Source organism: Chelonia mydas, chromosome 6 (genome assembly GCF_015237465.2).
Source record: "Chelonia mydas isolate rCheMyd1 chromosome 6, rCheMyd1.pri.v2, whole genome shotgun sequence".
Classification (NCBI taxonomy): domain Eukaryota; kingdom Metazoa; phylum Chordata; order Testudines; family Cheloniidae; genus Chelonia; species Chelonia mydas.
Genome location: NC_051246.2, coordinates 34,606,319 through 35,135,319, shown reverse-complemented (window position 1 = coordinate 35,135,319; position 529,001 = coordinate 34,606,319). Strand labels below are relative to the sequence as shown.

Genomic DNA, 529,001 nt, shown 5'->3' with positions numbered 1-529,001 from the left:
GTTGCATCTCCACAATTACTATCGTGTAGAAAAGGAGTAAATGCGCGCTGTGTGGGTGATGGCTGGGGAATCTTCACTGCATCGCTAGTCAATCCCCATGAGTTCTGTGGTAAACAACTTCTTTAATTGTTCACCATGAATGGTATCTATGGACACAGGCCTCTTTTAAGTGAAAGCACATCAGTTCAGACAGAGCAATGTTATGACCAAGAACCCTATTGACCAGCTAATACAATATCTCTTCAGTATGAACCTAATGAATAGAATCTATCTAGCCTTGTCAACAGGTGGCCAGTTACTGATCAGAATATTCATTTCAGGGCTTTGGCATGGCTTAATTCTCTTATACAGAGCATCAGTTTTCCAAGTGTCAGGCACCAAAACAGCTGATGCCAGAGACTTCAAACGAAGCCTGGTATTGAACCCACATCACCTGTTTTACAGATCTCTTTGCTTGTCATTTGCCAGTTGTTTTGACCTCCCACACAACAAGCTATCAGATTCCAGTTAATCTAGGTCATTTAAAAAGACTCCGATAAAGCTCCAGAATGTTTGTTACTCTACTTTGTGCAATTTTCAGTGTTACACAATTCATGCGCAGGGTACGAGACTGCACCAAACAATTTTACGTACAACCAACATCACTTTTATACATTGCAGCCAGCACTGGTAAACAATTACTTCAATTCTCTGTATTATGTCTCCCTGCTTTTTTTATTGGTTTGTTTCAATTTTTTCCCAGCATGAATTAATAGCCGGCTACTGATCTTGAATCTCGTATCACTTGTTTCCTCTGCATTACAAATACTATATACAGTTTTATCTTGGTCTCTCATATCTCTTTTCTTTAACTGTTTGTTTCACAGTACATCCAGAACTCAAGCTGAGCAAACTAAAAAAATAACAGCAGAGCACCAGAGATGTAAGAGAAGCATTGAGGTATCGCTAATAAGCTAACATACCTCATAGTGTATCTTGAGCATTCCTTCTCTTGAACACCGAGGTAGATATTTCAGGATCAGGATGGTCATGGAAATGAGTTGTTTGGTCTCCATTCTGTCTCTCTGGTTGTCAGGCATCTTTTCAATAGGTGACTCCTCCAGTTAATACCAATTGGTTCCTTTTAGCAATTTCATCGGGGGGGGGGGGGGAACGAACGGACATGGATTAAATAGCCTCTAGTGCTAAGAAGGCTATCAAATAAGCTCATGGTTGAGGCTGCTTGTGACAGTATAGGAGAATCTTTATTTTTCATTACTCAAACTGTATTTGTTCTCTTGATTTAAGTCGGTTACCATACCCAGTACTCAGAGTAGCAGCCGTGTTAGTCTGTATTTGCAAAAAGAAAAGGAGTACTTGTGGCACCTTAGAGACTAACCAATTTATTTGAGCATAAGCTTTCGTGAGCTACAGCTCACTTCATCTAAGGTGCCACAAGTCTTCCTTTTGTTTTTGTGGATACCCAGTACTATCGTTCCACCACCTTTCACAGGCTCTAAATTCAAGGGAAAAATTGGCATCTCCATAGCCATGATTTCCTTCCATGGTTTAAAATGGTTACATTTGGGATGATAGGGGTGTCATCCCACACCGATGATAGGAAAGCCAGATTTGTTAGCTCCCCTATCAGGCTTATTTAAGGTTTGAAAGAAGTGTTTTGGTGCCAGTTTAAAGAATTTCTTTAGAGAACTGATACTTACTTTTTGATGTCTAAGAAATGCTCTTTCAAGGTCATATCACTTAATTTCTTCCAGTGAAAAGAACGATAAAAATTATCTTTAAAAGATTTGCCAAGGCACGTTGGCCATCAACCAGTTCTATTACCCATTCATATGCCGTACTGACAGTGAGGTTGAAGTATTAGCGCAAAGTATAGAGGGGAGAAATCTATCCAGTAGCTTGTCGAGAAGTGGTTCTTAAGAAGCTTGGATTTATAAAATGGCTGTGTGGTCTGTATAGGCAGGTTTCTTTTGTGTGATTGAGCCACCTGTCTGCTTCCTTAGGCTGAGAATATCGGAGAGTTATCTTTTGTGTTGAGGCACATCTGGGATGGCTCTTGTTTCATGTAGCCTCAACAATAGGCATACAAACAGAAAGAAGAAAGTTCTCTCTGGACACATGAACATTTTTCTACTGAATCACATGCCCTGACAGAGTGCTCGCACGCCCTTAAGGTATAGAAGGAACATTACAGTTTGCTGTTGCTACTATTCAGAACTGTCTAGGCACAGATTAAATTTTCCTAAGGTGTACTGACACTGAAGTTCTTTCCTTTAATGTAAAGAAAAAGTGGTATTTATCTTCTTTTTTTTTTTAAAGTGACTTGGTAAGTGATGTCAGAGGGTAGCAGGAGATGGAGAAAGAGAGAGAAGTTGGCATATGTAATATCTCTGATGGATTTTTGGCATAATCTCATTCAGTGGCACAGGGTGCAGGGCACAACCAATGGAAATCAGCAGGAATTATGAGAATGGCAGACAGGCTAATGTCAGATAAAGAGGAAATCCAAAAGGATCTGGAAAAAACAGGCCACAGACTGATGAGTGGCTTAGGTTTGATGTAGATTGTATACCAAAATGGCCTAATGGTCTAAATGGTTACAAATTGCAAGATGCTGGCCAGAAGAGCCATCTGGGATAGAAGTAAAGTGGACAGAAACATAAAAATATTTGGGGGCAGGGATAGCTCAGTGGTTTGAGCATTGGCCTGCTAAACCCAGGGTTGTGAGTTCAATCCTTGAGGGGGCCATTTAGGGATCAGCGCAAAAATTGGGGATTGGCCCTGCAGGGGGTTGGAGTAGATGACCTCCTGAGGTCCCTTCCAACCCTGATATTCTATGGTTTTAATGGTAGGTAAAAAAGCTAATAGTCATAAGTAGGACATGTAGGACTAGAAAGAAAAGATTAGACCATCTGTAGTTGGGGACTGGTCAACACATTCTAATACCAGAATTGAGTTTTGAAGCTTTGAAGTTAAGCATGCTAACCTTTTTGAGTACCTCTTCACTTCCTGGTTTCAAGGGGACGTACCAAAAAGATATTTTGTTTCTCGTCCTTGGTTGGGCACAAAAAAATACACTGAATGGGTAAAAACGCATTAGCAGTTTCTCATCTTGCCCTGTTCAGGCTGGCCAAAAGCAAGAACCAAAGGAAATACATAGCAGTAGACCTTAGTGGCTCTGACCTTAGTTGTTCTGAAGCAGATTTCTTGAGTCTAGACCATTTGAGTGCAAATTCAGCTGGAGCAGTGTTCAGAATTCCGAGTATCATATTATGAAAGAATAGTACATAAAGGGGGTTGGAAAGCTCGATTGAAGATAACTGTGTAGCTTTCCTAATGAGGCACTCTTTAATGTGGACATGACTGGGCTGTCTAAAGCCAGCTCTACTTGCTAACAAAACTTAATGACTTTATTTATTTATTTATTTATTTATTTTTGCTTTGCAGAAATCATTCAAGGTTAATGAAAGAAAAAGATTGTCATCATGCATCCACAGCACTCTTCTCTCTTTCTTTTGGCCTACTTTCCTGGTCCCTTCCCTAGTTCAGTCTCCTTGGCTCTATCCTCTCCAGTCCCAGTGGGGGAGGAAAATAACCATGGAAACAGAGAAAACCATCTCTGGCAGTCTTGAATAGCATGTTCCATGATGTCCTTGTACCAGCCACCCTCCAAAAGAGTGAAGTAGGTTTAGGGAGCAAGAAGTTCCAAGTGCCCATTTTCAGCCCGCCTCTTTTTCGAATTGTTAGAGAGGATCCCTCAGTAGAAAGGATCATCTCCAATTACATGAACTGTTACATGCTATTGCAAAAACTTCTGCAAACATTAGAAAACTTCCACGCAGAGTGGAAATGGCGCAAAACCAAAATTCTGGTGGCTTGCTTTCTGCATAGCTTACAATTATTTTATTTACTTGTATAATGGTAGCACCTAGGGTTCCTATGGAGACCCTTTGCATGTGCTATACAAACACAGGACAGTCCCTGCACAGAGGTGTTTATGATCAAAGTCTAAGAGGAGACAGCAGGTGGATACAACAAACACCTGGGAAGAGCACAAGGAAACAATCAGACAATACTGGTTACCCTGTTAAATAGAGTCACAGCCTGCCAGCTGCCGAACCATTGTCAGGATTTTTGTAGGCATCATTGCAGATAGATGCCTGCCAAAAAGTCCCCAAGTAGTTAGTGTTCAACTGGTGGAGAAGGGGGAAACACCTGTTGCCAGCTCCTGGTAGAAGTATGTCAGTTCAGTTTTGGCATGTTGTCTTCAGCCAAGCTTCACTTCTCACAGGGGTATTTTTCCAGGTATCGTATACACCAAAAACACAGGGCTGAACTCTGCTCTGTTACACTCTTGACTCCTCTATATTGCTTTTCCTTGATGGGGGTGGTCTTACATCTTCTAATTTTTTCACAAATCCTTGACCGTGATAGGTCCTAAACTTCAACATTAGTGATGAGGCAAAATACATTTTGTGTGTGCGTGCCAGATTCTGAAATCCTATCACCTAGTGAAGGAAAAATGTTCTTGTGGTGAAAGCCAGGACTGATTCATGAGAGCTGGGTCCTATTCCCAGTGCTGTCACTGACTTCCTGTAAGAACTTAGGCAAGTCACTTGGCCCCTGTGCCTCACTTTCCTTAGGCTCATCTTAAAACGCAGATAATGGCTATGTCATTATGGCACAATGTGGATTAATGCAACAATGCTAGTGAGGCACTTTGAGGTCCTTGGATGGTAGGTGTCATAGATTGCAAAGTGGTATTAATGTCATTATGAGAAGGCTGGAGGCAATTGCATTTAGAAGAGAGACAATGGGGCTGCAGGAATGGTGGTGTAGGTTAATACATTTCTGATCATCAAGGTTTCCAATGACTTACCGTACCGTACCATGGGCATAACATTGTATATGTTATCAGGTGTCAGTTGCATTAAAAATTGTGGTTAACCACTCCAGTAAATGTAGGAATAGTTGATTTAATGCTTGATAGTCAGGATTATTATTTTGCCCCTGCGAAGTGACTGACTGTAAATTTGATTCTGGATGCCTAATAAGACGCTTCCTGGACTGAATGATTTCTATTTTTTTCCTGTCTTGCCCAGATTTGTGTATTGCATGCAGAAATTCAGCCTGTGAGTTGCTGGGCAAATGAGAGAGAAGCGGTGCATGCATTGTGGTTGCTCCTTTTGAATACAGTGCAGCAAATGTCCAGCAGTTTCATATAAAATACAGGAGAGAAATTGCTCAATGCCTGTATAACCACTTTCATATATATGTATTGGACAAGGCCCACCCGCTGTGACCCACATTCTTATGATGGAATAGAATGTGATTTCTTAAAAAATTCCAGAAGGAAAATGCAATCATGAATTTTTGTCTGAACACTGCAAATTTGCTTAATAGAAACAAGTGCTGAAGCACAGACCTGCTGTTGAATAATCACTGACACTCTGATGAACAGAACATGAAATTCTTTTGATGGTGTGTTACAGTCATCACTTGGTATAAATATTCATTTGAGGAATCACACCAGAGTAAATGGCATTTTAGACTCTAATCATTTAGTATTAGCAGCTAGCCTTTTTTTACTGCTCAAGATAACCGTGGCTTAATCTGTTTAGTGACCACTGGCATGAAGTTTGACATTTCAGCTTTTGTCTCAATCCGTGCATTCAGAATGCTACTGTCTATGACCCTTCTGCTTGAGTCTTAATGATTCTTACTCAAAGTCTAGCAGAATTACTGCAGCACGGTGCTGCTGAAAAACACATGCACCTTGCTTTTACTTCTGAACTATTTGCCATTTGCCTACTTATTCTTAGATCAATGTGGCATTTAGGCTCTAGATTCCAAATGTAAAAAATCTGGGGTGTTTTGTGTTTTCCTGGTCTAATGGCTGGTAGTGACTCAGTTTGATTTTGAAATAAAAACAAAAATTTGAGTCCTTTAAATGTATCTTTAACACTGGTATAATTGTGCTAGTTCTGGCTCTCTCTCTAATCTATTTTTTTTTTTAACCTCTGTATTTCTGATGGATGCTCTACTTTCCTGAGCTACATTAGCTTTATTGAACACTTGGCTATCGACAATCCAGCTCTCCTGATTTCATATCTTGCCAAACAAGTTAATCTAATATTAACAGCAGTTTGTTACCTTGTTGTTGGCTTAATTTACCTTACAAGAAATGCTGTATTTGCATCTCAACCCTGTTTCATTCAGTTATAAAATATGTCCCCCCCATCTCTTGTGCCATAACCATCATTAACTTTGCTGAGAACAGTGCAGAGAATGCATCTTCTCTGGGGCTGTAGCAAGTTCCATATAAACAGAGTGATCCTAATGAGGCATATTCACTAATTGGCTGGGAGGTGAAACACAGATTGGAGGAGTCTTTCAAAGATAAGAGCTATAAAATGCGGATCTGTACACATCCTGGAAATGTAAGCTTCAGACACATACAAATACAGTACTGCACTTCCAGTAATATAGCTGAATTGTAGACAGTAGTTTTCCCTTGTGGTAAACGTATACAGTAAATGTCTTTAATATGGAAATAGGTAGACATATGGGCACAACAGCAGACGTTTCTAATATCAACAGATTCCTGAAGCATTTATATAGTGCTTTCATGCTATTCTTTATCTTGTGCATCAGGATTTTCTGAGGTTTATCTATGGGCAAAGGAAGTGTCTGTCTTTTCACTGCAAATTCTTGTAAGAGAAAAGGGCAAGCAAAAGCTCAGTCAAACCACATGTTAAAACGTGATTTTCATGGTGACCCAGATTCTGACCATTATAAGAGGCTCAGATGTGAAAATTATTCTCAAACTTTAATGCTGTACCACCTTGGGCAGTGATCTCATGAGATCTCCTACTAAGCAGGTCAGGTCTGAGGAGTACTTGGATGGGAGACCTCCAAGGGAAAAAAGTGCTGAAGGAAATGATGATGTGATTCACTATGTGGCAAGCATCCCCATGAGTTAGTAATAAACTTGTGCCCCAGCATATTGTTGGGGGGAATTGTGTTGCCATCTTTCAGAAGATGTCCTGACTCTGTTGGCTCAGATGAGTATTGGCCTGGGACCAAAGTCTGGATTACATAATTACATTCTGCAGAACTAAATGTTGGCTCTTCATTTTCCATCTAGACACCATTTTTCTTTTTGTCCTGAACAACAGGGTAGTGTGGCTGTGTGCTGTTAAAGAACTATGGATTTCTGTACCATCAGGGGAGAAAATCTGTAGCTATAGGAGAAGAGATCGTTACTGATTTTGTAACACATCCTTTTGGAAGGAAGTTAATTAATTAATATATAACATAGAATCACAAAAATATTTTTAAAAATGACATGTGAATAAACTGATTCCAATGTAGCAATGAAAAACACTGGGTCAAATTATGCTCTTAGGTATATTTGTGCAGTTTCCCATTTACTTCCATGCATGTTGTGCATGTGTGCAGTATGTGGGACCAAAATTTAGCCCATTGTCTTTTTACTTAAGTCACATTGGCCCAGTGTAGCATATATCCTAACTAATATGTAATGTAATATCCTAAATTCTGTTTAGACAGAATAGTATAACATTGCCACCAGAAACATACTCAAGATTACAGAGTGTGGGTTGAAAATAATGGAACTCTAGTAGATTGGAGAGGCATGATTTTTCTTTACAAGAAGCTGTGTTGGTTTGTCCTTATCACATCTGAGTGTTTGAGAACTCTATCCTTAATTATAATTTTAACACCTCAATTTGGGACAGTTCCTCAGATCTGTCACCCAAAAAGAATGGCTCAGGTTGTGGAATCTCCCTCACATCCTCAACAGTGAAGACTGATGCAAAGAATTCATTTAGTTTCTCCGCAATGGCCTTATCTTTCAGTGCTCCTTTAGCATCTTGATCGTCCAATGGCCCCACTGGTTGTTTAGCAGGCTTTCTGCTTCTGATGTTTTTAAAAAAATTTTTGCTATTACTTTTGGAGTCTTTGGCTAGCTGTTCTTCAAATTCTTTTTTGGTCTTTCTAATGATATTTTTACACTTCATTTGCCAGAGTTTATGCTCTTTTTCTATTTTCCTCATTAGGATTTATCTTCCACTTTTTAAAGGATGCCTTTTTGCCTCACTGCTTCTTTTACTTTGTTATTTAACCATGGTGGTTCTCTTACTAAGTTTTTTAAATTGGGGTATACATGTAAGTTGAGCCTCTATTATAGTGTCTTTAAAAAGTTTCCACGCAGCTTGCAAGGATTTTACTTTTGGTGCTGTACCTTTTAATTTCTGTTTCACTAACCGTTTCTGAAATTAAATGCTAGAGTTGGGCCGCTGTGGAGTTTTCCCCGCAGCTTGCAAGGATTTTACTTTTGGTGCTGTACCTTTTAATTTCTGTTTCACTAACTGTTTCTGAAATTAAATGCTAGAGTTGGGCCGCTGTGGAGTTTTCCCCACCACAGGGATGTAAAATTTAATTATATTATGGTCACTATTACCAAGCGGTCCAGCTATATTCACCTCTTGGACCTGATCCTGTACTTCACTTAGGACTAAATCAAGAATTGCCTCTCCTTTTGTAGGTTCCAGGACTAGCTGCTCCAAGAAGCAGTCATTTAAGGTGCCAAGAAACTTTATCTCAGCATCCCTTCCTGAGGTGATACGTACCCAGTCAATATGGGGATAGTTGAAATCCCCCATTATTATTATTATTATTGAGTTTTTTATTTTAATAGCGTCTCTAATCTCCCTGAGCATTTCAGAGTCACTAACACCATCCTGGTCAGGTGGTCTGTAATATAGCCCTGCTGCTATATTCTTTTTCAAGCATGGAATTACTATCCATAGAGATTCTATAGTACAACTTAGTTCATTTAAGATTTTTACTTCATTTGATTCTACGCTTTCTTTCCTGTATAGTACCACTCCCGCACCAACACAACCTGTTCTGTCCTTCCGATATATTTTGTACCCTGGTATTACTGTATCGCATTGATTATCCTCATTCCACCAGGTTTCTGTGATGCCTATTATATCAATATCCTCATTTAATACGAGGCACTCTAGTTCACCCATCTTATTATTTAGACTTCTAGCACTGGTATATAAGCATTTAAAAAACTTGTCATTTTTTGGCTGTCCCCTATTGCATGATGTAATTAAATGGGATTTTTTTTTCATTTGACTGTTTCTCATCAGCTCCTCCCTGTATTTTATCATTTTCCATCCTCTTCTCCTTATTAGGACATAGGGAATCTCCATTTATAGATCCTTCCCTAAGGGATGTCTCTGTCTGAACCACGTACTCTTCCGCACCTGTCGCTTTCCCCCAGCCCTTAGTTTAAAAACTGTTCTCCAACCTTTTTAATTTTAAGTGCCAGCAATCTGGTTCTGTTTTGGTTTAGGTGGAGCCCATCCTTCCTGTATAGGCTCCCCCTCTCCCAAAAGCTTCCCCAAAAGCTTCCCAATAAATCTAAACCCCTCCTCACTTCACCATCGTCTCATCCATGCATTGATACCCTGCAGTTTTGCCTGTGTAACTGGCCCTGCGCGTGGAACTGGAAGCATTTCAGATAATGGTACCATGGAGGTCCTGGATTTCAATCTCTTACATAGCAGCCTAAATTTGGCCTCCAGGACCTCTCTCCTATCCTTCCCCATGTCACTGGTACCTATCCTTTGTGGCAAAGAAATTACTTAGCTTCTATTCTAATCTCCGCTGCTCCAGCAGATCTACTGGTTCTCTTGCAGGCTTCCAGTTTCTGCTTTTTTCTAAATAATTTCATTTTCATTCTCACATCTTGGCTCTTGGAAATAAGGTAGGATTTTGATCTTGGATTTTTACCTTCAGTTTCTATGTTCCCTTTTATTGGCATAAATTGGGGAGGATTTCCATTTCTGAAGGACAGTTCTTTAGCTCACATTACCTTTTGTGCCTGGCCATAAACCATGTTGTGTTTTTCTTGCATTCCTGCTTCCTTTTTTGTTTGTTTTTGGTTTGGGATATGTAGTTGTCACATAGATTAGAGCAATTGCACCTCTAGTTCGCCACTAGGGACACCCCCTCTAGACTCTCACTCTTCAGCTGTGACCTTTTTGGACACACATCTGCATCTCTCTCCCTCCTGACCAGAGTTTTTTCAGGCTGCACAGTTTACTGCCTACACTGTGATATCTCCAGCAAGCAAGTCTGCCTAAACAGGCCAGCGTCTGTGCTTTGCTTTCTCTCCGAAAGCTATGAACAGCTGTAATTGCCAGCAGTTACTACTTAACACACAGCTCTTTATAGGAAGCACATTTATTCTTAAAATGAAAGCATTACAGAGAAAATGTATTAAAAGAACATACACATATGCTGATAAATTTAGCAGAGATCACCCCGCAACTCCAACAAAGGCTCTGGGTGGGCTCAGTCCTTCAGCCCCACAAAGGGGTTTTTTGTGTGGTTACACGTTCAGAACAGCCTTAGCTCTGAACTAGCCCACCCATGAATAGATCAGTCAGCTTGGGCTTTTCTTCAATAGATCAGTCAGCTTGGGCCTTTCTTCTTGAGATTCTGGGAACAGGTGATCAGCAGACAGTGGTCCCCTCCTCAGGGCATAGCTTCTAAAGCTGCGTTTTTGCATAACCACAAGTGGGAATTTGCATTCACTTCCCCCAATTCCTCAGACAAACCACTTGACATTTTGTTTGTCCCAAAAGTCCATTCTCGTCTGGCACGTTGTTCAATACAGTCCTTTGAAGTTCATCACACTTCCCAAGATTCACCTCACATCTCCTCCTTAGAAAAGTTACATACAATCCCGGCCCACAATAATATAAATAACAAACCATTGCATTTAATACAATGGACTCCGAAGATACTAACATTTAAGGTTTTTAAAGGATTATTACAGGAAATTGCAATATCTGTGACAGTATGTCTTCTGTTTATGTAGTCTCAATGGTGATTCTAAGGATTTTAATTTCCTCACATTTGACTTTACATTTTTTACCTGCTTCCTAATTTTTTAAAGTATCCTTTTTAATTTAGAGTTTTTTTGTTTTGTTTTTTGCATGATTGCTTCTCTCAGGTGTTAAACTTAATTACAAAGTGGTCACAATAAATTAGTGGCTAAACTATAGTCACTTTTTAGATCAACTTCTTTGGGTTACTTAGGACTGAATGGAGCGTAGCCTCTCTGAGTAGTCAAGAACTAGTTGTTTCAAGAAGCAATCATTTGAGGTGTCAAGAAATTGCTTCTATAAAACTTGTCCTGATGTGACATATGACAAGTGTATATGTGGGTAGGTGAATTCACCCATTATTACTTCTTTATTAGATTCAGTTGCCTCTTTGATTTCATTCAATATATTTTTCTTGACATGGAGGCCAGTGATATAACTCTTAGTATCACAGTGACTTGAGATTTGTATCCGTGTGGATACAAATAGAGATATGCGTGATCCTCTCCACTCAGCAATCTTATCCCATTAGTTTCTATGGAACATTTCAGGGCTACTGCTTCTCTCACACCTTTATGACCGCCTCTGTCCTCCCTGTAGAGTGTATACCCAGATAATGCAGTGTCCTGTTGCCTGTCTTTGTCATTCTGCCATGCCTTTTATGTTGAAATGCCTTTTATGTTGAGATCCTCTTCTAGTACCAGGGATGTTAGTTTACCTACTTTTGCTCTTAAATTTCCCACAGTTGTCTACGAGATTTATAGCTTCTATTTTTGATTGTGTGCCTATTTACATTTAATTAATTTGTCCAACACCATATTATTTCTGGAAAGTATCTCTGTGATCTCAGCTTATCGCTCCTCCCAATTCAGCTATAATTTCTATCCTGTTCTTTACTACTAGAAACAGCAATACTTATGTATCAGTGACATCCCCAGCAGAGGTCTTAGATGCCATGAAGCACTCTGGTCAGACTATCAGGCTTTCTTAAAAAGAACACACCCACACCCCACAACCCTCACACATATTCTAAACTGCTGTATTTTTATCTTATTGGTGCTCTGTACTGTGTTGATTAACTTGTAGTGCCAGATGTGAAAGGACAATAACACCAATTAATTGCAATTATGAAGAAATCAGGCATTGAACAGCTGACTTCAGTCATCCATAGAAGGTGTGACAAAGTTCCTCCTCTACCTTGGTGGGTCTTGTGCTTATTGGTGGATTTGCTCACCTTGGAGCTTCATGGCAGCCCTCAGCTTGGCCATTTTTCTGAACCCACAGTCCAGATTGACTCCTCTTGTGTCTGACCAGGAGTTGGGAGGATTTGGGGGGAACCCGGGACCGCCCTCTACTCCGGGTTCCAGCCCACGGCCCTGTGGAATGCAGCTGTCTAGAGTGCCTCCTGGAATAGCTGTGCAACAGCTACAACTCCCTGGACTACTTCCCCGTGGCCTCCTCCCAATACTTTCTTTATCCTCACCATAGGACATTCCTCCTGGTGTCTGATAATGCTTGTACACCTCAGTCTTCCAACAGTACACATTCTCACTCTCAGCTCCTCGCACCTCTTGCTCCCAGCTCCTCACATGCACACCACAAACTGAAGTGAGCTCCTTTTTAAAACCCGGGTGCCCTGATTAGCCTGACTTAATTGATTCTAGCAGCTTCTTGATTGGCTGCAGGTGTTCTAATCAGCCTGTCTTAATTGTCTCCAGAAGGTTCCTGATTGTTCTGGAACCTTCTGTGTTACCTTACCCAGGGAAAAGGGACCTGCTTAACCTGGGGCTAATATATCTGCCTTCTGTTACTCTCCTGTAGCCATCTGGCCCGACCCTGTCACAAAGGCTTGACACCTGCTGACAGGTTTAAAAAAAATCAAGTTATAGTCAATACAGTAGAACCTCAGAATTATGCACGCATCGGGAATAGAGGTTGTTTGCAACTCTGAACAAAATATTATGTTTCAAAAGTTTACAACTGAACATTGATTTAATACAGCTTTGAAATTCTACTATGCAGAAGAAAAATACTGCTTTCCCTTTATTTTTTTAAGTAGTTTACATTTAAGACAATATTGTGTTGTATTTGATTTTTTTCTTTTTTTGGTCTCTGCTGCTGCCTGATTGTGTACTTCCACTTCTAAATAAAGTATGTGGTTGACTGGTCAGTTTGTAACTCTGGTGCTGGTAATTCTGAGGTTCTACTGTACTTTATATGTTTAACTTTTCTTACGTATGAGTTTCTATGGTATGCAGACCTGTTGGCTTGGATTTGTAAAGACACCAACAATTTATTTCACACAAATTGCCAAATAGCATACACAGACTGTCATCAACCACAGCTCTGGGCTGGGCTTCAACTGGCAATTAACAGGTGAAAGGCTCAACATCCCATTATCAGTCTCTTGAAAATGTCTCATTTGAATGCTTTCTTGTAATTTCTTTGCTAAATTTGGTAAGTGTTATTTTTCCTGATAGAGGAAATGTGTTCTGCCTAAAAAGTTGAATTATGAAGGATTGCAGTAAATCTGGTATAATAGCAAAAGATTGGGGTGGGAGGTGCATGGAATTTACAATGATAAGCTTTAGAGTGGGATTTTCAAAGCTGCCTAAAGGAGAGAGGCACCCAGCTTCCACTGGAATTTGATTAAAGTTGAGCCCCAATCCATTTAGGCATCTTTTTGAAAATCCCAGCTTTAAATCTCAAAGAAGAATGGCCCTCATAAAACAGAGCTAGATGTTTACAAGGCAAATACCATGAAAACATTTTTTAGCAATTGAGTCATGTTAGTGGTGGTTATCTCAGGGGTAAAAATAATGGTTAAATAGGTAATGACCCACTTCAACAGGCAGCAGAATACTACCGAGCAAATTGCACTGAGTGGCTAAAACAAACGGAGCTGGTTTACATGCAGCTGTTCAGCAATGTTAAACGTTTATGCACAATGCTGGAATACGGACATTACAGGACCTTCCACTGATTGGTTGGTTGGTTGGGGTTTTTTTTGCTTGATAAAATGATTGCTGCATGAGGATGCTATTAATCTAACAATTTTTCTCTGCAAATAGATTTTATTTTTTATCTTAAAATATGTGCAGTAATAACTGTTGGTAGGATTTCTCATTCCAGCAGCAACAAATGACAAATACCCAACAGGGTGTTTAGCGATAGCATATTGTGCTATTATGCAGGAGACTCAGGTCTGGGAGTGAGCTAAGGCCTTTGCAAATAATTCAGACCACGCACAACAGCCTAACCAGGGAAATAAGATGCATGGTAAAGCAAAGCTACTGTACAAAGAGGACAAGTTCCAAAGTTGTCCAGCATACTTCCGGATTGTCTTTGTAAATTGTAAGTAAACATGAGCCATTACCAATCTGTAAATATTTGCATGACTCTGAAGATAACACCCGCCTCCCCATACTCCTCATTCTTTTTGCTGATAAAGACTAACACAGCTTCTAATCTGAAACCTAGCTATTTGACTTTCTTTACCGCTAACCTTGAATCACAGAGTTGGGTAGCTTGGTTCACTTGGCTGAATATATCACTGTAGGTGCTTAACACAAAACGAACCCACAGACATTGCCCATTGGCTCTAAACTTACTTACCCAATTCTTCTGACTTCTTCACGCTACCCGTAAGCAATCCAGATAGATGCAGGCAACGTATTAAAAAGATGCTAAAAGCATATACATTTTAATTAAATGTAAAAACTGCTGAATTTGTTTTTCCTTGAGGGAGGAAGTTCTGTACAGAAGAAAGGGCTCTCTCTCACTCTAGGAGGATGCCTGAGGGAGGAAACATACAAAAATATGTAGAATACAAAAAATTAACAGGAAGACGGCCAAATTTTTGAAATAACTTTGTAGGTGTTGGTGTGTGTGCGGGAGGGGTGCTTATCATATGCCTAATAAGCTTCTTTTGCTTACTATGAAGCTATCTGTGTTCAGTATACAGCAGCAGTTGCATAGCCTGGGCAGGATACTTTTCATTGTTTTTTAGTATCCATCTGTCATTTACAACTAACTAGCTGTAGTCAATCTGCAAAATCTGCACATAACTAGCACAAATGATGGAGGGCGCTTTTTTCTTCACCATAACTTTACTGTGAAATGAGTAGGTCCTGCTGTGAAGGCAGCTAGTGCTAAAGAATTTCCATGTGTTATACTGTACTAGTCACTGTGCATTATAACATCCATTCCCTTGTACTTCCAGCCAAAATGAGATTTGAAAAGGATGTGAAGAAGGTTAAAGAAGCTGCTAGTGACTCAGGCAAGCCAAATAAGAAGCTCAGTGAAGGAGGGAGAATTACTGAGATAGAGTAGAGTCTGCCAAGGGTTACTGGACCCAAGGTTTAGCCTACACTAGGAAAAAAGGACCATTGTGTAGCCTCACCACAGCTGCCCTGTAAGTGTAGACACAGAGACATGCAAAGGTTTGAACCAGCGCTTCTCTCTCAATTGCCAGTTGAGTTAATCAGGAATTATCTTTGTTAACTAATGGATGCAAACTCTGTCTTGTCCTTATTTACATCCAGCGTCAGCACCAGCTTCCTGGTTGCTGGCTGCTGAATACGTAGACTTCTGTAAGGTGTTTGAATTAGTACAACGTTTTACGTTACAAAAAAACCCTAGAACAATGTAAAATTAACATGGCACACATTAAATGAATTACAAACTGGCTAACTGATGTAATGTAATTGCATATGGGGAATTGTCATTGAACAGGTGTGTTTTCAGAGGGATCCCATGGGCCTTTGCTGTTTAACATTTTTATCAGTGACCTGGAAGAAAACATAAAATAATCACTGATAAAGTTTGCAGATGACAGAAAAATTGGGGAACTGGTAAATAATGAAGAGGACAGGTCACAGATTCAGAGAGATCTAGATCATTTGGAAAACTGGACACAAGCAAACAATATGTGTTTTAATATGGTTAGGTGTAAACAAATCCAACTAAGAACAAAGAATGTAGGCCATACTTAGAGGACTGGGGATTCTATCCTGGGAAGCAGTGACTCAGAAAAAGATTTGGGGATCATATTGGATAATCAACTGCACATGAGCTCCCAGTGTGATGCTGTGGCCAAAAGGAGCTAATGTAGTCCTGGGATTCATAAATGGGAATCTCGAGTAGGAGTAGAGAGGTTATTTTACATCTGTATTTGACACTGGTGTGACCACTGCCGAAATACTGTGTCCAGTTCTGGTGCCCACAATTCAAGAAGGATGTTGATGAATTGGAGTGTGTTCGGAGAAGAGCCATGAGAATGATTAAAGGACATGCCTTAGAGTGACAGACTCAAAGAGCTCAATCTCTTTAGTTTAACAAAGAGAAGGTTAAAGGCTGTGACTTGATTACTGTCTATAAGTTCCAACATGGGGAACATCTAGCAGAGAAAGATATATAACACAATCCAATGGCTGGAAGTTGAAACTTTCAGGCTGGACATAAGGTGTAAGTTTTTAAAGGTGAGAATAATTAACTAATGGAATAATTTACCAAAGGTCATGGTGATTTCTCCAGCACTGACTAGATTAAAATCAGGATTGGATGTTTTTTAAAATAGTTATTATTTTGGGAAGTTATATGGCCTGTGTTATACAGGAGGTCAGATTGGATGTTCACAATGGTCTCTTCTGGCCTTAGAATTTATGAATTTGGACTAGTCTCAAGTGTGGACAACTCCCAACAAACAAACATCCAAACTGTACCTTTTTGGATATGTTCATCAATAATTTCAGGTGGTGTTAATATCCAGAATCAATGAAGCTTCATCTCCAAGTCCTGTTCAACATATCACAGGCTACAAAAAGAAAAGGGGCCCAAATACCAGGGCAATATTGTTCAGTCTTTTAATGTATCTAGAAGAAAGCTATGATGTGCAATCAGCACCACAAGTGTGAGTAATGGGAAAGGGAATGTAGAAACTAGGGGCAACATTTTTAAAGGTAGTTAGGAGCCTAGGTGCTTCTGACAATCCCAGTAGGCACCTACCTGCATCTTTAGGCATCTAAATCCCTTTACAAATCTGGCCCTAGGCATTTGCTGTGCTGAAACATCACTTAGAGAGAAATCACCAGCCACCATGGCTAAAGCTCATGAAAGGGACTGCAAAGGAGACTGAGGATGATTATCAGAAAGAAAACCTGACATAGCTGATCCTATTCTGGCACTGCAGTGACAATCATTCCTTTCTTTCCATACATCAACTAAGGCACCGGAGAGGGAGCAAGGTGAAGTGGGAGCAGTGACTCTTTAAGTTTGGAGTTTTGCCAAGGTACAGATTTAAAGTAAGAAGCAAGGGATGTGATAGGATCCCGTCTCAGGAACCAGCTAACAAGTTTTTAAACACACCTGCCCTTGTCCACACTAAGGGAAAAACCATGTTTCACATTGGACTAAGTTAAAATGTGCTAATTAAGCTGCTTTCTCGCATGCTGCATTTTCCAGTATAGACAAGGCTTGCAACACCACAGGTTCTAATTTGCAGGTTTGTGGAATATTAAAGGCTGAGAATACTGAAATTAGCTTACAAATTTCCATGAGCATGTGTGTGCCCATTTGAGGTCATCACCTATACACAGTGCAATGCACCTTTGCACAGTTATTCTTTCCTTGCCAAACCCTTATGTCTGACTCTTGGGTGAGGGTTGTGTGACTGCAGTATCAAAGCCAGCTATCTGTAAGCTTGTGCCATGACTCGATGAAGAGACCCCCTATAGGGATATAGGTGCATCAAGACTGTACAGTGAAGCTGCTTGTTTCTCTATAGATAGCCAATAGGGTGCAATCCTTGGGTCCCCTTTCACCTCTGCATTATGGTAATTGACAGTCAGTACAGTGGTGTACTGGGGAAATTCCCCCTAGAAGGTGCATTTTGTTTCATTACATGAGCAACATAAGAAATTTTGAAGCCCTAATGTGACTGGGCAAGCTTAGTCCAAGGCAAACAAAACAGCATGAAATTTTGGCCATGGAAATGAAGCCCACAGTGAATGAACCATCTGTACATTTGCAGCAAGAACATTAAAAAGGAAATCTGTGGACTGATGTTGCCATTTGATATGTTGTCCAGCAAACCATTCAAAAAGCTGATGGCTGCAGCTGACTCTGTTAGCATGTTCCTTCTTGGATGTTCTTCTTTTAAAAAATGATGTTCCACAGACTTACGTTGCTGTGCACAGAGTCCAATGCATCAGTAAAAATGAGCTGAGACGAGGATGAGGTCCATCTCATCATGAGGATGTGGCCCAGTGGTCTCCTGTTTGAGTTACGTAAGCACAATGGGGAATGTTTCGGTGTAACGTGTTTGCCCAGACCCCCTCCCCATTCAAAGGCAGTCACGTTACAAAGAAGTATTTTGGAGAAGACCATAGACAGCACCATGCACCAGGAGATGCAGCACAAACCTGAAGTGGGGATCATGCACATACTGGATTCGTTATACCGAACAGGATTGCAGGTTCTAGGACTTGGCATAATGGTTGGCTCTTCTACTGAGTCACACTAAGCTCATGTGCTAGAAACCTGTATCAAGGCATATAATAATTTCTTCAGACTCATACTGGTGGATGGATCTTGCTAGATCTAGCCAAGCTAAAATAGAGGCTGGAGCACCTAGCTGTGGCAGAGGGTAATGAGAAGTGTGACAGAAGAGGTCCTACAGAGAAAACCCAAGCTGGGCCAATATCAGGGATAAAGCTTAGGCTGAATTTTTTGGTGGTGTCTTTTAAGTTTCCATTAAATTCAAAGCCCTATAAAGGAAATAAGTTTAAACAATATACAATATTGATTTGTTTAGAGTAGGGTGGAAACTTCACCTGGTTACAGAAACCCACACAGAGTGTACATCAAAGAATAGTCTACTGCATATAATTTGTGTGAAAATTATGGTACAGAAAACATAGGTCTAGTGTGTACAATTAGACAGACATGCAGTTTCTACAGCTTTAGGCATACTCCACAGAAGCTAGAAAAATCTTGAGCCCTCGCTAGCAAGAGAGCCCCTTCCTGCATCAGCAACAGTGGGACAAATCGTAGGAACATTGTGTTTAAGAGGGTTCTGGAAGAACAAAAAAAAGGTCTATGCTTGTACTGGCAGGCATAGGACAGATGTTATTCTCACCACCACTGGTGGGAATTTGGATGCCTTTAGCTTAGACGGCTAGTTGGCGTATTCGCGTCTTCTCCCAGCAGTGGTTATGAGCCTTAGCTATGTCATTATTCTTGTGTAGTGTTTTCACCAAAACTGAATGTGAAACAATATTACATTTACACTAGCAGAAAAACTCGCAGCCTAATTTTGAATTATTTACTCAGGTGGAGACATTTGGGGCCTACTCCTCAGTTTGGGTAAGTCAGTGTAGTTCCACTGAAATCAATAGAGCTATGCTGATTTACATCAGCTGAGAATCTGGTCCCTTACGCTTGCTTATCAAAGATGCTGAAGAGCACTGAGTTGTGGGTGCTCTGGACCCAGCAAATCAGGCACAAAGTGTCTTTAAGTTGGTCATCCAAAAATGGAGAGGCACAAAACAAGGGAATATACTGGGCACTTTGGCCCTAGCTTCTGATCTGCCGTTGGGCTCCAGAATCAGTGATCTGCTGGAAAGAGGAGAATATATTCTGGTCACATGGACTGATCTATATCCCAAAGACCAAAACTGAAGTCGTACTTCCAGCTCATTTATACAGTATAATAACATACTTATAGGCTGCAGCTTAGATAATTTCACCAATAAATCATGAGACTTTATGCACGAGATTGAAATGCATAAATGACCAGCCATCATCATCCAGTTCTCTAGCTCGCAGGCCACCTGACACAGAATACCTTCCTGGAACATCAGGGAATGAAAATTACACTAATTGAAATAAATTAATTTTGACAAGAACAAAAAGTTGTTGCTTTTCGTCTTCTAATTTTCAGTGCTGGAAAATATACATAATTTGGGCCTTTTGTCATCATCACTGTAGATGAAAGCTGACTACCCATGCAAATTCATTCATCTCGTCTATCAGAGACAGAACAGCTCTATGATGAAAGGCCTACAGATGCCAGAGAGGCCCCTTTGGCGTATTAAGCACTGACATGGGCTTTGAATAGGTAAGTCCAACTACACTTGAGTTGCCAACCATCCAGTATATGTTCAGAGCATATTTTTCACTATGGCTGGTGGCATTGTTACAAACAGAAGGACCCTGTTTAGTGCCACCAGAGTTGAGTGCCTCATTTTGAGAAATGAATCTGGAAAAGATCCTAAATTATACATCTGTGCCTCCCATACACAAAAGAGGATGGGGCTGGTCAAGAGGACTGTTACATCTAGACGTAGTTGTGGAGAGAAGCTACTAGCAAACATTTCCCCTGAAACAAGTGGGAATGCCTCACCCCTCCTCACTACCCCTCTGAAAAAAATCTGTCTGGCTGGCTGCTTACCTGTGTAATACAATAACGATGTGTCAGATTCTGTATGTGCAGATGTATGTAGGTTGATGCTTTTTTAAAAATCTTTTAACTCACCTGCAAATAAACCTTGATAATGCAACTCCAGCCCTCGTAAGTGAGTAATTTTTACCAAGCAGGTACGCTCTCTGAACATTTTAATTCCTTTAGATAGCATTTCCTGTTGTGTTTTTAGTTAGGTGTCCATTTATCTCAGTAGAAATCATATAAAAGTACAAGAGTTTTGTTAAATTAACACCTAGGCATTTAGAGACTGAATTTCATTCTGCAGTTTATCCTATGCAATGTGTAACATGCCAGTCCATTGCTTGAGTCCTTGATCAAAAAATTCAGCAAACTCTGAAGCAGTTAAAGAATTTATTCCATGCAGCATGCTCCTGTTAGATCACCTCCTTATTTTTTTCTATGAATATTTTGTCAGGGGGGTCTAATTCTCTCTCTTTTCTTCAGACAGCAGTTGAAAGAACCCTCCCCCCAAATAGAGAACCAGAGAAAGCAGTAACCCTATCCTGAGCAGAGCCTAAAACTCTGAGCAGGTGTAACCAACACTAAGCATTGTGGGTCTTTGTTGCCCTCTAGCAGCTGGTTCACATCAGATGGTTATGAATCTGCTACTCTTTTCAGCTAATGGGCTTAGGCCTTTAGCTCAAGCAATAGCTGTTCACACTTTTAGCACTGAAGGCCCCAGCTTCAAACTCTGCTTGTCCCAAGCAGGACTGGTTATACTGAAATGTCATTTTCCCTTTTCTTCCTTCCAGCAGCAACAGCACAAAAGGAAAGATGAAGCTATCACAAATAAAGTACTTCTTTAAAAATGAAAGTGTGTGTTTATGTATATAATCCTTCCTGCACTAGGAGGAAGCACTCAGCAGATAAAGGAACGTAGTTTTCTCATCCCAGCAGGAAGTAGAGTCCAAATATCAATGGCATCTAAAAACACCTTCCCTTTGCACCTTGCCAGGAAATTACACCCCATTTTGTCAGGTACCAACCCAGCCATGGTGATACATGCATTTGTGACCTCCAGGTTTGATTATTTCAACTCATTCTCTGTAGGAATAAAGCTACATACTCTGACAAAGCTCCAGCTGGTACAAAACACAGCAGGCCATAAGCTCAGCACACTACTGCGAACATGTCACCCTCGTACTCCTTGTCGGCTCCCCAACAGACACTTCAAAATCTTTGGCCTAAAATTCCAAGCCCTGAATGGGACTGCCTCTGGCTACCCAAGAGTTTGCCTCTCCCTCCATGACCACTAACAGCAACTATATTCCTCTGAGACAAAACAAAGCTGCCGGCTAGCAGCAGATCGGGCCAGCCCTCGTGAAAGTTCTATCCTACGGAACTCTGTTGCGGGAGGTGAGAGGATCATATTCACTTTCAGAAGTAAATGCAAACCTAATCTCTTTTTTAGCTTTGCCTCTATACACATACAGACCCAGATGTACAACTCACATGCCACTCACATGCCAAACAAACATAGAAAAAAATACATTAATCCAGCTATTTTCCCTACATGCCAGAAAGGAAACAAGAAAAAAGAGTGTTATTTTTATCGACTTGGCAGGTGCTCAGTTCCTATGGTGATGGGCACATATAAGCAGCTGGCTAGTCGGGGTAGACCTGTCCTGTAGGCTAGTCACCATAAATGTTGGGGAAGTGTTGTGGGATCAGCATAACAATTCTAAGCTACACATATATTTTGCCATGTCTAAGGAACCAACCCAATGAATTCATTTTTGAGAGACATCTCACAACCTGTTGGGGAATTAACTGCTGCCCTAGTTTCCAGAACTACTGCCTTAAAGTAGCAAGTCCTGATTTGGCAACAGGAGCAATACAGATAGATCCTTGCAGCCGCCAGGAGTCTCACTGATCATAACGGCTGTGGGTGTAAGTGTCATGAATGTGAATCCCTTTCCAATACTGAGGCCCTTGGAAGGTATCTGGCCTTCACCTGTTTTCCTTTACCAGTTTGTCTTCTGTGCTCTGGTCCAACAACCAGGTTTCATGGGTCCATAAAGCAATGTCACGGTTGCCCATGCTTGTTCTATAGCATCTTGAGCCTGTAAACGGCTTGCTACGCTGACCCAATCCAGCAAAACGCTTAAGTATGGTCTTAACTTTAAGTATGTGAATAGATCCCTTTAGTACACTGAGACTGTTCATGTGCTTAACTGCTTTGCTGAATGGGAGCCAGAATGCTCGGCACCTTGGAGGTTCAAGCCCTTTAAGATTTTAGAATCTGTTCCACTGCCTATTGACGTCACTAGAAAAACTCTTATTGACTTCAGTGGAGTTTGGATCAGGACCTACTAGCCTCCTGCCCATTCCCAAGGACAGTGCTACTAAAGATACCGTGTCTATTCTTTCACCATCCACTCTGAACTGCACAGCACATGCCTACACAATGCCTTTCCCCTATCAAGGTATTAGCCACTCGCTCACATGAGCACCACAATTCTTTCCATTTTGTTTTATTTAAAGAACAGAAAAATGATAGCCAAAAAAAAAAAAGCCACATATGTTAGTACATAACTGGGTGTCTCTCTGGTTGTTTCCTGCTTGTTCCTTTGTGTTTCCCCTAGTGCCTGTCCCTAGGGACAGTAATCCTTTCTGGAAAAAGTCTGCCCATTGACAGAGCTTGTCCATAGATTACTATTGTCCATGGGTACAAGTAAGTCTTGTATGAGGAGAATATTATACCGGTTTTTAACATTTCTTTTCAACATCTATTAATTAACATAAAGAATCCCTTCAAATTAACATCCACATCTGACTTTAAGCCATCAGCATTGAACTGGTGTTGGAGGAGGATTTGTATTTAATTTCTTTGTTGATGTTGTTCAACAGCAGTATAGCTTCATTTGTTATAAAGTGGTTTGGTTTTTGACAACACTCTGGACGTGTTGAAACGATTTGCCTCTGTAACACATACCATAATGTAACGGGAACACACATTAGTGCCACTGGTAATTTTACACCATAATATATTTTATTATCCAATTCCATCATAAAATCACAGTGGGAATTCATAATTTTAAAATACTGTAACTGGATTAGAGTTCTGTTCTTACGTTAACAAATGTTCTTGGTTACTGTTACATTTTGTGTGTGGTTTCCCTGCCTTTGACATAAATAAATTTTATTGAAAGGTTTTGGACCAGATTGCAATCGAGCTGAGATCCTAGGTTAGATCTTCCAAAAAGCTCAGGCTCCAGCAGCTCCTCAGTGATGACTTTCAACAGGCTGTGCACTCGTAAATAGAGATGGGAAATGTTTTTTTGGTCGAAACTGTTTTTTGGAGAAAAAGCTAGATTTGATGACAGAGAAAAGTTTCACAAGTTCGTGTTTGTTTTGCTGAAGCGTTTCAGCTGAAAAAAAAATCAGAGCATTTCATTTTGTTCTGACATTTTTGAAACAAAATGTTTTCATTCAAAACTACTTCTTGTTTCAAAATTTCCAGTTTATTAAAAAGTAATGTTGTTTAAAAATAGTCAAAAATCTAAACAAAATGTTTTAGTTTGGTCAAACAAAAGGTTTCGTCCAACCTCAAATGATTTTTTCTGAGTCACAGAATTTTTTTTTTAAATCAGTTTGGATTTGAACCAAAACTATTGTTTTTCCTCATTTTGTGGTATAAAAGCTGTTATTCACAGAGCTCTACTCCAGAATCATGTAGGGGCTTTGGAAAAAATCCCACCCATTTAGGAGACAGCAGTTACCACTGAACTGCTTCAGCTCTGAAGAGCTTATGGGCTGTTTCTGGTCATACACAACTATGTAATTTTATCCTGACATGGAACACTAAGCTTCATAAATAATTCTTCAGTGCAATGGCAATGTTGTAAAACATGAATATTTACTGCATTCATAATAGTTGTTTATTCATACTTAAATGTCAGCTGGTTAAAAACATATTTAGAAGGCTTCTGTCTGTCAGAAGAACAAGCCATCTGAAAAGATAGGCTGCAAATGTGATTTTGAAAAATAAAACTGTTTCTTGGAATTAGTGAAAAAAAAAATATTGTAACATAATGCTACGTTTTACTGTCCTAACTGTAGGTTACCATTGGTGGACTAATTTGGCCCAGGTACTAGCAAGCGCATCTCCCACTGAAGCCCCTCGATGTTTCTCCCATTTATATCAGGGCTAACTTTGGCCCTAATATCTTTAGTTTGTCTTTTGCATTTACATTGATTAACCTTCAAACAAAAATTTGTGAGGGACCTGCTTCGAGCAATGTGTGATGGAGGCTTCGGTTCAAATCTGCTTTGGGAACTCGGGTCTAGGTGCTCAGGCACACAGGAGAAAGTACAGGAGTAATTTGCGGTGGAGGAGACAGGCACTGCTGAAGATGGAGAGAGCTGGTTGTGCAGTACAATTCCTTTGCCACTGGAGACTGCCTAAACGCCTTGCTCCACACGATGAGGCTCTGAAGGAGTTCAGGGATGGAGCTGTAATGTGATGAGTGAAACTGGAGAAAGCGGGAGAGGTCCCTTCTGGGACCTAGTTCAGTGCGCTGCCAGTTGCTCAAGAGTTAAGCTGGGCTAGGCAGGTAACTCTGGCCTCTGTGCATGCTCAGTTTCCTACAGCTGAAGCATGGCACAAACATTCTCCATGGCATGCTCCCCTCAAGGCTCTCCACTGGAAATACTTGACAAGTGAATGTGACTCAATCAGTATCAGCTTCCATTCTATCTGCACAACCCTTCAGAGTGTTCTGTCCATAAATGGGTGAGAAGCCCCACAGGAGCATGGCTCCTTTAAGCAGTAGTTCTTATAGCACACAGAGGCAGGCCAGATAGCACACACAAGAGGACCTACCGATCCTCATGTTCTTTAAAGGCCTTGTCCCCCTCCTATCAACAAGGCTACAAAGCACTCAAGCTATAGGAACTCATTCAGCAGAAACTCCTAGAGGCTGACTTTGCAGAGTTTTCCATTGGCATTTCCCCATTGTGTGGTGTTCCCCCCCCCCCGCCCCCGCTTTGTTTGTTGGAGAGGAGTATTGTGACATCAGTGAAGTGAATTTAATGAGATATACCCTTACCCCCACCGCAAAACTATGCCATAATCTGGCATGGTAAGCACTTTCTCTACAGGATCGGCTTAGTACTATGATTAATATGGATGCTACAGATTACGGTTTAGTTGCATTGGCAGAGCTATGTGGAAAAGCTTGTTTACCACCTGCCTGCTCTATGCCTGACTCTAGATACTCGGCCAGTCTCATCAGCATTCACCAAATTAAAAAAAACAGAAATAAATTAATGGCACCAAATTAAAGGAACATTAAACTTATGAAGGACAATTTTTTGCTGTCAAAACAGACAAAGCAGCAAAATTTGGAAGCTTTTGAGGAAAAAAATTGCATCTGAACTTCTGAGAAAATGAGAAACTATTGAAAAGCCCTATATTTCTGAGGTAACTTTTGTGCTCCGAGAGAATATTTCAGAAGACATTTTATTCTTTAGAAGATGCCAAAAATGCAAGACTTGGCACTTTAACAAAACAGAAAAACACATAATCTTCTTAACTAGTAAGTCTTTGAGCCCAGCATCACATTGTTGCCATATAATAAAAGGGAATGTTATGCAGTAATTTGGGCAGTTAAGAATTCTGTGCATACTCAAAATCATGACATTTCAAGGACAATAAAGTTGGCTGGCGCTTGGCCATTGGCCATACAAAAAGAAAACAGAAAACTGGGTTGTCAGCTGGTTATTCATACTGCATTACAAAACAAGTCTCCCACTAGGCTAACCTTCATCGATTGCTCGTGCTTTGCTGCAGAACTATATTTTTAATTTTAAAAATTGTTCTTACGCATGTTAACCCCCTACAAGACAATTCTGACACCTTTTATGAGTGGCTTTTCTTCTTTATATATGGTCAACAGACCACTGGAAACCAGGAATAAAAATATCTAGTCCACTGGGCAAAATCATATCTGTTTATTTCTTTTAACAATACAAAACATTTTAAAACCATGTCCTAAATTTTCAAATTACTAATGATTTAGAGCACTATATGTTTCAGGTACCCAACTTGAGCCCCCATAAAGGGGCCTGATTTTCTGAAAGTGCTGAGCACCCACCCTTGGAAAATCAGGCCCCTTTTTTGTGTCTCCAGTCAGGAAGCCAAATTCACCAGTCACTTTTGAAAATGTAGGCCTGCCCGTGTTCTGCTCCTTTCTGGATCCATTTACTAATGCCTCCTAACTAGCTCGACCTCAGTCCCACACAAATGTGCTGTTATCTAACTGATAATGGGCTCAGCCCTGAAGTCTTTAGGCCCTGCTCAGGCAAAGCTCCCATTCAGTTCAGGGACAATGAGGATTGTGTTCCAATGACAGTAAATTGTTGACACTGGAAATGTGAAACCTTGAAACTGATGTTATAGGAAGATTTACATACATTAATGAAAAGCATCCCACATTGTTTTCTCTCTCCTCATTACAAAACATGTTCCAGTGGCTAGGAAATCAGGAGACCTGATATTCCCAACCCTGCCGCTAACCTGTTGCAGACTCTTCAGCACAGAGACTGACTTTACTGTGGCGAAACAGTGCCTCGCACATGGGAACCCGGTTTTGGATGGGGCTTCTAAATGCTACCATAATACAAATAAATTATAATAATTCATTTATTATTGCTTGCTACATTACATAATGTTAATATTATTTCATTCACCTCAATAATATAGTCTCTTTTGCTTTGTATTCTTTTGCCAGTTTGGGTCTTTGTAAGCTGTAATATTTGGTTACGTAAGAGTGACTTTTCCCCAGATGTTTTATGCAGCTCAAGGGCAGTGTAACTTGCTAGTTATGCTGCTTTTGCTTTTCGGAAGCTCTGCTTTGGTGACTTTAACTCTGAGAAGGTAAGGAGTGGTTTTTGGCCCACACACTTTTTAAGCCCATACTTCAGCCTCTCAGGAGTCTTGACTTCCAGAATTTTAATTCCCCCTAAACGCACTTTATTCTAGCTTTTGAATAGAGAATGAGCTTGCTAATAGTTTGTTTTCCTACGGTAGCATTGTCCGTCTTGCAAACAGAATTACACTCAAAATAATCAATAAGTAGCTGAAACTCCATAGTCCTAATTGCTAATGCTAAAAAAAGCAAGTATTCGGTGGAAAATGTTTGGAATGAATGAACAACTTTGGAAAAAGGAAAAATCTTGTCCGCAGTTTGCCATTGAGTATTATTCTATCTCGAATGCTGTACAAAATGTAGAAGACACTGTGCCTGCTCTGAGAAACTTACAAGTTAGCTGTACAAAATATAGCACAACTATAATCCCATAGTATCATTGGGTTTTGTACTGCAGCGCTTAACTGCAGTGCCAGTGCTAAGCTTAGGCGGAGGGTCAAAACTTCCTACCATGCAAATAACTAGATTAAGTTCTGTTTGATTGTGCCTTTCGGTCCAGGTGTGTGTCAGATGCATCAGCTGGCTGAGCCAGCCCAGCAGGGGTCCTGGGAAGGAAGAGTAACACCGTGATTCCTCTCCTGCCCACTCCTTGCTTCTGATGGGGAAATATATTTGCTCTGGCTCCTTATCAGCTGTTGCACTCCCCGCTCCCATAAGCTGGTCCCAAATGGCCGCTGCATTGGAAAGAAGGGCAAGGCTCTGCCCACTTTTGTCCCTCTCCGTCTCCTTCCCACTCACTTGCTATGGGGAAGCCACACGGAGTGTGCTCTCATGTTGCACCTAGAGCAGAGCCGTACAGAAGTTGAATACTGAAGGAGAACTTTACTCCCTCTTATTACCCTTCATGACTGCACAGAACCAGGACACGGTTTTGCCCTTAATCAAATCTCTAACTGTATGACTGAAATCAATGAGTCTGGTTTAAATGGAAGCTACTAAGAATACCATGCCCCATATAGTAGGCTGTTAAATATGGATCCAGGCTAGGTACCACGCTATTGTTAATTGCAATCTCTTCCTCTCTTATATATATACAACATTGACATTTTCATGTGTTGCCAGGTAATAAGCAGGGCGGGGAAGCCAATAAATGCAGGTGAGTGAATTTGGCCAGAAAGCACTTGGCCTTTCTCTAGCGCGAAGGTTAATAGTTTAGAAAAGTCTGCTGCAAGAAATGAAGCCTGCCTATTGGGAGACTTGTTTTGTCTTTCACTGCAAATAGCCAACTGACAGTCATTTCCTCTCTTTTCATTTCAAATAGCCGGCTGACCTCATTGACTTGATTTTCCACATACTGTTGATCCCTTATGGTTCTTGTTGACTAGGTTTCATAAAAATGAAAGTTATCAGCAGTAAACTTGACCCTGATGATCCTTGAAGTTTATTTATTTATTTATTTGTGGAGGGGCAGACAGTCAAGGGAAATTAAATTGAAGCAGCTGATGTTTTGTCTAATAATATGGCACCAATAAAAAAAAAAAAAGCATCTGAAGGGCACACTAACAGCTAAGTTCCAGCCCTTGGTAAGGCCACGTACTTTATTAGGAAAGACCTTCACGGTGCCAGGGAAAAAGAAGTTCAGTCATTTAAGGGAAAAAAAAGTAACTTTACACAAGTAGGTTTTATTTCCTTGTCTTATTCAGGTACAGTGTGGGAGAGTTTGGTTCCTGTTATGCATTTCTTTTTTATATTATCTTACTAATTATGGCCATGTTTTTAACTGGGTGTCTCGAATGAGGATTTAATTTTGCAATAATAAGATAACTAACTATCTCAAGTATTTTGAAGGTGCCTGTCGTGGGATCGAGCCAGACAATTTTGTCAACATATTTATAATTTTTCCTTTACATATTTTGCAGCAACTTAGGTTCCTCTCCAGTATTTTCACTTTACATCCCGCGCATGCTGAGTGGTTGCAGTGTGTTCCCACTAATACCACTTTGATGCTGTACAGTTTAAAGAATTGTAAATAGTGGTGTTGTACAGGTAAGCAAATTAGCATGTTAGGCGTTCAAAATCACACTCTGATTCAATGAAACATATGAACTAAAAACTGCCCTTTCTACTCTAATTAGTTACAAGCAGGCGAAGCTCCATAGAAAGTGGATTTTTGGCCCTTGGTCAGGTAGAGGCTTAAAGCCTGAGTCTCCATGGCCCTGCCCCTTATGTAGATTTTACACCTGGGCAAAGTTGAGTGCCAAGCAGGTGAAAGTGTGGCCATTTTGATTTAGTAGCGTATGCCAGCTACTTTGCACAGCTGTATTAAATGACTACACAGACGAAGAGCAGTGGAAAATCAAGACCCCCTAAATGGTAACAGTATGTGCAACTTTCAGTGACTTGGCATTCACTGTGAATTGTGAAGTAGTGGTGACTCACATGCCGAGGAGACAGAAGTGGGTGCAGCAGCTAACAGAAAAGATTGGACAAAGCAGGTCAGCTCTCTAATTAGCCCCACTGTGTTTTCATTTGGTTTGAAGAAGGTGGCATTCTGTACAAAAAGCACTTGTGTTCCCAAATACACCCACCATGGCTCTGGGTGGACCCCACGCGGGTGACTGAGCCAATCAGAAGGTGGGATTATCACACACACACACACGCACGCTGAGAAAGACTGAAAAATCTCTTACGAAACTAGAATTCTGAGGGATGTACAGTACATAAAAAAAGAAAGAGCTGAACAGCAGTGAGTCCTCTTGGGTCTGGGGCAAGTCTTTTCATTATTATGTTTCTGCTGTCCTGAGTCAGAAGATGGCTCATCACTTTCATCACTCCTCCTGACCACGATCCCTGGCAGAGTTCACTGGAGTATTGGGCACTGTTGCAATCCTAGTTGGGTCTGACCTGTCAAGCTGCTTCTTTATTTTTGTGACTAACAAGGGACATTCTTCTACCACTACATTTTTTCCACTGTGGCATGGTGAGGGTAGGGGTGGGGGGAACAACTGCACAGGAAAGGAGAGTGAGGCAGTGACATGATGCCAATATTTTAACAAGGGGTTCCCACAAAAGTTCCCCCATTCATCTGTGTCCCATGGGTGTGTGTGCTGCAGAGAGACTGAGGAATGTATTCATCTGCTTTCCTATTTCAACAAAAATACTTTCTCATAACCACAGCCCAGGGGAGAGACAGCACCACTTGGCAAACAAACTTGTATTAAGTCCTTTTGCTGGAATTGTTTACAGTTCATTCTGGAAAAAATATATTGGGACACATCCTAAGCTGGTGTAAATCATCATAGCTCTATTGAAGTCATTGCATTATTTTCGGCCTCCACATGCTTGACTGGCTCCCCGTTAACTCCAGGCTTCAGTAGAAAATTCTCCTTGCCTTCTGATGTCCTTTCTTCCTCTTCTCCAGTGCATTCCTGACACATCCCAGATGCCACATTTCTCTCTGTCACCCCATTCTCTTCATAGCAGGCAGTAGAAACTTGTTCCACATTTTCCTCACCCTCTTGATTAGCCCCACTTGATCTAATTGCTAGTTCCCTTCAAATCCCATATCAAGAACCATCTCTTCCTTGGATCTACAATTCCTGACCTTCTCTAATAAATCAAGTTGTAGGACTGGTTTCTCAGCTGATGTAAATCAACATAGCTACATTGATTTCAACACTGATTTACACCAGCTGAGGATATGGCCTGTGCCCCCTATGCCTTCCAACTTCCACATGCTCCCTTATTCTCTCTAAGCTGTTCTTTACGTTTCTCCCTCCCTTCCAAAACAAAGCTCTCACTCTTCACTCACAACAGAATTTGATGCCCATTCCTTTTATTTGTTGTAACCCAGGCCTCGGCCTTTATCTGTTATCATTTCCCAGTGTGGCGGGAAGACTAAAGGAGAAATGGAGCAATAATAGGCCATAAAGGCCCTACCCCTCAGCAGCAGCAGACCAAACGGAGGGCCTGCCTAAAAGGAGATGCTGACAGGCAAGCAGGGGGGAGAGTGAAGGAGAGATTGGCTGCAACTGCTGGGACAGCAGGCTCTGCAGGGGAAGAGTCTGGACTGTAGGTAAGACCTAACCCAGAGGCCAAGGGCCTGAGCTCCTTTTGCTTTGCCCCTCCTTCTCACTGACAAGGGGGAGAAAGTGGATACTGGAAAGTGAGTTGGGAACTCTGAACTATTGAGATTGTGGGATCAGTTCTCCACTGAGAGGGAAGCTGAGCACCATGACCTTGCCCCAAACTGAAGAGAGAACAGGGGGAGATGGGAAGTGGCCCGGGGGAGGCTGGTCTGTTGTACCAGCTAGAGGGGACTGAGATGTTCCTCACTCTGCCCACCCCCTCCGCGGGCCAGGATCTGGTGGAGAGGGAGGGTCTAGGTCTCCCTCCCCTTTTTCCTCCCTTCTGTGCCCAACTGGGGGAACCTGGGGAGCACCCAGGGACAGTAGAGTGTAAATCAGCTGCTAGGCCTTCAGATTGCATGGCAAAGCCAACTCTAGACTCTGCGAGGCTGTTGAACCATGGCCTGCCCACTAGACCTGCTGGGCCCAAGTGAGCCCCGCTAGATCCATGTTTGCCTCATTTTGTTTGTAAACTCTTTGGGGCAGGGGCCATGTTTTTATTACTTTAAATCTCTATTAAGGAACTTTATAAATATTAAATAATAATAAATTCACCCCACTGCATCTTAACAAAGGGGGACAGCACAGCTCTGTGTTATCTACTGAATACACACTATTGCATTTATATGTAGAGACTGTAATTGGTTGTGAATCATTTTGTCATCATTTGTTTGAAAGATGCTGTCTAAAAGTAACTTCTATTGTATTAGACAAATGGATAACAGTAAATTCAGTTGGCCCTTTTAACTTAAAATGCATCAGTGTCTGGAACTGGAGCACAGGAAGGAACTGGAGAACACTGAGCAAAGGACCAGTTAATGGTTAAACTCTTACCAATTGCCAAAATGGCTTTGGTGGGTCCAGTGTTGGCTCTACTATGAAGGCAGAATGAGCATTAAAGCTCTACAGCAACTATTAATAACACTGTTACTTAACCTCTCTGGAAATGCTGATGGCTGCTCTAAGTTACACTGTGTGCCAGCAACCCCAGGGGGCCAATACGGCAGCCAAGAATCTCTAGGGCAATCAGCCATGCCAGCCACGTGGCTTTTCCCCTGGCTATGTCTGATTTCCTTGGCTGTGGCCCTACACAACTACAGGAAGTAGAATGGTGCACTATCCACATTTCTGGCTTTATGCCACCAGAGGATCCCCCTAAACTGGGGTGATCCTTCCACGGCTGGCTACACTGGCTCTTTGCCTAGATTTGGCCAGCAATGGCAGCTACACCATAAATCAAGATCTGGTCCAAAGTTCAAGCACATTTTAATTATATAGTTCTCATAAGGTAACGTGAGTTTCTATGTGATTTTCTATGTGAGTTTCTATTATTTCCAATGGAGTTACCATATCGTATTCCATGAAATAACATGTCATTTTGCAGGAATCATGTAATTAACTTGTCTCACCACCATAGGAGTCACAACAATTAATTCATTCACAATGAGAGCGACTCAGAGTCAGATTTCCAGACTTTGAAACCCCCGAATAAAGAGCACAGGCTTTAAAGTTAGCTTTATCTTTATTTACATGTTTAGAAATTCAGCCACCCGCTCTTGGCAGAACTTTCCAAAGCAATAACAATATTCTCACTTAGTCTATAGCTACAGCCCACATATGTTCTTTTTTTGGTTTTAAACTATCAAAGGTACTGTCATGTCTGAGCTACAGATCACAGCACCAGATGGTTCACATTTTACTCTTTGAGGACATTTGATTTACAGCTCACACGAGCCTGATTGCATGCTGCTTCTTTAATAATGTGTGAGATCTTCAAAGTAACCATCTGAAGGACACTGGGTCCCTGGTCACGATCAAATCTTTTCTGGTCCCTTCTTAGCCTTTATTTGGTCTTGCACAGTCAAGGTGATTTCCAACTTGAACTCTCTCTGAAAGGCTTTGTAAAATTCAGTAGGTCCTGGGAAATGAACAAAGAGGGCCAGAGTCTCCACGAGTATCTGGCATTTAGTGAACAATTGCATGTTGCAAGGCACTTTTTAAAAAATAGTTCATCTCAACCTTGCAAATCTAAGCTGCTTCTGAGAGTATTTATTTGCAAGAGCCTTTTACATAAACAACGTGCAAAATAGACAAAACGATTGGATATTACCGTGTAATATTCTCTTGTCATCATACTTTTCCAATCCTAAAACAAGGGAGCTGATTTCTTCTCTCACTTACAGTGGTGTAAAATTGCAGTGACTCCATTAACTTCAGTGGAGTGAGTCCTGATTTATACCCTTGAAAGTGAGAGGAGAGACAGGCCCAGGATGCATAATCACGTTATCTGTCTTGGTATCTCAGGGAAGCAGCTTATTAGCAGAGCAAATAATTCACAGTGAATAATTTCCTTGACAAATATAACCTTTTTTCCTCCTAGCACAATGTCCACAAAAAGATCACGATTTCCCTGAATTTGTTCAGTATTCAAATTTACTGGACAATTTTTTTCTTCTGTGGATGCATCTTGGACAGCTCACAGTGAGTATTTGCAATTTGAGCTGTGTTGATTACTTGTGTTTGGCCACGTAAGTTATATGATACTGTTTCTACCACTGATTATAAGAATTACATTCATTCAATTAGGGAGAGGACTTACGGGAGCCACTGAGGCAGAGGTACCAGATGAGCAGGATTAGGGTGGTTTAGAAAATGCCATATTTTTCATTCCAGGGTCACACAGGCTTTCCCAAGGCATTATTCCCAGGGAAATTAGCCCACGGTGAAATTCAAATTTATCATGTCACCTTTACACAAAATAATTGCATGTGTGTGTGAAAGGCCCAAGTTGTAAAAGTTACAGTCAGATCCCTGTCTAGATCACATTAATTGTCCCTGTGCAAGGACGCTGGCAACACTGTCCCATTGCTGTGTCAAATGGCATCCTGTGCCACGTAAAATATACCTACTCTAGTGCATTTACAGGTCTCTAATGTTCCGTCATCACTGCAATCTTTGACACAAAGTGATTGTGTAGGCATGCTTAATCCTATTTGCAAAGCATGCTGTCACATTGGAGTCTGACTCATTTAATTGTCTCTGTGCCAAGACTCTGACAAAGGTGTCACAAAATGTCATATTCCACTGAAAATACAGCAAGTGAAAATACTCGTGTGTGCAAGCTTAAAATTCATGTTCCACAAGCATTTGTGCAAGTAAAATTTGATTGCTCAAATGTTCATGGAAGGTGAACACAAAGTAGGTGTAAGCGGGGCCACAGCAACTTTCTTAAATGAATACTTGGAGGTATTTACCCAGTAATCAGGGTGAATGATTCAGCTAATAATATGTTAGATCTATCAGATTTTACAGAGATGGTCATGTTTTCATTTGCATTTCTATCAATGGTTAATGGGGAGAGTCAAGAAAGTAATTTACTAAAAGAAAAGCTGCAAAAAGACATCTTGTTCTCAATAAAGTACATTCACAATTTAAGCGAACACTTGCTGCAGTGTCCTTCATAATTGACATGATCTGCTGGCTTCATGTCCAGGTTCTTCCACAAACCCACTCAGGGGGGCACAAAGATATTCTAAAAAGTGCACAACCTATATAAGATATGAACTCACAACTTCTCAACAATAATGGCCTTATCTACCAGCCTACACAGAGTCCAGATCCTCCACTAGTGTAAATTGGGGTAACTCCAGTGAAATCAATGAAACCACACTGAGTTACACCAGTTGAGGATATGGCCCAGGGACTTTAGTTGAGAATAAATTTAATCTTTTAATATATATTCAATTCTACACTAGCGGGAATCCTGTTAATGTAATATACTGACAATGCCAAAGAAAAGCAAACTATAGATATGTGTGTATATATGTGTGTGTGTATATCTATATCTATATATAAAAAAACAAATCTATCTCCTAGTTCGTACATTGATCTTGATGAATAAAAAACAGCCCTGAGGGAGAATCCACCACGACCTTTGGCAACTTGTTCCAATAGTTAATTACCCTCACTGTTAAAAATTTGACTTATTTCCAGTGTGACTTTGTCTAGCTTCAGCTTCCAGCCACTGGATCATGTTATGCCTTTCTCTGCTAGCTTGAAGAGCCACAGCAACACATCGGGGAACTCCACTGAGCACATTTAGGGAAGGCTCCTATAGATCCTTAACAGAGATATATTTGCCCTCAACTGACTAACAGGAGCATGAAATCCTGACCCCACTGAGGTCAACAGGAATGTTGCCATTCAGTGGGCCAGGATTTCACTCTTGGTATTTGCACCAGTGACACAGCCTGAAGCTATCAGGTTATGAGATTTGATTTTCAAAAAGTTCAGATCACCAAGTGAGAAAGAGGCAAGCACCTGCTACTTTCCATAACTGTGCGTCTACTGGGAGGTGCGGGCAGTGATTAAAGAGGGCCCCTGCAGCACTCTCTCTGGAGATCAAGGTTGGGAAGATCTGATGACTTAGTTTATTATTGTTTCGCTTTTGCTAAAGTAATAACCCAAGCCCTGAATCTTTCATTCACTCATCTTGCAGGCAAATTACTTCAGCCTGGACCTTGTGACTGGATGTCCCAGCAATCCAAAGGCATGGTGGCCATCTGAGAAGCAAACTTCTTTCCATGCTTTAGAACGTCTCCTGTAAGTTAAAAACACAGCTACGTAGATTTTTGTTTTCTAAGTAAGTTTCAGCCCAGAGCACATTTTAAACTTCCCTAGAAACCCCTAAAACGAACCACCTAACAGAGGTGGCTAACGTGACCTAACTTCTACAGCATGAGTGGCTCAGCTATTAAACATATGCCAAAAAAATACATTAAGCGAGATAATTGGGAAGAAGAGGAACACTTCCTTGTTCTTGTCATGTGTTGTTTGTGCACAGATAGCTCAGCTCTGTGTGTGTCAGTCAGGGGGAGAAAGATTTGGGAATTTTGTGCAGTCTTGTACTGTTGATAAATCTGCACCTTGCACTGTATGAAGAGGCGGAAGTATCTCTATCCTGGTAAATCATTCTGCTCGGGAGTTAAATAGATTGACTCTCCCATCATCCCAGGAATTTTAAAGGGCTTTTCTCTTTTTATTATCCAATTAACTATATATGTTAATAAGAAATTTTCTTTCTTATAAAATGGCAATTTTCCTTCCATGTCTGCAGCGATATAAATAGACCGTTTCACGTGTAATTTCGGTGTCCTGGGACTGATTTGTGAATATATATTGCTGCTTGAAAAGATTATAATTTACAGGTGATTGTTTGGAGGACTTCAAATTACCACCACTCATATATATGGATATATAAATAAAGAATGAAGCTTCTCAGGAGATTCTGCATAAACAATTTCTTTGTGAAGAAAAAGGATTCTCAATAAAAAACAACAGTATTTTATCTTTTGTCTATACTGCTGCATAAAGTATTGATAGATTATTTCAGTCCTTCATTTCTATTTCAGCATTTCTGGATCATTTCCTCTAACATTTTATCTTTTTTTTTTTCTTTCTTCATATAAATCGTCATGCATTTCAGTCTCCATAGAATCCAGGAAATTTGCAGTGTAAAGGCGGAAGGTATCCTGGTTTTGTACAGTTTACTTCATGACTACCAGCTGTAAACGGAATATGAATGGGAAGGATCAGTGGAGGACTCTGGATACCTCAATGAAATATCATCTGAATTCACAAGTACTGGTAATTTATTAAGGGAGGAGAGAAAAGATTTTTCAAAAGTGACTTGTGGGTGCCCAGCTTGAAGCAACTTCAAAGGGGCCTGCTTTTCAGAAAGTGCTGAGCTCCCACCACCTGAAATCAGGCCTCTTCAAAGTTTCTCAAGATGGGCACCCAAAATCACTATTGACTTACGAAAATCACAGACACAAGGCACAATTTCATTCCTTTTTAACTCTTGTATACTGAGCACATGCACTGCCCCACATAAACAGAATGTCTCAATTGTTCCATGAGTCTGTTAGTTTCAAAGATATGAAAATTTAAAGTTAGTTTACTTAATTGTATGTTACTTAAAAGCAGATCATTTGCTACTAATTAACTCTCTCGCCCACAAGCAAAAACATTATTTCCAATCCTTTCATTGATGCTGAAAGTTAATCTATCTTGAGCTACAAGGTGGAGTTTTCCACACGATTAAGTGATTTAAAAATTAGCACCATTTGTGCAGAGGAGAAAGGATTCCTCTTTAAATGGAATGTTTTAATTGATATTAGTTGATCCATACTCCATTAATAAAATGTTGTCCAATAAAAGCATTCCCTTGGAGTCTAGAGTGGATTTACTGCCTTTATTGCCTGCACAATCTCTTGTGAGACAGAGAGAAATTCTGAGATTGCGGCTTTACCTGGCAGAGGTGAGAGAGGGAGAAAGCTGCATGTGCTATTGTATATCACTGATCTCCTGGTCTCCAAATAATAATTCAGATTCATAGAGATCTGTAAAAGTCAGTGGTTTATTACTGTCTTGTATCTCTGTATTAACCATCTCATTATAATCCCAAATAGAATACAAATATAACAGTATCCAGTTGCTTTCGCTAGCATTTTTCCCATCTTGCCTTATAAATATTAGCTCTACATAAAGTGAATGAGTGTACAGTTTCCAAATTCTTGAGCAGGAGACATTTATAAAAGATGTATATCTCTTGCTTGGTGGAGGGGGTATATAGAGATCCATTTTTCTCTAAATGATACATCTTTGCTCCTACAATTTATCTATTGACACAATTGATGAGAAGATGCTGCTGACTCACCTACAAGGTCAAGGAAGAGAGGAAGGAATTGCATTAATCTCTTTTTGTTTTTGCTCATTGCTCTTGGCTAGATCCCAAAGGTTCAGGGTGGGCAGCTGAATCTCCTCCACAAAATAGTCATCTGTGCTCTGGGATCCATCCTTTCTCCACCTCCTTTCCATCAGAGCACTAGGGGAGCTGGGGATACATACTACTGGCTTCAGTGCCACCCAGCTCTATATCTCACTCTTATGAAATATGGACAGCTCTGTTACCAAAATGTCCCAGTGCCTGAGATGGAGAAAGATGAGAATGGAAATTAGTTGCTTCAAGTTCAACCTAAGGGGAAAGAAAAGGGATGGTGGTCAGATGGGGAAGTATTCTGAGAAACTCTTTGCAGCTTTGACCTCACTTTCTGCCGAGGGTGTCTGCCATTTGCCTGTCAACGCGGTTCACAGTTTCATCTTCTGGGTGTTCGAGTTTAAGTCTAGGAGGGACCACTGGATCGTCTAGTCTGATCTCCTGTATATTACAGGCCATCAGCACCACCCAGCACACTAAATCCAACAATGGAAATGAGAATAAAGTAAATGGGACTCACAGTTGACTAGACTATCATGTGCCTTCTACTGAACTTATTCCTGCTCCTGGTTATTCAAGTAGCAGGGGTAGGTGGAAATGCAGCTTTCTATTTCCAAATAGCCAAGGGAATAGATCACTTCTCTTCAGGTGCCACAGTGGCACTTGCCTGTATGGACTCCAGACTGAGCTACTCTACCTGGGTTTGCCAAGGAAAGTTATGAGGAAGTTTCCAGTGGGCCAATGTACAGCAATCTATGTGCTAGGCAACAGATGGATGAGCACAACAGATCATAGCACAATCTCCCCATCTAGATATACATCCTTTTCAAGGTCCTGGTGCCCTGGTTAAAGCCTTCAGTGGGTGAGGGCCTATCTCTCCCATGACAGCAGCAGTGGGGATGCTATGGCTGATGGAGTCTAGTATGAAACTCTCATGTGCTGGGTGTTCTGTATTAACTGTGGAAGGTCCTACTGCCAGAGATCTTCATGAGTCCAAGTCTTAATGGTCTTCAGAGTACAATTCATGACACTGCTTTTTGCTCAAGCCTTACTTTAGTCATGAAAAATGCAGAACAGCCAGCAGCATCCCTCCTGGAGACACAACAGAAATACCAAGGGGAACAGTGAAAGCAATGAAAAGATTAATGTTAAGGCCCTTTCAAATAGAAATGTTGCTTTTAATTTATGCATGTGGTGCAGGTGATGCTGTACTAATCGGTGATATAAAAGAAAGAGCTTGATGAGGTTATGTTAGATAAAACAAAATGCACAATGTATAGTTGTTATTATTTATTTGTATAATAGTAGAAGCTAGAGGTCCCAGCTGCATTCAGGGCCTCATTATACTAGGTTGCATACATACACAAAGTAAGAAATAATCCCTGCCTTAAATAGCTTATACTCTAAATAGACACGTGCTAGAAGGAGAAGTGAGAGGTGACATGCCCAAGGTCACCCATCAGATCAGCGGCAGGGAGGAACAGAACCCAAGTATCCTGACTTGCAATCAGTGGGCTTGCTGCTAAATTATGCAGCCTTTCCATGGCTTCTAGTTTCAGGTTTAAATGGATTAAAGCAGATAAAACCCCATCAGATATTTAATAGGCTTCACAAGACATCCATAGTTCATCATTTGATGGGACTGAAAATAATTTGCAGAGGAGGCCAGTGGACCTTAAATTTCTGCCAGGCTCATGAGATCCCATTCCCAGAAGCATGAGGCATCAGTTGGACCAAGTCCTGTCAGTATAATTATACAATTCATGACAAATACATTTTGAACCCTAATGAAGAGTTTTTACTCGTGAAAATGAACCGCAATTTGCCTAAAATAAATACCTCAAATCAGAACAAAATATAAACCACTTAATGTAAATCAACACAGCACTATTGGAGCTACACTAATTTACATCAGTTGAGGAACTGGCCCCTAAAGTTAGATCTCTACAGTATATAGCCCAGCTATATGACTTGTAAGGACAATCCTGTTTATGCCATTCAGGCAACCGACATTCAAGTTACTGTGGATACTCATTGTTATCCTACATTTTGTTTGCAACTGATGTCAGCAGTATTTCCCTGTATTTTATTAAATGAATCCCTTTTCCTGTCCCTTTTGCTTTCTTTAGAAAAGACAGAGCTAATTATTTAACCTCTCCAAAGTACTTCAAAGAGCTATTTCAAATCTGATGCAACCCTTAAAAATGGTTTAAACTATTCATTTTCCCTCAATGAAATGTGCTGCAGTTCCCTTCTCATTAATGCTAATTACCAGACAATTCACGTTTGAGCAGGAGCTTTGTTCCTCATCCCCTTTCTACCTATCCACTCAATGTTTGTATCATTGCAATCTGATGCCGTGGAAATTACTGTAATATTACAGGCACAGAATAATGACTCTACTCCATGAAATGGTGAAGAGAGGAGGTAGATGGTAAAAGGAAAGGTCTTGTTTGAATAATGATACCTATATTTGAAAATAAGAAAGAAAAATGTTGATATTGAAATTACAGGAAACATGAATATAATTCTTTATATAAATATTAGGTTGAGGTGTGCTCATTTGGCAAAGATCCTTTATCTAGGAATATCAAATGAAAGATGGGGAGAAAAATTGACACACTAATTGTTTAGTTTCCCATGTAATACTGAACACTCTCCTTTTTTTCCAGCCATTACTTTTCATTTAAAGGGATACATCAGATCAGTGATTCTCAGGCTGTTTTGGCAACTGTACCAATCTCCTACACTAAGAGCAAGGGATGTGCGACCAATAATTTAACAAGGAGTTCCTACAAAAATTCTTCCCCTTACTGTGTTATAAACAGGTCAGCATGTCAAAATGGGGAGCAAGCTCTTATTTTTCCATATTGCTTTTCATTTACTGCTCCTACCCATTACCCAGGAAAAGACAAACAGAGACTTTGTGGCTTTGTTCAGACGTTACTGTAGGGGTAATGATTAGATGCATGGCTATTGTTATTTGTATTACTTTAACACCTAAATCATGCTTGATCAACTTGTGGCCTGTTGCCTTTCATTGCTCATTTTTAATGTTTGGTTGAAATTTCCCGGGAGGATCCACACTAGAATTTTCACCAGGATTTGAAAACAGCCAAAGAAGTGACCGACCAGAAGAGGCAAGAGGCACTGGGCCTGGTGTACTAGCTAGAGCAGAGTTTTGGGCTTTTTAGTCAGGGCTGGCTGTTGCCCATTGAGTGCAGCCATGCTCAACAGAACTGAAAGTAATTTTAATATTTTAAGGCGCTCTAAGAAAGCGAGGACACTGCCATAGTGTTCTTTTGTATACCCTGCTCCTGAAACAGGCAGGAAAGCCATATGAGCCAAGAAGGTGTGTGGTGGGAGGGAAGTTATCATGGCTTTACCAAGCTAGGGAGAGGAGGACAAGTTTTCCTTATGCTATTAGGCCCTGCACAGTGGCACCAGAAAGGTTTTGAGTGACTAAAACCCTATAGCCTCACCCCAACCCCACCCCAAACTTCCTTAGCAAAGAAAGGCATAGTCCAGAAGTGTATAAGGCAGGACTGATAGAATGAGGCAGATTAGAAATTAAAAAGTAAAACCTGTAACTCCACTGAATACAAGCTGACTTGTCTTTCTGTATATGAGGAACAGTGGATCTCATATATGAGAAGACAAAGATACAGCACTTCCTATTGCAACAGAGTTACCTCCCTGGCTGGAAAAGTGAGTGCTCCTTAGCATCTGTGGTACTGGGGACTGTGCCTTTTAAGGCCAAGCTCCCCAAAAAGAGGGTCTGAGCAGGGCACTGTGAAGCTCTTGGTGTTATGCTCAGCCAGTTAGAACTGAGACACTGAACGAAGCAGCCCTCTGGCAGTATCCTTGGCAGAGACCGCCCCTAAAGGGCCTGGCTCCTCCCAGAGAGCAGGACCCCTGCTCAGCAAACAGGGCTGAGAGGAAGTTCATGGGCATGTCTGTTGTTCTTTCTGGGGGGGAGAGAAAAATCTTAGCAGTATTGTCAAACCCAAATCATGAGTTAGGTCTCCAAAAATCATGAGATTGGTTTAAAAACCATGAGGTTTAAAAACAAAAACAAAAAACAAACCTGGGCGGGTTTTCTGTTTATCTTCGGGTGTTAGAGGCGTTCAGCTTCACATTTTCAAGCTTTTGTTCCACCACCATAAGAGCTAGAAATTTAGTGGGTTGTTTTTTTTTTTTAACAAACCTGAGATTCTCACATAAACACATGACTCCAGGTGCCAGAGCCTTCAGAAAAAGCCCGAGTAGCCTGAGACTCGTGTTCAACTCAGTTGGCAACACAGCATCAGCTACCACCAATATCAGCAACAGGAGAGGCGATACTTCTGTACCCTCTTCCACTCTAATCACTGTGTCATTACACCAGGGATTCCTGCATAGGACAGCTCAGCAGTAAGTAGACTGTTAGGTCATACAACAATATGCAGACAATATGTGCAGAAGGATGCTACTTGGACTGGTTTTTAAAAAAATGAAAAAGACTGCCACCTCTTCCTCCCACAACTGGAGAGGAAGGAGGAGCACAGAGCAGCTTGAGGCTGCACAGGGCAGCAGCGGCCCTCAAAAAACTCAGCCTTCCTTCTCATCTCCTGCCACTGGTCGGTTAGCTGAGAGGATGGGCAGGAGGCTGCACTGCTGCTGCCTCTAGGGGCCAGTCTGTCATCCTGCAGTGCAGCCCGGATGCTCCCTTTGAGTCTATTCCCTGGAACTAGTTTCATTTTCTCTAGAGCTGGTCAAGCATTTTCCAGGGGAACGTTTCTGCTTCTGGGAAATGCTGTTTTTCTGAAACTGAAACGTTCTGTGGAAACAGCTAGTATTGTACCCTTTCAGGCTTTTCACAATAGAACAGTTTGGTTTTTCCTCTCCAAAAATGACTCTTTCTTTCCATTTTTTAACATTTCATATATTATACATTTAAATGTCAAAATCAGACAAACATACTGACTGACCCCAAACTTGCCCTTGAATGTGATTTTGCAGGGTATTTCAAAGGTGTGGGGTTTTTTTCTTTTCACTCTGGTTTAGAACAGAAAAAAATTAATCTGCAGAATTTCCCACAAAATGGAAAATCCAGTTCCCACCCAGCTCCAGTTTCTTTCCCTGCCTGGACCCCTGGCCTAACTAGTGTTTGCTTGGAGCTGCTGGGGTTGGGAGGGGCTATGGCTGGCTTCCTCCTACTGCTCCTCAGCACCAGCTTCAACCTCTTCCTTCCCAAGTCATTTTATAGTTGTGCATTTGATTTTTCCTTCCTACGTGAACTACTTTGTATTTGTCTGTATTGAATTTCATCTTGTTGGTTTCAGACCAATTCTCCAGTTTGTCAAGATCATTTTGAATTCTAATCCTGTCCTCCAAAGTGCTTGCAATCCCTCCTAGCTTGGTGTCATCCACAAATTTTATAAGCATACTCTCCACTCCATTAGCCAAGTCATTAATGAAAATACTGAATAGTACTAGACCCAGGACTGACCCCTACAGCATCCCATTACATACGCCCTACCAGTAAACCATTGAAAACTACTCTTTGAGTGCTGTCTTTCAACCAGTTGTGCACCCGCCTGGTAGTAATTTACTTTGAAAGACTTTCCCCTAGTATACTTCTGAGACTGTCATGCAAGACTATGTCAAATGGCTCACTAAAAGCAAGACATATCATATCTACTGCTTCCCTCTTGTCCACTAGGTCAATAACCCCATCAAAGAAGGAAATTAGGTTACTTTGGCGTGATTCATTCTTGCCAAATCTATGCTGGCTATTCTTTATAAATCCATTATCCTTTAGGTACTTACAAGTTGATTGTTCTTTAATTTGTTCCAATATCTTTCCAGGTATTGAATTTAGGCTGACTGAGCTATAATTCTCTGGGTCTTCTTTGTTCCTCTTTTTAAAGATATTGTTTGCCGTTCTCCTGGGACCCCTGGGACCTCCATACTCCATGAGTTCTCAGAGATAATTGCCAACAGTTCCAAGATTGCTTCAGCTAGTTCTTTAAGTACTAGGCTGTATATCATCAGGCCCTGCCAACTTGAAAATCTCTAACTTATCGAAATATTCTTTAACGTGTACTTTCTCTATTCTGCTTGTGTTCTTTCGCCCTTGTTATTATTAATTGTGTTGAGTATCTAGCCACCATTAACCTTTTTAGTGAAGAGTGATGCAAAAGAAGAATTAAACAGCTGAGCCTTCTTGTCTTCAGCTATTAGCTCTTCTTCCCTACACTTTTCTTCGTCTTTCTCTTGCTTTCAATGTATTTAAAAAAACCCTCTTCTTATTGACTTTTCTGTCCCTGGCTAGGTGTAACTCATTTTGTGCCTTATCCTTTCTGATTTTTTTTTTTTGCCTACATGCTTGTGCTATTCTTTTGAACTCCTCCTTAGCGATTTGTCCATATTTCTACTTTGTGTAGGATTTCTTTTTGATTCTCAGGTCATTTAAGTGTTCCTGATGGAGCCATACTGGCTTCTTACTATTTTTCCTATCTTTCCTTCTCACTGATATATTCGACAGTTGTGTGTTTCATTATTGTCTCTTTGAGAAACTGGCAGCTCTCATGAACTCCTTTATCCCTTACATTTTTCATCCCATGGGACCTTACCTACCAGTTCTCTGAGTTTGTTAAAGTCTGCTTTTTTGAAGTCCATTGTCCTTATTCTGCTGCTTTCACTCCTTCCTTTTCTTAGAATCATTAAATCTATGATTTAGTGTCACTTTCACCCAAATTGCCTTCCACCTTTAGATTCACAGCCAATTCCTCACTTTTGGTCAGAATCAAGTCTAAATTGGCTGTGCCCTTAGTTACTTCTTTCACTTCCTGAAACAAAACGTTGTCCCCAATACATTCCAAAAACTTATTGGACTTTTTGTGTTTTGCTGTATTGTTTTTCCAAGAGACGTCTGAGTAGTTAAAGTCTCCCATTATTACTAGGTCTGGTGTTTTGGATATTTCTTTTATTTGTTCTAGAACATACCTCAGCCACCTCCTCTTCCTGATTTGATGGACCTTTACCATGACATCACCCTATTTCCCCCCGTTTTATCTTTACCCAGAGACTCTGAACTGGTCTGCCTCTCACCTCCTTCTGGAGCTCAGAACAAATATTTTTGATGTATAATGTGACACCACCTTCCTTTTTTCCCTGCCTGTCCTTCCTGAACAAGCTATACCCCTCTAAACCAATATTCCAGTCCTGAGATTTATCCCAAGTCTTTCTGATGCCAATTGTCAGAATTTAAATTATGTACTACATTTTCTACTTCTTTCTGCTTATTCCCCATACTCTTTGCATTTGTATATAACCATCTAAGATGCTGAACAGATTCCCTGACTAATTTCTCTCTTGTTGCGTCTATGATCCTATTGTAATTTTCCATGTGCCCCTCAACGTCTAGCCCTTTTTTTATGCTTCCCTGTGGGCATTTGTCATCCAGTCCTTTTGGACCTAGTTTAAAGCTCTCCTCAGTAGGTTGTCAAATTGGTGTCCAAAGATGCTCTTTCTCTTCTTGGTCAGGTAGCTCCCTTGTCTCCCCAGCAGCCCTTCATCTCAGAACAGCATCCAATGGTCATGGAAGCTGAAGCCCTCCCATCGACACCATCTGTGCAGGCATGCGTTCATCTCCAAGTGCACAGGGCCCTGCTTGGCCCCTTCCCCTCAACCAAGAGGATGGACAAGAACACAACCTAGCCCCTTCACCCTTGTTCCCAGAGCCCTTTATTATTTTATTTTTATTATGTATTAACATTTTCTTCCAGCAACAGAAACAGCTTTTGGTAACTGGGCCGCAATTTTTCAATGATTTATCTAATTTTTTATGTTCATTGTCATCTGGATAGTTGTATAGGAAAACAGGCTGATCTTTGTTTTAAGTTGCCTTAAACAAAGTAACTAAGGAAATATATGCAGAACATAATTTTTAATTAGAACGTTATCTGGAGAGAATTGTGTATTCTGTACCACTCCATCACCTTGTACTCTGGATACTCTGAATATCCTAGCAGAACAACAGTCATCTTAAATCAAAGCCAAGGGCAGATTATCTGAGGAAGGCATTTAATGTTTCCTTTAAAGATTATGAGTTATCAGCAAATTGGGGCATGTATATATAGAGTTCCCCTTGAATTTCACAATATAAGTAAACTGGCATATATAGATCTTATGCAAGCTGGTATTAAGGGGCATATCATTTTACACAGTGGGCAACACTTGAAATATAGTGCCAATATCTTTTAGCTCCACACCCGAGGATTTTTTATACATCACACTGAAATAAATGCAGCGTGACTTGGTTTAGAAAAGGAAAAACAATTGTGTTTATTTCATTCATGTGGATCTCTTGGAATATGCAGACTTACATCTAGCTAACAACATTGGGTAAGAATTTGCTTCCCAACATCCAGCCCTAGTAACTGTGCTAGACATTGAAGGGGCTTAGAACAAGCCTAAATGCTGGCCTGGCTTACGTGGCCCTAGTGCCTTCACCTTCCTCCTCCCCCAGGGGAAGAAAAAGCAGAGGATCTGCATAGCAGTAGAACTGTCACTTCCACCTCCTGCGTGTCTACCTCCAGCCTCCCCTAGATATACCAACACAGGGAGCCCCTGAGGAACTGAATCCCATGGCTCACAGGAAGCGCATCCCTCTGCAAAACCTTTTTGCATTTTGCATAGCAGAAATGCTCAGATTCTGCTGCTAGAAAGCCCTCCTTGCCTTCTGGAGGAAGGGACAGGTTTTGTCCCTTGGAGTGCACACTCCCTATTTGGTTCCCTTCCCCAACCACCTGCCATCTATCAGATTCTGCAGCTGGATCAGCAGTTTGTTTTTATTATAATTTATATGACAGTAGCCCCCAAGCTGTGCTCAGCACAGTGGAGGCATATATGGAGACATAATCTTTGTCCTGAACTTATATTCATTTTTAAGTTGCATTTTGTGAAATTTGATGCTGGTGGCAGGCAGCAGATTAGAAGTTCTTCAGTCTCCAGGGCTACCATTTTTCTGCAGAACATGGGCAGCAACAGCATGATTCCCCAATCCCTAATCCTGTCTACAGGGGCCATCTCTAGAGGGTAGTTCAGTCTCGATGCCCAGTAAGCCCTTGCTATAGTTGGACAACAAGAGTCGGAGTGCCTACTGAGGCTCTCAATGCCAAAGGCTCTTGTGATGGGGACACTTGTCCTCTAGCAACTGGCTAAGACCAGGAGCCAAAAGATGGTGACACTGTTTGTTCTGTAGGAAAGAAGGGCTTGATGCAAAAATTACTGGGTGAAATTCTATGGCCTGTGTTATGCAGATGGCTATGAAGATCACAATGGCCTCTGGCCTGAAAATCTATGACTCTGTGATGCTGTTTTGCATAATTTTGAATTGCCCCTGGACTCAAATTAGTACATAAGCTGCATCAAACCTCTCTGGATCATGGAGGTGTTGCTGCCAAGGGGATTCCACAAAATCTGTCCCTGTGGGAAAGCTCACAGTCAAAAAGGGGAGAAGAGGTGAGCAAGTGAAATAAGGTATGTATTTGTTTCCCAGGTAAAATACATGATTTGTCATAAAAATAATCAAGGAGGGAGGCAACATCACTTGGCAAGAAAATGTCTGTGAAATGCATATGCTGTAAATGTGAATAGTTTGTTCCTAAAAGCTTTACTGCTATATTGCGAGAATACCTCAGTATGCAGCTGAAGATGCTGACCAGGCATGGGGGGGGCGATATAAAAGGGGCTTTGCTTCAAGAAAGCTTGTAGAAAAACTGCTGGTTGGTACAGTCCGGTCCATTCCAACGGCAAAATATTGGCAGTGCCCATCTGGATTTTCTGAGCCCCAGGGATAAGTCAGCTCTGGCTGGGGTGACTTAGAATCCAGAGAGGGATGAGTTCCGTCAGAGGCAAGGAAATCCCCCCAAATCCTTTTAACCAAGAGCTCCTTCCAGCAGGCACATCAGTGCTTTGGATACCGCTGAACTATTCCTGCCAAAGCTGACTTGTCCTTGTCTTTAGAATGGACCAGACTGCAAAAAGTGAAAGGTCTTTAGCAAAAGTTCCCAGAATAAGAAAACCACTCTTTTTCAAACTGATACATTAAATACTTCACTACAGCATAAACATTTCTAAGGGACAAAGTATAAACATTTCCAGTGGCGTCCACTTAGTATTATTAAGTTTGTTAGCCAAGTGGTTCTGCCTCCCTCCCCCATTATGGCTGTGTGAGAGTTTTTACTGAAATGGAAAAATTAATGAATTGATTCCCTGCCGTCTCTCATCCCAACTCTTGTAGTATATACACCTGAGGGGTTTCATGGGCAAAAGGCCGGTGAGAAATTCTGGGGGAGACCATGGCTAAAATATTAGCAGGACAGCACTGCAACTGCCACTCTCATGTTCTGCCCCTGAGTCACTCTGACATTTTGCACCATAGAGGATTGTGAGATGGGGTTGGTTTTACTTTAATTAGATGGACACAAATGTAATGATTACCACGTGCAAGAACTTTGTCTTATTGGCTCAGCAGCAAAACTTGATCTTTGCAGTGCAGCAAAGTTCTGCCTAATATCGCTTCGCCTTTCTAGTGGGCCTGTCACGGTAGTGCCTGGGCACCAGAGATCAGATGCTGAATTTTTTGAGCTTTTCCCAGCACCAAGCGCTGCTGTTCTTCAGCTGAAACAGCACATGGAGCAAACTTCTCCTTTACATACTCTCGGGGCGTTTTAGTTATTTAGCTTTATTCCCACACCCTCCATTTTAGGAGAAAAGTAGCATACTCCTTTTCCAGTGTGGCTGCTTCTTCCTCACTCTCCTATTCTGGCTGTGATCTCTCTGTAGGATAACTACTGCTATAACGAAAGGGAGGACTAGTGGCACCTTAGAGACTAACCAATTTATTTGAGCATAAGCTTTTGTGAGCTACAGCTCACTTCATCGGATGCATTCCGATGAAGTGAGCTGTAGCTCACGAAAGCTTATGCTCAAATAAATTGGTTAGTCTCTAAGGTGCCACTAGTCCTCCTTTTCTTTTTGCAACTACAGACTAACACGGCTGCTACTCTGAATACTGCTATAACGCCTTCTTTTAGTTTTACAGGTCACAATTATTATTCTGCTAAATCATTTGAGTCCTGCATTCTACTTAACTTCCTCCTTTTCAAGAGAAGGACTAATGTAATGTTGTAGGCACTCCGATACCATGGTGATGAGTGCAGTGCAAATTCCTAGGCACATTAGATTAAGATATGTGAAATTTTAAGGTGTCATAAAAAACAAAACAGGAAAAAACCCACTTGTCTAGTTTCAGGCTTGTTACAAACCTGCACCCAGTTACAAGCAAACTGGGGGCGGTTAATGTTGTTTTTCATTGAACTCCAATTTTCACGTCACTTTCATGCAAAACCAGATGAAACTTGATGGTTCTGGGCTTCATTCAAGCCTGAAATGGTTTGTGTTTAAGAGAGTGAGAGGGAGTTGTGAATCCTTCAGGAACTGGAACCAAAGAACCGTTTTGCACTCTGAACCAAAGCTACCAAGTTTCCCCTAACTCTGGTTACTATAGTAGTTGGAGTCAAAAACAGTGTGTCAGTCAGAAGGCATAAGGGGAGTTTGAGTCATAGAGACACTGAGACTGTATGTTGGGAGTGGGAAAGGAGGCTGGCAAGGCTCACTTGGACACGGTAAACCCCACCCCAGTTATACTCTTTGTTATAGGCCAAATTTTGCTTACTCAGGCAAAACACAGTGAAGTTAAGACAGAAAGAGCTCTGGGAGCAGAAGTTCACTCTTGGGCCTTTTGACATCATACGTGTGATCTTTCAGCAGAGGAAGAAGGAATTGTCCGGTGATAGGTGAGTATTTCAGATTTGCATCTGCACTGATAATGTTCTTCCTCTCTCTGATAATGTGAACCACACTAGTAAAAATTGCTTTAACGATTTTCTTAAGGCACTTAAAATTTAGAAAAAGGTGTAGCGGTCTGAGCACCAGGCATTTCAGTGGTCTAATCCTGGTTCTGACACTTAATCCCTTAGTGGCTTTGGGCAAGTCACTTAACTTTTCTTACTGTTTCCCTGTCAGTAAAGTAGGGATAAAAATATTTGCTCATAGGGGTATTGGAAGTAGAGATGGATTTGAGCCACATTTTTCCAGAGTCTGGTGTTTACTTGGGTCTGGCATTAGAGTTCAGGCTGTGTTGCAAAGATAAACAAGTTGGTAGTTGAAAAGTGAGAAGATTTTTGGCCGAAGATTATTCAAAAGACTCCCACTGACTTTAATGGGCTTGGGACCTAAAAGCACTAGGTATCTGCTAAGTGATCCTGTTCATTCAGATTTACAGACTCCCTCCTCCCTAGTCCTCCACTGCTCCCTCTCCCCCCTCACCTCAGGAAGCAGAGCATGGATTATAGAGGAGTTAATTTTGCTCATTCTTGACCGTTCTGCCTGAGTGTACACACTTACTTTCTTTTATTTTTTGAGCATTGTGAGATTCCTAACTGTGAACATTTTTAAGCACTGTAAAAGCTGTTCTGGATGTCTTCTGTTTTTTCATCTCTTGGGGCTTGATCAGTCAATAGAGCATTTCCATTGTCTTCGATGGGAATCAGACTAGGCACTTCGATCCTTTCTGAATCAAAAAACTCCCAAAAGTGCATAAAGGTTACACAGCAGGTCTGGAGACTTTTCTGGTGCCTATCTCTCTGTTTTAGGGCCTGATCCATATCCCATTAAAGTCAAGACTCCCAGAGACCTCAGTGTGAATTGGACTGGGCCTTTTGTCTAGAGCTTCGCAGGACCTGTTGACCCAAGCCTGCCCAAACAATTGATTGCAGTTCTACTTTTTCTTTTGAAGAAAAACTGTCCATGGGAGGATTCAATTTGTCAATTCTGTACAAGCAAAACTTGCTCTCATAACCCACACAGCAATAATTTCATAGTATCAGAGGAGTGGCATACAGTGAGAGTCTTGCTGCTCCCCAGAAAAAATAGCAGCTACCTTGTGTACAACTATCGCTTTCCTATTTTTTTCCTTCAAGATTAAAAACCTTCAGGACAAAGCTTACAAGGTTTATGGCAGCGCAGAAAATATACATACAAGAAGCAAATTAAAATTCCATAAATATATTTGCTGGCCAAAATTTACACATCCTGTATTCCTAGGGTATCTAATTAGAACTACGACGAAAATAGCCCTGGAAAGGAGAGGCATTTTGTTCAAATAATTTTTTAAAATTGAGCTAAATAATGGCCACTTTATACTGCACACAGTATAATTGTTCTCCTTGTATTGGGGAGTAGTTATAAATTATCTAGTATCCCATTCGGTTTTGTTGCCATGCAGAGTTCCAAACAATTGTGACTGTAGTTACTGGGCACGTAAATTCACTGCTTTCTGACAGCTATACCGTTATTGCAGCTACTAACTAACCTTCTGCATAAAAAAAATGAAATCCCTATGAAAGAATGAGCATTTATCTAAGTGCTGACATTGAAACATTCTGAATAACTCTTTGAATCATTTGTACTATTGTGGGTAGAAAATGTAATTATTGTAATCAGCCTTGAGTCTGAGGCCATGTTGTTAAAAAAAAAAAAGAGAGAGAGAGAGAAAAAAAACCCCAGATCTGAACAACGAAAATGAACCTTGATAATGGAACAGCCTTGAATTCCACTTCATTTATCACACTAATGGATGTCAAGATGACCTCAATCAAACATTTTGTTTTCCAGTTTCCAGCAATGGAAAAGGCTTGCTTTTTTTTTTCCTGAAAAAAAAAAAAGTTATTTAAATTGTTTCTTTATAAAATGATCCTAGTAATTACATTAGAGTAGAAGGTCAAAGTCAATATGAAATACTATCCACCAACCCTTTGATAAGTCTAGCACGGGATCTTTACTGACACAGTCTTGCATATCTCAATAATGCCAGTCACGTACTTGTTTTTCCCCCTCTTCCTATTCTTTATATTTTTAAAAACAGAAATCATATTTCTTAGTATTTTTTATTTTCTTATTAGTTCAATTTCCCTGTAATTTTTCATCTAGTATTTTAAATAAGCTAATTGGCTATCAGACATATCTGGGTTTCCCAGACCATAGCCATGAAAGAAAACATCAAAATCAGAAACCAGCTAGAGCCTTCATAATATGAATGCCCTACTGAGCTGGCTTGCATCGCTTGGGCCTGCCAGGAGAACCATGTAGATATCACTTTGTGCCTGACTTCAGTGGGGTTTGATGAGGGCATGGGGTCTGTCTGTGCAGTTCTCTTTGCAGGATCAAGGCCTAGGTTATTATTAGAGATGGGCCTAAACCAAAAGTCCAAAGCCAGACAACCCAAAGCATTGTGAGGATTACTAGTATCTAAATCTAGATCTGAATTTTGCAGCTGGTTTTTCCTCTGTAGTGGACAAAACTAAAGACCCAGATCCAAACACTTCCAAAGTTCAAGGATGGGGAAGACTGACATTTGGATCCAAATTTAAATGAGGATGGTCTGGGCCTGTCTCTAGTGGCTATTACCCTGTGCTGTATTTCTCAAGGCTGTGTACTTTAGAAATGGATAAATATACTTCTGGAAATGTGGCATAACAGTTTCAGATACTTTGGGGCTGAACCTTTCTGATAAATTCTACAAGACACACATTTTTAGGCGCCGATATTATAGATTTATACATATATGCAACTTTACGCATTGTGAGTAGCCTAATTGACTTCAGTGAGACTACTCACAGAGCATGAAGTTAAGCATGTGTATAAGTCCACAGAACAGCGGCCTTAGACTGTAAGGAGTATATCTACCTGTATGTCTTTGTAAATTGCCTAGCCCAGTGGGACCCTGAACCTGATTGGTGCCTATGGGAGCTATCACAATACAAAAAATTATAATAAGAATTAATAATAATATCATAAGAAAGCATTGAGATCTTTGATATTTTCCAAATGAGGTCCACAGGTTAAAGCTGGTTTATTCCCAGGCCTACTCAGGTATGTAAATGATAAGGGGAATTGCATGAGCAATCTCCTGCTCCAGCAGAGGGGCCAGGCACAATCTAATTCATACCCTACCCTGAGTGCAATAGTACTGCTGAGATTACTAGCCTCCCCATTTGAAGGGTGCAGCCTTCCTCTCTCAGCAAACAGTGGGCATAAGCCATGTGCAGGGGGAGCATATTCTGCACTCTGGCCTGGGCTCTCCCATTCCTGGAGGAATTCCAGCTGAGTTAGCTAGAGAGCTTCTGGGGACACCTGTTTGTGCAGACTAGAGCTCTTTGACATCTGGCTCTGGCTTAACAGATGTGATCGTCAATCTTTCCACTACCTTTGTGGGGTAGGTTTGTCTGATAGCAGTTTTAGAAATAACCTCTCTCAGTCTCCATTTATTTAAGACTGTAGTTTTCAAAAGTGGCTCCTGATTTAGGTGCATCCATTTTTCAAGGGTCTGAGTTGAGCACCCAAAAGTGAAGGCACCCAAAATCAGTCAGTGCTTAGAATACTGTGACCTGAGTGATTTGTGCAAAGCCACGGAGCAAAGGCAAGGCAGAGCACACAAATGAGTAGAATCAAGTCCCCTGCTCTTCTCCATCATCTGTCTAGTTGTCTGTCAGCTATAAATTAATACTTACCAGCATAATATTTGAGCACCTCTAACCTCTCCTCCATGCTCCTTTCCAGAAATAAGAAAAATAGTCAAACAACATGTGGGTATCTTGTGCTATGTTATCAGCTCCAATTTATTCTTTTACCTGATTCAGTGAGGTTATGACATTTTCACCAGAACATCCTGGTTGCCCCATATGAGAGCCTGAAAGTAGCCTTAATCTAGTGTTAATTCACAGGGACATAGAACAAGAAAGAGGATAAACAAACTGTAATTTAAGCCAGGTAGTGTTATCTGTCTGAGTCAAGTGGGTACAGAATATATGCCCTGAGATATAAATAAGTCATTCCTCAAGTTTTCAGGTGCCATCACACACCACCAGAGCCACCACCACCAGGGCCCTGGGCTGGGACCCAGTGGAGAGCGAGGGCCTGGGTCCCCCTATAACAGTTGCCACCCTCCCCGCCCAGGGAGCAGCCCACTTCCCCGACTCTGACCATTAGGCCATACAGCCCTAGTAAGAGGGCAATTGTATTGACTCTGGCTCCCTGGCCACACAACCATGTTGAGGTGGTCAGCCATACTGACTGTGGCCACTAGGCCATACAGCCCTAGTGAGAGAGCGATTCTATTGACTTCAGCCATCAGACTGTACTGACCTGACAGCAAGGGTGACCATATTGACTCTGGCCATTGAGCCATACCGATCTGACATCATGAGTGCCTAGACTCTGGTTATTAGGCCATACAGCCCTGACGACAAGGGTGACCATATTGACTCTGCCCTTTGGGCCGTACTGCCCTGAGGGCTAAGGGCAGACTGGCGGACTTAACCGTGGGGCCATGACGCCCTTGCCCTGCCCCAAGGGGGGACGGGGTGTACTTGCTCCACAACACTGCAATTTAATCTCATCAAATCAAATAAAAAACCCAAGAACCACCCACTAAACAAATAATCAAAGAACCCTTGTAAGCACTGGTTAGGCTGGCAACCACCAGTAACGACTGAGGACCATGGACACTTAGCTATGCAACACACCTAGCTTGAGTGTTCCTGGTCCCCCACTCCATTAGCCTGTTTACCCACCTGTGGGAATTGTGCCCCTAACTACCTTAGGCTGTTTTGAAATCCCCAGCCATAATGCCTATCACCAAGAGGCCTAAATCCCTGGCTGATTCTGTAGGGACTACAATAACACAACAATAATAATGTTATCCGAAGAAATTCAGTGAGAATCTTAGTATTGCCATCCCTAAGCATTCAAAAAATAGTCAGGCCTCAAATAAATCATGAGATTGGCTTAAAATTAGAGCTGTCGATTAATCACAGTTAACTCACACCATTAACTCAAAAACATTAATTGCAATTAAAAAAATTAATCGCAGTTTGAATCACACTGTTAAATAATAAAATACCAATTGAAATTTATTAAATATTTTGGATGTTTTTCTACATTTTTCAAATATTTTGCTTTCCATTACAACACAAAATACAAAGTGTACAGTGCTCACTTTATATTATTTTTATTACAAATATTTGGACTGCAAAAATGACAAAATAAATAGTATTTTTCAATTAATCTCATACAAGTACTGCAGTACAATCTCTTTATCGTGAAAGTGCTACTTACAAATGTAGATTTTTTTTTTGTTACATAACTCCACTGAAAAACAAAACAATGTAAAACTTTAGCGCCTACAAATCCATTCAGCCCTATTTCTTGTTCAGCCAATCACTAAGCCCTGGTCTACACTAGGAGTTGAGGTTGAATTTAGCAGTGTTAAATCAATTTAACCCTGCACCCATCCACACGACGAAGCCCTTTTTTTTTTTACTTAAAGGGCTCTTAAAATCGATTTCCTTACTCCACCGCCGACAAGGGAATTAGTGCTGAAATCGGCCTTGTTGAGTCAAATTTGGGGTACAGTGGAGACAATTAGACCATATTGGCCTCCGTGAGCTATCCCAGAGTGTGACCGCTCTGAACAGCTCTCTCAACTCAGATGCACTGGCCAGGTAGACAGGAAAAGGCCTGCGAACTTTTGAATTTCAATTTCCTGTTTGGCCAGTGTGGCAAGCTGCAGGTGACCATGCAGAGATCATCAGCAGAGGTGACCATGATGGAGTCCCAGAATCGCAAAAGAGCTCCAGCATGGACTGAACGGGAGGTATGGGATCTGATCGCTGTATGGGGAGAGGAATCCATGCTATCAGAACTCCGTTCCAGTTTTCGAAATGCCAAAACATTTGTCAAAATCTCCCAGGGCATGAAGGACAGAGGCCATAACAAAGACCCGAAGCAGAGCTGTGTGAAACTTAAGGAGCTGAGGCAAGCCTACCGGAAAACCAGAGAGGCGAACGGGTCAGAGCCCAAAACATGCCGCTTCTATGATGAGCTGCATGCCATTTTAGGCGGTTCAGCCACCACTACCCCAGCTGTGTTGTTTGACTCCTTCAATGGAGATAGAGTCAACACGGAAGCAGGTTTTGGGGACGAGGAAGATGATGATGATGAGGTTGTAGATAGCTCACAGCAAGCAAGCAGAGAAACCGTTTTCCCCGACAGCCAGGAACTGTTTCTCACCCTGGACCTGGAGACAGTACCCCCTAAACCCACCCAAGGCTGCCTCCCGGACCCGTCAGGTGGAGAAGGGACCTCTGGTGAGTGTACCTTTTAAAATAGTATACATGGTTTAAAAGCAAGTATGTTTAATGATTAATTTGCCCTGGCATTCACGGCTCTCCTGGATGTACTCCCAAAGCCTTTGCAAAAGGTTTCTGGGGAGGGCAGCCTTATTCCAACCACCATGGTAGGATACTTTACCACACCAGGCCAGTAGCACGTACTTGGGAATCATTGTAGAACAAAGCATTGCAGTGTATGTTTGCTGGCATTCAAACAACATCCGTTCTTTATCTCTCTGTGTTATCCTCAGGAGAGTGATATCATTCATGGTCACCTGGTTGAAATCGGGTACTTTTCTTAAGGGAACATTCAGAGGTGCCTGTTCCTGCTGGGCTGTTTGCCTGTGGCTGACAGAGCACAGACGAATGCGTGGAGGCAGACAATGTCAGAGTGCAGGAAAGCACAAAATGACCGGGAGGAGAGGTGGCGGGCTGAAGAGAGTAAGTGGTGGGCTGAAGCTGAAAGGTGGCGGCAGCATGATGAGAGGAGGCAGGACTCAATGCTGAGGCTGCTGGAGGATCAAACTAATGATCCAGCATATGGTTGAGCTGCAGGAAAGGCAGCTGGAGCACAGACCGCCGCTACAGCCCCTGTGTAACCAACCGCCCTCCTCCCCAAGTTCCATAGCCTCCTCACCCAGATGCCCAAGAACGTGGTGGGGGAGCCTCCGGCCACCCGGCCACTCCACCCCAGAGGATTGCCCAAAAAACAGAAGACTGGCATTCAATAAGTTTTAAAGTTTTAAACTTTTAAAGTGCTGTGTGGCCTTGTCCTTCCCTCCTCCACCACCCCTCCCCGTGCTTCTCTCCTCCACCACACCTCCTGTGCTACCTTGGTAGTTATCCCCCTATTTGTGTGATGAATGAATAAAGAATGCATGAATGTGAAGCAACAATGACTTTATTGCCTCTGCAAGCGGTGATCGAAGGGAGAAGGGGAAGGTGGTTAGCTTACAGGGAAGTAGAGTGAACCAAAGGGCGGGGAGTTTCATCAAGGAGAAACAAACAGAACTTTCACACCGTAGCCTGTCCAGTCATGAAACTGGTTTTCAAAGCTTCTCTGATGCGCACCGCGCCCTCCTGTGCTCTTCTAACTGCCCTGGGGTCTGGCTGCTCAAAATCGGCCATCAGACGATTTGCCTCAACCTCCCACCCCGCCATAAACGTCTCCCCCTTATTCTCACAGATATTGTGGAGCACACAGCAAGCAGTAATAACAGTGGGAATACTGGTTTTGCTGAGGTCTAACCGAGTCAGTAAACTGCGCCAGCACGCTTTTAAATGTCCAAATGCACTTTCTACCACCATTCTGCACTTGCTCAGCCTGTAGTTGAACAGCTCCTGACTACTGTCCAGGCTGCCTGTGTATGGCTTCATGAGCCATGGCATTAAGGGGTAGGCTGGGTCCCCAAGGATAACTATAGGCATTTCAACATCCCCAACGGTTATTTTCTGGTCTGGGAAGAAAGTCCCTTCTTGCAGCTGTTGAAACAGACCAGAGTTCCTGAAGATGCGAGCGTCATGTACCTTTCCGGCCATCCCACGTTGATGTTGGTGAAATGTCCCTTGTGATCCACCAGTGCTTGCAGCACTATTGAAAAGTACCCATTGCGGTTTATGTACTCGCCGGCTTGGTGCTCCGGTGCCAAGATAGGGATATGGGTTCCGTCTATGGTCCCACCACAGTTAGGAAATCCCATTGCAGCAAAGTCATCCACTATGACCTGCACATTTCCCAGAGTCACTACCTTTGATATAAGCAGCACAATGATTGTGTTGGCTACTTGCATCACAGCAACTCCCACAGTAGATTTGCCCACTCCAAATTGATTCCCGACTGACCGGTAGCTGTCTGGCGTTGCAAGCTTCCACAGGGCTATTGCCACTCGCTTCTCAGCTGTGAGGGCTGCTCTCATCTTGGTATTCTTTTGCTTCAGGGCAGGGGAAAGCAAGTCACAAAGTTCCATGAAAGTGCCCTTACGCATGCAAAAGTTTCGCAGCCACTGGGAATCGTCCCAGACTGCAACACAATGTGGCCCCACCATTATGTGCTTGTTTCCCAAGCCCAGAATTGGCATTCCACTGCATGAACCTGCCCCATTAGCACCATGATGCCCACATTGCCAGGGCCCGTGCTTTGAGAGAAGTCTGTATCCATGTCTTCATCACTCTTGTCACCGCGCTGATGTCGCCTACTCATCTGGTTTCGCTTTGCCAGGTTCTGGTGCTGCATTTACTGCTGAATAATGCATCTGGTGTTTAATGTGCTCCTAATTTCCAAAGTGATCTGAGTGGGCTCCATGCTTGCAGTGGTATGGCGTCTGCATAGAAAAAAGGCGTGGAACGATTGTCTGCCTTTGCCCTGTAGGAGGGAGGGGTGACTGATGACATGGCTTACAGGGAATTAAAATCAACAAAGGGGGTGGCTTTGCGAGAAACTGAATGGCCCCCTCAAGGATAGATCTCAAAACCTCAAGGATAGAACTAAAACTGGGTTTAGCAGGCCACTGATTTCACGGAGGGAGGGAGGAGAAAATGAATACAAAACAAATCTGGTCTATTTCTTGTTTTGAGCCACTTCATCTATCTTTATACATCTTGCTGGCAGCAGACTGTGCAGTACGACCGCTAGCCATCGTCATCTCCTGGTGCTCGACAGAAGACGGTGCAGTATGACTACTGGCCATCGTCTTCTGCTGGCTGCCGGTAGGACTCAATCGCCATGAGATGAAACTTAAAAGGGAAATGACCTGGCTGAGTCACTCCCATGTCTGCCCAGGCTCCCCTGACCTCATCGAGGTTGGTTAAAAGAGCACCCAGGACTACGTCAACCCAGCAATAAACTGCTGCTGTGTAGCAATGCCATACCGCGTCTGCCAGCACCCAGGAGACATATGGTGATGGTTAGCTGAGCGAGCTCCATGCTTGCCGTGGTATGGCATCTGCACAGGTAACTCAAGAAAAAAGGCGCAAAACGATTGTCTGCCCTTGCTTTCACAGAAGGAGGGAGGGAAGGGGGGCCTGACGATATGTACCCAGAACCACCTGCGACAATGTTTTAGCCCCATCAGGCACTGGGATTTCTACCCAGAATTCAAACGGGCGGCGGAGACTGCAGGAACTGTGAGATAGCTGCCCGCAGTGCAACGCTCTGGAAGTCGACGGTTGCCTTGGTACTGTGGACACACTCTGCCGACTACATGCACTTAGAGCATTTGTGTGGGAACACACACAATCGACTGTATAAAAACGCTTTCTACAAAACCGACTTCTATAAATTCCACCTAATTTCATAGTGTAGACATACCCTAAGAGAAACAAGTTTGTTTACATTTATGGAAAGTAATGCTGCCCACTTTTTATTTGCAATGTCACTAAAAGTAGAACATATATTCACATGGCACTTTTGTAGCTGGCGTTGCAAGGTATTTAGGTGCCAGATATGCTAAACATTTATATGCCCCTTAATGCTTTGACCACCATTCCAGAGGACATGCTTCATGATAAAAAATGTGTTAATTAAATTTGTGGCTGAACTCCTTGAGGGAGACTTGTATGTATCCTGCTCTGTATTTTACCCACATTCTGCCATATATTTCATGTTATAGCAGTCTCGGATGATGACCCAGCATGTTGTTCATTTTAAGAACATTTTCACTGCAGATTTGACAAAATGCAAAGAAGGTACCAATGTGAGATTTCTAAAGATAGCTACAGCACTCGACCCAAGGTTTAAGAATCTGAAGTGCCTTCCAAAATCTGAGAGGGATGAGGTGTGGAGCATGCTTTCAGAAGTCTTAAATGAGCAACACTCCAATGCAGAAACTACAGAACCCAAACCACCAAAAAAGAAAATCAATCTTCTGCTGATGGCATCTGACTCAGATGATGAAAATGAACATGCACCGGTCTGCACTGTTTTGGATCATTATCGAACAGAACCCATCATCAGTATGGATGCATGTCCTCTGGAATGGTGGTTGAAGCATGAAGGGACATATGAAACTTTAGTGCATCTGGCACGTAAATATCTTGCAACATTGGCTACAACAGTGCCATGCGAACTCCTGTTGCCACTTTCAGGTGATACTGTAAACAAGAAGTGGGCAGCATTATCTCTTGCAATTGTAACCAACCTTGTTTGTCTGAGCAATCAGCTGAACAAGAAGTAGGACTGAGTGGATTTGTAGGCGCTAAAGTTTTATGTTGTTATATTTTTGAATGCAGTTACTTTTTGTACATAATTCTACATTTGTAAGTTCAACTTTCATGATAAAGAGGTTGCACTACAGTACTTGTATTAAGTGAATTGAAAAATACTTTTTTATTTTTACAGTGCAAATATTCATAATAAAAATAAATATAAAGTGAGCACGGTACACTTTGTATTCTGTGTTGTAACTGAAATCAACATATTTTAAAATGTGGGAAACATTCAAAAATATTCATATAAATAGTATTCTATTATTGTTTAACAGCGTGATTAATTGCGATTAATTTTTTTAATTGCTTGACAGCCCTACTTAAAATAATAATACATTTTGGGCTTTGTATTTGCCATCTGGCTTTTGAGCCTTTAGGTTACACTTGATTGTGTTTAAGCTTTTTTCCACACCCATGGATATAACTCTAGGAGCTGGGGCTTTAGGAAAATACTCAAATCTCATGAGATTCCATATAATCATGAGAGATGTGCAACACTGGAATCCATCCTTTCTGCTTGAGCCAGTGGAAGAAAGGTTTTGTTTTTAATATTTAAAAAGTAACAAATGAGGCTTTAAAACAATTTAGAGGTGTATCTATGTGTATGTCTGTGTTGCACATTTCTAAACTTACCTTGGTGGTTTAACGTCAAAAAATGCACCATCACCGCCGCCGGACCGCCCAAAAAATCCCTTCCTGGGATATGCAGGTCGCAATTGTCAACCAGCAGCACCTATACAGAGCATGCAAATTCCACATTTCAGTGGCCAGATCAGCACTTAAGTATATTAGTACTTGTTTTAAGGGAACTTGGATGCTCTGTCTAATCACACAGGTTTAGCAATTGGGCCTTATATTTTTCTATTCCTCACTACAAAGTCATGTCTAACTTTCTTTCATATGCTTCAATGAGGTAATATCACTCTTCCTTATAATGATCCACTGAACTTTATACCCTCTTTAGTAAATCTTGATTGGTGATTTTGGTAAAGATGGTTTATTTAAGTCACACAAACTGGCTATTTAGAAATAAATTTTAATTCAGTAAAAGGTAATGGAAAGGTTTGCAATAATGCTTATTTCATGCATGCCTTTTTGCACACTACTCACACCCCATGGATGATCCTCTACAACTGATTGTTGAGTTAAAAGTGATGCTCTCAAGTCTCTGCAAGAGAAAATTAATTAAAATAATCAGAAATGGCCCAGAAGGTGGCATGGGAGCTTAACTCTCCTTACCAGTATCTAAGGGTTTAGAGAAATATTGGGACTTTCAGACTCTGAACCAATGGAGACTGAGGGCATGGAGACACAATGGGTGCTACAGTGGTGCAGCTCTGGTGCTGCAGCCATGTTGCTATAGCACTATCGTGCAGATACTTTCGACATGAATGGAAGGGGTTTTTCCACTGATGTAGGTAATTCACCTCTCCTAGTAGTGGTAGCAAGATCAATGGAAGAATTCTTCTGCCTACATAGCCACATCTACATTGAGCGTTAGGTCAGCTTAACTACAGCAATGAGAGGAGTGAATTTTTCACACTCTTGAGAGATGTAGCTAGGTCGCTTCAAATTTTAAGAGTGGAACGGGGCTGAATGTGATTGAGGAAAAAGAAAGTCACCCCATGCAAGAACATCCCTTTGCTGAATAGACAAAGGCCAACTTGCCCACGTAGTGGACGGCTTTCAGTAAGGATGCAGGAAGTGTTGGAAAAAGTAAAGTGAACAAATGGTAGGTCAGAAGAAGGGGAGAATTGTATATAAAATATTAAAAGGGATGTATAAAGAAAGAAGGGAAACAGATTTCTGTTACTTTCCTGGGAATAATGAATGCACTCAGTAGTAACCCCAGGCTAAAAAATAGACCAGTGACTCATCATAGGAAAAGAAAAAGATTGTAGACATTTTTAAGTTAAGCTTTTTAAAAATAAATAAATCTGTAGAGTGCATCATAAATCAGCCATCTCCTTCCCCCTCCTTCCCCTCTACCCCCAAACATTAACTGAAGGGACTGGAAACATTTGTTTAAAAATATATATATAAGTGCTTTTCTTTCCTTTTTTGGCCAAATCATGCAGAAGATGCTGGCAACTGCAAAGATTCAATTATACACAATGCAAAAAATAATTTAAAAAAATAATGGCACTTGAAAAAAAAATTGCCTCTCCAGAAATTGCGTGGAACAATAAATCTGTTAATTAGCTAATTAATATTCAATTGGGGTCAGTGGGCTTAATAGAACCTTTTTCGGAGACCCAAGAAATTTTCAAATCACAGTGTTAAGTCTGCCCACTTTCATTATCATCTAAGTGCAGGCAGTCCTTATCTAGCTGCCAGATGTCTTAGAACAATGCAGTGCCATTATCATCCCATTGCAGTGGGTAAGAATCCTACATTTGTATGTTGCAGGCTGTGAAGTAAAAATGCTTGAGCATTTAGCGTAATTGATATATGGTTTCTGCTGTATTGTTTAGGGCTGTTTGTTTGCTCTACTGGTATTTAAGGCACTGGAGCATCAGAAGATTAATTTTCATTGGCTGCCATTTTTTCTACTAAGTCAATGACAACTTGTCAATGCAACACCCCGACCAATAGAATCTATTAAATAGTCATGACAGCATAGGGTTTATTTGCTATTCAGCTCTGAATTTGGAGGCCCCATATGTGTATGTATGGAGATGCTGGGGCCAATGAATCTTTAATATATTTGTCGGATATTGTCTGGCAGATGATCTGGGGTAACAGTTGCTTCTACTATTCTCATGTTAAACCACAGTCGCTTTCATAGGGCAAAATGCAACATCAGTCTTCTTATGGCTTTTTTAATTATCCAAGTGATTACAGCCTTCCACAGTGAGGCCAATTATCTCCTTCCTCCCTGACGATCAAAGTGGGGATGTTTGGACCATTATTACAACTTTTGGAGCTCACTGGAGTGAACACAGTTGTTTATAGCATTCCACAAAACTTTATAAAATAGTTGTGATCAGAATTAGATTTTTTGTTTAGTTCGCAGTAAATCTTCCAGGTTAGTTTATAAAGGCCATATAGGCCCAAGTAGTTTGACACAGACTCTTTAAATCACTGTCACAGACCCTTGACATGTAATATACTCTTTTGATGATTAGATTGTAAATGAAAAATACGGTCAGCATTAACACTACCGAAAATGAACATGATAGACAGTACTACCTACTTGCCTATCTAGCTCTCTACAAGGCCTAATTTTAATTCAATATTATAAGTGACACCAAACAATCTGAAAGTCACCTAGAACACTTAGCAATTTCCTACTCTAATCTTTTATGTTTTCCCCCCCAAAAATATGTTTCTCCATGCAGGAACAATTCCTCTTTTTTATTTATTTTTTCCCCAGAAGTTTGTTTGATAAATGATCTCAGAGAGCTGAAAAGTACGAAGAAAATGTTTCACTAAAAGTTCAGTCAGACATTTTTTTTTCTTCTGTGCAAGTTCTTTGCTGCCAGTGCTCAGGGGAGAAGATGAATATTTTAAAAGAAAATTGTAAGAATTTTACAGGCATTTCATAAATAACATGCTTTGTACTTGTTGGCTTTTTGTATAGTTAACTTTAAATTAGAAACTCCTAAATATTGATGTTTTGTAACCAAGTCTGCTAAGACAGAATAACTTTGGAGAGCTTCCTTTCAGGGTTAATCTATAGATTAAATGATTTCAGTGTGCTGGTGTTTTGTAGTGTCTGCCTTCCTGCGTGACTTATGCAAAAGGAGGTTTTCTTCTGAATTAATTACCATCACATAGGTACTTCTTGGACAAGGAGAAATATGAGAGAGACTAAAATGGGGATTGTGTGAGGCAATATGAGCATTCCAGAAACTGAGATCCAGCTGTTTACATTTATTCTCTTTGTTCTTTCTTGCATGAAGCAGAAGTTTATTATTTATTTATTTATTTTTAGCCTGATTCAGTATGATTCAGAATTTTTTTCATCCATCTTTTTCGACTTTCTTGCAAGTCACCAAAATGTTGTATTTAATTCCTGTGTCGCCGGTGTGCAATTGTTCAGATTAGATCACAGTTGCTACCTCTCTGCTATAAAAGCACAAGTATCTGAAACCTTATAAGAAATGGAAAGCTACTATTTCATATGTTCAGAAATGAAAAGATGTTTCAAGTATTGAGAGACACTGAAAGAAATTCTGCAGTTTGAAGATACTTCAACTTAACTACTAATTGCAGAGGACCAGTGGGCGTAATTTTGGCACTATATTAGCTTTGCCACTCCATGAATAATTTGCATACAAAATGCTTTATTTTGGCAATCTATTAAAGAGCTATACAGTATTTGTGGCTTATCGCATTCACGCAGGAAGCAGGATCCTTGGCCATCTCGTTAAATTCTGTTGATGCATAACAATTTAAAGCATGGCACAAGCTGGTATGACATTTAAAGATGCCTTCACTTAATTATATTACACAAATATTGGGTTGTTTATCCTTGGGAATAAAGTCTTTTTGAAGTCAGAGTTGGCATGTGTATAAAGGAGTAAATTTTAACTCATCCCTCAAGTGGGCCTCCAAGCTGCAATTTGGGGTTCTTGCATTTTAAAAATTATTTGTGATAAGAAGCATTACATTTTTGAATAGTCACTGGAGTTTGGTTTATTCTCTTCCCCTCCCCCCACTCCCATTTTTTTCTGTGGTAGAAAATGCTCTGTTTAACAATAAATCATGTCATGAAAACCCTGAGAGGTGGCGGGGGGGGAGCCTGAGGAAAAAGATGGTACAAACAAATACCACTTGCAACTGTGTTTCTGGCTCCAGAAAATATCAACTTTTGTTTTTAAAAGGAGGTGAAATAGTAATTTAAAGTTACTTCTAGCTTATCTATGCAGACAGAAAAAGAACAAAGAATAGGGTAAAAGAGAGGCATTTTTTCAGTAGGATAATTAGCATGAAGCAAAAACTGGAGTTTGGGTGTCTCCGCAGATAATAAATTGAAAGGCTGATAAGCTGAAATATACATTGTTCGCTTCCAGTGGACCAGCTTAAATATTCTCCAGTAATAAAGACACTGTTTCATCTTATAACCAGAAAGATGAAGGCAGTTGGACGACAGATAAGAGAGGAGAGGACGCCATCCCAACAAAAGTCATGCTCAACTTGTAACGATTGCAGGTGAAAAAAATGAAATCATCAGTATTTCAGTATCTGGAAGAGGGCAGGGTCATTCTGGTCCGTAGATGATGTTAGCAGAGAAGGGATTTAAATTGTGGCTTAGGGTACAGTAACAGAAGGGATCAGAGTTTTATTTACCTGCTAAAACACTGTGGGATGAAAATAAACAGTAGATTGGAATGCAATCTTCCCTGTCATTTTCTATGGGCCTCCTACTTGGACAAAGGACTAATTTTCCACAACTGTACTCCTCTGAGTAGTCCCATCGGCTTCCATGGAAAGACTTTCATAAGTAAGGATCTGAGTGAGTAAGGGTGTGCAGGACTTGGCTCCTGCTACTTCCTATGTAGCCTTGCTGTGTGTGACTGGTTAGCTAAATCATCCATGTTGTCTGTGGATCCTACAGTCTGATCCTTACTTAGTGCAGGAATGGGAGGCTAAAGAAAAGTGGCTTTAACATTCCCTACTGTGAAGAAGAACAGGGTATAGGCATATACTACACCCATCTGCAATGGCCCTAAGAAAGACAGGAATGTCTCGGCCATGCCCCTTTCCCCTGGACGTGCCCCATACAGCAGGGACTGGCAGAGATCATTAGAGTGGTACAAAGAAGCTGTAGCAGGACTTAGGATCTGCGCCTTTACCCATTTTTCCAAGGTGCAGGGCAGTGGGAATCAGATCCCCTCTATGTAACTTCAACCATAAGCAGAGTCTTTCTTTCTATTCAAGCTGAAGTGTAGACTCTGATTTTACTCTTAGCTTCAATATTTTCCCTGTAATTAATTAACTAATGAGCTGATGGCAAGTAATTTTTTATATCATGGACTATGGATAAAATAAGTCTTAAGTATTTTAGTAATTAGGAAAGTAAGAGGGTGTTAGGAATCCTTATGTCCAATTAAGTATTATAATTTAAATTACTAACTCTGCGCTTCAATCTATAAACTGTCCTTTATTTATGATGGCTGTGGATAGATGCACTCCCTGAGAGGCTAGAGTGTAATTTGGACTATGCATCTGTGCAAAGGGACAGATTAATGCATAGGCAGCACAGTCCTGTGCTTAGGGCTCCAGTTCCTGGAGTCCTGTGATTACATCAGAATCTCAGCTTTCTTTTTTTTAAGTCAATTTCTAGCCTTTTTTATAGTGGGGGAAAAAAAGCTTAAAAACATGAATCAAACATAACTGAGCAATGCAGACATATCTTCCTGAATCTGCTGACAGCCAGAAACAATAGCTCTGAGAGGTGTGAACTATTTCCAGTATGTAATAGCTTTTTCATAGGGCTAGAGTTAGTAAGGCAGTCATAGTGATAGTGTAAAGGTACAAGGAAAAAGCATTGTGAATGCATTTTAAATTTCCATTCAAATCCGTGTGCTCTGTACTGCAATATAGGAGATCAGCTCTCCATGCTGGCAAAGCTGGGAAACAGTGCCTCACTCAATGGCAACCTCTTCCCTTAGCCAGTTAAGGCCTTGTTTTCAAAGGCGCCTCAACATGATCTCTAACTTTATGTGTAACCCACTATTTGTTATGTACTGTGTGTCCTCCACTGGTGCCCAATTCCCAAAGGATGTGAGTGTATTATAGTCCCCTTTTGGCAAGACTGGTTCTTTAGCTGAAGCTGTTGAAACTCATACTTTTAGCTCTGAAGGGGCCCGTTCAATTCCTGGTTTCGACCAAGATGGCAGCCATCACATATGCATACAGTTTTGCTCATACAAATTACTATGTTTTCAAAATTGCATGCACATATCAAATTAGCCATTCCTGCATTCAGAGAAGCAAGAGCAGAACCTTATGCCTGCATAGAGCCCCATCAGAGCCTTAGGTACCACATTCTGAAAAATGTAGAAAGGATGCGGTCCTCAAAGGTAGGCAGACCCTTAGTGTGCCATCAGGAATATGGAAGATGGCCTGGTGGAGAAGGGAAAAATGCAACATGTTATTCAAGTCTCTGACATGCTCCTTGAAATTCCACACCCTAAAAAGGTCATTTTATGACAAATTGTGCAGATTTATAATTTACACAGAGCATTTACCAATGTTATGCCAAACACAGGACCATAAAATTACACATCTATTAAAAATAATTACGGTACATAGACCATGTACTTTATAATTTCCAGTGACAAAAATTGATGTTGCTACAATAATTGTTGCTCTCAATTCTGCATTAAGTGGTTTTTCAAAAAAAGTTATTAATTAGTATATGCTGATATTGCAACTTTTCATCATTTTCATTAGCTATCCATATAATTTATTTAGAACATGTTAATGGTGGCATAGCAGACCATTACATTATTCAATATAAAGTTGTCAGTTATTAATACGATATTTAAACATTTTAGAATCTCTGGCTAGATCGTTGGGCTCAATGGGCAGTGATCAACAGCTCGATGTCTGGTTGACAGCCGGTATCAAGCGGAGTGCCCCAGGGGTCAATCCTGGGATCAGTTTTGTTCAACATCTTCATTAATGATCTGGATAATGAGATGGATTGCACCCTCAGCAAGTTCGCAGGTGACACTAAGCTGCGGGGAGAGTTGGAAGGTAGGGATAGGGTCCGGAGTGACCTAGACAAATTGGAGGATTGGGCCAAAGGAAATCTGAGGAGGTTCAACAAGGACAAGTGCAGAATCCTGCACTTAGGATGGAAGAATCCCATGCACTGTTACAGACTGGGGACCAACTGACTAAGCAGCAGTTCTGCAGAAAAGGACCTGGGGATTACAGTGGATGAGAAGCTAGATATGAGTCAACAGTGTGCCCTTGTTGCCAAGAAGGCTAACGGCATTAGTAGGAGCATGGCCAGCAGATTGAGGGAAGTGATGATTCCCTTCTATTTGGCACTGGTGAGGCCACATCTGGAGTACTGCGTCCAGTTTTGGGCCCCCCACTACAGGAAGGATGTGGGCAAATTGGAGAGAGTCCAGCGGAGGGCAATGAAAATGATTAAGAGGCTATGGGGACTGGTCTTATTTAGTCTGCAGAAGAGAAGAGTGAGGGGGGATTTCAGCCTTCAGCTACCTGAATTGGGGGTTCCAAAGAGGATGGATCTAGGCTGTTCTCAGTGGTGCAAGATGACAGAACAAGGAGCAATGGTCTCAAGTTGCAGTGGGGGAAGTCTAGGTTGGATATTAGGAAAAACTATTTCACTAGGAGGGTGGTGAACCACTGGAATGGGTTACCTAGGGAGGTGGTGGAATCTCCATCCTTCGAGGTTTTTAAGGCCCAGCTTGACAAAGCCCTGGCTGGGATGATTTAGTTGGGGTTGGTCCTGCTTTGAGCAGGGGGTTGAACTAGATGACCCCCTGAGATCTCTTCCAACCTTAATCTTCTATGATTCTATACCCCTACTGGTTATTAAAAGACATTTTGGGTAGGATTTTCCACAGTGCCTAAATAGGATGTCTGACTATGGTAGCAAAGAATTTGCCAATTGGGGTGAGAATATGCCCCAATTATTCTAGCTCACTGATAAATATTTATTTAAAATCATAAGAGCCAGACTATGCAACAACCCTTTGACTTTGTCAAGCAGTTACACATGTGAGTAATTCCACTGAAGTCTTTGGGACTACTTGTGTGACTAAGCACTCACTCGTGTAAGTGTTGCACTACTTAGCCCTAAGGATGGTGTAATTCACAAATGTGAAAAAGTAGCATGATTGGCAATGACACAAAAATACTAATTCTTAACTCCAACATAACATCTGTCTTCGTTTATGGAGCAGAGTCATGGAAATCTACAAAAGAAACTGATAAGAAAGTCAACTCATTCCAAAGTAAATGCCTCAGTCTATTGGAAAGAGTTTCTTGCAACTTCAGAAATACTAATTTGAACAAGCCAATCTAAATTATCAAATATGGTAAGAAGACGATGATGGACATATTTAGGACTTGCTTTAAGAATGCCACCAACACAACGTCTATGGCAAGTGATAATACTGAAACCACCTGGAAAGAGAAGAAGAGTGCAACATGGAGAAACATTACACAGAACAACAGAGAAAGAAGCCAAATCCATCAACATGACATTCAGAAGCCTGACCAGACCAGACCAGCATAAGACTGAAATAAGTGGTGGAAACTGCCCTGAGGGTGTGGGAGGATAAAGGAAAAAAGATCATGTACTGCCAAATTGAATTTCATCAATAAGCCACACCTCATCATTATTAAAATATTTTATAGCTACATTTAGCAGAAACAGGAGCTACAGATGTTACTCTTAGAGAGTTGCCACTGCCAATCTGTTGAGGCTGATTTTCTAAGGAATTAGGCCCTCAGCTACCACTGAAACCAAGTGGGAGTTGAGCATGTAACTCCCTGGTGCTCCTCTGAAAGTCCTAGCCACAATCTCTTAGTTGAGTGACGAAGGCCATGTGCGGAGTAGCATGTGAACTCCCCCCTAATACTCCAGGGGACATATTATTGAATAAAGATGAGACTGTGAGTAATAAAACAGAAATATTTAAAGGATAATAGTGCATGTAAATGGAAACAAACATTTATCCAAATAAACAATCTGCTGTTTACTAGGACAGATATGAATCTTGTCTAATTTGTGTCAGAAATAATTGCACTGGGGAGACCTCATTACATCGACATGAGGTATGATTTAAGCAGGCTCTTTTTCTATATGCTGTTTTAGGACAGTATTTCTGTACAGATGTTATTTATTGCTGAGACACACCAAAATTACAGCCTTATTCTTTTAATAAATGATTATTAACATGATATTCTACAATGCAGATTAACAATTGAAAATACCTGTTAGCCACTTTTAAAAATACTAGCTTAAACAAGTTTCAGAGTAAGCTTAAACAAGCTTCACCTGGAAACACTGCATGCATCCAATGAAGTGAGCTATAGCTCACAAAAGCTTATGCTCAGATAAATTTGTTAGTCTCTAAGGTGCCACAAGTACTCCTTTTCTTTTGGCAAATGGAGTTATTCCAGCATAAAACTGGGGGAAGGCTATGAGGGTTCAGATCCACTGTTTCCAATTCTTTTTCAGTATCAAATCAGATATTGTTGAACTGATGCTGGGTTTCAGTTTACAATAGCAACTTACAAACAATTAATACACAACATGGCAATTGATGAGTCTGATTCCTATTACCAACCATTATGGCTCACTTGGTCTGCATGTGCGTGGACATTTGTGTATGTTAGTGCCAATGCAATTTTTCTGTCACTAAGTGGGTCAGCAATATTTTAACGCTCTGGAGGTGAAGGGAACAAGTCTGTAGAGAGTGTGACCTGCTGCCCCACTTCCACCGTTCCCAGCCCATGGATTGCCAACCCCATAGTGTATCTGAGAGGGACTTTTGTGGAACTCTTGTAAGGGGAGACATTACAGCAGTGCAGATACTTCCAGCTCTTAACAGCCCCCACCCCAGAGCCACGAATTTGTTTCTGCACCATGGACAGAAATAGAAGAAATAGCAATAATTAGGCCTGTGATAATTTTCTGAATGCTGTGGTTGACTGTAAAGAAGGGGGAACTGGTGCTGGTGGAAGTGAGGCTATTTGCTGCTGGATTTGAGAGTAGTTCTTACTGGTGGCTGTCCTTAGCAGCTGCCAGTCACCAGAGCTGTTGTTCTACATGTGTGTGGAATTCCCAGCCATCTGGGGTTACAAATTATCAGTGAGAGCCACTGCTTTCCAGTGAAAAACCACAACTGCCCTTGAGACCAACAACTGCTGGCTATTTAGCTGGGTGGTTAATTAGATCTTGGTAGCAAAGCGTGTTTCATCCTGTCCTACTTTAGTCTAAATAGCTAGTTTTCCTCTGGTAGTGGGTCAGATTCATCCAAATGGTGCCTCCCACATCCACATTGGTCATGTCCCTTTGCAGGATAACACTGCCCTCTTTGGGACCTGGACTTCCAGTTGTTCAGCCACAAGGGGAGAGAGACTTTAATAGCTTTTCTTTGCACTGCCTCGCACCTCTGCTGTCCTCCCATCTCACCTACGAACACACACATACACTCTTCTGGTGGACTTCCCACCTTTTTTGGGCTACCACTTTGATCTTAAACTGTTCTGCCATCTTAGTTAGAATCACTGATGTTCTCCTAAATCCTCAAAGGCACAGGTCTGAAACTCCTAGAAATTATTTTGTAGATAAAGGGGGACTAAGAATATGTGTGTTACTGCCCCCTAATGGTTTCACTCATGTAGTAAGTTTCCAGGTACATTGAGTTTTCTTTATATAATCTTGGTGAAGTTATGTGCACTGAGCAACCACCAGCTCTCTGATATCTGTGTTAGAACTATTTGGATCCTGATACTCTGCTATCACCAGTGTTGTTAACTTCTCCTTTTTCCAGGAGAGTCCAGATCTTATTTGGAAACATCAATATTGCCCTCCATCCATGAGAAGGCTGGGTTTTCAGGGAGACAATTTCACTAATTTTGTTAAAAGAAAAGGAGTACTTGTGGCACCTTAGAGACTAACCAATTTTGTTCTTTCTCTAACTTCCCATTCCCTTTGTATGATTCACATCTGGCACAGCACTGGTCTTATCTAAATCTTACACTGGTTTATCACTGTGGGACCTTACACTTGTAGCATTGTTCAAATTGTTTGAAGGGTCCCAAAGAGATCTAGTTCAGATCCTATTTCATTTGCTTTTTTGAACAATATGGGTCATGACATGACTGCAGGTTTCAGTGTTACTTGTATAGTATGACAGCATCACATAGATACGCAGGCTCAAATCCTCAGCTGATGAAAATCGGAGTAACTCCATTGACTTCAACTATGCAGTTTCCCACCAGCTGAGAAGTTGGCCCATTGTTTTGATCTCTGCCAACCCAGTGTTGGTTTTCTCTGAGCCACATGGCTATGAGTGCAAAATTGTGGGTTGAATGTCCTTTAACTATCTCAGCCTGAATGCAGACAAGACTGAATGCAGACTTGTCACACAATGGGTAGCATTAGTGTGGATATCTGATTTCCTTCTTGATTAGTTCCCTGTGATGGCTGCATTATTTATCCTGCTCTTAGGACACACAACTTTGAAGTTACTTTGATATGGAACGTTGTGCTGAAATCTATATCCGATTGTAGACTCAGCATTTGAAAAGCCTTTCTGTGCTGCAATATATGTTGTCATATATGAATGCCACAGAAGATACTGAAACACCTGTTGGACATGGAAATTCTCTACGGTGACTTTTGGATTCCCTGCTACTTCTCTCAGACTTGTAATGCAGACAAGAGAACCAACATTTCCATCAACTTTGCCATTGTGGGATCTCCACCAACATTGTGAAGAAAAAAAACAAATGAGGTTTAAGATTTTATTGTACAAATACATGTATCACCTCTACTGATTCTGTTAATACCATACTACATATAATGCCATTTGGGCCAGATCAGCTTTCCTTCATTAGAGAGAGGACCTGATGATATAATCCTTGTTTATGGAATTTCCTTCTATTTTATTTTTTTAAGACTCAGTTACTTGACCTTGAATTTTAATTGTTTTCAGTTGATTGTAAAGTTTCTGGGATGTTTAAGTGCAAGAGATTGATTGATTAACTGGCTATTCCTATTTTCTATGAAAGAGCATTATTATCATGAGAACCAAAATTGGCAAGTGCCGTGGGAAATAATATTTGAATTCCATTGTAGTAATTCCTGATATAGCAGCTAAAAATTCCTTGACACTACTACCAATGAGTTCAAACTCACAGCTTTTGCAATACTTCCTTGACTAGCATGAAGCCAGAATTAATGCCTTTTAATATGAAATATTATGGCTTGTGAGGCTGCTTATTGCATGGAGTCCAATTTGGGACTATCTGCCAGAGTTGTCACAGTTGCTGCTGCATGTTAGATGGAGTGGGATCTGAGTTACTACAGAGAATTCTTTCCTGGGTAGCTGGCTGGTGAATCTTGCCCATATGCTCAGGGTTCAGCTGATTGCCATATTTGGGGTCGGGAAGGAATTTTCCTCCAGGGCAGATTGGAAGAGGCCCTGGAGGTTTTTCACCTTCCTCTGTAGCATGGGGCACGGGTCACTTGCTGGAGGAATCTCTGCTCCTTGAAGTCTTTAAACCATGATTTGAGGACTTCAGTAGCTCAGACATAGGTGAGAGGTTTATCGCAGGAGTGGGTGGGTGAGATTCTGTGGCCTGCATTGTGCAGGAGGTCAGACTAGATGATCATAATGGTCCCTTCTGACCTTAATATCTATGAATCTGTGAAATTCTCCCTGTATAGTTATTAATGTCAAATGAATGGTCTGACTCCACAGTAGTGATTTCAGACCAATTTCCTTGGACTGAGTTCTGCTCTTTGTTAAACCTTTGTAATCATGTTGAAATCAATGGGGTTGCAGGGGTATGACTGAAAGCAGAATTTAGCCCAGTGGTTTTCCTCAGAATGCTGACAAACATAGCTGTTTTCCTAAAGTACAACGACAAAATTCCCATAGCCAAGAATACCAGAGTTTCCTTGATGCTTGCCTGCACTGAGCAGGCATTTCAAGATTCTACATCGTAATGGTTACAACTTCTGTTGATCTACCAATATCCTAGCATTACCTCTGGCTAACAAACCCGATGTGAACTCTGCTGAAGTCATCTTTCCCTTGACTTCAATGAGTGTTTTTGGATCAGGTCTCAGGTTATTTATCCTCAGTGCGCTTACATATTGACTATTGTCCCACAAAATCAGGGGTCTTTTGAAGACCCAATGAACCATATGTATCTTTGCCCCATGCAGAAGGAACATGCACAGCCTTCCAGTGACCAAACAAGGTTGTTTTCCCCCTCAACTGACTGCCAGCTTCTTGAGACAAATGGACTCATGTGAGCTCTTACAAGAGGCTAAGTTGTTGGGTACTGAGGGCAGGATCAGTTGTATAAACTTTCAACACCTTTTTTGAAAAAAATTCAGTTTTCTGGCCTACTTGAATCCAGCTGAATGATTTTCAGGTCAAGAGAGAGGAATTCTAATACCGACTTTGCTAATTTTTGATTCTCAACAAAAGGTCTTAATAAAATGGGATGAATTTTTTGTGAATATGTTTTTAAGTATGGAATATCTCTTCACTGGCCTTCTGCCCATGGAAATGGTGTCTAGCTTTTTTATTGTGAAAAGAGCCTTTTGGTAATAAAAGACATATACAAATATAATAAATGAATGGAAAAAGAAATCAGTTCTTTTTATTGATCACTTATTTTTAGTAAATCATATGTCATCACAGCACAAACACTACGTGACAAAAAATAACCAGAAATGAACCTCAACCTGTAAATTACCTACATCAACTTGCAGAATACATGAAAGCAGACTCAAGATATTTTAGACAATGTAGTTATTGTACTGTAATCTACTTAGCAGTGTAGTTAGCATATTACTGCATCTGGTGCCGTGCTGTGTTCCTTACTCATTTTCAGCCCTTTTTGGGGGGGGGGGGGGGAAGGGGGGCTGAGGTCTTATGAGCACTGCAAGAAGTGTTACTCCATCCCCTGAAATTGGATTCAATGTTCAATTTTACTTAATAGCCACTGTAAGTATTTGTAGTTTTTGTAACACCTGTACTTACAATACTAATTGGGTGTGGGTGAAGGAGAAGATTCAACATACAATGTGAGTATGTGTAGCTAAAATTAATTATAGTATACAATCGAGGTAATAGAAGTGAGCTGCTGCTAAATTATGTCTCCTGTTTCCATTCAGATGGATTAACGTTTGTCGTGAACCCTTGAGAAACCAGACACACTCCAAAGTTGTAATGACTACTATCATTATTGCTTTGGACATTCATTGAAGTATAATTATCTGATCATCCGCCTCTTTTTAAAAAATATTTAAAACCTGTTATAAATCAGTTCTGAGCTGACAAGTTACAAACCAATCTCCTTCCAATGCTCTGCTTCTTGGTTGTTTACTGTACTGGCACTGCCATCTTTTGGGGAACTTGCAGCATTGCAAATGTTCTAGCTTTCTGGGAACCAAGCTTTCTGTGAACAAGACACTTTGTGGCGGGCGGGAGGAATGGTTAATTTTTAATAGCCAGGACAGTAAAATAGCTCCTGAAATATATGTTGATACAAAATATAATGGTTGCCTATTGTGTGCATCATTAAAGAAAGCAAAACTGAATGTGTTCTTGTAAGTAATATTAATGATAAAATAGAGCCTCCTCTCCCACTCAGACACACTACAGAAATGACGAGACTATGGTATGTGTTCTCACAAAAAACAGACCCATGTTGGTCTAGGTTTTGGCCAGTCCTTATGTGGGTTCACAGTGACAGAGTAACAATCCTCCCCTATTCTTGCATTGATGTGTGGCGTGTTGAGAATGGCTTTGTTGGAATTGCTAGCTGACACTCTAAGAGTTGGGGACGGGGTTGGTTCAAGGCCTACTTGCAGGCTAAGGAGTCCTGTAGCAAAGCTTGTGAGCATAGTCAGTTTGGAAACAGACAGCTTACAGCAAGGCGGGATGAGTTGTGCCTCTCTGCCTTAGGGAGCAGCCTCATTTGTCTCTCTCTCTCTCTTTTTTGAGTCCTTCTGCATTGTCGTTCGGCATTCTAAGAAATATTGTTATGTTGCAACCTCCAGTGCTTAATTTGTGCCGGGGCTGGGCCCTGGCACCACTGGGCTTGCTGCGTAAGTTATGAATGTAAAAAAATTGTTTGAGCCCCAGCACCTAATGGTTTGAGCCCTGGCACGTCTTTCATTACAAATTAAGCACTGGCAACCTCCCAGGAAGAGTATTTTTCAAACTTCTCTGTGTATATGTCATGAACATAACAGTCTGCATAAGCAGCAGGAAGCAGTGCAGTTGCCCAGAATTGCTCTTTAATTATTCCAACGCCACCCTGAAGGGGTCAGGGAGGGATCAGAGAGTACACAGATGCATGGATCTGATGTACCATTCAGCCAGCTAGTTCTGTTGGCCATTTGCCTAGAGAGGAAGTATGCTGTACCCTTCAGAGGAGTGTTTAAGTGTGGAGTGTGCACCAGGGAGCCCCCTAACAGAATGCCTTCAGCTCTCCCTCTGGGGAGATGATGCCCCACGCTGTCCCCAGTACCTGGCTGTGCCTAAATGGCACAATCTAGCCCAATATGAGTAAGAGGCCTGATGCTGACATGGCAGTTGCTAAAAAGTTCTGTGGGGAGCTGGGGAAATGTGCAAAGAGCAAGTTCAGAATTTACAAACATGAGCATTCAAAAAGGAAACCTCTTTGGAAGCGAGACACTCATCTACAGGGAAGGGAAACCTGCCACATGACACATGTCCAATCAAAACTAACCAGCACAGTGCAAATTGTGAATACTTACAACAAACTGCTTGCAAGGCACCTGGAAACCAAATATTATTTCCAGAAATTATCTGGGAAATAATTTCAAATAACAAGTAAATTTGAGTGTAACTCCCCTGTAGCTAAATATGGGTTGTGTGAGAAAACGGTGAGCTGCTCACAGTCAACTCATGCACAGAAAAAGAGGAGTGATACATTGGATACATTGTTCATTGTGGACTATTTACCAGCTCTAGCTCCCAGTTTATCACAGCTTCCTTCTACTGTGAGAGAGCATGATGATGTACAGCATAGGCTGAAAGTGGGAAGTCAAGAACAACAAGAGATTCCAGAAATGGACAAAGAGAAAAATAAGAATTATATGCAAGTATGTGGCAAGATTCCACTTTTGGAAACACTGGGCCATATCCTCAACTGGTATAAATTGGTGTAGCTCTGTTGACATCAACCATGCCAGTTTACAAGAGCTGATAATCAGACCCATCCTATTCAGGAAATTATAAAACAAAAATGAGATGGCTGTTTACCACTTCTTTCTGGCCTTTTGGCTATGAGCTTCATTTCTTTTACACCCAAAACTCACACTGAAGTCAATAAAAAATGTGAGTGCTCAAAAAAAAAATTGGACCCCAGATGCTATAGTAGTTTAATATCTAATACATTGTCTAATGGGAGACTGTCACCGGGTGACTGGCCCTTTAAGTGGGATCAGGGTCTAATGCACCTGTGATTTGTTGGCTGTCTCCCAATTTGGATTCAGAGAAGGTGTGTGGGCCATATAAAGAACAATCAAGGAGAGGTGAGCTGCTTGAGAGTACAGTGGAGGGTCTAGCTTCCTGATCTTCTTGAGCTGAATGCTGGGAGGCTGAGTCATTGGACTGTGTCTTGGACAGAAGAGTCATGAGACTAATCACTCTCAGATGGATGGCTGGAAGAGTGGGGCCGTGAAACAAGGGCAGAAAGGAACAGGGAACTGCATGCTGGTGGACTAATTGGTGGATGACCTGGAAGTGATGTCCTTGGAGAGGGGAAATGAAAATGGTGGTACTTTTGTATTGTTTACTGTGGGACTTGGGAGAGTGGTTCTACCATGACGATTCTATGGACTATTGTACGTGTACATAAATAAATTATGCCTTTTTATCAGATAGTGAGAAAGACTGTGTTCTTTTTATGGCTGGACTGTGGGGAAACTGGTGCACTTATGTCATGGCCATCAGGGGCCACCCACGACATCATGTCCTTCCAAGGGAGAATAACTTAATGATTTAATGGGTCTTTCCCACCTCTGAATACTCTGATCTTATTTTAGGAAACAATTCTTAGAGTCCTGCTGTCACTAAGTCTGCACTTGCAGTGGTCTTTGCTCTGACTATTGCAAGTGTCTTGCTGCTCTCCCCTTTTGGCATGGATCCCACCCAAACCATCTTCTGGCTGAGGGCTCAAACCGTTCCCTCCAACCTTATGGCCGGAAGTCAGTTCTTGTCACTCAGGAACATCCAGCAGTGATTACCCCTGAGCTTTTCACCAGAATCCAGGTCACTCTGTCTTCAGTAAAAGCAGTTTTATTTAAGTGCAATGCAGAGAATCTCATATCATAAAATAAGATGAAGTGAATGTAACCACATCTCAGTCTCCTCCTGCTAAAATACAGTTACATGGATGAGATAATTAGGGGTCAGACTCCACTGGGTGCAGCAAACAGGAGGAGGGGCTCCCTGATTCTCAGGCTAGTTTTAAGCATCAAGAAGTTTTAAGTTTTTAAGCATCCCAACTCCTCCAGCTGGTGATGTTTCCCATGGCACTGCTCACCAGCTGGGGGCAGCCGGAGTTCAGTGTGCTCTGGCCCTCCTCCTGCCCCTCCCCACCCTGACATACGACACTTGGGGCTATGGCAGCTTTGCACCTACAAGGGAGTTGCTGCCGGATTTTAGTAGCACAAAGGGGCTGCAAAGCACCAGAGGATCTGTCTCTGTCGCAAAATATTACCCGATGCCTCAAATTGCTACATACAGTAAATCTTTGATTCCCACCACATGTAGGTATGAGTCCCCATCTCAGAGCATTCTCTCCTCTTAGTTTACAGGCATGTCCAGCTACCCTCTAAGAGTGTGTGCTCAGCAGCCTCCAACTCCCTCCTAGAAGAATTTCTTTACCCCACAAGGACAAAGCAGTTTGAGGACTCATTTTTTATTTCCACCTCCCAACAGGATTAATGAGTTTCGCCCATCACTTATTGACGTGATCTCTTTTCACTCCTGTTCATATATAGCAATTAGCATGAAATAAACTCCTTGGCCACACAGTCAACATCCTTAGAGAGCTATGTCTGGACAGGTTCTCCCATGCAACACAGGAACAAAATAACATTCACATTTTGAAAGGATAACAGTGCTAAATCAGCTGTCCCTATACAGCCATCTGACTCACGTACACCTACCATGCTAATATAGGTAAGTCACATCCTACAGAGAAGATTCCTGTAGAAAGCACAGTACAAACAATGGTCCCAGTTCTACAATTAAATCCATACAGGAGAACCTCTGCGCCCACACAGAGACCTGTTGGCTTCAGTGGGACTTCACTTCATGCAGGAGTTTACCCAGGCAGAGTCCCTGGAAGTCAGTGGGGCACCATACAGTGCAGGGTATGTCTGCATCAACCCAATCACAGGAGAGAGGCCTCTGTATGTAGCTGCTTTATCTTACTGTCCATAAGATAAGCCATATACTTTAAGAAAGGCTTTATGTTATAGTTAGCGCTACATGGATGCTTTTAATTAACTGTACCTCAGCCACAATGAAAATCAATATTATCATAAAAGTTAAAGATACTTTTTTTATAATTTAAAATGAAAGTTTTGCCTATAATGGATAAAACTTTAGTTTGACATGGGGGGCAGATGGTATAGAGACCATGTTCTCTGGGTTCTACTGTACTAAATGCATCCTCCAGCTGAAAGAAAACAGTGATTATCAAAAAGTCAATTGTCATTCTGCCTCTTTAGAAAAATTCCATTAAAGATAAAGCCAATTTTAATTAGATTAAGTATCCAATTACTGTAATTACATTTTTAAAAAATTCACATCATGAGGATGACCCTTTTTAAAAGGGTTACAAGAATAATTAGTGTATTCATATTAAACAAAATGTATTGGATAATATTTATACCCAGAAGGCAAAGTACATTACACATATTTCACCTTTGGGGAAAGCCTGCAAATGTTTTGGCAGTGGTATGAATATTTATAGGCAAAAGTGTGCTTTAGCAAGATTATATGAGAAAGCACTTTTATGCTCACAAATTTTTACCCAAGGGTAACGTATACATAAAATGTAGTGCAGAGATTATGGATATGCAAAGTATGATTTAAGTAGGGAATTTATATCTGTTTGTTTAATTAATTGGAGTAGAAAACTATTTTCCTTATTTCTGACAGAAGAGCCCAAGGAATCCAAGTGCCCACTAACTACAGCAAAGGTAATCGGCAAAGATGATGCAAGGAAAAGTCTTTACCTCACCACTTGCCAGAACATAGACTAAGCCAGCCATTTTCACACAAGGCCTTCACTCTGGGTCATATTTTACCCTGTAGAATACCATGACTCTCCTTTTTGTGATCCCGGGCTCACCAGATAGCTGGAAAGCAGGCAGTCTCTATGGAATTTGCAGCCGCATCACTACTTATTTGGGGTCAAATCCTTAAATTCCTAATATGGGGAAGAACCAACTAAGTGGAAGGGGTTTAGGGACCAAATCCTCAGTCCAGGCTCCCTGTACAGCACTAATATGGCACATGGGAAGACATAGATACAATAACTCCTCACTTAACATTGTCCCGGTTAACGTTGTTTCTTTATTACGTCACTGATCTATTAGAGAACATACTTGTTTAAAGTCGTGCAATGTTCGGTTATAATGTTGTTTGGCCGCCGCCTGCTAGTAGGTAACTACTTTGTGATGTAAGCCAAGCGACGCTCCCACTTCAGTGTGGCAGCCATTGTTGTTTACGTTGTGTCAGTACAAGTATTCCCTGAACATTTCTAAAACGTGATTGTATCACCCAGCATCATGAGTCAAAAATGCCCAGCAAGTGATAGTGCAGTGCCTAGCAGTGATGACGATTCTAACAGGGAACGTCACTCCAAATTGATTAGGGAAGTTGGTGATGTAATGAATTGCTATAAAGAAATTTACCAAGAAAAAAAAAAAGGAAAGCAAAACAACAATCTCTAGATGTGTTTTTTCAAGTTGGGAAAGTTCAGCAATAACAGCAAGAGGAGCAGCCGGACGATCCACCCTCTGACTCCACTACCTCAACTAAGCTTCACAATCATCATTGGTGAGTACAGTATTATACTGTTTGTTTAAAATTATTTAAAGCTTATACTGTATATGGATATAATGTCTTTTGTCTGGTGAAAAAAATTTCCCTGAAACCTAACCCTTCCCCCCGCCCCCATTTACATTAATTCTTATGGGGAAATTGGATTTGCTTAACATCGTTTCACTTAAAGTCGCATTTTTCAAGAATGCAACTACAACGTTAAGTGAGGAGTTACTGTAATATAGCCCACAGCTATCCCTACTTAGGAATCTCAGTGGAACCAAATAGTTCACTAATCCATTGGCTATACATCTTCCCTACTCACAATATTCTCTTGGCAGAGGAGCTGCAGAGATCTGCCCTGGAGAATCTCAGCAACCAATGCTGGTGGAGCATATTGACTGATGCTATCCGTTTCACAGCTTTTAAGAGCTCTGGAGCCTATCGCAGGTATTTAGGTGCTCGATGTTTTGGCCTTACATTCTTACTCAGGAAAGGCTCCCACTGATTTCCAAAGGAATTTGGCCTTAGAAAAAACTGCAGAATTTGGCTTTTTACTTTTAGAATTTTCTCTTCTACACTGCTACTCATCTTGTCTTTTTCAAATCTGCATAAGTTTTAGTGCTGGACTGCAGAGCCAAATCAGCGCTCCAGGAAACTCAAACCATTGACAGACACTGGGCCTGGTTCTTTTTTCATTCATGGCACTTTTACATCAGTGTACTACTGTTGAATTCAAGGGAATGGTTCCTAATTTACACTAGTATAAATCACAGCAAAATTAGACCCAGATTTTTAAGTCCCCTCTCAGATATGATTAAATGAAACAAGCAGACCCAGGATGATTCATTCAACTAATTTCACACCATATTTCTGTTCACAAAATTATCAACAATTGAACTTTGATTTTTATGGAATTCTGTTATTCAGGAATGTTCAATTAATGTGTTATGTGAACAGATATCAGCCTATATATTGTTCAGGTGCTATTGCTGTTATTCTTTACTTCAAGCTGTGCTGCGTGATTGGTCACCAAAATCAAATGGAAATGTTTCTGCTCTCTGGATGAGTGAAACTTTTGTAAAGAGGAAAAAGGCTTGAATAAGTAATTTGTGGTGCAAACATTTGCGCAAACACATATTTGCATGAGTATTCAAATATGCAGTGTAAATATTTGTGTTGCATACAGATTAGCACATTTTCTGTTTCTATGAACCTTTTTTGCAAACAAAAATATCAAACGAATATTCTCGGCAAATGAATAAAAGCATGGAGCAACAAAGCAAATTCATGCATCTTAATGGAACAAATGTTCTTGAATGCATTTTCAGTATTCACCCAGTGCTAGGAATAAGCTGGGATGGTTGGAAGCAAGGATCAGCAAGGGGAAGGAATGGATGGGATCAATGTCAGGAAGAATGAATAAGGAATAAATAGAATTAAAGTCTAATTTCAGAAGTTCAAGATAAACCATTTTGGCTTAATGGTTGGAAGTATTGATATTAATATCCATTATATGTATACATACACACATTACAGTAGCTGGAAGTTGTTTTGCCACATAAATCCTGCTATTTTTAATACCATAAGGACTGTATTGGGAACACAGTACAATACAGCAGATTCATGAATAAATATCAACCGTTGTGCAGACATCACTTCTTAAAATACCTCCTTCTATGTGATGGGAAGCAACATCCAATGTACAATAACCGTAAAAAAAACCCCACACTTCATGAGGCTGACCCTTTATCAAAGTGTTGTGGGAATAACCAGTGTATTCATATTCGTGAAACTCTGTATTGGATTATATTTATACCCACAAGGCAAAGTACATAACACATATTTACAAGGCTTTCATCTTTTTGCTTATTCTGTTTGTTTATTATCCTATTTCCATACCTATATTTGTATATGATAAGGACCAGATGCTGTTTTTGGTTTAGTTAATGGAAGTTTTTCCACTGACTTCAGTGGATGTAGGATTGGGTCCCTAATACTCATGGAGTTTGATTCTACATACCTCATGCATCTAAATTTTTTACTGAAGGAGATGAAGATTTGGGTGAAGGAGGAAAATTATTCTTTTAACAATAATTTTTGGGACAGAAGAATTTATACTGGGTCCTGATATCCCTACCAGTATATCTTATTTTCTTTGTTATGGTTGACTGTTCTTCCACTTTACTAGTTGCTGGATCTTTGTTTATTTGCTGACTGTATTATAAGTTGTTAAATAAAAAATATAAATAATAATAAAAATTGCTGCAACTGTCTTGCTCCAACTAAACAAACAAACTAGAACATTTATTTCAGAAAAAATTTTTTTTATGTTCTTATGCACTCAACTTATTCATCTTCCTTACACTGTGAGCTCAACAACTATCATATGCTTCCTGAGTGGTCACTGTACAGTGCTTCCATAGTCTGACTGGGGATTTGATTATCCAGTGTGTGGAAAATGAGTTTGAGCATAGTGGGTATTTCCATTCCTCTCTGTTGTGAAAAGTAAGGAAGGGGAAGTTAGAAAACAAGCAACCCTTGACAGGAATTTTCTATTCCTTCCACTTGTATTATGTCAAGAAGAGTCTGCTAGCAGATAGTGATACTACCCTCTGTTCCATGCTATTAAATGATTTCCTCATGGAAATCCATATATTAACCATCACTGACTCAATGTCACTCTTAGGACTGCTAATAGTGCAATTGTCTCCTGAGAGTTATTCATTGCAGCCTGAGCATAGGGATGCTCAGGGAGGTGCTAGAGATCTGTTAGTTGCCTCTGACCTATTACAAGCAGTCTTACTATCTTGAGTGCATGTCCTAAGATAAAGTTAAAATGGAAATAGTGGTGACATACAGAGTGCCCTGCTTTGCTACTGATTTCCTGTTTGAGTTGACTGATACTGCTTCTGGAATGGCAAAGGCTTTGTCCTGTGAAACTTCAGCCTCATGTAAGCTGATTCTTCTAAACCAGGGGTTCTCAAACTGGGAGTCAGGACCCCTCAGGGGGTCGCAAGGTTCATACATGCGGGGTCGCGAGCTGTTAGCCTCCACCCCAAACCCTGCTTTACCTCCAGCATGTATAATGGTGGTAAATATATAAAAAAAGCATTTTTAATTGATGGTGGGGGGGAGCACTCAGAGGCTTGCTATGTGAAAGGAGTCACCAGTAAAAAAGTTTGAGAATCACTGTTCTAAGCTGGTGCAAGATCTCATAGCCAGCCTGATATTGTTAGGCAGATATTTGCTCTGGCTCAGCACATGAAGCTGTCATCCAGTTTGATGTCTGAATGACTACAGAAAGATAATTTCAAATCTAAATGTAAACTGAAGTCCAACAGTTTTGAAAATCAAAAGTTTCAAGCTATTTCAAAGATTTCTTGCCATGTGTATTAAAACAGCAAATGTAGTTAACTACACCATATGTTGCACTCAGCACAAAGTTTACCTAATTTCCAATGGATAATACTTACCCAGGAAAATACCGTATTTTTTACTTGTAATCACAAAAACTCATTCTACGGATCATCTCTATATATTGCACTTTTAATTAAGCTTAAGCGGTATTGTGTTGAGTGCACATTACCTTTTAATCTTCAGAGATAAAGAAAGTAAATACCAGTAATTGATCCATAGACTGTGCTATGTAGCTATAAAGTAATTTAAATTCTACATCACTAGAAGACATTTATCAATTCAAATGAAGGGAGGGCCACACTCTGCCACCTAACATTGAGGGTGGCAGAATCTGGTCCTAAGTGAGTAGTGGAACACCAACTACTGGCCTGTCTCCAATTCATCCTCAATAAAATCTTTGTGAAGGTAGCAGCAAACATGTGTCAGTCATGATGGACTTTCCTTATCCCCCCTAAAAATTCTCATTTGTGGGTTCTGCAGGGATTGATTCTGTCACATACATGAAATGTCTTGGAGAGATGTCTCAGGGTAGCTGGCCCTCTGTCAAGGGGTGCCAGAAGACGGACAGCTCCTCAGGAAAGGGACTTCTCGGGGAGCTGGCTAGGGAGCTCAGCAGGAAAGAGAATTCAGGAAACATACTCCTTGAGTGAAGAGGTTCTGAAAGGGGAGAGTTACAAGTGCCAAGCCCATAGGAGGCCTGGTCTCAGTAGAACGACCTTACCAGACAGCAGTTGATGGTCCAGATCCCAGAGGAATTACACACTGCTTCAAAGAAGAGCTGCAGTGATTTGACCTCTAAAGGGGCCCTGAGTCCAGAGAAGGAAACCTTTGCTGTGGCAGGTGGTGGCTGGGTCGAGAGGGCCTTAGTGATAAAGAGCCTATATGGAGGAGATGGATGGACTCAAATGGGGCAAACCGACTAAGATTAACCCCCACTCCCTCCCCACAGCTAGGACACTCAAGTGAAGACTTCCATGTGTTTTTTTTTTGGTCTTTGATTAAATAAATCAGACCCCACAAAGGGCACCATTCAGTCTGTAAACACTTAATTGAACTCATTGAAAGCTCACTGGGGAAAGTGAGGCAGAGATTTACCATGCGGTTCTGCACTGGGCCACAAGGGGGTGCTCCATGGGTGAGTGCCCACCACAACAAGAGATCATAAGACAAAAACCAGCTCCACATTTTTTTCTCAGCAAATAGGACAAATATTCATATATGGACTTCATAGTGCCTGGAAGAGAAAAGCATATTGGTGAAGCAGCTGGTTCAAGCTAAATGCAGAGAAGACAGAGATGATGCTGTTTGGAAGCATAAGACTCTTTGAGGAGTGAGCTAGGATACTAACCTCAGTCACCTGCCTCTGAAGGAATCTGCCCTGCTGTTATCAAGGGAGTCTGCAGTCCAATGTTAAATTCCTCATTGTTCCAAAACAGACAAAAAACAGTGGTGAGCAATACCTTCTGTCATATTTTTTCTTGGGATCTTTAAAAATTTGGAATAGCTTGTTGTGACCTCACTAAGGTGAGCAGCGTGACTAGACAGTGAGTACTCCATATCATTTTTGGTTTTCAGACCTTTATCAGTACCTGCTGAGGGCATAGGAAGTGGTGAAGAAGAGTCCCACGGGGAGGAAGACATCTACAGAGAGTGGTGAATGAGTCCCACTAAGACTGTGACAAGACCATTGAGAATTGGTAAAAAACCTACTGGGCTGTTGAAGGAGACAGTCCACAGGGGCTCTAATTAATGGGAAATCAGCTAAAGGCTGCCCTCTCCCCAGAGGTGAAGCATTGTAGAAGAACAATTACTGGAACCATTAGAATGGTTTCCAAGTGTTCAGAAGTCCTTACACTGTGATTTTACTTTCATAGTAACTTGAGACCTTTTAGTGTTGTGCCTTCGTAGTGATCTGCTGTGCCTTAGCGGAAAGCAGGTCAGTCCTCGGTTCAAGTTCAATTACTTGTGGAAAGTGAGTTAAAAACAGCAGTTGCAACCCAGACCCTCTGGAAAATAGTCTAATTCAACTACAGTAATCTAGTGTAATATAAATATAATGGAAATACGAAACCATGACATTTAATTTGATGTGATGCAATTTCTGCCTATGATTGTGAGAATGAACCAGTATAAACACAGAACCTCTCTCACCCTAGCAATAGTGAGAGCAGAGTAGAGTTTATTAGAAATGTAGTGTGAGAGACGGCTTACACAACAGCAGCCCACGCTTACAAATTATTTGCAATCTTCAGATTTCAGACTTCCTCCTGAAAAAAATCACTCCAAATATATTCCAGGATGTTTTTGGCAGTTTTAGTAGTTGGGACAGATTTTTAGTTCTTTCCTTTATATTTAAATAAATGCACTCACGGAAGGATTCAGTAAATACGCAGTACAGAGGGACACAGTAATCAAGGCATTGTCTAAATGCGCCTTTTTTTCCCCTGCTATTTTTTTCCACTGTAGCAGCTCCAGCTGTGCTAGTAACAATTTGTAAGCAGACAAATCCCAGGCAGCTGCTGGAATTTTAATTGCTAAGTCATCAAGATTTGTTCTGAATGGGGTTAGACAGCAATGGGAAATTTTAAGGGGAAATAGCTAATGTAGACCCCTTTCAATGAGTGTTTCTTGGTGCAGTTAGGAAAAAACATTTTAAAAAAGTGTACCAAAGTGCACTGAATACATAAATACACGAACAATACTCTGTATTGTAAATAGTGGATCCAAAATTACTCCTTGCTGTAATCTTCTCGCACTCTTTCTTCTTACATCTTTCCTTCAGAAAAGTATGATCCATAGTTTTTTGCAAGTTTGAACTGACATTCTGCTGAGAACTTTGTTGGATGTTTAGTCACCAATAAATGGAATATGTGTAAGTGGAAATAACCTTATTAAGTCTTGACCACTTAGTCAATTTTAAATAAAGACTTGCTGCAAAACCCTTTAAAAATCTCAAGATATCCTACTGGATTCTGAAATAATTAAGAGCATTTTTATCCAACCTGATATACCCAATGTTAGGTTTTTCCTCATATAGTCCACAAACATTATGTGTTTGTTCAAAACGAATGCTTCTGTTATTTTCTCGAAAAGAGAACTCAAGGCCCAATCCTGAAAGGTGCTCAAAACCACCTGAGTACTGTTGAGTGCCCCCTAAAATCCTACTGAAGTGAAAGAAGAGCAGAGGACACCCAGCAGCTCACAAGAAATGCTTTACATCCTATAGAACCCAAACAATCTCCCCTGCATATTAAGGATGAGGGAATGAAAAACCCACAGATCCCTGTGTGATGAGCCAGAGAGGCCCCACAGAGGCAATGAAGGGGTTGAGGAGGCTGACAGGCTCTTTATTGGTAATGAAAGAGTTAGGGAATGCCTGTGAACCCAGCTGGCCATACCCCACTACACCTGCACCCAGTGCGAGGTGTGGACTAGGAGGATAAGAGAAGAAGGCCTACCCTAATTTAGGGCTGATCAGGAAGGAGAACAGAGCTCTAGTTCTCTTGGTGGGAGAGAAGTTTGGTTGTATTCCTGAGATGGTGCGTGCTTGCTTGCCAGCTGGATTGGCTCTCCGGGAAGGGATGACCAGATTTTAGGATGGGAATTGGCAGAAGCAAAGACTGGGAGACAAACCTTGAATAGAGGGGTGGGGCCTCACTGAAGGTTTGTGGGATGATCCTGGGTTTGAGTTGTGCTTATTTTTGTTCCTGAAATGCTCCAGCCAAAGCACCACTCTACTGGACCTTGCTGGGACAGACATATACTAGTGGTGATCTGCAGCTGCGTGAGTTGGGTCCAGAATCACCAGGGGGGAACCTGGTTACATCCTAGCTTGGGGATGTTAAAGGAAAGAGTGCCACCTCTGTTGCATTGTTCTTCCCCCAGACTTAGAGATGGGGATCAGCAGATGGGGAGCAGGTGGGCAAGGGACATGCATAATTCTCCCTCTAACTTGCTGAGATCCAGATTTAAGTACTGATCCCCTGCAACACATCAGAGGACTAGAAACAGGAGTTTTATACTGCCTGTTGAAAAAGTGAGATTTTTTTCTTTCCAATGGGATAGAGTACTTGCTAGCCTTGCTCACAAAATATTGGACCTGAACACTATATTATTGTATCATACTGACAGAGGGTCTGGGGTTTGTCAACACTGTTTCACAGTAAGTGGAGTCTGAGGGATTTATAGCAAGAAAAATCTATTCTTGCCACTTGGAGAGACCACTATACAGACTGGTTTCAGAGTAGCAGCCATGTTAGTCTGTATCTGCAAAAAGGAGTACTTGTGGCAACTTAGAGACTAACAAATTTATCTGGATACAGCTAGACAGAAGGCATGATGTAATACCTCTTGGCAAGGACAATGGATACTTACCTTAGAATCCCACCTGCTTTGACTAGTGAACATGGCTAAAGTAAAGAACTGTGACGTGATCTTTGAAATACTTAATTAGGAGCCAGGAAGATAGGTGATGTTATCAGAATGAAGGGACTGGTCATTGTATTTCCTTGCATTTTTTCTGAATGGCACCCCTGATTTCAGCCACTAATTATGGAAATGTTTATTCTCTCAACCTGATGAGAAACTCAATCACCAGGGAGCTGTCCTGGATTAAGGAACTTGATAAACAGGTCTCTGGGACAGCCAAGATAAGGCTGCATTAGGTTGAGGAGCAAATGGTCAGAAGTATATATATTTAAGAAATGATTCTTTTGCTGTACCTTGGGCATTTCCAGCTTATGAAATGTGTGAATCTAAACGTGATATGCAAACCACTTCTGTTTTACTATCCCTTCCTCTGTTTTCAATAAATCTCTTAACCCACTTAATTGACAGGAAATCTGTTTGTAAGGTAACTTCTCACATCTCTTTGGGCTGTAGGTGTATTGGCAGAGGTACAATGACACTGGCGTTTGGAACATGGATATCCCTCTCCTTGAAGTCTGTACATTTGGATTCATGATATTAAGGAAACTTGGTATTACAAGTGGAAGGATACAAAAAAGTACTTTAATGGTTTTTAAACTCTCTCACTGTCCTTTACGGTGTGCACTACTCTCCCCTTCACTGGGAAGGTGAGGTTACTAACAAGTTGTAAACCACAACTGCCAATAAAATCTTCATGCCAGACACCACCATCATGTGCTCCCTTACATATATTATAGCGGGTGCAGCGGTGACCCCATAGTTAGACTGCCTATCATCTTCCATTATTTTTTTTTTAAGTCTAATACTTCCAGTATCTGCAGCAGCTCTTTGAAATTTAGGAAGGGGATAGTCCTAGGGCAGGGAGATGACATTTGCTATCCTGATAAAGAATAATTTAGGTTAGGCCAAGTTATTAGCTGTCAAAAAACACCATTTCTCATTTGCATTTTGTTTTTGTTCTTAATGTGTTGCTAAGACCTGTATGCACTCCATTAGCCTTGCATATACACCATCTTGTTGCCTTTCTTAGCATAGGACACAGAACCAAACCTCTGGGTGGGAGTGAGGAAAAGTGTACAGTGAAAAAAAATGACATAGCGAGATAGGCTATTCAGCATACAAAGGATGCTTATTGGCCTATGATAATGCATTAACCTTACATGTCAGTTACACGGAGTGAGCTGGATCGCTCATTCCTGGGGTAAAGCCTGTAGGAAAAGGAAAACTCCACAAGGTTCCCCTTGCAGTTGGCCCAGAAGGGGAATTCGCAGCAAGGTGACGAATTTTATTCCAGGGACTCACCCACCCTCCATGTCCCCCCTTATCTACGGCCCCAGCCCACCAGCGTGTAAGCGGCGGTGAGGCGGTGCGTACACACGGGAAGCCCAGCAGCGGGGAGCACACGGGGGCCCGGTCTCCAGGGTGAGGCTGTCGCGCTGAAGATGCTCACTGAGGGGAGAAGACCCTACCGAAGAAACTGGAAACTCCGCCTCGGACGAGTTGAGCGCCCTGACTCCCCGCTCGGCGGGCTCCGGCTCGCGCCGTCGGCGCAGGGGCGCGGTGGAGATGCGTGGCTCCGCCCCTCCCCCCCTCGACGCGGCTCGGGGGCGGGGAGCAGCAGAGGCTGACCCGAGCCACTCAGGGCAGCGGGCGGCACCAGCCCAGCAGTCGCTAGTGCGCATGCTCCCGCCGCTCGGACACGCTTGATAATCAGCCAATTGTGAGGAAGGCGGAGTCTGAGCCTGCACCTTCCCCCGGGGCCCAGGCAGCACGCGCCGGAAATACGTCACGGGCCGCAGCCCGGCTGTTACTCTTGGGGCCGGTTGCCGGTTCCCGTGGCGCTCCGTGGGTTCCGATCGGTTGCGGGGGTGGTTGGCTCGTCTGTCTCTGGCGCGTGCGGCCGTTGGGGGCGGCCATGTCGTATCCGACCGTCCGGAAGGTGGCGATGGTCTCGTGCCTGGTGCTGTGCGTCTCGCTGCTCCTGCCTCGGACCTTCCTGTCCCGGGGCGGGACGCAGGAGCCCGGCAGCGCGCCGCCTACCCCGCCCGAGGGTAAGAGGCCTCCCCGGTGCCTGGCCCCGCGCCCTCAGGGGCTTCGGCTGCTGAGCTGCCACCCCCACGCCTGGGGCTGGTCTCCCGCCCCCCCCCCCCCGTCTTATGCACCCCCTTCCTCGCGGAGGCCCCTCGCTGTGTGCCGCTCTCGGGTGCAGGGGGTGGGTGGGTGCGTGGCCCGCTCTAGCTCTGGGCCCCTGTGTGCAGAGGGGACGGGGGAGGTGTCTGCTGCTTGCTGTGTCTGATCCCACCGGGCAGCTTCTGCCCCTCCGCCCCCCACTTTCATCCGACCGTAGGGAAACCCACCTAGCCTGGGACTAGCCTGGTCTCGGACTAGCCACAACTGGCAGCGTTTTATTATTTGTGTTACCTACCGCTCAGGAGCCCTAGTCTTGGACCAAGGCCCTGTTGTGCTAGGTGCTGCACAAAACATGGCAAAAAGTCGGTCACAAGGCGCTTTGTGTGTTTATGGATGATGTTTATAATTCCAAGAGTCTCATAATGAGTTACATTTAGCATTAACTCGTAGCAATAGAAGCTTAGGTACCAAGTTTAAAATACTACTGTAGGTAGGCATAAAGTCATATTAATACTTTGCATTTCTCACTTGTGGGTGTAAAGTACTATGGGATCTGCAGATTTGCAAGTTGAAACGATCATTTCATTGCACTGTTTTGTAAGAATATGTTTGTCTGGCCAAAAATTCCCCCCTAGTATTGTATAGTGTCTGTTTGGCTGCAGCTCTGCTCCTGCAAGGTTACAGCTTTCATTTCTATCATGGTGTTTGTGCAATGCTTGTATAAAATGCGTTGGTGGCTTTTGGAATGAAAAGTATTATATAATTCACCCAACTGTTTTTCCATCTCACCTGTTCTTGTTTTCATTTCAGAGATCTTTTGTATACCGTGGAATTTCAAAGGCGGAGTAGTAGCTCAGTGTTCCCATCTCTGACATGATTTACATTTCTTCTTTCCCAAAAACCTTTTAATCAAAACTCTCAAGTTTCATTTGAGTTTTATTTCTTAATGTGTGTAGTAAATTTTGTCTGAGTTATGTAAAGGGAGAGCAAATTACAATATCCTTCATTCGTTGTGTTGTCATTTATTTGAAAGTCATTTTCTTACGTTTTTACATTTTGCTTTTGAAGTGTCATGAAATAAAAATTTGTTTAAATCACCTACATTGTTTAGTTTCCTACTCCAATATTATTTCTGATTTTGTTACCAATCTATCAGGTTTTTATAACAACCATTTTACATGACATATAGTTAGGATTATATTTATGTACAATAAAATTATTTTTTTAAATATTGCACTAATTGAGCTACATTTACCTGTTTGCCCCTTACTCTGCAATCATAATCCACTAGAAAGACCCCTTGTGCAGAGTCCTGTCTTCATCAGTGGGGCTCTGCATGGGGGCAGGGATCCACGCTAGTAGATCTAATTGCAGGAATGGGGATTTAATAAGGTGACTTCGTTGTACACCACCTTTGATCAATTCCGTTTTCTTCTAGTTCTGTGACATTGATATGATCATATAGTTAAATAATCTTACTAATTCTACTCTTCCTGGGATAACCTTTGTAAGCAACTGAAAGATGTTCTTATAAAGGCAAACTTGCTAGACGACACCATCTTGCACCCTGAGGTATCTAGTAGAGGTACACAAATCCAAACTTGTTGCAAATGTTCACATTTGCAAATGACTTCAGTACAGCTTTACAAGCTTTTTTTGTATGTAGTTTTGTCATCTCACTTTCAACATGGAAGGCAGAAAGAAAATGCTTATGTCTGGTATTAGTTTTTTTTGCTAAGGACTTGAGCTAGCAAAGTGCTGAGCTCTCTGTCCCCAATCCATCAGAACACTAAGCCCTTGACTTCAGTAGGGCCACTCTCATGCTTAAAGTTAAGCTTGAGTTTGTGTGTTGGTGGATCAGGGACAGTGCTCAGCAGCCTCTGGGACTGATCACAGATGCCTTACTCTGATGAGGATGTAACCTCTGTCAGCTGTACAACTTCAGTTTAAGTTTATAGTCTACTTTTCAGTTTGTCGGTGGTTTCATTACAGTTGTTACACAGACTAAACTTTATTTTTCCATAAAAAAATAAGTAAATCTCGATTAAATAGCTGGTTTCAGAGTAACAGCCGTGTTAGTCTGTATTCACAAAAAGAAAAAGAGGACTTGTGGCACCTTAGAGACTAACCAATTTATTTGAGCATGAGCTTTCGTGAGCTACAGCTCACTTCATCGGATAGTGAGCTGTAGCTCACGAAAGCTCATGCTCAAATAAATTGGTTAGTCTTTAAGGTGCCACAAGTACTCCTTTTCTTTTTGCGATTAAATAGCTGTGATTCATTTTCTTATCGCTAGTTGTCCTCTTGAACTAACTGATATTGTAGTTACTGTTTAAATGCCCTAGAAATTCAATTAGACAATGTCATTTTTAAACCTAACGCAAATGCCTCAACTTTAGTTTGAATAAAACATGCTTATAGTTTTCTGCTATTTGTTAGAATCAGACATTGTCTAAAAGAGATTTATCATACAAGTCTATAACTTAGTGACTATGTCAACTACTGTCTCAGTAAAGCAGCGTTCAGGCGTATTTTTTTCATTTAAGAAAGCAGTAAACCACACTACAAAGATACATCACCTATGCTGCTTAACTCCTACATTAATGTCCACTATGCCGTCATGCAAAAGGCTACTTCAATTTTATTTTGCAAAACTCTTGTATCTACTTAAATCGGCAATGCCTGTTTACATTATGTAAAATCTTCAAATATTTTTAAGAGTTTGAAATACGTTATTGGTTAGAGGAATAAAGCCTATACAGACACCTAAAAGAAGTACTTTAAAATATAGTCCTCAGCAGTGCATGCTGTGTATTTTATTCACTATTTTTTTTTTTTTGGTTTTGTTTTTTTTTAAACAAACCACAAAACCACTTTGTATCTGCATTGCAAAAACTAGTCCTGGACAATGGATTTGCAGTTAATTTGCAATTAGTTCTTTATTAAAAATTCTGAATCATAAAATCAAAATCATTCACCAGTATTTTGATCTTACAACAGATTCTACTTTACATAAGTTTTGAGCAACTGGATCTTGACACAATTAGCATTTGAATTTCCTTCGGTCAGGGAGGCTCCAGGTAGTGAGAACTTTTCTGTTTAGGGTAACTATCTTGTCCTTTACACCTTCTCTCCTCCCTGCTCCCTCTCCTTGCAGTGTTTAATTTTTGTTTAATCTTATAAAATGTGTGCATAATCATTTGGTGACATAATTTCATAAGATGTATATTCCTAAAATATCTTAATGTTTTTTTCCAACTTTAAACTTTTAAGAACACAACAAGAACCCTTCTCTGAAAAGCAGTTCTAAACTGGGTTTATATAAGAAATATATACTGTGTCCAATACATCCTGAGGAGAAATTACACCATTGCCTATACCAAAAGCATATATAGTTGTCTTCACCATTGCCTTAATAATTAGCAGTAGCTCAAGTGACATAAGTTGTGTCAAGAAAATAAAACAAGTCATATTGGGGGAAAATGTAAACTAACACGTGAAGAAAAATAACCAAAACACAGATCTAGTGGGAGTTGAAAACCTAGAAAATAGACAGAGGTCTGTTAATGATCAGTGATTTAAACATCTGCTTGTAATGTAATGTGGCTTGAAAAAGGTTAACATAATTTGGGCCTCCTATAGGTAGAGGTATGATCTTTGTTTGGTTTGACTGTGCCTGGAATAATGTATTCAGTTCCCAGTAGGAAGATATGGGCAAACTAGAGATTGTTTAGAGAAAAGCAATAAAAATGATTTGGTGGCTGGAGGAAAACTTTAGATTAAATATCAGGAAAAATTGCATTAGTTTTTAGTGGGGTGCATTAGTTTGTAGAATGGTCTCTCAAAAGCAAGTGACAGAAGCACCCTGGCTTATAACATATAAAACTGGACTGGACAAAACATGAGAAAATATATTGTAGGAAATGGGAGGGAGATGTACTGAGTAATCAGATTTTTTTTTTAATTCCTAATATCAATGATTGTCAGAAAAACCGTTCGTTCTTTACTCCCTATAATGAAAAGCATAAGCTGATGCAACCCTTAATTATAAAGAGTCATAAGTATAATTTGAAGGTAGATTTCTCACGATAATAGAATTTGCATTCCTAAAGTCAAGGATGTTTTTGTATCTCACTGCTATTCTTAATGACAGGTTTCAGAGTTGTAGCCATATTAGTCTGTATCCACAAAAAGAAAAGGAGGACTTGTGGCACCTTAGAGACTAACACATTTATTTGACAAAATAAATTTATTAATTTCTAAGGTTCCACAACTACTCCTTTTCTTTTTATCACTATTCTTGCAATTTAGGGTAGTAGCAGAATGTCTGAGGGAGTAGGTGCTTCCTTCATGGTTTGTTCTAGCTCTTCTGTGCTTTACATGGGACTTGAAGTTCATCGTGAAGCCACTTTTCAGATAGCTGGAAAGTTATATAAAAACAAACTTTACCTTGTGTATTTTGATTAATATAGAAGAGTTTTTATTTTATTTTGTTTCAGAATGTAATAGTTAAAAGTTAGACATAAAAATCTCATTTAGTTAACAACTAGTACTTATATAATGCTTTCCATCCTTAGAACTCAAAGCACTTTACAAAAGTAGCAAAGTTTATATTAGAAAACTGAAACACAGACGTGAAATGACCTGACTAGTGCCACACAGTAAGCCAGTCGCAGAGCTGTGACCAGACCCTATGTCTTCTGACTCCTAGGCTTCTTACCCCAGGTGCTGCATCATGTGTCCATTTAACTAGTGTTTGATTGTTCAGTTTGTGGAGTGGTTAGGACATTAGCCTAGGTTCATTTCTGTGCTCTGCCACAGACTTCCTCTGTCATCGTGGGCAAGTCACTTAGCCTCTATGTGTCAGTTCCTGATTTGTAAAAGGAGGATAATAGTACTTTCCTCCCTCACAGGCGTTTGAGGATAAATAAGTTAAAGATTGTGGACACTCAGATATTACAGCAATGAAGCCATATAAGTACTATAGAGGTCTGTATAGGTGGATTACAAATTAAACATGACGGTGGGTTATATATGCTTCCTGTATGTCCCATTGATATCAAAAGTCAGCACTTTGCAGCTAGCCAGCTACGGCCGAATCCTGTATTACACCTTAAATCCAGTTTTATGATTTAAACAGTTTAATCTTAATGAAAATAAAATGTGTAGATATTGATAAATAGTCAAGCTGGGTGCAGTAACACTCAATAAAAGATTCTCGCTAGCTGCACCACATGCAGTATCCTTACTGAAGTAGCCGTTACTGGTCTCTGAATATTATCACTTGGAGTTTGAAGTGGATTATTGTATCCTTTTCCTTAATCATATTTAAATCAGAATAGATTGTTTAAAACTTCTTTTAATCAGTTGCAGGATGAATAAACTCTGTGATTATGACATGCTGTCCAATTTCTAAATAGGATTTCACCTTCACTCTAGAGAAAACTCAACCTCTTAACACACATGAATACAGTGCAAATGTCAGTTTAACACTTCTCGTATTTGAATCTGTAGACCCACTAAAGTTAACAGGGCTAATGGGAGCTTGCCCTTACTATCTAATTTTAGCTAATATGAATGGTGATGTGATGTATTACAAAATTCTGATTTAGGTTAACTAAACTGCAAAGACATTCAAGGAATGGTATATGAGGCTTCTACATCTGGTATCCATCTCTGCAGGATTGTAATAGTCTTAGTCAGGAATGAGTTAGAAAACCATTTAAAAGGGCCATGACATGATATTTTTAAGCTTAAGAAAAGGCTGCATAAAGCCTGCCATGAGATAGTACTTTCCCCTTCCCAAAGCATTAAAGGGACCTATAGAAGAAGTACTTGCTACCAGTACTGGGGACTAGATCATGCAGTGTTACTCAGATAGCAAAAGGGACAGAACAGGAATGTGGATCTGGGCTCTATCAGGATTTGTATTTTGGTTAGGGGCAGGAGGGAAGAGGGAGGTGTCACATCATCTTACTGAGGCAGAATATTTAATGAACTCAAGTTGAAAGAGAAGGAAGACAGTTTAATAACTTCTGGATAAAAATAAATTGTAATAGACTGTTTGTGATGGGTTGGAGCCCACTCCCCCTTTCTGGGATGCCACCTGATGCACTGGGATTTCACTGAGCCTGCCTGCTTCACTAGCCTGGGCTCCATCTCCCTGTTTTGCTGAATTAGACTCTCTGGCCTCTGGCAGCACACGCACACACAGGTAGGAACGCACCAGCTGCAGAACCACACAGAATCTGCAAACACCTCTCTCTGAGAAGGCTCAGCTAGGAAATCACCCAACACTCAAGTACAGCACCCCTCTGAAAAGTACACCCTAATAATATTGTCTTGCGCTGTAGAGAAAGCTATACAATGTAAGCTCATAAATTCGCCCCCTCCCTCAAGGTGGAGGAAGATATGCACAACTTCTTATCCCCCCCAGTTAGAAATTGCACAAACTGGCTTTAATACTAATCAAAACAAGTTTATTAACTATAAAAGGCAGATTTTAAGTGATTATAAGGGATAGCAAACAGAACAAAGCAGACTACCAAGCCAATAAAACAAAACATGCATACTAAGCTTAAGATCTTAAAGAGACTGGTTTCAAGAAGTAATTTCTCACCCTAAATGTTGTTTTAGGCAAGTTGCAGAGTTTCTGTAGCTCAGAGTTCCAGTTATTTCTCTTTACAGACTAGAAGCCTGTCTTAGTCTGGACTTTCCCACCGCTCAGTTCCTTTGTCTCTTCAGGTACTTCTAGCAGTCTTTCTTCTTGGGCAGGAAGGCAATGGAGAAGAGTCTTATTTGCCTTATTTCCCAGCCTTAAATAAGATTTGCATAAGGTAGGAATCTTTTGTTTCCCAGTCTTGACCGCCCTTTCCTTTTAGTGGAAAATTACTAGAAGTCCAAGATGGTTTTTAGAACCAGGTGACAGGACCACCAGCTCTAGTAGTGTCACAACTATGTTCCAGGAGGCCTCTCAGGAAGGAGAGAGATTAGTATCTTCAAAGTCTTATTGTTTCTTCCTAATGGCCCATCAAGACTGATGGCCTGTTGTCTGGTGAGTGTATCCCAAATACACACTCAGTTGTAATTGTTACATAGTCCATATTCCTAACTTTAGATACAGAAATGATACAGGCATACAAATTGGATAATCACATTCAGTAAATTACAGCCTTTCCAATGATACCTTACATGACCTATCTTGCATAAAATATGTTATACCATATCCATATCATAAGCATATTTCCATAAAGAATATGGAGTGTAAGTCACACTATTCTAGGAATGTTTTGGTCCTGGAGGGCAGAAGTCCTTTATTCCCTGGTACCTGCAAAGTAAGAATAGCTATTAAGGACAATTCTGGCATCCTCTTGGCTGGGTGCTAATCTGGAAAGATATGAACCTTTTTTGGAATAGGGGATTTAATCCTACCACATAGTGATGTGGGGATACAGACTCTCAGCACAAAACAGGTGGAAGTACATCTAGTGGAACTAAGTGAGTCTGTCTCGGGGTATGTCTACACTACGAAATTAGGTCGAATTTATAGAAGTCGGTTTTTTAGAAATCGTTTTTATATAGTTGATTGTGTGTGTCCCCACACAAAATGCTCTAAGTGCATTAAGTGCATTAACTTGGTGGAGTGCTTCCACAGTACCGAGGCTAGCGTCGACTTCCGGAGTGTTGCACTGTGGGTTGCTATCCCACAGTTCCCGCAGTCTCCGCTGCCCATTGGAATTCTGGGTTGAGATCCCAATGCCTGATGGGGCAAAAAACATTGTTGTGGGTGGTTCTGGGTACACGTCGTCAGGCCCTCCCTCCCTCCCTCCCTCTGTGAAAGCAACGGCAGACAATCGTTTCGCGCCTTTTTTCCTGAGTTACCTCTGCAGACGCCATACCACGGCAAGCATGGAGCCTGCTCAGCTCACTGTCACTGTATGTCTCCTGGGTGCTGGCAGATGTGGTACTGCATTGCTACACAGCAGCAGCAACCCATTGCCTTGTGGCAGCAGACGGTACAATAGGCCTGAAAACCGTCCTCATCGTGTCCGAGGTGCTCCTGGCCACCTCGGTAAGGTCGGTCAGGAGCGCCTGGGCAGATATGGGTGCAGGGACTAAATTAGGAGTGACTCGACCAGGTCATTCTCTTTGGTCCTGCAGGCAGTCATATTATCCCATCTTATGGTGAGCAGGCAGGAGATGAGGATGGCTTGCAGTTCTTCTGCACCATCTGCAGCCAGCCAAAGATGTAAAAGATAGATGGAGTGGCTCAAAACAAGAAATAGACCAGATTTGTTTTGTATTCATTTGCTTCCCCCCTCCCTCCATGAAGTCCTGTCTGAAATACCAGAGGGAGGAATTGCTTAGTGGGTTGAGCATTGGCCTGCTAAACCCAGGGTTTTGAGTTCAATCTTTGAGGGGGCCATTCTGTGTGACAGTTGTTTTTGTTTCTCCTTGATGTAAAGCCACCCCCTTTGTTGATTTTAATTCCCTGTAAGCCAACCCTGTAAGCCATGTCGTCAGTCGCCCCTCCCTCTGTCCAATCGTTCCGCGCCTTTTTTCTGTGCAGACGCCATACCACGGCAAGCAAGGAGCCCGCTCAGATCACTTTGGCAATTAGGAGCACATTAAACACCACGCGCATTATCCAGCAGTAAATGCAGCACCAGAACCTGGCAAAGCGAAACCGGGCGAGTAGGCGATGGCAGCAGGGTGACGAGAGTGATGAAGACATGGACACAGACTTCTCTCAAAGCACGGGCCCTGGCAATGCGGGCATCATGGTGCTAATGGGGCAGGTTCATGCCGTGGAACGCTGATTCTGGGCTCAGGAAACAAGCACAGACTGGTGGGACCGCATAGTGTTGCAGGTCTGGGACGATTCCCAGTGGCTGCAAAACTTTCGCATGTGTAAGGGCACTTTCATGGAACTTTGTGACTTGCTTTCCCCTGCCCTGAAGTGCAAGAATACCAAGATGAGAGCAGCCGTCACAGTTGAGAAGCGAGTGGCAATAGCCCTGTGGAAGCTTGCAACGCCAGACAGCTACTGGTCAGTTGGGAATCAATTTGGAGTGGGCAAATCTACTGTGGGGGCTGCTGTGATGCAAGAAGCCAACGCAATCAAAGATCTGCTGATATCAAGGGTAGTGACCCTGGGAAATGTGCAGGTCATAGTGGATGGCTTTGCTGCAATGGGATTCCCTAATTGTGGTGGGGCGATAGATAGAACCCATATCCCTATCTTGGCACCGGAGCACCAAGCCGGCGAGTACATAAACCGCAAGGGGTACTTTTCAGTAGTGCTGCAATGGATCACAAGGGACGTTTTACCAACATCATCGTGGGTTGGCCGGGAAAGGTACATGACGCTCGCATCTTCAGGAACTCTGGTGTGTTTCAAAAGGTGCAAGAAGGGACTTTCTTCCCAGACCAGAAAATAACCGTTGGGGATGTTGAAATGCCTATAGTTATCCTGGGGGACCCAGCCTACCCCTTAATGCCATGGCTCATGAAGCCATACACAGGTAGCCTGGACAGTAGTCAGGAGCTGTTCAACTACAGGCTGAGCAAGTGCAGAATGGTGGTAGAATGTGCATTTGGATGTTTAAAAGCGCGCTGGCGCAGTTTACTGATTCGGTTAGACCTCAGCGAAACCAATATTCCCACTGTTATTACTGCTTGCTGTGCGCGCCACAATATCTGTGAGAGTAAGGGGGAGACATTTATGGCGGGGTGGGAGGTTGAGGCAAATCGTCTGGCCGCTGGTTACGCGCAGCCAGACACCAGGGTGGTTAGAAGAGCACAGGAGAGCGTGGTGCGCATCAGAGAAGCTTTGAAAACCAGTTTCATGACTGGCCAGGCTACGGTGTGAAAGTTCTGTTTGTTTCTCCTTGATGAAACTCCCCACCCCTTGGTTCACTCTACTTCCCTGTAAGCTAACCACCCTCCTCTCCTCCCTTCGATCACCGCTTGCAGAGGCAATAAAGTCATTGTTGCTTTACATTCATGCATTCTTTATTAATTCATCACACAAATAGGGGGATAACTACCTACCAAGGTAGCCCAGGAGGGGTGGTGGAGGAGAGAAGCACGGGGAGGGGTGGTGGAGGAGGGAAGGACGAGGCCACACAGCACTTTAAAAGTTTAAAACTTTAAAACTTATTGAATGCCAGCCTTCTGTTTTTTGGGCAATCTTCTGGGGTGGAGTGGCTGGGTGGCCAGAGGCTCCCCCCACCGCGTTCTTGGGCATCTGGGTGAGGAGACTATGGAACTTGGGGAGGAGGACGGTTGGTTACACGGGGCTGTAGCGGCGGTCTGTGCTCCAGCTGCCTTTCCTGCAGCTCCACCATACGCTGGAGCGTATTAGTTTGATCCTCCAGCAGCCTCAGCATTGAATCCTGCCTCCTCTCATCACGCTGCCGCCACCTTTCAGCTTCAGCCCTCTCTTCAGCCCGCCACTTACTCTCCATCTCTCCTCTTGGTCATTTTGTGATTTCCTGCACTCTGACATTGTCTGTCTCCATGCATTCGTCTGTGCTCTGTCAGTGTGGGAGGACAGCATGAGCTCAGAAAACATTTCATCGCGAGTTGGTTTTTTTCGCCTTCTAATCTTCGCTAGTCTCTGGGAAGGAGAAGATCCTGTGATCCTTGAAACACATGCAGCTGGTGGAGAAAAAAAAAGGGACAGTGGTATTTAAAAAGACACATTTTGTAGAACAATGGGTACACTCTTTCACAGTAAACCTTGCTGTTAACATTACATACACAGCACATGTGCTTTCGTTCCAAGGTCGCAATTTGCTTCTCCCCAGCGTGTGGCTAGCACCTCCCCCCTCCCCGTGGCTAACAGCGGGGAACATTTCTGTTCAGCCACAGGCAAACAGCCCAGCAGGAACGGGCACCTCTGAATGTTCCCTTAAGAAAAGTACCCGATTTCAACCAGGTGACCATGAATGATATCACTCTCCTGAGGATAACACAGAGAGATAAAGAACGGATGTTGTTTGAATGCCAGCAAACACACACTGCAATGCTTTGTTCTACAATGATTCCCAAGTACGTGCTACTGGCCTGGTGTGGTAAAGTGTCCTACCATGGTGGATGGAATAAGGCTGCCCTCCCCAAAACCTTTTGCAAAGGTTTTGGGAGTACATCCAGGAGAGCTGTGAATGCCAGGGCAAATTAATCATTAAACATACTTGCTTTTAAACCATGTATAGTATTTTAAAAGGTACACTCACCAGAGGTCCCTTCTCCAGCTGGTGGGTCCGGGAGGCAGCCTTGGGTGGGTTTGGGGGGGTACTGTCTCCAGGTCCAGGGTGAGAAACAGTTCCTGGCTGTCGGGGAGACCGGTTTCTCCACTTGCTTGCTGTGAGCTATCTACAACCTCATCATCATCATCTTCCTCGTCCCCAAAACCTGCTTCCGTGTTGACTCCATCTCCATTGAAGGAGTCAAACAACACAGCTGGGGTAGTGGTGGCTGAACCCCCTAAAATGGCATGCAGCTCCTCACAGAAGCGGCATGTTTTGGGCTCTGACCCGGAGCGGCCGTTCGCCTCTCTGGTTTTCTGGTAGGCTTGCCTCAGCTCCTTAAGTTTCACACAGCACTGCTTCGGGTCCCTGTTATGGCCTCTGTCCTTCATGCCCTGGGAGATTTTGACAAATGTTTTGGCATTTCAAAAACTGGAACGGAGTTCTGATAGCATGGATTCCTCTCCCCATACAGCGATCAGATCCCGTACCTCCCGTTTGGTCCATGCTGGAGCTCTTTTGCGATTCTGGGACTCCATCATGATCACCTCTGCTGATGAGCTCTGCACTCACCTGCAGCTTGCCATGCTGGCCAAACAGGAAATTGAACATTCAAAAGTTCGTGGGCTTTTTCCTGTCTGCCTGGCCAGTGCAGCTGAGTTGAGAGTGCTGTCCGGAGCGGTCACAATCGAGCACTCTGGGATAGTTCCCGGAGGCCAGTACCGTCTAATTGCATCCACAGTACCCCAAATTCAATCCGGCAGGGGTGGAGTAAGGAATTCGATTTTAAGAGCCCTTTAAGGCAAAAAAAAGGGCTTCGTCATGTGGACGGGTGCAGGGTTAAATCGATTTAACACTGCTAAATTTCACCTCAACTCCTAGTGTAGACCAGGGCTAGGTGTTACACTAGGTAGTCTAACTAACACCACTTAGTGCATCACTTCTGAACTTGGTTGGCCCTGAGGGCTCAACTACTCATGCGTGGTGCTGGGTTCTAAAATAAGTGTAACCACTCAAGAAAGAGAGCATCAATGTGGATAGCTCAGGAAAAAAAAAGAAACCCTGCTAGTCTGTAGCCATAGTGTAGAAAACAATGTTTGAGTGCATAAGGAATAGCATGGGAAATACTGACAATGTTACAATACCATTATATAAACCAGTGATACACCATTACACAGGCTAATGATCACCTTTCTCAGAACAGGTGTTGCAAAAATAGTGAGGGGTTCAATGACAGACAACAAAAAATATTAGAGATATAAAGAACTTCCATCTGAAGAAAGCTTGAAGACGATAGTTTAGAAAGGAACCCTGACAAAGTGTACAAAATAAGGGGTAGTATTGAACGAGTAAAAGAAGATAAAAATTAATCCAAACAAAGTTGTGGCACTAAAAAGATGTATGCTTATCAATCCACGGAGCTGCTTTATATTCATCTTTACCGCCCCTTCATTCACACACCATCTATTTGGATTTGCAAGCTCTCAGGGCAGCAATCTTTTGTATGATGTTATTTTTTGTAAATCATCTAGCAAACTGTTGGGGCAACACAAATAATAATAAACATTCACCCTCTTGGGTGGCATAAAGGAGAAATTAAAGTCACATGTAAATAGTGAATAGTAATATGTGAATAGTGTAATCAGAAGGACCCATTTCAGATAATGAAATCTGGAACCCTTCGCCAATTGTCAATTTGCAGCCAGCCCAGGACAGTAGTGAATTTAAGTTTTTACTGTCTGATGGATGCTCAGCAGCCTCTGCGAAATCTGGTGGTCTCAGTCCAGTTGTCCATGGATTACTATCCATATCATAAAACCTAGTACAATGGTATCAATTAGTAACCTTGTTGATAGCTTCCACAGAGAGGTCAAGGAGTGACTGAGTATGGAAACTGAACTACATCCAATGGCAGAGCTGGGTGAGGAAGTTCACACTGGAAGAGCGTACGTTGTAGCTGTTCTGTGGATAGAGGATTTCATTTTCTAGGAATGTCAACCAGGCATCTTTTACAAGCACTAAATTCACATGACACACATACACACAGCACTGAAAACTGATACTAGCACCCATTTAGGGGGGTTGTTGTAATTTTCACAATCAGCTGGTTTTTTAGGGAACTGTTTCAAGTGGCATTGGGCTGAAATATTGGCTCTATGCACATTTATTTTTTTTTTAAATCAAGATATTTTAAATCTGTTTTCCCCATTGAGATGGGCAACTGCATACTTATGTGTTTGTATTTGTCCCTCTGTCATGCCACCAAGTGCTTAATATGGAAACACAGTCTTTTATAAGCAACTAATACCAAATATGAAATAATGTTTTATATTACATATTTGTGAAAATTGCTTTTTAAAACTAGTTTTCATTACTTTTGGTCAAAGCTCTATGACTTCCTTTTGCAACACATGGAATACTTGTGCACTGATTTCAATAAGACTTTACATAGTGAAAATGATTGTATATTATTGCATAGAAAGATTATGCATCGTTATAGTCATGTTGCTGTTAGTGCTTTTTGCTGTTTGATTAAATCATTGAGGTAGGTGGGAGCTGAATGAAATTTCAGCTTTTAAAGAGATGTGGTGACCTTGAAAATCACTGCACTTCTGTCAGTTTTTCCTACGTTTGGCACCAGAGTTTACTAGAGCTGAAAGAGGTTGGTGGAAAAAAATCTTTCGCTATTTCCCTTTATTTACTGTGGATTTGACAGCACTTTGAACTCCATCATTTCACTTTCCCCTGTGTAGTCAGTTTCCTCTGTTGTTTGTGTGGGTTTTTTTCCCTCACAAAGTAAGACATAAGAAAATATTGGCAATTACAAAAATTGGCAGTGAAACTCAGGGGCAGTTGTAATATCAGAAACTGCTTCAACTCCTTTTTTGTAAATAACTAGATTTCAAGTTGATCGTGTCCCTTTAGCTCTAAGTTTATTTCTTTATGTAAATTTAAGTTTTTAAAGGGTGGTTGATGCTTCATGTAGAAAACGTAGAAAAATAATCAGTTTAAAACAGTTCTGTCACATATTTCTGTCCCCTCTACCCTGCAACTGATCTCCTTTATAAAGGGCATTTTAGTGAATATGAGATCTGTTTCCTAAGAGTTTTCCCACTCCTGCTGCTTACTCCCCACCTGAAGTGATAGTGCTTTGTGTATGGCATCGTAATTGTTTCCATAGCAACCTGTTTTTACAAGACCTTCCTGCTGTATCTACAAGAATCTTGTAAATAAGATATTATGTCTTACAAGGTACACTTTTAATAATTCAATAAAATGGACTATAGTAACTCTGAAAGAGCTGTTCGAGCTGTGTTAGATTGAGAATTCTTTGGTTAGTGACACGCACCTCCCCACCCCCCGCGTCAGCACTCTAAGAAAAAGAAAAGCTGCTACTCAGTCAGCAACTTTTAAAATAAGGGCTTAATTTGTTTAAAAAAATTATTTCTATAACTTCCTCTAAAGCAATCGTTTTACTCACTGTAATGCATAACCTATACTCAGGGCCCCAGGTGCTGTGTAGCCCAGTGGAATGCTGGGGCAAGCATCCCTTAATTCAGTGGCAATGTTAATTTATTCCGTGAAATACCCTTCATTCCACACCCACCCCCTGCAAAAATACTTCCCTCTTACATTGTCTTGCTCTTTGTATCTATCAATCTCTCCATTAATATTTTTGTAAGTAAATACTTTGTGTAACCAACACCTTTCTTGAATTAAAAGTTAGTAATTAAAATAAGATCATAAATACTAATTTATTACATGAGCTGTAAAGAATCAAGTACAGTTTACTGTGCTGAATAACATCACAATCCTGCAACAGGATCTGCTAGCGTGGATTCCTGCAGAGTTCCTTTAAGTACATGGGCACTGTGTCTGTGCTAACAGATTCTACTACAGAATTAGGCCTGTCCCAGGAAAGAGATGTATATTTAGTGACCTATAGTGCACAGAACCAAGAGTAAGAGTTTCTTAGTTCTAATCCTTGACTTGCTCGAAGGTCTTGGGCAAGTTATCAATCTATTTATCTCAGTCTTTATTGTACATCCACACCTCTATTTCCCCATCTGTAACATGAGGACAGAAATTATGATTACATGTTTGGCGATACTGCACACAGTGAATTATTGGAAAGATTGTCCACCATTTTATCTTCAGCACACTACCCTTTCATCAATGCAAATGTGGTGCTTTAAAACAAGAACACAGAAGTGAAGCCAAATCTGCAAACTACTATTTCACTTCCAAACAGAAAAATAAAATTAATGGAAGAAAAATCTTCAACTTGTTTTTCAGGGAAGACAAGTCGTTTTCCACCAATGATGCGTCACCAGATGTCCCCCGATGGCCGGTCTTCTGGTGCCCATTTTCCAAGGTCTCACCTGGCAGAGGCAGTTGCCAAGGCCAAGGGTGGTGGAGGAGGAGGTGGCAGTGGGAGAGGTCTGGTGGGGCAGATCATACCCATTTATGGATTTGGAATCCTGTTATACATACTGTACATTCTGTTTAAGGTAAGAATAAATATTTATTTTTAAGCCGCTGATGCACCTGTGAAATCTCCTAAAAAGTCTAACTTTGGGCTTGTTTTAAAAAATCATTTAGACAAACATATTTTTCATTCCACCCAGCTCAGAAAAGGACACAAATTAGTGAGTCGGCAATTTGTGGGACAGTGACAAATGGGCATATATGATAGCTTTCACAATAGCAAACATGGTATTTAAGGATGTACCTGCATTACAGCTGTGGGTGTAATAGCCAGCTTGTGTAGATGTACCCACGCTAGCTTGCTAAATATAGCAGGGGGACTCGACAATGCGGCCCTAGCTATTACAGTGTAGATGTACCCTTAGGTTGCAGCAAAGGTCTTCCTATCATTTAGGTCCCACTATTTTTAGGTTAGATTACAATTCTTTTTTCTCCACAAAGTCTGAGAGAAATAGTTAACTCTATTTTAATTATTTAAGGAAAACATCATTAGCTGGTGTAAATCATTGGAGCTTCATTAACTTCACTAGAGTTCTCCTAGCTGAGGATCTGGCCCAAAGATAAGTTTTTAAAAAAATCACAGATTAAACACTTCTCAGATAGCTTGAACTTTTTATGGATACTTGTTACTCAGAAATGCCTAATATTTGCTCTCATGGAAAATGGAGGCTTATGCTACATCTTCCGGCTGGGGGTGTAAAGTGTGCCCTGTAGGGGCTACCTGCATCACAGATTACAGCAAGGGGGACGAAGAGCAGCCTCTGCAGGACTGTTATACCCTTTCCTGCCCAGATTGCCAGGGAGCAGGTGAGCTGAAATGGACATTGCCTTGATTCTAGTCACCCAATGTGTCAGCCTGCACAGGGGAGAAACTGATCTCTGCTGCGTAAGGGGCTTGGGCAGATTGCTTCTCCCTGTAGAACAAGGGGTGAACCAGGCACTGACCAGTGACTCGGAACAATTGGTAGTCTCTGCTCAGGAGAGTCCCAGGATAAGAAGGGCAGAAGTGCTCCTGCAGGCCAGGAAAGAGGCATACTGACTGGGCATACTGGATAGCAGCATCCAAGCTTTATACTGATGAAAGGGAGTGACTAAAGGGCGTATCACTTTTTGGTAGATTCTGATGACATCTGTGTTGCTGTCACAGTGTTAGTGCAAAGCCAGAAACATACATAAATGCCAGAGAACTTTTGCCAAAGAAAGAGAGGCAAATAGGTTGGAATTAATTTCCCCCCAGTATTTTTAAGGGCCAGTCTTTGCCCAAACAAAACCCCTTTTAGTAGTGGGTCTCTGTGTACAGACGGATTATAGGATTGGGCCCTTTAGAATAATGTACACATTTTTTAAATGTAAATGTGATATTTTTCAGTTAATCCTTATTTTTGGTTAAAAAAATCATTCGTTATAAATACATCATAGCAGTTTCTGGTTAGCTAGGTTTCCATAGTTTCTTTCATGATCACTGTCTATTTTTTTCCTCTGGTGGTATTTTCTGTGGTTAGTTTCTAGCATAATTTTAGCTTTCTCTCCTTTTCTCGGTGTGATGCCTTTGGGGCTTTTGCACTGCTGTTGCTGTAAATTCCTACAATAGTAATTTTTTTCCACTTACAGCTCTCTTCCAAAGGAAAAACCACTACAGTGGAGCGGAAATCTCCTTCTCCTATACCTGGAAACATGAATAGGAAAATCAGTAAGTATTATTTCCCAGGTGGTTAGAAATTACCTACGTAACCATACAATTGGACAGTGTCTTTGTCGTCAGGATACATTGTAAATCTTCTGTTCTATGTAAAGTTGATGTTAGATAGTAGTTTTTAACCATTTGTTTCGCAGAATTTGTTCTGGAACCTCCAATGCCAAATAGGAAAACACAGAAGCAAGCATTATCTTCTATGTCGCTGTGGGATAGAGGAGATGTTGAAAGCAAATTACTGCTCCATCACTTTCTAAGTGAATGTTTAAAATCAAACCCTTTAAAGGATTGACATGTTTACAATAAAAGATGAAATGTGCAAAGAGTGGGAGCAACACAACATAGTACAAGAGTGTCTGTTCTCTTTTCTTTGTTTTTCTTGAATAAACAATTTAGTGCGGGTTTTCACTTAATATCATGGTGCTTTAAAAACATTTTTTTTTTACCAGTGCTCATTAGTAGTATAAGTACACTCCGTCTACAAAGGGAAAAAAGGTGAAATACACATTGCAAAGTACAAAATCCTCAGTCCACCTGAAGTGGGTCTGAAGTGGCACTATGCAACATAACGCCCTAATCCTGCAAGTCATTACATGTGGGCAAAGTAAAGTCAATTGGGGCCCACCACACAGACTCAGCAAATTGCATGATTGGGGGGCTAACAATGGAAAGGGGAGTTTCTGTCTCTCCTTAAGCATGGAAGGAATTTGCCAAGTCCCTAAAATGATCACTTATGAAACCTGTCAATCAAACATATAAAGAAGTAAGCTTCATGATTTAGAGTTCCAGTAAATAAAATATTTTTCCTTGCCTGTTTAGTAATAATAATAGTTAGCGCTGGTATTTTCTAGCACTTTACACCTTCAAAGCATTAAACAAACATTAACTACTGAGTATGGGCCTGATCCAAAGATCACTGAAAGCAAAGAGAGTTTCCACTGACTTCATTGAGTTTTAGACCAGATCAAAGTGCTGAAAGGCCAAATATTAAAAAAAGAAAAAATGGACCTAGCTCCAAAAAGAGCTTTCTATCTAGGATAATACAACAGCTGAGAAGCAAAGTTCTCACAGCTAAATGCCTTTTTTTAATGTGTATGTTCTGGGGAGTTACCAGGCTGTCTGTTACATTCTCTTCCCATTGTCACACTGTTTAAATTGCTGAAAGGTTTTATACCTGTAGGTAAAGGAAGCGGCCAGCTTTCCCTCCTTCTCCCCCAGCTGCCCCAGCCGTTTGTTTCTTTTCCTCCAAGTTGGATGGTCACAATACCAATGAAATAACAAATCTGCCTATTTCTAAATATACACATTTGTTGGATAATTTAATACATTAACTTTAAAACTCAGATTAGCAGGTATTTGTAATAACATTTAAATGTATTTTACTGAGTTGGCTAGAGTCTCATAGAAAACACAAATGCTTTATAGGGTATTAAAAAGATAATGTTACCACAGGGTTCAGGTAATATTGTTGACATAAATGTACATCATGATGTTTTATAGAATCACAGAAATTAGTGATAGAATAAATAATATCTGTTGACTGTGTTTTCTACCATCTTTATTCCGGCCCCACCTCTTCCCCTGAGGCCCTGCCCCCCCCCCCCCCCCCCCGGGTTGGGAGGGACTTGCCTGCGGAGCCGGGGCTGGGAGCTGCAGCCACGCAACACAGGTAGGAGGCGACCCCAGCTGAGTAGGGGCTGGTGCAGGTGATGACCCGGCATCTCCCCCGCCCTCAGTAACCAGACTTTTGGTTGTCTGGTCCCCTTTTCATCCACATTTTCTGGTCGAAAACCAGGCACCTGGCCACCCTATTAAAGAATCTATCACAGTCAGAGGGGAGGCAGCATAGTGGATAGATCATTGGACTGGGATTCAAGAGACCTGAATCCTTGCTCTACCATTAACCTGCTCCATGACCTTGGGATCTCACTTTACCTCTCTCTGCCTTGGTTCACCTTCCCATCCTGTGTCTACTTGTCTATTTAGGCCTCAATCATGCAAAAGCTTGAGAACTCTCAGTGCATAAAATTAAACAGATGCTTTGCAGAATCAGGGTCTTGGCAGAATTCGGGTCCTGACTTTAAACTCTTTGAAGAAGGGACAGTTTCTCATTACATGTTTGTGCAATATATGGTACAGGGGACCCAATCTTGGTTGGGGCCTCTAGGTGTTACCATAATACATATAATAAATGGATAGACTGCTCCCTTCTTGCTGCCTGAGAGCTTATGGTGCATTTATCTTCCTCATGCACACGTGCCAATCAACAGAGCTAGTTGTTAGTGCACTGGGGTTGTGGGCGGGGGCGGGGGGGGAGAAGAGAAAGTTCAGAGTCAGCAAGTTGCTTCCCATGCAGGGCTGTGCCGTACAGGCATGATTAATTTCTGTATCTGGCATCTGCATGTTTCCTCCCCTCCCTCACTCCATTCTCTTATGGGCACTAGGGAAGTGTATGCTGTACTAGCAGCTCCACCATCCTTAGAAGTGGTCCAGCCTACACCTTTGACAGGTTAGTGCTAGCTAGGAGGCTGGAGCCATGGCTGTATCCCCCACCCAGATTGTGGCTGCCTCATGTGCACAGGTGCAAACTCCTTGAGCTGTCTCCCTATATCCTTGAACACCATGAAGAGCCAGACAGTATTTGACAGCAGAAAATGTATTAACTTGAGTGGCTTTGAATCTTTATTCACAGGAATTTAAGAGATAAATTCCATAAGAACTGTTGACTTTACAATAGGGCAACATATCACTAAATTTCCTTTAGAACATAAGATTGGGTGGCTTTTTTCTGTCAGATCATTTCAATCTGCATATCAAGTGGTTGCTTGTTTGCCATTCTGAGAAGTGCTTTCTGTGCATCTGTGCCTTTGGGAATCTCTCTGCACTCCTTTTGTTACGCCTGGAGAAGTGAAAGAGAGAGAATGTTTCCAATAATTCTATGGAGACTGAGCTTTCATCTGCTCTTCTTAGATCCCTCAGAACCAGTTTTGGCTTAATACAGTGTTTGCTGAGACAACCAGTCTGTAATACTACCAGAGGAGTAAGTTTTCAGAGCTGCTAGTGATTGTGTTTGTTTTTCAGCTGACTATGAGCTCACGCAACTACAAGATAAGCTGAGAGAGACTGAGGAGGTGATGGAAAAATTAATCAATAGAGTAGGACCTAATTGTGACAGGTATGTTTTATATTACAGGAATTTAAAGAAGAACTCCTTTCTGTTTAGAATAGATAAATTAAACTTTCTCTTGGAAGAAAATCTTTTTGTCAAAATGTAAATCTCTTGTATATGTTAAAATAGTAATTATGTTTCTACTTCATAATGTTGACACAATATTTTGCTCTATTTTTCACATTTTTCTTTTCAAGTTCTATATTACATTATTTTTTGCAACGTCAGTTTCCTTCAGGGGAACACCCACACCCCATTGTACATACTATGTAATTTGGAAGGTAAAGACAGGTGTGTCTATATTGAACATGAAAATGTCTGAGGCCCAAAAGCAAAGCAAAAATAGTGAATTTTCTGAATATTACCCAAGATGACTACTTCATTTTCTGTTAGCTTCTAGTGTTCTGGATCTTTTTATAAAACAATATGCAGTTATACTTTATATAGAGGCCTTTTTGAATCTCTGTAAAATGTTTCCTTAGGGGCAAGGCTGCATATTAATCTGCTTCAGTAAGCAATTTCCACCAGTTTAACTTGCAAACCCACTTGGTTAGTAAATATGAAAAAAGAAAATTTGCTAAATTAGTGTTTTTACATTTGTTTCTTCTCTGATAATTTGCTCACTAATATTTGGTGTAAAACTTTTTAACATACACACTGTTTAAAATTATTTTGAAATAATGATTGCATATTCTTCCATAAAAAGCTGAATTATTAAAAAACACTCCAAGAAATGTGATATGTATTTGGTTGTAATATGAAAGTTGAATACAGTGAGATTTTGTTACAAATTTTACAAAATTACAAATAAATGGTATGGGCCATTTTTAATCTGTTCCCATTTCCTTTTGAATTTAAATGTATACTCTTTACATTCAGAATGAAAAACCTTAGCACTGCTCTAATGTTGTTTCTAATTGTTTATATGTTATTTTTAAGGGCTTGATCCAATACCCAGTGAAGTCAGTGGGAGACCAGATTGAGATTTTGAAAACCTCCTAAACTGGAATTTTTGTTTGGGCCTTTGCAAAAATAGGGTTGATTTATAAAATTTGTTTCTGGATTCAAATTTTGATTTCCCCTTGGTCCCATCTGCACAAATCTCTGGGTTGATCAGTAAAGTGCAGTACTTCTTGTAGGTCTGGCTTGATGTGAGTAATTAAACATGGGCGAGGCCTGATTTCTTGGAAGACAGGATTCGGGAAGTAACTAGGTTATCAGGCTGAAAATGGAAGGTTTGTGCTAAGTAAAGGGTCAGTAAACTAGAAGACAGAATGTTTGAGTTAGCTAAGAAAAGAGGGGGAACACCCAGAAAACAATTTACTACAAACAAAATAACAATGGACAATAGAAGTCGGGAGCATAAAAATAAGGTAAAGATTAAAGTAAATCATGGACGGTGCAGGCTGTACAGGGATTGTTCACTCACAGAAACAGAAGACTTTTAAAGGAGTAAAAGGATATTTTTAGAAGTATTAACAGAGAGGGAGGTAAAGAAAGATCTGGGAAGAAAAAGGTACAGGTACATGGCAATATAACAAAGTCTAAACCAAGAAACCGATGACATTTGGTACATAATATAGACTTGTCAATAGACACATCTGATTAAGGGCATCATGAATCATAAAGCTTTGAAACAATCTCAAAATTCTCAGTCTTTTCTCTTGAACAAATCCTTTCCCAGTTTGTGAATTCAGTCATGCTGTTATTATTTATTATAGCATCCAGTTAGGATCCGGGTTTTCTTAACATTCAGCTTATTTGCTGGTTTCCATTTCTTAGCATAGACCTCCTGGCCACTGCAAAAACTCCCTGCAGGAACTACTCGTCTAGATTTCTCAGACCTTTGCTGAGATTCTGCTGGTGGAGAATAAAGATTTCTGGGTGTGTAGGGCTATCTCTGTTGTTCTTCCAGGCTCTTACTAGAATGTTTTAACATGGGGACAAGGCTGCAATATGTGCAAAATCTTTCCATACGCATTTCCTCCAAATATCTAAGCCATATACCATATTCCTGTTTTCATCATTCTGTTCAATGTACAGTATACCTTGAAATAATTTTTTTTTGCTAAATTTCTATTCAAGAGATGTTTTATTCATATAACTGTTACTTGGTGTCTAAATGACCAGCACATGTTAATCCACAAAAATACTACACAAGTATCCTTGAATCTGTCTTTAATTCTCAGAAAGGACGGTGTAAAACACTCATTTACTCACCCTCTTGTGCCTCACCACATGCAGTATATTGTGCAAGAACTTAAAGTGAAGTTTCACTCTGAAAAGTGATTTTCAAATTTGCTCAGGTTACAATTAAAGAAGATTTTCATCCTACAAACTCAGCCTGGGATCTGAAGGTCAAGTTAAGGTCTTTCAGGCTACCACATCATAACCAGTAGGAAAGCTTTTATAGGTCAAATGCTGCCCCCAGTCACACCTGTGCAACCCCACTGGCCTCATGTTATATCCCTCAAACCTACTGGTTTCAGTGGGGTTGTACAAGTGTAACTGGGGATAATTTGCATACATTGAACTGGTGGCCCTACAGTTGGAACTTAGTTAAAAATTCTGTTGATGCACAAACCAGCAAAGAATCCATCTGTCTTTCCTAAAGCAGTGTAGCTGTGCGGGAATGAGTATAGCAAACAATAAAATCTTCCTTTTGCACTGAAGGAAACAGGTCTGACTGACACAGGGAGCAGCTGTGCAGGATAAGAAACTGTATTTGCAAGTTACTTTTCATTTGACATAGTTTTTCAGTTTAAATTTGTTTTAGTCTTAGGTAGTTTTGTTTCTTCTTTTGTTTAATTATAGTTAGCAAAGAGAATGTAAAAAATGGTATGTTGTCCTTCAGCATATCTGCGCCAATGGGCTCGCTTTTCAGACTTGGATGTCTGACTCTAACAACTAGTGGCTCCACTCAGGTGGGCCCTAAGATGCCCAAATATCTATTTGCTACACCCGTATGCTAAGTGATGTCTTGAGTTTCCCTAACGCTTACATTTGGGCTCTCATTTCGGAACCCAGGTTTCACACTTAGGACTCAGAGAGCTGGAGAGCTTGTCTGTTTATTGACAACAACCATCTAATTTTCTCTCAACAGTGCCGAGTCAATGCAACTAAAGAGCTGAATTTTATTCTGGCTTGTGCCTCAATGAAATTGTCAGCTAACGTTCAGCTGCAAAATCTTTATTTCTGATTATTAGGTAGGAGGTAGAAATGACCCAACTTCATTCTGAGGTACAAAGTCACGTTGACAGAGATGGCAATTAGAAAAACCATCTTTTTACCATAAACTGAACAAATGTGCTGTGGAAATTGAGAGGGAATAAATATAGAACTCCATGGAGCCATTTTTACAGTCTCTCTTCAGCCTATAGCTGTGCTTTAATGGTGCTATTTTAAGAGGATGTAGACCAAAAGCTCCGATTACGGATTTTCATAGCAATCCTGATAGCTCCTTAGGAACTGTTATGATCTCAGTGTAAGTATATAAAAACATTGCCGTACCTGCCAATGAGTATTTTGGGATTCCACAATGCAGCATGTGCTTCATTGACATGATAAATCGTAATCGCTCTTTTGGAGCTAAAAGCATCCACAGCAAAAATGAACAACTGCCACGCTCTGAAACGATCTGAAATGCCAGTGCAAACAGTCTGCCACCTCCTCCTCCTCTTATGCAGTGTCCAGGCATTCAGGGTATCCTGGGTGAAAGTCTCGTTGGACCGAAGACCATCACATAGCATATGCAGCATTTAAGTTTCATTTAAGTTCTAGTTTGAGGGCTTTGGTGGGATGTAAATAGTGCATAGGACTTGTGCTGCCCCTCTGCATAGTGGTGAATTTCACTGTCTGAGCAAGACATTTAAAGCCACACTATAGAGCCTTATTCAAGAGTTTCAAATACAATTAGCATAGAGTGCTGAACACCTCTTAATAGACTTTTCCTTGTGCTAGGACCCTGCCGCAGCACAGATTCACGTAGGCTGTCGGTGGCTGGCTGCTGTCTCAAGGTGATATTTATTCAGTTTACACATTTTTTGTCTCTGGAAAAGGGGGATTGGGCTGGCAGTTCTATTTCATCCGCAGCCCAGGGTAGACAACTGACAAAACCCATTTCATATGGTATGATACGTAACAGTAATCTCAAATACATGTCTTCAAATTTCACAACTGCACACTTCAGATATTTATCACTTGTGATCTCAGACCCAGACCAATTTTATGGAGCGAATTCTGCCATCAGAGTTCAATGAAACCCAGAGGTGGAATTTTGCCCTATCTGATTTATAGCATGATGAGGTAATTTTATCAAACAAGACTTGTCAAGTCCATAAAGACTTGCCCTTTGGAAGTTTTCTACTGTCTGTCAGAACGGCTGCCCATCGTTGGTTAACATAACTGGAGCTAATAAAGTTCCAGTTCCATTGCTAAAATCCAAGGAAAAAGGAGAAAGTAGCATGATCATAAAATCCATCAGCTCTGTAAATAGCCCGTTTTCTAGTGTCAGACTGCGTGGAGAATTTCAACTATCGTAGGAATTTGAGTGGCGTACAGGTGTCTTCTGCCAGTAAGAGTGTGTAAGAGGTGGGGGATGTGCAGTGACAGTGAAGAAAAAATACAGCATGTTGTCAAGCATCCATTTGGCCCATATTTGGAAGCTCTCAACTGATGCTCACAGCTGTCATATTTCCCAGAGCAGATATACCAGAGTGAAAGTTGTGTGCAGAGCAAGGAAGCCACGGAGAGAACCCTGCATCCCCAACTGTGTGCTGGTTTCAGGCACAGTGCCCCTGTTAGGTTTGACATTCATCTTACAGGAATACTTAAAAAACAATATCTTCTGTTCACATGGCCAATTTTTGATCTCCGTCACTGCGATGCTACCCAGAGGTACCCACAGTTGTGGGGCACCTTGCTACTACCTGCCCCATCGCGAGAGGGAGCCCTGTCTATGCCTGCTAGCTAGGGTCAACTCCCTAACTCTCCCAGTCACAGGCAAGAAAAGCACTCCCCTCTCAGCCTATGCAGGCTTGCTGTCCCATATGCAGGCTGGCATATAGAGTGCACGCTCCAATCGCTGAGTCCAGGCTCCTGCTGCAGTGTCCAGCCCCTGTTCCACTGGACACTCTGAGTTACCAGGCCTGCTGTTCCCAGAGGAACAGTACACCATAGCTTAACACACAGCATTTAGAGTTGTTTATAGAAATAACAAATGTAAGTTTATTTAACAATGAATAGAGAGTCATATGATAGCAAACAGAAATACTGGGGGGGAAAGGGTAATACAGTAGAACCTCAGAGTCATGAACACCTCAGGAATGGAGGTTGTTCGTAACTCTGAAATGTTCGAAACTCTGAACAAAATGTTGTGGTTGTTCTTTCATAAGTTTACTATTAAATATTGACTTAACACAGCTTTGAAACTTTACTATGCAGAAGAAAAAGGCTGCTTTTAACCATCTTAATTTAAATGAAACAAGCACAGAAACAGTTTTCTTACCTTGTCAAATCTTTTTTTAAACTTTCCCTTTATTTTTTAGTAGTTTACATTTAACACATCGCTGTACTGTATTGGCCTTTTTTTTTTTTTTTTTTGAGTATCTCTGATGCTCCCTGATTGCATACTTCCGGTTCCAAAGGAGGTGTGTGGTTGACTGGTCAGTTCCTAAATCTGGTGTTTGTAACTGAGGTTCTACTGTATAGCAAATAAAATCATAACACACATTCTACAGCCTACACTCAACTCACACAATGCTCTCTTAGCGAATAAGGTACTGCTTACCCCCAAACTCTTTCTCACAATGTTTTTCAGCTCGGATAGCCGAGGGCCTTCTTTCATGAAGCCAAGTCCTGTGGCAACTTGTTTCACATTGATGAAGGACAAGCAGGTGTTCATTTGCACCTCAGATGTACTTCCAAAAGTTCATTGTCTTTGCTCCAACACAGGATAAACCTGTTTTTTCTCCACAAATCTATTAACATTTTACTCAGACTGTAAATGGGCATCCATTGTGAACCATACAGTACTCAATTTGCATAAGCATCTCTTCCTCACTGCCTAACAGGAGTGTGAGGTTCCCCTTTGGGTGACTTTCCTTAACTCTCAGACCTAGATAACATATCTTTGGTGAACTAGAATGTAGAACCCAGACCCAGAGATCCCTGTACCCTTATGCACCCTGGCTGGGACAAAGAGGTTCCTGAGTCACAGTAATACAGTTTGAATCCAGAGTACTTCAAACGAAATCAGTGGCTTTACACCTGTGTAACTGAGAACAGCATCTGACCCACGATCCCTAACCACTCTGACAGTTTTACCAGAGGCCCAATTCTAATTTCACACTGCTTTTGTGCTAGCATAACTCCATTGACTTCAGTGGAGTGATTCCTGCCTTACACCAGCATAAATTATATTATAATCACGCCAAATTTTTTTAAATCACAGCTGTGCTGTATGTTTAGCTGTTTTTAGAAAGACAGTAACAAAAATAGTTTGCTCAGACTAACTGCTTCTCTGTTCATGGCATTTAATCAGCATGGGAGAACCTGACGACAGAAACAATGAATCACTCAGTTTCAAGCAAAGGGTGGGCATATGAAAAGCCTGCTGCCTGAATATTTTTTCCCCTGACCAGACTGAGATTACTGTACAATGAGCAGTTATAGCAAAGAGCTTGTATTCACTGGATAATAAAATATATCAATAAATGATGTGAAATGATATGCCAGTAGAGACTATACTTTTGACTTAATCCTAAAATAACCTCATTTCTCTCACCTCAAATCCAGATGCCACCATTAAGGTTAAACGCAAAAACACCCTAATTTTTCATCTCTCCCTCCTGCCCAATGGAGCTATCCTGCCTGTGCCGTTTGAGGATGACATTATGTTGCTGGCCAACTGGCTTAATGATGGCTGTCAGTCTGCAAATAAAATACTTTAACTGGCCAATGAGAACCCAGTACTGTCAAAGCAACAATTAAGGAGCTGCTTGAGCCGCTGCCCACACTGTCAGTGAGGAGTCGTCATGGAGTGCTACACACACTGTGTCATGTGTCATTTGAAATTTAGGGTAGGTCCTGAATGAAGCAACATGACAGGACATGCATTTTCCCGTAATGTCTCAACCAAGGATCTACCAAGTCTTAGTCATCTTTAAAAAAAATAGCCTTTAGAGTTACCATGCTGCATTCTCCACCAACTTCATAACTTTAGTTTGCATATGGCATTCTCCTGCCCCTCTTGCTTGTTGTGACCATCCTATTGTACACAAATATTAAATACTGATAATATTGCCATCCAGACTCCTTCAGGAGTGGTGTTTGATGTTTTCTAGCAGGGCCCAAAATGTTACAACAGGCCAGGAAAAGAGATTACTGCAGCAGCTCCGAGAGATCACTAGGGTCATGAAGGAAGGTAAACTCATAGATGGCATCTCCCCAGAGAAGGAAGCTGAAGAAGCTCCTTATATGGAGGATTGGGAAGGTAAATGCGGTTTTTTATTTCTTCTTTACTGTCATCTGAACAAAGTCGTTTTGCCAGAACTGGAGAATTCCCCCTCCCCCCCCAATGCAAACAGACTCCTGCAGAGTTGCCTCATTTCTTTTAAGAAAGGTGGCCTCCAAGACTTTACAAGAAGGATTCGTTTTCCAATTATATTAATGAGCAAATGGATTTTGAACTATCCAGCATTTCACATTGCCTGGATAACACAGTATCTGCTGCCAGAATTGGCAGATGAGCTTGAGTACACGCCAGTTGATACTTTGTCTTGGCTGACATAGATTTATTTCTGTGCTTTTCTTCATTTGGCCAGGTTTTATTTTCTTCAGCGTTATACCACAGAAATAAGAACCAATATATTTTACCTTATTTACTTAATTTTGGTTTTGTTTCTTTGCTTGCTCTAATATTGTAAAGATAATTGGAGAACTTAACTCCGGGAGTTCTGTCTTTCTAAAATTCTGCTTTTTAAACTCCTTTTGATTTCTCATTGTTGTGTTGTGTGATGGTGTTTTAAAAACATCCTGACGGTGTTGTTGAATTCTAAAGGCTTTTTTTTTAATTGTAGTCTTAATTTTTTGCCCTTTAGGAAGCTTTCAGAATCGTCCAGAACATAAATGGTAGCCTCAAGCTCTGCTTTCTTAGTCCAGTTCTTGATGCTTTTTAAAAAAATGAAATAAACAAAAGCATTCGGTTTTATCTAGTTATCCAACATTGTAAAGGACGTTGTTTAATTCTAGATCCGAGGTCTTCAAAACATATCTTAGAGAGGCACTGAAGTATTCAGAAATGTGTTTACTTAAAGATCTGTGGCAAGATTTTCAAAATATTGTCACCTAGCAGCTCCCATAGCTCAATCTAGCCCCAGTGGTGGGTGTGAAGTGCTTTTGAAAATCTGTTGGAAATCCTGACCCCCATGGTAGTCAATGGGAGTTTTGCCATTGGCTTCAAAGGGGCCAGGATTTCACCCCATCCCCTACAAGACTTTAACATTCTTATGATAAGCTCTAAATTCCTTGAACAGATTTGTCAGCGTGGTTGTTGTATCAGGATGGTCTATTTTAAAACTGGATTTAATATTTTAAGGTTCATGTCACTTTTGTTCCTAAGGTTATCCAGAAGAGACCTATCCTGTCTATGATAATTCTGAATGCTTCAAGCGTAGACAGGACACAATCCTTGTGGATTACCCTGATCTGAACGAGCCCTCTGCTGAAGAGATAGCTGAAAGAATGGAGGTTATGGAAGATGAGGATTATTTGTGTAGTGAAACTTTACTGTCTGCTCTCACTACAGAGTGTGAAAACCATGATATAGGACAGAAAAAGGACGAGCAGATCAGCTTCAGTGACCAAGGTGGTGTTCTCCATCACAGCCATAACTTTGAGAAGTGCTACTGTTGCCACTATGAAGAGGATGATCCTGCTGTCATCGCAGAGAATGCTGGGTTCCAGGCTGACAGCTGCAGCGAGGCTGAAGACACAGCCAAAGATGATCTCTCCATGGATTCTGACAACGAAAAAGCAGGACTGAAAAGCCAAAAAGTCAATGATATGGATGCAGTAGGCATGCTGAGAAAGCGAAACACAAAGGGACTTGAGTAATAGGGACCACCATGTGTGGCTATAGCAAGAGTCCTCAAACTCTCACACCTGTGTTCTTTGTTCTTGACCCACATTTATCTTCTCCATTTCCAGCTCTTGGCCATGATCACACCACTACCTGAACTGGAAGCTAATGGCCCTCTTTAAATTACTCCATTATTGCGTCCAGCACATGCTTGCTAGAGACTGCTATGAACGGGAACAGAAGATTATTTTGTTCCAATATCCACACTCTGTCTTTACTTAATCCTGTGTGATTACTGCCTCTGAATAACCACCTCTTCCTCTGAAATGTTAGCTGCACTGTAGTGTCCTGCCTCGAGCCTACCTGCTGCCTTTGACAGCTATCAGTTATGAAAACAAGACCATTTGCATCAGATTATTTAGGAAGATGGAGAGGAATGTGTTAAGTTTCGTAGCTTCTCTTTTGCGCTGAAGCAGATGGTAAGTATCTTCTCACCTAACCGGCAAGGCAATCTGCAGGGACAACACGAATGACCAACTCCTTTTTCAACCACATTGCTGTCACAGTAATTAATTAATATATACGACAGAACAGGATATGCATTCCTTGACCATTGGGGCACTCTGGGCCAAGTACCTGCATGCACTTTCAGAAGTGAAACAGTGTCTCAGGGCTGCATGTGCTCACATGCCTTTATCATTTAATCATTTAATTTATCATTTAATTTAAACCTCTCACAAAGCGTCCACTAAGGTTTACATTGTATGTTATTTATGATAGCAGCCTACTGTGAAAATAGTCCATAGAAGGGAAAAATCATAGTGAAAACACTGTAAACTCTTTTCTTCTTCTATTTAGAATATATTTATTTTTACTTTATTTTTAAATGCATCCATTGTAAAGAGTTGTGGTCTCTTTAGGACTCCGTCTTGCTCCAGCTATGTCTTGAATAGTTTGATTACTTTCTGAGTACGTGTCTCAACAACATTTAGCACAGGCCTCACGCAACGGAGAGGCTGAAGGGAAGGTGGCTCTTAGCCTGCTCCAAGTTCTGGTGGGGGCAAGGGTTGCTTAACTTACTGCGGCACTAGAGCTCCCGCTAGGCCGTTCACCTGGATGGGGATGCACACAAGGCACGCCAGGCATGCCCTGCACAGCCCCAAGCACCTCCCCTACGTCAGGAGTGGTTCGCATAGAGCCAGTCACTTGGAACATGTGGACGCCCCTTCACCACAGGGATCCCGTGGAGCAGCTTTGTGCTGCTACTGAAGGTTTTTTGGTTTTTTTTCCTCACCTCTATTTAATGAAGTGTTAAGCTGGAGCAGTAATGGCAGGTGCTGTCAGATACCAGACCAGAAGTTGTTTCATGCGCCCTGCCCGCTAATATTATCATGTGCTTGAAAACAAATGCTCTAATGAGCTGCTTGGTCTCTTGTTTGCCTATATGCCCAGCTGCTGAAAAGGGCACTGTTTTCAGTGGCAAGACATTATGCCACTTCATTTAGGGAATGTGCTCCCGCCCTTTACAAGCGGCATTTCTTTCTCCATGTAGCTCCAGCATCAGTGCTTGTAAAATACTTTATTAGCTGTACTAACAGTTGTGTGAAAAGCAAATACTCCAGGGGAGGGAAAGGCAGTCGGGGGACTGTGGACACTTCTGGCTGTTAACATACATCTTCATGTATTACTCCTGGGGGACTTCTGCGCCACTGCATGCTTTTTTTTCTACCCACCAAAAATAACTTTTGCCCACCAGGGGGCACCGTGGCACTAGAATTGAGCAGCCACTCCCAGCCAGCCCCAGTTACCATAGGGAAGAGAATGAACCTGCCTTCTTCCCAGTGCCAGTCAGGAGACAGGGAATCAGACAGCATGGGGCTGCTGGAGTGGGAGGGGGTCACAGATGGGTTCATAAGGGCTAGTGGGGGAGGACAGATTGTGTTTGGGGCTGAATGAGTGTGGAGGCTGAGGGCCACAGCGGGGTGGAGTAGGGTTGCAAACTTTCTAGTCACACAAAACCGCCTCTGCACCGAGGCCCTGCCCCCCCCCGCTCACTCAAGCCCCTTCCCACTGACACTCGCTCTCCCCCACTCTCACTCGCTCATTTTCACGGGGCTGAGGCACAGAATGGGGTGAGGGCACTGGCTGGGGTGGGCAGGCTCTGGGTTGGGGCTGAGGGGTTTGGAGTGTGGGAAGGGGCTCTGAGGTGCGGCAGTAGGAAGGGATACAGACAAATGAGGGGTTCAGGGTACAGGAGGGGGCTCCAGGTTGGGGGCCAAGTGGTTCAGCGTGCGGGAGGGGTTCCAAGCTGAGGCCAGAGGTTGGGGTGTGGGAAGGGGTACTGGCTCCAAGGTAGGGCCAGAAATGAGGGGTTCAGAGGGCTCAAGGCTCCAGGAGTGAGTTTGGGTGTGGGAGGGGGCTCCAGGCTGGGGCAGGAAGTTGGGGTGCAGTGGGGTGAGGGTTCTGGGTTGGGCCAGCCTGCAAGAGGGGGACTAGGGCTGGGGCTGAGGAGTTTGGAGTGCAGGAGAGTGGAGGGACACATGGGACTGGGCGGAAGGTGTGCAGGACCACATGGGAAAAGGGGGTGGCTGAGTGGGGGCACAGACACACATGTGGGGAGGGGGTGCAGAGACACATGGAGAAGGGGTGCAGGGACACATGGGGATTGGGTGTCTGAGTGGGGTTGGAGGGACATAGGGGGACAGAGACAGATGGCCTGACTGAATGGGAAAGGCTAAGGGTCAGCCAGGAGCTGCATGGGTGAAGCTCCCTAACAAATCACTCCCTACTCCCTAAAAAAAACCTGTTTCATATTTTTCCTACCCACACTAACAACCCTCCAAGTTCACAGCCAGGCTCCTTCCCAGCAATTACTTCCCCCTCCTTCAGGTCCTCTCTGACCCCCCTCAGCCTTTGCACTGTTTCTGAGGGGTACAGGCAACAGTTCTGTAGAGTAGTTTAAATTACTTATTACTCAGAGTTCTGTATCAATATGTCTTGTAAGGAATCTATTTGTCTAAAAAACATTTCCTGAATCTTTTTTGTTGTCTGTATTGGCACAGACACAGTTGCTGATGGGTATTTAAATGACCAAAATAATGAAAACTGGTGTGATTATATTGTTATTTTTGACAAATAAAATACACACAATTTTAAAATATTGGGTGCAGAATTTTTAATTTTTTGGCACAGAATTCCCCCAGGAGTAATGGATTTGACTAAACAGGATTATCATCCACAGTCATTGTTTTGTAGACTTGATGTAGCACACGGTGCATTTTAATCTGCTGCAGGAGCCCAAATGGTATCATGACAAACAAAGAGAGCATCTGGGTTCCTGAATGCGAATAAGATTTTATAGCAGGTCATGGAAATTAGGGTTTAGGAAATTCTAATGTCTGAGAAGGTGTGCTTCTAGCATTCAGTGTCCTACTGTTTATAAATACATGTCTGTGAAATTAAAAAGGTTTTTGTTTTTATTTGATTTTTGGTTGCTGTTTGCTATACATCTCAAAACAAATGTAAATTGAGTAAAAGTGCCACATGCATCTTTAGAGTTAACTCTCTTTAATAACATTTGATACTAAAATGCGGGACGTTCTTTGCAATAGCAAAGTCAATTCAGATCCATGCAATAACCAAAGGCAGAATCTGAAAGAAAGTACTAAAGAACGAACAATTTTGATGCCCACTTTACTGAGGATTGGTAAAGACACCCTTAATAATTCATTAGCATCTCAAACATGTGCCAATAAAATCTTTATACCATGCTACTATGTGATGTATGTGTACTTGGGTATTTGTACAGCAAAATTATCAGAGGGTTTTTGTTTTTCTTTTCATTTAAGACACATTGGTACTATTTTCATATCCAGTTCTCTATAAAGCCTGGCCTAATAGCAGACCTCAAAGGAAATGAAATAACTGATGAAATATAGAAATCTCTTTAAAACAATATTTCAGAACTTAATTGAGTTGGCCCAATGCCCAACCAAGGCAATAGTGAATCCCTGGCCAGTGACACATTTGAGGTCTGATAACTTGGGCTCTACCATGGCTAAAAACAAAAGCTACTTGTGGAAAGGGGAGAGGTTTCTCACTTTCTAAATATTCCTAGCCCTAACAGCTCATGAGATACTAGACTTTAAACTTGCCTTGGTCCAGGACTGATCATCACAGATGAATGTAGATGTGAGAGGAAATACCAAATGTCGAGGGATAGAAGAAAAACAACTGTAAGATTGTTTAATTTATTTTCTTCATAGAGTTGACAGATGGTTGAAAATGCTTAAAGCATTAGTAGTAGCCCTAGCAGAGATGGATGACTAGCCATGATAAATGCAATTTATCATAAGGTTTGATCTACTTTGAGCTGCAGTTTCACGGGTATAGAAATACAGGGAATGAAGGGAGTAATGCTGATGTTGCTTAATAGAGAATTCTTGAGAATCTGTGGATTCTGCTTTAGATCCACACACAGATCTTTTTCTTTTCGACATTGCCCTGCCAAGCTGTTGTTGCTGAAACAAGATTAGGTAACTGCTCAGAACTGCTATAAAAATACAAAGTCAGTGATTAAGGCTAACAGATGCTAAGAGGCTAATTGAGAAGTTATTAGCCGGTGAGTAACCAACATAGGGCTACATGGGGGACAGTTAATTTTCAGATAAAGGTAATTCGGATAACTGGAATTATACTGTACTTGTACATATATAGACTATTTAAATTAAATGTATTTAAGGGGATGCAATTTTCTGTATAGGTGCCAGGTTGACTGTCTTGGAAAGTGAAGTCCATTTTAGGTACCAAACAGGTAGAGTTAAAGATTATGCGAGAGAGAAGCTGGAAAAGCCAGCACATAAAGAACTGATGGGAGTGATCTATTCCCCCTAATGGGAAATAACACAAGTATTATGGCTTGGATAGTATTTGAGCGTGGACAGATAACGAACTGCCTAAAGGGCACCATATTTTCAGACTGAGTGTGAGATAGTAAGGTACCACATCAACAATACATGAAGTTTAATAACTACATAAAGGCTGCATTCACTCCTTGCTCTTTGTGCAAACCTCTCTTTGACATCAATGGAAAGTCTGTTGTGGACAGTAGGCAGCATACAGTCCTGAACTGATAGTCCAGCCCCAGACTGTAGTTAAATATGGAATCTCTCTCCTCTGCATTAGTTTGATAGCCTTCCTTCTACAGGCAGGTCTTGAACTGAATAATACGCTTCTACCCCAGCTAACTTATTTTTGTTTACATTAATTTACCTTGTTTCCTCTTCAAGATAAGTATATATTTATATAAGCATCTAAAAATAGGGTCTTATAATGGAAAGCATTGGGCAGCCTTAATTATTGGCATCGCTACCAGTACTGCCTCTAATTCCTAGTAGAGACAGCTCTACATTTTGGAGACATGCTTATCTGGATCCAGATCAGAACTTCATAGATGGAGGGCTGACCTCTATAATTGGCCAAGTCAAAATCCCAGATCCAGATCCCCTCAAACTTGGGATCGTGGTAAAACTGGGCTAGCTCTGGCACAATCACAGTCATTCCCCAATGCTACGGGGTTCACTGACAGCGTGCATCACTGTACTGTGCTGATATACAAGTGGCCGCGTTACCCACGCCAGCCATTTAAAGCAATACACATCTTGTTAAAAATAAACTAAGTAGCGAGCGTCTTGCTTAAATGAAATCTTTTGTCCCAATAAAATTATATATACCCCCCCCACACTTAATCATTTCTGGTACTTTGTTTACCACTGCTGACAATTACAGGCGTAACAAGCAGACTACAAAATGACGTCTGGACTACCAGATCAGTGCTGGATACACAGAATGCTAAAAATGGAACTAATGAGGTGACGTTTGGGTAGCAGTGAAACACTCAAGTAATCTTCCATCTGCATCACTCATTGACACCAATTAAGTCCCATTTGTTAGGGTTTTTCTTTATCAATTTAATGGCATGTTGTAAAAAGTGCAACATAAGCTTAGGCTCTAGGACCCAGCACAATATGATTCTCTGATAAGAACTACTTTACCCAAACAAGACAATCAATCCTTTTCAACTGCCCTCATCGCTCTCAGTGCGACAGCAAGCAAGACACCAAATAAGATTTTTTAAATGGTTCATTTCTGTGTCTGTTGTTTCAGCACTGACACATTTTAAGTTGCATATACACAGCAGCAAATCCCAGAAATACCATAGCTGTGATATCAGCAAAGACCAAATCTTTTATTTAATGCTAAGAAATTAGAAGTGGGGAAGACGAGTATTGGCAATCAGCTAAACCTCGCTTTAGCAATTACAATGAGGAGTCTTTGTGGCACCTTAGAGACTAACAAATTTATTTGGGTATAAGCTTTCGTAGGCTAAAACCCACTTCATCAGATGCATGGAATGGAAAATACAGTAGGGAGGTATAAATACACAGCATATGAAAAGATGGGAGTTCAACAAAAAAACTTCTTCAAAACCAGACTCCAAAGAGAAACTGCAGAAACTGGAATTAATTTGCAAACTGGACACCATCAAATTAGGCCAGAATAAAGACTGGGAGTGGATGGGTCACTACAAAATCTAATTTCCCCCTGCTGATACTCACCCCTTCTTGTCAACTGTTTGAAATGGGCCCCCTTATTTACATTGGCCTCATTAGCATTACAAAAGTGATTTCCACCCCTTCATGTCTACTGTTGAGAATAGCCCACTTCCACCTTAAGTGGCTCATTAGCACTGACCCCCCACTTGGTAAGGCAACTCCCATCTTTTCATATTCTGTGTATTTATACCTCCCTACTGTATTTTCCACTCCATGCATCTGATGAAGTGGGTTTTAGCCCATGAAAGCTTATGCCCAAATAAATTTGTTAGTCTTTAAGGTGCCAAAAGGAGAACTCGTTGTTTTTGCTGATACAGACTAACACGGCTAACTCTCTGAAAGCTTTAGCAATTGTTCCATTGCAGCATGCTTAGTGGGGGGTGTGTGCATGTGTCACTCCATAGTAATACTTATAACGGGGTGTATCAGTATTTAGTTTATCTTGTATACCCAGAGTCTTTAGTCCCATTTCCCCATAAGTTCACTGACCTCTCTAGTGAGTTCAAAGTTTCTAGGGAGGCAGGCCCACCTATGCCCAACCCTCCCCAGACTCAGTAACGTTTTCCCAAGGCAACTGCCTTTCCTCCTACCCCTTTCTGTTTTTCCTCCTTGGCATTCCTTCAGCCTGCCTCCCAGGCTGTGTGTGTTACCGCCTCCTCCCTGGCTGATTTTGACTCCCGACACCTCCTGCTCTCAGCATCCTCTGAGATGAGTGGTTACTTGGAGTCAGCTGCTTGGGCTTTTTTCTCTCCTCCCCCTCCCCATGTGGCAGTTCTCACTGCCACACATGTAGTTAATGTAATATATTGTTCGTAGTGCTTTATTTGAGATTTTGTTGAATTTTATAGTCGAATTTTTCTGTTTTATTTATTTTAGTTTTATTTAATGGATGGTTTCTTTGATTTTTCATTTCATTTTATACAAAAGGTTCAACAAATGTAGGGTCAGCAGGCACCAAGCACTCCCACTCACCCCAAGCCTGACCCTGAAGTTCCCATCACAGGCTGCATGGGCAGCCCTGACCCCGTCTCTCTCCTGTCTGCACCAGTCTGCTCTCTGCAGAGGGCTGAAAGTGTGCATCCCCTGGTCAGGAGAAACAGATCAGCATGCTCCTTGGGCTGATGGGCAGCAGACAGGAGAAAGCAGTCAGTCTAACCCCTCTGGATAGCAGACAAGGTGGTCCCAATCAGACATGTAATAGAAAGGGCAACAGCGAATCAGGCCTCTTTCAGGCCAGAAAACTTCCCCATGGCCAGTTAGGACCTCTAGAGGTCATTTCCCCTTCACCTGGGGAGAGGAGGGAGGAGCTTTTTGCACCTTCTGCAAGAGTTTCAAGTCCTTGTGTTCACAGGGTGTAAGATATAGCTCAGTACAAACATGTAGTGCTGCAAATGGCTACAGCTCCACTGAAGTCAGTGAGCTTAGATCCGAGCTGAACTGGGCCCATTACAATTCACGAGGGTTGTATTTGTTTTAAACATGAAAATTCACTGAAAAACATGGTGGGGAGCCCATTCTGTGTATGCCTAACTAGTTCTCTAGCTACTACTGCACAGGTAGTTTCAGAGGAGAGTCCCAAGCCTTTTTAAAAACGGTCATTATTTGTTTGAAACAATTCAAGTTTAATTTTTCCGCAGACGTTTTGTATCGACAAACACTGAAAAGTCTACAACATACACAATGCAATTGTGAAAATACCAAATTAGTTTTTACATATACTGATAAATACATTTGCTCCAGAATACGAAAGAGTTTCTTTAGAAATTTACTTCAGAAAAGCACATTTTTGCAGATTTATCTAAAACTCCAGATAGTTTGAAACAAAAGTAAGATGCCTGACCACTCAAAACTGGATAAGACAGTCTTATGCAAAGAGCCATATCACATTCTAGGCATTCTGAAAAAAGTATGACTGGTTAAATACTTGTTCTTAAGATTAACTCACAAACTTTTCCAATTCAGAACATTTCCCCTTTTTTGATCCTCATATTTAAAGGAAATCCAGACAGTAACATAGTCAAATTTTACTGTATAATCATTGGTTTGTTTTAGGAAAGGCACAGTGATGAACTAAAAAAATGTTTACTGTGGGAAAAGAATCTTTCAGTAAACTTTGTATGTTCCCTTTATAGGAACAACAAAAACAAAACTAACATGTAGCATCTACAATTTCTACTTTCTGGAAGTTTAAGTAAACAGAAATCAGAAACAAAGATTAAACTTCCTTAACAGAGCCAAATAACCCCCAACAAATCCTAAAAAGGTTAGTTACCACCTAATATCCTACACCAGAGGCTTCACTTTGTCATTAGCTGGATCACAATAGTGCTTTGAAGAATTATCTTAAGGGGTCAACATAAACTTGGACTTTTGGAAAATGAGTAATTGCAAAAACATCCACTTTCTGAGATCCAGCTTTCATAAGCATGTCCTGGATTCAAAAAAATCCTTTAATAAAATTATAATTTTCATTCCCCTATTCATGTTTATAAGAATCTATTCAACAAGGGAGAAATGAGAGGCGCATAGATGAACCACTGCACCTGCACAGAGCCCCCACACAAAGTCAGTGCAGGATCAATGCAAGACTGGGGCCTTACTGATTGACTGGACACATCATTTCTATCGTATGCACAAGCTAAATAAATTGAAAAAAAAATTTTTTTATAACTTTAAGTGATAGTTATCTCTCATGTTTCTTGCAGCGATGATTAAGTTAAGTGTGATTAATTAACTAATTAACACCTGCTGAAATTTCTTGTGAATTCATATCAAACATATTGGGCAATGTTGGAAAAACGAATGAAAAGTTACGTAGGGCACGTATGTGTTCTCTTTTTATAATGTGACTATAAAACATCTCATCAGTCTCTTTTGAAAGAAGTCCTTTGTTTAAATGCCATGTACACATTTATACTTATACTTTAAAGTGCCAACAAAATAAACTTAAAGGCCAAACATTTATTTTTTTCCTCTTACAAGTTTTAGAATATGGAGCTAAAAGGCTTGTTAGTTTGTTATTGATATCCCTTATCGCTCAGGGAGCCTTCCTAGGTGATTTTGCAATTGCTCTGCAAGTTAGATTATTAGATATTATTCTGCAAAGTATGGCTGTGTGACAGGTCTAGTTTCTCCAGCATGCACAACTACTTACAATATACATTTTATTATACATCACATTGGTTGCAATATAGGGTCTCATGATTTTAAGGCACATTCCATAGAACAGGCCCAATTCTGCACTGACATATGCTTCGTGTAACTCCTTTGAGTTTAATCGGGTTTCATGGGATGTACTTCAAAGCTAAATTTGGCCTCTGATGGCCAATTTATTTTAAAGAATATTTATGCAAGTACCTGTAGTGCTTGATTTCTCTAAGTCAAGGTCAGCCCAATTTAGAAACAAAGAAAAAAGCCACAGGGATATCTTCATGGAGGCACACAAGTATGTGGGTGCAGGGGATAGAGCCAAAGTCCATCCAAGTCAGTGGAAAATCTCATTTACTCCAATGGGCTTTGGGGGGATACAAACAAGTACGTACAAAATCTGAACAAGAGACCACGCTTTTCCACTAACTGGATAAAGAAACAATTTGTACAAGGAGAACTGCTCCCAAGCGCTCTCATTAACATATCATCCCACCAATGATCATTATATAACATCAAGCAATATCGATTCCATTATTCCTTGTTAGTACCATCCAATAGATGAGGATGTCTTTTATTAGCGAGAAAAGGTTTCCAATAAATGGTATGCCAAAGCTTTCACACAGAAATCACACTGATTGTCAATTATTCACTCACTGAGTGGCTTTCATTCTATTGCCTGTACACCACTCTGGGTACAAAATGAAACCGTACAGCCTTTGTACATGGACTTCCTTCTTACTTCCTAGCTTCTTTGTAACTACCCTCCTCAGTTTGGGTCTTCGTTCTTCCAGGAAAAGATGGCCAGAAGGCTGAAACCATTGGAATTAGAAAGAACAAAGAAATCCATTTGGAGAAGCTGTGATTAAAGTTTCTGTGTTCTTATATGCAGTGGTGTTCAGCACATCAATACAGAACTCTGACTGAAAATGCTAGCATGCTTAAAGAGCCACCAGTCAAAACTGGTTCCCGCTCATGAGAAGCTGTTCCTGACCATTAGAGAACGTATATCTCTAATGCAATATCATTCATTTTTGTTAAGGTTCCATGCACATCTTTGCAGCAGCCTCACCGGCACACAAAATGAGCTACTGTACGTAGAGTGGGAAGCAAGCATGCAAAAGGAATCATGCACAGGATGTAGCAGAATGATGGCTGAGAATTCAATAGTTGCATTTCTTAATGATAACTAACCATCAGCTGTGAAATGCTGAGTGGTTTTCTTACACTGTGACCATTGCTATGAATGTCATCAGGGTCATCAAAATCCTTGGTGGGGGGAAGGAGGGGCAGAGAAAAAGAAATATTGGTCTTTCCAATGAACAGTTAAAAATAAACAGATGTTTCTGTCATAATGGAGCCACTGTAAAGCCCAAGTATACTGGTGTGCTCTACGCCTTCCTCTGAGCATGGTCACATTCTGGCTCTCTCATGCCACCAGAAGAAGCAGATGCCAGAGGTGAGGGTCCCCAGCGACCTGTTGCTGTGTCTGGACAATACACCTTAGGGAGCCAATATTTAGAGCAGCCTAGCAGATCTTAATTGCCACAACTGAGCATAAGGGAAAAGTGAATCTATTTTACAAATGCGCTTGAGTATCTTGGTCAGAGATGATCCAGGCTTTAAAGTTCAACTACCTTAGATTGCACCAGTGCAAGGCACAATCTGGCAAATTAACTAACACCAATGATAAGGGCATCAAATGCCTTAAAAGGCTCAACACCCTCCTGGAAGTAGTCACACAATATTCACCCTTGAGAGAATCAGGGAGGCGGAGTTAGACAATTCCACCATCCCCTCCATTATGATGAGCCAAAATATGGAAAGAGGTGAAGAGCTGAGAGCTTACCCTATCGCAGTTTATTCATTTAGCCTCTTTAATTCTATTGATCAATTCTCCAGGGGCAGTTTACAGTTTTCACAAATGTATTCACTAATCAAAACTATGCACTAATCAATTTCTACAGACAATTCTTGGCCATAGATTGTTCCCAAGCCATTCATTCACTGAAATAGGAAATTCAAGTCCTGTTGGATCATTTTGAATGGACACAAATCACACTATTGTTCTGTCTAGATAAGCTTAACTCATAGCACCTTGAAGCAGGAGAGAACTGGATGAAGAATGAAAAGCAGGGATTCCAAGCCAGAAATTTATTGATCCAACTAGCATGTGTAACTAAGGCTATAAAAGATTATTTGAAGTTAGACCGAGTAGAAACACAGCCTCACTATCTGCCCTAACTATTCCAAAATAGGGTCACCAGGGTCAATTGTGCTGAAAACAAATATAGCACAGTGTTGGGGGCAGATCCTCAGCTGTTGTAAATTGTCCTAGCACTGTTCAATGGATCAGTAACAATTTACAACAGCTGAGGATCTGCCCCAGACTCATCTTAGTAGCAAAACATTGTTATAAATCTTTAAAAGGGGTATCCTGGTGCCATGTCCCTACCTGAACCCAGACATGAAGTTGAGAATTATAGTAAATGATGTGTTTATACTTGCAACGTAAGTACATTATACCTTGGAAAGAACTGGAAGGGTTAGGAACTGAATATAATTTCCAATGTTATCTTATTAAGCAGAAGTTGGCTGGCCTGATTTAATTTATTTGCTGAGCAGCCTTTCATTTTCAGACACTTACACAAAGACAGCCTTAAAGGCTTCTGCATGGGAATAATATGGCCCCCAATTTAAAACAAAACAAAACACGATTTAAAATAATTGTGCCAACATGGAAGATTTTGGTGAAGGAATTGGAAGAATTTACCTAATTGGTAAATTGCATTATTATTTTCTAGTTCCTCACACATACCATGGAGAAATATAAGCCATTCAGCTACCATTAATTACGTGGGGTGGGGAGGCAAGGGGAGACAAACTAGGACCTACATTATATTGGAGAGACCACAACACAATACGGAAACCTTTCTGCAAAACCCCTGCCATGAAATATGGCCTCTGGACTGTTGAAGATTCCTAATTCCTCTGGTACTGACCATTCCACATACAGCATGTCCCTCTTACTCTATTTATTTTAATGGCCAGACCAATAAAAACTCCTGCCACGGCAGAAGCAGGGTTTATGGGATTAAATTATTTGAAGCTGGATTTTTGGTACGATTTTCAATTTCCTGGTGAGAAATCTTAGAACTGATGGAGTTGTGATTTCCTAATATTCAGTGTAAAAGTGAAAGAGGTTAGTGTTATCAATGTGAGCTGAAAACTGAGTACCTCCACCCAGAAATGAATCACCTGTACTTTAATCATTAGAGCACAGATCTGGGACCAAGATCTCTGGAGTTCTAGTTCCAGTTTCTGTTAATGACTTGCTGTTTGCCCTAGTGTGAGTCATTTAACCTGTCAGCATCTCAGATAGCCTAACAACAATAAGAGGACAATAATATTATCTCACCACTCTGGGGATGTTTTACTAGCTAACTTGTACAGTCCTTGTGAACTGCTACATAGTGTTATTTTTTAGATGTTTGTTTAGGAGCTTTGATATTTATTGGCCTAACAACATAAACTGACCCTAAAATATATGGAACACTATTGCAAGAAACATAACAAAAGGAAATTTTCAGTGAAGGAAGAGTATGAGCAGATGAGTTTCCAAACCTGTCATGTAGTTAAAGATTTGCCAAAGTGATTCCTGGATATCAGGGTTCACATTTCTTGGAGTGCATCCCACTGCTAGCAATGGGACTGCCGGCAAGTAGGAGTTATCAGTCAGACAGGTGGTAAGCCCTTGTGATAAAGTCTATAAATCCCTGTTTTGGTTTAAATGAGACATTTTTTTCCTAATGCCAACCACTAAGACTCCAAACTAGAGCTGGTCAAAAATGTGCGGGTGGATGGAGGTCCAGAAGAAATGTAGTGGAAATTGCATTCTTTTCTTCATGAAAATGTTGCATTTTTCTGATCTACTACTAACCCCTCTGCAGCTGGTATTGGACAATACTGAAGTCCAGAACCAAGGAAGTGACAGCGCATCAAAATATTGAGCCTATATGGTGGAGAAAAATCAGAGGTTTGTCATAGTAACTCCACTAGGATAACCCTAAGACAGCTACTGACTACCATCCAAAATGCATCTCCACAGATTGGCAAAGAAAGCTGCTGGCAAAGGCAGCTCTCTCTCAGCAGGACCAAGGTAGTGTATCTATAGCTACACAGAAATCACAGCTTTATCTGGGCCCTATCTTTTTCTTTGGGAATGCTTTAAGTAAGGCCATCATCTGTGCTAGAAAAATAACCATGTTTAGAGACATCTGAGGCTAAACTATATTATAATAGGATTTCTTCTTTCTAGGGTGGACAGGAAATCCTTTGTATATTAGGGAACAGGCTTTTGGCCAATGTCAAGCCTTAGGATGTCTTCTATCCACTCCATACTGGGAGGAAACAATCCTCCTGTAAGGTGGGTAGGCCATAGCCATGTCTGACAAACATGTTTCAACTGTTACTTTTCTAAGGTAGATGGTCCCTAAAGCAGAACTATTAACAAAAATCCATTCACATTTCTTACGTTTTGGGGTATTCTGCATTACAAAAATGATTGGTCAAATGAAGGGATTTTCCCATGGCTCAAGGCCAAACGTAGTATAAAGTGATAGTATCAGTATCTGAGACAGTGCAGAATAGCCTGCAGAATCAAATGGGACTAAGAAGATCATGCAGTTGTGCATCTGTTAGCAGTTAATACAGTGATTTTAGTAAGTGGTTTGGAGGGAAAAGTTCAAAAGTGCCTAAGGAAGTTAAGAGCCCAAATCCTATCGGTACTTTGGCTCCTGACTCCCTTAGGCCATTATGAAACTCCCAGTCTTTAAGTTTTTGTTCCTGATCCTGCAACTGCCTTCACACTGGCACACTGCTGTGGCCAAAGTTAATGTGGTTATGTCTGGGTACAGGGGCCTACTGATACAGTGCCTTAATGTTTAGTGTAGGATCAGGGCCTTAATGTTTTTCTGAATAACTTAAATGAGATCCAAACCTCAAGAGAAGCTTCTAAACAGAAATTCTTAACAAGTAATTTCCTTAGGATTTCATCATATGCACAAATCTTCATGATCAACCAGGTCTTAACACTAAAAAGTAAATATGATTTACCATTCTCATTCTGTTTTTCTGGGAAAGTTTGTTTTACAATTTAGTGTTACTTGTGACATTCCTAAATGAGCTGCACTGGTTTTAAAGCAGACATGCACCATGCCAGTTATTAACGGCTGATTCATAGAAAAATTATGCAAAAGACACTGTGCCGCCCAAATTGTAAGTGCCTGATTTTCAACATGAAGGAAGGACAACCAGGCAACAGGATTAAAAGAGTCAATGGAATACGTTCAGGAATGCTGGTTTTATGACGACTTATAAATGTACACTAAAATACAGCTATACATCACTTTGGAAAAAAGGAAAACAGTATCACATTGTTTGCCCAATATCTCTGACACAGTGTTTTTCTGCTCATTTGATAATCAGGGGTACATTGAGGGTGAAAGCCTGGGCCTTGCTGAAATCAGTGACAAAACTCCCATTGATTCTAATGGGGCAAGGATTTTACCCAACAATTTCATTAGCTAGTAAGTTTCTCTAAATTGCCCAGGTAACAAATAATAATTCACACTTTTATGTTTCCAGCAATATCAACTGAAATGTAAGACCTAACACATAAATAGTATCTGCTATCCAAGGGTCTCAAAGCATTCAACTGATTAAGCCTCAAAATAGAACTGGGAAGATGGTCTGATAATAATGATCACCATTTGACACATGGGGAAGCTGAGGCACAAAGTGGTTATGTGACTTGCCCGAAGACACACAGTGAGTCAACATGAGACTAAAACCCAGGTCCTCCTCCTCTCCAGTCATGTGCTCTAACTACTAGATAATGCTTCAACTTTAGGCCAATTTTAATACAGACTGTGTCTTTTAGGGGTACTTTTTCCAAATGGTGTGCATCAACAAACGTATGCAACATAGCCTGTTGTTATTCTGAGGATCTGTGGGGTCAGACTTTCAAGCAGGGCTTTAAAAAAATTCCTATTTATGTATAGGCAAGGTTTTGTAAGTGTTTTTTTTTTTTAAAGTGCTACTGTAGTTTTACATAAAACATACTCATTGTGTGGCAATTGTTAGAACAGTTACTGGCCAACCAAATTATAAAGCACGTAGAAAGTTTTCCTCAACAATTTAACTTAACTTTTCTTAAGTGCATCATCTACATAAAGCAATCTGACAAAACCAGTACACTGTACCTAATAAACAGGCTTTCAAGAAAGGTCATGTAGTTCAAGTCTTCTTAGTAAGGGTTCTGACAAACATGCACCTATCTAAAAAGAATTATTTATACCCTCTTGGCAGTTAAATAAAATACATTTAAAAAAGTATTAATGCAATTTCTTCCAACCCAAATGTATTTCTGAGTGTCAGCTACTGAGCTTGAGTTCAGTGTACTCAGAGCAAAATATTTTGAAATTTCTGAAAAACAAAAACAAAATGGAAAGTATTTTCACAAATCTTTTTCTCCTCATCAGCCAGCTGTAATATCAAAGCAAACACTAAAAAAGCAACAAAACAATTTTAGGTGGCTACTGATTAGAAAATGTAAAAGGGAGTTTAGTAGGGGCAGAAGCAAACAGAAGGACTGTATTTTCACAGAGCAGTGTGCATGGGAGGAGTCTGAGGTCACGTGTGATTAGCTAGGGGAAAATCAGTGGTGTGTAGTGACATGTATAGTCTTCATCTGCAGAAAGATCTAAGGCCAAACTGAGGTTTATATGAGAATGGAGAGCAATGTTTTTCCAATAACCACAAACATGTCCTTTATGGAGATTTGACAAGAAATTGAGAATCAACCCATACTTCTAATAAGGGCAGCCACCATGTGCCATTCTACTAAATGTGGCAACCAGATTTATCTGAAGAGGTATTTTACAGGCAAGAGCCTACTTCAGTACAAATTGTACATGTGTTTTCTCACCGAGTCACAAAATCATGTGTTTTCAGCCAGTTTAGAAATTGACAGCATCAGGTTCCTGTTCTGCAAAAGGTTAGTAGAGGCAACTCTTATGCTGTGCAGAGATCCACTGACTTCAAACCAAAACTCTGTATTTCTGAGTACCCGCTAAATATCAGTGGCACTGCTTAGGTGTAAGAGTCCATCAGCTCTTTGCAGGATAAGGAAGAAAGACTATCCTATCCTGAAAAAAGAAAAGGAGTACTTGTGGCACCTTAGAGACTAACAAATTTATTTGAGCATAAGCTTTCGTGAGCTACAGCTCACTGGTCAGTCTCTAAGGTGCTATAAGTACTCCTTTTCTTTTTGCGGATACAGACTAACATGGCTGCTACTCTGAAACCTATCCTCTCCTGTTCTATCATCAAAGACTAAATCTACTGGTACCAATCTGCAGGGCAAGGATTGTCTCCTACACTGTCTCTATTCAGCGGGTTACTACTGCAAAACAAACAAATTAATGCTATGAAAAGTTGCTAAGATGTAAGTGGTCACACTGGACCTATTGAAGTAAAGTTCACTGTACCCCTGGGCTGAACTGATCACATTCTCTTCAGCTGGCAGTGAACATACAGAGTGGGATTTTTCATTGGGGTACAATGCTGAGAGCTTTTGAAAATCTCACTCATAATGTAGGGTGACCAGATGTCCTGTTTTTATAGGGACAGTCCTGTTTTTTGGGGACTTTTTCTTATATAGGTGCCTATTACCCCCCACTCCCTGTCTTGTTTTTTCACAGTTGCTACCTGGTCACCCTAATAATGTCTATGGCTGGTTACAGTTCTCTGAAAATTCCTTCATCAAAAGCTAGAGATGGGCCAGAAGCTTTGCATCCAGGGCTTTGGTTCAGCACTATACAAACAATGGTCAGCATTAATTTGGCTCCAGAGCCCTGATAAGATTCCAGGTCCTCTTAAAGTTTGGGGTGTTGAGATACAGGATTTTATTCTGGGCGCCCTTCTAGAGCGTATGTAGAAATGTATTTCTAGAGTGAGAACAGTGCTCCTTTATGGTGCTATGCAATCACAACGGTCTGGAGATATCAATACTATTGTAAGATAACGTGAAAAATAAATGCAGAAATAAACTGGACAGACTCAAGTGGATTTCCGTGTTTCAGGATTCATAATAAAGGCCTAGTTATTACTACCGTGCGATGAAGCTTTACCCAACCTCTTTTTTTCTAAGTGACATTCCTTCCCTTGGAGTGGGAAGACGGTTAGCTTCTCAGATGCGGACTCTGTTTAGCAGCACTGACATGTTGCATTTTTTAGAATCACTTTCATCCTTACCAAAAGGACAAATGAGAAAACCCTACAAAGAGAATTTTCATAACAGAAACTCCAGGCTTCCGGACAGTGTTGCCCACTGATTTGCCACTGGCTTGGAAACTGCTATTACTAGGTTTCCTAAAATTATTGAAATGCTGATTATGTTTCTGACAAGCTCTTTGTATCCGCTTGCCTCTTAATGTGTTAATTTACTTCACTGTAAAGCCAAAGGGCCAAATTCAGCCCCAATAAAGCTCCCCATTGTGGGGGCACTACTGGATGCGCACCTGATGGCGCTATTCAGCTGATTCACTGAATGATATTGCCAAAACAAGCACATTTGGCTTATACATCTTAGAATAAAAGATAATGGGTTTGGAGAGAGGAGGCGGACCAGCAGTAGAAGAGCTTCAGAGATAAAGAAAATTAGATAGAGTCCAGGAAGAAATGATTTGCTGTCAACAATCTAGTTGTTAAGTGACAAGTTAAATTAAGAAGTCACATAAAAGAATAGGATATTAGCCTATAAGCAATTCAGACACAGTTTCTTTATGACTCCCTGTCAAAATTAATAACATAAGCAAGATTAAATCATCAGTACTTACAGCTAAAACATTATGAAGTCAATTCTAACCAAATTCTCACTGGGACATTGTAGGGGAACTATACGACTTGATATTGTTCTTATTATTCTTATTTGTGATACTGAAAGGCCAAGGTTTATGTGCTGTTAAATGTTGATATGAAGGAATTCCAGAAGATATTGGTGCTAGCACTCTTTTACCAGCAAGTCTAATTGGGAGACCTGTCGAACAGGTTATTTTGGAAGGCAGATACCTTTGAAAATATTTACAAAATGCATTTTTATTGTGCAAGGCACGATCTATTTTCTTGGGGCCTATGCAATTCCATATATTGTGCTTTGTTTAGGAAGAATCTGTATGCTTAACAGGATGGCAAGAATGAAAGATTTGGGGAGAGAGGAATTAGAACCTAAAAATATTCATATGTAGTAGTGTCTTTCATCTGGAAATGTCCCACACATTTCACAAAATAGATATGTCACCACTGAAATGTGGCCACATCTGGGGCAAAAGATAGTAGCCAGGTGCTTGAACACAACACAGCATCTTGCTTTACAATCATCAGGCAAGGGTAAGGACACCACAGTGAACTCTTGCAAAAATGCCATGGGATTTTAAGTGAGATTTGGGCATCTCATTCCTGTAGATGCCTTTGAAAATCCTAATCACAAAGGTTGGGGTGATGATACTCATAGTTGGTGTTTCTTGCTGAGTCAGTCGTCTCAGAATTTTTGTTACGCCTTCTATTCTCTTTGTTGGTGTGGGGTGCTCTGGGTGACAAAGATCCTTCTTTATACAAGGTATTCATTTTCTAGTGACTACTATGAAGATAATTTCCCTTTACAGTTACTTAGCTAATACTGTTTTATGGTACTGTGAAGTAACATTAGGAAGACTGTAGTCAATATTCTTTCCAGTGTAACTTACAGGCCATTTTCCCACCCAATTAAAAGAAAATGGACGAAGACATTCTGTTCGTTTGAGTGGATTTTGCAAGTAGATAGAAGTATGTGGCAATGCCACATGCCATTTTCTAGGCATATAATTATCATTGGAGATGGCCAGAATCAAACCCCCAGATTCCAACACCTTCTACACCTTGGAATTGAGACCAGATCCAAGTTCAACAAATTGTATCTATCTTTGCAATGGGCTGAACCAAAACTCTAGCTAGTCCTAGAAGCACTGAGTAAGCTTAGAAGTTGTCAAACAATAACATGAATGCCATTTATTTGTTTGTTAAAATTTAAAATCAGATAGTGGACAGGGGCTGAGAGAGTGCCTCAGATGTGGTACAAGAACACAACAGTTGACGGAGAGGAGAACACACCCATTTGCTGGGGTCTCATACTAGCAAAGTGCTGAATAATGAAAACTGCAAATCCTGGTTGATTACCATTTTTATCATTCATTGAAGGAACTCACTGCTCCTTTATCTCAGATCAGGAGATATCTTTCTTATTTTATACTACAGGAAGAAAATATTTCTTTTGTGAAAAGACTGAAGATGAAGGGCAGTCTCTGCTATTGTTTAGAACATATTCAATAGGTTGGGCCACGGGTGAACAACCCCCTATCAAAGCCAGGAGGCTTCTCTTCATTGACTTCAGGGGGATTTAAAATGGGTTTATTCTATTTAAAACAGACTTTCATATAAAGCTGTAAATTAAGCAACAACAATCCAACTGCAAGCACATCTGTCCACTGAAATTTCTTTGTCCCTATATCTGTAATGAGATCTGGAGGCAGAGGCACAGAATAAAATATATTTCTCTTATTAGTTGAAATCATACAGTCCAAATGGCACCACCTGTCCTAATGGCCTGTCCCCTATGGTCACACAGGGACTGGAAGCTATGAGACAAGCAGATCTGATCTCATTTTCTCATTATATAATCTAGATATGCTCTTAAGGATAAAAAAGGGGTTTTTTATAAGCACAGTATAAAATGTTACTCCAATATTTAAAGCTCTTCTGATAAACTGTTGTGTTAGTTTGGGAATATTATTGTAAGGGAAAATAGAAGTAAGACTCAGGATCTCCATTATTTTTAAATGGGGTTTTATGCATTTCTCATAGTTAAAGTCTTTCCTTGATGACTTTTGAGATGTTTACAATGCAAGAAAGCTGAGTGGACAGCTTGTATTTTGAAATGATATTTATTTATATATCCTATCAGAAAAGATGAAACAAAAGAAAATCCTATTTTAAGCTATTTATATGTCCTGAATGAATCTAAATTGTCTGTAATGTACACTATATTTGCCGAGAAGAATTTAGCTCAGTAGCTGGCACTTTTACATTATAATGTAAAATAGATTTTAATAGATTTCAAGCACTTTTATAATGAGAAATAAATATGAAAATTGTTACTGCAGATTTGACAAAACTCAATATCCAACATTTAAATCACAAAAGGCCAGACTAATTTAATATATTATTTCTACTACTTTCCTTCATCATTCACACAACTGGCTTAAAATAATGATGCAGCTCTGTGAAGAGATCTTTATCCAAATATTTATATCACTTGACACAAAATATGTATCTGAATTGATATAGGGATATATAAGGATACAATTCCCAAGACCCAGCATGCCAAAATGCTGGCATTCAGATTTTTTCCCTTTCTAGAATTCCAATAGGTTTTCATTTGAAACAGAACTTAAAAGCAAATAGATGTTAAAACATAAAAAAAAGACACCTTAGAATTCAAGTGACTTGTGCAACATTATTTTGTGCTGTCTACTTCTCCTTTTTCTCCTACTATAATTAAAACTCACTCTGCTCCTCCACATAAATAATAGCAACAAATCAAGTTCAGTCCAATATAGATAGGCCTTTCACCCTCAGACTTGGTTTTATATTACACGAGATCCTCGTCTGTTCAAAAAGTGCATCTTTTTTGGTGATCGTTTCTTCTGTGTTGGGTGATGTGACGTTCAAACTATTCAACACAATCTTGAGGTCTGAGTACAGCCTCTGAATACTTCTTAACATAAAAACAGACTTTTTTTTTTAAGATAGGTTTCATGGATTTAGAAAAGAGACACCACTGGGAATGGTGTTATTTGAGCCATGGTACAGTACATCATGGCACCTCTCCATAACATAGCTAAGACTATCAGACTGGACTTTTATTTACAGAAACTTGGTGCCACTTCCAGAAAAATATATAACAGATAAAACAATATTTCCTGAATGTCCTGAATGTTTAAAAGATTCCAATTATTTTCTCCCCAGCAATATGGTGGTCCTTCCAAAAATGAATTTTACCTGGCCTGGTTTGTATGAACCATAAATGATACCAGTGAGTATTTGGAATCATGTTGTTTTCCCTTGTGGCATACTGCTCAGCTGTGTGGAGACTCTACCATTCCTGTTTACTCACAAGCCAATTTGCTGTCAAAACTGGAGAGGGCAATAGCAAAGGCCTGTAGTGCACACATTGGGTAGTTGTAGTCCATGGTGAATACATCCTCAGCCACACGGCCAAACTGCATCACTATATAGTCAGCTGTAATAAAAGTCATAAAAGTGACAAAGTGTTAGTTTTGACTGCAGCCCCTATTAAATAAATGCGTGTTCAATACCAACCCACTGCCCAAAACTCACCATGATAGATGGATTGAATGCTATAACATATACTCAGACAAGTAGTCATGACTTCAATGGGACTATTCATAAGAGGACAATTTGAACGAGGACAAATTGCAGGAATAAAGGCTTTATGTGTGTTTTCTTTTAAAATTTTACCCAGGTAAAAATGGGTTTAAAAAAAACAAACAAACAAGACCGCTATTCCCTAGCATTCATAAGCATGAAATTCACCTCTGTGAAGAAGGCCAGCACAAGAACTATGCACAGAACTTGTGTTGATCCTCTGTACAGTGGAGAATTTCACTCATACCAGACAGGATCTAATTCTGCTCCCATTGAATTTAACAGAAGCAAGGTCAGGCAGGCAAAGAGGATTGGGAGAAAGAGTGTGAGAGGGGGTGAGTATGGGTGTAACTGTGCTGCCTTTCTGCTACTGTGAATGTACACACTTGACACAGAAACACTTCAAAGGTAATTGTGCAGTGTGAATTTCAGCATCACTTAGAAGCCTTGGCAAATGTTTAAAACACCATATAGCTCTCAGAAGCTGGCACTGCCAGTTCCCATGCATGGTCTTCACAGTGTTGATCTTATCAAGCCTTCAACACCCTCACTGTCCTAGACAAGACTCTGGTCCGATACATCTGCATCTTCCTTGTGTCATCTACACCTGTGAGTTATGTGAGTGCATAGTGGGGCAGATTCTGCCCCCACTTGCCAAGTGCACACTGAGGGCATAGAGGGACCAGAAAAGAACCACAAATGGCTGGGATAGGATTTCCCCAGCAAAGGACTAATACAGGCCCTTATGTAAAGGAGTGTGCTGGGGCAGCCCAGGGAATAGCACAGTGCTGACTGATCTGACAGGGAGTCCTGGGCTGTTGCCCAGTCCATAAGTAGCCAGGAGGAGGAGGCTGCTGTAAATTAGCATAGCCTGCAGAGCTGCTCAATTTACACTGGGGGGCCTAACCCGCCTCTGCAGCAGCCTGGAATCCAGAGGGTAGAAAGGTGGCATAAAGCAACTTTTACCCTTACACTGCATCTTCCGTGCTGCACCCTTCAGGTAGCACAGCACAAAATCTGTCCCAGTAGGTATAAAAAACAATCTGATCTGAATTGTCAGGATAGAATCAGTGTCAGAGTGTGTACAAAATAAGTGTTGTTTCTAATCAGTTTAGCTCAGTGATCTGCACTTACGATCATTATCGTGAATAATTTGGAAGTTTTTCACGGAGGCCTGTGTGACTCGACCATGGAAATTTAGAACATAGGACTGGGTGTCATCATTCCAGACCGGAGTTTTGTTATGCAGCTCAATGATGCTCTCTGTATTTTTGTTCTGCCATCTTGCAAGAAGTGTTTCATGTTCCTGAAACATCACACACACAAACTTCAGGTTAGCACTCTCTGAGGGGAAAGGGAGTTAACAACTTCCACCGTACTCCTTAATTGTCACCCTTAACTTCCAGTATCACAGTACAAATAAAACAAAACAAAGGAATGTTAAGTATTTTAATAGGAATTGGACATCCAAATCCCAAAAGCATCTTTGAAAATCCTAGTCCATAGCTGATCTCTGAAATGTATTATTTATTTGTAACATGGTAGCGCCTAGGAGCCCCAGCCACAGACCAGGAGCCAACTGTGCTAGGTGCTGTACAAACAGAACAAATCTCTAACATCCAACCCTTCAGAAGTAGAAACATAACCAATCTGGGTGAAAGAGGACATCCTTTAGTAATTTTAATTGTTGAGACACATTGTGACTTACATTGCGTGGTCGGATAGAAACTCTTTCATGGTCCATATTCATTCCTGGTATGACTACACTCATTTTGCGAGGTCCTTTAAATCCCAAGACATTTGTTTCCTAAAAAATTTTTAGAAAAAGTATTTGTAATGCTTCTTATTTTTAATCTTGGAAGTTAAGTTCTTTAGCACAGAGGATAAAGCAGTGTCATCACCCCATTATTAGTCCACTCAAAAACCATCTGAATTGCCTGCATTCATCAGCACTGTCAACCCCTCTGTCTTAACAGTTCTGACAAAAGGAAAAATGGAAATATAACAGTCTGCCATAAAGCCCTCTGTGACAAAGCTTCTAGGACAGGCTGCCAGGTACATTAATGCAGGTAAAAAATCATTCATTATTGAAAACAGGTATGAAATAACCAGAATGCCTGGGTACCACTAGTTATCGCAATAAATTGCAGTTATAATTTCATAACCACTAAATGCACACACACATTTTAATGGGGAGAGAGAGAGAGAGAGAGAGAGAGAGGAAAAAAAGAAACCTAGCTTCCTTTCATTCCACAGCCAGCACAAAAGCAAAAGATGAAGAGCTGCCAGTGTTAGCATCTGTTAGTATTGGTTTGATTTGTAAAGTCTTCAAATATGGTGGACTTGGAGATGAGAATGACAAAAACAAACAAACATGGTATCACGAAGGCAGGTTTTCTTAGTTACGGAGGCAGAGGCGGTAGAGAAAGAAAAACACTGGTGCCAAGGTATGTCCATGCAAAACATTGTGTTTCGTAGTAAATGTAACTTTGCTCTCTATCTACTCAGGTTTTAACCGTGCCCACTGCCATGGTAACTGAGAGTCTCTCAAAAGGTAAGTGCCAAAATCAAAATAGACCCGTAGTCTGATTTCTCTTTTCAGTCCTTATTTGTCCTCAGGTAGTCAGAGCTATTATCCTCCCCCTCCCTCTTCTATCTTCAAGGGGCAATAAACTGCAAAGGTGGGATTCTCAAATCACTCCCTGGTGGCCTATCTCTGTACCTACTGAAGTCAGTGACGAGCTTTACCATCAGTTCAGCTACCCCAGGGAGACACCAGAACCTGTCAAGAGCCTCATCTAAACTAGGGCAAGTGCAGCTCAATCCGTGGGAATTTTCAAAAGTGACTTGTGAATTTGGATGTCTCATTTTTGGGTACTCAACTGGAAACGCCTACAAAGGGCCTGATTTTGTGTGACCCCCCCCCCTTTTTGCAAACCAGAGCCCTTTATGATGTCTCAAGTGGGGCACCGAAAAATTAAGGCACCCCACATCTATAGGCACTTTTGAAAATGTAGGCCTAAAATTTCTGCATGCAGATGAAGCCTTTGTCATACTCCAAATTTCTGAAATCACCCCAGTTATTTCAACAAACATTCCTTACCATTCTACCAGTCCTACAAAAGATTTTCAACCATGCTGGATAAATCCCATTGGGCACAGAAGAGACAAATGGATTTTTATGTCACCAGGACAGTAATTGAAAGCTTTCTGCCTATTTTACAAAATGCTTCTGTCAAGGTCTTTGACAGAGTAAACAAAGGTCATCATTTCAGCTGGGAATTCCTATTTGATGCCTGTATAATAGTGAGACCCAAACTAATACATTTGCCAACAGCATTCTCAAGCTAGAGAGAGCTTAGATAACATAGCAAGAGCCAATTTCTGTGAAGAGACTCATGCCTAGGCTTATCTTCCACTAATTATTGACAATACTGGTTTTCTATTCAGTGTCCTGAGCATTTCTTTTCAAGCTGCAGTTGTGTTATATGCAATCCACTGAGACACCAATGTGGCTGGAGACCGTGAAAGCTGGAGTTAAACACTAATGCCGCATAACATTACTTGCAACAAGAATACATTATCCCCCTGAAACTTCAGTAAGATATTCATCAGACTTTCGAATAAAAACTAAAATTAATGCTTTCGCTATATGAAAAGGGAACTGAAGGGAGGAAAGTACTGATTTCACGCTGTAAATTATACCATTGATGAGTAAATCACTAAAAGGCTTTATGAAAGTGTATATCAATGGATGTAATCATTTTGCCAACATCAAGCTGCAACATTAAAATTCAGTTCTGCATAAACATGGAATACATAAATAAAGCAAGTAGGGAAGGAAAAGGAGCTTAAATTAAGCTCAGAACTTCCCAACATATCATCATCCAAATAAAGTCAATTTCCCAGATCTCCTCCATCATTCTCTTCCACCCAACAATGTTGTTATAAATACATTTTTATTCCAGGGCTGTGACTAGTGCTTTTTGGGGAAAATGGACGAAAATCTGATCTGACCCCACTGTAACTCCATTTACTGTAATACAGTTTTGATTTACACTTGTGCAAAGGAGCTCAAAAATAGGATCTGTGGACCAGATCCTCTGCTCCTGTAAATGGCAATAGCTCAATTGACTTTATTGGAACTATAGTGAGTTAAATCAATTGAAGAGCTGCTCCTGTGTGTTTAGGTGATGGATCATTGCCATTTACCTGACCAGTGTGGTGTTCCTGGGAATAGTATAATGGTGATTCATATGTTTAATCACTGGACTGCAGAACTTTTCCATACTCTGGCTTTTAAAACACAGTGTAAATTTAGGCTATTATGTGTTTTATTATAATAATAGTTATAAAATCCACGTACTATATACCGGTTTCAGAGTAACAGCCGTGTTAGTCTGTATTCACAAAAAGAAAAGGAGGACTTGTGGCACCTTAGAGACTAACCAATTTATCTGAGCATAAGCTTTCGAGAGCTACAGCTCACGATGCATCTGATGAAGTGAGCTGTAGCTCACGAAAGCTTATGCTCAAATAAATTGGTTAGTCCTTAAGGTGCTCAAGTACTATACACCCTAACTGCTTGCCTGCAAATAGTTCTGCAGGGAATACAAAAACTGGATCAATGATATCCACTGTCTTTCCTTGGTTTCATTCCCTTCCTATCTGAACTACATGCACACACCAGTGCCTTTTTGTAGAACTTATTTACTGTTGAATCACACACAAGGCCAAAACTCTCACTACATCAAAACACACTAAGATATACTATCTACCTCACTGTGCAAGTGATTTGGAGCCTGAGCAACATCCACTGAAGTCAGTGGGAGCTTTTCATTGACTACAATGGAAACTGGATCAGATATTTTTTTATTATCTGATCGCCCAACTTACTGAGTCTGGAGAAAACTGAATTGTGCGCTATTCAGAATTTAAAGGGGTAAGTGTTGAGCATGGCAAAGCATACAGCCAGACCTCTGCATCTCACTAAAATCTTACTTCAGATATATTTACAAAAGCACAGCTATTCTGAAATTGGCCTTTAGGTGCTGCTGAAGATTTATTAATCAACTATTCCACCATCACGATAAGATTCTCTGTGGTGAGAGTACAAACAATTTCTTAGCACTTGCACTTACTTGCACTTACTTCAGCCATAGTGCTTGGAGCATAACACAGAGGGGAGCGTCACAATTAGGGATTTCAGTGCATTTATCTCACGATTAACAATGAAGTTATTGCCAGTCTTTCATTTTGCTTGGATAAATGAGGCATGCTGGTCAGATTCAGTATGCTGGTTGATGCTGGCACAGCTTTCTCCAGAGGGGGACTTGATCAATATGAAATAGAAGGGAGATGGGTTTCACATCTGACATCAGATGTTTGTTACAGTGGGTAGTTTTTGCTCAAGGTCACCTTAGGATAAAGTTGTTTTGAATACCTTCTGTATGGTACTTTACTACACTGCATTTGTGCTGCAATCAGTACAAACAACCTTTACTTTAACAGGCAGTATCATTAATCAAATCAAATCCAGCTCTCCTTTTGTGCTGTGGTCAGAATCATAGCACATTTGAAAATCTAATAATTTTCTTCTGAAATATTAAAAGATCAGTGGAACAAGTAATAGGCTTAACTATGTAATTTTTTAATATATACTTGTAAGTTTTAAGCACACCGATCTAGTAATAGGCATCTATGCAAACTCATTAATCTGTTTTAGCCAGACTCACCAAACAGTGGGTATGATTCTGGTCTCACCTACATTAGTTTTATGCATGTAGATGCTAACTCCATTGACTACGGTGGGGTTTTCACCTGCAATGTCCAAATATCTGGTGATTCCATGCAAATGATGCAGTGCCTCAATTTGCATATTTTATAACTATAGCTCTTGCTATATCTATATATCACCATTTGCATATTTCTCTTTTTTTAATACATATAAAAAGTCGTTTTTATTTTTTTACTCCTGCTCTCTGCTCGCAGCAGCAGATCAGTTGCTCTGCTACAGGGAATGCCACACTACAAAAGTCAGTAAAAATAATTCACTGGACATGTAAGTGCCTTTATATCATAGTGAAAGCGAAGTCTAAATATAAAGCGAAGTCAAATGCTTGAGTTTATGATTTTAAAGGTATTGTTTGCTGAAAATCTGAAGGGGCAGGTGTGAAGCGCCCAGACACCAGAGTGAAGGGGTGGGTTAATGGGTGGGGGAAATGTGTTGTGTCATCTGTACAAAGACAGAACCAACCCCATACCCCAACCAAAAAACCATGTTAATGTTGGTAATACCACTGACCCTACTGTCTGGAGTCATGCCCATGGAAGTGGAGGGCCCCTCATTTTGGTTTTCATGTGCTGACAATCCTCCAGGTCATTCAGCGCATCACCCATCACTCCAGACAGATTGTTTCTTACAGCCTGAGACTCACCCTCTCAAGCTGGGGAGAGGGGATGGTGTGACTAGCTAGTCCACATCATACTGGAGCCAGGAAGCGGCCAGATGCTCCTGGTTCCTTCAAGGGGAGACATGCACTTTCTCTTTCTCTCTGACGGACCATTTCAGACCTACCTGCCCAGCTCCCTGTGAACTCTACTGGAACACAGATGCCATCTCCAGGGTGCCATTGCTGCTCATCATGTTTTACTGGTAGTAATTTTGTCCCCACAGTTACAGTTCCCACTGAGAAAGGCCTTGCCCATAAGATACGTACAGGAGTGTAAAGCATTCTATCCCCATAGTACCACGGCTCTGAGGTCTTCTGACTGGAGATGAGGGGCCTGTCACATGGCAATCTGTCTGGTGACAAGGAGTACATGTGGGTAAGTATTTCTTACCTTTACTTCCTGTTAAAGTTTCCTGGTCTTCCTGAGAGACAATCTGAAACTGGGAACCTCAGTTGTTCAGGGAGCGAATGCTGACTTATACCAGTGTAAGTGAGAAGAGAACCAGGTCCAATGTTTTGAAAATTAACTTCCACTCCTTACAGGTTTTGCCTGCGAGCAGTACTTACATAGCAAATAGCAGCTAGCTCCTGACGCAGGTTACTTGCTTCTAGGCTTGATGTTGTTTTCATTGGATTTACTCCATTGTCATATACTGTAAACTTAGTCCCCATAAGATTTGATCTATCAAAAAACAGGAGGACAAATTACTTTTGTTGACAATACAGCCTGAATTACCTAGTCCCTTATCATATCAGAGCCTCAAGTGGTAAAAACCCCATAATATTCTATTAACTGTAAATAAAATGGTCATCTGAAATCCTAAATATACATGCACCTCTGGGAGGCAGGATATTACAAGATGCATGTTACAGTCACTGTCCCTATTATTGCACTGTGCTGGGAGAATTCTGTAATCTACCAAGAGACAATAAATCAGATATAAAAGAAGCGGTGCAGTTCTAGTTAATCTACAGTGCCATTTTCAATGCAGATCATCTGTAAAAAAAAGGTATCATGTATGGTGCTTAAGACACTCATGAGGCTGAGTTTCGTTGGGAGTTTCTGTTCAGTTAGTTGCTGTTTTAGTTGGACGGTTTTCTTAAGTTCTACCAAAAGGCGCCTAGATCAATAGATAGGTACTCTTCTGTATATTTTTTTTAAGAAATCTAAAGAAATAAATAACTAAAATATGTGTGTGCAATAACATAAAACATTCATGAGAAAGCTGTGCAGTGAAACATATTTACTCCACCCTGAGCCATTTAACTATCCATACCTGGTTTGACACAGGTCTGGAAATAAATGTTTTGCCATCCAGGGCTGAAAATGTTTCAGCATCCTCTGAGTGGCCAAGCAAAAAACCACCAACTAACCGACCAGCCAAAACAAAACAAACAAAAGACTGTCAGAGTAATGTGGTTCTCCCTCTACCCCAACTCTGGAAGTTGGCACTGTGGGTGACCACCCTAGTTGCCTGCTGCTAATGCTGCTCCTGCTTTGAAGAGCAAACTTTCCAGTGACTCAACTTCTCTTACACTATTTTTTTAATTTTTACCAATTCTAATATTGCATCCAAATTTTTAGCCACTAGTCCAAACAGACAACAGATAATGACTTTTCCCTGTGTGTATATATACAAGTTTTTAACATCAGACTTTCGTCCTTTCTTTAAATGAAAGTCATAAAAATAATGAAGCACAACAAGTGTATATTAACAACAGACTTGCAGGGAGAAGGACAAGGAGGGGGAAGAAGCTCATGGTTCTATAAGAATTCCTCCACTTGTAAATAAATGCATGTCAAGGCTGATTCCCCAATCTGACACTTCGAGTGCAGAAGGTGGGGGCCCGCAAGGATTTTAAAAATTAATACAGGCCCCTCCAGGCTTGTATTAAACTCCCAAGGTTACAGTTTCTCTCTGACCTTAGCTTGGTAAATGCTGCCACCACCCAAACGCAAACCCTTTGGAACCCAGGAAGGTGCACTTGGGAATTCCTTCCTGTGGGGTATCCTCAAGCCCTTTCACCCCCCGCCACTCCAGGGAAGAGCCGAGAAAGAAAACAAAGGGAATTAGCTGTTGCTCGCAGCTAATTAAACAACATATGCACAAATCTCTTAGGACAGCAAAAATCCAATCCTGTTCTTAAAAAAGGTAAATTTTATTAAAAACAAAAAAGAAAGAAAACATCTGGAACTTAGGCTTTTGCTAGATTTAAAAAACCCAGTTACAAAAATTAAGCATCAAGATAGCTCTCTTGAGGTTCAGCTTCAAGGTTACAAGCAAAACAAAAGCATCTGGGGTTAGCACAGAGGTGTCCAGAAGCCAATAAGAAATAAACCTAATCACATCTTTTTAGACATTCCCTGATTTACTTACCTATCTGGGGTTTCAGATAAGTAGGTTAGAGGTATGAATTAATGCTTTTGCATACCTGGTAGTAAAGCTGCTCACAGCATTGCTACTCTGTGTTTCTGCTCTCCAGAGAACCACAACACACAGAAAAGGGGGAAGTTTTTTTTCCCAATTTTAAAAAGTTGAAGCCCTTCCATTGGCTTTTTTGGTCAGGTGCCCACTCCTTTCCTTTTACCTGTGGGCTTGTTAACCCTTTACAGGTAAAGCAAGTAGAGAACAGTTACTAAGAGGAATTTTATAGCTAACTGGCTGGCTGGGTGTCCATAAAAGGGAGCTACCCCCCTCTCATTTATCGCAATGCAGTTTAAGGCTTTTATTAAAGGGCCTGAGACAGGGGTAAAATTTTCAAAAAGGCCTAAGGGCAGATTTTCAATGGTATTTAAATCAATGGGAGTTAGGCACCTAATCTTCTTGGATGCTTTTGCAAATCCCCCTAGGCGCATATCCACACTGATAGACACCTAAATAGATTCAGAAATCTGTCCCATTAACTTTCAATAAGATTTAGGATCCTACATACCTAAATCACTTTTAAAATGGAAAATGGGACTTAGGTACTTTTGAAAATTTTACCCAAGGCCTAGAGTCACATGATATAACCAAGACTGTAACTAAGAGTAAGCCCTCTTTTTTTACAGGTATCATAATTGCAAAGAAACTGAATATTCTGTCAAGAAAACGTATATTCCCTCCTCTCTATCTTGGGTGCTTCAATGTTTACCTTAGTTTTCCAATGAAACTCTCTCCGCCTCGAGACAGGTCAGTTGGGTCTATAGAGATGAGGTAATTAGAGGTTTTGCTCTTCTTTCGCTTCCTTCCAGCTAATAGAAATACCTAAGGAATGCAGAAAATGTCACATTGTAGAATGTCAAAGAATGTTTAATACCCCATCCTCCCAATAAATGGGCAATGTTCCCGAGGTTTATCATCATCAGCAGACACAGTCACCTGAGACTTAGCAAAAATGGGTAAAAGCCAGCAAGGCGCAGTGACTGCTTCTTCCTTCAATCCATTATTTATGGTTTAAATAATTAAACCTGATATGCTTTGTTAAATGTTTAATTCTAACTTGTACTGGCTCCTCCAAGGGAAGTGAAAATAGAAGACTTTCAGTCTCAAAGGGGAAGGAGCCTCAATTGCTAACGATTTTCAGCTGCCAGGCATGGACTCTTCTAAGACCAAATAATATGATAAAGAATGGGAAAGTAAATATAATGTGGTGATACACTGCATAGTACCAAACCCTTAGTCAAAGGAAATATATAATTCTACTGGCTACATAAAAATTCTGAAGACACTTTTAATGCGTTTAAGTTCAGGTGCAACTGGTATGTCATTCAGGTATATTTTATGACCTTTTTACCATCCTCCCTTTCCAAGTGGAGGTAATAGGTAGGGTACATTCCTCGGTCCATTCCCTTCTTGTCTCTTGTGATTCGGCATTTGACAGTGACGCCCTGTGGAGCAGGTCTCACAGCAAACTCCTCCAGGTCATCAACATCTATGACAGGCTCATTTGTGGAAGGGCTGGGAGCTGAGGCTGCCTCCTAGAAGAGTAAGAAAGGTTACCTCATGTTTACTTTATGATTACAAAGGAAAGACTGAAAACACAAGATTTTAAAGAAACATGTCAGCAGCTGCACTGCAGAAACAGCTTTTCTTTTTTTTAAAAAAAAATAACGGCAACAACATACACATTGCATTCCCCCTGTTCTGGCCCCTTTATGCCTCTCAGGGGTGGGATTTGGATGCAGCTGCTCAGATGAGAATCCCCCCTCAGCTGGTGTAAAGCCAGTGGAACAGTTTCCTATGCCAACTGCATCCCCGCACAGGGGACATACTGGAAAAAAGGAGTGGAGTTAGTTGCACCTTGAAAGTCAGACTCATAACCAATGCAAGGCAGAATCTGGCTCAATATTTATGGATGAGTCCTTCCCAAAACCCTAGATCTGAATACGCCCAATTCTGAGAAAGTTCACAGCTGGAAAACCTAGGCAATTGAGAGATCATGAAAGGGAAAAGTGGGTTGTTTGGGGATGGATTACAGTTGAAGTAGCAGGGTTAAGAATGCCTGTACTTGAGAGTTGAGAGCACTTTGGGTACCAGTGGCAGGAGCAGAGAGAGACTACAGATGGAGATAACAGTAAAGCCAAAACCTCTCTCCCCATCACCAACTCTGATCAAAGATTTTATTTTAACAATTTGATATTTAGTTTACCTATTTTTTTTTTCTCTTCATTCAAGTTCAGGTAATATTAGCTATGCGTTCACTTCTGGGAATGTTTGCTTTGACTTTTCAATGAAATTTCAGGTCATTTCACCCATCTCTAGTTTTTGGTTTTCAGAAGATGCTCTCCTGTTCAACCTTTCCATTACTTACTTCTCTGAATGCTGTGATGTACCACAGCAAACCTCCCTCAAGATGCTATATTAAAAAAGTCCCTGTTAAAAAATGCTGGCTTTCTGACCTGGAAATGACAAAGTTCATATTAATCTACAGACAACACTTCTGCCATCTAACCTTGTTTGATTTCTTGCTGGTTGCAGAGCCAGGTCGGGTGTTACTGTTTAACTGGGAGGAACTTGAGCTGTCTTCATCATCCTCATCCTCTTCATCAAAATTCATGCTGCTTGAAATGCCTGAGGAGCAAGCAAACCAGTTTATTTGAAATGTGAAAACACTAAAGCTGCACATGCATGCATACAGGATACAAACGATTAGTATTTCTCCTACTCTTGCACCTAGAAGCTCCAGCTGAGATTGGGGTCCCAGTGTGCTAGGTGCTGTACAAACACATAGCAAGAGAAAGCTCCTGCCTGGAAGAGCTTTACAATCTAAACAGACAAGACATACAAAGGGTGGGAGGAAAGGAAGTGTCATCATCCCCATTTTACAGAGATTGAGTGATTTACCCAAGAATACACAAGAAGTGTGTGGCAGAGCCAGGAACTAAATCCAGATCTCCTAGCTGAGTGCTTTAAATACAAGATCATAAAAGCCCCAATCCTGCAAGGCAGCCCTTTGCAGATGCATGGGGGCCTAAAAAATTGCAAGATGTACCTCACTATGGTAAGATATCATATTTAGCTATTCCTAAAGCCCTACTTAATTTGTGAGATTGCAGAAATTGCGGATTAGGCTTCCACCACAATTTTGATTTTAATTAGCTTACTTTGAACAGTCCACAATTTTGCATACATTTTGAAGTTTGCAACACATACTTTTTTCACCATTAGTACAGTAGAGCCCCATTTATCCAAGCTGATAGCGGCTGGGGCTTGGGCTGTCAGCACCTGCGCAAGGTGGTGCTCCCATTGTCAGCTTCACGCATTGATGAGTGTAATATAGTTGCAGCAAAATGTCAGTTATTAAAAAAAAAAATTAGCAGGCATAACATAACACTTGAGTGTTTGTATTGTTCCGGCAAATTTTTCTTAAACAAATAGGTCTTCTTTGGCTTTTCCAAATTACTGCAATTAATAAATGTCCATTATTACTTTTCTGTGATTTTTCCATATCTTGTCCACACTCTGCCACAATTATTTGACAATCATCCTGCAACTGAAGTAGGGCCTTTGGCTATTCCTATCTGATCTCATGGGGGGCAGATCTTAGTGTGAGGAAAAAAAATTATAAAATCAAACTCTGTTTTTACGTATGTTTTTGTATGTAAAAATTAGACCAGAACAGAGGGAATCCTTAGATCACTGATCCATTTCACTTTAATACTTATGTGTCAGTCCCGCAAGTGCCCCAACCACACAAACTTTGAGGAGTCTAAGGAAATGGAACTTTGAAGACCAGGTTGGACTTGGCAGCAGAAGGTCTAGGTGGGTGGGGTCTAGGAAGTCTAGCAGGCCTGGTTTTCCTAGGGAGTTTTACGTAAATGAAGCCACTTTTCACTTTTGGTCCAAATCTGAAATTACAGCTTGATTACATAATATGTTCCAAAAATAATATTGTTTTCCATAATTTTGGTCAAGAATTTCCATGATCATTAATTCAAATATAGAAGGGTAAATAGGACAAGTACTAAACAAAGATCTTTGGAGCTAAATAAACAGTAGGGGCGGGGTTAACTTCTTCCTTCTGTACTTACCTGGAACATGATCCAGGGCCACAAGACTGGATTGGGAGGTGGAAGTGGACCAGGATGTATTTGCGTGGGGATCTGGGAAAGGAAAAAATCCATGGGCTTGGTTTTGCAAACCCTTAATCACATGAACAATCCTTAATGAGAGGACCACACACATGACCAAGGGCTTGCTGGGTACAGCCACATTTCTGCTGCCATAACTCTCAGATATTCTCCTTTATAAAAGCCAACCCTTGTTGAAGACTGAAATTTACCTTAGGCCCATTGAAACCTGGTGTCACCTCCCTTTCAGTATTTTGAATTAAATGAGAATGAGCTGAATTTAGAACTGATGTTACAGAATGTATTATTCATGCTAAATGGTTGCACTGTTAATCTTCCAGCACATTGTGGGTGAGTTCTTCACTGAGAGTCTTTGGTCTACTTTTTGATCTTTGACATACCAATATAATTCAGGGGTACACACAGATTCTACAGGAAAATTTATTCAATAACAAAAAAAAATATTTATTTTGCAGCAAGCAAAGACTGAACCAAATAGTGCACAGACTCATATACTAGCTGAAATGCTTGTGGCAATATTCTTAGGTTAGAATATTGACACTGATCGAAATTGTGTTCTGTAGCTTTTATTTAATTTTTTCTTTATTTTATTGCTATTTCCAATCACTTCAAATGCTCATCCTCCCACAAATACATAGGGGTCAAGTACATGCATATACATTGTTAAGTATCCCTTAGAGACTCAACAGGCATGGTCCCATCATCCACTGCTTTAGGTCTCCCTATTATGGAAATAAACAATACAAAAATGGTGTCAAAAGAGTCTCCAACAACATCCTGTGTATAAGGGAAGTCAGAGCTCTTAGACTAACTAGTCATTTTGGCCATACTGTTAGAGTTCGAAGACTTGTGCTCACCCACCATCATCACACATGAATAGGAACTACCTGAAGAGAATGTGATTATGTGCCCCTCTCTTCATTCTTTGACTCCCGTTGAGAGCCTTAAAAGCTATTTAACAAGAGCCAATTTTTCAGACTGGGGCCATGGAATTACAGATGCTTTTCTACAACTGGATATTAAGAACATTAGACGATTTGGAGGGCATACCATTGAATGATCTGAAGTTAAGCTCCTAAGCTTATGTGGATGACAACAGGCAGACACATTTGAATGAATAATGACTTCCTGTGCTACCTTGGAAAATTGGTGTAGTCAACTTGGAGTTACAATAAATGCCAAAAGATGAAGTGGCTGAATCTTGGAAAGGGACAAAAGAGAATGTGCTGAAATGTAGACTCAGCAAAGTCATAGAACAAGTAGAATCTTATGTGTACCTAGGAAGCTTGATCAGTGCCAATTGCACCATCAAGGGTGAAGTTAAAAGGAGATGTGCCTTAGCCACATGTGCTGCACAGAAATTGATGGAATTATGGACTGTTAAAAACATTACAACTGGTATCGAAGGGAAAATTTATCAAATCAGTGTACTAACAGTATTATTCTATGGCCTGGAAGAAGCTGCATTAAATGAAACAGAGATCAGAAGGCTGGTGGCAGCAAAGATGAAAGACAGCAGGTATAAAGACGATTGAAGAAGTTAGGAAGAGAGTAAGATGTCAAATCAGGGTACAGGATTGGCTACAACTGAAAAGATTACAATGATGGGGATGCTGCAGGTGACAAACAAATGATAGGATGCTAATGAAAATAATGCAAACACAGCCAATTAGACAGAAGGACATACTCAGGGACATGATCAGGCTGGGTTTAATGAAGGAATAAGTGAAGAACAGGATGAAAGGCAATGCTGTACTGTGTTCTCAGTGTCTGCAAAGATGCTCTGGGATAGGGGGGAAAAAGAATTTTTCAGATACTGGCATGCAAATTATATCCAACATTTGTGAGGGCAACCTCAGCATTCCATGTCCCAAATGGGCACTGGTGCATAAAAAAGCAAGGAGTTGAGCACACTAATATGCAGTAGCTTTAACAGTTATTTTATTTAGGTATGCATTTACACCCATCGTGCATGAGTCAGATTTTGCTGGTGTAATCACCAGCAAATGTTTGCCAATGTTTAACAAACTGGTTCTAAGCATCTTTTGGAAACACCCTAAGAATGCTTTAAAGAAGCTCCTGTTTCAGCTTTGTTCCCAGAAAGCAATTTTGTTTGCTGCTTGAAGTATTACACAGATCTATTCCTTCTCTAAATCTCAAAGCAGCAGTAATTTTACCTCCAGCTGGCAATGAAAAATTACAACTATCTAGACTGCTATGGTCACAATGACATTAATGAAACTGATAAATGTGTAACTAAATGTTAGATTTTCATCTGATTTTTGCTAAAACCTGAGGAAGTGTGTGTCTGTCCTTGTGATTCATTCACTGACAGGGAAGGCTCAATGTTAAAAATACTGAAATCAAAAGGCCGGAATATTTCCCACAGGAAGAGAATTATTCTAGTTGTGGCAATTTCCAGCAGATGGGGAAATCAAATAAAACATTTGGCATTTCCTTGCAAGGAGAATATTGCTTGTGCACTAATGTATTCTATAACCTATCTTCTCCTAACTGAAACAGACATGTTGGATGCTCCCTGTGGAGACAGGCATCTGTTAATATTGGACACTCACCACAAAGTTCCTGTCAAACAGCAGAATGGATTCAAATCAGGACTAAACAATTCTAATGACAATCAGCATGACCTTTCCTACCATCAGCATTGCCCTTACGTGGCTTTCCCCTTCCTCACCCATAAATAAATTGAAGGTGGCTTATGGGCAGCTACTCTCAAGGTTCCCACAGGAGCATGGTTCTTTAGATTCATGGTGACATGGCAGTGAGATGGTCCAGGGACCAGGGCAGAAGCATTGGGCCTGCACCTGAAAGCCTCAGCTCCTAAACAAATGTCCCCATGGTTCTTGGGACATCCAGGGGTGAGAAAAGCTAGCTGACAAGCCCCCTTCTCACTCCATGGGATGGCAAACCCCATCATCCAACAGGAATATCCCATGGAACCTCTACTAGTTAAAACCAGCTTATTGGTGCTTTGTACCCACAAAGGGCATGGCGTGCTCCACTAACCTTAACAAGAGTCATGAAGCTAAATACCAGTGCTTTCATTTAAAACATCCCCTGCATAAACAGTTAGGCTACGTGTACTGTACACACCACTGGTGGCAGTGTGTAGGGTTTGTGTACCTACAAACAGCCTGCCAGAGGGGAGAGAGATGGGAAAGTCTCCAGCTGCAGGGAGAGGACAGCCTTTTCCTGCTGCCAGTCTTTCCCAGCAGTGGGGAAAGATTCCACAGTGGGGAAATGCTGAACTCTTTCCCTGCTGCTTCCCTTCTGCCAGAGCCTTCCCCCACTGGGGGGGTACTTCCTGAGGAGGAGAAAGGCTCCAGCAACACAGGACACTACACTGCTAAAAATAGATGGAGAGACATGACTTGGGTGAGGAGAAAACATGTAGGGTATGTACTTGCCTAATTGCCCACACCCTACTAGAATGCCTTTAAGCTACTCACCTAAGCCAGGCCTCATCAGCCACACTGCTATTTATACCCATGCTAGGGGGCGCTATGTGGGTATGTACGCTGCATGGCACCATAAGAAGCATGCAGGGTAGACATACCTTTACTGTCCATCAAGTATGCTTGTTTTAACAGTTTTTAATATAAAAAAAGAGACCACCCCAAAATAATAAACCCCAGTGGTTTGACCTAACTTAAAAATCGGTTTATAATTAGAGCTGGTCAGAAATTTCCTAAAACAACATTTTCCCTCAGGAAATGTTGATTTATCAAAAGCAAAAAGTTTTGCAGAAAAATTGCTATTTTGACGAAATCTCCTTTCAAGGAAAATATGAAAAAATTGAAACATTCTATTCTGACATTTTCAGAATGAACCATTTCTATTTTTCATTTCAAAATGATTTTTATTTGAAATTTATTTTATTTTATATTATAAATGTAAACAAAATAAATGTCAAAATCTGAAAAAAGTTTTGATTTTTTTCAAAATGAAATATTTTGTTTGGAATTTGGTTTCATAGCAAATTTCAAAATTTTCTGTTTTCCTTCCATTTTGGAACAGATTTTTTTTTCTAACTCTCAGAACTTTCCAGGAACCAGAAAATGTTGTCCTCACCCAGCTGTATTTATAATTTCTAAATCAACCAACTTTTGTGAGCAAGGTGACTGGCTTATAAACATTTTGAGCCATGCATTTAAGGGGCAACCAATACACAGGGAACTTGTTATTCAAATCAGTCTCTCTCATATTCAAATACCCAGGAAACTTCACACGTGGAGGAAATGTATTCATTTCAGGCTGAGTCGCTCACATCCACAGTGTGAAGCATCTGAGATAATGAATCTCAGTGAGAGCTGCTCTACAAAATGAAGCTGACATTTAGAAGAGAACAGTCTATTCTATACAAGTCAAGTTCTCACTTAAATTTTGCTCTTTGTGGACTATGTGTACATTTTTGAAGCACCAGTTTCTTTCTGTAGAGCAGCTTTGGTCAAAGCCATCTTAACTTCAAAGGTTGCACGCTGAAGAAGCAGAGCCATTAAGGCTTCAGAAAAGCATTGTGAAGATTTTAGGATTTATTTCCTCCTAAGCTGCTGTCTGATGGGAGATAACTCTGTTGCAGAAAGGGAGAGACAGATACACACAATCAATCAATCCATCCATCCCCAGTCAGGGCTGCCCTTGAAAAAAACCCAGAACATTTGAGAAATATGCTGCCAAGAAGTGCCGCAGAATACAGTTCTGTCATTTTCACCTTTAGGAGGATGAACGTAAGATGTGAATTTGTGAATTGATACTACAACCACACTTAATGTTCTGCCTTCTAATTAAAATGTGGCCATTACAAACCCTTTTTTTTTAAATGCTTAAGTACGTGATTTCTATCATCCTGCAATTCAGATTGTAAAATTTATGGATGAGAGCTTTAACACCTGCCACCTTGATAGCAACATTGCACTGAAGTATGGGAAAGCCATGTCCCAGAGTACACATAGGTCTCTTGCTGCTTGGGCCAATGCGGAACTCCATTACAATTATGGAGGTAAAACTACAGAGCAATAAGGGAAGGATGATGATGATTCACTGAAGGAAGGACCTCAAGTGAAATGGTGAAAAAATCATGTCTATGCCTTAGTTTAGGACCAGGCTACCATTGGGACTAGAAGGAGTTGCCAGCCTAAAAACAGAGCAAACAACAAGGAGCATAAGTAGGTAGCTTTGGCTACTTACCCTTTTTCTGCATTGTTACTCTAAGGTCCTGCCTGCTTTGTTGGCTACTAGCCATTGTCTCGCCATCATCTTCATTGTGGCTAGACTGCCCAACAGTAAGAATCTGAATTTGGCTTCCTACCTCCTGAATGTCATCTTGAAATGCAGCAGGGCCATCAATTCCTGTCAGACAACAGCAAAAGTCTAGTCAAAGAATGACTGAAAAGCTAACCAACATCAACTCAGAAATACTTAGATGACATCCTAAGAAAAAAAGCTCAGCAGTCTGTCTGCAATTACATTTTCATGACTAAAATAGTCTTCAAGCCAAACTCATTTGAACTCCCAAGCCTTTTGATTTGTTCCCAGAGATCAGACTAGCTCTGTGACCTAGAAGAGAGTGTTCTGAGTATTGGTATGCATGGGAGTTCATCGAGCAAAAACACTCGGCTTCAGACTGTCCATAGCTGACATTGCCTCAACAAATACTCTTTTTGAAGCTGGTGTAGAGTTTATTGGGGCCCTCCGTGTAAAAGCTAAAAGGTTTTCTGAACTGTTGAAACAAATGGAAAGTGTATGTCTCTCTGTGTGAGAGCACTGCAAGAGAGAATGGTTTGGTGATTTCTCCACTTCTAGCTTTCAGACCTTTGATTATAGCATATACATTTCCATGAGATCTAAGCACCTAATTTTCAAGTGTATTCTGGGGATAGAACATAGACATTGCTGAGACTTTTAGCACATAATGCTAAATATGAGTGACAAGTTGAATTTCACATACTAAAACAATTTCAAGCATGTGTGTTAAAAAACTTCCAACAGACATGTTTCAAAAAATGTTCACACTTGTGGATTTTTTACTTAAACTATTGTGAGCCTTGCTTCTTCAAGGCTGGACCTCACCAAACTGTTCGTGTCAGCAAGGACCCAAATGGGTACTATACTGAATCACTCCTCTGAAGAGAGACCCTGTCTATTTAAGGTATTGGGTGCCATATTTAGGCTCCTAAATCAGTCAGTAGGTGCCTAAAATGGTTATTTAGGCACATAAAGATTTTGTTGCTTGACTTTGTGTGTTGATGTTTATAAACAGAGCAGTACTATAATATTTAAAACCCTATTGTATTATTATTATATTATTAAAAAACCTAACTGGTTTCAAGACTAACCTTGGTTAGTTTATGGAGGGGATGGCATGATAAGATTGCCTACAATGGCATGTAGGAAACAGCCAGAGATGGGCCACTAGATGGGGAGGGCTCTGAGTTACTACAGTAAATTCTTTCCCAGGCATCTGGCTAACGGATCTTGCCCACATGCTCAGGGTCTAACTGATCCCCATATTTGGGGTCAGGAAGGAATTTTCCCCCAGGGTCAGATTGGCAGAGACCCTGGGGGTTTAATCACCTTCCTCTGCAGCGTAGAGTACGGGGCATTTGCTGGTTTGAACTAGAGTAAATGATGGATTCTCTGTAACTTGAAGACTTTAAATCATAATCTGAGGACCTCAGTAACTCAGCCAGAGGTTATGGGTCTAGTACAGGAGAGGGTGAATGAGGTTCTGTGGTCTGTCATGTGCAGGAGGTCCGACAGGAAGACCATGATGGTCCCTTCTGGCCTTAAGTTTATGCATTTACTGTTTGTATTACAGCAGCACCTAGAGACCCCAATTGAGATCATTATGCTAGGCACTGTACATACATATAATAAGAAAGTCCATTCCCAAAAGAGATTACAGTCAAAATGGACAAATGGTAGGAGGGGAAACAGAAACAGAGAGGTGAAATAACTCGCCCAAGCTCAAGTTTGGAAATAGAACTTAAGTCAGCAGACGCTTAGTCCAGTACTTCCTGTTCATTAGACCATGCTGTATCCTCTAACTCTTGGAGGTATTGTCATGGTCAAGCAATGTCTAGATTTGGCCAAAACCTGAAAAAATCCCACTTGAATAAAATACGGAGAGGAAAAGAACAATACATTCCCTGGCTCAGAAGAGTGTGTTCAGAGTGGGACTATTTACCTGGCTTTCTCCCCTCAACTATAAATAAATCACTGATTAGACCTAGTTCTCATCTATAGAAAGCCAATTTCATTTTTGCCAGGATAGCAAGTTATCAACATTAGATTGTAAACTAGATTGTAACTCCTAGCTAAGATTTAGTGCCGTTGTGTACCACAATGTCAGTCACATAAAAATGTACTTTTCATTAATAAAAGCGGTAATAATATCATTTATAGATATAGTAAATAATAAAAGCCTCTATAAGCTTGCCGCTCCACAAGGTTCTTTAATAAGCAACAGAGAGGAGAACTGGTAACCATTAATAATGGCTGGTGTTTGTGGGATGAACGTTGGCTCTTAATAACTTTGGCTGAAAAAAACTGGTCAAGCATGGTCAAATGGAGCTGAGTGAGTGCTAATAATTTTTCCTCTTCAACTGTTCTTTTGTCTTGGCTGGCAAACACATTTTAAGAACTATAATTTCAGTTTACGTCCATAACTTTGCATCAGTTGCTTGCATCTACATTATGTAATAATATTAATAAGTTTCAGAGTAACAGCCGTGTTAGTCTGTATTTGCAAAAAGAAAAGGAGTACTTGTGGCACCTTAGAGACAAACCAATTTATTGGAGCATAAGCTTTCGTGAGCTACAGCTCACTTCATCCGATGAAGTGAGCTGTAGCTCACGAAAGCTTATGCTCCAATAAATTGGTTAGTCTCTAAGGTGCCACAAGTACTCCTTTTCTTTTTATTAATAACTAGTGAGTCATGAGCTTTTCATTGACACCTTGTATGATACTTCTCAGATATATTTCATTACATTAAAGAATTGGAGTACATGTGAATTGGTTAAGCCAGCTGCAATTCATTACCAGATATCTGGGTACCTGTGGCCCTTGCGCGGTTCTTAATGTCACAACAGGATATCGGAATAGATTGACCACTGGTCTAATCCACTATGGCAATTCCTATGACCCTACACATATACACATGCACGCTGACCAACATTTTAAAAAATTGGTACCTAAAGTTAGGCTTCTAAACCAGACACCTGACTTTCAAAAAAGTGCTGAGTACCCACCAGTTCCATTTAAATTAATGGGGCAGTGGGATGCTCATCACTTTTGCATATCTAGCCATTTATTTACCCACCTATGTTTGTACCTAATTTTAGACATCCAATTTTTAAAAATATTGGTCACTTTCCTCCCAAACAGACTTTGATCTGTGGCAAATTAAATGCCTCCAATGACGTTATATAGTCCAGTCTAATCATGCTGGTTGCTGTTCCCATCCCATGCTGTCAGGGCCATCACATATTAGGCATTGGGACAAACGTTACACTGGCTAGTCATGCATTAAGAGAAGGAAAATCAATTTCAGCATTCAGAGGAATGTGTTACTAGTAGAGAGTGTTACTACACATAAAACCTGTCCCAGGAGCTGACTCCATACCATACTGGGGATGGAAGATGTAACCAGAAAAAAAGAAAAGACAAATATGAAACAACATCCTCAAGAATGTTAATAACGGGGAATACTGTACAAAAATAGTTGAAGATGCCTGATGCTGAAAGGCTAACGCAGCAAAGGAAGCGTTCAGGAAGAGCTCACCTTCACATTAGGATTATCCCTATTTAAGTGAGAAAGAGAGTGTGTATGTGTAATACACACACACGCACACACTCACACACAATGTAAATAGGCAGCTTTACCGTCACCCATCTGATTTCTTGAAGCATTTCAAAAGCCATGCAGCCCTGATTCATCTTTCATTACAGTTTTAGAATGGATCCCTCCCTCTACATTCCTCACTTTCTCGGCTTTGTGGGCTCCTGCTCCTTCTACCCACATACCAAAAAAGTGGCTTATTGTGCGGGGGATGGGAGGGGGGCAAATCATATTTATAGTTAACAGTCTCCTGTAACTTCAGTGGTTGGAGAACATGGATTTAAGATGGCAAAGGCAGACAGTGGGCTGTGAAAAAGAAGAAAGTAAAGTCTTCAGAGCCAGAGGTCAGAATTTTCCACTGTGTCTCCTAAGCACAGAATGCCGCATCCTTGATGCAGAAGTCTCTGCGTTCCTGTTAAAATGATGCTGAAACCAGGATTCTTCATATTATTCATCACGAGAGGGTAAACGAGGGCAGAAAATAATATGATCTGACCTAAATACTTTGAGAGAGCGAGCGAGAGAGCACACGCTTTGGTCAAAATTGACATATTCAGGTCTTTGCACTTCTTGGTTTCATCTGAAACCAGAAGCTGAAGCCCAGAGATCAGGAGAAAGGATGTTCTTCTGGCATTTCCAGCCTATGAGAAATTGTCATTACATATATTTTAGTAGCACATGCAACGTTCTAGGCACTGTTCAAACACACAAGAAACAGTTCCTTCTCTGAAGAGCTCATAAGCTATAAAGTCTATTATTATTTTAGAATGCCATTCACCACAGCATTTTTATAGACTGGTTACTACACTTTTATTTTATTTTATTTTTTGACAGAAGCTCAGACTTCTGAACAGAACATGACTACAACCAGAGACTGAAACAATTACAGCTTTGCCCCTGCAGTGGAAGGAAACAAACTATTACAATAGGAAACAGGAGACCTGTTACTGTAACCACTGGAAAGGGAGCTATAAGAAGAAATTTTCCTAAATGTTCATGATGCACAGGAGGCAAATCAGTTTTCCCAGTCTAAGCTTTCATGGACTTTGTGATGTTGCACTAGACTTGTCTAACTTTACTTACAAAAGGTCTGATCAACATATTTTTCCTAATTTTTAAATCTCTTCAGCCTCCCTTGATTTAGTAATGATAATTCATTTTTGGAAACTTGAAATTGAGATCTGTTTCTACAGTTGCAATCCTGAAGCTCGTGGAAGCTGTCATTGGGAAAGAACAGCAGGGTCGGCTGTATTTATTCCACATACATATTCCATGAGCTGACTGGTTTGTTATGGGAGAGTTTCCAACAATTTGGCTATAATTAAAATGAATATTAAATAATGTGTTAAATAATTATTATAATAAAAGCATTTGTTTGGGGAATACACAGAAAAAATTCAGTGAGCTTTGAGATCAGATGTGAGAAAACAAATGTACAGAAGGTCAAATTTGGGATCTACCAATTTTGACAGAACTTAGATATTATCCAGATGGTCTCTCTAGAAATACTTCTGATAGATTTCATCACTGAAAATTGAAATCATGTAATGGAAGAATGGAATTTAAAGACTTACAGGTTAAAACGATCACTTTAAAGCTTTAATTGTTCAAGAGATAATCAGGAAAAAGTATTTTAGAAAGAAAGAAAAAGGAATACATATTAAATGCACAACCACATGATGTTTATGTACAGTGGTTTCAGAAGAGCCAGTAAATAAAACCTAAGCACTAGACATAATATGGAGACAGATATTATCCTGTGTAGTTATCTAACAGTAGTAAACAGGAAAACTGTCTCTTATATTATTCTCCATTAAACCTGAATAAATTAGTCACAGGTTCTAAATGTGACAGTAGCAACCAGACATTTTAAAAGGTATTAAAGTACTACAGTCTGAAAATGACTGGAGGCAGAAACACATTATGGGCATAAGCACAGTGAGTCAGTTCTCCAAAACATTAGCTATGTATGATATGAATCCCTAATAACTGGATCTACCCAGAAGAAAATCAAATCATATTTATTCTCAATGTGCAAACCAGACTCAAATATTTTGCTGTGAAAAGATTTCAAGCAAACGTCCCATTTTCTTGTTTCTTTTACATGATCATGCATGTAGATCTAAAAATGCTACAGTACTATGGGAAAGAATGATGACCAAATTATTTTACTATAAGAGAAGTTTTATTGTATTCAATTAGCACGAAACCCCCCAAGCTCCCAAAACACTTTATTTTAGCTAATTTATTTTTAAAATCAATTTAAAAGAATTGTTTTTATTTACTAAAGTAATTCTTTCTTCACAGGACATTCATGAATTTACTTAGGAAACAAGTCTAAAAGGCACTTCTGATGGACCTAACAAAGCTAATTGATCGGGTAGCACAATGGCTGGTGAAATTCAGTGCAGACAAGGTCAAGCTGATGCACTTGGGGGAGAAATAAAATATGATTATCCCTACTTTACAGATGGGGTGCTGAGGCACAGACAAGCACTTAAGCATGTGCTTGAAGTTCAGCATGTTGAGTTGTTCCATTAAATGCAACAGGATTACTCACATACTGAACTTTAAGCACATGCTTAAGCACTTTGCTGAATCAGCTCCAGGGACTTGTCCAAGGTCAGACAGGACATCTGTGGCAGAGCAAAGAACTGAACTTTAAATTCACCAAGTTTCAGTCTAGTGCATATAACCACAAGACCATCCTTCCTCTATAAAGTTGCTGACAGCAATGGAATTGAACTGGTGTTTAGTAATGGTAGGAATTTCTTTAGACGAGGCTTCAGAGATGAGATACTAGGTTAAATGAGCCAATAGTCTGATCTGGTATTCTCACTGATATCTATTACATTCAAGACATTGCTGTGTACTGTGGGGACACATTTGCAAATTACTATTCTGAAGCATTGCAAAGCCGCTCCCTGTTTGACTTGAGGGTGGCAGTAGAATACTTCAGAGGAATGCTGGCCTGCTTTGAAATCAAAGACTGAGAGATTCTGAGTTTATCAACAAAGTGAATCCTCAGAAAGGCTGTTTTTATTAAGCTCCCATCAGAACAAAAAGAATTTTCAACCTTTAAAGGATTTCATTCAGTACAAACCTTGAGTTTACATTTTTCTCAACTGATTCACAGTTTTAAACTAAACAGGCCAAACAACAGTTGAATATAAGGCTTACTTTTGGAACTATGATGAGATAAAGTACTACTGACGATTCCACCGCCAATGCTAGTCGTGCACCTATCAGTACGTAATTCAGTGTTATTTTTAGAAGTACTGTCTCAGCCATTGTTCAATAAGTTACAGTAATACAGGTATGGCTCAAGGTCTTTCTTTTGAAAATATCCTTTAAGAATTTGCAACTGAGCCGTATTAAAAAAAAATCACTGTGGGTTGAAACTTTGCTTTTGAAGAATTCTGCCAAGAAGTGAAACATTTTTAAAATAATAAAAGTGTAAAACAATACCTCTATTGGTCCATTTTGAGGACCAGCACAATTCTTAACATACATTCTAGTTGCCAGAATTTTGAGAGCCATTTGTTCAACAAGTGTGCATTTTCCTAGGTGTTTTTTGGAACTAAGACATTTGATTTAGAAAAAAAAAACCACACTACACTTAAGTTTGGGAATGTTCCATTCTATTGTTTACAATATTTGTTAACCATTCTTCTAAGTAGGTCTTGCCATGATGAAGACGACTCCAGGAATGATACTCTTCCATTGTCTATATGCTAAGGCAGAGGTGGGCAAACTACAGCCCATGGGCCACATCCGGCCCATGGGACCCTCCTGCCAGCCCCTGAGCTCAGGCCTGGGAGGTTAGTCCCTGGCCCCTCCCCTGTTATTCCCCCTCCCGCACAGTCTCAGTGCGCCGCGCCGCCTGCACAAGGCTCTGGGCGGCTGAGCAGCGCAGTTGCAGAGCTGCAGCCTGACCCCATGCTCTGGGCGGCGCGGCTCTAGCACTGCCAGCCACCGGTGCTCTAAGCAGCGTGGTAAGGAGGCAGAGGGGTTGGATAGCGGCAGGGGAGTTCAGGGGCATGGGGGGAAGGGATAACTCAGTGGTTTGAGCATTGGCTTGCTAAACCCAGGGTTGTGAGTTCAATCCTTGAGGGGGCTATTTAGGAATCTGGGGCAAAAATTGGGGATTGGTCCTGCTTTGAGCAGGGGGTTGGACTAGATGACGACCTGAGGTCCCTTCCAACCCTGATATTCTATGATAGGGGTTGGGATGGTCAGAGGGCGGGGAACGGGGGGGTTGGATGGGGCAGGAGTCCTGGGGGGGCAGTCAGGAATGAGAGGGTGGGGGGTTGGATGAGGGGACAGGGAGTGGCGGATGGGGCAGGAATCCCGAGGGAGCCATCGGGGGGGAGAAGCAGGGGGGTCGGATAGGGGGTGGGGACCAGATCACGCCTGGCTGTTTGGGGAGGCACAGCCTCCCCTAACCAGCCCTTCATACAATTTTGGAAACCCGATGTGGCCCTCAGACCAAAATGTTTGCCTGCCCCTGTGCTAAAGAGTGCCTGGCTTGGCACCAGAGACCATAATGATTTCCTTACAGTCAAGTTCAGGCCAAAGGACAGCCTGGAGAGTGTTCTCATGCCCAGAGATAACAGGATTTTCCCAGTTGAAGCCCATTTGTTCTTCCTGCTGTGTGCTGTCCCGTTGCTTTTATGCCCAGTGGAGCCATGCTTAAACAGGTCTAAATGAGCTAAGCTCCTCCCATTAAATGAGGAAATATGGAGTAATGGAGCCTCTTCCACTACAAGTGACAATGCCTTCCTATCTGGCCAGCTTTAACGCAGCTCCCTATATTACACAGAGATGGGACAGAAGGGGCTATTCATAGCAAACAAATGGAAGAAAAATAAAGGGAAGAAACAAGGATGAAATAAACCATGGGGGGGAAAAAACCCAGAATAGCCATCCTGACAAAGAGAACGTTGTGTGGCAGACACACAGACAGACAGGACGACATCCAGAAAAACTGATCTGAATAAATTAAATAAACTGAACATAAAAGACAAAAAGAAAAAGTGTATGAGAGAGATGGAAGGATGTTCTTTATTTGGGCAATGAAATACCTCCAGATTGCAGATTTAGGTTTCAAAATCCCTATAAAGTGAACAGTGTTTCCCACGGCACTTAGTGCACCAATGCAGCTACCCCTAAATTATTTATATGCCATGTATGTGAGATTTACTTACTCCTGAATATCCTTACTATATTTTTGCTTTAGAGTTAAATCATAGGTTTGAGTATTTTTAAAAAAGTTATTTATCTGTCTCCTGTTTGTTTCCGTTTAGTCCACTGGACATATGAAAAACATTTTTACCAAACAGTTATTAATCCCTACTCTTGGTAATCTTTAGTGGAAAACAGACACACTGATGTGTGTATAATACTTCCAGAAATTTCAGATAAAAAAAAAAGTGTGTGTGTTTGATGTATAAGTGTTCCATATGCTATGGGTCTGCTTTAGTCCTGTGGTTAATAACTGTGTTTACAAGTGTGATAATACTGTACAATATGCATTTTTCATAACTTTCTACTTGTTGATTTCAATTATTTTTCTAATTTATTTGTGCCTCTCCAGGCAACACTGCAAATCAGATACATATAGCGAGACAAATTCTTCCCAATTTGCACCCCATTGCCATAATTGCATGGGGCGATAAGTCAAGACAGAATTTGTCCTACTGTGTTTAATTGGAAACATACTTTATGGTTAGTTTTAAAGTGACCGTAATTTGGCCTCTTTTCTCGCCTCCTCATCTCTCTGCCGCCGCCCAAATCAGTTTGCACCCAACAATTAATTGTCCAAATGTTTGTATTCAGATGACTAACTACCAGATTCGTCATTTTAATCAAGTAGCTAAGATACTATTAAGTGCTAGTGTTTGTGCTTACAATTAATTGCACTTGCAGTTCTGCTCCCTAAGTAGAGGCTTGTTTAAAAAAAAAAACAAACAAAAAAACAGGCTCAATACCTATTAACTATCATAGTGAGATATGAAAGACCCTAACAGTTACAGTTCTTGGCTAAGCTGCTAAGCATTGTACTACATAGAGCAAAACCACAGAATTTATTAACCCAGATCTCTGGAGCAACCATCTGCTCTACATAAGCAATTGGTCTCAGCCTATGGCTGCTTCTCCTGCTGTCTCTCAGTGCAGCCTCATTAAGCCTAATATTTCCCTCATACTCATCTTTACCACTTTGTTCTGATAACAGTTTCATCATTCTTGGAGCCACTCAGAAAAGCATTACACATCTAAGACCCAGAGTACAATCATTACAACAGAGATTCAAATGCTGCTCATATATAATTCAAATGTATTGGGTTTAAATTAGCTGATTATTCATAAAATCTGGTCTCTTTAGCACAAAGGGACGAGCCATGCTCAGAAATGTAATCTGCATGACTGTTAAACATCAGAGAAATCTTTAAAACATGTCATTTTATAATACAATGTGAATTCACACCTTTTCCAGCGTACATCCTGCTGCTTAAAGGGACATAGTGAGGATACAAATCCTGGGGTAAATTAATTCACATTAAATGAACAAGATAGGTGATGGTACCTGATTGTAAAAGAAATTTTAAAGATTTAATTAACCATTTATGGTCGTTTGGTGAAATCACTTCTCCTTGCATAAAGCAAGAGTAAGAAGGCTTCACACAGGAAAATCACTGCAGGGATAAAATCCATTATTCACCTCCCTCTACTGCAGGCAGGGCTTCTCTGAAACCAGAGCGTCTACATCCCTTACTTAGCTGTTCCTGGCCACTAGGATCCATGCAGTTGAAGATCCAGTGGTCCCTTATAGAAGCCCGACTCTCGCTTGCCTTCAAGATTGGCCTAGTCAGCGCCAGCAGGGAGACTCCTTCTCCAAGGCATCCAGGAGGTACAGAGGTCCCCCAGTACAATTGCTCTGCCTGTGCCCCATCTGTTCTTTCATGTGCACACTGCATGCATACAACCCCATTCAGGGGGGCTTTAGTAGCGTGGAGGGGATTTCATGCAACTATGTGAATTTCACCTTGTTTATTATGGGCCTGATCCTGCAAGAAGATGAACAACTCTGGGAACAGCTGTGTTCTTCCAGCTCCCACAGACTTCAATAGAATTTGAACAATTCCAGAAGCTGTTCATCTGCTTACATGATGAAGCCCTATTCACCTTTCACTTAGCTTGGATAGTCACATTAGACTAGCCAGTTTCACGCTCATTACATTAGTACAGTGTTACAACGTTTGGGTTAAAAGTTATATTAGGGATTATCTTTTAATTCAGATAAATATTTTCTGCTGCTATTAGTTCATATAATTTAAAAAACAAACAAATTTTAGTTCTCAACTATCTGACAGTGTCCTTTTAAAATGAATCCCTCAGGTAAGTGAAAACTACCAAAAGCTCCAAGGAAAATGGTGAATACGCTTTGCAAAAATTACCAAATTCATTCATGTTGTATGTGCTAAACTATATGCAATTACTACAATTGCAATGACCTATGTCTGCTAAAATATGTCAACATTTTTCTGCTTGGGAATTTTCTTTTTAAAAAGTCTTTCCTGAAAACAAAGCAGCAATGTTTTGGGGGTCAAAAATTTTAGTGTTAATTTATTGGCAGTGCTGAGATAATAAACTTGGTCAGCACATACCGATCATGATATAACTAAACTTCACACAGCAAATCTTTTCTCACTGAGTCAACTATCCAGCAAAAACAATCCCAATGGTTATACAACATTCTCCATCAGACATTGTCCCATAGGACATATCAGGCATTTTTAAACAACACGCTCCTGTAATTATTATTGTTTTTATTGCAATAGTGCTCAAAGGTCCCAACCAGGATTAGACTCCCATAGCACCCAAACAAGCACCTAGGAAAACATGGGGTGAAATCCTGGCCCCACTAAGTCAATTGCAAAGTTCCTGTTAACTTCAATGGCAAAGTTCCTGTCAGTTTCACCATGTGAGCTTAGACCAAGAGATTAGAAAATGGTCTGAAAATCAGCACAGAAAAAGGTATAATGCAGTCAGTTATATGCAATTTAGTATTATGCAAATCTTAATTATATAAATTTGTCAAAATCTCATCTATTTTAACTGACTGAAGTAATATTTTATCTTCTGTACATTATACAGTACGTGTATAGAAATCCCATATAAGGAAAATGGACTATTACCAGAGTCAAAATATGGCAGTCAAAATCTGGGTATTACTAGAGCCCAGAGTTTGTGTGATTATACAGTAAAAATAATTTATGTACTACTATGCACAATGCTCAGCTACAGGCTGAGTCAGCACTTCCATTAGAAAGTTTCCAGGTTTTAAAGTTTTAAGAGGATTTAACTCACGAGCAAAACTTGGCGTTCAAATTTCTGCCTTGGAGTAAATTATTTTTATCTGAAGTCCAGAAATATTGGCTTTCCCATTTTTTAAATTCCAACAGCAATTTTTAATTCACTTCAGAAGCCAATTTTTAAAAAAACAAATACATATAAAACTGTGATTTTAAGAGTAATACACAGTGTTGTTGGAGCCATGCTGGTCCCAGGGTATCAAAGAGACAAGGAGGTTTGTACAATATAATTGTACCTGAGGACCATGATGGTACTTAAGTGCCTAAATCTCAGTTTTAGACACATCACTGAGATCCACAGAACTCCTGTCCAGCTGCTACCTAACACTACAGTAGCCTCAGCTCACTTGGCACCTAAGTTTTCAGGGTAAAAGTTTCCTAAGTGCCTAGCATTCTGCACACTGCTACCTCACTATGTGTCGGGATGGCTATCTCCTGCCTAAGCCCAAGTGTGATCCATGAACCAGAGGAAAATAGCCAGAAGAGTGCCATCTCACCTTTCTGGCCTGATCTAGAAAGTGGCTTCTGAGCATACCTACTGGATTGAGTCCCATTCAAAATCTGGCCAGAGGAGGAGGTGGTGGTGGTGCTGCCCACCTCATAACTATTAGCCCAGTGATTAGAGCAGCCACCTGGGATGTAGGAGACAAAGGTTTAATTCCCCCCCTCGGTCCTCCATGTATCAGGAGGGTGCTCTAACCACTGAGCTATGGAATAATCTGATGCAGAAGGAGGAGGGGCACCTTCTCTCTCTCCTGCTGAAGTTGTTCCACTTTGGATAAATACTTAGGAGTCACTGAGAGACAGAAAGAGACAGAGAGAGAGAATATAATTCTATCACCTGGTCGTTAAAGCATCCGCCTGGGAGGTGGGAGACCTAGGATCCAATCCTCCTGGTTCTAATGACTAAGTATTTATCCACAGTGGAACAGCTTCAACAGAAGAGACTGAGGAATCGACCACACCCCTAGCTCTGTGGTTAGAGCATTCTCCTCAGAGGTGGGACACCCCTATTCAAATTCTTTCTCCCCTCTGGTGGGGGAGAGGGGAAACGAACCTCGGTCTTCCACATATCAGATGACTTCCCTAACCACTGGGTTATAAGGTGAGTGCTGCCTCCTCCTCTGGCCATTTTGTATGGCGCAAGGCAGGCCCCTACCTCCTTCTCACCAGAAACATCTTAGGCACCAAAGCTGCTCAACTCCGGGAAAGGGGTTCCCAGTTATGGTTCACAAGCAGAAATAGGGGCCTTCCTGCAGCCCTGATTTAGGTGCTTATCGCTGTGATTGAGGTGGGCTTTAGGACATACACCCCTCGCTATCTCAGGCAGCTACTCACTTAGCATACTGACTTTTGAGGATCGCATTCTTAGGGGCCCATCTCTCCCCAGACATCTTATATAGAGCCTCAGTGCCAAACTCACGCTTTGTGGCTCACCTTGTTGTTCCAGTAATTTTCTAGGCATCTAATAGTCAGGCATTGTGATGCTCAGTGTTGCAATGCCTCGTCCCATTGTAGATCTGGGCATTAGCAACTAGCTTTCTTTAATTATTAACAGGATTGTTAACCATACAAATTATTTTCTTACCTATGAAGTTAAGGCGAGAATGTCAGATATATATGAAAAGGGAAAACAGCTGAGTGCAGACAATATAGGTTATAATGGCCTGATGTGAAACCTACTGAAGTCAGTGGAAAGGTTACTGATTTTTAATGGGCTTTGGATCTAGTCTCCAGTTAAAAGTGTGTGTGTATGTTTATATATATATATATATATATATATATAATCATTGATACAGCTTTTAATCAGTTCATCCCACTTGCTCCATTTATTTTCAAATGATTCGGCTGCTAAAACTTATACTGCCAGTAATTCCATTTCTGTTCACTCTTTTGGCATTGTCTATGGTGGGTATTTGTTTTTGCTAAACAGCCTTAGATATTACATTTTTAGGATAGGTACTGTGTGTGTCTATGAGCTAGCGTCCAGAACTATTTCATAAAGATGTTTATTTATACCCTTAAATGTATGTTGACCTGACACAGGGTAATAGCTCTGAAATAACTTCAAATCCATAATAAGGGTGAATCCCTGACCCCATTGAAATCAATGACAAAACTCCCAATGACTCCAAAGGGGCAACGACCCTAAATTTGTACAGCTTTTAAAACTCAGTTTTGGACAGAATTTTCTGCAATTTATGTCTGATTCCTGCAAGTGCAGATTGATCTGAAAAATGAATTAGTGTAATATGGCTCTAAGCAGACAATTTCCTAAAACCTCTATAGAATTTAAGTGCCCATTATATTAATATTTTGTTCCTTTGTTCTTTTAGTACAGGCTACATTAATACATGGCTTTGCAAAACGATTAGGACAACAAATCTTGACCATCCCTCACTTCAATATGTATGTGCTAAATTAGGACCAAGCAATGCAAATTTTCCCATCTGGTGTATGCATTTGTATAATATTTGTTTTAAACAGTTGTCAGCTATCACAACCATCACACGCATTCAAAGAATCTTAAAAAATACAGAAGCATCTTGCCACTCAACCCAATGTTTGATATTCAGCAGCATGCAGCTAACCTTTGTGTTTCCCCTTTTTCTCCTTTCTCGTGCTGCCAGTTTGACAGCTTGCAGCTGCTGCCTTGGTTTTTTTAGTCGATTTTGGAGCTTGAGCATCTGCTACCACCTTTATATCTTCCTGCTCGGCCTCCTGAACTGCTTGAGAGATTCAGGGCACCCACCAAAAAGAAAAAGAGAGAGGAAAACAAGAGAGAGAGAATGAAATGAGAACTCTCTGAAGCCACAGAAAAGAATGCAAGTGCAGCAGAGTTTAAGGTTTGGCTGACATCTCAGTTTGTGCGGAGAGGAAATTAAACCAAACAAGCAATTGCAGAGCTACAATGGAATTTAAATTGGCAGATTTGTTAAGGCTAGGGTTTTTTTTACCGTATTTCATCTTCTCCCATTCTTCCCCCTCCTACAATATATTGGTTGCTATGCATTAGGCCCAAAATACCACCATAAATGTTACTATGCTGCTGAGCTGCTGTAAGTTTCCCTGTAGTAAAGCTCTGTCAGTGTTGATCACTGATCAAGCCCCATGAGCCAGCTCAATAATATAGGATAATGCTAGCTGGGTTTTTTTTCCCCCCATAGTTCTCAGTGCCTTAAGTATACAGCTAACTCCTGCAAAAGCATCATCTGGAGTTTAACTTCAAAAAACTCACTTCTTATGGTAAAATTCACAGCACAATCAGCTTTGGCAAGAAAGGACCTTTAATTTATAGAGACTTAATATATCCATTTAAAGTAAAAAAAAAAAGTTGCTCTGACTTTATAAGGGCTGCATATTAGTTCATTCTGTAGAAATCTCAATGGAACGCAGCATTCATTGTGAAAGCCAGAATAATCATATGATCGCAGTGACTTCCAAAGTAATAAAGATTTACAATTTATTATACAGTGCTGCCAGAGGACTGTATTTACATTTGTTAAAACATATACATACACATACACACACACACACCAGTTTATTCTTCTAGTTAAGAGCCCTTAAGTGAAATAAAGTGACTTTTTTTGTCAAAGTGGCTTTGTGATACTTTTCAGGTTTTGCACACTCATTTAAAGCAATTATCTTCATGAACTACATACAAAGAAATGGTCAAGCCCTTCAGCCCCCAAATATACCAACACTGAGCGGTACAATAAGAACTTTAGGGGCTAGATCTTCAACTTTTGTAAACTGTCATCAACGGAGTTACGACATAAGAACATAAAATGGCCATAGGTTAGGCCAATGGTCCATCTAGCCCAGTATCATGTCTTGCAACAGTGGCCAATGCCAGGTGCTTCAGAGGGAACGAACAGAACAGGTAGGGTTGGCGGGCATCCTGTTTTCGACTGGAACACCCAGTCGCCAAGGGACCCTGGCGGCTCCAGTCAACACCGCTGACCGAGCTGCTAAAAGTCCGGTCGCGGTGCTGCGGGACTAAGGCAGGCTCCCTGCCTGCCCTGGCTCCATGCGTCTCCCAGAAGTGGCCGATATGTGCTTGCGGCCTCTAGGCACAGGGGCGGCCTGTAGGCACAGGGGCGGCCAGGGAGGTTCCATGCACTGCCCCCATCCTGAGTGCCGTCTCCGCAGGTCCCCTTCGCCCAGAAACATGGCCAAAAGGAGCTGTGAGGCTGGGTGCCTGGAGCCCACACTCCTTACCCCCTCCTGCACCTCCTAACCCCCTGACCCAGCACTCAGATACCTCCTGCACCCCAAACCCCTCATTCCCTGGCCCCACCCCAGATCCCACACCCCCAGCCGTGTACACACCCCCTCGTGCACCTCAACCTTCTGCCCCAGCCCTGAGCCCCCTCCCACACTCCGAACCCCTCAGCCCAGCCTAGAGACCCTTCCTGAACCCCAAGCCACTCATTTCTGGTCTCACCCCGGAACCTGCACCCCCAGCTGGAGCCCGCACCCCAACCCCCTGCCCCAACCCAGTGAGAGTGAGTGAGGGTAGGGGAGAGGGAGCAATGGAGGGGGGATGGAGGGAGTGGGGGGCGGTGTCTTGGAGAAGGGGCGGGACCTCAGAGAGTGGGCGGGGCAAGGGTGTTCGATTTTGTGTGATCAGAAAGTTGGCAACGCCAAGAACAGCTATTCATCAAGTGACCCATTCCCTATTGCCCATTCTCAACTTCTGTCAAACAGAGGCTAGGAACACTTCAGAGGCACTTTACATCTGCAGAGGATCTAGCCCTAGAGCTGCACAGAATCCACCCTGCAGGACGTGGATCCCATACCATGCCACTATTTTTTTTAAGGCTTAGATTTACCATTATTATGCACTCACCTGCACCAGAAAACAAAAATAAAAAAATTCTTTCAGGAAAAAAAAAAAGCTATATATGGCAAGGAATCTAGAGGAAAGAATTGGCTTGCTCACAAGATCATTTAAATATCACTGGCAAACCCCAGAAGCTCAGTAAACAGATAAGGCCCAATGACACTTGTGGCCCAGTAGTCTCTATCATAGAAGATATAAGCCAGTGGTTCTCAACCTGCGGGCTGCTTGCAGTCAATCAGCACATAGCTGCGGCCCATGTGGCATCCTCAGAGCCATACAGCTAGTATATATATTGTGTGGCTGCAGCCCACATAACACACAAAGAGCTGCATATGTAGTCCACAATGGTAAATAGGCTGAGAACCACTGAAACACTCCCCAAATTCACGAGTTATGGGACAAGTCCACTATGGACCAAATCCTGGATTCCTAATACATATGAGTAATTCTACTTACTTAAGTGAGAATCCTCACATGAGTAAGGCAAGAAGAGCACCCAACCTGTATAAAAATAATTTTCAAACTCACAGCTCCTCTCCTGCAACACACGAGTCTAAAAATCATCTTAAATTTACAACACACTGTGAGTTAATCGTTTTCGTTCTTTTACGAGAGAGACCTTTGTTAGCGCACTTGTACATAATAGACCCATGAAATCTGCAGAAGTCTGATGATGATCAGATGGGCCAATGGGGCTGTTTCACCCTAACTCCTCATTCCACTTACAGTCTTTAGCAAATGACTAATACTAGTCACTAGCTCATTGGCTGCAAACCCTTTGCAAAGCATTACCAAACACTGTGGATAATGCATGAGACAAAACAGAGGCAGTGACCACTCCATCCCTCAGGGAGGATGGCAAGATTAATATGAAAGGCAGCACGTTAGGCTCCGTTTCACCAGTCATGAAGGCCTCTGACTAACCAGGGCAGCAAAGAGCCTCTGCTGTGAATAAACTTTAAAACAGTTGAATTTACATGCCCAGTAATTCTGTTCTATATTTGCAGCTGTCTCTCCTTTTTTAAATTAGGGAGGTTTTTCTCTGGTTTTGTGTCTTTCATGATGATGATGATCTAGTTTGTAGAATTCAGTATTTTCCTGACAAGTTATTAAATGACCTACATTCAATGACTAGCCCGGTATTTAAAGCCATTCTAATATTTTGTTTAATATGCCCATCCATCCAGGTCAAACACTATTGAAGGAGTCTAAAATGTGGCTTAATCAAAATGGGATGGAATGTTCTGATATTACTAACTGAAAAACTAAAAACACAGGAAATTTTTAGGACCAACTACTTTCCATCATGTCAGCTATCCTTTGACCTAACTAACCTGAAGTTAAATAATTATTAGTGTGGGTTCCAGCTGCATTAATTAGTTTTGAAAAGCTGTCACAAATTTCATCAGTAGATGCCTAAATATTAACACGGAGGTGTGACCTCCTCAAGGAAGGATTTGAAAGATTTCCACCATTTTATGCTCAAGGCCATGGAGACACTCAGTTTAGTTGCCATCTTGAATACACATCATCAGACTGGACCTGATAAAGATGGGACAATCAAGTGCAAGTGGTGGAGATAATAAAATGAGATTTAAAGGCACACCAATACCCAGGAACAACAACTGGATAATTGAAACAATACCACGTACGTTTACTATCTCAATTGCAACTAACCAACGCATGCACAATATAGTGAATATTAAATACCCACTGAGAACTCTTCTGGATCAAAGATTATTTGAATAATGAATATATTTGAAGAATTTGCAATCTGCTTAAAAAAACACAGCACAAGTGGAAAAAGAGGCTAAACAGCTGGATAAATTATTCATTGCAAATTATTCACTCAGCTTTACTAGGCAACGATTCAGTCCATTTATCAAAGTTCTCACACTTCTCATTTCATGACAAGTGAAAATAGAAGGAGTATCGAGGAAAGAAAATTAAGCAACAGTTTAATAAATGCACTGGCTTTTGCCTACTCTTTGGATGTGCTCTCACGTATCTCCATAAAAATGGCTTGGCACCTTTCTTTGTAATTTCTTGGCTCTTGAGAATGTTACTGTTTATTCGGACAGTGATCCACTATAATTTTATCTGATCTATTTTAAAACTGTTCCAACATAGCTTAAACTATAACTTTTTAAGTAGTTTACAAGGCATGAGATGTTCCTAGAGTTACATGAACTCTCTAGTGAAGTAAAGATGGGTAAAAATGTTAAATTTCATTGAAAAAAATCAGCAATTTTCATCAGTTTTGTAGAAGGCCTGTAAAACTGAATGTGTGAAGTGATGCCCAAAGGTCCCAGTTAGGATCAGGTTCCCAGTGTCTAGGTGCTGTTCAAACACTTGGCAAGACAGTCTCTTCCCCCAAAAGATTACAGTCTAAGTCGCCTGCAACTGGCAGCGAGCAGGCAGATTGCTATGCCTGCACAGAACGCCACCGAATTCAATAGGGCTTCATGTGGGGAAAAAACTAGTATTTAAGTTGCTGTAGGAGTCTCTCTATAGTGATTCAAAATAGCATGGCTCCTCATAAACTGTATAACTTCTTGTACAAATGCCCCTATATAATACAAGGATCAATGTACTAACTAGTAAATCACAAGATGAGGCACCGGGCGGGGGGCGGGGGGAGGCGTTTCTGTTACCTATCAAGTCAGACAAGAGAACAGAATGAGCAACTCTTCAAACATCTATCTTTTTAAAACTACATTAACATGGGGGATTTCAATCTTGGGGACATATGCTAGAGGTCTCATGCTGCCATTTATAAGACACCCATGGAGTTTCTAAAAATTATTATAATCTTCTAACACAAAATTCTCCCACACCTCATTAAGAAGTAAGGCAGCACTCCAAGTATCAAGAGTATGATCTAATGCAGATAACATATTCCCTGCTTTCTCCCAAAAAAGAACAAACACCTTCTCGGACTGAAGTCAACAGAAAACACAATCCAAACCACTAGATTTTGCTGAACATGCACAAATGTTTTTAAAATGAATGATTAAATGATGTCACCTTAAAATCTGACAGTTTGCCATTCAATGGCAATCTCTCTCTCTCATATCATTTATGGTGTCAGAACAGAATGACACGTCAGATTTAACAATCCAGCGTTATGACTTGTGATCAGAAATCTGTTTGGCACAAAATACAGACATCTCATTTAGCCTGGTGCCAAATGTCAAAGAGAAAGTACGCAGTGTTGCTGTAGCCGTGATGGTCCCAGGATATTAGTGAGATAAGGTTGGTGAGATAATATCTTTTAGTGGAAAGCCCCATCCCACCCATCTTTTCCCCCACCCCTTCCTTTCCCCCCATTACTGGAGGGATATGTGCTAACTACTTATGCTAAACAATCTGTTCGACCTTGCATTTAACTGTGACACTCTCAGTACCTTTCCTAGACCTGAAGAGCAGCGTGTAAGCTCGAAAGCTTGTTTCTCTCACCAACAGAAATTGGTCCAATACAAAAATATTACTTCACCCACATTGTCTTTCTAATATCCTGGGACTGACACAGATGCAACTAAAGAGAAAGTAATGTTGCTATCTTGTACATGGTTAATCTAAACTTCTAAATCAAAAGTTGTTGCGAAGTTACTTGAAGGAGGGGTTTTTTTTCTGTTTTTAATTTAAAACATTTTAATTCCAAACATAAAAAAGCCATGTCTGTAGAAAAAGTAACATTAATAAAAGCAGACTTTGCCTTGTTCAGATTCTAGCCTCTCTCAAAATTGCAAAAAAGGGAATTTGTCCCAAGTGGAAACTCACCATTTTCACAGGAAAAAAAATGATACCTTCTTGCCTATGAAAATTGCCTTTCATTTTTGCACAAAATTTAAGGGAACAGTGGAAAAGGTCAGTTCTTTATAAATCTGTGAAAGCATTATTCTACATCAGCATAGGTCTGGTTACTAGGTTAACACAAATCTGGGATCAAATAAAGATGTTTTAAAACACAACTGTTGCTCTACAGGTAATTTTGTAATTTCTTCCAAACAGCAGTACAAAACAAAACTCCTCTTTTATACAAGGGCCCCATTTGTAGATCATCTGTCTACAAGTACTGCTGTTAAATATAAGCTTTATATTTCAGTAATAGTTTTAAGTATTTTCAGTAGGGCCAGATGGATCTGAAATGGTCCATCCACAATGGCTATCTAATATGGAAATAATACAGTTGCTAGACTGTTAGAAGTAGACGCTCAACTAATACTCACGGGGAAAAGATTCTATCAGTGTTGTCATTGTTCCTTACTAATTGTTTAGCTCAATTCAGTCACTTTATGGACTGGCACATTGATGCTAGAAGCCCTCACTTTACCTGAAGCTTGCCTTTTCCTGACAAATATTGTTGTTTTCTGAAGTTATCCTATAGCATTAATTGCTACCAATGCTAATATGGTAATTGAAAGAAAGATGAAAAACATGTAATTCTATATGGGACTACAGATGGGCTCAGGGACACAACACCTTTCAGTCCTAGGCCAAAGGTCATTGGAGACTGAAAAATAATTACCAACTACTGAGTGATTGGTGACATATGCAAAATGAGTTATGGTTTCAGTCCATTTCCTGAATGGAGAGGTGTCATCACTCATGTCACTAAGGGTGCTAATGGGGACTCTAACTGGCAATTTTAACACACACCAAGAAATGAATGGGCATAACAAACTGGCCTCTCACCTCCATGTTAAGAGTTTAACCATATCATTTTGTTAATATCTAGGGAAGTCTACTTGGCTGCTAACTATAATTGGTTGTGCACCCATCTTATAGTAGGTTTGTCTAGGCTATATTTCCCAACTTTGCTTATGAGAAGATCATGTGGGACTGAATCAAAAACCTTACTAATGTCGAGACAGATCACATCTACTGCTTCTGCTTGTTACCCTGTCATAGAAAGACATTAGGCTGGTTTGACATGATTTGTTCTTGACAAATCCATGTTGACAGTTCCTGATCACCTTATTATCATCTAGGTGTTTACAAATTGACTCTTTGATTATTTGGTTCATTATCTTTCTGTTAAGATGACTGGTCTATAATTCCCTGGGTTGTCCCTATTCCCCTTTTTATAGATGTGTACTATATTTGCCCTTTTCTAGTCCTCTGGGATCTCCCGTCCTCCACAAGCTCTCAAAGACAATCACTAATGGCTCAGAGATCTCTTCAACCAGATCCGTAAGTATACCAGGAAGTATTTTGACAGGCCCTGCCAAATTGAAGACATCTAACTTGTCTAAGTAATTCTTAATGTATTCTTTCCCTATTTTAGTTTAAGATTATAGATTAAGCTTGGATTAACAGTAGTTCTGCAACTCCCTGCAGAATTCCAACACCAGCTAAGGATTGTCTATAAAAGGAAACTGATGATAGCACAGCTAGAGCAGGAGAAGATAGTCTACTATTGCTATTCCTGAATAGCTCCTTGTATGAACGCTATTCTGGAATAAAAGTAACTTTATTGTGGAATAAAGATTTGTTTATTCCTGAATAAAGTGTTGACATGGGGAGCTATTCTGGAATATCCATAGCTGACTAGATTATTCCACTATAGCTATGCTGTCAATTTCCCAGTGTAGACAAGCTCCAATATGATGGGAACAAGGAATCATGTTACCCTGTTCCTGACCTCTCATTATACATACACCCCATAATTTAATCATCCAACCTCCCACCAGAGGGAGGCTTAATTTTACTCATCAAATTAAACAAGCATTCCTGTGTTACACCTTCCTATTGAAGTTTACAGACAGGAATTTTACAAGGAAAAAAAATATGGGGGGTGGTACATGTGCAGTGCCTGCTACATAGGAATGAATCTCACGGACTCGCTCATACATGCAGTACAGTTTATGCACTAGGACACCAGTTCCCACGAAGAGTCATTTTAAAGCACACCCATAACAGAAACAAGTGAATGGGAAAGAGCAGAACAGTTCTTTAGATACAGCCCAGCTGTCTCATGCATCCAACACTCCCACATACCAACGTTTTCATTGGAGATGAATACTGTCGTTGAAAATGGCCACTGAAACCCAAATATGCCCCACACAGCAGATGAATCTTGACACTACCAACCATACTCCTGAAGAAAAATACAACAAAAAAAGGACACTTCTGTAGTTCTCACAATGTTTTCAAGAATAATGCTCCTGAGAGAGGATCTTACAATGCAACAAACCACTTTATTGGGTAATGAAATGCTGTTAAGTTGAGGCTTCTGATAAATGTGCCAACAGTTGATTACCTGGAGAGCTATCCCCAGAAGTTTACAAACCAAAGGCTGAATGTGAGAAAATATAGCTATATATTATTAATGCATTTTCAGTACTAGGCTATTCTGCCCATCTTATTTACTTGTACTACGTCAGATGTAAAAAGAACCTAATTTAATGGTTTACATGACATTGTAAAATAGAGTGTCTTGTTTCTTTATCAGGGTTTGAAAGTCTGTGCTGTCCACTGACATCCTTTGGTGGCAGGGTTGGAGAGAGAATTTAAAATAAAGTAATCTGAGGCCTAGACGTAACTGTTCCAGGGAACGACCTGAGTGGAAAAAGATTGATGTGATGTGATATGAAGGGCCAAATTCTGCCTTAACACACACCCCAGGCAACCTCTACTGATGTCAGAATGGTTGCCCAGGGTGCAAGCACTTGCAGGATTCAGCGTAGTATAAATAAGGATTTCACTACTGTTTGTGAGATGTCTGGTTTCTCCGGTCTGTAGCTGACTTGAAATCCTTGTTATTTAAGTTTACATTAAAGGTGGCTTAGAAGGCAATTGCTGCTGTGTATCATAAAATAACATTTCGTAGGACAGGGTTTTGCACCTCTGTTTAGCTGTTACGATGAGAAAGAAGTAAAAGGAAATTTTCTATCTCCTGTAGCTAGCTACCAAAGAAAACATTTTCATAAAATGCTGTACAAAGTCAACTTCCTAGACAGCATGGGAAAAAAAATTAGTCTTTTTATATGTTTTTCTCTGATTATGAGAGAAAATAATGTGTTTTTTTCCCCTTCATCTGAAATCAGTTCTGTTGCTTAAACAGCTTTCAGAAGCATGGTTAAAAGAGGTTTATTATTCAAAAACCCTTATTCATAGTTGATGCATTCTGGAACTTCTATGAATAAATTCCACAGAAAAGAAAAAAAAATTCACTCACAATTTGAGAGTAGTGTGGAGACTCAAACCCGCATTTCACGTAGCCCCTCCCAGTTTTATGGTACATTACCATATTTTATCTTTGTACAAAACATTCAACAACATCCTTTCACATATTGAAATCAGATTTAAAGGGAGAGTGTAAAGTATGGAGAGCAGGAACCCAAGCCAGGATGACATCATACTGAAAGTTTCCACTGTCGAAAAAGTTCATTTTAAAGTTATGTTGGTGGTTACTCTGGAATTCTGCATAGTTATTATCATTCTCATCCCCAAACACAGCTGAGCTAAGCTTTCAGGGCATTCATTTAAAAGATTACATTCTTGTTCCCATGCGGACTTCATTTTTCAACAAAATAACAGGACTTCTAGCAGTAAACATGCATGCTATAGATCACGGCAATATACCATGAAAAATGGTGCTGCTGTTGCTGTTAAGATACGATTCAACCAATGGCGCTTGTTCCTCTGAATGTTTCATTCTGCGCGTTCTTGTGCGGCTGTCTACATTGGACTGAACCATCAGTGGCTCCTGGCGTTTTTTTTTCTGCTTCTGTTCTAGCAATGCTCGCTGGGGGAAATACAAAGAAAAGTACTTTACTGTTAGAATAAATGTCACTTTTCTAGGGGGGTCTGTGTGCACATAGCTTCTGTTCCACAAACGCTGCTTAACTGAATGTTATTTGACTTCATACTGTAGAATTCCCAGTAAATCACAACAGATATCCTTACAACTCCTGCAATGGCAGGCCACCTTGTATGCTATTTTCAAGTGGCAAGAGTGGAGTCTAATAGGACATTGGGATGCCAAGCCATAGAAAATCCTTCTAAAACTCTATTAAAAGTACCAAACAGGTCAAATAGATGTTTCTGAGCAGTCTACTGGCTGTCAGAGCTGGATAAAAAACATCTTTTGGGAAGCCAACAACGTGGGAGCACTGTGAATTAATATGATAACCAAGAGCATGAGGCATGAAAACACTGATTTATGTTTATGTAAATCAAGAAAAGATAATCTGTAAACTTGAATCAAGTGACAAGACTGGGCACAAGCCCAGTGTAACAATGATACATGCTGAATTTTAATTACACACCCTATTTTCAATTTCAATTCTCATTTACACCAGGTGAAAAGCAAGTATTAACTGCTAGAAGGCAGAGGATTGTCTTTACGATTGCATAAGTTTCTCCCTCCAGATGTTTCTAAGTTTAGAATGTGATGGAAGCTATGATAAATCGGGGGGGGGGGGGGGGAAAGAGGAAGTTCCCTTTTGCGGACACCCAGTCAGTAGCTATAGCAGCTGTACCCTAATTGCCTTAACTGTAAAGGGTTAAGAGAAGCTTAACCTGAGTTGGCACCTGACCAGGGAACCAATAGGGAGGCTGTACCTTTTCAAATGGGAAAAATTGCTGGGTGTGGGGTTTTTTTCTTTGTCTCTTGGGCTGGAGAGAGGAGAAGGCAGCAACAAGCTGTAAGCTTTGAGCCAGGTATGGGAAATCATCAGCATCATACCTAGAAACTCCTCATTTGGAACCCAAGATATGTAAGTAGCACAGGAAAAGTTAAGACTGATGCGATTAGGAACCTTTTTGGTTTGTGGAGTCCTCTGTGCTAACCCCAGGTGCTTTTGTTTTGCTTGTAACCTTTAAGCAGAACCCCAAGAAAGTTATTTTTGGTGTTTAATCCCTAAAGCCTGAGTTTTCAGATGTGTGTGTTTCTTTTTTAATAAAAATTTACCCTTTCTTAAAGAATCCTTTGATTCCAAAGTCCTTAGACAAGGGGTTGGTCTGTGCTCACATTGCTAAGGCAACTGGTTGGTATTTTATTCTCAAGCCTCCCCAGGAAAGGGGGTGAAGAGGCTTGAAGAGATATTTTGGGGGGGACAGGGATTCCAAGTGATCCTTCCCTGAATATTTGTGAAAATCACTTGTTGGTGGCAGCAATATCTGCCCAAGACAGAAGACTGTGCCTTGGAAGAGTTTTAACCTAAGCTGGCAGAAGATAAGCTTAGGGGGTCTTTCATGTGGGTCCCCACATCTGTACCCAGAGTTCAGATTTTGCGGGATATACCCTGACAGAAGCCAATGTATATTTATGAGATGTCATTCTATCACAGCCACTTTGAACATCCACAAGAAACTAGAGGGGTTAAGGTGGTTTAATTTTAATAACCCAGTGTCTTATTTGTCCCCTTTCTCTGTACTATGCTGTTTTTACATGGGTTGTCTTTTGACTTCTCTCCATGTAGAGAGAAAAAGAAAATACAATGCTGTTATAAATAGCAAAAGGGCTGGATTAAAGTAGAGGAATATCCAGAGAGGGTCAGTTTCTGCCAGCCTTCCCTCATGTTGAGTACTACTTTACTCCACTAATGATGTGCTGCTACTCAACATGAATTAGAAGTCAGAATCTGACTCAGACGCAACATGAGAGACAAGGTGGGTGAGGTAATATCTTTTATTGGACCAACTTCTGTTGGAGAAAGAGACAAGCTTTCAAGCTACACAGAGCTCTTCTTCCAGTCTGGGAAACGTACTCAGAGTGTCACAGCTAAATACAAAGGTAGAACGGATTGTTTAGCATAAGCAGTTAACACATATTCTAAGTTTCAGAGTAACAGCCGTGTTAGTCTGTATTCGCAAAAAGAAAAGGAGTACTTGTGGCACCTTAGAGACTAACCAATTTATTTGAGCATGAGCTTTCGTGAGCTACAGCATCCGATGAAGTGAGCTGTAGCTCACGAAAGCTCATGCTCAAATAAATTGGTTAGTCTCTAAGGTGCCACAAGTACTCCTTTTCTTTTCACATATTCTAAGGAACTATTTGAGGTGAAGTGGCCTATTAATACCTCTGGAGTTATAGGAAAAAGAGTGGGGTTAGTGGGTTACTGATTGTTGTAATAAACCATAAATCCAGTGTCTTTATTAAGACCAGGATTTTTAGTGCCTAGCAAAGATATGAATTTAAGTTCCCAGAGGTGTTAACAGGCCACTTCACCTTCAATCGTCCCTTAGAATATGTGTTAACTACTTATGCTAAACAATCTGATCCACCTTATATTTAGCTGTGACACTGAGTACCTTTCCCAAGCCTGAAGAAAAGCTCTGTGTAGCTCGAAAGCTTGTCTCTTTCTCCAACAGAAGTTGGTCCAATAAAAGATATTACCTCACCCGTCTTGTCTCTCTAATATCCCGGGAACAGCATGGCTATAACACTGCAATCAGCGGCAAGATGGCATAGATATGAAGTATTTGATATTGAAAATGGGGCACAGACTGAAAGACCCTGACCCTAACCCTAACCTGATGGGTGTGGAGTGGACATTACAATGGAAGCAAAGGTAACAGAAGATCAAGTTTGATACATAAAAGCATGTTGAAAGAGAGCCAGAGGTTCTTTGAAAGGAGGCCAAGCAGAAATTAAAGACAAGGGGTGAAAACCTAACTCCACTAAAGTCAATGGTAAAATTCCCTTTGACCTTAATGGTTATGGCTACACTGCAATTAAAACCTCACAGCTGGCCTGAGCCTCGGGCTCCCAGGGCTCAGGCGCTGTTTAATTGTAGTGTAGATATTTGGGTTTGGGCTGGAACCCGGGCTCTAGGACCCTGCAAGGTGGGAGGGTCCAAGAGCTCGGGTTGCAGCCTGAGCCTGAATGTCTACACTGCAAATAAATATCCCTGCAGCCTGAGCCCCATGAGTCTGAGTCAACTGGTACAGGCCAGTTGCAGGTATCTAATTGCAGTGTAAACATACCCAGTGGGGACAAGATTTCACTCAAGGTCTTCAGAATGAATGTTTATGTAGGCCATTTAAGAATGTGGTAGAAAGACAGACAACACAGCACATGACTTAGTGACTGAGAGTATTAAATTCTATCTGGTTGGGAATAAGGAAGAAAAATTCTAAGAACTGTGTGTTAATTCTCAGCTGGTTGACACTCTTACTAGTATCCTTGTGCTTTTCTTTTTTGTTTTTTCATGGTCTGTGAAAGGAATAATGCATTCTAGGTCATCATAATGCAACTCTAAGTCAACAAAAATGAAAACCACTCAAATCACAACAATAAGAAAAAGTCAACACTAATAGTAATCTTCACAGTCCTTTCCATCACTTAAGCATGTATAGCACACTCCAAAGGCCGGGGAACTAATATTTCAAGATGTAATTTTCTGGTAGGATACCTCGATCAGCTATGTGTATCAATGCAAGGAGGTCTCCATATTCCACAGTAATCCAGTTAAGCAAGCCCTAACCTGTCAAAAGGAAATAGGCCGAAAGCAGACTCCAAGATCTCACCTGTCTGTCAAGCTTCTGTTGACGCAGATTGCTGCCTTCATCATCTAAAACACTGCAAAGACAAAGAGAATTCATTAGAAAGTATTTGTCAGTCAAACAGAACTCCAAGTTGCAATTACTGGAGCCATATTTTGCAGGACTTCTTCAGGCAAAACTCCCAGATCAGTCCATGGAAGTTTTGCCTAACTAAACCTGCACAAGCTGTCTCAAGAGAATTAAAAGCAACCCGGAAAATATAAATAAAGTTCTGTGTATAATGTCTACATGCTACAAAGTTTAGATTCAGCCGGATCATAAAGGAACACAAATCCAGAGTGTTTCACAGAAGCCTTATGCCTGCAGTACAAACAAAAATTGGAAAGAGTCCAGCAGAGGGCAACAGAAATGATTAGGGGGCTGGAGCACATGACTTATGAGGAGAGGCTGAGGGAACTAGGATTATTTAGTCTGCGGAATAGAAGAATGAGGGGGGATTTGATAGCTGCTTTCAAGTACCTGAAAGGGGGTTCCAAACCGGATGAATCTAAACTGTTCTCAGTGGTACCAGATGACAGAACGAGGAGTAATGGTCTCAAGTTGCAGTGGGGGAGGTTTAGACTGGATATTAGGAAAAACCTTTTCACTAGGAGGGTGGTGAAGCACTGGAATGGGTTACCTAGGGAGGTGGTGGAGAGGTTTTTAAGGTCAGGCTTGACAAAGCCCTAGCTGGGATGATTTAGTTGGGGATTGGTCCTGCTTTGAGCAGGGGGTTGGACTAGATGACCTGAGGTCCCTTCCAACCCTGATATTCTATGAAACTCTTTGTTCTCCATTACCTTATAATAAAGATACTAGCATGTACAGCAGTGGGATAATAGTGTAAATTTCTATATAAAGCACATAAAATGGTAACGAGTTTTAGGAGCAGTTTAGCAAATCATCAGTATTTTAAATCGGCTTGAGAAAATGAATGGTTCTTCAGGTTGAGAACCAGAACGGTTTCTTTCCTGAAAATCTGAAGAATTATACTTACAAGGGATTCTGATCTACTGTCTGCACTCAAAAAGTCAGAGATCTGCAATCCAAACAGTATTGTGTACTACCAATTACCATAATTTTCTCTTTGCTTCTAGGTGATTGTTCATTGTTGCTGGTTGGGGGATTGGTCATGCCAGATTCAGTCATTTTCATTAATTAGATGTTGGATGGAAATAAAGGACAAACCTTCTTTGCATTACATTTGATAAAACTATTAAATCTACCTTATTTTGGGGGGAACAAGTTCTACATGCTATAACAATATTATGACTAAAAATTTAAAGTAGATAAATAAATTTATAGATTTAATTAAACAGAGGAATCTATACACCAAAAGATACAAATATAACATGCTTTAAAATTGACTATATTAATTTGATTTCCACTTATAACACCACAAAAGTGTGCATCCCATACTGTAGGCACCCTTGACAATTAATTACAAGTGAGTCAAAACTGCCCTTTGCGTATTTTAAAATAATTGGAAAGTGACATAATATTAGTTCAGCGCACTCTGCATTTCTTAACTAGGTTGCAGGCAGCATGGTATAGAGTTAAGTGGCAGACTTGAATATAGGAACAACCTCTGGGCTCTCATCCTCCAGAGAACAAAGAAATAAAAGACGTGCGATGAAGCATGTAGCGTAACATCAGCCTTTTATAAGATCTGCAGCAGGCATTGTTACATATATCTTATAAAAAGCTGATGTTACAAGATGCACAGTGAGGCGAGTTTCATATTGAGTACTGGAATTGTGCCTTAGAAGAATTACAGATATAAAAGTTTGTGGTCTTTTAGGGAGATAATGCTAGCTGTGTTATATTTAGGATACCACCTGCCAACAATCCATGCAGCATTCCAGGCAATGAAGAGACAAATAGTTAGAATTTCAAAGCTCGTACCCACATTAGAGGCATAAAAAATGGCCTCTGAAAAGTCTCTACTCATCTATGCGTCCAGCTGCGCTACCGGTAAGATTTCCTCAGAGTATCTACATCTAAAAAGTCAAAGGCAAGACAGGGGCACTGGTCTGGCCCTGAGATATCTAAGTGAACTTTACACTTGCAAATTTTGAGTGGGCGTCAGCTGGGGCCAGCTGATCTGAGATATATCTGGGCAGATTCAGTCACGACTGCTGTTAAAACAATCCTGTTTGAAACTTTTACTCATAGGCACTGACTCCGAGGGTACTCCAGGGCTAGAGCACCCATGGAAAAAAATTAGTGGGTGCTTAGCACCCACTGGCAGCCAAGCTTCCCTCTCTCCTCTGCAGTGCCTCCCATACGTCAGTGGCCCCGCTCATCAACTCCTCCCTCTCCCTCCCAGTGCCTCCCACCCGCTGTGACCAGTTGTTCTGTGGCATGCAGGAGGTGCTGGAGGGAGGAGGCAGAACTGGGTGGGAAGGGGGGGCAGGGATGGGATGAGGCGGGGGGGTTAGAAGAAGGGGCGGAGTTTGGCAGGGGGTTGGGCGAAGGGGTTGGGTGGGGGCAGGGCCGGGGCAGAGTGGGGGGCTTGAGCAACCTGGGGCCCAGGGGCAGCTGGCACCTGTGCTTTTACTGCCTCATTCCACAAAAGACAACATCCTGAGGGACAGTGAGAGTTGTGGGTGCAAGTAAAAAGAAATTTGTTTTTGTCACTTTAGTGAAAATTGTACTAGACCCATAAGGAAATGTGTCTAACTCCGAGAAAACATGGCAGTATACAGATAATTCATTTTGTGAATCTGTGAGACTGAACAAGTGTTTCAGACATACCAGTTTGATAAATTACACCGCTGGCATGAGAGAGGCTAAAAGAGGTGGGCATGTCAAACACGTCATAGTTATGTGCCATCTGTTTGTCAAATTCTAAAATAGCCTTAGGATCCCTGGCAAGAGGACCCTTCCTAATCACCATACACCCTACAGTTATTAGTTACTGAGCTATGCCAACTATTTATATCAGTTTCTAATTCTTCTTTATTAAACACTGACAGCACAACCAGCGTGGGACAAGATACAGAAGACAACTTTGAGTGAGATACTGTGCAGAGCCCTGGGGGTGAAAGGGGAAAGGTGGCATTAAGCCACATATGACCTCCCAATTCATGGTAACTGCCCAGAATCCCAACACCACAAAGTACTATAGCACAACACCCTCCTAGTCTTCTGGTATGACCCTACCATGCACCCTCAGCCCCTTTCAGGACTTGCACTTGAGAGCCTACAGCTGTCCCATACAACTCATTTGTTGGGTAGAATTCGCCCCGGCTGGCCACAGGGCTTTTACAGCCCCTGTACATTGCACAGGAGTGTACAGTGGCCATAGCAGGGGTGAAAATCTCACCCATATCCCTGTCCCAGGGAGCTTATGGTCTTGATGCTGTTCTCAAAAGAACGAAGCAATGTATTTATTTTCCAAAAGACACAGTGCACCAACAGCAAAGTTTGCTAGAGTTTTTCAACAAAGTACCTACAACAAATAATAATTTGTACTAAGCATCTTTCTTTTGAGAAACTCAAAGCACATTATGAAAGGGATATAAATAGTATCCTCATGTTATATAAATTGTCTGCATTCTCCTGAATATTTATTTTTCCTATAATACATGCAACGTGTCCCCAAAATATATTTTTGGCCAAATGATTTTAGTGAAACGTGAGTATCAATCAATCCTAGTGCATTAACTAAAAATCCCCTCTTGAGATTTAAACTGAGTGCTTAAAAACTTAGATAACAATCCAGAGTTTTAGAACTGCACAGGCAAAAATGCACCTGGAGAGGCCCAGAGAGGGTAAGTGGCTTTCAAAGTCAAGTCATTTGCAGATTTGGAAACAGAACTCTGTTTTCATGTCATCGCCTGCATTATACGTTAGACCATTCTGCCTCTCTCAGATGATACAGCAAATGAGCTACAGACTTCATCATATACATTCCCATATAAACAGATGAATTATTGCAAGCCATTATATTCCAGTAATATCCTGGTTTGTCTGTGATGCTAAGTATTGCACCATAGATACGGTCGCTGAACACCCAGGATCTAACTTCAGATTTTCTATAGTGCACTTCATCATAATATCCAAGCAGGGCCTAGTGGTCAAAACAGAGGAGTAGATGGCTGACCTCCTCAATTCCATTTTCAACCTTAGCTATGATTCATTGGACTAAACAGGCTAACTCCACGCTTTGTGTAAACAAGAGCAACTCCTACAGAAGTCTGGGCCAAAACCTACAGTGTTATAAATGGTGGTTTAAATTACACAGTATGTAGGGACTGGTCAGAAAATGGATGTAATTTTCACTGATTTAGTGTGCAGTGTATTCAAAGTGACTGCCTTACATGCTAAATGGGGCCCAAAGTAATGAATCTCCAGCCAGGTATTGAGACTATTGTGCTTTTTAAGACACCTCTCCATACCTTCTTCCTGTTGAATGACATTATTTTTAGAATCTCTAAGTATATGCAGCCACAACTGGGACTGAGAGCTGCTTGCCAACAACTTACGAAGCTCTTTTGCTTCTTCCATAGACCCTTCTCTGTGGCCTGATGGCTATTTTATAAATCTCTGGGCTGTTTTCCACATTTCTTGTATAAATAAGTGTAAACTACAAGCCTTGTCCCTCAGGTTGTTTAAGCTTCAAACTGTCTGATTTAAACTAGTTGTCTCCTGTGAAATCGAGTCCTGTTGGAATGTGAACATGCCAGCCTCCTCTTGGCCCCTTAGTTCACTCTCTGTGGACTGGAATACGTCCTTCCCATCCTCCTTCAAAGGGGCAATGTGAGGCTTAATGTTTACAAAGCATTTTGGAGCTCCAAATATGCAGGCATTAGAAAATTATTATCATTAGCGTCCCAAGAATTCCTACAGCTCATTTTCAAACAATCCTCTATACTACAGGACATCACTTAGGCCAGGGGTGGGCAAACTTTTTTGCCTGAGGGCCACATCTGGGTATGGAAATTGTATGGCGGGCCATGAATGATCATGAAAATGGGGGTTGGGGTGCGAGAGGGGGTGAGGGCTCTGGGGTGGGGCTGGGGATGAGGGTTTGAGATGCAGAAAAGTGCTCTGGGCTGGGACCAAGGGGTTCAGAGGGCATGGGAGGGGGTCAGGGGTGCAGTATCTCGGTGGTGCTTACCTCAAGCAGCTCCCAGAAGCAGCGGCATGTCCCCCTTCCGGCTCCTACGCAGAGGCGTAGCCAGGAAGCTCTGCATGCTGCCCCCTCCAGAGGCGCCGCCCCCTGCAGCTCCCATTGGCCATGGTTCCCAGCCAATGGGAGCTGCTGGAGCAGCACTTGGGGGCGGGGGCAGCACGTGGCGCCCCTTGGCTGTCCCTACGCGTCGGAGATGGAGGGAGGAACATGCCGCTGCTGCCGGGAGCTGTGTGGAGCCATGGTACACACAGAGCGGGGCAAGGCCCTGACCCCACTCCCTGGCTGGAGCACAGGAGCAGGGCAAGCCCCGGACCCTGCTTCCCGAAGGGAGCTCAAGGGCCAAATTAAAATGTCTGAAGGGCCAGATGCGGCCCCCGGGCCGTAATTTGCTCACCCCTGACTTAGGCCTTGCCTGGGCTAGGATTTAAAAGTGTGATGTTAGAATGCATTAGCCAACAAGTTCTAATTAACAAGGGGACACTAGACTTTTCAAACAAGGCAGTGAAAATGTTAAAATGTGCTAAGATGGTCAAATTAATGCCTATATTTTATCTCAACCAGTTTAGCATGTATGAAAGGCAGCGTACCTTATCTGCACACTGTTCAGATGTGTTAGAACATGTTAGCCAACACATTCTATATCACACCTTCAAATCCTTCCTAGTCTAGACACAGGGGTTTTATTCTTGAGTAAGTACAGAATACCAACAACAGTGCCTGTGGGTGCATTCTGCCCTCACTTAATGTCTGTGTATCTCCCAATGAAGTCAATGATGAAAATGAGGGTAGAATTTAGCCTTCAGTGTTTTACTGTTATATTAGTAGGTCACCCTCAGCTGGAAATATAGTGTCCCATTATTATTTTCTAAGGGACAGCATTTACCCCTGGAGCAAATGGCTAATGACCGCTATTTCACATTCCCAAACTCCCCACAGGAAAAATTATAATGAGGCTCAATGACCCACCAGATATGTCATTGAAAGGACATTTGGCATCTTAAAAATAGTTTTCTGGTGCCTGGATAACTCAGGTGGCACTTCCTTGTGCTGCCCTAAAATGCCTGCATGAAAATCCTGGGATGTGGCCTGTTACCAGCACTGAAGTGACGCTTTGGCAGACGTAGATGAAAACCCAGTATAAAGAGTTAGCAGACAACACTTAGCATCCCTGGCAAACAGATGTCCCAGTCCTTAGTATCAAACTACAGAGGATTCTTTTCAACACCATTTTATGGGGGACAAGAAAGTTCAGAAGCAGCAGTGGCATTTTCTTCCTTCCCAACCTATGGGAGAACCATAGTCCAGTAGCAGCATCCTCTGTGTTTCCCAGTTCCCTCTGCAGACGGAAGAAATACAACTGGTTCATAGTCTCCCTCCCTGCTTTGCATGCAGAGGACCCAGTGACTTAGGGCAAGTCTATGCTACAAAATAAAGTTAGGTCAACGTAAACTGCCTTACATTGACCTAACTTTGTAGTGTAGACCAGGCCTAAGACTGTTGCTAAACGTAGTTGTGAATGAACAAGTGGACACAGTTTCACTGATCAGTGGTCACAGTGATGGAGAGGGTCTGTGACTAAAGCACAGTACAATGGCAAAACTGATGGGCGTATTGTGGTGGGGCTGCTTTCAACTACGTACAGAGTGAGGTTGCTAGATTAAATCTGGCTGTACCTTTGACATGCAAATCAGAAAATCCTCATCAACACAAAGGTAGTCAGATTTAGTAAGTCTTAATTAGGTACAAATTATTACAATAATTACATATATTAAACAGCTGAGAATTTTAAGACAAATTAGAATGAAGATATGACAATCAACTCTTTTAGTGTTGATTAAACACCATATATTGGTAGCTGTTTTTGCCAAACCCTAAAGGCAATGATATGTTGTGTGAAGTATTGAAAGATGTATTGCAGTTTTGCTGCAATACACTTCTAATTTAAATAAAGTTAAAGATTTAGAATTTATGTAGGTCAACTATTAGATAATTTTCCATAAAGGAGCCATCCTGTACTCCTAGCTCAGGTAAACTCCCCTTTCAGATCAGCAGGTATATGCCTTGTATAGGAGTCAAGATCAGGCCAATAAGTCTATACTTTAGAGATTTACACTAAAGACCTGATCCAAAGCCCACTGAAGCCAATGAGAGTCTATTAATTGATTTAATTGGGCACTGTATCAAGTCCTAAATTTAAAATGGATGACCTCCTCTTCTAAATGAGTAATTTCATTTTAATATTGTCCTCCTCATTCACCGTGGTTGATTTAATACGTTTCACTACAATCTTTTGGCCAGACTACTATGTCTGGTATCACTTCTTCTGCAATGCATGAAACATGCATGATAGAAATGCCTCAATGCAACATAGATAAAATTTATCACATTTTTTAAGTTCCGTATGATAACGAAGGTAAACAAAAAAAAAAATCAGTGATAATAATTTTAATATTTTAGAGTCTTATTTATAGGCAATATTTCAACATCTGAAAAATGCCCCAAATGAGATATGTGAGAAGCCAGTGAGAGCCAGATTTTAGCTAATACACAATGGAAACTTTAAGATAGACTACAAAAAAGCCCCCCAACTTGGGAGCATACAGGCAGGAGGTTCATTAAAGAAACCTCATTACATTTATTTAATTTTACACAGATGGATTTAAATTTAATATAAAATTGGAATGTCTTGATTCAAGTAACGCATTTCACAGTAGTTAATTCTCAACTTCTGCTCACAAAATGTATCTTTAAAAGTGCAAATTGTTCACATTCCAGTAAGTCCCTGCAAGAAAAAAACAAAAAATGAAATATTTATTCTATTAGAAAGTGCAAAATTAACATATTCACTAATTATTTTTCAAATGAAGATATCTTTGAAAAAAGGAAGCAAGTATTGGAAATGTGTTGGCGCTTTTTTCTCCTTGCTGGCTTTGCTTCTGTACCACTCACTAAAGGGAATATTTTCAATGAAACAGGTTAACAAGCACTAGACATATAACTTGTCTGTGCAGCCCAGCTGTCAAGAAACATACAAATTGCAATGACAAATACTCCAGACAAGCAAATACACTAAACATTTGATCCTTCACACACTAATTCAAAGTGTCCACCTTGGATTTTCCTTTTTCCATTATTACGATTAATTATTTGCATTGCAGTACCACCTAGATGTGCCGACAAAATCAAAGCCCCGTTGTTCTAGGCTCAGTACATGCACATCATAAGAGGCAGTCTCTGCCCTAATCAGCTCTTAACAGACAAGGGTGTGAAAAAGTCCATATTACCACCATCTTCCAGATGGGAGCAGAAGCAAAAAATAAATTAAGTGATGCACATTTTCACCTTTTTTCAGAGTAAAATAAAGAAGGATTTAGTATTACAAATACCACTTGAAATAACATTCAGGATCAAACTGGAGAGAAAAAGAGCCAGCATGAAGAGTTCTCACATCTTTTCATTTGGACTTTATTTTTATTTTGGAAAAAAGCATACACAAATACACACAACAGAAGTAGAAGTTCTTTTAATCTTTTACATCAAGGCTGACTTTAAGGACATGAGTTGTTGGGAATTTAAACAACTATTTAAAACTTTCAGAATCTTATCTGACATATCAATGACTTATGTTTCTTCTCATAAATTAAATAAATACAACCTATAAAATGGTAGCATTTGGCTTGCTGGACACTTGTTTCCATGACATTTGCCATTTACATTTTAACAGTTTGCTGACAATCACTTCACTAAATAGATAGTGATAAAATCTAGACAAACATTACCACGAAGCAGCGGATTTCAAACCAGATGACAGAACAAGGAGCAATGGTCTCAAGTTGCAGTGGGGGAGGTTTAGGCTGGACGTTAGGAAAAACTTTTTCACTAGGAGGGTGGTGAAGCACTGGAATGGGTTACCTAGGGCGGTGGTGGAATCTCCTTCTTTAGAGGTTTTTAAGGTCAGGCTTGACAAAGCCCTGGCTGGGATGATTTCGTTGGGGATTCGTCCTGCTTTGAGCAGGGGTTTGGACTAGATGACCTCCTGAGGTCCCTTCCAAGCCTGATATTCTATGATTCTATTAAACTATTTTTCTGAAGAAAATTGTTGATGCCCGCGACGCAACGGAGCTGGGAATGAAGGGTTTGGGGTATAGGAGGGACTCAGGGCTGGGGCAGAGGGTTGGGATGTGGGGGTGAGGGCTGCAGGGTGGGGCTGGAGATGAGGGGTTTGGGATGCAGGAGGGGGCTCTGGGCTGGGGCGGCTCTGGGCTGTGGGTGCAGGCTCTTGGGTGGGTGGGGCTTGGGATGAGGGGTTTGGGGTGAAGGAAGGGGCTCCAGGTTTGGGGGGCGGCTGAGGGCTGGGGCAGGGGATTGGGGCACAGGCTTACCTCAGGCAGCTCTCAGTCAGCAGCGCAGTGGCAGGTGCTAAGGCAGGCTTCCTGCCTGTCCTGGCACCATGGACTGCACTGCGCCCCAGAAGCAGCCAGCAGCAGGTCTGGTTCCTAGGCGGAGGCGCACAAGCAGTTCCGCGCAGCTCTTGCCCACAGGCACCTCCCCCCCCAGCCCTGTGCAGAGTGCGGAGCCGGTGCTCAGGTTGGGGCAGCGTGCAGAGCCCCATGGTCCCCCCGCCACCAAGGAGCTGGACCTGCTGCTAGCTGCTTCCGGGGCGCAGCACAATGTCAAAACAGGAAGAGACTAGCCCGCCTTAGCCAGGAAGCACCACCAACGGGACTTTTAACGGACCAGTCGGTGGTGCTGATCAGAGCCGCCGCGACCCAGTGCCGTACATTCCATGACCCAGTACTGGGTCATGACCCACAGTTTTAAACCCACTGTTGTAAAGTGCTTAGCAGAAAGCTTTCTAGCAGTACCACTGACCTGCTTTTACTTCCTCTGCAAAAGTCCGGCAATAGGCTCAAGGAACTCCCACCTGTACGTGAGCTCCACAGGGAATGCCACATAATTAGCTCCTTGAAAGCAAGTTTAATTAAATAAGTTCCCAAGCCAGCTAATAAACTGCCTCTAAAAGTGCCCACATATGTACCTACTGTGCTCCCATGCAGCCCATATGCTGTAGCTCCCTAGAAGTCACTTGGCAGAACATTAGCAGTTCTCATTAATATATTGCACAAATTCTGTAATTAGAGAATCCTTTTAGTTGGATAAATTTCTTTAAATATATGTAAGGGTCAACTCATGCTGGGCTATTCACCAGGACCCTCAAACCCAAAAGTACTTGATCTAAGGAAGAATCGCCGATAACCATCTTGTCACGGAGTCCCCGGGCGATGCTCTGGAACTGCTCCGTACGAAATCCGTCAGGACTCTGGGGAAGTCTCCTTTCTGTGAGCAGACTGTCTTCAGGACACAGCTCACACAAATTCCACCTTCCTGGGTCTGACCTCGGAGCATTCAGCATCCTCTGCCCCTCCGTGTGCTTCCTATAGCGAGTCCGCCCAGGCGGGGCTCCTGGGCAAGCCAGAGGGTCCTGCACCCCAACTTCGCAGTCAGACGTGACTCTCAGCCAGCCAGTAAAACAGAAGGTTTATTAGAGGACAGGAACATGGTCTAAAACAGAGCTTGTAGGTGCAAAGAACAGGACCCCTCAGCTAGGTCCATTTTGGGGGGCAGTGAGCCAGACAGCCCTGTCTGCACTTCACTCCTTGTCCCCAGCCAGACCCAAACTGAAAACTCTCTCCAGCCCCTCCTCCTCTGGTCTTTGTCCCTTTCCCAGGCCAGGTGGTCACCTGATTCCTTTGTTCTCCAACCCTTTAGCTCTCACCTTGCAGGGGGGGAAGGGCCAGGCCATCAGCTGCCAGGAAACAGGGCGTTGGCCATTCTCTGTGTCCAGACCCCTGCACATACCTGCCCTCTAGGGCTCTGCAATGATCATACACCCTTATCCCACCACTGAGATACTTAAGAACTGCATAGTGGAAACTGAGGCACCCCCACAATATTCAGAGGAACCATTAAGAACAGTCCCGCTTCGTCACACATCTTTGACAGTAGGATGGGCAGTTTCTCTCCTGAGACCTACAAGTACCAAAGAGAAAGCAGAAATCCAGTCTCTGAAACTCACCTTAACCATTCAGTAGACTACTGGTACCAGGAACTGTAATGAAATGAAGGGCTGCACTCCTGTATGGGAATGGTTTTTAACCCACAGGAACAAATGCAGGGTAGACTAACTAGGCTTTCATTGTCCTTTCCACTCTGTAGGTTCATACCACAGGTAAAAGCACTCCTGTGAAGGAGTGCAGCATTATTTATTTCTAGTGCCACTGTTTGATGAACCTCTAAAAAGACCCCAGGAGATGAAGCAGGAGGAGGACAAAAGAGAAGGGCAGAAATATACTGATATCTATTTTGCATACATAATATTTGTGTTAGAATTATCAGCAGTGATTCAGCGGGTAAATACAAGTAAATGAAGAAAAGTGAACAATGCATTAATGTTCTAAGTAACCATAAAAGTAATTCCTGCAGGGCAGATGGCTAGTACCAGAGACTGGATTTGCAGTTGTACTGATAATTACAGAACCAAGTTCTCTTCTTAAAAAAAAAATCCTGGTGGGCACAATAATTTAAAAAACACTGCCATTCCTAGGTCTCATTAATTTACTGTTTGAAATGCTGGCCCCAACATGGTTTATCTGAATATTCATGGTCCATTCTATAAATATCAGAGTCATAATTTAACTCCAACATTCCAGTTCTTGTGGATTAGGATTACTTTTGGAATTTTATACTTTAAATCAGTCAATACACAGTAGGGGTGGTTGTTTTTTGGGGGGGGGGGGGGGTTGGGGGGAAGGGAGAGGAAGGGTTTGGTGATGGTATTTTCCTTCCTCCACCACCACACTCTTGGTAGTTACATCTGTACAAGCGATAATACTGGCCTTTAGCAACACCTCCTTCTAGAAATCACACAGCACACAGTTGAAATGTCAACATCTTGACTCAGCTACCCTTCCCTGCATATCACACAGCCAATGGATTTAACTAAAGAAAAGGTAAGTCTCCCACAGTATTCTTGCCAGCAAGTTAAAGTAGTATGGGCTGGATGAATGGACTATAAGGTGGACAGTAAGCTGGCTAGATTGTCGGGCTCAACGGGTAACGATCAATGGCTCCATGTCCAGTTGGCAGCCGGTATCAAGTGGAGTGCCCCAAGGGTTGGTCCTCAGGCCGGTTTTGTTCAATATCTTCATTAACGCTCTGGAGGATGGTGTGGATTGCACCCTCAGCAAGTTTGCAGATGACACTAAACTGGGTGGAGAGGTAGACATGCTGGAGGGTAGGAATAGAATACGGAGAGCCCTAGACAAATTAGAGGATTGGGTCAAAAGAAATCTGATGAGGTTCAACAAGGACAAGTGCAGAGTCCTGCACTTAGGATGGAAGAATCCAATGCACTGCTACAGACTAGGGACCGAATGGCTAGGCAGCAGTTCTGCAGAAAAGGACCTAGGTCTTACAGTGGATGAGAAGCTGTATATGAGTCAACAGTGTGCCCTTGTTGCCAAGAAGGCCAATGACATTTTGGGATGTATAAGCAGGGGCATTGCCGGCAGATCGAGGGATGTGATCGTTCCCCTCTATTTGACATTGGTGAGGCCTCATCTGGAGTAGTGTGTCCATTTTGGGCCCCACACTACAAGAAGAGTGTGGAAAAATTGGAAAATGTCTAGCGGAGGGCAACAAAAATGATTAGGGGACTGGAACCCATGACTTATGAGGAGAGGCTGAGGGAACTGGGATTGTTTAGTCTGCGGAAGAGAAGAATGAGGCGGGATTTGATAGCTGCTTTCAACTACCTGAAAGGGGGTTCCAAAGAGGATGGATCTAGACTGTTCTCAGTGGTAGCAGATGACAGAACGAGTAATGGTCTCAAGTTGCAGTGGGAGAGGTTTAGGTTGGCTATTAGGAAAAACTTTTTCACTAGGAGGGTGGTGAAGCACTGGAATGTGTTACCTAGGGAGGTGGTGGAATCTCCTTCCTTAGAAGTTTTTAAGGTCAGGCTTGACAAAGCCCTGGATGGGATGATTTAGTTGGGGATTGGTCCTGCTTTAAGCAGGAGGTTGGACTAGATGACCTCCTGAGGTCCCTTCCAACCCTGATATTCTATGATATCGCAACAAGAATACGTTTGCAATTATTTTCTCGATTCCAAGTACCTAATTATTAAACTAAACTCCAATGAAGTCTCCAGGGATGCATGAAATACCCACAGTAACCTGTACAACTCATAATTTTGTTTAAATTTAATTCACATTATTCATCAAGATACATCTCCACGGGTATGCCTGGAAGGGCACACAAAAGTGGTTGGAAATGTAGAAATGAGATTTTTTGTAAAAATTATACAAAGAACAGATTTTTAGAAAGAGAGAAAGAGAAAAGTCAATTAAGACTAAGCTCCAGGAGTATTATGGGATATACAGTCAAGTAGCATTAACAGTTGATCAGAAAGGCAAAACAATCCTATGCAATCTCTATATTAGAATATAAAGTAAGAACTGTAGATAGATAATTTATGTGCTATGTATCATTCAGATATGGTTTAATATTCCGGCAATAAGAGCCCAAGCTGCAAAAGATGCCAAGTGTGCTCAAATACCAAAAATGAAGTTAATGAGAAAAGAAGGCACTCAGCAGGACTGGGTTCCCAGTTAGAATCGCAAAGAAAATAGGCTTGTTTTTTGTGGTTGTTGTTTTTGGTTTTAGTTTAGTCTTTATGCAATATTTGGATTGCTGACTTTCAATTAGTAAGGAAAAAAAAATCAGATGATGATCTAATAGCTGACACAAAATTGTCTCCTACACTATGCCCAAGTGCTTTACGAGACCCATTTATCTAGAAAGATCTATTAAACTAATATTTGTACAGATTCATTCTATGCAATTACAGACAGGTGACTGAGAAAGCACATAACAGTAAATTACAGGTAATGGAAATGAAGCCTGAGAAGAAATGACTAGGCTATTTTTTCCTCTCACAGAATGCAATATTAGGAAGATGAAGATTGTGCTCCAAAAGAGGGAGAGGTGTATATAACGAACGTGAGTGATGGAGCTCCAATACAGAACAGACTTTAGGTATGCGAGATTAGGTAGAATGAAGTTTAAATAGATCAGTGAAAAGCTATACAAAGGAGAATTGGAACAAATTAAAAAAAAATCTGAACTAGGAATACCATACATCTCCAACATAGGATGAGTATTTTATCTGTGATCTAAATGTATGTAGTGTCACAATGAATGACATTACTTCCAGGAAGTGCAATTACTGAAAACACTTATGAGTAACATTACAGCATCAGCAACACTAATTTGCTTACTCATAGAGAGGTCCAATCGTTCAACAATTCAGCTGGACAGGCTAATATTTCAGTACCCTACCCAACCATTGGTAAAACAAAATGTGTTAAAAAGGAGCCTCCAGGACAGTGGTGCAAGTAGGGCGGTACGGTATGCAATACCAGTAAGCTATTTATAGCCAATATGGCGTACTGGAAAAACACAGGAAGAGCAGAGTGTGGGGCCGCCCGACAGCCCCACGCTGGCAGCTCCTCTGGTGCAGCTGTACCACCCCCAGCCTTTCCACGCAGCTGTGTGCCTGCGTCTCCTATCCAGGGTCTGTACAGCAGCGCCGTCAGAGGACAGGGCTGGGGGCAGTACAGCCACACTGGAGGAGCTGCCTGCGTGAGGCTCGATTGCCAGCGTGTCTGAAAAAAATATTCTCTGCTGTCAGAGGGAGCTGGTTTAAAGCTCTTCTGCTGGCAGTTCTCAAAGCAGGTGTGACTATGAACTGGCTATTTGTTCCAGAGAGCATGCCCTCCTCTTCTCTTAGTAGTTGTGCTGTGTCCACCCACCGGGAGTGCTCCCCCCCGCCAGGTAATGTGGGGTGGATCATGGGGAGAGCCTGTGGCCCCGGGCTGGGGTCAAGTGGGGAGGTCACGTGCTTCCCCCCACACACCCCCATTTAGCTGGTGCCATGTACTGGTAAGAAATGAATCCTACTTGCACCATTGCTCCAGGATAGCATATAAATCCAGAAATCTAAAAAACACACTATAACAGTAAATTAAGTGATCCGAGGGAGAAAGAAAAAATATGGGAAAATGAAAAACATTATTGATCAGACACAGTGAATAATGTAGAACAGGGGACTCAATCTGGAGGTTAGGTTTTCCAATATTGCTAAATGGGAAGGGGATCCCAGCTAACTAGAATTGGCTTGGATAATCCTGGCATGGAAAAGGCTGGGAACCACTGCTGTAAAGAGGATACATGGTAAACAGAACTGCTATTCTCTCTTTACTTACTCATGTGGAGCTGTATGAGAGAATGGGGTATGGCCCTGGGGCTAGGTCACCTGACTGGCAGTGAGGAAAGCTGGGTTCTATATCCAGTTTTTCAGCTGATCTGCAATACAGCCTCCCACTGTGTCTGCAAAATGATGGCTAATGTGGCTTACCCTCATTTGTAAACATCTTTGAGCTGGAAGAATGAAAAGCTCTAAGTACTATTATTTTTAATTAACTGTAATTGTAGGTAAAGGTATTCAAGAGGCGCACACACAAAAATGAAACAGGAAGCAGCGAAAGTTGACCTTTAAATTAATAGCATATATTTATATAGCTTTATTTTTATCTCAAAGTTTCCCATGGTGCTTTACAAATAAAAATACACATTATAAACTATGGTGATGATCCCTTAAGGGTGGAACTTCCACACTCCTGCTGCTTTCTGTCAGAATACTGCATGCAGTGAGTTTGCAGGCACAGGCTCAAATATCTAAGGCTATGGCTACACTAGAGAGCTTACAGCAGTGAAGCTGCACCACTGTAAACTCTCTAGTACAGCTGCTCTAAGCCGACCAGAGAGAGCTCTCCCATCAATTTAATTAATCTACCCCCAATAAGTGGCGGCAGCTATGTCGGTGAAGCTCTTCGGCTGACATAGTGCTGTCTGCACCAGCACTTAAGTCAGTGTAACTTACATATATGGGGGTGGCTTATCACACCTCATGAGTGCCATAAATTATCCAACATAAGAGGTATTGTAGACATAGCCTTGATCACATCTCCCGCTTCTGAAAAGCAACCATATCTGGGGAGGAGTACAACCACTTAACACGCAATGGAGCACTGCTGTATAATTTAGGACAGAATGTGAAAAATGTTGTTTCTGTTTTATTTGAATTATGTGAAAAGTGCAATTGTTTATTCATTAAAAATGACGAAGGAGAGAGAATATGCCAGCTAGAACTCCTGAGGTGCTTAAGTAATCAAAGCTGAACAGAAATATAGTAAGAATTAGAGCTCCAGTATGCTATATTTGTAAAGGGATAAATCACTAGCTCCTATTTAATTTTTTAAAAGGAGGTTTGCAGTTTTATTTTAGAATACAGTCACCATGGCAAGATATGGTGTTTCTGGTTTGTATCAAACTATAATGTCAATTTCATTATCTAACACCTGTTTCATACTAATGCCATCATCATCATCATATTGGCTGAGAATGAAACAAGCAAATTTTTCATGCTGCTTTGACTTCATTCTCTATATTTATCTTACTCGCAAATGGAAATTTTTGACACTTTTTTGTGGACAACATCGAGTTTACTTGCTTCTCTGCCCTGAGAACAAAACTGTTTATTTCAAACTGGCATTTACTTTAGAAAGCCTCCAAGATTCTATACAACAAATTTTATTGGGCCTACATTTTGTACATATAAAAGTTATCTGTTATTTCACCTGGAACTCTAAAAGTATTAAATATATCTAATACCATACATATTCCATACCTGGGCCCCAACCTCGCACATGTTTTACTTTATTGTCTGAGAGTATTCCAATGACTTCAAACAGGACTTCTCACAGGGAACAAAATTAAGCATGTGCATAAGTCCTTCACAGGACTGGAGCCTTGGACTGTAAACTCTTTGAGACAGGGAAGGAATTTTCATGATGCATGTATACAGTCTTCTAGGAGCTACAAATAAAATTTAAAAAGCATAATAAAAATCATAATGAAAATCATGGAATAAGGGAGTAGAGTCAATAAGAAGCAGTGACAAAGTAACTCATTTTTCATTTTTACAGGTGTGAGCTATTCATTCATCTCCCAAATATTGTAGTCTGCAGGGGTGCTGGAACTAAAGGTACTGGGAGCACTCCCTGGCTAGGTGTGGTTTCCATTATATACAGGATTTACAGTTTTGTTCAATGGCTTTCAGCACCCCCACTATAAAAATTGTTCCAACACCACTGATTAGGAGAAATTACAATATGTAAGCCTTGTAAATGTTTCATTTAATAAAGACAGTTTTTCCCCAGTGATTTTACCAAGTGTTCTGCAAGCTATTGAATATGGATTACTTTCTTTCTAAGTAAAACAATAAAAAACGTAGAAACGGCATATGTTATGGTATATCTAACCAGTTACTGAGTTGTCTCCATTTGGTTCTCTCAAACTGCCTCCCGCAAATCACATGAGAAATTACAATTTATTCTAACAATTACTCTGGATTATTCTTACAGTACTTTTTCAAATGTTGTATGGAGGAATCAGAGAGCCATATGAAATAGTGGTAGCCCAGTGACCTGATGTAAGCATTATAGATTGTTCTGCTTGGCTAATAGATACTTTCTGCAGATAATTAGGAAAGACGTCACTTAGAGTTACTACATAGAAGCAGCTCCAATTTTCTCACTGCTTTTAAAAAGGGATACTGTAGACAGAATGACAAGTCTAGAAATCTTCCATTTTCTTTATTTAAATGAAATTTAGAAATCAATTACTACCTACCTGCATGACTCAACTGTTTTAAATGTTTTTCAGTGTTTTTGGCTATTACCTGATATACGAAGCTTTCAAATTAAGATTAAAACTTTGCTCTAAACACGTGTACATACACATATCCTGCCCACACAAGCTGCCAGTAAGGAAGGGGATTCTGGGAAGCGGTGTGGAAGGGAAGCCACAAAATGAATAGGCTCTCAATTCTATGGCGCTGGGAACAAGTTTCCTGAGAATCAAAGTTCCAACCACTTTCCCCTGTGCAGGGACATCTGTCAGTAACTCCATAAGATGGATCTTTTGAATATTTTTTTCCTTCCTTCTTATTCTTCCATTTTGAAGTCACTCATTTTAATATGTGCAATTCCCAATCACTGTAAGATGTTTAAAACAGTTCCTGCACCAAAATGTGTTCTTCCCTCCAGTGAATGGTTAATAATTAAGTGATATAAAATTAAGAATTTTCAAGGTCTGCAAGAATCATTTTTATGAGTTTTGGTCAGTTGTTTTAAGAGTTTGAAAGCATAGTTTATTGTTATTGTTGAACAAAATATTTCAGTAATCTTGCTATCAATATCGGAAGCTGGATGAGATGACTCAACTGGTGTCCCTAATTACTATGCTCCTCTCCAAAAAATCATTTAAAGGTCTGAAAAATATTTTCCAGAAACAGTCAGAACAGAATTGTACCAAACTTCCCAAAAGTCACACTTCAGCTGACAACAAATATGGAAGTTTGCAGGCCATTGGATTTAAAAAAAATAAATTATAGGTACTTGAAATTAGGGGCTGGTATTAAGTGCCCTGTCAATTAAAATTATGGTCCCAATCCTGCAAAGGCTTCTGAATGTGTCTTATTTTTATACATGAGTAATCCCATTGGCCTCAATGGGAATATTTAAGTAAGTGTTTGCAGGACTGAAGTCTATGAATCTTCAATAACACTGTGTTTATGAAATTGGGGCTGTCGAGAGAGGGCTGATTAACCTGTCAATCAGCATTTACGTGTTGCCTATGTCTTTTTAAAACTAATGTCAGACAGTCAACATTTCCATGTAGTAATATACAACAGAAGCAAAAGAACAAGATGCTTATTCTGATGGACCACCATAACAATATTTTAACATACAAATAATATAGCCTAAATATTTTAAGAGGGAAAATGTTAAGCTGTGTGTAGGGGAATGAAGGGGGGAAGGGGAAATTATCGAACTCCAGGTATGGAAATGTTTTTAAATATCAAAATAACTCTCAATCCCTAAACTGCAATATAAAATCCAAATTTATTAGAATAATGAAAGAATTTGGGATTTAACATCATTTAAGTCATTCTTGATTGATTTAGCCTTTAATCTTCTTTGGTTGTTATTTGGAAATGGCTTGGCATGCTTTATAAACTAAGTGATAGCCATCTGAGAAATTGCTTACGTACTCTTCACTAGCCATAAAACAAGGTTTACTTCTAGCAAATAGTTTTGAGTCTCAAAATAAGCAAAGAATAATCTATTACCAGCACAATAACAGTGGAATTAGTAATACAATTCTCATTAAAGTTGTGCTGCTAAGCCTTGACACAGTACATTGAAAATATATGCCAGAATGTTATATTCTAGATATCGGTAAGAACAGTAATTCTTTAGAATGCTGGAAAGATTTTAATTATATAGGATAGCAAATTGTATGTTTGTCAATGCTTTGAAACAAAATGGAAAGTAAAATCTGCAATTGTAATGGGTGTTTTCACTCTTCATGCTGAAAACACTGCAATTCATTTACTAATTAGGCAAAGTCTGTTTTCCTTACTATTCCCTTTTTTCTTTGTAAGTGCACAGTGTGACAGATATTGCAATCACAGGCAATATGTTTGGGGACTCTATTATATTAAGTTGGTGTATCACTGTGGGCTGGGATTGTATGCAACTCCAGTGGGGAGGGTTATCACAGCTCCTATAGGAACCAAAAACCGTAGTGGTGGTGGTGGGGTGAGTCGAATCAGGTGAAAAACTTAGGCTGTAAACACCTCCAAGAGTTACCACTGTTAGGGAGGCTTGCATATGCTGGTTCAAAATGTGTTTTTCAGAGACCAACAGACAAAGAAAAGGCTTTTAATATAAAAAGTCTGGGTTGAAATTGACTCAGGGCCTTCTTTATGATCCAGCTAATGGATAGGAACTTCTGGCAAAGGGGCGACCTTACCCTTGAAAAAGGGTTGGAAAGATTTTGGCCTACTAGGGCCCAATAAGGCGGACGGGTGACTCCTGGTATGTTTAGTGTGTGTTTACATCTGTTTACTGTTTCTCTGTAATACTTTTACCTTAAGAATAAATGTGCTTACTCAGAAAGAGCTGTATGATCATTTATAATTTCTGCAGCCTTAAAACTACTGGTCAGGAGGGAGAAAGACATGGATCTCCACCCAAGAGCAAAGCCGGAAATCTTAAATGGGTGCCCTCAAGGGACCATGGAGGGGGAATACACAAGCAGTTGCCCTGAAACTGTGACACAGCACACCGTGGAAGGAAGGGGAGGAGACATTTTGGCCAGGACTACCAGAGCAGGTCCGTGTTCCTCCCAGAAATAACACTGGAAGTACTCCATCCACCCAAGACATCAGGGTAGGCAAGACATCAATTTTTAAGATTTAATCTAAAAGAACACTTCAAGCATACAGTTAGCTGCATGGAACTAATTTTTCCTAATAGGAAAGATGAAGACATGACCCTGTCTCAATTTGAGCCTATGATCCCAGGCAGCAGGGCTGTGATGAATCTTAAATTCATATTCAGTTTGCACATGAAAAGTGGTTTCCCAAGTGTTTGCATTCAACCATGAGAGCTTCAAGACAGGAAGCGTGTCATGAACAAGAAATTTTTGAAATGCAACATCTTTTACATATTCAAAAGCTATATACAAATCTGCAAGTTTGGCCACTCTGAAGTATGTATTTTTTTGTCTGTATAAAATTACCTCCAAAATTACGCATACAAGTCTAACTTCAGAAGCCCAAATTCTCCATCTCATAGCATCATAATTTAAAAAGAATGTCACTGACATGAGCCAGGAATGTGAGTAGGAGATTGGAGCTAAACATGGCACAGAAGTGGGTCTTAAGGTAACATAGGACCTGCAATTTTTGTTTCTCTTCACCAAGAGAATGAGGAGCAGAGAGAGTGGGTTAATTTACTAGTCTTTACTTCTGGAAAAGTCTGGATTCACTTCTAATTAAGGTCACAACTGAAGATGAGTAAGATTGACCTGAACCTAGTCCCTAGTGAACAAGGAAAGACTGATGTTCGCAATCAGTTCATCAACATTTTTCCCCTGTGGATGCCAGAAGACACACAAAATTAACACAGACGACACATGGAAACTTAACTGTTCATATGCTCTGCTATGCTTTCATTTACATTGCTGATAAGACACTGTAGAAAAGCAAGATGTACACAGTTCCTGTCTTACAAAATCAGGTAGCAACAGTGAATAGATGCTGTAATGATAACATCGTACCACAACAAAAAAGGGCTTTTGTACCATCACTTTCATATTTTATTAATGTATGACTGCAGCTGCCATTTTCATCATTCCAGTTCATTTGCCATAACGTCTGTCAGCAACAGAGGCAACAATTACAGTAAGAGCAATTCTCCACTGAAGACTAAAGGCTTACATGTGGTTCCATCAGTGAACACACTTCTGAACCTGCTAATTCACTCATATGGAAAATTTCAATTAAAATATGGAAAAAATGATACAAATGCATAATACTGGGATATGACTACTACTGATTTTATAGAAGGGAAAAACTATCATGAAAAAATAATGGAAAACTAACATTATTTAGTACACTTCTCATAAAAATAATAGTTTAGCTCTAGCAATTGGAATATATATTTTGGTGCTAAATGCACAATGTATCAAACAGCAGAGAGCAGTGGAGATGTATGTCTTTAAGTGTCTGATTAGACTTACATGAATAGAAAGTATTCTTTGTTTATCCTTGTCGTTCCTGCACTGGTTATTCAACATCTATTTACTATTGTTAAAAAAAACCCAACAGAAGTCTCTTTTTAAGCCTCGAGTACCATAAAGTAACTTTTTGGAGTTTATTGGATTTTGGACACATGTGCATACTTACCTTTTTTTTTTTTTTTGGAGTTGTATATGCTTCGAGTGAAAAACTCCCAAAAGGCAGCATGGTTAATAGTAGTTAAAGGGATGGGAATGTGTTGGGAGGGAGGTGGGAGATTTGTGGTCTATTCCTGATCCTCTCATTGACTCACTATGTGACTGAAAGTCACAATCTCATTCCATCTCAAGTGTCCCCTTATGCAGCATCAGGATAATAATATTTCTCCTCCTTTGCAACCTAATCCATAATCCTCAGATGAAAATAGTCATATCAGGGTGTCACAGATCTAGTCAAATACTCCCTTCTGGACACTTACTTCACTGCTGTAAGGGATCCAAACACTGGATCCTGTCTGCTTTAAACCTCCAGATTCTGAACAGAGTCCACGCACTGCCCTTAACTTGGGGTCCCTAGGCACAATCTCACGGTGCTGATCCTCTATTTAGAACCCTCTCCAGAGAGCGTAGACCCTGCAGTCAAACTACCCCAGTCCCTGGGACTAGTACTGATTCCCTCAGATTCAGAGCTTAAACACACCCACTGCCAAGAACTCCAGCCATGTGGGTGCTCTGGTGTCACTGGTTAACTCTTCCAGGACATGTAATAGGTATAACACACAACACAAAGAAACTTTGCACAGTATTCTAAAGCACCATTGCTTTTTACTCAATAGTATGAGAGAGTACAGATCATTTCAAAAAACAACAAATGTCCTGTATGCAATACATCACACTCTAGCTCATTCTTCCCTAGGGAATCCTGGGGGACTGTCCGAGTTCAGGTAGGAAGGGTTCTCCCTGCCTCACCAGGTTCCTGCAGCAGCTTCCATCTGCGTAAGATGGAGAAAATGACCAAAATCCCCAAAGAAAACAGTTCTTGCCCTTTCATAGCCTTTCAGTCCCTCTGTCAAGCGACTACCAGATCAGCCTCCTCGGGTGATTCCAGACCCCTACTAGGTGATTTTGTTGCCAGGCTATCCCTCCTCTGACAAACCACTTTTTCTGTGGGGGGGAGCCAGAGCATTATCTAAGATGTTTGTATTTGAATAGAAAACCATCCTGATTTAACAACCCTGTATGGTCAGCCATGTATCACTTCCCCTTGAAACTGAGTCCAACAGGAAGGTAGAAGGACAACAGAATTCACAGGGCTGCACATTCAAAATGGGGTTTGCTGCTTGGTAAAGATACATACAGCAAGTTCATAACCTCACACAGAATTCACAAGATTCCCCAAATCATCACACAGGGCAAAGTATTATAGTGTCTATTGAGCTAACAGCAGTGTTACCAGGGAAATACAGTTAAAACCAGAAGTGGCATCTGCACATAAAGACCACTAACGCAATTATTCCATGGCTCACTCGTGCCAAAAGTCAGTATGGATGTTCCAGAAAAAGTGGGGTACAATTGTTAAAATAACTATCTTTGCTGCTAGATGCAGAAGACTGGATTAGATTATCCTGGAGGTCCTGTACAAGTGTACCAGATATAATTAAGCTGTTTCTGGCACTGTGGGAAGTTATTTCTAAATACTGATGAATAAGGTACTATGTGTACTTTCCAAAATTGAATTGTTTATATAGTCAAAATACAGTTTCCTTCTACTCATAATTGAAATCCATATGGCAGCATATGTTTGGCCAGGCTTCCCAGATAATTATACATGACTGCATATTTCCAGGTTTCTTGATGAACTTGCTGAAGGCCCATCTAATGACAGGATGTAATCAATATATCATGTGGTTATTTGCACATTAAGGCTATGGCTACGCTGGCACTTTACAACGCTGCAACTTTCTCGCTCAGGGGTGTGAAAAAACACCCCCCAAGTGCAGCAAGTTACAGTGCTGTAAAGAACCAATGTAAACAGTGCCCCAGGGCTGGGAGCCACACTCCCAGTGCTCGGAGGTAATCCCCTCGTGGAGGTGGAGTACCAGGAGTGCTGGGAGAGCTCTCTCCCAGCGCTGGTGCATGACCACACTCGCACTTCAAAGCGCTGCCGTGGGAGCACTCCCGCGGCAGCGCTTTGATGTTTCGAGTCTAGCCATGCCCTAAGTCTCAACTCTCAATTTCAGTGCCCAGCCTGTTAAAGTATTTGCATATTTCTCCTTGCTGTTCCTTTTAATCTCCTCTGCACTCATTTTGGAATACTCATGCTAGACTCAAAGAAATGGCAGGAACTCAACAAAAAAAAAACTATACTTGGCATCCAGATCAGTCAGACAGGAAAACGATTTTTCCAAGCAACACTCAGCACAGCCATAGCACTTCAGCGTAGACACTACCTACACCGATGGGAGAGATTTGCCGGTTGGCATAGTTAATCCACCTCCCTGAAGTGGAGGCTAGGTCAGCAGAAGAATATTTCTGTCAACCTAGTGCTGTCTAAATGGGGAGTTAAGTCAGATTTTTTCACACCCCGACTAACATAATTAAACCAACCTAATTTTCTATTGTAGACCAGGCCTCAGACAAATTAGGACTTTATGATAATCCTTACATTTAATATAGTGCCTTTCATCTAAACTGATCCCAAAGCACTGTACTAACTGAATGTACAGTCTGCATACAATCACTTTGACTACCAGGGCTGTGTTTCAGTTTGTGGGATAAAACACCACTCTTTGTTCACAGTGTAAGTGGGGGAATGGTCCCACTATTGTGGGGAACTTTCCTGGCTTCTGCACTACTCCGGTGAGGTGGGCTAGCGAAAGGATCTGAGTCCTCGCTCCCGCTTCCTTTACCCAGTGGCCTTCCTCCCCTTGAGGACTCCTCTTCCACTCACCTGTCTGGCAGAGTCCTCCTAACCCCGACAAGCCTGGGCCCAGGATTCCTGGGGGGGCTAGACCCCCAACCCTGCTATGGTCACCTAGGACAGGAGCTAGGGTGTCCCCACTCCAGGGTACTCTCTCTGCATTGGGCACTTCCCTGACCCACTGATCATTTCATACAATTTAAAGCAAATACAAGTTGTCTAATTAACAATTAATTTTAAAAAGAACAAATAAAAATGGGAACGGTTAAAGGAAAACACATCACTCCACTCTGTGGCAGGGAACATCACAAACAGTGTCTCTGGAACGTCAGGGCAGTTCACAGTCTGTTCCTTGTAGGTCCCAGGCCTTCTTCTCAGGCCCTGGCTGTGCTGCAGGGATGCTGCAGGTTGGACACTTGCAATGGTGGTGGCCACACACTTCCGGGCTTTGGGTGGTGGGACCCTTCTTCCCAGCATCAGCCCCCCGTCGGGTTAAGATCCCCCTCCCAGTCTGGCCTGCAAGGACCCTTGGCTGGGGGGGGGGTGTCCTTCTGTGCTGGGCCCTTTGCCCAGGGTTCCCCCTTGGCTGAGCCCAGTTGCTCACCACACCTGGCTCCGTGGCCGCAGCTCTGCTCCCAGCACAGGATCTGCTCTCCCTGGCATGCATCCGATGAAGTGAGCTGTAGCTCACGAAAGCTTATGCTCAAATAAATTTGTTAGTCTCTAAGGCGCCACAAGTACTCCTTTTCTTTTTGCGGATACAGACTAACAAGGCTGCTACTCTGAAATCTCCCTGGGCTGTGTCTCTGGTTCTGTGACTGCAGCTCTGCTCCCAGCACAGCATCTGCTCTCCCTGGGCTGCTTCTGTGACTCTGCTCCCAACTCTGACCTGCTTCCTGGGCTGCTTTTCTGGCCCTTCTGGATCTGGCACGGCTCTGCTCCCCAGCTCAGCTTGGGACCCTGCTTTCTCCTTAGCTCGGCCCCACTCTGTCTGACCGAGGCAACTCCAGCTCACATGGAGGATGGGACCCCCATGGCCTCCTGACTCCCTGATTAGCCTGTCCTCCCTGTCAATCAGTCTGACCTTGAGCATTGGCCTCTCCCCTTTTGGTACTGGGAGCTAGCCAACCAAAACACCCACACTGAATGTTAGTAACGGGACAACCCCTTACAATAGCAGTGTAAGACATGAAGTGGAGAACATTATATCCACGTAAATTATTACAGGGTTTTTTTTAATATCAGCAGCCTGATGACATTGAGGATGACATGCTGCTGTATATCTGCAGGCCCCAGCAGAAGGGAATGAGAATTTTCCAAAGGTTTCATTCCTTCCTTTTTTTGAAATCTTAGAGGATGGTACTGGTTAGCTATTTCGCCACCTCAAAACTCCTTTCATATTTCCTATTTAACATGGGATATGAGGTTTCATGGAGAGGCAATTTGGGCTGCAGAATCATCACTATGTGAACACCACTCAGCTCTACATCTGCTTATCAGGGCTGTCCATTAATCGCAGTTAACTCACACAGTTAAAAAAAAATGAATCACAGTTAATTACACTGTTAAACAACAGAATACCTACTGAAACTTATTAAATATTTTGGTTTTTTTCTACCTTTCTAAACATATTGATTTCTGTTACAACACAGAATACGTGTACACTGCTAACTTTATAGTATTTTTATTACAAATATTTGCACTGTAAAATTATAAAAAATAGTATTTTTCAATTCACCTCATACAAGTACTGTAGTGCAATCTCTTTATTGTGAAAGTGTAACTTACAAATGTAGTTTTTTGTTACATAATTGCACTCAAAAAAAACAAACAATGTAAAACTTTAGAGCCTACAAGTCCATTCAGTCCTACTTCTTGTTCAGCCAATCACTAAGCCAAACAAGTCTGTTTAAATTTATGGGAGATAATGCTGCCTGCTTTTTATTTACAACGTCACCTGAAAGTGAGAAAAAGGTGTTCACATGGCACTTTTGTACCTGGCGTTGCAAAGTATTTAAGTGCCGGATATGCTAAACATTCATATGCCCCTTCAGGCTTCGGCCACCATTCCAGATGACATGCTTGCATGCTGATGATGCTTGTTAAAAAAAAATGTGTTAATTGAATTTGTGACTGAACTGGAGAATTGTATGTCTCTTGTTCTGTTTTACCTGCATTCTGCCATATATTTCATGTTATAGCAGTCTCGGATGATGACCCAGCACATGTTCATTTTAAGAACACTTTCACTGCAGATTTGGCAAAACACAAAGAAGGTATCAATGTGAGATTTCTAAAAATAGCTACAGCACTCGACCCAAGGTTTAAGATTCTGAAGTTCCAACCAAAATTTGAGAGGGACGAGGTGTGGAACATGCTTTCAGAACCCACCAACACCTTGGTCACCTCCACACTGGATTATTGCAATGTGACAACCAGCTTGCTTAATGGAGTGTTGTGAGCAATTTAGTGTGGAATGTGTCTGTTTCCCATCTGCTTCCAAATACAAGTCAATGTATTGTCTCTAATTTATAAAGCCTTATATAGATTTGGAATCTAGCTATTTTAGGACTACTTTCATTGAAAGTTCCCAAATGCACCCACTTGGGAGCAGAGGCAGGAAATCATCAACAGAGTATCCTCGGCTGTATGACATCTTCTTGCTCAAGCATTTGGTTGTTTTAGGACTATTAGTTAGTTACTTATGAATATTTGGAGTACTACAAGGAGGAGAGATGTTTATACTGAATGCCTTGTTACACTGACTTAATGACAAGTTTTACATTTAATCCATGCCATGTCTAGAAATCCTACAGCAGTAGACATACATGGTTAAGCAAAAAACTGAAAGGGGGAATTGCAGAATGCAATTACCCTAGTTGGAATTTGGCCAGTATCCCTACCCTTCCAAAAAGAGCCACATGAAATTTCATAACCAGAAGGATAGCAATTTTTCAGACCATATTAAAAAAGAAAGTAGTCACTAAGGTAAAATTCGGTAGAGTTCATGAAGAAGTGATACGATTATTACAATACACAGGAAAATGTTTTGTCAGCCAGAAGGAAAATGAAAAAATTGTTTCCAATTCACAAGATAAACGATTTCAGGACTATTAAGACTGTAGCGAAAGAAACAAACAAAGAAAAGAAAGAAAAGAAAAGTTTTGCTAAGGAATGATCAACAAAATGGTACTAGGCAAATGCAGCTCAAGTAAAGAGCAAAGCCACACACTAGTTACTGCTTATTGCATATGCAGGTCATGAATAGCATCCTTAATCCAAACATTTGTTCACAGAAAAATGGAAATTACAAAGCTAGTTATAAACTGACTAAGACCCTTCTGACTGAATTTACATCACGATGCACAAGGAATTAATTTGAGAACTCCCAGTATTGTTGATTGGATGTATGTATAACTCATCACACCATAAAAACATAGTATTTTTGTGCCTAGGGTGGTTTTTTTTTCTTGATAATAATCATTTTGTGTTGAGAATGAATTGTTCTTACTAAGGAATACACAAAAACAGTATGTTTCAGAGATAACGTGCTGCGTGCCATTTTGAATAGGTAGAACAAATTTTCCTTCCTCTCCCATCCCCCAAATGATCAGCATTGTCAGTAGTAGTTATCCCATCAGATTTTCAAAAGGACTCAGTATTGGGCTAACAATGGAAGCAAAATTAGAACAACTCAGAGTGCTTTTAAAAATCCCACCCATAATCTCTAATATGTTTAATCCCCCATAACATTCTATTTCTTGTAGGTATACATTAGCCTAAAATTCAAATGCTACTATTTTACCTGTAATCCTAATTTATACTTTTAAGATTGTAAAGTCTTTGGAGTCAGGACTGTTTTTAATCTTATACAGTCCCAAGCACATAGCCACTATTAGACAAATAAACTGATGGCTGCCTCAGGGTCATAACTTTCATATGGAAAATAAAGTTGCTACCATTTTAATTTTAAGTTTCTTTGATGTTGGAGTTGCTGTATCTTTAAGACTATGGGTGAAATCCTGGTCCCATGTTAGTCAACGGGAATTTTGCCATTGACTTCAAAAAGGCTAGGATTTCAAACTATGTGATAATGTTGTACTGGACACAGGACACAGACGTTAAATACTTTTCCAGATGCCCCATACTTTAAATGAAGTGGTCTGACTGTATATTCCCACACACAAGAACTACTCTGTTAACCCAGAGTTACAATTGTAAATATATTTCTCAATTATTTAGAGAGGATGAAAACCCTCAAGGGAATTTTGCTGTTAAAAAAAATACAAAGCCTGGAAATTCCAAATTAAAATTACACTCTACAAAAATAATTGAAATTTGTTGCCTAGTTTTCTGGATTGCTATTCTGGATGTCCCAGAATAAACATGAATGTTTGTGATCATTTATTTCTTACATACCTGGAAATTACAATCCTGGTTCAAGAAGAAAATTGTAATAGGAAAGAGGTTAAGGGTAGATGGCTCATGCTGGGGTAAATTATCTTTGAACAGCCTGGGGTTAATGCTCACAGGAACCTATGTAATCAATTTCAGACAGAGATCAAATAGCATAAAAGATACTTAACCATTTCCACCTCAAACAAAGGAATAAGACTCACCATTTTTATTTTATAGGATATATTTAGTTACATGCCAAGAAAAAGTTCTTGGGCCTAATTTACAGAAATGTAAAAAAACAATGCTAGCAATTTGTACATTACTTCCTTTTAAAATCTGCAACAGCAGCTGATGAAGTGATATAAAATTCACTAACTTGGAAGATCAATTATCAGAGTCTCTCTCACTGGTGTGCAGAAGCAACTTAAACCTTATTTACCAGTTTCTCTGTATATGCTGTGTCCCAAAAGATGAAGATCTCCCCATATGCCTACCCTGCAGTTTAGCTAGGCATATACAAGTACATGCTACGCAAACATCTTCAAAACTTTGTTTAATCGAAAGGAAATTCCTCCTACCCTGGGTTTTGGTTTTAGATCTGCCAAGAAAAAAAAAGTGTGTGTGGTGGGGGGGGAGGGAGGAGGAGGGAGGCGGGGGGCCGGGGGGAGAATGGTTTCTAGTATATAGCAAGTCTCTTTAGGTCACTATAAATGGCAACTAGGAAACCAAGTGGTTAGTTTAAGCCAGCATTAATTTTCACATTGTATTGTTTTATTAGAAGTGTCGTGTACAGGGACGTAGTGTCTTCCTGCCTTTACAAACCAACAAAAGTGTGGCTGCATCAGCTCTGACCAGCTGCAATCTCACACTGAAAGAAGTGCAGCTGTTCTTCCTTTTACTTTTACTCTGGCACAGTCACTATTTGAGGAAAGTACTTAGCTTTGTACCATTCTGCCTTTCAAAGTGATACCATTATCATAGAGAACTGTTTTGATCCCACCCCGAACCTGGGACCAAGTAGTTATGCATCTAATCCACCCATGGATAAACTTCACTCATATTCACAAACTTATTATTTGAAATCAATCAAGGAATTTCCTCAACATATAATTCCTCATTTGCAAGTAGCTAAAATTGTGATTACAATCAAATATACCATTCAAAACTCATGCTGTGACTTCATTACCTTTGTTAGATGATTTACATCACTAATTATGAATTATAATAGTCACAGATTTGTGTTAACATGCATCTCAGCAGGAACTGCAAGTTTTACAATCAAACTTACAATTCAGAACTCAGCATGTGGGGGAACGTTTGAGAGCTAAAGCTAAAATTCAGCTTCATGGAAGAAAGCTGGAGCACTCAACTGTTTGGACAGTGAACACAAGAATGTCACAAATACAATCAAAATAAATTCTCTTTCAAATTCAGATTATTGTGGACTATTTCCATCATTCCCTCAGCTATTATGAGATCTTGCAGAGAGCCTTGAGCTCAATTCAATCCCAAAGATGCCCCCTTCAGTCCATACAGATGGCAGCCATTAAGATTACCATCCTTGCTTGTCAATCTGACCACCTCTTCACTCCGTCCACTAGCATCTCTTCAACAAGGGGATGCCCCTGAGGGAGGCAGCAGTAGGAGAGTCCCCTGACTGAATAGTGAAGCCCAACCAGGCTGTTGAAAGTGGAAAGCAGTCGGGGGGGGGGGGGGGGGAGAGGGAGGTGTCACCTACAAACTTCCCCTGGCTAGAGAGGGCTGAAGGCTGAGAGCAGCAGAGGGAGATGGCTGCTGGGTCTCTGAGCCAGAGATTTGAAGCTGGAGTGCCAGACACACATGAAGGCTGGGGAACGATGGAGGGATCAGCCCACGGAACCCTACCTGGGAAGGAAACGGGCAGAGAAACATCCCAATGCTAGGGGCTAGGGTGAGGTGTGGTGAGACATGCCGGAGCCATACTTGGTGTTGGACTGTTGGGACCAGTGAGACACTGTTGTTTGGACTGTTGCGGGGGAGGAGGAGAGGGGTTCTGATTTTGGTAGAGGCGAGGGACTTCCAGTAATAAATTAACCCCACAAGAAGGGCTATTTGTGTACTCTAAAGACTAAATGGAGTTTATCTGAGGAATCAAGAGGGAAACTGAGGCAAGGGACCTCTTGTAGGGTTGTCCTGAAGCCACACATTTACAAACTCCTTTCCTGATCACAACTTTAAGACCACCACTCTCTCCTCCCCTGCCGTCCATATGACCCAGTTCTAGAGCAACACATACAAGAAATCAGCCAGTCAATATTGGCCAACTAGAGGGGCAGCTGATGATCATATATCCATAACAAAAAATCAAAGTAAGTAACAAGATGTACGGCAATAGTCACCCTGATAACTTTTCTGGCATGTTGTATCCCTTTCCCTCCCCTGTTTGTAAGCTCTTCAGGGAGGCCAGTTTCTGTATATCTGTGGAGTATTACTGTACCATAAACAACAACAGAGCTCAGGGTGAAACTCCTGGGGTCTACAGCAGGGCACACTCATCTGAGCGCCCTCAGCTGCAGAATTCCCTGGCCTTATCGTTCCATGTACAGAGCACAACACTAGACTTGCCTCTTTGCACAGGACTTCCCACAGTAAAGAAGGCTGCAAAATCCCAAGGAGAATTTCTTTTGTTCCCCACTCTCATTCATTTCCACAAATCTTCCCTGACGCAATCCACAATTCTCATTCATTTCCACAATCTTCCTAGCAAGACAGCAAGAATGCATCTACCAATCCTTATAATTGGCACCTACATTCTACAATATCAGAGCATTAGAAAGCAGTGAAAAGGTTAAAAAACAAACTACTGTTACAAAAATATACTTGTGTAAGTTTATCTTTGAGTAACCTGAAGTAACAATCGAATTGAACAATTTTCTACCAATACTTGATAATATGTGGAATGAATAATTTCACTTAATTTTAAAGGGTATTAACTATTGAACTATTAAAATAATAAATTGGGATACTATTATTTAAGAGTTATACATAATAAAATCCCAATTAAAGGTAATAAACCTGTTAGAAGAAAATATTTACTATATAGACATGCTGAGTTTAAACAAATCACCATACTATTTTCATAAACAGGCTTATAATATATATAAAAATGCAAATGAAACACAGTAGTGTACGCCAACTTGAGGTGCGGTTCATGATTTGATTTACTCGTATGTAGAGCCCTACCAAATTCACAAATGTGAAAAACACATCAGGGATTGTAAAAGCTGATCTCCCCCATGAAATCTGGTCCAAGCAGGGATCCAGCTGTTAGTCCCGGCTGGGGATGGGAGGAACGAGATTTCCTCTTCCCTTGCAGGGGCTGCTCTTGGTACAGGTCAGATCCATCTCCGGGAACCTCCCCTGGCTGCAGGAAGCTCCATGGCTCCAGCTGTCAACCACACCCTGCCCATTACCATTGGGGTGGGAGACTGCTGGGAAATCTGGACAAATAGTAACCCACCACGCCATACCCTGTGACCCTCACTTCTGCTCTGCTGATGGTGGTGGCACTGGCTTTAGAGCTTGGCACCCGGCCAGCAGCCTTCCTCTCTGGCTACCCAGCTCTGAAGGCAGCGGGGCAGAAGTAAGGCTGGCAATCCCATGATCCCCTACAATCGCCTTGCGACCTCCCACCCCCACCTCCAGCCTGACTGCCTTTGAGTCGGGACCCCCCCCCCCCCCAGTTACACCACCATGAAATTTCAGATGTAAACATCTGAAAACTTGAAACTGACTAATTTTAAAAACCCTGGCTGTGAAATTGACCAAAATGGATCTTGAATTTGGTAGGGTCTACTCTCATGTTTTCCATAGAAAGACCACTTTTTATGACTTTTATAAAACAGAATACTAAGTTGCTTTTTTTCCTTACAGTAATTTTCAAACTGCAACATCACTGTTGAGTCTTCAGTTTGCAAAGTCTCCCACCTTCTTTTTTTAAGGAGGTTTTCTCTGCTTCTTTTGCCTACAAAAATTAAGCACCATGCTTCCGGGCCCACATGCATTCCTCCTTCACACACACAGCTCTCCTCAGTGCCTCCTGGTTCTATAGTAACACAACAGAACATACCTATTTTTGTGGGGTTGCATTCAGTCCAGGGACTGCTAGAAGAAGGGAGACTTCTGAAGGGCCTGAAAGCATAGCAATTTATCCCTTTGCACTGAAAATTATAGGAAATATCTGAAGCAATGTCAAGGGGCAAAATAAATTGTGCAGGAGAACAACATGGAAAACAGAGAAGGAAAGGAAATAGGAGAGAAAAAACAACAAGGGCTTGGGACGCAAAGATTAGAGATAAATATGGACAAGTTAAAAGGAAACAGTGTATCGGAGGAACGTAAACAGAAAATAAAAACAGGAATAGTCATCAAAACGAGGGAAAGGAAACAGACAAAGAAATGTGGAGAAAATCCATCCCTCCAGAAGCAGCATTTTTAGCCAGCCACAGAGGAAATGCTGCCTTTCACCAAGCCAGTTCATGCATCAGCAAGTGGCAGAAGCATCAAGGGGGAGACCAAATTCCCACACCTAAGAGAGGAACCTCACTGGTTCAGATATTTGTAATAGGAAACACAATCTTTCATGTCCATTCAAAGTCTCTGATTCAACTCTGGCCCAGCTCAGTAGTTACTGAATGTCATTACTATCCTATAGATAACTGGCTTTATCTTAAATGGGATGTTGGTCTCAGTCTAATTATTAGTGTAGTAAGGATGGTCTTGAGGTTCAAGCACTGGACAGGAGAAATCTGGATTCCATTCCTAGTTCTGCCACCGACTCCCTGAGTGTCCTTAGCAAGTCACAATCCTTCCTTGTCCCACTCCCATTGACTTCAAAGGATCAGACTCTCTGTGGCTTGGTTCCCGAAAAGTAAAATTGGAACAGTAACACTCCTTTTCTTTCACTTTTTGTCTAGCTTGTCTATTTGATTATAATTTTCTGGACAGGGATGGTCTCTTATGTGTTCGTACAAGACCCAGCCCAACAGGGCTTTGATATCAGCTGGATTCTCTATAACATCTTCTATAAGGAGGACAGTCTCCGCATTAAAACATTTCACTTATAACTCTGCCTAAAGGATGAGACCATGTTAAATTTTACCCACCACAGAAATCCTCAGAGTAGTCCCATCAGCCTGATCTGGTGGTCAGCAGACATGTGGTCTAAGGATGCTCCTCCTTAAGAGCAGCCCTTTTACAAACATCCAACCCTAACCCCTCCAAGCAGACAGGCTGAGTGACAAGTGCATATTGTGCCAAACATTCCCAATCACAAACAAACCCATCTGAGAAGCTGGGCTTTTTAGCTACATTGCAGTCCTTGGTGTGCAGGGGCTAACAGACTGAAAATATACATCAAATACATGTCTTTCTAATCTTAATAGAGCAGGAACAAGTATTGGCCACATCCTTCTTACAGAGCTTATTTGAGTGTCATTTCTAAAAAAAATTTCCAACCACTCCAATTACCAGTATTTGTGAATCTATGATATGGCACCTCTCCCACACAATTTTTATCAAATCATAATCTTTTATCTTACAAAATCAATCATGTCACTATAGATTGACCATTGAAAAGGTTCAGATTTTTAAGTACAACTTCGATATTCCATGGCAAATGTATTTAAGCAACAGAAAATGCATACACAATCCAAATGTTTTTTCCAAGGATATATATTGCTGCTGTATGTATATTTCTTGTATTGCATAAGTAAGTTATTTTATATAGTGCCATCTGCTAAAGTTGCTCGATCCCATGCTTTACAGTTCACAGAATCCTGCTGGGTTTTGTGGGACTATCTGAAGAACTCTGTAGGTTTCCAATGGAACTACACAGACGCTTTGCTGAGCGCTTCCGAGAACTAGGGACACAAATTTCCCCATGCTCACAACACTTTTCATCTGACAGTACTATATTTTTCTGGTGTAAAAATTGCACTTTATAAACATTGCCTTAAATGTTCTTCTGTTGAAACTTATCAAAAATCAGCTAAATATTTTTATACCTACACAAATAGTCACAAAAACTACATGCTACTGAGGCATCACAACTCCACAGAGGGAGTTATCCCTTTACTACACTTGTCTATTTTGTAATAATGGGAGTTTCACACAGTCTTAGTGAAGAAACTGTACCTCTTCATCCAAAGTATCTTTAATGTCCTAGCATTAAACAAAACTAATATGTAAACTCCATAGATCCTACAATTTAGCAATGGGCTCAATGCAAAATTTGGATCCAGGTTTTTGAATGCCTCTACTTACATTTATGAATTAAGGCATCCTATATGTTTGTCAAGATTCTCCAACAGACATTTTGGATATCAAAATATTTAGACATATGTTATCATTACTTACACAATGTTAATGTGATTCTTGGTCAATACTTTTCAGTGAAAACTGCCAACGGACACTATAGCAAGATATTTAACATAGAGAAACAAAAACATTTGCTAACGAAGATGTAGCTTCCTGAAAATAGGAATGAATCAATTTTTGCAGGTGATCTACAATTTCTTTTTTAAATGGGATTCTACACCTCTTTTTGCTTCCTTATAATGAGGGCCAGAACCACGTTTTTTTAACAACTATCTATGGCCTCAATCCTATAAAGACTCACTCACATGCTTAACTTTATGTTAACTTTTACAGCTCTAATCTACATTAGATTGCATTAGACTAGAGAGAGCAGGTGACACACAGGTCTCCAGTGCCACAGCCTATCAGGGTTAATGCTACAAAAGAGAGAATAGAATAGAATAGAATAGAAAAAGTATTTGGGGCAAAATGTTAAATACTATAAATTATACCTCTAACCCTTCTGCCCATCAGAGTTGGCAGCAACAAGGGCCGGGTTCAGTATGTAGGGGTTCCATTACAATAACACAATGCAAAACTGGCTCGAGCCCCCACCCAGCGACCTGGGACAAATATACACCACCCCCACTGGGCGTCTCAAAGAGGCAATACTTCCCCTCTCGCAAGCACAGAGTCTGAGTGTAGCAAAAACCTTTTTATAACAGAGAGAAACAATGTGGTGTTATGTTGGGGAACCACCACCAACAGGATTCATAACACAACCCATGAGCCAAAACCCACCCCAAGCAAATTGGGCCGTGTCCTTTCCCTTTGGTTCTTGAGTCCAGCAAACCAAAAGTCACCCAAAGTTCCAAAAGTCCAATAACCCAAAAGTCTCTGTCCCTGGTCAGTGCAGCCCCAGAGTTTGAAAGTTTATCTGCAGAGTTTTACCTCCCTACCTGGGTGGAAATGCGGAGGTTAAGGGGCACCTTGTGTGTTCTGAAGCCAACTGCCCAACCTCTCCAGGGGGCTCCGCTCCGCTCCACCATCCACCCCACGAATTGCTCTGCTCTGCCAGCTGCTCCACTCCACCAGCCGTCCCACAAACTTCTCCACAGTATATCTTCAGGGCCCCCCCCCCCCCCGACTACTTAACACAACATTCAGTGATTTCAGCTCTTAGTAATTTTAGCTCTTTAGTGATTTCACCTTGTAATAGGGGAGCCTCACGTGCTGGTACGCCATTGGCCCAAAGTGAATTCAGCTCAGTAGCCTGTAACTAGACTTGTAGTGGAATCAAAACTAGCTCTAATATTCCATCATGGAGAGAAAAGAAGGTGCCATCGGTATTTAAGGCCCTCATTAGGGGGCCCATACCACTAGGTATTAATACCTGTCCCCAACCTCTCTCAATTCACTGGGTTTTGGAACCCATGACCCTTGCCTAGCGAGTGCTGCTTAGTTGATGGTGAGTCCCTCCATCATAACAAAAGGCCAAGTACAGTTCCACTGTCCTTGATTCACATAATCAGGATAATAACAGTTTATTCTTCCTGCCCCAATAACAGAGAAACTGGAGCTCCTACAGCAGCCAAAGTGACCATCTAGGCGGGGTGGGTGTGCCTATGCAGATGAGATCAGCCCCTGAAGTTCTTTTCCATAACCCACCATGACTCGCCACCAGATGTCAGGGTAGAGCTCATCCTGACTCTGCTTACATACCCAACAAATAATACACATTTACATCCATTACGGGGGAGCAAAAACTAGCATTGATCCTGGAGGGATTCTCTCATATTTTTAGTTAATCTGCTCAAAAAAATTTCAATATCTCAATTGTACTAAAATCTATTATGAGCTTCGGACACTCATGGATTGCTTAGTAGTCTTCCTGGCTCCTTCCATTTTAAAGGAAAAGTGTATCCATTATACTCAGATGAGCAATCTGACATTTTATAAAGAAGTGACTCTTAAGCTTGAATAAATTCAGATATGCATCTACATACTGGCATAGTCAAATTGCAAGGATGAGCAATATAAGCGAATGATTTATATAACTGTTTAGAGCCTACAATAAAGTTACAATTTATTTTCTCATTCTGCAGTGGTCTTACAGCTTTTGTACCATGCTGCATGTAGGTCAATGAAGTTCAGGAGATGTTACACAAGTCTTTATGGACTGTAGCATGCCAAAGTCCTGTGCTTTTCCCCCAAGCTCTTTCCTCATTGTATTGAAGGGGTGTGATATGACAACCAACTGTAGGTATGCAACAGATCTTTCAGCTTTAAAAGCTAACCACCACTGAAATCAGAACATCATACAAGAGAAAATAGGAGGTAAGAAGTCAGATCAGCCAATGTAAGTCTTTCCCTCAGACAGAACTGAACATAGTCTAAGACGTGCACAATTTTTAGGGTTTTCTCTTATTGTGCATATGCAAATCTCTGAAAAGAGCAAGTTTTGCCCTAATTTACTAACACCTTTTCATATGTAATTCAGTTACTGAAATAAAACACACTTTAGAGATTCAAGTTTTCTGGATAAACATATTTTGGGCTGGATCTTCTGGGATGCTGAACACAACAGAGTTTAATAGGATTTATCGGTGCTTACCACCACTCAGAATCCAGCCCTTTCTCAAATGAAAAATAAAGAGCTCAAGTTCCATAGGGCAGAATTAATAGCATTACCATAAATCTAAACAAAAACATTTACTTCACAGCAGAAGGAATTTGATTATTTTTTTTTTAGCAGTTGCTAGTTGTAATAGTAAAGAAAACATGCATTGAAAATAAAACAAGACAGATTGTGATAAATATCCACAAGAGGCAAATATGAAGAACCACTGCCAAGGGTACTATGTTTCTATGAATTGTACAGTACAGAGGAGACCAAAACAGGCAGCGTGGAAGGAAAATGTAGCAACACGTCATTCTTTGTTTCCCTCTCTATAGACACCATCAGCTCCTCTGCAAAGTTTTAGCATGGCCCGTCTACTGTGTGAGAAAAGGGGAACAGCCAGGCTGCAGCAGGGAAGAGTCATGGAACAACTGATTTGGTTGAACACTGTTCTTTACTACATGGCTCCAAATGACATAATAGGCTTAGCTAGTGCCTTCTGGAGCAGTATTCCATTTTCTTTTGTGCTCTGTCTCTGCTCTGATACACACCCTGAAGGCACAGTCCAGGAGTCAATGACAGCATTCTTACATTCTTTGTAATCATTTTCAAACTCTTGAATCTCTGAAATACTTATGTTCATTAGGACTATAATCTACATGAATCTCCCAAAAGAAAAACATTACAGTTTTCATTTGCATCATTAACCACCTTATTTTTACTCCATGCTAGGGACTGATTTACTCATTTTCTGTATTTATAGTGCGTCTGTCACTATGGTATCTAGCCACTAGGATAGCTGTAATTCATATAAAAAGGTTAATATATATTGGGGCAAAGCACAGTTTCCCTACAATACTTTTCAAACAGTTGTACTAGTTTTTAAAATGTGTTCCATAACGAACTTTTTAAAAAATTATGATTTCCTCCTAAAATTGTTGAGTACTTTATTTGCATATAAAAAAATTGTTTGATTTACACAGAATCTGGTGGAACATGGATAAGACAGTTTTGTTGTGCTACCAATGTTCTGAATATACCTATTCAAACTAAAATGTCTCCATCTATAACCCTAATAACTACTCATTGTACAGTAACTAAACCCCTGAAATGTGATTTTATAAAATGAAGCCATTAAATAAAACTCAGACACTTTCTTTTTGCAATCCTTCAATTTAAAACACAGAACATTTTAAAATGAAATCTGATATGCAAATTAAATTCTTAAAAATAAGTAATAATAGAAGGTGTTCAGAGCACTGCACAAGCAACTGGAAACCTCATGAAACAGATAATATAAAACCAAATAAAATATTCAAAAGCCAAACATGGTAAATACATAAGGGAAATGATATAAACCTGTAGATGCAACATCAGCTATCTGTAATACAGCCACTGCCAGGACAGAAGCAATTTTTTTTTAAGTGAGTAAAGTTAAAAATAATAAAGCAGCTAAATAGTACTTGCATTAGTAGTTTTGTACCATAACTAAATGTGCCCACTTTTAATAAAGCGAGATAAATTAACTTCTCTCCCACAGTTTCCTTTATTTATTAATGCAATTACCATGGGGGAATGGGGACTGAAGCCCCCCTAAGCTCACGCTTGTCTACACCAATCCTCTGAAACCTTTATACTATATTCCTTGTGCACCTAAACTCTTAATAACTTCAGCCACAGTGCCAGTCTAGACACAAACAAGGATCAGAGCCCCTAATGTGCAGCTGTCCCGCAAACCCTGATTGCAATCTGCAGGCTGTTTTATAGCCCTTCCTCCTCCCCACCCAAACAGGGACAAGGGGATCCATTCTAGAGTGACAGGTGCTGCCCACCACACTTTTGACGCACACACCTCTCCAGAAGGAGAGCCAGCAGACAGAGACTTTGGTAGCTTATGGCAACCAAGGAACCAATGACAGAGAGCAATAGCTGGCGCTGCCATGGCAATCACAGCTCTTCTCCATGGCAGCTGCAGCAGGGAGGGCAGCTAATACTGACTGCCAGGCTTCTATATTACCCATAATGTGTCTATACCCATAACGTGTCAGAGTGGGAGACTGGGCAAGAAGAAAGGAAGTATTTGAGGCATCATATACAAAAGGTTACTTTGTTCTTCCACAAAGAAGTTACCCACCAATGCCTACAATACAAACCAAACCAGCTGGGGATTCAGTCTACAGATGCTCAGCCAGGTGCCTAATCTGTCTGAGCAACACCCTCCAAACTCCTTTCCTTTCCCCAGTGACTGTCCCTTTTATTCAATAGAGTCACCTCACCCAGCAAGAAACTACAAATAGACATAAGTCCCAAGTGCAGCACCGGACTCCTGGTGCAATTCATTCCACAAAGTAGAACAGGAATGATCCTTGGAACTGATTTTGGATTAACATCAAAATACCCCCAAAAGCTTATCCGCTGCTTTTGCTGCTGCTAAACGGCCTTAGTGCCTCTGAACACTGCACGTGTGTAACGGTTACAAAGCTTTTCAGCTACAAAGTAAAAGTAGGTTTCACAACTGCAAAGAATATACTATAGCAGCCAGAGTGGTTCATTGATTACATGCAATAGGCCTAAACATGCTCCTATAGAAGTCAGAGGTAAAGCTACCATTAACTTTAGTGGGAGCAGGATTGGGCCCCAAATTTGGACTCTTGCTCAGGTGGCCCATCGCAGCTCACTTTCACACCAGTGATATCCTAGAGCCCATTTGTATCTGAGAGGACTTTGGGGGGCAGGGAGAAAAAAAGGCAATAACTTGGTGATGGTGCCCCCACTTTTACCTGGGAGACAAAAGCAGGAAAGTATCCAGGCTTCCTACAGAAAACCGGAGGTGCCCCACATTTCTCTGGCGTGTTTAAAAAAAAAAAAAGTAGAGATCCCGCCGACTTCAGGGTCCAGTCATGAAAACCAGAATAGCAAAGGCGAGGTGCCTGTTGGACTCCCCCAACAGACCAAAAACGGGCTCCCTGGCCTCCCGAGAAACAACACTGCTCAGGACCACCACCCGCTCCGCCCTGGAAGCCCTTCCCCGCGCAGAGGGGCGCGCTCAGCCCCGAAACTGGAGCAAAACCAAAACAACTGGGGGATGAGCCGCTCTCCCCGCCCAGCAAGGGGAGCCCCCCCCCCTCCCGAAAAACTTTGCAGGCGCTGAGGGCGAGCCGCCCACCCCACACTCCGTCGTGCCCGGGCTGCCCTTGCTCCCTGCCGGGCCCCAGGACCAGGCTGGGGGGAGGGAGGCGCCTTCCCTACCTGTACGGGATCCAGTCCGCCTGGTGCTTTGAAGTCATCGCGCCCCGGGGGAGGCGGCTGCCCCAGGGGCAGCACGAGCGCTCGGAGCCGGAGGAGAGGACGCCGCGGCTGGTCCTCTGGTCAGAGTCCCCCGCGACCCGGGCAGCATCCTCCGTCCGGACCGGGCAGCGGCAGCAGGCGGCGGGGGTTATCCCAGCCGCAATCCCAGCACCAGCATCCCCCCGGGGCGGGCTCCTGGCGCCGGGGCGGGCAGCATAGAGCCAGCAACCGGCGGCTCTGCCCCGCTCTTCTCTCGCCTGTCCCCGGCTGGAACAGGCGCTGGAGCCCTCGCCGCCTCAGCCCGGAGTGGGGGAGGGGGGCAGCGCCGCGGAGCGAGCCCGCCTGCCCTCGCTGTAACCCCGCCCGCTCCCCTCTGCCCGCCGCCGCAGCCCCGGACTCAGCGCCGCCGCCGCTGCACGGAGGAGGAGGAGCCGCCGCGCGCTGGGTCAGTGCACGAGCAGCCCAGCTCGGCCGCCGCCGCCGCCGACCAATCCCCGCGGCCCGAGCCCGCGGCCAGCGATGATACACGCCCAGCCCCGCGCCCGTCACCGCGGGCCGCTGCTGTAGGCATGGGCGAGCTGCCGCCCGCAGGGGCAGAGGCTGCTGCACAGGGGCAAGCGGGGCCGGGAGCCGCGGCCCTGTGCCCAGCTGGGCGGCTGAGGCCGGGGGACGATGGAGGAAAGTTGGGGAGCAGAGGGAACGGAGGTACCGCGGCGGGGGGCTCGAAAGAGCTTAGCCGGGGAGACTGACAGAGCGGAGGGGGCTGGGTGTTTTCGGAGAGGGGTGCCATGTAGCCCCCACGGGATTTGCGGCCAGAGGTTTGCGTGCAGGGACTGAAGCTGGCCGACAGGTGCCGTCTAATCTTGCTCTGGTAGCTGCCGCATTAGCAGTAGCCACGGCTTTGATGTTGCCAGGCTTTACCTCTTGCTCTCTCCGGCGGCCTTTGGGGGCCTGCAAAAACCCATAGCCATGGCTTCCCTGAAGTTGGAGAAAAAGAGAAAGCCCAAGGAGAATCGCACCTTTTTAAATGCATGTAGCCCTTTTCTTTGCAGAGATCTCACCGAAAAGGTAGCCAGTGCAAACCAGTCGCTAGGACTCAAAGCTTGTCACTGATTTTTCCTACGGATCACAACTCCTTTCACAGCCACTTCTTTGTGAGCCTGGGAATCTAGGTGCCCCTTGACTCTTGAGAAGCCCCATGCCAAGTTACACAGGTAAGGGAGTGCTGTGACACAGAGACCCATTGATGCAGCTGGCAAAAGGTTCACTGTTCTAGGTCAGCCTGACAAGCTCACTACAGCTAACACATTGCTTTTCTAGGATGTTTCTATAAAGAATATCATGCAAGGTATCTAATAAAAGCCTATGTCATACAGATTCTCCTAATCCTTGCAAAATGTATTTATTGCTACCATGTAAAGAGTGATGTACGTGTACTGGAAATATGTTCCTAAAAAGTCTGTGTTAAGGCAGATGTAAATTACTCATTGTAAGCCAAATCTGCATAAGCAGTAAACAGGGGGTAGGAAAATACCAAACACTGATCCTGGATGGGGGCAAAGACAGTGAACTCTGGAGACAGAAGTAGAAGGCAAAAAAGAACATCCCTTCACTGAGGAAACCCCTTGAATGGTGTGAGATATTCATGACTCTTTGATCCTGATGTTGACCAAAAACCAGCATCTCTATCAAAGACTGAATCCTTAGGAGAAAATCTACTTTATTAAACATTGATAAGTGTAGACCTAGGATAGCATTTTATATATGTAACCTGTTCTGTTTCCATTTATTACACAATAATAGCAGTGTAGACAGGGTGTCATAGGCTAGTAACCAGAGTATGGATCCAGGCTCATTGGGGGCTTGATTGTGGTTGTTAGCCCTTGCTGAAGCCTATGCCTCCACATCTGCACTGCCATTGTTACCTGTGCTAGCTACAGTCACACCTTCACTTGCACTGGAGATATATCCTGTGGGTGCTAATGGAACACAAGCAACAGTATTACTGATAATTCATTTCAGGTGAATGGTGGGAGCAGGTGATCCTTAGGTTCCATGTGCGCTAACATCTTGCTGTAAAAGAAGTGGAACCCTAGGCTGACACAGACTCCTTTTGCAGTCTATATCAAGTCCCCCAGAGCAAGATTTCCAAACTTTACACACGTTAAGTCCAGAGATGCAAAGGACCCATGACTCTAGTTTACTTCAAGAGGAGTTGCAGGTGCTCAGCCCCACTTAAAAATAAAATCAAGCCTCTTATAGTTGGATGCCTAAATATGGATTTAGGTGCCTAACTTTATACACACAAGTGTGAAAATTTGGCTTTCACCTCTCTGTGCCTCAGTTTCCACATCTGATGCCACCACCTTCTTTCCAGAGGAGTAACAACAATAGTTAGTTTGTAAGGTATTATACAAACCTTAAATCTCAACAGAATGCCAACAATTCTCCAGTGGCTGGGGATGTAGCAGCCATCCCAGAACCCCAGTTTATTTGGGCAATTGTCCTTTGGAAAGCTCTTCTAAATACAGGCAAGTATGTACTGACCCCAGCACAAAAAGCTGGGCTCTACTTCTTTGGCAGTAAGAGACTGGGAGCATACACATCTTAAATTAATTATTAGAAGAATTATGCATTGATTGTGGTGTGGAAGCCCTGACAATCAGCTAGGCTCTGTCTAAACACATAATAAGACTAATAAGAATTCACAATCAGAGGAGAGAGGAATCTAATGAAAGACGGAGGAGAGGGACAAAAATAGTCAGTCGATTTATTTTCTTTAAATATCATTTACCTAGAACTATTAATTTCATATTTTCTTGTAGGCATCAAGGTAGCAGTGTATCTGGAGGTGGACTTGGAAGATGGAAAAGAATCCTTATGGATCATTCAGGGAGGAGGTTCCCTGCAGACAGACATTGTGGAAGAAAGCACAAAGATAAGAGCAATAAGGAGTCAAGGCTGGCAGCATTGGTCAGGAGGAAAGGATAAAATGATAAAGAGACAAGAGGAGCAGAGTTATGAAGAGCCAGCTTGTTAACGACCGTTCCCCCAACCCCAAAAAAAGTCTTCAAGCAGTCTCTGTGCATCATCTGCATGCTGATCATAAATCCTTTGCAGTTGGGAGGCATGGTCACCATCTCAGAAAAGATGCTGTAAAATTAGAGGTGGTTCATTCAGAGAAAGGCAATAAGAATCATTAAGGGCCTGGAAAAGCTCTCATATGAAGAGAGAATGAAAAGATTAGGATTGTTTATCTTAAAAAAGAAGATGAATAAGAGGGGACATGATCAAAAGTGTGTGTGTATATATATATATTTTAAAAAAGAAAACAGAAGCTTCTACCGTCTCTATACCAGTTTATATAATATTACAAGGTAGAAGCTTCTGTTCTGTTCTATTCCGTTCTCTTTTTTTAGAAATACAAGAACAAGGAGACAGTCAATGAAATTAAAAGATGGCAAATGGAAAACTGATAAAGTAATACTTTTTCACACAAGACATAACTGGACTGTGGAACTTAGTGCCATGGAATGTTGTTGAGGCCGAGAATTTAGCAAATTCAGAATGGCAGTGGATGTTTATACAGATAACAATAGCGAGGATTATCATAATTGATTGTGACAGATTTTTGAAGGAATATTAAATCTGATGATTCAGGGCTTTAATTAATCTCTATTAGAGATCAGGACCTAATGGGGGGACAAATTATCCCACATCTGTCTACTGCAGGGTTTTTACACCTTCCTCCGAAGCTCCTGGTGGGGAACACTGTTGGAGACCGAACACTCTCAGGTCCAATCCTGTATGGCAGTTCCTATGAGTAACAAACCACACTTTCATCACCACTAGAAAAATCTTAATTTAATTGAAAAGAATAGGCTGAAGAAATATCTGTGGGCTTGTGTGGTAGTAAATGGTTTGGGTTGGCTTTTTTAACTGTGCCCATTGCAGAACATAGCAAAAAACACCACGGATCAAGAAGTTCTTGAGTTCTTCAGAGAATGTTCTCAGGATTTGTGATATCAATAGAACATGTACTGTCAAAAAGCCCCAAGTACAAATGTCTGCTAGATGAATTCATACACAAACATCAAAAAGGTCCCGCTGAATATTTGAGCTGTTTGAATTGGTGAAAGCGTTTACCATAGTGTAATAGCCTGAGAGAGCGTTTGTGTTTAAAAATAAAAAGTGTAAAAGGTAATCAGATTTTCAAGGTGAAAAACAGGGACATTTGCCTTGGGAGAGGGGGAGTTGTAGGGTATGGTTGCAGTGTGGGGTCAGAAAGAAGTAAAGAGAAGGGAAGGAAAATAATTCTCATTCCTTTCTCTTGCATTTTCTGTGCTTTAGGGTTTTTTTTCCTTTTACCTTTTTTTTCCTCTGCTCCCCTCTCCTCCTCTTTCTTCCCTAGCTGTCACCCACTTAGCTTCTCCTCCCACTCTTTGTGCCACACTTTGCTGTCTTTGGTTTCCAACCTTTCTGTTCTTTCCCACCACAATCCTACCACAATCTGGTACTCACCTCTGAGACAGGTGAGGTGAGCAGAAGTGTGGATCCCAGTCTTCAGTCTGGCTCAATAGTTGTCTGCATAGGAGGCAGCGCAGCTGAGCTACCTGTGCACTCAGAGTTGTGTCTGCACTCAGACTTCACAAGGCTCTGACTGAGGGTGAAAAGGGCAGTCCTCACTCAGAAGCTCATGGAGGGTCAAGGTGGTACCTTTATTGTACAAGAGACCTCAGGATGGCCCTGGAAGTGCATAAGCGCTCATTTAACCTGCTGCCAATTTTTAGCAGCTCAGCCTGGACTTGGATCTTTGAAGTGGTCAGTTTCCTGACAGTTACTATACAAAACAGGACAAAGCACTTGTACATAACTTGTATGTAATAAGGCAGGAATATCTGTAAGCCAACATGATAGCTGGCTGCTAAAGCTAACTGTAAAGAGAACTGCATCCATCAAAAGCTATTTAGTTTTCATGCTTAATTAGTTTTAGTCACCAAGCTGATAGGCAAGACTTACTTCCATTAGATGAAGAAGAGAATTTTTAAAAGATTAAGTGATGTATATACACAACACTGTATTATCATAATGCTGTTGGAAGCCAATGTTGTAGTTAAGATTGCAAACTCATGTGCATTGCAAAACTCGTTCACTGAGAACTGTCTCTTTACATATAGATTTGTTACTTGAGCAATTATTCCGAGTTTGTCCTCCATGTGAGGTAGCTGTCCTGCAAATACATTTAGTGATTGAGATGATGAATAATACAACACAGCTTTACCTAACAGTTGAAAACATCTGAATTCGATGCAAAAACCCTTCTGGCAATCAAAGTAAGGAGCATCCAACACTGAAGCATGAAACCTCAGTCTGCTGTCTTAATCCTTGAAACAGATATGAAATATCCGTACCAATTTGGAAATCAGTGTGCAGGATATAAGTGGGGTTTTTTTTGGAGATTTATTATTCCATTCAAACTCTTGTTTATTCTTCCCTCTTACTAGAGCCACCTGCTTCTTTCTTGTTTCTAGGCTGACAGAATGGCATTGTTTAGAGACAGTCTGCTAAGAACATAGAGATCCTCAAATCAGCATATCTTTGAGCATTTTCAGTACCTATTAACTGTCCTAAGAAATAGGGGGCAGTTCCTGCATTGAATTAAAATTTCAGTCTGATTTGTCCCAAAGATAGCCTCCAGTTTCTTAATTTGATTGATGATCATGAAAAACAAAAGCAAAGAGATTTCCTTACTTTAGGACCCAATCCTACTTCCATTAAGTTCTGTGGCACATTACCTAATTGATTCAAAGGCAGCAAGACCCTAATCTAGTCTTTCCTTTTATGCTCTTTTTAAAAAGGACAGGAACTGATAGTTTGTCTTTGTTGGCTTCATCGGAACATACCATGAAAAACATTTTTACGCATTATTAAAATCATAGTGTAGCAGAAATAAAACAGACTCAGCATGAGCATTTAAACATTTTTGTGTATATGCAACTCTTTTCTTTAATAAAGCTGAGTGAAGATAGAATTAGAGCCCAGTGGTATTAGAACAGCTTTGTGTGCTTTCCCGTTTAAAATCCTAAATGCAGAGAAATAGGGTCGATTTGCACTGGTATAAATGCAATTAAAGTTGTGTAAGATTTTCCATTGTGAAATCCCTGATAACCAAGTTTTCAGATGAAGTAGAGCTATGCCAAATATTCACAGACACACCCTAAACTAAGTAAAACTCACCTGATTTCAGGGTTACAAACTCAGAGCAATTTCCTCACAAGGCTCACAAACTTTTTGAAGTAAGCTGGAACTGGTTTTGAATGCACTTGAGACCGTTTCTTTTTTATAATGAACTCATGCAAAGTATATGTAATTTCATATGACAAGGTGAAATTTAGTGGATCAACGACAAAGAAGATTTTCAGATAGATCCTGCAAAAAATCAAAGCACTGACTGGTAATTTCACCAAAAAACTTCAGTCTGGACCAAAGACTGGATGGAAAGACTTCCACTGACTGCGGTGGGCTTTGGATGAGTCCTCAAAACATTTAGGCCAAATTCCCTCTTTCTGCTCAAAGACAGGTGGAAGGAGAAATTCCAAGTTTATATCTTTCTGCCTCTTTTGCTAGTAATATGAAAATCCAGCATTTGTGACATCTCATTTTTCTATTATGATACAAGAAGTGTGTAGTGAATGTGAATAACTTGGAGATGAAACTCTGGGAAGGGACATAAATCTGTAAAAGATTTATTGCACTTTTTACTTGGCTGAGCTTTTCTGGACAGATGCAGAGGGTCACTTTTCTTTGCCTTTATTTCATCTATCATCATTCCAATGAGTACATTTCTGTTTCTTTATTGTGATGCTGGAAAGCTCAGATATCCATCAGTAATATGCTGGAATAGTATCTTTATTCTGTAGCGTTAGAACATGATTTTCTAGCCAGTTGGAAAGAGTCATTTTCATTGTAACTCCTTCAGTTCTAATTGCTTAGCTTCACTGAGATCCTGTCTATCTAATACCAGTGTTTTGGAATATAAAATCAAGTCGATGTGATTTGAATGAACCTGAACGCTTATATAAACTATATAAATAAGTATTGTCAAAATTAATTTTTTGAGGGATTCAGCTAATGCCACCAGCACTATACACCCAATCTTGTACTCCACTGAGTCATAGTAGCTCATAGATTTACCACTATTGGTCAGTGTTTTTTAATTGTCACTTGATGCTTGTTATTTAATTTTAGTTCAGTATAATGGTGAACTATGTACCAAACTTAACTCTTGCCACAAGATATTTTGATGGACATAATCACACGTTAATCTGATTTGCCATAGGAAATAATGTCCGACAATAGTAAGCCCATCACAACCTCTTACAAAGAATAAGACTGATCTGCACAGCCCATAACAAAGCTATTGAGGTCCCAAATAGTGAACTAGCAGGATCATCGGATAGATTTGCCTTCAACCTTCGTTTAATTAATCGTTTGATTAATGGTTCACATAGATGAATTCTCCATGAATACAGTACTTTAAAACAAAATTGAACCAATCATATACTGTTCTTCCTAAAGTTTTGCATAGCTTCCATTTTAAAAAGGTTTCTTCTGGCCATTGAACCTTCTAAATTAACCAAGTTTTACATTATTGTATGCAAGGCTGTGGTAGCCATGTTGGTCCCAGGATATTAGAGGGACAAGGTGGGTTTTTACATTGACAGTTTTGACTTCTTGCACCCCTCAACTTGTCCTGGTGCTTACTTACTGAATTTTCTTCAAGTGACTGTTGTGTGCCCAACATCTGTGTGTTTGCTTGCAATTGGCCATCCTGCTTGAGACACAGTTATACATTTGTTTTAAAAATCAAATACAGGTATTCAAAACAAAATTGTACCTTCCAAAAATAAATTTAAAAAAATAGACAAGCTCTTGAAACCAGAAGATAATTCTGTACAGTTTTATTTCTTCCAAAGAGGTTTCAAATCCACAGATTTTTCTGCTTTTAAAAGCTGTTAGGTTCACATAAAAATGAACCTCAAAATAGAAGTGCTCCCTGCAGAACTAATAGGTGGAACTGAAAATGTGTTGCTATAAATGTTAGCTTGGAACATCAATATAATGACCTAATTTTATGCCCTTTATATTTCTTCTCCCAGTGAACATGATTAGCGAAAGAGGTCTGCTTCCTTAGAAACAAATAAACTGAAGATGTTGCAAGTAGTACTTATCCTGGAACCCTTCAACATATAGTTGCAATTCTGTTAAAAATGAGATTGAGTTCCATGTATAAGAAAATAAATTACATCAGTTCAGCTGTGCTCACACTGGAGACACAAGTAACTAGAAAATCAGGGGAGTGGATTTAGAATGAGTTGAGCTTTTAATAACCAGGGATATATAGTACATTAACGCTCAATCTTCAGTGTCTTTAGATGACAGTTAAGATTGAGAAATAGCTCGTCATTTTTGCTATTCCTTTTGTTTGCTATTTTGATTGGAAATGTCTGAATTAAGAAACTGCATAGTGAAAGAGCGCTTAAATTATTGCTTTGATACTCTCCTCACAATACAGAGCCTTCTACACGGCCCTCATCACCGTGCTATCTGAGTGCCTTACAACCACGAATGTATTTTATCCTCACATCACCTCTGTGATGTAGGAAAGTACCATCTCCATTTTACAGATGAGGAAGTGAGACACAGCGTAGATGAAGTGATTTGTCCATAGTCACACAGGAAGTCTGTGGTTAAACTGGGAATTAAACCCTGGTCTCCTGAGTCCCAGTCCAGTGCCCTATCCACTAAACTCATAGACCATCCTTTCTGCCATCTTGACTAACCTTTTGCTTAAACCCCAAGGAAAATGTACATCATTCTACTGCTAATCTCACTAGTGGGTTGGTTAATCACTTATGCACACTATTAAATGGAATACCAAATCTGCTCATTTACAATATGTAATATGTACACCTGTAAATTATGCTTTAAAAATTATTGAACTAATACATATCTGCCTATTGTGGGTGCAAAAGCATGGGGAGTTCAGCATGGCAAACACTGCCTTAGCCTTTTACCTTTGCCAGTAAAAGAGGTCAAACAGAGCATATTGCTTAGTCTGTATTTCTCCAAGTTGTAGCCTAATGTAATTGAGTATTTCAAATATAGAGACAGAATAAATTAAACTTTAACAGCTAGCTGATTATGTGTTGTTGCAAAAGTTATTAGTTCTATTGGTTTCGTTTTACTGGTAAAAATTACATAGTTCTGTAGAGTCACTGTCTCAATATGACTAAGGTTTTGGCTTTGTAGACAAGGCAAGAGAGTTAACACAAATGCTGTCAGTGCCAGGCACTAGAGTTTTCGGTCCAGTCTGTTAAAAGTCCTTTTTTAAAAAAAAAAAAATTGTTATAAGATGGCTTGACCCATGGTTTACCAGGTTATAACTAGAGCCGGTCGGGAATTTTTCGACAAAATGTTATTAATTAGAAAATGCTGATCTGTCCAAACAGAAACATTTTGCAGGAATGTATGAAGTTTTGACTAAGCTTTCATCAGGAAAGATTTCTCAGGTCCAGGACAGGGTTTCTGCTCATGGACAGAGAGAGAGAGAGACCCGCCGCAGAATAGTCAGTAGCCTGGTGCTTAGGACACGCACCTGGGATGTGGTAGAGACAGGTTCAAGTCCCTGTTCTAAATCAGGAACAACAGGGATTTAATCCTGGGACTCCCACATCCCAGGTGAGTGCTCAAACCACCAGGCTATTGGCTCTTCTGCAGTGGGTGTCTCTCTCTGGTTTTGTCCTGATGCAGAATAAGAAAATATTTGAAATCTTAAAGATTCACAGTGGTTGGGAATGTTCTTTTCATCCACTTCTAATTACAACTGATTTGGCCACAACAGAGTTAACAGTGACTGATTCAGACCAACCCAGCTTCCAAAGGAGGGCTCCGGGGAAGCTGGAAAATTCCACAAGGTTGGCTTTGTGGAGTTTCCTTTGGATAGTCCTCTTCCAGGGGAAGGGGTTCTGGGAGGCATGGATTTAAGAAGTGTCCCATACCTGTAGATCACTGGGGTACCCTAAGTCCACAGCATAAGGCGCTTTTCACGTGGCTGGCTACCCACTCCCAAGAACATGTGTCCAGTACTCCACCCAGCTATTGGCTGGATTTTTCTGCAGCTGCTCAGAGACCTTGGAGGAGAACCAGAGGGAGTTATCACAATTCTAATGGAAAACATTAAGCTTGTTGTTCTCTATCACAGAAGACTAGTAAGGGGCTTTTTTTTTCTTTGCAGTTCACTTCAGTCTTCATTCATTCAAAAACTAAATCACAGGTACGAGTTGGTTTTTTTGACTATCAGACTGTAAAAGGTTGACTCCCTCTAGCACTGCACTGGGATAGTGAGGTCAGTACTGATTCAAAGGGGAGTGTGTTCCCAGGCCATTGCCTTCTGCACAGCAATCCTTAGCACTGCACACAGGCACTTAGATCAAAACTAATAGAGAGGTGAGAGCATCCCTACCGAATTGCCAAAAATTCAGCTATTAATATGGTAATAAGCAAGTTTTCCAATCAAGTTTTTCAACGTTTCAACTAGACTTTCTGTAAGAAAAAAAAAATCAAAGCAGTCTTGTTTACTCTTCTATAAAAAGTTAGCTAGAATATTGTTGGCAAAATATCTTTCTTGGCACACACATAGGAAGCTAAGCTTTTAAAATTTCCCCTTTAGACATAAAATTGCAAGTACTTAAACAACAATTAATTACTAAGCCAAGCATGTATTCAGACCCACACAGCACTGGAAAAGCCACAACGGATGCATTAAAATGAGATTTCCACTTTCAAAAGTTGAGTTTTTCAAACAGAAGATTTTCACTTTTTGCATGACAGGAGATAAGGTAAAGCAACATCTCTCATGCAGCTTTAGGATAGAAAAAGATAATGAAGAAAAAGAAATAAAATGTTCTGAGTTTCTATATATTATATACTGTACATTTAATAAAATAATTATGCAGATAAAAGGACTGCTCCGAATCTATGCCTGTATCAATTTTCACGCAGAAAGCTGTCTTAAGTGAATCTTATCTCCTCTTTTGGCAACTCCTCCTCTTCAGGCCTCATCAAGCTTCTCCTAGAGTACTGCAGGGTTTTCTCTGGGAGTCCTTCTCTTTCCTGGTCTGATTCAGCACCTCTTCTTTGACTCTCAGACATTTCCAAAACTCCTTCTCAGCTACAAGCCCCCCTCTTTCTAGGCCAAATCCTTCTCACCCTACTCACACAAGTAACCACAGTTTGGTGCCTGTGAGTAAGGCAAGCAGAATTTGCCCCACTCCACTGTCTTCTCTAGAGTTGTACAGCCAGTTATGTACTAAGTACATGTTAATGTTATAAGTACATGTCTGACACTTACTGTTCAAACTACAAAGCTGTACATGTAGGCTTCTTGCATTGTCTCCAACTCGTGTGCAGGGTCAGCTACTATTTGACCATTTAGCAACAAGCTGTGATTAGCTGAGCTTCAGACACGGGGAAACCTCCACATTCACTCAAAATGAATTGTTGCTGCAAAATCAAAACCAGATATATTTAACACATCCTTGTCCCAATGGACCTGCATATAAGATTTATGCTTCTGGAGTGACAGTGTAAAGTCAGATTCTGATAATATTTGCACAACTGAGGCATAACCAATGTCTCCGTACACATTAGAAAAGTTCCTTATAAAACTGCTATTTTCATACAATGATCTCAAAGTGCTTCATGTTGAATTACACATATTATGCTAATGCCACTGAAAAATATTCATGCTTCAACTCTGGGGTAGGTATCTCTGTAGCACTCCAACCTTCCCCAGGGATGGCATAGATGAGCTCTGGAAGCAGCCATCTGCAGTCCTCTTTGGCTGATAAGATAAACCAGGAAGAATCTTGAGATTGGGGAGAAAAGTTGCGGTGGGGAGGAAAATGGGACAGGAGAAAAGGAATCTTGCTTTGGGTTGTGAGCAGGGGTTAGAGGAAAAAATATCAGATTTAGTGACATTTACTAAAAGGCTGCTGAAGTTAATGGAAAGACTACTGGTGATTTCAATGGGCTTGGGATCAGGCCTGTTCCCAAGAAGTATTGATGGGTTTAGACCATATATACAGTGAGCATAATAATAAAACAAAAAGTGAATTTAAGCGTTCACAGTGGAAATCTGCCACGCGCCAGTACTTTGTTGCTGTACCTGGAAATGGCCTAGTCTGCTGCATCTCACCAATTCCTCATTCTGTTTTACAAAACCACTGAGAATCGTTTGTTTTTTTCAAATCCTGCCTCCTCTACAGGAACTGCTGACCAGTACCCCATTCCAGTGCTTTACTTATCAGCCCTTGTCTGTACTCTCCTTATAACAATAAAAAGGTGGAGACAAACTTTTCCATTATTTTAACTGCTGTGCTCTGTAAGACACAGTCGTGGTTTGAGCAACCTGTTACCAAATGTCAGCGGCACTGCTATGGGTACCCGCATGGCCCCACAGTATGCCAACATTTTTATGGCTGACTTAGAACAACGCTTCCTCAGCTCTCGTCCCCTAAAGCCCTACTCTACTTGCGATGCATTGATGACATCATCATCATCTGGACCCATGGGAAGGAGGCCCTTGAGGAATTCCACCATGATTTCAACAATTTCCACCCCACCATCAACCTCAGCCTAGACCAGTCCACATAAGAGATCCACTTCCTGGACACTACAGTGCAAATAAGCGATGGTCACATAAACACCACCCTATACCAGAAACCTACTGATAGCTATACTTCCCTACATGCCTCCAGCTTTCATCCAGACCACATCAAACGATCCATCGTCTATAGCCAAGCTCTAAGATACAACCGCATTTGCTCCAATCCCTCAGACAGAGACAAACACCTACAGGATCTCTATCAAGCGTTCTTAAAACTACAATACGCACCTGCTGAATTGAAGAAACAGATTGACATAGCCAGAAGGGTACCCAGTAGTCACCTACTACAGGACAGGCCCACCAAAGAAAGTAACAGAATGCCACTAGCCGTCACTTTCAGCCTCCAACTAAAACCTATCCAGTGCATCATCAAGGATCTACAACCTATCCTGAAGGACGACCCATCACTCTCTCAGATCTTGGGAGACAGGCCAGTCCTTGCTTACAGACAGCCCCACAACCTGAAGCAAATACTCACTAGCAACTACACACCACACAACAAAAACACTAACCCAGGAACCTATCCCTGCAACAAACCCCGTTGCCAACTCTGTTCACATATCTATTCAAGGGACACCATCGTAGGACCTAACCACATCAACCACACCATCAGGAGCTCGTTCACCTGCACATCTACCAATGTGATATATGCCATCATGTGCCAGCAATGCCCCTCTGCCATGTACATTGGCCAAACTGGACGGTGTCTACACAAAAGAATAAATGGACCCAAATCAGACATCAAGAATTATAATATTCAAAAATCAGTCGGAGAACACTTCAGTCTCCCTGGACACTCAATAACAGACTTTAAAGTGGCAATTCTTCGACAAAAAACTCCAACAAGAAACTGCAGAACTGGAATTACAGTTTGCAAACTGTACACCATCAAATTAGGCCTGAATAAAGACTGGGAGCGGATGGGTCACTACAAAAACTAATTTCCCCATACTAATTCCCCCCTACTATTACTCACACCTTCTTGTCAACTGTTTGAAATGGGCCACTCTGATTACATTGGCCTCATACCACTACAAAAGTGATTTTTCCTCCCTTGGTATTCTACTGTTGAGAATAGCCCACTTCCAGTTTAATTGAATTGTCTCATTTGCACTGACCCCCCCCGCCCCGACTTGGTAAGGCAACTCCCATCTTTTCATGTACTGTGTATATATACCTGCCTACTGTATTTTCCAGTCCATGCATCTGATGAAGTGGGTTTTAGCCCACAAAAGCTTATGCCCAAATAAATTTGTTAGTCTCTAAGGTGCCACAAGGACTCCTCGTTGTTTTAATCTAAAGACAATTAAAGGAACTACCCATAAAACCATTTATATCAGCAAGCTGAAAAAAAAGCCACAATAAAGATAAAGACTCAGAAAGCATTGAAAATAAAGTATATTTCAAGGGGACAATGGGCTATACAAGCCACTGATTTGTTTTATTATAATTAGTAGGAAGTCATCGATGAAGTACCCAAAGATAAATCATATGTGAAATAATATCAGAAAATGAAGATACGTGTTTCTGTGTTTGCCAGCTTCTCACTCCCTAATGGCACTGAATTTTGTTGGATCTCATATTACACGACACACCTACTATAAGGCAAATTAATGAAAACTGTAAGAAAACAAATACTGCATATTTTTCTGAAATGGAAAATTTGCTTTCAAGTCAGTCTGTGTTTACAGAAAAAGAAATGTAGTGCTAAGTTATCATTTCACTGAGAGCTAGCTCCTGAAAGCACTCCCCAACCACTGGGAGTTCTGTTCTTGGAGAGCCTGTAGTATTGAGCCACAGATTTTAACTATTAAATGTTAGGTGAATAATTTGATTTTTTTTTCATTTTTAAATGAACCAGTTTGTATACAGCATCCTAGTCATATCTAAATGTATTACATTTTGGGATCAGTGAACTCAGGGCAATCTGTGGCTCAGGTATAAACTACACTATGGAAGTAAACCCTAGGGAGAAACAAACATTTCTAAAACAAGTCCTGAGAACAAGTCAAAAGATTAATGCACATTTAGCCTGCAGCTAACCTAACATGAAAGTATCCGAGAAAGGAAAATGTGATCATGCTAGAAAGTCTCATGTCCCATTTATTCAAACTAGGAGAACATGGCACACGTACCAAATTTTCTTGTTAAGATTTAATTAAAAAAAAATCAGATTCAGGAAATATGCTAATTCTGTCTGCTTTAAGGAATTTGCTGATGAATTCTCAAACTTTCTGAAGGGCCAGCATATGATATCTCTTTTTACTCGGTGTTTGATAATGATCCTTGTGATTGAACCATTAATTAGGAAAAAAGGTTCCCTTCCATGAAAAAAATATATTTTCAAAAACATTCTGTTCTAGATGCCAGATTGACATCCTTAGTGAGTGAAGTTCACTATCCACAGAAGAAATAAGTCAGCAGCCATGCAGAAATCTCTATAATCACCTTTCCACTGTGCAGTCCATCACAGCCCTATTTGACCACCCTTTGGAGGGAAAGTTTAGTATTCTTTTTATGCTCAATAGTTTGTTGCCTCTACACTGCAAGTGTCAAAATTGAAAAGTATGCCAATAGTAATGACAGCTTCTGTGATACGGATACATGTTCACTTAATGATCACTAGTTTCCAGGTCATGAGAACAGGAGCCCAAGTTCACTCCTAATTAGCAATCTGGTTTCAGCTGCAGCTTTGCAGTTGGGATGGGACATGGCAGTTTCCCCATCCTATGCTGTTCTTCTCTCTCCCTACCTCCTTCCTGCTATTCCTACATTGAATTCCAAGCAGACACAAAGGGAGATGACTCTGTATCCTATTGCCAAGCCCATGAATAGAGCTTGTTGAAAATCTTCAAGTTTTAACATTCTGCAATGAAAGCCAGAGATTTTTTCCCCCTGCTGAAAAGGTTCCCAAAATGTTTTGTCACATTTTCTGACCCTATCGTCATCCAGCCCCCTCATTTTTAAAAATAAAATATTTCTTAAAAAAATAAGATTACAAACACGGGGGGGGGGGGAACCCATAGGAACCAAAATCATTGGAAATATCTAAGCACAATGCCGAATAAGGAGGCAGACAGGGAGACAGCATGGGCTAGTGTGTAGACCACTGTTCTGGAACTCAGGAGAGCTGAATTTTACTATTGTCACTGGCCTGCTGGGTGCTGGTCGGCAAGTCGCCACACTGGCTTTGTGCCTCTGTTTCCCCTCCCAATATTTGTCTGTTTTGTGTATTTAGATTGTAAGTTCAAATGGGCTTTGCATCAGGCCTTGAGAAGGGAGAGTGGGAAAACAACTTACTCTGTTATTTAGCTAGAGTACGTCTAAACGACAAGCTAGGGGCATGAGTCTCAGCTCGCTTAGACGCAATCGCGCCAGCTCTCATCTGAGCTAATGCAATAAAAACAGTAACGTAGCTGTGGCTGCACAAGCAGCGGTGGCATGGGTTGGCTGCCCTGGGTACACGTCCGCTTGGACCCTGGTGGCCACTGCTACCACGGCCCATGCCACCACTGCTACACTACTATTTTTAGGATAACAACTTAAAGGAGAGTCGGAGCAAGCATGCGTAGGCAAGCTGGGAATCACACCCCTCGCTCGCAGCATAGATGTAGCCTAAGGAGGCAGAAATAAGCTGATGGTTGCAAGGATATCCTCAAAAGGATGGTTGTGCCTCAGCCAATTTACCAGTAAATCTGCAGTTATTCAGTTACCCTGGATGTGACAAGTTCTTTGTGAAAAATGTCAGAGCCACCCTCTGCTTTAAGAAGCCTAGCTGGATTCAATTAATACCTGCTGAGCATTTTGAGCTGAAGACAAGTTAGTGCATAAATTGTATTTGAGTAACGGGCATTCATCCTGCCTTTGTTTATGGTGACATACATGCTGTACATTCCTCTGGGGAAGACTGGCTACATGCATTAGCCAGAGCAGTGCTTATAAATTATAGAATATACTTCAAATAATAAAGACAATGTGAGGATGGAGAATTTAATTTTTACATTAGTTGAAAATCTATTTTACTGCTAACCAATACAGCTTGTAGAAAGAGTAACACACACTCACACCCCCATTATGCCATATAAAAGGCTTTTAGAAGCAATATTGTTCCCCAATCTCTGAGGTCTGGCTTCTTTCAAAGAAAGGTCAGTGGCCTACCTTTGTAATGGATGAAAGATATTCTGAGTGGTACGAAACATGGTCAGGGGGCAAATAATTTCCTTTAAAGAAGCCCATGAGAAGGGAGCAAAACTCAGCCAGGCCTAACCCCATGGGTCCTAGGGCACCCAAAGAAAGGGACCTACCAGAACTGCAGTGGCATGAGCTATTTTGCGTGGATGTCTCTCTCTCTGTTTCTGACAACTGCCCCCCTATGGCAACATGCCTGTCATTCTCTGAGTCCTCCTGCACATCTACAAAGTAACAGCTGGAGATGGGGGGTTGGGGAAAGAGAAGGAAAGGAAGGCAATTAAAACATCCAACAGTAATTCCCCTGGGAAATTAGCTTTCAGGGATGGCGCCATAGTGTTTGGTCCTGCTCCTTCACCCCTTCCCATTCCACATCTAAAACCCACTGTGCCCCTTCTGCAAAAGGGGCTTGCACAGTGTGCCTGGGTGAGAGAGCGCAATAGAGGCTTAACTCCTCCTTGCTTGCTGCACATGAGGAGGAGATGTTCCATGCCAAGGCTGTTTTATTTATTGATTCATTTAAGAGGGGGAGGCTGACAGATTATGAAGCGTAGAGATGAATGGAGAGGCCAAAGCCTTTTCAATCTCAAGTCAAAAAAGGAGTAGAACTACTCTATGGCCGCAAAGCCTCTAATAAGAGAACAAAAGCTCAAAGCTAAAGCACTGAAAGCTAGGTCTGGTAGAACCACCCCTCTCGCTCACTAAAGCTGCTTAAAGATTTTCATGGAAAAATGGAGCCGGAGCTTATTTCCTGGATAAAGCCCATGCTTATTTTATAGAGACATTTATAAGTTAAAGATGGTTCAGCAGTATCTTAAGAAACAGCAATTGTATCAGTCTTGAAGCAATCATTTCATGGACTGAATTTTTCTAAAAATCAGCCAGGGCAACTGCTAGCTAAAGTCAAGCTTATTGTACCTGTTTAAAAAACACTCAAAATTAAGGGGGGGAGGAGGGGAAGAGAATTATAATTTAATTCCCCTCTTGTAGAATTCCAATTTATATTTAAAAGGCAAATTTTTCAAAAGTCACCTTTAACACTGCAGGTACAAAATTCTGTGTCTGAGATTTTGGGCATACAAAGATGTGGATTTGTGAGCTGCATGCTGCATTTGGATGAGCAGTTAGACAGCCCTCCTCTACTGTATGTAGCAGTCTGATCTGCTTACGTCAATGCTTTTTTGTGTGTGCATCTAATTTGTGTACCCCAAAAATTTACCCATAATTTTAAGACTTTCAGTTATTTGTATTTGCCTGATCTGGAATAGCTAGGGGACTGGTCCATCCAGGCTACTTTAAATTATGCCCTGTTGGCTCTGGCAGCAAGGGCCATTCACCAACCAGGGATTGGCAGAGCATAACAGCAAACCAGCTACCACCCTTCTTCCCTCAGGAATTCTCTGAGAATGGCCCCTGTGCTTCTGCCTCTCCACCAAGTTGGGCCTACACCAGGGAAAATCCCTAGCAGAGGGGCTCTGGCTGCTTTGCATTGTGGAAGTGGAGCAGATCTCAGGAGTAAGCCCTACATTCCTAATTCAGACAAAAAGCTGCAGGAAGAAATTAGATGAAAATGTAACAATAAAAGTAAAACAAAGGCAGTTCACAGGTTCCTTGCATATCATTTTGCAGACAAATAAATTAATTTATTATCCTGCAGGTCATATTGCACAGAGTTTAACTGAGAACTGATAGTACCCCCAAATAAATACATAGTTATGGATATTCTCAAATATAAGATAAGCAATTTGGAAATAAGACCGAATTTGCTATTGTACTATAAACTTCACTTTATGTTTTTGCTGATGGAGTTGTAATATTAGGAGCTAATACCATGACAACAAGACTTCCTCAGTATTACTGATTGCATTAGCAATGTGATGTTGTGCAATTGTTTTTCTAGGGGACCAAGCTCACTTTAGTATTTGAAAAAAAAAATTATCAACATCTTCTATATCACTTATAATGTATATTGAAAATCTGTGGGAGCAGGAATAATATTATCATATGTAATAACAAAAGCAGTGAATCAAACACATTACAAGTTCAGGGGCCTGAATCCTTCGTAAGTGTGTATGGGCATAACTTCATTGGTTTCAAGGGAACGATGCAAATTGACATCAGCTGAAGGTCTGGCCTATTCTTCCTGAGGTACAATGTAAATGATCATAGAACATGATGGGTGTGATAGCAATGGTGGGCTGCTAAAATTTAAAAAAAAGGGCTCCCTCAGACTCATCTGCCTCAGTCAGCATCTCATGTGACGTTTCCCGAGTGAAACTCTCCCCCTCAAAATCCATCAGTTTTATATTTTTCCTTCTGTTTCTCACAAAATCCATCAGTCCAAATCTGTTGACATCTCTGAAAAACCCATAACTTCCCCCATCTTCCTCCTCATCCAAATCCATATATGCTACCCAGGGCACCCTACCTCTCAATCCACTCTCCTCCCTCCCCAGCCCTTAATGGTGTCTCCTCCAACAGCTATTCCTGATACAACAGAACTTTCTTAAGGCCTCTGCTGGCATTAGTGATAGCGTCTCACTTTATCTGGTGGGGCAGCAGGTGGCTGGTCAGCTGGAAAACAGGACCCCTCTGGTCATGGGCTGGGAACCCTCTTCAGCTAGACATCCCTGATAGCTAGTGGTGGGTGGGTGGCTGGGGTGTATGTAAGTTTCCTCTAGCTGATATGAGAGGTCTTGCGGGGGGGAGGTGTGACATTTTACCTCTAGCTGGTGAGGGGAAAGTGGAGTCCAGGCAATCCCCTTGTACCAGTTCTTTATATACTCCAAACTGTTTGTAGCCAGCCAGAAAGTAGACAAGTGGGTGCAGGACTCCCGTTCAGTGTAGCAGCAGCTTACCCCCTGCCTATCGCATCGCGGCAGACTTCGCAGTGCACCTTGGAGAGGCCCTGGAGGCAGGCACAGGAAGGGAGTTCTCCTGGTAGCAGCTGCACTTACAGGGTGGCAGCTACTTGAGTAGGCAGCAGCCAGCTCAGTTCCAGCCTCACAGAGCCTAAAAATGTTAATAAGCAGAACTACACTGAGCATATTTGAGTGAATCTGTAGCATACTTTTTTCTTTTGCCATGCCTCCTCTCAAACAGAACTGATTTCTCTCCATTATCCTGCTGCTACCCACTGAGCCAGCCTAAGGATTCTGAGGAATGCTCATGAGATAATTATTTGGGACACACCCTGAATTTTATATAAATTTACAGGAAAAGAATATGTGTGGGGGAGGCAAGAGAGAATCTTTAGCTGCCCCGGCAGCCTCATGCTGCAGAAGTGGCACCCAGCTGCTTGTTCCTATGAGCCTTAGCAATCAGTTGACACTGGGTTACATTTTTGCGGCTCACTGCAAGGAAAAGGATTAGATGAAACTTCTCCTTCATGGGAGCCCAAGGCAATTCTGCTAATATGGAGCAAGTATTCACACACCCGCCCTGTCACCCAAGTTCAAAAATCGTGAGTCAGTCCCCCCCCCACAAAAAAAACATTTAAAAATCATGAGAGTTTTTAAAATAATAAATTTAAGGATCTTTTTTCAGAGTAGCAGCCCTGTTAGTCTGTATCTGCAAAAAGAAAAGGAGGACTTGTGGCACCTTAGAGGCTAAATAAATGTATTAGTCTCTAAGGTGCCACAAGTCCTCCTTTTCTTTTTAAGGATCTTTTTGTTGGTCTTTAGGATTAATAGTTTCAAATTTTTCAGATGTGCTTGACATTGTTCTGGAAAATGAAAGATTCAATTCTCATAATCCCATGACTGCTGAGGCTTTAAGACAAACACCAAATATCATGAGACTCGCAATAAAATCAAGAGCGTGATCAACCATGGAGCTCACATGAGCACATAAATAGTCCAGCTGCCTTCATAGAGACTGTTCACAGGCCTGAAGTTAAGCATATGCAGCACGCTTAATATGGTATCAAGGCTTTAGTTACTATGACATAATATATGTTATTTCACAGTAACTATGTAGTGGTAACATGGCACCTGCATTGGAAACAACAGCCGTTACATGATATTGGGTCATTTCCTGGTTACTAATTTACTTGCACCACCAATATAATTTGTCTTGAATAATTTTTTTTCATAGCCAGTGAAAATGGATCAGGCCACAAAATACACTTATAGCAACATTCCCCAGTACTTCAAATATTTTTCCTGGGATGAACCACAAGAATTAAGTGGTCCCTGCTTAACTAAGGTATACATCATACTGATGAATAAGAGTGTTTTAAATTAGCAGCATCTCCCACACTAATGGTTCTGTATAAAAGAAAAAAATGAAATTAAAACATTTTTTCCCAACCACTTGGTGTGAATAGCGTTTGGTATTTCTGAGCTGAAATGCCTTGATTCAACAGCACTGAAATAGAAGACAATTAACAGACCCCAAACAAATGAGGAAACCAGAGCAAGAAGTCAGATCCTGGCCCAGAATAAGGTTGCTTTGGTATAAGAAAATGTTGAGTGATGGAGCACTGACCTAGCCAGCACTATATCATCTCCATCCTGGACTTAATATAGTGGGTGTGTTGCAGGAAACTGGGATTAGGGGGAATGGCCAGAGTGCTGCTGTGCTAGCTGAGTTTTGGGAGCCATTGCACCCAGATGCAATTTACAGTAGTCCTGAGGCTGCTGTAAGTTATGCAGGGGTGGGGGAGTGAATCAGTTCAGGAAGTTTCCTGCTTCTATAGGTGTGGGTATTATTTGGCTGGCTTTGGGTCTTTGTGACAGTAGGTGATCAGATCCTAAACCAGTTGCCTGCATGCTCATGTAAATTTGAAGATCTACACATCCTTCAGATGAGAAAAGTTACTCTTATGAGATCATGATATCAAATTACTTACCGGTTAAAATACTAAGAATTAACTATTTTTATAGCACCAATCCTGTAAAGTCCTCTGCACTCAGAACTCCCACACATGTCAATGACACCTCATGCTCTGACTTGTATGAGCCCAAACATTTGCAGCTGGAGCAGATTTAGTGTTTTCATTTGGTTTGTCTTGAAAGTTTGCATGAGAAATATTAATAGAACTAATAATAGTAATTACTGTAATGAATGTAACAGCTGGTACCAGCAGCTGAACATATGCTTAGCTTTTATGTTCTTTATATCAGGAGTTAGGTGTTTCAGAAATATGGTAATGGTCGTCGCTCACTGTTCCATTCTTAGAATTTTAACACCAGAGAATCGATTGTTTGCTGTAACAACTTTGGAATCTGCTATTAAATAAATGGAGCCTGTCAAACAGAGATCTGTGCAAGATGTTCAAAGTCAACTTAATAACTGGCAGCATCTTAGTCTATTCTATTCTTTTTAGGGTCTTATACTGCCCACATCACCGTAGTGCCAGAGCACCTTCACTACTGCCTTGAGCGATATGACGAACATCTGTCACATGTGGTTCCTTCTCATAGCCTCACCTCAGGGGTAGAATTGTGTGCACAGGGAAGTGTTCCTCCCTCTTGAATCTCCAAAATCACGGGTTAATCACCTGTGGGAGTGAAGGCCAGGCTCAAGATCACTCCAAAGCAGCATAATGGTTCCAGCTGCATATGGCTGCTGATGGCCTATTACCCCCTCCCCATCTTATTTGTGTGCTGTTCCCTGTCCCCTAGTCTCTATTTGTTTTGTGGTTGTGGTTTGGAGTTTTTTTTAATTGAAGCTCTTCAGTGCAGAACCATGCCCTCTTGGGTTTGTACAGCACCTAGCACATTGCGGGTGCTGCCAGAACCAAATAATGAAATAAGCAATAACAGCGCCACTTACCTTGAGACAATTAACAAATAAAATGAGCACATGAGCTCCAAAGGTGTTCCCTTTTCCATGCCCAGTCTCTGAACAGACCCCATGAGACTGAGTGTGAAGTAGGAATAGCGGGAAGGAGGTAGGGAGAGAGAAGAACAATATAGGATGGGGAAACTGCCATGTCCCATCCCAACTGCAAAGCTGCAGCTGAAACCAGATTGCTAATTAGGAGTGAACTTGGGCTCCTGTTCTCATGAACTGGAAACTAATGATCATTGGAATGGTATGGTAAGGCAGCCCAGTGCACTAAATGTGGTTCCAGAGAGGAAAAACTGCTAGGATTACCCCCTACAAACCAAATTTATTATTAAAACATCCTCTTCTAAACTTGGGATTTAAGCCTATTCTAACTCCTTATTGGTCAGATAAGTCTTTTAGTGCAAGCATGCTGAATAGTTTAGATATTAGGAAGACAGAGTATCTACCAACTTGTAATAATTGAGTATAGGAGTTGTACTAAATGCATTGTTCAAGATTAGCATGTAATTTCACACACAAAATCCACTCTCTTTGTGGATATCAAAGGTAGGTATCAAGAGTGACACGGGCTTCTAGCTGCATTGGACTCCTGGTATTCAGGGATCCACCAAACATGGTGTGCAAACTTACAACACCCAGGAAGATCATTTGCATCACCAATCAATTTGCTCAACATTAGAAGATAATTTTTCTTAAATCAGGGAATTTTTCCTGTTCTGTCCAAGATTTCAGATGTCTCTTTAAACCAGGCTTTAGGCCATCATCAATTAACCATTAAGAAGAAAACAGAAACACTTTAGATTTTGTTTCTTTTTGGGATCTGTGTTCTCTAAAATCACCTTTAAACAATTTCAGAATACAGCATTCCCAGAATTTATAGCGTCCCTAGACTAAAGCCCATATATATCACTGCATTCAGGACTCAGCATCTCTGAAGCTACAATGAGTTAACTATCCCATCCGCACATTCTCAAATATAACATGGACTGCCTTTTGCTCTTGTCCCCCTAGGGTTATTCAGGGTATGTCTACACTTGGAGCTGGCGTTGTAATTCCCAACTACATACCTGTGCTAGCTAAGGTGACCAGACCTCCAGATATTATCAGTACCAACCCGATATTAGAGGCTTTGTCTTATATAGGCAACTGTACCACCCTCTTCCCCCACACACACAAAAAACCCCAACAATGTCCAGATTTTTCACACTTTCTATCTGGTCACCCTGGTACTAGCTCTCATTTAAATATAGAGTGTAGCTGGCAGCGTGGGCAGTGGAATGGGCTAGCTGCCCTGATTATGTATCTAGTGTCTCGGACAGGTACATATTGAAGTGACTAGCCCATCCTGCTGCTCATGTCACAGTAGCTACGCTATTTTTAGTGTGCTAGATCACTCAGAGCTAGTGAGGGTATGTCTCCTTGAGCTGGGAATTATGTGCCCAGCTCGAAGTGTAGAGGTCCCCGAGCCTTAGAAGGCCCTGTGGTAGGGAGTCATCACAGGACAAAATATAACTGTTTAAATCCCCACCCCCACCAAGGCACTTTATAACTACAGATAGGGAAATGTTGTCTAGATAAAATTACTATAAGATGGGTGCACAAATGGCTGAAAGATGGTACTCAAAGAGTAATTATCAATGGTTTTCTGTCAAACTGGGAGGGATACCTAGTGGGGTCCTGCAGCTGCCAGTCTTGGGTCCAGCATTAGTCAATATTTTCATTAATGACTTGGATAAGGGAGTGAAGAGTATGCTTATAAAATTTGCAGATGACAAGTTAGGAGGGGATGCCAGCACTCTGGAGGACAGGAATAGAATTCTAAATGACCTTGACAAATTAGAGAACAAGGTGAAATTCAATAAACACAAATGCAAAGTAAAGAAAATGAAGAAAAATCAAATGCACAGCTACACAGTGGGGAATACCCGCTAGGCAGTAGTACTGTTGAAAAGGATCTGGGGGTTCTAGCAATAAACAAATTGAATATAAGTCAACAATGTGATGCAGCTGCAACAAAGGCTAATATAATTCTCGGGTGTATTAACAGAAGTGTCTGTGTAAGACAAGGGAAGCAATTGTCCCACTCTGCTTGGCACTGGAGAAGCCTCAGCGGGAGTACTGTGTCCAATTCTGGGTGCCACACATTAGGAAAGATGTCTAGAGGAGAACACAAATGATAAAAGATTTAGAAAAGCTGACGTACGAGGAAAGGTTAAAAAAACTGGCCATGGTTAGTCTTGAGAAAAGGAGACTGAAGAGGACATCTTCAAACACATTAAGGGCTGTTATAAAGAAGACAATGATCAATTATTCTCCAAGTCCACTGACAATAGGATAAGGAGCAACAGGCTTAATCTGCAGCAAGGGAGATTTAAGTTGGATATTAGGGAAAAAATTCTAACTATAAGAATACTTAGGCTTCCAAGGGAGGTTGTGAAATCCCTGTCATTGGAGATTTTTAAGAACAGGTTAGACAAACACCTCTCAGCGATGGTCTAGGTTTACAAGGTCCTATCTCAGTGCAGGGGGCTGAACTTGATGATCTCTTGATGTCCCTTCTAACCCTACAGTTCTATGATTCTAATGTGACAGGCAATGTAGGTCGGTGGAAGGGAGCTGATAGTGTAGATGCATATATTAACTTGACTTCAAGCTCAAAAAAGAACTAGATAAATTCATGGAGGATAGGTCCATCAGTGGTTATTAGCCAGGGGGTGGGGTCCTTAGCCTCTGTTTGCCAGAAGCTGGGAATGGGCGACAGGGGATGGATCACTTGAAGATTACCTGTTCTGTTCATTCCCTTTGGGGCACCTGGCATTGGCCACCGTTGGAAGACAGGATACTGGGCTAGATGGACCTTTGCTCTAACCCAGTATGGCCATTCTTATGTTCTTATGACTTAAGGTGGCTTACGTCGACCTAAATTTATAGTGTAGACCAGGCCTCATCAGACAGCCACCCTTAACTCCAAAATAGAGAATTCACACAAAAAGAGGGGAAAAGAAAAATATGAAGACAGGACCAAGAAGTTATGGTGAAAACACCTTTTGGGGGAAAAGGTTAGACACGTGTCCAAAGGAGGTGGAGGGTAGAAAGAAATGTCCTGAGACAGGGAAGGGAATTCCACATCCTAAAAGGCCACCAGAGCAAAGATTTGATCATCCTAAAATGTAGTGAAGGGGTATCTCTAAGTTGGGTGCTCTCTGTGTACAAATATCTTTCAGCATAAGGCTCAAGAAAAAAAATCTTAAATATAACCAGCACTGTTAAGGACTTTAAAAACCAACCGGGACAACTTAAAGACAAGCTGTCAGTTTAAAAAGGCAAGATGAGCACAACTGCTGAAATGAATGAGCAAACAACTATCTTCTGAACATACTAGAAGCAGTGGAGAAGCACTGGCAACAGCTGTGCTAAGAGAGAATTCAGTGTTGATAAATGCAAAGTAATGCACATTGGAAAACATAATTCCAACTATACATATAAAATGATGAAGTCTAAATTAGCTGTTACCACTCAAAAAAGAGATCTGGGAATCATTGTGGATAGTTCTCTGCAGACATCTGCTCGATGTGCAGTGGCAGCCAAAAAAGCTAACAGAATGTTGGGATACATTTGGAAAGGGATAGATCATAAGACAGCAAATATCATAATGCCACTAAATAAATCCATGGTATGCCTACACCTTGAATAATGTGTGCAGTTCTAGTCACCCCATCTTCAAAAAGATGAATTAGAATTAGAAAAGGTACAGAGATGGACAACAAAAATGATTAAGGGTATGGAACAACTTTCAAATGATGAGAGATCAAAATGACTGGCACTGCTCACCTTGGAAAAGAAATGAGTAAGGGGGCATACAATAGATGTCTATAAAACCATCATGAATGGTGTGGAGAAACAGTGTTATTTACCCCTTCACATAACACAAGAACCAGGGGTCCCTCAATGAAATTAATAGGGAGCAGGTTTAAAACAAACAAAAGGAAGTATTTCTTTACACAATGCACAGTTAACCTGTGGAACTTGTTGCCAGGGATGTTGTGAAGGCCAAAAGTATAACTGGATTCAAAAATGAACTAGATAAGCTCATGGAGAATAGGTCCATCAGTGACTATTGGCCAAGATGGTCAGGGATGCAACCCCATGCTCTGGGTTTCCCTAAGCTTCTGACTGCCAGATGCTGGAACTGGACAACAGGGTATGGATCACTCGGTAATTGCTCCATTGCCTTCTGAAGCATCTGGGGCTGGCTATTGTCAGAAGACAGAATACTGGGCTAGATGGACCATTAGTCTGATGCAGTATGGCCATTCTTATGTTCTTATGAATTACAATAAATAGGTCCTGTGGTCAACCACTGCAGTTGCAGGTGTCATAGACATGGCTTGTCTTGTCTAGTTTGCAAATCTGTAAAAACCTCATACCAAATGTCCTGACATGTCTGTCAGTGGAAAAGACCGGGTGAGTGAGACAACTGGGCAGATCTTCAACCGGTGTAAATTCTTACCGCAACATTGATAACAGAGCTGTGGCAATTTACGCAAGCTGAGGATCTGTCCCCAAGTTCCTTGGCCTGGCTCGCTTATTTCAAACAGGTCCCCATCCATGAAAAGGGAAACAAAGGAAGCAAAAGCATCCATTTGGTGACTTCTACCCAATGCCATAACAGCTGCATCTTCCTAGGGTTGAGGATGAAGCACCTCTGAGAGAATCCAACTGGTAATATCCAAGCATTCATCCCGAGGGCAGTTGAATTTGCATAGACCAAAAAATATCATACACAGTTGCATATCAGCAGTGTACTCATACTGCTCCATCCCATGTTTAGAGCTAATCTCTACTAACACAGCAGCAGCTCTGAAATTCATATCAGACATGAGGTGCATTTCTCCCCACCCAGAGTACCAAGCCTGAAGCATCAGGAGAGAGGGTGGTCTGTCTGATTATGTTTCAGTAGTGTGACAAAGTCCGATCTGATAGCTGTAAGAGAGCAGTGGAAGACAGATATATCAGCCCCAGAATGGTGAAGGCCCTTTACTCTATGAACTGAAAAGAGGTTACCTCAGGCTAACGAGAGACACCCAAGTCCAATTAAGGGCTGCCAGTGACCTTTAAAAAGCCCCTCTTCTGGTAAGGGAGAGAGGGTGGAGGGATGAGAAACAAACTGCAGTAATGTTAGTGGCAGCAGGGAGAAAACACTTCTCTTGGGTGGAAGGTTGCTCTCTTCCCTATAAGGGAAACAATCCAGTTAACCCAAAGCCAGCATAATAATGCAACACCCCAGAGAGGGGCAGGTCCCGGCAAAGCATTTACTTTTTGTGTTATGAGTTTATTTCTTTTGTTTGGCTTAAGAGTACAACTTGGGCCTACCCTGGGACCCCCTTTGTAAAATATTGAAAAATAAACCAGAGTGAGGCATTGAAAACCTTTAGAGTGGGACTGATTTACTCCAGGCCCCTGGCACCAGAGGGAGAAACGCTGAGGCCCACGAGGCAAAGGAGGTGTCTTCTCACAAGGGCACAAGATAAAAAGGAAGAGGTGGGAGGGAAGAAGAGCAGAAAGAGTAATGGAGAAATAGGAGAGGTGAAGAAATCAGAAAATAAGGCAGTTGATTGGATACTAAATCAATGGCCACATGGCAGTTCAGACAATGCTTTCTAGTACATCAGTTATTAGGGCTCTGGAGTTACTTATTAATCTAAAACAAAGACAAGTCATTCTTTAATAATTCCTGGAATGTTTTGACTACACAGTGGTACCTCGATATACTAGTATGGTATAGGACTAGATGGTAAATCTGTGCAGCCATAAGGTATATTCTGAGGGGCCTCATCTTCCTACGGAGAAAAAAACCCAGCAAAATGTTTGCTGTGTACTAAATTATACTGGATAAACTAATTTCATTGCAACTCATTGGGAATCAAAGAATGATAGGAAGTAATAATACAATGCCCTTTATGTGGGATTATATAAAGGAACCAGCTAGAAGACTTATGTATATTACTTGAAGAGTATAATAGAAGTATTCAGGAGCAGGCTTGTATTTGTTGTATACATAATTGCTTTATTGAATTTGTTATGCAAGAGCCTTTCCTCTAGACTTGATGCTGAAAAAGACAAGATCTAGTTGGAACATGTTACTCTTTATTCATCCCGTTACATGCACTACTATTCCCCTTGTATGTCTGTGTTCCTACTGTAGGTACTGCATTCTCTTTAACATTGACATAAAGCATTTGGAAAATCTTTGGCTGAACTTATAAGAGAGACCTCATAAGCCAGCGCAAAGAGCACCTGATTGAGGATCAGAAGACCTGGAGTCTAGTCCTAGCTCAGCAACTGGTCTAATGAGTGACCATGGTCAAATCACTTCACCTCTCTTGTATGATCCTTCTTCCATCTTGTCTATTTAGATTTCAATTTATTTGAGGCAGGACTGCCTCTTCCTCCATCTGTGTAGTGCCTAGCACAATGGGGTCCCAGTTTCAGTTGGGGCTTTACGCTGAGTGCCCATGCAAGATTAGGGAAGATAGAATCCATTCCTCTCCCATAGGCTGCTACTGCAATCCAAGGGGTCCAGTGACAGCCAGACCTGCTGTGCCCCTCTTCTACAAAGCAGGGTATTTAGCCAGGCTACCACCAGCCAAATCCCTGCCTTGCCTGAAACCAGCCCCAAAATGGAGATAGTGCTCCGTGGTGTACACACAAGGTGCAAAGGGCCCCTGTGCAGCCTCTCAGCACTTTGTCATTTCTTGTGCAGCAGAACCATGCTATTTCTGCTTCTGTCGGGGTCTTTACCTAGGTATGCTTGGGTCCTAATAATGCTTTCGGAAGTATTTTCTTTGATGGAGCATGGTTTTCTACAGGCCGGGGAAGGAAGAATTACTACAAGTAATAAAAATACATATCATGAGGATTTCCAGCTACAGGGTAGGACTTTCTTAAAGAGGGCACTGTAGTGGGGCAGTTACACCCCTCCCCCCCTCGCTTCTAGAAAAAAGGCTCTGCTGATTGGGGAAGCAGCCGCAGCTGGGGCCACGCCCCCATCAGGCCACAGCTGGCCCTGTTATAAGGGCTAAGGGAGAAACTGGGTTAGTCTCTCTCCAGCTTTGGAGGGAGAAGGACCTAGCTGCCTGGGAGAAAAGGATACCTGAAGTGGAGCAGGGCTGGGGAGCTCCAACCTGGCAACTCCCCAGGCTGCAAGCCTTGTTACAAGCCCAAAACAGGTACTGGGGTTGCAGAGGTAGCTGGTTCAACCTCCTTGCCAATGATGAGTGGCCATGACAGACTGTAGTTTGCCCCAGAGAGTGGGGCTAGATGATGACTGGCAGTAGCCGCTAAGGCAAGGTGGGTTTAGAGGGTTGGGGTCTTCCCTGGGAGGGGAGACCCAGAGCGAGGGGGTACTGCTGGGGCAGAACCCTAAGGTAAAGGGCACTGGGGTCTGGGAGGGACACAGGGCCAGCGGCAGGCGAGACACCGGCCTGCAGAGGGTGCTCCCTATGCTGGAAAAGAGCTAATTCCCAAGATGACCAGCAGGAGGTGCTGCACCAATGAGCCTTCGCTTCACTACAGGCACAACCAAATGGTTTCATGTGTCTAAGTATCTCACTTTTTGTCTTTAACCCATTGCACTCTGAAGAGTGAGCATGTGATAAGAGGAAACTTAAGAGGGATGCAAAGGGAGAGCATCATTATTATTATTAACTTCACTGCTATGTGCTGAATGTCTCAATTGACAACTTAAGAGGCATTCACCACATTTACTGAAACTCTGTGCTCAGTTCCATGCCCTCATGATACCCCATACCAAGGACGTTAGTTACAACACCTTGCTGGAGCTGGCCCTTGAGGGGTTGTGCATGTCCCTATGTAAGGAATATGTATTACACAGTATTTACAAAGTCTGGGTTTTATGACATGCTAGCTCTGGAGATAAAGAAATTTGCAAATGTAAATGCAATGTGGTTTTCAAAAGTGATTTTTTCTGATTAGATCTGTGCTTTGTGAGGATGTCTACTGAGAGACAAACACACACGTAAGCAGGTAGGTCCCAGTAAGCTAAAATTCTGAGGAGGCTCCAAAGCATGTATTAGTCTTTCAAAAGGGAGTTGTAAAATTGGGTTAAAATCCAGTTTAAAGAGATGAGTTTCATAATACTTAGAGTGCTGCAAAATGTTCTCAAGTGAATCTGAATCTCTACAAGATTCATTCTAAACTACAAAGACAGCTTTAGATCATTGAAAAAGCTCACCTGGGTTTGCAAACCTGGATCATTCTCCGGTATTTCATCAAGATCAGGGGAAACCTGGCAGTTTTTCCTCCACTTTCAGTTTTTGCATTAGTTTCAATCCAAAAGTCAAAGAAACTAAGATTGCAAACCCACGCTGAGCAAAACTCAAAAACAAGGTCACACAAACCTTGCAACCTGAATCCTAATTTCTGCACAAACCTAAAAAAGGTGTCATTTTTGTTAAATAAAAGGGGGGTGGAAGGAGTACCACTTTGTGAAGACCATTGACCACAAATAAGAATATTGAGTAGATCTGAAGATAAATAATGTCATCCAAAGTGTATGTAAGTAAATTGAAACATGCTTGTTGCCACCACTCATTCATGTTAAATACTACATATCTATCTCCAATGCCCAGAATTTCCCCAGCTGCAGCTGGCGGCAGAATTTCTGGTTTGCTCAGCTCCTATTTAGGCAGTTAAATAAAGTGGACAGATTTTCAAAAGATTGCAGAATTCATTTGAAAGTTTGGCCACCACTGTCAATAGGAGCTGAGCACTTCTGAAAGTCTGGCCCCAAAGGTGAGAGCTGAGCACCAGCAGCTCCTTTGAAAATTTAGGCCACAGTACTGAATTTGTCCAGACTTAAGTACAGTTACTTACAGTACCTGAAAAAGGATTCCCTGTTTTTATTTGGGATGGTTGCATAACAAGCCTGGTTTTCTAAAACACAGAGGGCTAAGTTGCGGCTGGTACTGCACAGCTGTGCCCTGCAGATTGGGGAGGATGTGGGCAAAGAGCTTTCCCACCCTACACCTAGTGTAAGGACCAGCCCATTTTTTGGCTCAACTGTACTCCTACTAAAATCCCTGGCAAAAATGAGCACTAATTTCATAAAAAGAAAAGGAGGACTTGTGGCACCTTAGACTAACCAATTTATTTGAGCATAAGCTTTCGTGAGCTACAACTCACTTCATCGGATGCATTCAGTGGAAAATACAGTGGAGAGATTCACATACATAGAGAGCATGAAACAATAGGTGTTACTGTACACACTGTAACAAGAGTGATCACTTAAGGTGAGCTATTACCAGCAGGGGGGCGGAGGGGGAACCTTTTGTAGTGATAATCAAGGTGGGCCATTTCCAGCAGTTGACAAGAACGTCTGAGGAACGGGGGGGGGGGGGGGGGGGAGGGGGAATAAACATGGGGAAATAGTTTTACATTGTGTAATGACCCATCCACTCCCAGTCTCTATTCAAGCCTAAGTTAATTGTATCCAGTTTGCAAATTAATTCCAATTCAGCAGTCTCTCGTTGGAAACTACAATCCATTGGTGATCTTCTGAAAACACCATCCTGGCCACTATGGATGTAGAAGCCCTCTACACCAACATTCCACACAAAGATGGACTAAAAGCCATCAGGAACAGTATCCCCGATAATGTCACGGCAAACCTGGTGGCTGAACTTTGTGACTTTGTCCTCACCCATAACTATTTCACATCTGGGGACAATGTATCCTTCAAATCAGCGGCACTGCTATGGGTACCCATGTGGCCCCACAGTATGCCAACATTTTTATGTCTGACTTAGAACAATGCTTCCTCAGCTCTCGTCCCCTAATGCCCCTACTTGCGCTACATTGATGACATCTTCATCATCTGGACCCATGGAAAAGAAGCCCTTGAGGAATTCCACCATGATTTCAACAATTTCCATCCCACCATCAACCTCAGCCTGGACCAGTACACAAGAGATCTACTTCCTGGACACTATGGCGCTAATAAGCGATGATCACATAAACACCACCCTATACTGGAAACCTACTGACCGCTATTCCTACCTACATGCCTCCAGCTTTCATCCAGACCACACCACACGATCCATTGTCTACAGCCAAGCTCTACGATACAACAGCATTTGCTCCAACCCCTCAGACAGAGACAAACACCTACAAGATCTCTATCAAGCATTCGTACAACTACAATACCCACCTGCGGAAGTGAAGAAACAGATTGACAGAGGCAGAAGACTACCCAGAAATCACCTACTACAGGACAGGCCCAACAAAGAAAATAACAGAACGCCACTAGCCATCACCTTCAGCCCCCAACTAAAACCTCTCCAACGCATCATCAAGGATCTACAACCTATCCTGAAGGACGACCCATCACTCTCACAGATCTTGGGAGACAGGCCAGTCCTTGCTTACAGACAGCCCCCCAACCTGAAGCAAATACTCACCAGCAACCACACACCACACAACAGAACCACTAACCCAGGAACCTATCCTTGCAACAAAGCCCGTTGCCAACTGTGCCCACATATTCAGGGGACACCATCATAGGGCCGAATCACATCAGCCACACTATCAGAGGCTAGTTTACCTGCACATCTACCAATGTGATATATGCCATCATGTACCAGCAATGCCCCTCTGCCATGTACATTGGTCAAACTGGACAGTCTCTACGTAGAAGAATAAATGGACACAAATCAGACGTCTAGAATTATAACATTCAAAAACCAGTTGGAGAACACTTCAATCTCTTTGGTCACTCGATTACAGACCTAAAAGTTGCAATTCTTCAACAAAAAAACTTCAAAGACTCCAACAAGAGACTGCTGAAATGGAATTAATTTGCAAACTGGATACAATTAACTTAGGCTTGAATAGAGATTGGGAGTGGATGGGTCATTACACAATGTAAAACTATTTCCCCATGTTTATTCCCACCCCCCCACTGTTCCTCAAATGTTCTTGTCAACTGCTGGAAATGGCCCACCTTGATTATCACTACAAAAGGTTCCCCCCGCCCCCCCACTGGTAATAGCTCACCTTAAGTGATCACTCTTGTTACAATGTGTAGGTAACACCTATTGTTTCATGCTCTCTATGTATGTAAATCTCCCCACTGTATTTTCCACTGAATGCATCCGATGAAGTGAGCTGTAGCTCACAAAAGCTTATGCTCAAATAAATTGGTTAGTCTCTAAGGTGCCATAAGTACTCCTTTTCTTTTTGTGAATACGGACTAACATGGCTGCTACTCTGAAACTAATTTCATAAGCGCAAATTCAGGCCTCGTGAATGCAACTGCTGCATCGGTGATTGCATCACTAGCTGACAGCAGGGTTAGTGGCGGGTATGCATCCCTCCTCCCTGCACCACACAGCAGAGCAAAGCCAGGATGCCTTGGGTGTGTGGAGGAGGAAGAGCATGCTGCACCCTGAATGACACCCTAGCCCATATGCTCCAGAGACATTCTGTGCAAGACAGGGTTTTTTTCATGATTTACTTTTTCTTTCAGTCCTGTAGCTTTCAGATCTTTTCCTCCACCTCAGTTCTGTCATTCCCACAAAAATGAAAAAAACTGAGTAAAACAAAGTTTCTTATAAAAAAAAAAGTGAACTCACACTTGAACTTATTTTGTGTACCCTAGAAATATAGATGTATAATATTATTCGTCTCCCTAATTAAGACATACCAGAGTGTGAAAAATATGCGCGCACACACAGTCCTTCCTCCTTTGATGTCAATGGCAAAGCTCCTGTTAACTCCAGTATGTAAAGGATTGGGCCCCTGTCACTGTGTCTCAGTGTGTCATAACTGAGAATACTAAATTCAGACCAAGCTGCTGAAAAATAGGGCAGACACCTCAAAACTGGTGGTTATTCTTCCATAAGATATACCAAGCCAGCAACAAAAGTAAACTTCTGTCTCACCACACTGGCTAACAAGAAGTCAGAAATACAGCCTCCTTAAGTATTCCAGTCCTGGATTCAACACCCAGACACTAGATAAATGATGAGTGGTTACTTAAAACCAATTTCATCAACCAAAGGTTCTTCTGCTCCCAAACAACCAGCCACATACCCAGATCAATATATAACTCAGATCTTACCTAATAGTCATGCTTTTGCCAATCTTTTAGTCTCTAATATCTAAAGGTTTATTTAAAAAAAAAAAAAGGTGAAAGCTAAAATTGGTTAAAAGAATCAAATACATACAATAATTTCAAGGTTCTTGGATCAAGCTTGTAGCAGTGGTGGAATAAATTGCTGTCTTAAGTCAAGTCTCTGGTTGCTTCCAAATCATTGCAAGGTCCTCAGTCCTGTGGTTAGAATGCTCCCATCGTCCAGAGGTTAGAGCAGGAAAGAGACAACATGGAGATGTTTCCAGGGCCTTTTATAGCTTCTGCCATAGGAAGGGAAACCCATTGTTTCAAACAAAGCCTTCAGTCCAGTTTGTAGAAAATACAGGTAACAAGATGGACTTTGGAGCCATATGGGCAAGTCACATGTCCATGCCTGCTTTGCTTAGTCATAGCAGAGGCCATTACCCCTACACTAGTTAGAAGTTTCACAGGAAAGTCTGTTAAGTATAGATAAAAAAACAAGGAGTACTTGTGGCACCTTAGAGACTAAAATTTATTTGAGCATAAGCTTTCGTGGGCTAAAACCCACTTTATTGGATGCATGCAGTGGAAAATACAGTAGGAAGATATATATATATATATATATATATATACACACACACAGAGAACATGAGAAAATGGGTGTTGCCATACCAACTAACGAGACCAATTAATTAAGGTGGGCTATTATCAGGAGGAAAAAACCCTTTTGTAGTGATAATAGGATGGCCCATTTCAAACAGTTGACAAGAAGGTATGAGTAGTAAAGTGGGGGAGGAAAAAATTACCATAGAAAAATAGTTTTTACTTTGTGTAATGACCCATCCACTCCCAGTCTTTATTCAAGCCTAATTTAATGGTGTCCAGTTTGCAAATTAATTCCAATTCTGCAGTGTCTCGTTAGTCTGTTTTTGAAGTTTTTTTTTTTTTGTTGGAGAATTGAGACTTTTAGGTCTGAAACTGAGTGACCAGGGAGGTTGAAGTGTTCTCCAACTGGTTTCTGAATGTTATAATTCTTGATGTCTAATTTGTGTCTATTTATTCTTTTGCATAGAGACTGTCCAGTTTGGCCAATGTACAAAGGAGAGGTTTAAGTTTGGGGCTGAAGGTGAGGGCTAGTGGCATTTTGTTACTTTCTTTGGTGGGCCTGTCCAAGGTGACTTCTGAAGGGAAGAAACAATTGACAGACCCAGAAGAATACCCAGTCATCACCTACTCCAGGACAGGCCCAACAAAGAAAGTAACAGAATGCCACTAGCAGTCACCTTCAGCCCCCAACTTAAACCTCTCCAGCACATCATCAAGGATTTACAACCTATCCTGAAGGATGATCCCTCACGCTCACAAATCTTGGGAGAGAGGCCAATCCTCACTTACAGGCAGTCCCCTAAGCTGAAACAAATACTCACCAGCAACTACACAAAACCACTAACCCAGGAACCTATCTTTGCAACAAAGCCCGTTGCCAACTCTGTCCACATATCTATTCAAGGGACACCATCATAGGACCTAATCACATCAGCCACACCAAAAGAGGCTTGTTCACTTGCACATCTACTAATGTGATATATGCCGTCATGTGCCAACAATGCCCCTCTCCCTAGCCCTAGCTTTCAGAGCAAGGAGTTTCTTCTGGCAACAAAGCTGTTTCAAGCCCTATTGATTTTAGTGCCTTGTCATGCTACTCCTCTGTCCTGGAACTACGTACCTTCCTCGCTCTGTGAGGTAAAGATCATGGACAATACAAGCTGGAAAGGTTTCATAGGTCTAGTCAAGTTCCTCCTACAGAACACTAAGGCTGCTGTGAGGGGATACAAATGCTGAATCCCCTGTGACCTTAACTTGCTGGGGCTGGACAGATTTTAGCCACTGTTCCTAGCTTGGGCCTCTAGGGATGCACTCCAGGTGCAGACCTTGTGTCTGACATCCCCCAGTACAATTACCTAGACTCTGAACCAGTGCTGTCTTCCAAGCTTCCCTAGCAGCTGTTGCATGTTCCCCAGACTCTCACCAAAGGTGCACACCTTCTGGTTTACAGTTTACCTCTTCAGGGGTATGCAATAGTGAAAGACAGACTTTGCATAGTAGTTAAACACAATTTACCGTTTGTTTAGCACAACAGATACACAGATCTAGGCAAAATAATAAAACACACTTATATGCCTTAGTTTCCTCACCATTCTGGAGGATTCTTTGAGTCTAGGCAAGAGTCATCTAAGGAGTCCTGGATATTTCCTCTCCATCCAGCCCTCCTGCAGACATGGCTTCTCATCCACAGCATGGAATCTGAATCTCTCTCTTTTTCAAATAGCTGCTGAGAGACTCTTATAATCACCAGAACTCTTTGTCAGGTGACTTCCCAAGCAGCAGCAGCCGGCGATCAAAAGCCCTTACCAGGAGATCTGTTGGGTTAGTTACCAGCCAACCTGGGATGACTGGATCTTCTGGGTAGGAGCCAGCCTATTGTTTAGGGTAGTTCCATTTCAATGAGAGATCACTGAAGTTACTGACTGTTGCCTTGTGCTGGTACTCCTTAGAATTCCAGCTCATCATGGAGGTAAGAGGACAGTGGAGAACGCAAACAAACTCCACATTCAAAATGGAGTCTGCAGTCTGTCACTGATGCACATGAACAGCCCTAATATCAAACAGAATTCATAAGCTGTATATAGACAGATTCCCTATATCATCCTAGAAGATGCCTCAAGAGCTCACTAGTTATGCAAAATTTGTCTCAGAAGCTATGAGCTGAATGATCTCAAAAGTTAAGACTTGAAACTAATATGCCCCAAAACAAAGGGCCACTACAACTTGCCTTGAATGTCCATTGTATGAGGAATTGAACCGGATCCTCAGCAAGGCCCATCTCCTAGTGCTGGTTGCTCAAGGCAGGAGCTCCCTCCTCAAAGCCTTTCCACAAAATACAACCAATGAATAGAAAAAATACACTGCTTCCAACTCAGACCAGCTAATAGCAGTTTTCAAGTACATAAAAGGCTGTTAGGAGGAGGAGGGAGAAAAACTGCTCTCCTTAACCTCTGATAGGACAAAAAGCAGTGGGCTTAAATTGCAGCAAGGGCAGTTTAGGTTGGACATTAGGAAAAACTTCTTAACTGTCAGGGTAGTTAGCAGTGGAACAAATTGCCTATGGAGGTTGTGGAATCTCCGTCACTGGAGATTTTAAAGAGCGAGTTAGACAAACACCTGTCAGGGATGGTCCAGATAATACTTAGTCCTGCCATGAGTGCAGGGGACTGGACTAGATGACCTCTCAAGGTGCCCTCCAGTCCTATGATTCTATCATGTATCATAAAAACACATCAGACATGAATAATACAAATATCTTAGTGTGAGTTCATTGTCAGCCACTAGCTGGCCACAGAGAGAATCATGGCAGTGAAATCACTCCTTGAACTCAAATGGTAAAGGGGCTTTTAGTATCAGATTACAATTATGCATTAATTGATGCCAGATTTTGATTATGACAACATTGCATTAGCGCACACTTAATGGTGCTCTAGGCACAAACATTGGAAATTTGTACGAGAAGGTGGGCATGACATTCTGCAGTTATATAGTTGTAAATCTCAGACCCACTGAAGGCAATAGAGCTACTACGTGCTTTCAGCCACAGCCAGACAGAAATTACTATATTCAAATAGAAAAGGAGGACTTGTGGCACCTTAGAGACTAACCGATTTATTTGAGCATAAGCTTTCGTGAGCTACAGCTCACTTCATCGGATGCATACTGTGGAAAGTACAGAAGACGTTTTTATACACACAAACCATGAAAAAATGGGTGTTTACCACTACAAAAGGTTTTCTCTTCCCCCACCCCACTCTCCTGCTGGTAATAGCTTATCTAAAGTGATCACTCTCCTTACAATGTGTATGATAATCAAAGTGGGCCATTTCCAGCACAAATACCACAGTATGCATCCGATGAAGTGAGCTGTAGCTCACGAAAGCTTATGCTCAAATAAATTGGTTAGTCTCTAAGGTGCCACAAGTACTCCTTTTCTTTTTGCGAATACAGACTAACAGGGCTGTTACTCTGAAACCTGTATATTCAAATATTAGCTGGGTTGCTAGAAGCAGATCTGAGAGTACCGTGGGCATCATTTTAACATTTAAAATTAACTCTTGATAAACACTAGAACTGTGTAACATATTACATTTAAAATGACTTAACACCAAGTTACCCAGAGGTTTGGAAGTTTTCTTTCCCTAAAATGATTGTGATGGACAAAAAGCCTTTTGTAATAAGCTGATGCAAATGCAGAATCAAAAGGCATTGGAAAAAAAAAAAAAAAAGGATTTTTTCCTAGAAGTTACTGTGATTGTTTAACTGATGCAGGTATTTGAGTTTTCCTGTGTGTGTATTGTTAAACTGAGCCATGCTTGAAAAAAGGCATGCAGCTTAATGTATCTACCCACCTACCTATTTATAGTGCAACCATCAATATGATAATATCAAGGTGCACATTTTGTTTTCAAAGGTCATAGTCTATTATCTAGGAAATACAATTTGCCCAGAACACACTTTTTTATTCGGATCTGCCATGCGGTACTTTCCTTAAAATGTCTAGGTTTTGCATCATGAGTTGTTTGCTCCAAAAATTTATCATGTAAGTTTATTTTCTTGAATGTCATTGTCTTGATTTTGTGCCAGTGACATTTAATATTTATATGCTTAGAAAATTTTATTAGCAAAGTTCATTTGAATGACAAACGAGCAAGAGCTTTCATATAATTCAAAGTAAAACTACTTCAAATTGTCTTGTGGCTTTTAACAGCTATAATTACTCTGATACTCAAGTTTCAGAGTAGCAGCTGTGTTAGTCTGTATTCACAAAAAGAAAAGGAGTACTTGTGGCAGCTTAGAGACTAACCGATTTATTTGAGCATAAGCTTTCGTGAGCTACAGCTCACTTCATCGGATGCATCAAACTGCTCATACAAAATCATGTTGCAATGAATCACACAAAATCTTCAGTTACTGTTTTAATGAGTCTGCTTTTACAAAGAGCAAATCCATAAGCAGTAGAGCATGTAAATTAACAGTATGCAAAGAGCTGTCCTAAATAAATATTATCCAGTAATTTGCAGTTAAGTTGACTTAGTCTTGCAAAACTAAATTATTATCCTTCTGTGTATTCATCTTGAAAAGTGAAAGGTAGTGACAAGGTGTGGATCTTTGTTAGACAACTACAAACTATTCATCAAAACACTTATCTTTGTTCTTTTTTGATGTATTATTCACAAACTCATAAAAATAAGAGGAAAAAATTCAAAATTTATTTCTTCAAAGAATTTTGCCTTTTCTTTGTTCATGAGTTGTACTGTAGAGCTCTCAAAATTCTAAAATGTATTCAGTATTTAAAATTTCTTTCAGTCACTTGAGAATTTTGAGAGGGAAATTCTAGGAATCAGTGGGAGTTTTGCTATTGACTTCAGTAGGCACAGGGTTTCACTCTTGGTCTGGCAAATCATTTGTGAAATGTTCATTACAAATATTTGCAATTTGTGTTGAGTAAGATAAACCAGGTGGTACTGTTTCTGTTCATTGATTGGAAGTTTTATGTAACTAACCACTACAGGGAATGCAAATTCTACAGATTGCTGTATTTAATTTAGATTAATACAAAACATTAAGAAGTGCCTGTCGAAAGCTTTAGACATATGTACCGTATATTACAAATACAAAACATACTAAAAACAAAAATAAATAAATAAAATGCACCAATCTGCACAAAACCAAGAAGAAAGCCACCCCAGTGTACTCACAAATCCCAGACACAGTGTAAATTCACTTTGGATAAATACTTAAGCTAAAAGTGAGGGTTTTGAGTATTTGTGCTAGTAAATTCCAAATAAAAATAGTTTGGAGATCATTTTTCCACTAGTCACTTCGCCATAACAACAACTTACTCCTTCATTCTGTCGGATCTCAAAGCACTCTAAGGACTGCAGGTAAATCTCCTATTGACTTCAAAGGGGCAATTCATTTCACTCCCTATACATAAAGAACCCACTTCATCCCTGAAATGCAGCCATCTCTTAGGTCGAAAGCAGCATCGAAGTAGATATGCAATGAACAGCATGCTGCAGCACAGTGTAGGGAGGGGGCACATCATTCAAGTCCTCCTACACTCTCATCCATCACTGTGGAGTCCAACTTCTATGAAGAGAAGATGGGACCTCAGTTTTATCCACCACAAAAAGGTAAATGGCCAAGTTGAGCATCATAGGATCCTAACTTGTAGTTCCAGTTCCCGGAAGTCTAGTTATTTCAAAACTTGCAGTATGGCTCACTCAGGCTTTATCTACACTTGCAACTTTTCGTGTGCAACTGTGAACGTACATTCATTTGGGCTGAATTAGTGTCCTCAGATCATTACACGTGTTCAAAACAAGACAAAAATGTGACCCTTTTTTAAGAACAAACAATGCTTTCAGTTTTTCTTCTTAAAAAAAGGAACTTGTTTTTCAACTAAAACTTGGGCCAACTTTTTATAGGATTAATCTGAGGATATGTACATGTGACATGTTTGAAAAGACTCACCATAAATAAAGTATTAACCTTTTAATTCTCTAACCTTTATAGGTGAATTAGAGAAGATGGTTTATCCCTGGCACATCCCCTAATGTTTGTCATCAACCCAGGTAATAGTCCTAATTTGTTTTAATCTTATTTTTTTAAAGTTTTTACACATTTGTCACATCAGCATTATCTGGGATGTTTGAGAGGATAACAGGAAAAAATCCCAACCACACTGTGACAGTGCCTGGTGTGGGTCACAGCTGAGAGTGCCAAATTCAGGACAGACTGATAAAAACCAGGACAGTCAAACTCCAGAACTGGTGGTTATTCTAACGTTTGAGTTCACCAAGCCAGTAAAAAAAAAAAGTGAGCTCCTGTTTCACCACACTGATTAATAAGAAGCCAAAACACAGTCCCCTTAGCCAGTCCAGCCCCTATCCCTGCCCACACATATGGTCTTTATGATGAGAGGTTACTGAAAACCAGATTCATCAGACATAAGGTTCTTCTGATTCCAAAAGATCAGCCACTCCCTCAATATATATACTTTAGATCTTACCAAATACCACACTTATAGGCAAGAGTTATTAATTGGTTAAAGGAATCATATTCAATTAATTTCAGAGTTTGCAAGTCAGGATAATAGCTGTGATGTTAAATCTGCTAGCTTGTAATAAGTCTCTCCGGTTCACTCATTAGATTGGGGGTCATCAGTCCATTGTTCAAAGCTCTTCTTTGTTAGAAATCATGTCCAGAAATATGGAGGAGGAATGAAGACAAAGAAGTGATGTCACAGTCTCCTTTTATACTTTCAGCCCAAGTGCATGGAAAGTTACTGGTGGTATATGGAATCTTAGATCACATGTCCTTATCACTTGCCCTTACATGCCTTGCTGAATCATGGGGCAGCCACTGCCTCAGAGTTCTCTGAAACATCTCCAGGGTGAGTGGATTGTCCTTAATGGGCCATCGAACAGGCTGGCTAGTCTAGATGCAAATCCGTCTTGGGGTGTCACCCAAGAAAATAGCATGTTTAAGATACAAACATAACAAATATTCATAACTTCATATACAAAGATGATACATGGATTTAAACAGTTTAAATAATACTTAGCAGTCAATTTTTCCATGATACCTTACATGACACTTTGTACAAGATGTATTGCAACTTAGTAACAGTGGTTATCTTTCATTTTATATTTAATTTCATTTTATACAGCATCACTCACATCATCTTTAATTTTTATGCTCCTAGCTTTACAGTGTCAAACTGCAAAGAGGAATGATGAGTGAAAGTAGAAGCACATTACTCATAGGAATGGCTGAGGATTCTCTGTGTGGGTTTTTCCTCCCGTTTCTAGAAAAGTGAATAATTGTGTCCAGATTACCTTCAAGTAGTAGTCTGACTAGCAGATAAATGAGACACTTGGATCGTGAAGCAATATATGCAGTAAAATTAAAGTTTATAGAAGGATGCCATCCGAAGACTGTCCCTTGGGACAAAAGATGTAATAAAAATACACAATTCCCACCACACATGCTCAGTTTAATTTCAGTGCAGGTCAAGGTAGTCTAATTAGTTCTAAATAAGGAACACCCAGAAGATTTTGTTCAATTATACAATTTTTAAAGCAGTCAAGCAATACAATTCACTTAACTAATTTCGTTATTTAGAATACAGAACACTTTGGATGACCATAAAACGACAATATCCCTTTCTTCAGAGTAGCAAAGCAGAGAAACCTGGACTTTGCCCTACCCACAGATACCTTCCTCCTTCCCCACCCCAATGGAGCACTTTCCATTGACCGATTTAAAAACAACACAAAACAAAAACCCCGGTGTCTTGTTTTAAACCAAGTGAATGAACATTTCTCCAATTCACCTTACTTGCACCTCCCTCACATCCTAAATGCTAAACATTTTCAGGTGGCACAAAGAATCATGATGAGAATCCAGGCAAACAAACCTCTGAAGTGTGTTCTGGCTTTTCAGTGAAATCAACATTACACTTCAGATGTTAGTTTATTTCTGAAAGTGGGGGAGATGCAGTCTCTCCCTCACACTGGGCACGTCACCACTCGGTTATGCGAACAAAGAAGAGTTTGGAACAGCTGTAGGTGCTTTAACAAAAAATGAAGCTTGTCTTCTTTGATAATGTAACTTTCCAGCTGGTCTCTATTTTGTTGTTTTAATATCCTCCTTTGCAGTCTTTGTAATGATCATTTTGGACAGCAGGGCCATTAGTTGCACCAAGGATACTACTTCAGACACAAAAATGAGTTGTAGTACTCTCCACTTGCCAAAAACACACAGAAAATCCAGATTATATGGTATCAGATATACTGTCCATGGGCTCTCTTAATGCACAGGCTAGCCCCCTCTGTGAAAAGAATACAGCAATGCATGAAGGCAGAAACAAATTGCGGTATTATATTGGTCCTTTCAGCTAGAAAGAGGACTGGCATGATGATAAAACCACACTTTATGCTGGAGCAGTGTTATAAAAAAATCCATAGGATTTATCCAATGCCCACTGAAGTGCACGGGGGTCTTTCCACTGCATTTAGTTTGATGTTCTTAAGTTTAGTCTTTATATTGCAAACACGTGCATCCTAAATTTAAACTCCAATGAAATGCTGAAGTACATCACAAGTCAAGATTCACTTTTCCATAGATCCTAAGGCCAGAAGGGACCATTGTGATCATCTAGTCCAGGGGTCTCAAACTCAAATGGCCACAAGGGCCACTACTACATTGGCCCGAGGGCTGCATGTTTGAGACCCCCGATCTAGTTTGACTTCCTGTATAACATAAGCCATAGAACTTCCCCAAAATAATTCCTAGAGCAGATCTTTTAGGAAAAAAGATTCAATTTAAACAGTGATGGAGAATCCGCCATGACCCTTGGTAAATTATTTCTATGGTAAGGTACTCTCACTGTTAAAAAGTACACCTTATTGCCAGTCTGAATTTACCTGGCTTCAGCATCCAGCCATTGGACTGTGATTTACCTTTCTCTGCTAGACTGAAGAGCTCATTATTAAATATTTATTCTTCATGTAGGTATTTATAGATAATATTCAAATCATCACTAAAACCTCCTTTTGGTTAAGCTAAATAGATGGAGTTCCTTGAGTCTGTCACTATAAGGCAAGTTTTCTAATCTTTTAATCATTCTCTTGGATCTTCTCTGAACCCACTCCAATTTATCCAGCCTGAGTCTCATTCGCTTTCCTTCCATTTTACGTGGCAAATATTTTTATCCAAGCTCTGTAAAGAATCTTTCTGTGAGGCTCCCTTACCATGGACATGAACATTTTCCTGGGCATATCATAGCAGAGTTCTTTGAAAAAGTTGAACATTTCTAAAAGCACTGCTTTAACTAAGCAACAACAGTCATGGTGCAGGTCCTGGGGATTAAATGACCATCTAGGAGAAGCTGATTCTCCAAAGATAGTCACTTAATCCTCAGGAGATGCCTTCTGCCAATGCAGTTTAAGTAATTTTTTTTTTTAAGCTTTTCCTGATTTTTCTCTCAGGGGCATGATGCAGCATATTGAAGTCAGTAGGGAAATGGCTACACCGAGTGTGTCCCTTCAATATCTACTCCATGCCATTGTTTTTGTTTTGTCAGGAGATAATTAAATTCCAGTGGGATTTCACAACTAGCTAGGCCACAGGTAACCAGAGGCACCAATGAAGCAATTGTGGATAGGCTGCTTCCCTCCCTGGTGCTGATGGTCTTCATTATGAGAAATGATTGGTGGTCCTTCTTTCCTCCTGCATGTTGAAGGCATATGCTGAGTGACCAGCAGTAGCCCACTCCCCTCTTATGACCAAATCAGACCTCTTCAAGAGACTTGTGAGAAACTCATTATTTGCCTATGATAACTTCTAATTTTTCATTTAGAAATCTGTGTACTACTGTGGCAGTGGGAGCTGGGGAAATAAAATATAAGAAATACCTACTCTGGAAAATACACTTGCTTTGTGACTTCAGCCTACATTTAGCAGTATCCCTCCTGTTCAGTGTGCATGGGAAACCACCTGGGAGAGAGAAGCAGTTTAGATTGCAGTGCCATCGGTATGCTGACGGCATGCAGCTCTACACTCCTTTTTCCACTGGACACAGACAGCGAAATGTCTCTAATTTCCTGGTGCTGGGCTGAGAGAAATACTTGGATGAGGTGAGCTGAAGCTCAATTCAAGTAAGAAAAAGGTGATGTTTCACCCAGAAGTCAGTATCTCAGGAGTTTGACATTGAAGGTACCTGCATTGTTGATAGTTTTGTCCATGCTCCAATCAAAAGTATTCACCATTTAAGGGTATAGTATTTATAGATTCTGATCACCTTTATATTCTCAGCCTTTGACTTCCATGTTGTAATGTACTCTACAACATTGTGAGCAGAATTGTTTGCACTGGCAATTGTACCCACTTGGAAGCCTGTTCACCTGATTTGCTGTAATCAGGTGTTAGACTTCTGAATGGGTGCAATTGTGGACACAAACACTTTCACTTGTAATAAGAACGCAGATGCAGTATTGCACCCAGCATTCTGGGTCTTTATTAGAGTTTCTGTTGATTTATGCCCTGACAAACGCAGGGTCTACTATTGTAACTTGATTTTAAGGAGGACTGTCTTCTTCCATTAGATGTACATTTTTCTAATTCAGTTGTTGTAAATGATGTGAAGCCAAATATGATTTTCTTCTCTCCTTTGATTGAATCCCGTGCTCCTGGAGGTGTTAAATGAATTGTGCAAAGGATATGCCTTCAAGTGCTTAAGAAGTGGTGAAAGATCGCCAAGCAGAAAGTAAAATAAAAACTAAGGTTGTAAGACTCAATTCAGCATTAGAGAGCCAAAAACCTAGATACACATTTTCGTGAGTAGTGATGTTCTCATTCCCACCCAGATCTTGGCACTACTTGCTGTTACTGTTCTGTTCACTATATTCTCATCTGAGTCTCATCCAGAGTCTTTTCATAGTGGGGATGGAGAGAAAGGGGTTGGTAATTTGCCTTCTTTTTAGATTTCCCTGTATATTCTGTCATTTAATTTTTTAAAATATGCTGATTTTTCCAGTTTATAATCACTTACATCCTTTGGTTATCATTAAAATGACATGTCTCTGCTTTTGGATATTCCTTAATACAGATGAGCTGCAGTAATTCTCTTCACAGTTACAAATTTCAGTAACAAGAATCAGGTTTCAGAGTAGCAGCCGTGTTAGTCTGTATTCACAAAAAGAAAAGGAGTACTTGTGGCACCTTAGACTTACAAATTTGAGCATAAGCTTTCGTGAGCTACAGCTCACTTCATCGGATGAAGTGAGCTGTAGCTCACGAAAGCTTATGCTCAAATAAATTTGTTAGTCTCTAAGGTGCCACAAGTACTCCTTTTCTTTTTAGTAACAAGAATATAATTTACCTGTTTAGAGAACTACATGCAAGAATGGAAAAGAAAAATAAGCACTGTGGTCAGCCAATTACTTCATATTTTATATTTCTCTTTTCTGTAAACTTCATAGTTTCAAAAGCCAATCAGCTAAAGGAGTCCGAGTCAAATGTCTTTTACATGAAATTTGTTTTCATCCTTTTACGTACACCCAGGGGCTAAGTTTTGAGACATCTCTTAAAGGTCATAACTGAAGTGAAAAAATGACAGGTACTGTTTAACCTGCAATGCAGAACCATATGCAATAAAACTTTAAAATAAGAAAAATTATAAATAGAACTACCTTGTATAAAATGTTTTCCAAAATTTTTTTTATTTAGAAAGTTGTTTACCAACATTTTATATAACATATGGCAAAACTGTATAAATCAAACACTAATAATTAGAAACGTTCTTTGAATCACATTTTGCTGCTGAACCACCGTGATGAAATCCTTCTGAACTTGTACATCCTTAGAAAGCTGCCAAATTCATTCCTGATATAAACTACTCTCATGTTCACTTGAGTTGTGCTAGGGATGAATTTACAGCAGCATTTAAGTGCTTTTAAATTGTGATTATTCTATTACAACTATCTCAGAAGTTATATATCTAAGGGTATGTCTAGACTAGAGTTTATTATCCTATTTGAACTCTAGTTAATTGAGCCCTGGCGGAAAATCACAAACATTTGCATCCTGGAACAATTGTTTATGGAGTGCCTAGACATAGCATTTGCAATTGTTAGTTAAAGCAAGTTAATTGGCAATTAGCTAACTCAAATTACAACAGAACTACAAGCTCTAGTCTAAATGTACCTTAAGGTTATGTCTACACTGCTATAAAAAACCTGTGGCACAGAGCCCAGGTTAGCTGACTTGGTTTGCAGGGCTCAGGCGGTGGAGTTAAAAATTGCAATGTAGATGTTTGGGCTCGAACTGGAGCACAGGGTCTATGACCCTTCCTCCTCCCGAGGTCTCAGAGCCTGAACTCAGATGTCTACATTGCAATTTTATAGCCTGGCAACCCAAACCTGAGTCAGCTGATTCAAGCCAGCTGCTGCTGTGTTGCGGGTCTTACCACAGCATAGACATATCCCAAGTGAAAGAAAAATACAAGATCCTGAGCAAAAAATCTCTGCTGGCCAAGATGCTGACTTGAAATCTCAAATTTTAGTGTTTTCCTGAAGTCAGCAGAAGCGTGTGTTCTGCATCACTTTGGGACACGCAGCACACCAGATTTTGAATAGAAAAACTGGCCAAAACCACCCTCCAAGCAGACAGTCAGACCTGAGATTTCCTCTTAGTGGTGCACGTTAGTGTACACCATCTACAACCAGAGCTAATGCATACAGCCACAAAACCTGTGGTGGCAGAGGGCAAGATGACTGTTATGTTTCTCTGACCCAGAGATGTGGGGAGGAGTAGAGGCAGGGAGCAGAAAAGCCCACACCCCACTGGTTGTTTTCACAGGAGAACAAAAACAGTAGCACAGGGCAGCTGGATCCTGTACATGAAGTAAGTTCAGCTGTCATGTGTCAGAACACGTGCTCCCTCTTTGGCCGATTGAAAGGGCTATAAAGAATCGGGGAAAATCTGACGGGAGAGCATCCCAGCAAGAGAGAGAGACCTGGTGAATCAGGGTAGACCTGAGAGCACAGAGCCATCACATGGAGCAAATGAAAGGGGCAATCAAGAACTGCCCAGGACAGAAACAGTTTGTAGAGAGCAGAAAATTCTGCAGGCCCTCCCTGGGGAGAGGGAGGAACTGGCTAGGATGCTTGTGGAGGGTCTAGCCAGAAGCCCTTCCTGAGCCAAACAGCCAGTGTGAGGAGGCTGAAAAGTGCTGAGTTGTTGGACTGCGTTGGTGCAGAAGAAAGGAACTGAGTGCTGGTGGACTCACAGCTAGGGAGCCTGGAAAGTCGCTGTATATTTCTGTGTTTTACTGTGAACACTGCGAAAATTGTTTTCAGTGAGGGTTCTATGGACATTTGTAACTGAATAAATTATGCCCCAAGGTGGAATTTTGAGTGGACACTGGGAGACACTGTTCTTTTTATGGCTGGACCAAGGGGAAATTGTCATGCCACAGCCTGCCATAGGAAGTTGCTCCAGAGGGCCGCCCTGTAATAAGTAGTTGAATGTGCTTTCCAATTCAAATACAAACCTGTATAATAGCCGTGTTGTGTAACAAAATACTCTTGCCTTTTCTTCTGACAGAAACGTTGCCTCTGGGAGGCATGGCAGCACATGTCCAGGGCTTTGCAGTTCAGCTTCCCAGCAGAGAAGAAATTAGTAATATAGAGACTGAGTGTTCTCTAAGCATAACTAGCTTTATTTACGTGTATACCCCAGTACTGAAATGAGAGATAATCCATCAGCACAGTCTCTTTCCAAAAGTCAAAACTTGCTTGAACCTAAAGAAAAAGAATTTGCAAGACTGTGTCTAACAGCACCACCTAGTGACACCTGCTATAATAATACCCAAAGGTCTGACCTGGCAGCAGGTTTTGGGTAAAGAAAAAGGGTAAAATCCTGGCCCCACTGAAGTCAAGAGCAGAAGTCATCCTACTGAAGTCAGTGGGACCAGGATTTGACTCAAGATGTTTTCCCAAAAAGACAAATTTGCATAGACCTAAGCAATCTTGAAATTTCTAAAAGATTTTGCTTAAGAGATTGCAGTTCCTTTCATACTACCATACTAGTGTATTATATCTCTCTGATACCTCTGGGCCTGCCACCTATAGCGGTGTGGAGGATTTCACCCTCTTGAACTTCTCTTCTACGCCACTTGCTTCCAGAAAACTTTAGAAGCGCTGCAGCTATCTTTTCCAGCTCTCTGCCAGGTTCCCTTCCAGATGCAGGATTCAGTAACTCTGCTTTTGCCAGGGACTTGGTACTCTTCCAACACCATGTACAGAAAGGTCTGACATGCATGGTGCTGGTAAGAGATCACTCTATTTCCTGACCCCGGTCACTGGATATGGGTCAGTATCTACCAAATTATCCCAATGACAACTGCTACATCTGCTGATCTACATTTCTCACTGAAACATGAGAGCAGGGGAAATGAGAGGGGGAGGGGGGAGAGGCTCTTTCAGAGAACCAGGTCCTGAGGCCTGGATGCTGATGTTCCCCCTTAACCAGTGGTGAGCTGGAGCCGGTTCACGCGAACCAGTTGTTAAATTTTGAAGCTAGTTTAGAACCGGTTGTTAAAGGGGTGGGGAAGCTCAGGTGGGACGGACAGGATGTGGCCCGTGGGACTCTCTGAGCTCTCGGCTGGGGAGGCTCCCCTGTGAATTTTTACTGTCCCGGCAGCACTCCAAGCCTTTGGCGGCGGGTCTTTCACTCGCTCCGGGTCTTTGGCTGCATTTCGGCGGCGGGTCCTTCAGTGCCGCCAAAGACCCAGAGCAAGTGAAGGAACAGCTCATCACTGCCCTTAACTTATGATGTTTTCATGCCTTTTGCGGGGGAGGGGTGACAGCCTCCTGTCCTGCTCTAGATCTCCCTCTCCTTCCCCAGGCTTCCCAATCCTGCCTCTGCACCTACCAATTTTAGCTACAAGCATAGGTGAGGAAGAGAGTTTCATAACTGGGGAAGGAAACCTCTGGATTCAGAATGGAAGAAAGATCAGAACTGAAAGGTGGAGGAACATTCAGAAGAATAGCCTCACATCTGGCTTACCCAAAAGGAACCTTGGTATCCTTTGAGGGCCATTCATTACCAGTCAAGGGATGACCAATGTACATTTTAAAAGCAATCCCCAATGAGTATAGATTTTTCTTACATACTTTTTGGAACATCTGTTCTAAAAATGAAATCAAGTAAAGGAAGGAATGAGAACTAATGACAGGTTTCAGAGTAGCAGCTGTGTTAGTCTGTATTCGCAAAAAGAAAAGAAGTACTTGTGGCACCTTAGAGACTAACCAATTTATTTGAGCATAAGCTTTCGTGAGCTACAGCTCACTTCATTGGATGCTACAGCTCACTTCATCAGATGCATCCGATGAAGTGAGCTGTAGCTCACAAAAGCTTATGTTCAGATAAATTGGTTAGTCTCTAAGGTGCCACAAGTACTCCTTTTCTTAATGAGAACTAAGGTATTCATAGGATGTGATCACCTTGCAATCTTTAATTTTTTCCCCAGAATATTCATTTTACACAAAGAAACTTAGTGACTTTCCCACACTGGAAGTCTGTGGTGGAGCTGGGAATTGAACCTAGGTGTCCCAAGTCTCAGGCAGGTGCCTCAGTCACTGGACCATCCTTCTGTTTCCTACAAGAAGGCATTTACAAGGAACAGGAATGACTGGTGGGGAGATGGCACAGCATGAGATATGGAAAGGAGAATAAGTGATTTTAACCAGCTATTTTAACACACACTTCACAAGTTCTATTCTCAATCTTCACTCTACCTTCTCTGTTAGACACTTCATCCCTGCCATTAACTTTAACCATCCCATTTAAACTCATAATACCCAAATACACGTCTCTTCTGACACAGTTAATAACCACTCTGTCGCCAATGACCAAATGAACTTGTCAAATGTGTCCCACCTTTCTCATCTCAAGCCTCCCATTAGCATTCTTAACACTGGATTCTTCCTTGATTCTGAATTGATGTGTATGTGGCAGTGAATGAGGACAAACATAGGAATGGATTTTAAGCAGCAGTCTGCAACTTTATTAAATAAGACCATAATTTAATATAGGGGAGGGTGCTACCTGCCCTGTCACTCATACTCTCACCTACCAGGTATTTTAATTAGTTCCAGTTATGAGTTTCTACCATATAACTTGAGGTAGATGTTCCTCAGCCTACTCCCTAGGACTCAGAAGAAGACGGCCCTCAGGGGAAGACCTTGTGGCCTTTATGGGCTCGCTCATGAATGCAAGGCCCATCAGTAAAATCCCAGGTCTTTTATTTCTGGGAACTGTTCCTTTTAACTGCACTGGAAACTGGCTGCAAGTTGTGATGAACTAACATCCTTACCAAGTACTATCACTAATTATTAAATCCTATTCCTATTTAAACTTAACTGTGCCTCCATGATGCTGTGGGAAGGGGGAAAATTCTCCAAGCCTCTGCCAATATGGCCACTATGGGAAGCAAAAAAAAAAACACCAAACTTTCCTCACCCCAAAACATGTGATCGGTCGGACTTGCAGCATTTTCAAAACACAGCTCCAGGGCTTCTAATATAGGGTGGGGTGAGTGGTGCTACAGAATGGAGCAAAGAGAAGCTTCACATGGTGCAGGCTAGGGTTTAAATTAATGAAAGGGAAGGGGAGGGGACCAATCAGCTCCCTTCCTCCCCAAGCTAGCCAATAGTTAGAGACTCCAAAGGGGAGGGTCAGCCCTGCGTCCCCTCAACATGTGTTCTCCTCCCCATTCAACTGCTGTCCCAATTGCCACTGGCCCCATTAAGGTTGCCGGGTGGCATTCTCCCACTGTCCCACACGGCCTGTCTGCTAGTCTGCCTGCACATGAATGCCACGGCATCAACTCAACTTCTGCTGAAGTCACCATCACTTGCCTTTATTACCTCTCACCTTGAGCTTTGGAACTCACATCCCTGGAGCCTCCCAACTCACAGTTCTCCATACTCCAGTAGCTTTGTAGTTTTTGCCTTCCTTCTGACATGTACAAAACATGAACAAGTCAACACCACTCTTGCCCCACCCTCCTAAGCAACTGCACTGGATTTCTAGTCACAATAAGACTTTGTTCCTAATTTCCCTTTTTATTTTAGAGCCTTCCATTCCCATCCCAGATCTTTTCCTTGTCCAGCCCTGGCTGCGGCCCTTTCTACACTGTCTTGTCGCTGTTGGGGCGGCTCCTTCCTTCTGGAACAGTCTTCCTGATTCATTCTGCCCCCTTGATGCCATCTCATTTCAAATTTCATATGAAACCTTTTAACCCTTCACTATACCTCTCTGCTGCAGCTATTGTTTTTTTATTTAAGTCTATAACTCTGAAGCATGTTTTGATACAGTTTGTAAGAAAGATGCTACTAAAATAAAGTTGTCTTGTGCGCTGCACTGACACAACGATGGCGCTTGTTTCTTTCACATACAGACCTTGCCACTCTCCATCCTACCTTTGACTTCCATGATGTCATGTGCATGCTACTCTGCTCCTCGCCTCCACTCCTCTACCGCTCTCCTTCATAAAAACATCACTGCGATCTTGCACCCTCGCCTCCCCCCGCCACCACAGATTCCGTGGTTGTGTGTATTCGCTCTGATTTCATCTGGCCCTCCCGCAAAACCCAAACTCATGTTTATGTTTTCAAGGTTTCCCCCCCACACACATACACTTTTAAATACCTCTGTACTTTTGAGTTCTTGACAGCATTGGATAGTACAGTGCAGCAATGCACTAAGTTTGAAAGGTTTCCTCACCACCCACACCTGCATTTCCATGCCAATTGGAAGGAGAAAATATCAGAAGCAATGTGAGAAAGCCTGTACAAGGCTTCAAGCAACCTCTGAATCAGAGAGTTTCAGACTTGTGGTTTATCTAAACCAAACAGGTCTTGCAAAAATGTTGAGGTTTGCCCACCACTAAAATTAATACTTTATCCTGAGACACTTATGTTTTATACTAAGGGTCCATTCCTGTAGATCAGTTTACAGGACTGGACCTTACTACTGCCTGGAGTCCCACCAAAATCAGTGGGGCCCTTACGGGAGTGAGGGCTCACACTTGTAGAACTTCTTACAACGTTGGGCACTTATGTCCTGATCATACAAACACTTATGCATGTGAGTAACATTATTCATGTGACCAGTCTCAATGGAACTACTCTGGGCGTAGTTACTTATGTGCATAGATGATGTGTGGAATCAGGTCCACAGGGCTTGATTCTGCATAGCTGCTAAGCAATGGACTGCTCACATGCTTAAAGTTGGGCACAAGCCTAAGAGCCAGGCTGGATTTTGCTCAGCACCTTCTGCAAGATTGAATCCTTAGTTTGAAAATGCATTTGTTGCATACTACCTGCAAATAGCATTCACCTTTTCTAGTTAGTTCTGCTCAAATACTTTTCAAAAGATTTTAGACTTAACTAAAGAAAATCATCAGCTGAATCTATTCTAAGTGGTTCATATTTAGTTGAAACCATTAACCTCCATAGTAAATATCCTACTGCATTTTGCTGTCCTGCCTTTCTTGTGACAGTACATTAAAATGGATGCATTCAATAATTAGATGCAAATCATTTCTATTATTTTTGAAGATACTTTTATGCAGCACACATGCCTTGTTCAATTTTTCTATGTTGAAACCAAATGCACGTGTTCTCAATTTTCCTTGTTCATAGTAAATAAACTGCAGCAAGAGCAAGAAATTTTTATGTAACAATGTAGTCAAAAGAAATCCATTTTTGAAGCAGATAGAGCAAGAAAACCATGTAGTATCAGGGCATTTGCAGGATGCTGTATTGTTTAACAGACATATTCAAATACCGAATAATGGAGTTCCCATTACAGAAAAGCTGCCATCATGTTTACTATTTTTGATACCAATAGCATTTGACTGATATTTTGCAGACAGTCCTACTGGAAGGAAGGAAAGAATACAGATGTCTATTGCAATTTCATATTCGGTCTAACTCAGTTATGTGGACTACAATGTTTCCCGTAAATGATCAGTGAATTTTATTGCAAGACACCGAATTAGAGGGTAACCAGGCTTTGAATGATGGACAGGTGATGACTGCCCTGTGGCCAAACTTGGCCTAGTAATATAATTTAATAAGTATTTTCAAATCTGCAGATATCACCAAGGGAAGATAGTTGCCCATGGTATAGAAAAAGAATAGTTTAGAGCTTAATTTAACTCTCCACACCACGTCCATATGGTCTTACATTCAGTGCAGGCTTCTCCCTGGGAAATAGCATAGCCTGGATGTGTGGTGTGGAGCACCAGTCACACTGTTGTTGGTCATGCACTGACCTAGCCTGGCCACCTCTTCGATCCAGTGGAACAGCCTCTAGCTGTGAATCTCCTAGTCACTTGAATCTGAGTGGCCTGACCTATCTCAGCACTATGGTTGGTCTGCTTGGAGGAGATATTCAAAGGCTCAAAATAGTTTGTCACCCTTTTCTAAGGGGAGTTCAGTGCCTAACTCCCATTTATGTCTTTGAGAATCTTCCCCTTTGTCCTTATTTTGTAAGGCACAAGCAAGCTAGGAAACGTCCCCTCAGATCAAAGGGGCAGTGCTGAGTGTATTACCTCAACAGCCCTTCCGTTAGAGGGTCTGGCCTAGAAGGGAGTGCATAGGAGGTTTGAATGAGGCTGAGGAAAGAGTCCCTCTGTAGTGCCCCTGAGGCTTACAGAGTCAGGACATTTTTATTAAGGATTTATCAAGCATACTTTACAATGAACATTCTGCTTCAATACTTTTTCCACATATGGCTCAGTGAACCAATACAAATTAAAAAAACTACTTTATATGTATATCTGGGTTTCCCCTGCTCCTCCCCAAACCCCTAGAACAGATGTTTCTAGGATAGAGAGTCACAGGGGATGGAGCTCATGAATGGAAAGAGAATGAAAATCACAGACCATGCCACATTGTAATCCTAAAACCCGGTTTGTGGAGCTAGATGGGGCACATATCTGTCTTAAAAGTTTTCCTGGTAGCATTTGCTATACCAGTCTAACAAGAAAACAGATTATTTGTCGAAATTAACAGAGTTCCCTTAAAACCAGTCTCTTTATTTCATTCATTGGCTGGGCAGCACTTTGTCACAAACTAAGGGTTTTATGGTCCCAGTCTCACTATGGGGAAGGGGAGGATATTCCTGGAAGCATCTGTGAGGATGTATCTCCTGAATGCTCCTGTCATGGAAGCAAAGCCACTGGAGATTCAGAATTAGGAAGGGCTGGGGCCTTCCACATGCACAGAGGAAGAGGAACCATAGGAACGAGCCACCCATCCGCCCTGACCGGGGTCATCCACACTTCTCCCAGACCCACTACCTTCAGAACACAAGAGCAGGCCATTTTCCTATGTTTCTATCAGCTGTTGCCTTACCTGCCCTGTGCTTGTGGTTTTGGACAATCTGGAAGACATGGAGGAGGAGTTACGGATGCCTAGGACAACTGTGGCTTATGCTGAACTTTACTGTTTGCTACTAAAAGAGCATGATATGGAGTTATGATGCTCAATTCTTCCTCCTCAGCGGCGAGACCAAATATCCCCATTCCTGGCAGCTACATGGAAAGCAGGAACATACCACCTAGCTTACCATTCCCCTTTCCATTTGCCCCCTTGTTCTGTGGAATTTCTGCAGTCTTCCACCATGCCACACACCAGTAAGCAGCTCTTAGGAGCTCATGTCAGCCTACAGTAAAGATGGTTCTTCAGTAAACTATATTTAATAACTTCTTACAATGTATTAGGATTTAAGACGCTTAACACTAGTGACTAAAGAGTGTTTAGAACATATAGCAGTTTTCTATAAGCGATGATGTCTTGTTTAGCCTTCCACGCAGGTAGGATATAAACCACAAAATTCAGGTCTGGATTTCAGAGAAGCAAGCATATGAAAAGGGCCATTTGCAAAATCCATCCTCTCATCTGGGTTCAGATTTCAAAAAACACTTTTCCCTCCCACCTCCAAATTTGTGGAGGTTGATAGATTCCAAGGCCAGAAGGGACGACTGTGATCATCTAGTTATAAACACAGGCCATAGAACTTCCCTGCAATAATTCCTAGAGCACATATCTTTTAGAAAAACATTCAACCTTGATTTAGAAATTGCTAGTGATGGAGAATCCACCATGACCCTTGGCAAATTGTTCCAGTATGAATTTGTCTGGCTTCAGTTTCCAACCATTGGACAGTGTTCTACCTTTCTCTGCTTGATTGAAGAGCCCACTATTAAATATCTGTTCCTCATGGAGATACTTATAGACTGCACTCAAGTCAATTAAGCCCCTTAATCTTCTCTTTTAGGTTAAATAGATTGAGCGCTTTGCTTCTATCACTATGAGGCAAATTTTCTGATCTTTTTATCATTCTCAGGGCTCTTCTCTGAATCCTCTCCAATCTATCAGCATCTTTCTTGCATTTTGGACACCAGAACTGGACACAGTATTCCAGCAGCAGTAGCACCAGTGCCAAATATAGAGGTAAAATAACCTCTTTACTCTTACTCGAGATTCCCCTGTTTATCCATACCAGGATTGCATTAGCTCTTTTGGCCACAGTGTCACACTGAGAACTCATGTTCAGGTGATTATCTACCACAACCACCAAATCTTTTTCAGAGACACTGCTTCCCAGGATAGAGTCCCTCATCCTTTAAATCTGCCCTACCCACTTTGTTTCTAGATGTATACATTTAGTCATATTCAAATGAATATTTTTTTCTTGCACTGAGTTTACCAAGCGATCAAGATTGCTCTGGATCAGTGACCTGTCATCTTCATTATTTACCATTCTCCTAACTTTTGTGTCATCTGCCAGCTTTTGTGTTTTCTTCCAGGTCATTGATAAAGATGTTAAATAACATAGGGCCAAGAACTGATCCCTGCTGGCCCCCAGTAGACACATACCCAGTCAATGGCAATTATGTGTTTACAATTACACTTTCAGATCTATTAGTTTTAATCCATTTAATGTGTGTCATATTGATTTTATATTGTTCTAGTTTTTAATCAAAATGGCATGCGGTACCAAATCAAACACCTTAGAGAAGTCAATACTATTAACCATATCTATAATCTTGTTAAAAATATATATCCAGTTAGTTTGACAGGTTCTATTTTCCATAAAACTATGTTAAAATCTGAGTTTCTGGTTTGGTCCCATCTCTCATATTCCTCTAAACCTAAACTAAATTAAAATGCATCCACTGAACTGTCTGATAAGCCAAGTATGTACTTTACCAGTCTAAGTTTTCATCTTATCAAAAAAGGCATACAGAACTTCAAAATGACAAACGACAAATTTCTAGAAGTCAGCATCCAAAGTGTCTGACTGAAAGCACGAATGCTCCTTGTGTTTGCTGAGGTTGGTTCTTAAATCAGTCAGTGGTGACACACAGATACCCAAGGCAAGTATATGGGCAGCTGAACCCCAGATAAATAAAAATACAATTAATGGCCCAGGAATGAGATTTCTGAAAATTGGAAATAAGGAGATAGACAAGACTGACATGGATAGCAGAGAAAAGTGAATTACTCACCAACTTTAAACAGCACATTGTCTTACATTAATCATTTACAGAAAAAGTGTGTAGTTTACAGTGTTTCATAATTATTTTCCACTAAGTAGAGAATTTTTCTTGAATAGTATAAACGGATGATTGAAATAGCATCCATTAATTAATTCTCAATATACCCAATTGTATCCAAACTATTTTAAATATTATATACAAATCATTTACATAATATATAATATTTTGGATATTTTAAAAGTGCAATATGCCTGGTTTCACTAGGTTGGCTTTTGTCTTCGTTTTCTTGCATTCTGGGGTCTTGTGTATGTAATAACCTAACGCTCATTTCTTAACTTGGTTTGAGTCAATAGCATGACTCAGTCTACCCTTCTCTAGGTATCAAAGGATCAGTGGCACATTAGTGAGCAAGTGCACACTAAAAAAATACAAATGGCAAGCAGCTCCTGTGCACAGCTGAGTCAAAAATGTCTTTATAAATGAGGATGTAGGTTAAAAGAGCTGCAGGTACTGAAGCTACTAGTCAATGATGTTTTCTTCTTGTTATGCTATAAAACAATCTAGAGCTCTTATGAATTGTTCATTGAAATTGACTGAATCTATTGAGCCAGAATTTCAAGTCAATCTGTACTCAGAGCATATTTTTGAGAGTGTATTTGCACTCGTGCTGATATTTCTTAAAAGTGTCAAATTTGTGGCATGCTGCAAGTAACTATGTGACTGCATTTCCATCACACTAACGGAGATAGGGAGTGTCTGGCAAATGAAACCGCTTATATTTTTAACAGTATTGAAGCTAGCAGCCATAGATCAGACCTTACATTTTAAGAAAAATTTCCAACTAACATTTTTGGGGGACTTGTGGCTGAACACACAATTCTTTTGCAGGTGAAATGGCACAAAGGGAAAAAATGTTTTGCCACTTTCCTGAGAACTAGTCAAGCAGTTAATGTTTCCTCATTAGTTATCCACCATGGGAATAGGAAAGCTGAATTCTTCTGATACAGAAAAAGCTGAAAGGTAGGCTGGCATTTCAGACCAAAAGATGTATTTGGGGAGCAGAAAGCTCTCTGTGTGTCTTTAAAATTAAGGCTTTGAGACAAATCCATGGTTCCTTACAGGGCACACACGTCTGTGTGTTCAGTCTCTGAGGCTTTTCAGTTATGTACCTTTGCCAGCGTTTTGCCATCACTTTGCTTTAAAATGAGCTTTTGAAAAAAAGCAAAGTTTGATGATCAGGGTGAAAAGAAGAGGTTTATTGCATTTGTAAGTGTTGAAGTGAATGTGAACGGATTTATGATTGATAATAGTAATTTGATACATTCCCTTGTGCTGAGCTGTATTGTGTGTGACTGATATGGAGATGCCAGAGTGCAGGGAAAGACGACATCCATTTGTGATAGATGGATGAACGTTCCCATGGTCTAAAATAAATGACATCTTTCTCAAAATGTCACTTTTCTCCTTGAATTTGGGTTGGCATCCCTGAGACAAGCATAGCTACTGCCTGAATGTTCTCCAGAATGAATGGCATCCAGACTGAGGGGACCGGCAAAATACAAACAGATCCTGCAAAATGCATGACTGGTGAGGTCAGGGCCAATTTGTATGACAACTGCTGCCAATTGGACTCAATTTGTAAGAAAGCAGCAGCTTAATTCTGCAAAATACCTGAAGACTTTAAAACTTGCCATGGCAGAAGGAGGAAAACTTCTGAAAAGCCAGAGGTCAGGGTACTCTAAACCTTTTCCTTCCTGTTCTGTCAAGGTGAACTTTAGATATGTCCAAAGAGATCATAGAATCATAGAACTGGAAGGGACCTCGAGAAGTCATCTAGTCCAGTCCCCTGCACTCAAGGCAGGACTAAGTATTATCTAGACCAGTGGTTCTCAAAGCCAGTCCGCAGCTTGTTCAGAGAAAGCACCAGACTGGTTTGTTTACCTGCTGCGTCTGCAGGTCGGCCGATCGCAGCTCCCACTCGCTGTGGTTCGCCGCTCCAGGCCAATGGGGGCTGCGGAAAGAGTGGCCAGCATGTCTCCAGGCCAGTGGGAGCCGCGTTCGGCCGAACCTGCGGATGCAGCAGGTAAACAAACTGGTCAGGCACGCCAGGGGCTTTCCCTGAACAAGTGGCAAACCGGCTTTGAGAACCACTGATCTAGACCATCCCTGACAGGGGTTTTTCCAACCTGCTCTTAAAAATCCGCAATGATGGAGATTCCACAACCTCCCTAGGCAATTTATTCCAATGCTTAACCACTCTGACAGTTAGGAAATTTTTCCTAATGTCCAGCCTAAACTGCCCTTGCTGCAATTTAAGCCCATTGCTTCTTGTCCTATCCTCAGAGGTTAAGAGGAATAATTTTTCTCCCTCCACCTTGTAACAACCTTTTATGTACTTGAAAACTGTTATGTCCCCTCTCAGTCTTCTCTTCTCCAGACTAAACAAACCCAGTTTTTTCAATCTTCCCTCATAGGACATGTTTTCTAGACCTTTAATAATTTTTGTTGCTCTTCTGGTCTCTCTCCAATTTGTCCATGTCTTTCCTGAAATGTGGTGCCCAGAACTGGACACAATACTCCAGTTGAGACCTAATCAACGCGGAGTAGAGCGGAAGAATTACTTCTCGTGTCTTGCTTACAGTACCCCTGCTAATTCATCCCAGAATGAGGTTTGCTTTTTTTTGCAATAGTGTTTCACTGTCGACTCATATTTAGCTTGTGATCTACCATGACCCCCAGATCCCTTTCCACGGTACTCCTTCCTAGGCAGTCATTTTCCATTTTGTATGTGTGCAACTGTTTGTTTCTTTTTAAGTGGAATACTTTGGATTTGTCCTTATTGAATTTCATCCTATTTACTTCAGACCATTTCTCTAGTTTGTCCAGATCATTTAGAATTTTCATCTTATCCTCCAAAGCACTTGCAACCCCTCCCAGTTTGGTATCATCAGCAAACTTTATAAGTGTACTCTCTATGCCATTATCTAAATCATTGATGAAGATATTGAACAGAACCAAACCCAGAACCGATCCCTACAGGACCCCACTCATTATGCCCTTCCAGCATGACTGTGAACCACTGATAACTACTCTCTGGGAATGATTTTCCAACCAGTTATGCACCCACCTTATAGTAGCTCCATCTAGGTTGTATTCCCCTAATTTTGTTTATGAGAAGGTCATGCGAGACCGTATCAAAAAAGCCTTACTAAAGTCAAGATATACAACATCTACCTCTCCCCCTCCCCTCCCCCCCCAGTCCAAAAGGCTTGTTACCCTGTCAAAGAAAGCTATCAGGTTGGTTTGACACGATTTGTCCTTGACCTCATTATCTTCCTCATTATCTTCCAGGTGTTTGCATATTGATTTCTTAATTATTTGCTCCATTATTTTCCGGATACAGAAGTTAAGCTGACTGGTCTGTAATTCCCCGGGTTGTCCTTATTTCCCTTTTTATAGATGGGCACTATATTTGCCCTTTTCCAGTCTTCTAGAATGTCTCCTGTCTTCCATGACTTTTCAAAGATAATTGCTAATGGCTCAGATATCGCCTCAGTCAGCTCCTTGAGTATTCTAGGATGCGTTTCATCGGGCCCTGGTGATTTGAAGACATCTAACTTGTCTAAGTAATTTCTGACTTGTTCTTTCCCTATTTTAGACTCTGATCCTAGCTCATTTTCACTGGCATTCACTATGTTAAATGTCCAGTCGTCACCAACCTTCTTTGTGAAAACCGAAACAAATTAGTCATTAAGCACCTCTGCCATTTCCACATTTTCTGTTATTGTCTTTCCCCCCAATCCCAGGAGATTTGCCAGAAGCCAGGGGGATGCGGTAGAGGTCCACCCTGCTACCTTACTGCCTCCATATGAGCATACCTCCAGTGCCTGAGTTCAGTCCTAGTCATGAATTCTGTTTGCATGTTATGTCCCTTCCCTTTACCTTTTGTCTGATCTATTTAGACTGTAAGCATATCAGGGACACTCTTATTACTCTCTACCTGGCACAATGGAGCTTTATGGTACTGCCTAGTGGCCAACAGAGTGCAAACATTAATAATGAAAAAGCTATACCCTCGATGGACCAGCAGGGACCAAATCTGGGACTTCTGGACCTTGAAGTATAGGCCTCTACTGCCTGAGTCAACTGCAAGCAGGCTCATCAACCTCTAAGCCAAGGGTGTAGCACACTTGGTCCAGTCACCAATAGAGGACATGCTGAGTGGTATGGATTATAATAGATAAAATAATGGAGACAGCACCTTGGGCACTGCTTGTATTACTGCGCCCCTTGCTGACGCACCAAACTACATTCCTCTGGAAACTTGAGTGTCTTTTTCCAGTTCCATTCATTATACTACACAGTTGAAGTCAATATCAAAATCCCTACTCAATGGCAGTAACAGGGGACCACTCCAAGTGGCACAAACTTATATCATAGTGACCCATGTTTTCCTTCTTCATATGTTCATAAGCTATGGTGGCATTCTCAGCTACATGTTAATAAATATTGATCTGAAACTGAGCATGTTAGCTCTGGGGATGTGACCAGATGGGCCTAGACAATGGTCTGCAGAAACCAGCTAGTGTGCCAACAAGGCAGGCTGGCTATATGGTGCTTGCTCTCTCTTTGTTCCCGCTTGCTAAGCGATACAGAAAGAGGCTAATAACTCAGTAAAAATTTTACCAGTACTACTCTTTCATATAATCAATTGCTGTAGTTGCCAGAGGGATGTTAAGCAATTGCCACGGAGGTTGGGAAGGGGTGGGCATGGTCAGTCACGAATGGGAGAGGAAATACCCACAAGATCATCTTGCCACTAAGATGTGGTTGACTATGATAAAGTCTGAGAACCCCACTATCATCACTGCACATATAAAAATACAAGCAGCCCCATTATTGCAACCCCCTCCTAGGGAGTAACTATCTAGAGAGGCAGTTACTCCTGGTCTGTAGCTGTAGTGATCTTTCCAGCCAAAAATGCTGTTTAGTTACAGTTTTGGGTGAGCAGGAGAGGCATCTGCACCTTGCACATAATACACCCTATGCTTATCTTGCTGTAAATGGAAAAGTGCAAAAGTGAAATCAGATTTTAAGTACATTCCAATTATTTTAATAATCTCTAGTGTTATTAGAAACACCAGTCGGGAAATTAATTATAAAGGATTTTTATCTTTATAGTATCACTTTAATGAGCTGCCTTGCAAATACTTTAAGTGTCCTGAGTGACAACAATGGAAATCTTTTGAGGAGAAAGTTAGAATAGCTTTAAGAGGAGATTTCCCCCTCATCTCTTTCAAACTAAACATTCAATAAAAATACAGTGGTCAGCTTTGTTTATATAAAACAAAGATTCAAAGTAATCATCAGATTTTCCTGATGTCCGTAACTATATTTATTTACAGGAAAGTTCTTGATTTTTAAAACTGAAGAGAAGAGACAGAAGGAGTTTTCCTAAATGCTGATTGAATTATCAGTTCTGCTGATATATAAACCACATTCAAGTTGACAATTACAGCCTTTGCTAGTCTTGCAGATGCATAGCTGATCCACTGGGTGGCACCATGCTTCTAGTTTCCATGGAAATGTTAAAGGCCTGCATGATTTCAGCTGGGACGTTCCCATGGTAACAAATTAAGGGATATATGTGCAGAAAGACAATGCCCTAGTTTTACAAGACTAGCATGTGTTCATGAATAGGAGTCACACCTACTGTCATTTTGTAGACATCTTTTTTTTTTTTTTTTTTATAAAGACACCAAACAATGCACAGCTAATACGCTACATAGAACAAATCCATGCAGTAGGTTAATGATGATTCTAAAAGAACACTATATATAAGATATTTTATGCATATGTCATATAAACACCCATAAGATTGCAGTTGTTCCCATATATGCTAGCATGTTATTCAGGAGACTCCAGTTACCTAACCGTGTGGATAAACTGGAGAGTTATTCCTTATGGAACAGTTCTATATATAAGGTATCCCTTATATCATTTGCCATTAAGTACCCTAGCAAAGTTTAAAAGTTCTGTAGAAAAGTTTTAGTTTTTCTATTAACTTCTATAAGTTTAAAGAATAATTTCTATAGAATTAAGTTTCATTTATGGAGAGAAACTTAGTGGCTCCATCCCTGTTAAATTCTATAAACATTTTCCATAAGGGCTGTTCTCGATTCCATTTGTTGCACAGCTTTCACTGCCTCACCTGTATGTGCCCACCAATCTGTCTCTACGAGTATTATTTTAAGAGTCTCTGAGCAGTCTCGGACAGTCATCGTAAATAAATAAGCCACTAACTATCTTCCCAGCAAACAACTAAGTTTCTCACCAAAATTTCACTTGTCCAAAGTGCACAAGAGAATTTTCAGTCTAGGACAAATGACAAACTTCTGCTCCATTATCTCACAATCCATCTGAGGAACAAATGGGCAATATACACTATATTTAAAAAAAAAAAAAATTCCCATTCTTCCAGTAGTATATAGTGAACTTGCTTCTAGCCTTCTGTGGACGTCATATCATACTTGAAAATCACAACCTTCTATAAAGAAGAGCTATACTAGGCAATTTTAGTAACTTGTAAAATGTATTTATCATTTCTCTCCCTCCGGGGACTGTACAGTTGGCTGCGTAACATAGACACCTGGACTTTGTGGGAAGAAATGCAAAACACCCCACCAATAAAATAATTTAAATCTCTCAAACATAATTGCAGTAAAATATGACATAAAAATAAATGGTGGTGTAATATAAAGGTTTAATAGGCATGTGTTTGAGGTGACCTGCATAATTCACTTCAATTTACTTCTAGTGACTACTGCAACCATCCCAAAATCATGCTGATACCCTGCACCATCAACTATTTCACATTATGGGCCAGACTTTGCTACCTTTAGTCATACTGCAGAGTATCTTTCTCCACAAACAGTCCCACTGAAATCACTAAGGGAGTACAGTTGTACACAACAGAAGGTGGCAAATTCAGGTCCTCTAAAAACAGACAAATTTAAAACAAATGAATTATTCACAGACTTTTCGATTATTTGCCCAGCTCTACAGTTGTAATGAAGATGAAAGGCTGGCCTATTTTAAATGTCTAAACTCTCCCACATATTCATAGATTTGAAGCCAGAAGGGATAGTCATAAACATCTGGTTTGACCTCCTGCATAACACAACCTCAACTAGCAATTCCTGCACCACACCCAATAGCTTGTGGTTGAACATCTCTTTCAGAAAGGCATTCAATCTTGCTCTTTGATAAACTTCGATATGCTGACCTGACCATTTCACACCAAAATAGGTTGTCCTGCTTCTTACAATTAAAGGTATTTTACGTAGCAACATTAAATAATGTTCTGCAATTATCGGTTGCAAATAATTAGATTTTATGCTGCAACTAGCTATAAACACAATTAAGCAGGAATTATTAGAGAGCTTTTTGCTAACATGTTTCAGAGTAGCAGTCGTGTTAATCTGTATCCGCAAAAAGAAAAGGAGGACTTGTGGCGCCTTAGAGACTAACACATTTATTTGAGCATAAGCTTTCGTGAGCTACAGCTCACTTCTTTGGATGCATGTGGTGGAAAATACAGTGGGGAGATTTTACATACACAAAGAACATGAAGCAATGGGTGTTACCATACACACTGTAATGAGAGCGATCAGGTAAGGGTGAGCTATTACCAGCAGGAGAGGGAAAAAAACCTTTTGTAGTGATAATCAAGGTGGGCCATTTCCAGCAGTTGACAACAACATGTGAAGAACATTGTGGGGGGGGGGGGGGGGGGGGGGGGGGGGGGGGGGGGGAGAGAGAATAAACACGGGGAAATAGTTTTACTTTGTGTAATGACACATCTAGTCCCAGTCTTTATTCAAGCCAGATTTAATGGTGTCCAGTTTGCAAATTAATTCCAATTCAGCAGTCTCTCGTTGGAGTCTGGTTTTGAAGTTTTTTTTTGTTGAAGAATTGCAACTTTTAGGTCTGTAATCGAGTGACCAGAGAGACTGACGTGTTCTCCAACTGGTTTTTGAATGTTATAATTCTTGATGTCTGATTTGTGTCCATTTATTCTTTTATGTAGAGACTGTCCGGTTTGGCCATTGTACATGGCAGAGGGGCATTGCTGGCACATGACGGCATATATCACATTGGTAGATGTGCAGGTGAACGAGCCTCTGATAGTGTGGCTGATGTGATTAGGCCCTATGATGGTGTCCCCTGGTCCCCTGAACAGATATATGGACAGAGTTGGCAACGGGATTTGTTGCAAGGATAGGTTCCTGGGTTACTGTTTTTTGTTGTGTGGTGTGTGGTTGCTGGTGAGTATTTGCTTCAGGTTAGGGGGGCTGTCTGTAAGCAAGGACTGGCCTGTCTCCCAAGATTTGTGAGAGTGATGGGTCATCCTTCAGGATAGGTTGTTTCCATCGGTGATCTTCTTGAAAACACCATCCTAGCCACTATGGATGTAGAAGCCCTCTACACCAACATTCCACACAAAGATGGACTACAAGCCATCAGCAACAGTATCCCGGATAATATCACGGCAAACCTGGTGGCTGAACTTTGTCCTCACCCATAACTATTTCACATTTGGGGACAATGTATACCTTCAAATCAGCAGCACTGCTATGGGTACCCGCATGGCCCCACAGCATGCCAACATTTTTATGGCTGACTTAGAACAATGCTTCCTTAGCTTTCGTCCCCTAACGTCCCTACTCAACTTGCGCTACATTGATGACATCTTCACCATCTGGACCCATGGAAAAGAAGCCCTTGAGGAATTCCACCATGATTTCAACAATTTCCATCCCACCATCAACCTCAGCCGGGACCAGTCCACACAAGAGATCCACTTCCTGGACACTACAATGCTAATAAGCGATGGTCACATAACCACCACCCTATACTGGAAACCTACTGACCGCTATACTTATCTACATGCCTCCAGCTTTCATCCAGACCACACCACACGATGACCAAAACTTTTGAATTTGGGTACCTTTTAGGCATTTAAACACACCTATTAGAAAATTTAAATAAGCAATCTGATTTTCAAAGGTGCTAAGCACCTGCAACTCTCATTTAAGTTAGCGGGACCTGCAGGTGTTTAGCACCTCTGAAACACAGGTCACCTGATTAACAACACTGTACACAGTCTCAACCCATGTTACTTAACAAATCTGTGTTGGTGGACATGTTGACTGACGGGCGAACTCAACCCCAGGAGGAGGGAGCATCATTCTGCAGCAACTGCTTATGTCAAGTTACGAAACAAATAGAAGGAATTCCATCTACCCAGCCCTCTTTGTCGAAGGAAAGTTGCTGCAACATGGGGCCTTTTGTAAGAAGGTTTTGAGTAGTCCACCATTCAGAGCTACAGGGAGAGCAGATAGAGATGGGGAGTGTTCATCAAACCAAAGTAACTTTATTAAAGGTTTTATCCCTACATTTTTAACTAAGAGGTTGTTTTTACATTGCTTAAAGAGGCTTATGCTGGATTTAGAATTCTGCTGTCAATACAGAAAGCTTTGTTCTGCTCTTATAGTTGACAGCACTTTAAAATGCAATTAATTTTCTTTAAAGCTTTTAAACACCTAAAAATAACATGTCATACTAGAGACGTCTGCTCTGTATGTTTATTTTTATTCATGATGAAATAATTGCTCTTGTCATACCTGGTGATTTACTTGCAAGCTGTCTAATTGTATGTTGCTAAGATGATATTAAAGTTTGGTGGATGGAACTTTATTTTTAGAAGCTACAGAAGTCATCAGCTTCAGCATTGTCCATAGGAAATGTTTTTTTCCTCTCCCTGACTTTCCCCAACTTTGTTGTAGTATTTTCAGTAAATACATCTGTAATGCTAGCAGGCCAGAAGCCAAGTCTTGCCCAGACTACAGGCAAAAGTTAAGAACTAACAAACTTATAACTGGAGACCAAACCAGTTTCTCTATGTTAGTTTTGCTCCAAATAGGTATTAGTCTTACAAGAATGTGTTTAATGTTTAGACTCTATGAAATGCTTGTAAGTTGCTGCATACATTAATTTCACTTACATATTTTGTTATAGCATGGAATGCAGACATTGCAAGTTTTGCTTTGTAACTTTCAAAATGTTTGCTGTGAACTTGTGAATTCGAGCATGGGAATCCTTTTTATCCCTCCCACACGGATTGGCTTCTATCATCATTATTGGCTCCTCTCTCACCCTTCCGTTCGTATCAGATGTGACCAGTATTTGTGTTCCTTTGTATCCCCTCCATGCAGGCAATAGAGATCTCTGGTTTGTATTTCGGGGGGCGGGGGGGGAGTTCCCAGACCCAATGCCAAGCAACCCCCCTTTCCTGTCCTCCTGCAGCTACCTTGTGAAAGACCATCTCCTCCACCAATCATATGAATGTATTTGTGCCCTCTTATCCACACCGTGCCTCTTCAGGCCTTAGACTACAAACTTTTTCAAGCAAGAATCTTTGTTTTATGATTAGTATATGCAGAATACCAAAGAAATAAATAATCTCACTCAGAACCTTTCACACACATGCAATGAGGGGTTTTAAGTTAGAATGATGGAGGACTATTGTTGCAGAAAAACATGGTTTAAGGATATCTGTTTTAGCATCCTGGTATGCATTATAACACCAGTATTAATTAGCTGGGAGTTTTGTACATGCAGTTGAAGCTTGTTGGATATGTGCGTATTATAAAACGCAAAAGTCTCTAACGCCGGTGTTTTTGTTTTTTTAAGATCATTATTTATTGAAACTAATTAAGGTCTCCTGGATCTCACAAAATGTAGGCAACCTTTTTGTTTAGCTGTCCAAAGGCAAAATTTTACAAGTTCTCCCAGCCTTAATTTGAAACAGAATGCTTACAAAAGAGAGAATCTTATGGCACCTGAGAGCAGGGAGAATCTGGCCTTCACACATCCTAAATCAGCCCCCGAAAAATCCACTATTTGCACTGTTCCAAAGCAAGTAATCCCTAGTTCAGCATTACAGCCATTCTGCTTATCCGATCTCATCAGTGGAGCTGTGCAGATTATGACTTTTAGTTTCCTGGAAGTAAAACAATATACGATCCCAGCAAGAAACATGTGAAATAATATGTTCAGGAATGATAAGTAATGAATATATCAAATATATATAAGCCAAAAAAAGGAACAGATATTGAAATTTTGCATCCTGGATTGCTGTTACCGCTGGGCAATTTTTTATTTTTATTTTTTGGAGTAATGGCAAGTTTTGGGTTGACCAAAAGTATTTGAATAGTTTCGGCCAAAAATAATTTGGGACCTAGATTCATAAGGGGATTTAGGTACCATTCACAAAACTGGAGGAGAAGGAGGAAGTAGTGCCATGCCTTCCTATATCCTAGGGCACTAACCCAGGATGTCGGAGATGCAGGCTCAGTCCCCGCTCTGCCCATTGCAGAGCAGACTTGACCCTGGGCCTCCAGGGTGAGTGCCCTAACCACTGGACTGTTTGGTATAGGGACCAGCATCACCACCACCTTTTCCTCCTCCGTTGTGTGCATCTACCCCTTCCTTTCCTTTGGGTTTGTTAAAGAGATCAGCAATAAAAATTTTCTGATTCACCAAAATTTCTGAAGTTTTGGTTAGACCCTAAACCAAACAATTTATCTTTTTCAGAACTGTCAGTGAATCAAAATTAATTATTTGCATCTCTCTATATATAATGCATACATAGTAATAAGGTTGCCTTAACTTAAGACAACATTGTAAAACTAAATGCTATTTGGTTTATTTTTTCTTGTGTTGCACTAAAGATAGGACACAGTTAGTTTTATCTAGATTACCGCCATCCAACAAGTGTTGCTCACACATTTTCTTTAGGAGGCATGTGAGCATTTAACAAGAATAAAGTTGTTCCAGTACTTCAGCCTACACTTGTGTATTCTGCCAGGTACAATCCTTTAAAGCAGAACCCAAAGAGAATTTCAGTTGCACTAATTATATGTAAAAGCAATAATTTTCCCACTGCATTTTTATCTTACTCCTGGTAATCACACAGTAGCCTCAATATGGCAATAGTTCTCCCTCCCAAAAGGCAGCAACTAGCATGAAAGCTGTGATAGCCAAGATACCTGAAGGCACCAAAGTGAATTATTAGACACAGATGAAGGTGTAACCGGGCCCCTAAAAATGCTCCTGTCTCCCTCTGATAGGCATACATAACTGCCATTGGACAGTAATAAATCTTGGAAACCCGTAGTGAAAGCCAAATATAAAGATATTGTGATAAAGAAAGGGGATATTTCCCATCATTAGTAATAGTTCCTGAACAGTCTGCTGCTTCCCCTCCCTCCTTAGAAATCCAAATTCAAATCTATTGTGAAGTGGATGCATTCAAGTAATAGATCTTTATCTGTATTTAAAATCATTCACTGAAAACAGGTTGTATTTAATATGTGAGGAGAAAATAAGCAGCATCAGTGGAGGAAATCTTGAAAAAATACAGCTGTAAATAAAGTTCTATTTGATTTAACACAAAAACACCCCTGACAGTCTAGGGCTAATATCAGGAACCTGATCATTGCCAAAATGTATTTCAGTTCTGCATTTAAATAAACACTGTTCCGAACTATTGACAACATATATACTACATATTGTGCGCATTGCTTGAGCCCTAGATATACCTAACAGTATGAACCAAAGGCTGTGAACTAGAGTAGGCCCGGCCTTCGCAGAATAGCAACACGCTGGCTATTAGCCAACCAAGTAAGCACATTCCTGACCTGAGAGGATGGTAGAGAAACAGCCAGCAGTCTCAAGTAACTACCTAATCACATTCCTAGAAGATGATACTAGGAATGTGTCCCTGTCAGATAAGGAGGAAATGACAGGATAATGGATGAGGAAGTTTTGTTCAGACTAGCAGGTACAAGGTGGTAATTAACATCTACAGTGTAATATGTAACTTATTTGTATCACTGTATCAAAGGGGACATCATAGGAGGGGCCCCTTTGTACTGGCTTAAGGGACAACATTGTGTTCTGTTGATTGAGCTGGCACCTTGTCACGGGCATACACGTGTTAGCGTACCTGTAACCAGTGATGAGCTGCCAAAATCTTAACTGGTTCCCTCCTCACCCCACGAGGGGGTCGTTGCCCACCCCCGTCCCCCGGGACTCTTGCCCCATCCAACCCAGCCGCTTTCCTTGACGCCCCACCCCCCCAGGACCCCTGCCCCATCCATCCCCGTCCCCTGTCCCCTGACTGCCCCCAGAACTGGGCAGGAGCGTCTCGTGGGCCACTGTAGTGGGTGCCTACCCCACCCCTAAGAGCCAGAGGGACCTGCCGGGGGGCGAGGTGGGGAGTCCCATCGGTGCTTACCTGGGGCAGCTCCCAGGAAGCATCCAGCAGGTCCCTCTGGCTCCTAGGGGTGGGGGGGTGGCCGCTCCCCCCACTGATCACATCAAAAGTGGCGCCTTAAGTGCTGACTCTATGGGTGCTCCGAGGCTGGAGCACCCACAGGGAAAATTTGGTGGGTACAGAGCACCCACTGGCAGCTCCCTGCCCCGCGCCCGACCCCAGCTCACCTCTGCTCTGCCTCCGCCCCACTCTGCTTCTCCGTGTCCCCCCCCCCCCCCCGGCTTCTCGCGAATCAGCTGTTCGGTGGGAAGCCTGGGAGGGCTGAGAAGCAGGCGGCTGCTTCCCGCTCAGGCCAAGGGCTGCGGAGGTGGGCTGGGGCAGGGAATGGTTCAGGAGCGGGGAACCACTCACGCCCCCTCCCCCCCTGCCCCAGCTCACCTCCGCCTCCCTAGGCCTGAGTGCGAAGCTGCTGCCTGCTTCTCAGCCCACCCTGGCTGCCCGCGCAAACAGCTGATTTGCGGGAAGCCTGGGGGGCGGAGAAGCAGAGCGGGGCGGTGCGTTCAGGGGAGGAGGCGGAGCGGAGGTGAGCTGGGGCCGGGGCAGGGAGCTGCTGGTGGGTGCTCTGCACCCACCAAATTTTCCCCTTGGGTGCTCCAGGGCTGGAGCACCCATGGAATTGGTGCCTAAGGCACCACTTTGGGCCTGTTAAATTTAGAAGCCCTTTTAGAACCGGTTGTCCCTCGCGAAACAACCAGGTCTAAAAGGGCTTCTAAACTTACAACCGGTTCTAGCGAACGGGTGCGAACCGGCTCCAGCTCACCACTGCCTGTAACTATTGATCTGGGGCACTAGGACAGCGCTTTTTCGACAATAAACCTGGCCAAGCACCTCAGCCACTGAACCAAGCCTGTGGTCTTTCTTTATAACAACATTGAGGTCTGCTGGTGCCACGTACACGGGAGCTTCTGAGACCAGCAGCAACAAGCAGCATTAATGAGCAAATCTGTTCTTGCCAGTATTTCCCTCGATCCAAATGTGTCTGTTTTCTAAGCATCTTGTTGGATTGTATTTTCTAGCATTGGAGTTCGGTTCCATCAAACTGCTTATTTTTAACCTGGTCTGCTGCGAAGCTAGTAGCTCTTTACAGTTTATAAGACTACAATAGCTTAACAATAGGTAACAGGTAAATGACATATATGCAGCATCAAAAGAAGTTTCTTCTATCATCTTTGGCCCTTTGTACTGTAGGTAGAACGTCAACTTGAGACAGAATGGTTTGAACTATTGAACTGGCATATTTGTTAGCCACCTAGTTATTGAAATTGGTTTTGTTACATTACGAAGACGGGCACTCAGACCTGCAACTGGTGTATTTGCTGAAGTTCTAGGTAGGGAGAAGTCTTGATGATGATTTTCTAGCATTTCATGTGATGCAGCTGGGGAGGGTTGCAGCTCGGGAGGACAGGGTAGACTCAAGTTAAGGCATCAAGGTATGAATGAGCTAGGCCTGAGGAGTTCAGGGGAAAATATCTTTACACAGCAGATTTTTAATTCAACATTGGACTCCCTAGTGTTTGTATTGAGAAGGGTCAACTTGCTAGATAGTGACCTTACCCATGCGCTCAGCTGGAATTGGTCTCTAATGGCAGAGTGAGTAAACCAGCTTCCATGCAGATTTACCAGGCAAGAAAATGTCATTGTTTAATATTTAGAGAAAGCAGGGAGAGCTCATTCCTGCACTCCTTCCAGTCATAGCACCCACTGGCACCATTCCGAGTACAGGATCGTGACTATTGTTCTTCAGCCACTAGAAAATCCTTCACAATTTTCTACTGAAAAGAAAGATAGGATAAAAACATGGTTACAGACTCTAGCACTGGATCCTACAGGACCAGGCCTACCAATGATAGTCCAGCAAGCTGCTCGCAGCCAGCAAAAGTGCGGAAGGGTCTCTTAAAATAGACTCTGAAACAGTAATGTACAGTTCATCCCATGCCCGGTAAGAAATGCTTCTCTAACCATGTGAATGTTCAGAATGCTGGGCCAAGCTGGTAAGGCGCTAGCTTTGTGCATATGAGTGTGTGATTCTCCTTCCTCCACTCACCCACCACTAGTTGCTGACTCAGAGGGAGGATATGGGACTAGTATCACCTTGCAGAGCTGGGGCTCCAGCCCAAGTCCAAACTTCTACACAGACCAAACATCTACACAATTTTTAAACCCCAGAGTCTGAGCCCTGCGAGCCTGAGTCAGCAGACCCGGGGCAGCTGCAGGTTTTTTATCCCCATGTAGACATACCCTGAATTACTACAGAGAATTCTTTCCCAATTGTCTGGCTGGTGTGAGTGTCGCCCACATGCTGAGGGTCTAACTGATCACCATATTTGGGGTCGGCATGGAATTTTACCCCAGGTCAGATTGGCAGAGATCTTGGGGGTTTTTCCATCTTCCTCTGCAACATGGGGCATGAGTCAGTTGCTGGTTTGAACTAGAGTATATGGTGGATTCTCTGTAACTTGAAATCTTTAAATCATGAATTGATGACTTCAGTAACTCAGCCAGAGGTTATGGGTCTGTTACAGGAGTGGGTGGGTGAGGTTCTGTGGTCTGAGATATGCAGGAGGTCAGGCTATATGATCATGATGGTCTCTTGTGGCTTTAAAAACTATGAGCCCTTTTGTGCAGAACAGAGGTTTGTTGCAACAGTTGGCTTATAACTCTTTCAAACAAAGTACAACCTTTGACCCCTAACCCCACATTCTTGTCCCCTCTCATGTTCACCAGCTTTTCCTGTTCAGTCTGACACCAGACATTGCTAGGTAATTGCTTACATTTTCAGAATTGACTAGTGACTTAGGGTTCCTCATTTTGGGGGTGCCCAACTTGACACCCCCAAAGTGACACTGCTTAACTGGGTCTGATTTATAGTGAGTGGCTGCTCTGTGGAAGTCAGGCACTGAAACTAAAGCACCTCAGGTCACTAGATACTTCTGCAAATTTAGGCCAAAAGTTTTGCAAAATACATTCAACTATGTAGTGTGAGGAATACTGTGTGAGAAGTAAGGCCCTGGAGCTGCGCCAGCTCAGTTCTCCTGACACTCTAACAAGTCAGCTAGGCTGCCTGATGGACTGTGCCTCTGGAAGCTAGCAGGGCGCTGGAGGAAGCTAGAAGGCCAGTTCTGAAGCTCAGCAGCAACAGCTCATTGGCTGCTCAACGCACATGCCCACGGACGCTCTGCCTCCCTGCGTGCGTCTCTCGCCAAGCCCTACTCCTCTTTGCTCCTCCACGGTCCATCCCAGATCCTGCCTTGCACCGAGCCCCATTTCTGTCCTATCCCAGCCGTGCTCCTGCCTTCCCTGCCTCCTGATAAGCCAGTTCTGACCCCAATTCTGTTAGACTCTTGGCTTTGGCATTTGGACTCTGATTCTGGTTCTGACCTTCAGCCCTGCTTCTTGGTTCTGGCCCTGTCTCGACCCCTGGCTTTGGCATTTGGACTCCAACCACTAGGCAAGACTCCTGCTCCGACCACTAAGCTTGGCCACCTAGAACCTGCTCTGCTGACATACCAACTTTCTGGAATTGGTTCAGAAACCTCAAGTTTAAGACACCCTGTGTTCTAAATCTTACTTATAAAAGCATACCCAAGAGTAATTGCAACATGACTCCTCCCGTGATTGCTATAACATTTACTACAAATTTGATAACTGTAGTTATAATATCAGAGGATATTTTGCTTTCTGAGGAAGTCAGTCCTACAAGCTGCTAAGTTCCCCCAACTCCTGTTGAGGTCAATAGTAGCTGAGATGATGAGCATCCTCAGCAACAGGTCCATTGTGAAAACGACAGAAAGATCTTCAGTAGCAGAAAACATCACAATATGCATGCTCAGTAACATAGTGTTGTACAACTTGCTGACTGACAGGTAAATCTCCAAAGGTTTAGCAGTTCTATTCAGATAAAACATGTAAAATTCAGAGGCTCTGGACATTATCCAGACTAGTGAGATTCCTTTGGGTCTGCGAGATTGAGCTGAAAAATCTTGTCATAAAGCTCATGAGAGCTTGTTCTTGCACTTCCTGTTTTTATTTGGGCTGAAAATGGCTTTGCTGTCTTGGTAGAGAAGCTTTTGCCAGCACCACAGTGAAAAAAAGGGCATGAGGGTTTTTAAAAAAACAAAACAAAAACAAAACAAAACAAACCCCCAAAACATTAGAACAATCTATTTTTTCTTATTTAAATCACATTCATTTAAATCTATTTTTTAAATTTAAATTAGATGTAATTGACGTTAGTCTTAAATTCCTAAAATGAAGGCTTTGGATTGGTTTCTTCACTTTCCTAGTTGTTAGTAGACTTTCAGATTTCACATGGTTTTTCCTACTTAAAATGAGCATCTGTTCAGAGAAAGACAAATCCAGGGCCTCATTAACATCCTTACTGAGAAAACACAACACAAAATTGATAAGCCCATAGCAAATGCTATATCTGTAACCAGAACCATTTCCCAAAACACTGAACTTTTCTCCAAGTAAAGAAGTCCCAAGTGCTATGACCAGGCCATACTGCCTCAGTGTTTGCGGTTTGAAGTCAATAGGATTTGTGTTGGTAAGTTATTTGGATGTGTAAATATGGACTTGGGAGCCTAAAGTTAGGTTATTTTTGAAACTTTTGGCCTGTATGTAAAAATGTTCAGAATAACTTTGTCAGCGTATTAAAGGTCTAAATAACTTTTCGTTGTTAGCACGGTCACATCAAAACAAAAAACTGCTTCAAAGATTTTATACCACTAAAAAGTTTTTAATAAAAATAGTTTTAGTCCCTAAGGCTTTGAACACCTATGACATGATTAACTTTAAGCTGATGAGTAGTGTCATTAAAAAAATCAATGACAATATTTATGCATCTTAAATTGTTTGCAGGATCAAGTCCTTAAAACATGCATTGTGGACAAGAGTGATCCAGTTGATATCGTGTACCTGGACTTTCAGAAAACCTTTGACAAGGGCCTACACCAAAGGATCTTAAGCAAAGTAAGCAGCCATGGGATAAAACGGAAGTTCTCCTCATGGATCATTAACTGCTTAAAAGATGGGAAACAAAGGGTAGGATAAATGGCCACTTTTCACAATCGAGAGAGTTGAATAGCAGGGTTCCTGAGGATAAATGCTGTTGAATAAATTCATAAGGGATCTGGAAAGAGGAGGGGGAAACAGTGAGGTGGCAAAATTTGCAGATGATACAAAATTACTCAAGATAGTTAAGTCCAAAGCTGACTGAAAAGTTACAAACGGATCTCATAAAACTGGGTGATTGCGCAACAAAATGGCAGATGAAATTCAGTGTTGATAAATGAAAAAAGCACATTGGGAAAAATAATCCCATACTATAAGTACAAAATGACTACATTAGTTGTTACCACTCAAGCATGATGTTGGGGTCATCCTGGATGTTTCTCTGAGAACATCCACTCAATGTGCAGCGGCAGTCAACAAAACTAACAGAACATTAGAAACCATTACAAAAAGGATGGATAGAAAGAAAATATCACAAATTCCACTATATAAATCAATGGTTCACCCACACCTTAGAAAACAGCATGCAGTTCTGGTCACCATCTCAAAAAAGATATATTAGAATTGGAAAAGGTACCGAGAAGGGCAACAAAAATTATTAGGGGTATGGAAAGCTTCCATATGAGGAGAGATTAAAAAGACTAGGACTGTTCAGTTTAGACAAGAGCAGACTAAGGAAGGATATGATAGAGGTTTATAAAATCATGAATGGAGTGGCAAAAGTGAATAAGAAATTGTTATTTACCCCTTCACATAACACAAGAACCAGGGGTCACCCAATGAAGTTAATAGGCAGCAGGTTTAAAACAAGCAAATAGAAGTACTTCTTCACATAACTCATTACCAGGGGATGTTGTGAAGACCAGAAGTATAAATGGGTTAAAAAAAAAAAAAGAATTAGATAAGGTGGTCAGGGATACAACCCCATGCTCTGGGTGTCCCTAAGACTGACTGCCAGAAGCTGGGACTGGATGACAGGGGATGGATCACTTGAAATTGCCTTGTTCTGTTAATTTCCTCTGAACCATCTGGCACCAGCCACTGTCAGAAGACAGGATACTGGGCTAGATGGTCCATTTGGTCTGACCCAGTTCTTCTTTTGCACACTGGGGAGTCCTGATTTTCCATTTGTGCATTAGATGGCCGCATCTACCCTGGTTAGTTCGAATTCAGTTCAGAGTTGACCAAGATGACTGTTGAGGTCAAACCCAGAAATCGTCTGACCCAGTATGGCCATGTTATGTTCTTATGGATCTGAGACCTCTGGTCAGCTTATTAGATCATGATGCATCTAGTGCCATAGATGATTTATTGCAGTTATCACTCATTTAACATATAGGATAAATCCAAAGTAGGAAACATAGCATCTGGGAGCAATTTAGATTGAAGTTGGGGCAGTTCACCAGCCCCCTCAGCTGAGGAAACAGATTGTGAGCATATCTGAGTTTGGGCATTTTGTTTTTAATTTTATTGGCAAAATATCAAAAGCAATCAGCCTTCCTTGTGCTTCTACAGTAGACACCTTAGCTGTACTCAGTTTAAGGAGAAGGAAGGGAATATCACATTTGTAATACATAGATGATCTTGTGGTCCTTTCTGGCCTTAAACTCTGACATGAACTGGCAAAACACCCAACCCTTCAGTCAGTCATCATCTTTGCAGGAAGGGTGAGATTAATCAGTGCCATTATAGAATCATAGGGTTAGCTTTAAAGAAATCCCTTTTACTAAGTGGTAGCCTCTTTAACTGGTCTAGTTCAACTCCCACCACGATTTATGCCTGCAGCAGTGGAAGTGTATTCTTCTGGGTGAAAAGTTTTCTAGTTTTTTATGCATTTCATTAATTTTCAAGTCTCTGTATTCAGACTCATCCATTGTTAGTCACTACATTCACAGCCACACTGAAAATATACTCCATACTGCAAATGCTGCAAAAGAGGCCATTTTAAAAGCTTCCAGAAGGCGCAGTCAACAGAAGCAATACTCTTCCCATATTGCCAATGCTTTGTCATCAGTACCTGTCTGTTGCTAGACATGGTCAAAAGTAAATAGGTAAAAATGGCATCTTGCTGTATCTGTGGAGGTGGCAGAGGCAATATTCCAAACCGGAGGAAAATGAAACCATCAGGCACAGTTCTTAACCGCAGAGTGATTTATTGGTGAAACAGATAGAAACAGGAACGAACACACAAACACAGCATTGAAAATGAACACAAAGCGTTTATTATATTGGTACTGAGGTTATTCCTGAGCTCACAGTACTGAAAAAGGCACAAACAGACCACTGGGACTCTCCAGATAATGCCAGTGATGGCTTTTCATCTCCCACAGCTCACTAGCTGGTGCCTCAGCCTGCCACCTGGTCTGCCATAACTGTTCCCTGTCACGTGACTTCTACTCTGTTAGTGGTGGAGCTTTTCTTCTACCACCAACTTTCTTTTGTCAATCACAATAAAAGGGTAGCACAAAATAGCCACTCTCCAGCTTCCAGGAAGTCCTAGGCATAGCTGCACTGTTTTACCATTACAGAGTCTACTCCCCAAGAGCAGAGAAATGTGATTTTCCTCTTTAGCTTGCTCTTTAGATACGTTAGAGGCTAAGCCTGTAGCCGATTTTACAATATCAAGACTTATTTAAAAAAAAAGTGATCTGAAGAGACCATTGGCTACAGACACTTACCGGCAGTGGAAGTTTAGAACAACCAGAGCATCCCCGCAAGCAAAATAAACCCAAGTAGAATTGTCTATATCAGAGGTTCCCAAACTTTTCTTATTGTGCACCCCCTTCCAAATCTACCAGCTGCCCACATACCACCACCTTTCTTATCACTGACACTTTGTGTGTTTTTCTCCATGCTACCTATCTTTAGCCTCTGTCCATATTTCACTGTTACGTACACATATAGTAATAGTGCAACATATACAACTGGGGGGAAGAAACCTAAGCTCTGAGCTCAGTTAGACTGGACAGTTGCTTAGCAATTGAACCCGTGCTGTATGGTGATTGGAGGTGAGGGCACTGTACATCAGTGTCTCTGTATCTGTGTTCTTATTGGTACATCTTGAAGTAAATTAACCACCATATTTTATATAACAAACTCCCACAGAGTTTTAAAGTTTCATCTGAGTAGCCTATTACGAAAAATGCAATAAATAAAATAATAAAATCCACTGTAAAACAATTTCTCCCGCATACCCCCCACAGATGTCTTGCATTCCACAATTTGGGAACACCTTGCTGTCCCATACAACTGGCACCCCTTCACCCAGGGATGACTCCCTATGCTCACAGTCCTTGCTACTAAGCTAGTGTTCTTTAGGCTGACCCGCTAGCAAGTGTGAAAAATTGGGACGGGGATGGAGGGTAATAGGAGCCTATATAAGAAAAAGCCCCAAATATCGGGACTGTCCCTATAAAATTGGGACCTCTGGTCACCCTAGTGTTCTTCCTGTGTTGCACCCTTCCACACTCAATAGTACTCTTGCCACCCTCTACCTCAACCACTGGCATTTTGCCTGTGGGGGGGAAAAAAAAAAGCACCTCCTCCATCCTGATTACTCCTGCCAACACTCCCTCCCCCCCACATCAGATAGTGTGTCACACACATTGACTCAAGGCTACAGCACCTTAGATGTTTAAAGTTTCACAGTGAACTAGGATTGAACTCTGCTAACACAAGCAAGAGTGACACGGGAACTCTCTCTGTTACAACATCTCCAGCAAAACTGTCATGAAGGCTGAGGAGGAAGATGCAAGTGACACCATCAAGACCCTAGCACTGAAAGCTAGGTGTGTAATACAATTACAGGTACTACTTCCTATTAAACCTCAGGCTTTGTAGGCCCCAAATAGTCCCTGAGGTAAAGATGACCAAAGCTTTCTGAGTAACCTAAACCTATTTTCCGACGTGCCCTAGAATGGAGCATATATATGGCTCAAACACACATCAAGACAAGGGTTTTGTAGCCACTAGAAGTAAGATATCACTCTGGGATCTGAGAATCAAGATGTGTTCTTTTTAAGTCAAGCAGTGCAAACTCTGGAATCTGGAATGAGTGAGCAGCCTTAGTTGATCTGTGCAGTGGAACAGCAAATGGCTCATTCTTCCTTGGCTAGTATGGTTCTCCTGTGATCATAGTAGTGGGCATTTCACTGCATCCACCTTCTCCATGCACATTGACCTCTTATAGCACCTCTTGCCTATAAAGTCTTTGGTTGATTTCTCAGGGCCAGGTACCTTTTACCCCCCTCTACCACCAAATATCCATCTTTGTCTCTCAGAGGTTGAAGCTGGAGGTGGTAAAAAATGGCTAGTTTCCAAGTCCAATATCAAATGAGCCTCTGGACAGAGCCGGATACTTCTACCAAACCTATTTTATGAAGGACCTATAATCCATGTCTCCCCACAGTATGCATGGGACATAAACCCTCTTTGTACAGTCCTTCCTTAAAACTGGCATCTTTAGCCATTAGCTTAGCAAATTTTCAGTGGTGCCTTCGGAACCAGTCCCAACATTGAGGTACAGGGACATTCCTCTGTGAAGACACTTTGCTATTTAACCAAACGTTATCTACAAATATATGTCACACAGTGTTTGAAATTTTTTTACATCATATCCAGTTTGCTGAGGGTGACTCAGCCCATCACAGTTGTGAAAACTTATTTTTTGTCAGTCAGCTAAGCAGATGGCATTCTAAAATAGCCATTCTACTCTACTCAGCACTGATACTCATATTCCTCTAGATTGGCTCCCAGCAGGAAGGGAGGGTTGAAGGTTATTCTTAGTTCATGGCTTAACCAGTGTCAAAGATAAGAAGGGAGGAATGTTTCATTTTGTAAATTTTGGGGGTATTTTGAATCACGGTAAATAGACCATTGTGACTTTCTAGCACAAGTAACATTCTTTTTCAAGATCCGGCCGGTGTGTTATCTAATGAGGAGGATTAGAAGAAAAAGGGAAGGGAGGTAAGGAGGGGAGGGTTTTTGGGGGGGGGGGGGGGGGGGTTGGGGGCAGTGGCACTCATCTCCTGTTCCAAGTCTATCCAATCTCCCCATCACACACACTTATTAATCTGACCAGGCTTGTGAGCTTGGCAAGTCAGATCCTTATATTTTTACGGAGTATTTTCTTGGAATGCCTCCTGCTCTGACATCACCTGTGACACAATTGCCGCCTCCTCTCTCACACTCCTTCCTTTAAAAGGCTGCAAAATCCTAAGTAATAAATCTATGGCAAACTTCACTACTCTGGGCTACAGCTGATTGAAAAACAACAACAAACAACAAAAAAACTTTCATAGGAATTTTCCAAAGGTTGATAAAATGAAAAATGCTGACAGTTATGAAATTTCAATCAGCTGTGTAGTTGGTTGAAAAGCTTTTTCAGCGAGGGCAGGGGAGGGGAGGCCAGAAATCAAATTTGCAATAAAAAACTGAAAGCTTCAAAATTCTGAAAGTTTTGACTTGCTCTGCTTAGAACATCACCTCCTTTTTCTATTTTCTATGATCTGTATTGGTACAGTCTGAACACCATGCCATTTGGATACTCCCCTCCCTCCCCCTTGTGATGGGGTGCAACTCACCACTGCGGCGCCTTCTACTGGCTGTCTTGGGAATTAGCTCTGCACCCTCTTCTGGTGGTGGCTCACCCACCGTCACCTCTGCTCCTGGTCTCACGTCACTCCCACGACCGAGGCATCTTCTTCATGACACTTCCCTCCAGCTGTGCCACACTCCATGTTCTCCCCTTCCAGGAGACCTGCAATCTCCACCCAGCCACTTCCTTCAATGGCAACTGCAGTCCATTGTCCCAGGGCTGCTTCCCATGTGACTCCAGCACCCTCTTCTGCCCTTACCTCAGGGCCTCAGCCTGCAGGCCCTATCAATCTACCAGGAGCTCTCTCTAGCTCCCCAGTCCCTGGTTACAGCACTGAATTATCCCAGGTGCGGGGGCTTCTTCCCCCTGCTAGGAGCCTGGTCTTCTCCCCTCGAGCTTCCATCAGCTACTGAGCTCTGCTCTGCCCGTAGCCCTTCTTATATGGGCCTGCCAGGCCATGATTGGCTGCCTCCAGCGCAGCCTCCCTAGGGCTGCTTTTAATCCCCCTTTTCTGCCAGTGAGGAGCAGCCACCCCATCATACCCCATGTGAAACAAAATTATTTGACTCTGTTGAAATTATGCCTTTCTTTACATTTTGTAGCACCTAGGAGCCCATCTGAGATTGGGGCTGTTGGACGCTGATACACAAAGAAAGAGAATCCCTGCCATGATGACCTTATAATCTAATTGTAAACCATTTCTCCTATCGATGTCAACCGTTTTATGGGCCCATACTGCATGACTAAAATAGGCACCAATTTTTTCTGAATCTGTGGTACCATCTAATATCTCCCAGCATTCTAAAGAAAGAGTGTTATAGTGGGCTGCCTGTAAATCAGGGCCAAAGTTTGACTTGATCATCTCACATTGCTCTGAACGTAGACTCCTATTATCAACAGAGTTTATATAGTAACCAGATTCGAGTCTCTCCTCCTCCATGAGGACCTCCTTCTCATTCCCTGGAAAAATGATCTCTAGTCTTACCTCTGAGCAGCAAATGCCAGCTGACTTCTATCTTCAGGGCACTGAACTGACATAGATGATAAGGAAGGGAGGAAGAAGTAGTAACCCATTCTAGTGCTTCTTTCAGGGCAATTGCTGCCCTTTTATGCTGATTTCATTGACTAATTAAGCATGGAGACAGTCCAGATGGCTAGTCTGCAGCATCAGTCACTCTGTCAGGCTTAAATCCAGTGGGTAAAATCTACAGCTTGAGAGTTTAGAAGGTTTGTTCACTAGAGCTGAAAACTGAGACAAATAGCTCACCATGGTTTAAAATTTTCCTTGTAAAAAACATTCTACTTTTTCCAGTCCTAAATGGACTAATTATAAATCACTAAGGGAGAGGGGCCACCTGCTTCCCTGTTTATCATTAATATTTTGTGCTTATGTAGCACCTTTCATCCTCAAAGCACTATGCAAACATTAAAGCTCACAACACACCTGTGAGGTGGTTAAAAGAACGCAGCTACCTTAAAAGTGCCCACTTGCACATAAAAATATTCCATTTACTTGTGTTACAAGAGTCCCACCAAAGGTTGGAAGAAATATTTTTCTTGTTTTGAATGTTGGTTTACTTTGTGCATTTGACAACACTTTGTATATAGTAGTTTCTCTGTTTCCTCTGTACAGTCAAACAGTGTCTCTCCTGTTGCCTGGCTACTTGACAGAGCAACTGTAGAGGGAAAAAATAATTTTGAAACATAGGAAAATAGGGACTCTGCTTTCTACTGTGCTTTACCTTGTACAATCACTGACACCAGTACAGAATCTTTGTGAAAGTACCAAATCCAACACTAACATTTCACGCTTAGTTGCACAGGTGTGACTGACAACCTAAGATATCAAGCAATGAAGAATCAGGGCCAGAGATTGCAAAAAACCTTCCCTTACCATTACGTCTTCCTGTCAATTTATTGTAAAGACCAAAGAACTGTTTTACATTCATCTTCTGAAATTGACGAGTTTTCAAGTGTGTACGTGCCCCTTTGTGTATTATACCTGTTTTCAAGATGGATAACCAGGGCACAGAAAATAGCCTTGCTCATGGTCACACATCCAGTCAGTGGCAGAGCAAGGAAGAGAACCAAGGAGCTGTATGATGTCCCCACTGCAAAGTTCTTTTTTAGGCAATGAACCACCACTTTCTGTTTGAGGATCCTTGAGCAAACACCCACTTAGATACAGCTTTTTAGATTTCTTACATGAAAGGAATGTACTCTTATATTCTCCATCTCAGTAAAAAGATAAGCACTGTAATATTTCAGTAATTCTTTCAAAGAGTATATCTGCCTCAAACCAAGTGACCTAGTGGAGTAGCTCAGTTGCCTGACTCTCCTGACAACATCTAGCATATTGATACTAGTAACTTGGATAGAGAAGTTTAAACTCTCTATCAGACTGACACTGAATCATTTTAACCTCTAAGAACAGTAAACTGGGATGATAGCCTTTTTTTTTAAAACTACAGACCATTCAGTGAAATTAACCTTATTAAAGGGGTATTGCTTTCATCTGTCTTTAAAACCACTACCATAGAAACCTTTTGTATTGTACATATCTAGTCTCTATTATTTCTCTATTTCAGAGGAAGTCTGTTTTTTATTATTCTGTGACTATCACCGGGCTGCTATACTCCTGTAGCTCACGAAAGCTTATGCTCAGATAAATTTGTTAGTCTCTAAGGTGCCACAAGTACTCCTTTTCTTATAACTAGTATTGTTATAATATCATTGAACACCTCATAGCACTGGAGTGGTCACCAGTTCAGATACTCCTGGGCAGAAGGACAAAAACCTTAGTGCTAAAAATATAACAGACCTCTGAACTACATCAGGGTTAATTAATATTGCCTTATCAAAGAACCATATGCCAGCGAACTAAAACAGAAGAAATCCTTTGGCAATGTTGTACAGTTACCCCTATTGTAAATGGGGAAGTTAGAAAGCAGCTGATAAGCTTTAGAAGAAACAGTTATACCACCCACACCAAGGTCTTATGCCATACCTATATCTGAGGGTCAGTCCTACAGGAGGAACCAAAGACAACCAAGGAGGACATTGGCTTGGTTTCTTGAAAATGTAAAGAATGCTAATGACAGTCTTTATGCACTAACTGAATTAGCATATGCCCACCCAATTCATGGCAAAAATCAACAGAGCAACCATTGTGTTTTTGGGGAGGGGGGGGGAAAGGAAGCACATTTTAACCAGCCCTGTCTGATAGAAGTAAATGGGCTAGACAGAAGAAGGCTATAATCCCGAAACTCTTTCCCCGTATTGTTTAAGTGATAGCTCTATTTAAAGCCGTTTCTTATTGATGTGTATACATTATGTAAATATCACTATTAGCACTGAAAGCTAACCTAAATGGAACATTTCAAATTAAAATTGGTTTGATCCTTCACCGTTTTATTGGAGACAGGCACAATCTTGTAGCTTAATCAGAGTTCACTGAAGCCAATACTTTGTAAATCCTTCCAGTTTATATAAATAGAGAGATGATTTACACTAGTCATCCTATATTATATAGCAAAGAAAAAGCATATATCTTTTCATCTTGAAGCTAACAGTATTGAGCTGAATTCATCCCTGGTGTCAACCTCCCACACTAAGATCTGGCACTGATGTTCTGGGAAGCAATTAGTGACTTTGGAGTTTTGCTGGCAGAGAATAAATAGAAAAATCCAACAAAGAAATGTCATGTTTTTAGAGTGTTTATTTAAGTGTAATTTCTGCCAAGAACAACCAGAATCTGGATAATGTCTGTTTTGTTGTATCTGGAGTACAAAGTCAAAATAAATAAGATGTACAAAGCTGGAAGGCAAGTTCTGCCATTTCAAGAAGCTCTGGCTGCAGGTTACTTTGAACACAAGAATGGCCATACTTGGTCAGACCAATGGTCCATCTAGCTCAGTAGCCTGTCTTATGACAATGGTAGGTGCCAGATGTTTCAGAGTGAGTGAACAGAACAGGGCAATTATCGAGTGATCCATCCCATTGTCCAGTCCCAGCTTTTGGTAGTCAGAGGCTTAGCAATATCCAGAGCATGGAGTTGCGTCCCTGACCAATTTGGCAAACAGCCATTGATGGACCTATCCTCCATTAACTTTCTTAATTCTTTTTTGAACTGAGTTATTGTTTTGGCCTTCAAAATATCCCAATGAGTTCCACAGGCTGAATCTGCACTGTATGAAGTAGTACTCCCTTATGGTTGTTTTAAACCTGCTGCTTTTTAATTTTATTGGATGACCTCTGGTTCTTGTGTTATGAAAAGGGGTAAACAACACTTCCCTATTCAATTTCTCCACACCATTCATTATTTTATAGACCGCTATCACATCCCCCCTTAGTTGTCTCTTTTCTAAGATGAACAGTCCCAGTCCTTTTAATCTCTCCTCATATGGAAGCTGTTCCACACCCCTAATCACTTGTTGCCCTTCTCTGCACCTTTTCCAGTTCTAATATATCTTTTTTTGAGATGGGGTGACCAGAATTGCACGCAGTATTCAAGGTGTGAGCATACCATGGATTTTTATAGCGGCATGATATTTTCTGTCTTATTATCTATCCCTTTCCTAATGGTTCCTAACATTGTTAGCTTTTTTGACTGCGGCTGCACATTGAGCAGATATTTTCAGAGAACCATCCACAATGACTACCTCTTTCTTGAGAGGTAATGGTTAATTTAATCCAAACTATACATACAAAATGATGGGGACTGTGTTTTCCAATGTGCATTTCTTTGCATTTATCAACATTGAATTCTGTCTGCCATTTTGTTGCCCAGTCACCTGGTTTTATGAGAGCCCTTTTAACTCTTCAGTCTTTGGACTTAGCAAAATTTGCTGACAATACAAAATTACTCGAGATAGTTCTCTCACTGTTTACCCTTTCCCAGATCATTTATGAATATACTCAACAGCACTGGGCCAAGTACAGATTCTTGGGGAAGTTGTCTATTTACCTCTCTCAACTGTGAAAACTATTTATTACTACTATTTGTTTTCTGTCTTTGAGCCAGATCTGTGAGAGGACCTTCCCTCTTATCCCATAACTGGTACTTTGCTTAAGAGCCTTTGGCAAATGACATTGAAAGATCAAGGTACATTATATCCAGTGGTGAGCTGGAGCTGGTTCGCTAGAACCAGTTGTTAAATTTAGAAGCCTTTTTAGAACCAGTTGTTCAGCGAGGGACAATCGGTTCTAAAAGGGCTTCTAAATTTAACCGGCCAAAAGTGGCGCCGACTCCATGAGTGCTCCAGCCCTGGAGCACCCAAGGGGAAAATTTGGTGAGTGCAGAGCACCCACCAGCAGCTCCCCGCCCCACCCCCAGCCCCAGCTCACCTCCACTCCGCCCCCTCCCCGAACGTGTCGCCCCCCCCGGCTTCTCCGCCCCCGCTCCCCCAGGCTTCCCACGAATCAGCTGTTCGCACAGGAAGCTGGGGCAGGCTGAGAAGCAGGCCGCGGCTTCCCGCTCAGGCCCAGGGAGGCGGAGGTGAGCTGGGACGGGGGGGGCATGAGGAGGGCTGCCCGCACCGCAGCAGGTAACCTGGGGTGGGGGGGGTGCAGGGGAACTGCTCCTTGCCCCAGCTCACCTCCGCCACCCTCGGCCTGAGCGGGAAGCCAGAGGAGGTGGAGCCGAGGTGAGCTGGGGCTGGGAGCTTCTGGTGGGTGCTCTGCACCCACCAAATTTTCCCCATGGGTGCTCCAGAGCACCCAGGGAGTCGGCGCCTAAGGCACTACTTTTGATGTGATCAGTGGGGGAGCGCCTGCTCCCCCGCCCCTAGGAGCTAGAGGGACCTGCTGGATGCTTCCTGGGAGCTGCCCCAGGTAAGCACCTCCAGGACTTCCCACCTCACCCCCTGGCAGGTCCCTCTGGCTCTTAGGGGTGGGGTGGGCACCCACTACTGTGGCCCACGAGACCCTCCTGCCCAGTTCTGGGGGTAGTCAGGGGACAGGGGAGGGGGGTGGATGGGGCAGGGGTCCTGGGAGGGGGGGTCAAGGAACACGGGGGATTGGATGGGGCAGGAGTCCCAGGGGGGCAGAGGTGGGCAACGACCCCCTCTTGGGGTGAGGAGGGAACCCGTTGTTAAGATTTTGGCAGCTCATCACTGATTATATCCACTGGATTACCCTTGTCCACATGCTTTTTTCACACCCTTAGAGAATTATAATAGATTGGTGGTGAGGCATGTTTATATTTACAAAAGCAGTGTTGACTCTTTGCCAACATATTGAGTTCATCTGTCTCTGACAATTCCGTTCTTTACCATAGTTTCAACCAATTTGCCTGGTACTGAAATTAGGCTTACTGTCCTACAACTGCCAAGACTGCCTCTGGAGCTTTTTTAAAAAATACCTATTACATTGGCTATTCTCCAATCATCTGGTACAGAGGCTGATTTAATCAATAGGTTAGATACCACAGTTAGTAGATCTGCAATTTCGTTATTGAGTTTCCTGAGAACCCTTGGGTAAATACCATTGGGTCCTAGTGACTTACTGTTTAATTTATCAATTTATTCCAAAACCTCCTCCACCGATACCTCAATCCGGGACAGTTCCTCAGATTTGTCACCTAAAAAGAATGGCTCAGGTGTGGGAATCTCCATCATATCCTCTGCAGTGAAGACCAACACAAAGAATTCATTTAGCTTCTCCGCAACAGCCTTGTCCTCCTTGACTGCTCCTTTAGCACCTCAATTGTTGAGTGGCTCCACTGATTGATTGGTAGGCTTCCTGCTTCTGATGTACTTAAAAAATGCTGTCAGTTTTTGTGTCTTTGGCTAGTTGCTCTTCAAATTCTTTTTTGGCCTGTCTAATTACACTTTTACACTTTGACTTGCCGGAGTTGGTGCTTTCTATTTTCCTCAGTAGAATTTGACTTCCCATTTTTAAAGGAAGTCTTTGTGTCTCCAACCACCTCTTCTACTCTGTTGTTGAGCCATGGTGGCATTTTTTGGTCCCCTGACTTTTCTGGGAGGGAGAGGGAATACATTTAGTTTGAGCCTATTATGGTAGGTTTTATTTTATTTTTTTTAAGTTTCCATGCAGCTTTCAGGCATTTCACTCTTGTGACAGTTCCTTTTGATTTCCATTTAACTAGTTTCCTTTTTGAAGTTAAATGCTATTGTGGTGGGTTTCTTTGGTATTTCCCCATCACTGCAAGAATGTTAAAGTCACTAATGGTGTGAGACCTTTAAGATAAAGGTTTCAAAAGCACTTAAGTGACTGAGGAATCTAAGTCCCATTTTCAAAAGTGACAAGCATTGGGAACCTAAATCTCATTGATTATACTGGAACCAGAGACTAAAGCCAGCAGAGCAGATAACAAAAGCGGTTTAAGTAGGGAACCCTGCACTGGGGTAAAGTAGGACCTTCCATACCGAGAAATGTCCCGGGGAGAACCCATCTCCCCCACCACCACCTGTGAGGGCACTAGGATCCATGTGGTATCCCCCATTCCCTCCAACCATTTGAGAAAACCTGCAGAGAGGAAGCAGCCAGACTGAATTTGCTACAGGAACAGTGTAAGCAGGGACCTCCAGAAGTTGACAAGGTGAGATTATTTTCTACAGTTTTGACTGAACATTCCCTGCCCTATGTGATTGGTTGGTTGCTCCAACGCAACCCCCCCCCCCCCACACACACACACACACCTGTCTCCTACTCACTTCACCTCTTCCTCTTCCCCTTTTATCCCTACTCCTCATCCCCATTATGTCCCTCTCCCTTCCTTGTCTTTCCATTTAGCTAATTCCCTCATGACCAACCTCCACCCAAAAATAAAATAAAAATCCTGGCACTAACTTTTTCCAGACCTGAAGAAGAGCTCTGTATAAGTTTGAAAGCTTGTCTTTTCACCAGCAGAAACTGGTCCAATAAAAGATATTACCTCACCCATCTTGTGTCTCTAGGGGCACTAACATGACATTTGCCACCATCACTCTTTACTCGGCTTGTATGTTATACCACTTTCCCCTACTCCATGTCTGTCTTGTCGGGTTAGGTTGCAAGTTCTCTGGGGCAGGAACTGTCTACTACACTGTGTTTATCTAATATCTGGGTCCCCATTATGTTAATCTGAGGCAATACCTAGTCTTTACTATCATAAATAAGTAGAAGATGGACCATTGGTCTGACCCCGTACGTCAGTTCCTATCAGGGGCACCACATGAATTCCCAGAGTTGCTGAAAGACCTTGTCAAATCTAAGTGGCAGAATAACGGCTCCTGTACCATCCACATTTTTCAGTTATAGAAAACAGAAGTTCCACTGAAGAGCAATTAGGAAACCATATAGGAAGTGTTTTGCAGGCTCAGATTTGAGACTGTTCTAAGCTGCCATATTTTACAGATACCAAAAAACAAGTTAACGTCTAATGATGCCTTAAGCAAGCAGCCATTCCCCTTTAAACAAACTTCTCTCCTGGCCCAAGACTGCAGATTGGTACCACTGTGCATCCAGCCAATGAAATTTATGGCAGTCCCTTCAGGTCATAGCAAGGACCTGAATAAAGCAAGCGCTATTCTTTCTCCCCCCGGCCATGAGCGGACAATGCTGCTTCCAGCCCATGCAAGCTGGAAGAGTGAGAAACCAATATGATGAATCCAACTCCAGATCTCAAAACAGTGTACAAGTAGCACTATTAAGCTTTTATAACTACATCAAAACACCGCCAATACAGTTATAGAAGCATTTATGTACACATTCCACCATGTGCTATATACATGGCAGTGTTCAGATCACATGATTTTGTACATGAAAAAGATATAGTGGTAATTTGTAAATGCAAACACCACAATGATCACCACCTCGATTCCACTCTATTTCCTTTATAGCATCATCAAGAGATATTCTGAGAAACACATTGGAAGACTGATCAAGAATACAAGGGCTTACAAGAACTCAAACCATCCTTTATCAAGTCTGCCAATACTATACACGCTGAGTTACATACTGAAAACTTCTGAAACTTCTAAATCCCTAAAGAATTTTGATTTGGCAAATCAGGTACCCCCCCCCCCCATGTAACTTTACTAGTTTTAACACCAGTGGATCTGTAACTGGAGTAGATTGGATGGTAGATATAAACAGGATGGTTAAATTGGTCAGAATATGAAAGAGTGGTCTAAGAAACTGTTTAGGTGGAAAAAATAGTCTTATCTGGAGATCTGGGAGAAAAGAATTCCAAGCAATTTCATGGTAGGATGTGGGATTTCTTTTTCTCCCTTGTATTTGTTTTTGTTAAGGGATCCCTAAAGCAGAGTTTCTAAAGACAGACCTGGGGGACATTCCCCTTTATGTCCAATTACCAACAGGAGAGTGGGTTTGGGGGGTGGGGAGAAAACCTGGATTTGTGCTGGAATTGGCCCACCTTGATTATCATACACATTGTAAGGAGAGTGATCACTTTAGATAGCTATTACCAGCAGGAGAGTGGGGTGGAGGGAGAGAAAACCTTTTGTAGTGATAAACACCAATTTTTTCATGGTCTGTGAGTATAAAAACATCTTCTGTATTTTCCACAGTACGCATCCGATGAAGTGAGCTGTAGCTCACGAAAGCTTATGCTCAAATAAATTGGTCAGTCTCTAAGGTGCCACAAGTACTCCTTTTCTTTTTGTCTCTGTACAGCAAACCCCTCTTTCTGGTGGATGTATATGCAAGGGCACTACAAACAAGGTACAGAGAACTTTTATCTATTTTCCTTTTCTTTAATAAAAGCCCAACAAACAAAAGAAGATTTTTTCTCTCGAATGTTTCCCCTTCCACTGCTTACTGGGTCAACTAGCCACATGAGTGATGAAGCGTGGTTGTGCCTCACTACACTTGAGAGACTTTTCTCCTCCATTAAAGCCTTCACTTGCCTTAGTTTTTCGGCTCAAAGACAGAAATTGTTACCTGAAGGGAGTAAAAATGAAGTTATTTCTTCATCTTGAGCTAAAAAGAGACTAATTTCATCAGCTACTTCCTGACAATTAGTTGATATTTGACTACAGCCAGCACAGCTGTGGCTAATCTAAGGAGTCTGGTGCAGCAATTGGCATTTAGAAAGAGGTGAGACAGTTTGAGTATTCTACCATATAAAACCTCTGCAGGAAAAGCCTAGATTACTTCAGTAGTATGAGGGACAGATCCCTAGCAGGTGTACGTTACCATTTACAGCAGTTGAAGATCTGCCCTGAGTCTATCGATTGTAAGTACCGGAACAGATAAGCCATGGCCTGCCCAAAACTAAAAGACTTGCCCCCTCAACTGGGGGCGACGAACCACAAACCCCAGGCAACAACTGAATTTGTGGGACAACAAATGCAAAAAAAATACATGCCTTGAGTCTAGTGAACTCTGTTAGGTCACCGTCTGGCTCTGCCAGGAAACTTTCTGTGTTTATTTTCCTTTTTATTCATCAGGGTTTGTCTTTTATGCATTTTGGCCCTGATTCAGTGAAGCAGTTAAGCATGTGCTTAAGTCCCATTGAAGTCATAAGCTTATCTACTTCGCTGAAGTGGGGCCTTTATCTTTATTTGCTCTGGCACATCAGAACCTACTCCAGTCACATGACTGGCATCACAGTGAGATACATTTCAGAAATAATTGCCATAACAACCAAACTATGCCTTGCATTGAGCATGACAATACATAACCTTCACCTCCTTCTCTTCAACAGCAATAATTTAGCATATAAAATATTTTATAGCAAAGAATGCAGCAAGATGATAAATATATTGCTGATTCTGAGTGAAATTCTAAGACTTATCAACTGAAAGCAGATGGGTTTTGTAGCTCAGGTTTTCTGAACCTTATCATTAGGAAGCTGTTCTTTTTACTAATAAATATTGTGTTCAGTCACTGTTGGTAATGGTTGTTATGGATTATGAAGTAATGTGGATAGGTTCCCAAGTGGAATGGATGGGTTTATTTTCACTAGTACAGCTGCCAGTACATTGATAAATTAAGAAATTAAAAAGCAGGTTTCATCATTAGCAAACCAAAGCAGAATATTGATCTGGCTCTGAACACATTTGTTTCAACTTTTGAAACTCTGGTGTAAAAGGCAACTGCACCTTTTGCTTTGATGATCTCTGTAGTTATGCAAAGTTAAACCTGTATTTGCATGAGAATGGAATGCCAAGGTACTGCAGGAAGTAGGGCTGGCACTCAGACAGCACTCTTCTATCAAAGCTATACCAATGCCTATGCATGTCGGTAGGGGGCACAGTAGTACTGGAGATCCGCTCTTTCACATAGGATTTAAGACAACACTCTTGCCCACTTGTGGTTATGAAAGATCCTATGGAACTTTGTACTTTGAATGTCTGTACACTGGATATTTCCATTTCTAAAGCATTTGGGGATAAAAGACATTATAGCAATAAGATCATTATAACTACCCAGATTATGAAGGTGCTTTGCACAAAGCTCAAGTTCAGCATGATTTTTTATTTCAGATACAACTGGCAGGATACTTTTTTCAGCTATGTATATATTATGAAATTGTATAACCCATCCCATGATATATAGTAAAAAGAGAGAATATTTTAGAAGCAGAAGGGAAATATTACCACCGCAGCTTAAAGTTGGTCTGATTTAGCAATTCTCCTCCACCTCATTCATCAAAAGATTTTTTAAAATTATGTACTAGTGGTCTGCAAAATGTATTTGGGAGGAAAAAAAGCAGATTTAAAAGGTAAAAACAGTATGGCCCAGATCCTAAAGAGTACTTAGGCATTTCACTCCCATTTAAATCAATGGACATTAAGCACCTAAATGCCCTTGAGGATCTACTGCATCATTTTCCTTAAAAAAAATTTTACACATTCCTAGAAATTAAAGGTAGTTTAACTGATTTTAAAAAAAGCAAATCGTGCTTCTGAACCAAAGCCGCTGATCCTGAAAATGTAATCACTCAGGCCCCAGTTCCAGAAGATACCTATGCCTAACTAAAAGCATGAGAGTAGTCCCACTGACCTCTGAAGTCGATATTTCTCATCAATGCAAAGAGCTCACTCATATGCTTCAAGTTAGGGGTGTGCTTTAGTACCTTGCTGAAAGTAGGCCATAACGCCTTCTTGCCTTCAAAATGATATACTTTCATTAAACCTGTGATGCACAAGCGGAAATACTGACAGTTCCTTTCGATGATAATGCTCGTTGGTGCTGCTAGTATATAGTTTATTATTAACTAGCATACCTGCCAACAAAAGGAGATTTAATTCTGTGTCAAGTTAATTTGACTGGACTGTGCTAATTTTTCAAAAATTTGCACTCCTGGGGCATAGACAAATTCCATTAATGGAGTTTGAATCAGACACTATGGCTTTAAGGGTAAACAGCAGCATAAAAAAAAACCCAAACAACTATTTGATCCACTTCATACGTGAAATGTAGGACTGAAGTTTCTTTTCTGAACTGTTCATGCTGAACTATAACGCCCTCCCAGGCTAGATGTTGATTTGGATTGTAAAATATTTTACAATCAAACAAGGAGATTCAAACTAAGACATCATATTTCCTTAGAAGTGAAAGTCCATGCATTAAAGTTCAGAAGGTTTTCTTTACAATCTGAAGAGCTAGGGGCTTATGCTTCCTGGAAAAGAAAACTTACGTTTTGGAGCACAAGAGTCACCTCAAAGAAAGCATGGGCAAGCCAGACCAATTCAAGCCCTGTTCCACACTAAATCCCATGCTGAATTTCTGAGTGGTGGAAGAAATTACTTTTATTGCTAACATACAGTGACTTTGGTGAAGAAATGCTACTGCATTTATTAAGGGAATGATTTTAATGTTTGGTGTACGTTAAGGTTTATTTCCTCACAGTAAATAGCAAACAATGGACTAGAATATCCCCTCCTGCAAATAAACCTGCAGGATGGAGAAACAAGGGTCAGTAAATTGCATTACTGACTTAGTGGTCAGGATAGAAACTAACCTTGTGCAACTGCAACTAAGAGAGAAAGGATGGTCTAGTGGCTAGGGTGCTAGCCTAGGCAATAGGTGATCTAGTTTCAAGTCCTGGTTCCACTATAGACTTGCTACGTGAGTCACTTAGCCTCTCTGTGCCTCAGTTCCCCATCTGTAAAATGGGACTAGACTTGAAGTGGCTGGCAGTCTAGGTACCTACCTAAACCAAGAAATTGACAGAACTTGGTCCTACCAAACCTTGGCATTAGAAAAAGGAGATGATGACGATGCACAAATTAATGTGGCAGCCGGTAGAAACACAGCTCCAGTTTGACCATGTCACCTGTAGGGGGAAACAAAGTGCTTTTGTTCCCACAAGCCTGTTAGCCTTGGGGTTCGTACCTTCACTTTACTCCTCTCACTGGTGTCTGAGCTTGGAGTTGGAAAAGATTCGATGTACCTGTAATGGAATAAACTATTTCTTAACTGCAAAAAAATAATTACAGTAGTAACAATGGTCATCCAGTCAAGATATGTTTGCAAGGATCTGTCAAACTACAGTAAACAAAGGAATAATGACAGCTACACAATAGTCCATTATAATTGGACAACACACAGCATCCTTGATGATAGATAAAAGCCAGAGCTTCAGCAGATCATCCATTTGTCACTGGCTATGCCATTTTACACCATCGGAGGATCTTACTCATATAATATCTCTTACAAAGAGACAACAATGACCATCAGGCTATGCACATGATAAATCTGAAACCAAGCAACCTAATATCATGAACCTTTTCTTTCCTCATCTTTTCCTGCCTTGTGGTGGTTTATTGTTACTTGTTGTGTGATCCCTAAAAATCAGACTAAACTCTTCAGGATGGGGACCTTGTCTGTTATGCACTGTGTAAGCTTTTGGAGTTTTTGTTATGAGTATGTGTATAGTGCCTAGCTCAACAGGGTCCTGATCCATGATTGAGGCTTCTTGGCAATGGATTCATAAAAGCACACGTTTGGGCATTGTCAAATACAGTACATAATAAAGATCTTGGCTAGATGCAAATGGAATTCACCACAGCACAGTCTCCAAGATACGCGATATATTAGACAATCACAGGCATGGGGGGTGAGGGGGAGAGGGTGTGTAAATGAAGGAACTCACTTCTTTTAAATGTAGTGTTATACTGAGATTCTCGTCCAGTATTTGTTAGTACAATATAATTTTTCTGTAGCAATTTTAATTTACACTACAGAGTTGCCTTTATGTATCATACAAATAAATAAAATAAATCATGTAATATTAGAAATGACAGCCTCGATCACTGGCTGCAGCTGAGTGATGTGGAAGTATAACGTTGTATAAGGGGACATGCTGGATACATTGTATATGAGAGGGCATGCCAAAACATGTTACAAAGTATCTGAGGGAGCACACGTAGGGACAGTTAGCTTTTGAATGGAGAAGCAATTAAGATAGAGCCAGCACGTCTAAGAAGCAGGCATCAGAATGGAAGGTGTGAAGGGCAATTAGTTAAGTTAACTGGAAGCTGTTAAAAGGAGATTGTTAAGGGTGGCAGGTAATTGAAGATACGTGACTGGTCTCAGGGATCTCAAAGGGTGGTGACTAAAATCTTTTTCTTCTTCTGTCTGTAACTTCTCTGTAACTTGTTCTCCAAAAAAACTGTATAAATTAAAAGACAAGCCCCACTCGGGGGGCTCACTTCTAAATGTATTAGCAGAGCAGCTTTGCTAATAAAACAGAGTGGTCTGATAAATTGTGAGTCTGAGTCAAACTTTGACAATTTGGAGGTTCCACCGAGATGGCAAGCTGCTTCACTGAGGCTGTGTGATCCCTGACTGCCTTGCAGGACGATCGTGGCAGCCGGCGCCTGGACGATTAGTCCAAGCGATCCTCCACAAGTCAGAAAGGTACACAGCAGTAGCGCAGTCTACGCCATTGAACTTGTTGGTTCCCACTCTGTTCGGGTAGGGGTCTTTGGATCCAGCTTCTGGAATCAGACGTCTCAGGTAATTATTATTTTTGTGCTTTAACCGGTTTGAGGACTGTCTTGTCTTTGTGTCTATCCGTCTTCCCCGTGGTGTGTGTGTGAATCTGGGAGCCATCTCTGTCCAGAGACTGGCTGACCAAGGGGTCCCCATCCCCACCGTCTGAATAAGTGGAATCTGCACAGCTGCAACCACACCACACCTTGGGTATAACCCCTGGTGTGAAAGCAAGGGCAGTTGAGGCAGTAGCCTGTGGGCTCCTTTCTGTGTGTTGCACCGGGTACCGCTCTGCTGAGCCCGAATTTCCTTCTTGTGTGAGTGCTGTGTGAAGTCCTCGTGGATGGGTAATCAGAAGTCTAAGGTAGAACAGTTCCCTAAGGGAACTCCAGCTTATTTTATGTATTTTAGGAGGGGTCCAGACTCTTGTAGGTTTCTTGAAAAATGGTCCAAATTAGCTCTAGAGAACCCCAAATTACAGTGGCCACTGTTAGGTTCTTGGGACAAGGATTGAGTGGACGCTTTAAAAAGCAAACTCGTCCTCCCAAAAACCAAATTGGAGAGAGGAGAAGTAGACTGCTTCATGCAGTGGTGGGAAGAGGCAAATCGTAGATGGAATGAGTCAAAACTCACCTCTCTTAAAAATTCTATCAAAAAACTAACAGTTCAATTGGATGCAGTCTCTCCCACCACTAGTCCGAGCGCTCCCCTTTGCCCAGTCCTGTGCAATGATCCGAATCAAACCCGACCCCCACCATACTCCTGCGCAAATAAGAAATCAGAAAAGAAAAAATCTTCAGTGACTACAGATAATAAAAGTGAAGAAGATACCCTCATTGGCCTCGCAGCTCTGCAAAATATTATGAAGAAGAAATCCAAAGCAGACTGCAAAGATTCTCTTGACATCTCTTCTTGGAAAAGAAAACCTGATGGGAGGTTAATGAGAGACTCTGATCAAACTGTTGTGGCACCCTTACGAGTCCTTAAGATGGGAGAAAGTGAGTCCATATGGGATTATAAGCCCTGGACTCGTATGGAACTTTTATCTATAGTTAAAAGTTTTCCCAAACCACAGGAAAACTCTGTCAAATTTGCTGAGGAGTTTCTGTTAATCTGTGAAACCTATGAACCCTCTGAGACAGATCTCCTCCAACTGTGTAAATTGTTAGCTCCTGCCAGTTATTATGAAAAATGGTTGGCTGCCACACACTGGCCAGCTGAGGCATGCCACTCAACCATAAAAAGTACTGGCCCAGATTCGGCATACAGAGACCAGTGTATGGCTCTTTGGAAGCGCCTGCATCAAGCCATTCCCAAAGTGTGGTCTCCTAAAACAAACTGGACAGCAATACGTTGCTGTAAGCAAGGGCAAGGAGAAAGCCCAGGCGACTATAGGTCCCAGCTAACTGATATTTTCCTACAACATTCAGGAATACAAGAGCCCGATGTAAATGGGCAGGGGGCCTTGCACATGCATTTGTTGATGGTCTTCTCCCTGCCACAGGCAGCATGTTAAAACGAATAAGTGTGGGATGGGAGACTGAAACCATGGACAAATTGCTGGCAGTAGCAGAGCATTGCCACCGCACTTTAAAAGGAAAGGAGGAACAGTCCTCCCAAAAGTTAATGGCTCTGCAGATACAGCATTATTCAGGATTAAGCAGACCACACCGGGGACAGGGATGGGGTTGCGGAAGGGGGCGGGGGGCTGGATTAACTGGGGTTTGTAACTACTGTAAACAGCCTGGACACTGGAAAAAAGAATGTCCAAGACGACCTAATAATTGTATGGGAAATCAAGTGAACCCCCCCCCTCCCTGGTTCCTCCAGCTGATCCCCAACCCTATTTTTCACCCCAACAATGACGGGATGCTGGGGAACCTCACAAAGTTTTAGCTCCCTTATTACCTCTGTCCCCTACTGTAGAATGTGTCCTGACTGTAAATGATCTCTCTCTCCCTTTCCTTGTTGATATTGGAGCTTCTCTTTCTACAATCCGCACCACTGACTTGCCTGAGGTTCCCCGATCTGGAAAATCTGTGTCTGCTGTTGGCATTACAGGGATCCCTACCTCTTTTCCCCTCTCAAAACCTTTGTCTGTTCAGGTCGGTCCCCTCTCTGAGGAGCATGCATTCCTCCTCTCTGATTCCACCCCTGCAAACCTTCTGGGACGGGACTTGCTATGCAAACTTGGCTGTTCTATTTACTGCTCCCCAGATGGTGTCTATCTGCAAATCCCTCAGTCTTCCTTATGTGATTCTGTAGCCTCCCTGCTGTCTGAAACTTCCCTCTCCACTCCGGTCCCTTGCTGTCCCTTAACTCCGTCCCTAGAGCACCTAATCTCTCAGGTTCCTTCCTCCCTATGCCATCTCACCCATCTGAAGTGGGCCGATTAAATACTGACCCAGTTCGGATTACTGTAGACAATTCCAAACCTCTGCCTCGCCTGTCTCAGTATCCTTTGAATCCTGAGGCAGAGGCTGGGATTGCTCCAGTTATATCTGCATTAAAAGAACAAGGAATTATTGTCCCTTGTTCCAGCCCCTGTAACACCCCTATCCTCCCAGTTCAAAAGGCTGATGGCAAATCGTGGCGATTTGTTCAAGACCTTCGAGCTATTAACCGTATTGTCATACCTTCTTTTCCAGTGGTTCCTAACCCTGCTACAATACTAGTGTCTATTCCTCCAAATGCAACCCACTTTACTGTTGTAGATTTGTGCTCCGCTTTCTTCTCTGTCCCAGTTCGCTCTGAATCCCAGTATCTCTTTGCCTTCTCCTACAAGGGTCAGCAATATACATGGACTACCCTTCCCCAGGGGTATACAGAGAGTCCATCCTATTTTTCTCAAGCCCTAGCCAGGGATCTCTCTGATCTGGTTTTCCGATCAGGATCCACACTGATCCAATATGTGGACGACTTACTCCTGTGCTCCCCCTCTCTGTCTGTCTCAGAAACTGATTCACTAACACTTCTCACAGCTTTAGCGAACAAGGGTCATAAGGCTTCTTGCACAAAATTGCAGCTCTGCCAAACCTCTGTCACATACCTAGGCTTCCTTCTCTCCCAGGGCTCCCGTACACTCTCTCCAGCCCGGGTACAAGCCATCCTTAGCTTTCCCCAGCCTTGCTCTCCACGCCAGGTCAGAAAATTCTTAGGCATGACAGGGTTCTGTAGGCAATGGATTCCCCAATATGCTTCTCTGGCTAAACCACTCCAAGAACTCACTCGATCCTCTATACCTAACCCCATGCCATGGCCACTTGAAGCAAATGCTGCTTTCATCTCCCTTAAGCAGAATTTAGCCTCTGCCCCTGCCTTAGGGTTACCTAACTATGACAAGCCTTTTACCCTTTTCTGTCACGAACAATCTGCTTGTGCCCTCGGGGTTCTTACTCAGGAGCACGGTGACAGAAATCGCCCGGTGGCTTATTTTTCTGCAACCTTGGACCCTGTAGCCCAGGGTTTACCCTCTTGCCTACGCGCTGTAGCTGCTGCAGCACGCTTGGTCGAGATGTCTGAGTCCCCTGTCCTCCGCTCTCCTCTCACTCTCATGGTTCCCCATTCTGTGGAAACTCTCCTTCTGCAACACAACACTGCTCACCTCTCCTCTGCTCGCCTCACTAGGTATGAACTTTTGCTGCTTTCAGCCTCACATATCACTATTAAGCACTGCTCCCGGTTAAACCCTGCTACCCTCCTTCCTTTACCTAGTGATGGTGAACCCCATGACTGCCTTGCAACTGTCTCCACTATCACTGTCCCGCGCCCCGACCTTTCAGATGTACCTCTCCCTAACTCTGACCTGGTATTATTCACTGATGGGTCCTGTTATAGAAATGACCAAGGCCACCTTCTTGCAGGGTACGCTGTGGTCTCTCTCTCTGAGACCATAGAAGCTGCGCCCTTACCCTCTGTGACCTCTGCCCAGGTGGCTGAACTGATTGCTCTAACCCGTGCCTGCTTTCTAGCCGAGGGGCTCTCTGCCACTATTTTTACTGATTCTCGGTATGCCTTTGGGGTTGTGCATGACTTTGGCACCCTCTGGCAGGCTCGAGCTTTTCTTACCTCTACTGGTACCCCTATCAAGAATGGCCCTTACATTGCCGCCCTCCTGTATGCAGTTTTACTACCGTCTGCCTTGGCGATTGTTAAGTGTACTGGCCACTCAGCGGCAGACACCGAGGTGGCAAAAGATAATGCACTTGCTGATGCTGCTGCAAAACATGCCGCCACTATAAAACCTTCACCAGAAGCGTTTCTTGGTCCCCTCTCTGTCTCTGTAACGCCACCATCCCTGTCTCATCTCGCTCAGCTCCAGGATTCTGCCCCAGAAACAGAGAAAGACTCCTGGAGTGCTTTGGGTTGCTCTTTGCATTCTGATTCCCTTTGGCGATCGCCCACCGGTACCTTTGTAGCCCCCCTCTCACTCTACCCGTCTCTAGCCACCCTGCTACATGGTGTTTTGCATGTCGGCAAGGAGGGGATGGTCTCTGCTATGAGTAAGGCGGGGTGGTGGGCTCCCCATTTCAGCTCCTTTGCAACCCGCCACTGTGCCACTTGTGTTACTTGTCAAAGCCACAATGTAGGCAAATCTGTAAAAGTAACACAAGGGTTCCGGGGTTTGCCTCAAGCACCTTTCCTACACTGGCAACTTGATTTTGTACAAATGCCAAAGTGTCAGAAATATGAATTCATTTTAGTTATAATATGTCTGTTTTCGGGTTGGATTGAAGCCTTTCCCTGTCGCAAAGCTGATTCATTGTCCATTGCAAAATGTCCGTTAAACCACATTATCCCTACCAAGGGAATTCCTGCCACTTTGTCTAGTGACCGGGGAACACATTTTACTGGAAAAATTGTTCAACATCTAAACCAGGTATTACATGTCACCCACCTGTTGCACTGCCCTTACCATCCACAGAGTGCACGGGCAGTTGAAAGGCGTAATGGTGTGCTTAAAAATAAGCTGGCAAAAATCTGTAGTTCCACAGGGTTAAACTGGCCAGCTGCTTTACCACTGGCCCTTATGGAAATTCGGTCATCCCCATCCCAGAGACACAAATTGAGTCTATTTGAAATCATGGGACGCCCTATGCGAACAACGGCTACTATTATCCCAGCCCCAGACCTAAACCTAACTCACAGCACGCTCCTCCAGTACTGCAAAGGGTTAATGCAAGCTGTGAGCTCCTTCCATTCGCAGGTGCGAGCAGCTTGGCCGATGGAACCCACCTCTGCTGCCTGTCACACTCTTGAGCCTGGTGATTGGGTCTACCTGCGGCACCACCTTCGGAAGCACGCCTTGGAACCCCGGTGGAAGGGTCCATACCAGGTACTGCTCACCACCCAGACAGCAGTAAAATTATCCGCTGCATGGATCCACAGCCTAAGCCAGCGCCACCTCAAGGGGACCAAGCACCTCTGCAAGACCACGCAGAACCAGCTTCAACCCCAGAAGACAAAGAGGAACAGCCTGCAATACCTTACAATCTGCGCTCTCGTAAGGGTTGCCAGAAGCAGAGGGTAAGCAGACAGCAGGACCCAACAAACAAGAAGCAGTAGTGAGCCTAGCGCCTGCTGCCTGGTGGACGTAAAACCGTGACTGCGGTTCCCTCGAAAGGGGTTGTCGGAACCAGAAAGGGTCCTGCTTCCAACATGTGTCCTTTGAGAAGCTTAATCCTCAGCTACCGTGTCCTGAGGGTCTGGGGAATCCAGAGTGACAGTGACAATTCTTTCATCCAACAACAGGTGCAGATAGCCCAGATCCTGAATATTTCTAATTGCTGGGTCTGCAGCCACATCCCAGCTCACTCACAAGCTAGTATCCCCACCATGGCAATCCCTTTGAATTCCTCAGAGCTTGCTGGAGAACCCTATCCACTTAAAAGGACATGGAAGGAAAATGACACTTGGGGGCTGGGAAAAACATATGTTCCTAAACTTATAAGTGTGGTGAAAGGAAAGGGCCACTGGTGCTGGGTGTGTAATGGGACAGGGCTGAATCTAGGGAGGAGCAGCTGTCTCCAATACATCGTGTCCCATGGTGTATGGGACTATTCAAACAAGGTTGGAGAATGGCGAACCGGGTATGGAAAGATAAACTTCCTCTCAACCTGGGATCAAACCAAAGATTCACTCTCTTGCTCCCCCTACAGCCTCCCTGAGAAAAACAGCACCATCTACAAATGTCATGTGAATGCTACCTCTTCTCCCAGTGAAAATCATCCTGTGCCCTTTGGGGGATACTATTCCTCCTTCGTAAATTCTTACATGTCAAAGGGTTGCAGTCAACCCTTCCCAGCTTTAATGGGACATCATTGGGTTTGTGGGGAAAATGCTTACACTGTGTTACCAGCAAATTGGTCAGGTATCTGTTATCCTGCTCAGCTTTTCCCACAATTCCGGGTGCTTCAATCCCTCCCACGAAATCGCCTCCGTAATTTCAGGCGAAAAAGGAGGGACTTGCCAGATGCTAAATGGTATGTGGATACATAAGCCCCCTAACTTGGGAAGAAGCTGTTGGCATTTCTTTAGTCCCAGTAGGGGGGGGTAATCCACCATGCAAAAAGGCTTTTAAGGTTACAAGCGGTGGTTGAGATCATGGCCAATGAAACAGGAGAGAGCTTAAAAGCTCTAGCCAAAGAAGCAGGAGCGGTCCGATAAGTGGCCCTCCAAAACCGTTGGGCATTAGATATAATACTGGCAACCAAAGGAGGGACCTGTGCTCTAATTGGAACAGAATGCTGTGTATACATACCTGATAATACTAATGAGGTAATAAATCGTGCTAGCCATCTGGAGCAAATTGCATACCTTCCCCACGAAGAACCAAGTTCCTTGTGGAAATGGATAAGTAACTTATTCAATTTCTCTAGTCTGGGAAACTGGTTGTTTCAAAGAATCCTGACTATCCTATTTGGAATTCTAATAATCTTTGTGTGTTTTCAATTGATTTCTTGTTGTATCCAAAACTGCACAAGACACACCATCCATCAGGTTACCCCTAACCAGAGGGCTAATCTAATGTTGTTAAATGTCACCAGTGAAAGTAATGAAAAAGAACGATTGATGTAGGGAATCCAGTAAGTCATTGGTCATGGGCATAGCCTTGACCAAAAGGGGGGATTGTGGAAGTATAACGTTGTATAAGGGGACATGCTGGATACATTGTATATGAGAGGGCATGCCAAAACATGTTACAAAGTATCTGAGGGAGCACACATAGGGACAGTTAGCTTTTGAATGGAGAAGCAATTAAGATAGAGCCAGCACGTCTAAGAAGCAGGCATCAGAATGGAAGGTGTGAAGGGCAATTAGTTAAGTTAACTGGAAGCTGTTAAAAGGAGATTGTTAAGGGTGGCAGGTAACTGAAGATACGTGACTGGTCTCAGGGATCTCAAAGGGTGGTGACTAAAATCTTTTTCTTCTTTTGTCTGTAACTTCTTCTCCAAAAAAACTGTATAAATTAAAAGACACAAGCCCCACTCGGGGGGCTCACTTCTAAATGTATTAGCAGAGCAGCTTTGCTAATAAAACAGAGTGGTCTGATAAATTGTGAGTCTGAGTCAAACTTTGACAGTGATGACCACTGTCACTCAAGGGGACAGGTGAAAAGATATAAGGTATATTTATGTGCTCCTGAACCTGGGCCTGCTCTGAGTCAGGTTGATTCCTCAGTATAATTTAGAGCAGCTCTAAATTATGTTTGCTGTCAGTGGCTCCAAGTAGGCTGCACAGGGATCCATCTTTGTTGTATGTGTTGTCACGCACTACCCTGATAGGGGGCTTTTCAGAGATCTCCACTCCCCAGCAAGATGAATGTGGAAATGTTAATCTAGGAAATTAATAAGGAGAGGGAGCATTAATTAATACAGTGATGCCTAGGGCTTTTTGTTGGATCTCCCTTGTGATAGATACCTTCTCACCCTCAATCCCATCATGCCCCAGTATAGTTGCCAGGTGTTTACCTTTTCCCTTTCCAGTCTCTTCCGTCAGTACTACTTTTTTGCCGTCCATCCGAGAAGCTCAACTTCAGCTTGTTTTTCCCCTGCCCCACTCCCCGCCTTTCTTTTTATTTTTGTCTCCCTCCCTGGGATACTTCCGCTCCTCACTTCCCTACTCAGCAGAAGGCTACATCAACGAAGGCGAATGTCCGTTGCTGGCTCTCTGGGGCTAGGTCAGACGCATAGGTACAGGAACAATTCTTATAGTGAGGGTGCTGAAAACCATTGGACAAAACTGTAAACCCTGTAGATGATGGAAACCACTTCAAGCCAGAGGGTGCTGCTGCATACCCAGCACCCCTCGTTCCAGCACCTGCTACGTTAAGGAAGTCAAGCATCTATTGCTGGCTCTCTGGGGCTAGGGCACGTGCTCACAGCTAAACGGAGTGTTGCAAGAGCATAGGCTCATAGCTCAGGCTAGTGTCCTGCTTACTGAGTTTCTGCTGTGGTCAGATGCATTAGGCAGGGGTGAGTTTCAAGGAGCTGCCCATCTCTTTTCCCACATTTACAGATGGGAGTCAGAGTGGATGCAGGATTGTGCAGCTTTCCCCATCACCATCAGCTCTTCTCCTCTGCTGTGTTTTCCCTCCCAACCAGCATGGCTCCCCTTTCACTCCCTCCTCATTCTTACTTGGGACACACCAATCTAGTCATTTAAGCACAGATTCCTGAATTCCAATCCTACCTCTGCTATAGCCTCACTGCATGCCACCGACCTAAACACAACCTCATTGTGCCTCAGTTTCCTCTTTGATAAGGGGTGTTCTAAGTTTCTCAAATGGAAGGTACTGGAGAAGGGCAAAGGCTGATTGAAGATCCTATTAACAGCTGCCTAATAGAGACCATAATTGCTGCTATGCCACTGAGGCTGCACCTGATATGCATTAAAGCCTACGTTCTAATTTTAAGGAAAAGCAGGGTTTGAACCCTTCCAACAGCCAATGGGTAAAAAATGAAATGACTCCTTTTACATTTCGTTCAGCTGCAATCTGTGTGATTTCCAGCAGCAGGGACTGCTTTGCACACATGCTTTTTCCATGGGCAAGGAGCTTACGCAGAAACAAGTCTGTTGGCGCTTTGACAGGAAAGTGTGCGTGTTGATAAAATGTTGCTAAGAATGAGACTTCAAAAACTGAGACAGAATTTAGGGCAGGATCAGTGGATTGAATTCAAATCAGAACTCATTGTCAGAGTAATAATTGAGGTTAGAGATGACAAGATGACTGTGAAACACCCACCTGAGGTAGTGCTATTATAGCTCCCCAGTTTTCTCTACTGATCTACAGATGTGTCCATGTTGACATATGGAAGTTAGAAACCAAAGTCAGACTAAGGATAATGAAGACATCATTGCTCTGTACTGTATAAGGTGCTTGCAGCGTATCAAAAGATATTTCCAAGCGAGAAGAATTTTGAGACACAACAAATTAGTCTGAATGGAAAACAGACCCTCAGATGTGGGGGATAAAGCCCTGCAGAACTAGTTGGACTGAGTTTAGAGCTACTGTCAGAAGCCCTACCTCCCCTGCAAACTCACACGCGGATCTGAAAGCCAAGCTGTGTTGTTTCTAGCTTGTGTATTATAATAAATATTCTGTCAGCTATGGCACCCTCAAATATACCCTGTTCAATCATGTTTTCAGGGGGGTTTCACAGGTGTAATTTATAGCATTATTTGAAGACATTCCAGTTCCACAGGTGGCCCTGTAATTGACTTTAGTAAAGAATTATGGCAATGATGCGTGAAACGAGGATGTGTTTCACACTCAGAGTTCTGTAGGGCAGACAGCAGTGGAAGTACTAAAAGGTTAGGATTCAATTCTGCCCTTTGCTTCTTGGATGTGCAGTAGGCGAGGCATCACCCAGCAAGAAGGGAGCAAAAGTGGCTTTAAGCCTCATTTTTGCCCCACTCAAATTCTGGGCCAGCTGGGGGGCAGTGCCTAAATTAGAGCAGCCCCTAGGATTGCTCCAATGTACAGCAGCCTCCCAAGACTAATAGGCTTTGGAACAAGATGAAGAAAAATTGTCTCCTGGTCATGGCTTTATTGCCCTTGTATGCTGCTGCAGCAGTGTAAAGGGACACCTGGTGTGTGGAGAAGAATCTCTCCCTTGCTATTTCCACTTAAAAAAAAGTTAATGACTCAATAGACACAAGGCACAGAACTGCTGAACAAGGTGCCCCTTTTCCATAGCAGAAGCCTGTTTTAAAAAGTCTCATTCCTTATCTTTGATCTTTTTCCTATAACATGACGACTTGTGGCTTAACTACAAAAAATGTTAATCCCCAATGGGAATGGGGGGGTTAGGTAGACGTGGGAGTTCCGGGGGTCTGTCGGGGCGATGGTGGATGGGGTCGGGGCGGTCAGGGGACAGGGAGTGGGGCAAGTTGGGTAGGGTCCTGGGGGGCAGTTAGGGGTCGGGGGGGTCTCGGGAGAGGGTGGTCAGGGGACAAGGAGCAGGGGAGTTGATGGGTCGGGTGTTCTGAGGGGGGCAGTCTGGGGCAGGAAGTGGGAGGGGGCAGGGACAGGCTGTTTTGGGAGGTACAGCCTTCCCTACCCAGCCCCCGATACAATTTTGCAACCCCGATATGGCCCTTGGGCCAAACAGTTTGCCCACCCCTGGTCTAGTTTATTATTTTATTAACAGGGGTTGCACTTGCCTCATTCATTATGTTGATATGCATTTAATAAAGCAATACTTTGTTTCTATTGTAATAAACATGTAAAATGTTTTTTTATGGTTAAGTAGCACTCCCAATGACTCAATGCATTGCCACTTCTTATGGAGAAAGGTACAAAAAAATACATACTGTGGCACATCCCTTAAATCAGAACTTTTTGTAGGGAACCGGTTGTTAAGATTTTGGCAGCTCATCACTGCCCACATTGAGATAGAAAAATAATCGTTCAGTGGTGTAAAGATGAGATTTTAGCCAATGACCAGGGAGTTCTTTAATTTCACTCACTTTTTGTTAGGGTGGCAAATTCTTCTATTTTTCTCCCATTTGTTAAGGTGCACAATGGCCTGACATTGCACAACACTAGTTCTATAGCAAGGGTGTCCTTATTGCTCCCGTTAGAAGACTTAATAATAGGGCAGGTCTACACTACCGCTTAAATCGATTTTACTTTACATTGCTCAGGGGCGTGAAAAAGCCCCACTCCAGGCAATGCAAGTTTCATGCTGTCCACACCAGCGCTATGTCGACAGGAGACACTCTCCCGTCAGCATAGCATGTCTTCACCAGATGTGCTGCAGCTGTAGCTTAGACTTGCCCATAGTTACCTGCAATGGCAGCACGATAAGACACTTTCTGCAAAGCTGTCAATGCTATTCCTCAGTGAGCCAGCAAAGGTCATTGCCATAACCCATTGCCATAGCAGGAAGTGACTCAGGGAATCTCACAAAAAACACACCCTTCCCCCTACCCCATCATGTTGGATTGTTCCTTTGGGGCTCTCCAGCCAGGTGGGGTATGTCTCCGTGATCTGTGGGAGGCCAGGGCCATCCCCATATAAGTTCTGAGACTCCGCTTTAGCACCTGGCACTATAGCTTCCTTAGAACCATGCTAGCAGGGTAGAGGCTCTGCAGAAGAGATAATACAGCCTGCCTCAGACTCTCTTCTCCAGAGTCTCTGCAGGGCCAGACATATAAAACTCACTAATACAGAGGAGCTTGAGCACGCCCGGGAAAGAAAAGCCAAGATGAAGATATTAAAACACCCGTACTCTGCAATGCTACCTTAACTAAGCGAGTCTGCCCAGGCAATCCTTCCAGGAGTGGAGGCTGTGGCCTTCATGGATTTCCAGGGGATGATATGGGTTGTGCAAGAGTTGCCTTTTCTCTGAACGTCTACACCACAATTAAACAGCCCCATCTGTTGTCCTAGCTTGGCCCAATCAGACCCTGCGAGACTGAAAAACGTAATTTGAGGTTATGTCTTAGGGTGGAGTTTTTTGTTTGTTTTTTAAGGGAAGTGGAGGAGGATGGGAGGGTTATTGTACAGAATGATGCAGAATATAACTGTATAAGAGCTTGGCTGCTCTTTCCCTGGCTACCTCAAGCTCCTCCATAGGTTATTTCTGTACAGGGCACAGATGCTTTGTTAGGGTATGAAGAGCTAGTGAACCTCTAGTCCTTTTTCAGATAAAGCTCCCATTGCTTTCAATGTTAACATTAGTTGGAGTTTTGTAAGAGTATCATGTAACGAGCCTAGGGTGACCACATTTCAAATTCCCAAATAGAGGACACTGCCAGGAGGAGGGGGAGCTGGAAAAGGGAGCGGGGGGAGGGGTACAGTTTCTACTGTACAATTTCTTTCTACTTTGACTAACATTTATAAGTAAGTGTAATGGCCTCAAAAATAAAATGTAAATCAAATTTAAATGTACCTTTTTACAAACAGTGAGTCCTTTCCTGTTGTGCCCATGCATATTTCTCTGTAGAGCGTATCTTTCTCAGCAGTGGTTGATTGCTCATCAAGTAGCCATGAAAGTCTTTGCAAGATATGTGCCTGAAGTTGTACTGTACAAGCAGGATCCCTTTCAGCAACTCAACACCCAGAAGCATCACACAAGTAAGGGTGGCAAACCAGTAAACACGCAGGTCACTATCATGGCACGCCGGGAATTGCAGTTCTACCAGAATTGATGTTGGAAAAAGGACGAGCAAGGAAAAATCACAGACATTTGTTCATATTTCACAAGTCTGCCTGCATGAAGATTGGAAGACCAAAAAAAAAAAAAAGTGGTCATGTCCAGGAAAACCCAGACATATGGTAACCCTAACCTGGCTCACCATCTCTTATGTATCCCTTTATGACCTAGAGAAATGCTATAGGAAGCTTCTTGAACTGTTCAAATAAAACTTCCCTTCCAGCCTTTCCTTGGTTTATTAATATAAATAAACTTCAAGTAACACTCAAAATCCCAAACAAAGTTCATTCCTAAATCCACACAGCAAAAGGTTTCGCTTCCTCCTCCCAGGCCTCTCTGTCTGGAACAAGTTCCCTGGTTTCAGGGGCTTCCCTTTCATCAGTCCCTGCAGATTAACACAACTTCTTGAGCTTCTCCTTTCACTACAGCAAACTGCTGCCCTTTATAGGGAATTACCTGATTCAACCCAGGTGTGCCTCATTCTATAATCAGGATTGGCTAGCCCCAGTTCTTAAGGGTAGCTCTACATTGCAGTTAGAAACCCAGGGCTGGACCATGCCAGCTGACTCGGGCTCATGGGGCTCAGGCTAAGGGGCTGTTTAATTGCAGTGTAGATATTCAGGATCAGGCTGCAGCCTGAGCTCTGTGACCCTTCCACCTTGCAGGGCCCTAGAGCCTGGCTCCAGCCTGAGCCTGAATGTCTACACTGCAATTAAACAGCCCCTTAACCCAAGCCCCAAGAGCCTGAGTCAGCTGACATGGGCCAGCTGCAGATTTTTAATTGCAGTGTAGACATACAACGAGGGGCAAACCACCCTGTTACCTACAGACTAGAGAACAGAGCTCTTTATCTTAAGTTGTAGATAGGAGCAAGAAAGGAAGTAGATTCTTAAAACTACTATTGTTCTTGTCTTCTGAATTGTTTCACATCATCAAATGCACAACGTTAGATATATCTTACCTTAATTTAGATAGCACCTTTCATTCCTAACAGTTTAACAATCTATATACGGTGCTCATTTCATCCACCACTGAAATGCAGCCACCTCTAGGGTGACATACTGCGGCCATGTAGATCATGGAAACACTATGTAACAGTTGAGTACGTGAAGTGAAGAACAATGGGACTTAAGCATGTGCTGAAATGCTTTACTGAATATGGGTGGACTGCAGAACCAGGGCCCAAGTGATCACAACCAAGTCACAACCTCTTTGAGCCTCAGTTTCTGCATCTGTAAAATAGGGATAACAGTACTTAGCAAAATTTGTAATATTCTTCAATATCCTTGAGGGAAAGTTACATATTTATATATGTGCACAAAGTATTATTACATACTCAGCTGAAACCACAGAAAGAATTTAGTTAAGAACAATGCAATTACTTGAGCTATAAGTGGCCAGGACACCTATATTAACAACCACAGTCCTAAAAAGGGCATTATGACATCTATAATGGCTATGTGATCAGAAGCATTCTATATCTCAGTTGAAAGTCAACACCCACAACAGCACAGTGCCACTAACAGCATGCTGGGGCTTCCATTCCCTACGGTCTCAAAGGGAAGTGCACCATTCACTGAATCTCCAACACCTTTCCCACTTTTCCCCCTTAACTCTGGGTTTAGGGTTGGGTGAGTTTTGAAAGACAGCAAGTGGATCTAGCTTTTGGCAGTTTAGCATGTGTAGTTGCCTGCTTACTGGCAACATTAATTAAATACATGACAGCTTCTGGTTTGGTTTGGAACAGGTACCAAACACCTGAAATAAACAAATACATTTTTCTGCAGGATATTTTGTCTCAACTAAAATAGGTAGGATATATTTTGGTTAGGTTTAAAAAAAAATCAAAAACTTCAAAATGTGGTTGTTAATTATAAGAGATATTTGAACACTAAGTCCCTCTACTCTTACAATCGAATGCTTTTAACAGTAACAGAAAAGAAGCATCACATATTCTTTCATGGCAACAGACTAATTAGCATCCTAATTTTGTAGTGAATGCAAACTACATTCCTCACTATGACTAGTGCTTACTATTCTTGCAGTGTGGATTTTCAGAAAAACCAAAACGTACACACATGACAATTGCCTCATTAAAGTGTAATCTGGATTTTGGATTTTTTTTTCTTTCCACTTATCTATAAGTAGCTTATTCCATTACAGTACACAACACCTTACCGCCTTGCACAGTTCATGTTATTCCAGGCATCAACAAATCTGACATGTTTATTTTTCTTTGCATACAAGATTTCCTGCTAGAGCAATTTTCAACCAAATTCAAATGCAGAGGTAATGAGCACTACAGAAAGCCACATGGAAAGAGAAATAATTAAATAAATAAAGCTGGATGACTGAAATGGAATTTGGAAAACAAACATTACTCGATGTAAATTATGACTACTTCCATGTCTATCTCAACCTGCCTTTTTAAGACTAAGTCTTCTTAAACTGCCATTAGAATATATATGGGAAATCTTAAAGTGCTGTGTGAGCTTCATATTCCACAAAAATAGATCTGGTTATTTTTAGCTGCAAACACACTATCAAAGGAGTTTGAGAGCAGCAAACAGATGTTAAACTGTTGAATAAATCTCTCTCTTTATTGTTACCATTGAATGCTGCAGTAATATCAAAATCCCATCTCTTACTATACGCTTTATTGACTAGGTTTTCTTGAGGTTTTCCTCCAGGAGCATAAAATAATAAACATGAAGGGCCTGATCTAAAGCTCAGGCAAGTCAATGGGAGCCTTTCAATGGGCTTTTGATGAGGCTCTAAATGAAAACTGAACAACTAGTGCCCAAGAAAATCTTCCAAATAGCACAAGAGTGCTTGGTGCCACTTACGTTTTATTCTGGCTTCAGGATATCCGCTTAACGAAAAATTCTATGGGAAGACTCAAAGAGCCAATGAGGCACGGTGCTGAATGTCCTCCACTGCCCCCATCTTCACTGGTAAAGGAAGATACCCAGTACTAAGCAGGAGGAAGCCCAAACTGAATAATAGACTGTATAATGGAAGGTACTGTTCTGAAAGCTTTCACGTGACGCCTAGCACAGGGAAATAAAGGGAGTGGGAACAGGGCATTTTTTGACAGCTCTAACACAAACATTTTCACTCTTTGAGTGGGGTCGCGATCTAAGTATCATACAAAATGCACTTCATCTGTACATACTGTAAATATAAATTATTAGTGTACCTACAGCAAGGGATAAACTGAGCTTTATAGATTGAAAAGAATGTGCAGTTGTACTGAACGTGAAGATTCTGGAGACATAACTCCACTCTTGGGGTTATGTGACCAGACACTACTTGGACGCGTGCGCAGGTCATACAACTTCCAGTAAAATTTATCAGAGAGATTCGCTCTCTCATTTTACTTTGGATTGGACTGGATTCCTAAGAACTACAGCAGCTTTTTTGGTCAATGGGTTACAGATTCAAAGCAATATAGCCCTAATACTACATTGGTTGCACAGATTCTCAGCAGAGGCACAAAAGGTGAAGGCACATTTGGCAGCTTTCATAAATTCAAGTCAAATACTCCACGTTCAGGGCATTTGAAAGAACTGAACTATCATCAGAATTTCCAAGTCCCCTTCAATGCATTTCCTCTCTTACTCAATGAGCCATTTGGATGTGAAATAAACCACACAGTTTTCAGATGAATTCACTGTCACAGCATTTGGTCAGCTCATTTAATACAATTTACAAGTATTAGCAATTTTTTATGGCCCAGATCCTCCCCTCTCATGTTAAAAACAACAAAAGGAACTCAGGGGGAAAAAAAATCTACAAATCCCTCATGGAATTCCTTCTACTTTAATTCCAATGGTACAGGGGAGATTGTCCCCTGTGGAAAAGGCCACGGGACCTGCTGCCAAATCTGCTGGATTGCCTAAGTATGAGATCTGGCCCTCTCTGGTTCCCCTAAGCTTCTTTGCAGAATGACGCCATTGCACCTGCACTACCAGTGATTCCCCATAACTGGTGCTACACCCAGGATTCCCTGGAGGGTGTATGCCCCTTGTCCTAGCCCACCTGCCCATTTTTCTGTTGTGCCCACTCTCCATTCCTCCCCAGACCCTAAACTCACAGCATACCTTCTTTGGTGGGCAAGGAAGGGGCAGCTGAGCCCTGTCCCTTGTTGTATAGAAGAGGAAGAAGAGACTATCCCAGACTACATTAAACAACGCTGTTTTATAGTCTGCTGGTGATGTGACAGGGGAACTCTAGCAAGGCAGTGTGTCATTGTCTTATGTTCAGTAACTGGTGTGTGATTATTAAAACATCTCTTTTGAATTCAGGTACGCTCACAACTGGTTATTTTCTAAGCTATTATAGTCTTACGTGCCACTTTCAACAACCTATCTCTAACTAAAAGTCATTGTTTTTATCCAAAAGCATTAACTCCTCAAATAGAAAAAGAAGAGGTACTTTATTATCTGAGAAAGGTGAAGCATTTCATCACTATCTCCTCTAACCCTCCTTGTAGCCCCAAATTTTCCCATGTGGAGGTAAGGATTGGTCAAAATGAGTCAGCAGATCAGAAGTCATCTAGAATACCAGAATGGTTACAAAACTGGAACGCCACTTTGGAAAACAGCAAGTAGCATCACCCGCATGACATAGGTAAGCATTGGAATAGAAGAGCCATACCCACTATAGCTGTAGGTTGTAGGGTAATGGTAGGGAAGTTTTCCTTGAATATAAATTATGGCAACCGTGTTAAGTTGGTTTGACTTTATCAAGTCAGATCAGTACATTATGGGCCATATACGGAAGTTCTCCAGAGTTTACCAGACCCCACATACATGTACACACATACACACGGTGCAGACACCTGTTTGTTCAGACACTTCAAGCAGCTGAACATCTGTACTCACACATGTGTTAGAATTCTCAGCTACAAAGCCCTTTGGCCACAGTGGGTTTTGCAAATGCAAATTCTACCACTTGTGCATATGCAGGTGCTAGACTAGTTAAATGGCATGTGCATGTTTGTATGTGGAAAGCACAGGCACATGTGTTATACACACAAGTTTTCACCCTCAGCACGGAGGCTGGCGTCCAAAATTTAGCCCCAAGACTGTAAGCCCTTCGGGGCAGGGACCAGTCATTTTCTGATTGCCTGTAAAGCACTATGCATAACTCTGATGCTGTGTAAATAAATATGAACACCCAACAATAGAGCAAATTTTTCTTTACAAGATGCCAACAGCCCTGCAGAGGCTAGAGAAGCTCCCATGGGGATCAGTCATGACTGTTCTTAAATAACTCTCTTTTTCTGAAGTTACTGTACAGTCTTTGTCTGTGCTGCATCTCAAGTGATTCTTAGTGCAATTTGAATGGTAGAGGATGGTGTTATTTCTCTGACAATAAATTTTCTCTGATTTGATAATAAGATGTTGCAGTTCTCTTGCAGGGCACCAGATGGCACTCAGTGTACCCGTTCTCCTCCTCCTGCATCCGCACTTGCAGACACAGCCGGTCCCATTTGTACAATCATATAAACCGCACATTACTGCACTGAGCACACACAGACGCTTCTAGCTCTTGCTTGCAGTGTACAGTCTGGCGTTTCCCTTTGCTGTCCTATTTCCCCTTAGTTCTGGGTTCTGTTGGTTCTATAGTGCAGGCCAAGAGATATTAAGGTTTGAAAGAGACAAGTGCAATAGGGGAGCTTTTGGAAGCCGCTCTTTACCTGAAGGCTCTGGCCTCAGCTCAGCATTTTCCAGTCAGAGCTGAAGACTGTTGCCTTGACAACAAGTCTGATTCATCAACAGCTAATCGTCAGGGAAACAGTCTTTGGCCATGCCTGGGATTTGTCACATATACTGTCAAAAGGCACTTTCCTGTAGGAGACGCAGCCTTCAGGCCTTGTAGGAGACCCAAAAGAAACCAAATTAGGAAAGATTGAAGCCTTTGGACTAGGCAGGGAAAACGCTAAGCAGACACTATTTGGTTACTTGTCAGCTAAGCTAAAGACACAAACTCCACCATCTGCCTGGCTGAAAAATGAGCAAGGCTAATACATGTTAAGAAAGAAATATATTATGAACACCAAAATGATAGCCATTTCCTAGTCTGTTGTGCCTAGTTATGTAACATTACTTTTATGTACCTCGCCTTGAAATTTATAGGAGTCCCCTGTCTACATAGGAAAGTGCCATTTTGCAAGACACCATTGATGCATCATGTTACAAAGCAAGACACCATCCTGTCTCATGTAGACATTACTATTGTTTGTTTTTTTTAAAGGAGTCATTCTCCTGGGAAATAAGATTGCTCAGTGTATATTGAAAACAAATTTGAAAAGGGCATTCTGAAATGTGATTTAACATTGTAACATCTTGAGAAAATTCAGCATTTAAGACCCAAGCTAAACAAGCAGAACATGAATACATCCCACAGTTAAATATAGCACGGATGAAACCTCATCATATTTTATATATAACACCGTTTGCAGTGTCCCTAATGCAAAAACCAAACTTTAGATCCTGTTTTAAAAAAAAACCCAAAAGTACACAACCCCTACAACAAAAGTCATGAACAGTCAAATTTAGAGGGAGTCCAAAACAAAATCCCACATTCTAGACACTCCTGAATTTTGAGGAAGTTTAGGTCCAGATCTGAACAATATACCTGAGCCATTTCTAGTTTAGAGATCAAGGTTTGCAATTTTCAGGTCCTTGTTGAGACACAGGCTGGTGGGCAGTGCTTTCATGGTGGAAAGAGAGAACAGAGCATCATTCAGGGAGCAGACAAGAAGAAGAGACTTCAGCAGGTCCCATTTGTACAATATCAACCGCTAGTAAGAAGACATTTTCTCTTGAGTTCCACCTAAAACTCCACCGTGGAAGGAAGCTGGGACTATTGGGTAATGTCTACACGGCAGCTGGGAGTGAACCTTGCAGCCCAGGAAGACAGACTTGTGCTAGCATGCTACAAATAGCAGTGTGGACCTTGCAGCAGCCCTGGCTCTCAAGCCTGGGGGGGTGGGGGGGAGCTTGAGAGCCCAAGCTGTAATGTCCACACTGCTATTTCCAGTGTGCTAGCTCAAGTCCCAGTAGCAGAGTCTGTCTGCCCAGTCCCAGCTGCATTGTAGACATAGTCCTAGGGTTAGTCCCAGGGCTAGGGGAAAAGAGAGAAGAGCTCACCGCTGAAAAAGTAGAGGTCCTGATTCAGTAAAACACTTACGCACATGCTTAAACCCCATTGAAGTAATTAAGTTAGTTCCTATTCTCAAGGTTCTTTTTGCCTGTTGCAGACTGAGAAGGTAAAGGCATAAGTGATTATCTTTCAGAACTCATGGAGGACTGGAGAGATCCCAAAGGACTGGAAAAAGGCAAATATAGTACCCATCTATTAAAAGGGGAATAAGGACAACCCAGGAAATTATAGTCCACTCAGCTAATTTTGGTAACTAGAAAGATAATGGAGCAAATAATCAAACAATCAATTTGTAAGCACCTAAAAGATAATAAGATAAGTAACGATCAACATGGATTTGTCAAGAACAAATCATGTCAAACCAACCCAATATTCTTTTTTGACAGGGTAACAAGCCTTGTGGATAGTGGGGAAGTGGCAGATGTGATATAGCTCAACTTTAGTAAGGCTTTCCATACTATCTCACATGACCTTCTCATAAGCAAACTAGGGAAATATAGCCTAGATGAACCTACTATAAAGTAGGTGCACAGCCGGTTGGAAAATCATAGTTATCAATGGTCCAAAGTCAAGCTGGAAGGGCATATCAGGTGGGGTCTCGCAGGGATCTGTCCTGCATCTGGTTCTATTCAATATCTTCATATATGATTTGGATAATTGCATAGAGAATACACTTATAAAGTTTGAGAAAGATACAAAGTTGGGAGGGATTGCAAAGTGTTTCAGAGGACAAGATTAGAATTCAAAATGATCTGGACAAACTGGAGAAATGGTGTGAAATAAGAGGATGAAATTCAATAATGACAAATGCAAAGTACTGCACTTAGAAAGGAATAATCAATTGCTCAAATAAAAAATGGGAAATGACTGCCTAGGAAGGAGTACTGGAGAAAAGAATTTTGGGGTTATAGTGGATCACAAACTAAATATGAGTTAACAATATAACACTGTTGCAAAAAAATCGAACAACATTCTGGGATGGATTAGCAGGAATGTTGTATGTAAGATATGCGAAGTAATTCTTCCACTCTACTCAGCCTCAATTGATAAGTACTATGTCCAGTTCTGGGCACCACACTTTGGGAAAGATGTATGCAAACTGGACAAAGCCCAGAGGAGAGCAACAAAAATGATGAAAGGTGTAGAAAATATGATCTACAAGGAAAGATTGAAAAAAATGGGTTTGTTTAATCTGGAAGACTAAGTGGGAACATGTTAATAGTCTTCAAGAATGTAAAAAGTTGTTATAAAGAGGAGGGTGATTACTTCTTGTCCTGTCCTCAGTGGACAAGGAGAACAATTTATGGGCTTAAACTGCTGCAAGGGATAATTAGGTTAGAATTGAGGAAATACTTCCTAACTGTCAGGGTAGTTAAGCACTAAAACAAATTACCGAGGCAGGTTGTGGAATCTCCATCGTTGGAGGATATTAAGAACAGGATAGAGAAACACTTGTCAGGGATGGTCTAGATCAGTGGTTCCCAAACTTGTTCCACCTCTTGTGCAGAGAAAGCCCCTGGCGGGCCGGGCCAGTTTGTTTACCTGCCGCATCTGCAGGTTCAGCCGATTGCAGCTCCCAGTGGCCACGGTTCGCTGCTCCAGGCCAATGGGAGCTGCTGGAGGCAGCGTGGGCCGAGGAACGTACTGGCCGCCGCTTCCAGCAGTTCCCGCGGCCACTGAGAGCTGTGATTGGACCTGTGGACGCGGCAGGTAAACAAATCGGCGGAACAAGTTTGGGACCCACTGGTCTAGATAATACTTAGTCCTGCCTCAGTGCAGGGGACTGGATGCAATGACGTATCGAGTTCCCTTCCAGTCCTACATTTCTATGATTCTATACAACAGTATGTTACTGAACTCAGCTCTCTTAGCACTACAGGAGGAAAGAAAATCTTATAAAGGGTAAGATGAAAGAAAATAATGAAGATGATGTTAGAAAGGTCATTTGTCAAACACCGCCGGAGTCCTTGAATATGCCAACAATTTTTCAAATTGTGTATGCTATAAACTAATAAGCAGTGGGGGTTATATATTTTTAAAACTCTGCTATATCCATGAAAAAGGCCATGAGGCTCTCTCTCTCTCTCTTTTTTTTTTTTTTTTTTAGGAACAGAAATTGTAATAATGCATCAGTTCGGTTGCCAACTTTAAATGTTTCTTGTACATTCACTTTAAAATATTTGCTGTTTTAGGACAGATATGTACATGTATACATAGACAGGCACATGAGAGGGAAAAATAACATATTAATGAATACTAATAACATATTAATGAATAGTATTATTTAAACTATTTTTCAGACCTTTTAAAAATATTTGATAATTTTGTAAATTATTCAACCAGCACTAGGTGCTGTGCCGATAACTGATTTATTTACCCAATGTATTGAAAATGTTACAAGTCATTGACTAGATTATTCGGTAATTTTATTCAATTAACTTTCTCTTATTCACACACAAAAATCACATCACAGAAATGATGATTCTGACATGGCTCTAAAATTATATTGCTTTTATTAGGCACCTTTGCCTTCCTCACCTGCACTCTGAGCAGCTTCAAACAGCTGGGATTTTTAAAATAATTACCACCTAGAAGGCCTCCTTTTCCTCAAAATACTGAATGGATTCTCCAAAGTGACACTGGTCTGAAATACAGACTGGTAAAGAGTCCTTGACCTAGGACAGATTTATGGTCCCATATCTTGAGGTGGGTGCCAAAAACTGTTGTAAAGAGGGGATTCCAAGCTGTCCAATCAGTACCGCATTTGTTTCTATTATTTAATTACTTGTATTGCAGTGGTGACTGGGGCCTCCAAGGCAGGACCCTATCATGCTAGGGATTGCACAAGCAGAACAAAAAGATGTCCCTGTCTTCGAGAGCTAACAATCCTTGTGTAAGACAAGAGACAACAGGTCAATACAACAAACAGTTGGTGGCAGCATAAGGTAACGATGAAATGACTATGAAGAGGATGATAATTAGTGGTCACAGCATATCAGCTGCCCAGCTATAGCAGAGGGTTTTTCGTGGGCATCATGGTAAGAGGAGAGTTTTAAGGAGGTGTTTGAAGGAAGACAACGTGGTGGCTTTGTGGGTTATTATTAGGAGCTGCTCTTCAACACCGAAGGAGGTACAAAGGTGTTGGTTGGAAAATTTGAACAATGGGCAATCAAGAATGACATCACTGGCAGAGCAGAGGTAGGATGTTGATACAATAATGTATAAGAAATTATACATAGGCCAGAGATAGGTCATGGAAGGCCATGAAAGTGAAGACATGTCATTTGGGTGGGAAGCAGTGGGAGAGGAGGAGCCAGCGGAAGATGCTAAAGAGGGTGGTCATGTGGTTGACGTAACAAGCCAGGAAAATGATCACCATAGCCATGTTGTAAATGGAAATAAAAGTGGAGTATAGAGCTGTGATGAAACGTGACAATACATATCTGTATTGATAGGCTTTTTCAACAAGTATCCAAAATGTGGTCTGCGCATGTGACTTGGTTCACTAACAAAGGGAGCTGAGGGAACCCTCCCTGGCTCAGATGCCCTCACCGAGAGAGGAGAGACAGCAATTAGGTCAGTGATTACAATCCACTGAGACTATCGGAGTCTCAGTGGTTCTGCAAAGTATGTGGCATCTGCAGAATGCATGACAATGTGGTATGAAGTAAAGGTTTTATCGACACTCTTCAGGGACAAGCTGCATAACTTCATCATGGCTTTGCTAATAATGAATTGTATAGTTCTATATTTGATCTATATAATTCATTATTATACAACACTATCATGTAATCAGTATATAAATGCATTTAATAAATATGTATATATACACATTGCTCTATAAAATACCAAATAGTGTTATATATGTGTGTATATCTAGAGGGAGCAATGCGGGTAGGGAACTGGGGATACAGGTATAGCATGTAGGCACATGGCCTCCTCACAATGGCTCAGGCCCTCTGTTGAGCTGTGAGGTTTGTGAATGAGCCCCGTGGCTCTTCCATATGGTATCAAACCCCAGGCATCTGCAGGAATAATTTAGGAGTTACTCTTTGAAAAGAACCTTGTGGATATTACCTCCACGTGTTGTGTAGCTTGATTCATTAATGTTTGTGAAGTACTTGGAGATCCATGGACAATTGTATAATTATCTACTGGGGAATTTATATTTATTTTAAAAATCATGTCCATTAAATATCTTTAAATATTCAAAACTCAGATAATGTTGCTTACTGGTGTATAATGTCCCATATCCTGGCCTATGACCAAGGAGTTCTTTGTGCAGTTTAGGAAGGGATATGCAAAAATGACATTAAGCTTCTTTTGTGTCCCACAAATCCCAGGCTGTCTTGGTCCCCATCCTGTCCCCAGCTATAAATTAGAGCAGCATGGAGGCTGCTCTTCTATATGCCGGCTTCCAGCAGCCCCAAAAGGCTGTTCCAACTGCCAGGGTCAGCTGGCGATAAGGGATTCTGTCCAATGGCCCCTTTACTCTGCCCATACCTGCTCCACTGGAAGAAGGGGGGAGGAATAGCTCAGTGGTTTGAGCTTTGGCCTGCTAAACCCAGGGTTGTGAGCTCAATCCTTGAGGGGGCCATTTAGGGATATGGGGCAAAAATTGGGGATTGGTCCTGCTTTGAGCAGGGGGTTGGACTAAATGATCTCCTGAGGTCCCTTCCAACCCTGATATTCTATGATTCTAAGTGGCTGAGCAGCTGCTATGCCAGCTCTACACTACACAAAGATTCCCCCTATATACTGTGGGAAATCTTTCAGTAGTTAAAACAACTTTTGGATAGCTTTGCACTGACAGAGGGCTGCAAAGCTACTCCAATGTATCAGAGATTTGGGCCTAATCACTTTAAGGTAGGTAAAATCCAGCTAGATGTACAAAGGATGGAATTTTCGAAAGCTCCTAAGTAATTTAGGAGCACAGAATCCATACCTTCCAAGGGAATGAGTGCTCCTAAATTCCTTAGTTGACTTAGGCATTCCCACTCCAAATCTACTGCTGTGCTGTGGTTATTCTCTTCTACTGCCGGGTTTCCCCTCCCACTAATACTCTGAAAAATGTCTGACATGAGGGTCTCTTCATCTAAAAGATCTGTAATGATACAGGAATGATGACAACTAGCACAAATATCCAATAGAGACTTAGGAGTTTCAACCCCACTGAGGCTGTATTTCCATACATGTCCAAAATACCGCTTGTAAATGCTTGGATTTTTGTTATGCCCATCTCTTTTTTAAGGGTGTCTCTGCAAAAAACCTAGGTTCACTCCAGCTCTACTTCAATAAGCCTGGATGCTAGCATTTGGGAAGCTTTCAAGGGCTTGTTTACCAGACGGGTATGTGGAAGAGATTAGGTTAGTTCACATAAGAAGGGTCTATCATTACAGTTTCATTTGACTCATCTGTGCTATAAAAAAAACCCCACATGACCTGGACTTTAACTCCAGCTCATTTGAAAGGATCAGGTTGGGAAATGCAAACATGCTTCCCAAGTGAAGTAATTTGGTTTGTCAGGGACATTCAAGCAACCAGGCTCGTTTCTCACTGGTCCATTGTTTAAGGAACAGACACAATTTTTAAAGAATTAGGCAAACTTTTGGGAATTCATGTTTATAAAAAAATGGACAGGCTACTACCAGGAGCCATATTGCAGCTAGAGGAGGAGGAGGACACTGAAAACACTGATATAGTCAGAAGCGTTTCAGTTATTTATGTAGAAACTTAAGGTAGCAAAACAGTACCTTTGACAATGAGAACAAGTGTTCTATATACACCATCAAGCCAGGTCTCTAGTGCTTATCTTCAGGTATCTGCTTTTTGTATATACAAGTCACAAGGTGGTTCCTGAGATAATATATTTGAGTTGTTGCCAACCTTATTCAGATTGCATGAAACCATAGAGCCTTTACTACTGCTGCTTGGTTCTTTGCAATCTTAAAATGCGCTATGTGCTTGACGAGAAGAATCATGCTTTGTAATAATTGCACCCTGGGGAATTATGAGGCAAACCGGCTATAAAAAAATCACTGTAGGTTACCAGAGATCTACCAAGCCAATTAAGAATTATTCATTCACTTATTTATCTGCCCTATTCCCTTGTAGTTCCCTGTACTTATTATACTTGTACTTGAATTCTACCAATGAGGATAGATAACTCAAATCTTATTTAATTAACTTAGGCAATGGACATGTTTAGGTACAACTCCCATCTACCCAGTCCATAGGAAACAAGTCAACACTATGTAGTCTTTTATGTATGAAAGCATTATTTTAAAAAGTACCTCCTCATATTACTAGTATACCATGCGATGATGCAACATCCATCAACTCCACTGTCACTGGCTTTAACATAAAGCAGCACGTGGCCAGGTTAATAAAACCAAAATAAAAAATGAATCCAGATGGAAAGAGGCATTTCAGCCTCACAAAGCCTTTTTTTCCCCCCTTGGATGGGGGCTGAGGAGGGGAACAGGAGGGGAGTATGGTCTTGTGGGCAACTCACTAAACTAACACTCAGGAGATTCAGTTCCGAGGTCCACCACAGACCTTCTATGTGACCTTGAGTAAGTCATTTAATCCCTGCCTCAGTCCCCTACTCTATCCTTTGTGTATCTTATCTAAGTATACTGTAAACTTCAAGGCAGGCACTGTGTTTGTACAGCACCTAACATAATGAGGCCTTGACCATGGGTGGGGCTTCTCAGTGCTACTCTAATGCAAACAAATAATTCATGCTTTTTTCACACAAAAGGTGCTTTAAAAAAATCAACATTGGCTCTACCCCCACACAAGGGCAGCTCATCTGTGTAGCCATTATTTAAGGGCACGTCTTCACTGGCAACGTTAAAGCGCTGCCTAAAAAAACCACCCCCCAACGGGCGTAGCTCCCAGCGCTGGTGCACCGTCTACACTGCCACTTTACTGCGCTGAAACTTGCGGTGCTCGGGGGAGAGCGGGTTTCACACCCCTGAGCGAGAAAGTTGCAGTGCTGTAAAGGGCAGTGTAGACAAGCCCTTAGAGAGAGTAGTCAGAATTAATGAAAAATTACAAAGCTTTCTGGGACATCCTTGCATACCAATGGTGGTGATACCCTCAGAAATACAAAGAACAGCACCAGTTAAGGGAATGTATGTGACCCACCCCCACCCCCCCCAAAAAAAAGAAGAGTGGGTTTCAATATCTGACAAACAACAAGGAAATACCTAACCTGTCATCCCAAGGATACTAGACTTCTATTTCTTCCTATGGAAAGTGTTGGCCTCGGGTGGGGGGGGGGGGGGGGAGAAGTCTGTTGCGCTGCTGATTACTGCAAATACCCCATTCTCAGTACAGACATAATTAGGCTTTGTCTACGCTCTTGTCATTAAAACTTTTGCTGCTCAGAGGGTGTGAAAACACACACCCGTGAACAACAAAAGTTTTAACGATGAAAAGTGCTGGTGTGGACAGTGCTTTGTCGGAGGGGCGGGGGGGAGCCGTGCTCTCGGTGATGAAGCTACTGCCCCTCGCTGGAGGTGGTTTTATTTTGTCGCTGAGAGAGCTCTCTCCCGGCAATAAAGAGTAGCTACACAGAGCACGTTACAATGGTGCTCCACCATTGTAAGGTGTGCAGTGTAGACATAGCCTCAGTCTTAGAGAAGTACTTTGTGATGAAGTTCAACCTAATACCGCAGCTTTACTGCAAGGGTATGACAAATATTTGGACAAAAAACTATTTTAGGCAGGCTTCTGAAGGTCTAATATCTCCAATGGCTGGTGAGGGGACCCTAGATGGGGAAGGCTCTGAGTTAATACAGAGAATTCTTTCCCAAGTATCTGCTTGGTGGGTCTTGCCCACATGCTCAGGGTCTAACTGATCCCCATATTTGGGATTGGGAAGGAATTTTCCCCTAGGTCAGATTGGCAGAGACTGGGGGTGAGGGGGGTTTCCTCTGCAGCGTGGGGCATGGGCCACTTGCGATTTAAACTAATGTAAATGATGGATCCTCTGTAACTTGAAGTCTTTAAGTCATGATTTGAGAACTTGAATAACTCAGACAGAGGTTAGGGGTCTATTATAAAAGTGGATGTGTCAGATTCTGTGGCTTGTAAAGTGCAGGAGGTCAGACTAGATGATCGTGATGGTCCCTTCTGACCTTAAAGTCTATGAGTTACCAAGAGGAAACTGTACTCTCTAATACATAATATAAAGCCAGAGACCTTCTCCAGTGCTAGATAGCTCCAGAGTGGCAGTGTCTTAGATCTTTGGCAACAAAACGCAGCTCAGTGGCTTCCTGGAAGTTACACAGTGAAACAAACTTGAACCACCATAGAGGGGATGCATAGGAGAACTGGGGTATAATTTCTTTAGGGTAACCAGACACCCCATTTTTAAAGGGACGGTCCTGTATTTAAGCCCTCCTGCAGGTGTCCCAACCTTTTCTTAAAAACAGGAAATTGTCCTGTATTTTCTGTCTTTCCTCCCCGCCCCCTCCCCAAATACTGGCAGGTCCTGCTGCTGGCTGGATCCCTGCTCACCAACTGGGAGTGGGGAGTCCAGTGGTGGACAATGGTGGGGGGGTGTGCAAGGCTGGTGGCGGGGCGAAGCTGCAGCGGACGGCGCTAGCTGTTCCCTCTGCTGGTCCGTCAGCGCAGCCCCCCACTGCGCGCCAGCCCTCGGCCAGCAGGGCCCTGCCCCCGTCCCATTTCTGGCCGGCACTGGCTGTGTGCTGGGAGCTGCGGTGGCTAGTGAGCGCAGGCAGGCGCCAGGCAGCGGCCAGTAACATGGCGCCTCTGCTGCGTGCCCATCGGCCCTTTACATGCTCCCCCTCTTGCTGGCCTTTCCCTGCTTTGCCACTTTGCCCCTCCCAGCCCTTTTGCTCCTCCATATCCCCCTTTCTCCCCTCAGATGGGGCGCAGCCCACTCCCAGCGCTGTACAGAGAACCAGCCCCTGCTCAGAGTGCTCAGCTCACCAACAACCTAGCCAACAGGCTCCTTCCTTCCCCCAATGCCCTGGAAAAGCCCAAGACCCTCCAGCCCAGGGCACTGGCCAGGAGGAGCCGAAAGCCCCTGCACATGCCAAAGCCCCTCACAGCGCTGGTACAGGGAAGCCTCTCCGCCCCTCAGCTAAGTTCTGAAGTTTGGGGGCGAGCAATTTCCAGGCTGTTCATGCCCCAAACCTGCAGGCTGCACAGGGCAGGGGCTTAGCACCCTCTTCACCTCCACCCCCCGGGTCCTGCCCCCAGGGAGCACAGGCTGCTCTGTCCTCTAGGGACCCTCCCCTGCTAAGCCGATCTCTCTGGCCGAGTTCACTGAATCCCCTGTAGTCAGGTTCCCTGAGCCCTGGTGCAGAATGCATCCTTAGGACTTAACCCCTTCCTGCCCATGTTGTAGCCAGGGTACAAGAGGCAGCTGGGTTATGTCGGTGGCCAGCAGCCTGGAGGTGTTAGGCACCTTTCGACACTGTGCGAGCAGGAAGGGACAAGCTGCTTCCAGCCAAAGAGGGGGCAGGGAGAGAGAGAGAAGAAATGAGTTCTGCAACAACACAGGCCAGGTCATCCCTTCCTCTCCTCCTCCTCCCCATCCCCTGCAGCTGGATGTAGCTCCCATCACTTCCCTCCCTCCTGCACAGTGCCAAAAGGCTGCTAGTGACCACATTCTGGTGTGAACCCTGGCAAAAATCTGGGGATGGGGTCATGTGACCCTGTGTGCACCCACACCTTGGGAAGATGCTGCACCAGGTATGAGGAGGGGGGGGGTCCATCGCAGGGGCCCAGCCAGGCATGGAGGGTCAGGTCAAAAGACACCTCCCGCCCCCCAGTGCAAGAGTGGGGTGGGGGGGGAGTGTGTGTGTGTGTGTATATATATAATCTCTCCCCGTGCGGGGGGGCGAAGGAGGGGAGGTGTCACCCCTCCCCGTGTGAACCCTAAAGCCTTAAAGAGAAGAAGGTTAATAAAAAGAATCCAACTACGCAGTATTTCTTTTTAACAGGGGCTCAGTCAACTTGATATTAATTTGAACGTTTGTACTGCACAGTTCTGATTGCTGTTGAACTTGCCTGAATACGAGTAATTTTACCAGGTGTTCCGTATTCAGCATAGGGAAATATGGTCACCCTAGATTTCTTCATACTTGCATTAGATAGCCCAAGGCTATTGGCTAGGAGAGTAGAAGCAGATAACAAGTAGGGGGATGATACATAGTTACTGGTAACTTCTCTCTGGAAAGTGCTTCAGAGAACTCTGAACAGTATCAGTGATTGTGATGTGTATTGCAGAATGTTGTTTATCCCTCTCCTTCATGTCTTAATTTATTGGGCCATTGGTATAACTGAAATGTTCCCATTTGTGCTATGTACACTGAACTCTAAGCCACAAAGTGGCTTATTATCAGGTGAACATAACATTAAAAGAAGTTTAAAGATTTATATAACTGAATAATAACTACCTTTCACCTACATACCATCTTTTGGCACCGGACACAGGATAATGCACGAGCAGAAATGAATTATGCCTTGCAATTCCCCATGAGCTAACACTGTATATATTATGCAGACAGAAAAAAATAAGTTACAGAGAAGTCAAGCGACTTGATAAATATCAAGTCAGAGGCAGAGCAATGAAGAGAGTCCAGGAGTCCTGACTCCCAGTTGCCAACACTAGTAAGCAGACAAACTCACCAACCTACTGTATTTCATAGCCATAACCACTGACTCTGGCCTCCTAAAAATAAGCCATACGAAAAAGCTATTTGATTTCAGTTTGAATAAAGAAATATAGGCCCTGTCCTTCTCCGGTGTAAATCAGTGAAGTACCATTGACTTCAATGGCTATGTTCATTGACACCAGCTGTGGATCTGGTCCATAATCCATATATTTTATACAAAATACCCATCATGTACTAAGAACTCCTAACCAAATAGAACAACCAAGCAAAGCAGTGCACTGAAAAAAAGAAAAATTTACAGCCCTGCAAATAAGTGCGATATAACATTTGGGTAAAAACTAAAATGGTTGTATCTGCTACAGTTTCATATCCTGGAGAGATTTACAGATATTGACATGAAAGCCTATTACTGGCTCTCACATATGAGCCATTATTTTATCTGATCTTGTCTTTTTCTAGTTCAAAGGAGCAGTAAAGAAATCAAATTCATCTTCTGCAAACATCACACCCGACAGTACCCAGGGTGAGAGAAAACCCTTCTGAGGGAAACGTCTGATCTACTGGGAACTGCTTTTTAAAGTAGGCAAACAAGTCTGTGTACAAACAGAACAACATTCTCCATAAATTCAGACTTCCCCCTCAGTTTCATATAAAAGAGTTAATTAAAAGCATGCAGGCTGCTTCCAGAGCAATGATGAACATGGTGGCCAGTTGTCATGAAGCAACTGGTGGGACCTGTGTTTACCCCTTTAAATTCCAGCTACCTTTGAAACTCTAGAGGAAACAGGCAGGTCATGCTGAGAGAGCAGCATTTTGCAGTCCATTTGCAATTCATTTTGTATTGCATAAGCTAAATTGGGAGCTTCATTACCTCATCAATACCCCACAGGCATTTGACATATAACCATCAAAATGGTACATTCATGACCCAATGGCTCTGGGTGATGTCTCCAAATTTTATATAGCAACCTCCATGAGAAAATTCATGGCACAAGTGCACACCAGATGTGACAAGAGAAGATCATTTCCAGTTTTAGACATTGACTTTAATGGGACTCAGCAAAGGTATAAAGATCCAAATGAGTAGATCCTGCTGCAGACTCAGGACCTTCTGGGTATGTCTACAGTGCAATAAAACACCTGCAACTTGCCTGCGTCAGCTGGCTCAGGCTCACAGAGCTTGGGCTGCAAGGCTATAAAATTGCAGTGTATACATCCAGGCTTGGGCTGGAGCCCAGTCTGGGACCCTCTCCTTTGCTGACAGAACAAGGAGCAATGATCTCAAGTTGCAGTGCGGGAGGTCTAGCTTGGATATTAGGAAAAACTATTTCACTAGGAGGGTGGTGAAGCACTGGAATGGGTTACCTAGGGAGGTGGTGGAATCTCCTTCCTTAGAGGTTTTTAAGGCGCGGCTTGACAAAGCCCCGGCTGGGATGATTTAGCTGGGGTTGGTCTAGATGACCTCCTGAGGTCTCTTCCAACCCTAATCTTCTATGATTCATGGGTTACACCCTTAGATGACAGTCCTGAAAAGACTTATTCACATACTTTGCATGCTGCAAGTTGTCCTATCAGCTTCATTCAGTAGGACTAGTCATGCTATATAAAGTTAAGCACATGCATAAGTCTTCTCAAGTTTGGGGCTTTTGGTTTGTTTGATAGATGAGAGCTGAATGCGACCTTAATCTTAGCCAAAGTTGAGTGAAATTTACACACTTTCACTCATCCTTGAACCCTAGAAAAGGTTTTACTTTATCTCATTCTATAGTGGTTTGTGTAATGTATCTTTTTTCCTATACATATCTTGTGTGTAATGTACAAAAACAAAAGCCCCAAGTCTTCAGTGGAACAATGTCTATCAAAGCATCTTTCACTACATGATCTTGATTTCAGTTGTCTATTTTACACCCCTTTGGAACATAGGAAGACTGGATTCATCAGCCAATTTTTGTTTTAAACAGGTAAGTTTATCTGCCATGATCGCTCAGTACAAATACAAAAGGCCAGGCTACCAACACAACAGCGATATAGAATGTACAGTAGAAGTTTCTAGCTCCACGAGTACTATCCCATTCTTCATCACCACAACTGATGTCTAAAACACACCATCCAGCAAAGGCACACCAGTCAGAGAACGAGGTTGAAGACTCACAGCCAGACTCATGATTCTTTCGGTAGGTTCAAAAATATTAAATTCACTTACTGACTGATCAGATGGCAAAAGGAGGGCTTTTAAGGAAGATACTAATGCAGTGCTGTCTTCTGAGTGTATCCGCTCTGAGGAGTTTCACATATTAGATAACAGAGCAAAAGAATTCTTAATATGACCACCAAAGTGTCCTGGTTTTCTCTCTATGACATATCTTGGGCTCAAGAAACAATGTAACACTGTAGCTTGTAACACTGTAGCAAGTTTGCTCTTGCTTTTACAGCTTGGCTGGGACACACTTGCATACCCAATAAGAAGAAGAGACCAATTATCCCTCATGTGATATCCTATTTACAGCAGTTGGAGCTGCTTCTTGCAGTCCCTACACAGGCAAAATTCTCAAAAGCTTTACTGAGTGTTTTGGCTGATTCGGGAGTGCAGAATTTGGCTCTTTATGCCCTGCAAAATGAGGAGCGCCCTCCCTTGCAATTTTATCCTGGTCAATGCAGGTGCAATTGCTTTTCTTACACAGCCCTACTGTACTACACTTCTGAGGTGAGTCTCTCCCATTTGTCTTATTGAACAGACTTGAATTGGGGGAGAGTGAGACTCTATAGCCCAGAGATTACTCATCTGGATTGGGGGAGACCCAAGTTGAAGTCCCTGCTCCAAGTACAAATTATCCAACTGGAACAACTTCGATAGGAGAGATGGAGAACCTCCTCAGAGTACCCAGCAGTCTGGTGGTTAGGGCACTCATCTGGGAGGTGGGAGACCTTGGTTGGAGTCGCCGCTCTAGAGAGGGACCTTGAACCTGGGTCTCCCACATCCCAGGGGAATGCTCCAATCACTGGGCTGCTGGGTAACCTCCTCCTTTGTGAATCTAGTCCTTTATTTTTATTTAAGAGATTTTAAAAAGCCCAGAAACGAAACATTTCATTCTACCTGAAAAGAAATTTGTCAACTTTTTCAATTCACCAAAAAACCTGAAAATGTTCAGGTTGGTTAAATGAAATCTTGTTTTATTATTTTTCAGAACAGCCAACAAACTTACAAATTATTCACCCAGCTCTACTTGGAAGCCATTATGTCTGATATACACCTAATAAACTTCCCCCATTCCCACCCTATCCAGTGCCAATAATGCAATTTTTGTTTAGACCATTATATTTCCCCCCCATCACCTACCTCAGGGGTGGGCAAACTTTTTGGCCCAAGGGCCACCTCTGAGTATGGAAATTGTATGATGGGCCATGAATGCTCATGAAATTGGGGGTTGGGTGGGGGAGGGCTCCAGCTGCAGGTTCCTCAGAAATGAGAAGTTCAGGGTGCGGGAGGGGGCTCCAGGCTGGGGTAGGGAGTTGGGGTGTGGGTGGTGGGTGGTGGGGGTGAGGGCGGTGGGGGTGAGGGCTCTGGGGTGCAGGAGGGTGGGACTGAGGGGTTCAGAGGGTGGTAGGGGGATCAGGGCAAGGGGGTGGGGCTCAGGAGGGGGTCGGGGTGCAGACACCAGGCGACGCTTACCTTAAGCAGCTCCCAGAAGCAGCAGCATGTCCCCCCTCTGGCTCCTACGCAGAGGCAGGGCCAGGCAGCTCTGAGCGCTGCCCTGCCTGCAGGTGCCACCCCTGCAGCTCCCATTGGCCCCGTTTGCTGGTGGCAACATGAGGAGCCACCTGGCTTCCCTTACATATAGGAGTCAGAGGAGGGACATGTCGCTGCTTCCAGGAGCCACGCGGAGCAAGCCCCCGACTCCGCTCCCTGGCAGGAGCTTGAGGGCCGGATTAAAATGTCTGAAGGGCTGGATGCAGCTTGGGCTGTAGTTTGCACACCCCCTGATCTAGCAGTTAGCAAGTTGACTCCCACTGCAGGTGCTCAGTACCTCTCAGGACAAAACCCTTAATGAGTCTGGCAAAGCAAGATTCAATTCTAAAAATTCTATTGGATTAATAATAACAGCTAATGAAAATCCATCTATTTTATTCTTTACCTACCTATACAGATAGTTAGACTAGGTTTATAGTCTTATTAAATACATCTCCATTTGCTGACTCGTGTTCCTATGAATTGTGCTTTGTTATGTTTGAAGTATGACATTAAAGATTTTGAATCTTGTCCAATTAGATAAGGAATTTTTTCCTCCAGCTGGAAAAATTAAAGTGATGACATCTAGTACTCATACTGCATTGATGCTTGAGCATACTCCTACTACTATAAATTCTGTTTTCAAGCTGAACTGACATCTGTTTATATCAGCCTGACTTACCATTCAGAATGAAATGTACAGCTCATAACGCTGATAAAATGTTTTACTGCCCGTCATAATTTAATGGCACCATATAAACCCAGCCACTGTACCCTTTGCTTTTGACCAAACACTTAGTAAATGGCAAACCGAAAATGTTATTTTCATGCACTGTTGTCTTTTTTATTAAGCAGATTCCACAAAAAGAAACTGGGCAGTTTTATGTTCCAGCATTTCATTGCTTGGTTTATTCCAGTGGCAAAGATGTATAATTATTAAAATGGGATTCGAATTACTGGGGAAAAGTCCTCCGATATTTTTAATCTATCAAGGATAAATATAAACTAGTCAGCAATGGCCAAGCAATTGAAAGACTGGCCACCACAAAGCTTGCAGATGACTACATCTGTACATTGCCACAAGGTGACATTGTTTCAGAAGATGACTAATGTCTAAAGTTTATGTTGCTTCATCCAACTACCAGTTAATATGCTAGGAGAATGGCACAGGTTTAACTCAGAGGATGATTCAACCTTCCACATGACAACTAATCCAAGATCTGGGTACATCTGAACAAAATGAACTGTTCTGTGATCACCACCACTGAATGGCCCAGACCCTTCCACTGGGGAAGTTGCCACAAAATTATTATTGATGTTTGATGCCAGCAGCCTAGTCTCTTGTAGAGGGAAAACAGCCATTGAATCAGAAGGGATGAGCATGAAAGAGAAAGGCGAGAGGTAAGAGGCCTAGGGTAAACATGGAGAAAGGTAAGTACAAGCAATTCAGAGCTGATAAGAGAACCAAAAAGCATAAGGATGACAACAGCAAGTTTCCCACCACAGAAATCTGCAGTCTCAATGTTTACCTCTTACCTCAGTCCTGTGCAAGCTTGACCCATGATTTTAACAGTTGTAGTGCCTTCTTTAATGGTACCTTCCACACACACACACCCCCTCCCAGACTCAGACCTGAAGATCTCTGTTGGTTTAAGATGATCTACATACTGCCCTAAAACCCTCCAGTAAAACCAACAGGATGGCAGGGCTATATCAGGAGTTCTGGGGACTCTTAAAAACTTCAGGTCACAGGCCACACAAGATGGCATAAGGAGGTTGAATCCTTGGAAAGAAAGGGTAGCTGTTTGCTTCCTGTGAAACCACACACACATTAGAATTCTGTTCTTTTTAAAATGACAAATTCTTCCCCTCCCTCCCATCCCCAAAAAAAGGTTTTCTAGAGGAGGGTGAACTTTTTACCACTATTTGTAATTAAAATACGTTATTAAGCAGCTCAGTTCATTTTAAACTTCAAATTCTTCAGACTCTCTATCTTTCAACTTCTGATGAAAAATGCCACTTCTATAGTCTGCAGAGCTAATTAGACTGATGTCAAACTTCTCTTTTCTCTGTGAGAAGCAGAAGATGGGACCTAATCCTACTTAATTTGTATTTCAAGATGTTCTCTAACAGAGGATGGCAATCCAATTTCAACAGCCCATACTGACAGAAATGGCTACTGCTAATGTCAGTGGATACTAATCTATTTACTTTCAAGTGATTAAAGTGGTCATCACTGTGCAACTTTCCTGCTCATCCTGTAGCCATTTTTATCCCACTGTAATTATCTCACGTGGACTGTTTGGCATTTCCTTCCAATCACATATTGCAATACAAAGGAACTGCTAAGTGGTAAACACTTAATCTATTTATTGTTTACCCCAGCTTCCAGTTTCATCTTAAAGAGGTTCCATTACTTTTATTTACTCTTCTGTGCACTTTCACAGCCTCTCTGGGGAAGAACGTCTCCCTGTGCTGTGCTAGGTGTCTGCGTATGACTCAAACTGTACTAATTGTGGTGTTTTTCCACCATGTGTTGCTGCAGCATATCTTTCTAGTTACCCTGTGCAGTAGCAGGAGATTGCATGACTGACTATTAGCTGATTGTTTTGGGGTTCTAATCATCTTAGGTACAGGAGCGCTGGTAATCTGAAGGTGAATCTTTCATATTGAATTGCTCTCTCAGGTGATAAGGAAACCAGAAGGTAATAATGAGTTTGAGATGATTGGTTTTTGTGTAAACAGTGTATCTGTGGTAACATGCTGTGAATTCTAGTGTTGGATAAAGTCTCCTCTTATCCTGATAAGAATGGAGATAATTAACAGTCATTTATGCACCAGTCTGTTCACGAGTGGCACTGGAAAGCTCAGAAGGAAGCCATTTCCCCAAGCATGGACCTGAATCATTGTAATTGTGACAGCAGCACTTGATACCAAAGGGACACAGAAGAACCTGTTCTTTGTGTCATTAAGACATGGGGTTTGGTTCAGAAACAATTAACAATATTGCAACAAAAAGTCAATGATTTTAATATTGTGGATGAACATAAGCAGTTAGTGAGTACTTAACTAAGGCCTTCAAACACAACATACCGTCTCTTTAGTCTGTGCTACTAGTGCAAAGACTAGATCTATCAACACAGAAAGATGCTTTAACAAAGCAGATCACCTAAAATGCATGCTGCATAACCATGCTTGCCTTAAAAGGACTTCCCTATCAATCCCTTATTTTATCTTAAGGGAGAGATGGCTTCTTAAAGTCTGCTAAAACTATACATTGTATATTAACTGCTCACGGATCAAATACAGTAAGCATACACAACATCTCAATATAACATACAAATAGGTACTTAATAGATAGTTTAATTTGAGGTCAGCCCCCATTCCCATTCTTCCCCATTGTGCTTTTTTAAAAAATGGTGCATACCCTTAACGCTCCCACATGGAAAACTGCCATAGAATCTTTAACACAGACTAAACTACTACTAGAGCTTTGTAGACAACCAAAAGGATATAATTCCCTATCCAATTCTTTCCAAAATCAATTTAAACCATCCTATAGAAACTCTTTGGTTGGGATACGCATTTCTTTTACTTTCTTTAGGAGGGCTCAAAAACCTGTGGAAAAGTTATAATTTTCTGTAAATCTCTTCCCTAATGGTTATGTCGGTGATCCATTGAAAGCGCCTCTTTCTGGACCCAACTCAAGAAAGCCTCTCTATTCAAACCAGCACCTAAGAAAATGCTTAGGGATGGTCTTAGGCACATGCTTTCATAAACAGAGCTTTTGCTCTGCATAAGCTAGCTGTGAACACTTGAGCACATTTGACATGTGAAGGCACGAGAATGGAGTTGCGTTTGTCTCTGAATTTTTTTTTAACCAATTTGAAGAAAAAAATCAGTTCAGCTACAGTAAGATTATTTTCCCCTTGGGTATCTTTTTTACTAGCTGCTCTCTTGCACACAAATATAAAATATGAATATAACTGTCAGCTTTTACTGCAGAAAAAGTCACTAAGGATACCAGTATTGCCAGAAATTTCTCACCCAAAGTAAGGAGGACTCCCCTTCTCTTTCAGTTGCAGTACACCCACTGGGATAACCATATAGTTAATACTGGAGACAGAATTTCTAATCTAAACTTGGGGGAAGGGAGGCTGTTTTCAAAATTCACCCGCAAACCCTCATCCAAATTTTGCATGCAAGGCCGCTAATGGACCATACTGGAACCCCAAATCTGAACTCACACTGACTTTACAGAGTGGTTGAAATCTGAACCCAAACCTTGATCCAAATTTTGGCTCTGGTCAAACAAGCATTTAAGTTGTTGTCCATCCTCTCTGTTGAGGATCAGGACTAGCAGGGATATGTGCATCCAGGAGATGAATGCACGGCTGGGCTTTGGCTTCTTCAACCATGGGATGCTGTTCCATGAAGATGGTCTGCTGGTAAGAGATGGAGTCCACCTAACCAAGAAGGGGAAGAGCATCTTTATGCACCGACTTGCCAACCTGGTGAGGAGGGCTTTAAACTGGATTCAAAGGGAGAAGACAAAAGCCCACAGGTAAATATAAAAAGAGTGACCTGAACAGAGGGTTAGATGTTGGAGTTGAGGGACATGGAAAATTACAGTAGGGTCATACGAGCAACAAGAGAGAAATCAGTGCAGGAGTCTGTTCAACGTCTTAGATATCTATACATAAATGCAAGGAGTATGGGGGATAACCAGGAAGAGCTGAAGTATTTGTACGTAAGCTGAATTATGACTTAATAGGCATCAAAGAGGCTTGGTGAGTTAAGTCTCATGACTGGATTATTGATATAGAGGGGTATGGCTTGTTCAGGAAGGACAGGGTAAAAAGGGTGAAGCAGTAGCATTATACATTAAGAACATATACACTTGTTCAGCGGTCCAGAAGGTGGTCAGAGCAGTTGGGAGTCTCTGGGTAAAGAGAAAAGCAGAAAAAAAAAATAGGGGTGATATCATAGTAGGAGTTTACTATAGACCACCAAATCAGGAAGAGGAAGTGGATGTGGCATTTCTAAAACAAATAAATATCCAAAACAGGACCTGTAGTAATGGAAGACTTTAACAACCCAGACATCTGTTGGAAAAGCAATATGGCAAAACACAAAATTTCCAATTAGTGCTTGGAATGTATTGGGGACAACTTTTTGTTCCAGAAATTGGACGAAGTAACCAAGAGGGATAGCCATTTTAAGCTTGATTTTGACAAATAGGAAGGAACAGGTAACAAATCTGAAAGTGGAAGGAAATTTGGGTGAAAGTCATCATGAAATGATGGTTTCATTATTCTAACTAAAGGAAATAGTAAGCTGCAGAATAAGGATAATGAACTTAAAAATCAGATATTAAATAACTCTGAGAACTGGTAAGGGATAATGGAGTTCAGGAGAGTTGGCAGTATCTCAAGGAGACAATAATAAAAGCACAACTACAAATTATCCTGATGTAAAGGAAAGTTAGGAAGAATGTATGAGGCTAATATGGCTCCATCAGGAGCTCTTTAATAACTGGAAAATCAAAAAGAAATCCTGCAAAAAGTGGAAACACGGACAAATTTCTAAGTATGAGTACAAAGAATAGCATAAGCATATAGGGACAAAATCAGAAAGGCTAAAGCACAAATTGAGTTACACCTAGCAAATGACATAAAAGACAATAAGAGGTTCTTAAATACATTAGGAGCAAAAGTAAGATGAAGGAAGTATAGGTTCTCTGCTTACTGGGGAAGGAGAGCTAATAACTGATGACATCAAGAAAGCTGAGGTGTTTAATACCTATTTTGCTTCAGTCATCACTAAAAAAGGGAATGGTGACCAGATACTCAACACAATTAATATTAACAACAAGAGGAAATGGAATGCAAGCCAAAACAGGGAAAGATCAAGTTAAAGAATATTTAGATAAGTTAGATGCAGTCAAGCCTGATGAAATTCATACTAGGGTACTTAAGGACCTAGCTGAAGCTATCTTGGAAATGTTGGCATTTATCTTTGCGAATGCCTAGAGGATGGGTGAAGTGCCAGATGACTGGAGAAGGGCAAATATAGTACCTATCTTTAAAAAGGGGAACAAAGAGGAACAGGGGAATTATAGACCAAACTAACTTTGATACTTGTAAAGATACTGGAACAAATTATTAAACAATCAGTTTGTAAGCACCTGGAGGGTAATACGGTTATAAGGAATGCCAACATGGATTTGTCAAGAACAATCTGTGCCAGACCAACTTCCTTCTTATCAGGGTTACTGGCCCAGTGGCTATGGGGGGAGCAGCAAATGTGATACACCTGATTTTACTAAGGCTTTGACACAATTCCGTATGACATTCTCATAAGCAAACTAGGGAAATGTGGTCTAGATTGAATTATTATGAAGTGACTGCACAACTGGTTGATAGACCAGGCTCAAAGAGTAGTTATCAATGGTTCACTGTCAAACTAAGAGGGTGTATCTAGTGGGGACAGTCCCGGTTCTGGTACTATTCAAAATTTTCATTAATGACTTGGATAATGGATGAGAGAGTATGCTTATACAACTGTGGATGTCACGAAGCTTGGACAGGTTGTAAACTCTTTAGAGGACAGGAATAGAATCCAAAATGTCCCTGACAAATTGGAGAATTGTTCTGAAATCAAGGATGAAATTCAATAAAGGTAAGTGCAAAGTACTTCACACAGGAAGTAAAAAAAAAAAAATCGAATGTACAACTACAAAATGGGGAAAAACTAGTTGTTGGTAGTACTATTGAAAAGTACTTGAGGGTTATAGTGGATCATAAATTGAATATGAGTCAGTCATGTGAGGCAGCTGCAAAAAGGGCTATTATTCTGGGTATATTAATAGGAGTGTTGTATGCAAGACATGGGAGGTAATTATCCCACTCCACTCAGCACTGGTGAGGCTTTAGCGGGAGTACTATGTCCATTCTGAGTGCCACACTTAAGGAAAGATGTGGACAAATTGGAGAGAGTCCAGTGCAGAGAAACAAAGATGATAAAAGGTTTAGAAAACTTGACCTATGAGGAAAGGTTAAAACACTGGGCATGTTTAACTGAAGAAAACTGAGTGTGGACCTGATAACAGTCTTCAGATATGTTAAGGGCTGCTACAAAGAGCACAGTGATCAATTGTTCTCCACATCCACCGAAGGTAGGACAAGAAGTAATGTACTTAATCTGCCGCAAGGGAGATTTAGGTTAGATATTAGGAAAAACTTTCTATCTAAGCTCTGGAATAGGCTTCCAAGGGATGTTGTAGAATCCCCATCATTGGAGGTTTTTAAAAACATGTTGGCCAAACACCTGTCAGGGATGGACTAGGTTTACTTGGTCCTGCCACAGCGCAGAAGGTTGGACCTGATGACTTCTCGAGGTCCCTTCCAGCTGTATGGACTTCTGTGGGATTATAGCTCTGGGCTACTGAATAGGCCCTTTCAGTTTCATATTCAAATAAACCCAAACACAAAAAGCACTGCAAATGAACAGTTAAGGAGTCCAGCCTGTTCCCCATAGTCAAATAACCCTTAATGACTACCATCACTCCTTGCTGGATTCACAGCAGCCACGCTACCCTAATTTTACAACCACCCCCACAAAGTTCAGCATAACACCTTCTTTAAAGATTATAAACTCCCATTTCCCATTCAAAAAATCTGTTTGTCATATACTCTAACACTAAAATATACTGCAACATTACTCTTCTTATGCCATAGATATGTTCAAAAATTATATTCAGTAGTATCAAGTTTGAGATGCGAACGGACAGCAAATGTGAAGGTAAACTTGAATGATTTGGTAAACGAAATATCTGATAAAGAGGCACTAGGCCTGCAAATGCACCTAGAGGTATCCATGCCCCATTAAAGTTTTACAGACAAACTATTTGATGCTGTCAAATTTAATATATATCTCACTATGCCTGACAATTGATGTCAGTGTTAGTGACAGACTGACAAAGGGAAAAGGGACAATTTACAAGAAAAAAATGTTCTTACAGTTCTAAGATTTAGGCTTCAAAATTCACAGAAACCATTGAAAAAAAGGGTTTCACAAACACCACCACGGCACATGGTCTTTTCAGTGTTCCAAAAGCATTCTGAAGACCAACAGATTTCTGTATTTTAAAACCATGGAGAAGATCATGCAGTTTGATGGACTGGGCTTGGGGATGGAAGAGAGAAGGGAGGCTCCAGGCAGAACTAGGGATGGCAGTCAGTGAGCTAATTCACCCAAAATCTCATTGCGTCAGAGAAGGCTGCATGAATTCCAAATCAAAGGCAGAAATCTCCTCTGGGATTTTCATTATGTATCTCTAGTGCATATTCTGCACTTGTGGAGCTCCCACTGGCATTACGGCACCCAGAATGAGTGGAGAATATGCAAGTGAAAATCCATATTTTGAATTAGGAAGACAAATTTGCCCAAAGGATGCATTTTGTTTATATAATAGGATTGTACGTGTCTTTAATCCACTCTATCATACACATGGTCACTAAGTCCTAGAGTAGTGTCATTCCACAAATGCAGGTTACATTTAGATCCTAATTCATCTTCAAGCTGACACTAGGGTCAGTTTATCAGCATCACAACCAATACCAATCTAATTTCACAGTAGCCTTCAGAAAGCCTTTGACAAGGTCCCTCACCAAAGGCTCTTAAGCAAACTAAGCAGGAAAGGTCTTCTTATGGATCAGTAATTGGTTCAGTGATAGAAAACAAAGGTAGGAATAAATGCTCAGTTTTCAGAATGGAGAGAAGTAACTAATGAGGTGCCTCAAGGATCTATTGTGGAACGAGTGCTTTTCAACAAATTCATAAATTATCTAGAAAAGGGGGCAAACAGTGATGTGGCAAAATTTGTAGATGGTACCAAATTACTAAAGATAGTTAAGTCCAAAGCTGACTGCAAAGAGGTACAAAGGGATCTCACAGGACTGGGTGACTTGGCAACAAAATGGCAGATGCAAATCAATGTTGATAAGTGCAAAGTAATGTACATTGGAAAACATAATCCCTACTATACTTAGAAAATGATGTGTCTAAATGAGCTGTTCCCACACAAAGAGATCTTGGAGTCATTGTGGATAGTTCTCTGACAACATTCACTCAAAGTGCAGTGGCAGGCAAAAAAGCTAACAGAACAGTAGGAACCATTAGGAAAGGTATACATAGTAAGACAAAATACTTGGTATAAATTCATGGTACACCCTGTGACGTTATTGACATAATCTGTAACTGTATAGGTCACCGTTGCAACCACTGTTATTTATTTGCAGGAAATATTGTATAAAGGTTGTCGTGTAAGGGGTCTATGGAGAGGTGATGGTTTGCTGGTTATGATTATGCTGTCTATATGTGTGTATCGTTTTTGTAGTTGAAGTTATAAATATTGGCTCTATACTGTCTGTATTTCAAACTTATGCTATGCTTCTGGGTGACACCCCAGACAAGTTGGTGTCAGCTCTGCCTAGCCTGCTTGATGGCCCATTAAGGACCATCAGCTATACAATTGACCCATTGAGAGACAGCAGATACACCTTGTGACTCAGCAAAGTATGCAGGGACTTGCCCATGTGACTCCAAACACCATTTTCCTGTAATTTTCCACAGTAAGAACAAAGATGTTCTTACACCTGGAAAAGACTGTAAAAGGCTAATGCCTCATCTCCATCTTGTCTTCAATCCTGATTCATATTTCTGGAGGGACTTTACTACAAATTGAAGCTCTACACAAAGGACTGATGACCCATCCCATCTGTGGATGTACTCCAGAGACTTGATTTGAACCTGCAGTTTATTCCCTCACTACTACAAGCCTGAACCAAGAACTTTGTCATTACTCTATGTAATTGATTCCATTTAACCAATTCTAGCTCTCATCTATATCTTTTTCCTTTTATGAATAAACCTTTAGATTCTAAAGGATTGGCAACAGCGTGATTTGTGGGTAAGATCTGATTTGTATATTGACCTGGGTCTGGGGCTTCGTCCTTTGGGATTGAGAGAACCTTTTTTCTTTTACTGGGGTATTCGTTTTCATAACCATTTGTCCCCATAACGAGTGGCACTGGTGGTGATACTGGGACACTGGAGTGTCTAAGGAAATTGCTTGTGTGACTTGCGGTTAGCCAGTGAGGTAAAACAGAAGTCCTCTCTGTCTGGCTGGTTTGGTTTGCCTTGGTGTGCATAGAAACCTCAGACTTGGGCTGTAACTGCCCTGCTTTAAGCAATTTGTCCTGAATTGATACTCTCAGTTGGTTCCCACCAGAACCAGCATCATTACACACCCACACGTTGAAAACTGAGTGCAGTTCTGGTCATCCCATCTCAAAAAAGATATATTAGAAATGAAAAAGGTACAAAGGCAACAAAAATTATTACGGATATGGAACATGTGAGGAGAGATTAAAAAGACTGGGACTGTCAGCTTAGAAAAGAGATGACTAAGTGGAGAAGACTATAAAATTATGAATGGTATGGACAAAGTGAATAGAAAATTGTTATTTACCCCTTCACATAACACAAGAACTAGGGGTCACCCGATGAAATTAATAGGAAGCAGATTTAAAATAAACAAAATGAAGTACTTCTTCACACAATGCACAGTTAACCTATGGAACTTGTTGCCAGGGGATGTTGTGAAGGCCAAAAGTATAACGGGTTTCAAAAAAGAATTAGATCAGTTCATGGAGGACACGTCCATCAATGGCTACTTGTCGAGATAGTCAAGGACACAACCCCATGCTCCAGGTGTCCCTAACCCTCTGATGGCCAGAAGCTGGGACTGGATGACAGGGGATAGATCACTTGATAATTTGCCCTGTTCTATTCATTCCCTCTGAAGCATCTGGCATCAGCCACTGGTGGAAGACAGGATACTGGGCTAGATGGTCCATTTGTCTGACACAGTATGGCCATTCTTACATTCTTAACTGCAAGAAACCCTAAATTGCAACAGGTCTAGCCTGATTACACCCAGTGATAAATTCTTACTTCAGTCCTAATCTATATACCGACAGTAGTTTTCCACTAACTAAAAGAAAAGGGCTGTCACTTATTTATTCATGATAGGTTTCATTTTGTTTGGAACTCCGAATCATACAGGACACCTTCCTTTTGGGACATATTTGGAGATAACTGAAAACCAAATCAAGCCCATTAACCAACTGAATAACTTCCAGGCAAGGGGGAAGCAATTTGCATACATATAAACCAGTTCACCCACCTTGGAATTTCAGCCACTTCTAGGGTGGAATACAGTATCTGTGTAACAGGGAATGGCAACCTCACCACTGAATAATTTAAAATGGGAAGTGAAGCATACTATGATTACAAATTGTCTGAAGAGATGTAAACTAAGCATTGAGAGACTGCAATGCATTGTGGAACGCTAAGGACTTTGGGATTCTGGAACAGCCTCTCAAAGGAAGTGATGGAAGCCTCATCACTTGAGTAAATTCTGGACTCGATAAAACACTGGAGAATCTCTCCTCTTGTGTTAGATGAGGCTGGAAAAGTCAATTAAGGTATTTCTATAATTCTGTATTACAGCAACTTTCAGTCAGTAAAATTGCTCAGCCCTGTCTGCTTTGGGCCCTCTGTTCACCGTGAAGCCACATGATGACTTTTTTTTTTTTTTTTAAACAGAGGGTTGTTACCCTATTTATTGATAGTTACACAACTTTGTCAGCTGATTTTCTTTGGAAGTAAACTAATTTCTAAATATTCCTCCCTCCTGCTCCAACTCACATGTCTGACTATTAAATTATCAGTCAATTAATTTGAGAGTTTTTAGAAATCTTCATAGCATCACAGAAATTAGAAATGGAGACCTATTGGGTCATTCAGGATGGAAGTATTTTGTCCAATATCATTTTCAATGTATCCAGGGATGTGACTTCCACAAACTTCCCAGCAAGGTTTTTCTATCACACATTTCACTATCAAGACGTTTTTCCTGATTTTAGCCTATTCCTTTTCAGATTTTCATTCCATTAATTGTAGTTCTCTGTCATCCTAAATAACTCATCTCCCTCTTTATTTTACCCCACAACTATTTGCAGATTTATGCTCTCCCCAAAGGCGTTGCTTAGCTGAGCTATACCTAGCTAGTGCTTTCATATTTCTCTATTAATCAGTCCCTCCGGGCCCTGGTTCACATTCGTTTCTTTTTTAACTCACTCTGACTGCACCTTTCCAGTAAACTCGCCTAGATCTGACACAGTGTTACAGGTACTGGATGACTCTGTTCTGAAATGATTTTCAGAAACTGGACCCAATTACAAATCCTACATCTTATTGAATCCCAGCTCTAACCAAATTGAAACAACATCAAGGAGCCAAGTCATTTGAAAATAATGTGCCTCATTTATTCTGCACCACAGGTTGGTACATGGACTGTCTCAAGGCAGCTTTAAAAAACGCTGCACTCTGGAAAGGTCTCTGCAGCTGTATTTCAGTCATATTTCTTGCAAAATAAATAAATATAAAAACCCTAGTCTTAATATAATATTAAGGTTAAAAAATAAATTAAGCATTCCGCAGCCAAACAATACTGCCTCGAACGTGAAAGGCCTTCATCAGCGGTTGTATGGGGCCAGGGCACAAAGGTGACACACATTCAGCGTATCACTTCAGTTAACCGAGTTTCTATAAAGCCCCAAACTCACCTCACTTGGTACAGCCCTCAGGGGAAGGAGAGGTTACTTGTCTTACAATAACTTGAGTTTGAGATGTTTTGTCCCAGTGGGTGCTTCACCATAGGATGTGAGCATGGTGGGCTCTCAACTGTAGAATGCAGAACAAGAGCACCATCCATGGGCCTGCACAGAGAAGCACCCTGTGCCTCTAAACAAGTGCATATAAGGAGGTGCAGGCCCGCTGCCCCTTAGTTCTTTCTTGACTGAAAAGCAGAAGGGAAGGAGGTGGAGCACCCACAGGGACAAAATTTTGAAGACCTCAAGTTACTGTAAGTTAAGTAACCTCTCCTTTTTCTTCGAGTACACACCCCTATGGATGCTCCACTGCAGGAAACTCCCAAGCAATAAATCAACGACGAGGAGGGTGCTGTGAAGGCAAGTCCAAGACAGTTCAGAGATAGTATCATCTAGTAAAATGGCACAGGACTTGGCAAAGGCATGGAGGGAAGACCTAGCTGCAGTCCTACAGATTTCTGTTACAGGAAGGTCTTTCAGTAGAGCTCTAGATGTGGTCTGACCTCTTGTGAGCGTGCTGTCACTCTGTCAGGGAGATGCATCCCAGCAGAGTCATAACAGGTTAAAATGCAGCCCAAAACCTACTTTGACAGTTTTTGAGTGAAAATAGGGTGTCCCTTCATCCTCTCTGCAAATGGTGCAAATAAACTAGGAGAGGCCTGAAAGGTTTTAGTCCTGTTATAGTAGAAGGCGAGAGCCCTTTTGACGTCAAATGTCTGTAGGCTGGTCTCTCTGGAGGCTTTGGGTAAAACACTGGTAGGTGGATCTCTTGATTAATATGGTATTCCATAGAGACCTTAGGGAGAAGCAAGGATGGAAAACACAATATAACCTTATCTCTACTGAATACAGTAAATGGTAGGTCAGCCAAAAGAGCACTAAGCTCTCCCATTCATCTAACTGAAGTGATGGCCATAAGAAACAAAGTCTTGAGGGAAAGGTGGAGGAGAGAACAGGTAGCCATTGGTTCAAAGTTGGGTTTTCTCAGGGCACTGAGAACCAGACTGAGGTCCCACTGAGAGGCTGAGGGCCATATAGCATGAAACCAACTGTGTAAGCCCTTGGAATCTAGCAGTATTGGGGTGGGCAAAAACTGAGAAGCCCTTGATGAGTGAGTGGAAGCGTAATAATGGCCAAACATCTCAAGTCTGAAGGTTGCAATCACTTGATCTTCCCTAGATGTTGAATCATATTCAGCCCAATAAAAAATAATTGTCAACTTAATATTAAGTGACACAAATTAGGCATTACCCATGTATTATATATCAGGCATAAAAACAGATCACCCTTAACTGTTATATATGCCAATGGGAGGGATAAAAAAGAACTAGTATTAATAGTTAGATCTTTGGGGATTGGTGCCAGCTTGCAGTTACCCTGCTCAGTAACAGGGGTACTAGAGTGGTATTTATGGTGAACAGAAATTCAGAGAGAAATGCAGAAAGTAAATATAATCCAGATAATTTACTAACGCCCTTGTTGTGACTTTGTTTCAGAAAAAATAACCTGCTTTCCCTTGTTTTCTAATATGTCTTTTCAAACTAAAAATTCTCTATTATGGAATCTACTCTTACTAGCAGCAATGATCCTCTTTATTGGCTAAGATAATTACAAGCCTTTTCAAGCATGCTGTAAAACCACAGAATGTGTGTTGTGTGCGTATTTAATTATTCTTTATGGATAAAAGGCAATTACTAAAGGTCTTAATACATGCAGTAAAATGAAAAAAAAAAATGTAAATATGATCTCCCCAGGACTGGATGCGCAAAAAAAAAAAAACCAAACCCACACACAGCACAAAACTATTCATGCTGTACATTTCACGAGAATCTGTAACTACCCTAACATTCTGCTTGTTTTCCAACTAAAACCTTGAAATCATTTTCCTTCCAGATGTGAACATCCATGAAAATGATCAAAAATATTTGCATTTTTTCCATGAAATTTAAACAAATATTTTTCCCCTTTCATGCTAGGTAATTTTAACTCCTTGATATTTTGCTTAATTGCAAAATTCAGCTAAATAGTTACAGTGGTCACTGCTGGAAATTCAAGTGTTACCATACTAGCCACTAAGATATGGTGACAGGTTTCAGAGTAGCAGTCTGTGTTCGCAAAAAGAAAAGGCAAACTTGTGGCACCTTAGAGACTAACAGATTTATTTGAGCGTAAGCTTTCGTGAGCTACAGCTCACTTCATCAGATGCATTCAGTTGAAATTTCCACTGAATGCATCCGATGAAGTGAGCTGTAGCTCACGAAAGCTTATGCTCAAATAAATTTGTTAGTCTCGAAGGTGCCACAAGTCCTCCTTGTCTTTTTAAGATAGGGTGGTATTTCTCTATGCTTAGACTAGGAAATAGCTGTGGGATCTTGGATGCTGTAGCCTGGTAGCAGCTGGTAAATGTTGCTTTTATAATGGTGACCACTGTGCCACCTTTGCATGAAAATTGGGGCTTCTTTGTTAGACAATAAGTCAGTTTTCCAGTTGCGAGGGTGGAAGTTGTGACATTTGGCAGAGTTTTCAAAAAGATTAATGCCAAAAAAGTGTGTCAAATATTTTCCATTTCAATGAGAACTTTTTGGGTTCATTTAGTTTAAATCCAGGTTTTCTGCTGAGATAACAAGCTGGTGCATTACCTATTGCCCCATCTAACTCATGCAAATACTTGTGTTAAAATTCATTTGAAAGAAGGACTTTGAGACCTCGAACAGATTTTTGCTATGAACCATAAAGAAAATCACTGTAGCAGATTCTCCAAGAGTATGAGGGAAGCTAGCTATACAAGTCTCTCAGCTCTATCGTGGCATAGAATTCCTTAACTCTTCTTGCACAATCCCCAAATTGCCTACTCAACCAACATATTGTCAAATGTAAAATTTCTCAGGTGTTAGAATTAATCTGTTAACTTTCCTGCTTTTGGCTCAGTAAATATTTAAATGTTATAAGCTAACTTTTAAATGGAATGCTACTACCTCTGTTTTATATTGTAACCAATCAAACTATATTTCCTACTACAAACCCAGCATTAAAATCTAGAGTGTCTATGCTCCACAGTATCTTCATCCGGATGAAAAACTCTAAATTCATAAGAATCAGGAAAAATAGATTTCAACCCACAACTTTCAGGCTAAGGGACTCATCCAAAATTGATAAAGGACAACAGGAATCTTTTCACTCACTTTAATGGACTTTGCTATATGGTCTTATAGCTTGTTCCGATTTATTGTAAGGGTAATACACTTGCTTTTAAAAAAAAAACAAAAAAACACTTTATATTCACTGCCGGCCCTTTAAAATTCCTCCTGCCTGGAAGAAAGGCAGTATTTTTACAGGAATTCTGTCTTATCCAGTGAAATTTACTTGCAAGAATACAGAGAGATGTTTTAAAGTACTGAGACTGTTTCAAACAGGAGTGTCAATAATGACTGAGGATGGATCTTCTACCACTATAGATTTATTTTTAACAAGGTTTTGAGTAAAAATGTTATAAGCAGGATGCAGAATTGTTACCACCTATGTTATTAAGCACAGGATTTAATTACTAATACATTCTCCCATCCTGATAAGAATATTTGTGATAAAGACAAATATAATGGAAAATATATTTAGAGAGCTATAGCAAGATTTCTCTTCGATCCTCTTCAGCTCTCTGCCCTCTCTTCCCTTGATATGGTAGTTGATTCTCTATGCTCTGAACTCTCCTCCCCCTTGACTCCTTTACCCTTCTCTCGCATTGCAATGTCTTCACCCTGCCAACCCAACTCACTCCCAACATCTGCTTCCTCTGCTCCTGCTCTCACACTGTGCAGCATCGCCGGGGAAAATCTCATGACCAGGCTGACTTCCTCCATTACAAATTTGTTCTCTTTTTCAGTTCTACCGTCTTCCTAACAAGCAATTCTACTTCTTCACCTAACTGTATCTCATATTCATAATACCAACTGCCTTCAGGCCAGATTTTACTCCTTCCTCAACCTTCCTCTCTCTCTCATACACACACACACACACACACCCCCCTCCACTTCTCTCTGCAAAAGTTGGACTGATTTCTTCAAAGGAAAAAAATTACAAACTTACGTGACCACCGCCACCCCGCCCATCTTCTCTTCTCCTCCTCCAACTTCTTCCTTCTTCTTCCCTGCCATAGATGCAGAAGTTTTTCCATCTGCTCTCCCCTTCTAATCCCGCCACTTTACCCAATAACCACATCCCATCTCCCTTACGTCCCCTCTCATCTCCTCCCTTACCTTTCTCCTCAGCCTCTCATCTTAACCACCCCACACTGACCCCACTTGCCTCTTCCACTAAGGCCTCATCTGCCTTCTCCCTCTCATTTTTAAGTTCATTGAACACACTTTCTACAATTGTTGTCTGGAGTTCCACTTCTCCAATTCCATCCTACCTAGGCCCAGCTCCAATACAGCTTCCGCTTCTCACACTCCACTGAAACCATTCTTGCCAAAATCTCTAATTACCTCTTCCTGGACAAATCTTGTAACTAGTACACTCTATCCTTCCTCCCTGTCCTCCATCACAAACACAAACTACTTGTTTGCACTTTCACCTATCCCATCCAGCCCAATCTCTCTCTTACGCAACCAAGACGTTGGCTCCTGCATCTGCCCTGCCATTAACACCAGACATCACCACCCCCTTGCTACAAACATCTTCATGTTTTCTTCAACATTTCCCCTTACGCATGGGAGGAGCTTCTCATAAATATCTGCAAAACCTCCTCATTGTCCTCTGTCAAGTCCCTTTGTAAATCTCTCCTCTGTCGTGATGCCTACAAAACACTTGACAATGGCTAGGCTGCTGGTCAGCTGAGACCATTGCCTTGCATGCTGACCAGCATTGTTACATGATTTCCTTGTGCTCCTTTGTCCGTTTATCTGTATCCAATTGTTGTCTCCTGTCTTACAGTTAGATTGTAAGCTCTTTGGACAAGGACTGTCTTTTGTATATGTTTGCACAGTGACTAGCACCATGGGGCCCCAATCCCTCACTGGAGCTCCTAGCTGCTACCTCGATATAAATAATAAATAAGGCTAATGCTAGTAATAATCTGTTATTGATGGCAGGCCCCTTTCTTAATCTCAGATGGGAACTACTCCTTGGTGAATGTCTTTTCGTATTGCTACTATCCTCTCATACCTTCTTCCATCACTTAGTCTCAGTCCAGACAAACCTTCAAATGAAGCCCACCTGCACTTGTTCATCAACACTGCAATTCTAAATGAGCACAAGACCAGCTGTCAAAGTGAATGAGCCTGAACACAGGCTTGTTCTTGGCAGCACCATGACAGTTCAGCTGCTAGGTTGCAGTTTGCTGAAGACATCTGCCCTAACTAACATAAAGATGCTTCTTCCACATTTCTGATACTTCTGCCAGTCCCAGGCCAGGCGACTCCTTTCCCTCCATGGCTGCAAAGTGTCCTCCGAGGTGGAAGGTGTTAGTGCTGGTCCCAGGAGGAAAGCGCTTGGCATTGGGTCAGCACAGAGGGAGCTGAGGACTCTGCAACCAGGACCACTCAGTGGAGTGCAGGGGCTGGAGCCTCTCGGAGCCCAGGCCAGACCTGGAGCCAGGCAACATCAGGACCCAGGTAGGAGTGCCACCTGGACAGCAGAGCCCTCTGTGGGGAGTAGGAGCTGGGCACAGGTAGAGGAGAGCTGAAGCCCTCTTCCATCAACACAGCTGCATCTGCTCTAGGAGTTGTGTTGGTCAGGGATCTGAAAAAACCCCACATCTCTGACCAATATAACTCCGCCAACATAACCCCCTAAGTAGATGCAGCTGTATTGACGGAAGGGGGCTTTGAACTTTGTAGTTAACTTGATTTGAGGAGATGGCGTTCCTGCAACAGTATGTGTGTGTGGGGGGGGGGGTGTTTCCCCACACCCCAATCATCATAGCTATGTTGACCTAACTTAAGTGTAGACCAAGTCTATATTTGTACAGCACCTAGCGTAGTAGAGACCCATTCTTGGCTGGCCCTTAGGCACCACAACAGTAAACACTATTATTCATAATAATAACCATAGGCTAAGATGGTAAATGCTTGTTGATTAAAGATGCAATTGGAACCAAAATGCTAACTTTAGGAAGCATCTATCCCTTGCAGCAGAGGTCAACTGCTCTTTTTCAAAAAAAAAATTCTCCCAACTCTTGGAAGAATTTGGAGAAGGGGATATTGTGACAGTGGGTGGGGTCATAGCTGTGCCCGGATCCTAAAGGTAGACAGATCAGACACCAAAACAGCGAGAGAAACAGTCAGGCAAGGAGCTAAACCTACTAGTAGGTACACATGATTGGTGTGACTCCTGAAGATGCCTCACTGCAAATGAAAGACTATTCCTTTTATTCAATTCCACAGCAAATACATACATGAATTGATATGCTATTAATTTCCAAATCAATGTTTAATAACACTATTGTGGCTAAACTAGGGTGTATGTGCTGGTCCGATCATGCGCCAACTGGCTTCTCATTAGAAACTGAGGGCACACCTAAAACATATGGAGATTAAACATTTCTTTCTTATGTGCTCAGAAGAGAATCCATAACATTAGAGAAGAAATTACGCTTCAGAAAAAAAGAACGTGAGCCAGGTTAAAAAGAACACTCTCTGGAACTCAGGAATAACTTATTAAGCGATTAATCCTAAAATATCAAGGTTGGAAAAGAAGAGACACCAGAACCTCTTGAAAGTAGAAAGACTTAATACATCAGACAAATCAATCCCAGAGCTTGTACCAGAGCCTAATTGAAGCTAGAGGTAAATTAAACCTGCTATAAACTGAAAAGGCTATCAGATTTACAAAACAACGGTATTATGAAAAAAGCAACAAAAGTGATAGGCTACTTGCTAATGGACTAAAAAAAATATACAAGCTAATAAAAACCAGACCTCCAGTCTGGAAGAAACCAAATCATTAACCATCATCATTTTCAAGTCCAAAGGATATACGTGAGGCATTTACAAATTTCTACAGGAGGCTTTATGCCCGCACATCCCAAACAAATAAAAGATTATAGAATTAATGCAAAGCTCCCTAAAACAGATCAGATAGACCAGGAGCATTTATACCTGACGATGTTAGAGAGATCATTAAATCACTTAACACAGTAAATCTACAAGCCTGGATGGTTTCCTCCAGAGTTCAGAGCACAACTGTCAGAGATCTTTAATGAGAAGTGAAAAGAGTAAGCGATCCTCAGTACCTGGAGTGAGGCCCAAATAGTAGCACTATCACAACTTGGAAGAGACCTATCCAACTGTGATCTCTTTGTTAAATCAACACACTAAGCATCACGCTTCAGTCTTCTCAAATAGACTGAAAAATACTGCCTAGATAGATTTTCAGAGATAAAATAGGTCGTGTGTTAAATAGGCAGTTACCAGACTACGTTCATAGAGTTCTGGACCTGATTGTTTTCTTTTTCTTTTTTTTTCTTTTTTTTTTTTTTTTGGGGGGGGGGGGCGCGAGGGGAGAAATGATTCAACCAGTTTCATCAACCTAACTAATCTATTTCTATTAGATATGGAAAAGGCTTGTGATCGAGTGAACTTGCAGTTTCTAAAGTGTACCCTAAAAGCATTATGTTTAAATCCCAACTTGTAATGAAACGTGAAGATTGTGTCACATATGGAGGACTTGTCCAAAAATTAGTACATTTTGGAAAAAGGTCTGGGAGTTCAGATAATCCATCAGTGTTTGTTTAATTTTCCAAAAAAAAAATCAATGCTGTATAAGAGAGATACAAAGGGCTGATGACCCGTTTCTTAGTTGCAGCACAAATCACAATCGCCAGTAGGCAGAAGAGACACAACTCTCCTAAACCAATTAACTCATTCCAAAATGCTACGATTCGAATAGCTGACCCAGCATGGCAGAGATCCACAGACAGAAGGGAAAAAGAGTTTTACCTAGAAACCTGGTTTTTAAATGCAGAGGGAGGGGGAAACTGCTAAACTGCCACCTTCCTCAGATTAATTCATGGAACCGTGAAGCTCCACTACAAAAATATTTCTGTAACAATTTCTTGACTCTGCTAATTTTTAAAAACAAACTGACATATATAACTATATTCTTTTCCTCAAATTACAGCAAGAAAATATTATAAAGTAAAACCTGGAAAAATGTTTGTTTTCCGATACAGCAATATTGGTTGTCTTTGAATTTGATGGTTAGTTATGACCTATAAAGCCCTACTTGAGGAACTGCCTCGTTCCCCAGGCCATACCGACATAGCTGCCATCAGCAGGGGTGTCTGAGCTGGATCCCCCTCACTATAAAAAGAGGGCTGCTTTCAGGACAATCTCTGCAAGGGCTTCAGGAACTCCCTACTCCAACAAAAAGAGCCCAAATCTGGTGAAAAGAAAAGGAGTACTTGTGGCACCTTAGAGACTAACCAGTTTATTTGAGCATGAGCTTTCGTGAGCTACAGCTCACTTCATCGGATCTGGTGACTTTCTGAGCAAGCTGCAAAAGACTCCTGTTCAATCAGGTTTTTTGAGAGGGCTGAGGATGTGCTTCCCACAGCAATGAAGGAGTGGAAAGGAGTTTCAATGGACACATATACATTGCAACAAACATTCCACAGCACCTAGTTTCACAGCCTGGATCAGTTGACTCAGCCTTGCAGGGCTTGGGCTGAGGGGCTAAAAATTGCTGTGTAGACATACCCTGTATGTGTCTGGCTGGCTGAGTTGCTATTGAGAGGATTAGTTTAATGCTGCTGGGAATTCACTGTATTTATTACATTGTTAAAGTTGTGTCCGGGCACCTAGGGCCTTGGACAGGCATATTTTTTATTGTTTTAAATGTAAGTGCATAAATAAAATATTCATGTGGCAGAGGGGGGTTACAGAAATGCAGTATTGCATGAATTATAAATGTGCCATGAAAGGGTTAAACAAAGGCCACTGGGAGAAGTTCGATGTGTCCTGACCATGTTGGAGTTAACCAAATTAATAGCTCAACACTGGCCCACCTTTTGCAGCAAAAAGGAGAAGACTCTTTCAAACTGTAATCTAATGAAATGGCTCCTTTCACCACTGTTTTTTTTACCACAATTAGTGGTAACTTGGGCCTTGTCTAATGGAAAAATGCATCAGTTTAACTAAATCAATTTCAAATTCTATCTAGTTAAGAGTGCAATCCCCAAATATATACATACATGAAGCAGTTTAGCCCTTGCTGATATTGATTTAGCTTGCACTGGTAAATTAATTTATGGATTTAAATTGATTTGATATAATCAAAGGTAAAACCAATTGGAGTCTACAACAGAGGCTTGCCCCAATTTAACTAGATTTTAATACTGATTTATTTAAACCAGTGTACATTTTAAGGCCTTACTGTGTAACTAGTCCCACTGGTTTCAGCGGCAACTTCTTGCAGAGAAAAGAACCACATCGTGTCAGTGATGCGGGCAAAATCTGATCTTCTATTAGAAAGACAATCCTAGACAGATTGGCAAGGAGAGGGAAGCAAAATTGTTTAGAACCAAAGATAGTCCTGGCCAAAAGCATGCTCAGCATGGAGAACTGAAGGAGAGCTGATGGTAGAATAGGTTTAGCTTTGACCTGGGACCAGGGTTTTTCTATGCAACAGAAATGTGAAAGCTTGGGAAACAGGCTGACAGCCTAGTTCAGGTAGAATCAGAACTCAGTGCATATTGTGAGTAAGTCATTCTAAGAATGAGTGTCCTGTGGGTACGACTGTACTTCCTTCTCTCCTAACAAGTAATCAGCCCACTTCAGAAATGCCAAACTCTCCTCCAAGTTCCTGGAAACATGGACACTTGTATTTTATTTAAAATAGTTTGTGTACCACATGACAAATGGAGTTGTGCTTTATTTCTCTGAGCAGCCGCTCTGATTCTTTTATAGCAAGTTTTTATTTAATTGCAGATGGCAGTGAATGGGTATAAACCTGTACATTTTCAGTAACCAGTGCAGATGACTGCTAGCTTGGTGTTATGGTTCCTCCCCTCCTCTTTTTAATGTGCACAAAAATTGATAGCTAATATGTAAGTACTTGGAGTGCCTCTTTAAATTAATTGCTCCAGTCCCTATGGGAACTGCATATTTTGGACCCAGACCTCCATTTGTGTTTTAGATTTCCAAATACTGCAGCATCAGGCTCTTTACAATCTGTAATTAAAGAAAGATCCATGGAGAAAAACATCTTTGATGTTGTATGCTTGTGATACTACACACAACTTTCCTTCCTGAATCAAGTCCTTAATTGAATCTCTCTCTCTCTCTCTCACACACACGCGCGCACACACACACACACACACACACATCATCTAGTACAAGGATTTGGGACAACATCTGAACTGAAGGACATTAAATGATTGGTACAAGAAATTTTAGACAATCTGGGATTAATTTCTTTTAGCAAAAACCATGGTCTATAACAGGGTGGATTGATTTAAATTACAGCAATTTAAATCACCGATTTTAACCATGATTTAAATCAGTAAGCAGGAAACCTTGATTTTAAAGTATCCATTTTAATGTTGTTTTGCATTTGTACACTCTATTTTCCAAAAGAAAGGTTGATTCTCACTGGTTGGTAACTATTAACACGTTGACTTGCAACTAAATATAGCCATTACACTAAACATGGAACTTCTTTTCGCTGATGAGGAGGATACATTTATCTATACATATTTATTTAAGCTATTCTATAGCTTAACATACATTTATTCAGATTCTTAATATTTAAATTTTTAATGCCACAAAGTGTTGAATTATACATTTTTTAGTTACTAGATTATTAATTTTTTGCTTGGGGTTTGTATCAATCTCCCTTTAAATGAAAATTGGAATTCAATTAAAAATGCACCGAACCCACTTTTTAAAATTATTAGTTAAATGAAGCTACCTTAAATGTTCTGTATACATAAGAAAAAAAATTTATTAAACCATGTTTTGCATTTAAAATTGATTATTAAAAAAAGGAAGTAGTATATCCTGGCCATGACTAGGTTCTTAGGTGCAATAATACAAAATAAATAATAAAAACAACTATCATCATCTGTAGTTAATGAACTGATTGTTTCTAGTCACCATGTCCTTCAAGATTTTAGAACTAGTAGACCCCATCCTCTCAAACCTCATTTTTATTCATAGAATGGGAGAGGAAAACAAGCTTTCCTTTTTTCCCCAATTTCCAATTAGTTTCTTATCTTTGAATGAACTAGTCATTGAACTGAACTTGTTGAATAAACTGAAAAGAAGAAAATACCTGCTCTTGCTGTCAGAAGCTGGTTTAGCACTTCAACAAATTGTGGATTCAGGTGCTTAGCCTGTCGCTTGGATTAGTACAGTGGTTTGACTTCCTTTAAAACTTCATCAGCAAACATGCGCCGCTTAATATTATTTTTTTATTTAATTTAAATTATTTTAGGCCTTAAACACAAATTGTTTATTTGAATTTTAATTTTAAACAGGCTTATTTTTTTAAATGAAAAACGCGTTTAAATTTAAAAAATACAACTTTTTTTTACATCTTATTTTTTTTTCAATCATCAATTTTTGTCCACCCTGGTCTATATCTTGGTATTACAAAGTTCATTTACAGTAATGTGAGGTTACCACAAGATGGATGTGGAACAGAGATAGGTTTACCACTAAAATGACATCTTTCCTAAAGGAGGAACAGTTGGGAGCTAGTCCATAGGGCACACACAGGAATTAGCAGTACTGTTTCTATGGAGTAATTCTTCAAAGTAGTGGGTAAGGAGTTTGTAAATTATAATTCCAATGACTAAATTTGAAAATTCTGACTAAAAATTTGCAGATGAATACCCACAATAAGAATTAAGTTGTCCCATGATTAAAGTAGGTACAGCAGCTTTTGATGATCAAAATACTTACTGTTGTTTATCCCCAACAGAAAACAAATGGTGATATTTAAATGTGGTAATAGCAATACTCAGCACTGATTGTTCAGAGTACTGTGCAATATTAACTCATCCCAACAACACCCCTGTGAGGAGAGTAAGTATGAAAAGCCTTGTTTTACATATAGGGAAACTGAGACTTAAAGAAGAAGTGCCTTGTGTGAGGTCCCTCAGTGAGTCAATGGCAGAGCTGGATCTTGCATTCTAATCCCAAATCATGTCATTTGGGGAGACCGATACGCCTATCCCTGCCTTACTGCTGCCAACCCCACTGCTACTGGGAATCTCCCATTTCAGACATTCTAGCCAGAACCTATATATATATATAATTTTAATATCTCCTAAAAACTCTCTGAAATCACATCACAGCTAACTTCAAAAGGAGTCCCCTATCTGCAAAGCTATTGCATGCGCCATGAGACCTAACCAAAATTCACAGCAGGGAAAACCCCTATGATTAAGTAGACGTGGGAAGGAAACCTATTAAGGTTGATTATTGCTCTAGTACTACCTCTGAAGACCTCTCTTCTTCTCTCTCTGAAATCACTCTTTAAGCTTGCTAACTTAAAATATAAAAGAGCACAGAGCATAGCGAAATCCAGAGTAAAAAGAATGAGAAATGTCACAATAACTATCACCTACAGAGCTCCACAAACATTAACTAATCTTCCTAACCTCCTTAGGAGGGAGATAAGTATTGTTATCCCATTTTACAGATGGGGAAACAGAAAGAATGTTTACACTGAAGTCCGAGTGTGCTGACAGTTCATGTAGACACACCCAAGCTAGCTTTAATGTACTTCGCTCAGGTACTGGAACAGTGAAGCTGCAGCAGTCCGGGCTTTCGTGTGGGCTATACAATTCTGCCCGGAACCCTGGGTAATTATGCAGGCAGCTAGCCTATGCAGCTGTGGCTTCACTACTTCAGTACCCAAGCTAGCTAAATTAAAGCTAGCTCAGGTATGTCTACATGTGCTGCAATTATGCTCTGTGATTGCAGTTCAGGCATACCCTGACCCAGGATCACAAGGTCACAGGAGACAGTGTCCAAACTGAGATTGGAACTCAGGAGTTCCTGGCTTGACTCTGCTCAGATCACTAAACTGACTTTTCATACACATTATTTACCATAAAATGTTTCTTACAGAATAGCAAAGACCTAGAGTCAATCACGTAAGGTTTGTTGCATATGTTTGTTTTTTAAAAGAGCCTTTATATTTTTGAGGTACGGTGGTCCACTTATCCTGGGAACAAGAAGTTACCAGGATAGCCAGTCATAATGTTTCATGATAATTGGCAGTAGTTTAGTAACAGGTCTCTTCTCTTTCCTCTCCTCGCTGAAATATATTGTGGAGTTTATTTTACTTTTTGATAGTTTTGGAAGGAGCAATAATAATACCTAAGGGTTGTATAGTGCTATTCATCAGCAGATTTCGAAGTGCTTTACAAATTAGATCAGTATCTCCATTTTACAGATGGGAAAACCAAGGCAGAGAGTGGTGAGGTGACTTGCCCAAGGTCACACTGCCTCCCCAGAGTAGAAATAAGTTATATGTTAGTTACCAGGACTAGAAGAACTTTAACTTCCCCCTACACCAGGTGTCCAACTCTCATGATTTCATCATGAGTCTCACATATTTAGTTTGTTTCTTAAAGCCCCAGTTCCTGTTGGCAAGTGATTAAAGGAGAATCACAGCTTTTGGGGTTTTTTTTAAGTAATTTTCTCGCCCTCTTGGTTGCAGAGAAAAGCTTGACAATATGACCTGACTGCACACTAAATATTCAAAAGGCAAATTAAAAAATACCTCCCGTGGTTTTTAAGTGTAATGATCTTTACAACAGTCTCTTGCTTTTGCGGGGACCTGACTCATGATTTTTGAATGCTTGGGGTAGAAATTCCAAGAGGCACAACTGAAGGAAAATGTAAGATCAATTTAAAAATGGGGGAGTTGGGGAAGTCTATAAAAAGAGTACATTTGGAACACACTGTATACTTATGTTTGGTGCATTTCTCACTTGCAAGAGGGGAAACGGCACAGACCTATGGTGAGCAATTCCTCATTAACTTCCAGCCTGGTTGGTCATTTGTATAAATGTAACAAGCAAACCAAAATAGCCACAGGAACAAAGGACACTATATTAGCATGACTAGAACCTGCTTATTCCTTGAGGAGTTTTTATGCTAACAGAAATAAGTAATCTCCTCCCGACAGCTTTTTTTTTTTTTTTGCATTCAATGAGATCAACAAAAATGGATCATGTACAGTGCCTCAAATACAAACAGCACAATGAGGTTTCTTATATTAGAGAGGAGTAATCTTTTTTATAATTGTACTGGGCATCTTCTTGTAGATAGATGTAGGAAGACAGTTTCAATGTACAAAAACAACTGTGCACCATTTTTCAGCAAGGAGATACGGTTGAAAAAGCAGCAATTCATTCCTCAACCTTCCAGCATTAGCAACTGGGAGAGAATAAATTACACAGGCATTGGCTCATATACCTTGTGTTTCTGAAATTTTTCATAACAATCTGGAAGCTGTGCAATTGAGACATGGAAATATTGCATTTCTTCCCCAAAATATAATTCAGAGAGCAAAGAAGCCAGGCAGAAATGAGTACAGCACACATACTGAATGCAATGCTAATAAATAGCAATAGAGACTTTTCAGTTTTCATTTCTGTGACAGTGAACTGGATAACTGACTCTAAAGCTGTAAATGTGGTTAAAGCAAACACACTGCCACAAAGAAAACACATCTAAGACTAATTCTCTTGAAATTTCTGTTACATACACTATGGGATTAAGGTATAACAACAGCTGCAAAACTTGGCATACATGGAATAGAATCAAGTATATCATGGTGCTGTGACGCTTTTACTTAGGACATGGCATAAGAGACAAGAAAGTGTCTGCTTTCTATGGGGGGAGGGCAGGAGTATATGCATACAAACACAACATGTTGTATAACTCATCCTTTCGTATGTGTGTTTGCATAAATATACCTATATATAGACATACATATACACACATTTCCACTCTCCTCCACATGATCTGGAATACATTTTGTGACACACATAAAATGATATTCATATATCTTCTATTGATGTATATAGGATTTTCAGTCACAAAGTTAATGAGTACACGCCGTGTATGTGTGTATAAACCATGTGACCTTACACATACAGGCAATGTGGGTGCCATTCAATGCATTGTTTTTTCAGTTCATAAACCTTTCAAGGATTATTTCTGATGATTGTTTTTGTCACACTGACTCACTGTAGTGACAGCCCTATTAGCACATAAATCCAGTCCCAAGTGTACAATTTACAGATTTAAAGATTGTTTTTATAAGTGTGGGGGTATTTTATTAAAAGACCTATCCAGTCAATCATGAATCGTGCTCAATTCTACTTGTGCAAGTTACCTTGTAGCCACATAAAAAGAAAATTAATGGGACAAAATTTTACCATTACACATTCTGTGGTGGAGGAATAAAAAAATGTAAATAGTTGCATCTTGACACAAAATACAGTCTAAGCATTTATAACTGCCTCATTAGGACACCTAAACCAGCATTTTCCAGCTCTTTGTTGCACATTTGTTATATAGAATTTTTCAAATTTCTTGTCTGAAAGTATCACTATTCCACCACAACCACAAACACCTGAAGTCCTGAAAACCTGCACATCTCAGGCTCTCGCATTTTAAATTTAATTCCCAGGTATCAACTCTGAATGGAAATTGACAAGCAAATGCCTCTTTTCATAGGTCTGTATGAACAATTGTCTCATTCGTCATTGTATTTCAAACTAATGATCAAAGTGTTCGCTGAAAAAGTCCAGGAAATATCTGTATGCAAATAGCTAATGACTCTCCCCATACCAAATAATAAAATAATTATCTTGTGCTACCCGGGTGAAAATAAACCCACTTTCTGCGAGAATAGATAGATGAAACAAACATTCTAATTTTCAAAGCAACATCCAGTCTAACAGAAAAAGCCATGCCTATATAATTAGAAGACCTATATTCCGAAAGTATCATTCAGATTTTAAAGGCAAAAATAGGGGATCTCAGATTCAGTTTCTACTTGCTTTGCCTTGCTTATCAATAGCAAAAAGAAGCAAGGTAAAAAAATTAAGACATACAATACCTGTCATAACTCCATCTACTGTATGACATTGTCCTGTTGCTACTGACACCATCCATTCTCTGGGTGTCAGCTGCTGCACTTCTGTTATCTCTTGCTTCTCCTGCACACAGCCACTGATTGTCTGTGAGAATTAATGAGAGGGATGGACAAGAAGGTTGTTTTAAAAAGAAGACACCTGTCTCTGAAAACCAACCGACAGCAAGGATGCTGAATGATACCTACAGCCATGCAAGGTGGGACCAGAATCAAATGCACAGCCACTGATTCAGTTGGGACTCGCAATCTAAGGAATGTACCATTGTCTTTTCAGGAGGTGAGGATTGCTCTCAGGCTTTAGTTTATGTTCTGTGCAAACACCAGGAGGACGCTTTCAGCAGGTTGTTTGGCACAGCTGTGTTCAGGTGAAAGCAATGTAATAGTGCTCAGCTGCTTTAAAGATATTCTGTAAACGGGGATGAATAGAAGTGGTTCATGTACCTCCTGCTACAGCACAATTTCTTTTTTATTTATTCTTGTTTCCACAGATACAGCTCCATCTTTCTGACATCACCGTTCCCCTGTCCAATAGCCTAATCCCTGGGTCTTTCAAACATTATCCTTCAAACAGGCAATAATCAAATCCTCTATGTACAGAACTACAGACCTCAAACCTCAGTGTCATCATTCCCTGTGACAGCTTTGCAAAGATGACCACCCCTCCCTCGCAGGAAGATCCCACTTAAAAACATACCTAAGCACGACCGTCACATCTGTTTCAGAGGAAAAGAGCCAGTTTATAGGGTCCTGATCCAAAGTCCATTGAGGTCAAAGGGATCAGGCCCTTGCTCAGCATGCATCAGCTCTCCTCATTCTGGGATTATAGTGGAAATTCTTCCAAATGTGTGGCATGTTACACTTCCATCACTTGTTTCATACAGTGTAAGCATACTAGGGAGAAGGCAGATCTTCCCATGTTTCCTACAGGACAGTCAGCACATTTGTAGCAGTCTGCCACGACTGCCTCAGGATGGGAAAAGATTCCATGCCACCATGAGATTCCACTTTACAAACGTATAAAATTACAATGTGGGAGCTGAAGTCCCCAGTCTCAGAAAGCAGTCATTTGCTTCAGGAAGACATCACTTCTGAAAGTGAGCTATGTCATTTAGGGGTGTCTCACTCCCCCCACCAGCTTGCTGACTAACACTAAGTCATTGCAAGGGGCTGAGATCGGGCTGGCGTAGCTCACACATCAGGAATAACTGTTTAAAATGAACCCTCTGGATGGCTTTTCCAAGCAGAAAGAGCATTTCTTCCCACCCCTTCAGTATAGTTTGTGGTGCCAACATTAATGACGCTATCCATAAAGCTGGATTTCAGTGACAGAAATGAGTTTGCAACAAACTTCTTAAAATGTCATTCAGCTCTGAGTAGAGGCAGCCTTTGAGGCCTGCAAAACCGATGAAATCAACTTCCTCCACCCCAAGGTTTTAGGGCCCTGGAAATGGCAGGGATGTTCCAAGTTTCCATACCAACAGCAGACAGTCTGTAGTCATTTCCTACGGGGAAAGCCTCAGAAACAAACTTATTGCTAGGAAAGTTCATCTGTGAATCTTTCTGAAGATCGTGGGATATTCATAGTGTCCAGAGCTGGCCTGTGGGACCCATGAAATGTCTGGCCAAAAGTCCCTTGATTTTAGAAGAACCACAGGCTGTTTCATAGCTGTGGGTAGCAGTGCCACCCAGATCACCAATGATAACGGAAGGGCAAGTGGGGCTAGGCCACCGCAAGCTTCCTCCCCACTAAGCCGGCTCCTCTGCTAAGCAGTTAGCATGGTTTGTAGCCACAATTTATGAGGGGCCAACGTTGTCTGTGGACTAAGCATGGGCTGGAAGAAAGACTTCTTGCATTCCAGTTCTGACTTGCTCTGGAAATGTGACACTTTGGGGGTTCACCCAGACCAGTAAGGGGTTGTGTCACTGCCTGCCCTGTCGCCCTGGTTGCCTCTGTGCTGTGCAGCTTTGGCTCAGATCCCTGACACCAGCAGCCTGCTCCCAGCACAAATGGCCTCACCCTGTCTTCCACCAGCCCAGGTCTTCCTTGCAGGGTGATTGCAACAGCCCTTCTGGTCCTGAGTCTCCTCAAAACAGTCTCTCTCGCAGTGTCCAGTCCCTCTTACTGGATACTCACAGAGGTAGCACCAAGTTTGCTGCCTCCAAAGAGCCAGTACACACAACAGCTTGTTAGCTCAGCTGGGGTTTTACCCTCCATCTTAATACGCAGCACAGTGAGGATTCGTAGTAAAACAATAATATTATAAATAATTTTTATTAACAAAACATAGATTTAAGTGATTTAGAGTGAAAGGGATATGGAAGGGATACAAACAAAACAAAAAAACATGTTTTCTAGTGTAAAAGTTAATTCTAGCAAGTTATAGCTTTGTCTAACAGTTTCTTAGGCACATCAAGTTGTTAGCAATCTCCGGCATGACTGGTTGTTGCAGCCAGGATCCAGCCCTCACAGAATCAAAGTGCTGGTTTCTTTGTTCCCTTGGGAGATGGATGACTTGAATGTCTCTTTGCCCCCCCTTATATTACACCAGTGTTCACAGTCTCTGTTTCAAGAGCCAGGAAGGCTTCCTGGGGTGCATATTGCACCCTTCATCATGATTTTAAAGCAGTCATTCTCCCTCCCCCGCACTTGCTAGCTTGATGGCTTTGTTTACCTTGTATGTACATTTATTTTTCATTGTCCTCTGCTCTCAAACTGGGTCAGACAAGTAAATACACATAGGAATGGGCGACAGAGAATGGATCACTTGAGGATTACCTTTTCTGTTCATTCCCTCTGAAGTACCTGGCACTGACCACTGTCTGAAGACAGGACACTGGGCTAGATGGACCTTTGGTCTGACCCAGTATGGCCGTTCTTATGTTGAAAAGCCTGGTTTCCTTCTGTTTGTTTACAGACTACAAAACATAATATCAGCGAGTGCCCATAATTTCACTCCCACTGTTATATGTTTCAGTGATATTAATGACCAGCATGTTAATAGTTTTCAGATGCTATATTAAAAGTCATCTTGTAAATGAATATCATGCTAACAGTGGTTGGGGCAATAAGTAACTCACATCAGGCCTGACACACAGTATGATGTACCCCCTGCCAGTTTACAGTGAGGAGTTCCCAGGGCCCAGTCACATCACCCAGCCTTTCTTCCTTTGTTTCCCCATCTGTAAAATTAGGATATTAGGGTCTATGCAGAGCCCTGCACAGATACAAAATTTATATCCTGATCCAAACTGTGATCCACAAAAATGGTCCACAGGTATAAAGTGAATATCCGCAGATTCGCAGGGCTCTAGGTATAAAATTTGGATCCGCATCCATCCATGGTACGCAAAAATGGTCTGTGCATATAAAGCGGCTATCCACAGATTTGCAGGGATCTAGGTCCATAATAATTTTTCACCAGATTGCAGTCACATGTGCCCAATGGCTGGAGGCCTAACAGCTCCCAGATCCTAATTGTTAGGCCAATTGATCCTTGCCAAAAACAGAACATGGGCAGGCATGCACTGATCACAGCACAAACAGCTGTATGTAGCTTCTGCTGCAATGGGGCTGGCTGGAACCTGAAGATTTCTTCCTACCCCTGCTTCCACTCCAACTCACCCTTTTGGTAGTTCCCAAAGAATCACCTGACTAACCTCTGCCAGAATTCTCAGGCCAGCGCTACGCACAGTGATTTCATGATGGTGAAGAGGAGTATGTGATTTTGTTCTTCTGTAGGTAGAGGAAAGAGCAAAATAAATTACTTTGCAGGTCTACTTCGAAAACTGACTACAAAAACAGTACTATGGGGTTCCTATGCTTAATGCTTGTCATGGCTTCCACATCAAATCTGTTCAGTTTAGAAGCACAACTGTTTTCTGAATGCCAACCCTGAAGATTATCTTTGAATCTGAAAGTCAAACTGGGTCCTTCCTGGCCCATCCATCACCACCGGTAATAAAGATTCTGCAAGTCAAACACTCTTCTCAGTCACATGTGCAATGCCATCCTGTAGTTGGACCTTAGTGAACATTTTTGATCCCCAGGCCAGCACAGAAGCCCATTAACCCTCCCAGTGAAGTGTTAGCTCTACTGCACTAATAGGAGTTAAAAATATTTACCATTGATTTTTATTTTGTAATATAATCTTTATAGTCCAGTCCTTATTATGAGCTAGAGACTGCAACACTTTGATTCTTTTGGTTATGAGTGGAGGGAAAGAAAAGAAAAGTAAATGCAGCCTAAATATTTTTTGACCTCATCAAAAACAAAACCATAGCAATTGCAAAGTTGCTCCTGACATGGATTTCCTTCAGGAGAAAGAGCAGAACTTGCACACCACATTTCACTGCGGAGTTTTAAAACTAAGCTATCAGTAGGCCATACCCAGAACTATTGGCCAACCATACTGTAATTTCTTGTTACAAGTCCTGAAAACCCTTTAATAGTCTGTGCATCTCCTCTCTCCCTCAAGAATGCCATGGATTTCAGTGCTGAGATGCAAAGCTGCTCACTTTGCTGGGATAGACATAGCATTGACTATTGGATCACTGATCCTCATGCTTGTGGTGAATGGTCCATGATGCCCTTTAAATTGTTTATGCTACAGTAAACAAGGAATGTTCAGACATGGAGTAATGAGATAGCAAATGATGGCATTTAGTGGAGGATAGAACACATACAATGAGGACATGAAGGGGTGAAAAGAAACACAGGGGGAAGGAAGATACGGTAACCAAGAGCTCCTCTAGATAGAAAGTTATAATACAGCCTCATCTACTTTAGTCAGGAGCACTGCTGTATTTTGTACTGGTTCCATCACACTATTGCAGATTGCAACAGTGAATCCAAGCCAGTCACCCTGCATCATATCCACACACAGCATTTCTCACCTCCATTGCTAGGCCTGTAGATTGTTTAATTTATCAGAGCTCATGGATCTTTCCAGGAGCAAACACATAGTGTCTAAAAAAGTTGCAAAAAGCACCCCAGACACAGGTCTGAAAGCCCAGGCCAACTCACACAGGCTGGTGGGGCTCACATTGCAGGGGTAAAAATAGCCCTATAGATGTTCCCACTTGGGCTGGAGCTGGGGCTCTGAAACCCATCGAGTGGGAAGAATCCCAGAGTCCAGGATCCAGTCTGAGCCTGAACATCTACCCTGCTATTTTTAGCCCCACAGCATCAGCCCATAAGCCAGGTCTTAGTCTTTTTAAGACTAAGGCTTACATTGCTCTAGCACTGCAAAGGGGTCTCAGGGTAGGTCTGTTCCCTATAATTTACCCCACTTTAAGGACCTCTTACCATGCCAGAAGGTTACAAAAGGGGCCTTAGTGTACATGAAAATCAAGTCCACTATTTTGTACCTGCTCACATTTTCAGTTGATTTCAATGGATGCTGCAAATGATTCTGTCCTGCAAGCAGATCCATACCATTTAGGTCACCTTATGGTCTGTCCCTCGCATAACAGATGTCATGTAATGCAAACCACTGCTAAATGGATTCTGGGCCTGAGAGAGTTGATATGAGTACTGGTGCCTTTGAATAGTAGGGCCTGAGGAGATTGAAGCTGGCATTATTATTTCCTGTTCCCCTCTCTCTCACTCCTATGAATTTATAATTTGTTGCAGTGTTCCACAATGTTTTCTCCTGTTTAACTAGTGGGTTGCTTCTCTTTTTCTTTTCATCTTCCCTTAGGATACTGAGAATTAGAGCTGGCTGGAAAACAGTTACCATTCTGTGGAAAATTTTGACTTTCAAAATTTGTTCTCATCCCACATCAGGATGAAAAGACAAAATTTTAAAATTTTCAGTGGAACAGAAATTCCAAAAGGTAACTCAAAGACATCTAAAGGTTTTATTTTGACACATTTTCCAATCAAAACGTTTTGATATTCCTGAAATTGAAATGTTTCAGTTCACTTTGTTGACATTACCCAAAAATCAGAATAGAAAATAGAAAAGTTTTGGAAATTTTGATTTGCAAAAACTGCCTTTTCTCTTGCATAATAATTCAGACAGAAAATTTCCAACTAGCTCTACTGAGATGAGTGCATGCCAGTGTTTCCCCCAGGAATTGAAATTGGGAGGCAAGAAAGGGGTGTTGGAATATTTGGGGTGGGTGTGTGAGGGCTGACGAGGGTGGAGACTGTGAGGGTGAAGTTGGGCTGTATGGCACCAGAGTAAAAACTGAAAAATGTTTCATGACCATTTTATTAGATTTAACTCATATTTTAAAATCATCACACAAATTAAAGTTGGCTACTTCAGCCTACTATGAAGCACTATAACTACATCCTTCTTGGTTTCTTGTTGTAATTTTGCAATCTTTGGTGTCTCCTTGTGTGTCCGGTACTTCCAGTACTTCATGATCAGGCAGAAGAAGATAACTTCTTTCAGAACACAAAATTCTGTTCAATGAGGAAAAAGAACACTCAACTGTAGCTGTTGTGACTGGGAGTAGCAAGAGATGAATTCCTACTTCTTTCAACCCAGGAAAAAAGATTAGGTCAAAACACCAGTGATGATAAAGAAGTTGAAGTTAAATCTTCATTCATTTATCATATGCTATTCCACTCTGTGTTCAAAATTTTCTATTCTGTCCTGATCACATAACAGCCCTATTGCTGGTAGTGCCTCACTCCACGCAACTATAGGTGTTTTATAAGACAGGCATCTGTAAAAGCTACATGGAGGTTGAGTAGAATCCAAAAATTGCTATTGTAGATTTGTAAGAATCAAGTCTGTGTACTTTTTCAGCTGGCTTAAACACTTCCTGTCCTCGTCACTTAAGGACCTTCATTAGTCAACTTCTAGACTGAAGTCTTTGCTTCTTCCAGTACATTTTCAATGGATATCTCAGATAGATCCAAGTGTAGTTTCTATTGCTGGACAAAGATCTACTACTGTTGTAGCAGATGCCTGGATGACATTGATTAATGACCTAAGTGGTTTCAACAGTAGACTTACGAGAGAGAGAATGGCAGTAGTCTTCTCTCAACTTAGTAACAAAAGTAGTCCACCAGCCTCACTACTTAGATCTGTCCTATCTTGGTGGATACTTTCCAAAGCCAGTAATAACATCTGCAGTAATTTTAAGACAACAGCCAAGAATCGCTCATGAGAAAGCCAACAGGTTTTCCCAGGTTGGACTAATTTGAACTTCAATCCCAGTGTATCTTCTATTCATTTCCAAGACGTTCAGTCCTTTTGGACTTTTGCTGGGGAAAAAAAAAAAAGAGTATAAAAAAACCATTACATTTGTGGCTTTTTAATGTCTTTTGAAGATTCTGCAGCTTGTACTAGTGTTAGCTGGAGTAGATGGCCTCAGCAGTGTGTGTATAGGAGAGATTAGTGTTACTCTTTTCTCTGAGCAAAGCTTTAACTCCACTATGTCTTCCAGAGAAGTTTGTAGTTCCAGCAAATGCACAAGCAGCCATTTGTTTGGGGTTCAATTTACAAGCATTTAACTCTTCTAAGATGTCACAGATGCAGCTGATGTGTCTTCTATAACCTGAACATCTAGAATGCATCTCCTGGCCTACAACAGACATCAGGATAACATACGCAATGACTTAATACCTGATGCCTATTTGCATTGGTGCATTCATCAGCCATGTATGCACATAATTTGAATATGGTGAGAGTTCTTCACTTTTTCAACTGCTGAGTGCACCGCATGCTTCTAGAGAGATAGCCGAGTTTTTTCAGAAAGATAGTGAGCATTGGCCAGTCTTGTTCGAAACCAGTGTCCAACTTCAGGATTAACAAGTGACAATGCACTTAACATTGGCCTCCAGTTTGTAGTGTGTGGTATCTCTTGCTTAAATAGCAAGTATGGTGCAACAGCCATGTTGGTTCACATAAATTGAGTTGTGTCGCCAGCATTCTCAACAGCCTCATTAAGTTCTTCTAAATTTGGCTTTGACAGTGAATGTCTTATAAGGCTTTCTGTATGTTGATGCAGTCCAGATGCATGGTGTTTTGCAGCCTTTTCTTATAGGTGGTCAGTATTGGCTTAGCTGATCAGTCTGCCAAACCAAGCTCCTCCACTTTTACTATATAAATCTATGATATGCCCACATCTTGAATACCTCATGCAGTTCTGGTCACCCCAGCTCAAAAAAAGATATATTGGAATTGGAAAAGGTTCAGAGAAGGGCAACAAAAATGATGAGGGATATGGAACAGATTCCATATGAGGAGAGATTAAAAAGACTTTTCAGCTTTGAAAAAAGACAAATAAAAGGGGATATGATAGAGGCTTATAAAATCTGACTGGTGTGGAGAAAATAAGGAAGTGTTATTTACCTCTTCACTTAAACAAAAGAACTAGGGGTCACCCAATGAAATTAATAGGCAGCAAGTTTAACATAAACAAAAGGAAAGTATTTCTTCACACAATGCACAGTCACCCATGGAACTTTTTGCCAGGGATGTTGTGAAGGCAAAAATTATAACAGGGTTCAAAAAAGAACTAGAGAAGCTCATGGAGGTTAGGTCCATCAATGGCTATTAGCCAGGACATGCAGGGATGCAACCCCATGCTCTGAGTGTCCCTAGCCTCTGTTCGCCAGAAGCTGGGAGCGGATGACAGGGGATGGATCACTCGATGATTCCCTGTTCTGTTCACTCCCTCTGAAGCACCTGGAATAGTCACTGTATGAAGACAGGATACTGGGATAGATGGACCATTGGTCTGACCCAATATGCCATTCTTACATGAAAAATTATAATAATCAAAGTGTTTAGTACAGAAACTCCCCAAGATAATGACCTCTTGAGATAGCGACTATGTGAGATAATGACCTTGGCAAATAATGCATTTTTAAAATCTTGGCCTACTAGGAAATGTATATTTATAAAGTTTCCCAGTCACAAATCTAGCATTCTGGAGCGAAGTCACTAAAACATAGTCCAATGCTCTAGCCGCCGTTGTTTGTCCTGTCACTGTTCACTCCATTGCTCCACCCCAATGGCCCTGCACTGTCACCTTCTGCTGCCACCTCTGCAAGTCAGTCTCTCGAGGTTCCACGCAGCTCTCAATGATTTCAGCTCTCAGTGGGTGCAGACTCGGCTGTCTCTTCCACAGAAACACTGTCCTGCAGCAGGTCTAAGCACTTAGTCCTGATTATCAGTGATTTCAGCTTTTGTGGTCACTTAAGCCTAATCAGCTCTCTCTCTAAACAGCAGAGAGGGACAGGTCAAATAGTGCCTGTGACTCTTAGGCAGAGCCCATGCCACCAAGCAAAACACTTGTGCCCCATCCTCTCTCTCTTCACCAGGATCTGGCATCCAAACCTCCTGCTTAGGGAGTGCAGTTCAGTTGAGGGTGACCAGTGCTTAATTTGTAATGAAAGAGGTGCTGGGGTTCGAGCAAGTGGTAAGCCCAGAGGTGGCAGGGCTCTGAACTGCCAGGCCCAGAGGTCCCAGGGCTATGAACTGCCAAGCCTTAGAGGTGCCAGGGCTCAGCCCTGGCAAACCCTAGCACAAATTAAGCACTGGGGGAGACCCCCTCAATCAGGCTAAGGACAATTCTGCTGCCCTTTCCTCATACAATAAGGATAACATTTCATAACTCCCACATTTAATACTTCAGTGATTTGTAACCCAACACCAGCCAAAATTGATCACTTGGGCAGCACAGCTCTGTCTGCTAGATACCTAGGCAGGGTAGGTGTGTTCATGTAAATACAGTCTGGTCCTGAAGCCTCTCCCCTCTCTCCTTGCTCATCTCTAACTGTCAGGGGAGCGCTCATTCGGACCTTGCTTACAAATCATAATTTAAAATTATAAGTAGGCCAACATTGCCAAAACAAATGTGCCAACGTTGTCATAAATAACAGCTGTATGAGGAAGTTAGTCTTTGTTCACACTTTTCGAACCCATTATACTTTCTCAGGTACAAGTATTTTCTCATATGCTGTGTATGCTTTTAAAGTGTGTATTAGTGTTTGAATTTCAATTCAAATTTCCAACAACTAAATTGGCAACACTGCATGAAACTGGGGGCGTGGGGGGGGAGGGGGTTGGGAAAATTCAAGGGGGTTCCCCCCCCCCCCCAGGGGGAGGGGGATCTAGGGAAATCCCTGCAGTGCATACCCAGCTATACAGGGAAGAGATCCTGAAAGGGACCTCCGTGAGATGCAGCCAGTTTTCCCGTTGCTCCCATTCCCTTCTCCAATTCATGTAGTTAAAGAAGCAAAGCATGTGCAGATCACTGGCAGGAGCTGATGTGGGACGGTGACCACTGTGTCATGGAGAGGCAAGAGAATTAAGAAAGCAGCATTTTACTTTGAGGAAAAGGTTGGCTTTGCCTAGTATCATAATGCCAGAGTACTCTTTGGATCTAGAGATTATGGATTTATGGAATAGACTACTTTTTCTGACTGCAAATTAAAGACTTTTCAAATGACTGAGTTTTGCTTTATTTTAGCTACCTCTCTTTTCCCATAGATGATTTGAATTTATACTCCAATTAGCATATGAACAAATTTCTTTATTTACTATGTTGATTTTAGAACACCTTCAATAAAGACAAGGACATACATTTAGCCACACATTTCTTTTTATAACAGAAAGGATCAGACCAATTTCCTCATTCCTGCACGTCAGAAAAGTTACTATTTTAAAAACTTCCAGCTGTGTTGCAAAGATGGATGTGAATTAGTATAGAAATCAGAGATCGAAATGCTGTGTTGGGTCAACTAATCCAATTCACCAGAACATTCTTGGTATGCTTAGAACCATAAAAGGAGCGTATAGGATGATGTAAGGATTTTTTCTGACAGTTCAGAATACAACTCAAATTCTGCTTTAATGTAAAACTCATAAATCAAGTTAGGCCAGTTTTTAAAAGTAATGTTTCTCAGCCAGCTATTAAAAATACACTCAGATTTTTAATTCAGAATATTAGAAAAATCACACAATTTTAAAAATGTAATTTCCTTTAAAATGAGTTTTGATGGTGATTTTTAATCCCACTCATCTTATGCAGCTCCCTCTTCTTCTACCCATCCTGGATATAGTTATTTGGGCCAGTGATGGGTGGGGTGTCCTTTTTCCTTCATAAATGTGGTGTCTAACACAGCCTCCTAGGATTCCTAAGATGGAATTAGTTGACATTGTATTTAACCAACAGGCTGTATGGCTCACAGTATTAGTAATGAGCTATGGAATCTTCCACACCTAGTTCACTGGTCAGAACATGTTACAGGGTGATAATGGCCTATGAGTGAATGAACATTCATATAAAATTAATATCACGTAGTGCCTATTTGGTGACCTGTGTAAAATGAGTTTGGGGCTCATGCTCCAATTCCTGTTACAGAGATGGTTATATAAACACTATTAACCGATACCCTTATTAGCAGTCTAAACAAAGAACTAAGGGTCAAAGACTGAACCTATCATTTAAATCAGCTTCTGTACCAAATGACTGGAGGATAGCTAATGTGATGCCAATTTATAAAAAGGGCTCCAGAGGAGACCCCGGCAATTACAGGCCTGACTTCAGTACCGGGCAAACTGGTTGAAACTATAGTCAAGAACAAAGTTCAGACACAGATTGTCAGACACATAGATGAACATAATTTGTTGGGGAATAGTCAACAAGGTTTTTGTAAAGGGAAATCATGCCTCACCAATCTACTAGAATTCTTTGAGGGGGTCAACAAGCATGTGGACAAGAGTGATCTAGGGGATATAGTTTACTTAGATATTCAGAAACCATTTGACAAAGTCCCTCACCAAAGGCTCTTAAGCAAAGTAAGCTGTCATTGGAAAAGAGGGAAGGTCCTCTCATTGATCCATAACTGGTTTAAAGATAGGAAACAAACGGTAGGAATAAATAGTCAGTTTTCAGAATGGAGAGAGGTAAATAGTGGTGTCCCCCAGGGATCTGTCCTCATAGAAGTACTATTCAACATATTCATAAATGATCTGGAAAAAGGGGTAAACAATGAGGTGGCAAAATTTGCCGATGATACAAAACTGCTCAAGACAGTTATATTCAAAGCAGACTGCAAAGAGTTACAAAGGGATCTCTCAAAACTGCAACAAAATGGCACATGAAATTCAATGTTAATAAATGCAAAGTAATGCACACTGGAAAACATAATCCCAACTATACATATAAAATGATGGGGGTCTAAATTAGCTGTTACCACTCAAGAAAGATCTTTGAGTCATTGTGGATAGTTCTCTGAAAACATCCACTCAATGTGCAGCGGCAGTCAAAAAAGCTAACAGAATGTTGGGAATCATTAAGAAAGGGCTAGATAATAAGACAGAAAATATCATATTGTCTCTATATAAATCCATGGTATACCTACATCTTGAGTACTGAATGCAGATCTGATCACTCCATCTAAAAAAAAAGATATTTTGGAATTGGAAAAGGTACAGAAAAGGGGAACAAAAATGATTAGGGGTGTGGAACAGCTTCAATATGAGGAGGGATTAAGAAAATTGGGACTTTTCAACTTGGTGTTATTCACTCCTCATCATAACACAAGAACTAGGGGCCACCAAATGAAATTAATAGGCAGCAGGTTTAAAACAAACAAAAGGAAGTATTTTTTCACATAACGCACAGTCAACCTGTGGAACTCCTTGCCAGAGGATGTTGTGAAGGCCAAGACTATACCAGGGTTCTAAAAAGAACTAGATAAATTCATGAAGGATAAATCCACCAATGGCTATTAGCCAGGATGGGCAGGGATGGTATCCCTAGCCTCTGTTTGCTGGGAATGGGCGACAGGGGATGGATCACTTGATGATTACACCTGTTCTGCTCATTCTGTCTGGGGCACCTGGCATTGGCCACTGTCGGAAGACAGGATACTGAGTTATATGGACCTTTGGTCTGACCCAGTATGGCCGTTCTTTTGATCTCTTATTTTATTAAAAAGATGCCATTTGCTTAAATATCAGTAAAACAACAACTGAAACAGGAGGCACAATTACATCTTGGGATGACTGCATTACAGTCTAGCCACAATAGACAAGTGAACCATTTGTAACAAATAATTTATACGAGGTGTTTCAGTTTGCAAATTGACCCTGATAAATTGTAAAATTCTCACATGTATTAGTTATCCAAAATAAATGTCAATGTTTTTAAATTAATAATTATTGGCAAATACTCCATGAATATTTGCAATGCATGCTTGTTTGTTATGTAAATTGTATGGCATTGTTTCTGCTCCCTGACTGGATGACTAGCATAACAACAGAGTAAGAAGTCCAAGTTTTACAATTGGATATATCATTTGAAATTGCCAAGGATCCTCGCTGGTGGAGCCTGAGTACTTGAACTGGCGCAGAAAGTGAACTCCATCAAAATGAAATGCACTTTTGAACTCAAAGAAATGTTCACAGAAACTTTTTCCACTATTTGTCTAGCTCTAAGAGCCCTTACCACAATCATGTTTCTTCACATGCTATTTTGGCTGTAATCTGGAAGATTTCCAGATTTAACAAAGAAAGTTGCAAAATGTGGCAATATGGGTTTTATAAATGTTCCTCTTTAAAAAAAATTTTTAAATTAAGTTACAAATTAGATAAACCACAGATTAAAATAAACCTTTAGTAAGTCTGTACTGTACCAGGTATGTGGTCCACCTCACAGAGCTGAGTCGCATTGTACTCAGCCAGGAAGAAAGCTGAACATTAAGAATGTTCCCAACTGTCTGCAGTTACAAGACACATCTCTGTTAAATAATAGTACAAATCGAGTGGCTAAGGGAAAGAATTTCTGGTACAATTTGTGGAAGCTCAGAGAGGTAGAATGAGGCAGGGCCCAGATCCACAAATGTAGTTAGGTGCCTAAACCCCACATTTAGGCACCTCAGTCTTGGGTTTAAGCATCTAAGTCCCAGTTTTGGCTCAGCCACAATCCATACAGCTCCTGCCAAACCCTGTAGGTGCCAAAACTCACTTGGCACCTACATTTCTGCCTCTGAGCATGAGCACTGCTGCCTCACTCTATACAGCCCTACACCTATCTCCCACCTTAATCCCAGAGCAATCCACAAACCAGGGGAAGATAAGCATTTGGCTGCCTAAATCACATGTGGGAGTCAATCTGGTAGGTAGCTTTTGAGCACGCCTACCAGATAGTGTCCCATTCAAAATCTGTCCAGAGGCGGTGATGCCACTGCCCACCTTACAACTTTTAGCCCAGTGGTAATAGCACTCACCTGGGTTGTGGCGACCTTGTGGGTCAATTTTCCCTTTTTGGCAGAGGGGAAGAAAGAATCTGAACAGGGGTCTCCTACCTCTCTGAAGCATGCCCTAACCCCCGAGATATTCCAATGCAGGGCTCCCTCAGCCTTTCCTGGTGAAGCTGTTCCACCGGTGATAAATAATGACAAGTGATTGGAGAAGGGGGACTAAATCCTGGGTCTGACAAACAGGTGTCCAAACCACCAGACTACAGAGTCTCAGTCATTGGACAAAAGAGAATATGAGCATTTAAATATTTATCTAGAGTGTAACGGCTTGAACAGGAGAGACTGAGGGAGCCACACAAAATATCCCATAGCTCAGTGGTAGAACTCTGTTCAACTCCTCTCTCCTCCTCAGGCAGAGGGAGGCAACTGGACCTGAGTCTCCCACAACCCATGTGCATGCTGTAATCCCTGGGCTGCAGCCATCAGCACAACCATTTTCTTCTCCCCCAGCCACTGTGTGTGGAGCACGACAGGAGCCTAACACACGGTCACCAGAAAAGCCTCCGGTGCTTGATTCCAGGCGGTGGGCTCCCGTTTGCATCGCCAGCAGAAATAGGAACCTTAGCACACCCACCTCTTGTCAGCACCTCTCATTGGCTAGCTCAGGCCAGAAGCCACCTCGTATCCTGCCTTTTGTGGAGCCATTGTGTGGCGCCTATCTCTGCCCGTTCGTTGTGCCGAGAGCAAAGGCACCGCGCACGGACGTTGTGGATTGCAGGGATGCTCCTGTGATGTGGTAGGTGCTTAAAAGTCAGATGCTGCAGCCTGGGCACAGTGATGCTCAAAGTCCCGCTGTGGATCTGGGCCAAGCATATGAAGGTTAATAATTCCAATCCATATTCAAGAGGCCCCATCGCGTCTGGGTTCTAAGATCTGACAGGATGACCGCAAAAATGGTGTAGATCCAGCAAACAAATATTTTTAAGGGATTGTAATAGGCTGGTATCATTTGCCTGTAATTCCACTGTTAGCAGATGTTGGCCCTGCTGGAAAATAATTGAATGGGTTTTTCTGACTCACTGGGGCATGTGACTCATTACCCCATTCAGATTTAAGGGAGGTGGTAATGGCACTCAGGGAAGAGAAGACCTAGGTCCTGAGGTAGATAACCCTAGCAGCAGCGAACCTTGGGGAGAAGGTTAAACTAGGTTCTCAATTTCTTAAAGTCAAATGGAAGGAAAGGCTTGAGTTTTTGACTTTCCATTGTGAATTAACTGAACTTGTAGAGACAGCAAGGAAAATACATGTTTAAAGGAATACAAGAGGAAAAATATTTTCTTTTTCACATGGCTTTTTCTTAAATCCCAAAATTGCCTTAAATACCATCCATTTAGTAAATGGATAATACACACCTCAGCTCAATTACGTACCTCACCACATGTTGTAATAAGAGAAAATATACTGGGAATCCCACTTTGGGTGCAGAAAAACTTAAAACATTTCTCTTTTCACTGAGAACAATGCAAACCACCACAGCTTAGAAATGTTCAACACAGCTTGGCATGAGCAAAGATATTTTTTAAATGCATTTTGGGCCAAACCCTCCTCAACTCACTCACACAAAATTCCCTCTGTGCACTTTTTGGCATTTTGTGTGTTCAGAATTAGGCTCTTAGTTTAGGCTCAACCAAGGAGCAGGAGCAGCAAATATGCTACTACAGCCAGATTTTCCAAACTAAATATCTTGCTGATCTTGAAATAGGAATTTGCATACATACAACATTTGCAGACACCAATCAGGTAGCCCCTGCAAGTGCTACCTTCATATTTCCAGTGGACTTTTGAAAGATCGTTTTTGAAAATTTGGGCCATTCTGTTCAAATAGTGAGATAGCTCTCAAGTGCTGATATCAAGAGAGTTTAAACTGAATTAAACATGTATTTCAGACCTGGAGTTTTTTCTGGTGCAGAAATTCTAGTCACTGTTGCACGTTACTAGGGGAAAATGCTACTGGATTTATTTTCCTTCAGGTGTGAGAACTTAAATTACTTATAATTACATTGATCATCCTCAATTCATTTAGAACTTATTTGCTTTGATAGTATTGGGAGACCTTGATTAATTATACTGGGGTTCCTTGATGCTAGGCATTGTACGAACAGTGATATTCTCTGCCTCAGAGTTCTCCAAATGGCTAGGTAAAATTCTGGGGAAGCAGAGAGGGGTTGCATTTTTTGGTCAAAAGCCTTGTTGCATTTCAGCACTGGAAAATCCTGATTCCCTTTCTACGTTATAGAGTTTGTATAGTGCCCTACACCAATCTTCTTCAGCTGTGGGGCAAGCACTGTACTGAATACTGAAACTGGTCAGAGTTATCCATCATTTTGAAATTTAGTCTCTCTCTCTCTCTTCCCTGAAAATTAGCTTGACTTGTCTAAGTCCTGGAGATAATTGAACTGGCAGACAAGATGAAGCAGTGAACAATTTCTCTGCATTTCCACAGCAGTGTATACTGTACAGCACACACATACAAAAATGATTCAGAGTCAGTGGAGTGTGGATAATGCACCTGAACCATCTGTTCGATGCTTGATAGCAGTAAGGAGGGGAAGGGGAAAGACAAGTCAGTTCTTGGGTTGCATGTATTCATGCAGTGGCATGAGTTTAAATCTCTCTCCCCCACACACCCACTAAGTTCTTTCAAATGAACGGAACGCCAGCCTCGGAGAATGAAGTCTTCTACTTATCTGCAGACAAGATGCACCTCAGTCAGCAGCAACATACGCCTGCTGCCCATCACTGTAGCGCAATCCTGAATTGGTGGGACAAACTAGAGAAAGGATAGTTGTGTCCTTATGCCTATTGTATGGAGAAGGCTAACCAGGGTGCCAGGCCAAGCTGATTATTGTGCTTGCTGTTTTTTTATGTGGACACCTATCCAGTTAAAGATCTGTTTAACCCAGTTTAATTTTCCAGATATGGATTGTTTTCTCAAGTTCACCACTTCCCTTGCATGCTTTCGTACCGTTCAATGTGTCAGGTCACCGTGCTCAGACTATGTGCCAGCATGTTCACCGTCATGCAGTTACTGTAGGATGGGCAACAGTCCATTCCTGGGGTGCTTCGTCCAGGCCAGTACTTACAGTAACATTGTGTGGTAGAGGTTGTGTTCCTCAGGCTGCAGACGAGAAAAGAGGGGCATGTGTGGACTCAGCATCCTGAGTAAGTTCCCTTTGTTCACTACAACCCACCTTCTCTCTCCTCTGCCACAAGGATACATTACAGCTACTACCCCACCTGACCCTCATTCAGATAGCATCGCTGCTGCCACTTCAGCCCTGAATTTAGGAAGAAGAAAGTCGGGAATGGAGATGGCTCACAATGGAGGTGGCTCGCATTCCTTCTCTCTCTTTTGTTTAAGAAATGACACCTACACACAATGGATCATAGGCTCAGGCACTGTGGTACAATCTGTTAAAACTGACAAGATACAAGGAAGTTGTGCCCTCTATATAATACAGAAAACCTGGAAGGGGGAGACAGGAGAGGCAGGCGACTACTCCCATCTCCTTTATTTACACTAGAAATTTCAGCTTTGCCTACCATGTTTCCCTAAGAAGACTATAAATTACTTAAGAGCTGGTAGTGTAACAGAGACCACACAAGTGAAACCTGAGCAAATGCAAGGGAAAGTCATTTTTATTTAGACTGTTTAAACCATTTGTTTCTTTGTTAGAAAAAACATTTAATTCAAATGCCATAGAAATACTTGGGAGACACATCGCCACCTCTTCAAATAAAGCCCGGATACAGCTAAGCACCTCATCTATATCCTCCAGCATTACCAGAGAAGAGCATTTCTGATATTTCTAAACATAAAAAAAAAAACCCCAACCATTCCTCTCTACAGAACAAATGCAACTAAAAAGGGCACGTATGCTACATATTTGCCATGTTATGTCACCTAATATAGGCTTGATTATATTAGAGTGATTGATGTTACCCCTGACATTTCCAGTTTAATGGCTTTAGCTGTCAGGGTACCAGTAAATATCCATGTGTTAAATCTCCTGGAAAAGAACGGTTATGTAAGTACATAATGTGGGTGTATAATATAGTAGCCTACATGGAACCTTGTGTCCCTGGCAGCTCTACTCCATCTGAGTTCTGATCACTCATTTACAAATACATATTAGTGCCTGAAAAGCAAACCAGGCTTGGTTTTGGGGCAGGTTGGAGTTTTTAATATGCATGCACACCCCTACACCCACTTAAGTAGTGTCCTATTGAATTATAACTTTCAAATATTAAAGAAATACATTCATGAGGCTCTAATAGAAATAAAGCTGGGCATAATTTTATCCAGCATATTCACAGGTGGTCAGTGTTTTCTGAACTATTACCATAAAGCATTGAGGAAATGGTCATGAATTTGGTGTGACAGTTTTTTATATTAAAGCTGATTCACTGGCAATGAGGCAAAAAAGAAACATCCATTAGGTCACAACTATCAGCTGAGAGAGAAAATAAAATTCATGAGTCATTAGGACCTAGCAGGTTTCAGAGTAGCAGCTGTGTTAGTCTGTATCCGCAAAAAGGAAAGGAGGACTTGTGGCACCTTAGAGACTAACCAATTTATTTGAGCATGAGCTTTCGTGAGCTACAGCTCACTTCATCGGATACGCTCACGAAAGCTTATGCTCAAATAAATTGGTTAGTCTCTAAGGTGCCACAAGTCCTCCTTTCCTTTTTAGGACCTAGTAGGAGGCCAGGCAAGAGAAGGGAACGTGCAGCTCATTTTTCCTTCTCTTCCACCATCACCTGCTGTTTTGGTCCTCACACGCACATTGCCCAATTCCTCCCACCAGCCGCAGAAGGCTCAGCTTCACAGTAAGGGAAGTGGTACTTCAAAAGGCTCTAGAGCAAGCATCTCAGCCCCTGGGGTTGGACAACAGAGGAGGGAAGGGATGCAGGATGTACCTCCACCATTAGTTCCCATCCAGTAGCATCAGTTCCCCCACCCCATCGAGCCATATCCCTGCACTCCAAAAGTGGCAGAAAAATACCTCAAATCCCACAATCCTCTGGCACCAGAAAGGATAGTGTAAGATGGTGGGTTGCAGATGAAAAGAGGTGGAGTTCACGGTCTCAGACTGATAAAAGGATGGGGGAGGAGGGAGTGGGATTGATTACATTACTTCTGATGGACACAATGAGACTCGACCTTGCCCAGGTTGTCCATCTCATCTAACTCAAGCTCTGCAGCTGGGAAATAGGTCTAAGGCACATATTATGAGAGGACTAAGAACCTGTGACTCTCCATCACTATCCACACATAGCATAATCAACCTTTTAAAAAATTCCCTCTGAAAACAGAGTAATGGCTTATCAGATGCAGTAGTAGAGCCCAAATCAAGGTATTAAATAGATACACAGACTATGGATTTTTTCTCACATCAGAGTTACTATGCTCAAGTTCATTAGTGCTCATGAGTTCTCAAATAATCAACAAAACAAGCTTAATAAAGAAAAAGGTCAGAAAACCTCATTCATGGCAGATAAACATAGTAACATTTCCAGGGACTAGAGAGGTGAGGTCAGGCCAGGGGTGCCCCAACAATGAGATACTCTGCAGAAATGCTCAACAGTAACCATTTGGAACACCTACTAAGAGCTAATTGTATTATACATTCAGTATTCGATACACAGCTAACTTGTATTTTGACATACTTTTAAAGCCTGCTTTAATCCCAGCAGAATATTCACTCAGAGGCGTGAACACACTGTATTTTGCTTGTATCCTAATTGCCTGTTGTGGAATAGATATGAGCCTTCACTGAAAATATAGAGCTGTACAAGACAGTGAAATATTGGGTTCCTACTAAGGCTGTCGATTGATTGCAGTAAACTCACGCAATTAACTAAAAAAAATAATCGCTATTCATTGCAGTTTTAATCTCACTGTTAAACAATAGAATACCAAGTGAAATTTATGAAATATTTTGAATGTTCTTCTGCATTTTCATATGTATTGTAATCTATGTTGTAATTGAAATCAAAGTGTATATTTTTATTACAAATATTTGTACTGTAAAAATGATAAGAAATAGTATTTTTCAATTCACCTAATTCAAGTACTGTAGTGTGATCTCTGTCGTAAAAGTAACTTGCAAACCTAGATTTTTTTGTTACATAAATGCACTCAAAAACAAAACAATGTAAAATGTCAGAGCCTACAAGTCAACTCTTGTTCAGCCAATTGCTAAGGCAAACCAGTTTGTTTACATTTACAGGAGATAATGCTGCCCTCTTTTTATTTACAATGTCACCAGAAAATGAGAACAGGCATTTACCTGGCACTTTTGTAGCCAGAGTTGCAAGATATTTACATGCCAGATATGCTAAATAAATATTCATATGCCCCTTCATGCTTCAGCCACCATTCCAGAGGACATGCTTCCATGCTGATGATGCTCGTTAAAAAAATAATGCATTAATTAAATTTGTGACTGAACTCCTTGGGGGAGAATTGTTTGTGCCCTGGTCTGTTTTACCTGCCTTCTGCCATATATTTCATGTTATAATAGTCTCAGATAAAGAACACTTTCACTGCAGATTTGACAAAACGCAAAGAAGGCACCAGTGTGAGATTTCTAAAGATAGCTAGAGCACTCAACCCAAGGTTTAAGAATCTGAAGTGCCTTCCAAAATCTGAGATGGACAAGGTGTGGAGTGTGCTTTCAGAAGTCTTAAAAGAGCAACACTCTGATGAGGAAACTACAGAACCTGAACCACCAAACAAGAAAATCAACCTTCTGCTAGTGTCATCTGACTTCGATAATGAAAATGAACATGTCGGTCCTCACCACTTTGAATTGTTATCGAGCAGAACTCATCAGCATGGGCACATATTCCCTGTAATGGTGGTTGAAACATGACGGGACATAATGAATGTTTAGCACATCCGGCACGTAAATATCTTGCAACGCTGGCTACAACAGTGCCATGAGAATGCCTGTTCTCACTTTCACGTGACACTGTAAACAAGAAGCAGGCAGCATTATCTGCTGCAAATGTAAACAAACTTGTTTGTCTTTGTGATTGGCTGAACAAGTAGGAAGACTGAGTAGACTTGCAGACTCTAAAATTTTAGATTGTTTTATTTTTGAATGCAGTTTTTTCTTCACATAATTCTACATTTGTAAGGTCAACTTTCATGATAAAGAGATTGCACTGATAGTTGTATTAGATGAATTGAAAAATACTATTTCTTTGGGGGGGTTGTTTTTTTACAGTGCAAATACTTGTAATCAAAAATAAATATAAAGTGAGCAGTGTACACTTTGTATTGTGGTGTAATTGAAATCAATATATTTGAAAATGTAGAAAACATCCAAAAATATTTAAATAAATGCTATTCTATTCTTGTTTAATCACAGAATTACTTTTTTTTAAAATCATGCAACAGCCCTAGTTCCTACAGATACTGGATTCACTTTTTATGCACCTAAATTAGATGGGGTGGCTATAATGCAAATTAATGCCACAGCTGCCAAAGACTACATAAGCAGGGCTGTGAGCAGCAGAAAATGAAACTGGTACCATAATTCTTACAAAAACTGTCAGCTTCTTCATTGTTTGATCTGCCACTGAAAGGTAATCAATTACAGGAAAGTGGCATGGAAATGAGAAAGCAGGGGGGAAAGTCAAACCCATAAAGGGGGAATACTTACATTCTGGAAGGAAGGACAATGAGGAGGGAATGGGTAATTCTAACAGGCATGAAAAACTTTGGCCCTAGTCCTGGAATGCACTGAGCACCCTCGGCTCTCACTGATGTCAATGGACATTGGAGAGCACTGAGTGCTTCACAGGACTGGACCTGGAATCAGTGGTAAAGAGATTTTGACTAGCTTCCATTGTATAAACACAAGTGTACAATACTATCAACAGGCTAATTACTTGGCTTAGGGCACATCTACACAGTCCGTTAGTATGCAACAAGTCAGGGTATGAATCTACATCACTCTAGCCTGCCATCCACTAAGTCGCCGTGTGGACCCCATGTCACAGCACACTGTAGAACATTTAGTATGTGGTAGCGGGTCCACATGGCCAGCGAGGGTACTGCAGGCTAGAGCGCTATGGGTTTGCACTCCAAACTCGTCTACACGGTCTGTTAGTGTGCAGCAAGTCCTTACTCACTGGGAGATCTTTTGTGTTTCTGAGAAAAGTTCCAAAGGAAAAAATGTAAAATAGTCCATGAAATAGGAGTAATGTATTGTATGCAAAGGAGCGAATAGCATGCTAAGGACGAAAAAGGGAAAATAGTAATAATAAAAAAAAGCACCTTTAAAAGAAATATGCAGGATCAAGTTTCAGAGTAACAGCCGTGTTAGTCTGTATTCGCAAAAAGAAAAGGAGGACTTGTGGCACCTTAGAGACTAACCAATTTATTTGAGCATAAGCTTTCGTGAGCTACAGCTCACTTCATCGGATGCAAGTATTGCGGGCCTGGTAATCACCACCATATGGAAGTGTTGACCTGTTTTGACTGATCACATTGCATCATTCCATGATGGTTTGAGATAATATCACAAAGTAAACCTTATGAGATAACAGCATGAGGTTATTGCATCAAAAGAACTCCATTTAAGCAGTATCCCTAGGGAAAATAAGTGTCTACTCCCATGTCTAAGAAATAATCGCTCTTGGCCCATAGCCTTATTCACGATAATCGAATGACACCAAATCTTGTTCAGGCACTACATTTTGATGTGTTGCGTAAAAAAATATAAATAAGCCAAACTGAAATCTTCTCCCTGAGCCGCACTTTTCCTCATTACCAGTCTTATATCACCCTGGCAAATGCACTAGTATGTTTCCAGTGGCAGACTCAGGACTCTAGGCTGAGATTCGGTACTTAAATCCGTATCTAAGTGCAAACATGAGTGGTCCCATTGACACAGTGAGACTACTCACATGCTGAAAGGTAGGCAGGCTTTTAAGCATCTTGCTGTATTGGGGGCATAATGCAAATCAGTGCAGTCCTAGACTTACTAGTACCTTTTGCCAGTACTCTAATTTAAAGTCCAGCAAGTTTAGGAGTTGCCAGCTCTGCCTGTGTTACTGGTAGAAGCAAGCTCCTTTGTGCATAATGTACTGTTCCTGCAGTACTGCAATCACGTGATTACACCATGATGTGACACGTGATACTTGTTTTTTAAAGATAATAAACCTCTTCATCCCAAAGGCTGCTTTTTATACATTAAAAGCATCTGAAGAAGACTGAAACGATGCTAAGCACATTTAATCTCGCAAAAAGCAAGACATTACAGACAGACAAGCTGCAGGGCACATCATGTACAAAAACCCATCCAGCTAAAAATGGGTAGCACACGAAGGTCCATGCTACTGAAGTGTGTCTAGCCATAATTAAAAGCAATCTCACATTGCATAAAAATTAGATAAAGACAGATTCCATGCAACCTGGGATCCATGCTAGCTATTAACAGAACAAACCAAGCCTCTTAAAAAAATTCTTGAATAATCAAATGCAATATAATGGGGAAAAGAGAAAATATCTACAAAAAGCAAGCATCCTATTACATATGATCCTGGAAAAATGAAGCTTATGTGGACCATAAAGCTTTGCACTTTATGTACAATATTTTTGCCAATAAGGTATACACTTTAATAGTTGTCAACCACTGTATTTGTCTGATTTCTGTGTTTAAATAATTCCAAAGGGTGCTAGTGCCTACAAAGTTCCTGCAAATGAGGTTCACGAGAATTTTGTAGGCTGCTGTTATAAAATCCATTAATAATATATTTCATCCATAGCTCTAAAAGTTTATTCCAAAAAGGAGGTCAGCATCATTAGCCACTTAATACAAAATAGGAAATTCAGGCTCAGGAAGGGGAAATAACTTGGCCCAAGCTCATCCAGTGGACCAGGAGTAGACCTGGGTCTCTGGAGTCCTAGTCCAATGCCTTCTGCACCAGGCCACACTGCCTCCTTTTAGCCTACATGGGTCCTAGTATCAACAAGAGGCATGGGTCATGGGCCTTTGTTAACGGCCATGTTTAAGAATGTTGCCTCTGAGCTGCAGGTAGCGCAACCAGTGTTTGCTTGAACCCCCTTTTAGTTGCAGGAATGGGAAATGGGACAATTGTGTGCTTTTTTGTTTGTGCGGTGAAGGGGACATTTGTATCTTTGGGCAGGGGTTACGTCACACCATCTTTGACAAACTACCTACAAGGCCCAGACATTTGGAATGTAGGCTCAATTAATCCTTGTGAAAAAGCCAGATCTCCTACCAAAACTTCATGGGTAGAGTCAATGTTTGGGGTTTTTTCTGACTGTGTTTTAGATTTGGATTGAACTTTGCATGGGGGATGGCTGGGCCACAGAGACAATGACTCAGATAGGGTGTTGAATAAAGTATTGTTTGTTCCTATAGCGATTTGTACCCAGTAAATTACACTGCATGCTAATATCAAAGCACTAACTTCAGTTCTCACAGTAATAGGTACTTTAAGTTACACAGACAGAAGTGCAATGATGGGAATACATAATATTGGACACTTATCCTGCAGAAGTTGGTACAGATTTAGAATACAGAACAGGAGAGTTAGCCACAAATATAACGCAGGCTATGCTTTGGGAGTTAGTTGGATACTGTGCACCAGAAAAACGTTACACTTTTTCTAGTGCTCAGAAGAGATTCCCAATTGGATGTCAGGCAGACTAAAGTCCTGTAGATAACCAGAGATCAGGGACAGGACAGCATGAATGCAAGGTTCCTAACATTTCCAAGGGAACCTTTTCTCACCTGGCAAGAGGTTAGTCTCCATGCCTGTTCAGTCCTTGTTCTCGCAGGTAAGGCTACCAATAAGTCTAACACAGCCTCGTGCGAAGTGTGGTATCTTGTGTGATGTAGACAAGTCCATTGAGGAGAAGTGAAGTGAAATTTACTCTTTCGCATAGGCCAGGAACAGTATCAGATTAGATAGTAACTTTTGCACCTTGGCCAGATTCAAATCTGTGACCTAGAGGTGAAATGATTTATAACACAACCTTAGGAGCCATCCCGTCCCCTGGAACACTACTACTGAGCGCCACAAACTTTTGTGTAGCCCTACCCGCAAGGTGAGGCTCAAGCCTAGGGTTGCCAACTTTCTACTCGCACAAAACCGAACACCCTTGCCCTGCCCTCTACCCCGCCCCCCTCTTAAACTCCGCCCATGCCCCGCCCCTTCACTGAGGCCCCGGCCCCGCTCACTCCATCCCTCTGTCGCTCGCTCTCCCCACCCTCACACACTCGCTCATTTTCACCGGGCTGGCTCAGGGGCTAGGGTTGCAGCCAGAAATGAGTTCAGAGTGCAAGACGGGGCTCCAGACTGATGGGGTTGGGATGCAGGGGGGGGGGCTCTGGCTGGGGGGTGCAGCTGGGATCGAGGGGTTCAGAGTGCAGGAGGGGGCTCTGGACTGGGGCACAGAAGGGGGTCAGGAGTGCAGGCTCCAGGCAGTGCTTACCTCAAGCAGCTCCTGGCAGCAGCAGCAGCAGCAGCAGCAGCAGCATGTCCCCCACTCCAGCTCCTACACAGAAGCACAGCTAGGCAGCTCTGCACTCTGTCCCATCTGCAGGCACCAAACCCATAGCTCCCATTGGCAGCGGTTCCCAGCCAATGGGAGCTGTGGGGGCGGTGCTTGGGGCAGGGGCAGCATGCAGAGCCCCTTGGATGCCCGCACACATACAAGCTGGAGGAGGAACATGTCAGCTGTTTCCTGGGAGCTGCATGGTGTGGAGGCTAGCAGGGAGCCTGCCAGCTCCACTGCGCTGTGCCACCAACTGGTCAGTCGATGGCCCAGTCAGTGCTGCTGACCGGAGCCGCCAGGATCCCTTTTCGACCAGGTGGTCCGGTCGAAAACTGGACATCTGGACACCCTACTCAAGCCTCTTCCCTGGTGCCTGCTGCTTGGAGTGGTTTCTCCCCTCTCCTCACATGGGTTGGGTTCTAGATTCTTTTTTGTGTGATGCCTGTCACCTCCCAGGGCGACTCTTCAGTGTGCCTGGGACACAAGGGGTGCTGTCCTTTGGGAAAACGATTAATGCTCCTGTCATAAAAATAAAGGGAAGGATAAACACCTTGAAATCCCTCCTGGCCAGAGGAAAAATCCTTTCACCTGTAAAGGGTTAAGAAGCTAGGATAACCTCGCTGGCACCTGACCAAAATGACCAATGAGGAGACAAGATACTTTCAAAGCTGGGGGGGGGAGGGAAACAAAGGTGCTCTCTGTCTGTGTGAGGTTTTTGCCAGGAACAGAAAAGGAATGGAGTCTTAGAACTTAGTAAGTAATCTAGCTAGATATGCATTAGATTCTGTTTTGTTTAAATGGCTGATAAAATAAGTTGTGCTGAATGGAATGTATATTTCTGTTTTTGTGTCTTTTTGTAACTTAACGTTTTGCCTAGAGGGATTCTCTATGTTTTGAATCTGATTACCCTGTAGGTATTTACCATCCTGATTTTACAGAGGTGAGTCTTTTACTTTTTTTCTTCAGTTAAAATTCTTTTTTTTAAGAACTGATTGCTTTTTCATTGTTCTTAAGATCCAAGGGTTTGGGTCTGTGTTCACCTATGCAAATTGGTGAGGATTTTTATCAAGCCTTCCCCAGGAAAGGGGGTGTAGGGCTTGGGGAGAATTTTGGGCGGAAAGACGTTTCCAAGCGGGCTCTTTCCCTGTTATAGATTTGTTAGACGCTTGGTGGTGGCAGCAATAAAGTCCAAGGGCAAAAGGTAAAAGTTTGTACCTTGGGGAAGTTTTAGCCTAAGCTGGTAAAAATAAGCTTAGGGGGTTTTCATGCAGGTCCCCACATCTGTACCCTAGAGTTCAGAGTGGGGAAGGAACCTTGACAGCTACTACTGCTGGCAATGAGTATATACGCAATGCACACAAAAAGGTGAGGTATCATGAACCCCAGCAAAAATATATAGATGCCTCCAAAAACAACAGTATAGCAAAGGGGGACTTTACTGGGACCAGGAAAACAGTTAACCCTGATCCTTTCTTTCTCCAGAGCCTAATAGGTACTAACCATTAACAAACCAATTCCTCACTTCCCAACACTCAGAACTGTCCAACCCCCAGCTCCCTCCCAAGTGGAAGGTAGGCTGAGGAGGAGTCCAGAGGCAAGAGCTGCAGCTTTATTGAATGTTGGCCAACTTAAACACAGTAACTTTGCTCCTGAGTTGGGCAGGGTCCTCTCCTGGCTCCCTTGGCTGGAGTGCTGTGGAGATCTCAACAGGCTGTCAGGAGCCAGCACCAGGTCACATCTCTGCCACTGCAGACCCTGATCTCTGCAGAGCTGGAACTGCCCAACCCATGCACTAGATCCCGTAGCAGTTCAAAGATTCCCTTTGTGGGGAGTAGGAGTTAATCAGAGGCTCCCTGAGCTGTTCTGCTTCTCTCAGCTCCCAACCCAAATTCAAAGCCTTCAACTGAAACTAAAAACTAGTCTGAGTCAGGCTGTTCCCCCTCCCAGAAAATTGCTTGTCCACATCACCCCATGCACCCCTATTGCCTCAGTGGAATTTTCTCGTCCCTTCTGTTTGCAACCCCGGGAAATGGTTTTAGAGGGCTCTAGTGACCATGATTATTGTAGTCCACAGGATAGGATCCCCTAGAGGCTCCATCCAGAGATCTAGGAGCTGGCAAACTTCAAGTGTGGGTTACTTGGATTTGCTAGCTGCCAGTATATTCTCCCCACAAACGAATTTAACCTCTGCTTAGCAACTACACAGTTTGGATCCGCTAACGGAGACGTTATTGCTAGGCAATCTGACTGCTCAGCACTCTCAGGTAATTTATTTATTTATTTTAAATTGGTAGACGTTACTACAATTACCAAATCCACAGAGACAATTCAGAGCAATATAGATGTTTATCTGATATGTTTTCCTATAAGACTATGCATTTCCCACAGAGCACATTCAGGAGAGAAACAGCGATTTTTTTTCCATGTGTAACATCCTAATTATTACATTGATCTCTCAGTAGCTGATTAACTGCTTTCAAACTATACTAAACGTCAGTACTGATTACCAGTTTCCTAAGTTTTCAGGATATCTAGTACCTCAAATACCAGACTCTGTTGATGGCGCATTACAGTGATCTGCACAAAGTACTATTTGCTATAAGCAGCAAATAAACAACATGCAATTTAATTAATGCTTCTGCAACCAATTACATTCGAAATCGGACAGGGCTACCAATGAACTTCTCTGCATGGAATGCAGGGCCATTGTTTATAGATTCATAGATTCCAAGGCCAAGTAGGGACCATTGTGATCATCTAGTCTAACCTCCTGTACAACACAGGCCATAGAACTTCCCCACAATAATTCTTAAGGCACATCTTTTAGAAAAACACATCCCACCTTTATTTAAAAATTGCCACTGGTGGAGAATCCACCACAACTCTTGGTAAATTGTTCAGTGGTTAATTACTCTCACTGTTAAAAATGTACAATTGTTTCGCTTCAACTTCCAGCCATTGGATTGTATTATCCTTAGGGTGACCATTTTCCCTATGTTGAATATGGGACATCTGGTAAAATTACTTGTCTTCAAGTGAGTTCAATGGCAGTCAGAACTATGCAGTACAAACGTTCAAATTAACATCAAGTTGACTGAGCCCCTCAACGCAATGCATTCAGCCAGCAAAGTGGACTGAAAATCAACCACAATAAGACCCATCTCATGACCTTTAATATTGCCTCACCATCACCAGTACAAATAGAGGATTATGTTCTCACCAATGTAGAAACATTCACATACTTGGGCAGCACCATCAGGCAGGACAGTGAAAGAAGCCAGGACATCCTGAACAAAATCAATAAAACCAGGAATATCTTCAGGAGCTTAAATACAATCTGGAAATCATCAAAATACAACAGCAAAACCACACAAGATTTAATCAGAGCTGCGTACTTTCAACACTACTTTATAGTGCAGAATGCTGCAGAATGAGAAAGTAGGACGTCATTCCATACAACCTGCCTCAGAAATTGGCCCCAAACAATCTCAAACCAAGATCTATTGACACAGTGCAGCCAAGAGGATCTGAGCACCATCATTGCCAGGAGGCATTGAAGATGGATCAGTCATGTGCTTCAGATGGAAACTGATTCCATCACCAGGGTAGCAATAAGATGGACACCTGAAGGCAAGCGAAAACAAGGCCATTGGAAAACATGGCGAAGAGCTGAGGAAGCCGAGCTGAAAAACCTGGGCACAGCTGGGGAACCATTGAAAGACTTGCCAGAAACCGACAGGAGTGGAGGAGCTTCGTCACTGCCCTAAATGCCAGAGGCGTAATGGGAACATGACGACGACTGAGCCTGTTAAAAAGAAATTCTGTGTAGCTGGATTCTTTTTATTTACGTTCTTATCTTTAAGGCTTTAGGGTTCACATGGGGAGAGGTGACATACACACTCTCATAAACCTCTCACACGGTGGCAGGGGAGGTGTGGGACCGACCGACCCCTCCATGCCTGGTTGGGCCCTGGGGCAGACCCGCCTCTCCTGGTAACTGGTGCTGCGTCTTCCCAAAGCAACACGTCCCCCCTCCCCAGGTTTCTGCCAGGGTTCACACCAGAATGTGGCCAGCAGCAGCCTTTCAGCACTGTGCAGGAGAGAAGGGACAGGAGCTGCTTCCAGATGCAGGGGAGGGCGGTGTGGGGCGGGGGAGAGAGAAGGGATGACCTGGCCTGTGTCTTTATAGATTTCAGAGTAGCAGCCATAGTTAGTTTGTATCCGCAAAAAGAAAAGGAGTACTTGTGGCACCTTAGAGAGACTAACAAATTTGAGCATAAGGTTTCATGAGCTACAGCTCAATTCATCAGATGCATGCAGTGGAAAATACAGTGGGGAGATTTTATATACACAGAGAACATGAAACAATGGGTGTTACCATACATACTGTAACAAGAGTGATCAGGTAAGGTGAGGCCATTTCTTGAAGGAGACAAGTACGTGTGAGGAACAGTGGTGGGGGTAGGGGGAAATAAACATGGGGAAATAGTTTTACTTTGTGTAATGACACATCCACTCTCAGTCTTTATTCAAGCCTAATTTAATGGTGTCCAGTCTGCAAATTCATTCCAATTCAGCAGTCTCTCATTGGAGTCTGGTTTTGAAGTTTTTTTGTTGAAGAATTGACACTTTTAGGTCTGTAATCGAGTGACCAGAGAGATTGAAGTGTTCTCCGACTGGTTTTTGAATGTTATAATTCTTGACGTCTGATTTGTGTCCATTTATTCTTTTACGTAGAGACTGTCCAGTTTGACCAATGTACATGGCAGAGGGGCATTGCTGGCACACGATGGCATATATCACATTGGTAGGTGTGCAGGTGAACGAGACTCTGATAGTGTGGCTGATGTGATTAGGCCCTATGATGGTGTCCCCTGAATAGATATGTGGGACACAGCTGGCAACGGGCTTTGTTGCAAGGATAGGTTCCTGGGTTAGTGGTTCTGTTGTGTGGTTGCTGGTGAGTATTTGCTTCAGGTTGGGGGGCTGTCTGCAAGCAAGGACTGGCCTGTCTCCCAAGATCTGTGAGAGTGATGGGTCATCCTTCAGGATAGGTTGTAGATCCTGGATTTTTTTCTCTCCTGCTGGTAATAGCTCACCTTACCTGATCACTCTCGTTACAGTGTGTATAACACCCATTGTTTCATGTTCTGTGTATATAAAATCTCCCCACTGTATTTTCCACTGCATGCATCCGATGAAATGAGCTGTAGCTCACGAAAGCTTATGCTCAAATAAATTGGTTAGTCTCTAAGGTGCCACAAGTACTCCTTTTCTTTTTGTCTTCATAGAGTTCATCTCTTCCCCCACCCCCGCTCTCCTGTGGCTTGAAGCAGCTCCCGTCCTTTCCCTCCCGTACAGTGTTGAAAGGCAGCTAACCCCTCCAGGTTGCGGCTGGCCACCGACATAACCCAGCCGTCGCCTGTCCCCTGGCTACAGCGCGGGCAGGAAGGGGTTAAGCCCTACGGATGCACTGTGTACCAGGGCCCAGGGGAGGGTGTGTAGGGGACAGAGCAGCCCCATGCTCCTTGGGGGCAGAACCCAGAGTGGGATGGGGGGGGAAAGAGTGCGGGTGAAGAGGGTGCTAAGCACCTACCCATGGGGTTCCTGTGGAGTCTTCAGGGTCAGAGCATGAACAGGCTGGAAATCGCTTCTCCCCTCCCCACTCCAGAGCTTAGCTGAGGGGCGGAGAGGCTTCCCTATGCCAGCGCTGTGCCCTGGGCCGGAGGGTCGTGGGCTTTCCCAGTGCACCATGTGCTGCAGCTTTGCCTCGCCACCAGCCTTGCACACCCACCCCCATTGTCAGCCACTGGACCCCTCCTCACTGCTGGTGGGTGGGCTGGTGAGCAGGGATCCGGCCAGCAGCAGGACCTGCCAGTACAGGTGGCATGGGGGATTTGGGGACGGACACAGGAAATACGGGACAATTTGCCCATTTTTAATAAAGTCAGGACAACTGCAGGAGGGCTTAAATACAGGATTGTCCCCTTAAAAACGGGACATCTGGTCACCCTAATTATCCTTTTCTCTGCTAGATTGAAGAACCTATATCAAATATTTGCTCCCCATGTAGACGCTTATAAACTGATAAAATCACAACCTTTTCTTTGTTAAAATTAAAGAAATTGAGCTCCTTGATTATCACCCTATGACAGGTTTTCTAAACCTTTAAGCATTTGCATGTCTCTTCTCTGGACCCTCTCTCAATTTATCAACAGCCTTATTGAATTGTGGACACCAGAATTAGACAGTACTCCAGCAGCTGTTGCCCCAATGCCAAACAGTGGTAAAAATAACCTCTTTAGTTCTACTCAAGATTTCCCTTTTTATGCATCCAAGGATGGCATTAGCCCTTTTGGCCAGAGCATCACACTAGGTGCTCATGTTCAACTGATTATTCACCACAATCCCCAAATCTTTTTCAGAGTCACTGCTTCCCAGGATAGCATTGCTCATCCTGTAACCATGGCCTGCATTCTTTGTTCCTAGATACATACATTTAATTTATGTATTAAAATGCATATAGTTTGCTTGAGCACCTCTTACCAAGCAATCCAGATTGCTCTCTCAGTGATCTGTCCTCTTCATTATTTATTACTCCAAGTTGTGTGTCATCTGAAAACTATCAGAGATTTTATACTTTCTTCCAGGTCATTGATAAAAACGTCAAATACAAGGCCATAAGCCGATCCCTGTGAGACTCCACTAGAAACCTACCTGCTTAATGATTCCCCACTTACAATTAAATTGAGACTTATCAGTTAGCCAGGTTTTAATCCACGTAATGTGTGTCATGTTTATATTGTTCTAGTTTTGTTTTGTTTTTTTAAATCAAAATGCTGTGTGGTACCAAGTCAAATATCTCTCAGAAGTCTAAGTATATTACATCAGCACTGTTACGTTTATCAACCAAACTTGTAATATCAAAAAATAAAGTTCATTTGACAGGATCCATGAACCCATGTTAATTGGCATTAGTTATATTACCCTATATTATCTTATTCCTCCTAAGTCCCATATCAGCCACTCCATTATCTTTCCTAAGATCAGTGTCAGACTGACAGTCCTATAATTATCCAGATCATCTCATTTGCCCTTCTTAAACATTGTCACATTAGCTTTCTTCCAGTCTTCTGGAACTTCCAAGACTTACTGAAAATTAACAATGGTCCAGCAAGCTCCTCTGCCAGCTCTTTTAAAACTCTTGGGTGCAGGTTATCTGAACCTGCTAATTTATAAGTGTCTAACTTTAGTAGCTGCTGTTTAACATGATCTTTAGCTACTGCTGTAGTAGAAAGTATTTAATAATCATAGGCTACGAAAAGATCTTTTTCCCCCCCAAGTACAAAATTTACCGACCACTTCTGCCTTTTCTGCATTATTATTGGTAATTCTACCTCTTCCATCTTGTAATAGACCAATACTACTGTTAGGATACTTTTTTGCTCGCAATATACTTTAAAAATTCCTTGGTGTCCTTAACTCTGCTTGCCATAGATTTCTCCTTGTGTCCTTTCACTTTCCTTATCAATTTTCTATCATTCCTAGCTTCTGATTTATATTTATTACTGTTAACTTTCCCTTTCTTCCATTTGTGTTGTATATTATAGCTGCATTCACTTTCCCTCTAAACCAGGCCATTTTGTTAAACCTTGATTGTGATTTTTGGACATTAGTAAAATGTTCTTAAGCAATTGCCAGCTATTCCCACTTTTTTTTCCCATGCCCTCACAGGCCAGGAACATGTACAGATTGCAGCTCCCCCAGCCTGTAAGTGCTGCTGTGCTGGGCTAGCCTGTTACATGCCAGGGCACATGGGAGCTCTCATGACCTCTTTTTTGCTCCTGGTAAAAAAACAGGATGGTTTATATTTTCCTTTTTAAAAAAAATATTTTGAAAGGAGAATTGGGATGCAGGAAAATATAAAAAGAAAAGGAGTACTTGTGGCACCTTAGAGACTAACCAGTTTATTTGAGCATGAGCTTTCGTGAGCTACAGCTCACTTCATCGGATGCATAGCATATCGTGGAAACTGCAGAAGACATTATATACACACAGAGACCATGAAACAAAACTTCCTCCCACCTCACTCCCCCGCTGGCAACAGCTTATCTAAAGTGATCCTCAAGTAGAGCCATTTCCAGCACAAATCCAGGTTCTCACCCTTCCCCCCCCCCCCCCCCCCACACATACAAATTCACTCTCCTGCTGGCAACAGCCCATCCCCCTTTGAAACCCCTCTTTATAATGTGCATGATAATCAAGGTGGGTCACCTCCAGCACTAATCCAGGTTTTCTCACCCCCCCCCACACCCCCCCCCTTTTTTTTTTTTTCCAAAAACCACACACACAAACTCATTCTCCTGCTGGCAACAGCTCATCTTACAATGTGCACAGCAATAATCCAAGTTTAACCAGAACGTCTTGGGGGGGGGGTTTGCAGGAAAAAAACAAGGGGAGACAGGCTACCTTGCATAATGACTTAGCCACTCCCAGTCTCTATTCAAGCCCAAATTAATAGTATCCAATTTGCAAATGAATTCCAATTCAGCAGTTTCTCGCTGGAGTCTGGATTTGAAGTTTTTTTGCTTTAAGATAGCGACCCTCATGTCTGTGATTGCGTGACCAGAGAGATTGAAGTGTTCTCCGACTGGTTTATGAATGTTATAATTCTTGACATCTGATTTGTGTCCATTTATTCTTTTACGTAGAGACTGTCCAGTTTGACCAATGTACATGGCAGAGGGGCATTGCTGGCACATGATGGCATATATCACATTGGTGGATGTGCAGGTGAACGAGCCTCTGATAGTGTGGCTGATGTTGTTAGGCCCTGTGATGGTGTCCCCTGAATAGATATGTGGGCACAGTTGGCAACGGGCTTTGTTGCAAGGATAGGTTCCTGGGCTAGTGGTTCTGTTGTGTGGTATGTGGTTGTTGGTGAGTATTCGCTTCAGGTTGGGGGGCTGTCTGTAGGCAAGGACTGGCCTTTCTCCCAAGATTTGTGAGAGTGTTGGGTCATCCTTCAGGATAGGTTGTAGATCCTTAATAATGCGTTGGAGGGGTTTTAGTTGGGGGCTGAAGGTGACGGCTAGTGGCGTTCTGTTATTTTCTTTGTTAGGCCTGTCCTGTAGTAGGTGACTTCTGGGAACTCTTCTGGCTCTATCAATCTGTTTCTTCACTTCCGCAGGTGGGTATTGTAGTTGTAAGAAGGCTTGATAGAGATCTTGTAGGTGTTTGTCTCTGTCTGAGGGGTTGGAGCAAATGCGGTTGTATCGCAGAGCTTGGCTGTAGACGATGGATCGTGTGGTGTGGTCAGGGTGAAAGCTGGAGGCATGTAGGTAGGAATAGCGGTCAGTAGGTTTCCGGTATAGGGTGGTGTTGATGTGACCATCGTTTATTAGCACTGTAGTGTCCAGGAAGTGGATCTCTTGTGTGGACTGGACCAGGCTGAGGTTGATGGTGGGATGGAAATTGTTGAAATCATGGTGGAATTCCTCAAGGGCTTCTTGGTGAGAAAACCTGGATTAGTGCTGGAGGTGACCCACCTTGATTATCATGCACATTATAAAGAGGGGTTTCAAAGGGGGATGGGCTGTTGCCAGCAGGAGAGTGAATTTGTATGTGTGGGGGGGGGGGGGGGGGGAAGGGTGAGAAAACCTGGATTTGTGCTGGAAATGGCTCTACTTGAGGATCACTTTAGATAAGCTGTTGCCAGCGGGGGAGTGAGGTGGGAGGAAGTTTTGTTTCATGGTCTCTGTGTGTATATAATGTCTTCTGCAGTTTCCACGATATGCTATGCATCCGATGAAGTGAGCTGTAGCTCACGAAAGCTCATGCTCAAATAAACTGGTTAGTCTCTAAGGTGCCACAAGTACTCCTTTTCTTTTTACGAATACAGACTAACACGGCTGTTACTCTGAAACCTGTCATTATGCAAGGAAAATATAAGTAGTTATAGCAGCCAGAAATACAGAACTATAAAAGAGGTATATACCACTGATGCAGGAACCAAACAATTAAAAACCAGGACTCAGCCAGAACCGCCTCCACCTATTTGAGAAAGGCAGCAAAGCAACGTGAGTGGGTCAGTCAGATGGTCCTTATACCAGTGCCATGTCCTCTTAAGTTTATTACCAGAGTCCATCTGCTGGCTGGTTGTCATATTACACTCTATCAACTGGCATCCTAATTGTGGCACCTTAGAGACTAAAATTTATTAGAGCATAAGCTTTCGTGAGCTACAGCTCACTTCATCGGATGCATAGAATGGAACATATAGTAAGGTGTATGTATATATATATATATATATATATATATACATACACACACACATACACACACACACACACACAGAGATCATTTGGAAGTTACCATACAAACTGTGAGAGGCTAATTAGTTAAGATGAGCTATTATCAGCAGGAGAAAAAAAACTTTTGTAGTGATAATCAAGATGGCCCATTTAGACAGTTGCCAGCAATGCCCCTCTGACCTGTACATTGGCCAAACTGGACAGTCTCTACGCAAAAGAATAAATGGACACAAATCTGACATCAGGAATCATAACGTTCAAAAACCGGTAGGAGAACACTTCAACCTCTCTGGCCACTCAGTAAAAGATTTAAGGGTGGCAATCTTGCAAAAGAAAAGCTTCAAAAACAGACGCCAACAAGAAACTGCTGAGCTTGAATTAATATGCAAACTAGATACCATTAACTTGGGTTTGAATAGAGACTGGGAGTGGCTGGGTCATTACACATATTGAATATATTTCCTTAAGCTAAGTATCCTCACACCTTCTTGTCAACTGTCTAAATGGGCCATCTTGATTATCACTACAAAAGTTTTTCTCCTGCTGATAATAGCTCATCTTAACTAATTAGCCTCTCACAGTTTGTATGGTAACTTCCAAATGATCTGTATGTGTGTATCTTACTATATGTTCCATTCTACGCATCCGATGAAGTGGGCTGTAGCTCACAAAAGCTTATGCTCTAGTAAAATTTGTTTGTCTCTAAGGTGCCACAAGTACTTCTGTTCTTTTTGCGGATACAGACTAACACGGCTGCTACTCAAACCTGGCATCCTAATTGTATCACACAAATGTCAAGAAAGTGAAACCATCCATTAGTTAACTCCTTAGCTTGATTGAGATGTCCACATTCTTCAAATTTGCCAATAGATCAGTGAGGATTTTTAAAAATAGAGGCTGTGGTAGGTTAACAATTACTATACTCTAATTGAAAAGCCCCTCTTCCCAGCCAGCAGACCAATTTAACCTAAAAGGCGCACAATCTAAGCCTCTGAACCTAACTGACTTAACTACAGTGGTGCTCAAGAGCACAGCTAAATACTTTGAATTGCAGAAGAGCCAATGTTCGGGTGCGTACATTCATGGTACCGGACACATACCTTTATTATTTTCACTGTCGTGCCTCTTGGGTAATGAAATCATTCTTGTGGGGTTTTCCCCTTCCTTTGCTCCCAAGTCCGAGAAGCTGCTGTGCACTCACTAAAGGCATGCCTGCTTCAAAACACCATGATTTTTATCCACTGGGTTCAAAAGCTATTAAATACTACCATACATACTGTGGCTCTGTCTCAGTTTAGACTAACTTACATTAATTCCTGAAACATTTATAATTTAGCAGTATTGTGGCTCAAAATCAGAGATGGGCTCTAGCAAACCAAGATTGCTGTCTGAAAGCCAAGCATAGCTGCATATTGCTAGATGTTTTGTATCTGAAGCACAGATTGTTGAAACCCCCTAAAAAAAATATCAGAATTAAAAGGGTCAAAGGATCAGCAACCTAAACACCTTACATTAAACTAAATGACATGCCAAACTTCTTAAATTGGTTACTATCAAATTATTTTAAGAAATACAGTAGTTAAGGAAACATAACAGTAGGTTGATGTCCAAATAGGACTGTTTCATTTTATACGGCATTTTTGCTGAATAACTTTGTTCAGTCACATAGCAGGAGTGTGCAAAAGTGATTAGAGTGGAAGCAATGAACTGGGACTCCTTAATCATATACCCAGTGCTGGTACCGGCTTACTTTGAGACTCTGAACAGTCACTTCTCCTGTGCACCTCAGTTTCCCCATCTACAAAGTGGATAATTACACATGGGTGTCAAGACTTAATTCATGTTTGGAAAGGTGTTGCCTAAGGACAAACATCTCTGCATTTATAAAGCTTCGCTTTCAGATGAGTGTAAGAGGATAGAAGACAGGTTAATGCAAAGCAGAGTCACAAAGTTAATGTTTCAATCTTGATAATGTTTAGTTTAAGAAAGTTAGCAGCCACATATTTAGGGAACAGCCACTAGGGTACAGACTGGTGGGCATGCTGTGGCCCAACATGAAGCTAGAGCCAACCCCACTGAAGTTGGATTGGGCCCGTGGAGCAGATTCAAGTATGGTTTGAGATGCAGAGACCAGCAGGAGTTTTAAGCTTCACTGCAGCCGCAGCTCTGGCAGGAGGGAGAGGTCTCTGCCAACTTAATATTGTAGATCTCAGCTGGTTTGAAGAGTTGCCCCCCTTTGAAAGGATCACACCGAGTATGCCAAGATAGTGCAAGATTGATGCAGGGAAGGGAGTATGGGCATTCCTTCAGGTGGATCTGCATGAGTTGTACCTCGTGAGGAAGGGATAGTTTTCAGTGGAATGGTAGATGAGGATGGAGGAGATGTTAACGTTGCATGTTTAAAGGGAGACCTGCGATTGATATTCCAGAATGCGTAACGCCTGTGCACCGCCATTTGCATATGAAAGTAGCTACTTAACCTCTTAACTATCTATTTGCATGCAAAAATAAGAGTACAAAAGCATATGCATGTTTGCACATGGGCCTTGGGCCTCTTTAAAAACATGGCTGCTCCTGACCGATGCTGTGGGTCTCAACCTCAGACCCTAGCACTGGATCCAGTTCCCCATACAGATTGGTTTGTCAGGAAAGGAAGCCAGACAGTGATTTTAGGAGGGGTGCAGGAAATAGCAGCAGCTTCCCTCTTCCAAAAAGAAAATGCTTATCTGACCCAATTTGCCCCACAATGGGCAGGCAAATGTTACCAGCACCGCTTTTTAACCTTGCATCAACATTCATCTGGTTTGTTTTCCTGGTTCTTTGCACAACTGATTTACATCAAAAGGTGAACAGATTGCTGTCTGGCCCAATACTTAGAAATAATCCTGAGATATGACAAACTCTGGATAATCCATCTGTTTCACAGTGTGGTTTTAATGAAGTTCATTAAGCCACTTGTACACTCAGTTCTTTCACCAGGGATGCTGGCAGTCAGCTCAAAGACTTACTAAAACTAAGTAAGAGGCTCACAGAACAAATTTCCCATGAATGTCTAGGCTTTAGGATGTGGGCGCCATTTCCAGTGCACATGCTATGCGTATGCTAGCCCCATTCTCATTGAAGTCTGTGACATGAGTAGTTAGCAAGTAGCAGCACCAGCCTTTGAGGTCCACAAGGTCAGTAGCATAGTTACATACTGCCTGATATTTGGGACCCCTGCAATGTTAGCTTTTCATTTTTAAGAAGTTCCCAGTCCTTTTCACTGTGGAAAATCATCACTATGGTTGGACATCTGTCCTGGTGAGTTCCTGAGGTGATTCAGGAATAGACCCCTTGCCCCGTCCTTGGAGTGGTGATCAAATCCTTTAGCAGTTGTGCTCCTGTCCTTTCAGGTTCTCCTCACAACCACCGGCTGCCTGAAGTTGAACGGACGATTCCTCGGAGCTGCCAATGTAGCCTAAGGGCACCAAGGGAGGGGAAACACTCCATAGAGCAGCTTACTCAGGCCTGGTCTACACTACAGTTAGGTCAATGCAAGGCATCTTACGTCAACCTAACTCTGTAAGCATCTATACTACAATGTTGATCCCACTGATGTAAGTCTCCTGCTACACCGATCTAATAACTCCACCTCCATGAGAGGCATAGCACTTAGGTCGATGTAGTTAGGGCGACGCAGTGTCAATGTGGACACTGCATTGCTTCCATTGACTGTTGCTGCCTTTCAGAAGCCATCCCACAATGCCTCACACTGATAGGTAAATCAGTGCAAGTGCTCCAACACAAGGAGCGTAGTGTGGCCATGTAAAAGTGATTTAACTTCTGCAGTGTCTGAACGTCGATATAACTTAGGTTGACTTAATTTTGTAGTGTAGGCTTGCCCTCAGGTTGAAAGTGCTGGTATATAGACACAGAAAGGACATCTCAACATCCTCAGCAGCAGCCATATTGGAGAAGTGGAGGGAGAGGAGGCAAAGTGAGAAAAAGCCAAAGAAAGAAGTAGGACACTCAAGGAAGAAGCAACGAAGTCCAAAGGTAAGCAAGGGAGAAGAGCATGTAATGTGGGAAAGAAAGATAGACAATGAAACAAGGGGGCAAACAGGACAGAAAAAGAATGGAGAGGAAGTTTGCATAATACAGATATTTGTAAACTTCACTCCTTGCCCTTTGGTTAAGATCACAGATACCACCACCCTGATATGATGTAGCCTTCATCTGAATACCATCATGGCAGGGCAAGGGAATAACTCAGTGATCTAATGTTAGACTTTTGTCTGCAACACCAGTGATCCTAAAATCATATCTGTCACAGGATAGCTAGTCCTTGTGGGTAGACCAGACCCAGTTCCCTTTTGTCAGAGCAGGCGGGTCCAGTGGTGCTAATTAAAAGAGGCAGGGTTGCACATGGGGCTATAAAGGTCTGTCAGAAGGCAGGAAGGAGGAGGAGTTACTAGGACAGGCCTTGCCTGGGGAGTGGAGATAATTCCTGGGGTGGGTGCCTTGAGCAAGGTACCTAGGAAGGCAGTCCTGGGGCTGGTGTTCCAGAAAGGGAGCAGTGCCGACTGGAATGGAGAAGCTGCAAGAAGCAGGATCACCAGACACCCCTGGGAGGGGAGGCTGTGAAACCCTAGGACAAAGGGTGAGCTAAGGCATTGCGTGTTTTATTCACTGCTGTTTGGATAATAAACCTTCTTAAAGGAGACTGGGCCTGGCACTGTATGCCTGGAAGAAGCCCTGCCCCTGTGACAACATCCATCATTTTATTGTACTTTAAGAGGCAAAGGGAGTCTATCCAGGGCGAAAGAGGAATCCCCACATCATGTCTGCTCCCACGGCAACCAAATAAAACTTGCGTTTATGATAATGGAGGACATGTGACTGTAGTTAACACTGATTACAGCATAGATCTCTAAGTGCTTAAAATTACTGGAGAAGAGAAAGCCGGGGATGGTATTTTATTTCTGGAGTATTTTCTTTTTCCAAAACCTTCAGAAACTGAATATTCCATCCCCCTGACCCTGTCCAAGAATCCAGTTTATGCCTGTGAGTCCCCATCTACTCAAGTCCTTCTGGGACTGCAGTATTAAAATCTGAATACGAGTGTACTATAGGGAACTGTACCATAACACAGTCTATTGCTTGATCAGAGACTATTCTCACAACAGTCTAGATGTTATTCTTGGATTTTTAATACGATGGCACAGTGAGACATTTCCACTGTGTGCAGAGAAATCTGATCAGCTCAGTATTCTTCTTATGCTTTACCAGGGCATCACTGTCATCATCCAAGGAACTGACCAGAGCAAAGACTTGCACAACTTAGGGAGAGATAAGGTTAAAGTTTGCAAACAAAAAGATTAAGAAAAAACTTCAGAGATTTTAATGGCAGCCCCACTAAAGAAGAGAGTTTTTCAGCTCCTGACAAGGGCAGACAACTATTAAAATCTAAGTTCTCCAGGTAGGCAAGCTACTCCCCTCCCCACTATACTTCAGTAATTCCTCCGGGGAGGTAAGGAGAGTCCTCACATCCTTTCCTTTTGCTGAGTTCTTGAAAGCAGACAAAGTGTCTGAGGCTGTAGTATGCGTCAGTAACATGATCACAGCAGCAAGATGAAGGGGACAGTTAATGAAACATGTCCACAGTTGTAACAACCCAGTGACCTGGCTTTGCCATTGGTTGGTTTCCCATTATAGCAGCTGGAATATTAACAGCAGTGCATTTTCATTCTGCAGAGAGGAAAATTTACCCAAATGTCAAATGGTCTATATGAGTTGTGGGCTTGGATGATATTCAACCTGGCTGTGACTTAACCTAGGTAAAACAGACAAGGTTGATGGACTGAGGGAAAACAGTCAAAAGAGTTGGTAAAAGTTATTCCGGCACTCCAATGGAATGAACATGACTTATTTGTGAAACAAGTGCACAACTGAGGTGCATCAGTTCCTGGGTTCCTTCTGGATGACTAGGAGAATTGGAAAAAAAAATCTGGGAAGAAGTGTTACTTTGAGTGCCACAATTCTCCATGCCTGTCTTGTCACCTCAACATTTGATTACAGGAATGCACTTGACATGGGGATACCCTCATTGCAATCATTTAGAAACTAAATGCAGCACATAGATGCTCATCTATTAAGCAGTTTCACACCACGATCACATTATACCATCACTCTGGTATTCACATTGGCAGCCAGGACATGTAGAATTCAAGGTGCTGGTTTTAACCTATGAAGCTCTAAACAGTTTGAGACTGGGTACTTGAAGTGACCTACTCTATCCGTAGGCAACACTGGAGCAGATGAGATTATCGGAGGTGCTCACACTGGAGCTCCCCTTCATTTAAAAGGAAGGCAGCTACTGGCACATCATTCTCATGGAGTCCCCAGCTTTGGAAGTCACTCCCCTGACTTGGTCCTTCAGATTCTGTGTGTTGCAAAAAACCTCATTTCCCCTCCGCAGTTCCCCCCGCCCTTGGATTTGGGGATGGAGTAGTTTTATTTCACTATTATTTCCTTCTGGTAGGTCATTCTCTCAGAGTGGGATGAGCTGTCAAGTCCAAGATATTTGAAAGCTTTGTAAATAAAAGTAGCAAAAGTGAACCTCAGGAGCAAGGGAATAGTACAGTTCTGAGTGAGCGAGCAAGCAAGCAGATCGGAATGGAGGAAAGCACTAAGGATACACCATGTTTGGCATTTTAAAAAGGAGCAATTCTTTCCATTTAAAATTTAAAACATTGAAAAGATCTTATGACAAATACTAGCAGCACATGCCATTCACGTTTGTTTTAAATGTAGCAGCAAGTGCAGCAAGAGTTACATTAAGGAGCAGAAAGTCTAAGAAACTGGTTGAGAACTGAATTTTATTCCTTGTTCAAAATAAATAGGATCCTTTCATCAAACAGTGGTAAATACAAAACAGAGATTTTCCTCCCTCACTAGGACAATATTATCTGTGACCCTGAGGCAAATATGATCACATCAAGTAAAAAGAATGCAAATCCCCTCAATAAAACTTAGCTAATCTCTCAATGATGATTTACATGGGCATCTACTGTATCGGCATTTCTATTGCACCGGAGCTAGGTTATACATTCATTGGGATAGGGACTGTCTTTAATGTTTATAAAAATTACTAGTAGTTCTTATGTACCACCATAAAAGTATTCACTTTGGATGCCACAAGCCTTCTGGCAAACTGCAAGGAAACCTCCAAAACATTTAGCAACCTGAAAAGAAACTGGGAAAGTATTTCACTTTAAAAAAAAAAAGAAAGAAAGAAAAGCACTTACCTTTTTAGAACATATCTTAATTTGCAGTTTTTATTGTAGATTGTAAGCTTCCATCGAGCATCCTGGGGTACATAGATGACTGCTGTGCACATGGATTTTTTTTTTTAGTAGACCTATTAGTCTGTCGGATAAGTCATTTGGCAGAAGTCATTGTCAGAGGCTATATTCTTTAAGCGAAAATGGAACCATTTGAGAACAAAAGGATGCCATGTTGCCATCTCAATGGTTTCTCCGATAATACAGATGCACACCAAGACTAACTTCAGAATTTGTCGAGCAATCTGAAAATTACAGCACCTATTGATCAGCCTAGCTGTTCAAGGAAGAAACATATAAGCTTGTAAAGACATTATTTAACAGAAAACTAGTTAGTTTTCAGTTAAATAATGCAGTTAATCTCTGATTTACATTTGCATTGAAATAACTAGTCAGAGGCATTTGTGACAACCCTTGTTGGAAATACAGTTCAGATGTTTTTGCAGAAACAGTTGTCCATTGGGTGCCTTATTTTTTGACCAACTTAAAACATCAAGCTGCTGATTTTCATATGAGCAGAGCATGCACAATTCCCAAGACTAACTGGAGTCATACAAGCTTAGCACCTCTAAAAATTAGGCTCTTGGAGCCCCAAGCTGAGCACCCATAACTTGAGACATCTCTCACCAGCAACCTTTGAAAGCTTTGGCTATAGTGTCTCAATTTCTCAGTATTATACTGTCACTACTTCATTTGCTAAATCACTCCAAATGTTAGTGTTATTCAAATTTGCTAGTGAAAGAGCTATCCAAACCTGGGGGCTTCTTTCCCAATGCACTTATTTCAAACATCTCATATCCATAATGTGCTAATTGGAATTATAAATCTTTACTTGGAACTGCAAGATCACATCTGAATTCAGAAGTCATCAATATGAGGGTTCACTTGTTTTCTCTCCATGACCTATTGTTTTAAGGCACATCATTTTTAAGCCCTGGGGTAATCCTTTTTGCTTTTGTTTTCCAACATTCAGTACTTTCCAATTCCCATATAACTGTTATTGTTTATACAAAAGGTTGTTCTGCTTCTGCAGCAGTTTATCAAACGCTATTCCCAGCTGTTCTTACATCAGTGATAAAACTTACATTTACGTAGCACATTTTATGCAGCATCCAAAAAAAAAATCACAATTAGATTTAGAAACTGTAACTTGATCTTGAACACATTAAAGCAGGTGTGTAACTTTAAGCATTTGAGTAGTTCTGTTGAAGTCAACAGGACAACCTAAATGGTTGAAGTTACACCAGTGCCTAAGGGTTTGGAGGAATGGGGCCTTCGTGTCCAAATGAGAAACTTTAACTCAAAAAAAAGAAAAAAGGAGTACTAGTGCCACCTTAGAGACGAACAAATTTGAGCATAAGCTTTCGTGAGCTACAGCTCACTTCATCAGATGCACTCACTGAATGCATCCGATGAAGTGAGCTGTAGCTCACGAAAGCTTATGCTCAAATAAATTGGTTAGTCTCTAAGGTGCCAGAAGTCCTCCTTTTCTTTTTGCGAATACAGACTAACACGGCTGCTACTCTGAAACTTAACTCAAAAGTAGCCCCACAGACTTCCATGGAAGTTGACAAAAGGTCATTGGATCAGCCCCTACAGACAGAAATCACTTCACCCACCAGTGGCACAGCACTGCAGCTGTTTAACAGCGCGCGCACACCCACCCAAACCCTCCATACGGCAGTTTCAGACAGGAAGTGAAGAATACTCGCCCAGTTAAAACTACAGGGTACACTTAGGTGGGCTGAAACCTAGTATCCCAGGTCAAATTTGTTCGGGACACCAAAGTTAACTCATCTGCTCTTTTGGAAAAAAAAAGTGAAATGGATAATCTGACCCTTCCACCCCCCAAATAGTAAAATCCTTTAAGTTCTCAGTTTGTCTAGCAACAAAATGCCCTCAAATATCACACTCTAAGAAGCAGAGAGGCATATCATGTGCTAAAACTACCACCATGACTTCTTACAGACGTTGGATTTTCCCTGGTGGTTTCCCATCTGGGCCTTATTACTTAGTTTATGACATCTGACAGGATCACAGCCCAAAATGGCTTAGAATGCTATTGATACAGTTGCCCTTTGACGAGGGCTATAATTAGCAGCTAGATTGCTTTGTGAATTTTGCATATATTTGCCTAAACAAGGGGAAGAAGCCAAAGGAAAATATTTAGTTTTGTAAAAGGGTCTCAAGATAAAGGGTAACAAAAGTAAACACAAATGACTTCAGAGATGCTTTAAACATCTTCGTATGCCTAGCAACAGTGACATCCAGTGGTTCTCAATATAAACAGTCACAAACATATTCAGTATTTCAGGATATTACAATACAATACCTACTATTAGGACATGAATTAAATCAGTTCTCATGCATTGTCTAAGTGAAAAATCACAAGACTAAGTTGGTCTGATAAAGGAATCGTCCTGCTAAAAGTATTACAAGAAAATTTAACAGCATTGAAACAAGTAAATCTATTTTGAGCACTTCTGTGTAGCTTATGTATTCAAAGTTAGTGTTTTTGTACCAGACCATTTTTCTATTTATAGACAGTAACTGCATTTTAGCAAGATAAAAGCTTCTTCTCTTGTTCCCATAGAGAGCTATGCAAAAAGATTAGGAGACAAATTCCCATTCTATCATGGCTCTGCCACTGACTTACTTTGAAGTGTTGGGTAAATTAAGATCTCTGCTTTAAATTTCTTCATCTGAAATTATCTTCTCCGGAGGTGTTTTGAGAATTAGGTAAGTTGTTTGTGAAGTACTTAGTACAATTATCAATGGTTATAAAATTACTAGATACCTACTTCCCAGATGATCTAAGGCTTGGAATTAGCCCCTCACCTTTGAGGTATCTGGCTGGTAACATGCTGCCTTCCCCTAACAAAGGGAGAGATTCATTTAGTTCTGCAGTGAACTCTCTGACTGAGAACATTGTTGAAGGGAATAGTTGCATCCTCTCCTCTATATGCAAGACCTCGAGACTTCTGCACATATTGGGCAGGCCTGTCTGTGGAGTGGCAAACAACTGCATCCATGAGATCTGAATCAAACACTAAAGTATTTTATCATAACTTTCTGGCAACAGACTTTCTATACAATAGAAATGTGTTTGCTTACTGTTCCTCCCGAACTTTATGTTCTTCCTCTTTCCTTAATTTACTCCACTGCTCCTATTCCATGTCTGCCCGTTCAGTTTTAGTTTAGTTTCTCCCTTTCTCCGTCTAAAACAGCCACGCCCTCCTCCATTTCCCCAATCTGACTGGGCCTCACTGTCACTCATATTGGGAATAGGAATGGGTCCTGATTTCCCCTCCATCCTGCTGCTCCTTCCTCTCACTTTATTTCCCTTTATTATCTCTTCCAGGTTTTTCCCCCACTTACTGCGAACTCTTCCCTTTTCTGAATTCACTTCACACCTACCCACTCCCCAAGCATGTTCCTGCTTGGAGTCTATCACATTTCAAAAATTGGCTGATCTGAAAATATTGGGGGGCGGGGGCAGGAGGATCGACTGGCTAGTTATTCTCACTGCAAGAGCCCTAATGAAAGGTCATACTAAAGCTTGCTCATGATTTTAACACCAGAAGGGACAATTATGATCCCTGTTCTGACCTAGGACAAAGCATAGAACTAACCAGAAATCCCCACATTAAGCCCATACCTTCTGGTTAAGGTAGAACCCAGTTTCTAGCCTGAATTTGTCTAACTTCAGCTTCCAGCTATTGGATCTGGTTATGCTTTTGTCTGCTAAAGTAAAGAGCCTTTTACTATGAGAAATTCTCCATCTAGGTACTTAGACTGATCAAATTGCCTCTTAGACCCTTCAGAAGCTTGATGCAAAGATTGCGGTTGCAGCACAAAACCGTTATAAGGTGCCAAAGGGAGCTTTCACAGGAGAGATCAGCCCAGCAATGATAAAGGACATCAGAGCCACTTGGGTGATCCTGTGCCACTCAGAGAGAACACACGTTTTTGGGGAGTCTGATGAGCTGATTGGGCAGAAGGTGGCCCATGCCCTGGCTGAAGGTCTTGGTGTCATCACCTGCATTGGAGAGAAACTGGATGAGAGAGAAGCTGGCATCAAAGAGCAGGTGGTTTTTGAACAGACCATGTTATCAACAATCACTTTGAAGGACTGGAGCAAGGTGGTTCTTGCCTATGAGCCAGTTTGGGCTATTGGAACTGGTAAAACTGCAACTCCCCAGCAGGCTCCAGAGCGTCATGAGAAGCTGAGGGGATGGCTACAAAGCCATGTGTCTGAAGCTGTCGCTCGGTCCACTCGGATCATCTATGGAGATTCAGTCACTGGTGGCACCTGCAAGGAACTGGCCTCCCAGCATGACAGACTGCTTCCTCGTTGACAGCGCCTCCCTCAAGCCTGAATTCCTGGACATCATCAACGCAAAACACTGAACCGATCCATAGAGCCCAAAAGGGAAAACCATCATGGAGGTGAAGGAAGGAGAAATAAAGAAACTATAAGGAAGCTCACCCCTTGCCCCCTCACCCATGACTCCTCTCCCCCCATTCACCGTAACTGTTCCTCTTGCTAACTGCTGTCGCCCTGCTGGATTCTGATCGGCAGAGCGCCTTTTTCCAGAAACACGGTTTTATTAGTCTCCACCTCTTGCCTGCCCTCCCACTCTCTTAAGTGGGCAAAACTCAGGGTAGGCTTGTGGGTGGGTCTGGCTGGCTGTGCCCATGTGCCTGGTAGACCAATCAAAGTCCACAGCATGTCTCTCCCTCCCTCCCTCCCACCCACCCACCCATCTTCCTCTGCAGTGCTGCCTTTTGCACCAGGCAGCCTCTGGTTTGACCAGCTGGGAGAGAGTGCCTGGCAGCGGACATCCCTGTGAGACACTGTAGCTTTTCCATGTCCCTTAACCAACAGTGAATAGAAATAAATGTGGCACCGGGCGGGGGGGGGGGGGACGACACCACCTTCCCCCTGTTAAGGTAAAGGCTAGGCTGAATATAAGGCAGGTTTCTGAATCTTTTCAGCCAACATTCCTGCTAAAGAGCAGTAAGAAATGCAGACGACTGCTGCAGTAGAGCTCTTTTATGGACAGTAGTTTACCTCATGTGCTTATTTCAACATGGAAACAAACCAGGATTTCTAAAAAGCTTTAATCGCTCCACATAAGGGAGAAGGAATCTTGTTATAGTAAATTGTGACTAAAGCTTTATAAATCTTCGACTGCAGCCACGTGGAAACATGATGGCAGAAGACTAATCATTAAAGTGGGTACCTTTTAGATCCAATCCAGACTAAACCAGTCCCTCTAACCCAGGGAAGCTATGCAGCAGTTCATAGGCGCATACTCCCTCCTGCAGCATGTCCGCCATTTAATGCTGCTGACAGGCATTTTATGGCAACTAATCTCAAGAGGATAGTCGGAGGGGTGCACTTACTGTAGTTGCTTAGGGTGCCCCTCTCATTGTCTTGGGAGACTGGCAATGAAACCAAGGGAAACTTTTAAGCAAAGGTCAAGCTGCAAGGACTGAATCTCCTTGAATAGCAGAACCAGTATTCTGAAGCACAGGAAGGCAGAAGCAAGAACCATTAGTCTAAAAGGAACCACCCCAGTTAAAATGGCAGTCAAGGAAAGGAGTAGCTGACAAAATTCCTCAGTCACAGATTTATTTTTGGCCTATTCTTTAAATTGACACCTTAATCTGGGCTACAGCCAGTCCACCAAGGCTCCATGCAGGGTCTTAGTACAGCTCTGTTCTTAGGGGGCAAGAGTGATAGATTGAAAAGGCAGAGGAAAGAACATCCATTCCATTCCATTCCACAGCTCTGCAACGCCTCATCACAGTGTGTTATTTTTAGTCTGGAGCAAAAAGGTTAGCTTGCTGCAGAGCTAGGATCCAGAGCACAGCCAGCTGCCAACACACTGTAGGGGATATAGTCCTTAAGAAAGATCTAAAAAATACAAACCACCACAGCAACTCCCTCCTGTGTGGGCAAGTTCACAGAAATCCATAACAGTTGGTTCTACTTAAATTTTCATATCATGCCCCATACTATAATATGAGCACCTTGCAGAATCAAGTTATAGAAGGTGGCCAACATTTCTCAGAGAGGGTTTCTTCACCATGCGCCCCCTACCCCTGACAAAAACACACCACACCTGTAGATTATTATTAGCACAAAAACTGGTGTCTGTAGTTCTTAAGCAAGGCAAGGTAAAAAGTGCATTTCACATTTGGACCACAGCATACTGAGGTTTGGGGTATGTATGAGTTCCTGTGGGAGAGCAACGCTCCACAGTTTCAGGCACGCCTCAGAAAAAGCACCACTCCCTATGCAGACAAGCTTTGCCCTTGTGGTAAAAATTCCACAATGCTTCCCATTGCTCCAGCATTCCAGTGTTCTAGAAAAGCAATGACTTCACAGAGGCTGAGCTCCCAAAGGGAGAGGCAGTATCCTAAGGACAGGCCATTCAGTGCTTTGAAAAGAAGAAACGAGACCTTGAGTTTAACAAGGATGGAGGGAGAGAATAAAATTATTCAGATGCCCAGCAAAACTCCCAAATCGTGGACTGGCTTGATGATCTGTGAGTATGTCTCCTGGAATAGAGGGGACCGAGCTAGAAAAAGCAAACTTTTTGAAGTGTTTCTCTCTGTCCACTTCTGCCTTGCTGGAGTTTAATTTCAGGACGCTCTACCTCATTTATGTGCTGATCTCAACCAAATGCTAGAAAAAGTGGGCAACAGTGGTTATCAGCTGTGAACGACATACCTGTATATTAATGACATTTGAATTCGTGAAGTCAACCACAAGGAAGGGTTCAAGCCATTTTAGAAAGCCTTTCCTTGAGCCCACCATCCCCTAGGTTGGGAAGTGTAGCATTATTCCATTATCAACTACGTTGAATTCTAGGGAGAAGCCCAGGAGGTGGCCACTTATCCTTGGATAATTTGGTCACTAGCAGTCGACTTTTTGATATACTTTATGCATCACTTTATAAGACAATTACTTTCTATTTGAAAATCATTTGCATTTCAACTCTTGGTATCACACTGGGGATTATGAAATAGATAGTGCAAGATGATGAACCAGTCACTGGTGTATTTAAGGCAGAGTCCCTTCTGCCCTATGATAAGTATACACAACATGAGCAGGGATTCCACACCTCTTTGGCCCCAGGTAACCAACTTGCTTTTCTTGCTGAACAGCAGCACAAAAGCTGCTCCATTTCTCTGCCACCGCATTACTTGTATGAACAGATAAAGGCTCGTCGGGCACTGTGCTTGCGAACAAGAGGACAGAAACTGCCATTATGAATTAAACTGTTAGAGGAAGTACAGAAGTCCTGGCCCCTTCAGTGGAATATGTGAACCCTTCTCAATACTAAATTATGCAGTAACAAGCATATAGGAAGATTTCACTTCCCCATCCTCCTCCCTGTAGGTAGTGGATGGCTTACATTCTGAAGCTGGAATGTTTGTCTAGGTACTGTGGTACACAGTGTGCCGCCATAGAAGATTCTGGGAGCCCCAGCAGCGTTCACCTTATTACAGCTGAGTTGAAACGTAACTACTATGCTGTAACAGACTGAACAGGTTACCAGGCTCCATTCAACTGTGGCAAAAAAAGAAGGCTCTGTGTGTGTGGAAGAAATAGTAGAGAGTTCTTATGCTCTCTCTCTTTGACAGGCATGCTAAAAACAGCCCGATCTGAAAGAGCATCTTCTCTTTACTTTAGAGGTTAATTTATCAAATAGTGAAGACCTCACATCTCAAAAAAGTGATTAAAAACAGAAGCATGCAGCTTTAACTTTTTAAAAATTGTGCACAAGTCTGGCTACTTAGTCACACGAAGTTGAAAGTTTCCAAAGAACTTAATTTGAATCTTATAAACAGGACTGCCGTCGTGGAGGCGGGCACAATTGCCCAGGGGCCCAGGTGATTTAAAAGGGCCCAGGGGACCCTGGCTGTCACCACGGCCATGGTAGCAGCAGTGGCCAGGGAGCCCCAGTCTCTTTTAAATTGCCCAGGCGGGCCGCAGGGCACCTAGGTGCACAAGACCACTCTGGGCCCCATGCTTTGGGGGGCCCCCGTGGTCCTGTGACTAATTTTTCACTTCCGCTCTGGGCCCTGCCCCCCCTATGGACAGCCCTGGCCCTGAGGCACGCAATTTCTGTCAGCAGGCCTGCTTATGAACATAATGCAATACCTTACATTTAATGCCTTCCCCTAATCCCAAGTGCTTTACACATTTGAGAAATAAAAACCCACAGTCTTTGCTAAAGGCCATCATTTCTTAGACTTGGAGAATGTAATACATCTGCCAAACATTCCACAGAGTTTTTATTTCAAATTTTCTAAATGTTACTCAAATAATGACCGAGTGCCCACTGATAATGTTTTACAGACATCATGTAAAATATGTTAAGTCATTTCTCAGAAAAATAACCATGGTGTGTATGCAGAGTCAGTGAACCAACTTAAGCTTCCTACTGCAACTTAATTTCCTCTACTATAAACGTTTCCTAGCATCACTCCTAGTATTAACCTGGCTTGTTACACAAAACCTAGTTGTCTTCAAGATTCTATTACCAGAGCAGAGTTATAGAATTTTTTTTTATTGGCAGAGCAATCAACAATTAGCATATGCCAAAACATAGCCAAGTACAAGAAGTTTATTTTGAGTGATCTATTTTGTGAACTATCATTCTGTAGTCCTCTGGTGTCAGCCTCTGGTCACAGCGTCAGTTGAATCAGGAAGCCATTTCTACTTAGATCCTTGAAGTCCATTCGCGTTATAGGCCAAATTTCAGGCTGAAAGTATGTAAAAGTTTGCCTGTATTGTCCTATCCCCCTTCCAGCTATTGTTAACCCTTCCTCCCAAGGAGAGATTCAGTTTTTAAAAGACAAACAAAGGTGCAATGTGCTTACCTCTTGATAATGGTTAGATCATCTTTAATTCTAGCACCTCAAGTTATACAAAAGGTATGCTTAATAACCAAACTTCATAGAACTGTTGGACACATTCAATAAGGTGACAACTGTGCAATACCACTCAGTATTTCAGATCAGGGAACATACTCTTGAATTGTTTAAACACAATCCACAGAACTCAAAATTCAAAAACCATCCACAGTTAAACTAAACAGTCATTTAAAAGTCTTACAGTTTAATATAGTTCACATAATGGTCAGTCTTTTATAAGGGATACTAAACATTACTTGAAAGCATGCCAAACTTTACTTTTTATAGGAAAGTCGGGCAGGCACATGATTGGCCATTGCTGGGTACAAACAGAACAGTAAGGAGAAGTTCTACCACAGTTCAGCATATCCCGCATTATTTTGACAGTTAAACGTGAACCGTGAGAATTAAATATTCATCTTTACATATACACAAGTTATGCTGTGAAAGCATATTTGCTTACAAACATATAAAAATACTTGTTAACTAGTTTGATAAGAAAATAATGTATAAAAGTATATAGCAAAAACATTTAATCATCTGACATTGGAAAGATCAAATCCATCTTTTTATATTACATGAAACAAAAACAGCTACAATTTTAGTTTTCTTGAATCCCTTACCCAGAAATACATCAAAGGAAGACATGAATTTTTTCCCCCCAACAATGACGTGAAATTTTTCTAATAAATTGAAATGGCTAGTCCAGAATGAGCCCAGGTATTTGGCCACATTATAATAGTAGTAGTAATAATCCTGTAGCTATTCTGGATCCATGAAATAAATACAGTAAGTAGACTTTTTGGCCACTGGAAAAAAAAGCTGAAGCATAAACAAGAGCTGAAACATTTTTGCTGACAAAGAAATTCAGTGTTGATTTCTTAAGGCTAGCTGAACTCTAATTTAACTGAAGGGCAAAAAGCCAATACACTTTTTTATTAAATACACTTTACACTTTGATTAGAGGTCTCCTTAATAGTAGCTAATGAAATGTCAGAAGTGAAAAATAAATTAATTAACATAAGACAACTTTTATGCTTCACTTGAACACCTTGTCCTCTAAGGTTTTGTTTCATCACCACAAGGTGCACGCTCTTAAAGGGAGAAAAAATAGAAACTGATCTTAAAGAAGCAGCCTTAGTGTTTTGCTTTGAAGTCTGCCCTGAGATGACTGAGTCGTCTTCTAGGACTGTATTCAGCCAGCTTCTAGGACTAAGGCTATTTTGGTGGCCATTTATAGGACATGGCACAAAAGGCTAGACATACCCAAAGTGATGCAAAATGGTGGAAAGAAAAATTAATCTGGCAGTTGATAGCTTGATTCATGGGATTCTTAGAAAATGACACAATGACAGCCTTTCTTGTCTTTCTCTTTCCGTGTTGGTTCTGGTGAAGGAGGGCACTCTTGTTCTTGAAATTTTCTAAAAAAAAATGAAAGTTCAGTTCATATATTTCTAACTCAAATCCGCTATATTTTAGCACGTTTATTTTTGATGCTCTTCCTCTGGCAAAATTAGTCTTAACCACCATTACCTATGTTGACTAGACAAGTTCCAGGATTTTCAGATTATTATTTGTACTGCCGCAGCACCTAGAGACTGTGTGCTAGGTACTGTACAAACATAAAATAAGAATCCCTGTCCAGAGATATTACAAATACTGCTGGTAAATACTATTAGGCATACTTACTAGATCAGTTCATGTCAGACCCAGCAAGGTTTTCAGGTAAGGTTATACTGCTACCCTTTTGGGCATGCTCAGAGGTAAAAATGGGTGTTGTGCCCGTAACCAACTACTGGACAATGGGCCTATATTTGTACCTCAATGTTAACAGCTTAAATAACCAATTCTTGTGGATAAAGCTTTAAGATGTTGTCACTCTGCAAACCATATCATACAGAGATTCCCCCAAATCCTGTTCTTTCCAGGGGCATAAGCAATAATGTTATTATTCATAATGGCTGATCAACAATCATAACTCATGCCTGGTTCTAGAAGCTACATCAACAAGTATTAAAAATCAAACTTCTTAGTTAGCTCTTCTTACAATGCTTCTAATAACCTGGGCTTTCCTTTAACCAAAAGGGAAATTCCATGAAACAGAGTAAGTTGCTCTGATCAATTTAAATGGTTCAAAATGGGTTACTTACAGCCAGCTTGACTGATATAGCCAACAAGTTTAGTTCTGAAGTTATTCAACATCCAAATGATGACATAACTCACCCTCTTTGGAGCAGTGAAATGGTACTTGAAAACAAAGATGTCTATTTAAAATTGAAATCAAATTTGAATTATAATTTAAGGAATAAAGAGGAAAATCCTGATGGTAGAGGATGAATGAAGGCTCTATAATTTTACTCTTTTCTGCCAAAAAGGAAAGGATAATCTGTGATAGCTCTTGAAAATATATTACTTGTCTCTGGCCTATGACCACCCTATAAACCAGATTTTTAAAAATGGTGTTTATGCTACCTGGATAACTACAGCAAGATACTACTCTGATGGGGCTTTGCCTCAAAACCAAAACTGTACCACCCTCATGACTAATAAGACAAGAAGAGTATGTCCGCAGGGAAAGAAGTTAGCACCCTTTGGCTATGCAATGGGATTTTAGGTAGAACAGGTAGGCACTTTCTGAAGTGCCAAAGCAGTATTTCTATCGTGAATATAATATTTATTTTTCCAGTTTCACCCACAGGGTAAGTGCAAGTGCAATGGGAGCTTCAATTTGCAATTGAGACCCATGTCAGTGATAGGTACTAAAAAAATCTACTAGGGAAGAATTGGGTCAGTTATTAACAGATTCTGGAGGGCAGGATACCATCAAAGGAAGCAATTTCCTTCAATTGAGATTTTAAACCCTTTTCCAGAACTCCTCTCTATGCTGACAGAAGACACTAGGAACCTGAGCCATCTTTTTCCATGCACTTATAGGAGGACATTACATAACACTCTCACCATAGTTATCCATGCTTTTGTGACGTCCTATTGGAATCATTGCATTGCACTCTACATGGAGCTTTCTTTGATACTCTAAAGCTTCAGAAAGCTCAGGTGGGGACTTTTTGCTTGCTTACCAGCTTTGGCCATAAGAAACATAGGTATGTGCTCCAGGGTTTCACTGCCTTCCTAGTCACTTCTGGTTGTTATTCCAGGTACTGTTTTTTATTTAGGCCCATAGGCACAACCGCAGGAAAGGAAAAAGAATGCTCCTGCCCCACAAACACACGCAGCTTTGCCTGCCCTAATGGAGTTTAAAATGCACAGGTTCCCCTCCCTTCCCTAAAACATGACACCCTGCAGCTGCTTCTTCCTCAATTCTTTCTTTAGACCAAACCACTCTCAGTCTCCTCTTCCGAAGTCCTATTGGCGTTAGCTATCTCCTATGGTACTGGAGTCAGCAGTGATTCCTCCTCCTGCCCTGTAACATATTCCTCACCGCTATGCTGAAGAGCGCCAGCAATCACCGGGAGTTAAGGTTGGAGGCTAGAGTAGGGAGAGCGAAGGGGATGACAGGAGAGCAAGAAAGCCTGATGAGACCGGGAGGAAAGGTAGAAAGTGAATATCTGACTCAAAGCAAAAGCTCTCATGTGGTCAACAGGGGAAGGAAAGGAGGCTGCATGTGTGCGGTAATGAAGAAACATTTATGAAGAGCATGTGCATACACGCTCTGAAGTTTGCTTAGGGCCAGTCTTTTCCAACTACCCTGCCTCTTCCCCAATTTGCCTTTCTCCATACACAGAAAATTCTCCCTCCTGGTACATCCAACTCGCCTCCCCACCGTGGTGGCACTAACAGAAGCCAGCAAGATCATTTTTGCCATCAGTCTCTATATCTGGAAAATCTACAAAGTGGAAGGAAAAGTGTTCAGTAAAACCCCTCATATTGGTCTAACAGGCTCTGTTCAAGGCATATGTAATTTAACTATCCACTCAGTCTTTTGACTGGGAGAAAAAGAGAGATATTTTACCAAGGAAGTTTAACAACTCCAAGAGGCATTTAGTTTTACCATTGATTAAGCTATTTTTTATACATGAGATTAGAACTTGTTGGGTAAGTACATACCCAGTTTCTAGGTATGCACTTTCTTTTTGGACTTCTTGCTGTGTTAAAGAGGTGCTAACACTATAGGATTCACCTGCCAGACAGGAGCAGCAAACAAGGGAGTTTTACAAGGCAGTTCTCTAGGTGAAGGAGGAATAACTACATAATCCTTGGTCTGTTGGTTTGTTTTGTTGTATGCTTGCTTTTTACACAAAGCCAATAGTTAGTTGCTGAATACCGGCTACACTATTTAAACATGAGCAGATTTCATTGACTGTATGTTCAATACCTAGCACCAGAAATCTTGAAGGATTAAGGGAAAAAGTTCTCCTCTCAAACCCACGTGGCTGATACCCATTCAAATATTCTGCTTTCCTAACATGCATACTTCCCACATGGTCAGCAGAGAGTCAGTTAACATTTGCAATGCAGTTGTGCAAGCAGAATTTGCCCCGATTATCCCTTATTGTATTTTCTCTCCAAGACAGCAGTTTGTTATCTGTTAAAGCTCAGAGTGCTTTAAGTTTCCTCAGAACACTGTTGACCTACCTTATGACTCTGACAAGTTCATGAAAGGCTTGGTCTACATTCAATCGTATTTTTGCTGAGGCTTCCATATACGTTACTTTAAGCTGTCGTGCTAATTGCTGGCCTTCCTCTTGTGTTACCTGAAATCAAAAGCAATCATTAAGAATAAGCTCCAAGCATTCCTCTGGACATAGCCTGATTTGTGTACATTACACAGTGAGCACTGTGTCTATGAAAAAATACGTAGCTGTTTCCCTAAATATTGCATATGAATCACCTTAACTGCTAGATATATTCAACTACTGAATCCCTCAGGGATAAAATCAATCAAAATGTGTTGAGTATAACTTCTCTAGCATGGTATTTAAAAAAATAAAGCTACCCACAAAAAATACAAAATTGTAAGAATATAAAATGCAAGTTAACATTTTTTTTAAATGTAGAGAAGAGCATTCAAAAAAGAGTCAGAAAGCTCTGTCCATATGCCGTCTTTAAACCATTTCCCATTATATTAAATACTTTTCAAATTCTGTGTAACTGCTCATATAACCAGGTTTTCCTCCTTAAATAGGAAAGCCTGAGTACAATGATCCCTGCTCAAACAGACGAACAATTACAATCTTCTGGATAACCCAGTAGTATTCACCATGCTGTCAATTCTGGTAAAACCCATTCTTTTTCCCAGCCCAGCCAAACGAACAGTACATTAGCATCACTTAGGTTTTGCGATAGTAAAGCAAAATAAATAATGAAGTTTGCTACAAACCAAAACTACGAAGACTCAAAAGTCAAATAGCTGCTGCTAGATAAGAACCAAGTGTGCAAGATATTAAAGCATGGCTGCTTAGAAATATAGCTTGAACTCCAGGAGACAATGAGAGGTGGGTACACAGTGCTACAGAAATACCTATAAGACCATTGAGTAGCTTTGCCCTGATACGATGGTATAAGTTTCAGTGAAAAAATATTCTAACAGCAATACACAACGCAGCCTGAAGTGCTCATCTGTGACAAGCAGACCCTGAATAGTAAGCTGGCTGACATGCCTTCTGCGCTGGAATCATTTGATGCTAAACAAGCTGCCATCCATCACTGATTCAATTAATACACCATATTGATAATTTTTAAAGGAATACATAACAGAGAAGATGACAAAGCCAGTGGGTGCCAAGACGCAGCCTTCCTTCATACCAGTATCAATACTAAAACTCAGATGACCTTTCATTTCAATACTGGATGGCTGCCTTCATTCCCTCATGGAACTCCTTGAATAGGAAGAGCACTTTTTGTGGACAGTCAGTTTTCAACAGGATCTTACAGATGCCATTCCTGCTAACTGTCAAAGGCTCTGGACAACACGGATCACTTCTATCTCAGCTCAATTCTTACCAGCTCACTTAATCTTGATAGGGAACTTGATGCTAGAATCAGCAAAGCTTCTGTTACCTTTGTGTTCAGGGTTAGCAAATATGTGAGGTAAGTTTGCCAAAGGTGTCTGTTCATTCAGGCTTGTGTCCTTAGTACCCTCCTATACAGTTGTGAAAGCTGGGTTACATACTCCAAGCAGGAGTGGAGATTGAACAGTTTCCACCTCTGCTGTCTTAGAAAAATCCTTGGAGTTACTTGGGACCAACGGATCACCAATAATGAGATCATTGAGAGAACCAGCCTACAGTCCATGCAGACTACGCTGGATATTTGCAGGCTTCGCTGCTTGGGACACGAGCAACGCATGCCTCAAGGTAATGCGCTGCAGGCTGTGGTCTATGGCCAACCTAAGAACTGCTCACAACACAAAGGAAGGCCAAAGATCTAATACAGCAACAAGGTGAATGAAGCAAGGCCTCAAGATATTCAGCATTTCCACTGACAACTGAGAAAACCCTGCCCAAAATCATTCAGTTTGGAGAAGCTGGGTTAAAGAGGGCCATCAGAGAGCTCAGCAGGCAAGTCAGGAAGTAGAGTATGCTTCAAATTCTATCTGGTGAGGGGACTTGTGGCCACTGTGGAAAGGTTTGCCACTTGCATCAGGCTCTTTTCCCATACCACTGCTAAGCCCCTTTGATGGACTGACTTTGTCGCATCTCCCTAGATCTGCCAAGATGCTGGATGGCCACACAGGGAGAAAAGAGCAGATTTTTAGTGGTAAAGAAAGAAGAAACAGATCTTGGCAAAACACTGGCTACAAAGGAAGACAGTCAAAGATTACACCTTGGTCTGACTGGAAGAATAACCGATGTCAATGACAAGAGAGCTGCAGGAGGACAGAGGTCGAGAGAAAAGATAAAGTGTAGTTTAGGAGAGATTTTATTGGATGTCCAGCTGCAATCTCAAAGAGGCAGAGATAAGACACGAGACAGAGGAGGGGAAGGGCAGGGATAAAGAGGTAGACTTGTGGGTGGTCAGCAGATAGTATGACACAAATTAAGAATGAAAATACGTTACATAAGTTACATCAGTTAATGTGAAGAGGTACCCAGGGAGTTCAGAGGCTGGAATAGGAGAGGGGAGATGCTTTTTATAGATTTTAAGGCCTTTCTGACCTGCTGTATAATAGGCAGAGTTCCCACCAGTAATTCCTGCATTGAACCTATACTTCTGATTGTAGCTCTAAAAGATAGATACACTGTAGCTCAGTGTATCTTTTAGAAAGACCTAATCTGGATTTATAGATTTCAAGTGATGGAGAATCTACCACATCCCCTGGTTAATTACCATCAGTGTTAAAAATGTGCACCTTATTTCTAGAGTGAATATGTCTAGTTTCAGCTTCCAGCCATTGGATCTTGTTATGCCTTTGTCTGCTAAAGTAAACGATTCTTATTAGCAGATCCTTTTCCTTATGTAGGCATTTATAGACAATCAAGTCAACCCTTATCCTTCCTTTGGATATGTTAAATAGACTGCAATTCTCAAGTCTCTCTCTGCCCTGGTCTACATTGGACTTTAGGTCGAATTTAGCAGCGTTAAATCGATGTAAACCTGCACCCGTCCACACGATGAAGCCCTTTATTTCGACTTGAAGGGCTCTTAAAATCGATTTCCTTACTCCACCCCTGACAAGTGGATTAGCACTTAAATCGGCCTTGCCGGGTCAAATGTGGGGTACTGTGGACACAATTCGACGGTATTGGCCTCCGGGAGCTATCCTAGAGTGCTCCATTGTGACCGCTCTGGACAGCACTGTCAACTCAGATGCACTGGCCAGGTAGACAGGAAAAGAACTGCAAACTTTTGAATCTCATTTCCTGTTTGGCCAGCGTGGCAAGCTGCAGGTGACCACGCAGAGCTCATCAGCAGAGGTGACCATGATGGAGTCCCAGAATCGCAAAAGAGCTCCAGCACGGACCAAACAGGAGGTACGGGATCTGATCGCTGTATGGGGAGAGGAATCCGTGCTATAAGAACGCCGTTCCAGTTTTCGAAATGCCAAAACCTGTGTCAAAATCTCGCAGGGCATAAAGGACAGAGGCCATAACAGGGACCCGAAGCAGTGCCGCGTGAAACTTAAGGAGCTGAGGCAAGCCTACCAGAAAACCAGAGAGGCAAACGGCCGCTCCGGGTCAGAGCCCCAAACATGCCACTTCTATGATGAGCTGCATGCCATTTTAGGGGGTTCAGCCACCACTACCCCAGCCGTGTTGTTTGACTCCTTCAATGGAGATGGAGGCAACACGGAAGCAGGTTTTGGGGATGAAGAAGATGATGATGAGGTTTGTAGATAGCTCACAGCAAGCAAGCGGAGAAACCGGTTTTCCCGACAGCCAGGAACTGTTTCTCACCCTGGACCTGGAGCCAGTACCCCCCAAACCCACCCAAGGCTGCCTCCTGGACCCGGCAGGCGGAGAAGGGACCTCCGGTGAGTGTACCTTTTAAAATACTATACATGGTTTAAAAGCAAGCATGTGAAAGGATTAATTTGCCCTGGCATTCGCGGCTCTCCTGGATGTACTCCCAAAGCCTTTGCAAAAGGTTTCTGGGGAGGGCAGCCTCATTGCGTCCTCCATGGTAGGACACTTTACCACTCCAGGCCAGAAACACGTACTCGGGAATCATTGTACAACAAACCATTGCAGTATATGTTTGCTGGCGTTCAAACAACATCCGTTCTTCATCTCTGTGTTATCCTCAGGAGAGTGAGATATCATTCATGGTCACCTGGTTGAAATAGGGTGCTTTTCTTCAGGGGACACTCAGAGGAGCCCGTTCCTGCTGGGCTGTTTGCCTGTGGCTGAACAGAAATGTTCCCCGCTGTTACCACGGGGAGGGGGGAGGGTTGAGGGGGCAGCCACGTGGCGACATTGTAACGAAAGCACTTGTGCTATGTATGTAATGTTAACAGCAAGGTTTACCCTGAAAGAGTGTAGCCACTGTTTTATAAAATGTGTCTTCTTAAATACCGCTGTCCCTTTTTTTTTCCTCCACCAGCTGCATGTGTTTCAATGATCACAGGATCTTGTCCTTCCCAGAGGCTAGTGAAGATTAGAAAGGAAAAAAACGCACTTGTGATGAAATGTTCTCTGAGCTCATGCTGTCCTCCCACACTGATAGAGCACAGACAAATACGTGGAGGCAAATAACGTCAGAGTGCAGGAAAGCACAAAATGACCGGGAAGAGAGGTGGCGGGCTGAAGAGAGCAAGTGGCCGGCTGAAGACAGGGCTGAAGCTCAAATGTGGCGGCAGCGTGATGAGAGGAGGCAGGATTCAATGCTGAGGCTGCTGGAGAATCAAACCAGTATGCTCCAGTGTATGGTTGAGCTGCAGCAAAGGCAGCTGGAGCACAGACTGCCACTACAGCCCCTGTGTAACCAACCGCTCTCCTCCCCAAGTTCCATAGCCTCCACACACAGACGCCCAAGAACGCGGTGGGGGGGCCACCAGCCAACCAGCCACTCCGCCACAGAGGATTGCCCAAAAAAAAAGAAGGCTGGCATTCAATAAATTTTAAAGTTGTAAACTTTTAAAGTGCTGTGTGGCATTTTCCTTCCCTCCTCCACCACCCCTCCTGGGCTACCTTGGTAGTCATCCCCCTATTTGTGTGATGAATGAATAAAGAATGCATGAATGTGAAGCAACAATGACTATTGCCTCTGCAAGCGGTGATCGAAGGGAGGAGGGGAGGGTGGTTAGTTTACAGGGAAGTAGAGTGAACCAAGGGGCGGGGGGTTTCATCAAGGAGAAACAAAGAACTTTCACACCGTAGCCTGGCCAGTCATGAAACTGGTTTTCAAAGCTTCTCTGATGCGTACCGCGCCCTCCTGTGCTCTTCTAACCGCCCTGAGGTCTGGCTGCACGTAACTAGCAGCCAGGTGATTTGCCTCAACCTCCCACCCCACCATAAACGTCTCCCCCTTACTCTCACAGATATTGTGGAGCACACAGCAAGCAGTAATAACAGTGGGAATATTGGTTTCGCTGAGGTCTAAGCGAGTCAGTAAACTGCGCCAGCGCGCCTTTAAACGTCCAAATGCGCATTCTACCACCATTCTGCACTTGTTCAGCCTGTAGTTGAACAGCTCCTGACTACTGTCCAGGCTGCCTGTACGGCTTCATGAGCCATGGCATTAAGGGGTAGGCTGGGTCCCCAAGGATAACTATAGGCATTTCAACATCCCCAACTGTTATTTTCTGGTCTGGGAATAAAGGCCCTTCCTGCAGCTTTTGAAACAGACCAGAGTTCCTGAAGATGCGAGCGTCATGTACCTTTCCCGGTCATCCCACGTTGATGTTGGTGAAACGTCCCTTGTGATCCACCAGAGCTTGCAGCACTATTGAAAAGTACCCCTTGCGGTTTATGTACTCGCCGGCTTGGTGCTCCGGTGCCAAGATAGGGATATGGGTTCTGTCTATGGCCCCACCACAGTTAGGGAATCCCATTGCAGCAAAGCCATCCACTATGACCTGCACATTTCCCAGGGTCACTACCCTTGATATCAGCAGATCTTTGATTGCGTGGGCTACTTGCATCACAGCAGCCCCCACAGTAGATTTGCCCACTCCAAATTGATTCCCAACTGACCGGTAGCTGTCTGGCGTTGCAAGCTTCCACAGGGCTATCGCCACTCGCTTCTCAACTGTGAGGGCTGCTCTCATCTTGGTATTCATGCGCTTCAGGGCAGGGGAAAGCAAGTCACAGAGTTCCATGAAAGTGCCCTTACGCATGCGAAAGTTTCGCAGCCACTGGGAATCGTCCCAGACCTGCAACTCTATGCGGTTCCTCCAGTCTGTGCTTGTTTCCCGAGCCCAGAATCGGCGTTCCACAGCATGAACCTGCCCCATTAGCACCATGATGCATGCACTGGCAGGACCCATGCTTTCAGAGAAATCTGTGTCCATGTCCTGATCACTCACGCGACCGCGCTCACGTTGCCTACTTGCCCGGTATCGCTCTGCCAGGTTCTGGTGCTGCATATACTGCTGGATAATGCGTGTGGTGTTTAATGTGCTCCTAATTGCCAAAGTGAGCTGAGCGGCCTCCATGCTTGCCTTGGTATGGCATCCGCACAGAAAAAAGGCGCGGAATGATTATCTGCCGTTGCTCCGACGGAGGGAGGGGCAACTGACGACATGGCTTACAGGGTTGGCTTACAGGGAATTAAAATCAACAAAGGGGGTGGCTTTACATCAATGAGTATTTCAGGCACGACTTCACGGAGGGTTCCAATAAGAAATGGTGCACCTACGTTATTGTTCTTATTGGAACAAGCAGGTTGGTCTGGCCTCTGATTGATACATGGCTAGATTTACCTCGCTGCACCTTCTCTGTGAGTAACTGCAGTGTGACCTAGAGGAATGAGTCCCCTAGACGGGGGAGGGGGAGAAGCAAATGGTACAAAACAAATCTGGTCTATTTCTTGTTTTGATCCACTCCATCTATCTTTTACATCTTTGGCTGGCAGCAGACGGTGCAGAAGGACTTCAAGCAATCCACATCTCATGGCTGCTCGGCAGAAGACGGTGCAGTAGGACTGCTAGCCATCCTCATCTCTTGCCTGCCTGGCAGTAGATGGTACAGTAGGACTGCTAGCAATCCATATCGCCTGCCTGCTCACCATAAGATGGTTCAATAGGACTGACTGCAGGACTAAAGAGAATGACCTGATCAAGTCACTCCAAATTTAGTACCTGCGCACATGTCTGCCCAGGTACTCCTGGCCGACGTGGCCAGGAGCACCTCGGACATGACGATGACGGCTACCAGTCGTATTGTACCGTCTGCTGCCACAAGGCAATGGGTTGATGCTGCTGTGTAGCAATGCAGTACCACGTCTGCCAGCACCCAGGAGACATAGGGTGACAGTTACCTGAGCTGGCTCCATGCTTGCCGTGGTATGGCAAGGTAACTGCTGTGGTATGGCAAGGTCTGCACAGGTAACTCAGGAAAAAAGGCGCGAAACGATTGTCTGCCCTTGCTTTCATAGAGGGAGGGCGGGAACAGGGGCCTGACGATATGTACCCAGAACCACCCGCGACAATGTTTTAGCCCCATCAGGCATTGGGATCTCAACCCAGAATTCCAATGGGCAGCAGAGACTGCGGGAACTGTGGGATAGCAACCCACAGTGCAACGGTCCGGAAGTTGACTCTAGCCTCGGTACTGTGGAAGCACTCCACCGAGTTAATGCACTTAGAGCATTTTCTGTGGGGACACACACACTCGAATATATAAAACCGATTTCTAAAAAACCGAATTCTATAAATGCAACCTAATTTCGTAGTGTAGACATACCCTCTGTAAGACAGTTTTTCTGTATCATCAACTATTCTTGTAGCTCATTTCCAATTTTTCCACATCCTTTTTTGAAGTATTGACAATAGGACTGAACGCTACCTCAGCAAGTCTTGCTATTACCTCTGTTTATGGCACAACCTCCCTCCTTTAGTCAGCCGGCCCATTTCTACAACCAAGGCTCATGTTAGTTCTCCGTGTCACTTCACCACATTGGGAACTCATGTTTAGTGGGTTATACACTATGACCTCCAAGTCCTTTCCAGAGTCACTCCATCCTGTAAATGTGACCTACATTCTTTGTTACTAAATATAAATACAGCCAAGGCATGGTTTAAAAAAAAAAAGTTTAAAGCAGCGCAGTTTACCAAGCAATCTTGACCACTCTGAGCAGTCTTTTACCATTCTACCAGTTTCGGTCCTCTTCATATTTTTTCTTTTTTAACCAGCAGTGACTTTATATTTTCTTCCAAACAATTCATAAAAATATATTTAATCGCAAAAACCACTTACAATGTGTGCCTCAGGGGACTCTGAAGAATTTACTGGTTTCCTGCTTAGTTGGTCTAACTCAAGGTGCTTACAATACTGGTCCAAATGATCTGTAGCAGCTACACAGCAGAGATTAATTGGTATGCTCTTGTGGGCAGTTCCCAGATCTGTACATCTAAAAGATAGGGCATGCTAGAGTAGAAAGACAGGGTGCCACAGCTCACGCCAACTGCGTCTACATTTTCCCCCTTTGGTCCAGCAAGGGCCCCCACACTCTCAGGCTTCCAGCTCCCAAGCTGTTGCATTCTGGGTGGAGACCTGCATCTCTCTCCCTTCAGACCAGGGCAATGTCCAGGCTGCACAGTTCCCTGCCTTCACTGTGCATTTCCCAGCAAAGAGTCTGCTGCCCTAAACAGATCTGCTGGCTTTCTTTTCAGAGACTGGTAACAGAGAGCGATTGCTGCAGATATAAGAATAAAGTAGGTGTGCTAAGAAAGAACTGTGTGGTAACTTAAGGTAAAAAGCATTACAGTGAAGACATTAAAAACAAAAACCTACAAGCACACTAAGCCTACTATGCATCACCCCACCCTAGGAGGGGTTTTTGTTGTTTGTTGCGGTTACAAGATCAAAGCTTCAGCTCAGAACAAGTGCAGTCTTATGAGGCTTCAGTAGGTCCAGTCCTTCCATAGACCGGGCTCCTGGCCATTTGCTGGATCAGGAAGAAGGCCCTGAGTCAGTATAAAACAAAGGCTTTCATCTGAGGTTATGTCTACACTGTGCACCTTACAATGGGGCAGGCAGCCGCACCATTGTAAGGTAAGCAGTGCAGCCATTCTTTGTTGCCGGGAGAGAACTCTCCCAGCGACTAAAATAAAACCACCCCCAGCGAGAAGCAGTAACTTAGTCAATGGGAGAGTGGCTCCTGCCAATGAAGTGTTATCCAAGCTGGGGCTTTTTGTTGTTGAAACTTTTATCCGAGGGAGTGTTTCACACCCGAGTGACAAAAGTTGTAACGAAAGTGCTGGTGTAGACAAAGCCTAAGGGCATGGCTACACTTGCAGATGTAGAGCGCTTTGAGTTAAATCAGTCTTCATAGAGTGCTGCAGAGAAAGCGCTGCAGTCTGTCCACATTGACAGCTTCAAGCGCACTGCTGTGGCCACATTTGCAGCGGCATTGGGAGCGGTGCATTATGGGCAGCTACCCCAGCATGCAAGTGGCTGCAACATGCTTTTCAAATGGGGGGGTGGGATGGAGTGGAGTATGTTGTGTACGTGGGGGGAGAGAGTGGGTTTTTGGGGGGCTGAGAGCATGTCAGTATGCTGTCTTGTAAGGTCAGACAGCAGCAGATTCTCTCTCTCCCCCATCCCCACCCCAGCAGCTGTCAGTTCCTACAGCCAATTCCAAAAAAGGACAAGAGTGGCCACTTGACTTAAGGGGATTATGGGACATTTCCAGAGTCTGATCAGAGCACAGTAAAGCAACACCTCGTTCACGATGGCGCTGCGGCGCTCCAGCGGGGGCACAGCAAACGTTATTCCACTCGCCGAGGTGGAGTACCAGCAGTGCTGTAGCCGTGGAGTCAGAGCGCTCTACGTGCCTTGCCACTGTGGACGGGTAGCGAGCTAGTGTGCCCGGGGCTCCTTTATTGCGCTGTAACTCACAAGTGTAGCCAAGCCGTAAGTCTTTATTATAGTGGTCCCAAGAGAATCCAGTCTGAACTAGTATATGTCTCCCTAGAAAGCTGACAATAGAGGAAGTTCAATTAGCATCCCCCTCTCTACTAGAGAGGGTACATACAATGCCACAACACATACACAATTGCCTTTTTAATGCCATGTACCCCAGAGGTATTAACTCTAAATCAATAAGGCTTACCTCAATTCAATAAAGTTTATCTTCATTCCATAAAGTTTGTTCAGGGCACTACAGAATATTGTCAATCTGTCGCACAGAGAATCTTTCAGTTCTCTGTCACTGCACCTCCGACAGACTTAAGCATCAACAACTTTCAAGACTTCGCTATTTACTCAGATTTTTACCTGAAGGGAATGTTATGAAGACATTTGTTCTGATTTGGGGAGTTTGCATCCTTGTGATTGGGGTACACAATACATATATCTGCTCCTGAGCATCTGGACTGCAGAAGTAACAGGAAAAAGGAATAAAGTGATAATGCTTCAGTTACCATGCAATGGTGCTTTAAAAAATAAATAGGACTAAACTGTTCAAACATTTCAAATGAGATTCTGTGCTGTGGCACAGAACTCTCAGCACAGGAGAAAGAGGCTAACGTGGCTTTAAGCCACCTGTGCACCCTGCAGATCCTGGGCTGTTCCTGCGTCCTAATGTAACTTACATAGCTCTAGGGGCCTGCCTAAATTATGGCAGTTTTAGTTTTCTATCCTATGGGCTGCAGCACTGACTAAAATCTTCACAGCACTGCATGCTGCAGCCCTACCTCAGCATTCATATAGCCCCAACCAACGTGTCCCCCTAACCTATGGCTTTGGAAGGGGTCATCCTTGGGAGGCAGCCTTATGGAATCTTCTAAAATGCCTGTACCAGTGGAATCCTCCCACAGGCTTGAATCTGGGCTTTTAAGTACCTTTTATAAACACTCCTCTGCCCTCTATTCCCCTTGGATATAAAAAGGATGAAACAGGGTGAGGCTCCCATCCTGAGCTTTTGCAGATATACCTACAATACTCTATTTTCCTCCATTGTAACTCAAATTGCTAACGATCCTGGGAAATAAGATGTTAAAATTTAAATCTGCAGTAAAACGAGTGAATTGATGGGGTGAAAGTACCTGAAATAATTATGAAAGATAGGGCAGAAAAGCATGTAGAAAATTAAGAAATGTAAAGTCTTAAGGAAAAAAGAAAAGTATACCAAGAAGATGGTGACTAAGTTTGCTCTAGGGGATATAATAAGATGACATTAGAAATATCCTGCATATTAAATTTAATTAAAAGGCTAAAATTTGCACAAAACACTCAAACATCTTGTACTTCAGAGAGACCGTACAAGGATAAGACACGCAATCAGTAGTATGAACGCTTCACCAAAAAAAGTATAGATCTAAAATTATGCTTCCACAATAACCTGCTTTTTCTTTTTTAAACCTATAAAAATTGCATGTTTAAGTCTGATAAAGCAATACTAGAGTATTTATTGTACTTAATATATTTTGCAGCAGCAGATGAATGTACAGTAATTGCTTAATCCCCAAATAATCCTTGTAGCGCTTTGCTTCTAGACTAATTTTAAAAAGAGCACTGTCAAGTCGCTTCAATATTAAAAATTCACAAGAAATAAAGTAAAACTTCTTTGGGTTTATACCTGCCCCTGCAGAGTTTATAAATGCTGAAAAAATGTGCTAATGTAGGACCACCAGAAATATGAAACTGACCAATTTATTTTCTTTGTCCAAATTGAGTAAAATACAAAGTCCTCACCGTGCTGAACTCGGTGATCACCTCTCTGCGGTGGTGGTCCATCCCGAACAACATGCTCCAAGGGGTCCCGTTCAGGGACAGGGCCCCGTCGTTGGAGCTGGTGTCCGACACATCAGCAGGATGTCAGTAGTGAAAGGTGAATTAGATTTTTTTTAAATAGTTAATTATTTCTGTACTTGCAACAGACAAAACTGATTTTTTTCCAAAACATTTCAGCAGACTCTAGGTAACTTAAGACCTTTGTTTACAGGAAAATCTACTCTCAACCACAAACATTTACAAGTTTGCCAGAAGTGTTAAATTTCTTCTAACAGAAACTGCAGCTGTATACAAGAAGGATGAGAGATCTGTTTCTCGCCTCCTTTTACTAAAGTTTTAGAGAGTGCACAAAAATGAGTAACATCTAGGACGCTACTGTTTTCTTTTTTCTAAAGCAATTCCTTGTTCGATATTAGATGCCATTGTTACATACTGCTGAACAGTTTGAGAGTTAATTTCTTTCAGATAAAATCCAATATAACCTCCAGAAAGGAAAATACTAATACAGGCCGCCAAGTGTACCCTGACTGATAAGGGCACCAGTCCCTGGGCCCTAGGTGGAGGAAGTAATCAAGGACAAGCTGGATCATGGCAGCCTCTAGGGAAACACCCTGGCCTACCGCCCACCTCGAAAACCGAGACTATTTCGCCACACAGGAGTGTCGAGTGGAGGGCCGTCTACTTTCAAGGAGGACGTGCTGAACCTGTTCCAAGCATGTCCTTTCCTCGCCACCTAGCCACTGAGTAGCCACACCGTGAGGTGAAGCGTTGCTAGGCTGGGATGGAGGAGATGTCCCTGGTTCTGAGAGCGCAGGTCCAGGCGGAATGGCAACTGCCATGGCGGAGCTGCCATAAGCCCCAAGAGGTTCCCATACCAGTGCTGCCTTGGCCATGCCAGGGCAAAGAGGAGAACCCTGGCCTTGTCCATCTTTATTTTCTCCAGGGCCCTGCTATCAGAGGGAACCGGGGAAAGGTGTAGAGGAGCTGGCCTGACCAGGACAGGGTAAGGCATCGGAGATAGCACCCCTCCCGAGACGACCCCCCCCCCCCCCCCCCCGGAGCAGAACTGGAGCATCGTCGGTTCTGCCGGGTCGCAAATAGGTCCACCTGGGGATTACCCCACCTTTGGAAGAGCTGGTGAGCCACTTCTGGGTGTGCTGAGAGGAAAAATCCCTGCTCAGGCGATCCGCCCTCACATTCCAGGCGCCCGGCAGGTGGAAGGCTTTCAGGTAGATGTCATGGGCTGTACAGAAGTCCCACAGACTGAGGGCTTTGTGGCAGAGGATCGGGCCCCGCCTTGCCTGTTGATTTAGAACATCGAGGCCACGTTGTCCGTGAGGACCCTGACTACCTCACCCTCCAGGTCCGAGCGGAAGGCCATACATGCCAGTTGCACCGCCCTGAGTTCCTTGACCTTTATATGAATGGGTAGGTCTTGTAGAGACCACAGGCCTTGGGTCTGAAACTTCCCCACATGGGCCCCCCAACCCAGGTCCGACGTGTCAGACACCAGCTCCAACGACGGAGCCCTGTCCCTGAACAGGACCCCTTGGAGCATGTTTGGGACCGACCACCACCGCAGGGAGGTGATAACCGAGTTCGGCATGGTGAGGACTTTGTCCATTCTGTCCGTGGCCTGGGAGAACTGCAAGGACAGCCAGAGCTTAAGGGGCCGCATTCTGAGTCTGGCATGACGGACCACATATGTGCACGTAGACATGTGACCCAGCAGTTGCAGTCAAACCCTGGTTGTCGTCACTGGGAAACTTGTGATTGAGCTGATGAGCCCTTTCAGGGTCTTGAACCTGTCTGGTGGCCTGTGTTGCGTTCAATAGCGCCCTGATAAGCTCTATGCATTGCCTGGGACTAATGTGGACTTGGCATTGTTTATCAGCAGGCCAAGGGCAGTACATGTGGACAGGAGGAGCACCACATGATCCCTCACCTGCGAACGGGAGGTGCCTTTGACTAGCCAGTCGTCCAGATATGGGAATATTTGGATCCCCTGGCGTCTGAGGTAGGCTGCTACCACTGCCATACACTTTGTAAAGACCCTGGGGGCAGCGGACAGACCAAACGGTAGGACCTTGAATTGATAGTGACTCTGTCCTACCACGAAATGGAGGAAGCATCTGTGCCCCTCGAATGTGGGGATGTGGAAGTATGCGTCCTGTAGATCGAGGGCAGCGTACCAGTCCCCAGGATCCAGGGAGGGGATGATGGAGGCCAGGGAAACCATGTGGAACTTGAGTTTCACCATGTAGTGGTTCAGGCCTCACAAGTCCATTATGGGCCTGAGCCCCCCTTTGGCCTTCAGGATAAGGAAATACCTGGAGTAATACCCCCTGCCCAGGAACACCTTGGGCACCGTCTCTATAACTCTTAGGTCCAGGAGCCGCCCCACCTCCTGCTCGAGCAGGGCCTCATGAGAGGGGTCCCCCGGAAGGGATGGGGGCGGACTGCGGTTGGATGGGGAGGAGGTAAACTGAAGGGTGTAACCTCGGGAGATGGTGTTGTGGACCCATCGGTCCAAGGTGAGCCGCGACTATTCTGGGAAGAAAGCACACAACCGATTGGAGAAAAGGAGCTTTACTGGGGGTAGGTCCCTGCTGAGAACTGGCAGGGTACCTCTGAGCGTCCCTTCAAAAATGCCTTTTGCCTGCCTGCTTGCCCTTAGAAGACCAAGGCTAGGGGCAGGCCGGGATTGCAGTTGCGGGCGCTTTCTATAGTCCCACTGCTTTTTGTAGGCGGCCTCGTACTTCAGGAGGGCAGCCTGGGCAGGAGCCTGCTGCAGCTTGGACTTGGGTTTTGCTGGAGGAGGCACATAGAGGCCCAAAGTCTGGAGGGTCATGCGGGAGTCTTTCATGCCAGGCAGCCTTGTGTCTGTTTCCTCAGCAAACAGCCTTCCCGTCGAAAGGGAGATCCTGCATTGATGACTGCGCTTCACTGGAGAGCCCAGACAGTGGAAGCCATGATGCCCGTCTCATGGACACCGCCAAGGCCATGGACCGTGCAGCCGTATCCGCTGCATCCGAAACAGCCTGCAGGGATGCCCTTGCCGCCACCATCCCTTCCTCCACAAGCACCTTAAACTCCTTCTTATTGTGCTCCCGGAAGGAGTCCTCAAACTTGGGGAGGGATTGCCAGAGGTTAAACTCGTAGCGACCCAAGAGGGTTTGATCGTTTACTGAAAGCTTGACGACGAATAAACTTTCCTCCCGAAAGTATCCAGCCTCTGAGCGTCTTTGTTCTTGGGGGTCGAAGCTGGTTGCCCCTGCTGCTCCCTGTGGTTGACCGACTTGACCACCACCGAGTTGGGCACCGGGTGGGTATACAGAGACTCGTGTCCCTTCATGGGTACAAAGTACTTGCGCTCTGCCTTTTTATAGAGATGGGAGCCCACAAGGCTGGTGTTTGCCACAGGGCATTTGAAATTCTTGCCACCCCTTCATGGAGCAGCAAGGCCACCCTGCCCTGTGCTGAAGGGGACAGCATAGTAAACGGAGTCTGAGGGCCCTTCCATCTCCTCAGCCTGGAGGTGGAGGCTCACTGCCACCCTTTTTAGGAGGTCTTGGGGAGCCCGGTAGTCTTCCTCTGGGACGGGGGGGGTCCCCCCCGTAAATCAGCTCCTCCAGATGGGGCGAAGCTGGTGCGGTGCTTTGCGTGTCATCTGGCACCGGAGGATCCACCACCTGGTCGGACTCCGGGCACGGTACAGAGGACACAGGTCCCACCGATCTTTTTTCTGGCCATCTAAAGATGGACACCGACAGTGCTTCCGAGGCTCCAGCCACCGAGTAAGCCTCCCACCGGGGGCTGTGCCAGAGGCCACGGTGCCCACTGGTACCATTGGGCCAGCCATGACACTTGGTGCCACTGCGCTTGCTATGGCACCGGCGGAGCTGGCTATTCAGGCTGGTTAGCTTGGCCTGTAGATGGGCAGCTGTGAGGGGAGGCCGGGCTGGAATATGATCCGCTGTTGCCTCTGGACCGGGAGCATCAGCAGTGCTGGGACCTACGTCGGCCACAGGACCACGATCTCGATGTGGAGGAGTGGCACTGACAGTAGTAGCTGATCCGTGAATGGCCAACGGGTGGACCCCATGTCAGTGAGACGCCGGCAATCGATGCCTGGGGCTATGATACCTTGGCAGAGACCTGGAACAGGAGTCTGAGCAGGAAAAGCGTTGACGATCGTGCTGCAACCAACTGCAGTATCTCCTGTGAGATGCGGACCATTGGCGACGTCTGCCATGGTCCTAGAATCATAGAATATTAGGGTTGGAAGGGACCTCAGGAAGTCATCTAGTCCAACCCCCTGCTCAACGCAGGACCGATCCACAATTAAATCATCCCAGCCAGGCCTTTGTCAAGCCTGACCTTAAAAACTTCTAAGGAAGGAGATTCCACCACCTCCCTAGGTAACGCATTCCAGTGTTTCACCACCCTCCTAGTGAAAAAGTTTTTCCTAATATCCAACCTAGATCTCCCCCACTGCAACTTGAGACCATTACTCCTTGTCCTGTCATCCGCTACCACTGAGAATAGTCTAGATCCATCCTCTTTGGAACCACCTTTCAGGTAGTTGAAAGCAGCTATCAAATCCCGCCTCATTCTTCTCTTCCGCAGACTAAACAATCCCAGTTCCCTCAGCCTCTCCTCACAAGTCATGTGTTCCAGTCCCCTAATCATTTTTGTTGCCCTCCGCTGGACTCTCTCCAATTTTTCCACATCCTTCTTGCAGTGTGGGGCCCAAAACTGGACACAGTACTCCAGATGAGGCCTCACCAATGTCGAATAGAGGGGAACGATCACGTCCCTCGATCTGCTAGCAATGCCCCTACTTATACATCCCAAAATGCCACTGGCCTTCTTGGCAACAACGGCACACTGTTGACTCATATACCGCTTCTCGTCCACTAAAAGAAAAGGAGTACTTGTGGCACCTTAGAGACTAACCAATTTATTTGAGCATGAGCTTTCGTGAGCTACAGCTCATTTCATCGGATGCATACTGTGGAAATTGCAGAAGACATTATTATATACACAGACACCATGAAACAATACCTCCTCCCATCCCACTCTCCTGCTGGTAACAGCTTATCTAAAGTGATCATCAAGATGGGCCATTTCCAGCACAAATCCAGGTTCTCTCACCCTCCGCCCCCCCACAGACAAACTCACTCTCTTGCTGGTAATAGCCCATCCAAAGTGACCACTCTCTTCACAATGTGTATGATAATCAAGGTGGGCCATTTCCTGCAGGAATCCAGGTTCTCTCACCCCCCTCCAAAAACCACACACACAAACTCACTCTCCTGCTGGTAATAGCCTACCCAAAGTGACCACTCTCCTTACAACGTGCATGAAAATCAAGGTGGGCCATTTCCAGCACAAATCCAGGTTCTCTCACCGCCCCCCCCCCACACACACACACACACTAACTCACTCTCCTGCTGGCAATAGCTCATCCAAACTGACCACTCTCCCCACAATGTGCATGACAATCAAGGCGGGCCACTTCCAGCATAAATCCAAGTTTAGCCAGAATATCGGGGGGGGGGGGGGGGGGGGGGAAACAAGGGGAAATAGGCTACCTTGCATAATGACTTAGCCACTCCCAGTCTCTATTTAAGCCTAAATTAATAGTATCCAATTTGCAAATGAATTCCAATTCAGCAGTTTCTCGCTGGACTCTCGATTTGAAGTTTTTTTGTTGTAAGATAGCGACCTTCATGTCTCTGATTGCGTGACCAGAGAGATTGAAGGGTTCTCCGACTGGCTCGTCCACTGTAACCCCTACGTCCTTTTCTGCAGAACTGCTGCCTAGCCATTCGGTCCCTAGTCTGTAGCGGTGCATGGGATTCTTCCATCCTAAGTGCAGGACTCTGCACTTGTCCTTGTTGAACCTCAGATTTCTTTTGGCCCAATCCTCCAATTTGTCTAGGTCCCTCTGTATCCTATCCCTACCCTCCAGCGTATCTACCACTCCTCCCAGTTTAGTGTCATCTGCAAACTTGCTGAGGGTGCAATCCACACCATCCTCCAGATCATTAATGAAGATATTGAACAAAACCGGCCCAACCCTTGGGGACCAATCCTTGGGGCACTCTGCTTGATACTGGCTGCCAACTAGATATGGAGCCAAAGACGAGCAGTGCCAGAAGTCCCAGTCGGACAGCACCCATCCAGACAGTCCGGCCAGTGTCGAGGGTGATCCACCTGGACTGAGCCCTGAATGGTCGCTGGGCAGTAAGCAGGTCGGAAACGTTCCCTCGACTGGGACCGGTACCGGGCCAGTGGTGACTGACCTCTCGAGGATGGAGCGGACATCAGCAGAGCTCTAGGCACCGGCATGGAGACGACACCCCTGGCTGCCTGGAGGGCTTCGGGCGTAGATGGCATCCAGACCTCCGGAGAGGCCTGCTCCGAAGGGGCCGGGCTACTCCACTCAACTTAAGTCGGAGGCCTAGGGCCCGATGGGGATCGAGGACTACCCGACATGGGCATAGCCTCTGTCCCAGACTTCCCTCGGTGCCACTGCGAAGAGGGAGTCTTTCCGGTCCTCTTGGCATGCCCCGTGGACGGCGAGTGGTGCCGACTGCATGATGTTACCGGAGGGGCTCCACGTACGAACACCGCGGTGCCGGGTACCAATTTGGAGCGGCATGCCAGGGTCGGGGCCAGCATTGACTCCATCAGGATGGCCGGGAGCCTAATGTCCCTTTCTTTTTTAGTTCAGGGCTTGAAAGACTTGCAGATCTTGCACTTTTTGCTGATATAGGTTTCTCCCAAGCAGTGCAGACAATCCGCATGCGGGTTGCTCCTTGGCACAGAGTGCCTACAAGAGCTGCTCCACGTAAAGCCTGGGGCGCGGGGCATGCCCCGGCCTGGGCTCAATGACTAACTAAACTAACTGAATTAGCTAATTAACTACAGGTACTACTGAACAAACGAAGAGTTCTGGAGATGAGCTGCAGCAAAGCTGGAGCCGAGCAGTTCCAACGCACCTTCACTGGCAGCAAGAAGGAACTGAGGGTGGGGGGAGCGCAGCCCTCCTTATACCGTGCCACGGGGGGGCACTCCCCCCTACGGGTACTGCTGGGGGAAAACTTCCAGCACTGGTGCACATGGCGAGCACGCACACCTATTGTGGAATATACATGAGCAATCACTCAAAGAAGAATATTTGATCATCTTTAAGTTGTGCATTAAGTGCCAGTATTTTCATAGGGGCAGCAGGAGCCATTCGGATTGTCTAGTCTGCCACGTGTAGATTTTTTTCTCTGGTCCCCAACACAACTTACTTTGGGGATGGCTCTTTTTGGTAGTTTAGTTCAAATAGTTTAGTAAGTTCTACATACACTGTAGTAAGTATTTAACAAAAGCAAGGCCAGAGTAGTTCATCTTATTTGGAGCAGCAGATGAGGAGGTCTGGGGCACTGAACTTCTGTGGGAATTCATTCACGGTCTTAGACCAGCAACAAGAAAGCTCAATCTCCAGCGCAAAAGAGTTTTCCCCTTGCTGTGGCCAGCTCCAGCATGCCTGAGGAGCAGAGCCGTCATCTGCAGACCTTGCCCTGGAGCTTTAGCCAATCTTTCAGATGTCACGATCCCTGGGGACTGTATGTACATCATTAGCTCTGGATTAGCCCATTATAGGAAAAATCTTACAATAATAAATTATTCTATCTGGCATATGTTCTCTTTCAGAGCTCAATACCCAAACAGAAGATGACAAATGCTTGTTATGCTGTGCTGAGATAAGCACTCAAACCTAGTTTGGTCCTACAGTATTCAAACATTATTGTATGGCCTGATGGGGGTATCTGCTTCTCAGCTTTGTACACAACCCAAATTTTAGTCCTCCATTGACTGTGTGCTCTTGGACAAGTCATGTGATCTGCTTAAGTTTCTTCATCTTAAAAATACAAAACAAAACTGGAATAATCTTCCCTTCCTTACAAGGAAGTATCAGGACTAGAGTTCATACAGAATTCCCAATATATCTAATGCTACATAAGCTTTTAAAAAATTTATATGAAAAGAATGGAGTTCTGCTATTGACTGGAGGTCCATTTTGCAAAGTCAGCTAAAAACAAATCTAAAAGGATTGTATTGCAAGCTACTTAATCCACAGAAGTCAAAACTCGCACATAAGTGCATGTTCTTCCATAACTGCAATCACTTTGTCCCCTAATAAACTACAGCTACCTTTTGGTGGAATAAGAAAAGGAGTACTTGTGACCTTAGAGACTAACAAATTTGAGCATAAGCTTTCATGAGCTACAGCTCATTTCATCGGATGCATACTGTTTAACAAACGAGAGTAGTACACAAAAAAGTTTACAAGAGAAAGTAACCAATACCATTGTTAAACTGGAGTGGGAATTTAGGCAGGCAGAATTGTGTTACCTAAATTGAATCACAAGGACCTCGGTTTTAAGTCTCACTCCAAAGATAACACTTCTGGCAACACAGTGCTGTGCTAGTGCATTAGTTAAGTACTGACTCAGAGGAAAACTATCACCTACTAAACCACAAACCACTTCCCTGCAGCACCTCAGATCTTCCTTGAAAGCCTTCCAGCCAGGGGCCAATGAAGGCCTGACCCCATTTAGTTTGTGATTAGCTGATAAGGCTGCCCTTATCATGTTACTGGAAAAAGCTGCTGAAACATCAAGTGCCTTGTTCAACTCTCCTCCTTTTTAAAGGGAATCAATGTTATTTAAGTTACACTGCAACAATGCTTTATGAGAAACTACTATACAGCATGCCTTTATAAAAAGAAAGCGGCTGAGGATACAGTGTTCACCAAGTCTTGTGCACCAAACTGAAGGTCCTTTTTACCATGCTGTGACTGGCTGTAGTAGCAGTCTGAGGACTTGGTGTTTAGTATAGGCTGCAAAACATCCTCTTAAATCCAAATGCCTAGAAATAATGACAAGAGGGCCAGGAATATAATTAAGCATATATAAGGCTGCCTTGGAACCCCCAAAACTATAGAAGGATCCAGTAATACTGCTGAAATCTCATTACTTACCTCACAGGGGCATTTTGTGGTTTAATGTTTGTATATCCCTTTGTAACTCATAGTATTTTTTTCCTTCAACATGCAGCCGATGTGGACATAATATTTGTAAATCACACCACACTATAGACCTGCGGCAAGTGCCCACAGTGTTTAACTCCATTGCACTGCCCATAAAGTCAATATGTTACAGGGCTTGGTAACGTACCCTCATACCCCCTCCATCCATTAAAACACACACACACACTGTGGTCTTGATTTCACCAACGGATTACGGAACAGCAGATAAAAAGTTTAATTTTGTGTTATCTTACAGAACTGTCATTAATTAGATTCTCAAAACTCTGTCTCTGCACAGCATTTCAATAGTACCCACCGTATGAAGATGCAGGAAAAATAAGCACAATCAAAGCTAATGAGTTTTTTATTTTAAGACCTTGAAGTATTGATAGTAGCAAAGCAAAGCTGAGTAGAACAGGAAAGCCTGATTGTGTAAGCCAAAAGCCAAAGATACTGAGGCTAAAATGAATAAGGATATTATCAAATACACAATGCTGGAAGTGGCAAGGGTCCACACTACTATCTACAATCAATTAACATAATCAAACTATTTTATGTGAACCAGAAAGTTGTTATGATGGCAAAGACTACTTTGGAAATGTAAACAGAACAGCTGAGGCGCTGATGTCTGCCTGAGTGCAGAGAACATGAAATAGTATGTCTGTGATGCATGAAGTGCCCTTTCACCTGAATAGATACTACCTCAGATACCAATGGTGTTACTCTTAAATATCAACATTGCTACCCATTTTAGGTGAACCACAAAGTGTTCGGCTGTAACTAGAGCGCCAAATATAAAATAGCATAAAGTGCTTATAGACATGAGAGATTAGGAATTCTCTGCCACCAAAACAAAGTTAGAAGCGACATTTTGAAGGTTTATGGAAGTGCTTTCAAACCTCTAAAGCCCTCAAAGTGATAGAAAAGTTTATAGTTTCCTAGATTTTTGCAGCCAGAAGGGACTATGATCTAGCTTTAATTTTTTGCTATAAGTTGCATCTCATTTCTAGCCTGAATTTGTCTTGCTTCAGTTCAAACCGTGGAAAACTTCTGCTACATTTTTCTGCTAGATTGAAGAGCGGTCTATCAGAAATCCCTTCCCCACATAGGTGCTTATAGACACTGATCAAGTCACCTCCTAAACTTCTCTTTGATAAACTAAGTAGATTGAGCTTCTTTAGTCTCTCATTTTAAGGCATGTTTTCCAAACCCAAAGACATTCTTGAGCCCTTTCCAGTTTTTCTACATCTTTTTTAAAATCATCAACACCAGAACTGGACATAGTATTCTAGTAATGGTCTCGCCAACATATACACAAAAATACCACCTCCTCCCCTGACTCCTACTTGATATTTCTCTGCTTATATATCCAAGGATTGCATTCACTCTCTCACCTAAAGAATTGCATAGGGAGTTCATGTTCAACTGATTATCTACCATTACCTTAAGTCCTTTTCAGTGTCACTACATTCCAAGATATTGTCCCCCATATTGTATTATGTTCATTCTAAGGTCCTAAATGTATGACCTTGCATTTGGCTGTATTAAAACACATGCTGTCCCAATGCATAAACCTCTTAGCAAGTGATCCAGTTTGGTCTGCATCCAGTTAACCTGTCCCTGTTATTTACCCTTCCATTAATTTTTAGAGTCATCTGCAAATTTTACCAGCAATGATTTTATATATTCTTCCACAGCAATAGTAAGATATTGAATAGCACTGGGCCAAGAATAGATACCTCCATGACCCCACTAGAAAACATCTGATAACTGCTCCCAATTACTTTTTCACAATTTAGCAGTTAGACCGTTTTCAATCCATTTAATATGGGCTACACTAATTCTGTTGCGTATGGTAAGACTTTAAAACTTACCATTGGCTAAATAATCTGCTTCATAGGTATATAATTCAGTTATACACAAAATGACTGTTGCTTTTACAATAAGGAATGCACTCTGAGTAAAACGTTTAGAGTAACCACCACACCTTTTCGTGATAGAATTTTCTGCTTGGCACAAGCCAATTTGATGAATAATATATTACGGAAAGTTTTAAGAGCAGGAGAATTAGACATACGTATGCCTAAGATCTCTCAATAAATTTAGCCTCAGCCTCACTTCCAACAGTCAATAAGAGAAGATGCTGTATCAAAAAAAAATTTATTTTGATCCAGAAACAGTTCTCCCTAAAGAGAAAAGTTAAAAACCTCAACTATAGCTGTTGTCGAATTTCCTGTATTTCTCTTCCATTATGATTAATTACAAATATTTGGTGAAAAAGTCATTTGCTCCAATTATTAATTTGAAGTTAATCTTCTGGACAACAATTTCTACAAAAACCATAAACAAAGAATTAGGATTCTTGATAAACAATAATGCCAAGATTTTACCTGTCTTTGATGATCCAGATCTGCTTTGTTACCAACTAGAATCATAGGAAATTCATCACGGTCTTTCACTCTAAGTATCTGCCTTTGAAACTTGTAGATTTCTTCAAAACTGAAAAAGAAAAGTAAGGAAGATTTGCATGTACTAGTTCATGGATTCTTCATCTATGGTGTCATGAAAAATTGGAGTGGGATTACAACCACCCTCCATGTTTATGGCTAGATAAAGACAGGGTTGCAAGTGTCCTAAAATAAAATACTGTTTCATCCTGGGTCACCATGGCTCTATGATTAGGGAACCACTGAGCTAGTTCATCCAATTACAAGGATTCGTAACACAAGTCAGGACTGTGTAATCTATAGGACCTATTCTGATCTTTGAGAGAGTTGTAATGGAGCACGCCCTGCTTAGCCTAAGGGTAGGGTTGATGCAACTTTACAGGTGTCTATTTTCTTCACTGAACAGCAACTCAATATTAATATCAGCTATGTGTATACATAAATTGGAAAAGGCACTCCCACTTAAGACAGAAGAAGGTTGTGTTTAGGCAGCAAGAACCTTTTGCTAGTTTCCAGATAGCTAGGAAGGATACAGATTTTATTCTCGCACTCAAAGCATATAAGACAATTTTTTTTAAAACAAATTTCAAATATGATTTAGGCTCTTAATTCTAGGCACCCAGGTTTGAAATTGCTAGCCAAAAATACACTGTATCCATTCCATACATGATTATTGAGGCCAAAATTTCAGATAGCATCCAAGAAAGCCAACTGGTCTTCCCAACAAAGCCTCTACAGCTATTTCTAACATTTTAAACCTTTGCATTTAATTATAAAAACCCACCAAATTGGGGATAATCCTATTGCCCAGAAATAGAAGAAAAGTGGAAGTGCTATCCAAGTAAATTAATTGTCGGGTTTGCTGTCTGCTACAAAAGAGCAGCAAGCATAGTAACACCAGGCACAGCAACACTGAGCTGGCAGGGTGAAGTGTGCCCAGAGGGGCTGAGGAGTGAAGCAAAGAGAAGAGAGCTGCTTCAGGGAAAAGGAAAGGAGAAAGGGCAGACCAAAACAAAAAGCTACCAGTGCAATCAATGAAGGACACCAAGCATAGATGTCACATGCCCTTACCAAGAACTGCTCAATAAGCCTGGCATGACATGCTAAGCCAGCTTTAAAAATTCCAGTTAATATTTGGGGGAGGTATTCTGGTCTTGATGCAGCATTTGGTTCCCTTCCCCCCAACGCCCGCTCTTGTTTTCCTATTTGTAGTTTAAAGTCACTTATAGCATAGGGTAGGTGCTTTAATGAAACGGAAATACAGTGTAGACCAGTGGCTCTTAACCAAGGGTACGTGTACCTCTGAGGGTACAGAGGTCTTCCAGGGGGCACACCAACTCATCTACATATTTGCCTAACTTTACTAGAGGCTACATGAAAAGCACTAAAAGTCAGTACAAAAACTTAAATTTCATACAGCGACTTGTTTATACTCTCTATGTCAATGTTTCTCAACCTAGGGGTTGTGATTTATTTTAAAATCATATGGTAAAAATGAGAAAGCAAGCAATTTTTCAGTAACAGCATCAGCTGTGACACTTTTGTATTTTTATGTCTGTTTTCGTAAGCAAGTAATTTTTAAGTTAGGTGAAATTTGGGGTACACAAGACAAATCAGCCTCCTGAAAGGGATACAGTAGTCTGGAAAGGTTGAGAACCACTGATGTAGACAATTAACAGTTTAATTTTGTCTAGCCATATTACCCCCACTCCCTCTTTACTACAATTTGAGAGAATATTAATTAGCCACTTAAACCCAAGAAGCAATGGCAAAAGTTTGTGCTTGCAACAAGTACCACAGGTGGTTATTCTAGTAGAAACTGACACAGCAAACAGAAATTTACCAGATGGAGTACTGGCACATGCTTTCATAGTTGATTTCAGGCTTACCTTCCTCTATCAGTGACTGAGAAGACCAGAAGAAAGCCCTCCCCAGTCCTCATATACTGTTCTCGCATAGCTCCAAATTCTTCTTGTCCTGCTGTATCCAGAACTGAACAGAAGTAGGAAAAACTAATTACTATACTTTATGCTCCTGGTTTGTGAAACTTTTCCTCCTGAAACAGTTGGAGCACAGCAGCTTCATTTTTAAAAGGCATGTTATTTTATAAAACTATGACCTTCCCCGGCATATGGAAAATGACTTCTGTAGTTTTTCTTCCAGTGAAGATATATTGCAAGAATCTTACTCCTGGAACTTAGCAAGATGCTGGTGGGATTCCTAACTCAAGGTTTTTTGACTCTTCAAGGGCAGTGGCCCAGTCATAAGCATTAAGTCTGGCATGAACCAGACCTGAAGAAACAAAAACACTCGTCTCCCTTTGACCAGTTCGCCAGGCAAAAATAGCTGTTGAGCATACCTAGATGGGAGTCTTAAATCAATGTTAACAAGAGGGATCTCACTCGAATATTTGGAGGGCAGCATTTATACTCTGCATGGGTGGCAAACATGGCAGCCAGTACATTGTATCCCAGAACCACTGCTCATAAGAGTTAAGGAAGTTCTGGTAGTCTTGTACTAAGAAAGTAAGGCCCAAGAATAAGGCTCCTAATGCAGAGGATATCTTTAGAGAATAGAAGCTGCAGGTGCTCAAAAACGGAGAAGCTATTTATTTAGTTGCAGACACATTAACATTAAGCATTTAGGCTTAGTGTCAATTTAAAGAAAGCTTTAAGTTTGATTAGCTCTTTGATAGTCAATGAATATGCAATTAGGACTAGAGTACAAGTTTTTAATCAGGTAATCATGAAAGCATCATCAATCAAAATACTTAGCACAATACAATTTGATCCAGTACCACCCTCTTAAAATTCAAGTTCAAATAAATAACAGTTACAGACCATCATCAATATTTAAATTATGCTTTTTAAAAACAAAAGCAACTTACTGTCCAACCGTGCTGCTTTCTCATCTATCACACACTGTTTGGTGTAGGAGTCCTCAATTGTCGGATCATAATCCGTGACAAAGTAGGACTGCAGAAAAACAGAATTTATGCATGTGCACAAGACATACACATACAATACACTGTTTAATGCAATAAGTTAAATATTTTGCAGTCTATCAAACTGTTCTCTGCACTCAACAAATGAAAAAAAACTAAGAAGTCTGTCATCCAAATCAGACTCTCCACATCACAGAATCTGCACACACCAAAAATCTGAAACACATTTCTTGCCTAATTTCATTATGGGTATGTACATCTATATTGCCAAAAAAAAAAAAACAACCCGGCAGTGCAAGCCTGTGTCAATTGACCCAAGCTCTATGGGGCTAAACCAAAGCAGTGTAAATGTTCCCACTCAGGCTTGAACCTAGGCTCGGACACCTGCTTAGGGGGAAGGGTTTGAAGTAAGTGCTGTGGGTGTTGCTGACAGAAGTAAGCCCAGACATCCCATGTGGTTATAGGGAATACGAAAAGGAGGAGATGAGAAGAGAAGACATCTTAAGCACTAGAATTACAAGTATCAGTCGCTAACAAAGATCACAGAATCCGCAAAAACAAAGGATTGTACCATGGAAGGACAACTACTGAAAGAAAGCCATTAAAATTGTTTTGACTTGGCATCTTACCAGCCAATTATAACATTTACATTGCAGTAAGAAACCAGAATTTCTTGTTTTGAGTGTTGTATACTCTAGTCCAATTGTCATCCCACATTCACATAAATCCCTAAAGAATATAATTTTCCTTTGCAGTAGTAACAGTAAAGCCATTCTTTCCATTCTTCTGAAGCTCTAATTCAAGGCAGACACAGTGTTGCTATGCAATCACAGCCACTTCCTCAGTTTACAGTACTTCCCGCTGTTCTAATGTATAAAAGCAATCTTATCATGGACCCTAGAGAAAGTCAGATATATTTAATTTGCGACCACTGCTACAATTTGTCTGATGCTTTATCGTAAAAGTAAGGAAATTAGAAACATACAAGAAAATGGTTTTAACTGCCCAGAGATCAGTGTATGCATTGTAATTTAATCACTTTTTACTGTAGATATCAACTATCCATTGAAATGTATCCACCACAGTTCTGTCACCTCCACATTCCGAACAGGGGAAATAAAGTAATTCCAAGTGGAATCGCCTCCTAACAAGTACAATAAAACTATTGAAATCCCTTCCACATGCATATATCCCTTTTTTAATCCCTTAAATTTAAGGAAGTTATCAAATTCATTCTGCTCTGCTTTAAGGTCTCACGTAGTTTTGCCTCCCCATCATCTTCTCATTTCTTCCCAATCCTTTCACATTACTACTTTAGTATCTCTCCCATTTTCACTTTGTTCCTTTTGTCATGCTGCTCTATACAATTCAAGCCATCTCCAATAAGCACCTTTGTTCTCTCCTCCTTATGGAGAAATAGTCAAAAGCACTTACATCACTTAGGAAACCATGTCTATCAAAAGTCAATGGAACTTAAGCACTTGGGGTTTGGAATAAAATTTTCCATTCATCCAACAATAAATCATCCCTTCTTTCTTCCTCCTTCAACAAATCTCATTACCCTTCCATTCCAAACTATTGGGCTGTGTCTAGATTTCACAACGTAAAATAATGCAATCTCTTCAGGGCAGGGGAAACAATTCAGTAAACTTGGAATTACAAATTATGTTTAAGTTGTCGGTTGAGCAATGTACATACATTTCCAAAACATTACAATACACATCTACCACAACCACTCACAAGTTTCTAGCTCCATCTCCTCTCATCCCTCTGTACTGAATATTAGCAATTTCCCCCTCTTCCCCACCCACGGGGACAAAGTATCAAGCCATGTCACTACTAGTGCCTCATGGGCATACAGAAAAATCAGATTGGCATATCCAAATATTCAATATCTTATGAGTTATGAACAGTGTACAAAAAGGATATTTATTTAAGGAGGTTAACTAGAGAGGGGCGGGTGCACATGCATACAAAGAGATATGGAAACAGACTGCCAGATTCAAAATGCATGAAGAGTTTACTGTGCTAGTTTCCTTGTTGATCTGCCAAAAGACTTCAGATCAGATTGTTACCCTGTACTTGGCTATGTCCCTCAGAAGCTACAACTACATCAAGTTGTGTAATGGTATGTCCATTTTGGACTTCGCTCCAGCGGTAACAATGAGTGACCTAAGCAAGATTTACATACACCCATAAAAAAGACCGTTAACATATTAACCAGCTACCACTAACTCCGTTTTATAATACAATACTTAGCAGAAGTATTTATCAGCGTTCCTATATGCTCCACTTATAGTTGTGGTTGCCCAAGCTTTTGCATTTGAGTGGGTCATTTTCAGAGGTTTATAAACTTTGAAAATGGCTGTCAGCACATGCAAACAAAATTTTTGGAGAGCCATAACTGTCAAATTTTGGTACTTCTAAGGAGACAGCAAAAGGTACATCTGAGACAAACGCAGCCCCTTGCCAAATTTTGAGCCCCTGACCAGAATCCTGGAGTTATTAGAGCTTGTCAGCAAAATGGTGGTAAGAATTTTTAACACAGGCAAACCGATACTCATTTCCCCATAACCTCAGTTTTGACTGAAATTTTAAAAAAAGAAGTCAAGTCTCAGGCAGATGCCCAGCAAGGAAAATTTCAGCCATAATTGTTAAAGTTTGACATAACTATGAGCCAATTGAAAACTGGGTCTTATAACATGGCCATTAGGCAACCTTAACTGTAGGCACCACCTTCAGTTCCACCTATAATTACAGCATTGTAGCATGTCACCAACTGTATTCACCACTATACAATCTCTCTTGTATATTTGGAGTAGTTTCTACCCCCAAAGTCAACTGACTCAGTTGAGATAAATGTTGGATCATATGCTGAACAAGTACTAGTTTCCTTTAAAACCAGCAGCCGGGCAAAAGCATCTTGTGCAATATGCTTGTATCAAGCCACTTGTTTAGTGTTATTTGATTGTGTGTCTGATTATATGCACTTCGAATTCCTTTGAAACTAATGGATCATTATACAGTTAAATACATTCTGCACCTGCTAAACTACTTCATAAAGTCATGAATATTAGTTGTCATTAATACAACACTAAACACAAAAACAACCAGAGCTCTTGCAAAAAAAAAAAAAAAAAAAAAAAAAAAAACAACTATGCAATCTCCCGAATCTAAGCTGTCAAATTAAGCAAAAAAGTATGTTATATCCTTCCTGAACAAATGAAATAAACACATTTCAAACAAAGTAACAGATTCATGGGTCGTTTCAAAATAAAGTCACAACATAATTATATCAGAAATCTGCAAGAATTGAAGGATTTGGTATTTTTACTTTGCATACATTAAAATGTTCCTGGTTTTGAGCACTGTCATGGATGTCAAGATATTTAGAGCATTCGACAGAAACATCACCTATATAATCAAGTCTGCCACATCTATAGTTTCCATACCACAAATTCATGCAAGGCCACAAAATAAGATAGTACCAAAGCTGTCTCAGCTTTGTACTTTGCAAAAGCCAGGCAAGTTTAAAGAAGTGGATATTCAATTTTAGGACTATGACAGTGAGAAAAGCCTAGCTGGACTATATACTGGAAATAAATTTTAAGAGAAAAGAAAAAGGGAAAGTTTTTATTTTTTTAAATACACATTTTTAGATGCAACTTTACTATGTAAATAAATCAAATTACTGGCTTATCATTTAGTCAAATACAATATAAAAATGAACACCTCCAACATATCATAGTGTAATTTAAAGCAAGTATTACAATTTATATCCATAAAGCAAGGCAAAAGAAATATTCTAAAGAGTTAAATAGAAAAAAAACGATTCAAATCAGAGTCAAATCCGAAAAGAGCTTCCAACAGAGTTTCTAAAGACAGAAAACATAATACCAAATCCTCTAAATATTAATAAGTATTTTCTTCCCTCTTTCAGGAGGCAAGTCTCCCCCTTCCCCATACACAGCTCAAAAAAAGATCAGAGTTTGTAGTTATTATACCATTAGATGCCTGTCAAATTCTGAAACAGAAGCTTGACATTTGAATAGAAGCTCACAAGAGTTTGCAATTCAAGTCAGCATCTTAAATACCATATTGTTCAGTACTGAGCTCAAAGAAGTAAAAGCACATGCAAATACTAGGTTAGCTTACCTGTAAATTGGGATGTCTCCAAACTATATTTTGGCTAGATTATGGAAGTTTGCACATGTATAGCTATATCAATATACAGGAGTTTAATGGTGTACATTTCCCTAATCTAGGCAAGGCCTTACTTTCCCTTACTTAAGAGGCACTCTTTTTAGCAGTAAAATTTAAAATAGGAGCTGCTAATTCCCTGAAAAGATGCATCACAGCACTATCAACATATAGCGAGCCTGGTTCACAAGTTTCTGAACTGAATTATTTTGAGAACTTGAAAGCAAACAGGATAGGTGGTTGGGCAAAATGGATCTCCTCAGATTAGTTACTTAATTAAGTAACCAAAGTCATCTCTCTCTCTCATCACATCTGAGTTTACAGAATCCCAGTAGCAATTTAGAGTATGGCGTGATGTCAAGACTGACGTTTATAGTAAAAGAATGTGATCCATCATAAAGCAGAAGTACTAAGGCATATAATACAAGGCAGCAACATCTTTGAAGTAGAGAATATAAGAAGCCAGTGTTAAAGCAGTAACTAATGAATTTTTACAAAAGCAGATCCAGTTTAGGAGAAATTAATCCTGAAATAAAAAATTCTCCTCACTCTTCTCTCAGATAAGGAAAGCCTAAAGAAACCACCACTGTTGAGCTAAAGAGTAACAAAAGCATTTGGAGATGAAAGAAATATAGTGCATAAACAGACAATCATTCTTAGTACCATGCTTACTGAATGTTTTGGAGGAAGGTAGTGTGGGCTTGAGGGAGGTAATCTCCAACTCAGAACTGTACCTGGAAGAGATCCAAGTCTCAGGCCTTGTCTACATCTAAAACATCATTCAGGGCTGTGAAAATTTCTGCACCTTATGCAATGTAGTTAGGTTGACCTATCCTTCACTGTAGGTACAGGTAGGTCGACTGAAGAATTCTTCTGTTAACCTAGTTACCACCTCTCTGAGGGATAGATTACCTACATTGATGGAAAAAACCCTTTGTTGACGTAGGAAGCATTTACACTATAGCAATATAGCCGCAGCCCTGTAGCTGTGACACTATAGCCACTATAGTGCAAACATGCCCTTGGATTTTCTTTGCCATCATTACAAAAAACCTCACTATCTTTATTAACTTCTCAGTGTTGAATAGTCAATGTGCTATGCTCCAGAAGATAGTTGAAAAGGGATAAAAGATTTCCTCACTTCATGCCTTAAGACTTCTCTTTAGTGCAGAAACTGCACAAGGCAATAGGAAAATGAATGCAAAGAGGTTACAACCCTCCACTGAGGGAAAGTCACTTAGAGAGACTTTCAAATTAAAAGGAAAAAAACCAGGTAACTTAAGCAACCCATTTATTTTATTCATTTTTTTTTTTAAACTTGCTATTCAGGTTAAAAGAAAAAAGGAGTACTTGTGGCACCTTAGAGACTAACCAATTTATTTGAGCATAAGCTTTCATGAGCTAAGCTCACTTCATTGGATGCATTCAGTGGAAAATACAGTGAGGGGATTTATATACACACAGAACATGAAAAAATGGGTCTTATCATACACACTGTAAGGAGAGCTGCTACTCTGAAACCTGTCATTATTCAGGTTAAAAGTTTCTTTCATTGCAACCCTTCATCTCTTTATCTTACAGTTAAGTACAGTGATGTATTTATGACAAATATGTTCCAAGGCAACAAGCTATTGGATAACTTCAGTGTAAAAATCAAGCAGAATGAGAAAGGTGAGTTTAGAAGAAAGCCCTTATTAATATTATATTAGACAAAGCTAGAGGTAAGAACAAATTGTTTTTTGTGGAAACACTGTTTCAAGTCTCAGTAGGAGATTCTCTAAATCGATTTTTCTTTAAGATTCTTCGGTACAGATGCCTATAATGGACTATGCAGTAAACGCTCATATATTTTAGTGTTAGAAAAGTGAAAAACTGACACTGATGTATTACTTAGTGTTACAGACAAAGCAGTTGAATCTGTGACTGTTTTGCACAAAATCATGACAGCCTATACTGCAATCCAGCTGCTAAAAAAGCATACCCACCACTACCTTCACAAAAGGCAATTTTAGATTTCAATCAGGAAAAAAAGGAGGCCGCCATAAATGGTTAACTAGAATGAAGCTATCTATTAGAAATTAAAATCAAGAACTCTAGGTAAGTTCAAAATATAACTAAAGGCCAAGAGTATGGTTTACAATAATTACAGAAAATTAGTAATTACCTAATAGCTCTTCTGTTCTTAACTATTTCCACAACTAAAATTAATTCAGGACTACCAGTGTGCTATTCAAGCTTTTATTGATGCAACAGAAACAATTTTACAGCTCACGAACACCACCTACCCCTCCATTGTTCACTTGAAGCTTGTAAAGAAATATGAAGGAATACAAGCCACTGAAGAAACCACAAATTTCGCCTCCATAAATGCAGTTGACATTATTTAAAACTCTCTCCAACATGTGGGAATAGGAACAAAAATGTATGAGAGATTCTGAATTTATGAACCTGAGAAGCAGGGATACTACACAGTAGGTTTTTTCCTGCACCCTGAGGCCCCACAACCTATAAGGAATCTCACAAGTCGTAAGTTCTCTTAACAAATAAAAAGGTGGCATTCAGGGACTACCGAATTTTAGTTGAAACCGGAATTATTTCAGGGAAGTTTTATGGCCTGTGTTATGCACAAAACTAGATCACAGTGGTCCCTTCTGGTCCTAGAAACTAAGAACTGAGTATCTGGCAATTACAGATACAAAAAGTAAAAGGTAATAGTAGACAGCTCCAAGGCCCCATGTAAGGGGACAATATTCCCTCAGCTCCTTACTCAAGATACATCTGTGAACCAAACTGGAGGAAACTCTAAAGAATTGTGAGCTCATTCATTTCAGGGATGCAACACAGAACAAAAAGTCACCAACCAGATCTAAGTTTGCTTGCTTCTGCTCTTTTTGCTTTCTCTAACAAAAAAAAGTCTTTATCCTCTTATTTAGAGAGACCTTGAGTGCCTTTTCAGCATCTAGGAACTGCCACAAACTCATTCTCACAAGATGTTTTGGGGAGAAGATTTGAACAGCATCCTCTGGTTTAATGATATCAAGATGACCCCTAATGAACAAACACTTTATGAAGTGCCTTTTATTTGTGAAAAAGGCTGATGGAGAAGAGCACAAGAGCCTGTGACCCAGGGTGCCCTTGTGCCTACTGGCAGAGGGCACGGAGGGTGTACTGGGTTTTATAGGGATCCGGTGGGTCCGATATATGCATAATACTTCACTGAAGGGAGACGCGAGGTATCTACCGAGAGTCAGTAGTCCACAAGTCATCATAATCACTGCAAAATGCATGTTCAGATAATATTAAGGAGTTGTATCTGTACTGAAAATTATGTTCTTTAGGCAGATAACGAGGTGATGACATGTCTTGGACAGGTTTGTTTCAGGCAGGAGGTAACAGATGCTTGTCTGTGTCTCACACAATGTATGCCTATTTGTATACTGAGCCAGATACTGATTAAAGAGATTCTGAAATCTACAAAAAGGAATATACAGGAAAAACCACCAGCAGGGGACATTTTGTTGATGAATAAAGACAAAGAATTGTTCTGATATATCTGGGGGTGAAAACAGACACCCGGGATCATTTACTGAAGAGGCAAGCTGACAGCGTGACTGGTCATGAACAGAGGGGTCACAGTCAAGCCTGACTGTAAAACGACAGAAGGACTTTGGGTAAGCAGTGCTCTGTAAACAAGAAAGTATCTAGTGACATAAATCTTGGTTCTAGAATGTATCTTACGATTTTATTTTATTTTATCACTGACCATTTGTTTGCAATACTTCTACATGCTGTCACTTGAATCTCTGTTAAACTTTCTCTTGTTTTCACTATAAACATAGCTAAGTGCGGTGTGTCAAAAGTGGAGCAGTGATCTGAGGTGAAACTGCTCAGCTGTGCTATACTGCTTCTTTGGAAGCAGCGAATCTGTGAATACTGCAAATGTCCGGTGGAATAGGGGCTAGATACCCCACAGAGATTCTGGGTGGTTGGACTCCGCCCACTGCTAACGAGAGCAAACGCACAGGACCTGCCCAGGCCTAGAAAGAAGTGCTTATGTTGCTCATGACCAATGGAGTCAGGGAACTGGCCCGTGGCAGGTACAGACAAGTCCTCACACTAAGGGCAAGTGGTAGCAAGGCACCTCACAATGCTGGGTATCTCCGGGAAGCACCACAATGCCAACTCCCACTCCCCTTCCCTGAAAGGCAACAGCCACTAAAATCCTCCCCCTCTAAGCATACTATCAAGAAGGGGTAAACTTACCAAAATAAGCAATACCACTGTAAGAACCTAACCAGTTTGGGATAACCAGTCATACTAGGGGCTGCAAAGATTTAACAGATGTTGGTTTCTGAACACACATCATTAATTGGTACAAAACAGTGTGGAAAAGCCCTTAGATCTTCCCTCCCACCACCACTGTACCCCATGTGAACAGGCATTGGCCAGAATGGCTCTTTCCAGCTGCACTACTCAGAAGTGCTGCACCTCAACTTGAGGGAGGTCAGTGGCCGAGAGAATGGTTAATCTCACCTCTCTTCAGAAAGGTGCAAGTCAAGTGCTGGATGATAGAAAGAACCCTGATCCTGGAAACCTACAGATAGTATAGCAGATCATAAGTTCCCCTTTACAGTATTATTTTGAGTGGTCACCAGCCATTTTAAGTAATTAGCAACTGGTTGCAAACAAGTCCAATCAAGATTTTCAACTATTTATCACCCTACAAGGGCAGACTCAGGCACCCAAAGAGACAAGCTATCTAAAATACAGTCTGCTTGAACGTTTTAGGACTCCATCTATCTTTTGCAGACACCAATTAAGTCAAAAATGTAAGAATTTTTTTTCCAGCATAATACATCAAGGGTGAAGTTCTGACCCTATTGAACTCAACACCAAACTCCAACTGACTTCAATGGTGGCCAGGATTTCACCCTGGTTGTCAAGAGGCTTTTTAAAGAACAGCATGTATTTAGATTTTGTACGCTCTCTCTAAGCTACACAAAAGGTGAACCAAATGGCATAAGATTTTTCAATTGCTTTCTATACCTATCCATTTGTTTAAAATTAAGTACAAGAAATCCAATCCCATTTCAGTGACAGGACTGCTCACAGCTATGGAATTAAAAGCTAAGACTACCCAATTACAGTCAGCAAGACACCTTATCTACATAATGATCTCATGGCCTTGTAGTCATAAGTCACAATATACTAGCTCTTGTCCAGTAATTTTTATTGGGAGTATAGTAGTTAATCCCTGTGGAATTTTTAAACACCAGTTTGGACGCAATCCAATGTGAAAGTGTTGGATTAAGTAGGTTTCCTCTGCATACTCTAGAATATATTTTTATACTTTCTGCCGTTTGCCAAAATTTAATGACTGCACCTTAGAAACTAAATGTTTGAAAGCTGTGAAACAGTACTTCTTAAAAAAAATCTTATACAGCAATGTGACTAACAATCATGTCAGAAAACAGGTTGAATCCTAGCTACTATTCCTATTGCTTTCTTTTGGGATGGGGAGCACACCTACTTACCTTCAGCCTTTTGGCCTGAAATTTCAGATATTTGGGCTACTCTCTCAGCCTTGAAGGACTACCATGAAAATCTCGGGACTTCTTAAAGTGCTGTGGGTGCCAGGACTGCTGACAGTGCAACTATCGAAGTGTTTTTTGTTTTTTTTTAATAAAACAGAGGGGGAAGCCAAGGTCCGGGAAGGTTCCCACAAAACAGTTCTTCTGAAACAAAGTTTTTCCAAACTGAGTAACACATACTAGTAATGCAAAGTTTTCATGAACCAGAAAGAACGATTTCACTACAGTAACTCCTCACTTAAAGTTGTCCCAGTTAACGCTGTTTGGTTATGTTGCTGATCGATTAGGGAACATGCTCGTTTAAAGTTGCGCAATGCTCCCTTGTGTCATTTGGCAGCTGCCTCCTTTGTCCACTGTTTGCTGGAGAACAACCTGTTGGAGCTAGCTAGGCCTCTGTGGGCGAGCGGGGGGGTAACCAACCCCCAGCACTCACCAGTAGCACTGCTGGGGCCCGGTCGCTGCACTTCCTGCCACCAGTGAGTGCAGGACCGGCCCTGCTGCAGTCCTCAGGGGAGTGGGGCAGAGCGGGGACGGGAGTGGGGCAGAGCGGGGACGGGAGTGGGGCAGAGCGGGGGCCATAGGGAAGAGGCAGGGCTGTCCCTCCCCATACGCAAAGTAGGCAGCTGGGCAGGGTACCAGGAAATGTGGTGCCCCAAATTTCCTGGTGCCCTGCACAGCTGCGTACTTTGCGTATGGGGAGGGATAGCCCTGACTACTGCTTTGTAGAGTGTGAGGCTGTATTAACAACAATGGGTTAACCCTTGAGGGCTCAGCTGATTGCTAGTTCATCATTTAGCAGTAAGGCATTCCCTGGGAAATATCCCACCCTCTGACTTCACCACCTCAACCAAGCTACACAATCATCATCGCTGTGTACCAGTATTAAATTGTTTGTTTAAAACTTATACTGTGTGTGTCTGTACGTATGATTATAAAGATAGATATGTATAAAGTCTTGTCTCTGGTGAAAAAAATTTCCCTGGAACCTAACCCCACTATTTACATTGATTCTTATGGGGAAACTGGATTTGCTTAACGTCGTTTCGCTTAAAGTCACATTTTTCAGGAATGTAACTACAACGTTAAGCGAGTAGTTACTATATATAAGACAATCAATGCTGCCTCATGATCCTGTGAACCTGGCTGTTCCCTATTCAGAGGGAGAAAAGAGGTTGCTTACCGTGTTAGTTCCTCTATAGTGTTGCCTCTGAATATTCACACTTGTGGAACATAAGACCCCGGCATCAAATAGTGGAATTTTTCTAGTGAGGAGTGTCCCATGGGGCCACTTTCCCTGCCCACAGTGGATTTGGAAGTTATAGAAAGGGGGATGGACCTGAGGGGGGCCACTCCTAATTTTGGAATTCTTTACCCAAGACTGAAAAAGGAGAAAGTAGGCAGGGAGTGTGACTATGTAGATTTAACTTGCTAAGAACAATAGCTATTGGTAAAGCTTCTGAGTGGCCTCTGCATATTCACATTTGTAAAAGATTAGCATACCACAGGAAAATGGTCTGTCTTCTAGTGAACAAGGACTGCAAAACCACCAAAACAAGTATCAACTGTAGACTGCAGGTCAAGAGTATATTGGAAGCAACCATAATATCCTCCCACATCTCACTGCATACATATAAAGCTTCAAGCAACAACTTTGCAGGTTCCATGAAAAAGATAAATAGCCACCAATGGATGCAGTCTTCAAATTAGCTGAATACTTTTAATATCCAGGCAAATGAACATCTGGCAAATCTGAAGTGTGTACAAGAGACTGGGGAAAATACAAGCAGGTTACAGGGCTCTTTGAAATGGAAACAGGAAATGGAAACAGATTACTTGAAACTGAAAATGAGTATCTGAGGGCAATGACTGACCCCAATCACATTTCCCATATGAACTACAGTTTAGAGAGGACTGGACATCTGACCCGTAGCTCACCAGCTCCATGGGCTGTAGTTATTGCTATGGGAAATATCCTCTTCTCAGGTGTATGGTACAGGTGATCACCACAAGCAGACTCCAAGAAGTCAAGAGCCTTGGGAAAAAGACTCCAACCCATATTTAAAAAAAAAATTTTTTTTTAAATGATATAATGCACTTTATGAAATACCTCTGGGCAGATAAATGAGTATGTCAAATCTCTGGCACCTGCAACATAATCAAATCCAGATTCCATGAAGAAATCCAACAAAGCAGTTGCCTCAAGTAACGCTACTGGCACATGGAGCAAGCCTTTCCAAAACTCTGGTATTGCAAGGTGAATGGGGACTGTTGCTCCCAAGGCTGTGAGGGTGGAAACTGAATCACAACCCACGCAGCCTGGCAGAATTCATCATCCTGAATATTTGGTTAAAAACCTCCAGCTTTGACAAAAATCCACTAGGCTTCCACAAAATGCTATCAGTGTTAAAAACTCAGCAACAAACAAAGGTCAACCTCTAGTACATTGGGATCATACCAAATTCTATCAACCTGGAGAGACTTGGGATTCTGGGCACTGAATTGAGGGTTCCATGATGTCAGCACCTGCCAGTGAGACTTGGACCTCAACTATATATGTTGACTGTGCTGGGACCTCAGAGTCGACCCAGAGCAAGCCAGTCCTTGCTCCATGCCTGCTGCTCATAAAATGTGGTGGGCATGGGGGAATAGCACAGGCAAATTTTCAAGGCTGGTTTCAGGTTTCATGCTTGTCTCAGACATCCTCTCCCAAGCTGTTTCAGGTCTCCTTATGACAAGCAGAGAAGGCCTGGAAGTGGGTTTGAGATGCTGGAGAAATGTATCTGGCTAAGTAATTCAAATTTTAAACTTTGATGCATACCATAGTTTGTTCCACAGAATAAAATTCAACTGCATACCTTGTTGCAATATATCAGTATGCATATGACTAATGTGCCCTCTGGTGGCTAGGGTTGGAAGTTCATAGCTTCTGGCCACCTTTGTGCTCCAGCATCTGAGCTGACCTCAAGTGGCTGTAAACACGGCGAACTCTTGATGACATGTAACCCAGACCTTTATCCTGACACCTTAGTTTTTAAAGGTACAGGCAAGACACTAACTGGGATAAAGAATCTGAGCAAGGCATAATATAGTCTGAATTTTCAGCAAAGGTAAATTGACTGGAGAGTACAGAAGTATGTGGCCCTGGGAAATCCACCTAGCATATGGGAGTTCTGTAGCCAAGGCAACAGTCTTCAAGACACAATGGGTTAAACAACATTTTTGCCCACTAGCCTTCCAGATAAATCAGCTGATTTAACTTCAATGCAATGTGACATTTTCTAATTTGTTTTGAAGGGGAAGAGGATGCAACTGCTGTAGTTGCTTACCTGAAGTAGCAAAGGTCTTTAAAAGGGCAGGCTGCCATAAAAACTGAGTAGCAAACAGCATTCCTGATTACATCAAAACACTTACAGAAGTCTGTTTTATACAATTAAACACATAAAAGGGCTCTGAAACTGCAAAGACAAAAGCAAATTCAGGAAATGCAGGAGTTCAGATTCTATGAGCACCACTGCACATCTTGTAATGATACAAGTAGTATACTTTTTATTGCAATTGCAAATTACACCGTTAAGAAAAAACGAACAGCTGAGTTGTGTTGCACCTATGTGCTGAGTTAAAAGCAAGAGTTAAGGTTGCATCGCAGCAATGTAACTATGCCACCTTAAAGTCTTCTGCTAATACAATATTGCTTTTAATTTCCAAGATTTCCTTCACTTCTGAGGGGAAAAAATCTGATATGGCTAATTAAGCATCACCACAGCATGTAAGTTTCATGAACCAGGTAGTCTGCATTAAATTTATAGTTCATCTATAATTAAAAGTGTATGAGAGCCTCATGCTACACTTGTTCTCTGGACATATTACTTCAATTGCTAAAGCAGTCATTCCAGATCTTTCCCCAGCACTAAGTTCATTTTGTATATTTATACTAAAATAGATTGAGAGGTTGTAACCATTCCCCAGTGTAAGCCAAAACATGCTTTCTGTACTAAACCTATTTTTGTCTCCCTAATCCCCAAATCCACAGAAAGTCATTTCCACAAACATGCCAGAGGTTTGGGGCTCGGTAATGAATTTTCTCTCAAATCTGAGGATTTATACTAGCTGTTTTGGAAAGACAGATTTCAAAAATTACAGGTTTTGAAAGTTCTGAATCATTTGCTATATCTGGTCTCAAAAACAAAAAAAAATCTGCCTTAGAAAATGTCAAGTGATACTTAACTGAAAGATTTTACAAGTCTAGTCCACAGGACCAACTATGAGAATTAAGAAGGCTTACTTGGGACATCAGTCACTGTTATCAGTCATTCATCAGACTAGTCCGCTGACTTCAGAAGAGTGCCAAATAAGCATTGGCGATGCAAACTCTTTTTTAAAACACCCATTCTTGCCCTTTTCCCTTGCAAAGGTAGTTGACAGAATAATGATGCTAGGGAGATTTCTTATGATCATTTCTGGACACCATCATCAGGTGTTCTGTTGCCTGATACCAACTATGCGAACAATACAACCAGGGAAATTTGTCAGTACCCTTCTCTCTTGGAAGCTGCGTTGTCTGCAGCACTAAGGGGAGTGATAAAAATGGAGGGTGCGGAGAGAGAAGACAGGATGTTTCCTGAAGGATTGCTAGTGCTAAGACAGCTTCAGGAAATGACTCACCACCACTGGAAACGGAGCAGAGAGGAAAAGTATTCCCCACCTCCATGTCCGTTTGGTCTTGCAGTACGAGGCCTTATTATCTTAGCAGCAGTTTTATCTCAGTGTAAGTCCCTTCATAGGCAGCAGGGCACAGATTCTGCCACTGAAATAGCAGTAACTTAAAAAAACCACCTACAAAACAAAAGGCATGTAGTGTACCATCTTCAGTATCCTGCAGGGTGGAGACTAATGGCACTGGAATCTTTGCATGTTCCCACATGTTCAAGGGAAAGATGGTGGCAGAATCAGCACATAGCCACAGACCAGATATTTGATTGCATCTGGCCCATGGTAATAGCATCTCTCTCTGACCTGACCAAGCAAAATGTAAAAGACAGAAGTTTACAAAGCTCATTAAAAATGGTGTTGTATAATCGGTTGTGTCTGTGAGAACAATTACAAAAAGGTAAGACCAGGGCATTTAGCATGCTCCCACGTGCAGGGAGTGAATAACGAGGAGGCAAAGCCCCATGAGCCCAATGCAGCCAGATGGATTCCAATATGCCTTACACCAAATATCTCCTGCAGCCCTGTTATGCTACGAACATGATGCTTTCACACTGTCAACAAAACAAAAGAAGTGTGGCTTTTTTACATCAAGATAGCTATCTCAATGTACAGCTCTAGTGGAAACATGGCAGTAAGTTTTTGCCTCAGTGTAGCTATTTGAGATCAACAGCGTATCCTCAACCCAGGGTTCATCTTGACTAGCTATCTAGAGGTCAAAAACTACAGGCACCTTGTCTCCACTAGGATTTTACATTGAAAAAAACCCCACTTTTTTGGCAGTGAATGCATGTGCATGTTCCTTCCACTGACTTCCCCTGGTCTCCCCCCCTTCCCACCCCCATCAGATTCTAAAATGCTCTTGGCTTCCAATCTGCGTGCCCCAAGTCCTCTATCCCTTACACTTTCCCAGGTTCTACACCTAATTTCTACTCCCAACTTCCAGTTTGCCTTTGACTTTAAGAGAACAAAGAAAGTTATTATAGACCTTGGCAGTGTCAACAATAGGCCCATGTTTTTTCTTGACATACTAGAGACTGCAACAGGCCCTGGGAATGTTAGAAGGTTCACAAAAAGGTGAAGGTGGGAGGAGACTGGGAATAAAGATGTGACTGATGTGGAGCTGCTCTGTAATAATTTATAAACACTGTATCTGGGCCTGGTTATCAGAGCGTTTTCTGTAGGACTATTATTGGTTTAATACAGGAGGAGACTGTTTTCCTTCCTGACAAAGAATGGCTCTAGATAAACCATCTCTGCACAAGCACTTGAGAGTTAAGGACAATGCCAGGATCATTAGCTTTGACAGTTGTGCCTCCTCTCGATAGCTAACCTACAAAACTACTTTGAACCAGGAGAGGGAAAAGGTCAGTTAATACAGGGGATGAAAACAACTCTGGCAGGTTTAAAAAGGAACACTGAAGAGAGGAAAAGGTCACAGTTTGGGAGACATGAAAATGAGAGAACACTCCATTGGGGTGTTCGATAGGACAGTAATCCTTTAGGAAAGACATGTGCAGATCGGTTTAACCCTTTTACCTCTAAAAGCTTTGTCCCCACTGCTAAAACAAACAATACTTTTGTTTTAAGAAGGCTGTCTGATCATTGTATACCACTGGTCAGAGACTCCTGAAGCAAGTCACTGCAGGTGCCTGATTTCAGTTGGACCTCATGAGTAAGAGCAGCTGAAATACAGGATAGGATAGCTTTGGGAGAACTGGAGAATTCCACCCCAGGGTAAGTGTAAACACAAGATCTGAGGGGCAGCATACAGAGAGGCCAGAAGGGGATCAGAAATACAGCTAGCTCTGTAACAGTGACAAAAGGTATGAAACTGGTAGAGGATTGGCAGAGAACTGATTTTCAGAGTGCCACCTAAGGAGGACACCCTATGTCACAATCAGCATTTCAAGCTAAAGCCCCAGTTGTATACAATACAATAGTAGAATTTAGGTAGTACAGTATTCATCAAAACACAAACATTAGAAATACAAGAAATTCAGAATTAAAGGAACCCAGAAACTCAAACAGCACAGAAATGCATAATAAAGGCCCATAAATCTTAACTGAACCCTTTGGCAATTCCCTGAGAGGGGGAGGGAGGGGAACACCCATCAAATTTCAGCTCAGTTGCCATAACAAAAAGAAGTGCCTTGTTCTTCAGCATACAATGGTTGCAATGACATGAAACCCTTCCCTCCCTCACAAAATGCCTTCTTAGGCTTAGTGTATTTTATTTTTATTGCTATGGCAACAGATTTACAGATCAAGATAATGACTTCTTCACGTTTGACATAGTAGGTTCAGCACAATTATTCAGAGATATTTCCTGAACGAAGATCTAGTGCATGTGAATGGTAAATTACCAGAGTGTTATTGTATCAGGATCATGTATTCTGTTTACAACATGAGATGGTCAAACACTTGAGATGCTATTTTCCTTTCACAACTCAAGTGGCAGCTATTTGAATCTTATTGGTTAGATGAAGCTGGCTATTAAAACTTCAACCAGCAAAATAATCACTTTTCATCTAAGAAAAAAAGACAACTGCATAGGATAGAAATGGCATTAAGAAAACCCAAGAAAATTCATTCTGAGTAAGAAAAAGTTAAATGAGCATAGAGAGGGAAATGAGAACCAGACACACTGGACTTTAAAAGCAAGTCATCTGTTCTACTTTTTGTTTCACTGTGACACGAGACTCTGGATGCTCTCTTGCAGTAGGTACAGCACCAGCTAACAATTTTAAATTTTCATCTTAAACAAAGGTGCTAATTCCATGTTAAATTCAGGTGATGAATACCTAGTTATTGAACTAAATGACTAACAACAGTACAAAGCCTATCACCCTAGTCCTTCAGTTCCAGTCTGGTTTAAGTTGATAGCCATCAGATAGCGATAGCTTTTGGAAGCTACTTGGCAGTCACAGTCCAGTTCTTAGTGTGCAAGTGTCCACTTACAAAACCACTTCTTTCAGCACTCATTGGCTGCCTCTGCAGAGGTGCCAAGGAATAAGTAGGGTTGAAGGAATATTTACTATTAAAGAAATTGCAGAAGTTGACTAAAACTTTGGAAGACAAATGGCAGTCGTAATTATCTGCTCTGGAGACAGATATGGGACTTCAGTTTTCAAGGTGGTCATTTCAGCACTTCTCACCAGTATAATTTTTAAAAGAAAGAATTGTGACATTGCACCCCAAATGATTTTATGAATATAATTGTGACATTGCACTCCATATGACTGAATATAATGTAACTGGAATATGCTTCATGCAAAAGGTCTCTTGTAAGGTATCATTACAAAGTTTATAATCTACTATTTGTATAAATGTATCATTCTTGTATCTGAAACTAGAAATATGACAGGTTTCAGAGTAACAGCCGTGTTAGTCTGTATTCGCAAAAAGAAAAGGAGTACTTGTGGCACCTTAGAGACTAACCAATTTATTTGAGCACGAGCTTTCGTGAGCTACAGCTCACTTCATCGGATGCATCCGATGAAGTGAGCTGTAGCTCACGAAAGCTCGTGCTCAAATAAATTGGTTAGTCTCTAAGATGCCACAAGTACTCCTTTTCTTTTTTAGAAATATGAAATATAACTGAGGTCCTATTGTAATTATGCAAAGTGTGGGCCATTAATGGTGGTTTGGAATCTTGATGGCTCCCATCAGCTATGGCAATTGGTTGTAAATGGCTCTGTTTACTTGCAAGCCTTCCTGTGAGTCAGGCCAAGAAGAAAAAAGGCTTGGGAGGTCTCACAGGACATGTGACCATGTCACCTGGTACTGGAATCCATCTTAAACCTGGTGCTTTTCCATTTAGAAGGAGGGACAGGGACCCAGAGAGACAAAAGATTCCCACCTTTTGCCAAAACTATATAAATGGGGTTGAACAGAACGAAGGGGACTGCAGTCATGAGAAATCCCCTAGCTACCACCTGAACTGGAACAAGGACTGTATCAGGGAAAGGATTGGGCCCAGACTAGAAAGGAGTCTAGTCTGTGAAAATCTTATTGGAACATCTCTGAGGGTGAGATTTACCTGTAATCGGTTTCTTAATGTATTAGGCTTAGACTTGCGTGTGTGTTTTATTTTGCTTAGTAACTTACTTTGTTCTGTCTGTTATTACTTGGAACCACTTAAATCCTACTTTTTATATTTAATAAAATCACATATGCTTATTATTGAACCCAGAGTTAGTCACCAACACCTGAGGGAGCAAACAGCTGTGCATATCTCTATCAGCGTTATAGAGAGCGGACAATTTATGAGTTTACCCTGTATAAGCTTTATACAGAGTAAAACGGATTTATTTGGGGTTTGGATCCCACTGGGAGCTGGGTGTCTGGGTGCTAGAGACAGGAACACTTCTTAAGCTGTTTTCAGTTAAGTCTGCAGCTTTGGTGTATGTGGTTCAGACCCTGGGTCTGTGGTGGAGCAGACTGGTGTTTCTGGCTCAACAAGGCAGGGTTCTGGAGGCCCAAACTGGCAGAGAAAATGGGCCCAGAGGTAGTCTCAGCACATCAGGTGTCAGTCCCAAGGGGGCCTCTGTGACCCAACCCGTCACAAGAATGTTACACAAACAATAAGCCAGGTTTTTTTTTTTTAGTTTTAGAGCAGCACGTCAGAGTCATCTAAACTGGAGAAAGTTATGAGAAGCACTACTAATGATCAAATTTGTGTCAGTTTCCCTGTATGGTTATAAAATTATGGTCCTTGCTATGCTTGAGCACTGGATTTTTTTTTACTTATTTTTTTTTAAGAGCAATATTGTTAATACATTGTGTTGGCACTAGCGGTGGAAATTCCCAACGCACCTGTTACTGTAACATCTCAAGTGGGACTACACATCAGACAAATATGGGGTTTTGCTTGTTTTTAATAAAAGCCAAAGTTATTGATTCTACATGCAAGGTATAAAAAAAGCATCAATTTTAGTAGCATTAAGAGTTAATATGCATAGTAATTTAGCTACTAAACAATAAAGTTTCTCCCCATTTACCAAATCCACCAACCATACTAATGGTTTAGGTCCTGTTCTTATTGTACTATTTTAAAAGCAACTTTTAGTGTCCAGTTAAGTACAGGGGATGTTTATAGAAGCTTGTCTTTATGTTCCCCACTTCTCTATTGTTTGTCTGTATGATCTCTGTCTGGTTCTTTGATTGTTTCTGTCTGTTACATAATTTTTGCTAGGTGTAAATTAATTAAGGTGGTGGGATATGATTGTTTAGAGAATTTTGTTACAATGTTAGGATTGGTTAGTAACATTTTAGTAAAATGATGGGTTATGGTATAACTGAGCAGGACTCAAGTTTCACTATATAAACTGGGGTCCAAAAGGAAGTTCTTGGGACACAGCCCCAAGATCAGAGCTGCCAGACCTCAACACCCTGCCAATCACACCGTGCAGAAGCTGGAGTCCCCCAGATGACATGATCCTGACTGGCCAGCAGGGAAAGTTCATCTGCCTTATTGGGAGTGGTGAACATTGTATGCGTAGTATGTGCATTCTGTTTTGGTAATTGTTAATAGAGGTTAAGTAGGATATTACCGTGTAAGGCTCTTTCACTAGCAAAAAACCCCGCAAACCTGCAGAGTGTACGATTACACCCTGAGCCCACAGAATGGTGAGGGTGGGTGCCTAAATTAACAGGGTTACTCCTGAGCCTTAAAAACAGGGTAAGGGTGGGTGCTTTAGAGTGTAAGGTTATGCCTGAGCCCCGAGAAGAGTAAGGGTGGGTGCCTAAATTAATAGGTTTCAGAGTAGCAGCCATGTTAGTCTGTATTCGCAAAAAGAAAAGGAGTACTTGTGGCACCTTAGAGACTAACAAATTTATTTGAGCATAAGCTTTCGTGAGCTACAGCTCAGTTGTAGCTCACGAAAGCTTATGCTCAAATAAATTTGTTAGTCTCTAAATTAATAGGGTTATGCTGAGCCCTAGGAACAGAGTAATGGGGGTGCCTAGAGTATAAGGTTACATCTGAGCCTTAGGAATGGGGGTATGGTTGGGTGCCTAAATTAAGACGGTTACACCTTGAGTCCTAGGAACAAGTAAGGGTGGGAACCCCTAGAGCATGTAAGTAATAGAGAATTTTGTGCGGTAACATCCCCGGACCTTTAATTTGGGTTTGGGCTGAAGTGTGCATCAAGTGATATATTCTAGGCAGCATCTTTAGGAAAGGAATTAAGCCTGTTTGTGAAATCTAGGAGTCTCTTCTAAAAAAACCACACAGAAAGCTACCAGTTACAATAATACCTTCTATATCTTTGCAGTCTGTCAAGCAAGTAACCCCTAAAATTGAAAGGTACCAGATCTCTAAACATATCTTTCTTATAGTAGGGGGGGAACAGGACACTCAGGGTAAATGTTTACATTTTAAAATAAATTTTTAAAGAAGAAAAACATAACTGGTCCCATTACTCTAGCACTGTAGACATACAAAACATAACCAAGGAACATATTCGCAAAAGCCAATATAGATGTTTAAAAAAAAAAACAAAAAACCCCCACTACCTATGCTTCTGAAACTGTAGTTCAAACGCCCTGCCCCGCCATGGTTGGAAGTAGCTTGTCCCTTCCTGCCCGCACAGTGTTGAAAGGCAGCTAACACCTCCAGACTGCTGACCACGGACATAACCCAGCCAGCTCCTGTCTCCCAGCTACAGTATGGGCAGGAAGGGGTTAAGCCCTAAGGATGCACTGTGCACCAGGGCCCAGGGAACCTGGCTGCAGGGGCTTCAAAAACCAGGCCAGAGAGATGCTCAGCAAGGGACAGGGGTGGCAGGTTTGTAGAAATTTTGGTGGCCCCCAGAACACACACACACACGCGCGCGCAAACTCCACACACACACCTGCCTAAGGCTCTGGGAGGGAGTGGGGGGTCTGGGGTTCAGGCGATTGGGATGGGGATGCAGGTTCTGAGAGGGAGTTTGGGTGAAGAAGGGGTGAGAGGTCAGGCTCTGGGAGGGAGTTTGGGTGCAAGGGGTTTGAGGGTCAGGGTCTGGGGTGCAGAATCTGGGCTGGGGCAGGGGATTGGAGTGCAGGAGGGGTACAGGGTGCAGGCTCTGGAAGGGAATGTGGGTGCAGAAGGGGTGAGAGGTCGGGCTCTGGGAGGGAGTTTGGGTGGGGGAGTGGGTCTGGAGTGCAGGCTCTGGGAGGGAGTTTGAGGACAAAAAAGGTAGGTGCAGAGGAGGGGTGGGAGTGCAAGAGGGAGTTGGGGGGTGGGTGCAGGCTCTGGAAGCAGATGGGGGGTTCGATGTTTACATGGGGCACCCCCTCTGCCAGCAGCTCATAGGCAGGGCAGGCCGGGGGGGGTCTCCTCACATTGCTGTCTCCAGGCACCGCCCCTGCAGCTTCCCATTGGCCACAGGGGTGTTTGGGGCAGGGGCAGCACACAGCAGCACAACCTCCTCACACAGGCTGCAAGGACCTACTGGGGGCAGGAGCCCCTGGGCTGTTTTAAATCTCCCAGGGGCAGCAGGTGGGGCTGGGGGAAGCAGAGGGGTGGGAAAAACTTTGCTGGAGCTGGGCCCCTGGGACAAGAATATTCCTGGTGCCCAGGCACCACAGACCCATAGACCTCTCCGCCCGTGGCAAGGGAGGGTGCCTAGGGGACGGAGCAGCCCTGTGCTCCCTGGTGGCAGGACCCAGGAGTTGGGGGGGTTGGGGAGGGAGGAAGAGGAGGGACGTGAGTGCTAAGCCCCTACCCATGGGGCTGCTACAGAGCCTGAAGGTTCAGGATGTGAACATGCTGGAAATCATTTCCCCCCTCCCCTGCCACTCCAGACCTTAGCTGATGGGTGGAGAGGCTTCCTTGTGCCAGTGCGCCGCAGGGCTCTGCATCGCCTGCCCAGCACCCCAGAGCGCCAGCCCAGCCAGAGGCAGCGCTTACCCAGAGCGCCGGCCCAGCCAGAGGCAGCGGGGGAAGGAAGGAGCCTGCTGGCCAGGCTGTTGCTGAGCTGAGCACTCCGACCAGGGGCTGGTTCTCCATACAGCGCTGGGAGCAGAACGTGCCCTGCTTAGTGGGGGAGGAGGGGGAGGGGAGAAGAGGAGTGGGGGAGAGAGAGAAGGGGCAAAGCAGGGAGAGGACAGCAAGAGAAGGAGCACGTAAAGGGACCGATGAGCAGCTGAGGTGACATGTAACCGGCCGCCACCTGGCGCCTGCCCATACTCACTAGCCACTGCAGCTCACAGCACGCAGCCAGTACCGGCCAGAAACAGGATGGGGCCCTGCTGGCTGAGAGCCAGCACAAAGCAAGGACTGGACAGGCAGGGGGAGCGGCTGGTTCCCTGAGCTGCAGCTTTGTTCTGCCACCAGCCTTGCACACCCACCCCCATCATCAGCCACTGGACCCGCCCATTCACTGCTGGTGGGCAGGCAGCTAGCGCGCTGGGATCTGGCCAGCAGAAGGACCCACCAGTATGGGGGGGCGGGGAGGTGGAGGAGAGGGAAGACGCAGAATATGGGACAATTTGCTTGTTTTAAAGAAAAATGTCAGGATACCTGTAGGAGGGCTTAAAAACACGACTGTCCCTTTAAAAATGGGACATCTGGTTAGGCTCTGGCAGCCAGAGGAGCACATTGCAAAGATAAGGGGCCTTCGCTAGAAATCCCCTACACTAGTCCCGGAGACTTCAGCTACCAAAAGCCACAACCAACCTTGTACTAGGGAGCTCTCCATTGCCACCATCAGTGGCAACATTGGTAGGAGATTTTAGGAAAACCCTAGGGTTTAAAAAAAAAAAAAAAAAAAAAACACTTATTCACACCAGAGGGCATGTATTTAAGCCCCAGTGTTTAAAGCAGCACAAAGTTGTTTGTGGGACCTCTGCCTGGAATGAATTTTAACCACATAGTATTTTTGTGACCTTTTAGATAAGCTAGTATTGCATAGAAGTGAAAACTTTTTCAAAATAAAAAATAATGCAAAGCAGGAGGTTAGAATCAGTATTTCAAACCATTATGAAGTACCTAAATACCCTTTTTAACCAATGCATTCTCCTTTTCACCTCCCTACATTTATCTAACTGGGAAACTGTCAAATTCAACAGAGCCCTCTGTCCATGAACTACTTTTAAAATGTAGGTGGAATCTCATGCTAATGACTGACATGTCACTGGCCAGAACACCCTACCTCAGGTTGCTGGAAAGGGGAAGGAGAACAACTCTCCCTACTCGAAACTATGGCACCATGAGCCAACTGCACATGCACCTTGTAGTAATCACTGCAAATGAACAATACCAGTACCATTCATAGCAGGGTTTTTTGATGGGCAGCATGGCACTGCTCATAAAAAGCAGATGGCCTCTTCATGCTCTTCCTGCAATATCAGGAGTAGCAGGAGTTAGATTAGCCTCCTGATTACAGGTGATCTTTTCTAAAAAAATTTTTTTAAAAATAGCGAAAGAGGGGCTATGATGTTGCAAATCTCTAACTGGAGAGTTTGGAGATATCTGCCATACCCAGAACTAAACTGGGATTGTACTACCAATGCCTCCCAAGCTCAGTGCATGAACAGGATTTCCCAGCACAGAAGCATGCTTAAACTATGGACCTGCTCAGGCAGCTTGCAAATGGTTCTACAAATAGGAAGGAGAAACAAAGATGGCTAAGGTGTCTGGCTATTGTTACCTCTCATCTCCCTTGCAACTATCACCCGTAACCCTTAGCCACAGAAGTTTTGTTTAGGAATTCAGTTCAATAAAGCTGAAACCTTTTGGCCACTTTCTAAATGGTGTCCGCCCCTGAGTAATAAACTAATTGTGGTCTTGGGTTTCAACTGATCTATACACTTAAATAAGCTCCACTTTCCACCTTTGGAAAAAAAAAAGGCAGACTTAACAGCAAATATTTGTTTATACTAAAATCAACCCAGAATACTTCTTCCCCTTCATTTCTGCACCTGGAGGTAGCTTAGCACTGCTCTTAGTCACCATCACTCCAGACTACAAGGAAGGACTGATCGGTCCTGCTTTGAGCAGGGGGTTGGACTAGATGATCTCCTGAAGTCCCTTACAACCCTGATATTCTATGGGAAACTGGGTGAAGAAGAAAGAAGGGGAAAAAAGGGGGATGGGGGAGAATGCATGCATATGGGAAGCACAAAAGAAACGTTTTCGTTTTCTGTTTAGTTATTAAAGCAAGGGTTAAGAATTTTGCAGGGGTTTTGTCTGGGGTTATTTAGGGGTGTCTGTCAGGGGTATCAATATTAATGCCATTAAGTCAGTTAATGTAACAACAGTTTTAACAAAAGCTGCCCATTTTAAATCAGTGTTGCCTCTAAATTCTTTTCCATTAGTGGACCTAAGCAGTTAACTAGCAATGCTGTCTTGTCACCTTCAGCTGTTCGACTCATTTCCCCTAACCAACAAACCTAATTCTGATCCCTTGCATTAGTTTACTGTAATTATCTGGATGTCCTGATACTGCTACCGTTGAACCAGAAAAATAACTTGAAGGGTATGAATTTGAGACAGTTTGTATTCTATCAAAGGCCCTACCCCTTGCATTCGATTGACGAAAAAAACCTATGCTATTATGTTACACAGTCAGATAGCACCTGTATTCTTGGTGTTTAATATCCTCTTCACACCATACTACACCAAAAATTACACTGTTGCTTTATGTGAAAATGCCTACTTTTCTACTACAGAAAGCCACATCTATAGTGAACCACATGAAGAAACTGCAAGTAAACATCCAGCTAAGGCTCTATATAGTCACACACCAGAAGCTCTTAACCAATGCTTTTACAGTATTGCCATTTATGGTAGAAGTAAAGATGTCAGAAGTAAAATTGCTGCAGTTTTAGTTTTAGCAATATTTCTTTTAAACAAGAGCAGCTAATTGCAAGTAGTAACTGAAAAAACAAATTTGCCTTAAAATACCACATCCAAATTCCCTCATACTGCAACATTCATTCTGAGCTAGAATTACAATACTTTCTGATCACATAGTCTCAAGTTCTAAAATACACCTGAAAAAAATGTTAGTGTTGGCAAAAAGCCATCTCCTTAATTCCCCTAGTTGGTTAAAGTGTTGCAGTATAATTGGTTGTATAGAACCCACTGTTAGGAGGTCCTTGGGATACACAAATAAGACTATGTATATAGTTTTAGCCTCAACTTTTACATTTCTTCTTTCTTGTTACATGAGCTTGATGAGAATTTTTTTTAAAACTACTACTTTAATGATAAAGAGTCTGTGCCATTGACCTCTGCAGATATTTCAAAGAGGTTTCTCCATCTTTAACTTGTTTTTATGTCTAATTCATCCTCCTGCCAATGGAGGATTGTTCTCTCCAGTATATTTTCTAGAGCATCATTAAGTCTAATTTTAAATCTCAGTGATGATGCCCCCACCAGTTCCATTAAGAGGTATTCTATAATCCAGTACACCTCAGCAGCAAAATTTGTCTTAAGAATTAGGAAAGATTATCCACACTTCTTTCTTTACATCCAGTTATACTCACCTAACCTACCCCCTAATTTGTACACCTCTAACTTGGGGATCCTCTCTCACTAGTGGAGTTAAATCTTCAAAGCATGGTACAGATATCATGAGAGACACAGAGAATATCAGCTCAGTCTTTTAGCATTAGTACCTTCTAAGCGTCTCCTCTCACCTACCCTGCCTTTTTTGTATTGCTGTTTCAACACACACACACACACCCCCACCCCCTTGGATAAAGGCACACTAATCAGCTGAATATTACTTTGAGCTAGTCTACACTGGCAGCACTTTAACGTGCGTTGTGTGGTTGCACCTCAACGAGGCGCATAGTTCCCAGTTCTGGGGCACTATTTGCAGCGCTGTAAAGCGCCAGTGTAACTTGCTGCGCTCAGGGATGTGATTTTTCACACCCCTGAGTGAGAAAGTTGCAGCGCTGTTAATTGTCAGTGTAGACAAGCCCTTTGTTAAGTCCTGCTCATGACGACTAACCTCCCCGGGCCCCTATGTATTTCTGCTCTCGGCAAATCCCTCTAATCCCAAATTGAGTAACTTGTGGACATATGATTTATATGCTGTTTACCTCAATCTTCAATGGAGATAAACACTAACAAAACAGAGGAACTTTGGAGGCATGCCTAAGCACAGTATAGCGACTCATATCTGGACCTGGTGCTCTGAAGCACTGACAGATCCTCAAGATAAGCTTACCACTGATAGTCTTATCTTCTGTTAGTTAGGAGAAATTATCTGCACTAACTGCAGTAAAAGCATTTTCAGAGTTCAGTAAAAGATTCCAGGTGTGCATTGTCCACATGGCAACCCAACTGCTTTCAAAAATTTGCAAAGATAAAAAAAATACAGCTAGAAGTTAAAAAAAACCCAACCCACCAAGCAATTAAAAATCCAGGAAACGTTTTGTGCTACTAGACTAGAAGTCAGCTGAATAGTTTCCTTCTCCTTCCAAACATTTGTTTAAAACCCATTCCAGGCTCTGTGCAAGCTATAAAACTCTGGAATCTAGCTAAAAACTCTAAATTCACACTTTTCAGTACAGTAGTGCTACAAGTATCTTCAGACAACTAATGCAGGGGGTTTCCAGTAAGGTGCTTTCCCCCTTGTTCATTTCTGTTCCTAATCTGTTCTCATTTCGTATCATAATTTACATAGAGTAAATTCTGAAATAAACCTGTTTTCTAAACTTGCAAGCAGTGATCAGCCTGCATAGCCCTGGCTTACAACAGAAACTCTTACTGAATGTGCATTTGAGGCCACGCGATAAGGACCTCTTCTTGTAAAATTCCTTTTAGCAGAAAGTCAATTGAAGGGAGAAGCATAAATATCTGGGAAACGCACTGGGCCAAGCATACTGTGATAAGCAATTCTGAAATACTTAAACTACCCACTTACTAAACCTCAATATACAAATTAGCTATGCCATAAAAATGTACCAAGCATTCATGATAGAGTGAAGATGGACAAGAGTTTAAGTTTTTTATTGAAAAATATGCAGGGGGTTTTTTTGTTTTAAGAAAAGGAGTACTTGTGGCACCTTTGAGACTAACCAATTTATTTGACCATAAGCTTTCGTGAGCTACAGCTCACTTCATCGGATGCTGTAGCTCACGAAAGCTTATGCTCAAATAAATTGGTTAGTCTCTAAGGTGCCACAAGTACTCCTTTTCTTTTTGCAAATACAAACTAACACAGCTGTTACTCTGAAACCTTTTTTTTTTGTTTTGTTTTGTTTTTAAATCTAATGTGAAAAGTGCATGGCTAGCATGATCAAGAAAACTTTGCAGCCATCAGTAGATCTGGAGTTGCAAGACTTCTATTGTTCCTGTGATGGGACAGATAATCTTGTCACATTGCCAGCGTAGGACCTAAGGACAGCCTATGGCCACAGTTGACTCTGCTCTGCTATACCTGTGGCCAATGGTAGGTGTAGAGAGGGGAGTTAAATGAAACAGATCTAGCCCAGCTGAAGGCCATCCAGAAAGGAGAGCAGAACTACTACTTCCTTGACAAGAGCCTAAGGCAACTTGCTACTTGCCATTTGTGGGTGGAATAATTAAGCCCACAAAGACATATAAGAAAGGACTAGCCATATGGAAACAAGCCCAGAACAGGAAGGCAGGGTCCTGCCAACAAATCCTCAAGCTACCCTGATTTACATTCACTGTTTCTCTTTTTATTTTGGCGTTTAAAACCCTGGAAGGGGTAGGACTCCAGAGCTTTTTAGCCAAAGGGCTAAGACAGCAACCACCACCTGACCATCAGGAACCAGCCATGATAAGTCATGCCCTGACTGGCCACAAGGGGTTACAGCAGGAGTCAACAACCTTTCAGAAGTGGTGTGCTGAGTCTTCATTTATTCACTGTAATTTAAGGTTTTGCATGCCAGTAATACATTTTAACATTTTTAGAAGGTCTCTTTCTATAAGTCTATAGTATATAACTAAACTATTGTTGTATGTAAAGTAAATAAAGTTTTTAAAATGTTTAAGAAGCTTCATTTAAAATTAAATTAAAATGCAGAGCCCCCGGACTGGTGGCCAGAACCTGAGCAGCGTGAGTGCCACTGAAAATCAGCTCACGTGCCGCCTTTGGCGTGCTTGCCATAGGTTGCCTACCCCGGGTTACAGGTTACTTCCTCAGTTTCTTGAAGCTTCACATTAGCTTTGTTAACCAGACAGTAATTAAAAATCTACCTCATTTATAAAATTAGATTTTGTGGACAACTACTGTAAGAGTAGGAATTTAGTTGTTTTTTTTGCTCATAAGACATTTATGAAAAGTTATATTTCAAGATCTCTCAGAGTTACTTGTCTATCTTGTACTGATTAGTCTCTTCTAACCCAAACCAGATAGCAATCAGGACAAGGAGAGGGAAATTAGCATGTGTCCATCAGTAAGACAGTACCCAGATGGCTGTATTTCTCAGATTTCTTTCCATATGAAAACCCAGTTAGCCTTAAAAAACAATCTTCTTGAATTTTTAAGTTCTACACGGGATAGCAGTAATCTCATGTTTACCCTGGACTACCTATCACCCAAGTAGTACCAGACTGAAGCACAGTGATACAACAAGAACAGGTCAGTCTACTAAGTAATGCTCTCACCTAATGGTGACATTGGGTATCAAATGCAGGCAAGATTACACACATGACCAGATGCTATTGCATACGGTGATCAGTCTTGGAAAGAAATGGAAGCAGAGTACTAGAGTATGCAATCCCCAACCAGCAAGGAGAAGGAACCCTCAAGGAACTGATGGCGCAGAAGCATTTATTGGCTCCAATGTGCAGCATGGGGTTTTGCTCATCCCAAGGAATGATTTCCATAACGTGAAGTAATTAAAGAGGGGCAGAAGAGAAAAAGGAAGGGAAAACATGGAAAAGACACTGAAAAAGATTGAAGGGAGAAATGCAGTAACAAGGGAGGGAACAGATACATAAAAACAAGGTGTGTGGAGGAAGTAGGGTGAAGAGAATTTTAAAAAGAAACGAAATAGAAAGGAATAGCTTAATGTGGATAGAGGGAGGAGGGGGGAGGTTTGCATTTCAGTTTCCATTAATGTTAAGTTATTAAGAACTGAAAGGAGCTACCCAAATTCCATTTCTAAAAGACAGGAAAATTCTAGACAAGAGTATGTTATGTATAGTGTCCCCCAACATGTGTAACTAACCCATTATGAAGTAAACTAATACTTTGTTTAAATATAGTAAGTATTATTTAACCAGTTCCTCCAGCAGAGGATAAAACCATACACATTCTATTCAAAGGCATGAGCAAGAAGCAAAACACATTGAGCATGTGAACTTGCCCCCTAAATGTGTGAAATTTATAAGTGTCCAAAGTACAAAACTTTTCTTCAGTTTGTTTACCTTCTGTAGAATGAGCTGTTTAAATATACATTTGAGGTTTTTTGCCTATTGCTATTTCCGTTCACATATGCCTGTGAAGTAGTGATCTGTGGTGAAGGCGTTCAGTGAACAGAAGACAGAGTGTGGAATATACGAGCAACCAGACTTGGGTGCTTAAAACCACAGTAGAGCAAGTTAAATTCTCATATTTTTAGAGATTAGCAACACTTTCAACTACAGCATGCCTAGAATGGCCATCTATTCAGTATTATGCTGATTACCAGCAAGCACAGGTCAAGTACTTCCAGAGTGGGTCTGAAAGAGAGTGGTATAAATGTCTGCCCCGTGACACCCCCACACACCCCAGTGCTACCACTATAGAACTGCAGCATATGTGGTGTGTCATTGTGCAAAATCTCAAAAAGATGACCAGAACTGACTGATGACCCAGCTGAGTGTTAAGGACAGAAGCTTATTTATGCTATGGGGTAGATTTTCAATGTTTTAGGCCCTTAACTGCCACTTGTACTTCTGAAAATCTATCCCATGGACTCCAAATAAAATGTGTTTATTCGCTCAGAAATTATATGGTCAGATTTTCAAAAGTGCTTTGCACCAAGCAGCTCTAATTGAAAACAGGAGCTCTGAGATGGGGAGCACTTTTGAAAGTCTGGATTTTGTCCTGTTAAATACAGTTACACAGGGCTTGAAAAATTTTATTCTCTAGGACAAGGAACATTCTTCAGTAATTTGTGCAAAATATAAATTTACATGTAAAAGAAAAATGAATTTCTAGTCCTTATCGTTGAATAAAACATCCTCCAAAAATGAAACCCTGTAGTAGTTTCCTACCTCTTCAGACAGATGGCTCTAACTCAGTGGTGGGCAACCTGCAGCCCGCATGTGACCCATCAAGATAATCTGATTGCGGGCCGTGAAACATTTTGCTGATGTTGACCATCAGCAGGCATGGTCCCCCGCAGCTCCCAGTGGCCACGGTTCACCATTGCTGGCCAATGGGAGCTATGGGAAGCGGTGGGCCGCAAGTGGTGGGTCGAGTAGCACAGACTCCCCACCAGCCTTTTAGTAGCATGGAGCATCTTCTGGGGTGGGAAAAATTGAGAACCAGTCCATTCAGGATTTGGTTTGGGAGTTTATCAAATGCCTGCTAGCTTGAGACTGACTCAGAGGAGGGCACATGAAAGCAAGACAGAGCGCCAGTATTTAGTACTAATCTCAGCATCCTCCCCTGACCCAGCTGCTAGGGCAGAAGGTTGACATTCTTCTTACAATGTGTCGCACTCCTGCCAACATCTGGGTTAGCAGATTTAGTCCACCAGCCCTGAGGTGTTCGGACTTCAGTGACAGAATAAACTAAAGACACTTGTGGCAGAGAGAAGTCAGAGTGAAAATCTAAGGGACATTGCTAGAGAACACAACTTAAAAATGACAAAGGTAATTTAGGGGTAAAAAGGATATGCCATGGATGTGTAGACAGGAAAAAGTGATGTGAAGACAAGAAAGGAAACAAGGTACAACAAAAGCAAGAGATGATGTAGTAAATATCACTGGCTGACAGGTATTCAGCAACTGTATTAAATAATTTACTGTATTAGTAAAATAAAATTGACGTACACTGAGGTGCTCAGCTAACCCTTTAGCTGATCAAATACTATTTCAGTTATGTTTGTGTGGTTTAATGCTGGTGAAATCATGCAATTATGTTCAGATATTTTTTGCTCTTTGACCAGCATAGTATAAAGTTGCTTTAAAAATTAAAATGTTTTATTCCTTTAAATTGCACCTTAGGTATTTTAACCCTGACTGGTAGGCTTAATCCTCAAACTAATAAATGTCAGGTAAAGTTGTTTTTTGTTTTTTTTAAAAACTCTGCAGTTACATATTGCATATACCTAGCAAACTGAATACCAAATTAGAAGTTAAATTTTGCTTGGACAGTAATGCTAACATTTAATAACCCTGTTAGATCATAGGAAAGTTCTTAAGGATTATACTGCTTATGCTTTATATGGACACCACATTTCCTTCTCTGTAATACTCAGTGCTATTCTACACATTAGACAGGCTATTCTATTAGTCAAAGTATTCAGGCTGTCATCAGTACATACTGCCTTAAAGATCCATACTAAGAGCAAAACAATCTAGACATGGAGTAAACTCAGCAGTTATTAAAAAAGCGTAACTTGTACCTTTGCTGTGTAAGCACAGGGAAACTATACCAACAGAATATTAAGTTAGTTTTATTAAAAGATATTTAATGAAATTGAATACAAGCGTTTAAGTAGTAAGTTACCGGTAGTGGTTCATATGCCCAAGATACCTCAAACTAGATGCATAACTCATTAACAAAATGATAACCATAAATGCAAAACAACTAAGATGACCGGAAAGATATGTATTATTATTTCCATGTCGACATCTAAAATATCTTGTGATAAAATACTACTGTATAAAAGAACAACCTCAAATGACTCGTAACATTCACAGTGATTACTAGAGATTGTAAACTAGGAAATTCGTAACTACTACAGTCTGAGGGACAGAATCCAATTCTTCAAGATAGCATTCAACTGCTTTAATCATGAGACCATCCCTTCTCTTCCTGCAACCTTCTGCCTCATTCACTATGCATTTTAAAACCTGTGCCAAAAAAAAAAAAAAAAAAAAATGAGGCAGGACTCCTAGAAACACTACCCTCCTTCACTACACAACCCTCACAGGTTTGCAGTCTTGTTGCACAGCCAGTCTCAGCCTTCCCTTCCCCTAGCTCTCAGTCCCATTCTTCTTCCCCAACCAGCCTCAGTCCATTTCCCCATTATTCCCAATGTCCAGTCAGTCTCTCTTCCCCTCCCCACCACCACCTCAAAGTCCAATCTCACCAGGCTCCTTATCCCACCCTAGCTTCCCTCCCCTCCCCAGTCCAGCTTTTACTCTCATTATATTCAGTTCAGGTGGTTTCCTTCTCCACACTGCCTGAGCACCAGCAGCATGGTAACTGAGAGCACAAGAGTTTCCCTGCTCAGTACCCAACCCAGCAACCAAAAGCCGCAACTGCAGGAAAAGTTAGTATTGAGCATGCTCAGCTGCTCTGGGGGATAGAACATGCTCAAATGAGGATTCAATCTTTGAATATTTTAGTTGCCAAACTAAGTCTCTAATGAGCATTTCCCAATAGATTTTTCCCCCCAAAAGGCTCATATCTTTTCCAAATTTGAGCAGAATTTTACAGGAGCAACAAAAGGCACATCCCAGATCATAACTCCAAAAGCACAGAGGAACTAGATTTTTTTCCCAAGGGGAAAGATGCCAAGAGGTTCTGGGTATTTTTGTTTTTTTAAATTGCAAGATCAACGTTTTCCCCTAACCTTGCTCTGGAAAATGGCTGAACCGTTTTGGCTGAAGCTTCCCACAAAAAAAAAAGCAGCAGCAGCCTGAAGCAGACACCCAACATTACTAAGCTTTAACCGTTTGGGCTGAAATTTTCAAAGTTAGATGCAACTGAAAACTGAACCTAAGGTGTGCTGTCAGACAACCTTAAAGCTGGGGTACCAGCCCCATCTATTACACACACAGCTCAGAACACAAACAATAAGTCCCTACATGTGTAGAAAAAGATTTAACCCTTTTACGTGGACAAGCCCAATACTTTCTTATAATAGCTGTCTATTCTGCCATGACCAAAGATGTTTTTCCTACAGTTGTGTTCTCTCCTTTGCAGCAGATCAATTTATGTACTTAACATGTGCCTCCACTGACACAAGCACAACTGCAATGAGAACAATGAATACATTTGTATCTTCCATCAGCTGAGTCTACTCATTACACAGGCTGGCAACAGGTGGTAGGTATTCATTTGAGATACAAGATCATACATGAGAAGGACATTCAAGTCAACAAAAGTAAACTCATTTTATGAGTCCTTTATACCTTATTTGTCCAGCCTGCAAAGATGTTTATATTGGACTACAGTTTCTTAAACTCTTCTGGCTGCAGGAAATAAATTCATGTGATGAGTGACCCTCGAAGCTTCAATATCATCCCTTCTTTCCATTTGTAACATCTGCATAGCTAGTGCTAACAAGACTAATATTCATCCATATATGGCGAGCGCCCATTTATTGTTTTCTCCAGTGCCACAGACTTAGTAACTCAGGTTTCAAAACTGCAGGTACATATTTTCTGACACTGGCTTAATGAGACAGTCCTACCACTCTGAACAGTCCCCATTTGCTTGGGATAGTCCCAAATTTTCTGTTGTGTGCCAGTGCTGGACCTGGACAATTCGATACGCCTGACACGAACAATTTGGAGGGGGGAGAAAAGCAAAAACAAGATTTGTGGCAGTTTTCTGGCTCTAGAAATCACTGCCCCTCCTGCTGAGTGTGACAGCTTCTCACCTCTGCCAGAGCAGACAGATGAGACAAGCAAGCAGCCTCACTCAACCTACCACCATCTTTCAGTCCTTGGAGCAGCTGCAGCCCCTTCTCCTCCAAAAAGATGACAAGGAGACAAACAGAAACCCAGGTGGCAAAGGGGCTGGAGAGGTGCAAGAAGGCAAGCAATTGCATTTCCCCTTCCAATTTATAGGCAGCTGCCTCCTCCCCATACTCAAACACACCCAATGGCACGGGAGATAGGGTAGCATGTTATAGGGCTATTTTTCTGAAGTCTTTAAGTCTCCCAGCAGGTATGGGGAGCCAGGATCTCTGTTGGTAGAAGACTATAGTTTCTTTTGAACAATAGGAGGCTTGTCCATCTCAACATTATACATGGTAGAGAAATTTAGAATTAAGTGGGACAAAATGTTAGGAATTTTTCATCTAGTAGAAAAGGAAATCTTAATAAAAGCCTCACAACCCTGTTAAGGCTCAAACAAAAAAATCAAAAATCCATCATAATACATACAAACCCTCTATCAGCTAGAGATCAAACAGTGGGGCCCCGACTTAACTAGGCAGACCCCATACTAACCCTTACTTACCCCTCTCCTGGTTAGGAAAACATTAACCATAAGACTAGTTGTTGGTGTACAAATGCTCTTCAGCTAAATCTTAAAAAAAAAAGAAAGAAAGCTTTTACGAAGTCCGGAAACACTACTGAGATTCATTGCTTTCATTATGGGTGTTTTTCAGATCAAGTTTAGATTAAATTAATACCTTGCCCTACTCTTGCAGGTTTAGATTGCTCAACATGTTCACCTCCCTAACATATTTACCTCCCCAGCTACTGCCAATAACTTGCACACAAGAAGGGTATTTATTATACAGTCATACAAAGACAAACGAACATTTGCTATCACATTTATTTATCAGGAAGGGAAACCGATAACTATTCAACGTCAAAGTATCAGTCTTCAAACACTCCCCCACCACAAGTCAAAGCAGCAGGGAATATGGGGCAGCTGTTAGGAAATGTATGGAATGCAACCTGTTGGGAAGGTGGCAGATAAGGCAGCCCACTTCTGTGTTCTGTATTATGTCAGCTGTCAGGATAGAAAGTGAGAGCTCCCCAAAGTCACAGAAAAGCTGAAGCTACCACTACCCTGAGTCTATGGAACATGAGGATCCAGAGAATTGTGCATACCCTTAGCTGTCATATTTTGCTCAAAAATGGTTCCATGACCATGAAACTGGTTACACAAGGCCTACAGCACTGTGAAGTCTGTGTCATGGAAAAGAATACTTTTTTCTTTCCTGAAGCCAAAGAAGGTTGGAGTAGTGGGTTTAAAATTTATCAGACACCTAATTGCCAGAGTCAATACAAAAGATGGAAACCCTTCCCCTGTGCAAGGTCCAGGGTCCGTTCACTTGGAGGAATTCCAGCTTCTCACATATGGATTCCCTCCACTTTCTGTATCAATACTAGGGTAGTTATGTTCAGTTTCTAGCTATATTTCTAAGACCAGTGTATGAGGAGAGAGATTGATGTGGTAATTCAGAGGAGTGTGTGGAGGAGCAGTGGGGAAAGCCAAGAGACAAAAAAGATATAAGGGAGGAGCGCTACAACAGTGTAAGAAAGGAAAGATGAACTGCAGAAAACAGTGAAGCCAGTAAGAGAATAATTATAACAAAGCCAAGTAACATGGCAAGGCACGTTTTGGGGGGGAAAATGTATCAACCAACTTAGATACAGCACACAGTAGATAAAACAGCTGTGTATTACTTATTTAAAATTACAAGTATTTTTGTAGTATGACTCCTAGACTTAGTCCAGAGGCTAGAAGAAGTTGAGTAAGTTTTACAGGCCCTGATTAAGATCATACAAGTTCTGTCTCAGACAGTCCTGTTATTCATACCCAAGAGGCAAAGCTTAGATTATCTTGTCACAACAAAAGATGGCAGGTAGAAGAGAATAGAAAGGGAGGCATTTATGTATTTAATGCTAATGAAAACTGAAGGGGAGTTTTGTAGTAAATTCCCGGAGCATCAAAATTAGACTGTTTAGAAAACTCATCAGCACTTGTACTAGAGCTGCCATGGGCCTCAAATAGGTCAGATAATGGTGAGGCTGCTTTTAAACCGCTCCATATTGATGTCATCTTCTGCTACAGTGGGCTCTCCAGATGAGATACTACTCTCCTTCAAACATGCAATATAGTTAAAAGGGTTATCAAGAATATTGGGAAGAGATGTGGTATTGCACTGATCTAGAGAGGTCAGCTGTGAAATACATCGAACAGTAAGACAAACTTGATAGCTTTTTAAGCATGTGAAATTTTGAAATCCTTTCTAGTTATGTTTAATTGCAGAAGAATGCAATGGTCAACTGCACTGATGCGGCCACAGAACAGCTTTATTTAAAGCTCACCATTGACACAGACACAGGCTGACACATCCATAACTTCACTGTGACCAAAGCCTTTGGCAGTTTAATAGTGTATGTCACACAACCTGAAATAATTATGTGGATGGTTAGTATATAAAAGATGAGAACTCTAAGAAAACAGGCCTTAGAATATGTGCCACTGTTAGCCTGTATTAAGTATTGTCAGCGCAATATTAAGTTTGAGATTTTAAAAAAAAATTCACAAGAGGGGAAAAATAGATCTTGAGAGACAGAGAGGGTCCAAGGTGATGAACAATCATTTGAAGAACCCTATGGAACCACAGGCATCTGGACCCCTATGGGATAATAAATAGTTACTTGGCCCCAATTTATTTTGTAGGCTAATCTAGTAAGAGAAAAAGTAAGCCAAAAAACCTAAAATAGTGCATCCACTCTCCCTACCTGGGTAACCAATAAAATAAGTTCCACCTCTTCAGGACCTGATCCAACATGCAAACAGAGGAGACGTCTACCCTGAAAGGAGGGGGAGGAGGAAGAGAGATATCATAACTCTCTTAACTTAAATTTTAAGACCATTTGATTTAATTCTCACTCCCTTGCCTCCACTAAACACGCTGTTTGTTGTTTTTGCCTTGGATATATGTTGCCTTGATTGACAGACCCCAATGTTCCAAGACTAGAAGAGTGTCTCTCACCTGATTCTTCAGGTGTCTGGCTTTGTTTTCTCCCTGGACAATCCACATATTGCTTTCCATGTGTGAAGCTGAGCAATCCACAGCTCAGATTGCTAAATTTCAGGGAACACTAAAAAGGTGTGATGTGCAGTTATTTTTTATTTTGTACTATGCATTTTAGCTTATTTCTTCAGATTTAAAAAAGCGATTAGGTATCTATTCTATAAATACAAAAATTAAATATGTAATAACTACAATTATAGTAGCTACTTTGCAAAAACCTAGTGTTTTCTGACTAACCCAACAGCTGCTATCATCACTGACAAATAACTGCATAAGCCTGGACATTGTGCTCAAGTGATAATCCTACTAAACAATAGTAGAGGAATGTGTGGTAACAACCAATACTGGAATAGATCTTTTGCTCACACATAGGCCTAATTAGTTAGTGTCTAAGGAAACAAAACTGAGACCGTTCAACACTTCAGTTATTTGGACACTGTGTGTACCTGACAAATAGCATAGAATTGACCTTTCAAGGATCCTATTTACAGATTAAGGTTTCCATAGGATGGCTGCATCACTGGGACAAAATACCCAGTGTTAATCCATTGGCTAAACTGACCTATAACAACATGCTTTGAGGGAGGCACACATTAAATAGGGGTCACCACTAGTCATTTCTAATAATAGCTGGAAAGTGCGTGATCAATATGAGAAACCAGTAAGGATTTCCATCCATGGTGGAATCAAGGGAAGACTTGGCCATTCAGAAGGCTACTCTATGTAAGAAACTAATCTAGACCAGGGTTTGTCAGCCTTTTTCTTTCTGAGGTCCCCCTCAACATGCTAGAAAAAAAAAAATCCAGGGCCCAGCGTGGTTTGGGGGTTTGGGGGCGGGGGGGGAGAAGGGAGGAGACTTGTGGCTCTGGGACAGGGGTGGGATCCTTGGGTATAGGTGTAGTTTGGACTTCTATTTTGGGGAGGGGGGGAGGCAAGGGCCAGCATGGCTCAGGCCAACTCTGCACAGCAGGGTCGGGGGGGCACCTCTACCCCCCGACTCACCTCAGCAAGTCACCCACCTGTCTGGGGCTGTATGCTGGTGCCTGCTCCCCAGGGACTCTACAGTAAAGCAGTAAAAGGAGGCTGGGAGTTGAGGAGCAGCTGCAACCTCAGGCACCAGCAATAGACAGGGAATGCCATGGCTGCCCACTCCATGGCACTACCAGCCAAAGGAGCAGCTGCCCCATACTACCTGGCTTCCACTTCCCACCTAGGACCTGGCCAGAGGGCAGCACCTAAGGGGGGCTGAAGGAAAGGAGGAGGTGGGAGATGAAGCTGTCCTCAGGAATGCCCCACGCTCAGTAAAGCATTTCAGTTTGGGAGGGCAACACGCTTGCGCCTCTTCAACACTGCCCATGGGCTCAAGGTTTCAGCCCCACGGGGGCAAGATGAGGTGGCCAATGGGTTTCAGTGCTGGGGCCCATGGACCCCCTGAAAGGGCTCGTGGTCCCTAGGGGGCCACGGACCCCCGGCTGAGAACCACTGGTCTAGACCTCTGTACTAAAGAGTTTAAGAGCAAATGCATTCCTATTGCCAGTGTTCCAGTAAACAACCGTGCTGCTAGTATTATCCTGCATTCACCAGCTCACTTTAAGTCATATGTCACTTTATACCAAAAAAAGTATAGATCAGTTCTTGCTGTCTCCTTATGGGGCCCAAACAATTGCAGGTGTGAACTACTGAATGAAAGCCCTTCTACATCTTAATTGACTAATCCCAACAAAGATTCTATCATCTGCAGCACTTTAGGTGGTAGCACATACACAAGCCTACCATGAAAGGCATTTCATGGTCACAAAACAAGTGAAGGGGCTCTCCTAAAAAAAAAAAAAAAGTGTAACAGGAATAACCACTTCCAACCACAGAGCTTGTTGCAATCCATTTATTTTCCTTATGTTGTGAAAACAATTTTACCAGAAAATATTTAATAACCACTACTGCCTTGATCTGCATATGTAGGATTTCCTATAGTTACCACGGGTCTACTTTTTCACCTTTTATTCTGACGGATGAAATTAAGCAAATACAGTCGCCAGGTTTAATTTTGATTATCTACAAAATATGTAATGCTCAGTTCATACCAAAGAGAGAGACAAGTTTACTAGAAAAACCTGAAGTTAACCTTAGATCTCAGTATTTTGAGTTACTGTATTGCAATTGCAAGATAACAGAAGTTTTTCATAATACACCATGCAATAATGCAAGGATTTCCTTACACATCTAAAGGAAGCTCCTGAATGAAGTATCATTTTACCAGCTGTGATTATAGTGCTTTCAGTAACAAATGTGAACCCCCAGAGATCATGTGACCATATTAAATAGAGTCATTAATACCTGAGCTTTGATTCTCAATAACTGAAACGGTCTCACAGCTGTCTCCTGCATAAGGCTTTTCACAAAACTACAGTGTTCATACATTCAGCTTATAGTAGAGTCCTTCCCAGTTGCTATGTCAAAAGAGGAGGATGCCACTGGTCTGCCTCCGGCATCCAGTTAGCCTTTAGTACTTATTACATGACAGACTTTTATAAAGAGATTGTAAAGTCTTTCTATGTGACATTTCTAATACACAGCTTTTCCTATCCATCTATAAAGCTGAAAATCTTGTCCAGACTCATATCTCAATTACTGCAACATTATTTTTGGATCTTAAATTCAAACTTGCCCTACTCATATCCATTCAGAAGGCTGCTACGAAGATCACTGTCCCAGTGCATGGCTTTGAGCATATCACTGCACACTTTCCAACCCTCAACTAGAAAAGGAGTACTTGTGGCACCTTAGAGACTAACCAATTTATTTGAGCATATGCTTTCGTGAGCTACAGCTCACTTCTTCGGCTGTTACTCTGCAACCCTCAACTGTCTCCCTCTTCTCTATCACAGGAAAAACTATTTGTCTTCACTTTCAAGACCTTTCATAGCCTATCCCCACCCATCATCACTCATCCATTATTGAGATGTCAACTTTTGCCTCTGATTGGCCCATAATACCAGCCTCCATCATTTACCTCTTAAGTTCTCAAACAAGCACCTCCCATGCTTTCTCCCAGGATGCCCTTCATGCTTGGAAGGAGCTCTCTATAAACACCTGCAAAGCTACAGCATTATCCTTCTTTAAAACCTCTCTGAAGGAGCTCTCCTTTGCTGTGATGCCTACAAAAAAAATTTTTTTTTCTTTCCACAACTATGGCAAGGCAACGGTCTTGGCACACCAGTGGCCTATCATGCTAATCAACTTTGTCTCATTCTTTTCTTGTACTCCAGTCTGTGCGAAACTGTTGTCTCATCTTATACTTATGATTCCTGCTCTAAAGAGCTTACAATCTATTTCTGTCTGTACAGTACATATAGAACAGTGGGGTCCTGGTCCAAAACTACAGTTCCTGGGCACTACAGTAATACAAAACTAGTATATGTGGTGACTTTTTGTGATATATTAATCCTTTTCATCAATGCTGAGGTCTACAGTTTGTTCTCCTTGCACATGGCTAGGGAAGGAAGATGAAGGGCATTAAAATCCATTTCTTCTTCACCTCACCTCTTACTCATCTCCACTCTGCTCCCATGCCTCACTGAGCTGCCTTGAGAGTGGTACAAGGGCATTTTCATTGTGGCTCTTCCACTGAAGCAAGAGGAGGCTATGACCCCAGGCTGAGCACGCCATAGGCTAAATACTCATCACAGCTACTTTGTGAGGGATAGATAGCACAACGTGCTGCTACACCACCCCTTGGCTCCTCCTCTGAAGATTTCCAATATTTACTTTATACAAAATGTTTAAACATGTTTAGAGTCTGAATGTAGTTCTTCCAGGCAGTCTGTGTAGCCTGAAGCATTAAACATGAATTATATTAGTCACTTAAAAAGTGAACTAGTAAAGGAAACACTGAAGTAGAATGTTTTTTAGAAGAAGCTTTCAGTAAGGTATTAAAAACAGTAACACATAGACCATACTTAGCTGTCCAAGTTTGCAAAGACCCTTTCTGAAGTGCATAAAGACATTTTATTTCTGCATGTGATTACGTGACTAGTCTAAATACACAAGCATGACATGTCCTTCAAGTGTAGAGAGCAGAGAAAGTCAAGAGAACCAGTCCAGCTTAAGTAAATATCTCTATATTTGCTCTCTACTAAGAGTTCTTAAACGATAGAAAGGACAAAGAAATGCTCCCACATTTATGAGATTTGCCATCTCACAGCATTTTACAACTATTCCTGCACCAACACTAAACTGCAACCACAGAGGTGGCAGGAAGAATATGGGCAGATTACTGAGAGTACACAAGGGTGGTTGGGGCAAAGAGATTTTGTTGAAGGACACCAGGGCACATTGCTACATTTAATAGAAATAAAAAGTAGCCCACATGCAGAACAGGTATGACTTCAGCTTTCAAGGTCAATTAGTTTCACATCCTCAGACTTCTGAGCTGCTGACATACATAAACACAAGCAGCCTCTACAGCTCACTCTCAATATTCTCAACAAAAAACTTTAGGAACCTTTCAGAAGCATTCCTAGACAAAGCAACCACATGTTCTTACTATATAAATCTTGAGGGCGTATTATAGTCTATCAAATTCACAGTCCATTTTGATCAATTTCAGGGTGCTAAGATTTAAATTGTAAATTTCACGGTGTTGTAATTTTAGGGATCCTGATCCAAAAAGGAGTTGGGGGGGGCTGCAAGCTTACTGTAAGGGGGGGGAGGGAGGGAGGTTGTAGTACTGCTACCTTTACTTCTGAGCTGCCAGCAGTGGCGCTGCCTTCAGAGCTGGGCAGCTGGAGAGCTGCGGCTGCTGGCCAGGAGCCCAATTCTGAAGGCAGCGCCGCCACCAGCAGCAGTGCAGAAATAAAGGTAGCGGTACTGCAAGCCCCCCCACCCCCCTTACAGTAACCTTGCAGCCCCCCCTCAATTCCTTTTTGGATCAGGATCCCTAAAATTACAACACCGTGACATTTACAATTTAAATCTTAGCACCCTGAAATTGATCAAAATGGACCGTGAATTTGATAGACTATAATACGCCCTCAAGATTTATATAGTAAGAACATGTGGTTGTTTTGTCTAGGAATGCTTCTGAAAGGTTTCTAAAGTTTTTTGTTGAGAATATTGAGAGTGAGCTGCAGACGCTGCTTGTGTTTATGTATGTCAGCAGTTCAGAAGTCTGAGGACGCAGAAGTGAGGATGGCATGGTATGGTATTGCCACCCTTACTTCTGTGCTGCGGCTTGCAGGGTGCCACCATCAGAGCTGGGTGCCTGGTTAACTGCCACTGCTCTAGAGCTGCCCAGATCTGAAGGCAGCGCAGACGGGTGGCAATACTGTGACCTCCCCCCTAAAATAACCTTGTGATCCCCTCCCCCTGAAACTCCCTTTTGGGTCATGCCCCTCAATTTGAGAAATGCTGGTCTCCCCTGTGAAATCTGTATAGTATAGGGTGAAAGAACACAAAAGACCAGATTTCATGGTCTGTGACATGTTTTTCATGGCCATGAATTTGGCAGGGCCCTAATAATCTTTGTCCTTTCTTCTTGTCTCCCCTTTGCTATTAGATGTGAAAGCCCTTTGGACTGTGCTATTATACAGAACAACATTTTTCATTCTGTGTATCAAAGTAAGGAATATACCAGAGCTGGCATGCTGCACACACAGTCATAGCCTAAGAATCTATGGCATCTCATCCATCTGGATTTTGATGACTTATTTGAAGGATGTGTTCCTGGGTGGGTAGCGAAGCTTACTAAGAGGCCAGAAATTGTATAAAAGCCTCTACAAAACTACTGAATATACCATGCTGAAGTTGCACAAAGCATTAGCCATCGGGGACTGTCAAAACATTTAGTAAGTACTCTAAAGTCGACTAGAATTTTCAGATTGAAAACTAACAACTGCCTCCCCCCTTCTCAGCTTCAGCATAGGACCTCACCACAGATTCAGTTTTTGTTTTTGTTATCTTTTTTGGTACAACAGTCAACTCTGAGATCCAATCAGCTCCTGGATAACTTACTTTAAAAAGTCTTAGTTTGGTTCCAATCAATGAGAATTAAAATTCAAGTACACTTATTCTCAGAAAAATGGCAGCATAAAAGTGACCCCTTAACACCTGTTCACCACATGTATGCAAGTCATATTCTTCCTTCACTGACAAATGTTTACTACTTTTAGTACTGCAGAGCCAATAAAGCTGTGGATGACTACATCCAATTCATTCTACTGACATAATGCATCAAAATGGCCAACTCAGTTCCAATTTCAGAATCTCTATTACTGGTGATTATGTAAGCAACGGAAAGAACACAGCTTGATTTGTAGCTCTGGTGGTTACAATAATCTCTCACTTGTAAACTGAGCCAAATTGGTAAAGACGACAATGAAATTACACAGGATGCAAAGTCATTTTTACATTCATTTGTCCTCACTGATTTTACTAAATTAAATTCATTCTGAAGTATTCTTACACATTCAGCCTCCTTTAGCATATTGTTGCATTAACATGTTTTAAAACTGAATAGTGTTGAACTAAAAACCTCAGCTGACCTGTACTGAGTTACATCCAATCAATGCCATATCAAGGTTTAAGTGACATTTACAAATGAGTAAATTCTTGTAAATCACTGCAGTATACTCAACATGCCAGATTATGTTACTTTTGTGACAGAAGAAATTCTGTGAGAGAAACAATTGTGTGGATGACTTTCAGGATTCTGTTACAATTGCTAGTATTGTAGACGTGTTGTCTAAACTTGTAATATTTAAGATTAAATACCTCCATTGTTTTGTAGAGTAGCTTGAAGTGTTCCTAGTAAAGCCTTAGTGGCACCGACACAACATCAGTACATTGTTTATAATACAGATTGCTCAATTTAGGCATTAAAAACTACAAGATTGTAAAATAAAAAAAGTAGAAAGAATAGTTAAGTATTCACTAGGATCCATTTCTTTGAGCAAGGAAACATGGAATGTTACAGAGGGTTGAGTAAGAAGGGAATGTGGGGTATTTTGTGACAGGCCAGTGCATGACAGCTGAAGAAAAGCTATTGTGGCAACAGCTGTGTGTGCTGAACAGCACCCCCCCTATCCCCACAAAATAAAGTCACTAATTTCCAGCTATTTTTAGTCCACTAAACCGCAACCTGTTAAACTGCCCTCTTTATTTTAAATGTAATCTGCCTGCTGACTTTTGGATCTGAATGTGATCAGCCATTTACTGTATTTCTGAGAGAAAAAAGTCAGAACAATCATACAACTTCACTTTACAGGTTTCAGAGTAGCAGCTATGTTAGTCTGTATTTGCAAAAAGAAAAGGAGTACTTGTGGCACCTTAGAGACTAACCAATTTATCTGAGCATAAGCTTTCGCGAGCTACAGCTCACTTCACCGGATGCATCCGATGAAGTGAGCTGTAGCTCACGAAAGCTTATGCTCAAATAAATTGGTTAGTCTCTAAGGTGCCACAAGTACTCCAACTTCACTTTAGTGCACCACCATTACTTAAAAGCTAGGGAAGTGCTTCTCAACCGCTGTCCGCAGGGCCCTGGAGGTCCATTTTTCAGAGGTTCCATGAGTCCCAGCACCCCGCGGGGCAGAAGCCCCTAGCCCAAGGACAGAGTTCGAGGGTGTCTCTGGGGAGCATTGCCCTCCCAAACTGCAGAGATTTACACAGAGCAGGGCAGTCCCTGGGGCAGTTCCATGCACCCCACACCCCCTCCTCTCCCCACTAAGGGCCCGCCCTCTGATCAGATCAGAGACAGGAGGACAAAGCTGGCCAGTGAGGCAGCTGCTGCTCTGGCTGGTGCCATGGAGTGGGCAGCCACAGCGCTCTCCTGTCGTCTCCTCCTGCTGCTGCTGGTGCCACCCAGGGCTGCAGCTGCTCTTCAGCTCCCCATCCCCTTTGACTGCTCATGCAGCCAGTAAGAACTGCCTGGGCGAGTGGACCCCGCTCCAGGACTGGAGCCAGCAGAGCCCTCAGGAAGCAGCAAACTGAGAGGGGGCTCTCCCAGCACACAGCCCCTTGCTACCCTTCTCCCTGCACCCTAAGCTACACCCCTCATGATACACAACCTCTAGCTATGCCTCTCCCCACCCCCCTTTGGTTTTTAAACTTTTTGAACTGAGCTGCCCCTACCCCCCTTTGAGTTATAATTTTTGGTTGCTCCCCTCCCCCACAACCCAGAGAGACTAGGTGGCCTACTGAGGTGAGTTGGGGGGTGGAGGTGGTGCTCCCTCCCCGGGCCCCGCCATGCGGAGCTGGCCCAAGCCCCACCAGGCCCTGTCCCCTGAAATTAGAAGTCAGTCTACGCCTATGTCTGAGGGCCCCCACCCCACCTGGCAGCTGAAGACCAGAGCCCCAAGCCCACCCTGCTTGGGCTGGAGTTTTATAGACTCAGAAAGGAAAAGGTTGAGAACCCCTGAGCTAGAGAATTAAAGAAAACATTTAAAGGCATTTGCCTGAGGAAATTTATAATTTTATGAAAAGTATGAGATTGGGAGTAATAGGGCTTTAACATAAACTAAGTTACTAGCATAAAACAAAAATTAAGCTCTTCATTTCATTTAATAGCATGGTTTACTACTATATTTCAGGATCTGCAAGTATTCACATTAAAGTTATGATGTTTTGGACAAATTCCAACTTGACTACATTCTTTCTATAATTTCATTTGGATACACTACTCTTCCTCACTTCCTGCCCTAAACTGTTATGTTGCTGAGCAGTGTTAAAAAAAACAACTGAATCCTAGAAATAGATGAAGCGGCTATTACTTCCAGGATGAAACTGATTAGGGCTTCTACGCACTACAACAATAGTAATAAATAAAATCCTGGCACCATTTTTGTCATCAACAGCAAAGCTCCCATGGAATTCCATGGAACCAGGATTTCACCCCAAGAATTTCTAGGAATGGCGCACTGGTCATCCGACTGCTCAAAAGATTCCTATTAGACCTATAACACTGGCCTATTCAATCAGACTGTAAACAGATTCTGTGTAATTTTATGACAATCAACTATTTTAGAAGTTAAAATAAAGGGAAACTGTTCTAGCTTAAAGAAAAGGAGAACTTGTGGCATCTTACAGACTAACAAATTTGAGCATAAGCTTTCATGAGCTACAGCTCACTTCATCGGATGCATGCACACGGCTGCTACTCTGAAACCTGTTCTTGCTTAGACTATAATTTGATGCTTTCCTTAATTTTTTTGCTACCATGAAAATATAATTAGTTTTTAAACTTGATATAGACATGAGATCCTTATGACTGCACTCCAACTAACTGAACAGCTGTCATTTCTTTTAGGGGAGAGTGACCTATCACAGATCTTTGGTAGAGATGAGATTGTAAGGTCTTTGGGGCAGGAAGAGTCTTTTTGGCAAGGACAGTCTTTTTGTTCTGTGCGTACAGTGCCTAGGATAACGCAGCCCCAAACCCTGATGGGGACATTTCGGCACTACCACAATACAAAAAACTAGTAAGAACAGGTGGGCCAAACGAAAATCAGTGTCTGGGATCTATTGTCAGAAGTCAAAGCAGCTTTGGAATGCTGAAGTGAACTAGGCCTTCTGACATTTGGGGCCAATTAATTACATTTATACTGCAGATCACTGCACTGTTAATTAGTAGGTGGGACCACATCTTGTCCAACAGAATATCATATTTTGAACACTAGCTTCACAATAGAAACTGATTGTGCTCTTTCTTGCTAGAGATAAAGCAATAGCTCAGCTTCCTTCCTCCATCACTGACCTCGCACCCCATAATTCTTACTCCAAGAGAAAAAAGACTGGGATTAGTTTATTTGGTCTTGAAGGAGGGACACTGATTTAGTACTCAAGTAAAAGGTGTACTTTGCATGCATTTTAGAATACAACAGCTTCCAAAAGCCTTTTTACTGGAAAATAAGTCTTCAGTCGGTTTACAGGCTATGGCACAGTTAAGTGATAACATTAATGCTTTGTCCATATTACAACTTTCAACCACGATTTTGTAACCGATAAAAAACCCATCTTGTTTACAGCAGTTTGTCTCCACATGGTAGCCTGTCATCACAACAGTGTTTGTCCATTTGTACCTACCTAAGTATATATTAGTGCATTCTGGGAAAGTCTGGGCAGCTGGCCCGCAGTGCCTCAGCAGGGACAGTGTCCCGACAATACACAAAGAAAATCATGTGAGGCAACACACTTTGGACATTCTACCACATATTGCTGGCAGGAAACTCCACCAACTTGACCAGTTATACAAACATAGTTAGGCGGTCCTGTCTGGACTGCAAAAACAGCCTGCAAAACTGGTTACAGAAACAGTGCCAAATCAGCCCTCTGACGGGGTGAAATACTGCCCATGTTACTAAGAGTTTAATCCCATGCAGTGCAAGCAAAAGCCATGTTTAGATCCAGCAACATAATGCTGGTTATAGCCCAGTTAACACGTGTAGTGGGGACAGAACCTTTTTATTTGGTATTCGGTAATGCAATGCTCAACTGAGTTTACTCAATCCTATGAAGTTCTGAAATGAACTGTGCAACTTGTTTTTAAAAAAACCCAAAAAAACAGTATGACTGTAGTTTTTATACAGTTCTTAAAGGAGAGATTTATTTAGCAACCATTAAAAAAAAAATACTTGGTTTGTTACAGAAAAGCAGCAAAAGAATGAATCCTTATGCTACAAGACAACTGCCTTTGTAACACTTGTAGACGTAAGGCCTTCCTAGCCTCTAATCTCTAGTCATGTGACAGGAGGGACCTATTAAACAGCATCTTTTGCTGTCTCTAGAACCATACAGCAAGTACTGAAGAACCAACTTTAAAAATGCTTTAAATTCTAAGGGTATGTCTACACTTGGAGCAGTAGGTGTAATTTCCAGCTGAAGGAAATATACTCTTGCTGGCTCTCATCCAGCTGGCATACTAAAAGTAGAAGGTAGCTGCTGCAGTGCAAGCAGGGGGAAGGGCTAGGGGTTCTCAACAATTTTTTTGGTGGCCTCCAATTCTTACTGGTGGCCACTGACAATTTTGCCTAAAATTAATTTTAGGAAAAAACAAATATCTACATATACATGTCCAAGCATCCAACGAAGTGGGTATTCACCCATGGGAGCTTATGCTCCAATATGTCTGTTAGTCTATAAGGTGCCACAGGACTCTCTGCTTCATGTCCAAATCATTCTAATTTATTTATGATGGGATTTTTTTTTTTTTTTTTTTTGCAGACTGAATAATAAAAATAATGTAGTTGTCTCTATTCTTTACTGGACCTAAACAGAAGAGAAACACAAATAAGGTTTTTCTTTTGTTATTGCTTCTCTTTTTTTTTTTTTTTTAAACAAGTTGCTGGCTAGTAAGCTGTGAAAAGCAATGCTTGCTTATATGTTAATATCACTTTCCACAGCCTCCCAGCTAGCTACTAAGTCTGCTGTGAAAATCTGTATTAACATACAAATATCACTTTCCACAAGAGACTTACTCTGCCCCAGCAAGCTGGGGGACAAATTAAGCCCTAGATGGGGATGTGGTAGGGAGGCAGCAGGGCCTGGGGCAATGTGGGGAGGGAACCCAGGGCTGGAGCCCACCTCTGCATGGCTGCAGGACAGAGCCCAAAACCCAGGGGACAGAGATAGAGCGTGAAGCCACGCAGCTGGAGCTTGCCACTCACCATCCCAGGGTGGAAGCCTGACTCCACAACTCACTGGCTGCCTGCTCCTCCAATATGTGTCTCCCCAGAGGGTAAAAGGCCCAACCCCTGCTGGCTGCCCTGGGGAAAAAGGGCCGCTGCTTCGCATCCCACTGCCCCCTCCCCCATTCATCACCCAGGAGACAAGAGCCACAAGAAAAGCCCCTGGTGGCTGCATTTGAGAAACACTGGGCTAGCCGCCCCAAGGTACTTGCCGGCCATCAGAGACCCCAGGCACATACTTGGGGTAGCGAACTCATCCCACGGAGGCTACCTTTTTAAGCCTACTAGCTTAATGAAACCTAGTGGAAGTATGTCTCCTGGAGCTTGGAATCACACCCCCAGCTCCAAGTGTAGATACACCTTAAGAGAAACTCTCCTATAAGGAACCTTATAAAGATGACAGTCCCCTCCCATCCTCTACAGGTCACAAGCAGCACCTGCAATATCCTGTAGTACTAAAGGCACTGCACAGGGATCAAGTCCAAGAAAGCATGAACAAAAACCAGGCCATTGGGTCACACACCGATATCCTGAGAGCCACACTTGCAGTTAAGCCTTGTTTAGCACTAGTGCCGCTGTACCCATGGCTGACACACACTGCCCGCTTCATGTAGTGTGTGTGTGCGTGCGCGCGCAGGCAAAGCTGCACAGGCAATACTATCTAAGGCAACAGCACCAAATTTGAATCTGACTGGTAATCTGTAAACGTTAGCTTCACTCATCCAGGGATAAACTAATTATCTGCATCTACAAGCAAAGAAGGATTTAGCAAACGGTTTACAATTATTCTAATCTTACCCCCTCTGAGTGGATTACTCTCCTGCAACACTTGCACACAAAAATTTGCAGCTCTCCAAATTAATCGCCAAAAATTAAATTTGGCAGCTAGCCAAAAACGGAATGCCCATAAAATAAAGGCAGCTACATCCTATAATAGATACTTATGGCTCATTTAATGACTGCATTTCAGTTTCTACTTCCCAGTTTCTCCATTCGGCTTAAAATGCTTCATCCAAATAGCCCTCAATGTACAATTCAACTGTCCAACAAGGATATCAATCGTTATTAAGACTATAAGTAGCTTTTAAAAGACCAATTATAACACCTTGCAGAACACTACCTTTTCTACGCAATCATATACCCAATGCATCTTCCCAGCTTTGGAAAATAGTTGTACAGAAAACTCCATTTTGCTCACGCTGCAGATTCTACTACCCCATCAGAACGTTATTTAGTATGGCTAAATGAGCATGTGCAAAGGTGATACATGTGCACATTAGGATTCCAAGGTAGCACTTTCTATATTGCCGTCATACTCCTATCTAGAAGAGGAAAAATGTGTACTGAAAATCCATCTCATACTCCTTCCCCTCCCACAAGATGTTGTTCTGCTGTCATCCACACCAGCACAAAGAATAAAATTAAAAGGACTCAGATATGATGTGAACAGCTAGAGTTGTTTTTTTAAATGCCTTCAAATCAGTACTACAAATGTCAAAAGCAATGAAACAGAGAAGAGAAATGAGAAAAATGAAATGAGATATGGGTCAAGAAAAAGGCAAAACAGAAAAGGGGACATTTCTAATAGGATTGAGATACATAACCCTATTACCTGTTCTGTTGCTTTTCCTGAAGCAAGAAAGAACAGAATAGTGGCTCTAATGATCAGGAGTTTCAGCACATCTCTCTGAGGTGCAACAGCAAAGCAAAACCAACCAATTTAGATGTGCTTCAGGCCAAGTCTACACTAAAAAATTAGCTCAACCCAGTTACATCCCTCAGGGGTGTGAAAAATACACACGCCTGAGCAGAGTAGTTCCGACAACCTATGCCCTGGTGTAGACAGCACTAGGCTGACTGAAGAATTCTTAGTTACTGCCTCTCAGAGAGGTAGATAGACTTCAGTGATGGGAGGAGTTCTCCCATGCCTATAGTGCGTGTGACAGTGAAGGGTTATAGCAGCCCAGCTGCAGCATTTCTAGCTAAGACATAGCCTCAAACAGGGTTGACTTGAGCCACTCAACAGCTGTACAGCAGGTCAGTACTTCCCCAGCAAGTCCATCAGTTCTTGCAGAATGCTCTCTTTTTAACCTATACTGTTACACAAAAAAAAAAAAGCCTTCCAATTTGATCCTGATATGCTTAGGGCATCTATAGACGGAAGCAACAACTGAGAGGCATAAATCCACCCCATTCTGAATGTGGCAACTCTGCAGCTGAACAATTTATTATGTCATCATTAGACAAGTCATTAATTTTAATAAAAACATTAAGCTGGACAGAGGCAAGAATACCAACATTCTCCTTCATTTTGCTATGCGTGCCCCCCCAGCCACCACACACACACACCCCTCTCTCCTTAAATCTACATTGCCCTCATAAATCCAGCCATCTTATTGCTCATTTCCAAGTATATAATTTCCTGTTAACAAGTTCTAACAGGTCTCTTCATTTTCCACAACCAGTTATCTTTAGTAACTACAGTCCAGCAGGTAACAGCTTCTGACATATAAGTGACACCCTTCGATATTTCTCCCCAGTTGTATAGAGAGCATTCGTTCACTGTTGCAGCCTTTTTAGCTGGGGAAAGCCATTACATAGCCAGTGAAACAACAGACAATGCTACAAGCAGCAAATTCTAATGGGAAAGCATTAAAAATATTGCAATTGGTAGGAAGGGAGCCTACCCTCAGGTACTATGCAAACATCACTGGGAACACCTCTGCCCCCCCCCCAAAAAGGGGCATCAAATGTAACAAAATACGATACATGTCCAACCAGTGGGCTTGGAAAAGAAATGCTAGTTTCAAACAGAGCTCTGTGAAAACATCCAGCTAGGTGGTGTGGCATAGGGCAACACACTCACTCCAGAAGCTTCCCTGGTGTTTGCATACCACCTAGATCTAAAGTTGACAACGCATCTACAAAGTATCTTGGAAAAGCAACTTTCACACTGTTGCACAGATGAGGACAACTGAGGCAACAAGAGGCCAAGGCACTTGCTCAAGGTCACACTGAAAGTCATTGGTCTATAACCTGGTTCTTCTGCAAACCCCAATGCACTAGTTCTCGCAGCCTCAGCCAGTTCTACACATCAGCACCCCCACCCTTGAGCTCTGCCAGCCCCTCCCATCTCAGAGCATGGGAACATGGCAGGCGCCCCCATCCCGATCAAAGCCACCACCCTGCACCAGCGCCCTCGAAATAGGGTAGGTCCCGCCCTGAGGCAAAGCCACCCCTCCCACCAGAGTCCAGGGAGCAGGGAACAGGACCGCTCCCAAAACCAAGTAACGCGTCCCCGCCAGTGCCCGGGGAGCAGGGCAAGGCCAGACCCCCCCCCCGCCAGTGCCCGGGGAGCAGGGCAAGGCCAGACCCCCCCCCCGCCAGTGCCCGGGGAGCAGGGCAAGGCCAGACCCCCCCCCCGCCAGTGCCCGGGGAGCAGGGCAAGGCCAGACCCCCCCCCCCGCCAGTGCCCGGGGAGCAGGGCAAGGCCAGACCCCCCCCCTCCCCACCCCCGCCAGTGCCCGGGGAGCAGAGCAGAGCAGGGCAAGGCCAGACCCCCACCCCCCACCCCCGCCAGTGCCCGGGGAGCAAGGCAAGGCCGGGCCCGCCCCCGGCACCGCAGGCAGGACAGTGTCCAGGCCCCGGCGCCCCGGGGGACAAGGCAGAGCGCGGCCTCTCCTCCATCCCCCGGCCCCCGGGGACGGCCGGGCGGGCGCTGGGGCTGCCCCAGCCCGGAGCCGGAACCGCAGGCTCCGCGCGGCGCGCCTCACCTGGATGAACTGGATGGTGAGCGCCGACTTGCCCACGCCGCCGCCGCCCACCACCACCAGCCGATACTTCTCCTGCCCCGGCCCGTCCCTGCAGCCCGCGGCCATCGGGGAGCCGCGCCGCGCCGCCGGGTCCCTCCCTGCGCCGCTGCCTCCGGCCGGGCTGGCTGGCAGCCGCAGGCCCCGCTCCTGCTCCTCCTGCTCCGCGGGGTGGGGTGGGGTGGTGGCGGCGCCCGGAGCTCCGCGGAGCCGGGAGCAGATCCGCGCTGCGGGCCCCAACCCAGCCGCCTGCTCAGCGCGGCGGCCACGGGCCAAGTGAGGGTAGGAGCGGCCCTCGCGCGGCTACACAAATGGCCGTCGGGGGGCGGGGCCGCCCGCCTCCTTATGCTAATTGTAACGAATATTCACGCGGGGGGGGCAAGGCAGTGCCGAGGCGTGGGGGTGGCACGGGGCGGGCTTGGCGCCGCGCCAGCTCCAGGTGCAATGTCCGCCCAGGGGTGGGGGCTGCGATAGCAACCCCGTCCTCTACCAGTCCCAGAAAGCAACAGGCGTCACCACTGCGAGCTGCCTGCCTAGGGCTGCAAAGACGCAGGCCGCCCAGCCCCGCGGCTGCAGGCAGGATACTTGTTGCACCTGGCCAGCTGCGTTCCCGGCCAACGCGGGGGGGCGAAGTCAGGCCCTCAGATGGCCTGTGTGTGGCACCCTAGTTCAGCCTCTGGGTGCTTCTAAATTATGCTAGTCTTCACTTACATGATCCCATTGACTTTTCCCCACAGCGGTCTTGCTAGGGGCACTGGAACAATTTATATAGTGGGGGTGCTGAGAGCCATTGAACCGAACTGTAACCCCTGTATATAATGCAAACCACTTCAAGCCAGAGGGTGCGGCAGCATCCCTAGTTCCAGCACCTATGGCTCCTGCCGCCTTCACTAGCCAGCATGGCGGGTACTCGCTGACTGTGCAGCGTTTAATTTTATTCACCTGGTTCAATGTGTGGCCCCCACTGCCATGTTTACTGCATGGCATTCAGCAAGTGCTGAATACAGAGTTAATTCCCTTGTGGGATTTTTGGTAGCACTGGGCACTGTGCTAGCTGAGTGCCTCGCAAACATAAATGAATTTATCTTCACACCAACCTCTTATACAGTGACGCTTCCTTATGTCTATATTACAGGTGGGGAATTGAGAAACAAAGGGATTAGAGCCAAAATTATCATTAAAAAGAAAAGGAGTACTTGTGGCACCTTAGAGACTAACCAGTTTATTTGAGCATGAGCTTTCGTGAGCTACAGCTCACTTCATCGGATGCATCCGATGAAGTGAGCTGTAGCTCACGAAAGCTCATGCTCAAATAAACTGGTTAGTCTCTAAGGTGCCACAAGTACTCCTTTTCTTTTTACGAATACAGACTAACACGGCTGTTACTCTGAAACCTAAAATTATCATTGCGTATCAATTTCAGGAATCCAATTTGAGGTACCTAAAGTCCAATTTTCAGAGTACTTAGCATTTTTACCACACTATAT

At 41.9% G+C, this 529,001-nt stretch overlaps 4 protein-coding genes and 4 long non-coding RNA genes across 22 annotated transcripts; 4 read left to right on the top strand and 4 right to left on the bottom strand.

The window, feature by feature from the left end:
• The first annotated feature begins 90,983 nt into the window (after positions 1-90,983).
• Positions 90,984-124,890, top strand: RIC3 (RIC3 acetylcholine receptor chaperone). Of its 3 annotated transcripts, none has more exons than XM_037899762.2 (6): positions 90,984-91,358; positions 106,986-107,200; positions 108,789-108,867; positions 111,952-112,045; positions 119,386-119,531; positions 120,660-124,890. In XM_037899762.2, exons 1-6 carry the CDS (start codon positions 91,223-91,225, stop codon positions 121,151-121,153), a joined length of 1,164 nt encoding a protein of 387 aa, XP_037755690.2. In that variant the 5' UTR covers positions 90,984-91,222; the 3' UTR covers positions 121,154-124,890. The 3 variants fall into 3 exon arrangements, with proteins under 3 accessions (XP_037755690.2, XP_007057163.3, XP_037755691.2); XM_007057101.4 differs by having other exon boundaries at positions 119,383-119,531; XM_037899763.2 differs by having other exon boundaries at positions 90,985-91,358; positions 119,383-119,531; positions 120,846-123,433.
• LOC122466188 lies at positions 116,918-138,183 on the bottom strand. Its single transcript, XR_006291521.1, has 3 exons — positions 137,533-138,183; positions 121,957-121,962; positions 116,918-117,059 (listed from the first exon to the last, which is right to left on the bottom strand). It is a non-coding gene; the product is annotated as an uncharacterized LOC122466188 (long non-coding RNA).
• A 3,327-nt stretch (positions 138,184-141,510) lies between these two features.
• TUB (TUB bipartite transcription factor) lies at positions 141,511-391,750 on the bottom strand. 11 transcript variants are annotated; one of them, XM_037899755.2, is made up of 13 exons: positions 391,504-391,707; positions 190,012-190,063; positions 186,121-186,283; positions 176,276-176,413; positions 161,657-161,818; positions 156,389-156,460; positions 154,810-154,928; positions 153,644-153,835; positions 153,010-153,122; positions 150,442-150,556; positions 145,131-145,229; positions 144,557-144,728; positions 141,511-143,276 (listed from the first exon to the last, which is right to left on the bottom strand). In XM_037899755.2, the coding sequence occupies exons 1-13, from the start codon at positions 391,557-391,559 to the stop codon at positions 143,143-143,145; spliced, it is 1,587 nt and encodes a 528-aa protein (XP_037755683.1). In that variant the 5' UTR covers positions 391,560-391,707; the 3' UTR covers positions 141,511-143,142. The 11 variants fall into 11 exon arrangements, with proteins under 11 accessions (XP_037755683.1, XP_037755684.1, XP_043404524.1 ...); XM_037899756.2 differs by having other exon boundaries at positions 176,276-176,410; positions 391,504-391,703; XM_043548589.1 differs by lacking the exon at positions 391,504-391,707 and adding an exon at positions 231,460-231,928 and having other exon boundaries at positions 176,276-176,410.
• LOC119566402 lies at positions 231,881-241,053 on the top strand. 2 transcript variants are annotated; one of them, XR_006291520.1, is made up of 3 exons: positions 231,881-231,943; positions 232,551-232,712; positions 234,324-241,053. It is a non-coding gene; the product is annotated as an uncharacterized LOC119566402 (long non-coding RNA). The 2 variants fall into 2 exon arrangements; XR_005225432.2 differs by lacking the exon at positions 231,881-231,943 and adding an exon at positions 231,944-232,203.
• On the top strand, positions 261,310-273,033 carry LOC122466189. Its single transcript, XR_006291522.1, has 3 exons — positions 261,310-261,441; positions 262,208-262,258; positions 272,973-273,033. It is a non-coding gene; the product is annotated as an uncharacterized LOC122466189 (long non-coding RNA).
• On the bottom strand, positions 264,429-267,843 carry LOC122466187. Its single transcript, XR_006291519.1, has 2 exons — positions 267,576-267,843; positions 264,429-264,493 (listed from the first exon to the last, which is right to left on the bottom strand). It is a non-coding gene; the product is annotated as an uncharacterized LOC122466187 (long non-coding RNA).
• A 47,023-nt stretch (positions 391,751-438,773) lies between the features above and the next one.
• On the top strand, positions 438,774-439,343 carry LOC102938676 (triosephosphate isomerase-like). Its single transcript, XM_037901502.2, has one exon. The coding sequence runs from the start codon at positions 438,861-438,863 to the stop codon at positions 439,308-439,310; it is 450 nt and encodes a 149-aa protein (XP_037757430.1). The 5' UTR covers positions 438,774-438,860; the 3' UTR covers positions 439,311-439,343.
• Positions 439,344-443,524: 4,181 nt separating this feature from the next.
• Positions 443,525-527,817, bottom strand: RRAS2 (RAS related 2). Of its 2 annotated transcripts, none has more exons than XM_037899754.2 (6): positions 527,479-527,807; positions 474,607-474,694; positions 473,609-473,711; positions 471,663-471,771; positions 448,480-448,598; positions 443,525-445,307 (listed from the first exon to the last, which is right to left on the bottom strand). In XM_037899754.2, exons 1-6 carry the CDS (start codon positions 527,581-527,583, stop codon positions 445,220-445,222), a joined length of 612 nt encoding a protein of 203 aa, XP_037755682.1. In that variant the 5' UTR covers positions 527,584-527,807; the 3' UTR covers positions 443,525-445,219. The 2 variants fall into 2 exon arrangements, with proteins under 2 accessions (XP_037755682.1, XP_043405730.1); XM_043549795.1 differs by lacking the exons at positions 443,525-445,307; positions 448,480-448,598 and adding exons at positions 456,666-456,855; positions 458,724-458,821 and having other exon boundaries at positions 527,479-527,817.
• Positions 527,818-529,001: the final 1,184 nt, after the last annotated feature.

Bases quoted from the DNA above. Each gene is read 5' to 3' on its own strand.
- TUB (XM_037899755.2), bottom strand. From the start codon at position 391,559: ATGGATGGTGTCAGTAGCAACAGGACAATGTCATACAGTAGATGGAGT. The intron at 190,064-391,503 runs GTATTGTATGTC...TTGTCTTTGCAG, and splicing joins AGTAGATGGAGTTATGACAG to TGTTTTAGATGATGAAGGCA. The intron at 161,819-176,275 runs GTTAGCTGCATG...GTTGTCTGACAG, and splicing joins GAAAAAGGGGAAACACAAAG to GAATTGATGGCCCTGCTGCA.
- RRAS2 (XM_043549795.1), bottom strand. From the start codon at position 527,583: ATGGCCGCGGGCTGCAGGGACGGGCCGGGGCAGGAGAAGTATCGGCTG. The intron at 474,695-527,478 runs GTGAGGCGCGCC...GTTTTTCTGCAG, and splicing joins TCACCATCCAGTTCATCCAG to TCCTACTTTGTCACGGATTA. The intron at 473,712-474,606 runs GTAAGTTGCTTT...ACTTCTGTTCAG, and splicing joins GAAAGCAGCACGGTTGGACA to TTCTGGATACAGCAGGACAA.
- RIC3 (XM_007057101.4), top strand. From the start codon at position 91,223: ATGTCGTATCCGACCGTCCGGAAGGTGGCGATGGTCTCGTGCCTGGTG. The intron at 91,359-106,985 runs GTAAGAGGCCTC...CTTGTTTTTCAG, and splicing joins GCCGCCTACCCCGCCCGAGG to GGAAGACAAGTCGTTTTCCA. The intron at 119,532-120,659 runs GTAAATGCGGTT...TTTGTTCCTAAG, and splicing joins TTATATGGAGGATTGGGAAG to GTTATCCAGAAGAGACCTAT.
- LOC102938676 (XM_037901502.2), top strand. From the start codon at position 438,861: ATGATAAAGGACATCAGAGCCACTTGGGTGATCCTGTGCCACTCAGAG.